This window comes from Ambystoma mexicanum, chromosome 3p (genome assembly GCF_040938575.1).
Source record: "Ambystoma mexicanum isolate Mex_15411 chromosome 3p, UKY_AmexF1_1, whole genome shotgun sequence".
Classification (NCBI taxonomy): domain Eukaryota; kingdom Metazoa; phylum Chordata; class Amphibia; order Caudata; family Ambystomatidae; genus Ambystoma; species Ambystoma mexicanum.
This window is the reverse complement of record NC_090925.1, coordinates 352,888,102-353,464,817: the sequence shown is the minus strand read 5'-3', so window position 1 is coordinate 353,464,817 and position 576,716 is coordinate 352,888,102. Positions and strand designations below refer to the sequence as shown.

General features: G+C 45.9%; 1 protein-coding gene across 3 annotated transcripts; it reads right to left on the bottom strand.

Annotated features, from left to right (window-relative positions):
- Positions 1–134,917: 134,917 nt before the first annotated feature.
- Positions 134,918–499,410, bottom strand: LOC138580441 (targeting protein for Xklp2-B-like). 3 transcript variants are annotated; one of them, XR_011304260.1, is made up of 16 exons: positions 499,323–499,410; positions 498,481–498,603; positions 461,006–461,126; positions 460,751–460,924; positions 419,902–419,955; positions 419,578–419,700; positions 333,106–333,236; positions 332,857–333,014; positions 280,528–280,711; positions 263,073–263,211; positions 262,381–262,600; positions 262,199–262,297; positions 261,938–262,099; positions 261,627–261,776; positions 260,799–260,965; positions 134,918–135,277 (listed from the first exon to the last, which is right to left on the bottom strand). XR_011304260.1 is itself a non-coding variant. In XM_069650992.1 (16 exons), exons 2-16 carry the CDS (start codon positions 498,590–498,592, stop codon positions 135,170–135,172), a joined length of 2,121 nt encoding a protein of 706 aa, XP_069507093.1. In that variant the 5' UTR covers positions 498,593–498,603; positions 499,323–499,410; the 3' UTR covers positions 134,918–135,169. The 3 variants fall into 3 exon arrangements, 2 of the variants coding, with proteins under 2 accessions (XP_069507093.1, XP_069507094.1); XM_069650992.1 differs by having other exon boundaries at positions 260,799–260,984; XM_069650993.1 differs by lacking the exon at positions 262,199–262,297 and having other exon boundaries at positions 135,077–135,277; positions 260,799–260,984; positions 499,323–499,394.
- Positions 499,411–576,716: the final 77,306 nt, after the last annotated feature.

Here is a 576,716-nt window from a genome sequence, read left to right as displayed (position 1 = left end):
TCGAGGCCTTGAAAACAGCATTTACCACCGCACCCGTTCTGCAGCATCCAGACCCGGAGTTGCATGTCATCGTGGAGGCTGACGCTTCCTCCTTTGCTCTAGGCGCGGTTTTGTCACAGATATGCCCCTCCTCTGGCCGACTTCACCTTGTGGCCTTTCACTCCCGCAAGTTCACTGACGCCGAATCCCACTATACGGTGACTGAAAAGGAGCTCTTAGCAGTCATGGGCGCTTTTCGTGTTTGGAGGCATCATCTATTGGGTGCTAAGCACCAGGTCACTGTGTACTCCGACCATCAAAACTTGCAAGATCTGGCCTCCCTGAAATGTGTCAACAGCAGGCAGGTCCGGTGGCACTTGTTCTTTGTTGCCTTCGATTTCGTCATCAAGCACCGTTCTGGCTCAGCTCACGGAAAGGCTGACGCCCTGTCTCGTTCCCCTGGGCGCGTGGCCTTACCTGTTTACCCCGACACTCTCCTGGACTGCGGCAAGGTAGTGTGTCTATGCACCCCATCCTTGCCCTTGCTCGATGCTATACGAAAATGGGTTATCTTACACCCCGATCAGCTATCCGAATGGGATCCCGTGTACCATGACGGCCTGCCCTTTGTATCGGATAGGTTGTTCCTGCCCACTACGGATACTCGCAACATGGCGCTCGAATGGTCCCACGATACCCCAGTGCACGGACACCCCGGTCAATCCCGTACCTTGGCATTACTCAAACGATGGTGCTGGTGGCCTTCCATGAGGAAAGATGTAGAGCGCTACGTTAACACATGCGCCATCTGTGCACGTTGCAAACATCATAGGGGTCGCGCTGTAGGTCTCCTTCTCCCGTTGCCCGTTCCCCCCAGGCCCTGGCACACCGTGACCATGGACTTCATCACGGATCTACCTCGGGTCCAGGGCTTTGACACTCTATGGGTGGTTATTGATTCGTTTTCCAAGATGGCCCACTTTGTTCCCTGTAAAGGAATACCAACTGCCCCTGCCTAGGCCAAGCTCTTCTTTATTCACGTGTTTTGTCTCTTTGGGCTTCCGTCAGTCATCGTCTCGGATAGGGGTTCTCAGTTCACGTCTTGTTTTTGGTGTTCAATGGCCAAACTGCTCGGTATCGACGTACGCTTCTCGTCGGCTTACCACCCTGAAACGGATGGTCAAACCGAGAGGCTTAATCAGACCCTTGAGCAGTACTTGCGTTGTTTGACCCTGCAGCAGCAGGCGTCTTGCTTGCGAGTGGTGCATCTCGCGGAATTCGCATATAACAATTCTGTCCACTCTTCCACTGGTTTCTCCCCTTTTTATGTACTCTACGGTCAGCATCCCTGTGTCCTACCCATCCCTGATTTGTCCTCCACTGCTAACCCGGCCGCGGCTGCCTGTGTCAGGGACCTGGCCTCCGTCCATGCCCAGACCTCGACCCATCTCCTCGAGGCCCAGGCATCCATGAAGGCGCAGGCCGATAAGCGGCGGGTGTTGGCACCGCCGTATGCCGTGTGGTCGCGCGTCTGGCTGTCCACTCGACACCTGCGGTTGGTGGGGTGTAGGAAACTCCTGCCTCGGTTTGTTGGTCCTTATCTGGTGTCCCGGGTTCTCAATCCTGTAGCTTATCAGCTGGCTCTCCCGAGGTCCTGGCGGAATCACCCTGTTTTCCATGTCTCCCTTCTCAAGCCCTGTCCTGCTCCCACGCGGCTTCGTGCCCCCCTGTCCCCGGTCTCCCTAGTTTCCCCTGACGTGTATGAGGTCTCTGCGATCCTGGGTTCCCGGGTCTTTAGAGGTTCCCTCCAGTATCTGGTGGACTGGTCGGGCTATGGCCCTGAGGAGCGGTCCTGGGTTCCTGCAGTGGACGTCCCGCCCCCCGTCTGGTTGCCCGGTTCCATCGGGACAATCCTGCCTGCCCACGGGGTCGTGGGCCTTTGGGGGGGGGCTCTGTCACGACTCGCAGGGATTACAACAGGTTTCCCAGTCCCCCCCCTCTACGGTGCCTAACCCCTCCCGATCTCATGCCCAGCTCCGGGATTTACCAGCATCCTCCTCGTTTAGGTTGCCACCACATGGTCCCCAGCGTTTTGCAACCCACCCGCTACGGCGCCCGCTTCACTGGCGTCTCCCATGGAGATTGAGGGATCGACTCCGTGCAGCCGCACTTCCGCATTCCAGGAATGCTTCACGTTCCCAAGACATGGCTGTTGGTCCCGTGACCCGGAAGGTACGCACGCGTGCGGCAGCAGATCACGTGACCGGAGGCTGCGGGTCACGTGTCCAGATGGGGAGCAAAGCGCCAGTATTTAAACGGCCGCGTCGGTGCAACCGGCGCTTCATAGCTGTTTAAATTCTTGGACACTGTTCGGCGCTACGTACCTGATCTCTTGAATACCCGGATACCGACCTTGGACTGCTTCACGGAATTGCTTTTGGGTCTCCTTGGCTTTGTCTTTTTTGGAACTACCGGCCACGAACCACGGACTGCTTTTTGGACTTCGTCTTCTTTATCCCTGGCACTACGATCACTGGTCCTTGTTCTGAACTTTGACAACGGGTGGGCCCGTTCCATCTCAAGTACGTTGGACCTTCTGGCAATACTTCCCTGAGAGGGAGGGTTCTGGAGAATCCCGGAAAAACCCCATAGGTATACCGGAGTACCTCACCGCTCTACTGGGTAAGACTGTTCCAACTTGTTATTGTATTGACTAGTGGTGGTTGTTGGGCGCATAACTTAACCGGTGCTTTCTTTGCAGTGGTCCGGGGTTTCTGAGGGTCTGCGGTTCCGGAGGAAGAAGATCTCCCACCTGTGGCCTCAAGGGTTGCACAGGGAGTCTTTTTGCTCCTCCCTGTGCGGCACTTATGGACAGAGGTCTCTCCTGACTACACGACAGTCAAGTCACAACAGTAGGTTAGCCTCTTGGAATGCAAGAGGGTTCAGACATCTTTTTGCTGAGGGGTATCTGATTCTCTAATCATACTATTGTGTGCCTACAGGAAACCTGGCTCCGTGAGGTACCGGTACTTGATGGCTATTCATTCTTTTTGAAACCTGCTTTTAAAAGTCTAAAAGGTACACCAACTTCGGGCCTTCTGAGTGCTCTAAAGATTGGGTCTAACATGGAAGTTATAGTGGTTAAACATCCAAACACATATATATATATATACATATATATACACAAGCATTGGTGTTATGTGAATGTTGCCTAAGCCCAACTTTATATACTTGGTATGTATTCTGTAGCATCTACTGGAACCCAAGAGGCATTGAAGATGAAGAGTTCATTGAAAGTCTGGCAGACACTATAAATGAATGTTGTGAATGCACTGAGGACCCTAATATTATCATTTGTGGAGATTTTAATATACCAGATTTGGGAGTGGTAACTAAGAGGAAAGAGGGGAAAGAAACAAAACCTAATAACATTGACAAAAGGAGACTATTGTGGGGGTGGGAGGAGCTACATGCAGGAATCTGCACATGCTTGATGGTTTGGTAGAGGGCGACATTCTGGGTGGAGTAACTTTGGAAAGTGGAGGCAAGAAAACTGTAATAGATTGCATCTTTTTAAGTGGGAATCTCCTGCCGTTAATTACAAGATTCGAAGTTGTGCTTACCAAAACAAGTGACCATAAGATCCGTCAAATGTCTTGGGATAAGCAAATAAAGATTGTTGAAAGAACAAGTGTGGTAAACCTTGAAAGTGGTGCAAGGTCGCAATCGGTTAAAAATTGATGCACAAAATGTAGCTGTATTACATAAAAGGTTATTAAGAGATCAAATAGAAAGGGGAAGTTTGTGCAAACAGGAGGATGGATTTTGCTAGTATACACACTTGCAACATCTTTTTGGTACATTAAAAAAAGGGCCCTTAGAGCGAATTTAAAGCAGATAAAAATGAGTGGAGGGACAAATAAACTACTACTCTTGAAAAGGCGGCACCAAAAATATAAGAACTGGGTGAAAGCAAACAAATGGAGAATAGAACAGAATGATGCAGAGAACATGCTGTCAAAAATTCAGATTAAGAAAATAAATGAAATCTGGAAATGTATTAAAACTGGTACAAAGACTACTCAGAAACGAGACTGCGCCAATTAGTGATTAAAAAAACCAAGGATTGGTTTTATTTGAAGATTGCCCTTGTTTATGACATGTGTTTTGGCTTAAGAACCAGCCTTTTTCAAATCGGGGCATTATTGTAACTGTTGCTGTTATCAAAAACATATAGTCGTAGTTACAAATACATTCATTAGATTTACATTTCGCAAATGATCATTTCAAAACATAATGAAAATAAATTATAAGTAACACATCACAGAGAGAAAAGGGTTGGAGAAGGGGGGATTCAAGGGTTTTGTAAAGACAGGGTTTTCAATTGTATCCATTGACAACATAACAGTAGGCATATACCAATACATAGCGTATAAGAGAGAATGCATTTTTAATTGCAAAGAAATTGAGTAAGCAAAACGAAATAGTCAAAATAAAAAATAAATAAATGTAAGAGAAACAAAATAATAAAAACAAACAATTTGAAACAAATTACTTACACGATTTTGATGTATTATGGTTTTTGAACGTGGCATCTAATTGACTTAGTATCATGATTCCTGCCCCTCATGTCCCCAGCCCTCCAAGATGTCAGGCTGGAGCCAGGCCACGATCACCTACATGGTCCTCAAGGGCCTCTCCATCCCTCCAAAGACCCACTTGGAGTCAAACTTGGCGCTTGTGGCACCACACTCACTCACTCCCATAGGATAACATTAGGGATTGGACTTGTAGTGCATTGATGGGGACAAGATGGATGCCCCCACATATTTCGGTTCCCAGAACTGCATGTGCGGTCTAGTCTTTTGGGTGTGGTTCAGCCCAGAGACACCTGGGATACCCAGAGACTATTTAAGCCACACCCAGGCTGAGAAACATGCTTGGCGTTTTCTGCACCTGCAGAGTGACACTCACAGTGTTCGGATCGGTCTCCAGTAGGCCTGCATCTTTCTTCTGCGCTCAGCTCCTGCAAGAACAAGAACACCGTCAGGAAAAGCCTTACCTTGCGGCGCTTCTGCCCATCATTCATCGCTCCTTCTGTTCTGCGGGCATCTTCGGCGGTGTCATTCCCATCCCGGCACGCCGCTTCCTAAGGAAAAGAACAGAAAAAAAGGCATTAGTAAGCATTCTGCAAATCTTCGCTTATTTTTAAATACTGTACAAGCTTCAAACGCTTACCTGAATCCCAGCCGCTCTGGGGGAACTCTGTCTCCGGAACTTCTCATCCATCTGCAAGAGGGAAAAGACACTCCAGGTTAGCGTGGAAACATCTATAGGTGGCGCATACCGCGATTACCCACTGCATTTGTTCTTCATAACCGGCATCCACGCTGAAAATGTTGCAGCACCTAAAAGACACAGAAAAGGAACTCAGTTCAATGCAAATACGAAAGGGGTGCATTGCGCATCGCTCTCTCACTCACCTTCAGCACTACTCATCTCAGTAGCACGCCGCCATCCCCGGACGCGGGCCATCATCTAAGGAAGGAAAGGAACGAAGTTAGAGAACTGTTCAAAAGACTCATTATACTTACCTGTCGGACTCTAGCCAGTGAAGTAACTAGGCAGCAACAAGCCTGCATCAATCAATGCGCCCCTGTGCATCAAGCAGGATGGAGAGCACACTATCCAAGAAAACAAGGTGAGCTGTGGATCAAAGGGAAGGGTTGGACCCCGGGGAAGAAAAGGTTCAAGCACACAGAGACAATAGGGAGTTAAACACGACCAATCCTGTGTTTCAGGCCCAGTCTCCAGTCGAATAGCCTCCAGTGAAGGGTTCGAGGTCGTAAGAGGTATGAACAGGCTGAGTGATCTCCCCGTGGATACCAGGTGAGCGTTACTGAACGCAAAGACTCACATCAAAATCCACCTGGGCGTCATGGAAACGTCAGAAACCGACCAGTTAGCCCACATGTTGGGGCAGCTCAATTCCGAAGTACATGCAGCCAGGCAGGAGACCAACACCCTGAGGAGAGAGCTGATAGTAGCCAAAGAACACACTGATGATTTAAGCCGACAACTTCTCCAGTCACAAGCAGGGCATGCACCATCGCCGGGAAGCGTGCCCTCGATGCCAGCGCCATCAGCCAATCCCGTTCAGATAACCCTTCCTGGGGCAGTTCCCTTGGCACCGCCCGAACGATTTACGGGGGATCCCAAGAGGTTTGCAACGTTCATAAACCAGTGCCGCCTGCACTTCCTTTGTATGCCAGGGGCCTTTCCGAATGACCAATCACAGGTCGCTTTTGTGCTATCCTACCTGAGTGGTAGCCGCGGACTGGTCTGTACCCTTTGTGGCCCAAGACGATCCTTCGCTGCATGACTTCAGGGGCTTTCAGCAGGAGATGGAAAAGCTGTTCGCCCGTCGTACTCATGGACAGGCATTAGACAACGAACTTCTGTCCCTACGCCAAGGGAATCAAGACCTATTAACATACATAGCCACGTTCAATAGACTTGTAGTTGAAGCAGAATGGCCAGTGGAGAAGAGAACCACGTTATTTCATCGGGAGTTGCGGGGGGAGCTCAAGGATGTTCTCGCACAACTAGTGAACCCCCAGAAAGACTGCTCAGAATTCATTGACCTAGTTGTTCAACTGGATCATAGGTTACACGACCGAAGAGCAGATCGAACCAGACCGGACCCTCGCCCTATGTATGTGCGTTCAAAGGACAATACTGCCCAAACAACGGAAGGTTCAGGAGAACCAATGCAAATCGGGGGGGTCAGAGCCCCCTTGACTAAAGCGGAAAGGGATAAAAGGAGACAGCAGCAGTTATGTCTGTAATGTGGAAGGTCAGGTCATTTCCTTAAAGAGTGCCCTGTGAAGCCACCGAGGAGGACGGTAGGGGCCACGGACAAGGAAGATACCATCAAGGAATCGGAAAACTCCCCAGCCCGGCAAGTGTAGGGGTCCACTTGTCGAGCGAAGAAAGTGAACTACAGACTTCCCATTTTGCACTATCTGTGGTCTTGATCAATCACCAACAACCATCCCTGATGCACGCAGTAAGAGCATACATAGACAGTGGAGCCGTTGGGAATTACATCATCCAGGATCTGTCAGGCTTTATCTCAATATCTTCTTTTTGTCCGCAGAAGCTGCTGAGCCCCCATAGTCCCCTACAGATGCCCCCCTCTCAACTGATCAAACAGTTAAGCTGGAAGAATCCCCGAGGGAAAAGGGGAACTGGGACAAAATAAACTTCAGGTTTGCTTCCACTTCTGGAACTCTCTCAACCTATGGAGAAGAAAATAATAAATAACTATGTAGTCACTGACCTTTCTTGTGCAAATAATGTGTCAACCTCAGAGACTCTGTTGAATGAGGGCTGAAGACTGCTGAACAGAACACTCTGGATAATCTTTTAAATAACAGTTTAGATGCAGTCAGAATTGCAAGAGTCAATAGAGCTTCCTACTCCTCAATCTCATTCAATACATCACAAAGAAAAGTTTCCTGCTGATCATGGTTTATAAAAAATGCATTTGTTTTCAAATAGAGTTCTATAGATAAGAAATTCTATTTTCAGCAACACGCATGCAAGAAGGTAAAACGTATTCTTTTTTCCTTAAAACACGCATGCGTATAAACATAGCGTTCCCAACGCAAGCCTTAAACTCAAATTGAGCATGCGCAATCGAATAGTGTCTTTTATTCCTTTTTCCTTTAAGCGCGCATGCGTAAAAACATAGCGTTCCCAACGTAAGCCTTAAACTCTAATTGAGCATGCGCAATCAAATAGTGTCTTCTCTCCACAATGACAGTACATAGTTCAGTTATGCGCATGCATGTTAAAACAGCATTTTGTTTTCTCAAGGAAGTCTTAATTTTAAACCCACATGCGTAATGAAGTCAATCAGGATTATTTATGAAAGCGAAGTTTCTTAATGAAGAACGCGCGCAAGGTTAATAAATTAGTATTGAAGAAACAAATCGGTACAAAAAGAAAGTTTTCTTTGTGCCTAACACGTTGTCATTTGCGCAGACAACGTAAGATATCTTCCTCACACCGACCGATGCTTCGAGAGAGCATAGAATGTATTCTGTGCTCAGAAATAACACGCTATTACTCAATGCATGCTTGAATCCATCCAACGAAGACACGAGCTCACTCGCGCTGACACGGCACGGCACGCGCACGAGAGGTTAACAGTTTTAATATACATGAAGATACAGATCCAATAAACTCTTGCAGATTAACTCTTTAGAATAACAGGAACAAACTGAAGTATAGTTTTTCTTTTAAGCTAGCTTTAAAGGAAAAAGGAAACGGGAAAATATATAAATAACGGAGCATACAACTCCTCTAGAATCTAAACAAGAAAGATGTCATAAAAAGTCACGTAGCTTGCTTCTTTCTTTGACTGAAGATAAGCACGAATTCTCAATTCTCCTAAACTGTCTCCTGTTCCAAATAGCTTAACTCCAGCATAGGGTCCCAGCTAAAGTCTCCAAAACCCTGAACTCCAAACATTGGACCTCCCTGCTGGGCTGCTGACAATGAAAGGCAGTTTAGAATGTTTTGACAATGCCTTTTCTCCTACTCCTGGCCAATCAATGAACTTGCTTGAGATCTCCATTTTGGATTGGGAAGTTCTCCACACTCTGTACAACAAGGTTAAGGCCCAAACCAAAGAGCATAAACACAGAGCATAAAACACAACCATACCACCACAATCACCCAAAGCCCCAGGAAACCTGACAGGATCTTGCGGCAAAGATGGGGCTTCCTTTACACCCTAACTCAACCACCGACACTGTTACCACTGTCGACGGCACGAAATAGCTTCTGGTCCACTATCCCAATGCACTGCAGCTTTAACCCTTCTGTGCCAGGATGGACACCAAGAATCTATCGTTTTTGACCTCATTAAGGCACCACAGTTCCGGATGATTTTGGGAATGCCATGGTTGGTAGCTCACAATCCTCGAATCGATTGGCGAGCAAAAGAATTGGCCTTCCCCGAGACTTGCGCCCACACATTTTATCGCCAAGAGAAACAATCAATAGACACCAGAACCTCCACGCTTGCGACTGTGGCAATCGGCACCCTACCAAGTGAATACCAGGACTTTCAAGATGTCTTTCGGAAAGAACAGGCTAATACCCTGCCACCGCATAGACCATACGATTGCCAAATTGACCTGCTACCCGGCGCACAAATCCCTTGTGGGCGAATTTACGCACTCACGGAACCAGAAAACCGGCACCTGAAGGCCTATCTTGACCAATACCTGGCCAACGGGTTCATCCGTCCCTCGAAGTCTCCAGCAGCCAGTCCTCTATTCTTCGTACCAAAAAAGGAGGGGACTTGAGACCTGCATCGACTATTGCGCACTGAACCAGATTAGCGTAAAAAAATCGCTACCCCCTGCCACTGATCCATGAATTGCTTGATCAAGTCAAAGATGCCCAAATCTACACAAAACTAGACCTGAGGGGGGCATATCACCTTGTTTGCATAAAACAGAGGGACGAATGGAAAACAGCTTTTCACACCAAATACGGCTTGTACGAATATCAAGTAATGCCCTTTGGCCTTTGCAACGCACCTGCTGCGTTTCAATACTTCATGAACGATGTCCTACGGGAATTGATTGATGTCTTTGCTCTCGTGTACATCGACGATATCCTAGTATATTCCGCATCAAAGCAGGACCACGTTTAAGCACGTTCGATCCATATTGGAGAAACTCCGTCAACACCAGCTCTACGCCAAGCTCGAAAAGTGCTCATTCCACGTCTCTGAGGTGGAATTCCTGGCCTTTATTCTCAGCCCGAATGGAATCCGAATAGATGTACACAAGGTAGATGCTATCCTGAACTGGCCATCCCCAAATTCATTCAAGGGGGTTCAAAGTATGCTGGGTTTTGCAAACTTCTACCGCCGGTTCCTCCCAGGATTTTTGCAAATCGTGCATCCCATCACGTCATTACTAAGGAAAAGCAACAAAAAGTTCCAGTGGACAACAGAAGCCGAGGAGGCTTTCCAGGAACTCAAAGCAAGATTCACATCTGCCCCAATCTTACGCCACCCTCGCCCTGATCTCCCATTACTTATGGAAACGGATGCCTCAAGCATGGCTATGGGAGCCGTCCTCTCACAAAAGGACCCCGAAACGGGCCAGTTACACCCTGTTGCCTTCTGGTCGTGTAAATTCACACCCCCTGAACTCAATTACGCTATTACAGACAAAGAACTCCTGGCCATAAGGTCAGCCTTTAAGGCATGGCAGCACTACCTCTTGGGCGCCAGACACACAATCACCGTAATAACTGACCACCGGAACCTCTAGTACCTAAAAACGGCAAAGGCCCAATCCTTACGACAACTACGCTGGGCTCTTTTTTTTGCTGAATATGACTATGTGATTACATTTCGACCAGGGGTGAAAAACGGGAAGGCTGATGCCCTTTCCCGTATGGGGGTGGAAGAGCAAGGGTATCAGACCCCTGACCCAACAGCAATCATCCCGAGTGACAAGCTCCTAGGAATCACAGCAACCATAACTCAGAAAGAATTACATGAAGAAATCCAAAACCTGATGAGTCCGGAGCAATTACAAGGGTGGAGTGCACAAGGAGAACATTACATGATAAAAGATCAGTTGCCCTACTTCAGGAATCGTTTATTCTTACCAAACCAAGAACTACGAGAACAAGTCATGTCCGGTAATCATGATTCCTTGATCGAGGGCCACCCCGGGAATCGCTAAAACCCCAGCCAAGGTAAAACAAAATTATTGGTGGCCCACGTGGTGTAAAGACATTATCCAATTCATCCTATCTTGTGGAGTGTGTGCTCAAAACAAGTCATCCAAGCAGAAACCGGCTGGGCTATTACAACCATTGGAAATCCCACCAGCACCCTGGCACTCGTTGTCCCTCGATTTTATTACTGATTTACCACCCAGTCAAGGGTTTAACACTATTCTTGTGGTCGTGGACCTATTTTCAAAAATGACACATTTCATTCCTCTTAAGGGGCTCCCAAATGCTTCCACTCTGGCAAAGGTATTTCTTGAAGGCATCGTACGGCTCCATGGGTTTCCTTCAGTTTTGGTCTCAGACTGAGGTACTCAATTCGTATCTAACTTCTGGAGAAAATGCTGCTCTATGGCCCAGATCGACATCCGGCGATCCACCAGTCACCATCCCCAAACGGATGGTCAAACTGAGAGGGCAAATCAGACGCTCGAGCAGTCCCTGCGTTGCATGTTACACCAAGCTGAAGGAAGCTGGTTCGACCTATTATGGATGGCTGAATATGCTTATAATAATTCCCTACACACCAGCACTGGGCAGACACCCTTTTATACCATGTATGGCAGGCACCCACGTACTTCTGAGATGGACGTTCCTACAACCCTGGAAATGCCAGCAGTCAAAACCTTGCACACGACCATTTCTTAAACCTTTAAAAGGGAAGCTGAACACCTACTTCAAGCTAAGAATCGCCAAAAGAAGTTTGCTGATCAACACTGAGCAAAGGCCCCCAACTACCAAGTGGGAGACAAATTCTGGCTGGCGTCTAAACACGTGTCCATTAAAGGAGCCCAAACTTTCCGTCCAAGATACCTGGGTCCATTCACCGTCACCTCCGTGATAAATCCTGTGGTGGTCAGACTAGCTTTGCCATCAAACATGCAGATTCATCCTGTGTTCCACGTGTCTCTGCTTAAACCTGTTCAACCTGGGACCCGGGTAGCAACGCCACTGCAGCCAGTAGTAGTCGCCGGGCAGCCAGAATTCGAAGTTAAGGACATCCTAGATTCAAAGTACGTCAGATCCAAATTATACTACTTAGTAGACTGGAAGGGGTATGGTCCACAAGACCGGACATGGGAGCCTTTTGAGTACATCCATGCACCTCGCTTGCTTAGACGATTTCATCAAAACCATCCAACCAAACCAGAACCAGATGGAAGATCCACCTTGAGAGGGGCCTTGGGGGGAGTGCTGTCATGATTCCTGCCTCTCATGTCCCCAGCCCTCCAAGATGTCAGGCTGGAGCCAGGCCACGATCACCTACAAGGCCCTCAAGGGCTTCTCCATCCCTCCAAAGACCCACCTGGAGTCAGACTTGGCGCTTGTGGCACCAGACTCACTCACTCCCATAGGATAACATTGGGGATTGGACTTGTAGTGCATTGATGGGGACATGATGGATGCCCCCACATATTTAGTTTCCCAGAACTGCATATGCAGTCTAGTCTTTTGGGTGTGGTTCAGCCCAAAGACACTTGGGATACCCAGAGACTATTTAAGCCACATCCAGGCTGAGAAACATGCTTGGCGTTTTCTTCACCTGCAGCGTGACACTCACAGTGTTCGGATCGGTCTCCAGTAGGCCTGCATCTTTCTTCTGCGCTCAGCTCCTGCAAGAACAAGAACACTGTTAGGAAAAGACTTACCTTGCGGTGCTTCTGCCCATCATTCATCGCTCCTTCTGTTCTGTGGACATCTTCGGCGGTGTCATTCCCACCCCGGCATGTTGCTTCCTAAGGAAAAGGGAAAAGAACAGAAAAAAAGGCATTAGTAAGCATTCTGCAAATCTTTGCTTATTTTTAAATACTGTACGAGCTTCAAACGCTTACCTGAATCCCAGCCGCTCTGGGGGAACTCTGTCTCCGGAACTTCTCATCCATCTGCAAGAGGGAAAAGACACTCCAGGTTAGCATGGAAACATCTAGAGGCGCTGCATACCGCGCTTACCCACCGCATTCACGCTGAAAACGTCGCGGCACCTAAAAGACACAGAAAAAGAACTCAGTTCAATGCAAATACGAAAGGGGTGCGTCGCGCATCGCGCTCTCACTCACCTTCAGAGCTACTCATCTCAGCAGCACGCCGCCATCCCCGGACGCCAGCCATCATCTAAGGAAGGAAAGGAACGAAGTTAGAGAATTGTTCAAAAGACTCATTATACTTACCTGTCGGACTCTTGCCAGTGAAGTAACTAGGCAGCAACAAGCCCGCATCAACCAACGCGCCCCTGCGCTGAAAGCAGGACGGTGAGCACACAATCCAAGAAAACAAGTTGAGCTCTGGATCAAAGGGAAGGGTTGGACCCCGGGGAAGAAGGGGTTCAAGCACACAGAGACAATAGGGAGTTAAAATCTACCATTCCTTTGTTTCAGGCCCAGTCTCCAGTCGAATAGCCTCCAGGGAAGGGTTTGAGGTCGTAAGAGGTCAGAACAGGCTGAGTGACGTCCCCGTGGATACCAGGTGAGCGTTACACTTAGTAATGTCAAGTTATATAAATCAGTTATAGTTACCGTATTTGCAGCCTGTTCCCTGTGTGGAAATTCAGGTTGGCTTCCGTCAATTTCTTTTTAGTATATCAAATGGAATTCGCTGTTTCAACACATCATTATTCCCTAATTTCTTATTATAACCATTGTTGTATTTCTAGTTTTAACTTGTATTATACTGTTGGATAGTCACACATTAAATTTTCCGTACTTCTTTTGAAATTTTAAAATTTCTAATCAAAACCTGCCGCTAGGCATAGTAGTATGCATTGCGTACTCTGTTTCCAAATTACGTACTTTTTGCAATATTATGTGACAACTTAATCAAGGCTTGCCGCTAGACAAGATAGTGTGTGTTACATACTTAGTTTCCATACTTGTGCCGCTCGGATCGCTTGTAGTTAATCTCAACCTGCATCCGTTTTACTATTCTTGCGGCCTTTGCTCAATCGGCACTTAAATATTGACAAAAGCAGAGTGCATCTGATGTGCTGATCAGCAAAAGTTTTTAGAAGGACTTCGTATAGTTAGTTGATGGTCCCTTACCTGAGCTCTGCAGTGGATGCGTTCAATCGCGTGCTACTGTTTCCTAGAAACGCCAGACTCCATTAGACTTGTTTAATATCCTGTTTCTTGTACGGCGTCAAGGTTACCGACTCACCAGAGTCCCTTGTTAGTGTTTACTGTCATTCCACTAAGAAGCGCGCCATGTTGTGTGTGAATCTGCGTATGCCTATAGCTTACTGATGATTATTTAGTAAGCGGATCTAAACAAGAGTCCTTTCTTTATTACCCATTTCAATTACCGTACATTTAGCTTGATTGTTAATATGTTAAGCCAATGTACGTGACTAGTTACATTTTGCTTATTCTTCCTGATTATCTGTGATGGTATCCTCTATATAATTAACACAGTATATATATGAAGCCTTGTGGTCTTAAATTGGGCATAGTTTATAAATGCGCTAATTATGTCAAATAGTCATGGATATTAGCCTATATAATGCGAGTGAGATTATGAACATCACATTAAATTAAGGGCATTTTTAGTCCATTGTCGACGCTTTTCATAATGCATTATTGCTAATGTAAACAGTACAACATTAGTAAAAGATCCCAATTTTTGTGATAATGTTGGAAATTCATCTTTATAGGAAAGACACCATTTCACTTTCGGAGTTTAAGCCGAGGACAGTCGAATTAAGTTTGCAGATGGTCCTCGCCTCAGCTTGCCTCAGTGCTTTCTCCTTATTTCCTTCTCTTTTACCCATTGTTATTTTTTGCAATCCAATGAATTTAATTTCAGATTTATTCGCCATTTGATGATGCTTCTGCCAATGACAAGAGAGTAGGAGCCTTGGGCCTTGGCTTTCAATTTTCGCCAGATGCTCTCTAATCCTGATTCTTAGCTCTCTTATTATGGAAATGTATTAACTCAACTGAGTGGGCACACCACAACATGCCCTTCAATCAAATGTATGTCGGAATCAGCATGGGTAGAGCACTTTACAAGATTGTTTGAGTCACCTAACAAGTCTGTGACCTAAGGGTGGTAGACTGGAACCTTTCATTTGAAAAGGAGGACCCTTTTGCCTTGATAAAAAAAATCAATTAACTCAGGAGCCCCGGGGCCCAACAGGCTGACTAATTTAATGCTCAAAAAAGTGATAAACGCCTGGTTCAAATTCCTGACGGCATTGTTCGAAGTAATCAGTCAGAGGACTATACCGCCCTCATGGAAAACCTCCATCATCGTGCCGCTATTCGAGAAGTGGGTACGGGCAGAACCCAAGAACCATCGTCCCATTGCCCTTCTCGATGTTGGCAAATTATTTGCTTCACTGTTGCTGACTAAACTATCTGATTGGGTAATGGTGATGGGTAGGTTTGATTACTACAATCTGGTTTCATGAAAGAAATGGGCACAAGAGTGCACGTTTTCTGGTTTAACATTCTGAAGATGCCTAGTTTAAGTGGGATGGGGAGAATATACTTAGCCTTTGTTGAGTTAGAACAGACGTTCGACTCGGTCAGCAAAACCTTTGTGGTCCAAGCTAGCTTCTTGGGATGTCCAGTCGGACTAACGCATTGCAATTAAGGCCCTGTATTTGGGAAGCTCGCTAAAAGTTACATTAGACAAGGTAGGGGTTTAAAAAAAGGCAGCCCCTTGGCACCAGCTTTTTTAAAACGTGTTTGTAGCAGATTTGGTGGACACTCTGGAAAAGTCTAGATCATTCCTGCCACATTTTAATGGCCACCTATTATATGCCGATGACCTGGTCCTTATAGACCAGACACCAATTGGTCTTCATTGACAACTGGTGGCCTTGCAACAATATACAGATAAAAACAATCTGAGGATAAACGTACCAAAAACTATAATCGTTATCTTTGAATCAGTGCAGGGCAGAAAAGGTGGTTTGAGAAAGGGGTTCCTAAATAAAGAACAGGTTGCCAACGTGAAATCATTTACCTGCCTGTGTATGTTGGTAAATAGTGTAAATGGCAGCCCAAGGCTAGCTCCAGGATAAAAACGAAACATCTAGCGCTACCGGCCGCTATCCTACTTAACAGGTTTGGGCGTTTCTCCTCGATACCGACCTTAACTTTTTATAGAATGAAGATGGTGGCCATACTTATGGGGCAGAAGTATTCATATTAACTGCAGATTCAATGTGGGTTACACTAGAGGGCTTATTTTGGAAGAAAGTGCTCTGCCTTCCTAGTACGACCCCTATGCTAGTGATACAGTATGAACGGGGACTTACATATCTATATGCAACAGTGGTATGGAAGTCTATACCAAAAATGCCTTACCTTTGTCTATACCTTTGCTCTATAGCAAAAATGTATAAGCCGATTGCCAATTAGAAGTTTTTCATTGTTGAAGGATGTTTTAATAGACCAAACTGAACCGATTCTAGAGGCATGGAGATTGGCATGCTCTGTTATTTTATCTAACCTAAACAGGTCAGAAAGCACACTAATCTCCAACCCAGAATTGGTAAAAATGTAACTGTGGAGAAAGGATTCGTTGGAGACAATTGATCAAAGATCCCAGTACAGGATGTAGAAAGATTTTAATGTGGAAAGTCGGGCAGAACACCATGCCAAGATACTTAAGACTGTTCCAGAGTAGTTTCTACAGGTCGAGATTTCTAAGGTTTAGACTGAATTTGTACCCAACCAAGGAAATCTTGATAGTGAGGAACCAATGGAAGGGAAGTAATCTTAATTGTAGGTGTCGTGATACGGAGGGTGGTGTGGAAACATTACATCATTTAATATTTCTTTGTCCTGGCTTGTCAGAAAAACTGACACTGTCTTGGAAAGACTTTTGAAAGATCCAACACCTCAACTGTAGAGGATTGGTGTTGAATGATAGTCTGGGGTGAAAATGTGACACTGACAATAGCACTGATCATTTATTTTGAGAACATTTTTTGTGGACAACAATGTGTTTCATTGATTTTAAATGTGTTTTATTTTAAATTTTAAATGTGGGTTTTGATACTTTTTCTAAATAGTTTTTTTTAATTGTAATACTGTTTTACGTGATATTTTGTAACAGGTGAAAGTTTTATAATTAAACCAAACGCCTTAGTAAAATAAAAATAGCTTTGGTGAAATGGTCGAACCTCTGATTGCTAATCCTACAGCGGTGAAGTAAAACTCTTCCGACTGGTGTGAAACTATAGAAAGCAATAGGTTATATAAAAACCATAATTGCTTCCCAAGGTTCGACAAACCACATGTTATGCTCTCCCAATATTTGCGTAAATTCCTAAATGCTTACTGGAGATCAGAATTTTTGTGCTTTACATTGAATGTATTGCCTACGGGAGAGATTCTCTATACATGCTCCAAACCAACGAGCAAAAAAAATGAATTATTGCAAGCACTGTGAGAAACCTGAAGGTGTCTCACCCACTAGTCCCTGGGTATCTGTCATCCAGGTGGCCAGGACACGGCCATCGCTTTTAAAGCAGTACATAAATCTGGATGAGGGCGGAAGCAAGGACACCACCTAAACCAGAAAACTCTGGAGGCCCGCCCTACCAAAACAGGTATGCTGGCACGCAAGGGAATCCAAGCAGTAATGCTTCAAAAACATATGCAAAGAAGCCCACGTTGCAGCCTGGAATATGATCAGGGCAGAGTTGGCAGCCACTCTGGTATAATGGGCTTTGAGACCCCAGGGCACATCCTTTACAGCCAGATCATAGCATTCTGAAATGCAGAGAATGATCCACCTTTACAGGGTCTGTTTAATGACAGCCCTGCCAACACGAACCCCAGCGTAATCCTTGAAAAGCTGGTCAGCTTTCCTATTCTACTTTGTTCGACATAAATAGAATTTAAGGGCCCACACTGGTTCCAGCCGATGGAATCGTTCCTCTGCTTTGGAAGGGTGTGGTGGGGGAAGGGAGACACAGAAGATGGATCTTCTGAGAAATGGAAATCCAAGACCACTTTCGGCAGAAACGAGGGCCTCGTTCTCAAAGTCACCTTCTCTATAGAAAAAAACAAATAGGGCGGTAAAACAGACAATGCCTGGAGCTCACTTACCAGTCTTGCAGAAGTAATGGTAACCAGGAAAATCACCTTAAGGGTAGGGCGAGTAATCTAATGGAACAGGAAAGGAGGGGCTTAAACGGTGCGCCCATAAGGAAATCCCACGTCCGAACTACAAACTGCTGTGTAGGAAACTACGCAAGTCCCGCAAAAACTACATAACAGTGAGGATTGTGAAGAATGAGTTCTGCTCCTGGGACCTCTTCAAAAACAAAATAGCAGCGAGGTAAGCCTTTACAATGCTAATCTGCAGGTCTGCCTGGGCCAAGGATATCAGAATATCCAAAACATGGGATAGTGTAAAGGATAAAGGATTCAGATCCTTCTCCCGGGCCAAAATCGAAAATGTAGCTCATCTGCAGAGTAGATGATCTTGAACTTGTCCTTGCGCAGGAAAAAGTTCAGCAGCTACAGAATGGGGTGCGAGCCCTAGTCCTTGGTACCACCTGTTGCCTCGTTCCAATCGTGGTACCAGTTCAACTGTTTCTTTTTTGTTGACAGGAGCTGACAGACCACCGAGAGGATGGGATGAGGAGAATAGGGGGTGGGCTGTGGGCCGTGGGCCATGGTCCATAGGGTGCTGCAGGAATGGAAGGAAATACCCATGTTGGATGATCTGTAATGCTCAAGCGGACGTGGTCTTTGACCTGGACAGGGAAATCCCCTTCCCCAACCAGCGTTGAGTGAGGTTTTGCGCCCTGAGGTGCATCGGGAACAGCTGCTGTGGCACCTCAACCTCGCAAGTAGTGTAAGCCCTGCAATTTTCCCAGGGAAGACAGACGATGGCTCCTTGGGACATAGGCGGTGGAGGGGTGAAAAACCCTGCCTCCAGACGCTGACTATGGGAAGGGCTGTTGCATGGCAAGTCCCGAAGACTTAACCTTGCTTTCTATAACTGGAGCTTCTGGAGGGCATCATCAGGCTTAGCGCCAAAGAGGTTTTGGCCATCAAATGGCATGTCCCATCAAATGGCATGTCCCATAAAATGGCATGTCCCATAAAATGGCATGTCCCATAAAATGGCATGAACATTGTCTGCAAACCCTGACGTCATCAGCTAACAGTGGCGTCTGACCACAGTGCTCATGGCTAAGGATTTGCTAACACAGTCTGCAGCATCCACTACTGATGGCAACATCTGGTGCTCCGCCTCCTTGCCATCAGTGAACAAGGACAGGAAACCATCTAATTTCTCCTTCTGGGACAGTCAGCAGCAGTGGCCATAGCTGCCCAAAGGCTGAAGTATAATTTCATAATAGTGCAAAAGGTATTCACGGCACACAGTCCAAGACTGTCCAATGCAAAACCCTTTTTACCCCATGCATCAAGCCTCTTACTTTCCCCTCTCTGTTGGCAGGGACAGGAATATAGAGGTCTTCAGGCTAGCTATCGCAGCCTGAACCATCAAATTCTCTGGTGAACCATTGGAGGAAAAAGAAAAACACTGGATCCGACGGGACGGGACAGTGGTTCTTTGCCAGTCCCCTGTCCACTATCGGAAAACAGAGGCAGGTTTCTCCCACGCCTCCAGTTCAGGGGCCTCTACTGCCACACTGAAAGGAAGGAGCATCGTCCAAAATGTTGCATACTTCGTACATAACCTTCTACCTGGGCAGTACTGTTAACTTCTGAATACTGCCCATTTTAGCCATCAATCGCTGGAAAGCGGCGTAATATTTTCTTGGGTTGGCAGCTGACAAAATGTCCATCTCCAGGGTGGTATCAGCCCACTTGCGACCTGCAGGTCTTTGGCCAGTCCCAGCACATTCGCTCCTTCCCTGTAGAGCTCCTCTGGCAAATCCCTCCCCGCCATAGAACCCAGAGGTTCTAGCACAAAGGGAACCTGGTCACCCTCCTTGTCACAGAAATCGCACATCTTGGACATGAAGACTTCCATAGAGTTGGGGCATATTTCCACAGAGCTGCGGTGTCAATGACGTCGACAACGTGGATGATAGATTCAGAGTTGGCCCAGAGGCCTCAGCGGACGATGGCGTAGCCGGTGCTGAGGGACTGCAGTAGTCTGCTGGTCCAGCCAGAGCACATAGGCCTTCGGGAATGGTCCCTAGCAGGCACCCTTCCAGTTGCAACAGATGCAGTGGAACTAGTCGGCACCACAGCAGAAGCACAATGCCAATGCCTGCACCACAGGTGTCTTGGCGAAAAGGTCCAACCTCTTCAGGCAGGTCTCCCATTCCTCTAGGGCGAGTGCTGGGTGACAAAGGGTATCTGGGCCGGCAACTGAGGGGTCTCCCTGGAGCAGTGGCCTTTCTTTTTTCAAAGAGGAATGTCGTTCTGAGGACTCTCGTGGGAGCAGGACCTCTTCTGTTGCAGCTTGTTACCTTTTTGCACAGCCGCCCTTTCTTCGGAGCTCCGGGCCGCAACGCACGACATTGAATGGGACCAAGGCGCCTCGCCCTATGATTTGTGGATGAACACGTAGAGTTTTGCCGTCCTTTCCCAGAGGGCCTTTGGTGCATGGACTGGCATGACATGCAATCCTGGGTGTCGTGGTCCTCGTCCAAGCAATACAGACAAATTCGGTGTTGATCCGAGACTGACATCCATAGTCCACACATGCCTTGAAGCTCGAGGCCTAGGTTTGGCACAGAGAAAAATATAATGTAAGCTCGATGAGCGTGTTCCCAAGTAGCAAACAGAGCATGCAGATAAAAGGAACTGAGGCCACAGTATGGCGCACCACTATTTATTTTTTTAAATCTGTTTATTGGTAAATAAGCATCATCCTCATGCAAGAGTCAAATCAGACTACAATAAAAAAACAGAATAACAAAAAGAAAACAAGACAAGGCATCTGGCATTGCTAATACAGTTTCCAAATAAGAGTCGGTGCTCACACTACCACAGCTCCGATATGGATGAGCAGGAAGGAAGGGCCTAACTGCCGATCCCAGCACAACTACTGCAGGTCTATAGGTCCAGGTCAACTCAGGTCATAAACCTGCCCCACATTGGTTTTTATGCCTATATAAAGGAGCGCCCCAGTGTTCATGGGAGTCTATCGTCAGACGAGCGGAACATGGCAGGAGCAGTGCAGCCCAAGCTGCTATGTTTTCAGTGGGCTCTCGGACACCTTTCCTCATGGCTCTGAACCAAGTTCGGGTTTCAGATGTACTCCATATTTTGAGGTCACTGTGCCAGAGGTGATATTGTGAGCCCTCTTTCTGCTTCCACACCATGGCAATTCTCTTGACTAGCACACAAGCCAGGTCCATACATTTGACCACATGTCTACTTTGGTCTGGCCTGGGGTAAGCGCCCAGTAAACACTCGATTGGGGAACAATGATAACTGCTAACTCCTGCCTTTGCACACACCACCTCTATCAGGCAACCCCAAAACATATGTATAATGTCTGCACTGTCATTATTACACCACAGGCAGGTAGGCAGCACCTTAGCATCAAATTTAGTGACCTTACTGGGAGGCATGTACAATCTATGTGACCGGTTAAGCTGGAACAGACATAATCTGGCATTGCAGGAAACTTTTTTAACAAAATACAGTGCACTATCCCATTGAGTGCCACTCAGTGCCTGGCCCAGATCAGTTTACCATTGCATTCTCAGTTTCATACCTTTTGTATATGCCGCATTCAGCAAACTCCAATACAGCCTGGAGACAGGCCTCCAGCCATTCGCCAATGCATACAATAATGACAGCAGCTTGGAGGGCTTCAGTTCCCCAGGCCAATCGGGCCACTTCGGTTTTGCAATCTTGACAAGCTTTAGATACCGGAAGATGTGACCTTTGGGGAGCCCCTCTGTGTCAAATCATTAAAGTCCCTAAACACCCCCATGTACCTATCTCATGTAGCGAGTCCCACCTCATCCTACCTCCTGTCGTCTGCCAGATCCACAACATTCAAGCATATGTCCGCAATCAGAGAATAAGGATTCTGCAGCTTAAGGACTCTCAGATCGTCCCCCGACCTGTCTTTCTAGTCTAATCAGGAGTGACGTCTGGCCAAGATAGCAGTCCGTGACCCGCAGGGCTTCCTTGAGCACTGCAGGATGGGCTATCGCCCTCATCAAGTTAGATTTCATTGTTGGTTCGCCTGACAGCCAGTCAGCTATTCATTGACATTGGGCAGCTAGATAGAGTTCCAGCCAAAGCAGCTGCACACCCCCATACTCATAAGACATGCAGAGGGTGGTCAGGGCTATTTTATGTCTGCCATATGCCCATAGGAAATCCTCAGTGAGCCCAGGTGTCTGAAGAACCCAGCCGCAATTAAAGCAGTGCACATTTGCGAAGGAGTATAGTCAGTGCCTTAAGTGGCACTACAAATCGAGCCGGGGCCCATCGAGGGGGCGTGGCCTAACAGGGTCTTGATGGGCCGTTAGGCCACGCCCCCTTGACGAGCCCCAGCTCAATGGGCTACTGGCACCCCTGCCAGGCTGCCTTTTGTAGAGATTAGCACCCTCTCCCCTATAGGGGAGAGGGTGCTGATCTCTGCATTTATTTTGTATAGGCTTGCCTGGCAGGGGACAGCGCCTCGCCTATTCAGCCTTAATGGTGGTGCTGCCCCTCGCCAGCTGGGGAGGGGCAGCGTCACCATTAAGGCTGAAAGGGTGAGGCCACTGGAAGCAGAGGCCTTTTTCCTAAAGACTGAAACTCCCGCGAATCCGTGGGAGCTTCAGTATTTAGAAAGCAAGGCCTCTGCTTCCAGCGGCCTCACGTTTCTCCATAATGGTGGCGCCGGCCCACGTGCATCCCTTGATTAAAGGGATGCCTCGCAGGTGCGGCGCCACCATTATAGCTGAAAGGCATTTTTTTCTGAAGCCTGAAGCTCTCGCACACGAGCGAGAGCTTCAGGCTGTAGAAAAAAATGCCCTTTCGTGTAGTGGCCGGGGCTGCCCGGGGAGATTAGTGGGCCCCGGCAGGGCCCTGCCTCAAAACGAAATTTCGGACCACTTAAAGCCCTGAGTATAGTAGGAGTGGCAGCACAACTATTTTTACCAGTGCTACTCATCCCTACTGGCGCCAGAAGCAGTCTACTCTAAAACGTCATGGGCTGCTTTACCCCATCCAACGCCCTGACTATACTCTTGATATGCATACTCTACGAGGTGTGTGTGTAATGTGTATTTCCAAGTATTCGAATGTGTGCACCTCCCACCATAGTCCGAAAATCTGGTAAACCTTGTGATGATGCAGTCCCGCCAGGGGAAAGAAACATGACTTCTGTCTACTGAAGCCATACCTGCCTAACCTCCGGAATTTTTCCGGAGACTCCGGAATTTTAAGCATTTCTCCGGGTCTCCGGAAAAATCCCTTGAATCTCAGGAATTTTGAGATTCTTTCCGGGTCCCGTCATATTCTCCACCTGATTGGCTACCGGCGGCAGCCAATCAGGTGGAGAATATGACGGGACCCGGAAACGGCGCGAAATGTTCGTGCCTACTGCCTGCAACACTATAATAATAGTGCTTCCAATCTATGTCACTGGATTGTAAGCAGTATTATTACTGTGGCGGTGCCACGTTCATTTTACTTACCATAGCACTGAAAATCATTCATTCAGTGCTATATTCAGCAAAATGAAGGCGGCGCCGCAGCCGAAATAATGCTGCTTTCAATCCATGTCATTCTATAGAAAGCAGCATTATTTCTGCTGCGGCGCCGCATCCATTTTGCTTACTATAGCATTGAATGAATGAATGATTTTCAGTGCTGTGGTAAGCAAAATGAACGTGGCAACGCCGCCATAATAATAGTGCTTTCCATCCAATGACATGGATTGAAAGCACTATTATTGTAGCCTTCATTTTGCTTACTATAGCATTGAATGAATGAATGATTTTCAGTGCTGTGGTAAGCAAAATGAACGTGGCAACGCCGCCATAATAATAGTGCTTTCCATCCAATGACATGGATTGAAAGCACTATTATTGTAGCCTTCATTTTGCTTACTATAGCATTGAAAATAATTCATTCAATGCTATAGTAAGCAAACTGAAGGCGCCGCTGCCGCAATAATAGCGCTTTCAATCCAATGACATGGATTGAAAGCACCATTATTTCGGCGGCTTTGCTTACTATAACATTGAATGAATTATTTTCAATGATATAGTAAGCAAAATGAAGGCTACAACAATCGGGTTTACCTTTTTGAAAGGTGGGCGGGGCGTGTGGGCGGAGTCTTGTGTGGATGTGGGCGGGGCTTAAATCTCAGGAATTTTGATTTTCAAATGTAGGCAGGTATGACTGAAGCAGATATCGGACAAATCAGCAAAGTTGTCCAGAACCTCTAGGACCATAGTCAGATTGTACTCCAGCTCACTGGTAAAAGAGAATGCCATCGGAAGAGCGAAATGACATGCGTAGTCCCGGCCACCTCGATTGTGGCCTCCAGAAACGCACCCTGCAGAAATACTGGCAGTGGCTCCAGTGCCAGTATGTAGAGCATTGGCGATAATGGGCAGCCCTGCCTAGTACCTCTCTGTATGCCCCAAGCCCCAGATACCTGCCTGCCTGTTCTGTCCCTTGCCACCGGTTCAGAGTACAACAACTTGACCCTATCAGATAAAGCCCTCGCCAATCCCAAATCCCTGCAGTGACAAATGCATCCATTCCCAGTAAACTGAGTCAAATGCTTTAATTGTATCTAAAGACGCAACTGCGTACAGAGCACTGTGGGAATTAGTCTGGTCGATATGTTGTAGGTTGTCAGAGATTCATAGATGTGCTACGACAGGGGACAACGTTTTTCTAGTCTGCATGTACTAAGGTACCAATTGCTTGCTTAAGGCGTCCCCCACTAGCATCACCGTGAGGATTTCTATATCATGATTTAACATTGCCAAGGGCTGATGGTATTCGCATAAGTCTCCCTGCTTCCCAGATTTCAGTATGGGAACTATCATCTCTCAGAGGCTTTTGGGGAGTTTGCCCATTTCATGTGCCTCCTCAAAGACTCTAAGCGAAACAGGGGCAAGAGTAGCTTGGAATTCTTTACAGAACTCAGGAGTATGTATCCCTCCGTCCCCTGGAGTCTTCCAGGTAACTAACTATAATCACCTCACCTTCTCTTCCACAGTTAATGGTAGTTCAAAGGCAGAGGACTGTTCAGTGGTCAGCTGCGGCAGCTCAAGCAGGGAAACCATTGAACACAGCTCGTCGAGGTCAACAGGCATCTCGTGCTGGTATAGTTTGTTAAAATTTTCTAACGATGCAATTTATCGCCATTGCCGTCTGAGATTGCCAGTGGCCCCACACTCGTCTTGTATCAGCGTATTTGCTCTTTGAGGTTGTTCATTTCTGCACAGCCAGGCCAGCAGCCTCCCAGGTGTGTCTCCCACCCCATACACGCGCGCCGTATACACCTCATTATCAAACCTCCTAAACCTCTCCCATGTCCCAGTGCATTGGGCTCACGGCAGCAGTTTAGATTCCGCAATGGGGACTAAGAGTTTTTTATTTCTCAATAACTTGGATCCGGTCTTCTAGCTTGGTCAAGTTATTGAGAAATAAAAAACTCTTAGTCCCTCAATGATCTACTAATACTGCCTGCCTTGGTGATAGCCTCTCCCCTAGTCAACACCTTAACCATTTCCCAGACTGTTGCCCATCTCTCCAACCTGCCCACACTGGTCTGTAAGAAGTCAGTAAGAAAGTCCCCCGTGCGATTCAATATCATCCTGAAGGATCTCCCAAGGCATGCGCCATGTGGGGACTGGAGATCTGGGTCCCTGCCTGTTCCAGAGTGCTAGATCCCCACAAACATATAATCAGTTCTAGTGTAGAGTTTGAGGGGGGCAGAGTAATGCAAGTAACCCCGTCTATCCGCACTTAGTGTCCACCAACAAGAGGTCAGTCAGAATAGCATTAAGAGTCAACGAGGCGGGAGACATCCAAGCCTGTCTGGAGTCGGACCTGTCTCGGACAGGGTCCAGCATACAATTAAAGTCACTGAACCAGAGAAACTGCGTATCCTGGAGGCACGCTACCCTACAGCTCAAAGCGCAAAGAAAGGGAAATATTGAATGTTTCAGAGAATAGGAGTTCACTATATGTATATTTTGGTGCTCAACGTAGCCATGCACTATGACACATCTATCCCCTCTGTCTGTATTAACATCAAGCAACCGGAAGGGGACAGCAGCATCAATCCACACAAATACCCCTTTGGCATATTGCGAAAATGTGGATCCATATCCCCACCCCTCCCCACCTAGTCCCACCCTCCCCTGCTCCACCGAAAGCAGGTGCGTTTCTTGCAGCAGCACAATCGATATTTGCTTCCTGCAAAGTTAGGTATGTAGGAACCCATCCCCCTGACATTCCAGGTCAGTATCTTAAACATTGCCATCTAAGTACCTTGTTGACCCCACTAGCAACCCCTGCACACAAACCGGACCATGGAACCTCCTATTCCCGCCACAACAGCAATACTGCACCTGCCAGGCTGCATGTTCCAGTAAGTTGATAACAGACTACTCCTCCCGTTGCCCTCCAATACTGCATTCCCCACCAAATCCTACAATTTCACAGACGACAACACAACATAAACCGCAAAAAACAACCTTTCTGTAACCAAGTGCAAGCGCCTCAAACAGTGAGGCAACAATACGGCTCAACAGCATCTTGCTGTTCAGGCCTACCAAGTCCCTCAAGACGAGACCACACCATAGTGGTGATGGGCAAGGGTACCAGCGGTAGCTGGACACCAACTATGGGCAACGGGTTGGGGGTGTCAAATTTCAACGCAGTGAGATAGTGTGATGCCCCCAATATAGAGTGCTTCCCCAGTTGGTAGTGGAGGGTGTGTGTTGTGAGAAACCAAAGGATGTCTTACTAACTAGTCCCTTAGGATCTATCATCCAGGTGGCCAGGGCATGACCATCACTATTGGATCCAGACTACACGGTATCCCTGTACCCATTTCCCTGTAGAACACACTCATTCCATGTACTATCTAGGAACTTTATATTCATTCATTCTCTCTCTCTCTCTCTCTCTGCTTCAGGGAAAGACTCACACACAACCAGTCCGTTTGACATGTCCCAACATCAGGGTCAGGCACTTAACCTTAATGACTTGCACCTGTATCCTGTTAGCTTTCTCCATTGCAATAAAAGGCAGTGCATGAGAACACCCGGAGAGCAAGGCGAGAAGGGCAACCAAAGCGAGCAAGACCAGCAGGGCAGGAAATCCTGGGGGCGGACACTAATATGGAAGCAGAGCAGTCAGGACCAGGAGGCGAACAAAAGGCTGTGGTCCTGCCAGCTGCGAGATGAAAGTCGCTACAGCATCCCACTGCAGGTGGTCACGGCAAAACCTCCTTCATGTACCGCTTGAGGACTCGAAACGAGGCTAGACGCGCTCGGCCTAAAGCCTTGATAAAACGGAAGGTTTTTGATAAACTGTATCAGCTGCTGCCGGTGAGTGAAAAGGGAGACCGGCTTGTAATGGTGAAAGAAAAGGACATTAACGTTTGAAGTGGTTGTTAAGAAACCACGTGTGAAAGCACATTGTAGCAAGAATGAACAATGCTGAAATTGTGCATGTGAGAGAAGCTGCAAGAGAAAATAACTAAAAGGAGGTGACTAGTCAAAGTAGTCATACAAGGAAAAAAAGTCAAGGGTGTTAGACAGAATTGCATGCAGTACCCTCTGGGACCACTACATACAATTAGGAATACAGGTGTAAGCAAAACCAACCTTTGTTATAAGTCTGTACTAGACAGTTTTGTGGTAGCGAGCTGAGCAGCCAGGGGTATCTCAAGAGGGAATGTGAGCAGTACAAGAGGTTACACACAGTGGTTCAAGTAGACACACTCAAGGTTTCTTGGTAAACCACCTATTCATTTACTACACAATCATTTAGAAAACATTCACTAGAAGGAGGCAACTTAATATTATACACAAACACACTTCAATAACAAACAAATGAGTTTCTGAACAAATTAGGCTCCCCTGAAATAGGAGCTAAATGGCATTTCAGTTACTTTCAATGGGAGTAAAAAGGCACAAGTTAGCAGAATAGATCACAAAATTTTTTTTAGGCAGTGCAAATAGTTTTAGTTCACTAGAGGACTTGATTCAGTTCAATAGGCCTAGGCCAAAGTCAATGGACTAGTGTCTTGGATAGGAAAGAGCAGTTCTTGAAGTAAACGGTAAAGTCTTTGAAAAAGTTCTCAGAAGTAGTTTTACATGAACTTTCACCGCGAGAGATGCGTTCTCTCAATCAGGTTGGCACAGTACCTTAGTATGAAGCAAAAGATGCAGCAGAAGACGTTGGTTCCTGGCAGTTCCTGCAGAACTCACTGTTCCTGAGCTTCAGTCGTGGGGACAAGAGGGAGGATGTCGGGGGACTCCTGCACTGAACAGGATCGTCAGAAAACACGGACAAAATGGCGTCACTTCAGTTCGAGTAGCTGTAATTCAAGCACACGAGCTGGTGTCCTTCCCCCTGGTTAATCCTAACTAGCTTCGAGAATGGTATCCAGGTGGCTTACGAGTTGATTGGTCCCACCTACTCAAAGGAAGAAGTTGTCCTTGAAGGGGCTTCTCTGTCGAGATGAACTTGGCAATTCGGACCTGCAGCAGGGTTTCACCGGGCAAACAAACGGTCCAGGAGTTGCAGCAGCAGTCCTCTTCCAGCTCGTCTTTGGTTCTTTCGTTCCATTGGTCGGCTCTGCTTTCCACTCCAAGAGACTCGCCTTTTAAACAGTTCTCTCCCATTCATTCCAGCCTAGCTGCCACTCATCCAGCAGGGTGGCTGTCCTTGCCGGACAGTCAGCCAGCCAATCACACCAGAGTGCATTTGGGTCTCCTAGGAGACTAAGCACAGGGAGTTTTGGGCACCTCCCTCACTTCCTGCCCACGCCGGACACTCAGACGCCAGAGGCGGTCTTCAGTCCTGAAGCCAGCCAAAAGCATAGAAACAAAGGTGCCAAACCTGGTTTGGTGCGCAGAGACAAATACTAGAAGGAACTTTCCAGAAAATGGCAAAGAAAGGAGACCGGACCTGTTTAAACAAAGGGGCTGAAGGCGCCATTTTGAAAAACATGCCTCCTGCGATTTTTAGCTACCGGTGTTCGCCGTCGGGAAAAATCATGGTAGTTTGTTGTAAAACCACTGCCATCAGCCTTTTCGATAGAAGGGTAGCATTTGAATGCTACATGGGTTTCTAGACATAGGGGATACTAGGTAACCCCTCCAGCACTCTATAGGAAGATAGTGTGTGCTAGGACTAGGAATTTAAAAAGACTAGTAAAGTCAATTTAACCTTACATTCTCTGGGAAATAGTAGTTTATCCCAGAGAAGTTACGTAAACCTTTGGGAAGTCTAAAAGACATCCCTGTGTCACTGCACTGAGGGTGCTGTGTGACAAATAAAAAAGATGATGCCTATGGACTTGTTTAAAACTCCATAACTAAAGAAAATAAACACAGAAAACAACCAGAATTAAGAGTCCCAAAGCTCAGCAAAAGAGCTGGGGGTCTCTAAGGTAGAGAGGAATTAGCACATTTTGAGAATTCTTCCTAAACAAAAGGCATAAGCCCCCTCGTACAGTCGAAAGTCTTTGACAAGTAGCGAAAGCGACTGCAGATACCAGAAGGCCTCAGAAGAGAAGGCCTGTAATAAACCTTTGAACTTTATCCAGTATTGTAGGTTGTGCATAGAACGGCAGCCCTGAGAAAGAGAAGCTTGATTGTGAAAAGTAAATGCACTTGCTACAATATAACAAAGCGGCCCGGCAATACGCGATAGCCTATCGGAAATCTTTATATCGAACTAGCAAGTACGTGAAAATATTAAAGATTGTAACGAAACAAGTGTGACGCCCGATCGAGGGAAGTCAGAACTACCTATAGAGGAAGGTCTGAGCCCGGAGGAGGTGGACATGAGTGAACCGGTGAAAGTGAACCAAATATGTGTTTAAAAAGACATGAAGAATTACTGAATGCTATAAGCTAATAGAATAGATAAAAGTTAACTCAACTGTATAGTGAACCCGACAGAGGGATGCCAATTCAAGGCAAGGGGAAGTGAATCCCGTATTTTGAGAAAGTGAACAGTGGTGTAAAGACAAAGGTGAACCCAACAAAGGGGCATCACGAGAAATCCACGGAAGAGGGGAATCCCGCATGGTGAGAGCTTGGGGAAAAGTCTTATGCTGCCAGGCAAAAGATACTGATTCGAGGGATCCTGCCTTTTTGGAAGAAAGGGCTTCCTGATGCCTATAGACTCAGTGGGTGCTTACAGTCATGCCACTGTTCCGCCTTTTCTCGTGATGCAACATGGCGAAGGGAGTCTATTATTTCAGCTGTCCTGAACTACCGAAACCCGTTTGGACATTTTCATTTGAATTACACTCTCTTGTTATACATATAATTGTCCCACACACCTTTGTTACATAGAGTAAGGATTTGGCAATAGGATTATTAGTATAGGCCATTTTGTTTTGACAACACCACTAGGACAGAGTTTTCTTTACTTTGATGGTCGTAGCTTGCTCCCATCCTAGATTAGGTGTTTTTCTCACCCATATACTGTTCAATAAAGACTCTTGGATTGTACTGCTGTTGTGCTTCTGATAACCATGCCTTCCTTACAGTGTGCACATCATTTACCACTTTGCTTCCACCAGTTGGGATGAAAACATCCATGGGCTCAAGGACTCTTTGCCCGCCTATTTTGCCCACTGCCGCTAGCCCTGTCCTTAATGCCATTGTGGTCCATCCAGGAGTTGGCGTCCTCCAGCGGATCAAAGAATAGCACCTTTCCTTTATAAAGAGCATTCAGTTCAGCTGGATAAATGAGCATATATCAGAGGCCCAGCATACAAAGCCTCTCCTTTGTCAGGAAAAACCTATTTCTCAGTTTCTGGACCAAAGGCTTGCAGTCTGAGAAGACCACGACCGTTGTTAACCCGTTGGATGGAGTCTCCCTGTATGGAGAATTGCAGGATTGCTTTGTCTCTGAAGTGGACGACTCTTGAAATAATGGGCCTTGGATTGGCGCCCGGCAGCGGCTTTATCTGGAAAGAATGGTGTGCCCTTTCAATTGTAAAGCCTTGGGATAGTTTCCCGGCACAGACTTCTTGTAGAATCAAATTCTCGAGGAAGGGTCGGGCCCTCCTCCCCTACAGGGAGACACAGGACGCGAATATTATTCCTCCATGAACTCCCCACTGCGTCATCAACCCATAGCTCCAGGGTGGCATTTCTAGCTTCCAGAGCAGCATTTCTAGCTTCCAGGGCACGCACCCTGGACTCAAAATCAGTGGTGGCAGTCATTCTCTTTCAATATCGACTCTGTGGGCATAACTCTCTCAGCTAGGGATTGCACGTCCTGCCTTAAGAGGTGCACATCCATCTGACCTCTTCTATCTTGCCCTCCAACGAGGTTCTTGAAGCCGCAATTGCTGCAGGGATCTTATCTTCATGAGTCCCCCCACGGGTCATCAATGCATCCAGCTGCTCCTCCTCCTGTCAGAGGTGCAGTGTCCGGCTGTTTAACCTTGAATGTGAAGGATTCCATGATAGTTCCTTGGCAACCCCCTTTGTTTGGTGCTCTGTATACTAGGGTTATATGGTACGTGCGCACAGCACAGTGCCAGGCAGCAAGACAAGTCAGCAGGGTATCCCGCAGTGATTGCGTCCACGCAGACAAGAGAGTCAACCTCTCGTTGGTGCAAGGCCTCTCTCAGGGGACACATGGGCACTCATCGCAGTGCAGGATGCAGTCCCTCCCGGCGGCATGTCAGCAAGAGCCAGTAGGGCAGTCTGCCTGCATCCGTGTCACAGGGCGCCCAGCAGTCAGTGCAGTGCAACAGACCAGCAAGTTCAGTGCAGCAGATCATGTCCTCAGCCGGGGCCCCAATGCAACTTGTATAAGCAGTACCAGACAGCAGCAAAGCGTTCTTCTGTGGCAATCGCCCCCCCAGCTCCAGTGTGAGGTATAGCCTCCCCAATTTGGTGACGATGAAAGGCTCAGCAAAGCTGCACCTACCTGTTGGGGGTCTATCCTTGGCCCCCCAGGCGTGCCCGTGAGCCCCCAACCCAACAGAGCTCAGACTCACACGTCCGTTAGGTTCGGACTCCCCGGTCGCTCTGCGCTTCCGGGAACGCCCCGTTTATTTAAGCCGCACGCGGCGACGTGCAACGTCACGCCGCCGCGTGCGCAGCCCTTACGGGGCAACGCCACACTCCTCCTTTTTCAGGAGGACACACAATTACTTTATTAGTTAAACACAACATATCACACAGCAAACAACTTGCCCATCCTGGACCAGGCCTCTTTAATGTCAGCCACCCTCACCCCGGACGACTCTCCACCTGTCCCAACACATACTCACTGAGGTAAGCGGGTTTCCCTCGCCCAGTCCTCTGGGGGTACTTCCCGCTCACCTCCGGCACCGGCAGTCCGTCAACAGTAGCCTCCCGACACGGAGAGGCCGGGGCACCGAGAGGGGGGCCATCTTCCTCAGGGATCTCGGCGACACCAGGGTCCAGAGGGGGTTCAGTTCTCGAGTCCCCCAGCTTCTTGAAGAAGCTGACGTCACGGGTGACAGCCGTCCGCCCATCGGAGGCCGTCACCATTGACCCCTTCACAGCGACCACATCCAGGGGCGCTGGTTCATAAGGCAGTGACAACTTCCCGTGAGGATAGCGGTTCCGGATGAGCACCTCATCCCCGGGTTCCAGCCGCTGGGGCCGCAGGCCCCGGCGCACGTTCTCTTGGCTGATCCTGGCCAGTCGGTCGGCCTCAACCTGCTGGTCATTGATAATCCCGGGTTCTCTCTCCTGTACCTCCGGCAGTAGACCCCGGGGGCATCGCCGGAACAGCACTTCCGCCGGGGCGACACCAGTGGAGGCATGTGGGGTGGTGCGATACACTCTCAGGAATTGATACAATGCCCGTTGGAGGGGCTGGCCTTGTCCTTGCGCAATCCGAAATGTCTTGTTTAATGTTCGCATCAGCCTTTCTGCATCGCCGTTGGCCCTCGGCCACAGCGGGGATATCTTTCGATGTTGAACTCCACAGCTGGCCAGGAACTCTGAGAAGCGTTCGCTTTGAAATGGCGACCCATTGTCCGAGCACAGCGTCAGGGGAAACCCATGGGTTGCAAAGATCTTTTCCACGCCGACCACCACATGCTCGAATGCCACCGATTCCACGAACTCCACTTCGGGGTACCGGGAGTACTCATCGACTATGGCCAGAAAATGGGTGCCCACGGACGTGGACCCACAGTCCGCATGTATGACCTCCCAGGGCCTGGTCCCCCGAGGCATTGCTTCGATAGCTGGTTCCCTCTGCACCGGGGAGGCTGCCTGGCACCATACACAGGCTGCCACAAAGTCATCGACCCTTTTCTCTAGCTCCGGGAACCAGACCTTCATCCGCAGCCTCGCCTTCGTCTTGGCAGCACCCTGATGTCCGTGATGGGCCAAAGTGATCACCTCGCCCACTTTGGAGTGGGGGACCACTATGCGATCCCCCCGGAGCAGGAGCCCCGACTCAAAGAAGGACAGCTCATCTTTCACCTTCCACAGCTGTTCAAGGGCGGTCTTCGCCTCATGGGTCCGCCCTGCGAGAGCTTCCAAGACGAGCTTCCAGGACCCGCTCTGCATCGACTGCTTCAGTATCTGGAAGCACCCATCCTCGGCCGCCGCGGCCTCCAGCTCCGACAGGGGCAGTGCATTTGGTGTTGCTCCCTCCACCACCATCCGGACATGGTCGTCCGCTTCTTCTGCACAGGTGTCCCCTGCCACTCCCCCACGCACTCCGGGATGACGGGAAAGGAAGTCCGCTGCATTGTTGGCACCTGGCCGGTATACCAGCGTGACCCCGTACTCAAGCAATGCGAGCATCCATCTCTCAATTCTGGCCGGGGGCTTTGATGACGAGCCCGCCAGAATCGGGAGCAGGGGTTTATGATCAGTCACCACAGTCACCAGACGCCCCAGCACATAGAGGCGAAAATGTCGGCATCCCCACAAGACCGCCAGGGCCTCTCGATCTGGGAGTACCGCTGCTCCGTTTCCGAGAGCGCCTTACTGGCGTATGCAACGGGCCGGAGGTTTCCTTCGCGGTCCACCTGGGTCAGGACCGCCCCCAGGCCAAACGGACTGGCGTCGACCACGATCTCCGAGGGTAGCGCCGGGTCGAAGAACGCCATGGTGTCTTCCGTTGTTAGGGCGCCTTTGATGTCCTCGAACGCCGACTGTTCCAGTGGACCCCAGTGCCAGGCAGTATCTTTCTTGGTAAGAGCTCTGAGCGGCTCAGACCTCGAGGCCAGGTTTTGGATAAACCGACCACAGTAGGTCACCATGCCCAGAAAACTTCTCACTTCCGACACGGATTCCGGGGGCTGTGCACTCTTAATGTCCTGAACCTTCCGTGGGTCGGGTGACACCCCTCCCTCCTTGAACACGAATCCAAAGAATTCTATTGATGGGCGCAGGAATTCGCATTTGTCCCTATGGAGGGTGAGGCCCAATGACTGTAGTCTCTCGAAGGTTTTGGCCAGGCGCTTCAGGTGGATCACCTCCGTGTTGGCAAACACCAAAATGTCATCACTAATGTTGAGTACCCCTTCAAGATCAGCAAGTGCACCCCGGATAATGTTCTGAAACACTTCGGCAGCCGACGATACCCCAAAGCTCAACCTCTTGAACCTGTAGAGTCCCCGGTGGGTGGTGAATGTCGTTATGTACCGGGACTCCGGATGGAGGACAACTTGATGGTACCCTGCTCTGAGGTCGAGTTTGGAGAAGAATCTGGCCCCCTGTACCTCAGCAATTATGTCATCGATGGTCGGGGTCAGGTGTCGCTCCCTTTTTATGGCCTTGTTGGGCAGCCTCATATCCACGCAGATGCGAACGGAGTCCGGCTCTTTTGGTTTCCTGGCCACGACAATGGGGGACACCCATGGTGTTGGGCCTTCCACTTTCTCGATGATGTCCAAGGCCACCAGGTTGTCCAGTTCTTTATCGACTTGCTCTCTCAGATGAAAAGGAACTCTCCGGTGTTTCAGGGCGATTGGTTGTACTGAGTCGTCAATGTGTAGCCGGACTGGATCACCGGTCATTCTCCCAATGCCATTGAACAGGGCTGCGTACTTGTCCAGTAGATCGTTGATATCTTCCAGGTATACTGAGTACGCAAAACTCACTATCCCGAGTGCCTCAGCAGCCGCACAGCTTAGCAGGGTGTTGTTGCTTATGGGGGTGACGTAGAATCGGGCTCTGATCTTCGAGCCTTCATGCTCCACCTTCGCCACGAACGCTCCATCCAGCGGTATGGGCTCGAGTCCACCGAAGGCGAAGATGTGAGCTCTTGGCGCAGCCAGGTTCGGCAATGGGTCAAGAGCGTCATAATGTCCCCTAGCCATGACATTGACCGATGCCCCTGTGTCCACCAGCACGGGGACAGGCGAGCGGTTCACCTCCACTACGCATCTTGGCTGTCTCCTGCTTTTGCCTTTCAGGACCCCCATGCTTGAGACGAAGAAGATGTTTTCCTCCTCCTCTGCTTCAGCCTCCTCTGCCTGAGCCTCCTCTCCCGCTTGATCCACCTGGGCCACGTTGGATGGCCGGGTTTGACGTGGAGTCCAGATTCGGGCAGGACCTCTGGGTACCATGACAGGTAGCGCCGACTTACACACTCTCGAGAAGTGATCCGGCAGGCCACATCGGCCACATGTTCTTCCTGCGGCTGGGCACTCTTTGGAGTGGGGGAGGTCATAGCCACATTTCTGGCATGACTCCCCCGACCTTCCTGCCCTGTCTCGGGGGGCTCCGCCAGGCCTTCTCGTTCCTCTGCCGCCCCGCCACACAGCGCACACCTCTTCGGCTTTGATCGAGCGTGAGCCCGCTTCCATCTTGCTAGCCCGTGCCTCAGCCACTTCGTGACATCGACCCAGTTCTAGTATACGGGGCAGAGTGATTCCCGGCTCTCTGAGGACCTGTCTCCTCAGTTTGCCGGAGGAGCATGCTTGGATCAGCATTGTCCGTATCATGTCCTCCGCGTCCCCCCACGCGCACCCTTGGGAGAGGCGGCGTAGGCGGCCATAAAATGTGTCCAAGGTCTCATCATCCTTCTGCTTGGCCAACAGCATCACGAATCTCTCAAAGTCCACGTTGGCAAGTGGAAGGAAGTGTGCAAGGAGAGCCGCTTTCGCCGCACCATAGGTCCGGTCCACCGGAGTCAGCGACTCGAAGATCTCCTGAACCGCGGCTCCCGCCGAGTACAGCATGGTGGCTACCATGCTGTCATCATCATCCACTCGAGCAGCCCTGAAGTACATGTCCAGGCGGGCCACCCACCTCTTCCATCGGGGCCCCAGACTGGATGGAGGGCCCGTAGGATCGAATTCTGGTATCGGTTGCAGGGCCGCCTGGGCTCTAGCTTGAGCCATAATGGGGGGCCCTTGTGGGGCGACAGGCTGTGCCCCTAGTGGTGCCTGTGGTGCAGGCCCCTGATTCCCCGGTGGCAGCGGTTGCAGAGCTGCAGGCTGGGCCGCCTGACCTTCGTCCTGAGATTCTTCCCCAGGATCCGCGGTGTCACCGTCCTGGTCACTGTCGGACATGGGACTGAGCGCACAGGCACCCCACTACCAGACCTGGGGCCGCAACTCAGATTCCCACCATCACCATGCGGAAGGATGCAGATGCTGAAGGATGCAGAAGACCTTCCAAAACTGCCACCACCTTGTGATGATGAAGAGGATCAAAAGAGTGTCCTGATGATGAAGGGGCGAGGAAGTGCCTTGTTGCCACCTTGCAGCAAAGCACTGCTGTGTAGAAGTCCCAAAAATTGAGCCACGTGGATGAACTAGGCTAAGCAGGCCCTGCCATATTAGCCCTTATCCTGGCTTACACTCAACGTAACAATCCCAAAATTTGATGAAAACTCACAAATTGGGCATGGGCGTGCAGGTCGTGCACTCAGCACCCACAAAATCCAAAAATTAGACCCGGATCACCTTCTCGGTCCGAACCGGAGCTCCGAGAAGTTCCGCGCCCTCGTCTGCAAAATGGCCGCCAGCCGCGTGTGCGGTCCGCAGCCACGGCATGAAACGAAACGTCCGTGAACGTTCCGATCGTTTCAAAAATTCCGGAAGCCTTTCACTGCCGGGCCCGGGCATCCGACATCACTCGTCGCCACTGTTGGGGGTCTATCCTTGGCCCCCCAGGCGTGCCCGTGAGCCCCCAACCCAACAGAGCTCAGACTCACACGTCCGTTAGGTTCGGGCTCCCCGGTCGCTCTGCGCTTCCGGGAACGCCCCGTTTATTTAAGCCGCACGCGGCGACGTGCAACGTCACGCCGCCGCGTGCGCAGCCCTTACGGGGCAACGCCACACTACCAGGGTCCTGATCTCACAGAGCTCTCGCCACACATGGATGGAAAAGGTACAGCTGCCAAGCAGTATGGGCCACCCCCAGGTGGTGGCACACAAATCCGTGGCCATGTAGGGCAATCTGCTCCTGGTGCCTGCAGGATGCCCCAGCCGCCCTTGTCACGTAGCCAGCACCCCCCAACCCCTCCACGCTGGCAAGCTGTCTCACATAGGCAATTACCGCCCACGAACAGCTGTGCACTTTTCTACAAAGCAGCTCGATGCAGCTCTTCTCGCCAAGCCGGGATCCCACACCACAGCGCCGCCAGCCTGCAATGAGCTCTGCATCAACTCACGCCTATGCCAATCGACAACCCTCCAGCACAGTTGCCGATCCACTGCAGTTCTCTGCAGCCCCCTCCTGCAGCGATTTGGCTCGGTCTCCCAGGCGATCGCCATGAGTCACGGCCACCAGATAAAATGACCTGGGGAGCCGATACAGGTTAAAGCACCCCCCTCTTCATCGCTCGCAGCATCTTGCTAGTTCAGGGCGCGGTTGGGCTGATTGCTTTTCAGATGCTCCGATCAGCCCTGTTACTAGCTCAATTCAGTCACAGGGGAGTGCTCAGTAGGCAAAAAAAGGGTCACAGACGCCACCAAAAAAGGAACTTTATCTCAGCAGGAGTTCACGTTCACCACATCCGCACTACATGGGCTCGGGCCACACCCCTCAGCACTGCCATACGTACTGTCCCCGAAGTCATAGCGGGGAGATCCCCATTGGACACCCCCACCTCCTTTGGCCAGTGTAATAGACATCAGAATAAATAACACAGACAACTTTGTAAGGTTCTTTTTGGAAGGTACAAGGTCACAGTTTATTAGGAGCAAGACAAACTTGGGACGGTCCCAGCCACATAATCATTACAGTCAGGTTACGGGTGAATCATGTCATCCTATTTGCCACCGGCAAAAACTGACAAACTTCTGGTTACTACCAGCTAACACTGGTTACTACCAGCAGGACACTCAGGGGCACTGACCAGGAGGTTGATGGCCTAAAGCCCTAAGGAAGGGAACTTAGTGCCCGTCGAGGGATCAGCTCGAGCCCGGCCAATCCCGAACCGCTGCCGCCAAAGCGGCAGCGTGAAGTCCCTCATTGGCTATGACCACCCCGATACTCCGCCACGCTTTGGTGGTGGCTTACGCTGCCATCAATGCCCCCAAACCTCAGGATCATACTTATCATAACAAACATAACCTTAAGACCATACTCACCCTAAGATTATCTGCAACCAGACCTTCTTAGTGCCCCCAGTATAGCAGTCAAGAAAACGTCATTGCCTTTGTCGGATAGGTGGACCCCGTCTTCATGGGATTGGGAAGGCAAGGAGCTCAAGCAGCAATGCCCTATATATCCCAGGCTCTCTGCCTTAGTGAATTTTTCAACACTTCTGTTGAGGCGCTTCCTGGATTTCTCCATGCCAGCCACAGAAATGGCATCCCTCCAAACCTGTCTTTGCACCATTTCAGACCAGTCGGTGCCTGGTAACTCATGTGCCACTATGTGCAAAGCCACCTGTATCTGGGCCAGCAAGCGTCCCCGACCCAACTTGGCCAAATCGTTGCCCCCCAAATGAATCAACATCATCCTTGGTGCTCACCTCCACTGCAGTCGCCAGTGAATGGCAGGCAGCAAGGAGTGCCACCTCATTCCAGGTGTGCCCAACCATACACACTCGGTACCCTTGAATCCTAGGTTGGGTCCGATTGTCCATTGCCTAGATATTTTTTCCGCCCGCGTCACAAATGAGTGGCAGATCAGCCACACTGCATCATCTGTGGGAATAAATTGCATATTATAAGTCGGCCACGATTAAACCCCAGATCCCCTTGATCAGCCGCCTTGCACTTGGACCTGTGCAAGATGGGCGTCTAATATTCTTCCGGGAATGCACTAGGCTGCGGGAGTACATAGAGCCGATAACGGCCAGGCTCCCACCCTTCCCAACTTCATGATCGCCCGGGGAGACATGCTCTGCTGGAAGGCTGTGGTAGCCGCACCGATTGTAAAGCTGTGAGTGGACCAGCCTTCCCCTTGGATACCCAAGACCCCCAAGGACATCGCCAGCACCTTGCGGAATTGAAAAACAGAAAGGGGGGGGGGGGATGTGTCGGCCTGGGTTAGCAGTGGGCCAGCACTTGATGATCTGAACTGTAGGAAGAGCTTCAGACGGTGAACCGGGCAACACTCCTTGAGGGGGGGCCCCATGCAATACTATGCTAAAACCTTTTCCCCGCTGGTCCGTTTTGCTTCTTCTTAACTGTATTCTGACCCCCTCTCCTGTGTCCCTGCAGAACAGAGAGACATCTCCCAATGCAATGGCCCTCCCCGATGTGTCATTCTTGGATGCAGAAACAAGCTCACTAATCCTAAACGCCCCGAAAAAAGCCCATGCGAATGCTAACCTGAATAGTGATATTTCATACTCATTGAAGCATACGCCTGATAGTGCGGATAACAACTTTACTAGTAACCCAAAGTCAATGGGCTTGCGCACATCCTTAGCTTTATGCTCTGAACGGGCCCAGCCTTTCAGAGTGGAGCGCACCAAAAACCCTTTTGTGGGAACACTCTTACCCTCCAGTTTGAAGTGGAAGGCTACCGCCGCTAGATGTGATGCAGCCTAGCTTTTTGACTTGCCTTCTTTGTGTGCCCAAACCACAAACGCACGTACCTGTTCCTCAGGAGTCTGACACCATGCAGACAAGCGATTACGCTTTTGAACTTATCATAACCCTGGTGATATCTAAACCGGACTCCGGGCTTAAGCGAACACTCACTTAACTCAGAGAGAGCCCTGTCCACGCCACCAGCTGCCACCACTCCTTCCTGAACTGCGCTCCCTCCAGCTTGGCCATCGGGTGGGCCTTCTGAAACTTGGACCACTGAAAGCGAGAAAGAGCGTCAGCAGCAATATTTGCAGTGCCTGGCACATGTCAAGCTCTAAATTCAATATTGTTGTACAGGCATATTTCCACCAATTTTCTGAGCAAGCTCAACATAGCTGGGCAAGATGCTGACTGTAGGTTAATGGCCTGGACCACAGCGTTGTTATCTGACCAAAAACGCACCCTCTTGTTGGCTAGCACTTTAGGCCATAACAATAGTGCAACCACGATGGGAAACATCTCCAAGACCATTATGTTCCTTGTCCTGCCTTTCTTGTGCCCCTGCTGTGGCCACCTCTGGGCACACCATTCAGGCCCTAAAATCACTCTGAAACCTTTGCTCCCTGCAGCGTCAGAAAACATCTGTAGCTCTACGCTGGTCTCCCAAGGGGTTCGCCAAATCTGAACCCCATTAAAGCTGTCTAGAAATTTGTACCACATCCTTAAGTCTGCTTTTAAGGCAGCACTTAATCTAATGTGGTGTTGTTTCTGAACCACACCTGCAGTTGCCCTAGCCAGCCTGCGTACAAAGACCCTGCCTGCCGGGATAACCTTGGCAGCGAAATTAAGCTTCCCCAGGAGTTGCTGCATTTTTTCCAGGGTGATCCTGTCTTTTAACAGATTATTCACAATCTCTGCTTTCAATCCTTTTACTTTCTCATCAGGTAACCTACACGTCCCCTCAGCAGTATCTATCTCAATGCCAAGGAAAGTTAAAACCCTACACGGTCCCTCTGTCATCCCCGGAGCTAGAGGAACCCCCATCTCATCCATCAAACGCTGGAAAGCAGACATTGCAAGTGCACAGTCACCGGACCCATCCCTGCCTGAGAATAGAAAGTCATCCAAATAATGCACCATTGCCCCTCATTGCTCCAATCTGCGCGCAGCCCATTTCAGAAACGTGCAGAATGCTCAAAAAAATGAACAAGACACAGAGCAACCCATGGGCATACATTTGTCAACATAGAAACCGCCTTTCCACTGAAAATCCAGCAAGTGAAAGCTGGCCGGGTTCGCCGGTAGTATGTGGAATGCAGACTCTATGTCAACTTTGGCGAGCAAAGCCCCCTTGCCCATGTTATCAACCACTACCATAGCCTGATCAAAGGAGGCATAATGTACAAAGCATTGATCCGGGCTTAACCAGTCATTCACCGACTCCCCCTTTGGATAGGAAAGGTGGTGAATGAGCCTGAACTTACCCAGTTCTTTTTTAGGAACTATGCCTAGGGTTGACACAATGAAGTTGGGAGGGGGGGACCTCAAAAGGTCCAGAAATTCTGCCCAGTTCAAGTTCCTTGCTAATCTTCTTATCAATCTCCCCTGGCAGATCCATCGCCAAAGGTACGTTCTTTGCTAAGCGGCAGGTCAGGGGTCCCTCATAAGGAATAACAAATCCTTCAGCGAAACCTTGAAATAGCAACTCCCTCTCCCGCCTCCTGGGGTAATGTTTTAAGTGTTCCACTAAAATGTGCAAATTGACTAGGGAGGGACCTTTCTTCTTTAAATCCATGTTCTGTTTTGCTACCAATGTTACTGGGGTAGGAAAGATGGTGGCAGGGCAATTTCTGTCCTTGTGCTGTCCCCTGCCCCCAGAGGCACCTTCCTGCTTGATGCACTTGACCAGCGGATGGCTCCCCCCACACTTCTCACACTCGTGGTTGTACCTACACTTGGGTCCCCAGGTGCAGTTGTGTCATGATCTCTGCTTCCAAAAGGTCAGGGTTTTCCCAACTCCCTTGGAAGCAGATCCATAACCCAGGTTCCGAGTGCCAACCAGTCCCAATTGGGACCTTTTGGACCCAGTCCTGGCGCCAGTGGCACCAGGCTCATAAATATGCCCAGTCCCAGCGCTGGAAGCGCTGGGCTCATAATGCTTGGGTGGACTTACCTGCAGCAGACCATGCTGCTTACTTGCCTGCCAGTTGAGCCTCTGATCCTCTTCTGTTTGGAACTACTTTTCCTGTTGGGTGGGGCAGGAGCCACTCCCTAGATTCAGAACACTGGAACTCTTCTGGAAAGCAGGAACTCTTTTCTTACCTAGGCATGGCTGTGGAAGGAGACATCTAAGCACTACAGGAGGCTATTTAAACCACACCCGATGGATGAATCTTGCTTTGCGTTATTCTGCATCCTCTGCAGCAGAACGCTCATCGTGTCTTCTGCATCTGATCCTGGGCCTAAGGAAAAAGGCTTACCATCCTGAATCCAGTCTTCAGCAACACCTATAAAGACAAGAAAGAACAGGTTAGCATTACGGTCTTCAGTGACAGCTCTTCACTTACCTGGTCCATCGGCTGTCACCAACGCCTCGCGCTGCATTCCGGCATCTGAAAGACAAAGGCTTACCTACTCTTCATGCCCTCCGGAGGTCTTTACACTGCATTCCGGCATCTGAAAGACAAAAGCTTACCAACTCTTCGCACGCTCCGGAGGCCTTCGGCGCTGCATCCCACATCTGAAAGACAAAACAAGGTGCGTTTAAAGACATTGGGGAACTTTAATATTCACGTGCCATTACTCCTTTCCACATCTAACCCAGTGGGTATTCCGGCACCCTGCAGCTGCTCCGAACTTATACCTGCAAAATAAAAAGACAGTTAGAGCGCATCGTGAAGCAGGCAACTAGCGCTTACTTACGTGCTTCCAGGCGCTTCTATTCATCACACGGGCTCCATCTTCAACTCACTTCAGCCCGTCATCCGCCATCGCCGGAACCCTGCAAAACAAGAAACATCATTACTAAAGACTTTAAAGACATTAGAATTACTCGAAACTTACCGTTCGTGCAGTAAACAACGGACAGCAGTCCTCTGAAGTCAAGAGGCCTGCTCCCCTTATCCAGTGAAGAAACTGGTTACAGCACCCTGCCCCGAGGCAGATGGAGAGCACGGCGTTCACTTACCTAAGGTGAGAGCGTTAACCTTTGGGGTTCTACAGGAGAAGAGAAAGGGAAGAAGAGAGAGACATTCAATAACCCAGTTCCTTAATCCCATATTTTCTATCTGCAGACATCTTACCCTTCGAGTCAAACATACAGTGCACAGAGGTCCAGCCCAAAGAGCCAGCCGTGTGTTACACATCACCTTTGAAGATACGGTATACGCCCAGTCAAGACCGGCGCCTCTACGGGAATCAGGTGAGCGTTACAGAACGCAAAGCCTACCACAAAACTCCCGTCCAGGCGCTATGGAAACCTCGGATACCGACCAGCTAGCCCAGTTACTTGGGGAACTAAGGGCAGAAGTGCATGCAGCCCGTCAGGAAACGAACGCTCTAAGAAGGGAACTGATTATTTCCAAGGAGCGAACAGATGATCTCGCTAGACAATTGCTACAGTCACAAGCCGGACAGACCCCGTTACCCGCATCTGGGGGAAATCTTCCTTCTACATCCTCTATGAATCCAGTGCAGATCAACCTACCTGGGAATGTACCTCTGGCTCCGCCTGAACGATTTTCTGGTGACCCGAAGAGGTTTGCAGTATTTATCAATCAGTGCCGGTTGCATTTCTTATGCCGGCCAGCAGGCTTTCCAACTGATCAAGCTAAAGTAGCTTTCGTGCTTTCGTACCTTAGTGGCAATGCGGCAGACTGGTCGATCCCTCTAGTAAATCAAGATGATCCGGTCCTCCATGATTTTCAAGCTTTTCAGCTCAGTATGGAAAAACTGTTCGCAAGACATTCACAGGGGCAGGCCTTGGACAATGAGCTTCTTTCGTTGCGACAAGGTAATCAAGACCTTCTGGCTTATATTGCGTCTTTCAACAGACTGATAGTGGAAACTCAATGGCCTGAGGACAAAAGGATTACGCTGTTTTATAGAGGTCTACGTGGAGAGCTCAAAGATGTGTTAGCCCAAGTAGTGAATCCCCCACAAGATTTTTCGGACTATATAGACTTAGTCGTTCAAATAGATCACAGACTGCAGAACAGGAAGGCCGATCGTTCCAAGTTTGATGCTCGAGTATTTTCCAAACCGCCAACTCCTTCCAAAGGAGTAGACTCCGGGGAACCCATGCAAATAGGGGGTCTGAAAGGTCCTCTAACACAAAAGGAGCGGGAAAGGAGAAAACAGTTGCAATTATGCCTCTATTGCGGAAACTCAGGGCACTTTCTTCGAGGCTGTCCGGTGAAACCTGCCAAGAAGGCAGTAGGAGCTGCAGTTACCAAAGTTACAAACTCTGAGCAGGGAAACAACCTCGCCCGACAAGAATAGAGGTCCTCTTGCCAAGCGTGAAAACCAGTTCCGTGACCTTGCATTTCGTGATACCTATGGTCCTCATTAGCCCTGATAATCCGGATCGATTACATGCAATTGAAGCTTACGTCGACAGCGGTGCCATCGGCAATTATGTGGATCATGAAATGGTTTTGAGGATGAATCTAACTCTTTGTCCCAAGGCTGTAAAGGACGTCATTACTACGGTGGATGGTACGGAGATAGCCTCCGGGCCAGTAACGCATATCACTCAAGAGGTGACGCTAGTAAGTCAAGATGGACACCATGAGAAGATCGTGTTCGATGTGATCAAGGCCCCTCAGTTTCAGATTATTCTAGGACTACCTTGGTTAGAGAAACACAATCCTCTGATCGATTGGCGAGCAAGAACGGTCCAGTTTCCAGAATGTGTCTCTACTTGTCACCCTCCACCTGGTGTTGCACTGGCAGCAATTTCTTCAGAGACTCCCCAGTTACCTCCCGAATACCTAGAATACCAAGATGTTTTCCGGAAGGATCAGGCTAACTCTCTACCTCCTCATAGGTCTTATGACTGCCAGATAGACCTGATACCTGGATCTACTCCTCCTTGTAGTAGAATTTATGCCCTCACCGAGCCTGAGAACCTTCACCTTCGACAATACCTGGATCAATACCTGGCAAATGGGTTTATTCGTCCTTCCAAGTCCCCTGCTTCTTCAGCTTTGTTCTTCGTTCCAAAAAAGGAAGGCGACCTTAGAACTTGTATAGATTATCGCTCCCTGAACCAGATCACTGTTAAGAATAGATATCCGTTACCTTTGATCCCTGAATTCCTGGACCAAGTCAGAAAAGCATGCATATATACAAAGCTGGATCTTAGAGGAGCTTACCACTTGGTACGAGTAAAAGAGGGCGATGAATGGAAGACGGCCTTCCGCACCAAGTATGGGCTATTTGAATATCAGGTCATGCCCTTCGGACTTTGCAATGCCCCGGCCGCCTTTCAATATTTTATGAACGATGTCCTCAGAGAGCTCATAGATGTGTGTGTTGTTGTTTACATTGACGCCATCCTCGTTTATTCTTCATCGGAATCTGAACATCGGAAACACGTGAAAATGGTCCTCGAAAGATTGCGTCAACACAAACTTTTCGCTAAGTTGGAAAAATGTGTTTTCAACGTGACTGAAGTTGAATTCTTGGGATTCATATTATCACCTGGCGGAGTGCGTATGGATTCAAAGAAGGTCGATGCAGTTCTCAAATGGCCATCACCATCCTCCGTAAAAGGTGTGCAAAGCATGTTAGGCTTCGCTAACTTTTACCGAGGTTTATCCCCGAATTCTCTCGAATAGTCCAGCCCATCACTGCCTTGTTAAAGAAAAACAAACGTTTTGAATGGTCTACCGAGGCGGAACAGGCTTTCCAGGATTTGAAGACTAAATTTATCTCTGCACCAATCTTAAAACACCCTCGCCCCAAACTCCCCTACATCGTGGAAACTGATGCTTCAAGCCTTGCCATGGGGGCAGTTCTATCACAAAAGGACCCGGTAACCAATCAGTTGCATCCCGTGGCATTTTGGTCCCGCAAATTCTCGCCTCCTGAATTCAATTACACGATTACTGACAAGGAACCTCTGGCTATCAAGTCTGCCCTTAAGGCTTGGCGGCATTATCTGCTGGGGGCCCGACACACTGTTACTGTGATTACGGATCACCGAAACCTGCAATATTTGAAAACCGCAAAAGCCCAATCCTCTAGACAACTCCGTTCGGCATTATTCTTTGCGGAGTTTGACTTCATAATTACCTATCGACCTGGTACAAAGAACGGTAAAGCTGATGCCCTTTCTCGGATGGGAATGGAAGAACACTTGATCAACCCTACACCTGTACCAATCATTCCCGAACAAAGAAATCTGGGTGTAATCGCCACAGAATCCATAGAGGAAGTTAAGGATAAAGCCAGGCAACTTGTAACTCCAGCAGACATACAGAATTGGCATCTTCAGGGAAAGGACTTTGCAGTTAAGGACAACTTATTGTATTTCCAAGAACGATTATACCTACCCAGCACAGATTTACAGAAAAAAAGTAATCTCTTGTTATCACGATTCTTTAATGGAAGGACATCCCGGTATGGCCAAGACCTCAGAAAAGATCAAGCGCTACTTCTGGTAGCCGTCTTGGAAAAAAGATATCAGAGACTTTATAATGTCCTGTGGAGTATGCGCCCAAAACAAGAGTCAAAAGGAAAGACCAGCAGGCCTCTTACGCCCTATTGACATCCCACCTCGCCCTTGGCATACGCTTTCTATGGACTTCATCACCGATCTACCTCCATGCTCCGGATACAATACGATTCTAGTAATCGTGGACTTATTCTCCAAGATGGCGGATTTCATTCCGCTCAAAGGCTTGCCAACAGCAGCAACTCTGGCCCGAGAATTTCTCGAAAACATCGTCCGACTGCACGGTTTTCCTTCGGTTCTAATTTCGGATCGAGGTAGTCAATTTATTTCTCATTTTTGGCGAAGTTGCTGTCGGTCGGCTCAAATTGATGTGAGACTATCGACCAGTCACCACCCTCAGACCGACGGACAAACCGAGAGGACCAATCAAACTCTGGAACAGTATTTATGCTGCATGCTGCAACAAACTGAAAAAACTTGGAAAGACATCCTTTGGATAGCCGAATATGCCTACAATAACTCTGTCCATTCGGGAACTGGGAAAACCCCGTTTTTTCTTTTGTACGGCAGTCACCCTCGAACCTCGGAGTTGGATCCCCTCCAAGATCTTGAAACACCAGCAGTAGACTACCTGCATTCTACAATCACCCAAGCCTTTAAGGAAGCTGTTTCTCACCTTCAAAGGGCTAAAGAACAATACAAGAAAGGAGCAGATCAACATCGGAAGGAAGCCCCTCAATATCAAGTAGGGGATCAAGTCTGGTTATCCACCAAATATCTACCTCTAAAAGGGCCACGCACATTCAACCCAAGATACCTTGGTCCCTATTCCATCACTACCATAGTAAACCCAGTAGCGGTCAAGTTGGACTTTCCCCCGCACATAAAGATACATCCGGTCTTCCACGTCTCTCTATTAAAACCTGTGCAACCTCAAACCCGACTAACTAAATCTCCAAAACCTATCCTAGTTGATGGAGAACTTGAGTTTGAAGTCAAAAGCATTCTGGACTCCAAGATCTCCAAATCTAAACTATTTTACCTAATTGACTGGAAAGGCTACGGCCCCCAATAGAGATCCTGGGAACCTGCTGAATATGTCCACTCTCCTCGCCTAATCAAAAGATTTCACCGAACATTTCCTGACAAGCCAAAACCCCCGGAGAAGCCCGGTTTGGGAGGGGCTTTGAGGGGGGGGTACTGTCATGATCTCTGCTTCCAAAAGGTCAGGGTTTTCCCAACTCCCTTGGAAGCAGATCCATAACCCAGGTTCCGAGTGCCAACCAGTCCCAATTGGGACCTTTTGGACCCAGTCCTGGCGCCAGTGGCACCAGGCTCATAAATATGCCCAGTCCCAGCGCTGGAAGCGCTGGGCTCATAATGCTTGGGTGGACTTACCTGCAGCAGACCATGCTGCTTACTTGCCTGCCAGTTGAGCCTCTGATCCTCTTCTGTTTGGAACTACTTTTCCTGTTGGGTGGGGCAGGAGCCACTCCCTAGATTCAGAACACTGGAACTCTTCTGGAAAGCAGGAACTCTTTTCTTACCTAGGCATGGCTGTGGAAGGAGACACCTAAGCACTACAGGAGGCTATTTAAACCACACCCGATGGATGAATCTTGCTTTGCGTTATTCTGCATCCTCTGCAGCAGAACGCTCATCGTGTCTTCTGCATCTGATCCTGGGCCTAAGGAAAAAGGCTTACCATCCTGAATCCAGTCTTCAGCAACACCTATAAAGACAAGAAAGAACAGGTTAGCATTACAGTCTTCAGTGACAGCTCTTCACTTACCTGGTCCATCGGCTGTCACCAACGCCTCGCGCTGCATTCCGGCATCTGAAAGACAAAAGCTTACCAACTCTTCGCACGCTCCGGAGGCCTTCGGCGCTGCATCCCACATCTGAAAGACAAAACAAGGTGTGTTTAAAGACATTGGGGAACTTTAATACTCACGTGCCATTACTCCTTTCCACATCTAACCCAGTGGGTATTCCGGCACCCTGCAGCCGCTCCGAATTTATACCTGCAAAATAAAAAGACAGTTAGAGCGCATCATGAAGCAGGCAATTAGCGCTTACTTACGTGCTTCCAGGCGCTTCTATTCATCACACGGGCTCCATCTTCAACTCACTTCAGCCCGTCATCCGCCATCGCCGGAACCCTGCAAAACAAGAAACATCATTACTAAAGACTTTAAAGACATTAGAATTACTCGAAACTTACCGTTCGTGCAGTAAACAACGGACAGCAGTCCTCTGAAGTCAAGAGGCCTGCTCCCCTTATCCAGTGAAGAAACTGGTTACAGCACCCTGCCCCGAGGCAGATGGAGAGCACGGTGTTCACTTACCTAAGGTGAGAGCGTTAACCTTTGGGGTTCTACAGGAGAAGAGAAAGGGAAGAAGAGAGAGACATTCAATAACCCAGTTCCTTAATCCCATATTTTCTATCTGCAGACATCTTACCCTTCGAGTCAAACATACAGTGCACAGAGGTCCAGCCCAAAGAGCCAGCCGTGTGTTACACATCACCTTTGAAGATACGGTATACGCCCAGTCAAGACCGGCACCTCTACGGGAATCAGGTGAGCGTTACAAGTTGCCTTTGTTGTAAAACCGGCATGCCTTATTAACTGTCTTTCTGTCTTCCTGTGTTCCGTATGCATTCGAGCTTGATGCTCCTGAATCCTGCCCCCCCCGTCCCTGAGGTGCATTGTGAAAGGGCCACCCCCTTCCCCCTTGATTTTTCTTACCATACCAGTTCTTCTTACCACTTTTGTAAAAATCAGCCCCAACAATACTTGTCCTTTGTTTACCTCCCATGTAAGTGACCCAACCGTCCATCTCTTTCTGGTCCCATGACATATTGGGGCATTCTTCCATCATATGTCTAAACTTCCTGTCACAATCGATCCACCCTGTAGAGCCATACTGCTTTGCCTCCCCTATAATTGTTTCCCTGTATTTTACCAAACCTGGGCCGTGCTCTGGATTCTTTTCCATCACTATTACCGACAGTATAGCAAACGCTTTTTCCCAGTTAGCGATGTTCTACTCCGGATGATACTTCCGGTGCCTCTTATTGTTTTCCTCAGCACTTAAAGTTACATTGGGGCCAGCATCTTCTACCGCCAAAAGGCTAAATATGTGGATATTTTTTCTGGCCCATATCTGTTCTTTAAGATCCCGGGGGATGTGCCAGGCCAAAGATGACCTGCCAGATAACAAGGAGGCAACCGTCACCGGCTGATCTGCTCCTGAAGCCGCTGAGGGCAAGGCAAGGTGAGATTCTGGGGTGCTGCTGCTAGGCTCCAGGGGTGGGGCGGGTGGAGTGAGAGCGGAGGTGGAGGGTAGATTATTGCTAAGAGTGTTCAAACTGGGACCCTCCCAAACGCTCCTTTCCACCGGCTGGATGACTGCCCCTGAGGATGGAGCGCCACCTCCCCTGACCAACAACAACATTTCCTCTAAAATCATACCAAACCTTTCATTACCCATTGTGCCCCCTCCTGGGGACATCACAGCTGGATTAGCGGTTGGAACTTGTAACAGGGCTGGTGCTACGGGCACCGTTTGCAAGTGGTTAACTCCTGCTGCACCAGGCATTGTCAAGGTCTGTAAGGCTGTAAACCCCAGCCCCAGTTGAGCCAGCTCGCTGGGAACTTGTGGTGGTAGCACCACCTGCAACACCTCTGTCGTTCTCTTACCCTTTTGCTGACGCTGCCTCTTGGCGGGTAAGGCCTTCAGTGTAATCGCACTCGGGGGAGGGGTGTCTACCAGGGGGGGGTGGGCAGATCTGGACATCTACCACGAAGGGCTGGTGGGGCGGTGGCTGGTTGACTTTTACAACTTTCTTAGCCCAGCCCTTCCCTTCACTGCGCATCCTTTCTTGGAATAAGGCCCAGATCGTCCCTTAGTCCTCCTCCTGGCTTGAACCTGGGGTGTTGGGAACTTCATCAGTTGTGTGGAACAGGTCCTGTGAGTTCTCCAAAGACATCCTAAACTAAAGATGGGAAAGGTGTACAATTAATACCTTAATTGTTATACTGTGCAGTGCTGTACTGGGAAAATACACTTGTTTCACGCCTGTTCACCAAAAACTACCCATAACGGGACAACATTTGGCCTGTACCTTACCCCTCTTCTTTTTCCACGCTGAAAAGTCTTGACTAACAGCTTGATTCTTTGCCCGACCTGCATTCAGACAAAATTAATGTTATAAACAAATTGCTTATTTCACCATGCATTTGTTTGCCCATGCATCATTACTAACCATTGAACCCACTTTAATTGCATTTTTGCTTTGTGGGTACTGGCCCCTTCGTGTGCAGCACCCAGCTGCCAATGCTGTTAAAGTAGCCAAACGAAGGATCCATGGCACGATCCTGTCGCAAACTCCCCATCACAAAATTCTTATCACATTACTCCTCCATAGCAAACTCTATATCTGCCTACCTTGTTTACACTATGTTGCTGTGACCGAGAGATTTTTAACTAATCTTGAAACTACTAATCAAATTTAACACCGTACAAAAACAGAGCTAAGGCGTGTTGGCCGCATGCCGCTGCGCATTTGATGCCACGTGGCACGGCTGGCAAAAATCTGCACATGATCCCAACTGCCGTGACCTCGTACCTTGCCGCCTCCCCAAGCTTCATTTTCCTAAGATAGTTAAATGAAAATGTTGCTCGAATTAAAAGCACGTGTCGAGGCGACCATTGAATTTGAGAAAAAGCATCCGCGTATACCTGACATAAACCAAACGTGGCGAGGATGCATTACATGATAGAAAACATGCTGCTTATACTTGAAATTTACCAAACGTGGCGCGAAATTAGAAAAAAAACATGTGGAATACTACACGTGGCGCGGCGGCCATCAAATTACAGAAAACATGCTGCATTACATTATTACATTAAAGAAAAAATGCTGCCTATACTTGAAACTTACTAAACGTGGCTCGGCGGCCATCAAATTAGAGAAAAACATGGCTGCCTATACTTGAAATTACGAAACGTGGCACGGCTGCCATCAAATTAGAGAAAACACGCTGCCCATACTTGAAATTACGAAACGTGGCGCGGCGGCCATCCTATTAGATAAAACATGCCGCCTATACTTGAAATGAATTAAACGTGGCGCGGCGGCCATCAAATTAGAGAAAAAATGCTGCCCTTACTTGAAATAATACAAGTGGCGCGGTGGCCATCAAATTACAGAAAAACATGCTGCCTATACTTGAAATTACGAAACGTGGCACGGCGGCCATCAAATTACAGAAAACATGCTGGCCTTACTTGAAATTACTACACATGGCGCGGCGGCCATCAAATTAGAGAAAACACGCTGCCCATACTTGAAATTACGTAACGTGCCGCGGCGGCCATCCTATTAGATAAAACATTCCACCTATACTTGAAATGAATTAAACGCAGCGCGGTGGCCATCAAATTTAGAGAAAACATGCCGCTTATACTTGAAATGAATTAAACGTGGCGCGGCGGCCATCAAATTAGAGAAAAAATGCTGCCCTTACTTGAAATAATACAAGTGGCGCGGTGGCCATCAAATTACAGAAAAACATGCTGCCTATACTTGAAATTACGAAACGTGGCACGGCGGCCATCAAATTACAGAAAACATGCTGGCCTTACTTGAAATTACTACACGTGGCGCGGCGGCCATCAAATTAGAGAAAACACGCTGCCCATACTTGAAATTACGTAACGTGCCGCGGCGGCCATCCTATTAGATAAAACATTCCACCTATACTTGAAATGAATTAAACGCGGCGCGGCGGCCATCAAATCAGAGAAAAACATGCTGCATTTTATAACACGCACAGGGTATTTCCTGACATTGGAGAGATCCGACCTATGTCCTCAGGTTTGCAGGCAAGACACTTCACCACTGCACTATATAACATGCTAGAACTCAAGTCTCCTGCATTCCGAGACCCGGCCCTTACCGCTTGCGCCACTGGTGGCCATGAAATCATCAAACTTTGTATGGCGGCCGTCCCATTTGAGAATAAAAACATGCTGCCAAACTATTCAAAATCAACTAATCATGCAACGGCGCCGATTGTGACCAACAAATGCTGTGATTAAATGGAAACAAAAGAAAAACCGAACGTTGTAAACGTGGCAGGCAGCCATCAAATTTGGGAAAACATGCTGCCTCTACTTGAAATTAACTAAACGTGGCGTGGTGGCCTACAATTCGAGAAAAACATGCTGCATTAAGAACAAACCAACCTTTACAAATGTGGCAAGCAAAAGTTGTATGGCGGCCATTGTATTTGCGAAAAACCTTTTATTAATCTCCCTAAAACATGATGCTGCGGCCAGCCATAAACATATCACTATAAAACATTACAGTGTACCTAGGCATCCGCCAAAGTCATATCGACCCATCATAACCCAGAAAACTCCCAGGGACGTGGCGGCCCCACAAGATACTGGCATAGGTCACACACAAAACACCCCAAGTGGGTTTCCCATTCCGCGAAACGCGGCGTCTAACCCGAGATATTCAGCCACACCGAGACGTAAGAAGGTAAAACATTACACGGGTCCGCTCAAGCCGACGCACGGCCGGCAAGCAGACGGCCCCCCCTCATACTTACCAACTCCTTGTGCTGCTCACGACGCTCTCGACGCACACGACGAACCAGGATCAACACATGGCGGGAGCTGCTGGGCAAAGAGGCTGATTGCCTGCAGCTCCCGCCCTTATAAGCGTCCCCAGGGAAACCCGACTGAAAGCCAGGTCCCTGGGGACGCCTCTTCCACCTAGAAGAGGGAGGAAGAGTAGAGGCTAGTACAACCCCCGGAAGGGGGTGGCCAGAGGGGACAGCCCGCTATGTAGGCTGTCCCTCTAGCGCCCCCTACGGGGGCTGGTCAGCCTCTTATCAGGCACAGGTCATGTAGAGGCACCTGCTGGATCCACACTGAGCACCCTGGTGGCGGAAAGACTCTGCAATTTGATTTTTAATTTCATAAATGCAGACAGAACATAAAATACAATTGTCATAACATATGCTGAGCCGTATAACAAAGGGCAAACATACATAGGCACAATACATCAGAAACATAACCCCAAATCATAAGTCAGATGATGAGTTTCAAAGAATTTCAACCATCAGTACGGAGAACGAAGGGGGAAAAAAACATGTATAATCCATGGCAAATACAAATTCAATGAAACCACAACCAAAATATGGACTCGTGCATCAAGCAAAATGCAAGGTTTAATGTCTTTAACTCGTATTCATGTTAACCAGTAAGGGAACCCAGATCTCAAACTTGTCCAATTAGCCATTATAAATTACCTTCTCATAGATTGAGAGGGTTAGCAGCTCATTGATCCAGTCATCAATGCTAAAGCAATTTGGAGATTTCCGGGCACACAGGATTATTTTGCCAGCGTGCAACCACGAAATATCCAGGTTTTGTTTGCATAACTCAAATAGTCGATAACCAAAATACCCAAGAACAAGCAGGGAAGCCTTGAAGGGTGTAGTAAGTCGTAGTACCAGGCTTAATCTCTGACACGCTCCTCCAGTACTCCTTAGTTTCGCAGCAAGACCAGATTAAATGGCTCTGCATTCCTTTTCCCTGCCTGCACTTCCAGCACAGATCATCGTCAGACAGGTGTCTCCAAGAAATCCGCCCTAGAGTCAAATACGTCCTGAAAAGCACCTTAATCTGCGAGGCCCTTAGACCCCAGTCGATGGTTCACAGGCAAATGTTATTGCAGCATTGTTTGCAGCAGCCAGGGTCCAGGTCATCTCCCAGTTCTCAGGTCCATATAGGCAGAAGTACTGTCACCCTGACCAAAAGAAGCCAAAAAATGTGTACAACGTTGCGGTCGGATGGGCAGCACTCACACACAGTTCCAATTGTGACCAGGCCACATTCTGACAAAAATGTGCAATTGAGCCTCTTAGCAATAACTCCTCTCAATTGTCTATACACTGTAGGTGCAGTCTTGCAAATCATACTCCACACAATCGGGCAAAAGGTATCATTAGTCTCTGACAGAAAAAAGACAGATGATAGTTTGATAAAGTTCAGTATATTCATGCCACCCAAATTCGATAAAAGTTGCAGTTTCCAGAGCTCAAGTGTAAGAGGTTGACCATCCCACAGGAATTTCTGCAGAAGAGCATTTCTCTTTGAAGAGGTTTTTTGGCATTGAGGGGCAGCATAGAAAGTATATAGTTGATCCTGGGCACCACCTTCATCTGGATGCAATTAACTTTCCCCTATAATGAAAGTTATCTCGTTGCCAGTACGTTGGCCATTAGTTTGCAATCCGGGTTAATCAGACTAATAGGACTGCAGTTCACACAACGTGACAGGGATTTGTCCTTCTGTGTAACACTGATTAATGCATACCTCATAGGGGTAGGTGAAGTTCCTTTATCAAAGGATTCGATGTACACATCCTGAAGAAGTGCAATGGCGCGGTCAATTAAGATCCGGTAGAACCCATAGGGGATCCCATCTATACCTGGCGTTTTGTTTCCATTCAGAGTGGAGATTGCCAAGTGGATATCCTCTACCGAGAATGGATCTTCCAAGTGATGCGCAAGATCCTCTGTTAATCTGGGAATCTCAATCTTGTATAGGATTGTTGCTACATTAGTCCTGCATGTAGTTTCAGAGCAGTAAAACTGTTCATAAAAGTTCCAAACCATCATTAGTACCCAGCACACCAATGCTACGGAAACACTATGTGGATTGGCTCAATTGCAAGCCTTACCACAGTGTAATCCCGTTTATGCATCAGTGTGCTTCTCACGCCGGGTCTCATATCTTCTTCACTCACCGCCATCTGCCGCCATTTCCGGAAAGTAACTTGCATAACCTGTGAGCCCGGGCCAGTGTGCTGCGGCTTCCACAATTGCCTGTGCTCTCTCTCAAAAGTGATTTTGCCTTCCGTAACAAACATTAACAGGTTGTCTGGCCACTTGAAAAATGTCTGCCGACGGTACATTATGCGATTGCACTACATTACCTCCCAATTCATTACTAAGGATCAACAACTTAGCCCAAAATGGCGCCTTGTTGACCCGTAGCAATAAAGTAGTGTGCGCGTTCTATTCTCTCTAGAACTAACGCATACTGCAGCGGCTGCCTTTTCAAATGGCACAAACAAATGCTGATTGAAAAATAAAACACCATTAGTATCCCGGAGCTTAAAACCCTAGAATCAGGGACGTCATTTCACCAAAATGCCACAGGTAGTGGATATGACACCACATGACCCTTGACCTCTGATGACATCACTTCCTGTGATGTCATTTGATTCCACCCCAAAGTCACATCACAGGAAGTGATGGACCATGACCTTTCACCCCAAAACGAAGTGGCATCACGTAGCACTGTTTCTAAGTACACTACGAAAAATATGGTTACAAGATCACTGTAAAGTAGTATACATTTCATACAATGTAAAAAATATAAATGCAACTATGCAGTCTGATTATGTGTTGGCCTAAGCACACTCGTATCACTTTCGCATCATGAAACAATGTCGCAACATGTGAACCTGAAACCCTGGCTCGAGAAGCCATTTTGTGTAAGGGGGCATTTTCAGTTCTGCTCTCTGCTCATCACATATATATATATTCTGGTTTTCAGCTTGAGCACAGTAACCGACCACTGCTTGAACTTTGAGTTGCTTACATAGTTAGGAATGCCAGGCTGCCAAATTAATTGTTTTATCTTATAATGAGAAAACCTTGAAGCTGTACTAAGCATGACTAATCAGCAAACCCAGGTGCCATCCTGTCTCGTTAGGCAGCTAGAAAGAATTATACATGGCTGTATGTGCTCCTCTATGGGAGTCGTTATTCATTTCTGCTTCAGAACTGCCTGATCTTCTCACAGAAACATAACAATAGCTGGTAAGCACCTCGTTACAGGAAACACGATATGCCTTTCTCCGTCCAGATGCACCCGGTTCTCAGACAGTAAATTGTCTTGGCACTGGCCGCAAGAATGTATAATGTTTTATTGTAATGAATTACGCAGTATCCCCTTGAACCCTAGCCTGATGTCTGAACAAAGGGGGCTGGGCAATGCCTTCTAATGCTGTGAAGTTTGCTGTATGTGTGTCTGTTGTACTGGTGCTCGCTCTCTCTCTCCTCACAGTGTCCACCTTACACATCGTGGGGTGCCGAGATCCATTTGAGCAAATGCGGTTATTGAATAAATATATTTATTTTTGAATCCTTGTGGCTGGCATGTCATTAGTATATGGTTGGATGCCTTAATTCCAGTCTTTCATCCATCAAGATGGTGCCCGAATAGGGACCCTCCCACTGATGCCCCATCGCGGAGACGAGCGAGGACGAGGTGATCAGACCGAGATCGGCATGTGCCTTAGGGGCGCCCCTATGCAAAGTGAGAAGTGATTCCTCCGCAGATCTGTGCACAGCCCTTCTCTGGCCGGCAGACCGTGTCTTGCGAGCACGGCAGCGAGGGTCCCGGAATCGAGGCTGTTTGAGCCAGGTCACCACAGAAACGATGACTGCGTCTTTCAGGACGATTGGTGAAATTAGGTGATTCGTGCCCGATACCCGATATCCCTGATATTTGTCTGCGAGGTGCCTTGCAAGAGCAAACACCCAGGTAAAGAGTATGGGTTGTAACTATGCCTGGGAAACTGACATCCTGCTTTGCCAGATTTTAGCATTGCAGAAGTCGATCTTTGGAATATGGCCAGCCGGCGCCACCCAAGGGGTCGCCGGCATATGAAATGTATGTAAAATACAGACTGGGAGCAATAGTTTTTAATACAATTTGGCACAGACAAACTAGGAATGCACCCAAACTTCAATGGCCGGATTACGGCAGTTTCGAGCTAGCCTGCACAGCACACTTAGAAACTGTAATGTTACGCAAAAAGGCTAGGCTAGGCCAGGGACTGGAGGAAGGAAGCGACACAGCGCTTGCGAAGTAGAGAGAAGCATGCACGCAAATGCAAGACTAACTCTGAGAAAACATTAGAACATGACCAACAGAGACAAGAAGATTAAATTAGGGGTTTAGATAGGGCATTCCAGTTAGAGATACAGAAGATATATCCCTCTCAGGATATGCATGCACCAGACGAGTTGATAAACAAAATATTGAATGAGCAAAGATCTGACCCAGTTGATGATTCCACTGCACCACCTCCCTAAGTACCGCCTCCGGCTGCTTCTCCGCTTCGCCCTCTTCTGTATTGGCACCTGTACCAACTGTTGTGATTGCTATTCCCACTATCCTATCTGCGCCGCTGGCGTCATTTCCCCCACTGCCTAGCAAGGCAGATTTGCATGTTGACTCTCGTCCAAGTGGTTCTGCTCCACTGTCGGAAGTCTATAATGATTACAGAGAAACCCATAGTACAGTTAGCAAAGAAAGGAGGATGGAATTGCACCAGTGGGCCACGACATATGTTGAAGGGGGCGATGAAGGTGCAACTTCATCTGCTTTGTCCGATCATGGGGATTTCACAGACCAAAAGATATTGATTGAGAGAATGGCTTCATATTTGGTTGAGATATGGGGAGATTTGACAGATGAAGTTGCGCTGCAAGATTTGCATGATCACGTGGTCCTTGCCCGGACTTGTAGTAGTAGTGCAAAGAATATCTGAGTAGAATATTTGTGAGAGAACTTGACCATTTGCACAAACTACTTGTAGACAAGCATAAATCGCAAACATTGTATGTTCAGAAGCGGTATTTCCCTCCTTTGAAACTGGTTAGTGAAGAGATGCGTATTTGGCTAAGAGATGCCCTTAGGTGGATTTCAGATGCCACTATTTCTCTGATTAAAATTCATGATACTTTTTGTCAATACACACCTGCAATGCAAAGGAAAGTGTTGCAGGTGATGGTCGAATATTTGCAGGACGATTGTATGAAACACATGTTGCCCGGCTAATTTAATGCTGATTTACAAAAGAGCTTTTTCACCAGAAACTGCATTGACTGCATTGTCTCTTGATTTGGCCCCATTGTTGAATAGACGTTTAGACCTTCCCGTGATTGACCTGCCCACTATGCAGTTACCTATGAGAGAGGTTCCGCCAACATTCGTTCCCAAGGTAGAGGTCCCAGCCGTTGATGGAGGTGTTGCATGCATGATTGAAGCACATTACATTTCCTAGTTTGTCCATGACCCAGTTTACCGGCAAGAAGTAAATACCCTTAAACAATCGATTCCAGATATTAGAAAGAATCCTTCTGGATTCTATAAGGAAATTGAATCCGTCTTACATTGGGTGATTTTGATTCGTTATTTCCTGTGAATCTGCCTGGTGACATATGGAAACAGATTAGGTCTGTGAATGACGGACCAGGATTAGGCGACACATGGGCTAACATGACACAAGCAGACAGGGATAGGAAGGCTGGTGAGCGACCCCCGCAGATTATTTTAACATTGCCTATGAACATTGTCACTAAATTGAAAACGATTGTCCCAGAGAAAAGGATTGTTTGTGACAAACTCACTGCTAGCATGCAAAACAAGTCAGAAGGTGCTTCAGAATATTTTAATAGGTTTGAGGAAGTGTTTTCGGATTTTAGTGGACAAGATCGGAGTTTGGAACCAGGTAAAAGATTGTTTGTTGACAAGTTTGTGCTAGGTTTGTTGCCCGAAATCCAGGCACTGATTATGACCTCTGAAAGCACATGGTAAGCAAAGTTTTAATCTGAGGTTCTATACATGACTCCGTATTATGAGAATAGAGTGAATGCAGAGAAGGATAAGGTGGAGAAAAAGAAAGGTGAATTGAAAACAAGGGTTTTGCTTCAGCAAGTGGCAAGGGGAGCTAGAGGTGGTAACACAGTTTATAGGGCAATACGCGCCACAGGACCAGGCCCAATTAGGTCCCCCATTCGTTAACCAATGTGCATACTGTAGACAGGAAGGCCATTGACGCGCACAATGCTCACTTCTCCAGCAGAGATTGAATGGTACCCTATCTAGACGATCGAGGGGATGTCCAGGCCTAGGGGGCCCTGGAAGGAATAATTATGCGAATAATTCACAAACACAGCCATAGCCACAACCCCAAGAAGGCCCTAGGAACCAACAACAGAATACAGGTGGCAGGAACATATTCGATAACCCCTCCAATGCATATTACACTGAAGACTTTACATCTGATGATGTACTTTCCCCATAGGACAGCCCAAAACAGGGTCTGGAACCAGTACCTATTCCCAGTGACCAAAAAAAGCCCCACGTAGAGATGAGAATTGAGATTCGGGAGCATGTATTCTTAGTAGACACTGGTGCTCAGAAATGCTCAATCGACCATCAGCGGGTTCCAGACATACCACTGTCAGGGCAAAGCAATGTGTCCGTAGGGTTCTCGGGTACGCCAGTGATTTGCCCGGTCTCGAAGCCGGTGCCCATTACATTAGGTCCTTTGACTGAGCAGTGTCCATTTCTACTGACTAAAAATTGCGGCGAGAATTTGTTTGGGTTGAATTTATTGAAGAAATTGAATGCTGTGATTTATTGTTCTCTGGATGGAGTATATTTGAGAATTTCACCACAACAAAATCCCATTTCGCAATTTGTATCTTTGCCATTACCAACTGATTTGAGTACAGTCCCAGCATGTCTATGGGCTGCGAAGGATAATGATGTCGGTATTTTACAAGTTGAACCTGGCCACATTACCTTGAAACCAGGCGTTACCTTGCCGCATGTACCACAATATAAAATTTCAGTCAAGGGTGAGCAGACCTTGTGAAAGCATTGTCTCCGATTCGGTACATAGAGGCGTAATTGAAGAAATTGCAGGGAGTGTGTGTAATAGTCCAATTCTTCTGGTATACAAGAAAGGGGGAAGTGCAATTCCATTCTGTTTTATTATTGATTTGCGTGCGCTTAACAAAATTGTTGCACCTTAATTCCTGATTGTCCCCAATCTCACTACAATTCCGACTATGATTCCAGCTACCGCTAAGCACTTTAGTGTTGTAGATTTGAAAAATGCTTTCTTTAGCATTCCAGTGCATGCTGACAGCAGATATTTATCTGAGTTCACATTATGTGGGCGCTCTTTCACCTTTACACGAGTGCCACAAGGTTACAAAGAAAGTCATAGCATCTACAGCAGGCCCCTGAAAGAACAGTTGGACACATTAGAACTACCCTCCGCATGCACATTATTACAGTACATTGATGACTTGCTGATAGCCGCAGATTCAGAGGACGCTTGCAAGGAGGGCACTGTTTTGTTATTGACACACTTAGCAGAACACGGCCATAAAGCATCACTTAGGAAATTCCAGTATTGTCACCAGGAGGTGGCCTATTTGGGTTACCTCCTGTCGAAAGAGGGCAGACGCTTGACGCCAGACTGAATTTGGAGCATATCTGATATGTCTGTCCCAAATACGCAGAAAGAGGTCAGAGCTTTAATTGCACGGCCTCATATTGTAAGCAATGGATCCCAAACTTTTCTTTGATGATGAAGCCTATGTTGGCATTGACGAAGAAGGATGTTCCTTCGCCCTTGCCATGGAACATGGACTGCCAGACAGCATTCGATTCGCTCAAAACTGCATTGTGTTCAGCTCCAGTTTTGGGCACACCAAATTATGAAAAATGTTTTGTCCTATACGTGCATGAAAAGGATGGTTGCGCTGACACAAGGCCATGGTGTGGGGGGAGAATAGACTGTGCGGTTATTTCTCCTCCACACTGGACCCTGTAGCATGCGCTTTGCTGCGTTGTCCGAGTGCTGCTGCTGTTACCGCTGCATCAATAAAGCAAAGTTAGGGGATGGTTCTGGGTCACTCTAACTGTCATGGTACCTCACTCAGTAGATGATCTGTTGAATAGAACGCAGACACAACATCTCACGTCGGCTCGGCTAATAAGTTACGAGCTGATTCTCTTTGCTCTGCATATCCAAATTAAGAGATGTTGTGCTTTGAATCTGGCTGAATTGCTACCTTCTCAACAGGATACAGAAAACTGTAACATTGTATCACATGATTGTCTTTTTGTAACTGAACAAGATACTAAGGGAAGGGTTGACCTCACTGACACACCCTTGAAAGAACCAGATGGAGAGCTATTTTGTGATGGCTCCTGTTTCAAATGACCAGATGGCACATCCACTGCCGCCTACGCTATCACCACTTTGACCACTGTTGTAGAAAGTAAACGAATCCCACATAACTCGGCCCAAGCCGCAGAAATATTTGCCTTGACTAGAGCCTGTAAAATATCTGAAGGTCTTAGTGTAAACATATTTACCGATAGCCAATACGTATTTGGGGTAGTCATAACTTTGGATGACTGTGGGCTGAGAGGGGTTTCTTGACATCACATGGTACGAAGATCCAGCATGGCACTTCGATAGTACAGTTGTTGTCGGCACTCGCACTCCCAACCAAATTAGCAGTGATGAAATGCGCCACACACCAAAAAGTGACGGACAACGTGGGAAAAGGAAATGCTTTTGCCGACAGAATTGCTAAGCAAACTGCAAATGACGTACACTCCAAAATGTACATTTTAGATTCAGCAAAATGGGTCACTGATACTTGCGTGATGGTGGAAGGGATTGGTACCATAAAAGAAATTCAGACAGCGGCTACTCTCAAAGAAATCAAGCAATGGTCAGAGGGTCCCACAGGATTACACAAGGAGGGTTGTTGGGTTGATCATGCCAAGCAAAGGTGGATGTAACCCAATGTATATGTTGTTAACATGGCACATGGCACGACACATCTATGCGCGAAAAAGATCGGTCAGCTTCTAGACTCTGTCTGGTAAAATGAGAACATCCCAAAGGTTGCTGTGCGTCTTGTCCAAAACTGTATGGTCTGTCTGCAACATAACACTGGAAAGGGAACACCGACACCAAAGGGTAGTTTCGGTCCTCCCTCCATAACATTTGAAGTGATACACTTTGACTTCATTGAGATGGAGCATTGTCAGAACTACAAATATGTCCTGGTGGTAATCTGCTTTTAGTAAATGGGTTGAGGCCTACCCACTGAAAGATTGTACGGCTATGTCAACAGCCAAATCTATGTTGAAAGAGTATTTCCCCAGGTTTGGATTGCCAAGAGTAATTTGGTCGGAGAATGGCCCGCATTTTGTTGCAGCAGTAATACTGGAAATATGCGCAGGCCTGCAAATTGACAAACGTTTTCACTCAGCAAGGCACACCCAGAGTACCGGACTTGTGGAACGTCACAACGGAATTCTTAAAAATAAACTTGCAAAGATATGTGCCCACAGAAAATTGAAATGGCCAGATGCCTTGCCCTAAGCCTTACTCTCAATGCGGACAACCGCACAGTCAAGAACAAGTCCCTCCCCCTATGAAATCATCATGGGGAGGCCAGCAAATGTGTGGAATGTACCTAGACCTAGGAAATTGAATGAGATAGACTACCCTCTCTTAGCCGATTACTGTTTTCAGTTGACCCAAAACTTGCGTTTTATTCATCAGCAGGTACGAGAGGCTCTTCCAGTCAAATACGAAGGGCCAGGTCCTCATCTGCAGCCAGGGGACTGGGTCCTCACGAAGAACTTTGATTGAAGAAACTGCCTCGAACCTCGGTGGAGGGCCCCTTCCAGGTCCTCCTGGCCAGGCAGACTGCAGTACGTGTCAAAGGCCGAAAACACTGGATCCATGTCATGCATGTTCAGCTGATCCCACTTCCTCTGCCCGACGAGTGGGGCGACAAATACGTCGATGACTCCATCCCCCAGAATCCATCCGCACTGATCGACACGCAGAATGCCAAGCCTGAATTGAATCTACTTCCTGAGCCTGAAGGGCCTGTGGAGCTTGCAGTGCCATCTTTGCTGCCTTTCCCATTTCCTGCATAGTCTTCTGCTAGCGCGTTCTCCGCATCTGCACCTGTTCCCGGAGACAGCAGCGTTTTGTTTCCGGACCACTCTGCCTGGTGCAACCAGGTACAATCTGCGACCATGCGACATGAGGAGCACTACAAATTTGCAGTAGCCTTTACCTTCGGCCCTGCCACTTGAAGGGCCGGGGGGAGGGGTTAGGGAAAGGGAACGTATGAAGCCGAGATGAGGCACTGACACACGCTTTCCCAGTGCTTTGTGTGAGGAAGCGGTCTTTGGTCCTTGTAGGGACAAGCAAGGTCATTGTTCTGACACCTCTGTGCTTTTTCCTACGTTCTTTCAGAATCAACTGATTTTTGGAGGACATTTGTGTTACGCCAGTTCCCTCCACCCCCACCCCCCCATCAGTCCTCTGCTGGAAACTCGAGAGAGGGCAGGGGTTGGCAAGGACAGACAAGCTGCCTACAGACAAGAATAGCTGTGCGATCAGGTGATGCCTGCGGATAAGCTGAAAAAGCTCAACAGCAAGGCTTTATAACAGATGCTGAGAAAGTTTTAGAGAACTATGCCTGTGTTTGGGTTCGCTCGTACTGGAAATGCTGATGACCAGTTTGATGAAGTTAGACATATACAGATGAAACGATGGTCCTTGAAGACCAAATGTGTGTCGGTCTCAATATTCACATGTATTGGAATATGTTTGATAATCTTGTATTGGTATTTGGAGCATTTACATCCGCTTGATGCTATGTTACCGACTATGAGCACTACCACAATGGTTACCCTGTAAGACCATATATGGAACAAAGGCACAATAAACATATACTAATAACACACCAGTCGTGAGGTTCGTTTCCCAAACAAGTCTAGTTTATTTTCAGAGTATCTCAGTCAGCCGACCGGGTTTCAACACCTCACGTGTGTTCACAGACAAAGTGAGAGGAGAGAGAGCGAGCATCGGTAAAGCAGTAATAAATATACAAAACACATCATTGTATAGCATTATTCGGTCCGCCCATATACATGACATACAAGCTAGGGTTCAAGTAATTGACAGTTATGCACGTAACTTCATTCAGTCTAAACATTTGGTATTTCTAGCCAAGGCTGAAGAGACAGTTTCCTGTTTTGGGGAACACGGGGCACTGGCACGGGGAAGGATATCATGTTCTAGCAGGGAGACATTCCAACTAATGTTATCTATTCGCTGTGCTCCTGGGCTAAGGGTCAGACAGTTCTGAAGCAGAGAAAATACCATCTTTCATGGAGGAGAACCGTTAGTTGCATATAATTCTTATTTAACTGCCTTCTACAATAGCGTTTGCAAGACAGGCTGGCACCTGGGTTGCTGATTAGTCGATGCTTGTGTACAGCTTCGAGGCTTCACAGAACAAGAAAATAATGCATTTCTGCAGGGTTTCACAATCCTGCCTACGTTAGCATTCAAAGTTCAAGCTGTGGCCTCGCACCATGTGTAGACCTGAAGCACAGAATATATTTGCAAAAGCGTGTAGAGAAGAACATGGCAGGCAATTACAAAATGGACTCCCAATGGTCACATTCAGGTTTCCTAGTTTGCAATGATGCGATTTGCTTCTGGCCAACATACTATTCATACCATTTGGGCTGTACGATTGCATTACAGTTTTACAACCCCACATGTCCTTTCTCCTACTCTCCATCCTCGGGACATTAAACATAGAAGGGGTTATGACGACAACAACACCCTCTTGCTGATAATGAACGCTACACATGCCATCCTGAACAAAACTTACTGCTGGGTATGCTCACATCTGCCACAGCATGGGGAAAGGGGGCTGGGTTGGTACATACATTCTCTCCCTCCGACTACTGCCTGTTATGCCTCTCTTAGGGTGCTATTCTTTGGAAGATGGAATGATACTGCTACAGGGAACTTCGATGGTACTAACATTAATGATTTTGAAAGACTTGTATTGACACCATTGGGTTGTTCGATATTCGCAGATAAAAGCAAACCAAACATTGCATCCACCAGACCCATTGATAGGCTTTCTAGACCCTATCAATCTATGATCACTTTCAAGATGGCTCCCATGGGCAACAGGTATGCCAAACCACCCTCCTACACAATCAACCATAGGACACACTCTGTTCTGTTTTGTATGCAAAAAATGTCACTCGCCAAATGGGTGCATTTACTAGATGTGCAAATACTGCTGAGTTAGGGCATGAAGACAGACCATTGTACATAGGGTTTCCCGTTTATTCTGTATGCAGTGATGATGCATACCCATGGTTACCCAGGGATTGGGGAGGTACCTGCTGCTTGGGGATACTCTTTACACGAGTATATCTTGCAACGACTTCTGAAATCTCCAAACCACACCCCAGGCGAGAGATAGATGGTGATACAACCTGGGAGATTTTTGGGGATGTGGCAAAATCTTTTGTACCCTTCTGGGGACAGGTAATTAACTCATACAACATTAGATTATCCAGAGTCTTGGAGAAAACAATTAACGAAACAGACAATGTATAATATGACATTAGAACAAAAAGCAATCAGATTGGGGGCCCTTCAAAATAGGATGGTACTTGACGTCATCCCGGCAGAACGTGGTGGTGAATGCAAATTAGTTGGATCTGCTTGCTGTGTTTTTGTACCCGATTCCTCCCCCACAATATTCAAAGCGATAAAAAGGTTGCATCTACTAAGTACAGAAATTCATGTCCCCAAGGGTGAATGGGACATTGGTGGCTGGTTCTGGGACATGCTAAGATCCTGGGTTGGAAGATATTCTCATTCTTGGCCATAATACTCAGTATCTTACTATTCTGTTGTTGCTGCGTGCAGTGTCTGCCCGCCATTTGCACCATGATAGGGGGTAGTTGTGTGCAGGCTGTCACAAAAATCAAGCTGAAACCCGAACTGTCCAAAATCACCAACAATGCAATGGTAGCACAAGATACCACCATTAAAGAATTAATGTCCACTGACATTTTCGATGAAAATGATTCAGGTTGTTCCGACGACAACATCTCAGATACTTGGTCTGAGGATGATGCAGTTTTTGGGTGATTCTCTTGGCTTAGGCCAAAAGGAGGCTTTGTAAAAACATAAATGCAACTACGCCGCCTGATTATGTGTTGGCCTAAGCACACTCGTATAACTTTAGCATCATGAAACAATGTCGCAACATGTGAACCTGAAACCATTGCTCGAGAAACCATTTTGTGTAGGGGGGCGATTTTCAGTTTTGTTCTGCTCTCTGCTCATCGCATATATATATTCTGGTTTTCAGCTTGAGCACAGTAATCAACCACTGCTTGAACTTTGAGTTGCTTACATAGTTAGGAATGCCAGGCTGCCAAATTAATTGTTTTGTCTTATAATGAGAGAACCTTGAAGCTGTACTAAGCGCGACTAATCAGCAAACCCAGGTGTTATCCTGTCTCGTTGGGCCATTATAGCATTAAATTATATATGGCTGTATGTGCTCCTCCATGGGAGTTGTTATTCATTTCTGCTTCAGAACTGTCTGACCTTAGCACAGAAATATAACAGCTGGTAAAGCAAGGAATGCCACCTCGTTATAAGGAACCTGATATGCCTTTCTCCATCCAGATGCACCCGGTTCTCAGAGAGTAAATTGTCTTGGCACTGGCAGCAAGAATGTATAATGTTTTATTGTAATGAATTATGCAGTAACCTCTTGAACCCTAGCCTGATGATGTCTGAATAAAGGGGGCCGGGCAATGCCTTTTAATGCTGTGAAGTTTGCTATGTATGTGTCTGTTGTACTGGTGTGTTCTCTCTCTCTCTCTCTCCCTCCCTCTCTCTCCCTCTCTCACTCGCTTCCTCTCTTCCCCTCTCCCTCCCTCCTTCCTCACGGTGTCCGCCTTACATATTGTGGGGCGCTGAGATCCATTTGATTGAAAGCTGTTATTGAATAAATATATTTGACTTTGAATCCTCGTGGCTGGCGTGTCATTAGTATATGGTTGGATGCCTTAATTCCGGTCTTTGATCCGTCAACAAGAATGGACCATCATATGTATCGTTAATATCAGCGTGTATAGGCACATTTACCAGATTACTGTGAATGCAAGCAGAAATCCAAGACTAAACGATAATGTGTTATTATATAGCACTTACGTGCAAGCGCTTCATATAGACCAAATATACATACAATATCACCCAACCTGTGTTGGTACTAATTTATCAACCTCAGCAAGATGAAAGACCGAGTTGACCTTGCTTGGAGCCGAACCTGCAAAGCACACACACTTTGCAGCAGCAAGTGCTCAACCCACTGAGTTATCTTACCGGCCATAGCTATCAGAAAACTAGCCACTCAAGAAACACAGAGCCACATGCTGCTGGCCACAACCCAGAAGCCTCAATTTAAAAAAAGAGGGGTATCAAGGGAGACCCCTGGTGACCCCTAAATGACGTCCCTGCCCAGAATACTAATGGCAATAAGTCCCTCGCCGGCAGGCCATTACTGCCTAATGGTAATGCCCCTAGGGCCTTTGTTAGCTATAGGCCCCAGGGGCATTACCTTAGGCGTTAATGGCCTGCCAGCTCGGGGCTTATTGCCACATTAATACCTTTGGGAGTCATCAACATGTTAGAGTTATCTTTAATTGCTGTATTGATCAGCTCACTCAGCCAGCTTCACCCTATGGACTAGAAGCCATACCGCTCGGACACCTTGTTCGAAATAATTTATCCTACACCTCAACATTGTGCCTCTTCCGACACATTTTTCAATGCTCTTTCCTTCTGTAGCAGCCAGTCCTGCACATCAGCACTCCCCTTATGTAGCACTTTAATGTTTCCCAGACAAACCGAGACGTCATCAGTTCCGTTTTCAATGAATTCCTCAGTCTTCCTCACACGGAACAAGTTACTTACCTGCAACTCTTGTTCTCTGGCATGTGTCTTGCATGCCCATGAATATTCCTTGTCAAGCTGGGAATACTCAGTAAAAATAAAGCACTTTAGCTTTAAACCAAAAACTGCTAGTCTCCTCTATAGCCCATCAGTATCACTTTGGGTCATACTTGTCCTCCTAAACTCCACTGCTAGAGGCCATTTTCAGATTTGGTCGTGCAGATAAAGTAGCAGTATGACCCCTAGAATATCCAGCGAGATGAATGGAGGGTTTTCATGTGAATCCATGCCAGACCCATGCTAGAGAACAAGAGTTACGGGTAAATAACTTGTTCCTTCTCCAGCATGGGGTCTTGTATGGATTCACATGATCATGAATAAGATTACACAGCAGTACATATACACAACCAGAGGAGGTGTCAAGGGTCACAGATGCAAAACACTTACCCCAGGAAAAGTCTCACCTCAAACTAACAGGTTACGCAACAACACCGGGCTGACCCAGGGTTCCTCCCTGGGATCCCTGTCAATGCATTAGAATCTTGAGACAGTGTGGGTAGATCTCCATCTAGCAGCTCTGCAGATGTCAAGCAGGGAACACCAGAGAGAAACGCTATCGTTGCTGCGATGGCTCTGGTGGAATGGACTCTCGGCTGGCTTGGAAGTGGTCTTTTGTCCAGACAATGGCAATGCACGATATAGCAAGAGAGCCACTTGAAGATGGAAGCCTTAGACGGGGCCTTTCCATGACCCACAGGTCCAAAACTGATGAGAAGCTGAGACTTCTTCCTGAAAGTACCTTGTACGTGCAACATAAAACTTTAATGAAGGGGCAACGCCCAGCGAATGCAACCCCCTCTTAGCAGGCGAAGGATGATTTGCCAAGAAAACTGGTACAACCAACAGCTTGTTCGGATGAAAGTCTGACGGTACCTTCGGCATAAAGGAGTGAGGAGTCCGAGAAACACCTTAGCTGAGTGGAACTAGAACAACAAATATGGAGGTTTACAGAGCGCCTGTATTTCCCAGACCTGCCTGGCCGAGGTGATCGCCACCAGGAAGGCAGTCTTCCAGGACAAAAACTTAAAAGTGGCCCAATGCATTGGTTCAAATAGAAGGAGTTTGGACAGTACCAGGTTCAGTTCCCACGCTGGAGCAGGCACCTACTTCGGAGGGAATGTTCTGAAGAGGCCCTAGAGGAACTCTTTTCTTGAGCCTGTGCAACCACAGGGAGAGCTTGCCTAGAACCCGGGTGTACTGGTATATGGCAGCCAGTTGTACCTTGATAGATGTGTGGGCAAGGCCAATGTGAGCAGGTAAGGGAGAAGCTGCAGCACTGTTACACGAAGCAGAGAAATCTTCCATGGTCGGCACCACACACTAAAGCGCTTCCACTTGTGTTTGTAGCAAGCAAGCGTAGAGGGGGCCCTGGCTTCAGCTAGAATTTTCTTGCATTCCAAAGGCAATTTGTAGTGTCCAAATTCTAGGGCTGCAGGAGCCAGGTCATGAGGCACAGGCGCTGTGTCGTTGTTCAGGATTGACCCTCCTTCTCTGGTGAGGTCTGGAAGTGGAGGCAGTTTAATGGCCAGATCTGTCTGGACCACGCTGGTGCAATGAGGATCATCTTGCAGTGGCAACGTCTTAGTGTGTTGATCACACATAGCAACAGCAGAAACGATACAGGAAGAGGCCTTCCCATGGGAACGAGAAGGCGCCCCACAGGCTCCTTGGCTGAGGGTACCTTCTGGCAAACCTCCGACACTTGGTGTTTGAAGCTGTCGCAAAAAGGTCAATTTGTGGGTGACCCCATTCACTGAGACAAGAAACTTGCTGAAGTTCCCATTCGTGGCAGGACCACAGCTCCCTGCTGAGCGTCCACAATGGTGTTCTTGATGGCCGGCAGGTGAAATGGGAGGAGGAACATGCTTTGAGCAATGGCCCAGTGCCACAGATTCTGTGTTTCCAGAAAGAACACACAGGAGCATGTCCCGCCCAGTTTCCCGATAACATGGTGGTGTTGTTGTCCATGAAGACTCGCACCACCTTCCCCGGGAGCCGAGGCTGAAATAACTTGAGGGCCCAGAAGACTGCCGGTAGTTCTAGGACATTGGTTCCTAGAGGAAAAGGAGTTGCACCTCAGTCCTCTGGTGTAAGAATGTCCTGTGTGAGCCCCCGCCCCTAGCCATTGAGGAAGGCATCAGTTGTGACTGTCGCCTAATACACAGGGATCTGAAAAAGAGCACCCTGTGAGAGATGCAGACAAACTGACCACCATTGCAGGGCCTGGCAGAATGCCTGATTGAGAGCGATCTTGTCAGTCCATGTGCCGGTAACTCGCTGCCATCTGGCAGCCAGAAACTCCTGAAGGGGCCTCGTTTGCAGTCTGCAAAAGTAAACCAAATGGATGCAGGAGGATATCTTGATTTGATGTACCAGATTGGAAGCTGCTGATAGCCATTGGACTTTCACCAGGATGGCCTTTTCCCTCTCCTCGGAGGGCGTTGCCAGACAAAAGAGCGTGTTGAGGGGTGCACCCAGAAAAAAGTGTGTCCTGAGATGTACTACGGAGGACTTCTGATAGTTGATCGAGAATCCCAAAGAAGTCAGGATCTGGATATGTTGGCGGTGTGCTTGGTTGCCGAGGGGTGGGATCAGATAAGTCAATGGTCCAGGTAAGGGTAGACATGGATTCCTTTGTGGAGGAGGTGCGCTGCCACCGGGGGCCAAGCATTTGGGGCCAATTTGAAGCCAAAGGGCAGGTCCTTGATCCGATAATGGTGCCCTTGAACGACAAAACGCAAGAACTTCCGGTGTTTGATGAATGTGGAAGTACACATCCTCCAAGTTAAGGGTCACCAGAAAATCTCATTCCTCCAGTTGGTCGAGCGCATGCTACAACGTGACCATACTGAAGTTTTGGGACTTCAGGAACTGAGTCATTGCAAGTCTAGAATGGGTCTCCACCCTCCCGCCTTCTTCCTTACCACAAAGTATCTAGAGTGCACTCCGGAGCCCCAGAAGCACTGAGGGACTGGTTCTATTGCCCCTTGGCGCAGCATGGTTGAAACCTCTTTTAGCAGCCGAGCCATGTGCAGTTCTTGCTGCGCAACCGGAGAAATGCGAAGGCACTTTCCTTAGAATTCCATAGTGGGCCCCTGTTGAAGGACATCGAACACCCATTTGTTTCTATAGATCTTCTGCCACTGATCAACAAATTGTGATAGTCGGTCTCGCAGTGGTGTGCAGAAGTGGGGGCTCACGTCTTGGGCCGGTTCAGGCCCGCTTCGGCCTCTGCGTCCTGGATGATGACTATGCTGGGTGCCACTGCCGTAAGCCTGGGAGAGTCCCTTATAAGCCTCGTGGGTGGGGAAGCAAGAGAGGGGGGCTGTAGCCCTTGGATGAATTGGAGACTCTCTTTAGAGGGACGAAAGGATGTCCGTCTCTGCAGAAGGGTCCCTGGAGAGAGCATCGTCTCCATGTCGTTCTTAATGGCCTGTAGATTTTCGTGGACTGCCTTTCCAAATAGGTTGTCACCATCGAACATCATGATGATTACATTGGTCTGCACATCCTTGCAGAAGTAGGAGGCTTTGAGCAAACCCTTGTGGTGGGGGGCCATGCCATTGCCCATCTGGCGAAAGCCGAGGTTCACAATGGCAATGTGGATCGCGTGGGCAGAAGCCACCTCTGCTGCCTCGAACAGGGCTAGAGATTCAGCCTTCTTATCGTCAGGAAGTCGTGGGTGGGCCCCAATTTATACCATAACTCCCTGTGATACCTGGACAGGATGGTGAGGGCTTTGGCAGCCTTGATTGTCGAAGCTGCCGTAGTAATAATGCACTTTCCTGCTGGATCTACCTTCTTTCCCTCCTGGTCCACAGGAACCATAGAAAAAGAGCAGGGCTAGAAGGCTTCCTTCTAGTGATGGCCGAGACCAGATTCTGGCAAGAGCTGGGGCCTGAGGCACCTAGAGGCCAAGTCTGGAACCCAGTACTTCTCCAACCGGACCCTTTGGGCCAGAGTTTTATCGGGGGCCTACATAACAGCCAGGCCATCCTCCCATATGTCATCCAACCGGGGAACTGGGATGACCTTCTTGGAGGATTCCAGTCATTAAATAAGGAAACCAACCTAGTACCTGAGGAAAAGGAAGAACAACTTGGCAGCTGTAGAGAGGAATGAACCGATCTCGCCTGGTGGAGAGGCCCTGGAGGGCATATCGACATCAGGGGGTTCCCCATGAATTGGAACTTAATGCTCAAACTCATCTGTGTGTGTGTACCGGTTAGAATGGTGTCCATGTCAGTGTCCATTTGCGCGGTTCCCTACGCCTTATGAGGCAGAGCCAGCTGAGCCCGAAAAGGACTCCGAGGGCTCCTTACCAAACAGGGATGGGAGCAGTGGGCAGTAACTGCTGGATTTCAGGCACCAGGATGTGCAAGGTGGTCAAGAGGTCCAAGGACATATCTCTAGGTGCAGGGGGCCCTGTGGAGGGCTAAACTGCTGGGAAGGGCAAAGGGTTGGTGAACCTCCCCCCCCACCCGAAATCCATCACGAGGGTCGGGTTCCCCTTGGCCCGCTCATGGTCTGAGTTAAAATGTTCTGATGGTGTATATTGCTGGAGACCTCCTGGGGACCCAAGAGGTGCCAGGATGAAGAGCAGTGCACCCTTGGTGGGTCTAGAAAGTGATGTAATTTGTCCCCACCCCAAAGTGATATCACAGGACACGATGGAACAAGACCTTTCACCCCTTGACAAAACAGGAAGTGGTATCAAATAACATTGTTCCCAAGTACACTATGAAAAATATGGTTATTATAGCACAGTAATGAGATATACATTTCATACAAGAATGGATCACCATTTGTGTCGTTAATATCAGTGTGTATAGGCCCATATTACCAAATTACTGTGAATACAAACATACGTCCAAGGCCAAATGTTGTTTTATTTTATAGCGCTTTATATAAAAACAGATATACATACAAAAAACAAAGATTGTTTAGGGGTAGCAAGGGAGACCTCAGGGGTCGCAGCTGCGACCCCCATATGACATCCCTGCTCCAAAACTAGAAATGTGTGGTAAAATTCGGAAGATGGCCACCGGGGTGGAGCTTAGGAAGAGGAGTATCAATGTTTGTGGCAATGTTTGGGGCAGTATGACCCAAAGTGATAATGATAAACTATAGAGGAGACTAGCGGTTTTTATCTTAAAGTTAAACTGCTTTATTTTTAGGAGGATTCCCAGCCTGACAGGGAATATTCATGAGCATGTGAATCCATTCGACACCCCATGCTGGAGAATGTTGTTTTTCGCGCTTTCATTTTGCAGAAGGGATATATTCATTCTCCACAAGGATTTGATCAGTGTGTGTTGTAGTGAAAGACATACTGAGATCTGTGTCTGTTAAGTAACTGTAATAGTGCCCATCTCTGAGTCATAACCACTTGATGTTACGTATCCATACGTTATGAAGTAGTCTATCCTCTACTCAACATCATGGCATGCAGAGTGGAAGCTGTAGTCTCTTCCTGACGGGTGCTCCAGACACCATACATTAGCCAAGTGGAATTCCTCAGTCTGTCTAGTTACTCGCTTGCTTCTTGATGAAAACTGGGGCCTAGATCCATTTGAGCAATCCAGCATAGGGTCCATAACTAGGTTCAAGTACCCACCCAGGATGATGAAATACACAGTTGCGAATGGGTTGTGCAAGTTCATGAACGAATAAGGGATCATTAGAGTTCGGGGCATATACACAGCATGGTAGTAGTCATTCAGTATCCTGGACCTTGATCTTAACAGAAATGATGCTGCCAACAGAGTCTGTAGAACTAAAGACCACCTTCAAAAGGCAGATTTGTTCTAAACAATAGAGATGCACACCTCGCATGTGCGTTAAAAGTGGAATAGTAGGTTTGAGCTTACTGGCTTCTACATCAGTGAGGTGGGTCTCTTGAAGTAGAGGAATGTCACATGACATTCATCGCAAGCTGGTCAGTATTTTCGTGCATTTGATAGGATTATTCATACCATTAACATTCCACAATACCAATCTGACGTGCTTAATAGATGTGGTATTGGTAGTGAGCATCAAAAGAAAAGGTGCTGAAAGGAATAAATAATAAACAAATAACCCTCCACCCAAATAAGGTGAGGAATAACAGGGAAAACCTGTCGTGAGTCTCACTTGGATGAACCACTAAGAGATAATACAACAGCAAGAAGTTTGAGATAGCAATAGAAAAACATTTTAAAACTACCCACCACCCAACAGTTTACATATTTCGAGAGAAAAAAACAGACTCCCTTTTAGTATATTATGTGACGAATCCCGAGATGTCGTTACTTCTCCCTTGGGGTTCCCGTGAGACCAGGGTGATGAGGCCGCTACCGGACAGTCCCCCTGGGGGTGGTGCTCAGCAGGATCATCACATGGGGAGAGCCTGCCCCCTCTGGAAATCAGGGAGAACATCTCGGGGAAAAGGTGGTGTTCCAGACCTCCACCAAACTCCTTCACATCCCCTTGTCTTATGTTACAAACCTCCATATTGCACACTTCCATGTACGTTTGTAACGTTGATGAGACAGTAGTCACTGAGAAGAGGAACAGTAGGGATGACTGGATTACAATGTCAGTAAAAAGTAAGGAGAAGAGGAGGAGCTGCAGAGCTATAACGAATCCCCATTGGAACCTGAATGAGTTGTCTAGTTGCCATTGCTCATTCCGAATAAAGACTGAGGAAGGACTTACATTGCTGTCAGACCGTCCTAAGAGGAACCACGAGCTGCGAGGACATCCAGTGCGAGGAGAAAGAGGTTGCTGTCTGGGACACCATAAGAGGAACCTAGGCGTCCTTACCCAGTCTGGCACACACAAGCCAACTGGAGTCCTGACGTACAAAGCCACTGGACAGCACGGTCGTGCAGCCCGCCCTGAACAAGCTGCTGCAAGCACAGCAAAAACCATAGCAGAGCGAGTGAAGCAAACAAAGGCATCAGAAGTGCCAGAGACCTTGAAATGAGACAACAGTCCCAGAAGGTACATGGGCTGTCTGGGTCCGAGAAGGGGGCCAGAGAAGCCTTAAAACAAGGATCTGGGACCTATACATCACAGAGGAATACTTGAATACCTAGCAGGAGAGTAAACCAGGTCCTTTAGGCGTGAAATACAAAGAGAAGAGGGCCTTTGACCCTCCCCTTAAGAGGGTGAGCATCAGCAGTCATCCTTTTCGCAGCATTACCTGGCAAGGTAGTGAACGAGGTCTGCCAAAACAAATCACTAAAGAAACTGTGATACAGGCATGGTACCCAATCGACCAGAGTATATGACAAATGGCAGGGGAAATGAAGATCTCTCCCCTACCCCCAGCATTGTGAACTGTGTTAAAAAGCCTGAGAAATGCCAGGGGAAGGGAGACATTCCCACTGGCATGGTGACTTGGGAAACCAAACGCAAGAAATGCGACAATAAATTCCAGAAAGGCCAGGGGAAGGGAGTCAACCCCCCCACCCCCCGGCTTTGTGTGAGGAAGCCCGATACCTGGAGAACTGAGGCATTCTCCATGAACCCAATAGTGAAGAAGCAACTATGGGCAATAAGGAATGTTGATGTTTGAACCAGAACTTTACCTTTTGAGTTTGAATTGAGAACTTTGCTGTTTTATGACATTTCAACTGGAACTTTGCTTTGTGCCTTCGAAGGGATTGAGACACGGGGAAGGGAGTGATTCCTTCAAGTAAAAATCCCACTCAACTACTAGAGCTGTGGTCCATCGTCCCGAAGAAGGGAGCCATCTTCTAGACCAAGAAGAACCCAAACCTCTTTATTTCAGTTCTAAGCTTCTGGGACAGAAGTAGGTTTGACACAGGACAGCAGACTAGTTACATGGACATCGTGACAATTCCCTTAGCTTTTTTAGTTGCGGCAGAGAAACCCTTCTTAAAGTTAGTGAAAGTTAGGTCTGCTTTATTATTAAAAAGTGTATGCCAACAACCATGCCATCTGTGTCAGCCTCCTCCTTCACTTTTACAATAGGTACACCCTCAGCGAGCCAGAAGTATATTGAAGGAACATTATAAGAATCACAAGTGCTGTTCAGTCATAGTTGTACATGCAAGAAGGGCGCTACCATTGGAGGGGAATGTAAAACGTTTTCCACGCTAGTCATGCAAGCCACACTACAATATGCATCATACCCACTCATCACCCCCCACCCCCATCTGCTCTTAGTCAAAACACAAATCACATGAGGTCGTCCAAGAACCGCTGAGCGCACATCACAACAAACATACATGGGGAGCAGAGAATGGTCCAAGACCAATCTGCCCCCAGGTGGCAAAACTTGACAATTCAGTTTTGGAAGACTGAGCCAACACCAAATAAAGTAATGCGCATAGGAAGACTTGCAGGTCAAGCACTAATGATAAAGTGAATCAAGTAATCGCCAGTTAGTCCAGGTCCATAGACATAAAAAAACAATGCAAGTTCCTTCCCTGAGACACAAATTTTCAGTCAAACACAGCAATATGTAAGCCAATAAAACAGAGGTCAAAATGGGGCATTGCGGTTTGATGAAGTGGAATGAAGACTTCCCACACAAGTTAAGGGACCCAGCACCTCCCTTGGTTGATTGTATGATATGATGTTATTTATAACCCGCTTAATACCCAGAGGTTTCTAAGCGCGGACCCGGGATCAAACCTGTGTGGCTTCATGTCGTCTTGCTTCTAAGGCCAGCACGTTTCTATTGAGCTATCCTCCCGAGACAACTTTACAAAAGCACAAGAGCACAAAAACATTCCATACCACCCATCCAACAGTTCTGGGACCCACAACGACCAGAGTATATAAGAAAGTAATTCTAGCGAGCAAGTTATCAAGAAACCAGAAGCATTTCCTCGGGTGCATCAAAAACACATTGGAGTCACAACCCACAATGCTACTCCAATGGATCAGTGACATGAAACCCACCACACACACAGCCCCTGCGATGATGTCACAGAATTTGTGTGGGCTATCCATTTCACACCTTCCAAGGCCTCAATTGCTTAAATCAGATTAGCAGACCACTATAATAGCCATGATTATACGGTCATAACTGTAGCCCATAGCTGGCAGAGATAAATAGAGCAGGCTCTTTGGGAATGAAGTACTGTTTTCCAGATGGAACATTTTCGCTCATCCTGGTTAATGCACTTCAGATAGGTACAATGTATTTCTGAGACCCCATAAAAGGTCTGTCGGCTGGCCCAGCCAGTCTCACAAATGGCTATGGAGTGTCTGAAGCAGCCTAACCACAGACAACAACCAGGCCAATACCCTCACTGCATAAATGTGCAGGTACACCTAGCATACTCCCCCCCACAGCATGAACTTGCAGAGTTAGACTTAAACGATTAAGCTGATCGCCACTTCAATGATCCATCTGTAACTAACATAGTCACGAGTCATGATGAAATCAAGAGCCACACAATTTAGGAGCCATAATAGTAAAAACTGAGAATTTAGGAGATTGGTGTTCGGAGGAGAGGCCGCCTACTGACAGCATTAAAACAATGCGCATGAATGGAGCAGAGCATATCCAACCCTATCAGCGCAACACAAACAGCTGACGGCCAAGCACAATCAAAGAGGTTAGTCTGCCATGTGGTACAGGTCCAGCGCCCATACATGGCTCCCCTAGGCCATATATAAAGGGTCCTGTAAATCATCTTGTAAAGCTGGCCACACTAAATAAGGAAGAAAAGACAACTCTTCTCACACCTCGTTTTTGTAAATAACAATCCACCAGCCTTGCTCGCTAGTTATATTCAAATTAAGGCAAGCGCTCGGCAGCATGGCAGGCCCAGGATGCACACTCTAATTCAAATGAGCACTCTAGCTGTCTATTCTGTTTGTTTAACCCGATGGTGGAGAAAAGGATTGAAGTGGTGTCGGTGGTGGCACAGCTTTGTAATGCAGGTAATAGGGGCACGCACAGACGTAATGGAGTGTGGGCTGGGGCAGGGAGTGGTGAAAACAGGCACACTGGGAAGCGGGCAAGCATTTTAATGCATCCTTAGCCGGGCCAAAAAGTTGGCCGCATTTGCTCTTAGCCAAGGTCGCTGTACAGCACAGTCAAGGTGCAACGCCCTTCTAGCTGGCACCTCCGCCAAAAACATTCACAGACTGCAAACCACACAAAACAATGCCCTCAGAGCCGCCATGAGCATCCCTAGAAGAGACCATATATCCCATGCCAGACGTGAAGCACGGTGGCTCCAGGTCAAAGACCGTATTACTCTGAAAATCCTCACCATCACTCACAGGTGCATCAACAAAACCGCTCCAGCATACCTATCTGAAGCAATATCAAGGGCCACATCCACTCGCCCCACCAGAGCTCAGTACACCAACCACCTACACATACCACACATAAAGAGAGCCACAGCGGGAGGTCTAGGCTAAACTCTGGCACTCCCTCCCTGCCACCCTTAGAGCTGAAACTTCCATCTCTGTCTTCCGCAACAACCTCAAGGCCACTCTCCTCAACTAGCAAGTGGAGGACTGCCTCCTCCACGTCTGCCATGTATATTGTAATATAACACAAATGTAATATAACTATGTTGTAACCAGTACATATACTGCTAATGACTATGTAACTATATTGCAACCTGTATATATATTGCTAATGACCATGTAACTAAGTTTTGTACTGTAAAAAGTGCCACGATGTCCTCGGGCTGTTGTGCGCTATATAAATACGAATAAAACAAAACAAAATAAAGTTATCACGATTCCTACAGTGTGATGACTCATACACCATGATGCGACAAAGGAAACACAAAGTTACTGAGAGTAGAGGGGGGCAACAATCCCACGGATCGGGACGGTTACAAACGGCCAAACCTCACCATCTTGCACACTGCAGAGTGTCTGCAAAATTTCAATAACACACATGAGTCAAAAACAAAGTAGGGGTTAAAGGAATAGTGCACTCAAAAATGTTGCTGTCCCGATCGTTCGGGCAAGTCATTATAAGCATACAGTGAGCGATCGTAAAAATGTTTCCGATGCATCTTACCTTAGTTTTCCTCACCTTTTACACATGCGAAAACAACGTGTTGGGCGCGGCCATATTGTGCTAATCTTATCCGTGGATCAATCGACCTAAGTTCAAGTGCGCTTGCAACAATAAATCAAAACTTTGGCCCATTCCACAACACAAATCACATCTCGTTTCAACATGCTCTATCCGCAAGTTATTGACGTGTCTCCATGAAAACTGCAGGACGCCGCTTTCCTCAAGAAGTACAAACAGACCCTTTATGATCAGACAACACTCTAGTTTCTTAGTCAACAGTTTCACTGTGGCTTGTTTCTTCTTGGTTGAGCTATCTTACTAGTACGAAGCCCTTGCAAACTGTTACTTACAGTAGTGGAACTAATTTCACTCGTTACTTGCATTTTAGTTAAATCTTTGTCGTACAATGTCAACAATACAGCCCTACGAGTACGAGCCTGAGTATTCAGATGCAGAACAAATGGAAAGAGAATGCTGCCTTAATGATGGGGAATCAGACAATAGTTTGCAAGATCAATCACCCGATCATGAGCCGCAGCCGAGTCGCATGGGAGACGTTTCAACATAGTTTACTTGCAATCATTGTAAGTTCATGCCAACCGAGCTGCAGAACTGTTGCTGCCGAGAAAACTCTGGATGCTCGGCATACATAGCCGAAGAAGACACCACCGCTTTGCGTTACAGAGCTGCACGACTTCAGGGCAGTCTGCCTCACAAGGCCAGTGTTGAGGATTATGATGGTGCTTATGCACGAACTTCGCAGAAAAGTTCAGCCGCGCAACCCAAGTAACTAGCAAGTATACTTTAGATGTGATGAAATTCAAATGGTCTAGGTAGTAAAAATTACATGTTTTTCTCCTACTTTCTCCACATTTTGATCCATCTCTCTGTAGAAATGCAGCTCTACCTTCCCCAGTGCCTCGCACAGCAAGCCCACACACACCATCGCCTCCCCTGGTCAGCTCCGCGTGAGCACTGTTCTTACGAAAGTCCTGCCATGCCGTTGTTACAATTCTGTAGTATCATTACCGAAAGAATGTGCTCTGCGGAGAGCATAAGACTGACAAGTCATATCCCAAGAGTACATTCATCTCCATTAAACTGCCTGTGCCCTCTCAACCCCAATCCTTTCAGTCCAGGGTCCCACCAGACCTGACTCCCCAGTTGCTTTCATGCTGAAACTCATCTGACCCCCCTTGCACCGACCATTCCATAACACCCGCAACAGCCGTAATGCCGTGCATCAGTATAGTCTCAAAAAGCAACACACCTCCAGCTAGATCACTAGGATCCAAGAAAGGCAGATGGTAGATCAAAGCTCTGTGGTCTGTTAATATTTCTTTTAGCATTTAGTGGGGACTTGTGCTGTAAGGGTTCCCGCTTTCATTTTTCTAAGGGCAACTATGCCATCGAATTTTGGATGCACTTTTTGAAGTTGGCTGCTACACTGATCAGGTTCATTCAATTAAAATATGTGTTTCTCTTTCTCAGGTGATACAGGCTGGTGGCCGATCGTTTGTTTACATGGTGGCTTTATGGGAGGCTTGGATACCGCAATCGATGAGTAATACCCGTCTGTGTCGTTCGAGCCATTCGCAACAAATTCCCCAGTGACAGCGGACAGTACATGGGATTTTCTCATACTGTACTTCAACCTCAAGTATACAATTTATAGTTTGTTGGTGCCATCAACATCACCCAATTAAATAAAATACATCTGAGTAAATAAGCATATTGGAGTTTTTCAGTGAGTCAAGAACACGCGCAATCGTCTATGAGTGTCATGCTAGAATGGTTGTTACCCGGGTGGACTGAACGAATGGAGGCACTAGAAATAATTTGCAAAGTGGTCCCATATTACACATTTTGATCTATCTCCACCCTTTTAATATGATATAATGTGAAAATTAAATACAAAATAGGCACAGAGTGCAGGGGCACACAGGGAAATCGCCACATTGCCCAGTAGCCCAGTCCAGCCCTGGTTGGTGCACTTTTGCCCTCACCTTGTCCCCCGCCTTCCAGTTTCAATGGCATTTCACGCCTATGACCGTGAACTCCCAAGGGGCGGGGTGAGTGTGACCGTTCAAGTTGTCAAACACCTTGAACACTTTAAAGGCATCAGCTGCACGTTCACCATTGTCTACATGGCCTCCCCAGACCCTGCGCCTCCAGACTCCCCTCTTCAAAGCCCAGCCCCTCCAATCAACAAACATTTGTGTCCCTTCAATATTGTTCCAGCATTTTCGTGCTAGCCTCATGCCCATCCGCCCATCCGCCCATCCTTCCAGTATCAATGGCATTTCGACACCTATGACCGTGCGCTCGCAAGGGGCGGGGTGGGTGTGACCACTCGAGTTGTCATACATTGATGACAACCAGGTTTGCGTTTGTGTTACAAGCCTGACCATATATGCTGCACGAGTAGGCCTATGCCTGTGCGCTGGAAAGGCAGCAGGGTGGGTTCATATGTCAGATGGGAACCATTGTAATCGAGGCGGAGTGGGTGCTATGAACAGGTCATCCATTCACATACACACCCACTTCTTAAGCCTCTTTAAACACCTTGGCCCTCATTACGACCCTGGCGGAAAGGGGTTTACGCCGGCGTAATGCATGGCGTACCTTTCCGCCAGACTACGAGTTCCCGTAGCGCCATGGTGATTTTTACGCCTGCTTTTTGCAGCCGGAAAAATCCATGGCGCTACGGGACTTGTTAATTATGCCACCATAATTTATGGTGGCGTAATTAACGCCTTCCCCACTCCCATTATACCCTATGGGGCAAAAATGGGAATGGGGAAGGGTAAATGGGGACTGGGGACTTACCGCCCCGCCAAGGTCGGAATGGGGCGGTAAGTCCGCCAACCACCATGGCGGAGTTGGCAGCTTTGCGCCATGGACCATGGTGCAAATTGCACCATGGTTCTCCGCCAGGGTCGTAATGAGGGCCCTTGAGATTTACCTTGAGAACATCTGGAAGATCTACTAGGTATATCGTCATCGAGCTACCTGTTCACCGGATACTTGTTCCTCTGCTTGCTGAATCTGCTCCTCTGTCCGCCAAAGTAAGGGTAAATCAACTAATTACTTCCCTATGTTCATCGAACGTTACTATGAATGTTTATGTTGATTTCCACCAAATGTACCTAGGATTTTAATTTTCATTTATCTCAAAGACTTATGCTTTATCGATTAGATCAGGTATTTTCTTCTCGATAACCATCACCATTCATCACTGTGCATTGTAGTAGAATGTGCAGTATAACAATTGTATAATAAATTTGTCGCAGAGTTCACTGGGCTAGGTAACACAGCTTTTCTGTCTTTATTCTAATTAAACTTTAAAGACAAATCTCTGGTGCAAATTGCTTTATTCATTCACATTCATCCTGTGTTATTTGTGCCAATAGTTCTTATTTCTTTATACAGCTCTCACGCACTTTTCAAGAATGCCATCATGTGTGGTTGTCGGTTGCACTTCTGCAAGCCATGTCAAAGATCCGGGTACTATCCTGCATGCATTCCCAAAGGATATTGATTTAATAAGAAGATGGCTTAGACATTGCGGTTTTAAAGTGGACGAAATTGAAATTAAGGCCAAGGAAATCTTGGTCGATGGGAGGGCCAATCGAATCCGCGTCTGGAGCCTGCACTTCACCCAGGATATGTACAACCAGTCAAGGTACACAAAAAAACGTCAACTGCAAGTTCTTCCTAAATTGCTTCCGAATGCCATCCCAACTCAATTTCTGCATGCGGCTGGTGAGGTGAGTAGTGAATGTAGAGTTTGTTATTTTTCTTAGTATGTAGGACGATGGTCTGCATTAATAAGTATCATCTTCCATTGTTTATCTACATCACTGTTCTATTACTCCATTTTCCATAGTCACTGGATTCAACACAAGTGTAAAATATTTCATTTTACTATACTTCATCTTTCCCCGCTTTCTGGAGCCTGTGAACAGTAAATGTGATCCTTGATGAAAACTTCCACATTGCACCTTGGAAATTATGTTTGGGAAATGTGTTGGTTGGCATATCCTTCTCTTAGAGCACATCGATGGAAGAACAGACCCTTGCAAGTGACAACCACCAACACGCCTTCTATCCCAATGGTGGGCCCTACCAACCTGCACAAAGTGAAATGTTATAGCGTTGCAAAAGTCCCCTTTTCAAGAACTAATTTTCTTTTTCCATTGTACTATTTTCATACATTGGGCTGAAAATGAAGGAGCAAGATTCTGCATCAATTTCATTTCTGGAGTAAACATCAACCTCATACACACACCAAGTAATTATATTACACTACTCTTTGTATGTGATTGAACTACTTGCACGTGGTATACTTTCAATGTAAACATATCAAAATGTATTATGTGCAGAACTGGCTATACAAAGTAGCAGTTATGGGTTTGTGTAGCATTGTATGCATTTCAGTTCAGTCTGTACCTTCTTCTGTATTGCATATTTTCTGTTTCATTTCGCTTTTTAATCCGTATTAAAACAAGTGCTGTATTATAGGAGGATGGGGGAACTTTGACTACTATCTCGTCCTCCTTTGCAACAGATCCACAGCTTGAGGTATTTCTATTCACATTTCACTTTCAAGAATCGCAGTACATCCAAAATTGGACATCTTTTGAGACATGAATGTATGTGACCGTGCACAGTTTAAAACTTTTCTGATTTTGGTAGTAACGTTTCACTTCACCACTAATTCGGAACAGTTACCAAGGTGACCTTAAATCAAGTCCATGTTTGAACTCAGATGGATATCAGGTGAAATATGAACTGAATGTTATGATCAAGTCACGTACACTCGATTTCGAGGTTTTAGCCATACTAACGTTACATTTCTGTTGCGGCTGCAACCCTAACAGTACATGGTTCAAAGTCTATGTAAAATACTTAGCTTGGAAGTGCTCGGTCCAATGCAAACTTTTATTGTGCACTTTGGCTGACATCGTATTTTTTTGTATATTACTCTTTCCAATGAATGTACTCCGGATGTGGACTTAGACGAGGCACATGGAACCGAGGTATGCATTTATGAAGTGAAATTTGGCATCACATTGCATTCTGAATAGATTTGCATTATGTCGATTTCTTTTCCAGTCCGTTTAGTTGTTTTCGATTTGCAGATATGTAGTTAGGTTTGTTTTGAAATTAAATTTGCTGTATTAAAACCATATAAAATCTTTTTTGCAGCTTCATGTCACCGTCTGCAAAGAGAAGGCCACTGTTTCGAAGCAAATCAAGAAACCAAGGGTAGAGAACGTACCAGTTTGTTTTGCACAAGCTTTTGAGCAGATATTTTAGTCTTCCTAGGTTTTTAGTTGCAAGATTGTATGTTCTGTATGTGTGCAATACGTTCAGCATCTTCTTCTATTTATTCTTTTAGAAGCCAAGTAGTAAGAGGGGTATAAAGATGCAGACATTACTTGTAAGCAAAGATGTTGCTTGCCAAACCAATTTCATATTGGAGCAACTAATCTCTGAGGCGCAGTGTGGCACAGTCAACAAGCAGACTAGTGATGCATTTGTACAGTGGCCAGAAAATGAATGGAATGTCACATGCGACCCTTACAATGTCAGCCTGGACCATTGCTACTTTGTGCCAGGTCGAACACATGAAAATGAAGTGATGATGCATTGCAGCTGCTTGCCGACCCCTTCACACAATCTACACCCACTAAAAATGTTCTACCAAAAAAACATTCAAAGTTAGCTGTTTCTCCAATTCATGTTGAATAATCACATCATGAACTGACAGAGGTTAAGTTTCAACGAAATCGACCGATGATCTTGCACAAGAGCTCGACTTCAGTTTGCAAAGTCTCAAGGATTTGTCCACCACTGTCTACGCACAAAAATCAGTACTGCAGGATGATTGGCTACTAAAGGAGCAATAGTACAGTGTGTTCGATAGCTGCATGACAGAGATTGTACATATGCTCAAATGTGAACAATACAACCGGGGTCCAGATATGCAAGGAGCCATTGATGAATGTGTCTCACGAATTACAAGGCACCAACCTGAAAATCCAAGCAACCTGTGTCCACCTCCATAATACATTTACATGGTCTGCTCAACCAATGCTCGGCAAAGTGCCAGCTGGGAATCTACTTTGTTCAGCAGCTTTACTGTTCAGCGGATCGACTTTCAGCAAGATTTCCAGTTTGTGGGTCTTGAGTTCCTTGCTAAAACTCAATACTACAAATACCAAAGGGAATTCTTATTCCCTGCTATTAGTCATGCTTGAAATGTTGAACAGAGGTGAATGGACTGTACATTCTCTGGCAAGCGTTTCTGGCTAGCTGGCGAGGGACAGTGTGACAGTTCAGGATTTTCCACAAAGTATTGCACTTACCACTTTCAAGATATGGAAAGTAAAAGAATTGTGAGTTCTGTGGTGGTGCAGGTGTCTGAATGTTCGTCTGTTGCAATGGAGAAACATGGTTTCATCAAATCCATTCAACTTTTGCAATTCGGGGAATGGAAATAGACGTGCTAGCCACCGACCAGCACGTTTCAATAGCGACGGCCATGTCACAATGGAGATTTGGAGGTGTTCCATAATATGTGCCTAAAGTACAGGCCCAAAAGGTTGCACTTTTGCATAGACGATATGGAGGCGAGAACGAGATTAGCGGTACTTGCCCATAACAATAACGTGGGTAGGGATCAAGCAAGAACTTCAGGAACATTGGGGGTGCCATGTTACTACAAGGACTTTACAAAACAAAGCAAACAATGGGTGGCCAAGCCAATATACGAGGAAATGGATTTTGAATTTGTTAAAGATCTGACATTGACTGTGTTTGCCATGCATACTCATGGACTGGAAGATAATTTTCTTCCCAGAACCCATACAACGCCACAAAACATTGCAAACAAGTCTTGCCCTCCAAAATCCATACATAATAACTAGTTCTAGATTCAAATGATTTGTAGTTCTCTGCAAAATGCATTTACATTCACATCTGGAGGTGTTATCAATGCCAAATCATAAATGCCAAAAATAAAATTTGAATTCAAAAGACACTAATTGAATATTACACCCCCTGGTCAAACTCCCCTATATTAAATGTGATATCCTGCATCAGAGTTACTGGTTTATATTGTGCTTTGTAGGGGTTTCACTAGATCATACAAACAGATTGTCCACTTTATTATAGTACGCGATTTCTTACAGAAAAAAATAAAAAAGTAACAAAAGTTCTCTCAGTACAGAGTGAGTGTTGGTGCCTTTGGAAAAGGCTAGACAGAACAAGTGCTCTAGACATAGTGAGCATCTGGATGAAGGTGAGATCATTGGAGGCGCAAGGCTCCGGGGTAGCAGCACGATCATTCACTTTCACCAGCTACTGCCATTTTAAAACCATGCTGAGACACTGCTCAGGGATGTGCTCCCTCACCTGTGTTGCATGATGGTTACAGAGCCGGCTTACCCAGGTGCCTTTTGGAATGCCACAGCACCAGTAAAGAGATCACACAGTGTCTGAACATGCACCGTTCATTTGTAAGACAGTGTACATAATAGTATTACATAGGGGGCGGAAGACTACACTTGTTTTTTGCTCATCCGCATTATTGATTGCAGCATGTGTAAGTTAGGATCATCTCTACATGTAGCTAATGCTAAGGTCCATCTAACTCTCACAAGTTACATTGCGAAATAACCACTTGATTGAATGAAACAGTTCTGGAGGAGGGTGAAGTTAGTTTTATTTGGAATTTCTTTAAGGGCTGATACACACTCATGCTTTGCATCAACACACACAATTCGTGAATGTAGACATGTTAACATGGCATAACATATCTTTACATGGATGTTTCAAGCTGTGCTTCCTGTTCTGAAACACTGTACCACCTCAATGCCTTTTTTCCCCCCACATTCTTTGCCGAAATCGAAAGCTAAATGTCTCTGCCTTTGAATAGGACAAGTGCCTTATTGTAATGTGGCCTTGAACACTAGGCAGCAATTGCTCGAAAGACAAGCTGTGGGGAATAGAAAAAAATATACATACAACTAACGATATTGAGATCACACAAGTACCGCCAAGATAGCGTGGAAGTGTGTGATACATCGTACAGAGCGGTTGCTCGTGCACCAACCATGGAATTTCCAGAAATTATGTAAATTCAAGTTTACATAACATTTTTATTGGAATTAAAAATGAGTAGGGTGCAGTGCTGTATGAATATTAGTTGACGGTGGGGTAAACATTGAGCGTGTGCACTGTGCTCATTTTTCAAACAGTAATCTTGCAAGCTTCGTTACATCATCGCTCTGGGGTTCAAGCTGAATGGTTACTATGTTTGTTCTTCGTTTTCTCCATCCCATTGGGAGCTATACCTACTTCAGAGCGCTCAAATAGTACGCAACTCGTGGTCTCAAGTAGTACACCTTGTTTTCATTTTTGTGTTGAATATTGGTTGCATTGTGCCAATGATTAGGTTTCAAACAATTATGAGTTATACAGTAACTTGTTATATTAAAATAAAGAACGGCTACTGAAATTTATTTTTTATTGCGTTTTGTTCGCAGATACTTTGTATGGTACTGCCCATGCCATAGCTTCCAGGTGCCAGCAGATGGCTTCTGGAATCAACAATGGAGGTATACCATAAGCAGTGTTTTTTCCATCAGCATCATGTGGGACGATCGATATGGCCCTATATGTCCATTTGCGTTCCCGGAAATAAGGAGCAACATGTCAGCATTCATGATTTAAGAACGCGGAGAAGAAAGAGCGCTGCGCTTTTAAAGTGGAAAAAAGACATGTCTTCTCCCACACGGATCACCGGGAGGTAGTGGGGGTGATTGAATTGTTTTGCTGTTGTGCCATACGGCAAGACAAGGTCACAAAAGGACAAAGAACATTGAGCGTTCATCGTAATCTGCATAGCTAGAGAGTCTTGTGATCATCGCCAACTGTAATTTACCTGCAAAATTAAAAAATCGTTTGTTTCCTGGAGTTTATAATTTCGTGTGAACATTCTTTGAAAAGTAAAAGCACTTGCAAAATTGCAGACTATTATTGATGTATCATTGAAATATTCTATACGGAAATGCTATTTAGGGCAAGACAGAGAAGGTACGCTCTGTGTGTGGATGTCTTTCATTATCTTGTGTTTATCATCCTGTTTCTGCGGGCATGGGTGATGACGTGGCATGTTGGGCTACGCTGGCCAGGAATGTAATGAAAATAGGTGGAGCAGATCATTGGGACAAGTGATGTCAGCTTCGGGGGTGGGTGTTTTGATTTATTGCCACGAGCACACTTGAAGTTAGGGCGATCGATCCACGGATAAGATTAGCACAAGATGGCTGCGCCCAACACGTTGTCGCGTGTGTAAAAGTGAGGGAAAGTTAAGTAATATGCATCGGAAAAATGTTTAAGATCAATCACGTATGCTTATAACAACTTGCCCAACGATCGGGACAACAATATTTTTGAGCGCACTATTCCTTTAAACAACCAGACATGGATATAAATAGCAATTAAAGCAAACATCCAGTCACTTCAATGTTCACAAGTGGGCTTTTTATGAGGGTTAGGCAACCAGACGAGGAAAAAAAAAAATAGCAATGAAAGTAAGCATCCGGTCATTCCATGTTCATGAGCAGGCTGTCTGAACCAGGCACACGCTTGTTGATGGTCCTCAGTTTCAGGAGGGAGACTAACACCAGTTCCCTTGTCATCTGTTTGGCTCCCCCAAAATCCTTTCTTTTTGCAAACACACCCTTGGACAGTCAGAATAAATCTGAACAGGATATCCTTGCCAGGCCAGAGATCTAAGGCACCCAGCCTGTTGAAAAACTGTCTCCTTGACAGAAGATTTAACAAATGAAAATGATTTGCCTCGGTTTGCAAGTATCCATCCTGCCAGCTTTGAAGGTACCACCCTTTAAGCAATCAGACAGCACTTGAAACATCCAATCATCCAGTTTCAGATCTATAGATTCAGGCACACCAAGGAGGCAGAGATTGTTATTCCTGCATTGTATCTCCAAATGATCATTTCTCATCTGTAGCTTGCTCATATCATCCTGTAGCTTATTAGCCTGGTTATTTCCAGAAACATGCCCTTATTTAGACCACAGTAGCATGCTTTTCCAATTTGGAGACCTTACATGATAAGCTGCGAGTGATGTAGGGGAAATGAAGACTACCCTCTCTGACCGATCTCAGAAGTACATAGATGTCTGCAGAGCTTGGAGCTTCCTCACATGGATACAAAGCTTCAGGGGTTTGTTTGTGTTTCTTGGAAGAAGGGTTGTCAGGTGTCTCAATCCTTTTGTTGCTGGATATCGCACTTCATATTCAAATGAGACATCAACTGATTTAGCCAGGGTGGTGAGTAGGAGCTATTCTATTAAGCTGCTGCTTCAGCGGACATTCCAGAATCTCAGAAATTGAGTTCTTTGCTCATAAATGACTTTGAAATGTTGCTAGTTTACTTAAAGCAAGGGTCTGCAAACTTTGGCTCATGATGTGTCCCACTACAACTCCCATCTATACAAAGTCAGTAGTCAAGAGGGGTGGGGGGATCATGGGAGTTCTAGTCCAAAGCATCTGAGAATTGCAGGTTGCAGATCCCTGCCTTAAAGGGATAAGCTTTATTCCCCATGCTGGGTGTTTGCATCTGGCCAGGGAGCTGGAATGGCTCTCTAAGTGGGTAAACTTTGCCAAGGTATCTAACGGTTTGCACCTCCCCCTTGTCCACCTTGTGACCAGTGGTGACTGCAAGTGTGGTGTGGGATAGGAATGCTTCAGTGACTACCCTCTTATTGTCAGAGAACTGTAGGAGTGGTGGGGGTGAAAATGCTCCTGTAACTGCCCAGTGCCTTAGTGCAGGGAGCCAACTGAGGTGGGCTTGGGATTTCCCCTCTACCTCCTTGTGACAGGTCGACAAATGCAAATGTAGCTTTCAGACTTGGATCCACCACAATATGGGAAACCCAGATGTCTCATCAATTGTTTTCTTTAGGATGTCCTGTTGGAGCAAATTTCCAATCTCATGCTCTACCTGTGGCTGTAGAAGTGGTGGAACCCAGAGATGCAGAGACCCTAGCCTCAAAGATTCATCAATGTGCAAAGTGACAGGAATCCCTGAAATAATGTGGGGTCTCATTTTGCAATTGTAAATTCTAGCGTCACAAGGCGAACAGCAAGATCCAGGACTTTTGCCATTATTCAGCGAGGCTGCTGGCACTTAACCTTGCATGTCTCCTGGCATCACCATCTTTGTACTGCAGCAGCACTGACGTTGTCATAGTTTAACATGCCACTAGCAGCCCACACAATGACAGATATTTGACAAAGCTAGTTTGTTTTTCATGCACTGGTATTCTGTTATGCACAGGTCGACTATCGCAACTTCCTCAAATACCACCACCTCAATGCCTTCTGTATTTGACCAGTAGACGCCTAATATGTACTTGGTGTTGCCGTTTGAGGTTGGCATGGAGATATGACCTCCAGCCCCCATGCACCAGCTGCTTAATTTGTGGTTTTGATGTTTCTCACCTTGCTTCTTAGCCAGAGTTGCACACCAGTGCAAATCTGTGTTCACAACTGCAGCATGCTGTTGCTGGGCACTCTCCTCAATATGGAGAGGGCTGTCTTCTATAGCATATCTTTCCATTGTAAGGTCTGGACGCCAGTGGCTTCCTCTTCCTTCAACTACGGTTTGCTCGACGCATGGGACTGGCTCTTTCTTGGCCTTCTTTCCTGCTCTTGCTTCAGTTCTGACCACCGATACGGTTTTTGATGTATCCTTAGGTTCTTTTAGAAGCATTATTTCTGAATGAGGATGAAATCACTGATGCAGAGGTGTATGGGCTCAGCATTGTTACATTTCTGAAACTCCCATTATGCAACCAATTGTGTAGCAAACGACTCCGCAAATTTCTTTGGACGCCAACAAGTGGTTTAGGTTCCACTGAGTTTCAAAATACCTCAATAATTCCTTTATGCCCTTGTTAAGATCTAGTTTAATCTTGCAGAAATGTCAGTAATAAGTCTTTAAATTCACCTCTAACCATATTAAAGTATACAGGCATATTTGTTTACATAGTTTTAGTAGTCATGTTAAGACTCTGGTTAATTTTGGAAACTACCAATCCTAGCTCAGGCCCAGTGCCTGCAATGAACATATAAAGGGGTGAATGCGGTGGCTCCTGTGCCATGTGACACGCTTGGTGCTCAACTCCGATGGGTATGGGAGAAATAGTTAGACATGGTCAATACTTCAGGGTAACAGACATGGCTGTAGGACCAAGTATCACTAATGCCAAGTGGGTATAGAACACAGAAAGGTCACCATGAAATGAACGCAGACACATTTGAGGATTCAGTTGAAAATAGAGACTTTTAGCAGTAGAGAATGCAAATGCGCAATAACAGTCTTCATTACTGATGTACAGAGCCTTATTGTTGACTCATGCTGTGGACAGAACAAGTTACTTACCTGTAACTCATGTTCTCCAGAATGGGTCTGGCATGGATTCACATGTTCATAAATATTCCTTCTTCAGCCTGGGAACCCCCAGTAAAAAAGAAAAGCAGTTTCGCTTAAGCCTGGAAACTACATTCCTCCTCTAGAAGCAATCACCGTCCTTTGGGACATACTGCCCCCATCCAATGACAGTTGTCTCCCTAAGCTTCATCCCTGGTGGCCGTCTTCAGATTTGGTACAGCATGCAAAGTGGCACTATGAACAAACAATAGCCAGAGGTGAGGGAGGGTTCACATGTTAATCCATGCCAGAACCATGCTGGAGAACAGGAGTTACAGGTAAGTAACTTCTTCACCTCAAGCATCGGGTCTGGCATGGATTCACATGCTCATGAATATGATTCCATAGCAGTATATATACACAACCATAGGAGGAAACAAACACTTACCCCTGTAACAGGCTTCCCTCAAACAAGTTGTGTAGCACCGCTTGGCCGACCCTGGACTCCTCCCTGGGATTCCTGTCGACATTGTAGAAATCTTGTGAAGGTGTGGGTGGACCTCCACGTAGCAGCCCTGCAGATGTCTATCAGGGGAACACCAGAGAAATGCTGTTGCTGCAATGGCTCTGGTAGAGTGCGCTTGATCAGGAGATTCCCATCATGTGATTGAGACGTCGAGTGAGTGGGCGTTCGACGACTCGAAACTAAGATTCCGACGAGTTCTGCTGTGAGACAAAGGGTTAAAAAAACTGCTTGGGGAATGCAAACAACTTTTTGTTGAACTCCCACATTACAAACAAAAACTTGGATAGACGCGATTGGTAGTCCCGATTGTTATGTTAAAGGACATTTGTACCGCGCATTATCACCACCAGAGTGGTACCCTGGCGCTCTGGCAGCTCTGAAAGAGGAAGGGAAGGGGGGGTTAGTGGGAGGAAGCTGGAAAAGTACAAGAGAGCAGTGATGTGCTGTCGGTGGTCTCAACCCAGTGTGTCCGTTGGCTGGGCCTGGGGTGTTTGCGGCCGGTACTCGCTGTGTGCTGTTGTGCGAGTCTATGTGTGTTTTTGTTTTGTTGTTGCCATGTAGTGAAGTTTGTGCAGTTTGTTGTGCTGTAGGTTTGTCAATGTGTTTGGTTTAGAGTTTGAGAGGTGTATGCAGAGGGGGAAATTGTTAGTGCAATTGGTTAGATGGCATCTCTATCCTGAATTGAGGCACTGGGTTTGTGTAATCTCCCCAGATGGGGTTCGGGAGCACACCTGCGCCTCTGTCCTGATCTGGGCCCGCCCAGCCTTAAAGATCACTTTCACATCTGGGCCCTCCTTCACCAGCCTCCCTCGCAGCCCTACCTGTCTTCCCTTCCCACTCATACGGCTAGTGCGGTATCAGTTATATTTTCGAATGTAATATTTTCGAAAGTTAATATGTCGAAAATATTATTTTGAAAAAAACTCGAAAACATTTACTTCTAAATTGTAATAATAATTCGAAATACAATGTAAGTGTATGGTAATATTAAATAATTTATTGAACAGTAAAGTAAAAAAAGCATTACATTGAACTGCTATTTTTTTCACCGCTAGATGGTGCAAATGTATAACAAAACATCTTAGAATGTATTTAAATATTATTAGTTCATTGCGTAACTTTACATATGCGTTATATGTGTGCGTAAGCGCCATTTTGGAAGTCCGCTGGTTCATGTCAGGTGTATTCGCTGCTGCTCTTCCCATTTCTATGGATTTTTCTTTTTATCAGATTTTTATTTTTTTGGTTTTTATCACGGTTTTAGGATTGCATCGTTGGATTCCTGGAATGGATTTTTCCTTGGATTGTTTTTTTTTTCCACATTTTTGCTTGGTTTCTTTTTTTAATGGACTCCGGATTTCACTTTGTTACCGTGGAATCGATTATGGATTGCAACTTTTTTTTGGCTAGGTTGGACTATGGATTCTCTTCGTGGGATGGTTTTACTGGATTTTTCTGTATTTTGGATGCTTAGTGGATTAATTTTACCTAATTTTGAAACTGTTTGGCATCTTTTTTTATTGATTTTTGGTTACTTTGGATGTTTCATGGATGAACGTGGATTTTCGAAATGGTGAGTATATTAACATTTTAGATTATATGCGATTGCTTCCAAATAGTCATATGTATCTTGTGTTTCAAATTGGTTTACTATACTTTGAATCCGTTGTTCATAGTCTCTATATTTTTTCTTTTTAAATGTACAAGTCACTTGACTAGGAGGACAAGTAGGGAGAATTGTCCGGCCGACGCGAGGAGACTGAAAGCCTACTCTATAGCACGAGTGCAGCATAAAGCGAACGGTGAAAAGGACGCCGTTGCTTTAAACAACTCTAGGATTCCCTGCAGTGACGTGCAAGTCACATGACCATCGTTGGGCTATATCTGCAGAATTAATCCACCCTTGCGGTGTAAGCCCTGTGGCAGAAGGGCTGTGCTACACCTGTTTAGCTGTTTGGCGGCTTTGGCGTGTGGCGGGTACCATACCCGGCGCAAGAAGCAGAGGCTGCTGGACCCGCGAAACGTTCAGGCATCCTGAGGAGCCCAGTAGCAGAGTTTCGCCCGTCTTCTCTCTTTTGACTTTTTTTTATTACCTGAGGAGCTGCACGACGAGACCGTGCTCGCCCCCTTCCTCGATAAATCATTCTCGAGCATACTTGCGGCGTTCGGAGTACAACATTCGATTCCAGTTGATCCCAAATCGCCCCCAAGCGTCCTTGTATCTGCGCTGTGGTCCATCTGCAGTAAGATTCATTGATGACGCTGACTGCTGAATCCACAGGCCCCCAGACACGGGAAAAAAACTCTCCAACATCGGCGCACGCTTAATCCGTGGACGGCGATGAAAGCCTCAGCCTCTAAAAAGGTAAGCAAAACTGCAAGCCGTATCTTACTTGCTTCCCCCATTCTCCCTGCAGTTTTCTCACATGGCACATCGGTCTGTTCTTTAGGACTACAAACAACAAACTCTATACAAGATGTACAAAACACCTTAAGTTCAACTGAAGAACTACTTCCCTGCATTGAAAGATGTACATCCCAACTAACAACTGATAATTTGTCACTGACACAGCAGTTTGGGATCTTGTACACCAGATCCATCAAGGGAAACATATGAATTCTTCCATAACGCCAATTCATGCTCAACAAGAAGCAAACAAAGGTGATGAACTTGAAAAAGAGCTTGTAAATTCCGTGCCCATAATACTCTCTCATAGTCACCCCACCAACTTGATGTCAGCACCTCCGGCCAGCGTTTCGGATGAAGAAGCGGCTCCTCAACTTGGTAAGATTCCATTACCTTCAACTGCCACTCACTCAAATTCCAACTTGCGTACTACAACACAACCGAGTACAGACGTGACCCGTGTCTCGCAAAAACGAGCACATTTAGTAGACCATGACATAGTTCAGGTAGAAAATGCAACGACTTTATTTCCCTGCAAACTAATGGACTCTAACAATCATGTAATGTTGCCTTTTGTGGTGAGTGATGATGAACTACTAAACATCTCAAACGTGATGCCTCCTCACCTTCTTCCGGCAAATGTTAACTCTGCAAACCCAACATCTTCACTCTTACTGACAAAGTCTTCCAGGGCTGTAACTTCGGCAAACTTAGGCTCTTGCACTTCTACTTCTGTTCCTAGCAGCCAGTCCAACCCACCTCAGTCAAATTTTTTTTCAACAGATGCCGAGTCCTCAAATCACCATGAACGGCCGATAGTGCCAAAGGAATCTTCCTTTGACCTAAACCACAAGACCTCCAATCCTCTGGCCCGATCGACTGCAAAGTCCAAGTTGGTTTATCCGGGAACGAACCACAAACCTGAGTCCCCTGTACTAGGTAATAATAGTGGTTATGCATGTCAGGCGCCAGAGGTTTTAAATGCGTCTCCGAGTGGTCCACACTGGCACCCCTCTGACTTTACACACCAAACAGCAACAGCAAAAACATCTCACCTGGATCCAAGCTCTCTTGCAAGAGCACGTCGCCTATAAAGAATTGCAGAGTTAAAATCCAAAACAAACTTTCCGCAAAAACCCGACGACCAGCATGCTAGTCACTCAAGTACACCTCACCGGCCTACTGATTGTGTATGGCGATACTCACCTGCCAAATCTAACAAAAACTCTTTCACCAGTTAAGGCAAAGTTCAACCTGAATTGCTCTTATGCGTCTTCGATCGAGGAACTACCTTTAGCAGGCAAAGTCAAATCTGTGAATATATCAATGGAAGCTTTATCACAAATTCACAATAATGTTTTAGCAGCATCAGCGGTAGCCTTAGCCCCGTTCACCAAATTATATGAAGCTCTACATGGACAATTAAGTGATCAAGGTGCGATTATTCAAAACTTGACGCAAAAAATAGAAAAAATTGATCACTTTACGAATTTTCTTCAAACAGAAATGGAAAAAAATGCTGATATTTCCACAAGATGACAAGAGCGGTTAGGTGACCTGGCAGCTAGACACCATTGTCAAAACGACTCTCTATCAGAAGGTCTTCTAGAAGCACTGAAATGGATGAGAAAAAATGCAACCCAATATCCCCAAACGCTAGTCCCTCTAGTCCCGGCTTCAAGTTCTCCGGCAACTCAAAATGTAGACGTAGGATTACCAAACGCAACAACTCCGGACTCTAATGCTGCTGCATTAAATTCGAACGAGGTCCAGCCCCCTTCACCTCACACCCACTTCTTGCAACCTACAGCTGAGCACCTTAGCTCAGCTGAACGTATTCGTGGTCGTGACGAACAATTAAAAAATGCTCTTCGTCATACAAAAGACACAACTGAGAACCAAGAATTATCCTCTGGTTCAGTGATCTTTAAACCCACTTCATTTAACATCTTTACTGGCCCTGCCAAAACTCTAGATTTAACCAAAACTCATAAGAAAGGCTCAAAACCTGATGGGAAACCTCTAATTAAATCGGGTCCAAAAGAAGCTTTACAAAAAAACAAACAAACGAATGTCAAAAAATTCATAAGAACTTTGACGACCCCGAAAAAAACTAGTCTATTTGTACGTGACAATGTAAAACCTCACGATGATCTTCCACAATCTCATGAGCTAGTACCTGCAACTGACCAAAAAAAAATCATGACCAAATTACCAACCAAACGCCGTCGCCTGAATACAGACTCTGATATCTCAAATATGTCCGGCGAAAACGGCTATGTCGACTTATGCTCCATTAGAAGCGAAACTAATATTGACTCTTCTCCTGTAGTTTCGTCACCAATCGACAAAGGAAACCAGGCAAGGAAGAAATCCTTCTTGAAAGAAAACGCGTCCAGACGTCACGTTAGAGATTCTATAAGGACGGTTCGGTCCGCTTCCTTAAAGATCCAGTCTTCACCTGTTAGCTCAAAACTAGACACGAAACAAACAATAAACCAAAGAATAAACGGTTCACACTCATACTCGCGAGTATCCGATAGACTAAGTGCCAAACCTGTAACAAGCTCATGGAAGCTTCGTCTCCAGAATATCGACTCTGATGGAAAAGAAGTAAACCTGAACAGAGCGAACGTCCTAAAACTATTAGCCTGTGTTCCCCAACTCAGATCAATAACTACAGACGACATCAAGATCGTAGAATATGCAACGGAAAAAACAACTGATCAAGTACTATTACACATCAAATCGTCTGCAGTAAAAAACGTCCTACTGCAAGCAGTCGAAGAACTGCTAATATATGGATTCGATATAACCTTAGAACCCGACTTAAAAACTCAAAAAGAAGTTTCAACTAATTTACCAAATTCAGGAAACTTCGAAAGAGCAATCTGTCGCACATCCCTATTGAAGTCACTATCCCTCTCGCACAGATTACAAAATGATATGGATTACAAACCCACCATCAGAGGATTCAGACAGAAGACTCAGTCTATTCACAACAATCCTCAACCATGAACGACACGGACGAAGTTAAGGTTACTCTCCTGGAATACTCGCGGATTCTCTCATCTGTTTGATAATTTTACAGAACCGCTTGATGAGGTCTTCGCAATTTGCCTTCAGGAAACATGGCTGCACGATGCTCCGAATCGTGACAGATTTACCACTCATCTGAATCCAGCCAAAAGAAATACTAAGTCGTCCACACTCAGGTTTAATCACCTTACTGAAAATTCAAAACTGGATGACTCCCCAGGACGCGGTTAACCCAAACCCGTTTGTTCAGGGTACGATCATTCGAATTGGGAAGGAAAACTCAGGAATTTCAAACTATCTCCTTATAATCAATTGCTACTGGAACCCGGCAATGACTTCCACCACAGAATTTATCGACTCAATAACAACTCTCATTGACGATGCTTTTCTTAAATACTGCAATCTATCGCTGTTAATATGTGGTGACTTGAACTGCAGCTGGTATAGATTTAACCATCACACGTTGGAAAACAATGCTATTCCTAAAGACGAAGTTATATTACGAGGTAAACTATGGACACAAGCACTTTCGTCACGAAACTGCAAGATGGTTAATGGCAACGCCAAAGGTGACCAACCCTCCAAGACAACCTGGAAGCGACTTCTACTTAGAAACACTCTTAACTACATTTGGGTCTCTTGTAACCTATTTCAAAGAATTGTTTCACTAGAAGTAGTTCAAAAAGATGCAAGTGACCACGATTTGCTTCGTTTATGTATGGACTTCGATACCTTTGCACATCCGAAGACCTACAAACTCCCACTGACAATAACTGCGGCCAGAAATCGGCTAAAAACCACTGGCTCGTCAATAGAGAAATTAACCCTCCATCTCGAAGCCTCAAATAACGTGGACTATGTTCCTTTGCTGTTTGCATGTTCACAACAACACGCCAACTCAAACACACACAGTCCTACATCGAAAAATCTATATAGCTCAGAAATAGCAGCGGCCAAAAAACTGTTGAGGAAAGACCTTCGAAAGTTAAGGAAAACACATGCTGATCCAAATGACATACGAAGAAGCGCAAAGGCACAACGCCAGGAATATAGAAATTGGCTTGAATCCCATTCTGTCATAATAGAGCAAAACAGAGCTGAAATTATGTTAAAAATAATTATTACAAAGAACTCACGAGAAATTTGGACCATCCTAAATAAAGGAAACACAAGAACCAATCCATTCATCTCGAATGCAATCTCAAGCTCTTCATGGGTGGATTACTTTACCAAAATTTACGAACGACCTTATCAAATCCCCCAAGTTCACCGTCTTCCTTCCACTAAAGTATGGGATATAACTCCATCATCTACTGACCTCGAATCAGCAATTCAAAAATTAAAAAACTCAAGAGCAGCAGGACCCGACCAAATAACTAAAATCATGCTAAAAAAACACAAGCACCATTGGGCCAAACTTATGGAATCTTTGTTTCGACAAATTTCAACCTCGAGAAAAACACCTGAGTCTTGGGCTAAGGCAATTGTGGTACCAATTTACAAGAAGGGTAACAGAGATGATCCATTGAACTATCGTCCAATTGCCCTGCTTGATACCATGGGCAAAATATTTGGCTCATTCCTCCGAACGAAGTTGACTGCTTGGGCTTCAAAGGCGAATCAAGTAGATTGTCAACAAACAGGTTTCACGAAAAACGTAGGCGTTGATGCCAATTTAACTATATTAACCATCCTAAAACTTGAAGCCCTGAAAGCTAAAACAAAAATCTTTTTTGCTTTTGACGACTTAAAACAAGCCTTCGACGCAGTCCATCGCGAAAAACTGTGGCCCAAACTAAGCGAGTGGAACTGTCCATCCCAAATTCTTGATCCTCTAATAGCGCTTCACTCCAACACTTCTGTTCAAGTAAGAGTAAATTCCCAAGGCAACTTGACCGATCCAATTCCAACGTATAAAGGGGTCAAGCAAGGATGCCCACTGGCGGCTGACTTGTTTAAAATATTTATCTCTGACCTACCGAAATGGATGGAATCCACACACTGTTTTCCCCCAAAGATCAACGCCAAACCTGTTAACTGCCTTGTGTATGCTGACGACATTGTGCTGATTGACCGCACTCAGATAGGTTTGAATTTGAACGAATATCTAAAAATAAACGAACTGCAACTGAATTCAGGGAAAACTAAGATCATGTGTATTGGGAACATTGCCTCACGGAAGGACAAACATTTTCGATGGGCAATTGAGAACACTCCGCTTACTATTGTGTCATCCATACGATACTTAGGCATAATGGTTAACACCTCCATTTGCGAATCAGCCTGGACAAACGACCTTATGGCAAGAGCCAATACACTTGGTATTCAAGGTGCGAAAATTAATAAAGACTATGGCAAATTTTCAATTGAACCACTAATAACATTCTATCTGCAGAAGTTCATTCCCACTATATCATTTGGTGGAGAGTCAGGATGGAACCTCGATCATCGGTTATGGCAAAAACTCGAAGGAAGGTTTTGGAGACGGGCATTGGGGCTTTCAAAGGACATCTCAATGGTGGCTCTGAGATACGAATTGGCTCTGACCTCACTTCAGACGACAATTATTTGGAAATCCTTATCCACTCTGAGGAAAATGAAGCTTGGTCAACAAATTCCAGCATATGAAATCTTTGTCAATGACACTGCTGGTATACACTCGGGCCTACTTCAATCATGGCTTTCCGCTCTGACAAATATCATGGAAGCCGCCAATATCAGCATTGAAGAATTAATTGATCGCCCACAACATGCAGAAAAAAAACTCGAGCTATGGGACTGGATTCTCACCTACGAACATCGCACATCTCTTAAATCCACTCTACCAGGTTCCAAGAGCATGATCAAATTACACTCCACTACCAAATACTTAGTTTCTTGCCCCTCTCGCCACCATCGGACTCAATTCCTGAAATTCAGACTGACCGCCCTTACAACAAGAGAAACACTCTGGCGACGACGAGATACTACAATCAACTCCGATAAATGCAGGTTCTGCAAGACAGGAGAAACTGAGTCATTAAAACATCTTATAACTGAATGTACTCAGCTCAAGACCGCTCGCGAACTACACCTTGGTGCTTATAAACCGTTCTTTTATGATGCCGATGACTGGTGGGACACTTTCGATTGGGAGAAATACCATGCTCACATGTAGCTTAATCAACTTCTTAGACATGATCTTGCCCACTGACCGAAAATCTGTCTGTAACCAAAGTGCTTAATCTGAGGTGTAAGGAATCTTGTTCTTCCTCTTCTTTTTGAACACCTCAAAGAACTCTAATGCCATATTATAGGTGTGACTCAAACATGCACTCTTAATGGGAACCTAACAGTTGAATCTCAGGATACTGTAATGTAACAAAAGTTTGATCTTGTATTAAACTGAAGTTTTACAATAAAAAAAAAAAAAAAAAAGTGCATTTTCAAGGGAAATTGTTTGAGATGATTTAAATTCTTGTGCTGATTGTTCTGTTATTAAGTCTCTCGAGAAATGCCATAATGTCGGGTTGGTCTCCTTCTCGTTCCATTCCTTGTTAATTGCCCCAATCATGTGTGTTCCATGTAATCTAGTAAATCTGTTGTATGCGCTTCATTGTTTTTGTAGTATTTTGTGTCAATTAAATGTTCATAAAATGTAATCACTTTTTCTTCTTTCAGAAACGCTGAAGCGAACTTTTTTTTATATTATAGTGAAAATCGGTATCTTCTATGTACTTTGTGTGTAGGCCTAGTTTTTGTAGTTTTCTCCATATGGCTTGTGTAAAGTGGAAAAAACATCCTTGTATACCAGTTCCATTGTATATTCCGTTGAATGCTTTTATATGGGCTAGTTCGTAGTCCATTACTATGGTGGTAAGCATTTTTTCCAGGTACGGCCTCTTTAATTTTTTCAAATACTATTCTGTATATCTCCTCTGTCTTCTTTGGCATTAAAATGAAGATTAGTGGAATAAGATTGTGGTTAATTGACCCATGTACGCTGTAAAATTGTTGAAATGGTTGTGGGCAAGCTTTAAATGTGGCGTTGCTTTGCCAAATATCACAATTTCCAAGTTGTCTTATATTACTGTTTGTTGTGAAAATTACTATTTTTTCTTTTGTTTGTATTGTCATGTAGTGAAAATCTTCACCTTTGTCTGTTTTTTTTTAAACATCTCTGGTATGCATATTTCTTCGTATCCTCTTGGTGCTATCGGTAGATTTTCCTTTTGTTTTTTTCTGTTCAAGGAACGCTGAATATGTTTTTCAGCCGGCAATTGTGCTGTTACATACAATGGTATTTTGGTGCATGTGCAAGCTATCACAGACCCGCTGGCCTCACTCGGGTTTTCCATAGCCTTTCTTTTTAGTTAATTCATTTTTTTTTTATCAGTATTGTGGTCCTGTCCAGTAAATGGTTGTGTGCACCCTTTCTTTTTATCACTGTATTTTCAGTAATCACTCTCCCTGTACACTTAGTTTTTGGATATTCTGTTCACTTCCAATACATTTTGTCTTTTCTTATTAATTCTCTGTTATATACGTAGCCCTCATGTATTAACTGTTCTCCTCTCTGTGACTTCACATATTCGATTTTGTCGCTCATTTTAGATCTACAATAACTAAAACAACGTTTCACTTTTTTTTGCTATGTACTACTTACAGATCAGTTATTCTACATTTCAATCATGTCTATATTTTTATTAAATATTACCTGTATATATGTCACATAGCTGCAGTGTACTTTTATTCGTTTGCTCTGACCTCCAATTCTGTCAGGTAATGACAGTTTGATCCCAACCGTCATCTGTTTGTCAGCATTCATGTTAGGTTCTTTACTCTTGGCTTTTATTCCACTCGTTTAACCCTTAGTAATCGTAATTTATGTGCTTTTCCTCATTCACAATGCGTATTATTGTTATTATTAGTGATTGTTGCGGAGTGTGTGAGGGTTCAGTGTGTAGTAGGGGGGTTGGGGTGTCATCCCCCCCATGACAATGGTATTTGTTTTGGACTAGTTACCATTGATATTTTGGCATTGGGTTATCAAATCTTTTTTCAATTTCTTTTTTTCGAATAAATGACCATGGCCACTAGGAGTATGTAATGTCGACATATATACATCCGACATTTTTTTGTTGTTGACATAATTGTTTTTCGTTAAGATGTTTTCGATAATATCACTATAAACCGGCCAGTGCACCTGCCAATGTCCACAACTCAGCTAGGGTGGTGATTGCCAGTATCCCGACAATTTCACAACACTGTGGTAATTGGTAGCAACTAAGGGGTGGGTGTGGGGTGGGGTTGTTGACTCCGTCTCCATGGGTGTCGCCTGTGTTCCACTCTACCCGGCGTCACCAGTCCAAGTGCCGTGGGAGCTACCCAGTCAGCTCTGGGAGTTGTCCGTGTCCACTCCAGTTTAGTGATCCCTTTTCCTTTCTGTTATTTCAGTTTGAGTCTGTGGTGTTGAAGAGACAGATTTTTAGTAATTTCCTAAATTTTAGGTGATCTTTGGTGTTTCTTATTTCTTTTGGGATGTTGTTCCAGGTTTTTGCAGCTAAGTGGTAGAAGGAGGTGCTCCAAGTTTTTTCTTGAGGTGTGATTTTGGTTCCAGGCAGATTTCATTGCTTGACCTGAGGAATCTGGCTTGTAGATGGTTTACGTTTGTAGCAATTCTGCTCCTTGTCCATTGATTTCCCTGTGTGTTATGCACATTGTTTTGAAGGTGATGCAATGTTTTACTGGGAGCCAGTGTAGTGCTATTAGGGCAGGAGTGATGTGTTCTCTTCTTGATACTTTGAGGAGTATTCTGGCTGCTGTATTTTGGATCTGTTGTAGCTTCTTCAGGAGGTATTCTGGTATTCCGCGGTAGAGGCTGTTTGCATAGTTGATTCTTGACATGATGGGGGCGACGATAGTGAGTGTTTTGTGCGTGAAGGAGAGGAAAGGTAGGATTCTTCTTGCCGTGTGGAGGAGGAAAAAGCATTGACAAAAAAAGATTGGACAAAAAAAGATTGGAGTCTACTAGGAAGACGCTCCCACCAAACCGTTGATCGTTTAAAAAGAAACTTTTTTTATTGTTTGGTTAATTTATAAGCTTTACAATTTAAAATAAACAGTGAACATAAACAAGTATATTACATTTTACAAACAAATGCTTCCAATTCATAACTCTAAGATAGAATACATGTAACTTCTAATACAAAATTGGTAAAAACTAAGGTACAGTAAATCACAAAAAAACATTCAACAAACACGGAGTAAATTAATTAAAAAACATGTATATCATTAGTTCAGAAAATTATTTAAAACCTGTAAACCTTAACAATTCTTCTTCAATTTAATATCAAGTACAGATAATAGCGTAGTTAGCTTAATGCAGTTATCCCATATACATCTGTACCATAGAGACGTTCGGGACAGGATAGAGCATGACTAAAGGTAATCGCCAAATATGTTCAGTCTTACGTGCTCAAAATAATCACAAAACATAACCAAATATTTGAGGGACTCAATCACTTTATATTTTTTTACAAAATCTGCAGGATCCAAATTGGTATAGCAAATTACATCTCCCCCACTGAAGCAACCTTTTATTTGTGTGAAATTGATCAAGCTTGTATCACAGAAACAAGTTGCGTCCCAATAAAGAGGGAAACTAAAATATATCTAGGTCGATCAATCTCCCCCTAACCCCCCATTTCGTTCTAATCAAGGCAAACACATGGTATGATTTATAGGAGCTAATTCGATCCGATTGGCAACTCCAATAATAGAGTTGCATTTTCCGTTTGCAACTTGGTAGACCTATAATTGGATCCTCTTTGGAAATAGCCATCAAAACCAATAGACAATTTTTTCTGCAAAAGCTGATAGTGAGCTCAAGCACCCCAGGGTTAACTGGGTGTTCAGATCCTCAGAGGGAATTAGGTGGTGGCCTTAGATCTTCACAGTTATTCAACATCCATCAATTCCATTTTGCTGACAATGGTAAGAGTCCCAATTCATGATAGATAACATGGTTTGGAATGGAGGAGGCCAAGCCCAACACTGTTTTCCAGATAACACCCTGTAGGGTATCAGGTAGATCATCTATTTCATAGAGACACATGTCCAAGATATAAAGAATGTATGGTTCAACTTTCAATAGATGGAATTTAAGCACAGGTAATAAAGTAAAGCTGTAATATTGTTACGCTCACCTGGCTCCCACAGAGGCGTCGATCGGAACTGGACAGCTGCGGTCTCCACCAATGTGACACGTAGGGCCGAGATGACGGACTGGACTGGCCCACCTAGCTTAGTTTGTTTGGCCCGTAGGAATATGCTTCTGCAAATGGAGAAAGGGCATTAACCACCCGTCGAGTTGAGCGTAAATCCCCCCACCCCTGCTGTTCTCCCCACAGATCACCTTTGATGTCCCCTCTTATAGTCTCACCTAATGGTTTGAAAAGATGAGCTCTCCATCCTGCATTGAGCGCAGGGGCGCATTGATGACCAGTTGCTTCACTGGCTCGAAGGAATTGGTGAGTTCCACAACAATATTGACTCCGAGATTCCCGGCAAGACGCTGTAAGTATACAATTCGTAAGAATTCAAATGCCCGACTTTCACTCTTGTCAGATTCCTCACAGGTTGTTGCTTGACCCTAATGAATAGTTCCTCGTGGCAACCAGTAGTATTCTGGCAAGGATTTGTATTTTCCAACACAGTTCGCTAAAATAATGTCAATATGTAACCTGTTGCTTTCTCCCTTATTCAGGCACTGAAAGTATGTAGTCTCGGGGAATAATACCTCCGGCGGTAAAATCAGGTAAGTCTATTGTGGTGAGGAGGGTTCCCCTTGTTAGTCCCTTTGTTTCACCTTGCTGTCCTTTTGTTTCCCCTTAGGGGCTGGGTTTCGGCGAAGATGTAGTGGATGCTGCGCCGAACCGTGAAGAGGAATAGTACCAGGTGGAAAAATCAGGTAAGTCTATGGGGGGTAACTAATATTCCTTTTATTCCCTTGGCTCACCTTGCTGTTCTTGTCTTCTCCTTAGGTGCCAGAGTGCGGCAGGAACATGCAGGAGGACGCGGTGGAATGAAGATGCAGCGAAGGCCGGTGAGTTCAGCGCGGCGCTGCAGCAGGCCAGGCGAGGCGACGCGCATAAAATAACTTCTTTCTTCCAGCTCGAAGGCACAATGGATGGGGAATTCAGGTAAGGATCTAAGGTATTGCTCTTGTTCTAACCTTTTCTCCTTCTTTCTCCCTTTTTCTAGGAGCTCCAAACTCGAGGCGGGCATGGCAGAAGGCTGAATGCAGACTTGCAGGCACGGTGAGCGTTACGCTGCTGGATGCAGAATAACGCGAAGTGTGTGCTGCTCTTCGGGCATGGTTTCAATAGCCGCCAAAGTAGTCCCAGGTAAGTATTCCACCCCAGCCCCACCTGAGTAAAAAAATAGTCCCTAAGTAAAGTAGTCCCTTCCAAGCCTCATTTGGCTTGGAGCTCTTGCAGCATGGTCTGCATCAGGTAAGTTTTAATCTATGAGCCTGGCGTCTATGGCGCCAGGACTGACTCCATATGAGCCTGGCGCCATACGCGCCAGGACTGGACCCAAATAGCCCCTAGCAGGGGTTATTGGGCTTGCTTAGGATAATGATGCCTGCTTCCGGGGTTGCTGGGCTTGGTCTGGGTCCCCAAGGGTAGGCATCATGACAAATATTTCCCCATAATTATTCTCAATTGTGAGATTAGAGATCTTATTTTCTCTTGCAGACTTTCCTTCCACCAGGTCAGGGAATATGAATCAGATAAGGTACAGCCCAAATATTTAATAGATTGTACCGTCTCAATGTTAACCTCTTCCATGGACCAATTAAATCTACAAACCCTTTTTTTCTCATCTGCAAAAACAATATTAGATTTGGAAGGATTCACCTTTAGGTTGTGGGCTACTGCATAATAGGAAAACAAGTTCCTCTTAGTCTGGAGCCCAAACGGGGTCTTATCAAAAAGTAAGAGATCATCCGCAAATCCGATATAATTCAATTTCAACTGGCCAAGTCTAACCGGAAAAATAATTGCATTGGCCCAACACCCCTCAATGTCATAGATGTATAAATTGAACAATACCGCTGCAAGAATTCAGCCTTGTTTCAGCCCAGTTGCAATCGGTATTGGATATGTGAGCGCACCTTCCTTATTCAATCTCACTCTATAGTTGGTGGAAGAGTGCAAAAGGGCTATGAGCGACACCAGGTGCTCCAGAAACCCCATTTGCAGCATTTTTTCCCACAAGAGCTCTCACAACGGCATCAAACACTGAACATAGATCAAGGGCAGCCATATACACTGGCCCTATTTGGTTGTGCTTAGTATTCCATTGGATATGAGATACTAATGTGGCATTAAGAGGACAGCCCATAAAACGTCTGAAACCCGTTTGGTATTTGGAAAGGATGACATTTGTCTTCACAAACTCCAAAAGCTCCTCCAAGATAAGATGACAAAAGACTTTGGAGGAGGCATCAGTAAGAGCGAACGGTCTGAAATTGGTAGGCTTGTTAATAGGGCCTTTCTTGTAAATTGGAATTATGATAGCCGAGCACCAAGATCTAGGTATTACTTGGGTATGAAACACAGCATCGAATTTATATTTCAAGATCACTGCCCATAATTGCGTGTCAGATTTAAATAAACACGCCGGAATTCCATCCGGACCGACCGCTTGTTAAATGGCAGGTTCCAGGCTCTTTATGTTTACTTCATGTAAGTTTATTCCAGCATAACAGTTACAGTTCCCACATGAATACATTAAGGACATAGATAGTTGACAGACACCGGCTCCCATCACCCAGGGCCAGCCAGCTGTAACTGTCACTGAATAGAACACTCACTAAGAAGATTCTATCATCCACACACAAACATTCCACACGACATCACCAGCTACATCACCAGAGACAGGCACAATACAACACACCTCCCTCCTTTACAAACCTAACCTGCTCAAAACAAGTCACACACCACAACAAAACTACCAGCTTCCAAGGACAGACACACATGACACTCAACTGAAAACGGACACTTCCACAGCCAAACCCAACCAACAGAATCATCACACCCTGACAAACCACAAACCAAATACCCTCGCAAAAGTACCATCATCCATCTGCCTGTTCCTGCCACAAACAAACCACTGGGCTCTCACCCCAGGATTGACCGACCCTGAACTGGGCTACATCACCTACATTCTTGACCACCATACAACTGCTTCGCCTCCGACCAACTGCCCCCGCCTACAACAATGCGGGTTTCCAGGCTGCCACCCTGGAATCTCCAGCAGGCCTCTAGACTGCCACTCTAGAGAACTAAGACCTCAAAGTCTCCAAAACATCAACCACAACCTCACACCAACAGGGAGTACTGAATGGAAACACTGAACATCACTCAAACCAACAGAAACACCCATGGACTCAACACCATACACACCGCACCATACCAAGATGTACAATCCCTCCAACGCATTGAGAGCAGTGGCCACATACTCCCAAAGCGAACATCAGAAACTGGTAAAAACTGAAACAGTATATTTAGCCGGAATGACATCCTCACCCAAGTCAAACTATTGGAACCAAAAGGCAAGACAAAATCCACAACAAAAATCACAAGTAACATAGAAAATCATTTACTCACCAGCTATGGACATACCACTCTCACTGTCACCAGGTCATTACTAGGCGTCCGCAGCTACCCCTTCAAAGCCAGCTACCAACAGTCCAATATGATGGGAAGGTTAAGAAACCTTAGAGAAGGTGCTGTAAGGAGCGGTGTTGTATTGTGCCTGTCTCTGGTGATGTAGCTGGTGATGTTGTGTGGAATGTTTGTGTGTGGATGATAGAATCTTCTTAGTGAGTGTTTTATTCCAGCTTAACATTTACAGTTCCACATGAATACATTAAGGACATAGATAGTTGACAGACACCGGCTCCCATCACCCAGGGCCAGCCAGCTGTAACTGTCACTGAATAGAACACTCACTAAGAAGATTCTATCATCCACACACAAACATTCCACACGACATCACCAGCTACATCACCAGAGACAGGCACAATACAACACCGCTCTTGACACATTTAACTTCGTAATTGCCCTGTCATCAAAGGACCATGGTGAACTGGCTAACAATACGTTTTTGTAAACATTTACCTTTTTCTTAACAAATTTGATAGGCATTTCATATTTCAACTTAATGTAGTTTACCTACTCAGAGACCGCAATAGCATGTTCTTTTTGTCCCTCATATACACCATTTGTCATCTTTAAAATAGCAGAGATGTTACAGGTGTCACTTTTCAACAAATAGTACATCATATTTTGGTTATATTGTAGGAGAAGATCAGCTTTTAAATTCTGTAATTTTGAAGGATGCCCTTTTTTTTTTTAAAAACAGTGCACTTCCCCGTCAAGATTCGATTTTTTTAGTTGTCTGATCTTTACATTTTTATGTTTCTTTAAATTAAAGATCTCTATGTTAAAGATATGCCTATGCCAGTTAGGTTTATAGGCAGGCACCAGCTTCTTTGCCAACTCCATTAGGTGGATGTTAATCCTATTTGATTAGTGGGCATCTGTATCAGCAGAATCATAGATTGTCTGGGACATCATGTTTACCATTACAGGGTCATCTTTAATCCGACAAATAAGCTGATGGCAAATTGAGGCATTCCATTAAACAGACAAACCTCGTGACCATGTGTGTGGAGACAATTTATCTTGCAGAGCAACAACCTGAATATCCCAGTTCAGGAAAAAATCTACCAATTTTTGGCCATTCCTGACCGTAGAAGCAGAAGGCAGCCATTTCCGACCAAAACCCTGCCCACGGAATAAACAGGTTGAGTTAAACCACCCCCCCACCAGAAACCCCAAATGCGCATGACGAGCTAGGGCACCTTCTAAAATTGAATCAAGGGTGTCTACAAGCTCATTGACTGTAGTAGCTATCTTATTCCAATAAATACACAAAATCAATATTGGTTTCTCATATGCCTGACAAGGGGTCAATTCTACAGCTATCACTGCAGCGTCTTTGTAAATAAGCTTCGAAGCTAGCTTGCAGGAATTATTAATAAAAATGGCTAGCCCACCAGAGGACCTGCCCTTCTCCCCTCTGTGAGCAGGTTGGGAGTAACATTCAAACCCCTCTACATTAAAATGAGACACATATATTGTCTCATGTAATAAAAGAACAGCTGGGTTACTAATGGAATTTACTGTGCCCCACCAGCGATAGAAATTTGCTAACCCACAGCTGTTCCATGATAAACACACAAAAGGAACCTTGTTGTGGTACGGGTTAGGGGAGCGGTAAGGAAGCCGAACCAACAGCTTTTGTAGGCACATTATTGATTCCACTGAATGCAGCTGCCAAAGCTAGAAGTTGTCTGATCATATCTTCATTGATATGTGGGGACAGACCCAGCTCGGTGTTTGGCTTTTAAATTTTTACAGGAGGAACAGGTTTATCCAGAAAGGTTTTGGCCTCTAGGTCAGTTTGAAAAATAAAAGTCATCAGGCCTACATATTCAAAATTCTCCCTCTGCTCCCAAACCAATTTCATGATCAACATTGAGTGAAAGCCACAAATCATCCTATTACTATGGTTTGTGGCTAATCGCACCCAATCGATGTAATCTGAACAAAGCGTTCTTAGAAAGGGAATCGTCTGGAAGGATTTTAGCAGGAAGGATCGATTTAGGTTGGATTTTGCAGTTTACCTTAACATTATTTTCCATCCTAAGATAAGTGGCATCTCTTGACTTAATACACTGTCCCGATTGTCCTCATTTTCCATGACGTTTGCACCGAAAGTCTGAACATGAGAAGAGACTTAATTTCCACCGGGATGCACTATAGGCACTTGTGTTATCACCTCCCCTAAGGCTTGGGATGGGTTAGGACTGTTTTTGTTGACCGAGACATTCAGGATATCATTGTTCTGAACCCTCTCAGCATCTGTATGCGTGATAGAAACAGGTACTTCAGCATCTTTGCCCAGTATCCCCAACATCCATGGCTCACCAGCACCCTCCTTCACAATTGACTCCAACTTGTTTACCACAGATCCCTCCACTCTTTCTTTTTTATTTTTCCGAGTAGTTCTCTTGTGTAGCATGGGGTAAAACTGAAAGGGGATTGGAGACCACCGTTCCCCACACCAAAGGATTCAGACATTTTTTATTACATTTTTACTATTGCCATTTAGCCTGGAATATTTGGCAACAGCATTCCCAGGCACTTTCCTTTTAGGGAATCTTATTTTTCTGATCCTTTGGAGCTGCCGTTATGCCAGACAAGTTGTGATCTAATTAGGACCCTCGATTCCTAATTGAGTTGAGAGAGATCAATGACAACCTCATCCTCATGAATAACAATCACCTTTTGAGGAAGTGGCCCATGTGCATCCTTCAATACCTCCTTGGCCAGCTTCGAGAGAATTGGCTTTAGCCCTTCTTTTCTGTGCTCTCCCGGCTAACCTTTTTTCTCTAGGTTTAAGCACCACTATCGTTTTTTTCTGCCCATCACCTCCACCCCCTTTAGTCGAGTACTTGGGGGCACCCTACTGTGGCACACTGTTCAGTGAGGTCTATCAGATCAGTCAAGGGAGAGGGACTATCAGGGCCCTCATGTATAATGTTCGACTCCTGCACGAGTGGTGCATCAGACCCCCACTGTCTCGAGGACCCAAGACACTACCTCAATTCTTCAATGTCACGCCCCATTTCCTGAATTGAGATAGCCACATTAGCCATCTCCTCGTCCTTACGAGGTAGGTTTTCAGTCCGACTGTATACAGCCTTCATCACTTTAAGAGCAGTTACTTGTGCAAAGGTTCTCTTTTCCCTATCTGTCAAACCAGAATCGCCATGGATTTGGGTAGAATTATCAACCATATCTTTCTTTTTTTGGGCCTCTCAGATAATGCAGCCACGACATCCCATGCAAATAATAGGCCTTCAATGCGATTGGTTTTATTCAAGAGGTCCCCAATTGTAGCCCTCAGATTTCCAATCTCGCAGTGGGACCGTTCGTGACCTTTATCTAATAGATCTAGGATTCTCGCCAACAAAGGGAAATCAGTACCTAGAGATAGCACCACATTTACCTTATCAATGCCTTGAGACTCCAAGTATGGAGGGAATGGTTTTGATTTTCTTAAAAGTGGGTTACTAAACATGAATACATCTTCCCAGCCCACCGATCTATGATTCACCGGGGTGGAGGGGCCGAGGGACAGCCGAACTTGCTTCCCTAATTCGGCTTCAATTGTAGGACCCATCATTGAGCAATCTATAGTGTCTTCCTTATATGACTTGTTATCAACACTAAACATACCGTTAGATATCGGGAACTGGGGTGCCTCATCATGGACCCCAAATGACACAGAATATTTAATATCGTTCATTTCCTTTAAATTAAATTTAGTTATGGGTGTCATTGTGTCGCTGCCCATATTAACATTGTGGACCATTGCTGTTACAAGTTTTCTAGGGATAATACCCATTTAATCCAGAACCCTCTCCTTAGATTCAGTCAAAGAGATTGATTCTTTACTGCCGGACTCTCCCCCCACACCAACCAACAAGGATATCGGCAGTGCTGCTTGATTGTCAAGTAAAGGCAATGTGGTATCATTACTAAGTATAGGGGCAATAGAACATTGTGGGTCATTTAGTTTCCTCCCGCTTCTCAATCCATTAACCATATTGCTCGACGGTGACCCCACTATGTCAATTACCACCAGGAGAAATTAAGTGAGAACAAGAAACCTGGACACAGAGTACAGAGAAAGACCAAGGTACTGACCAGGTTACACACCCATAGGATATAAACTCAATCTCAACAGCCTGACTCCAGTAACACAGCAGAACAAAATTGGCCTATGTAGGTTATATCATATAATTGCATGCAAGGTAGCTACAATACCACCACTGCAAGCGTTCCACATATAATAAGTACAAAGAATAAGATACCCCGCGCACCCGCCACGCAGAAGAGCAGAACAGCCAAACAGTCACTTGCAGGCACTTCCGAGTGTGCGTGCAGGTGTGAGTACACCTGGTTTCTTATCCTTTTGGAAACGCAGCAACAATGAACCAAGGGGGCTGGCCAATAATTCAAATCTGCAACAGGAGAAACAAAGCCTCAGTAAAGCTGATGACTCCTTTAGTAAAACACACACATGCGCGCGAATACAAGCACACTAGTGCAGGTACTGAGCGCAAGTCTTTCTATATACAAAAGTAAAGTGATTACTCAGTCTTCGTTAACACTCGCAACACCACACGAGTTACAGAGTCCAGAAAGGAACACAGGACTTCCTCTTGCAGATGCCTTCAGCAGTAGACTCAAACAAGGTCCAACAAAGCAAGTGGATGCTGGGCAGCAAAACCAGCCAAACAGTCACTTACAGGCACTTTCTGGTGAAAGAAACCTTTTTACATATTTGGAAGAATGCCTGCACATACATTTTAATGTATTGATGAAGAAGAAAGTGCATATAATTGTACTTATACGTTGGGTTCCCCTGAAGAAGTTCTTGCAGTGTTCGTGTTAACGATAAAAAAAAAAAAACAACAAAACATGTTGGTTTATACAACACTGGACTGTTGATCAACACTTATGAATAAGATATTAAGTTTGTAAGAACCTTTTTCCTGAATGTAAGAAGGATTCGCCCATTTGTTGCTGAGCAAGAGCAAAGAGAGCAACCACTAATAATAGGAGTTCTCTGCTAATTATTAAACGCCGTTTGCGAGAATGCACTTGAATTGACTCATTTGAGTCTCAGATTCTATAGTAAAAATGTTTTAATCTCTATGTAGCTTTGCACGTTGGGATTTGTACTATAACTTGTCACTTTGTTCAAATCATGTGTAATGTTCACTACATTCTATGTGGTTTTATGCAATTGATTGTGTATTTATAAATATATTTCGAAATGTGTAGGTGTTTGTTTTGTGACTGTGTCCAGTAGGGGTTCTTAGCCACTACAAGAAGAGATAAAACAAAGGCAGTGGGGTTCCTTAGTTTGTAAGCATGTATGATAGCTTGTTTTGGGGATCAATCCCATTGCCATTAAGCTTCCCTTGTCTCTATTTGTTTTTTGGAGTGCACTCTTGACCAGCCTGGTAGCAGTGGGTTGGCCAGATGAAAGACCCTGATGCACCTGGAGAGCCAGCTGGATATGAAAGCCTTTGAAAGCGCTTTCCAGCGATTGACAGGTTCAAAATTCACAAAGAGTGGCGGTGTCTTCTGACTGTCCTTACATACCACACAACTTCAAGGCACGGGCATCATCCAGCAAATGCAATGTCCTTACTGCCGGCATAGAGGGATTCATGAAGACTTGCTGAACCAAAGGCTTGTTGAATTCTGAAGGAACCTTCGGCATAAAGTTAGGGTGGGTCAGCATAACCACCCTTGTAGCGTGGAATGACCATCACAGCAACTTGCAAGAGTTCCTGGATCGCCCTGACCTGCCTGGGCGAGGTAATGGCTAAGAAAACAGTCTTCCACAAGATAAACTTCAAAGGGGCTTAATGCATGGTGCAAATGGGGCCGCCATGAGGTTAGTCAAAATGGCTGTGAGCTCCCGAGCTGGAGCAGACAACTTCACTGGTGGAAAAGTCCTGACGAGGCCTTTGAGGAACTTCTTGAGGAGCCTGTGCAACCACAGGGATGGCTCACACGGCACCCAGGCCTAGCGTGATATAGCAGCCAGATGCACCTTGATCGAGGCGTGAGCCAGACCCGCGTTGGCCAGAGAAAGCAGGTGTGGACGGAGCTGTGACTCACAGCGATGTAGTCTTCTGAGTCCTGCACCACACTGAGAAGCGTTTTCACTTTTGGCTGGATCATGACAACTTAGTGGAAGCTCTGGCCTTGGCCAGGATCTTCTTGCATTCCAGCAGCAGGGAATAATGTCCAAATTCTAGGGCTGCAGAAGCCAGGCCATAAGGTGCAGTATTGTTCTGTTTTCTCTGTACAGAAGATCGGGAAGTGGAGGCAGCCTTATGGACGGGGCCACTGACAGAGCATGTCCAGGTACCAAATCTGCTGTGGGCATGCCGAAGTGATGAGCATCATCCTTCAATTACATCATCTGTGTGTTGATCACAAATCAGGAGAAGGATCGGAGGGAAGGCAGACAGTAAGAGCCCGTCCTGCGGGAACGAGAAGGCCTCGCCCTAGACACACCGGCTGAGGTAACCTGCCGTCAAACCTGACACTTTGGATTAGCTGCTGTCGCGAAGAGGTTGATTCAGACTTGACCCCACTTGCTGAAGAGAAAGGATACTTGATCCTGACTAATCTCCCATCCATGGCAGGACTGCAGCTCCCTGCTGAGCGAGTCTGCAATGGCATTCTGGGTACTTGCCAGGTGAAATGGGAGGAACATGTCCTGAAGAATGGCCCAGTGCCACAGGGACTGAGCTTCCAGGGAGAACGCGTCCCACCCCGCTTCTGGATGTAGAACATGGGGGTGGTGTCTGAAGATCCTCACCCCCTTCTCCCACAGTTGAGGAAGGAATGTTGTGAGGGCCCTGAAGACTGGCCGCAGTTCCAGGACATTGATGTGAAGGTCTTTTTTGCTCCAGGAGACAGAGGCCTTTGGCATGCAACTGTCCAGTGTGGGCACCCCAACCCTCCAGAGGCATCTATGGTGACCGTGGCCCGGTATAGTGGGATCTGAAAAGGTGATCCTGTTGTCAGATGTGGGCGCAATACCCACCACTGTAGAGTTTGTCAGAACTCCTGGTTGAGGGTGATCTTGTCTGTCAAGAGCCCGTGATTTGCAGCCACTGCACATTCAGGAACTCTTGAAGAGGCTTCATCCAAAGCCTGCAGAATGGAAAGAGGGGGATTCAGGAGGACATCCCACAACCTGATGACTTGCATGGTCACGGATTGAGTGGACAGGTGCTGTACCTTCCCCAGGATGGCGGTCATGCTCTCCTCTGAGGGGGTTGCAAGACATGCGACCGTGTAAAGATGGGTGCCCAGGAACAGAGCGTTCTGCAATGGCTCCACACAGGACTTTGGATAGTTGATAGAGAATCCAAACTCTGTGAGAAAGCAAATGGTCTCTGCGGTGTGCTGGGTTGCCAGCACATAGGAGCGTAAGAGCCAGTCCAGATAAGGGTAGACGTGGATGCCCTTGAGACGTAGGTGCACTGCCACAGGGGTCAAGCACTTTGTGAACAACCTTGGTGCCGATTTCAGCAGGGCCTTGAACCAATAGTGCCATCCCAGGACCACAAACTGCAGGAATTGGTGTTTCTTTTAATAAGTAATTTATATAGCCCCTTAATCCAAAGCTTTTGATGAAGGGGGACGTGAAAGTAGGCGTCCTCCAGGTCCAAAGTAGCCAGGAAATCCCCTCCCTCCAGCTGGTTGAGCACGTGCTACAACGTGACAATCCTTAACTTCTGGTATTTCAAGTACTTGAGGCACCTTGAGTCTAGGATCGGCTGGCACCCTCCTGACTTTTCGTATCAGAAAGTATCTAGAGTACACTTGGTGCTGAGGCACAGGCTCTATGGCTCCCTTTCTCAATATGGCCTGAACCTCCTGCAGCAGCAGGGCCATTTGTAGTTCCTAATGCACAACAGAGGGAATGTGAGGACACCCGTGTTGGAATTCCATGGTGTGCCCCTGATGGAGAACGTCCATCACCTATTTGCCTATGGCGATTGTCTTCCACTTGTCCACAAAGTTCACTATCCGGCCCTCCACTGGGGTGTGAAAGTTGGGGCCCAAATCCGTGGCCTGTTCTGGCCTACCAGGGCGTCTGTGGCCAGGCCTGCAGGCAACGCTGCTACCCTCCACTGCTAAATGCTTGCGAGCACCGCCTATAGGCTTCCTGGGCAGTAGAGCAGGTGATAGGGTGCAGAGTACCCCTTGGAGGACCTTCCCTCTGGAGGAATGAAAAGACGATCTCCTCTGCTGCGAGTCCCAAGGGACCGTGCCATATCTGTGTCGGTCTTAATCGATTGATAGCCTTTCCAAATTGTTCCCATCAACTGCACGTCTGCTCTGAAATCCGTAGCCTTCAAACAAAAACAATGGACCAATAGGACAGAGTATGACAGATCATATGCATTTATCTTTTCACATATACCAATAAATGTCTCAGTCCAGATTCATCTTTCTTTTTATATTTTATTTTTTTAAATTTGTTTATTCGTTTTTAAAGTAAAAGTTCGACAATCATGTACAGGCATTTGCAACCGAACAGTCAAGTACAAAAAAAGAGATATCACTGATAGTAAAACAGTGTGTGAAACGTTTGGGATCCAATGCACATCGCATAAACTGAGTAGGTTCATCAAACCCAACTACCCCTACCCTTCCCCCCCCCCCCTTGCACATAGTACCGTCTGAAGGGCTGGAAGAGACCAGTGTCCATCTCCGAACCAATATTAACTACCTGGCAGCAGGTACATATAAACATTAGAACATGCAAGTTTAACATAGCAGCGAGATTCAGCCATCTACTAAAATGTCTCCAAACATAGAAACGCTTTGCACACATTTTATGTCACATGTTTAGCCCGGAATTACCATGCGTTCTCAACTGAGGTGCGATCTCCATGCAGGACCGCTGTGAGGTTGTCCATTCTATATATATTCAAGGCAACACTGAGCCATTCGGTTTTACTAGGGAGCCTTGCTCTCTTCCACACCATGGTGAGGCACGCTCGAGCGGCCAGCAGTAAGCCCAGAATCATTTTGGGTGCCTTTTTAATTATATCTACCGTTTCAACCAAGCCGAACAAGATCAGAAGTGGGTGTATCTCTCCGTCATCATCCAGCTCCTTGATCCAGCTGAGGACCTCCGTCCAGTAAGCTTGGACCGCCTCACATCCCCACCACATATGCCAGTAATCGGCCCTCTTTCCACAGCCCCTCCAGCAATGTGGGCTTATTCCTTGAAACATTTTGGACAGCCGGACAGGGTCATATTGCCACCTGTACAACAACTTGACGGCATGCAATTTATATTAGCAGGATATGGAAGATTTCGCTGTCCTTCTACAAATTTGGAGCCATAGCTTCTGCGGAATCTGCCTTCCCATGTCTGATTGCCACCTGTTCCTCAATGTGTGTGATGGCGTAATATCAACCTCAATCAGCGCCGAGTACATTGCACTTATCAAGCCCTTTGAACTCGTACACGTGTTGAGAATGCTTTCAAACGGGGTGAGATCCCTTTGTAATTGTGCTTTCCATATCGCCCTTGTCATCACCCCCTTGAGTCTGAGATATAGGAAGACCGAGAGCGGGCCCAAGTCGAGCGCCTCCTGTAAATCCTGAATTGTAATAAAGGCACCATCTCTCCAGAGTTGACCAGCCCTCTCTAACCCCGCATCGTACCATGTCTCGAAGCTCCCTGGGTCTGGGATAGCATCCCGGATCCCCATTGACCATAGGTGTCGAAGGGGAGATGGCCAGGTTGCAACTCCCACCATTTTCTTGCCTGGTGTCCAGATTGCCCATATTGTTCCAATAATAGGGTGGTTTTTGACACTATTTCGCAGTTGGGGCCCCGGAACCCATAGGCATTCGCCTAGGATGAATGGTTGGAGATGATAGTTGTCTAGGGCTATCCACTGTGGCTCTGACTTTTGCCTGACATGCAGGACAAGGACACGTAGTTGGGCTGCCCTGTAATATGCTTCTATATCCGGGAGGCCCACTTCCGGAGCCGTAGCAAGGATCTGGGGACTCTTGGCTTCTGGCCCTGCCACAGGAAGGCTAAGAGGGTTTCTCGTGCTCGTAAAGTATTCTTGGGGCATTTTAATGGGGAGCATTTGGAACAGGTAAAGTATTGTAGGGAGAATCACCATTTTTATTGCATTTAGTCGGCCCAGCCAGGAGATGGTAAGTCTGGACCACCTATAGATGTCCTTTTGAAGGGAGAGCTATAGTGTGGGAAAGTTAGCCTCATAAAGGGAGTCAAGGTCTCGGGTCACATTAATACCCAGATATCGAAGCATGGTGAGGCTGACCTTTACTCCTAAGGGAGCGAATCGGTCTGCCTCAGAGTCTCCACTTTTGGCGAGTGGAAGGAGGATCGACTTTCCGGTGTTGATTTTAAGGCCAGCCAGTTCCCCATACTCTTTGATTATGCTGATCACGGCCAGGACAGAACTTAGGGTATCAGTTAGGTGCAGTAGTATATCATCCTCAGAGGCCTAGTTTGTATTCACAGTCTCCTACCATAATGCCTTTTACTCTAGCATCCTGCCTCAATCTCTGTGCCAACGGATCAAGAGAGAGAAAAATAGTATTGCTGACAGTGGACAACCCTGCCTCGTTCCCCTTTCCAAGGGGAACCATCGCGAATAGCCCCCATTTACTGTCACTGACGTTGTGGGAGATGGGTACAGAGCCATAATGGCACAGCGTAACTTCGGCCCCAACCCCTTCCAGACTAGTACCCTTTTTAAGAATCCCCAGGCCACCCTGTTGAAGGCCTTCTCGGCATCCAGTGACAGAAGAGATGGATCCCCTCCCATTCCTTGTGCCTCGTAAATAAGATGTAACGTTTTCCTCGTGGTGTCTGCGCCTTGTCTCCCGATGACAAAGCCAACCTGGTCAGAGTGAATTAATCGTGGTAAGTATGTTTCGAGTCGGGCTGCAATGACTCGCATATATTTTAGCATCTATATTCAGAAGAGAGATAGGACGGTAGGAACTACAATGCGTGGGATCACTCCCTTCTTTTGGGATGACAGCGAGAAGAGCTTGTGAGAAGGACGGGGGCGCCTGGCCTGTTTCGAAAATGTGATTGAATAAGGATGCAAGGAAGGGGGCGATGAGTGTAGAGAAAGCCTTGTAGAATCCGGGTGTGAAACCATCATCTCCCGGGGCCTTCCCAGTCTTTAGACGTTTTATGGCCTCTGTGACGACTTCTTCATTGACTGGCGTGTCTAAGGATTCGGCTTCTATAGATGTGAGTGTGGGGATCCGAACTTCTCTAAGGTAAGTGTCAATGCTTCCTAGGGGAGGGGGGGAGGGGTCGCATGTGTATAAATCCTCATAAAAGTAGGCAAATGCCTCCTGTATCCTCTCAGGGGACGTGACGATCGTATCTATGAGGGTGCCATCGGCCCTTTCAATACGATCTACCCATCTCTCAGCTTTCTGCGCCCGAAGACGAGGCGCCAGAAGGGCATCTGCTTTATCACCCTTTTCATAGTATTTTTGTTTTAAATATTATAGGGTTTGGGCTGTCTTACCAACGAGGAGTAGTCGGAGCTCTTCCCTGAGCCGTCTGGCTTCAGCCATGTGTTTGGGTCTATCACACGGGGAAGATTGTACTAATTTCTGGGCTGTGTAGAGATTTTCCCTAATGTTTTTTTTCTAACAGAGCACGCTCTCTTTTTTTGGGCCCCTTCCCTAATGAGTACCCCCCTCCAGGTGGCCTTATCTTCCCATACGTGTACCTTCCCAACCTCTCCCGTATCATTGGTAAGAAAAAATTGCTCAATCTGTCTCAAGGGTTTCTTTGAAGACCGAGTCAGTCCATAGGGAATCGTTGCACCTCCATTTGGAGTTTCGAGGGGCCAAGGCGTCCCAGCACAAATCGACCACAACCATATCATGATCTGACCACGCAGTGGGATGAATATTTGCCTCACGAAGTATCCGCAGAAGGCCATCGGTAAGGAAGATGTAATCAATACGCGTAAGCGTGTCGTGGGGGAGGGAGTGGAAGGTGAAGCATCTATCTGCTGGGCGCAAGCAACGCCAACTGTCGGTAAGACCATATAGGTCAAGGGTAAGTTTAATTTCGGCTTCATCCTGAGAGGTGGGTGGGTTATGTGCGTCTGCCCTGGTTTGTCTATCCATCAAACTGTCCATCCAGGTGTTAAAATCTCCCCCATGAGCTATGTGTCCCTGTGCCAGGGTAAAGACCTTCTCGGTGATCTTATGAAGGAACCTACTCTGCCCCCGATTAGGTGCATAAAATGTAGCCAGGGTAAAAATTGTGCCACGAATGTTGCCCACCACCACGAGAGCCCTTCCCTCGTTATCCGTCCACGTGTCAAGAGTCGCCATCCGGAGACTTTTGCGAATAAGAATCCCCACTCCTTTTTTTGTGATGTTGGAGCACCAGAAGGAAAGGCCCACCTCACGAGATGGAATAAGTTTCTCCTCCCCTCTATGGTATCGTGTTTCTTGGAGAAGTAGAATGTCTATATTCAACCGCCTAAATTCTCTGGCCACCATGGAGCGTTTCGTGGGGGAATTCAGTCCCCTTACATTAAGTGTGCATATGCGTAGCGTATTGTTAGTGGATGCAAATGTGGGAGACATCACGAGGTTTATGTGAATATATCAATGGCTGAATCGTCTGCTTCATGGCCCTTAACACGATTGATAGGACGGGGCGTGATCATCTTTCTCAAATTGGGAACCAACATGTCCTAGGGAGGTCAATGAGTGACCCACCCAGTACGCCTCCAGTTCCTTCATGAACTTGCTTCGTATTCTTCCGCCCCCCAGATCTGCCTTCCAGTATACTACGTGTCGACCCACCCCACCCACCCATTCCCTCCACCCTATGCAGTCGGCATCCGGTCCTTCCAGATTAACATCACCCAGTCGGCCTCGGACCACCAATGGGAACCGCAAAACAAGCAGTCCTATCAAAGTATAAACCAATATAACAGTGAGCCCCCAACTTTGCACTCATAACATTCATCAAAACCAACTTGTAAATACGACTTCCAGACTAGATCTTAGGCATCTGACAAGTGTATGCTGTACCTCAAAGATCCGTCAGGTGACCCAGTCACTATAACCCCGGTTCAGTGCCTGCGTGACTGGAGTTGGACAGTAAAACAGGTGTTCGACCCTTATGCCGGGCATAACAGTGGCACGCAGCTGGAATCAGATCGACATAAAATGAGCCAAGTTACTCCACCCATTGTCAGGCGACGTTCATGTTCCCGGCCCCTGCCATGTTATCACCTCAGTGTTTCTTTTGCGTTGTGCGGCATGGTGTGAGAATCCAGGCCTCAGATTAATGTTCCATATCCTGGGAGTTGTTCATCCTCCGGAATTTCCTGGATCCTTGAATTCTTCTCCGCCGTGGGCCCTTGGTGCGCCACTCACCCTCCTCCCTTTTTGACTCTGCAAGGGAGGAACTCTCCCACTGGGGGCCCAATAGGTCCGCTATACAGTCAGTGATATCCTTCTCCGAGCCGAGTCTCATCGCCGAGCCTTCCCATTCAAAGGTGAGGGAGAACGGGTAACCCCATCTGTATCTAACGCCTTTGTCCTTTAGCATCTTCGTGATCGGGGAACACTTCTTCCTCAGTGCCAGCGTGAGTGAAGATAAATCCTGATAGAGTGAAATATTGGAGTCTTCGAGTGAAAGTTGTGGGGTATTCCTGGCCTTCTCCAGGATTCTTGCTCTGTCAGCATAATTGTGAATTCGGGCCAGTACCGATCTCAGGCCTCCTGGTCTACCCCCAGCTCTGTGAATATGATCAATTCTGGGTTCATCCACCGAATCATCCTTGAAGAGGAGCTTTAGAATCCTGTGTAGGGTCTGCTTTAGATCAAGTTCAGTTTCACCTTCTCTCTCGGGAACAGCAAAGACCCTTATGTTGTTGCGGCGCTCCCTGTTTTCAAGATCATCAACTTTGAGGCGTATTTCCTCCTCTTTATGTTCTATCTCGGCGATGCGGTGATCCATTTGTGCCTCCAATGTGTTCAAAGAGGTTTGATTATACTCAACTTGTTCCAGCCGGTCATCCATTTTGTCCATCCTCTGTCCATTTTGCTGCCAATGTCTGCTCTCATGCCTCTCATCTCAGTGAGTAGGTCAGCGACGTCCGCCTTGGTCGCTGCTGCATCAGACCCTGCCCTCGACATCGTGGACTCAGTAGAAGATCTTGAAGGGTCGATGGCTCGTGTGAACCTGTATTTTGCCAGTTTACCCTTAGGGTCCATGGAGGATGTGGCTCAGATGGATTTAAGAGGGCTATGCCGCCGGGATGGTCATTCGAGGGTAATACGCTTGTGCGTGCGAGCTGTTATCCCACGGTGGCCAGGGGAGGCATTGAGGCGAAGAGCTTTTGAAAAGTTCACCACCGACGAGGAGCGTTCCTCATAAGATCAGGCACCACTTGACTCCTTCCCGTTTTTTGTTTCGTTTTATTCCGGTGGGGGTTCACCCGTGGCGTAGCGGAACAGAAAACTCTGGAGATATGTCTCCAAGAAGAGGGGCAGCAAGGCACAGCAGGGTACAGCCCCCCAGATTTGCCACGTGCGCTAAGACCATTCCAGGTGAAAAGCCGAGATCTTGTTCCCAAGTCCGGTGAGCTTGGGAGCGTGTATGTAGTCAGAGGAGGGCACACGCCCTGTCAAGCAGGGGCCCAACCCTCAATCCTTTGTCGCCTGAGGGGGTTCTGCTAGCGCCCCTTATCGCAAGGAGACCGTAGCTTGTTCATCCGAATATTCAGGCAGGAATTCCCATCCTCCAAGACCCCTCCCCAGTTGTGGGTGGCCTGTGCGCCTTGCTGATAGCCCAGCGGAGTCCTTCAGACAGGGGGCGAGGGGCGGCCGCCAACCTTATCTCGTCGGGTGGGGCCCCTCCAGGTCCCACACGGGGACAGGGCTCAGCTCGCAGCGCCCGACCCACACTGATACGAGCGAGGCTCCCTCAGCCGTGTAGGGGCCGTCGCGCAGATCAGCTCTCCCCTCAGGCGTGTGTTCAGGCGCGGGGGTGCGCTTTCCGCTTGTTGCTGCGCACGTTGTGGCCAGGGCCTCAGAACATCCATCTCATTTTCTAGGCTAAGACTTCTCCGATTTTCTTCGGGTTTTTCCCTAGATGGTGGGGGGTGGTCACCTTCAGATGTGTCCTTCTCCGTAATCCGCTCTGGGGGGGGTCGTAAAAGTGGGGGCTCAGAGCCACTTTTGGGACCTCCGGTGCGGAGCTCACACGAAGAGCAGGCTCATCCGTGCGCCCCCTGGTGGCCAATCCTTTCTTTTTATTTTAATCATAAAAAAGATCACATATTATATAATACATCTTCACAATAAAATGCAACATTCAAATTAGGTTCACACACATTCAATCCTACCATCCACTCACATTCTCTCTATCACCATTTGACTTCAAATGTGCACCATCAACAATATTCAATGTAAACACTATTTACATTGGTAGCATAGCAAAATTGAAGACAGACTGAAGCCCTCTGAGTTAGACTGAGAAGAAGTTGTATGTTCAAAATGTAGATCAATCAACCTAACTAGATGCTTTGAGGTTGTCCTACCAATATCTATATAGGATTGGTGTTTGGGAATATAGAGAAACAAACAGAGGGTGTTTGTATTGTAAATATAAAAGACACTCCAAACACAGACAGTGGTTGGATCGAGAGCCATTTCTTCATTAAGGATACGTTCTTTGACCAGAAGGAGACTTAAAGCGGTCTGTGGCATTATACAAGTGGTGTGGCTCACCCTACATTGTGAAATGGGACCTACTGAATTTCCTGTTTTTGTCCTAAGGTTGCGTTACCAAGTGGACATTATTGTTGAAGTTTTTATAGACAACCAAAACACGGGTCGACGATTATCTGTGGAAATAATCGTATACAGATGAAATCACCTAACAATAGGCAGAGGGAATTTGATAGTGTTTACATTGAACATTGTTGATGGCAACCAAATACAGTGGGTCATTTTTACACATTTGAAGTCAAATGGTGATAGAGAGAATGTGAGTGAATGAATGGTAGGAATTAATGTGTGAGAGCCTAATCTGAATATGTAATACATCTTCACAATACAATTTAACAATGTGATTAATCTTTATGATTAAAATAAAAAGCAAGATTAATCTGGACTGCGACATTTATTGGTATATGTAAAAAGATAAATGCATGTGATCCGTCATCCTCCATCCTATTAGTCCATCGTTTTTGTTGTTTGATGTATTTAGCCTGAAGGACCAGGGATTATAATCAGGCACCCATTCATTTTGGAAGATCCGTAGTCAGCCAACCTTGGCGCTGACCGGCCACTCCGTTGCCCATCTGGTGGAAGCCATAGTCCGCAATATCCAGCATCAGCGTGATGGCATGGTTAGAGGCCACCTCATCCTCCTGGAACAAGGTCAGGACATCAGCCTTCTTGTTGCCCAGCAGGAAGCTCAAGATTGGCTAGAGCTTATACCAGAGCTCCTGGTTATAACTGGATAGCATGGATAGGGTATTGGTGGCCTTGACTTTGGAAGCCAGTGTGTAAATGATGCGCTTCCCAATTGCAGCAAGCTTCTTCCCCCCTCCTGGTCAGTAGACTGCACCATCGGCGAGGAAGATGGGTTTGCTGAACTGTCTATGAAAGACAATGCAGGAGAACCGGGGTTACAGGTAAGGAACTTATTCCTTCTCCAGCATTGGATCGTTCATAGATTCACATGCTGTGAATAGATTACAAAGCAGTATTACAACAATGCTCAAGGGCGGAGGCAAGCTCCCAGCATAACTTACCACTGGAGACCTACCCACCTTACGCAAAAAGGTTCTGCAGAAATGACTGGCCGACTCTAGACTCTTCTGCGTAATCTGTGGACACAGTAGAACTTGGTGAAAGTATGCACTGATCTCCAGGTGGCTGCACAGCAGATGTCAGGCAGTGGAATTCCAGAGAGGAAAACAGTGGTTGCCGTCTTGGGGCCTGCCAGGAAGCGGCCTGCCGGCTTGCTGATGGCAGAATAAGGTGCAGGCAGCAATCTATCTTGGAATAGAGGCTTTTCAGAAGGTCCAAATGAAACAGTTGATCTGTTGTACGAAATTACTTAGTATTTGAAGGCACGCACCATATCCAGCGTGTGCAGTGTTCGTTCCTCTGGTGACGATGTGCCAAAAAATACAGGCAAAAACTGATTTGCTGATTCAGAAGGAAAGAAGAAGTCACCTTCGGTCCAAACTTCGGGTTAGTACGTAGAACAGCCTCGTCCTTGTGAAACGTCAAATTTTTTTGCGGAAAACGCCTGGATTTCACCCACTCGCCTGGCCTAAGTTATGGCCACCAAGAATGCAGTTTTCCAGGAAAGATGTTTAATAGACGCTTAGTGCATGGGCTCAAAAGGCGGCTTCATAAGTCTTGCGAGTAGCACATTGAGCTCCCATGCTGACGCTCAGCGACAAAACAGGTGGCAAAGACTGGAACAGCCTATACAAAAACTCCTTCACCAGCCGGTGAGACCACAGGGATGGAACCTGTGCAGCGTGGTTGTATCTGGAGATTGCAACTAGGTGCACATTAAATGGAAGAATGAGTTAAACCAGATTGAGGCAGGGACAACAGATCCGCCGGCCGAATGGTCTGAGGTTGTAGCTGCTCGTTTCTGCACCATACTTGAAAATTCTTAAACTTACTCTTGTAGCATTTTAAGGTGGACGGAGCTCCAGCCCTGGCCAGGATCCCCTGGCAATCTCGCAGAAGGGCCAGAGCCCTGATCTCCAAGAACACAGGAGCCAGGCTGTCGGATTGAGAGAGCCCCGGTCGTGGTGCAGTACCGCTCCCAGATTCCTGGACAAGAGCGACTGGTGTGGGCTCAGCTTGATCGGGGCAAGGGCAAGGAGGTCGGAGTACCAAAACGGTCTCTGCCATCCAGTGGCTACTAATATCAGTTTGCACCGATACAGTCTAAAGGTGTGTAGGCCTCGAGGCACCAGAGGAATCGGGGGGTTGGGGGGAATGCATACAGAAACTTCCCTTCCCATGGAAACGCAAAGGCTCCCCCTACTCCCCGCCCCCCCCCCCCCCAGCACTCCAGATGGGGTAAGCGGCTGGTAAAGGTACTGCAGCAAGTGTTGTCGTTGGTGGCAAAGAGGTCTATTCCTGGATTGCCACAAGTTTGAAACAAGAGAAGCTAGTTGTTGTGCAGTTCCCACTCATGGTAAGAGCCTAACACCCTGCTGAGTAAGTCCACCAGTGTTCTGCATCCCCGGCAGACGAAGGGGGAATGAGAAACATTCCCTGCTGTAGAGCCCAATGCCACAGGACTTGAGCCTCCCTGGAAAGCTGTGGGGAACCTTGTTCCTCCTTTCTTGCGGACAAAACATTGTCGGTGTAAATCCATACCACCTTTCCTGTCAGGAGGCGAAGAAAGGACTTCAGGGCCCAAATAATTGCTCATGGCTCCAGCAGGTTGATGTGCTGGCTCTTTTCCTCCCATGACCAACGGCCCCTGGTGTGTTGGTCTTGCCAGTGGGTGCTCCAGCCCTCCAGTGAAGCATCTGGCACAACGGTGGTCTGATTGTCCGGCAACCTGCAGGGGGCGCTCTGTACCATATGTTCCCACACTGACCACCAGCAAAGGCTCCACTTGAAAACCAGTGTCAGAGCAATGCGGTTGTCCCAGGACTGAGGCATGGATCCAGCAGGCATCCAGGAATTCCTGCACCGGTCGCATGTGTAACCAACAGTTGGTGATCAATTGGATGTATGGTATCATCCCCAGCAGGCATTTGCAGTTGTGTACTGGCGTTGCCTGGGTGCTGTTGTGACAGTGCACCTGGTCTAGAAGAGCTGCCACTTTTTGTCTGAGGGTCTGGCGGTGCAGGTTTTGGTGTGGAGTCCTGCTCCAAGATAGAGTGCCTGTTGCGATGGAACCAGGCACGACTTCTGGAAGTAGATGGAGAAACCCAGTTGCTGTAGACACTGGATGGTGGGGATAGTGTTGGTTTCTGCCAGCAGATAGGAGGGGGTTCTTACCAACCAGTCGTCTAGATATGGGTAAATGTGAATGCCCCTCCACCACACGGGAGCCACTACTGGCTCAAGGCATTTGGTAAATACCTGCGAAGCACACTGCAGGCCAAATGGAAGGGCCTTGATCTGATAATGTACTCCAGTCACCACAAAGCGTAGCTAGCGCCGTTGAGAGGCGAATTAGGGATGTGGAAGTAGACGTCCTAGAGGTCGAGAGACACCAAGAAATCTCCTTGTAGTTGGGACACCACCTGCTGTAGTTTGACCATGCAGAATGTTTGTGCCTGGAGGAACCTGTTGAGCACCCAGAGGTCCAACCCCTTGACTTCTGCAGTGACTTTCTCCTTACCGGGATATAGTGGGAGTAGACACCTCTGCCCAGCTCGTCCTTTGGAACCTTCTCCACTACGCCCTTTTGCTGCAGAGTTCATACTTCTTGAAGAAAGAGGTGTCCTAACTTCTCTGGTTGCTGCACAGGAGGACTGTCTGATGGATAGTCCACGAACTCCAGCGAGTGGCCCTGCTGGAGGAGCGATAGCACCCATTTGTAGATAGTGATGTGTGTCCATTCTTTACCGAACCGTGACAGTTGTCCTCCCACCCGGGTGCTGAAGCAGAAGGGTCTGACCCTGGATTGGTCATGCCCGTTTGCTGTACTGGCCCCCAGATTGGGAGGAGTCACAGTGTCGCTGCAATCCCCTGTAGGACTGGGAACCTTTCCTGTACTGGTCCACTGATGAGCATGGGGTCTTGTACGAAGAAAAGGACTGGTATGGAGTGCTGTTATCCCGCAAAGTCCTGCCATAGCACCCTTTTCCTGAACAAAAGGATTTGTGCTTTTGCTGTAGTGTGCCCAAGGATCTATCAGTTTCCCGGTCTGTTTTTATTGACTATAAAGCCTCATCCACTTTCTTCCCAAAAAGGGCCGAACCAGCAAAGGGCATATCCGAGACCCAGGACTGGAAACCGGGTCGAAATCTGGCTTTGAGCCAACCCTGCCTGCTTAGGACTGTTCCATTCCAAGCTGGCGAAAACTAGCATCAGAGATGTCCACAGAGACCATAATGGCATGGCCTGGTGCCAACTGGCCTTAAGATATCCAAGGCCTCCTGCTTCTTTTCATCCAGCAGAGGACCCAACTTGTACCACAGCTCGCCATCGGAACGTGCAAGTATTGCCATTGCATTAGCCGGCCTGATAGTTGTGGCTGCAGTGGTAATGATCTTCTTACTGAAGGCATCAAAGACGTTTGCCTTTCTTGTCTGGGGGCCAAGAGCAGGATGACTATGGGTCAGCTGACCTCTTTCTGGCAGCTGCAGACACAACAGAGTCTAGCGTGGGTTGAGTGCAGAGACAGCGCTCTCTGTGGCTGTGTACTTTGTCGACAGTTTTTCTTAGCCTGGGCAGTCGCAGGATGTGCTCAGGCCATCCTCTCAGACATCTTCCAACAGTGGGATAGACATGACAGATTCCGTGCGCTGCTCTCTGATCACTCAACGCACTCCTTTCGCTGCTCCTCCAGTGCAAGGCCGACCATAGTGTCCGCCCTGGACATGAGCACGTGGAAGGCCCTTACTTCATCAGGGGGGATGGGGGAGAGTCCCTGATTGGAATGTCATCTGGTTCCCCATCAGCTGTGATGAAATCAAATTCAGTGTGTGTTGAGACCACATCATCGGGGTCTGTGTCCGTCTCAGTATCCAACAGCCTCCGTGGTACTGAATGGTGCTTACCCCTTTTGGGGGGGGGGGGGGACAAGGTATGTCATCCATTCCCCTGGAAGGCCTGGGGACATGTGTGAGGTCGCCTAATAGGCTCTGCAACAGGGGCTGGTGCAGGCAGCTGTTGCTGCAAGGTTGCCGACAGAGTGGTTAAAGTAGATCAAATGTCCAGTGACATGTCTCTGTGGAAACTATATAGGCGAGTGGGCAGCACTTGGTAGTCATGCAATCTATAGTTCTGTTCTCTCCCAATCTATTTTAATTGCACAAAAGTTCTTTGTGGAGGCATCAATGGCTTTGGTAGACTGGTGGCATTAGCTGCATACACAGCAGGTAATGGTGGAAGCCTGATCAGGGTTGCCTCACCCGGCAGTGAACTTCTGGGAGGCGATGTCCTGCATGCTCGCGATGACGGCAGCGACAAGAAGGCCTCCTGCTCTGCTCGGACACAATTCCACCCGGCAGCAAGGCCACCCCAAAGTTAAGGAATGCCAGTCGACAGTCCGTCAATACAACATGCTGGTGTTAGTGTCCAAGGCGCCAGTGACAATGGCAAGAATGGTATGGAAGGAACCACTTTTGCCCGTAGATGAGTCAACTAGATCCTTGTGGCCATTTATGTTTTCATTGTGGACACAGTCTTGGGGGATGACTAGGTAGTCGTGGCTGTCGACTGATTAATTGACCGGGTGCCGATGGACAGCAATGGCCTTGGGGTAGACTGCCTGAAGGAAGGCTGGATGGTTGATTGCCTCGTTGTCTGCTTTGATAGAGCCAATTCTCGCAAGGGAAGGAAAAGAGTGGCCACCAAAATTCGACATGGACTTTGAAGACGTGCCCTCCATGGACGATGGAAAGGGCCTGGGCTTTCCTCCCCTGCCGACACCCCTTGGGCACGGACCTTTGGCGAAAGACTGGTCCTTGTGCAAGGATCTGGTATTGTCGCTGGAGGGGTCTTTATGCCTCTTCTTGCTGTTGGCCTTGCGACCCATACCTCTTGCTAGAGGTAGTTCACTGGGCTGTCCTGCCCCACCCCAACGAGGCAAGATTCCATACTGAAGCATATTCAGAGGCCCCGACGGCACCCGCGAGCCATGCAATAAGGAGAAAGTGACAGACGATCCCTGAGCATCTTGTTGGAGAATGACTAGCAGATTTCACAGTCCTGGATGACATGGCGTGGATGAAGGCAGGGGAGGCAGTTATGAGGATCCTCCACATAGACATTCTTCAGTCCACAGCAGGCACAGGCCTTGAACAGGCTCTTCCTTGCGGATTACGCCATAAGGTAGTCCCAACTGTGCAGAAAAATCTTCAAAGATTACTGGTGGCGGAAACGGCCTACAGAGCTAGCACTGTCACGAGTAGATAAAAAAAAAAAAAAAATGTATGCGTAGAAAAGATGTTAAAATCCAAAATTATTCATTAAAATGTTGGATTATTTTTGAGGGCTCCCTCAAAATATCTGAAGATGGCCGACAGGGGAGGAGTTAAAGGAGGTTTCTGTATTGTTGTGAAAAGTAGGACCCAAAATGACTACGATACAGCACAAAAGTTTAAGTTGAAAACTGCTCTAGGTTACAGAGGATTCCCAGCCTGATGGGGAATATTCACAGCATGTGAATCTATGAAAGAGCCAATGCTGGAGATATTGAGTTTTCAGGCTAAAGCGAAAGTGTTTTTTTTTTTTAACTCAGGATTCCCAGCGTGACTGGAAATATTCCTGAACATGTGAATCCATGCCAGACCCTATGCTGGAGAAATAAGTTGCCCACACTATGACAGTGACACACTGTGGCTCACAACATGTATATACACTTCATAATGTACTTTCATGACAAAGTAACATGGCCACCTGCACTAGTAAAAGAGCAACTCCCAAAGACCACAGGTTTCTCCTGCAATTACCAGCATCCTGTTCTGGGTATGCAGTGATCAAATCACAGCAAAAATGTCGCCTATGCAAATAAATCGCGGCAAAATGCTGTTTGACCTGGTAAAGGTGAACCCTGTTATACCATTTAAGGGTCGCGGGGGTGTTCCCCGCGCCCCTTAAATGGTACAATGGTCCGGGGAATGCAGGGGTGTCCACCGCATTCTTTACATGGAGTAAAGGAGTTACGAGTAGTGCATATGTGCCTTGGATAGGGCTGGTGGCAGTTTATCTTTTCATGCATTTTTAAACCTTTCCTGCCAGGTAAACCGCGTTTGGCACAAATAGGTGGCCCGGCTCCAAAATGGCCATGGCACAAGCTTTTGTCCTATCCTTTGGCCATCTTGCCCCTTCACCTTCCCCAGGTCGAGCCGACCGGGGTCAGTCCTTATTTGGGCATGCATTCTCCTGCAAAACTCCAAGCTTTTGCGGGCTTCTGCATGCCTTGTGTGTGCTTCCAAGATGTGGGCTGGACTATCTGGTTCCAATACACATCCTGGGTGCCAGAAAGTCTGGTGTGCTGTGAATGCCTGGGACCACCGTCGACAATTGTTCCAGATATGGTATGCCTGTATGTGAGCAGATCTCCCATTGGGTCCACTTCATTTTGGTGCGAAGGTGATTTTGGATAAGAGAAGGATCCAAACACCCATACCATGTTGATCTCTGGAGTTCTCACTGAACGAAGGATAGGATTCAAGTATCCTGAAACTAAGAAGCCAAGTCGAGGAACTGCTGGAGACCCGCTGGAAGGTTTGGCACCCTGAGCCCTCTGTTGTCCCGCTGGACCACTCTGCTTCTGGTCATCCTAGAAGGTCTGCTAAGATGCTTCGACCCATTGGAATAGTGTGACCAACTATCCTCGGCACCTTCATCAAACCCTGCAAGCAAGCCTTCTTTGAAGTGTCTCTGTGCCAACCAGTGGGCTGACCAGCTTGTACAAGTCCTTTGCTCTGAAACCGCCGCCGTTCCAAGGAGGCCCTTGAAACGGCACATTGCAAGCTGTGTGTTCACGGCACTCTCACGCCAAATTTCGTACACTTGGCGTTTTCAGGTCTGGATTAAAGAGTGCCCGAACCAGAGTACATGCGGTTACCGTGTCGCCCAGCCGTGGTGTCGAACTTTGCAAGTGCATTGCAGCTGTGCTCCTCTGTGCCCTGAAGCCTGCTACAGGGGTACTTGCCTGATCCATCCACCAGGAGCGGAGAAATAGCCACTGTCCTGTTTGGGAATCAACGCTGTAACTTCATCACTGAAAGCTGCAGAACCGCATGATTGCTGCATTTGAACCTGCAACCAAAGTGGACTCGACTGCCGAAGTTTGGTCCAGAGTGCGCCAGGGGTCAGTGAGTAATTGCAACCCTAACATGTGGTCCCTAGCACATCTATCCAATTCTACACACGAGTGGCCCCTGAGGGCCCCTCTCCTTTCCACTGCTAGTGCGAACTGGCAAACTATTCCTAACTCTTGGAACCTGCTCTGCCCTCTTGGGGAGACCCTCCTAGAGTAGTGGAAACTTATTCTGCATCACTTCGCCTGCCTGAGCTGCTACAGACCCTACTACAAAAGACCCTGTTTTGCCAATCGGCTTGTGATTACTGGAGAACTGCCTAAAGAATCTTTGCACTATCCGCTTCCTTCCCTTTTCTAGGTTGTAGACCCATTTCGTGCATTAACCTTTCAGGCCCCCTTGGTCTTGTATATGTGTATTTTAGTAGGATTGTGTTGGTTTAAAAGGGTTACTGTTAATAACTATTGTGTTGACACTCAAAGGCCTTGAAATAAATGTATTTGTATTTTTAATATATCTACACCTGACTGGGAGTGATTTTTAAGTGTCGTTTACTCTGTGTGCTCATTGATGTCTTTCAGTCACCCTCATCCCTCCTGAGACCTAGTCTTGACCGCCGCCAATGCTACCTTGATTGGTCTGGCTTTTCCAGAAGGTTACCTTGTTCCAAGAAACTAGGCTGACATTCTGAACCTCTGCTCACCAGGTCAGAGTTCAGAAATCCTTCTTAACACCAGATGTTGAAGATGCAGCAGCCCTCACATCCAAACCTCTGGCAGGACGCAGCCTGCCTGATCAGGACTAGAGAGCTCTGATGTACTCTCTACCAATCAAGGAACATACTACAGGCTTGCACCACACACCAGCTTGTCGCTAGTTAAATCTTTGGGGTAGAAGGAGAACATGGCATGATCTAGAAGAGCACTTACTAGTATTTAATCTGTTTTGTTCCAACTTCATTGGAATCATTAATCTACTCTATCAGTCACTTGCTGGGATGAAACGTCTGTTTAACCTTCCCAATCCCGTCAACACGATGCTCCAAAAATCCCAGGGACCTCCCACACTACTTCCAGTATTGTATTCCTTGAAGTGGACCCAGTTCAGAAAACCTCCCATCTCAAATGGGTCTAGATGGTGAAGCAGAACTAGAATAAGTCCCAACCACGAGACATAACCATCAGGAAAGCAGACCCACAAATTAGATCCTGAATAACTCTTTGAAGCATAACTTGTATGAAGAGGCCAAAGAGCACCACACAGAGTGCTATTTGGCCAAGGAGTGCCACATTTGGAGATCGAACTGCTTTCTTAAAAGAGGAGTGTGAAGACAGAGTACTGCAATCAAGGATGCGACTTAGGGGAGTACAGTGCTGAAGCCACAAAACAAAGGCTAACTCAAGAGCCAGTGTAGTGTGAAAAGGGAGACCAGTAGAGCCATAGATGGAAGGCTAGATCTAGAGATTAGGAAAGATTGAGAAACTTGTGGTCGACAGCTCCAAGACTGGTAGCCAAGAAACCCTTCATTACCTACGTATCGTACATAATGGCAGAAAACGTAAATCTGTGGGGGTCAAGTGCACCCCACCCCAGACACATGGCCAAGAGGAAAAGATCTTCAGTAAACAAAACAATACAATCTCAAGTTTTTAGAGTAATGCGTTAGGAGAAATGCAATGTTAAAGGTTTTACTTTGTCAAATTGTTCTTCGACTGTTAAACCAATAAAACAATTTAGAAAAGTGAACTACATAACAATTGGGATTGAATATCTGGGCAAACCTCAGAAAATTATAACCTTCCTAAAAGGAAGATGAAGGGGAACTAAAAATAAGTGGATCTAAAAAGCGGTGGATAAAAATGACAAAAACACACTTTGCTATAACCCAGGAAGGAATAAGTGTGGTCTATGAACTTGCCCACCAACACGTTAGCATCCCCTATCTGACATTGAATTGGGCTGCCTCCCTTCATTCTAAGTGGAAGGTGGAGGCTCTCTGTACTTTGAAATAAGTATGTTAAACAAGTTCATGGCTTTCCTCATCAGTCTGAAGTTGTGGAACTTGCTGGCTTTGGTTGAAGGAGGTACCAGTAGGGGTCCTGTGTCTAGCCAGCTTTGAATCAAAAGGCTACCAGCAGGAGATTTATTCTGGCACCGCTAAGCCAAAGAACTCATCCATACTAATACAAATCATAAAGGCGCCATGAAAGAGGGGCAACGGTCTGGCACAAAGCTTGCTAGCCGTGCTGCAAGCCAAACAAGACTATGGATTTGATCCTACAATAATACCCAGATGTCCAGCAAATGTTGGTGCTGCATAATAAACCAGGCAGTATAAAGTTAGGGCCACTGTCGTGCTACAGTTAAAATGCAACAAAACAATTTTAGAAAACGCTCAGTAGAGACCAATTTTTTGTCATTTATTTAATTTATAAGAAAATTAGAACTACACAAAAATACATATTTATATAATTGAAATGTGACGGATAATTGCAAATGATCAGGAAATCTGTGACTACTACAAATAAATAACACAAGCAAATATAAAAAAGTGCACACATCCACAACACAACCATCTATACACAGTAACGATAGGTACACAGCAGCACAGTCACTACAAATGGCCAAAGAAGTTTGACGATCATATGCTCATCAATTAAAGCGGTCTGAGAAGTTGGGCGATTTAGGGACAGTCAGCAGCACCGTACTGGCCTTCACCGCCACAGTCTTGTACTTCATGACTGGTTGAGCTTTGTGCACCTGCAAGAGGATAGAGTAAGTAAGAGAGAATCAGCAGCAAACCATTCAAGCACCTTAGGTTCTACAGACTTCCCAGTTTGGCAATGGCTGTATGTATATTCACAAAGTCATTTTATTTTCCAGGTTCCAGTCCATACACCACAGACAAGCCACATTGGAAGAGATTTACAGATGAGTGCCAAGTATAGGTCATTTCAGCCACTGCCAATTTATATTCTTAAACAGCATCACTTAGAAGACCTTTCTAGAACCACCAAGGGTGTAAGCATGGTCCAATTGAATGCAAAGGCAGAAAAGACTAAACATGTTACTAATGTGTGTACGAAACCATGATAATGTCATGGTACAACCTCTCCAGCGTTTGGTGCATGCAGGAAGAGGAGCATGCATGGTTTTATTTGTATTATTGATACGACCTCCATGCGTTGCTCTCAAAGAGCTTTTTCAGGAACTCCACGCAATTCTTATGGCACAATTATCACGTTTGTTGCGGCGTGGTAAGCAACATAACATCTCTGGTCTCATAACACAATTGTTATACATCAAGCACTTAGGTTCTATTCAGTCATACATGGTTTATTTTTTACAAATCATGACAGTTCATATTAGTACAGATTGGTAAATGCATCACATTGTAGATTTGTAGGCAAAATTAACAGTTTTAAATTCAATAGTGCGGTTTTTGTGGGTTCAATGGCTATGAATACGTCTATTGCTAGGTTTCTACACTTTTCTAGCTTGCACTCATTTGCGGTGTTCAAAGGTATTGAGTTTTAGTAATCATTCTTTTGTTTGGATGACAGTATTCCGTTTGCAAGCTTTTTGTTTGGGGCTCTGCCTTTCTGCAGACTGATTAGTACTGGCGATAGTAATCATATGTTGTGCTTTAAAGAAACTACTGCTACAGGAAGTGGAGGGGATGGGAAGGCAGAGAATCAATATGGTGAAACCTTCCATGAATTGTACAGGTCCCTCACGGTCTACTTTAACCTCACCCCTTCCCTTCTGAAGGGGATCAAATGCCCCTTTGGCATGCCGTGCTCTGGTGTGAGGCTACTCCTTTTGAATAGGCGTGCTTCTTTGATTCCTGGGACCAGGACAGCTTCCTGTTGAATTGATGGTCTCTGTGGGAGGGAGTTACCCACCCTCACAAAGATCAGAGAAGAGGCATGACCATTCAGGTTCCTGTCCTGTCACTTTGCAGAACCAACCTGTCTGCCCAGCATACACATCACCTTCCACAGCTGACCTGGCTCACAGGAAAAGATATGCAATATCAAATTGGATGTGGCTGCAATCCTGAGCAGTGCCATGCACCAACTCAGACATGGCTTATATAGATGGTTTACCCTGCCACCAGCATGGGCTGTTCATAATCATTACTTTGCAGCACTCGGGTCCATTTAAGACATGCACCGCAGTTCGAGACTTGGCCGTCACGGACCTCTGAACCTGCTTTGTGCCATTGGTAGATCAGCCGCTGCAGTTCATGATACTGATGCAGCAGGGTACAAGTACACACTATGCTTTTGGCATGGAGTGCATGAAAGGGGAATCTGGTTGTTGAACGGTTTAAATATCTGCAGGATTCTGTGCTTTAATGTCGGATTGAAGAGCCTGCACTTGGGCAGCCGAAAATCACTAGCAGTTTAAATGAATAGCAGAATTAGAACCTTTGAGTATCTCAACCAACGAACCACTGACATTAAAAGCACAGAATCCTGTAACTATCTAAACCATTCAACAACCAGTTATCCAACTGAATTTCATGCATCTACACCTTGTACAAAACCATGGATCCCAGAAACCATATGACCAACCCCAAGCAGGGGACCACATATTGAATCCACCTTGCCTTGATAAAGACCCTTAAGTTGAAACATGTGATGGCTGCTCTGTTCTTTCGCCAATGCACTACTGCGTCTAGGATTACAATTGTATCATGTCACAAGGACAAGTCAGCACAGAGCTACCTGTATTTACTGAATTTGCGGTCTCATTACTGTCAAAATGAAGAACTCCTTGACAAAGGCTTCAAGCTCAAAGTTGCCTTTGGTCCTTGTTTTAAATGTCTACATAGCTTAGCACCTATTTCTCTGTAACATAAAATTCAGCAGAACATCCCTTCCCTGCACTACGTTCAACTAATTAGGTGCTCCTCCATCTCCCCCAAATCCAAATTGAAGTTGTATGGGGACCGAAAATTTGTGGTGGCAGTTCTATGCCTTTGGAATGCATTCTTTGCTTTTGGAGAAAGACAGCTTCCATTTTGCAAATACCTCATAACATGTTTATTCTGCTAATCTCTGTGGCTATTCATTGTTGTCCACGCCGTAAGACTGCCTGTGGTGCAGTATAAATGCATTTAGACATTAGGATTAAGAGGACAAGAAGTTTCCCACTTGAAGGGTGCTCAACATGAACATACTAGAAAGGGAAATTCACTACATTGTACCAAACCGGACAGCATAGAGGTAGCGTTAAAGTGGCCTGGGGCTATAGCCTGCACATGATCACCATGAATGTGCAAATAAGTCCAGTATGTTAATGCTGCATCATTTCTTTTGCAGTGCTTTAATTAGCTACTCAAGTTAATATCCCAAATCATTTCCTGACTCGCATACAAACTAGGTATTTCCAGATTTGCCCCTTTTAGAGTATACTTTGTTCCTGGTTTGTATTTTTTTATAACCGTTTTGACAAAAGGTGCCTCATTACAAGTATGCAGTTATGAAATCGGATTTTCTGGCATGCCTGTGCTCCCCCCGGCCCCCCATGTCCGGCAACCTGTGATGGCGGAATCCCTGGCAGATTCCGTGTTGGCGTGCATGCACATTCCATCTTGCTGGGAACGGTGGTACCGACATGCTGGATACACCATTAACGACCCCCCCCAACCCCAAAATGACACTGCCGTTCTCAGTGGCGGTGACTTAGAATCCGGCAACACAGTCCCAGAGCCACCAGCACCGGTAACAGCAGTTCCCCAAATACCGTGACCAGAAATACAGTGATCGTCGGAACAGGAAATCGTCCGGCGACCATTCCTAAAACACAATCTATTGAAATCCTGAAAGCACAGGCGGCTTCCACCACTCCTGACCACAGAAACTCCAAGAGTCTGAGACCCAGAGGTGAAAGCCATGCTTCAGTGAGGCGGAGCTCAACATGTTATCGGACACCATAGTCCAGCATGCTGCAGAGCTCTTTGCAAAGGACTGGCACAGGCAGGCCTAGTTGTGCAAAAAGCATCTGGGAAAAGGTTGCCCAGAAAGCGTCCGCAGTCAGCACAACCCCCCGCACAGTGCAAGACTGCAACAAGGTGGGACGACCTGCACTGGAGGGTGTGCAACCTCCTTCTCGGCCCAGCGCAGACAGGGCATGGCCACAGGTGGCAGGAGCGCAGCCCCAATACGCCTGCTGCCCTGGGAGGAGACGTGCAGCAGTGAGCTGCATCTGGCGCCAACGAACCGGTCAGTGCTGCGGAGGACGGAGCCAGGACACCTGAAGAGGATGGCGAGTACACGTAACCCCAATGTAAGGTCAATTTACCTGTCCACCCTACCACTACACATAATGGCACAAAAAAACTCAAAAACGTCTTCCTGTTAAATAAATTTATATTGTTTCGTTCCTCCACTGTGATTTTTTGTTCCGAGCTAGCAGCAATCTAGCTCCTCTGCAAGGCCTTAGCGACCTCCTGTTAAGCCATTGGCTAGGGAAGCCTTTGACTCAAACCCCCCATATCTCCACCCTACCACTACTACATCAAAATATAACATGAATGTCAAGTGCATAGTCCACAACACCAATAAAGCCCTGCATGACCCTGCTAGTCCCCCCACCCCACCACCCCCAAGAGACCAGCAACCTGGGTGCGCACACAGACATACACCCTCCCCCAAAACATCACTCATACCACTAATACATCTAGAACACAGCACAGGCACCCTGTCAACAGAACATGCTTCTGCTGCCACTCAGACACACATCCCCCTGCCACAGCTTAATTTGCATGTGTTTGCCGTGATACCCCTGGCACAAAGTCACACCAGTGCCAAGCCCCTTTCCCACCCTCAAATGACCAGCCTCTCACACAAAGGAAACATGTGACTTTCTCGTCCCAGCCAGCCCGGCCCATGAGCAGAAATGGCCACCAATCCCTGTAAGTGCTACAGGCAGCAGGCACATGCCAACCCCATCCATGGCACACCCCTCTCCAACCTATCACACAGCGTGAAGGCCACACCACTAACATTGTACCCAACAATTCAGTACACCACAACAGTATCACCGGAACACCACCCTACCATGTACAGACATCACACATCCACCCACATGACAAGCATATGTACACCATACCATGTCCCCCCGCCACGTACCCAACACAGCACAGGCACAAACACGATAATGCATGAATCTCTGCCTCATCAATCCACACTGTTCACTGACAACCTGCCTTTCTGACTCCCTAAGGAACCTCATTCGACAATGAAGAGGCCCATCCAAGCATCTCGAGGAGCACCAGCTGCCACCGCCAGACCATGCGGCACACAAGCAATAGTACAGAGGTCCAGGAGGGAATGGGAGGGGAACAACGTAATGTCACCTATAGCCGATAATGGCTGTGTTCCTCCAGGCCTTCCTAGAGCAACAGCCCACAGAACTCCAACACATACCATCCACACAACGCCTGCTAGTTCCGTGCAGAGCAGCCCAAGACAGCATTCAATGCGGCTGTCCCACTCGGCACACAGCCGCACGCCTGAACTGAAAAGGGGACGGAAATAGGACCAAGACACACGTGCCCTGTCTGACTTGTGCAAGTCATCCTTGCAGAACATGACAGGAGTTGCGTTAAGGCAGTTGGGGAGTGGGGAGGGATATTATTGTCAGTTTTATTTCAACATTTGTAAATATTTGCATTGTACAAATTACAGTTGGTGCTGCATAGAAATCATGACTGGACATTGCTTTTTGAGTGTGAGTGATTTATTTACTGTGCAATGCCCAGTGCACTAGCTGGCATGTGCCACGTGCGTGAGTGAAGTGATCAGAAATAGTGGTAAATAAATCCCTTGCGTGCAACACGGCCATCCATGTCATCACAGCAATGTGCAAATGGCAGTTCACTCATCCTCCTCTGTCTCTGGTGGGTGCATGATCAGGTCAGGGGGGCAGTGGGGTGTTGCGCCTGATACACATGTTGTGCAACATGGCACAGGCCAGGACCATCTTTCCCCCACCTTCTCAGGGCTGTACATAAGTGTGCCCCCGATCTGCTCAGGCAGCGTGACCTTGCCTTTAACAGGCCAAATGTCTGCTCTATTGCACAACAATATGGCATGGATATGGGCATGGTTTTATCCCTGCTGGTTGTGTGGTTGCCTCACAGGGGTAATCGGCCATGTCATCAGGGACATCCAGCATCACCTGCACGGGAGCAACAGAAAGTGTAGGATGTCATACTTGTGCCTGTATCATGTTGGTACAGTCTAAACAATGCAAAATTACACAAGCTAATTGCTGGTTGCTTAGCATACATCTTATTTTGGCTTTTTGAAATGCAGTCCGTGTGAATGGATGTCCATGCATTGTATGGACCATGTTACGTAGGATCAGGGATCTAGGTCTGCAGTCATCATGTCAATGTAATGACAAGTGCTAAATGCAATTGTGGCTCGTCCAGGTGTAAGAGTGCAGGGGCCATCACCAGATGGCAAGGTTTACCGGCCTAGAAAATAGTCTTTGGCATGACACAGCCGGTGTGCCCGACACAGCAGACCCTGCCGGGGGGGGGGGGGGGGGCACAGACCTAGTAGGCATGGCTGACACAGGTAAGAAAGTTAATCTGCGTTGAGATGTGATTAAAAAAGAAATTATCTGTTCATGCTTGGAGGCGTACTTGCATTCTGGAGGTACATGACATGCTGTATGGGAGTGGTTGAACAGCATCATGGATTCTGCAAAAATGATGGATGTGGACATACTCACAGAGGTACCATACGAGGACTTGTATGGAGAAAGCGATGACAGCCTATTGATTACCATGAAGCGAATACGCCTGGTCAATATGCGTGGTAGGTGTGCAGTTGCTTTGATATGGCCCATTCACAACCACCATGACCTCTGACCCTTTCACTCCAACACACAAATGAGACTTGTGTGTTCTTATTGTGGTGAAATTCAATATTCTGATGGTGGGCATGTCAATCATATCTGTGGGTAATAATTTAAACTTCAGGTCATGTGTATGTGCACCACAAATAGGCAGGGGACCTGGCTACTTGGTGTGCGGGACACTAGTGTTATGGAGGTGGGGAGTTGTAATGTATAAGTATCATCAGTCTGCATCAGGTGTTGTGGGTTGTGCCAATTGTGTTTGTGCTGGATTTTAGGACATTGGTGTGATGCATTCTGGTACAGGCTGTGCTTTTGATGTCGCTGTACGGATTTGATGCTATGCATGCACATGATAAGTCTGGTCAATTGAGACATGCCAGTCAACGCCTTGTACTCGGGCATGCCATTACTGTGTTGCACATTGCATTGCACACATCCACTGCTGATAGGTTTTGTACATACCCCCACTGAACATTGCACATGCTCTGGTAGATCCACTCACCCAACAGCCAGGTACAACCTCCGCTGTGATGTGCCATGTACCCTGGCAGCGTAGAGTTCCGCAGCACAATGGAGTCATGGGTTGAACCGAGGAATCTCATATGATGGGTTATTTATAACACGGTTAATACCCAGAGGTTTCTAAGCACTGACCCGGGCATCAAACCTGGGGCACAGCAGTGGATGATGTGGCAGGCATCACATACTATCTGCACATTGAGTACACTGCCTCAATGGCATGCCTGGCTACGAGCGCCACATGTGTGCAGGTCAATGCACCCATCACTTTGGGAATGCCTGCAAGGACATGAAAAGCTATTTTAGTGGCATTGACCTGGTCAGCTGTTCTGGGTAGTCCGATGCGATCTCCAACTAGGCACAGGAGTGCATCGATGACCTGAAACAGAAAACACGAGAAACGGGGTTGGGATAGCCCTTGCAGTTCCCCACAGTGTGTTGGTAGGTGCCCATGGCTAGGCAGTGTAGCACAGTGTCTGTGCTACACTACCTTGAGCAAGGGGGGGCGGGTGGCTGTATGCATCTGTATGAGGCTGACCAGATCATCATGGATTAGGTCCACTATGGATGTGATGGTCTCCCTGTCTAGCTGGTACAGGGTGTGGATCTGGCTTTGGCTCAGGTTGAAGGGTGTGGCCCTTGTGTGGTATAGGTGGCTGTCTGCGGGCTGCAACCTGCTGGCCATTGTTTTGCAGGGTCATGATGGCCATCTTTCTCCTCATACGCCTCTGCCGTATCATCTGCCTCCTCAAGTAGTAGCCCTGCATGCAGTGCCTACAGCTGTAGTGTGGGGTGCTTTTGCAGTGCTCATTGGGTCCACCTGGGCTGATTTTGGGCACCTGTGGGCTGTTTCTTCACACCCGACTCTAGTGAATGCCTGGTCCGTGAAGCCATGTTTCCCGCACTGAATTCCCTGTGCTACCGGCATTTCCATGCCAGTGTTTCCGTGTGTATGTGGCGCTCGGAATGTGCATACACTAACGCCATGCCAGTGTCGCAGTCACAGCTGATGTGTCTTGCCGCAGATTCCGGTCACGGAGCTGCCAGATACAGTAGGTCACTTGCCACGACTATTAGCGGCATCGCAAAGTATGCTGGACCAGAGGAAAAAAAAAAAAAAAAAAAGGTGCCCGGAACGGTGCAAACTGCATACTTGTAATGAGTCCCAAAGTCTTTATAAAATTTATAAAAGTAGGTCAGGGATCAAAAGAGGTAGGGTGCAAACAAAACAACTTTGGACTAAATTGCTTATAGCACCCACCAAATGCAGGATGGGTCATTCCAACAAAATGGGAAGATTATTCCAGCAGAGGGTAGGGGCAAAATGCTACAACCAAGGAGTTTTCCCCGCAGATGCTGAAGATGCCCACACTTCTATTCATCTTCATATGCAAACTTTGCTAGGATCAATGCACGGCTTGGACCAGCAATACCCCAGATAGCATGGAAGAACACCAAGTAGGACTGTAGCATGGAGTTGATGCTGCATAAGGCATCAGCCTGTTTAGAGTGAGATTGTGCTTGCTGATGCAGACCTGCTCGGAAGCTCAGCTGCAGCTTCATGGACTGTAGTGCATATCAGAGTGCCACTTTGAATCTTAATGCCTGAGAATGAGAGCACCCACCAGTAGGTTTTGTGGAATAGCTGTGTTCTTAAGGAGCTGGTTGGTGGCAGCTATAGGGCTCCGAGAGGGAGTCAGGCATGCACTCCCTTTGAGACAGAAATGCTGGCCAGACAGACACTTAACATCTAGCTACTACATTCCTATGTGGACCACTCAGTCCTGATGTAGTTTTGTATCCCCTGTAAATGTGGCATATTTAGTATCCGTGCAGCTGGCACATGTCCTGCATTGACAAATTGAGCCGATTTCTGCTATTTTATGGCATGAACAATTAGGAATTTTAACACCCTCTAACTATGAGAGTCCAAATATGTTACGCTCACCTGGTATCCACGGGGGCGCCACACGATACTGGATGGAGGTCCAAGCGCTATCCCAGACCCCTCTCTGCTTGGTTTTGTGCCAGAAGTTGGGTAGCGCCTATAACAGGAGAAGGGAGGGTTAAGATACTGGTTCTCGGATGGGTGGACTCCCACCTCCCTCTGGTCCAAATCCCCTCCCTTGGGTTTATTGCTCACCTTAGGTTGTGACTTGAACTCGCCGTCCTGCGTCTGTGCAGGGGCGCGTGGTTGGTGCAGGCGTTCCGTGGACCTAGTTGCTTCACTGGTCCGTGTGCCCTTATGTCGGGTTCAGACCGGCTGTGACTCCGACTCTGCTTGCTGTCTTCAAGGTGAGTTATGTCTTTTGCGTTTTTATTCTGTCTTTCTTTCCCTCCGTTTTCTGTCTTCTCAGCATCTTGCTCCACTACTGTTCCCGAACAATGTCTTTGTTTTCACAGGGATGGTTGCGATCTCAGAGTTGCCACGCCGATGGTCGAAGACCACAGGGAGTTAATGATGCAGAGCGCTGCGCTGTTTATTGGTGTTAATTGCAAACCTGTGTTCTCTTCCCTTGTTTGCACAGGTTGCGATGATGTTCCGGAGTGATGAGCGATCGAAGCGCTGCTTGCCCATGCAAGTACTTTGTTAATGCTAACCTTGTTCCTTCTCCCTTGCAGGTTGCGGCGAACTCCGGAGATGGGCTGGTTACTTCACACGTAAGTGTTCTTGCTCACTAATGCTGTTCTTGTTCCTCCAGGTTATTAATGGAATCCAGATCTAGGGGTTTCGGGATCGGGCCGCCGGAGAAGCAGATGAGCAGGAGCTGGACACGGTGGGCGTTATGCTGCAGGAGTGCAGAATAACGCAAAGCGTGTTCTGCTGTTTGGGTGTGGTTTAAATAGCCCAGGCCAAGTAGTTCCAGGCCCAGCCACACCCAAAACACTAGACCGCATGGCTTGGTTCTAAAGAACTGAGCAGTGTAATAGGCCTCCATGTTGGATTAAGGTCCAAAACTGGTATTGCTTTATTCCTCATAATGAGCCAAAGGCGCCAGGACTGACTCCATGTATGTTTCTGGTGGAGTTTTAAGGCCCTTGGGGCCAGTGTGAAGGGCTTTGGCCCCATTGCTGCCAGGGGGCTGTTATACCTGAGGGGGTCGGGGCATGGATCGTGACAAAATATTAGTAACAGCATAACCAAATCAGCCCTTGTATCTGGCAGCTGGATTGACAAGCAAATCCAGGCCAAACGGGCCGATGACAGGACTGGGAAAGGCTGCTCTGGTTCTTCTGGTCGTCAAGAGCCCCCTCCCACCAGTTTTGGATACAATCGTTCTGCTAGCATTCCCCAAATGATTATCCCCCCCCTTAAGCAGTGGAGTATGAATGGACTACGTGAATAGAGTAAGTCAATAGCAATAATGCATTAACCTGCCTGTTTGTCACCCCGTCCTTCATAGAGTTACATGGGTGTAAATTCGGTCCAAAAATCACTCTTTACTAACTTTGGTCAGTAAAAGCCTGGTCAAAGATCCCTTCCTACGACCATCTTAAGGACTGGGATAGAGTGAATTTACTTACCTGAACTTTAAATTGGACTCAGTCATCATAACCACTAGCATCGCCAATCTCTTTATATAGCAACTTGTGAAGAATCTACTTTGGAAATGGTGACAAAATCACCTATAAAGGGATAGGGCAGCTGTTGTAGGATTATCCTGTCTTCTTTCTAATGCATCCAGGTATTTACCTGCGTTTCACTGGTCATTAAATCAAATGCGGTTCCATTACCCAAAGGGTGAATATTTACATCTGTTTTTTCATTAAGATGGATTTCTCAAATCTGGTCTGGTCCTGGACAAATTACAGGAGGCCACCCTAGTTAAAGAGAACAGAGGAACTCGGAGGTTAGCCAAACCCAATCAAAGTAAGCATGGAGAGTAGTCGAGGCTTATTCTCAGGAGGTGTGAGTGGGGGCAGAGATCCACAATGAGTCTACACAATGATGATTCTTAAACAGGCAAGTATACACCTACTATATTATAGGTCCAAGAACACTATAAAATGCATGAAGCAGTCAATATCACAGCAATAAGTATAACACAGAGTCACATTTGGTTAGAGAAATGCATACAATTCACCTAGACATCTGAAAGGAAGGCAAGTAGTTATGCAATGAGAAAAACTAGCACACAAGAATAGAATCCCTAACTTTAGAAGTCTAATGCCTTAATTGAATGGGGCCCTGTGCCCAAAGTCACAACGTTCCTTTGGGAGAGGGAACAAAGGCAGGCAGAGTTCTATTGGTGTTGGGAAATGTTTTCAAAGATTTCACTGGTAAGCAAGATGCACTCTGTCAGTTAGAACAGCTTTTTAAACAGGTTTAAAAAGCAAAAGAATGGAATAAAGCAAAGGTCTCCATAAACTTTTAGAAGAGAGGAGATCAGGGCAGCTGTAAGTATTGAGATTACTCATCGCCTTTACCCAGATTTTCCCCAAGTGATTTGGCATGTCAGATGGGAGTTGCTGGAGGTAGGTTTTCCAACTGTTGGAGCCAGTAGAAGATGCCCAGGACCGGTGGGTGTCATGCAGATTCTGGTCTGGTCCAGGAGCGGAGTGCAACCCTTTCTGAAGAAATGCAGCAGGCACTGATGCATGGCTCTTCGGGACACTACCACATGGGGATTGTCACTTCCAGCAACGGTCACTGCACGCAGGCGACAGCAGACATCTCTCCAGTCCCAAACAAAGACCAACTTCCAGGACAGGATCCCTTGATGCTGGGAAGCATGGCAGGAAGGCGACTTGTAGTATTAGCTGGCAACCACCAAAGTTCCAGACGAAAAGCCAGAACAGCAACGCTTCTGGCGGGGTAGCCCAATTCGGAGCTGGTCAGTCCAACAAGTGGTCCAGGGACACTTCCAAAGGCTCAAAGCAGAAGGAACTCGAGAAGACGTAGAGACTGGTTGGTCCCACCAGTCCCAAGAGACAAAGCACCGACAAGGGCCTTCCGAGATCAGGCATTCCAGCAGGGCTTAACCAGGACAGTTGAAGGAAAGGTAGCCAGGCCTCTTTAGAAGTCGACCACTGGACTTCAGTAAACTGGACAGCTACACAAGATACTTGGCTGATATCCTAATCTGCTGGCATTGCTGCAGGACTCCTCTCATCCTAAATTTAGGTGAGTGATCCAACTCCACCCTTCAACAGCAAGTATCTTCACCACTCAGCCAGTAGTGGCCCAATCCGGGACCACTGTGGTCCGACTCGTGTATGCTCACCAGACTCACTGGCACCAGTTTGTGGATTGGGACCAGACAGTCCCAAACCCCTTCCTGGATTCACACACTATGGCATGCACTAGCCTGCAAAAACAGCAGCTTTCCTGGTAAAACGCACGAACATATTAGGGAATTCCTTACCTGAGAAGGCAGGAAAAAGGCCAAACATCAAAATGGCCTAAGAACAAGCAAAAAGTCTTGTGGCACGGCCAGTGCTACAGATAAGATTTTGAAGCGGGAGTATTTTACTCACTATTTTTAAAAGTTGGAAGTAAAATGATTTTTAGGGAGTAAAAATGTAAGTCCAATTTCCAATGGAAGTATTTTTTTATAAGCGAGTGAAAAGGTTACAACTGAAAAAAATATTTTAATAATGATTTCTTTGCACCTAGTTATTCATACACATTAAACAATACAAAAGGAGTCTTCACGCTTGGTTTTTAACAGGGGAGCTAAAGGGAAAAGAAATCCTAGTTATGGATGGGTATTGAATTAGGAACCTTTGGGCCTCTATCACCCAACGTATAGCTGAAACACCCTGGGCTAACTTATTAAAGTCAAAAATATAACTGCCCAGGGCATGATCCTGCACTTAAGATTTGGGACGTCAAAGACTTCATTGATTACCTTCTATAACCAAAAGGTAATCTTGATCCTCTTGTATGGCGCTGAATCTAGCCTAAACCTCTTGGCAAATATGGGAAGTCCTGGTAGGAGCTTTTTGGAAGCGCATTCTAGGTCTCCCGAGGAGCCTTCCCATGCCATGCATTCGTTTTGAACTGGGCCTGTTTTCTCTATAGTCTGTATTATTGTGGAAATCTGAGTCTTTTCCGTAAAGGATTGTTGGCCCCTATGTTACCCCAGTGAGCAATATTAGGGACTAATGTTTCATTGACAAAGATCTTAGTGTTTGGAAGGCTAAATATATGAATCTGCTGAAGGATCTGAATTGCTCAGTAGAGATTTTTATGTCCAATCCAGTATTAGTAAAAAATAAAATATATAAAAAATAAAACTGTGCTCAGTTACTCAAGGCAGTTTCCTGAGAATAGGCCTAAATCTGTACTCCACTCGGGAGGTTTTGGTTGCACGCAAGCAATTGGTTGAGAAAGTTGGTCTGTAGATTTTGGCTGAAAACTACGGAAAGGGAAACCCTGAAACATCTCTTAAACACTTGTATTGGTCTGACTGACCGTCGTACCCAGTTTATGGGTGGTATTATTGCAACAGCCCCCTCACTTTCGGCAGACAAATACATTTTGGTGGGCGTAAATCATTTGGTAATTTTTGATCTGGTTAAGTTTTTGAATGGCATTCTTATCAGATTAGTGATGCATATATCTTTTAGTAGGCCGTCGCTGGGAAGGACGTTCGCTGTTCATGTCCTCAATGGCTGGCTTTACTGATCATTATGTATGGATTTCTCTTTTTGCTTTTCTCAGTTTCTTATTATATTTCTGATTTCCCAGTTCTTGTGATTTTGGGGTTTTCTTTTTTAATGTACATAATTGTATGGAAAGTTCAATGGATTTCTTAATTGTGTTAAAGGTTTGAAATAAACCAATAAAACAAAAATGTAAAGATACATGTGTATTTCCTTCCGATCAGGCATTAGTATTGTCTTCCTGTGGTAGTATGTACACTACTGGTCCAAACAAATTCATGGAGCTGTGTGGGTGAAAGCAGGTGTTCAAGGTCCATGTGTTTCCTATTTTTTAGTTTAGAGTAATTGCCTATTTTTAGGGAGTAAAAGTGGCCAATACACCCCTTATCTGTAGGGCTGGCACGGCCATTTTAGGACACTAGCCACCTTTAGTAGTCAAACTCAGTAAACACTTTGCATACTAAAATATAGCAAAAACAAAAAAATTAAATTACCACCAGTTGTCTTTAGGCACATTAAAAAGTAACCAAACATCCCTTTGTTAAAAGTCTAGGGTGATCCAAAAGTATGCCCATTGCACTGCATTGAAAGATGCTGCATGCAATACGAAAAAAAAGTTACCCAAACAGGTAACAAGTACAAAACAAAAGGGAAACAGTTTCCCAGTAAGGAGTTTGAAGGACTAGTCCGTTTCCCCATGACAAAGGAGCAAAAAGGCCTGGGACGTGAAGCTGAAGGCTACACTTCACTAGAAAGTCAGGACAAGTCAAAAGACAAAACAGCAAAAGGTTTGGGGTCCATAGAATATGGAGGAAAGGTTTCCTAAAATCGAAATCTTTCACAAGAGTGATGGTGGGCCAACATTTGACTAAAGGTTTTGTTTAGTGTGTATTGTAAAGGCCTAAAGCTATTTTCTATTTTTATACATACCTGTCTAACTAGAATTCTTGGTGTTGCTCTGAATGGGCTCATTGTAGCCCTATACAACTTACACCTTTCCTGAGACTAAGCATTTCTGATCTGCTACCTTTCCCCGATTGAGTTGGGCTAGCCTCGGTCTTCCCTGTCCATAAGGTATGCAAGGAAGGCATGACATCAACAGTAAGACTGACAAGTGACCACATTTCAAGGGTGTTTAATAAAATGGAAACAGTGTGATAACCGCCTATCCAAACCTAAATCTTCAGATGGGAGCAAGCTACGACCCTCAAATAATAACATATTCCTAGTGGGGTCTTGTCAAATAAAAGGGCCCATGCTAAAAAAAAAAACTATTGCCAATACTAACCTCTAAATACAAAATAATGTGGGAAATAATGTTATGAAAAAGAGAAGTGTTTAAAAATGATAAGTCAGATTTTCAGGCCATTGGCCTCCCTTCCCCACATTTTTAGAACGGGATAAGGAGGTTCACTCGAACATAACAGTCTCTGGCTCCTTTAGAATTAAATTACAGTTCACTTTGCATCAGGGCCTCCGCAATGCAAGTCTCCTTGCTTCTCAGAGTCTCTTCACTCAAAGGGCCTGATGCGACATACAACCTGTTATTTTCCCCTTTCTGATTTTCCCCAAGTATTCAGACCGAGTGATTTAATATCCACCCTGATCCCCTTCAACCGGGCTCAGATCTCTTTAGCATAAAAGTTCCACACAGGCTTACCTCTGCCAGACTCAAGCCTGTCTTTCCACTTTTCACACTGCTCACAATGTTTGTAGGTTCTTCCTATTTCGTGTGACTCACGGCTCGCACAGGATCCCTCTCTGCTGTGCCCAGATCCCTTCTACACCATTAGTCTCCTTCAACTGGGCTTGGACCATGTCAATTTTACAACAAGTATCGAAGACTTTCAAATGTGCACAGGGTTTGGCTTGACCCGTTGCAGGGCCACTTTGTTTTCACAATTCGCTTTATTTTAACATTCGCACCCTTCCGGATGGATACCTAACTGAGACCTTCGAATGAGCATCCATGTGATGCCGGACCACTGTCTATGGTATTGTGTATTAGCTTCAAAGTTCATTTACTCATCTGCTGTCTAACAATCTTCCTGATACAATGTTGCTGCTTGCAACCATGATTTCCACAAAGACTGGTCTGGTATCCGTCTCCCTGACTCACTGGCAGTGTTGCTTTGTTTTAGCAGCCTAGGACAGTACCACAGCAGCAATCACCTCTCCTCGTCTTGACTATCAACGCGAGAGCCCCGGCTACCTCCGACACACAATGCAGGATTCTTTAGCTTCTATTCCGGGCCCGAGGCTTTCTACTTTGAGGGCTCATGCAAGATGCGGTTTGTCAGTGAAAAGGTCAAGGGTATATCCCCTTCTTGCAATCCTCTTTGGTCTTGCAGTCTTCCTCCTTGTATTAAACTACCTTGTCTTGGAACTGCTGGTTCCTCGTGTGCTTTCGTTCTCCGCCTTTTATCCCTGTGAGGGGTGGAAAGGGGGGGGGGGGGTGATGCAAGTCAGGTGTGTGTAATGATCAGTAATTGCCGACCATTGTATTGGGATGCGTCAGGTATACGGCTCTGGTGTTAGTCCGTGTTCGCTCACAGTGAATTGTCTGCGAGAACGTGTGTGTGTGTCAGGAAAGCGGATGTGGGGTTGAGTTGCCAAGTATTCTACTGGGCAGGAGGGCGTAAATGTGTGACAGGGAAGGGGATATCGTGTGTCGCCATCCGGTGTCCCACTCCCCAAAGACACCCCGTACCCTTCCAGGTGATCCTCCCACACTGGTCCACCCCCAGGAACTGGATCAAAACGCTATGGCTGTGTCCTGGCCACCTGGATCACAGATCCCTGGAGACCAACAGGTGAGACACCTTCAGGTTTCTCCCAAGTAGCATCACAAAATCCTCCTCTAGGACGGATTTTGAAAAACCATAACATTCACGTCTCCTTTCTAGCTACAGAAACAATCCCAAATACTCAGTCATTAATTTAGCCACATCTGGAGCCAACAATCTGAAGGATCAATGTGTACGCCCCTAACCTGCCCACCCATTTATTGGGCCTCTGGCAGAATCCCTGCTCCTTGCACCCAAGTCGGCTTCTAGTTCTTAGCCTACCTCCAAGACAAACCTACAAGTATTCTGTCAGAAGGGAAGGTAGCAGAGTTATTGCTTATCAAATGCAATGCCTCAACTAACATTTTACACTCATTGCTAGCAAACTGGGGTGAAAAGGAATGGCACAGTTTCATAGGTGAAATGGGCATCATTTGTTCACAGACTTGGACCCCCAGTCCACGACAGAAGCCAGATTATCTGCCTCCTGCCCCACTTCAAGAATAGGCTACGGTTATTTGCAAGAGCCTTCTCACGCTGCTTTAGAATATGCAGGCTGGCAATGGGAATTAGTTGATGCTGGGGAAAATTATGCTGGGGGCGTTTGAGGGGGAGCAGGATCATATAACTCTCCTCCACTATATTCACATGTAGACGGGTAGCCAATTTCAACTCACTCCACCTTGACTGTTCCCAGGGGAACAAAGCCCTCTTTTCCATGCAAATCAAATGGCATATGGAGTGCAAGCACAAACCTCTTAAGTCTCACCATATAGTCCAAATCTTTAAGAAACATGTGAGCAAAGTGGTGCATGAGATTGACATTCAATGTCTCTGGGTCTGGATGATAAACTACAGGATTTGGGCAATTGGCTAAGGTACCCAGAAACAGGAATGCCAGAGTGCCTTTGCAAGTCTGGCAAACAATAACTAAGGCAAGAGAATAGCAGTACATCGCCAAACAGAAGAACATAGTGGCAAAATGTACCACCTGCTTCCACGCAAACTGTGGAGATACTTCGCTCCCTGGGTATTCACATCAAAGTAACCCTCACAAAAACAGCAATATTTTACCCAACCCAGCAGGTTTGATGCAGCTATTAAAACAAAATTCCTTCATGCCTTAAAGTATGGTAATATAATGAAATACTTTTCCATTTAAAAATGGCCTAAGCAATACAACTGGGCACTGTACAACACAGAAAAGAAAAAATGAAATCAATAGCAAATAAACGTAAAACCTAAATATTAAATGTTCTTAAATGAAGGTGAAAAAAATCAGAAAACGTGAATAGGCTGACCATTTTTTTTCTCCAAGAACTCTACAAACTTAAACAAAGATGAAGGGAGATTGGTAAATAAAACAAAGCACAAGTTGCAGCAGCAGAGCAGGCTTGTACAGAGTAGCAAGCATGCCTGAAATCAGAAATAGGTAATGGTAATCGTAGGACATAAGCACTTCTAGAGGTCGCCACCTTTCAACCTTTCTGTGGGGCAGATGACAAGTGTGTAAGTGAATTTGGTGCCAGCATAAAAAATACGCAATGTGGGGGTGATTCATTTGAATTGATGCAACCTGGGGCCTCAAAATGCAGGACCGCTTTTAGGTGAGCCAAAGAAGGGAGGCCAGAAGTGTTTGAATTGTAGTGTAGACATCAGGGGGACAAAGGATTAGATTTTCCCATGAAGAGATTGCTGGAAAACACAAGACATGAAGTTTAGATTAGAATCCAGAGTGAATCCAATGTATTTTACGAGACACACAAGGGTCTGAGTCATACAGAGAGGAGATGGTAACAGTCACTAATGAATGGGTGAAAAGGAGAACACACCCAAATAAACACTGTCTTAGTGTGATCATGTTTGAGTGGCCATATAGTCCTCTGTGACAGAGGACCCAAGCAGTGAATAACTGCCAAAGATGATGCGCAGTTAAGTGCCATCAGCATACTGGTCTCTCAAGAGGCCAAGCTCTCAAAGCATGTTGCCCACATTGCTTTGATGTAGATGTTAAAAAGTGGGAGACAACACACTAAAGGAATTCCATAAGGAGACCAGGTCAGACCCTAGTCTCAGGAAGAGCTAGGTGATAAGGAGAAGCACCAGCTCCTTTCAACATACATATAATCCATTTGAGCCATCAACACAGCATTGTATTGTGGGAATACAAATGTACCCATGTGAAAGCCTTTTGGCTCCAGGAAATGGTCTTGGTTTTTACAGGGCAGTGCTACCTCAGAGGACTATCAACCCAAGACTGACATTTTTCAGAGCTTGCATTTGGACTAATTTGCAAACCCACAATGGCTACTAGGTGACTGTGCATGTGTGACTGTGACTTGGCTCAATGGATTAACCTGCCGTCACATGGCAGGTGAAAGGTTTTTTTCAAGCCTTTGTAAACCCACCATAACGTTATTGGTCTCACACACACAGAGGCCAGAGTACAAACTGAAGTTTGGCAAACACTTGTCAATACAGATTCCCATACCCAGACTGCATTGTCCAGGCAAAACTGTGTGCAGAATTTCCCGCAAAAGGGCAGGCAATGTGTCCACATGCCACCATAGCTTCCAAGCTTGGAATTGGGAAAATGAACTTCTGTAAACATGAACAGGCCACACCTACTAGCCGATTAGCAAATACGTCATATAGGTTCACACACCACCTAATCAGATGCCTGAAAGATCAAATCATCTCAAACTTTGTGTGGGCTAGATCTAACCGAGAGGATTTCTACCAACACATGTGAAAAGCTACATGCAACATGGTAAACCAAAACTGTACCTTTGTGCTTCCCAAATTAGAAAAGCAGGCTTGCCTTGATCAGGTCACTGGCCCATAATGAAACCGCTTAGCAGATTAAGTTACAGCAGTCCAAGGTTGCACCCCTGCCCTGCATCTTTAAAATAATCACAATACCCAAAGTCCTACCAGACTTCCCTTAACTTGGAATGGATGGAGGCTGTTATTGCAAGCCAGGTTGAATGCTGTGCCAATTTGATGCAATCGGAGGCACTAATATTTCGATATACCACATGCTTTTGCAATTCATTACAGAAGTAAAAGGTGGCCCATCCACTCTTTTGCAGCCCACTTCACAGCACTAAATAAAGCAACACTTGAAAAAGGTTTGCATTTGTTCAGGACACTCAGGAGGTAGCTACAGACTCTTCCCTCCTGCCAGGTAAGACTCAGGTACATCAGTCTGTCCAATATTGGAAACTGATTCAGAAGACGAGGGGTGGAATTTCAAGTCAGCTTGCATTTTCTCCAGCAGACTAGATAGCAACCCAGGGGTATAACACCACTGATAACATAGAAGCCCGATGGATAGAAACATTCAGTCAAGGGGCTTCCTCCCCTGGCTTTCTGTAGTCCATTTTGCCATAATTTCTCAGCATGTTTTTATCTCAATGTAATCCTGGTGTGAAATTTAAGGGCAAAAGCATTTAGATTAAGAATAAGTGGCTTACCTGCAACACCTGTTATCCAGCATTGGTACGTTTCATAGATCAACATGCTGTTCAAATATTTCCCGTCAGGTTGGGAAAACATTTAAGCAGTTTCATAGAAATCCAAAAAAACAGCTGTCACTTTAGTGTTTTTAGTGGTTTTGGGTCATTTTACCCCTTAGCCAATAGGCAGCAACATTCCTTTAGCGCCACCCCTTCAAGCCATCTTCAGATTCGTACAGCGCCCGCACCCCCCCCCCCCTCTCCCCAAATAAAAAGCCAGATGAACCAATGCAGGGCAGCCAGTAGTCTCGCATGTGGATCCAGGAAAGATGATAATGCTGGTTACCTGTAACTCCTAGCTTCTCCAGCATTGCACCTTTTACAGATTCACATGCTGTTAAAATACACTGAACAGCAGTATGCATGCATGCATGTACCTACGCATCACCATGCAATATGGGAGGAGGAGATGGCTCACCTTCAGGCAAACAGATTTTTCGAAGGGTCACATATCCAAATTTAGATTCATCCGTTGAGTCCCTGTCGATGCAGCAGACCTTGGGGAAGATGTGCATGGACCTCCTCTCAGCTGCCCTGCAGATGTACACCAGATAAGAAGGCAGCAGAAGACTTGACAGCTCTCGTAGAATGTGCTTAAGGCATTAGGATAGATTTCCTTTTTGCTGCTTTCCTCCCATAGACCTATGAAATACGACCTTTTTTTCTTTGTTCAGACTCCTGACCTGACATTTGAGGCAATTAAACCCTTTGGCTTTGTCACTTTACTAGGTCTATGGATTTCTTATATTTTTACAACTGCACACATCGGTGTGGTTAGAATATTTTGTACCCTCAGATTTTTCTGTAATGGCATTTTGGTTACATTTACATTGTGCATAGAATGGGCAGGTGGCAGCAGATTATTTTTCTACAGTGTTTTATACCAGTGCACAGTTGCGTTTACTGCAATTGGCAACCAAGAGTAGCTAGCACTCTAAGATGGCCGTGCCATGAGGTTTTTACTTTTCCTTTGGCCATATTGTTCTTTGGCCTTCTTGCCCCTTGAGTACTGAATTGCCATGGATGGGAAGTCTTTTCCTGGAGAAAGCTGCTGCTTTTCCAGCAAAGAGGTGGTTTGTGTGTGAGGCAGATGTGGCCTGGGACTGTGTTCCCAGTACACACCCTGGTGCCTGAATGTCTGTTGCTGGGAAGATGTGGCCAGAGGCTATCCTTGATTGGCTAACCACTATCAGTGTGAATGGTGCAGATCCTTACCATTGGTGGAACTTGGCGAGCTTCCAGTCGATCTCTTGTCTAAAAAGGAAGCTTCTGCAGTCATTTGCAGGATTATCGTTGCAGCCAAGACCCCTATGAAGGGGTGCAGCAGCTGTAAATCAGAGGACGGCTCCTGCAACTGACAAGCACCAACTCCAGTTAGTCCCGATGAAGCCCGGTTCAGATGTCAAGAAGGCCTTCCTCTTAGGTGCTTCCACCCATGGACCGGTGGGAACAAACAGCTCGACTCCTGCTTGAGGATCCATGCCTTTGGAACAGTTTCTAGACCAACCCGTGGACTGACCAGCATTCTCCTCCGCTAACTCGCTACAGCGGTCAGTTTCGAGTGCATCCTTGGAATATGGCGGATCTTCAGCTTGTGCTAAAAAGATGCATTTTCAGCGTTCTTGCATCACAGAAGTCATGCAGGCCCTGCACCTTTGTTTCTCCATTGAAAATCAGCTGTTGTCGCCTGACCGTGGTGGCTTTTGTTATCTGTCTTCTTCCCCCCATGGTGGAGACCCGAGGCTGCCTACTCTGCAGTAGTGTTCATCTTTTCTTCACAAGGGTGTTCAGCTGGAAGGTGCCTGGAACTAAGAATAAAGTTGCCAACCCAAACTAAAACCAGATGCCAAAAGTTGCCTCTGAACCAGCGACCACTGGGCCCAGAGACAAAGGACAGAAGAATTAACGTGTCTCCAACGGAATCCGGAACCTCAGCAGCGGTCTATCAAGAAATCTGAGTCGGGTGCAGAGGGGGAATGTTAACATATCCGTTTATACCCCCCCACCCTGCTGTTTACCATAGAGCTACATGGGAGTAAGGTCTGCCCTCATCCCACTCTTTTCTGACTGGTGGGGGCCTGATCAAGGATACCTTCCCAGGCCCATCCTAGGGTATTCGGTTTGATTGAGTTGCTTACCTAAACACCACTTACCTTTCTGAACATTATCATACCGAGTGGCATCCATTAAAATATTAAACCTTTCTGAAAAGTAACTTTGGGATGGATTACTTTAGGGCACAAGGCCCTATAACATCCTAGGGCTGGACTTAAAGCGTTAGGAAACGAGGTTATTCACAAGTGTCTATGGAACTTCATTCATCTGACTTCTTGCCCGTTACACTTGTTATCAAATGCTTGCCATCCTTTCCTAAGAGAAGGGACTGATCGAGCGGAAACACCCCAAAAAATGAACAAAAAAATCTTGTATAGCCTAAACATTCGAACAAATATGCCATACAAACCATTACAGTGAGGGGCTGCGGGGGTGTCCCCTGCACCTTTCTTCACTGTAATGTGAGCAGGGGTTGTGGGGGGTGTCTCCCACTCCCATCTCAAAGTTTAAAGAAAAAAAGGAAAAGCAGAACCTGCAGCGCCAGATCCCATGTCCGCAAGTGAAGGGAACCAGCATCACAGAGGGATGCTGGAGACGGCGACACTAAGGCGGTGTGCCGCCCACAGGCGAGTAAGGGGGTGGGGCAAGGGGAAAGTCTAATGTACAGATGAGAAAACCAAAAGTTATTTTTGGTAAAATAACTTTTCGGTCTTTTCTCCCTCAAACATTTCAGCTTTGTGCAAATGATGGTAAATCGATAGATCCATATATCTATCTATTTATAAAAAACGTAAGAATCCTATTTCTGATGCTTCTAATTGCTTAGTTTCATGTGCTTGGCATAGGCCGACATCTAGTGGTAGCTTTGGAATATTCCACATGAAGTTTTTCGAAGTTGAAAAAGGGACAGGGCAGGTTTGTAATTCTATCCCTAGTGTCACGTCGACTGTACCTATAATCCCCAACGCGTTGAGGTCCCTCAGATTATTTGTTTGGCAAGAGGGGGTGTAAGCGTGGAGTGTAGGAAGAGATCATTAGGTGTAAACAATTAAGTTTTCCCAAAAGAAACTTCAACTCCAAGAGGAGATGAAGGGTGGAAGCACGTGAATCTAAGCAGATACAAGCATCAAAAATACGATTACGGTAAGTAATGTGTGCCTTCTGAGGCTTGTGGCTCTACTTAGAATAACATGCTTTTCATAAATTAGCAAGCAATACTTGAAGAACGAGATGGGTTGTTTGAAGGTAGTGCTGCAAAGAGATGTTTTAACACGGCTTGTCCCACCCTTGTGATGTGTATCTAGACAATAGTGTTGGGTGAAAGTGTGTACTTAACTCCAAGTGTCAGCTTTGCAAATGGCATCTAAGGGCACACTTACAATGAAAGCTAGAGTTGCCCCTGTGCCTGGAGCAGAGTGTGCGCTAGGCTTGAATGGCAACGTTCTCTTAGCAAGAGCATAGCAAAGTTGGATGCAGTCGACAATCCATTCAGAAATAGTTGATTCAGAGATAGGATCACCTTCTCTTCCTGTGGCTATGGACACAAAAAAAAAACCAGGGTTTTTCTGATAGTTTTAGTCCTTTGTAGGTAGGTACAGGACCGTGCTTTGTACATTTAGTACATGAAGGCTCTTTTTTGTGCTGCGTTTGTGGGGTGTTGAAAAAAAACGTAGGAAGTACTATGAACTGGTTTACTTGAAATTTAGATATACATTTTGGTGAAAACCGTGGCCATGTGCGTAGTACTACCTTTTCGTTGTGGATAATAAAGTGGTACTGTACTGAAAGAGCTTGCAGTTCAGTGACCCTTCCGATAGTTTTAACAGCTATAAGAAAAACTGACTTGTATGTGAGATGTTTAAGACTGCCTTTATGCATAGGCTTGAAGTGGGCACCCATGAGCCTTGTAAGTACAATATTCATGTCCCAGCTGGTAGTAGAATTAGATATTGGGAGGGTAGAGTTTCTTGGCACCTTCCATTAAAGCCTACTGGCAGGTTCCACCATAGAACTTTGCTTTGTGAAGTGGTGTAGGCTGAGAGAGCAGCTATGTGTACTTTTAGTGAGTTAAAGACCAAGCCAGAGTCTAATAGGTATAGTACTGAACTATATTTGACGGTGAATATTCAACTGGATTAAGTGAACACGTTTTGCACCATAACACAAAATGCTTCCATTTGTTAAAATAGCAATGTTGTGTGTTTGGTTTACGTGCCTCTAAGGCTTTCCATGCATCTTTGGTCTAAGTGACCAAATTCTATGACCTTAGGCGCCAGGCTGCCAAGTTCAACGTCTGAGGGCACAGATGGAGTGTCTTCCCTTTATCTGGTGTCAACATGTTGGCTGGACACAGCAGTTTTATGGGAGGACACAGGGACATATGCAGATGCAAGAACCAGGTTTGGTGTGCCCACATTTGAGCCATCAGGATAAGTGTTAGGTGTAGCTTGGACTATTTTGTTGAAAAAGGTTGTTGGTGAAAGGTGTACTCAAATGTCCTTGACCAATTCAGTAGTGCGTTCCCTTTGGAATCTCACTGGTGAAACCTGGACACGTAATCTCGCCATTGTGCATTCTCTTGAGTAGCGAACAGGTCTATTTCTGGGAAACCCCAGTTTCAGAAGATGTTGAGTAGCACGCCTGTGTTTAGTTGCCACTCATGTTCCGTAAGGACTGCACTTCTGCTTAGTACGTCTGCCAGTGAATTGCGTTCTCCTCGAAGATGTGCTTTGAGAAACATTTGTTTTAGCACCCACAGCGAAATGTTCTGGGCTAGTTTGGACAGCCCTGGAAAATGTGCCTCCGCCCCTGCCCATTTGCGTAAAACATGGCTGGCGTTCAGTGTTAGGATGAGGACCATCTGTACTGAGTCCTGAATGCTTGAAGTGCCTTGAGGGCCGCTAGTAGTTCTAGAAGGTTGATAGGCTTCTTGGTGAACGCTTGTATTCACACCCCATGAGCAGTATGATGGAGGAAGTGAGTTCCCCCACCCTATTAGGGATTATTTATTATTGTATTTATTGTTTGCACATAGAGCAAGTAAAATACTGTTTCAAAGCGCCCACAGAGTTCGGGGAGAGAACAAGGGAGTGAAATACATTACAAAATACAATATTTAATAAGAGCAGTGAAGGGAAAAGGAAAGACGGAAGAACCTACTACGCCTTGTGAGTACTCATAATGTGCAAGTACAGCAAGGAAGAGGGCAAAAGTGGGTAAGAGCTGGGGGGTCCGGGCTAGGTGTGAGCCACAGATGAAGTGCTTGGGTTGTCGAGTGCTACACAGCCAGGGGCCACGATATGAGTACGTGCAAACCTCCAGGTTGGAGGGTTTACCAAAGCAAGTGCTGAGGGTAGACAGCAGCCCAGAGGATGCATAAGAGCCCCAGACACCAATCACAGCAACTGTGGGATTAGAAGAGAAGGCAAGGCAGAGGTAAAGAGGAAAGTCTTGGAGTTTCTGGAATTTAAGAAAGTCCTGCTCATGGCACGGGGGGGAAGGCTGTTTCATAGGAGAGAGCCAGCTGAGGAAAGCGATCGACCACCTACCTTCTGTTTAGCAAAACGCTTTACACAGTTGGTGCCAGAGGAACATAGTTGTCTAGAGGGAGAGTATTTGGTAAGATAAAGTTTAAGATAGTCTGGTCCCTGGGCCCAGACAGCCTTGTGGATGATGTAGAGTGATACAAATCTAATCTGTGCAGCAATCGGGAGCCAATGAAGACTTTTTAGGGCAGGAGAGATGCGGTGCTCTGGCTTAAGGCCAAGTACAAGTCTGGCTGCCCTTTTCTGGATTAGCTGGTGGGGTCGCAGAGTGGAAGAAGGTAGATTCAGGAGGAGGCTATTGCAATAGTCAACTCTAGAGAGAACCAGGGCTCAGGTAACAATGAGACTATTGGGGAAGTGAGAAAAGGAAAAATTCCTTTGAGAAGGAAGAGCTGAAAGTGGCACTTCTTGGCAATGTTCCAAGTGTGAGGGAGGAAGGAGAGAGAGGAGGTGAATACGACTCCAAGGTGTCTGGTTTCAGAAGAAAGATCAAGGCGAGAGCCAAAGGAGGAAGGCGAGAGTGAAGGGAAGAAGGAGGGGCAGGGGTCCCAACGGGAAGAATCTACTTTTTACGGGCATTGAGGCAGAATGTTGGAGGTGCACCAGGACTGGATGGCAGATAGGCAGTCAGGGATGATGGAGGGTGCAAGAGGGTCAGTCGGAAGTTTGAAAAAGAGCTGTGCGTCTGCGTAACACTGAAGTTGGAGCAGATGAGGCGTGCAAGCAAAGCAAGATAAATGTTAAAGAGCCAAGGGGAGAGGATAGAAACCTGGGGGACACCACAGGTAGAGAGGTAGGTGAGTAGAATGTGCCCAGGATGACTTGAGAAGAGCTGTCAGTAAGAAAGAAGGTCAGCCAGTCCAGTGCCCATTCCGAGATATCAAGGGTATCATGGAGCCCTTGTATGAGGATGGAATGATTGACTGTCAAAGGCAGAGGAGAGATCGAGAAGGATGAGGACAGCAGGGGAGGTTGAGTCCAGGGATGCAAGCAGTTCTTCACAGGTGTTCAGAAGAGCAGTTTGCATGCATCTGTATGCTATGAATCCAGATTGATGGTCGTGGAGACCAACAGCAAGTTCAGTTTGTGAGTTGGGGCAAAGCCAACTTTTCCAGCAGCTTGCCCAGGAAGGTGATGGCAATAGGGCGGTAGTTGGCAGGGCAGGTAGGGTCTGCTGAAGGCTTTCAGTAGTGGGCACACAAGGGAGTGCTTAGGGAGGGGGAGATCCAGTGTGAAAAGAGCGATTACAGAAATCAGCAAGGGCAGGGGCAAGAGAGCCAATGTTATCCCTGATTGAGCAAGGAGAGACCTGTTTAGTAGAGACCCTCATGGAGCAGACAACTCTGGTAACTTCAAGTGTGACAGGGGCAAAAGAGGAGAATGAGGAAGGAGGAGTGTGAGGTGCCAAGGAAGGCACCGGGGAGTGGGATGGGTTGGGAGGGTGGGTCGCAAGGGTGTTTAGGATGTCCTGAGATTTGGTGGCAAAGCGTGTTGCCTGTGAGTTGCAGAGGGCCTAGGAAGGAGAAGGGGGGCAGAGGAGACCCAAGGGTTGGCCAATTCCCTGCAGATCCTGAAGAGTTCAGCTGTGTTGTTGGATGCATCGGAAACCCGTGTCTGTATGTGGGCTCTTTTCTTGGCACGGATGAAGTGTCTGTATTGCCTTTGGAGCAGGCAGCAGTCCAGTTCGTCAGAGGGTGAGCGTGAGGTTTGCCACTTCCGTTCTGCCGCCCTGAAATTTCGTTTCAGGGCTGCAAGGTTGGAGTCGTACCAGTTATGTTTAGCGGCAGGTTTCAGGGGGATCCTCGTGACTGGGGCAAGAATGTCAAGAGTGTTGGAGATGGAAAGGTGGAAGTTGCTAAGAGCAGAGTCTGAGGTAGTGTCAGAGGTAAGGGGTGAGGGGGATGAAGGTGGAAGTGAAGGCAGCAGCTCTGACTCATTTCATTGGGCGGATGTTAGTGAACGAGGATGGCAGGGCTTGGGAGGGTGGAGGGGGGGTCAGAGGGCCAAAGGGACCCAGGTGGGAGGAGAGAGGGGTGACTAGTGGGGGAAAGAGGTCAGAGTGTATGAAGGTGTCAAAAGTGTCCAGCTGAGTGGGCTGACCCAGAAGGGCAAGTGGAGAGGGACAGAGGTGCAGAGGTTAGTGAAGAGAGTGGATGCAGAGCCAGGGGAGTCCAGTTGGATGTTGAAATCACCAAGGAGGAGGAGGTTGGGGTGAATCAAAGTAAGGCAGAGCAGAAATCAGCCCATTCAGAGAGGAACAGGGTGGTGGTGCCTGGAGGCCGGTAAATGGTAGCAACAGTCAGGGTGGAGATGGGAGAGATGACCAACTTGCAGACCGGCTTTCAAAAGGAAGAGTAGAGCTGGGTGGGCAAGATTGGAAGCAGGAACCCACTTAGGGAAGATTAAGACAACCCCGCTTCCTGGCCACCAGTGCGGTGTGGTTGAGGCTTGGAGATTATTTTGAAGCCATCAGGGAAGAGGGAGTCAAAAGCAGTTTCTGAGCTGGCATTGAACCACGTTTCAGTAAGAGTGAGAATGTCGAGGTCAATGTCTTCAAGGAGGCGGCAGATGTCAGCAGAGTGTTTGTTGGCTGAGCGAGCGTTAAGAGTCGCCAGGTGGATGAGGTCACTGCCTTTGAAAGTGTTTTGAGGTGAGGCACAGGGACATGGTAAAGCAGTCCGAGGAGGTGGAGAGTGAGTAGTAGTTGGAGATGCAGGAGAAGGAAGAGCGTTAATGAGAGGGCAGGATCCGGTCAAAGAAGGTTAGATTGTGGACCCTAAACCAGGATAGTGCCAGTGTGGTAGACATTAACAAAGCAACGTGAAGATGAGAAGCAAGCCAAGAGGACTTTCCACTTGGTGCCAATGTTAATGGTAGAGGATGTGGAAGGAGCGAGTGGAGATGAGGTGGGGGTATATAGATCTGGAGAGGGGAAAGAGAAAAGGATATTGGTGAAAACCTCCTTTGAGGTAGCGCTGACATAGGTGTCAGTGATGGGAAGACCAGGGTTAGCACTCGAGGTGGTTTTTTGTGCTTTTTCCTCCCGGACTTTGTGAGGGGGAGGATAGCTGATAGTGTAGCAGTTCGAGACGATGTGAGGGATGGAGAGACACATAGGGGTGGCAGAGGATAGTCGACGAGTGAAGAAGAGTGGCTGCACAGGCACTAAACTCACCAGGTGGCCTAGTATAGGTAGTCAAAGAGGCAGTGCTAGGGGTGACCAGATGTGGGAGTCTGCACAGGTTAAATGCACATTTTCTTTTAAAAATCTGCACAATGCAATGATACGGGTGCACAACTCTCCTGCTAGAGGTAATAGCGACCGGAAAAGCAGTTCTTAGAAGTGTAGACCTTAAGACTAGTCTTGGGCATTGATTCAAAAGGAGGTCCCATTAGTTTTGAAACAAACACACTCAAGGGTGAAGTCTTATTCCCCCTTCTATGAAAGCTTTAATCACTGGGATTTCCACCAGGAGATTTCCTCTCTGAGACGTGGTGTATGCAGGGAGGGCAGGAAGGTGGATCTCAAGTGAGTTGGAAACAGGTCCCGAATCTATGAGGTGCACTAGATAAAGGACTACATCTATAGGTGAACAGTTAACTGTCGTTTGATGCCATGCTAAAAACACCAACATAGAGTTTTCACTTATTGGAGTAACCATGTCTGGTGTTGGGTTTCCCTGCTTCTCTAAGAAGGAGTTGCAACCAAATTGATGTCTCGATGACCCCATTCTGCAAAGACATTGTGTAGAATATGTTCTTGCAAGCTCCACTTGCGCTCTACACATAGGTGCAAGTCTCTGCTGAGTAGGTCTGCCAGACGATTGTGTTGCCCTGGAACATGCTGTGATAGTAGGAAAAGGTTGTGTTCGAGTGCCCATTTCCAAATGTTTTGACACAGTTTGGACAGCCCTGCAGAGTGAGTGCCCCCCCTGTTTTTCAGATAGTTATTTTCCTTACAGACAGCACCACGGCCATGTGCTGTTTGCCCCTGTAGGTGTATGGAAGGATTCTAGAGGTTTGAACACTGCAAGTAGTTCCAATAGATTGATATGTTTGGATGCTAATGATGGAAACCACATGCCATGTGCCGCCTGTTTTAGGTGGTGTGCTCCCCATCCTGACAGAAATGTGTCTGTGGTTGAGGGCCCTCCACTGCAGGGGTGATTAATGATTTCCCCTTCAGCAGGTTTTCCTTTGACCACCACTGCAGAGACTGAGCAAAGGTTGTCGAGACAACCACTAGATCATCCTACTAGCCCACTTGCCTGACACCATTGGCTCCAGGGTCAATCCTGCATGGGGTGCATGTGCAGACAGGCGTCTGGAACCAGGAAGATGCAGTATTCCATCATCCCTAGTAGCAGCATGGCTTTCTGTATGGTTACCCTGGAAATTGCTACATACTGAGGAATCTGGAACATATTTTGAACTCCCCCATTGGAGGGGAAGACGAGCCAGTCTTCTGTCCAAATTAGTGCTCCTAGAAACCGACTTGACTCGGGACTAGAATGGACATTCCCGTTTATTGAGAATCCCATGTTGAAAAGGAGATTCGTCTTTGTAGTGCTCTCCAGACATGGTTTCTATGAGTCTCCAGTTATGAGCCATTCGTGGAGATAAGGGCACACTGGTATGGCCTGCCTGCACACCACTGCTAGCACCTTTGTAAATACCCTTGGAGCTGAGGCAATGCGGAAGGGGAGTACCTTGAACTGATGGTGTATCTTGAACCGGAAGTACTTTGTGCGCGGACAACCTTGAAACATGAAAGTATGCACCCTTCATATCCAAGGTGGCCATGTAATCCCCCGTTTTAGCAGTGGAATTACTTCATGTAAAGCGGTCACCCTGAACCTTTGAGGTTTGACATACTTGTTTGCAGGACGCAGAACTAACAGGGTGCATGGTTAGATCCTTTTTGGGTACAAGGAAGTATTTTGAATAAATACCCTTGTTTACCTGAAAATCTGGGACGACCTCAACCATTCCCTTCTGCAGTAGGATCCGGACTTCTAGCAGGATGTGTAGATGTTCCGGCAACAGCAGTCTACTCTTGGGTGGGTGGTATAGAGGTGGTTGCAGAATTTTAGGCAATAATCGCTGCTGACTGTTTTGAGTACCCACTGATTCAAGGTGATGACCTCCCATGCGTGGGTAAAAGAGGTTAGTCCCCCCCACCCCTTATTATTGGGGAGAGAGGGGACTTGCACTGCAGAGCCATTTGTTGTCTGGGGTTGGAGAGCCTCTGGCCGCACAATTTCTCCCCCTACCCATGCCAAAATCTCCACTGTTGAGGCGCCTGGAAACTGCAGCTGGAGGTTTCCTGTCCAGAATGCCAAGGAGACCCGCCTGTTCCGTACTTCCCTTGGGAGGAGCAAGGAAAGGATTGCCTGTGAAAGGACCGGCGGGTGTTAAAGACTTTCCGTTGGACAAAGGGCATGGCTGAGATTTGGTTCAGTGACTTCAGCATTTCCTGCTGTTTTTTAGCAGTTTCAAGGGCCTCGTCGACAGATTTTCCCTAAAGTAGGCAGAGTCTTCCACAGGCTTACTAAGAGGCCTGTGGTTGAGGTTTGAACACAGCTTTTGAGCCTTGCATGGCACTTTAACAGGGTCCCTTCTGCCAGTACCCGTCTTGCAGACTCTGCTGAATCCAGGGTATTATTCCTAATGTTCTGCGTCACTTGACGTGCTTCAGTCACCACTGCCAGTTTTATCGGAGTAAGCTCTGGGACGTTTTGTAGTAACGCTTGCACAAGCCCCTACTGAACATTGATGTAACTTGCCAGGAGCGTGGCATTATTAGCGGTGAGAGTGCTAAATGCAGCCAAGGTGGTAATTTTACCAAGAGCATAACGCTTTTTACAGTTCTTGTCTGGAGGCGACTCGGACGAGGACAGTGGTACCCCTGCGAGTTTCCTGGTGGTTGTTACAACCAGGGAGTCCAGAACAGCATGTCCTCTGATATATAGAGGATCGAAGAGCGGTGGATGAAACATCTTCTCAACTCCCGGTCAACAACCTGTGAGACTTGACCTGGATCAGGGACATAATAGATATCATGTGGGTCATCCTGGTCTTCCTGGAAGATATTCACAGGAGTCTCGGGTAGACGTTGTCTAGGCAGAGGTGAAAACTGCACCTGCAGAGTGGTGTCTTGGGGACTTGGGAGGTATAGGGCAAGTGTCTGTAGGCCAATGCCTCTTGGGAAGGCCATCAAAGTTGTCTGAACTTTTGGGCACTATGCCCCATTGATCTTAGGGCTGGACCTGTAAAGTACAGGGACTTTAACTTCTAACTGGTGCTCATTTTAACGACATCTGCATTACTTTCCTGTTTCACAAGGTTAGTTATTTAATGATGCATTGCAAGTGAACCTACTGGTGAATGCATACATTTGTGTTACATGCTGTGACACAAAACTACCTGTCACGTTTCATTTCTTGGTGCGTTCTTAAAGGCGTGAAATATTTTTACAACCGTCTGAGCCGAATTGTTGTGCGTTATTCTGAGTGGACTCTGGGGGCACCTGACCACACTTGCCCGAGACCAAGCCTCGATTGTTCTCCACACTGCCTCTACTAGGCTTTAGCTAAAATGTGTCCGTTTACCATAACTAGGGTGTCCTCCGAAAATCTGTCCAGCTGGCCAGATTTTAGAAATCCATCTTAATAAGTTGGTGCTCAGCGGTTAGGGTAAGGTCTGGGGATACCCAGTGTAGTTCAGTGGGCGATACAGAAGGCTGCTCTGCAGCTCATTTGTTATTTTCATACAAAAGGCTGTAAAAACGAATTTCCAATTAATAGACATATCAATGTTAAAGGACAAATATCAAAAGATTACTTTAAAAACCAATTAAAACCCATCAAGGAGCCAATTTTCATAATGATTATGCCAGAGTCCAGGAGAAGGTGAAAAACCATGCACTGATCAGTAACCGCAGGCCAGACCCCATCTTGGTTGGCAACATAAGATCAAATGACTAAAGGCGGTCTTGTCCACCCATTGCAGTAACCCAAGGACTGAAATGGAGCCTTCAGATTTTTTGATTGGAGTCGGCAGCATTCAGAAACATCATAGGCAGAGATTGAGCAGGTAAAGGCAGAAGTAGAGGTAGCACAACTGGGCCGACAGTGGAGCAATAGGCAAATGCAATGTAACAAAGCTCAAACTACCTTACAAAAACCTTGTGAATCATAACCTCTAATAAAGTCTGAACACCACTACATTTGTTACATTACCCAAAAAGTAACTGCAGATAGGGGGAAGCTGGCCTACCAGGACAAGTCATCCCACAAGCTTCCTGGAGCCAGCTAGGTGAGTACTGGCAAGGACATTGCTGGCAACATTTTTTTGGGTTAGTCTGTACTATGTAAACCCCCTATAAAATAAGGGGTTAAAATGCGCATAATCATCACATAAAAAATACATTATGTATTTGAAAAAACAAAATTTTACTCGCTGGACAGATTTGGGTGATATTATCCAAATAAAAACTGAACCCCTGCCCCCAATTTGACATTCTGGGAAAGACGTTAGAAATTTAAGTGTATTCAGAAAGAAAACCAAATGCTATTTGACATACTCCCATTTATTTCCCCACTGAGAAAAAATATCAATACATACTGCAATTTGTGTGACGCCACAGCACAAAAAACACTTGATGGATTTGGCCGAAATAAGCAACCCCTTGGGCACAAATCGTTTGTTTCCTAGACTGGCTTCGGGTAAATCCGTCCAGTAGTTTTTAAAATATTAGACTGCGAAGGTGGTGCCCCCTGCTCCCAAAAATGATCTCCCATGGTGCTTTGCAGCAAAGACTTCAGAAATGAAAATTCACAATTTCTCTTCTCGATGCAAGCTATGCCCGCAATACCTTTGGAAGTCAAAAACAGTGCGCAAAAAGCAATTTGGAGGAGGGAAAAAGGATGTAAATGACATCAGGCTAGAGGTGGGAAGGGGGGACGTCATGTCAGGTTCTGGGGCATCAGTTACAGTTCGAACATTTTCAGCTCATTGAGGGAATTGCAAGAGATTCTCACGACAATAACACAAGATGCGCTAGAAAGAAATTGGATTGCACGAACCCAAGTGTGATAGGGGATTAATGGAGAGAGCGAGAGATAGATAGGGAACGGAAAAGTTATTTAAGGGAGGATGGACAAAGGAAAGAGGGGGATTTGGGGGTGGGTCATATGGTGAATACCTGTGAGAACAGGGAATAATTTTTGATTTCGGGGGAATCTCACGAAAAGAGTTGGTAAAAACATTTACACCTGCAGTGGTCACATCTACTAGGCAGGGAGAAACGGGTCTTTGTGCCACATGTCCAGTGGCCACACCAAAGGCCATGGGTAGTGGGCCCCAAAGAACCCATAGTATAACAAACCCCTTGGAATTCAGTGAATAAACTTGAGTTAATGTGATCAGATTTAACGCAACAAACCACCTGAAATTCATCACTCCCATTTCAAGCAAGTGCATCTCAACTATGTGCCCCCTGTTCAGAGTATGACAACAATGGTGACATCAATAATTAAATCATTACCTTTTAAAAAGTGACAACTCTGTCTTGCTACACAACATATGTACATATTTCATATTTGCACAATACATTGTATTCTGCCAAATGTAGTTCTGTATGGTACACAATTTAAGTGACCGACATTACAAAGTAGAATGGTATAGAAGCATTTAAGTACTTTGGAAGGAAATGTTATATTTCAATGAAAAGTCCTAATGTATATCAAAAAGAAATGGCTTAAAATAATACAATTGCAATGTCTATTTATTACACATTTTTTATATAGCGCAACACGCCCTAGGACCTCAATGCGCACACATAACCGAGTAAACTACTAACACTGAGACGAATAGTCCGGAGACAAGACTCCGGACGACATTTACTTCCCAATCTTAATTTATTTTCTATACATGTAATTATGTAGTATAAGTAACCGATTGGTGTGTGCATTAACCAAACTTCAAATTCTTAGTTCAATACTACCACAGTGCACACTGGCACGTACTGTTATATGTGATTATATTTTTATAAAACCGGTGATTTAGAAAATAAATGTCTTCGCGTAATGTTATTACAGTAAGGAAAAGAATCATTTAAAATGTGTACATGGAGTATTTTCATACCACTATTAAAAATGATTGTACTTCCACTTATTCATTGTGCATATATCATACATTACTTCCCGTAATCGTTTCTGATGCTCACAGCGGGGTTGATTCACATGCTGTGCATAGGCAGGCATCTAGTCGTAGGTGCACAGTATTGCATTTTGTTTTTGAAGTTCAAAAAGGGACGTCTGTTAGGGCAGTTTTTCTAAAGTACAATTGAGGGCTTCCTAAAACCATATCTGAGGCAGTACAAAAACTCATTTAGTAGAAGGCTGTACCACCTGAGAATGTGGGTATAATGGACAGAGCAGCCAGAAGTATTTTAGGAGTGAGAGAGGGCTGTAGGTCATTACAAAGAAATTGTAGCATACATATGGTTCAAAGAAACACAGATCTACTAAATATTGTAAAAATAATGGTTTATTTTAAATACAGTAGACCAAGATAAATCTTTGGGAAGTAAGTACTATTCACAGAAGCTATAAATATTTATTAAGCCAACACAATACCCATGGGCATACAAACCAAGGTATAATCATTAAGAATAGCATTCAGCACTTCAAGGTGGGTCAAACCTAAAGTTATACATTGAGCAAGGCAATATGCTATTCTTGGGGAATAAGACCAGGTTAGTTACTTTTAGATTACAAGAAGTAATTCAAGGGTAGTAGACACTATTGATCGGAATAGTGTTATTCAGTTGTAGACACAATCAGACCAGCACTGTTACAAGGATCGCATGCAAGTTTTTTACTATCAAGAATGGATACAGTTACACTACCAGTATTACTTTTAAGAACACAGTTCAGAGCTAGTAAAGGAACTCACTTTCTGGAGGGGCTAAAAGAAACTCAGACTAGTAGTAACACTAAACTATTTCAGAAGTGCACCAAGCAATTCAGAGCAAGCAAAAGGTCAGTATAACCTATTGGAAATGAACTATCCGCTACCTAATAGCTAGTCATACCATACTTTTCAGAAATTAAAGATACAAAAGAACTTCACGAGTATGTTAGAAGTGCTATAGAGCAGTTCATGGAAAGCATAACAATTATACACTTTAAGACACAATGTAATTCAAGGTTAGTAAGGAACCCATTATACTTTTAAGAATGGCATCCAGCAATTCACAAGTAAGAAATCCTATAATGTTAAAAGCAGCTACAAGCAACTCAAAAGACAAGTATTAACGCCACAATCATTTTAGAAAAGCACTAAAGCAGATCAGGAAAAGCAAAACCCAATAACACACATTCAGAAAACTATGTATTTTAAGGTGAGTAACTTCTATTGGTAAGCTTTTGCACACCTTCACTTTATAGAAATGATAACACTACCAACTACTACTTCCTAGAAGAGCGAAACAATTCAAAGCTGGTAAAAGTCCTTCCCTAATTCTACAGCATAAGTTTACTCAGTGGCAGAAGAGGGACCCTAGTGGTCTAGAAGCCCTACAGGAAGGTCAATATAGGGGTTAGTTGCAGAAAGCTCAGCATTCCAGAGGATAGCTCTTCAAACAAGTATCACTTCAGAGTTGAAAATTGGTTAGAGACTTCATAGAAGGTTCCCTATATGCGTTCCAGCATTAGGCTTGGGTGAACAGTATGGGGAAACTCCCAAACACTCTAATCTCCCACTCAGCCTCACAACCAACAAAGTCACTCAGCAGAAAAGAGCTTCTTGGGGATGCCTTCAGGATGCAGAAACACATGATCCAGTCCTTTGGTTTTTGGTCTGGAGACTGAAGAAATGGACACTGAAGGAAAACGGGCGGCAGCCCAACGGGGCAGGCTTCCGACAAAGGATTCTTTGCAGCTTCTCACAGCTGTGGATTTGGCACCCTTTTACAGGTACCGGATGAAGAATGAATATCGCTGGTCAGATTCTCTTCACCATCTCGGTCCTGCACTCTGGTGAGGAGACTTAAAGGATTCAAATCGTGTCTCTGGAGGTCCAGCACAAGTCCAAAGTTTCGGATGGAATGAGACTTCAGAAGACTATGCACTGCACTCAGGCTCAAGGTCCACTGGTATTGGCATTTTCCAGCCCAACAATGTCCCTGCATGTCGAGGGATGGCTCGTTTTGCAGGTCTTAAGACTAGTGGATTTCACCAGCCTCTGGGTATGAGTCATCACATTTGGGATCCCCTGGTCACTTGGAAGGGTTACATCAGGCTTGGTTACACAGCAGGCTCTCCTGTCACTGGAAATGGGTACAGCTGTCTTTTCTTCATCCGTCTCTTCAGATTTGGATCAAGTGGTTGACTTGTTAACAGCTTCCAAGATCCGAGTATTTATCAGGAACTACAGCACTATTTCTGCAAACACTCCCTGCAGTTTACAGAAAGTGGTTGTCTGCCTGCCCAATCCAGACAGCCAGTCCCCAGTAGGAACGGGTACCTTTCAGGCAACGTGAAAGACAAAAAGGCTGCAGAATTTTGTACTCCTCCCTCACTTCCTGCCTTCACAGACACATTGGAACCTCGGTGGGGAATACAAAGGATTCCCGCCGAAAACAAACTTTCAACCAGGGTCTCAACCGGGATCTTTCATGCCTATGACGGCATCAGACCCAAACAATAAGCAAACAGGAAATGGAGTAAAAGAAGACACGCACCATTCTAGCAGAATGGGGAACCTCCTGTGCATTACCGCAGCTGATTTGACAGCCTGCGAGTAATAATGAACACAAGTCATAAAAGTAGTTCACTGCCACCAGCCATTCAAGTTAACTTGTAATTGTAACAAATGTTACCAGGTAAATCAGCAAGGTGATACATTTCATCTCCCCAGCACTCCACAAGGTGGGGTGTGCTGGCTCACTAAAATAAATGTAAAGGGGATGGCAATCCCACTTTACTTCTTGGAAACAGTAGTTCACCCAAGAGGTAAGAGAAAATAAAAAGGGAAGCCCAAAGGGGCAACCCAACCCAAGCCTAAAAGTTATAGGAAACTAACTTCACTTGCACTATGGAAAGACATCAAAAGTTCACTCAAAAACAGTGAAAGGCCAGGTGAGGGGGAAAAGGATTCCCATTCACCTAGGGACAAGGAAAAATAATAAAGTCCAAGCAAAAAGTTCTGGGGTTGACACAGGTCAGGAAGATTTATCATAATTACGAAAATCTTGCCCAATAATGTTGACTAGGCATGTCAGTAATACTATCCCTGTGCTATGTGTATTGTTAATGTACCCATGATCCTTCACGCGTTGAGGTGCCTCTGTTTTCTTTCAGCTAAGAGGAAGTATGAAGTGAATGTGTGAGTAAAGAAAAAGGTGAAAGACGTCCATGTACCTTCAACTCCTAGCGTAGAGGAAGGATGGGGGCATGTCAATCCAAGCACATACAAGCATCAAAAATAAGTAAGGTATGCCCTCTGAGGCTTGTGGACCTGCCTTGAATCACATGCTTTGCATAGACTAGCGAGCAGTACTAAGAGAAGGTAGTGGATTGTTTGAAGTTATAGCTGCAAAATGAGGCCTTAGTACCGCTTGACCCACCTGTGTGTATCTAAGCAGTAATGTTGTGTAAAATTACTGGAACTCCAAGTAGCTGCATTGCAAATGGCAACTAAAGGTACATTTGCAATGAAAGCTAAGGTAGCCCCCTGTGCCTTCAGTGGAGCGAGTGCTGGGCGAAAAGGGTAGGATTGTTTTTGAAAGAAAATATGCATTTCACAATCCATTTTGAATGATGTGGAGACAGGATCCCTTCTCTTCCAGTGGCAATGGAAACCAATAATCTGTAGTGGTTTTGTTTTATTGAGGTAATACACGAGACTGCTCTCCTTACATCTAGTGTATGAAGGCTTCTCTCCGCTGAATTTGTGGGATTTTGGAAAAAAGCTGGAGTTCAATAGACTAGTGGACATGGATCTTCAAGATGAATTGTGGAGAGAAACGTGGATGTGCGCGTAAAACCACTGTCCAGGTTAATGGTAACAAATGGGTCTTGCACTGAGAGAGCCTGTAGTTCACTTACTCTTCTTACAGATGTAATGGCAACAAGAAAAGCAGTCTTATAAGGGGACACTTAAGGCTGGCTTCATGCATTAGCTCAAAAGAAGGAACAATAAGTTTAGTAAAGACGACATTCAAATCCCATCCGGGAGTTGAATTCAACATTGGAGGGTGCAATCCTTTGATGCAGTTGGATTGAGAGACCGTGCTTTGCACCATAACACAAAGCGTTTCCATTTGTTAAAATAGCAGTGCCTTGTGTTAAGTTTGCGTGCTTCCTTGAGTATCTCCATGCACCTTTGGTTTAGGATTAGGGGCCAAACTAGGACCTCAGGAGCCAAGCTGCTAAATTCAGCTTCTGAGGATATGGGTGGATTGTTCTCCGATCCAGAGTTAACAGGTTGTCTGGACAAGGTAGTTTCATGGGAGGACACAGGGGCATCATTTGAAGTTGAGAGCCAGGTCTGTCGTGCCCACAATGGAGCCATTAGTATCAGAGTTACTTGTTCCCAGTGTAGCTTGTGGACTATTTTTTTGAGAAGGAGAATCGGAGGCGGGCGAGCGTATGCACATTCCCTGACAAGTTCATCAGAAGTGCATTCCCCTTGCATGCCGGTTTAGTTGTCACTCGTGCTCCGAGGATAGCATTGTACTCCTGTTTTTTTTTTTTTAAGTCATTTATTATGCACCTATACACACACACGTGTGTCAAGGCACGGCAAGGGGTGGGTGAGGGTGGAACAATCCTACTAGGCCTTGTACATTGAGATCATGCAAGTGCAGGTTATAACGTGCTTGCTTTCAAGTGCAGCTCTGGGATTCGAACCTGTGTTGCTCAGCATGGTCTTGCTTTCAAGACCGATGCATTGCCACAGAGCTATCCTCCCTTAGCTTAGCACGTCTGCCAGAGATCTGAGGTCCCCTGGAACATGTGCTACTAGAAACATGCTGTGATGTAGTGCCCACATCCAGATGTTCTGGGCTAGTTTGGACAGCCCTGGAGAGTGATGTCCCGCCCCTCCCCCCAACCCCCCCTCTGTTTGGTTATATAAAGACAAATGGCTGTAGTGCCGTCTGTGGACTAGGACTGTCTTGTGTTCTTGTGTACTAGCGGAGGCTTGAAGTGCTTTGAGAACCACTATTAGTTTAAGAAGGTTGATGTGCTTTCTGGTTAGCGCCTGTGCCCACAGGTCGTGAGCAGTGCGGTGAAGGAAGCGAGCGCCCGTTGACCTGTGTTGCGAGTGGCCTCGATCACTGAATTGAACCAGAGGTTGCGAAACCATTACTAGATTGTCCCACAACCCGTTGGCTTGCAACCATTGTTTCGCTAGACACTCTTGCATTGTAAGCATGTGCAGCCTGGCATGAGGCACTATGTAGCTGCAGGAAGACCTCATTGCCAGCAGACGCGCTGCCTTTTGTACCGCCACCTGATGACCGACTACATACTGAAGTGTTTGAAACATGTTTTGGACCCTCTCTTCGGAGGGGAAGACTAGTCGATCAATTTTGATTAGTGCCCCCCAGAAATTGCTTTACTTGGCTGGGAACTAGACTGGACAAGTTTTCATTCATGGAGAATCCCAATTGGAACAGCAGATTGATGATCTGTTGGGTGTTTTGAAGGAACCTGTGGGGAGAATCCCCGGTAATTAGCCAGTCATCTATGTAAGGATACACTGGAATAGACTGCCTTCACAAGTGGGCTGGCACCACTGCTAGGACCTTTGGGAATATCCTGGGGGCCGACACAATGCTGAATGTTAGCACTTTGAATTGGTAGTGCCTGTCTCCCAATTTGAATCCGAAGTATTTTCTGTGCACTGGTAACATTGAAATGTGAAAGTATGCATCTTTCATGTCCAATGTGACTATGTAATCCACTAGTCACAGTAGTGGGATGACCTCCTACAAACGTCAACCTGAATTTTGAGGTTTGACATACGTGTTTGCAGGGCGCAGGTTCAGCACTGGGCGCATTGTTAGATCTTTCTTTGGAACAAGTAAACTGAATAAATACCCTAATTTTGTTCCAGGAATGGTACCAGTTCCATTGCTCCTTTTTGGGAGTAAAATTTCGATTTCCTCCTGCAGGATGTTGAGGTGTTTGGAGAACATTCCTCCTATTCAAGGTGGATGGTGGCGCAGTGTTTCTAGGAACTCCACCGAGTATCCCTTGGCCATTGTCTAAAACCCAGAAATCTGAAGTTAGTCCCTCCCATTGTTGGGCAGAGAGGGATGTGACCCCTGAATTGGGATGCATGAGAGGGAACATGGATTGGCCTGTGATTTGGTGGCAGCAGCTGCTGTGCCCTTAGATGCGGCAGCTCGGCCTGGTCTTTTTCCATAGCGAAATCCATGCTGTTGGTACTGGTAGGATGACTGGCCCTGGGGACTGTAGAAGGAGGCACTAGACGTGCTTGCGCCGTTTTGGCCTGACCTGTGGAATCCTTGTACCTGGACGTTTTGGTGTGTGTTAAATACCCCCCTTTTTGTAGGAAGGGGTTGTTGGATATTTGACCAAGAGTTTTGGTCTCATGCTCGCTCTTTGTGGTTTCCGAGTGGTCGTCAACTGCCTTACCAAAGAGGAGTCCCTCCTCAATGAGCATGTTGATAAAGGCTGCCTGTATTTCTGGCTTAAAACCAGAGTCCCTAAGCCAATAGTGTCTTTTCAGGAGGGTTCCCTCCGCAATGACTCTTCTTGAAGTGTCCACAGAATCCAGAACATTTTTCAGTATGTTTCGAGACCTCTGTGTGGCAACCTTGAGAAGGTGTGAGCGATCAAGTTCTGGTATTGAATCGAGATGTTTTAAGATGTCATCCCACCGAGTGACGCTGTAGCTGGCAAGCAAGGTAGTATTGTTTGCTATGTGTGGGTACGCAGCAGAGTAGTAATCTGCTTACCAAGTGTATTAAGTCTTTTGCACCCCTTGTTGGGAGGTGCCTCAAAAGGTGCAGAGCGTCAAACCAGCTCTTTCTGATGGTGTCAACCGGCTATGATGTAAAGAGGATCGAATGGCTATGACTTTAATGTTTTCTCTATCCTTGGGTTGGCTGCTTCGGTAAGAGGGGGGTAGACTTGGACGGAGAGACACTCTTTGATAGATTCCAGGAGAATTATAGCTTGGCTAATGGGTTTCCTCTCGTGGAGAATGTCGCCAACAGAGTTGGTCCCAGCGGAACTAGATTCTTCCGGCACTATGGCAAAATGTTGTGCTGCCTTTACAATCAACTCATTGTAAAGTAATTGGTCTGCAATCGGAGAGGTATGGCCCCTCTCCTCTGATAAAGGGTTGATGGGGTCTAAAGATGAGATCTGGGTCAACTTGGTCTTGCAAATAGGTGTCATCACCGTCTTGGCCCGATTATCCTGGTCAACCACCCACATATCCTTGTCTGCTTGATTAGACTGCAGATTCCCCCTGCCAAGATGCCTGCAAGGGTTCCCTGGGTGTAAAGGCTTGAAGGGGTGTGGGTGGTGGAGTTGGTGAAGTGGGTACTGCAGGTCCTGAAGGCTGCCTCACAGGTTGTTGTGGAGTGGAGAACTTGCTCAAAGTCTACAAAAAGAAAATAATTTCCCCATGGATCCTTCAAACTAGGTTTATGTCCACAGAGTTAGAGAAGATGGCCTTTGCCACCTCAGGAGTAACCTTGGGGATTACTGGCGGTGCCTCTGTAGGGTAGTCGACTGTTCTTCAGGCTATTCCTGAGGTGCTTTTTGCTGAGGTCAGAAGATAAAGTAGAAGATTCCTCCTGATAGTCCTCAAAGGTCTCGCGGGCCAGTTTACAGTGATATTTCACATTGCGCACTAATCACGAAAAGTCACGGCACATTTTGCAAATATTTAATAAAAGCTGGACAGCCTGACACGAGTTTCGAGCTCTAAGGCCCTTACCTTTGAGGCTGCATGCAACACATGCATCATTAATTCAGTGTTAGAGCATAGATAATAACCAAAGCAATATAATACAACACACAAGCAGGGCACAAATGATGGGTGATTAGTCAATGGTCAGACAACAATTTGTATATATGAAACCATGAGCAATTAGGCTAAAGATCCCCATATTGGAATAGAAATCGAAAATTAAGCAAGTCAAGTCATTTGATCATTAATATATAGAGAACAACATGAGAAAAAGGATATTATTCATGAGTTGGTTGGCGTATATTTTTCAAAATTAAGTCGGATACTATATAACCGAAAGAGAAACAAAAATAAACTAACATCGGGTCTATGGCTGTTCAGCATGTGCGCATATACTAGATGCACGCAAGCTTTATTGAGACGGTTATGACAAAAATAATTATTGTACCTCTAATTCCTGTCAATCATCAGAAGTGCTAGGGAATAAGATTGAGGATATGACGATCAGTTAGTGTCTAGTAAGCATTGCCTGATGACAATATAAAAGCTGAGGGTGGAATTGCTCACTCAAACAACGTAAAAACACAACACATAGTACCAAACTGAAATTTATCACACGCTTCAATGCAGACAGCTCACATATATATTCAATTGTCCGACACTGACACTTACTACACCTTGACAGACATTACGACTTGGCTAGACCCCCCTCCCAACTTTATTTACAACAAAGCAAATACTTTGAAGAATATACTGTGTCCATCCTCCATGTCCAACCCACAATCCAACGGAACTTGGCTTCATCAAGCTCAGAACAATGGCTTCTGTAAATGTGATGGGTGTTCAATGTGTGTCCATGCCCTTGAGACAGTAAGTGTTGATTTTGGGAACTGGGCACACATGTCAATTCTTCTATCAATTGAAACAATGTGTGCACTGTATTATCTGTCTATGTGGACAACACTACATAGGCAGCACAATCTGACCTCTCAAAATTAGAATGCGTGAACACCTGTCCATTATCTCTAATCAGGAAGCCAAATACCCTCTGGCTACCCATTGGCAAAAAAGCCATCAAATGGATAACAATATATCAGATTTGTGGGAATGGCAATAGTTTCCTTGCCCCAGAGAGGTGGCAACATTGTCCTTAAACTCAGACAATTGGAAGCCTGACTTATTGGTCAGTACCGCACTGTCGCCCATGGTCTTAACACAGACCATGAACTGTCTGTGTTCCTTTGAAGCTACGACCGTTACTTATGTCCATTTGTGTTGCTTGATCTAATTCATGAACAGATTGGTAAAATTGTGATTAATCATCATGTTGATGTACGGGATCCATCATAGGCAGGGATGCATGATGCCCTTTACGGGTACGAGCAAGCCAATTTTTAATGAATATTCAATGTCATCTAATGAGGATAGCCAAGGGCTTATTCGAGTGCCCATACTCAGTGAGAAGGTGAGGACAAGTACATTAATTCTGTGGACAATCACATCAACTTATGTTTATTTATAATTCCAAGAGATGGCCTATATTCTGAAGACACGATTCCTATTAGTCTTTCCTACATATATTTATGCATATATGTGTAGAGGCACTGGCATTAGGAGCAATCTTACTTCCCCTACCGCTACCTTATCTTGCGCCTCATTTCTCCCTGACTTTTCCCCTTTCCAAAACCAGGGGTTGCTTCATCTCCCTAAAGAGACCTGGAACTCTATGCCTCCTGTAGTTGATCCACCATTTCGCTCTACTCTTCTACCTTCTTCACTAAACCCACATTCTCACTAAGAGCTGCCCTCAACTCTTGTCTCATCTCCTTAATCATTTCCCACAGGACATCCATAAGGAACTTAATGAGTTCAAACAGCTCGGGAGGACATTCTGTCAAGTCTGCGTTTTCACAAGATGTCCTCAGGAGCTGCTATACCCACGGTCCCTCAAAGGTGTTGCACCCTCCAATTAAATTACGGCAGAGCCTGAAACACTCCCAAGGAAAAGTGGATATAATAAACTGTTCAGATTCCTGACTGACTCTGAAAGATAGCTGCATGGGAATGAAAAATAGTAAAGCATTAGGTTGAACATTCTTAATTTACCCAAGCCCTCTTTTATTCCCCTTTTACATTTTCACTGTGCCTGAATTACCTCCTTTAAGTTTAAAGAAAAAAAGTTCTTGATCGCTGTACTTCTTTTCAAAAGTCTTTGAGGAAAAACATTTCTAACAAAAAAGTATTTCCAAAATTGCATTTGTTTTAACTGGAGCGCTTACAGTCTTACACTCCACACATCTTCAGCTTTGTCTATGCCTTGGCGTTTCTTGAAGTGCTAGGCTTCAGGTCCACTGACTGGACTTCCTTCAACCCCTTCAGTGCCAAAGGCGAGATATCTCGTCCTTTGAATTGCTTGCGCAGTGCCAAGGACGAGATAGCTCGTCCTTTTTGGCACCTTGTTTTGAGCGATCCTTGCAAAGCAGGGATCGCTCAAAACTGTAATCCAACCCCCGGGCTATGTGAGGGGGAGGGCCCACCTCACTGCCAGGGGGCAGGATTACCTTCAGTTTCACGGCGGCGTGCGTAAAGCACGTCGGCGTGAAACAAAGTAAAATCACTGCAGCAGCCATTTTCGGCTGCTGCGGTGGAGAGAGAAGTTAAGAGCCCTTCTTTGTCCGCATCGATCTCCGGCTGTATTTAAAGCAGGAGATCGAGACAGGTAGCGTTGGAAAGGGGAGACTCCCCCTTTCCAACGATACCCATTGTGTGGCATTGCTGCTCACGGATCGGGCGCAGGGCGTGCGATCCGTGGGCAGCAATGTCACTGGATCAATAGAGATCCGTTTGTGACGCGGGGGGAGGGGCTGCTTGCTAGGTAAGCAGCCCCCTTCCCCCGTGGCCCCAAAGCATGGGGCCACAGTGCTGGAGACCCCTGGGGGCAGTTGATCACTGCTCCCAAGGGTGAAAATGAAAGAAAAAAAATATATTAAAAAATCGAGGTAAGGGGTAAGGTGGGAGGGGTTTTGGGGCCCTCGGGCCTTTTAGGCAAAATCCTGTGCAGTGCCCTTAGGGACCACTACACACAATTAAGACTACAGGTGGCAATACAAGTTTTACCTTTGCTACAAGCCTGTACTACTATGTTAAAGTGGTAGCAGTAGCGGAGCAGCCAGGCCTATCTCAAGAGTATATGAGCAGTAGCAGAGATTACACAAAGGGACCACAATTACTGTGACTCAAGCAAACACTGACTCAAGGTTTCAGGTAAAAATAATTATAAGTACATTTCTTTTTAAACCAATTGTTATTAACATGATACTTCTATTAATTCAAAAACCACACGTAAAATATACTACAACTAACCAATTCACTTTGTACAGTATTATTCGAGGCAAGTACCCTGTGTTTGAATGGACCGGTGTTATGAAACAGAACACGTTACCGTGAATACGATTGCGATCACTTTTTGACAGTTCGGTCTACTAGATAAACGCGTATCCGTGGCAAGAAATGCTACCGGGGTAAAAACACACTTAGCACCCAAAATACCCAGAGAGAGTTGGGGGAAAAAGTCACAGGCAATATGCTGGTTAGGCAGACAGAATCGAAGAACACACAGACAGGAATTCAAGAGTCATGGGGCCGGAGCCAAAGTCAAATGACACCGGGTGCCTGTTGTCGAGGATCACACAGTCGGACAGTTCGAGATTCAACATTGCCAAGAATACTTTGATATTGTCAATGTTCGGAAGCAAAAGTTATAAGGAGGGAAAAGTAAGGACAAGCCTTAAAATAGAGAAATAAGGATTTCACCCAAAATTCCTCAAACAGGGCACAGTACCTTTCTCAGAGAACAAAGCTGGTGCCACGGCAGTTCCTGTTGGTTTCCCGCAGACCCACGCTTTCCTGCAGCTTCAGCACGAAGGACGATGAGGGGGTCCGCACCACACAGGGATGAGGCCGGCAGCCGCGACAAATGAATAAAAGGTGTGCTCCTTAAAGCAGGAGAGGTTCTTCAGGTGGCTATCCAGACCACTACAGCAGTGTGCAGCGATTTTGACCACAAAGGCGACCTCTGGCTGAAGATGAGCTGGTTATCCCCACCAGGCTGAAGGGAAGACGACTCCGGACTGGATCTCCTCTTAGTCGTTGAAGGGTAGATCGCTCAGGACTGCAGCAGGGCTTCACGGGTACGGGGTAGTTGCAGCAGTCGACCTCTCCTCCACTTCTCGTCGGTTCCTTGTAGTTGCAGTGGCAACTCTCTGACTTCCAGCCAAAGAGACTTGCACATAAAAGGCAGAACCCCCATTCACACAGCCTGGCTGTCAATCACCCAGCAGGGGGGTTGTCCAGCCCGGACAACAACCTTGCCCAATCATGTCAAAGTGCAACTTGGGTTTCCTAGGATACCCTGTGCAGGGGGTGACTACACCCCTCCCTCACATTCAGACCATCTAGACACCCAGGCGCCTGGTGGAGGGATTCTTAGCAGAAGTCCGCCAAAAGACAGTGAGCGAAGATGGCAAACCTGGTTTGCCGTGCAAAGTAAAACACAAGGGTTTTTACAAAAAGAAATGGCGAATAAACCGCACCGGAGCCAAAAGAAAAAGCATTTGGTCAAGCGGGTTGAAGTTCGAGGCTAACACAATAGCCTACAATATTACCACGGTTATATAAGATAACCGCAGTAGAAAATTAGGGTAGATACCACTGCCACCAGCCATGTCTAAATGTTAAAAAGAGCGAAACAATGCTCTTTGAGGTACAGATAAAAAGAGTCAAGAGTTAACCCTTCCAGCACTCCATGTAAAATGGTGTGTACTGGATCTGGAGTTAAATTTGACTAAGTAAAGTCAATGGTAACTTTACCGTCGCCCAGAAAAGGGTAATCGCCTCAGAAATGGAGTCGGGTGGGGGAGGAGTCTGAGTGAAACAAAGAAGGGGGCTACTGAAGTGGTGTACTCCAGAGCCCACAATCACAAAAACAGGTAAAAAAACACAGCAAAACACAAGTAAGAGTGGGGGAAAAGCTCACACTCTTACCAAGTGGAAAGAAACAACTCCAGGGATCCAGCAAAGCTCCTGAGGGATATGGTATGATTATTTATATAGCGCCTATACACAATGTGTTTCAAAGCGCTTCAAGGGAGGGAACAAGGGAAAATACAACCACATTCTTACAGGCCATGAACAGTAAGGATGTGAAATTAACTATCGTACTAGGCCTGACAACATTTCAGATAGTGCAAGAGCTAAGACATAGATCAGGAAGGGAGAAGGAGAGTGGGAAGGAAATGGAAACAGATAGGCGACTACCGTACTAGGCCTGACTACATTTCTGGTAGAGACAAACAAAAGGTGAGGGAGAGGGGTGCAGAAAGGGAGGGGAGGAACAAAACAAGCGATCATACTAGGCCTGACGACATTTCAAATAGTGCTGGATGGGTGGTGGGGAGGAAAAAAACAGTAATGGGAGGATGGAGGAAACAGACGAGGTTGCTATCCTATTAGGTCCAGGGACAATTCTGATAGAGTAAGTGCATAGAAGAAAGTAAGGGGAGGAGATAGGAAAAGGGAGAAGGGAAAGGAGGAGATAAAAGAGTAAGCAGTCAAAAAGAGTGGAGAAGCAAGAGTGGAGAGCAAATACAATTGCAGAAGTCAGTAGTAACACAATGTTGCAAGCCAGGATACAAGATGAAGATGGGAAAAGCATGATTCAGGGCCACCATGAGTATAAGATGCAGAGGAGGTCCAGCATGAGACTTGAGAAATAGTGACGCACCGTGAATGAATGAAGTCCAAAAGTCAAATCCAGCATTGGCCACAAGACAGTGGTGGTGAAGGAAGGCACCAGGTGGGCGGGGCTTAGGCCAGGTGACCTAGATCCACTTGCACCTGCTCCCCATCTGCAAAGGAAAAGAAGCTGGAGGGCTCCTTAAGTAGGGAAACAGAGCGGCAATCAGGAAGGCACCAGGTGGGCGTGGCTTGCTAAGTGGTGAAAAAGAGCGGGAAGCAGGAAGGCACCAGGTGGGCGTGGCTTGCTAAGTGGTGAAAAAGAGCGGGAAGCAGGAAGGCACCAGGTGGGCGGGGCTTGCTAAGTGGTGAAAGAGCGGCAAGCAGGAAGGCACCAGTTAGGCGGGGCTTGCTAAGTGGTGAAAAAGAGCAGCAGGCAGGAAGACACCAGGTGGGCGGGGCTTGCTAAGTGGGACTCACTAGGTAAGGGAAATTAGCCATGAAATGAGAATTCTCCCTAAGAGGGCCCACTAGACCACCACAGATAAATGAAAACGTGGTGTCCTTGGAAAGGGGAGATTCTCCCCTTTCCAACACCACCATGTATATGACGCATTGCTGGTCACGGAACGGCGGAGAGCGCTCAATCCGTGAGCAGCAACCCACTGGACCACCAGGGATACGTTTGTGACGTGGGGGGGAGGGGGCCTGCTTACAGTAATCTGCCCTCTTCTCCCCCCCTGGACCCCAAAGCATGGGGCACATATGTGCACAACCCTGGGGGAAGATGGCTGATCATCTGCCCCCAGGGAAGGGGGAAACACCAAAACAAAAAATTAAAAAAAATGAACAAAAGGGAATTTTGGGTGGGATTGGGGGGCCACTAGCCACCAGGGATATATTTTACAGAAAAGGGGGGTGCCCTCTCCCCCTCACCCCAAGGGGAAATGGGGGTACCCCTTGTAGACCTCTGGGGGCAGATATCTGCTCCTAGGAAGGGGCATCTGCCCCCAGGGAGGGCTGCATGAGATGCCCCCCTGCATTTGGCGTGGGGGTAGAGGGTCACCCCCCCATTATATTAGAAAATTATCTTGCGGTTTAGGGTGCCCCTCAGCCCACCCTAAAGTGTAATGTACCTCTTCCATTTTTTTCTTTGTTTACTAAACTTGCCTTGGCGCAGAGGGGCACATTGGTGTGCCAATCTGGTGCCGGGGTGCCCAAACCTTACTGCCCCACCCACTGGGGGGCCTGTCCCACCATTTTTGGGGGCCCTCTTACCCCCACCCCGAATGGAGGGGGTGTACCTCACGAAGCCGTTTGTAGGAGGGCCCCCAAAAATGGTGGGACAGGCCCCCAGTGGGTGGGGCAGTAAAGTTTGGGCACCCCGGGGCCAGATTGGCACATCAATGTGCCTCTCTGCACCAAGGGGAGTTGGGTTACCAAAGGAAAAAAGTGAAAATGGTGGAATGCATTTTAGGGGGGGCTGTGGGGCACCCCAAAGGGACGGGGAATTTTCTAATGGGACGGGGAGTTGACCTCCCCCATCCCCCCATGGAGTCGGTGCCATGTCATGCAGCCCTCCCTGGGACCAGATATCTGCTCCTAGGAAGGGATGCCTGAGGCCAGAGAGGAGTGCAGGACCCCCCCCTCCCCCCCCCCCCCATCTGCCCCAGGGAGGGCTACATTTTGCTGGTGTGACCGTAGGTAACATTTTTTGTTTTGTTTACAGCTTTTTCTACCCGAGCAGCTGCAACGTTATGTGAGTACTGTTTTTTATTATTCTATGGTTAGGGCCCACTGTCAGTGGGGTGGGTGAGACTGGGGCTGGATTGTTGGTGGTGTGGGTGGGAATGGCCCATCTGGGCAGATCACCTCCATCTGTCCTGTAGTTGTGGCTGGGCTGCATTACAGCGTTTCCCTTCGGGGAGGTATTGGCACACTGCCGAGACTCCACTGCCGAGACTCCTTGGTGGGGAGAAGCTGTAACGCAGGGCAGCCAGGGCTCCAGCAAAGTCAGCGGTAATATCCCTGGCCACCCTTCTCCCATGTGCGTCTTTGCCGGGGCTTCTGGGTAATACATTCTGGGCCGATTTGTGTAAGTCAGACCTCTGGATTCCGACGGGGTGTCCTCTTTTGGGAAATGCATGGGGTTCCCCGTTTTCCTTGCTGGCTTCGACACCCTGGGCCCAAATCTATAGGTTGCCCACATGAACAAAATGGGCAGTGGCGAAAGGCTCGGGGTTACCAGTGGGTTACCCTTTTCCTTTTGCGCCCCCGGTAGGTGCACCCACACATGTGAGGTACCGTTTTCATCGGGACACATGTGGGGACGCAGGAAGGTAGGCCATGTGTTGTTGGCTGCGTGTTTCGGTGGGTGGCCAGAGTTCATTTCCAGCCAATTTCAGAAACATTTCCCTGTGTCCACTCACCGAAACACGTCGTCAACAACAAATGTCATACCTTCTCGCGTTCCCACAGGTGTTCCGACGAAAAAGGTACCTCACATGTGTGGGTGCACCTACCGGTTCACCAATACAGAGATAGTACGAGGGACTGCGAGAACTACTAGAGCAGGGTTGTCCAACTCCAGGCCTTGAGGACCAGATCCAAGGCAGGTTTTCAGGATACCCCTCAGTTATATTCATGAGATAAATTTGCACGCAATTTTAAATGTATGCACATTTTTTTTCTCAGGAATATTAATGAGGGATACCCTGAAAACCCACCAGGATTCCAGTCCTCGAGTTTCAGAGTTGGACAACCCTGCACTACATCATCCCACTGAACGCTTGCCTGAGATCACTCTTGCGAGCCACTGTTCCATTGGACACAAGTACAAGCAAGCGTGTGGCACTAGGTAAATGCAGGAAGCCATCATTCTGAGCAGGCACATGGCCCTTCATAAGGTTACCCAATGAGTTGCCACAGATTGTGGAATTTGAAATAGCATGTTTTGGACCCTCTCGTTGAAGGGATGGGCAAGTGTGTTTTGTCTGAATTTGAGCCCCACAAAATGGTATTACTTGACTGGGAATGAGACTGGATTTGTTCTCGTTGATTGAAAACCCTAGTTGGAACAGTAGGTTGATTTTTATCACGGGTGTTTTAAACCCGCTTGAGGTGCAGCTCCTGTGATGAGCCAGACTTCCAGATAAGGGCACACTGGAATAGACTGTCTGCCACTTCTGCTAGAAATGTGGTTTAAATCCTTGGCGCCGAGGATATGCCGAAGGGAAGCACCTTGAATTGAAGAGTCTCTCCTACTTTGAACCTTAGAAATTTCCTGTGCGCTGGCAAGATTGAAATATGAAAGTATGCTTCTTTCATATTGAATGTCATGCAATCCCCCTGTTTCAGAAGAGGGATAACGTCCTGCAGAGTTGTCATCCTGAATATTTGCAGCTTGACATACACTTTGCAGGGTATAGATCTAACAAAGGCCGAAAAGTTAAATCCTTTTTGGGGTCCAAGGAAGTACACAGACTGGAAACTCTTGGTTACCTCTAGAACAGGGAGAGTTCTATTGCTACTTGTTTTTATTTATTTATTTGCATTTGTAGAGCGCGCATCGGCCCTAGGGCATCGTGGCGCTTTTAAGGATTCTTGCTTAGACAAAGAGCATAACTTATAGGGCTACAAGAGCATACACCAGTTTAGACATACATTTCAGTTACAGATTGGGCAATTAACATGGATGAACCCACAGGTCAGGTATGTCTGAAGTGTCTAAGGTGGCTGGCCTAGTGGAATAGTTGAGTTTTCAGAAACTTGCGGAAGGCTGAGCGTGAGGTCTCACGCTCAGCCTTCCGTAGGTTCTCAACTTCTGCTTGGAGGTTGAGCTGGTGTTCTTGTAACATCCTCCTTGGTCTTGGCAGATAGGAACAGGGTCTTTGAAGGAAATATCTATAAAAACCATTGGTTAATGTCTAACACACTAGTATCTCCTCCCATGTTTGGGTGAAAGACCTCTTACTGGAGAGGAGATGTACCTTTATTGGAGGGTAGAAGAGCCTCTAGAGGCTGTGGTCCTACCTCTACCCTTGCCTGAAACCTTGTGAGGTTTGGAAGTTGGACGATGCTCCCTGTGACAAGTATCAGGGAGAAGAACATTAGGAGAAGCCATATCATGTGGGTCTGGAAAATGTTTGGGAACAGCAGGTGTTTAAAACCTCTCGTGGAACATACGGCTTATTGGAGATTTGGCTCAAGGCCTTCAATGTATCATGCTCCATTTTAGCTGTCTCAAGTGCCTCATCCAGAGATGTCTCAAATAAGACTGATTCTTCAACTGGCTTACTGATGAGTGGCTTGGGTTTCTGGTTTGAACCCAGAATTGTAAAGCCATGAGTGTCTTTAATAAGGTACCATCTGCAAGGATGCTGCCCGCTGTTTCCGCAGAGTAAAGAGTATTATTTAAGGGGTTTTGTAACCCACCTACACTCTAACCATTTTTTGCAATTGAGACTTTGTAGGTTCAGGGTCAATCTATATTCTGAAGTAACCCCCATTGAACATCATTGCAACTTGCCAAATGCGTGCTGACTAAGCGGCAGAAGTAGTTACCTTCTTTCCTAATGCAGAAAGCTTTTTGCATTCTTTATATGGAGGCGTTTCTGCATTGGTCAAGATGTCTCCAGAATGCTTTCTAGTAGTTAAAATTAGAAGTGAATTGGGTGCAACATGCCCAGAATGTAAAGCAGGTCGGTAGGCGCAGGTTCAAACATTTTCTCTACTCAAGGGTTAACCGATTGTGTAAGGGAAGGCGTAAGGTGGGTACATGTAATTCTCTTTAATAGGAATAGATTGGCCGACAGCCTTTTCTTTTAAGATAGCTTTCACAAAATCATGGTCTGAAACCGAATCTGGAAGAAGCTTGTTAAAAAGCTGGTCATCTATAGATCAGTCAGCGAGTTCCAAAGCTCATCTGCATCATGAGTAGTTAGCCACGTACCAGTATCCCCCTGCCATGTAGCCCGATTATTATCCCCTGGTCCAGGGGATGACAAAGATCATTCTGAAATGTATTGGATGTCTGGTCAGCAACATCCAGTAATGTGTACCAGGGCCAACTGAACTGTAAGTCATTTTGGAAGAGGTTCACCCTCTTCTAAAAGTAGGTTTTTGTTTAATGTGACGATTGCCCATGAAGGTGACAAACTGACACTATGTCCATGGTCTCTTCAAACCTCCATTTAGTCCATGTACCTGTTCTAGGGGTATCTGGGAGGGGAAACAATGTCGTCTCCAAGTTTACCTTGTAGCGCTTGGGACAATGTCTCAGTTGCCCTATTGTAACCCGAGGTATTTACTGGTGTAATGATAGGAGATTCAGTAGCAGAAGCCAGTGTAGGAAGTTGCTGCAGTGTTTTCATGCACTTCTCCCCATGTGGAGTGAGAATGGTGTTAAGATGGCCGTTTCAATGGAAGGGAAACCGCAGCAGTCTAGGGTTTATGTGAGGCAATGTGCTTTTCCTTTATCTTGAAGCCATGCGCTGAATGCAGTGCAGCAGGCTTCGAACGCGATGGGAAGTCAGATTGATTAAACTGTAGTTGCTGCATGAATCTCCTTCGATGGTACCTGTCGAAGGTGGGCTTGGGGTTTGTGAATGCATGTGTGTTCCTGTCATAAGAAAGAAGATTCCCCTGTGGCAGCGCTTCCGCTTTACCAGATGAGGGTAGATACGGACACGTGGGAGTCTACAGACTCCTGCGGGTCATCGGCATCCGAAAGGGGGCCGCAGTTGGAGTTCTTCCTCGTCCAAGGAAACAGCACTGGTGGGTGAACGGCATTCGGTTTACATGGCGTAGGACCCCCCCACCGCAATGTGTGCCGCTCTTTAGCATCTTAGGCTGAAAGAATTTGCAGGACTTACAATGCTGTTCCAAGAGATCGCGGGGAAGGCAATTACACTCAGTGTCTTTCCAGGGGTATTGTTTTATTACAAAGGACAGAATATTAACAGCATCCTTTTCATTTTTAAAATGTAACCAACAGCAGCTAGACACATTTAAGTAGAAAAGAAAGTGAGAAGAGGCATTCTCTATGTATCAGAATGTTGAAATCGCCCACTCTCCCTACTGCGAAGGCCAAAGCCGAATGACGGCCACGGCCAGCCATCGAGAAGTAAATGTTCACTGAAGGCTTCAGGTGGCAGTCGAATAGTTCGCCCAGGCAAGCAGTGAAAAGGCATCCGTCGAAAGACTAAAATAATCTCTTTGAAGTAGCAAATGTAGAAAAGCTACAAACTCGTCATGAAGCGACTGTTGGGGAATTTTGTCTAAGGTCCTATCAAAGGACTTAAGACTGCTTGGCAGTGGTCGAAGTGAGCAGCAACTGTCAGGAGCAGCGTTCCACTAGTTTTATTTTTTGCTGTTACAGTTCCACTACCATTTGCAACCATTTTCACCATTCCAGAACGGTTCTCTGTTAAGAAAAAGCACACATCTCCACTTTACCACCTGATAATAGTTACAGCTAAACTAAAATGTGTTTCAACTCAATTGGCCGTCAACCAGCATGACGGCAACTCTTGAAAAAGGTGCTGCACATTGCTCCCTTCCTGCCTAGTCTGTCCCCCGCTCGGGTAACAGTTCCTCTACTTATTTTGATACACTTCTACCACTGTTACTTGGCAATACAGAGCTCCAACTTCTAGTAAAATACTGCACTCGATGTAGAGGTAGCTTTGGCAGAGCAGCCAGGCTTATTTTATGAGGGAGAGGGCTGTAGGCAGGTAAAAAACGTGCATCATACATATAGTCCAAAGAAACGCACCCTTCATTATGTAAAAACGTTTGATTTTATGTACACATACACGGCTAAAGAGAATTCTTTAGAAAGCCAAGTACTATAAGCAAAACACTATAAAACTAATACTTCTGTTAAGTAAACAACAGTGTAATAGAATGGCAGTATGCCATTCAGCGCAAGTAAAAATCACTTTGTAGTAAACCTGGTTATATTTTCTAGAATAGCAGCAGGCAATTTAAAAGGGGAGTAAGAACTTTAATACTTTCTAGAATAGTAGAGAATCATAAGTTGAGTAAAAACCTAGCATGGCAATTCCTTTTCAGAAGAGCAGTATGCAACTCAGGGCAAGTAGATCTCACTTTGTAGTAAATGGTCACTCATTCTGTTTCAGGAATAAAGCACTTCTACTAACATTTGCAAGTAATTTCATGGCCACTTAGGTAACCTATTCTGTTTCAGAAAACTTAGTTACACTACCAACCTTAACAGTGCTATGCGGATGACTCTAGCCATTTTCAGCCTCCCCCCCTTTTCTCTCATCTCGTATTGTCTGCTATCCAGGAGTGGTGTGCCGCCAATGATCTCTGCCTTAAATGCCAGCAAGACAGATTCTCCTCATTGGCACACCTTCACCTTCCTTTCCGGTCACTCTCTGGCCAGCCTCCCTTGGCCCTCTTCCTACCCCCACCTGCGAGGCTATGAACCTCAGGGTCATCTTCGATTCCACGCTTTCCTTTTCTGCCCACATCTCTGATGTCTCTAAAAAGTCAAACTTCCAACAGCACCTCCTTCTGCTTTTCCTCTCCTTCCCCCAGAAGCTCACTGTCTCTCGAGCCCTGATTCTCTCTAGGTTGGATTACTGCAAAAGCCTCTTTCTAAATCTACCTGCTTCTACTTTCCGCCCTTTCCAACTCATCCAGAAGGACTGCAAGACTTACCCTGGGATTGCATCTCTCCAGCCCCGAAATCTCTTCATTGGCTCCCAGTGGCTGCAAGGATTCAATTCAAGACCCTCTGCAATGTCCACAAGGCCTTCTGGGGCCTGGATCCAAAATACCTTCAACTCTCCCTCTGTAAATACCTTCTCACTCAAGCTCTTCGCTCCTCCAACTCCCTCAGGGTCAGTTGTTTCTTAAAGAAACGAGTTGGAGGTAGATCTCAGTCTTCGGCTGGGGCCTATCCCTGGAACAGCCTCCCTGACATGCTGAAACAGGAGGAGAACCCTCTCCAGTTCCGGAAGCACCTCAAGACCTTCCTCTTTGCTTCTGCCTTCTCTCCTCCTCTCCTCCTCCTCTCCCCTGCTGATCTGTTCCACTTCAGCACTGTGCACCTGGTTACCCTCCGACTTCAGGCCCAGGTACATGCCCACCCTGCCACGCACCCGCACTGCCTCCTGGCAACCCTTGCACTTCTGTAACTCTACAGTCCCCTTTTCTGCACTTAAACACCCCCTGTCTGTGCCTTAAACCTAGCACTTGCCACTTGCTGGCTACACTACCACATGTTTTCCATCCTTTGCTCAGCACTTTCCACTTCTTCCCTCCCTCCTGCACTTTCCCCCCCTTCCCTTGCACGTTCTCAATATCACTGGGCCTAGTAAGATAGTGGTTTTGTTCTCCCTTGTTCCCCTCCCTTGCCTCACTCTGAAACTTGTGTATGAGCGGGATACAAATAAAATATAACAAGTATTTTGCAACATATTTGAAAATATTACGTAGGCTTGATATTGACGAGTGGTGCACTCAAGAAAACAGGGAATGTGTTTTGGTAGGATGTGGGTTAAGCAACCTGCCAATCTTCTTTAGTAAGCACAAGTACTTGCCTAAGGGTTTGTCGGATCTAAGCCTTATAGTGGATTATACTTTGACAATAAACCCCAGTTAAGAATGTTTCTATTATGATGAATAGTGATTGAGTAGGCATGTTTGCGTTTCCACTTGATTGTAAATCGTTTATGCTATTCTATGTTTGAAGTGGTGTCTTGTTAGAGTGCTCTGATGCCTGTGGGTGCCAGGGCTTTATAAATATATAAATTACTTTGGATATACTTTTTAGAATGACAGTATGTAATGCAAAGGTGAGTAAATTACTTTGTAATACTTTTTAGAATAAGTAGGTAATTCATAAGTAAGAACTTGATTTCTTATCCTTATGACAGTAACTACACCAACAGAAGGCAGGTTACTTAGCAAAGATCCAGGAGGAGGGTTGGAGGGGGGGATTCAAATCCTTTTAGACTGAGACCCAGTCCCCTGGTCCCAATTGTCCACCAGGTGGAGCTAGAGGCGCCTCATCATTAGGTGGTGTGCTGGACCGCTCAATTCCATCAGTCCGAGAAGGTGCTGGAACCATCATGGCGAGGTAGTCAAGTTGGCCAGAAAATGCCCCATCGTTTGCAGAGGGAAAGGAGCCTGCTGAACCACCGTGTCCCAGCACACTCCAAGGAACACCAAATACTGGGCGGGAGTCAGCTGGCACTTCCGCCGGTTGAAGGGGGGTTGGTGGGGGGGGAAGCCCAGCTGATGTTGGCAGGAGTGCAACACACCCTCGGGAGAGCTGGCCCCGCCCAGTCAGTCGTCCAGATAAGGGTATAAGTGTTGCCCCTCCAGGCAGAGGAGACCAGTCACCACATTCATCAGCTTCGTGAACACACAAGAAGCCGAATTGAGGCCGAAAGACAGCACCTTGTACTGGAAGTGGTTCAACAATCGTGAGCCGCAGAAATTTCCATTCAGCTGGTAGATGGTAACGTGAAGGTATGCATCCTTCAGGTCTAGGGAACACATCCAGTCCACTGCACACAGAGCCTCTGTTATGTGCGCTGGAGTAATCATCTTGAAGCGTTTGAGCGGTAAAGACAGGTTGAGAAATGACAGGTCCAGGACTACCCTCAGGCCAGCCTGGTTGTTCTTTGGTACCGCAAAAATCCTAGAGTAAAAGCCAGGCTCCTGTCCAACTGAGGAAGCAGCTCTGCTGCCTTCATCTCTAAAGGAGAAAGGGTCCTGGCCCTTTTACGGGAGATCCTATTTGGAGGAGAGGATGGTAGAGGAAGACAAGCCCGTGGAGACTATAGAAAAGGATCCAAGGACTCTTGAAACACTTCCAGCTGTCCTGAAGAGAGCCAGCTGGCCCAATACAAGCGACTTGTGTTCTGACCGTTACGGGATTGTGTTTGGTTTGACATCTGAGGTGGGAGCAGAAAGAAATGTGCAAAGTCCTCTGCTGCATCCTCCTGTGGTCACTGGGCGACCTGTCAGGCCTCCATGCACCATGATCCGGAAACCCCTTTAAGCTGCTGAAAGCACTGGGTTTGAAGTCGGTCCTGCCCTGAGACTGAGGGAAGGACTTCTGCACTGGCTTAGTCAGGATGGTCAAGGACTTTGCAGAGACTAGAGGTCTTTAGTCAATTCTTCACCGGTGGCCGAATAAAAAAAGATCTGAGCCCCCAAAAGGAAGATCCAGGATTCTCTGGCACATCGGACGAGAATTTATTGGCATGCATCCACGCCGTCCGTCTCATCTCAACCCCCAGGCACAGCCCCCGGCTGGCTGTGTTGATGTGGGAGACCGAAGACTCCGAGGTCCTGCGCAACTGCCCGGCCACCCGCCAGGCTGGCTTTAAAGGAGGCCTGCCTCTCGCCAAAGTTTTTGTTTCACCGTGGCTAGGAGGGTGTCAGCTTTAGTCTGTAGCAAATGCAGGCCCAAGATGACATAGCAAGGTTTTCCAAAGGACCCAAGGGCTTTGGGCAGACAACTGGCGGCGACTCCTGCAGAGGAAGACGAAGATGGTTTATAATACAAGGAGGGCGCTGCCACCACTGAAGAGTGTGGCTGAGGTTGAGAGGCCAGGAGGACTGGCTCCCCCAACCAGGAGCCTGAACCAGCTGACCAATTTCTTGATCATCTGGGCGTTGGCCCAGTGCTTCTCAGACCCTTCTCGCCACCTGCAGTACATCCCTTCTGGAGTAGAATGCCTGAGCGGCTTGTGGCACTCCAGACCAATACCTCTGCTAGCACTCCCAAATCCAGGGCGGGGGCTCCTCTGGCTGAGGGCCCTCTTCCTCCCTCTTCCCCCCACAAAGAACACTGCAAGACCCTCAACATAGTGCTGAAAGGCTTTTACAGATGCAGAGGGTTAATTGTCCTGGGCGTCGTCATCCCAGTCATCGTTTCCTCTCCCCCTTTTTTCCCCAGAAGGAGGGGAGTCCGGGTCCTGAGACACCGTAGCGAGAGGGGTCCCTCCCCTGATCCAAAGAGGTCTGTGGATCAATTGGGCTGCTTCAGGGGATGTGTTGGTGGTACAGGAGGTGGCGGACGGGTTTGAAGCACCAGCAGGGCTTGCACGAGAAGAGGAACAGGCAACGGCAGCACCGGAGAAGGGCCCAGAGGCTGAGGCCTAGGAGGAATGGCCTGTGGGATCACTTCCATGAGTATACCCTTGAGACCACCAGTCATTTGAGGGGAGCGCATGAGGACGAGGAAGCCCTCAAAGAAGCGATCCTTGCAAGCCGCCGGATCCAGAGTAGCACGGCGCTCAGAGGCGCTGGGCCTCCTCTCCTAAGCAAAGCACCTATGGCATGTAGCAATAAGACTAAAAGGGGTAGATTTAACCCTGCGGAGACCGACCACCCACCTGTACCGTAAAGTCCACTGCCACTTCCAGAGGGAAGGGGACTAGTAACTGCTTGCAGGGCCCCGTCCGTGGGCAAAGGACCGGGGAGGCCCTAATTGAGATTCAAGATTGCCGCCGGCCAAGCAGGCTCAGCCACATGCTTGTCCACCATCTTGGGGCCTTGCGCCACACCCTGGGTGGGAAGGCGTGAAGGCCGCATGTTGCATCAGACATGGAAGGACACTCCTTGGCCCTCAAACTTGAATCACAAGTGTCGACCTCAGAGATGGTTCCGGTAGGCTCGGAGCCTTCAGCCTGCTGGTAGTTGAATCGACCTGTACCACAACCTCAGCGGTGGCTCTGGTAGGCTGAGTGCTACGGACTGGCTCTTGGAGGTAGAACGACTATCCCTTGTCCAGTGGGGCCGAAGAACGAACTTGATCACCCCTCTGTAGACTGCTTGGTAGAGCTCCTAAGCCTCTCTGCTTGGGAGCCGGTAGCCTTGCTGGCCTCGGCTCTGTCGACGGAGCACCTGGGTCCTCAGATTGCAGAATCCAACATACCCTTTCCCGTGGAAATCCCCAGGAAGGAGTCTCCATGCTGAGGATCCATACTAAACAAAGGGATCTATGTGATTATTGCGACCCAGTTTACTGCGCCGGCCAAAAATGGCGACTTATTTACCCCATTTTCACAGACTATATATGCAGGGGGATACCCCCCCCGCAGTCCCCTATACTCCGCCCAATATTGATTTACTTTACCCCATCCCTCACATATATATTCTGAGAAATGGGGTTAAAAAATAAATGATAAAGTCAGCATTTTCAGCCAGCGCAATAAACCCAGCGTAGTAATTGTATGATTCCAAACAAAGGCCTACCTTGTCTTGACGTGGGGTCCTGGAGACCAACTCTTTAAGATGACCTGGAGGAGAAGCATGGAAGATCTCCCTCCAGCGCAAAAGAAGATTCTTCAAGGTGTGAATATTGCTCAAGCGTATGTGTAATTACTTAAATGAACAAGCAGTTATTTCAACGTGTCGCAGGGGAAAACAGAAGTACACTCAGTGGGCTAATTATGTTGGCCTATCTTGCAGATGCACATTCCAAACTGTGAAGCGACAAAGATGTGTCAAGAATATTTCTTGTTCATATTGTGTTCACTGTGCTCCTTTTATGGTAACCATGCGTCATGTAATCCTGCTGGTCAATATGTATAAATAAGAAGACCGACAGGAAGGGAGAGGTATGGATGAAGCCTTTGCTGTTTTTCTCTCTGCTTAAGTGCATTCTGAATGAATAAACTGTTAGGGAGAATTCTCTGTTAAGGCTAATTTCCCAAACCTAGTGAATCCCCCCCAGCAGCTTTGCTGGATTTTTGGAGTTTATTTTTTTTCTCCTGCTAAGAGTGACTCTCTCTCACTCTTAGACATGATTTGAGATATCCTTTGACTTTGTAATGTGTTTAATGGGCTAGGGGGTCTTTTACTCCATAGGGTTTCATGTGGTTTTTGATAAGTGTGTTACACAGCACTCTCAATGCAGTAACACAGGGGTGTTATAGTGACCCCCAAACATAGACTCCATACCCTGGGACTGACTACTGTCTCCCAGGGCATGTAAAGTCACCATTGACTTTACTAGTATTAAATTGTGAACAGAACCAGTACAAACCATCATATTGTGGAAGTACTGGTAGGGGTAATTCGATTGCCCCAGGGTCTGTTTTTCGAGGGGGCACTGTGCAGTCCCCCCTCGTCGAGTTTCTGGCTGGTCGCAGTGGTTTACCACGCAAAATATTCCTTAAGAATATTTACTATGTGATTTTCCCATTCATTTCAAACGCATCACTTTTTGGTGCAATGTTAAAGATACCGCTGGGTTATTTATTTAATATTTATTCCCTGGTTGGGTCTTTTTGCCAGGACTGTTTTAAAATGGCGTTTGTGTTCACGTCTGTAACTCCAACCCAAGTCGAGCCCTTTGTTCCACTTTTTGGCAGGCTTCTCCACAGAAACCTCCAAAAGTGGTGCCACTCTGTCTGGGTCTACAGGATGTGTGGGAGGGGGGTTTTGGCACCCTGGACGGAGTTGCCTCGGCAACTCAAGTCGCACTCTTGTGTGATTGGCCCAGTGGTGAGCCACCACTTAGCATGTTTGAGTGACAGCTAGGACTGATGAATGGGGGTTTTCTGCATAAAAGCAGGGCTTTGGGGACTGGAACTTCAGAAGTCGCCACAGGACCAAAGAATCCAAAGAGGGAGAAGCTGAGCCGACCTGCAACGATGACACCACCGGTGGAGCCCTGCTGAACTGCCTCACCACTTCTTCCAACGACAGAGGAGATCTTCATCCCGCAGAGTCTTCTTCCTTTGACTGGTGGGGATAACCAGTTTGCCCGGCTTTTCGCCTTCACGGATCATCTCGTGGCCGCCTTGCCTGTGCCAAACACACCGGCAACCAGGACACCACGTTTTACCACTACCGTGAATAAAAGGGTAGTACCTTTTAACCGGAGAACTCCACGGCTGGTTTCTTCCCTGGCAGTGCAACGACCTCCAGCTTTCCTCCACGTCGAGATCCTCTCACTCTGGACGACGCTGCGAGTATAATCATGGGCTCCAGAACATTACAGGAAATGAGTTACTTTCCTGGTTGTTCTCTAGGCTCCCCCCTGTTGCAACTGATGTGGTAATGGAGTTGGGGGAGGAGGATAAGAAGGATTATGAATGTGTGAAGCTAGCTTTGATAGCTAGATTTGGGAAGACCCCTTCCCAGTACCTTAACAGGTCTAGGACCCTCAAAAAGCATGATGGTACCCCTTGGGCTACCTGGGTGAGTGAAAGTTTGAAGAATTTAGATGGATGAATTAAGGTTTACAAGGTGAACACTTATGAGGGAATGAAGAATCTTGTGATGTTGGAGTCAATTTATGATGCCTGCTCTCCTGAGCTCAGACAGCACTTGGCTGATTCAAAGGAATTAGATTCCAGAAAACTAGCTAAAGCTGCTGACTTGTGGGTTGCCAACAGGGCTACTCACAAGGACTCTGGGGTAACTCAGAACCAGGATGAGGGAAAACAGCCAAAAAAGGACTCCAAAGAGAATTCTAATAATTCCAATCCCAAAGAGGGCCCCAAACAAAACAATAGAGGTAAGCCACAAGGGAAACCAAAGCAGGCTAGTGTACCTTCTGGTGCCAAACCAGAAGGAGGTCAGAGCAAGCCACCATTCCAGAAAGCATTTGGTAAATGCTAGGTTTGTGGCTCGCCTGACCATGTGAAAGGGGATCCCAGATGCATGGGTAAACCTTCAGGGATCCACACTGTCTCCTTAGCCTTCGCTCCAGAGGAGGAAGTACAGATAGCCAGTGGAAACCTTGTTACTAGCTGATGAACCCATTGGAGTCTCAGCTAGTGTTTCTTTAGTGTCTCTGGGGTTGTGGGAACAACAGAATTTAGATGGATATAATTCTATCTCATAATACTAACGAGTATTATAAGGACAGTGTCCAGGTGAATGGTCAGGAGACTCCTGCCATTAGGGACACTGGGGCCAGCATAACTGGTGGATAAATCATTTTTTCAGGCAGAGGATGTTGCTAAGGCACCCAAACGCCGCACCAAGTTAGCTGAAGGGCCTGTGCAGATGCTTCCTCAGTTACCAGTTCTCATCCAGTGTAATGACATGACTGAAGATACCGGTCAGCATACAAAGTGAGGTACCAGGAAGGGTTCTGTTGGGTAATGACCTGAAGACTCTTGGAGTAGTGTCACACACCCCCAGACCTAGTAAAAGGTTACAGGAGCTCACCAGACCTGCAAGGGAGAGAACCATGAGAGGTACTCCCAAGGAGATTATGAAGGATATCACTCCTACTCCACTGGAGTTACAACTTGCTATCTCGGAACAAGAAGCAAAGGGGAGACCCAAGACTTCTAGGAAACAGCCAGCAGTGAGCACTCCAGTGCTTCCAACAAGGACTTCCCCAAGGTTGTCCAAAGTTACACCTGGAACTCCACCTCCAGCTGAGGCTGAGAGGGAGGTACAACCCTGTGTGGTTGAGCTAGACTCTGAAGAGGAGCTAGTGGAAGGCCAAGAACTCATTGGAGATCTGGATCCTGTTGACCATCCTGAGCTGCAGTCTTTACTGGCAGAAGGTGGACCCAACAGGGCAGACTTCAATAAGGGACAGAGAGAATGTCCAACTCTGGAAGGTCTTCGCCAACCGGCAGCTTCTCAGGCTGATGGGCATGAGCCTGGGAAGTATAGGTTGCACTGGGAAGCTGGCCTCTTCTACAGTGAACCAACTGAGTCTGCGCCTGGTGACTACAAGCGGCTTGTAGTACCTCAAGAAAACAGACAACAGTTCTTGCAACTGGCCCATGAGATTCCTTTGGCTGGTCACTTGAGTTTCAAGAAGACCAATGAAAGGCTCTCACTCTACTTTTATTGGCCAAAAATGGGGGCTGAGGTAGATAAGTTTTGCAAGAGCTGCCACACCTGGCAAACTTCTGGTAAGGTTGGTTACAAGAATGTGGCACCTTTAGTGCCTCTCCCAGTTGTGGGAGTCCCATTTGAGAGGGTAGGGATTGACATTGTTGGTCCCCTTGATCCCCCAACCTCCTCAGGCAACAGGTTTATCCTTGTTGTAGTAGACCATGCTACTAGGTACCCTGAGGCAATTCCTATGAGGACTGTTACAGCTCAGGCTGTGGCTAAGGCCCTCCTTGGTATTTTTACCAGGATTGGGTTTCCTAAGGAAGTAATCTCTGACAGGGGGTCAAATTTCCCACTACATGAAAGCCATGTGGAAAACCTGTGGAGTTACTAAGTTCTCTACCGCCTACCACCCTCAGACAAATGGGATGGTTGAAAGGTTCAACAGAACCATGAAGAGAATGATAGGTGCTTTAGAGGACCGCCTTAAAAGAAAGTGGGACCTTCTACTGCCATGCCTTCTCTTTGCTTATAGAGAAGTCCCTCAGGAGGGAGTAGGTTATTCTCCCTTTGAACTTATTTATGGTCATCCAGTCAGAGATCCATTGGCCCTGATTAAGGAGGGGTTGGAGAGTGCTCCTTCCCCAAAGCCAGTCAGAGTGACTGACAATGTGATAGGTCTCCGGAGGAGAATGTCACACATGATGGCAGAAGCTAGTGATAACCGGAAAAGCTGGGCAAGCTTTGGTCAAGCATTGGCATGACCAAAGGGCTAACATGGTTGAGTTCACTTAAGACCAGCTAGTTCTAGTTATGATCCCCACAATGCAGAGGGCCTTGCAAGATAAATGGATGGGACGCTTCAAGGTTGTGGGTAAACTTGGAGAGGTGAACTATCTGGTGGACTTGGGCAATCCCAAGGAGGCTCCCAGAGTCTTCCACACCAACCGACTAAAGGCCTATGTCTCCAGGCCTGAAGTAGGAGCCTTGCTTCTAGCTTCAACAGAAGAGGAAGAGAGTGAAGCTTACCCTTGGATGAAAAGATTGAAGGAGTAAATCTCTCTTCAAATCTGACACCTGAGCAACAAGAAGAGTGCAAATCTATGTTAAATCAGTTTGCCTCCTTGTTCTCACTTTCACCAGGCTTGACCCCTTGGGGCCAGCATGATATACTCACTGGTGACTGTCTGCCAGTCAAAAGCAGAGGATATAGAATGTATGTCAGAAAATGTAAGGACCCACACCAAAGGGGAGGTCAAGAAGATGCTTGATCTCGGGGTAATAGAGCCCTCTACTAGTCAATGGTCTAGCCCAGTTGTGTTAGTACCAAAGGCAGGATCCAAAGAATTGAGATTCTGTGTGGATTATAGAGCTCTTAATGCAGTCACCAAGACTGATTCCCACCCTTTGCCAAGGACAGATGAGTCGGTGGATAGACTTGGTTCAGCCAAGTTACTCAGCACATTTGACCTTACGTCAGGCTATTGGCAAATAGCCCTGACAGACCATGCCAAGGAGAAGACTGCATTTTCTACCCCAGTTGGGTTATACCAATTTAAGGTTATGCCTTTTGGATTGAAAAATGCACCTGCAACATTCCAAAGGATGGTAAATCAGGTTCTGGCTGGGATGGAGGACTTCTGCATGGCACACTTGGATGACATTGCAGTATTCAGCCAATCCTGGGACGAGCATGTTAACCACCTAGGACATGTTTTGCAGGCTCTTGGATAGGCCAATCTGACCATAAAGGCAAGTAAATGCCAGATTGGTCAGAGTAAGGTGGTCTACCTTGGGCATGAGGTAGGAGGTGGAGAAATAAGGCCTTTGCTCAGTAAGATTGAAGCTGTGCAAAATTGGACAACACCTACTACTCAAACCCAGGTGAGAGCCTTCCTAGGCCTCACTGGGTATTACAGGAATTTCATAGAGAACTATGGGACCATAGCTTCTCCACTGAATGTAATCTCCTCTCCAAAATTCCCTAAGAAGGTCAAATGGAATGAGGAGTGCAATCAGGCCTTTGAAAACCTGAAGAAAGCTCTGTGCCAAGCACCAGTATTGAGAGCTCCGGACTATCACCAAACTTTAATTGTGCAGACAGATGCTTCAAATGTAGGTATAGGTGCAGTCCTTAGCCAACTGGATGAGAAAGGTAGGGAGCACCCCATTTGCTTCATCAGCAGAAAGCTGAAGGATCCTGAGACAAGGTGGGCAATAATTGAAAGAGAATATTTTGCTATTGTGTAGGCACTGAAGAAGTTTAGGCCATACTTGTATGGTTCTACTTTTGTCATTCAGACTGACCACCAACCCCTTGAGATGGTTGATGCAAATGAAGGGGGAAAACCCAAACCTATCGAGTCAATCTGCCTGCAAGGGTTTGATTTCACCATTGAGCACAGGGCAGGGTGTCAGAGAGACCATCAGCATTTTGGTGGTCTCTCTAGGATGTATGTCATCGACTAGCGGTATGAGATTCATCCAGGAGTGGATTAAATCCTCCTGTCCCTTAGACTGGGGGGGCGTATGTTAGGGAGAATTCTCTGTTAAGGCTAATTTCCCAAACCTAGTGAGTCCCCCAGCAGCTTTGCTGGATTTTTGGGGTTTATTTTTCTTCTCCTGCTAAGAGTGAGACTCTTTTTCTCCCACTCTTAGACATGATTTGAGATATCCTTTGACTTTGTAATGTGTTTAATGGGCCATGGGGTCTTTTATTCCATAGGGTTTCATGTGGTTTTTGGTAAGTGTGTTACACAGCACCCTCAGTGCAGTAACACAGGGGTGTCATAGTGACCCCCAAACAGACTCCATACCCTGGGACTGACTACTGTCTCCCAGGGCATGTAAAGTCAACATTGACTTTACTAGTCTTAAATTGGGAACAGAACCAGTACAAATCCCATAATAAATATTCTTAAGGAATATTTTGCGTGGTAACCACTGCCACCAGCAAGGAACTCGACGAGGAGGGACTGCACAGTGCCCCCTCGAAAAACAGACCCAGGGGCAATCTAATTACCCCTACCAGTACATCATATTGTGGAAGCACTGTGCAGTCCCTCCTCGTCGAGTTCCTTGCTGGTGGCAGTGGTTACCACGCAAAATATTCCTTAAGAATATTTATTATGGGATTTTCCCATTCATTTTAAACGCACCACCATTTGGTGCAATGTTAAAGATCCCGCCGGGTTATTTATTTAATATTTATTCCCTGGGTGGGTCTTTTTACCAGGACTCTGTTTTAAAATGGCGTTTGTGTTCACCTCTGTAACTCCAACCCAAGTCGAGCCCTTTGTTCCACTTTTTGGATGTGTGGGGGGGAGGGGGGGGGGTTTAGGCACCCTGGACTGAGTTGCCTCGGCAACTCAAGTCGCACTCTTGTGTGATTGGCCCAGTGGTTAGCCGCCCGGCTCACCACTTAGCATGTTTGAGTGACAGCTAGGACTGATGAATGGGGGATTTCTGCATACAAGCAGGGCTTTGGGGACTGGAACTTCAGAAGTCGCCAAAGGACCAAAGAATCCAAAGAGGGAGGAGCTGAGCCGACCTGCAACGATGACACCACCGGTGGAGCCCTGCTTAACCGCCTCACCACTTCTTCCAACGACAGAGGAGATCTTCATCCCGAAGAGTCTTCTTCATTTGACTGGTGGGGATAACCAGTTTGCCCGCCTTTTCGGATCATCTCGTGGCCGCCTTGCCTGTGCCAAACACACCGGCAACCAGGACACCACGTTTTACCACTACCGCGAATAAAAGGGTAGTACCTTTTAACTGGAGAACTCCGCGGCTGGTTTCTTCCGTGGCAGTGCAACAACCTCCAGCTTTCCTCCATGTCGAGATCCTCTCTTCCTCTGTACGATGCCGCGACTTGCACCCGCTGCAAGGAACAACTGCCCCCGCTGGAGGATTACCTCTACTTTCAAGGTACTGTTTCCGCCTGGCCTCCCTCACAACGGTCTGTGTGGGGTGTCTCTTAAATCCTCAACTTACCACTTGGGTTGGCCCTAGGCTGGCTAACTGAACTTTTCTGAGCTGAACTAATTCTTTTCTGAACTCCCTGCAAGACTTTTCAAGCCCCTCAAACTGTGTGATCTTGGGCGTATTGGTGCTTTGTTCTCTCCAAGAGGGAGCCTAGCCTCTGAACTCTTTACTCACAAGTAGACTGACTTTCCTGCCTTGCTGGGTGCTTCTAAAGTATTAGTGTTGTGTGCTTTTCTAATTTCTGCCCTTTCCCTCCCTTTTCTGATAACTTATTGGAGTGCCATCTTTAGTTAAGTGCTCACCTCTGTCTGAAAATAATTGGAGTTAACTAAGACTTGTCTAATAAGGAATAAGGGATGTATATATATATTAATAGGGCTGTGTTTTGAACGTTCTTACAATAATAGTGCTGGATTGTTTCTAAGTGTGTCTTTAAATAAATAATTATATATTTTGTTACCAAAGCTCTGGTCAGTGTTTGCTTGTGCTACTGTATTTTGGTACCCATCTTTTATACTCTATATACTGTCTAACTCTTCTTGAGAGGGGTCTGGCTGCTGAGCCACAGCTACCAGGTAAATCTGGGTGGTACAGACTGCTACCAATTGGGTTTACTGCCAACACCTGTAGTCTTAAGCCTTTTGCAGTGGTCCCTAAGGGAACTGCACAGGTTTCTGCCTAACAAACCTCTGACTGCCAAAACAGTGCTGTGCCGATATCTCATTCTCTTGCTGTGTGTTGTGAGTGTCTCACCCGATAGTCCTCAGGGATCGATAACTCGGGTGGCTAGGACACGGCCATCGCCTTTGGATCCAGACTTTGGTGCTGGACCAGTGCGGGAGGATCACCTGGGTAAGGGGTCCTCAGGGAGTGGGACACTCGATGGTGAAACACGGTATGCCTTTCCTTCCAACACCTGTAACTCCTACCAGGTAAGATACCGGGGAACTTTAACTCTCCACCCCCTTACCTACACGAAAACTGCTACACCGACAGCCCGCTCTGGGAGAAAACAGACTAGTACCTGACCTGACCCACTAACATGGTCAGGTAGAGTCGGGCAATTACCTTTGACAACACACCTGACTTCAATTGAACTTTCCCACACGGATAAAAGGCAGAGCATGAGAGCACACTGAGCGAGGCAAAGCACATGGAGTAGTTCTTCCCAGGCACCAGCTGAGCCGATGGAGAGACGGCAAACCGAGAAAGGAGAACAAGTAAGGAGATACCCTCGACTTTGACGCGTGGTTGTTATACTCCTAGGAACTTGAGAGCAGCAAGTGCAAGGCCAAGAAGGGAAATCGAAGAATCCTGCATTGCGGCTCCAAGCTATCCGGGGCCCTCCTGCATGACTAGTCGAGTCAGAGATGACCAGCAGCTGCCGTGGTATCGTCCTTGGCTTTGAGATCAAAGCCGCAAACAGAGAAATCAACACAGCCGGTGAGCTGAAGGAAACTCTACTAGGCTGGTCTGTATTGAAACGAAGGTTGCAAGTGGCAACATTGTTAAACGAAAGAACGTTTAAGCAATGGATGAAAGACGCGGGCAAAGGCCAGACAGCTGATGAATTGTTTAAACATTTAACGTGAACTGAGATACAAGATAGCAGAGTGGTCCGGCACCGCCTGTGTGCCCAATCGAAGGTCCCTGAATGATGTATCCCACAAAGAAGGGGCAAAAGGGCCTGTAATATAAGAATGTGAAAACACAGAATAGAAATCAAGTAAGAATTAATCAAAGTGGTCCTGCAGAGGTATAAGTAAAGTCTTCGATTATGAAACTGCATGAAGGTCTGAGCCTGGCGGAGGGAGACCGATGTGAATTTATCGAACTGTGAAATAAGGAGCAAGCCAGAGTGCAAGGTCCAAGCCGGATCGAGGCAGACCTATTGTAAATTTGTGTATATAAGGGGTCCGAGCCCAGCTGAGTGAGACCCAGGTTGATCATTGCACCTGAGACTTTGTAAACGTGAGAGTCCTGAAAGAAAAGCAACTTCGATGTTGAGTTTTGTATCCATGGCATTCTACGAATGAGCGACTTAAAACGGAAGACTCTCGTAGAAAGCCCCGATTTATATCCTGAACTGCATCCTCCTGCTGGAAAAGCCAGAGTCTGTGCTAAGCAAGTAGACAAAGTGATCTTAACGCTGGCTAGGTAGTGAATAGATTGCGGTGATGCACCAACATATATACATAGAAAATATATATAATCTGGAGGTTCCAGTATGCACTTTAGTAGAGCTTGAACCCTGCGAATGGAAAGGGTTTCAGTATGGCGCAGTTGGAAAACAGCTAATGGCGAAGGAGAATTCAAGAAAGGCCTGGCTGGCCCAGCGCCAGGAGTCAAGGTGAGTCTGGTTGTCTATCCAGTAGTTACAGGAACGTGAAAAAGAAATAAAACTTCTGTTTGAGGTGGCATGAAAAAAAAAAAAAATCACTGACGGCGTCAAGTGTTCATCATTTAATGGTATTAAATACAGCAAAGAGCTCGAAAATGCGGTCTCCAATCACATGGTCAGATTGAAAGACATTGGGTCGAGATACACCGAAACCCGAAGATAAACCACCCCACACTCCCTTTTATTCTCAGGCACAGAGCTTCTGCAAGGCCTACTTCAAAGACTTAATTGACTGGCAGACTGCAAGAGTGATAGATGTTGGGCTAATAGGGTGCAGAGGCATGACCAGGCCAAGCACCTGGGGTACCGGCCTGCATGCTGCTGGCGTGTGGAATATTCCAGAAGGGTACAAGGGTGCCAACCAATTGTAGAGGGCCACATATCGAAGAGCCCTATAGTTTGTGTAAGAAATTGATTGTGTATTTTAGGACTATGAAGAGGACTTACGCTACTAACTTTTGCCAACTTCCTGAGTCGGTTTGATTATTGATGTTTGAGTAAATTCTGCATCCCCATTCATCTCCAAGTGTTGCTACCTTGTCTTAAAGGGCCATAGGTCTATGGGTTCACGTCCGTCTCTGGACTCCACAGTCCTCTGCCACAGGCGGGCCTTGCCCACCTTCCAGTCTTTCGGCAGCTGAATAATACTCCGGTACATCTTCTGTTTGCAGCGAATATGGGGTTTGACTAATAAATCCTGCCCCTGGGGATGGCTTACAGTTCTGATGTGCAACTTGCACTTTTTTTCAGTTCCTCCCCATGAGCAGCATCTCTCTGCTTGCTATATCCTGCCCCTGCCCTCTCAGAGGACACCCTTAGCCTTAGGGGTATGGGTGTGACGCCCCACTCCATGACTATGTAATCCAATAAGCAATCTCAGGAAGCAAACGGAGTGACAGGATGCATTTCTATACAGCTGTGCAGAACTGTATAATGAAAATGGCATAGTATCATGACCAATAAATGTGACCCTCATGTACTGAATCCTCAGTGTTTTTATATGGTTTTCACAATTAGATTTTTACAGAAGAGTTATTATGATACATTTAGTCCATTACATGAACACATTGCCTAACAGAATATCCTCCGATCTTAGAGGGCATGGTGTAAAAATGTGCTCTTTGTGAAGACCTCAGAGACACCAGGTAGGAAAGTGAACTCTTTTACTAAATTTCCAGTTGGCAAGGTAATAAGCAGATAAGTTACAAGGCGAGTTAAAACTTTGTTGTAGACCAACCACACCTGCACCCCCATCTTCTAACAGAACAGGTTATTTGGCCAGGTTTGTTCTCGGTAGAGGGGCTTCTAGACCTTTGTGCATTTTTAGGAACTTTACCAATGATAATTCAGATGTGGACCCCTTTCTCACTGTGCTTAGAGAGGCACAGTTTCACCTCACTGATAAGGCCGAAAAGGTTTAATTCATCCAAAATGTTCCCAAAAAAAAATTATATATATACATAAAGTGTATGTACTTTTCATGAAATATGTGTACAAGGGATTCTTATTATAATGTTGTGGAAAAAGTGTCAAGGATCATTGCAATAAATATCATACCCCAATTAGTGCTTTGAACGATGCATTGATATAAATAGCATTCTATTATGGGGTTCTATCTAGTATACTAAGCTACTAATGCAGAAACATAGCATTGTGTGCAGCGTACAAGATGAAGGTATAATATTCGTAATGTTAATATGTTGAATAATGAAATGATAATTGTTTTCTTAATAGATTTTTGTGTACTGTGAAATATGTAATAAGTAGCTAATACAACCCATGTATTACATAATTGCATTACTATAAACAAAACACAAAGCGACAAGAACACATACCAGTATACATATACATAGGGTGAATAGCATCTTTGAAACAGAGCAATCATTTATTTGCATGAAAATAAGGCTGTCTTTAAAGCTTGTGTCTTCCCTTATGTATATGTTTCATATGATGTGCCTGGACTCTAAGGGAATTACTATAAGAACCTACTTGTACGATAAGTCTACAAATAAAATACAATTTTTAGTTTGACTGTTACTCAAGAAAACCATGTGGCCTAGATATGTCAGCAAAAGAAAAAAGAGTGAGCAAGACATGTGATGTCATCAGTGATGTCATCAATGACATTTGTGATGTCAGCAGTGCACGGTGGTGGCGCGAGTTATGGTTGTTTAGCTTACCATAACTGGCGAATTTCAGGGTTTTTTCGGTTTTACTTGGAACCATAACGCCCCTTTAACAAAGTTTTTTCACTGAATTTCATAGGTTTTTAGTAGCGCAACTTCACCATAAACTCCCATTAACAAACTTTTTATTAGCACGCAGGCAATATACAAAGATGGAGTGTAAAAAGCAATTTCTCAGAGATGGCTTTACACAGAATGTTGCAAAGTAAGAATTTATGGTCGTTCACAGTGAAGGTCAGCTGCTTCCATTTTTTGCTCACGTGCCGGAGTGGCCCACGACTCGCACTATAAGGTTCTATTGTTTTTTGACCTTGACAGACAGGGATCGTGTTAAAAGACTTCTTTTGAAGGAGGGTTGCAAAAACGTAAGACACGGTAAGGATGAAATTTCTGAAACAAAACCACTTATATATTATATCACTACGAGAAAGATCGTTGGCACGACGGAGTCGTTTTTTGGGACTGCATTATGCGTAGACAATGGAAAATGCCAATATAATGTAAGTAACCCTTTAGATTATTTTATACCGGAGTATAATACCGTGGCGTTAAAGCCCGGTTAAGTTGTACTTGTTCTTTCAATGTGGCATATTGTTTTGTACCGCGCACTATCACCGCCAAAGTGGTCCCCTGTCGCTTAGAGGGCTCTGAAAAAGGCAGAGGAGATAGGGTGGGTTAATGGGAATAAGTTAACATTCTCCGTTGAACTATCCTCGCTAGCAAATAGTTTCACGCCCTAATAAATAAAATTAATTTTTTTATGAAGATCGGCTGGTGACACTAATTTATGTTTTTTAAAACAGGTACATTCTTCCCTACTGTCAATGCCACGATTTTCAGACCCAAGCTGATGGTTTTTTTAACTGCCAGGTGCACCTCCATGTAAGCAACTTCATGACCCTCACCATTTTATGGGACAATCGCCAAGGACCAAAATGCCCTTACGCGGTATTAGCGGCTAGAAGCAACATACCAACCATTATGGTGGTCTAATGCCTCGTTGTTGGAGCAGCCTTCCGATTATCAGTGCAACCATTTGCTTCTTTTATCATAAACCAACAGCCTGTGTACCGCAAAGGAACAGCGTGTGGCTCAAGATGAACTTTTGCGGATCGACAGCAAAGACAAATGCAAATCGTTGAATATTCTCTAAACATTTGATGTCAAATAAATGTACTTTACAAAATGTACAATCTTGCCTTTGCTTTTAAATCACAGTTTCATATTCCGAATTGTGGCGCACTGTGTTGTGAGATGTGTGTTGTTTTCCGGGTTATGTGTAAAGTCGCGTAGGACTGGAGACGACTGGGCGCGTTTGACTACGCACCCTGTAATGTCACGGAGAGAGGCGGGGAATATGAATGCTTTGATAATGTCAGGCTTAGGGGCGGGAGATAGGATTTAGTGTCGCAAAAGCAGGTCAGCCAGGTCGATGGGGCAAGTGATAGGATTATCACATAATGTCGGCGCACAGCAGCCTGATTATCGTTTGTTTAGTGGACAAAAAGTCGGGTAAGGTCCATAGGAAATTGTAATATCAGCATACATAAGGAGGGTTCTTAGAACACTTTCAACCTGACAACGAACAATACAAACAGCATTCTCAGAACACCCCCATTTTGTTTAATGGCAAACATTTTGGTACACCGCGAGTGTTCTTAGAACACTTTCAGCTTGACAATGAATACAGACAACGTCTTCAGGACACCCCCTGCGAACATTCCAGGACCCCACGAGTCTTCTTAGAACACTTTCAACTTGACACCGAATCCATTCTGTTTATTTACGAACATTTCAGAACAGCCGTGTTGTCCGCAGACAAATCGAACACAACAAATGCATCTGGCACATGAAAAAAAAAACATTGCACCCATCTCATACTCCCCCACCATCCCCAAACACTCTTACACACCAACACACTCCACTAAATACAATTTTTAAACCAAGTTTCACCTCGCTGTCCACGGTTGTCTGCGAATGCAAGATGTCGGGCACCACCAAAAATCTGACACGCTCCACGCCCCACGCCGTCCAATCAGCAAACACATCGGATGTCTGCGGACATCGCACTAGCCGCTCGGCCAATCAGGGCACTGTCCGCGAAGCGAACCGGGAAGTCAGTCTGCGAAGCGAACAGAGATATCACTAATTTTTTTGCCCTACATTTTGGTCATTTAAAAAAAAAAAACAAAAAAAAAAAAAATACTGGACGGATTTACAACTGTGCAGCGGTTTGGGCTGTAAGCGTCCGCAAAGTTTTTTCCCCATTATGTCTATTAGAAAAAACACAGGTTTTGGGACCCCCCCTATAACTTTGCCCCCCCTGGACCAAACTTCTCCAAACTTTACAGGGTGGGCCATAAACTTTTTGAGTAAAGTTTGGTGAGGATTCGTCCAGAGTTAGCGAAGTTATAAGCCACCCAAAAAATGCTCTTCCTATGGAAACACCAACTTAACCGCATCCATGTAATAAAAAAAAAAATTATATATACATATACATATCGAAAGCGTGATTTGGCCAAATTACGGCCGTTCCAAAAATCTTTTGGAATGGCCGAAAAACTTGACCAGATCACGTATTCGGTGCTGGGGGCTGCAGGCCGGGGTGTCCCCTGTACCCTTGTTCACTATATTGTGAGCGGGGGACACTCCCACAGATGTCCCAAAACAAAAAAAAAAAGAAAAGGAAAGGACCCTGCGCCACTGGTTACCGATCACGGAAGTGAAAGGGAACAGGCGTCACAGGGACACAGCGGAATGCAAGATAAGTAGGGGGTGGGGTGTGTTACAGGTGTTAGTGGGGGTGTGGGCAGATTCAGTAATGTTCAGGGTAGAAAAGACCGAAGATAATTTTTTTGAAATCTATGGTCTTTTCTCCCTGGACATTTCTAATTAGGTCTTTCAACCCCAATCCGGCCGAAACACGTGTCTGGGGTGGCTGTCGGTACTCTCCTTCAGAGGAGAATTGCCTAGCATTTTGGTGCTGGACTGCCGCTGTGGGTGGGACAAAGAATGATATGCAAATGAATATTTTGCCTCTGTGAAAAGGTATAGCGAGCATAAAACGTCGTTGTAGACACTCAGAGTGCACCTTCGCATAGAACAGGTTATTTGGTCGTGTTCGTTCTCAGTAGAGGGGCTCCCAGACTTTTTTGTGCAAGTTACATGGTAAGTGTAAAGGATATTATGCCATTCTTGTGTTCATTTAAATTGCAATATATACTTTTTTCAACTTTTTTTCTCTTTTGTATGATGTGAATTGTAAAGGTTTGATTAAACCAAATATAATTTATTTTAAAAAAAGGAAGGAAGGTACAGGAAACCTCCACTGGCTCCCACTATCACAGGCTCTCAGCTTCAGCTGACATCCATGGAACATTCAGGGGCACTCACATCAACATTATATATATCAGCATTCCATCGGTCATTCCATCCAGCTTGCATTCACACAGCACCAGGGCAAGGGACACATGAGACAGCACATCTCCAACAATACAGACAAAGCAAAAAGGGTGCGGAACAGACAACACTGGGAACACCATCTGAGAAAGCAGCCTGAAGTCTCATCTCCACCAACACTCCAATTCCCACTCAGACAAGAAGCAAAAACTCACATGACCTTCCACTCTATTCCTGAGAACAAGGAGCCACGCTCCCACCAAACATCATCCCCTCAACGTCCTGAAACATGAACAGGCCAACTATCCAAATAACTCCGTCTCGTTGCAGGCCCACACCAAGACACTAACCAAGGGAACTAGCCCAACACTACAACTCACCAGAAGTCCATAAACCACAATCATCTCACATCCTACCACTAACAACTGCGGTGCACTGAAAAACAGTACACCACTCAACAACTGCACTGCCAAAGGCGCCAAACTAAACCATACACACCAGGACACAGACCTTCAGGTGCCCACCCAATCACACTAATGGAGAAAGAAGACTACCCCCACAAGCGTACCGGGTCTACAAAAGCACATGCAGGTACACCCGCCCAGGAAAACATCCAAAAGGTATGGGTCTAGAACACCCCACCACAACACAATGAGAGGTTGGTTCATTGCACCCCAAGGTGCCGGGTGCCCAACACCCCATGCGGCCTATGGCCAGGTCTGGCTCTCCAGCGAACACTGCACCACACAGTCGGGTCAAGCCCACTAGAAGACAACTGCTAAACAAGCACACAGGGGTTGGACTTCCACAAACCCAGCACGTGATTTGCTAGGCCACAAACTGTTTTACTTAAAAAAATTAGATTCCTTTTTTTGACACTTTAAAAGCTTCCTTAATAAAATTGGCTGCATCAGATACAAATTTGACATTAGTATTCAATAAAAAGAAATGTGCCCCTGTGCAGATTCTTATATTATTCTGATTAAAATGCTGCCTTATCCAGCGTTCTCATATGAAATGTGAACCTATAAAATGAATCTGATCCCCTGTACGACCCAGACTACAGGGACAGATTTTCTCTGACCTCAACCATGGCACTCTTGTTTGCAGTGGTAATACATTTATTCGTGCCATAAGCAACAACCTGCAGCTGCTAGGAGAGTATTCCTACTGTTGTTGATGAGGACTTTGGAAAAGCAGACAGTCATAGAACCTTAAGGACGGGAGCATAATAACTCATTAAGTCTAATAAGGCACCCACTTCCAACTCGGCTGCCTTTTAGAATGGCTTTGCAGACGGCTTTTGAATTTGCTGCACAACCCTCCTCAGCCGTGATTTTCAAATGCGGTGTTTAGTTCTCCCCACACACGAGAGCTAATGTTCGTTGACTTTCCTTGCATGCTAGCTAAGTTCCGACACTGCCTCTAATAAATTTGGGTTAGAAAAAGGGCTGTGTAGACACTTGAAAAAATATTCCAAAAAGCATATTCTGCTAAAAACGAGATGTTTATCACACCCAATCGAAGCAAACAGCATCTGCAGGGGAGTTAGGAAATAGGCCCATTAACCTGCAAAGACCCTTGTTTTGCACCATCTCCAGATGCCTGCACGGGGTAGCACCCCACACTATCGCCCCGTAAAGAGTAACCAAATTAAGCTTGGTCTGCATTATCTGCAAACATTTATCCAAGCCTCTCGCTCTGAATTGATGTTAGAAGCACGCGATTAAGCCGAAGGCTACTTGAGCTTGGTTAGAAATTATTCTTATGCGATTTCTCCACAGCCCATTGTAGGTGACTAGCAGGCCTAGGTATTTATACTAGTTCACAACCTCAAGAAATTCACTCTTAAATGACCAACTAGGGGTGTGCTTCATTCCCCCCCACCCCCAAAACACCAACATTTTAGATTTTACAAGGTTTAGTGTCAATCCATGGTTTTTAAAGTACAAATTGGCATTGTCCAGACTCTGGGGTAAGCCATTGGGGGTTTGGGGGTTGTGGTATCTGCATACAATAATACGCATACCTGGACCCCACGTTAGGAGAGGGTGGAATAAGACGTTGGTCTGGCTGTAGGATTAAAAATCCCATAGAAATAGAAAATAGAAGGGGGGCAAGGAGGCAACCTCGTTTCCCCCCTTTGTTGCTGCTACATTCTCTCGAGTACCTGTACTGCTCATCCCACCTAAAATATATCCTACAGTCTCCATATGAAGCCTTGATTGCAGGCAAAAGCACAGACAGCACCCAAATAGATTTTAATTTCTTCCACATTAATACACAGTTGATGGAATCAAATGCTTTGGACAGGTCAAGAAATGCAGCAAATAACCGCTGCTTCCGTCCTTTAACATCCTTTGTGACAATCGCATGTAGGATAAAGCACTGGTCCATTGAGTAACCTTTTCAAAAACCCACCTTTGTATTTGGGACCACATCATTCTCAGAGGCCCATGCATAAAATCTGTCTGCCAGGCAGGCCACGTAAATCTTATACAACGCGTCAACCAGTGATATGGGGTGATAGCAATGCGGTTCAGAAATATCCCCTTTTTTTTAAATAGGGGCACAACAAAACTCCTTTGCCAAGCACGCAATAGGAGGGGCATTCAGGGGGGCTAGGGAATTCTAAACCTGGACCCACCAATCGCTGGCCTCCCCAAAACAGAGGCCACATCATTCATATAGATCACCCCATGAAGTCAACTGACGCAACCAGAATAAATACTGAAAGATCTCCACTGCAGTTTGCAACCAAGAGCCACTCTCACAACCCGTAAAGGCATGTCTTGTCCAAAGGCGCAGCACCATTTTCTATGACATTGGCTCCCAAATACAGCCCAACAGGCCTCACATGACAATGTTAAGGTGAATGTATAAGGTATTTGTACTGCACCCCGTCACCACCAGAGTGGCCCCAAGGCACACTTGCGGACCTGAAAAAAAGTGGGGGCGGCAAGGTCAGTATGGTGTAGTGGGAAAAGGAGAGAGCTGTGATGTCGTGTTGGCAGCTTCAGTTCGGTTTGCACCGCTGGCTGAGCTGGAGTGCGGTTATCGGGTTTGTGCGAGTCCCCATGTGCTGTTGATCCAGGTTATGGGTTTGTTGTTGCAGTGTGCTGAAGTACATGCAGATTGCTGTGCAGCGAAGTGGTTGTGTGAATTTCTGTATGTGACGTTTATGTGGAGATTGAGGTTTTAGAGTTGGGTTAGTTCTCTTTTACTCCCAGTTCTTTCCTCCACATCTATGATTATCTTTGTTTTCGGTATTGTCGTTAATTCACCTAGTTAGCCAGTATGTTGATGGGTGGCAGTTTTCCTCTGTTTACTTCAGTGGTTTGTGTACCTGGCTGGAGCCGGCATGGTCCCCTACTCTGGGGTTGCCGATGTTTAGGTTGACAGATTTGGTCTCTCCTTGCCAATTCCCGTGTAGGGTCCTTACCTGCCTATGTTTTCTCATGTGGATTAGATGTCCTTTTTCCCCACCCTCCTGGTTCCTCCCTGCCCATTCCCGTGTGACGTCCTAACCTACCTATATTTCGTCTGTGTGCTATGTGTACTCAGCGTCTTTCCCCCGCCCGCCGGTTAGTGAAGATTAAGTGACAAATAATGGGTTTCCCTCCATGGGATTCTCAATTACTGCTGCATATATGCTTCCTAGTCGTTTCATTCTGGAGCAAAGAGACACGTTATTTTTCTGAATTGAAGATGATCCCTTGTGTTGCATATGTTTTTTGGCAGCTCATTCCACTTTATTGGTGCCTGGTGGGAGAAAGATGATCTTCTGAATTTTCTTTTGTTGTATGGTCTTGGTTCTAGGCATATGTCGTTGCTTGATCTGAGTGGTCTTGTCGGGTGATAAATGTTTATTTTTCTCTTTTAGAAATTCTGCTCCTTGGCCTTGTATTGCTCTGTGCGTTATGCACATCGATTTGAACTTTATTTGCTGTTTATTGGTAGCCACTGTAGCATTTACAGTACTGGGGTAATGTGCCCTCTTTGTGGTAGTTTGAGCACAAGTCTGGCTGCAGCGTTTTGGATGCGCTGGAGTTTAACAGTCGTTCTGGTATTCCTAGGTATAGGCTGTTGGCATAGTCTACTCTGGACAGGAGTGTGATGAGTGTGATGAGGGTGAAAGAGGAATGGTAGGATATTTTACTGCGTGGAGTAGGAGGAAATGTTTCTGGATTATAGCCTTTACTTGTGGCTTATGTGTTAAGTCGTTGTCCATCAGAACACCCAGGTAATTTACTATCGATGGAGCTGGCGCTGTACCAAGCTCCGTCAGCCATGGAATGTAGGGATTGTTTTCTCCACTTTTGGATAGGATCATCATTTCTGTTTTGCCCGGGTTGAGTTTGAGGTTGTTTGAGTTCATCCAGCTTAAGAGTTCTTGTAGGCAGCGTTGTTTGCGCTTCATGAGCGTTTTATATAATAAACTATTTGTCTCTCATAAGCGTAGTTGTAGCATGTGAGCCAGTGTCTTAATGAGCTTGATTAGTGGTGCATGGTATATGTTCAAAAGTAATGGGGGGGAAAAAGATGATCCTTGTGGTACTCCGCAGGCGAGGTGGATTTTAAAGGTTTGATCCATACAGATTCTGTTCTGTTTGTTAGGAAGGATTTAATACATAGTAAGGTTAGGCCCGTGATTCCTATTTCTTCCATTCTCCCAAAAAGGATGTCGTGGTGGACTGTCAAATGCTACAGATAAATCCAGAAGTATTAGCGCTTTTGTCTGAGCCTGCATTCACCTTTACATCATCCCAGAATGAGAGCAGTGCCGTTTCCATTCCTCTGTCTGAAGCCTATTTGTGCCTGATCCAGCAGTAAGTTTTCTTCTATGAATTCATGTGTTATTCTATAGATTTATGTTTCGAGCAGTTCCGATGGGCATGGGATGTTGCAGATGAATCTGTAGTTGGAAAGGTCCTCCATGTTGCCGAATGTGTCCTTGATGAGCGGCTTGATGCATGCCGATTTGAAGGATCGTGGTACTTTCACTGTTGAAATTGAATGCTTGAAAAGATTTGTGGTGTTCCTTGTGTGAGGATTGATTTGTGTATGACTGGGGGCAGGGATCCAGGGTGGAGCCGGCTTTTCTGCTATTGTTTACCAGCTTGACAAATGTCTCTGCTGATATTTGGGGGACATTTCAGAGTTTGGTCTGGTGATCCTCAGATGTGCGAGTGGGTTGCATGTCAAGGTTGCTTGGTCTGCTTTGTATGATCTGTTGATTGGTGCTGATTTGGTTTTTGAAGTGGTCTGAAAGGTTTTTGCATAGTTTGTGAGGTTATTGGTGTGTTGTCGCAACCAGGGTAGCTTCTCATTTCGTTTATGATTTTAAACAGTTCTGTTTGGGGGTTGGGAGCTTTGGTGATTCTGTTGAAGTATTTCTTTTTGGCCTTTAGGTATGAGTGGATTTGGCGTTGGAATTGAAAATGTGTTGACCCGTCCTTTTTATTCCTCCATTTTAGTTCAAGCTTCCAGTTTTTCTTTTTCATGGCGTCGAGTAGCAGGGTAAACCATTTTGCTGTTGCTCTTTTGTGCGATGGGGTAACAGGTTTTTAGTTGTGGAGATCAGCTTCCAGGACACTGGATGAAAAGGACCCTCATGCGTGCGGTGCAGGGCGCCTTATGCAACATCCCAACAGAAACAGAGCTTTGGGATAATGACCTTCTGGAAACATCATCACTCAGGACCCCACAGCTGAAGGGAATGGAGCTCATGCTGAGCCAGCTGCTGGAAAACCCACCAGAGCACACATCTGCACATTACAGCGCTGGATTCCGGACAACGGTCCAGATGACGGACTCCAGATAACAGTCCGGAGCACACTGCTCCAGACAGGGAAGCCCTTCTCAATTAGCCACAGACAACCTTATTCTTGGGCGACGCATACTTTGAGGCTGATCCTTGTGTAAAGATCAGGGCCATGACCACCACCATCAGCCCTCATTATGCCCTCACACTCCACAAGTTGTTTTTCATATCCCCGATGTGGGGCTGCTCACATGTGTCGGTGCCTCATAGATAAGCCACTTCAGAGGCGGAGATCTTGCTCTATCCTTGGGCTCAGAGTTCAAATCCATGCTGACTTGGGGCCCGCAGATCTATTGCCAATAACCACTATCAGGCTGTCAAAGCGGCCAAACTCTGAGGCTGTCAAAGCCTCTTCACTCTCATACTATTATGCTGTCTCACTGGGTCTCTCCCAGGCCGTCAAAGCCGCCACTGGTGCCCTGCGAACACAGGGTAGCCTACTTGTGAATATAGGGCCCTTTTGCTGCCCCTTGCAGCCATATTCTTGGGCCAAGCTGCCCTTAATAGCCAGACTTCCTCTGCTGCTCCTGTATGCTGAGCCAAGGGCCAGCTCACCTTTATGGGGCGGGGGTACTAGTGGATGTTTCCTTTACCCGTCTCACGCTTCCTTTCTTTCTTCCATGTGCTGCTCCCCTCAGAAAGCTGCTGCAAGCTCCGGGCCCTTCCCTCCAAGCCAGCTCATCGCTATTGTAAAGATGTGCTCTTGGTGAAGAAGACCTCAGACACCAGGTAGGGAAGTGAACTCTTTTAGGCTCCCACTCTCACAGGCCCTCAGCTTCACTGACATCCATGGAACACTCAGGGGGACTCTCACATCAAAATTCTACACAGCCTTCCATCAGTCATTCCATCCAGCTTGCATTCACACAGCACCAGGGCAAGGGAGACAATTCAACACATGGCTTTACAGCACATTTGAGACCTGTAAAATTCCGCTCACCTACCCATTTGACAGGGACACCATCTCTTGCAGATCAATCCATTATATGTAATAAGAACTGACCAGGCACCTTGTGCCCACATGACTCTTATGGGTCTCAGGTGGCTAAACAACTTCATGTTATGGCACAGGCCATAGGAGTCTTACATAGCAGTCCTTCTGTATGCCATCCCTTTACATGTCCGTTTGTAACCAAGCCACTTATGATGTGGCCTCTTGATCCTCCTATTCATATTGCCAGTTTGCCCTCCCGTCCGTAGATATATACATACTGACAAATAGCCATCTGCCCGCATGCACGTCTTGCCCACTACCTTGCTCGAAATAGTAGCATATTTGGTCATTGCTCCTCTGCCTTGAACTGCATTTCGTCTGAGAACTGTGCCCTAGCCTACATTTTGCCTGTCCATTGCTCCTCTGCCTTGAACTGCATTTTGTTTGATAACTGTGCCCTAGCCTACATTTTGCATCCTGCTTGTCCATTGCTCCTCTGCCCTGAACTACATTTCGTTTGCTCACTGTGCCCCAGCCCAAACTGATAACTAGCATTGAAGTCAAGCTAAGGGACTCCAACTACTGTGCCCGCTGCACTTCCACCGGCATTCTATCCATAACTTTGTCACTGATTCTGCATTATTCCCACATCTCTTCTCTTTGCTACCATTGCCATCATGTGTCTTCCCTGCCATATTGCGATTTTGCTTGACTACCATTATTGTTGATTTAAGCGTACACAGCAACACAGAGCCAACCCTGCATACCACCTAAGCGTACTGCCACTATCTTACTTGAACCAGTCCTCCTAAAGTGACTTGTTCACCTAGCCTCAGTATGCTCACTAAAACCACCAGACAACTTATTTGCCTTTCATTACTTATTCTGAGAATTACACTCTGCCTTGTTAGCCGCCACACACAGGCCCCTGGGGACTTACCGTAAACACTTGACCCACCTAACAATACGACAACCAAACATCCTTTAGCTATGGACGACCTTACATACCAAATCCAGAGTCACCCTTCTCAACGGAATCAAGGAATACTCGCCTTAGAGCCGGACTAGCTAAAATATGAGCCAACCAGAAGTTCGCTACCCATCTCTATAGGAAAAAGGATACCTAAAACTTTGCCAGCAATTACTGTACCAGCAAACAACCACCCTCCCAAACCAAAAAGCTGCACACTCCAGCATTTGAAACCTATAGACCAACTAACTTCTTATTCAGCAAATACAGCTCCCACTAGCCCGCCTATCAAAGGAGCTCTAATAAATTCTAGATCTCTAGTAGCTCATACCAACCTCAAACAATCATGGGTACTTCCACTATTAAAAAAAAACAACGCTAGATCCTTCAATACCCACCAACTACAGGCAAATCACAACAGTCCCTTTTCATCTAAAAATATTAGATAAAGTAGCCTACACGCAAATACAAAAATACTTAGAATTACACCACCTACTAGGAGCCAGACAATCTGGATTCCGCACACATGTAATGGAGACTGCCCTCATTGACCTCAAGACCCAAGTCGATGAGCTCAGAGACAATAGCAAATCAGCCTTGCTCCTCCTCCAGGACCACTCAGCTGCGTTCGATCTGGTGGATCATACAATATTATGCAACCATCTCAACACAGCAGCACAATTCTCTAAGGATGCTATAACTTGGATTAGATCTTTAAGAGACAGAACCAGGAGGGTCTTCTCGCCCTCTGCAGCTGCAGACCCCATACCCATCTCCTGCGGTGTTACACAGGGATCCTGCGTTTCACCCACACTGTACAACATATTCACCAAGACCCTTTTCTATGATCTGCACCATCTTGGTATCACCTACACTAACTATGCAAATGATATCCAGATCCTCCTCCCACTTTCAGGGGATTATAACAAGGATTTGACCATGGTGAACAGAGCGTACATCATCCAGGCATGGACGGCCACGCACGGTCTATGCCTTAATGATAAAACGGAACTCATCTTGGGTAGCCGTACTAACTTAAAAAAACTAGAACCTGATTACTCTTCTTTCATAATTGACGGCAACTGCATTAAGGTAGCAGAGGAGGTAAAAACACTTGTTTTTTAATCTCGATTCTACGCTTTCATTCGCCAAACAGGTTAACACGCTAGCGTTCTCTACGTGCAAACTTCTAAGAACAAGTAAGCCATTCTCTCCAACAATAGCTGTACATCCTGGCCAGAGCACTCATGTCCTGCCTGGATTATTGCAACGCTCTGTACATAGGTTCCAACAAAGCCATCATTAGAAAAATTCAAACCCTACAAAACAATGCCCTTAGAGCGGCACTAGGCATTTCTAAAAGAAACCACATCTCTGAGAATAGATGACAAAATAATTGGCTCCGAACCAATGACAAAATCCTTCTAAAAACTCTCAGCCATAAATCTCTCAATAACGCTGCCCCTATCTACCTATCTGAGAGATTCCACAGACATCCATTCCATAAAACCCACCAGATCAGCAAACAGGGATCGTTTGGCCATCCCTAAATTCAAACTAACCACCATCAGCGGTGATTCCCGTTAAAGCGGCTAAACTATGGAACTCGCTGTCTCCTACACTCAGAATAGACCAGTCCTATCTCAACTTTAGAACCAAAACCATCATATGGCTGAAAGCTAATGACTATTAACCCACATGATGTCAACTGTATTGTAATTAATGATCAACCCAAGTTGCAACCCCGATTTGTTGCTCCTAGCACACATTTGTAAATATTTGTAAAATCTGCCATTGTAAGATTTGTATTCCACTCTCACGACTTCACATATGATCCCTTTGGGGATAACTATAACACTGTACATGACGACTATTTGTAAATAAGCATTTTATCCTGCTCTGTAATTTATGCCTCACACTTATGACTCCCTGTAACTAAGCTTTGCATTATCTTGTAACTGCTGCGCCCTGCTACCTCTGGGTCTGATGCGCATTATAAATAATAAACAACTTATCAGCATGGACTTCTCGGTTTCCCATGCGTCTCAAGCAATCAAATCTCTCAATGCACTACCTCTAAACATGGCTGTGGTCACCACATCACTCTTAGTCATAGCTGCGCGTCTGCTCTGTCCGTGGCTCATGTACATCTGCAGTTATCAGTTTCAACATTCTTTCAGTACAAATCTTGCGCTTTTCCTTATGCTTTCAGATATGATTTCAGTACCCAATTGGGGTGGGGGTGAAGCTATGGGCAAGCATGCAGGATTGGCTGGCTCTACGGGACTCGCTACACACCAGTTCCCTTAAAGGGACAGGAGCCACTAAAGCGGCAATGTGATGAGCCTCTGCCTCTGGTGCATGGTGTTGTGGATGGAGCAAGGGGATTTCCCCAGGCCAGCCTGTGCCCTGCATCACCTGGCATGTGGCTGCAGCTGGCATTCTTGGAAACCCAACCATCCACAAATATAATATGGAAGAGGAGTTTGTTTCAGACTTTACAGAGACATTAAAGAGGACTACTACCAGACTTGTGGTAAGACGTGTTGAGGGCACTAAAACCACCTCAGAGTGACTCATCACCCCTGGATGGCCAGGCAGGAGAAACTATTTACTCCTTTCAACCCTAGGAGTACACATCCTATTTGTCACTAATTTCAACACAAGGAGGAGCCATCATGTTGCTTGTTTGAGTTGAACCACTTTACTTGTGTTACTTTGCCAAATAAAATCCCTTTGAACGACTACCTCTTTGGACATCTATGTGTTTCATTGACCCCATTCCGATTCTTGACAGGGATAGCATGTAGCATACACCAGTAAAACCAAAATGTGACTGAAGAGCTTGAGAAGAACCAAGGTGAGCATTGTTATACATTCGTGGAATATCCATCCCATGTAGACATTGATTCAGAGCTCTGGAATAATCTGCTTCTCGTCTTTCGGTACACACATCCAGGTTCGACAGCAGCTATTAATGGCACTATAAATACCATACCAGTGGAAATTGCTCAATTTATGTGCTTTTTTTTTAGCCATTCCCAAATAAGCAGATGTGAGGTGGGCATCACCCAATTCCATTAAGGCTTTCAGACAATCAAAGACCCAAAACGTACTAAAGGAATAATCACAAAATTCAATATGCCACACAGAACAAAGAACAGTGTTGCCTCCAGTCTCTCTACAGATTTGGGGTGGAACACAAGGATGAATGAAACAGGATTACTAATTCTCAAATAAACTTAACCTAATTCTGCTCCAGATTTTAGTAGTAAATAGAAAAAAAAGTATTCCTTGGTTTTCCTAGTGCTTTGCCCAAGACCGATGGTATCTTACTGTAGATGTGGCAATACAATAAGGATGGAGGACAGATCTGCAAATGTTATGGCCTTGTCTAACACAGATGGGCAGGCTCATTATTCATGCATCAAACACTCTGGTACAGAAACACCCCACTCAACAGAACGGAGTAAAAACATCCAAGACCAAAATACTGCCGCTCCCAAGTCCATGTCCTGCTCATCCTTCTATTCCACCAAGAAATGGACGCAAGAAACAACAAAGGACGAATGTACTAAAGTCTTACATTAATCCACTTTAAGATGCAACTTCTTAAAAAGAAAGAAGAGGAAACTTGGAAAACAAAAAACTCCTACCAAGGGACTAGGGTACATCATAGTCCCAACAAAGTATCTAACACAGCCAAAACATAATTCTATGGGTATTTTCCACACAGCAATTTAAACATTGAAATGGCTTCTCAGATGAGGTCAGCAACCGCAGGACACAGTGTGCAACCCTCCGCACACTGAAAGAATATGAGACAGAAGCGTAACCAGAATTGTCTAACAAGTGGGGCCTGAATCTAATGTAGTCGGCCCCACAGCAGTTACACCAACATCTGTAAATGCCCACACAGTGCTGCTGATTGGGCATGTAAAGATTTTGGGTAGGCCTTGCCCCATCAGGCCCTACCCGGTCTATCCCTCTGGCAATAACATAACAAAACTATCCAACAAACAGTAAATAATCCATACATTGAGGAGCAAAGCACAAGGACTTCAAACACTGGAAATATGTGGTAAAAATCTGATGGCCAACAGAGTGGAGCTTAGCGGGACGAGTCATTGGCTGGGCCAGCATGACCCAAAACGACAATGATTGGATATAGAGGAGACAAGCAGTTTTCAGTCTAAAACAAAACTGCTTTCCTTTTTACTGAGGTTTCCCAGCCTGACGGTGGGGAACAGCCTTTACGTCTGCAGTGGGCGAGGCAGGGGACGGCTCTAGGTCCCAGGCACAGGGAGGTCCTTCTCTTGCTGCCTACCTTTTTGCAACCTAGTCTTCATAAATTACTGTAAGGGGAGTTTTCCTAATGTCTACCTGTTGGAAGACTTTATAAAACTATCCCTTGGTATACAGGCCCCAACATCTAGTACAAGTATGTACTACTCAAGGTATTGGTAGTATGGCAAAGCAGCCAGGCTTCTCTTCGGGAGATGCGAGGTGGTGATAAGTACAATGAACTCAGTAAATACATAGGTCCAAAGAAACTTGCACACATTTAGTTCTAGTAAAAGAAATTTAAAAAACAAAGAAAAAGTTCTTTATTTTACCTACACAAGGTTAAAGTTAAATCTCAGGTATGTAAGTACTATTTAAAACTAAACACAATATCAAATTAATACTTCAGACGAGTACACCACAAGTTAAGAATTATACATGTAATTGAACACAGGTGAATAAAATCACTTGTTATAGCAACTCAGACAATGTTCTGTTGTAGGAATAAAAAAAGAAAAGTTTAAACACCATCAATAGCAGGTCAGTACTTGTATTACTTTTCAGAGGCATTAAGGCTTTAGCAGCCCATCCCTATCTAGGTACAAGTTCTTCAAAGCCAGATTGGAGGTAAAGCAGATCAGGCACAGATGCAGAAAAGGCAAAATTCCAGAGGATTCTTCAACAACAAGTAAAGGATTTGTTGGTCAAAAAGGTTTCAGGGACCTTGGGAAAGACTCCCTATGGGCGCACAAGCATTAGGCCTGGGCGAACGGTATGGGCGAACACCAAAAACCACCGGAATCATCACTCCAGCAACAAAGGCGTGCCAAAATGACTCACGATATGTACTACCACGAGCCCCAGAGCACCTGAGAAGATGTGAAGATGCAGCTGCGGTGGGCCTGGTCTCCTATTCCTTGGTAGTGGTGACAATAGGAGGGACTCGAAGGGAAGTAGAGCAGCAATCTAAAGAAAGCACTCCCAGCAAAGGATTCATGATGCTTGGTCGGTCTGCTGTTGTGGCGCCTTTACAGTCTCCAAGGATGAACATTTACCGCCCAGTCAATCTGCCTTGATTCTTCGGTCTTGCACTCTGGTGAGGATACTTTGAAGAGGATCCTGCCTCTGGAGGTCCAACAAGAGCCCAAAGTTCTGAGACAATTCATTCACGGGAAGACTGCACTGCAATATGGTCGGAGGTCCAAGGGTATTGGCGGTTTGCAGCCCAGGACACTCGCAGCATCACATGGGATGGCTAGTCTGGCAGGTCGTCTTCTGGCTGACGGGTCCCACTACCCAAAGGGAAGGAGTCGTCTTTGGAGATCCTCTGTCTTTTAGAAGATGGGTCAGGACAACAGGAGTCTCTTTGCAGTTGCTGGAAGGGGCTGCAGACGTCTCTGGAAGTCTTGTTTGGTTCTTCTGTTCCAGTAGACTTTTCTTTTGCCTCAGGATCCTCGCCTTTTATCAGGAACCCACACTCATCCACTGCAAACTCCCCTTGCAGTTTACAAAAGGGGTGGGTCGATGTCTAATCAGGACAGCCAGCCCCTCAGTAGGTACTGGTTTCTCTCAGGCACACCAGAAGACTAAGGACAGTGGAGTTTCCGGTCCTCGCAGACACACTGGAGCCTCAGAAGGCTTCACAAAGGATTCCTGCCGAATACAAAAGTTGAACGTGGGGACCAAGAAAGGACAGGCACATGAATAATGGTGATAAAATAAGCCACAGTTTTGGGTCAATGGTGACCCTTCTGTGCATAACCGCAGCTGTGCAGACATGGCACTGAAGTCGGCAGAATACATCCACTGCCGGGGGTGCTGTTGAGCAGCCAGCAAGATGGCCGCTTAGCTTTCAAACTCCATGACCCGCAGAACTCGATCCACGAGCAGCAGCGGAATCCTGTCACTGGCACCCCCAAAAATCACGCCTGATGACCCCCTGGACATAAGGCACGTACTGTATGAAAATCGCTACTGGCGTATCAAAGGCGACCGCGATACGACCATCTACGCCGGCGGGCCGGGCAGGCCCATTGGAACCTTGTGCGCGGCGGGACATCGGTGGCCTTGGGCGACGCCGCCCCTACACCCTGCGGGCCTTCCTGAGGAGCCCCCCGGCTGGGTTAATATCGGCGGTACTGCCGCACTGCAACGTGGGACAGGACCGTTGTGCTGCGGCACTGACCGCGGCCCTTTCACTCTGCCGCCGAGGACTCGTGCAGTCAGCGGGCGGCAACGGTAGGTGTAGCGGGGGGCGGGGACCGTGGCTGCTGCCTGTTGGGCTGAGAGGCTGCCCCGCCTGGGCCCCCGCGGGCCCTTCTTCCATCGGCGCGGTGGCTGCATCTCTCCCGCCCCCCCTCCTCACTAATTGACTCCCCTGCCGTACTATCCAGGTTCGGTCTCTCTCGGCCGCCCGGAGCACTGGAGGGGCTGCCTGCTCTGACCTGGCCGCGGAGTGCGGCTGAGCTAATCCAGGCACGTAGTTGCGAGGTCGAGTGAACTCATACAGGCACGCGGCCCTTCCAGGCTCCTTCTTTCACATGCTGACTGCCCGCTCCTGTATTCTGCACCACAAGCAGATGTGACCAGCGTTCCAAAGGGGACAGTGGGCCAAGCAGCTGCCCCCGAGGCCCATATTGACATTTCTGATCCTCCCGCCGCATCAGCGTGCTCCACATACCCGTGTGCTGGGAATCTCCCACTGTGGACTTGAGATCACTGGAGGGCCATTGTAGAGGGAAGCGCCCCACCCCACCATAACACAGAACTGCACACTGCACCGTCTTTTTCACAACAGCTTGTGAACGCCAGTGAACCCATACATGCTCTACAGTGTTATCAGCTGCTCTGAAAGCCCATCTGCAATCCTCGGGAGCCCTCCACCCACTGTGCTTGTGGCGGCCAAGGTGCACCATTGGAGCCCACCACCATACAGCCCCCCTGGCAACCGCCTGGCCGTGACTTTCTTGCTACTATTGCCCGACCAATACAGCCTACACCCAAGCTTCTGGGGCAATATCAGAACCACCTGTCGCAAGCCACTCACAGACTCACTCCTTGGGGCGATTCTCAACACCTCTGCACGACTCCTGGCCCGCGGCCAACTCTGAACCTACCGAGCTACCACTGCCCCCTACCACAGCAATGTCCAACAGATCGCGAGGTACCGGCAAAGTAGGCGCCATGGACAAGTTCACCAAGGCGGCACCCAGGGCCGACCAGGCTTCCTCCTCCATGGCACAGGACGATGGCGAGGCTCTGACGGACCCCCGCAGCCAGACCGAACTGTGATGGAGTCCATGGCCAAAAATGTTGATGCTTTTCATGAAAAACTGGACGATATACACGCGAATGTTGCTTCTTTAAGAGCTAAACTTGACCAACAGGCGGCTAAGATCACCGAGGTGGAGCAAAGGATAGGAACCAATGAGGACAACATCCATACCCTACAAAATTCCATCACTGAGCTCGTCTGTGACATGAAACAGGTCAAAGCTAAGTGCGATGACCTGGAATCAAGGTCACGAAGAAATAACATCCGCATAGTGGGGGTTCCCGAATCTGCATTAAAAGGTTGCATGGAACTCACGGTTGAACAACTCCTGAAAGACCTCCTGGATAACCCTGAGCTCTCACCATTCTTCACGGTTGAAAGAGCACATCGCTCCATGGCTCCCTGCTTGCTCGTTAACTCATACGCACCCAACACCAACTCCCCCGAATTTATAGATGCAGTAACCGCCATCCTCACGAGATATGTGGAAATCCCCATCATTTGGGGGTTGGGTGGGTTGGAGACATGAATCTTATACTTGACAACATCCTGGATAGAACGACCACTACCCACCGGGGCACAACTCGGGCAGCCAGGCGACTCCACATGCAAATGAGCTCCCTGAATCTACACAATGTGTGGAGAATGCTCCATCCCCAAGTCAGAGATTACACCTTCTACTCAACGGCACACGATAGTTCTTGGAGAATAGATAAGTTCCTCCTTTCAGGGTGCCGGGTGGGCAGGGTTTCAGATGTCCAGATCCTTCCACGCACACTCGCGGATCACTCCCCTGTGCTACTCCAGATCCGAATGGGTAATACACTGGCAGATCGGCCTGCCTGGCACTTTAAACTGAGGCTCTGTCTGATATTGTCTTCAAAGCGGAGATTCTTGCGGACATAAACACGTTCTTTGAGAATAACAACACGCTTGACACACCCGCAGGAACCCGCTGGGAGGCATTTAAAGTGTACATCAGAGGGATGTGTATCTCAAAGGAGGCCGGGGTCCTCAAATCCATACGCAGTCCTTAAACAACTCCGAAGTCAAGCTTAAAACCCTAGAACAAGATTACGCCTCCACACCATCTCCGGCAACCCTAGCAAAGATTAGAACAGAACTACAGTTGTTTGAGTCCCATGCCCTAAGCGAAGTGCGATACTATGCTCGTCCCACGGCTGCCCGGAAGTATGGCGAGGGAGATAGACCCGGAAGGACTCTGGCTAAGCTGGTGCGCGCCGAGGGAGGCAGGACCCGAATAAACAGCATCAAGACACTGGTCGGACCACGCCATCATTGACACCTTTGCTAATTTTTACACCAATCTATATGGCCCCCAGCCGGAACACACGGCCCTTGACCTTAACCATCTGCTAGAGAGCATCCCTAGGACCCTCATTTCCCACGACACTAGGGAGCAACTAGAAGCTGCGTTCACTTTAGGATATAGTCCGGGTAATCTCAGACCTTCCTAAGAATAAGGCCCCGGGCCCTGATGGGCTCACATCTGAGTTCTACCAGAAACATGCGGCCAACTCCTCCCCAGTGAGCCCCACTCAGCTGCATCTGCTCGCCTAGAAGGGTGAGAGGGCTGGAGCCCTCCCCTACCCCACACGAGCTCACCAGAAGCATCCAGCCGCATACTCCACTCGTGCTGCCTGACCTACATGAAGCAGCATCCACGGAAGCTACAGCATTGGTGAGGTGATATCCTTGCTAACCAGCCACATTTCACCTTATTAGGCCTGCCCTCCGAGCCCTGTTGGCAACCAGAGCCCTACCTGTGTACCTGCACACATCCTCGGCAACGATCCGCCATTTTGTCACAATCTTGCGGCCTGACCTCAAAATGGCGGGCGCAACGCGGCCCGAAAACGAGGCTGCCTTTGGTTGCTAAGCAACCTGACTTCTCTTCAGCCAATCCCCTACACCGGTAGGCGGGAGCCGGCATCGGGAGAAGGCCCAAGGGAAAAGGCCCTGTTCCTCCCCAGTGAGCCCCACTCAGCTGCATCTGCTCGCCTAGAAGGGTGAGAGGGCTGGAGCCCTCCCCTACCCCACACGAGCTCACCAGAAGCATCCAGCCGCATACTCCACTCGTGCTGCCTGACCTACATGAAGCAGCATCCACGGAAGCTACAGCATTGGTGAGGTGATATCCTTGCTAACCAGCCACATTTCACCTTATTAGGCCTGCCCTCCGAGCCCTGTTGGCAACCAGAGCCCTACCTGTGTACCTGCACACATCCTCGGCAACGATCCGCCATTTTGTCACAATCTTGCGGCCTGACCTCAAAATGGCGGGCGCAACGCGGCCCGAAAACGAGGCTGCCTTTGGTTGCTAAGCAACCTGACTTCTCTTCAGCCAATCCCCTACACCGGTAGGCGGGAGCCGGCATCGGGAGAAGGCCCAAGGGAAAAGGCCCTGTTCCTCCCCTGTTCGCCCCGGGACGCTACGGACCTGCGGCCACATATGTTCGACCAGCATCCACTAGCCACAACTACTTGCTCGGACACTGACTACTCCCACCTTTAATGCTCTGCACTGCCACGCCACACCGTTAAGCACCGGGGTCAGAGCAGGAGCTCCCCCACAGCAACCCGCACTACAGGAGCAACACAGAGACACCCTGTCCTTTGACCTTTTTGTCATATAAGGTAAGCCTGCGGGCTTTATCTACCCCTTGCACTACCCCCAGACATGCATGTTACTTTCATATGTGCTGCCCAAAATGCCTTAGTCCTACCATTAGCTACGCACTCAATGCATATGTACCTTTGCTAGCCACTCTTTGTTCTGCCCAGTCTATGCCACTAAAAAAAGTGTATGCCTACCCCATCTCAATAAATCAGCCTTCATTCCTTAGTGTGCCCTTACAAATTCGAATTTAGCCATTATTGATGTGATACTCTGCCATTCGAATTTAGCCATTCGAATTTAGCCATTTTGTTGTGATACTCTGCCATTCGAATTTAGCCATTTTGTTGTGATACTCTGCCATTCGAATTTAGCCATTATTGATGTGATACTCTACCATTCGAATTTAGCCATTTTGTTGTGATACTCTGCCATTCGAATTTAGCCATTTTGTTGTGATACTCTGCCATTCGAATTTAGCCATTTTGTTGTGATACTCTGCCATTCGAATTTAGCCATTTTGTTGTGATACTCTGCCATTCGAATTTAACCATTATTGATGTGATACTCTGCCATTCGAATTTAGCCATTTTGTTGTGATACTCTGCCATTCGAATTTAGCCATTTTGTTGTGATACTCTGCCATTCGAATTTAGCCATTTTGTTGTGATACTCTGCCATTCGAATTTAGCCATTATTGATGTGATACTCTGCCATTCGAATTTAGCCATTTTGTTGTGATACTCTGCCATTCGAATTTAGCCATTTTGTTGTGATACTCTGCCATTCGAATTTAGCCATTTTGTTGTGATACTCTGCCATTCGAATTTAGCCATTTTGTTGTGATACTCTGCCATTCGAATTTAGCCATTTTGTTGTGATACTCTGCCATTCGAATTTAGCCATTTTGTTGTGATACTCTGCCATTCGAATTTAGCCATTTTGTTGTGATACTCTGCCATTCGAATTTAGCCTGCCCTTAGCGGCCTTGATCTACTGTGTTAACTGCCCACCCCGACCAACAGTGTTATTGCCCACCTACCTGTACATCTCTTGTCTACAAATGCAGCCCCCTGGCACACACCCCAAAGCGCCTACACACCCCCCTTCCTCTTTATCCATCTTCTTCACATCCCTCTCCCTTCTGGCCATCTGCAGCATGCAGCTTGCGCACCTAGACCTGCATGCCCACCCATGCCTTACCCCACCATCTGACCTCATACACACCACAGCGTCGTCTGCACTCCATTCCACACTCAACCACCACACCAACCCGATTGGACATCACCCACTCCACCTCAGGCTCTGTAGACTAAGAACACGCACCAAACACCTCCTAACTCTCCGCAGCACTCCTCACTCCACACTCCTTAGGAACAACAGACTCAGCTCTCGCACCCATACATCAGCCGCCCAGACTTACCTCTCTGACCACACTCACTACCCTAGCACCCATCACGCTGCATCTATCACGCCCCAGCCTCACTCTCCCAAATACGCATCGCCCACCCCCAACACCACCAACGCCAACACACACACTCTACGACCAGACTTAAGATGCGCTCTCATCAATGCACGCTCTGTCCATGCCCATGCCATTGAAATCAATGACCTTATCACCACCCACAATCTTGACCTACTTGCCATATCCGAAACCTGGCTCCATGAAGCTTCCAATCCATCCATCCACCTCGCTCTCCCTCAAAACTATACCATTCTCAGACAGGACCGTAAAAACTCCAAAGGTGGTGGCGGCGTCGCCCTCATCTTTAAAGACACCCTCTCCATAAGAATGTGTAATCAACAATGGGACAACAACGCTGATCTCCTCACTGCTAAACTAGCCCTCTCACCTAACTGCACCATAAACTTCTTTATCACATACAGACCACCAGGATCACCCTTCGACTACCAAAAGCAACTCCTCCAAAACATAGGCAACAACCTCAAAAGCACCACCAAAAGCATCCTTCTAGGGGACATTAACCTTGGTTTAGCTGACCCAAAGGACAAAGCAGCCGCAAATTTAGCCAAAGAACTATCAAACATGGGGTTCGAACACAAAATTACTGCCCCCACTCATAACAAAGGCAGATCCATTGACTGGCTAGCTGATCACAATTGCTCAACCGCAATTACCTCCATCTCGGCCCTCCCATGGACAGACCATTACCTCATTCAATTCTCCATTCCTACCACGCCCACTCATAAAACCTTAACTCATGCCCCACCCGCTAAAGTAAGAAGCTCCAAAAAACTCACTGCTTCCAACCTCGCCCCTCTCCTCGATATCCCTGAACTCAAGCCTCCTTTCATCCATGACCCTACCTCTCTAGCCAACATCTACTCCAGCACGCTCACTCAAGCCATCGATCTCATTGCCCCCCTAGAAGAAAAAAAAGGGAAAAAATCAATGCACTGCAACTCCTGGTTCACTCAAGAACTATCGGACCTTCGCACCAAGAAACGCAAAGCCCTATCCAGATGGCAAGCAGCGCCTAATCAATCCTCGCTTAAAGATTTTAAAGAGATCTCTTTGACCTACAAAAAAGCCATATTCCTCGCCAAATCCGAATCCTACAATCAGAGAATTACAAATGCCAGCTCCAAATCAAGAGAAATATTCTCCATATTCAAAGAACTCACCACACCTGCCCCCGGCCCAGTTGAAATCATCAAGGATGAAGCCTGGTGCACAGGCATCCAGGCTGCCCTCCTCAACAAAGTTAAAACTCTCCAAGACAAAATAGCCTCACAACGCAAAGCTCTCAACACCCCTACCTGCTCGCCCACATCTTCCACCAACAACACCCTCTCACAAACACCCCTTTTTGCTTTTAGAGAAGTCTCAGAGACGGAAGTCAAGGACCTCCTCAAAAAAATCAAACCTTCCACCTGCAAAGGGGATATCTGCCCACCCTCATTAATCAAAGAGTGCTCAGAATCCCTCACCCCCATCATTACAGCTTTCATCAATGCCTCCTTCGCATCTGGAACTGTACCACAATGCCTAAAAGAAGCCTGGGTCCGCCCGCTCCTAAAAAAACCCTCTCTCGATCCTTCCTCCCCTAACAACTATCGCCCCATCACCACCGTCCCCTTTCTCCTAAAAATCCTAGACAAAGCCGCACACAATCAAATCCAACACTACCTGGAAACCAACACCATCCTAGGCAAAAGACAATCAGGCTTCCGCAAAGGCCATGGGACTGAAACTGCCCTTCTAGATTTAAAAAATCAAATTACCAAAATAATGGACACAGGCAAACCTGCTCTCCTCCTCCTGCTCGACCTCTCTGCAGCATTTGACCTGGTCGACCACAGCATTCTCACATCTCACCTCTTCAATGCTGCACACTTCTCTCACAAGGCTACCACCTGGATCACATCCTTCCTCGAAGGTAGGGCCATGAAAGTGTACTCCGACCAGGACAGCGCCCCCCCCACCACTATAAATTGTGGAGTCCCACAAGGGTCCTGCACTGCACCGACCCTTTACAACCTATTCACCAAACCCCTCTTTGACTTACTGGACTCCCTCAACATAGCGTACACAAACTACGCAGATGACACGCAAGTTCTCCTCCCCCTCTCCGGAGACTACGACCTAGACTCAGAAGCCCTCTTCAAAATCTACTCGACTATCCAAACCTGGATGGCTTTCAATGGTCTCTGCCTAAACGGAGACAAAACCGAAATCATCATCCTAGCCCCCAACGAAACACTAACCAAACTCAGCCCCAACTATTCTCACATGACCATCGACAGTATTAGCATACCTGTCTCCTCTGCCGTCAAGACCTTAGGAGTCTACATCGACGCCACACTCTCAATGACTAGACAAACCAGCGCCATCGCCTCAGCGTCTGCTCTGACCACCAAACTCATTTACGCCATCAAACCTTACCTCACCACGCCTAACTGCCTCTCCATAGCCAGAGCTACTATAGGAGCCAGATTGGATTACTGCAACGCCCTCCTGGCAGGCACATCGTCTAAAAACCTAAGCAGGCTTCAAATAGTGCAAAACAATGCCCTCCGCGCTGCACTACACATCCCTAAAACTGACCATATTTCACAGGCCAGAAGACTTGTCCACTGGCTCCCAGTCAAGGAAAGAATCAACTTTAAAATCCTCACTCTCACACACAAGTGCATCAATCACACAGCACCCCCCTACCTATCTGAAACTATAACTAAGAACTCTTCCATCCGTCCCAGAAGAAGCCATCACGCCAACCAACTCCGAGTACCCACTGTAAAAAGAGCCAAAGCCGGCGGCATAGGCTTCCCACACATAGCTCCTAAGCTCTGGAATGCCCTCCCTAACTCACTCAGAGCAGAACCTTCTCTGTACGCCTTTCGCAAATCTCTCAAAACCACTCTATTCAACTAACTCCTTCCTTCTTTCACCCACACCAGCTCGCAGACGTCTGTTACGAAATGTGCCTTGTAATGAAAACTGCTTTGTAACCATCTTCCTTCCACGGTAACCAGATTATGTATGTCCTCATGTAACAGCGCCACGATGCCCCCGGGCTGACGTGCGCTTTAAATAAATCTGAATAAATAAATAAATAAATAAATAAATTTTAGCACCCATATTACATGAGGTCTCCTTAAGGGAAGCTCTGATAACAGTCCTCCCCAAACCAGGGAAACCACCAGACGAATGTGGATCCTACAGGCCCTTATCGCTCATCAACACGGACATGAAAATATTAGCGATAATTTTTGCAAACAGGTCCCTACCATTCATGCCCCACTCAATCCATGCCGACCAAAGTGGATTTGTCCCCGGTCGCTCCACGGCACTCAATATCCGCCGTCTATTCAATGTAATGTCCAGAATAGCTCCAAAGGCAGATGCGGTGGCGGTCACACTGGATGCCCAGAAGGCATTCGACATGGTCTCATGGCAGTACTTGTGGGAAGTGCTAGAAAAAATGGGTGTAGGGCCATATGATCTCCTATATTAATGCAGGACCATCGGCTAGGGTGCTCGTAACTCCACTATCTCCTCTCCCTTCACGCTGCACAGAGGCACTCGCCAGGGTTGTCCATTCTCCCCCATCCTTTTTGCGCTCGCTATCGAGCCCATGGCAGACCACGTCAGGGACCGTCACACCCGCAAGGGTATTCGCCTGCAGGACACCAGAATCATCTCGCTGTATGCCAATGTGCTCCTATTCGACAGAAACCCCTCCACATACCTAGACTCCATCATCCGAGACATAACCAAGATAGGCACGTATTCTGGCTTCACCATCAACTATTCTAAGTCAGAAATATTCCCTCTCACTAAAGCAACCCAGCAACCATCTTGTGAATTTCCCCTACGCTGGTCCCCAGATGGCATCAGATACCTCGGGGTGCAAGTCTCGCCGACCACGACCTCACTGCTGGCAGATAACTACGAGTCTACGGCACGTCTCATTGAATCCAAGATGCTTAAGTGGCGCAATCTCCCACTGTCCGTGGCGCAATCTCCCACTGTCCATGGCGGGTAGATTGTCCCTAATAAAGATGATCGCGGTCCCCAAGCTCCTGTATATCTTCGCTAATGTACCAGTGTGGCCCGGGAAGCAATACTTCAAACGGCTCCACTCGGCTTGCGCCCATTTCCTCTGACATTCCGGTGCAGTCCGCAAAAAGTGGCAACATATGACCCCACCCTATGAAAAAGGTGGTTTTGCAGCCCCAGACTTCGCATTATACTGGAACGCGGCACAGGCTCAACACGCCACGCACTGGTACACACACTTGAACCCCACCCCCTCAAGTCAAGCTAGAGAGACTGGCAGGCGATGGGACCAACATGACCCTACTATTACACCGTACATTCCACTCAGACGCCCCGTCCGACCCCGTGGCCACTACGATCAGGGCATGGAATAGTATTCTGCAGTGCCCATACTATAAATGGCTGCCCATGTGCCAGTTTCTGGGACTCTCCCCACATATGATCAACAGTTATTGCGTCATTGGGAAAACCTGGGTTACCGCGCCCTAACTGACCTACTCCCTGATGGCAAATTCATCACCCCCCAAAACATGGCGGCCCGGACATTCCAACTCAGCGATGGAACTACTCCAATACTTCAGGCTGAGGGCGGCGGTCCGGGCAATGTGGCCCTCCTGCCCAGACGAGCCCCCAGACTCACCAGAACTCCAATACATTGCGAACTCCGCAAGGGGCAGGGGCATAATATCCTCCCTGTATAAAATTCAAGTGGGGAAACTAGAGAATAGATCCCTCAAGTCGCGGGAGTCGTGGGCCAAAGAGTTGGACACAGAAATCACCGAAGCAATGTGGAACAAGATGTGTGCACACACGCACAGAGTCTCCCTCAGTGCCAGATTCCGTTGCATATAATACAAACTTCTCAACAGACTATACTACACACCGCACAGAGTAGCAAGATTTACACGCACCCCGACCCACACATGCCCTAAATGTAAATCTGAAGAGGCTGATCATACACACATGTTCTGGTCCAGTGCGGCGCTGAAGCCATTTTGGATAGAAGTGACAGAAGCGCTCTCTGAAATAATTGGGTCTCCGGTAAACCCAGACCCATTGGCTATGTTTGGAATGTGGACGGGGGAAAAATGTCAAAATGTTTAAATGTAACCGCAATTGTCGCCAAGAGATGCATATTACAATGCTGGAAACTCCGTGCCCACCCTACCTTCGAGATGTGGTTGAAGGCCCTTACTTGGGTACAAATATGTGAGGAAATGTACATCGGATCGGATCTCTGCCCACTCCATCCCGTCCCAACAATGTGTGGACCGAGTTCTGAACTTACCTCAATAGAGACGGGGTTGAGTGGAGATCCACCCCTCCTCCTGAGCCATCCAACTCAGCGCAAGCACTGACTGCCTAGCCCCCCTTTGTGCTGTCAGTCCTACCCCATATCAAAATTTAACTGCTTTATACAAGTATGATGCAATGCTGGCATGCCATACTGTGATGCTTGTTTAGCTCTGTGTATTCTCTGCTGTACCTGTCTTATCTTTCTGCCAATAAACAAACGTTTAAAAAATTGTGTCAACCCCTGTTCTTTACAACAGTAGGTTGTTATGCATTGAATGCCATTTTTTATTTTGTGTTCCACAGTACAAATGCCATTTTGCATTAACAAATTCGAAACAAATCTTGTCGGACATGTAATATTTACACTCACCATGTATTATGTCCATGTCCAGCCAGAAGTAACTTGTTCAATGTTTTGTGCGCCAATAGACCAAAAGGTTTTTCTTTAAATATAAAGAAATTGTTAAAGAATCAGATATGACTACTATGTTATGTTAATGAGTCTATGGGGATATTCATCTAGGCAAGACTGACCCTTTTCACTTGTGTTACTTTTAAATACTAGTCAATCAACCGAGACAAGTACATTAAATAGCAAGTACCTGCAGAACAGAGATGGAGGAACACACACAGGCAAGGGCAGCCCCCACCCTGCGTAACACCTGGAGGCTGAGCAGAAGTAAGCCTCAAAACACGCAACATTAAAGCTTGCACTGAAATGAAGGGGGAGATGCCACAGACCAGGCATATCCCAGGTGCAAGAAGCAGAGATAGCTGGAGCCCAAACTGAGGTGGTGGCATGACCACAAAGGATACGTGCTGGGCAGGCAGCCCACAAACCAACACTAATACCATCGCTAGAACAAAGCTGCAACCTGACCAGTTACCTTAAGGGACATCAGGACACAGTGGGAGCAGAACAAATTTACACTGTAGTGACTAAAGTACTCATAGTTCATAGTCCCCTTTCCTCCATACCAATACCAGGACCTTTGACAGCACAGCAAAAATAAATAAATACATTTTTAAAAAAAATTGAGCTTCCCCTTTAAATTTAGTCTACTGTGCGGGGCGCAACCTCAAGTGTGGGAACGCCCGCTGAGGCCCTGCCCTCCGGCACCTCACCTCAGGTGCTTAGATACCTGGCTACCCTTAGTACCTATAAGTCACTAGCATACTAGCTGGAGAAGAGGGGTGGGACTTAAGGAGGAAAGCGGACTATGGACTAGGAGTACTCTAGCCACTATGGTGAGTAACTAATTACTCAAACATCCCGTCACCTCTCCTCCATCCTTGTGGGCGATTCCACCGAACAAAACATAGGGTGTAGCTGTGACAACCTGCCTCATATCTAGGATGAAGCAAAAAGGTTCTTCAGAACCGCCTGACCAAACTCTGCATCGCGTCTGGAGCTGGCGTCCAGCGGGTAGTGCTTACAGAAGGCCGATGGAGTGGCCCATTAGCCACCCTGTTGATTACATCCCAAGAAGCAGGTCTCTGAAACGCGACACCAGTGGCCTTGGCTCCGACCGCATGGGCATGAAACACCTCAGGAACCGGTTGGTCCTTGGCTGTGTATGCCTCCAGAATGACCAGAGCCATCCAACAGGCAATGGAAGCCTGACAGCCTGGGGAGGAGCCCCTAGAAGTCACGTGCAATGCCTCAGAGTTCCTGAAGGATTTCGTCCGAGAGATAAAACTTGAGGTACAAGGAATGTAGGGCCCTCTCTGCCTCAGACTGGGTTTGGTAACCGGCAGGCAGATCTCTTGATTCAGATGGAACAGACACCCTTGGGCAAAATGTTTGGGTGAGTGCCCAAGATGACCTGGTCATTGTGAAACATGGTGAAGGGCTTACATGAAGACAACACCTGCAGTTCACTAACCCTCCGCGCAGAGATGAGAGCCACCAATGAAACAGTCTTTAGCGTCACCAAGCGGTTGTCCACAGAGGTCATCGGTTCGAAAGCCTAAACAACCCCTTAACATGCTAAGGGGAATTCTTGTAAGCCCCGATGGCTGCCAAATATGTGCAGCAAGCATTGACCTGAACTTCAGAACGAGCCAGATGAAAAAGGCAGTAGGTCATCCAGAGGACAGGTGACAGGGTCCAGACCCTTGTCGCGAGCCCACTGGCAGCACCTAGTCCATTTGCTCTTATACTGGGACTTAGTAGGGCCTTCTAGCCTGCTGAATGATGTCCCAGTTGTCTAATGAAAATTGAGCATGCTGAAGCGGTTTGGCCGCGTCTGGCTGTTCCACTGCCCCGCCCTGCTATGTCAGGAAGCCCCTGCTGTGGATCGGAAGATGGAAGGCCAGGGGGTGTGGTGGCAACCAGGATGAGGCTGCAACCCACAGAGGCCCAGAAATTGCAGAGGGTCAGTTGGAGCAGAGGGGTGGGCAGGAACGCATAACACCTGCGGCCATGCCAACAGATCTGGAAGGAGTCTCCCAGTGGCCCCTGAACTGCCCATAAAGCAAACTGGGGCACTTGGCATTCTGGGGCGATGCAAACAAATCCAGGTCTGCAAACCCCCCCCCAACACTGGAACAGGGGCAACAAGGAGTTGTTGTGCAGCTCCCACTCGTAGGTGTTGACCCCCAAGCAACTCAACTGGTCCGCTTCTGCATTGCTGTCACCCGGGAGGTGGACTGCTGAAATCCAAATCCCCCTCCATTAGGGCCAATTTTCGAAATCGAAACACCTCCAGGCCGAAGTGGAGGGAACGGGTGCCACCCTGCTTGTTAGGAAAACATTGCAGTTTAATTGCCCGTCCTGACCAGAACCAACCTGTCCCTGAGGAGGAGCATGAACGCCTTGAGAGCCAGGCCCCCTGCCCAGAGCTTGGGCAGATTGAGATATACTAAAGGGCCTCCATCCTGGGCCATGCTCTATGAATAGCATAGCCATCCAGAGTAGCCCACAAAGAGGGAGGAGTCTGTCGTCACCAGAAAGGTAGGCTCATGATGGGTGGAGGGGCTCCCACTGAGACATTGCCCTCCATCATCCACCAACGAAGGACGGGCAGCAGGAGCGGTGGTATTGGGATCCCGTCCGATCACAATTGGCCACCAGATGGAGCTGGAGGCACCTCCTCTCAATGCGAGCATGTTGTACAGCGAGTACACAGGAGGCCATGAGGCCCAGAATGTGCTGTAACCACCATGCTGAGGTGTTAGAGTGAGCCAGAAAGCGTCCCACTGCTCCAAGGAAGACCAGTTCCTCAGACGGGCATAACTGATTTCCTCTGGTTGAGGGGAAACCCCCAGCTGATGAATATCCACCAATCCCTGGCAGGACTGCATCAACCCTTCGTGTGACCACCGCCCTCACCAGCCATGGCTCAAACAAGGGTATAGATGATGGCCCTCCAAACGGAGAAGGCCCGTCATTGCGTTAATGAACTTCATGAAGATATGAGGGGCAGAGAGTTCATGCCAAAGGGCAGCACCTTATACTGAAAGGGTTACGACAATATTTAACTGCAGAAACTTCCGATGCGGATGATAGATGGGTACATGCAGGTACGCATCCTTGGGATCTGGGGGACACATCCAGCCCCCTGCACACAGACTCTGCTATGTGCACAGGAGTAATCCTACTGAAGTTTTCCAGTTGTAAAGATAGATTTAAAAATGACAGGTCGAGAACTACCCTCAGGCCAGCCTGGTTCTTGGGCACCGCAAAAATCCTGGAATAGTAACTGAAGCTCATGCCTACAAAATGAACTGGTTCTATTGCCTGCATCTCCAAAAGCAAAAGGACCTCCCGTAAGAGATCTTGGGACCTGATCTGATGAAGGGGAAAGGTTGTAGCGGCAAAGGAGGAGGAAGACTGAAGCCTGTGGAGACTACGGATAGGATCCAGAGGTTGCTGGAAAGACGCTTCCAGGTGTCCTGAATAGAGCCAAATGGCCCCCCACAGTCGAGCTGTGTTCACCAGACCTTGACCTCACTGCTTCTTGGCGTCAGAGGGAGAGGAGAGTGAGCAGAAAAACCTGTGCAACATCCTTTGCTGCTTCCTCCTGTTGTTGCTGGGCGACCGGTCAGGTCTCAGTGTACTGTGGTTCTGGAATCCCTTGAAGCTGGAGAAAGCACAGGGCTAGAATTCAGTCCAACCCTGGGATTGAGGGAAGGATTTCTGACCTGGTTGTGTCAGGATGGCCAATGACTTGGCCGTTTGAGTGCAGGTTTTCTTTGTCAACTCATCATTGGTCATCAAATGAAAAAGGTCCACGCCCTCAAAGGGTAAATCCAGGATCCGCTCCTGCACGTCAGATGACCTTTGTACCATGCATCCACAGCCTCCTTTCCATCTCGACCCCAAGGCACAGGCGGGCTGTGTTGATGTGGGAGAACCAAGACTCCATGAGATCCTGTGCAATGGCCCGGGCATCTGCCAGACCGGACTTGGAGGCTTGCTTGTCCGAAGGGAGGTTGGCCAGAAATCCGAGCTCCCACCACAGCTTCTGGTTAGGTGCAGCCAAAAGGGCATCTGCATTGGTTTGCCACGGATCTTGAGATGGAGTAACAGCGCTTTCCCCAAGGACTCAATGACTTTGTCCTCCTTGGAGAGGCAACTGGAGGTGGTTCCTGTGGAGCAAGATGAAGACTATGGTTTAGAATATGAGGCCACAGCCACCACAGAGGAATGGGGCTGTGGGTGGGAGTCAAGGAGGATTGGCTCCCCGTCCATCAGCCTAAACCTGCTGTCCAACTTCTTGTTCATCTGGACGTTGGCCCTGGGCTTCTCCCAGACATTTCGTGCCACCTGCAAGATCGTGGCGAGTTTCCCCCAAGACCTCCGCTAGCACACCAGACTCCTTGTGGGTCCCTTTTCCCGAGGAAGCTCCCCCCCACGGCCCCAAGAACAGCGCCAGGCCCTGAAGGTAGCCATGAAAGGCCTTAACAGATGCAGCGGCATCATTGTCCTGGGTGTCATTGTCCCCAGATGCCCCCCCCTTTTCACAGATAGGGGAATCTGGGCCCTGGGACACAGGTACCGGCGGGGTCTCCCCCTAGGTCCCGAGCTGCAGACAGGTCCAACGCCTGTTGAAGGGGAGGTGGTACACGACGCGGTGGAGGGGTTCAGGTAGGGCCTGAACCGGTGGGATGCTGGATGGACAGGAGGAGTACCCAGGAGGATGGGGCCAGGGATGCGCCACTTGCGAGATGACCTCCACAATGTTCTTCAGGAGCCCCTTCATCTGAGAGGAACGCATGAGGAAGAGGAAGCGCTCGAAGAAGCGGTCCTCACAAGCCGCCGGGTCCCTATGGCCCCCGACCTCCGAGGCGCTGGGCCCCTGCTCCAGGTCAAAGCGCTGCAGCACGTAGTATATGTGGTTGTACAGCTGTGATGGGTAGGTGTACCCACCCACCGAGGGGAACAAAAACCTGAATCATAGGATCCGCTGCTGCTTCCAGAAAGAAGGCGGCTGGGATCATCCTGCGAAGCCCATTTGATGGGTGAAAGCACTGGCGGGCCCTGAGCTGGATCCAAGATGCATGTCTGGCTGGCAGACTCTGCCACGTGCCACTCCGCCATTTTGAAAGCCTGGTGCAACGCCCTGGGCAGGAGGGCGTGAAGGCCCCCAGCCAAGAGAGGCTTCAGACAGACATTAGAGGATACACTTGGGTCTTGCACCCGAAGCAGAGGCATCGACCTCGGAGATCACCCTGGTAGACGTAGAGCCCTCAGCCGGAAGGCCGGTAGTCATAACGCCCTGACTCACGACCTTGGTGAGAGCTCCGGTAGACTGGACACCCTTGGCACCTGTGCCAGTAGCCGTGCAGGATTTAGCTCAGGACAAGCTCTTTGAGGTGGCACTCACGATCCCCTTGCCCCCTGGGGTAGGAGGACAAACTTGATCTCCCCTCTGAGGACAGTTTGGTAGGGCCCCTCAGCTTGGGAGCCAGTAGCCTTAGACGCCTCGAGCCTGCCAGAATCTGAGGAAACCCGATCCGTGCAAATCCCGGGGAAGGAGTCACTGAGCTCTGGAGCCGTGCTGAACAGAGGGCCTACTTTGTCTTGACGAGAGGTCCTGGAGACGAAGTCCTTAAGGTGGGGCGGAGGCAAAGTGTGCATGACAAACGATTCTTCAATTCCCTGTGACAGATCACTGCAAGCTGAACATGATGCCCATCAGTGGTCGGACCCCAAACACTAAAGACAGAGTGCATGGGGGTCAGAGGCTGGGAACGAGCGGTCGCATGAGGCACATCTTGTCAAGCCTCCTGCGGCTGACATGCACCAGGGAGATGCGATACCAAAGGGAAGTGAAATAAGAATTGAAAAAACAAACCAGGAGCAAGCGGAAAGCTAAAAAGGTCTCAGCACTGGCTGTCAGGTCCCACACTGTCCATACAGAAAAAGGTACAGAGGTGAGGTGGTGCAGGGCGGGGCATGCCAGAAGCCACGCCCTGCACGCTATACAAATATTTAAGAGGAAGATACATTTTTCACTGCCAAAGGTACCGGTACCATCACTATGTTGGGGGATGCCCACAAGGATAGTAAAGAAAAGTTAAATACAAAACTGATGAACTTATGTAAGAAAAAGTATTGAAGTCACTGAGAGCAAGAGAAAGCCACATTGAATTTAAGGCACCTGGGAAAAGGGGAAAGCACCCCAACCTTCAACCCAGAATGAAGGGAACATGAGAGAAAAAATTATTATGAATGGAAGTACAAAGAAACCTTTGAGAATGATATAAATGTGAGAAAGAAGCTAAGAAATCCCCGAGAGCGAGGCCGAGAGAAGTTGGATATCAATATCCTGTTAAGAAACACAGACCAGCATTCAAAACTGGAAGGAAGGAACCTAAGAGAAAGTCTTATGAATGGAAGCTCAGAGAGACCACCAAAGCAAACGATATACAAGACAGCATGTCAGAGTAAGGTGAACCGCAATGGTCTAGAAAGCCAGAACTACAAGAGAAAGTAGGTTTCCAGGTTGTTCTGACTCCTCTAAAAAGGATTAAAGAAAGTATAAAAAAGGTCAAGGAAAGATGCCTCCAGGGGAGAGAAAAAAGCTAACACTTATGAAAGAACTGCATAAACTGAAACAGCAAGTAACTAGAGACTAATTAAAGTTCCCATTAATGTTTCATGTTTTATTAATATACTTGTAGCCAGCAGGAATATATATATATATATATATATATATATATATATATATATTTAGAAAAAACCCATTACCCGATCCGGAATGGAAACGGGATGAGATAAGCGGAATGCACTCCCAAAAAAACGAATAGAGAAGGCCTTAATGACTCTCTATACTTAAGCAAAAAAAACCCAAGTTGGTCCAGACTGACATGCCTTTATTTTAAAGTCAGCATGGATGAGAAAAAGCACAAAACACAACGTGTTTCACGGTACACAGACCGCTTGATCACGTAGAACAGTGTAAACATAGACAAGGTGACTATATATGGACTCATATATCTCTATCCCCTGTTCGCAATGTAGAATGTCTCCAAGACAATTGACTGCTGTCTCAATCCTAACATGGCAGACATCTTAACATTTACAAAACATTGCACGATTCCCATAATAAATGCATATCAGACTCATTCCCAGCACTTTGCATGTTTTTGTTGTAATTTCTGTTTGCGTAAAATTGCAGAACCAAATGCTCACAAGTGCGTAATGAAATGCTAAATTCAAAACATTTCTCAACATTCGTAAATTACAAACCATTTGTCGAGCATTGATAATTAGTGCAGGCAGTGGAACTCTAAGAGCTGATGTACAGAAATGCTACTCTAGAGCGATATGATTCAAGATGCCACTTGCGCCAAACAACTCATAATGTCAAGAAAATCATGACAACATGCAGAATATGGGAACCATAACATAATAGCCCCAAAATAGATGCTGGCTATAAAGTCGCTTGCCATTATCACTTGGTACTAAACAAATGGGTAACCAATGGAAAAACCTCTATTACTGGCATCAATAAATAAAATGCCTAATACTTAGCTGGATGATGGTATCTGCCAGCATAAACCAGTCTATTGCTAATAAAGTGCATAGTGCATGTTACAGCAACTTTTTAAATGTACCCTATGTAGGAAAATAAAAAATGCGAATGCCTGGATGTGCGAATTTGCAATAACCAGCCCCTATGGTCAGACTGCAATTAGCAATTTGGCAGCTAGTGATGTATCCTACATAGAGGTATTTAAAGTGCTCAGTGCATTCAATACCTAAATATTGAATCCGTGCAAATATGCAAAGCAACCTAGTCTTAGATGTGATGCTAGAGTTAGATGTAATAAAGTGCATAGCGCATTTGCATGATAAAGTGCATGGTGCATGTAAACATCTAGTTAGCATCTAGTAACTGATCTGTACAAAAAAGCAAAAAAGATATTTTTATACATATGATGCCAGTTATTTCCATTGTACCCAATACTGCTTGAAAAATATTAACCCAGGACAGCCTGAACAGCAAAGTCACATGGTCCCACAAGATCAAACATAAGCATATGCAAAAAAAGCCTATAAATGGAATAGAATCTAAAAGAAAAGATTATCAAATAGTCTGGGAAGGACAGGGGAAAGAGAAGAAAATCTCAAAAGAAGGTATACACCTAAAAATGTATGAGCCCAAATACACTTGTTCAAGGAACAGAAAAATTAAATAGATGTTTAAGATAGGACATGCGAACGTATGTCCTAATTTAAAAAAACCCCTCCTTAGCTTCATATTTTCCTCTGTTATGTAAAGGGGATGACAACAAATATGCCATGAGCAATGGACCAACCTAAAATGTAAAAGAGAAGGTACCCAATTACATAAACAGTGCGATCACTTATGAACCCTCCAGTTACAAAGAACCTAAACGGCCCAGGACTAGGAGACACATAACCCAACTCGGAGAGAACAGACTGAATGTACAGACTGCAATAATAACCCAACATCATGATTTCCAAACCTCTTCAACCAACATTTGAACCAGAGTTAGAGTGCGTAACTAAATTACAACTTATACATAATAATACAATGATAAACAAACTGAAAAAGTTGTCCTGCAAAAAATTCTACAAAGGATCCCCTGCAAAAAATCACCTACAAAAAATCAATCAAAAAGTGGAACAAGAGAAAAATAATTTGCTAATCTAGTAGTTCTTACAGTAGCATGAGAAAAATGCATATACACATATATATATACATACATATATATACATATACACACACACACACACATATATATACACACCCACACGAGATACAAAACGGACACAAAAGAAATGTAAAAGTTTCCAATACATGAGATCATTTACAACTACACTAAAACAATGTACTTTTGGCATCTTTCATGGATTCACATGCTGTGAATATTCCCAGTCAGGCTGGGAACCTCGGTCACTTTAACCTAGCGTTTTCCTATGGAAAACTTCGATACTTTAGCGTCCAATCAACGTCCTTTTTGGATGCTTTAGTCCCCACCGATAGGACGTAGGCTATAAATAGCCCCTCCGCCGTGGCTTCCCTTCAGATTTTAACCTCCAAAGTAGAGGGAACCCGAACCAGGTTTGCCTGCAGGGGCGGCCAGAGGGCGTATGGGAATCCATGAAAGATACCAACGCTGGAGAAATGGAGTCCCTTCTCCAGCATTGGATCTTTCATGGAGTCACATGCTGTGAATAGATTACTTAGCAGTACCAATCATGCATGGTAGAGCGTAAAGGCAAACCAATACAGAATCACATACATGAGACAAATAAACCCATCCAGTGATCAAGTTAAAAAAAATTAACACCCCGAAACTGCGGGGCTTACCTTACTGAAATAGGCGTTGCAGGACCGCCCGTCCCACCTGCACATCGTCATCATGCTGCTGCCCCAGACAGTAATGCCGGGTAAAGGTATGCAGCACTGCACAGAAGGCCACCTGCAAATGTCCATCAGCGGAATCCCCGACCATAATGCCGGCGACAAAGCCTTAGACCTGCTTGAGTGTGCCTTCAGTCATTCCCAAAGGCTTCCCAGCTTTAGTGTGGCAAAACAAGATAGAGGACACCCAACGAGAAAGTCCTTGTTTGGAGATTGACTGTCCCTTGATGGACGGCCCATAAGCCACAAACAGCGGTTTAGATTTTCTGAAATCATGAGTACGATTCAAATAAAACTACAACGCCCTCTTTACGTCCAGCGAATGCAGAGACCGTTTTGCAGGCGTGGATGCTGAAGCAAAAAAAAAAGAGGGCAAAATAGAAGTTTGTGAAATGCCGTTGGCACTTTGGGGATAAAGTGCGGATTGGTGGCCAAAACAACCTTGTCCTTCAATAATCTCAAGCATGGGGGGGGTCTACAACCAATGCTTGCAACTCAGATATCCGTCTTGCCGAAGTAATTGCTACCAGAAAAGCCACCTTCCATGACAAACTGCAAAGGAGTCGACGACAGCGGCTTAAAAAGGCGTCATCAGACCTGCAAGTAAGGCTGCACACCGGCGCAAACTTCTTGACCGGAGGAAAAGTACGAAACAACCCCTTCAAGAAATGCTTGACTAGGCAATCACTAAACAGAGGAGCCGCATGCTGCCTGCGAGTAAATCTAGAAAATCGCTGCCATGTGTACCTTTAGGGAGGATAACGCCAGGCCTCTTTCTGCCAACTGCAACAGGTAGGGGAGAACCTGTTCTGGGGAAATGTTCAAAGGGTCCACCCCCGGCTGGCCCTTATGCCACACACAAAACCGTTTCCATTTACATGCATAGGAGACATTTGTGTATGGTGCTCTTGCCGCCTCCAAAATTCAGCAACAGTCGCGGGAAAGCCTTAGCAGGCCAAACTGAGTAGTCAGGAGCCAAGCCGTCAGGCTGAGAGACCCAGGATTGAGCTGCCACAAAGCGCACCTGTCCTGAGACAGAAGGTCCGGCATCGCCTCCAACCGATTCAGCTCCGCCGACAGGTGAAGGAGATCTGAGAACCAGAGCTGCCTGGCCCATAACGGAGCCACCAGAATCACATGGCATGGCATCTCCGAATCCATTGGAGGGTCCTTCGGATGAGCGGAAACTGAGGAAATGCATACACAAGTCAGCCCGTCCACAGGAATGCATCACCCAGAGACTCGGGGTGAGCCCACCTGCTGGCGAACTCCCCGCACTGTTTGTTCTCCACCGTTACAAAGAGATCCAATGGAGGATGGCCCCACTTCCGGAAGATCATGGAAACCTTCTGCTCCTTCAGCTGCCAGACATCCCTGCTGAGCGCATCTGCCTGTACATTCAACACTCCCGACAGATAAGCCACAATGCCAATTTCATGCAACAGAGCCCAATGCCAAAGGTCCTGTGCTTCCCTCGACAGCACCCAGGAATGTGTCCCCCCCCTGTTTCCTGAGATAAAACATTGTGGTGGTATTGTCGGTCAACACGCTCACCACCGAACCGTGTATGCGTGGCAGAAATGACTTGAATGCCCAATGTACTGCTCTCAACTCGAGCACATTGATGTGGAACCGAGATTCCTCCCGAGACCACAGGCCTTGAACTTGCGAGTCGCCGAGATGCGCCCCCATCCCGTCTGAGAGGCATCCGCCACAATCATAAATTGGAACTCCGGCTCCAGCAACAGTACGCTCCAAACCAGATTGCCTGAGCACTTCCACCAGAGTGCCGTTGATCACCAACTTGTCGGACCAAGAGCCGCGACTCTGAGCCCACCAGTCCGCGAAAAACTCTTGCACCGGTCTCATGAAGAGAACAGTTTGGCAGCAGCCGAATGCATGACGCCATGGCCCCCAGCAGCGACATGTAGATATGGACCGACACCCTTGTACCGATCTTCCACTCGGCCACCCTTTGCAGGAGCTTCAGGTCCCGCTCGCCTGAGTGCTTCACAAGTCCCAGTCTAGTCCGAAATTATGCCCCCAGAAACACCAAGTCCTTGGAAGGCGCCGGAAATGATTTCTTGAAGTCGATGGCGAATCCCAGTCGTTGCAACAGCTGCATGGTAGCTCCGAGACTTTCCTGCGCCTCCCCTAGCGCCAAACCGCTCACCAGCCAGTCATCCAGGTATGGGTATACGTGATGACCCTCCCGTCTGAGACATGCTGCCACTGGTGCCAAACATTTTGTAAACGTCCTGGGGGACGACTTTAAACCAAACGGGAGTACCCAAAACTGGTAAATATCTCCTCTTATGACAAACTGCAGAAACTTGCGGTGCCGTCGACGCATGGGAATGTGAAAGTATGTGTCCTGTAAATCCAACGATGCCAGAAACCAGTCTGGCTGTACCTGAAGAATGAGCATCTTGAACTTCAGGCGTTGCAGAGTCTTGTTCAACGCCCGAAGATCCAGGATGGGTCGCCACTTGCCATTGGTTTCTTCACCACAAAGTAGTGGTAATAAACCCCTTGGCCACTGTGCCACCGGAACCGGTTCTATAGCCTCTTTCTGAAGCATGAGAACTACCTCCTGCCACAGGATGTGAAGATGTGGTTGCAAGGCATACACCGGCGGAATGGAAACCGGGGATCACTTGAACTCCAGCGAGTGGACCAGATGCACCGTGTCCAACACCCAATGATCCGATGTAATTTTGCACCACTCGTCCACATGCATCACCACCCTGACCCCTCCTCCCCACAGCAGATTGTCCTGAAGGCAGTCATTGTTGTGGTTTAGCCTGCAGGTGGAGGACTGCGAACCTCTTATTTACTTGTGTATAATCGTATTTACGATTTTTACAAGATGAGAGCTGATCATTGAACTGTTCATTGAATTGAATTACGTGCTGTGAACTGAAAGTTGTGAAGTGTGAGCTAGGACGGAAGACCCCCGGCAGCCACTGATGAAAACTTGCATAGGCCGCAAATGCTCAGTTCAGCAGATTTGAAGATGAGTTGATCTTTTTAAAGGTGGTCTCAATTAGGTTTTGCCGAGGCAACGGTCCATTTGATGTTTTCTCCAGCCATCAGTCTGTTCCACCAAACAAGTTCTTCGGCGACAGAGGGGTCTGCGCAAAGCGGGAACAAGTAAGCTGCTCTTTCCAGTCTCAGCTCATGACAGTGCATAATAAGGTGCCTTAGGTTTTCAGTACAGTTTGGCAGAGCGCACAGTCTGCACTCCCTGTCGGGAGTAGATTCAGACGTGCTCTCATGAAAATTTTCATTACACGTTTGTCAGGGAATTTGGCACAATAGGCAACTGGAGTTTTCAGTTTGTTGAAGTTTGGAGGCAGATGTTTTACAAGTTTATTAGCTTGTGCTTTGTCAGATGTAACAATCCAATCCTGACATTCCATTTTAAATTTAACTCTTAATGGGTTTATTAGATCTTCCGTGCAGGCTAGCTTGTTCAGCTTGTTTTTTTGTGTCTCTACCCATCCGTTTAGAGTATTTAAGTGCCTACTTGCTATCTCAGTGGCAATGATCTTATATATCGGGAGTGTATCAGGTAGGAGAGTTCTCCTGAATAGTTGCATAGAATTTTGCTCTACTGTTGATTCCAACGACAACAGACCCAAGTCACGCCTGATCGTCGCTATTGAAGTCAAGTTAGGCATGCCAAGCACCGATTGCCATAGATGCCATTCAAGCTTGGGCCAGATTTTTGCAGGCATGTTGAGTGTTGCTCCCATTCCATAAATTAGGGTCGGCACCACTTTACCCTTATAGAATTGGATGACTGGTATTAGTGAGAATTTACCATATTTCTTGTCAATTGCCCTCATTTGCGCCGAGAGGCATCTTGTTTTTTCGCATGGGGTCTGTTGCATTTTTTGCTCTGTCGCTGAGCCATCAATTATCACTCCCAGGTATTTAAAGTAAGACACCACTTCAATATGGACGTTATCCAGGTGCAATTTTCGATTGCGTTTGTTTTTCGAGAATCATCACCTTCATCTTTGATTTATTGATTTCCAAGTTGTTCATTTTCATATAGTGTGGAAGGTTAATGAGTTGCCGCTGGAGCCCGATTTGGGTCTGATCTACCAGGATCAAGTCGTCTGCATATAAGATGCGTGACACACTGACATTGCCTAGTTTAGGCGGAAAGGACCCGACGGCCGATTGTGTCCTTGTAGTCTGCCAAGAAAGTGACGAAAAGTGCTGGTGCAAGGGGGCAACCCGGTTTTATCCCGCACTCAGATAAAATTTCTTTTGAACGTAGCCCCTGGCGATTTAGTCAAACTCACAGTTTGGTGTGTGTGTGTGTAAGACCAAAACAGGGTCTAATATTTTACTCGGGCACTTCCATCTTTTGAGTTTGGTCCAGAGAAAACTTCTGTCCACCTTGTCAAAAGCCTGTGAAAGGTCTACAAAGGCCAGAAAAACTGTTAGTCCACCTTGCTTTACTTTTGCTTTTATTAAGTTCAGTAGTAAGATGTTTACTGCTGTTAGTCTGTTTTTTAGAAAACGGATTTGAAACGGGCCGTTGGCCAGTGATGTTCTGGCCCATGACTTAAAATGTTTGAGTAGCAGGGTGGTGAAAAAATTTCTGATGATATCTAATAACGCGATCGGGCGATATTTGGCTGGCTCTTCTCTGTTGCCTCGCTTGAATAAAGGCGCCACCATTGAATGAGTCCACAAAGTCGGGATTGATCTTGTTAATCTGCAGTGGGAAAATAAAATACTGATGAAGGTTGTCCATTCCTCCAGGTTTTGTTTGAGGTCAATGTTAGTTAGGCCATCAGGGCCCGGCGCTCTTAAAGTTTTCAGTTTTCTGATCGCACCTCTTATGTCATCTTGGGACGATAGGTTGATCAAAGGAAGTTGCATGTTGGGTAGACGGGGCTACGAACAGATTTTCAAAAATTTGAACCACTCGTCTTCTGAAACTGAGTTGGTAAACCGATTGTCTAGTGACCCATCAGATTTTTTGATGAGGGACCAGAAGTCCCTAGATTTTTCTGTGCTCAGAGTCCTGAGCATGACCTCTGCGTCATTTTGATACATGGTGTATCTGCGCTTTTTTAGCCATGATTTGTAGCTCTTACCTTCTGTTTGCAGTTTTAGCCATGCCAATTCTGTATTGTGAGTAATGGCTGATCTTTTCAATTGTCTCACACGTCTTTTTTCGACTAGAGTTTTGTCGTACTCATGGCTGGTCTTAATGGCATTTGTTTTCCCTCCTTTCGGCTCCACCTTGTATTTTAGCAGGAAGGGAGTGTAGTCAGGTCGTTCCTTTTTTTCCGTTTCAGAGTTATTTAGTAGGTCTTTTATTTATCCGTGATGTTTTTGATGTTGGCAGCGGTCAGTCATAGCCTGGTCTGTTGATGGTTTGCCACCATAGATGGAGTATACATTTTCCCCCGTGGACGGACCGATGTCCATGACAGAGAGGAGGTTATGGTCACTTTAGTTCACGTGACTTGAAAAGATTCTATAAATGCCAAAAGGCTGTGGGATACAAAGAAATAGTCTAGAGTTGCTCTGGAATTTTCACGTTCCCATGTCGGGATGATATGCTCCCAGGATTTCAGCCAGGCCACATTGTGGAAGTTATGAGATTTCATTAAAGACAGCCATGCATTTCCTCTTTCTTTAGCTGAGTTTTGGTTGCACAAGATGTTGGACTTGCTCCCGACAGGTGAGCACCTTGCGTTCAAGTCACCACATATGATTATATGTGTCATTTTCTGGTCCACGCAAAATGTTGTCAATGACATCTGCTGCTTGATAACAAAGGTTTGTAATAGATGTTCTTTGAGAATTCCAATAGAAGTTTATAATTGCGAGCTGAGACGTGGAACAAACTCTGAAGCTTGGGTCTTGGTGGCTCCATGCAGTTAGGACGGCTAGGATTCCATATGCCTCTTAAGTTTTTGATGATCTTGATTCCTGATCCAAGTCGAGTTGCTAATAGAAGGCCCGATGGGGGATGTGGCCTGGTGCTCATGGAGTGAGGAGGCAACAGAGCGGAGCTCCTGCCGAGATTCTACAACATGATCCTGCGACGGTGACTAGCAGGCAACACAGATGAATAATAAAGGCATCCCAGGGAAGTTGAAGCGATTCCCAACAAGGCGCAACTAAAAACTGTGAAAATCAGACTGGCGGAAGAAGTCTGTGCCCTTCCAAACGGGTCCCCCCCTGGAATCGCCCAAAATGGCAGGCGCTGCCTTAAGAAGTTGCGGCTGAGGAGGAGGAAGGGCGGTGAGACCCAACGTCCTCCCCGAGTAATCTGCCGCCTGAAATAATCCGACACCCCGGTTGTGACATCCAATAGAAGGTAGCCGGCAGGAAGAGCGAGATTGCCAGAAGTAACCAACGATAGCTGAGGCACTGAATCCGGCAGGCGGACCACCTGAAGTCAGTACGAGCAAGCAGCGAGTGCGGACCTGAAGTCGGAGCCGAACAGAAGCGCAACGAGGTATGCCTGGGTACGACGACAGGCAGAACAAGGAAGACAGCTCGCCCAGGACTCCTGCAGTCAGCGGAGCAGATCCCCCAGAGCAGAAGAGCGAATCGTTGTAGAGCAAGGAGGAGCGAGTTCGCCAGACGCGAGAATCAACGGAAAGGAGTGGAAGGGAGCACCGCACAAGCAGAACACGCCTAAGAGAACAAGGTGAGGCCACAAGATACGGACACAGACAACTGAAGCTCACTGGAAGAAGGGCCCTCAACCCGGGGCACAGAACCACACAGTGTTAAGGGGCGCACCTGATGGCAAACTGACCGGAACCAGAAAGCCCAGCAAAGCCAGGGCAAGAGCCAGCAAGGAACCATAGCAGCAACGACCCCCATCCCATACATAATCAATGGAGGCCCACAACGCGAGGAGCATGTAAACACGCACAGCAGCTGAGGACACCAGTATAAGCAACCCAGAAACACTGCGCCAGAAGACATGGGTCATAACACTGGGTCCAAAAACTTTGTACAAAAAGACCCAAATGAGCCTGGGAAAGTGAACAAAGATCCAAATAATCCACATAGGCTCTAAGCACACAGGAAACGCAGCTTAGCGCCCTGAAACAGTAGACCAAGCTACATAACACGCTGCCTCAAGTGGAAAGCCAGAGCCATAAACCCTTTCCCTCTTCCCCTTAATCACCTCCCTCCACTTCCCCTTCCACACCCCCTTCACCCCTCCCATTCCCGTTCTCCGCCTACCCATCCTTCCCTCCCAGTTCTACTCCACTATTCTCCCCTCTCTCCAATTGCTCTACTTAAATGTTTTGTTGGTCTGATTCAAAATTCATAATTGTAATTTGCTTCTACTGTTACTGTTAATTTGTTATCGTTAAATGTACCCTGTTAAAATGTGCAGCGCTTTGGCGTAAAGCGCTATGTAAACCTAATAAATAAAATACAACAAACAAAGGACACAGCTCAACCCCCCAGCCCTGAGCAAACGGACTACAAGTCAAACTGCAGTGCAGAAAGCAGACACCAAGAGACCGTGCCAACTGACCCACGAGCAAGCTAGGAGCAGTAGGAACGACACTGGCCTCTAATTTAGACAAACTCTGCTCTGAGAAAGGGGGGAAAGTGAAAAAAACAAACAAAAAGGAGAAGGGGAGACCCTAGATCACTGCACGCACCAGAGCAGCAACATCACTGCTACACATTGCCATAATGTCATCCTCCAGAAACAAAGGGAAGGCAACAAAATGGACTTGTTTGCTGCCACCAAATCACACCATGTGTCGCAAACTGGGGACCCTGTAAACGAACCCCAGAAAACATTGGAAGAAACTAATAAAGACAGCCAAGTACTGGAAGCCATAGCTGCACTGAAAACTTTAATTGACACTAAAATAGAAGAGGTAAAGACGGACATGCTGCTAATGAGACAGGACGCACAAAACCTGGCCGAGAGAGTGACCAACGCTGAAACGGCACTCCAAGAAACGACATAAAATGCAGCGAAACTCAGGATCAGAGTTCTAGAACTAGAAAAGAAAGTGGCCGCACTGGAAGCACGATCTGAGGACACGGAAGGGTGCGCAAGGCAAAGTAACATAAGGATACTGGGGGTACCTGAAGGAGCAGAAGGCCCAAACCAGACGAGCTATGTTGAAACCCTACTGCAGCAAGAAATTGGAGTAAGTCACCCAACAGGGCTTTGCAGTTGGGAGGGCCCACAGACCTCTCCAGAAAAGACCACCACCAGGATCTTACCCACAACCAATAATTGCAAAGATCCTCAATTTTCAAAACAGGGAGACCATCCTCAAATACTCCAGGGAAGGGGGAACAATAGAGAGACAACTCCAAAATTACCATATACCCCGACTACACCCTGGCAAGGCGAGGAACTCCTTCATTCCAATCAAGGCCAGGCTCAGACAAATCAACCTGAAATACATGCTACCGTACCCATCCAGGCTAAAGGTGATAAACAAAGGGCGCGCTATATTCTTAGAAACAGCGGCGGCGGCCACCATGTGGCTGGAGCACAATAACCTGGCGGATGACAAAGAAAAGCCCACGAGCATAAGGAACAGCACAAAGAAACGATAAGATCACCGAAGCACCAAAACAAAGCAAGATGGCCGCAGGACGAGCCCAACCGAGCACACAGCCCTAACCCACGGACTGACCAGTGCGGGCCTGTTGCCAGCACGAAACCACTCACGCCCGAAACCCTGAATGGAACTAGAAAGCGCGAGGGCACCCGAGCGCTATGAGTCCTACGCAGCTTCTAGGTGCACCAGTTCGGTACACGTTACCTGTTACTGTTATACTGTCCGTTTGCCGCAAACAAGAGGTGGGAAAAGGGCCGGAAGAACTCATGACAATGGAACCATGCAGGGGCCTGGCCGAGGATTAGAGGAAGCATCCTGGAAAAGCAAACCATACGCAGAAGGGAAGGGGAGGATGGGGGAAAAGGGGCCGATAAGTCAAGACTGACCACACAACTTAGAATAATGACTTGGAATGTGAGGGGAATGGGCTCCTAAATGAGAAAACCGAATCAAATCCTACTTGCAACGGAAAAAAATCTTGATGGCCCTGCTCCAAGAAACACACCTAACGGCAGAAGACAATTAAACTGAAAGAACACTGGGGTGGACAGGGGCAAGGAGCGCCCTACTCTAAATACGCAAGAGGAGTATTCACGTGGGTGAGCCCAGAGACTCCATTGCAACTGCTGGGATACAAAGGTGACAAGGATGACAGGTACCTGGCGATCTAGGAATCATCAAATGAACTAAGGTATGCACAGTGAACTCCTATTTCCCTAACCATGGCATACCAGCACATCTCAAACAAATATGCGCCAAAATGACACCATAGAGAAGGCCTTTTCATATGGGGTAGGGACTGTGTTATGAATGCAGCCCTGGACAGATCAGACTCACTGCAACAAAGGGCAAACACATCCTCAGAGGCGCTAAATACAATGGTCAACCACTTCCATCTGGTAGACGCATGGAGGGCACTGCATCCCACAGAGTTTACTCGCACTACTCTTCCCCCCACAACTTACACACCAGGATAGATTACCCATTTGTAGACAGAAACCAAATGAGACAGGTAGAAAATGTGCAATACCTGGGCAGAATAATGTCAGACCACTCCCCCCTAACCATATAATGGAAAACCAAGGGACCCAGACCCCCCCCATACCGCTGTGGCGAATGCCAGCTATGGCACTCACAGACTTAGCATTAAAGGGCGAGATTGGGGACAAGCAAGAGGAATTTGTGCAAATAAATAAAGGCAGCGTAGACAAAACGGCCACGCTATGGAACACAATGAAAGTGGTGACAAGGGAAGAGGTAATGCGGGAGCCGGGAGGGGTGGGGGGGGGGGGGTGTTCGAAGACAGCTAAAGCAGGAATTAGAGACCAAAGAAGAGTAAATAAAGCAGTTTGAGGCGATGCCCAACTCACTGAGACAGATGAGTTAAAACTGAAAGAGATCAGAACATGGTGTGACAGACTGCGGGTTCACCAGTTGTAACTAGCAGGACCAGCTCCCACTCCTGACGTCGAAGGCCCAATACTTTGCGGTCCCAAAGCAGACGGCCCCAACACAGGCTACCGGTTGTCGTCCACCTCAGAGGACACCGAAAAAACTGCCATCTACTGATGTAGAATGGTGTCAGGCAGAAGAGAGTCAAAGGCAGAAGACTGCCATGCCCCACTCATCGGCAACAATCCCCCTCTGTGTCCATCCTTGTGGACGAGAAAAGCATCGGTCATTTATCAAACACTGTGGTAGCAGACGACGGAACCGTAGATTGAAGAGCAACCGTCGGCGATGGGCCACCATTGACTAGGTAGTTGTTGGAACCACCACCTGCGGTGTAGATTTCAGAGACCCGGCCTGCTTGACAGCGCTGGACCGGTGTTTAGAGGAGTCCCTGCTAGAGGATGAGCTGTGATGGTCCCCTCAAGACTAGCGCTTAGACGACGAGACCTTCTTGGCCAAGCCTTCTCCTGCGCCGTCGACTTCTCAGGCCTACCTCGGGAATGGTCCGACCAACCATGCTTGGACGAAGAAGCACCCTTTGACAGCTGCTTACTGGAAGACGACCAACTGCTCTTCCCCACGTTAGACGCTGGTGCTGGATGAGGTTTCTTAGGTGGAGGCTCGGCCGACGCCACCCGACGATGTTCCACAGACTGCACAGGCCGCTCGGAGGACAGGCTCCGGACCGACCCAACCTCCGAGGCCAGGTATGTGCCCTCATTAAGCCAACAGACCAGCTGCCAATTAAGGTCCTTAAGAGCCTTTTGCAAGAAGCCTCGAAAGATCTTGCAAGGGTCTGCCGAGTGATGGGAGTAAAGGCAGTAGAGGCAATCCATATGCCCGTCACCCTCATACACCTTCAACCCACAAGTTGCAGAGGGCCGGAAAAGAGACTTTCGGAGCCCCAGAGCCATCTCTATACATAAACAGCACACGCACGTGCACAAACATAACAAACACAAGGTGATCCAACAGTTTGGAGACGGTCGAAATCTGAAGGGAAGCCGCGGAGTGGGGCTATTTATACCCCATTTATACCCCAAGTCCTATTGGTGGGGACTAAAGCACCGAAAAAGGACGTTGATAGGACACTAAAGTGTCGAAGGTTTCCATAGGAAAACGCTAGGTTAAAGTGACCGAGGTTTCCAGCCTGACGGCGGGGAATATTTACAGCATGTGAATCCATGAAAGATCAAATACTGGAGAAACAAATTTATAAAACATTTCTCTCATTACTTCACATTTGGGACTAGGGAAAGCCATAATATATTTGGGCTTCGTTACTCGTTCAAGCCTATATTGGCAGCAGGGTCCACTGTGCGTTTTCGTTGCTAATTCTATAATTGCGCACTCTTGTCCAAACAGCCAACTTCCTCTTTAGCCAACCTTTATGTTGGTCGGGGTGATATTCAGGGTTGTGAACAACAACCCATTTTAAGTACATAGATTTGAATTTACCCAGTGTTCCCATTTCTTTACTGTTCTCAATGTGTTCAAATACCTCCCTTTAAGGAACAACGATAGTGTCATTTGCTAGAGTGGTTAGATTCACATAGCACATAACAAGTCTTCTGGTAAATTCGTACTCCATACTCTTCACCTCAAACTCAAGATAAAAATATTCAGCAGGTATTCAATTTGATAGCTGCAATAACTTGTGAAGCAACATGGCTTCAAGTTTCTTCATTTTGGTTACATATTTATGAACCCAGATTTCGATTTCAATTGCATACATGAGCATGGCTCGAATTTTAGCTGTGTACAACATTAACACAGTGTATTCTGAATAGCCATTGTTACTTCCAACAAATGCACTGATTGCATTGCCTGATATTTTACATTTTCCACTAATTGATACCCATTGTCTCTTCCATCTTAATTTATCTTTTTATTACACCTAAACAGTTGTAACAACGCACATATTACATGTTTTCATTATTCACGTACCAAACCAAACTGGTTTGGTTCGCTTTTTTACTAGAAAAGTCATAACTTTGCTTTTGCAATATATTTTTCGTGAGCCCATTGCGCTTAGAGTACTCCGCCAATACGTTCAGTAACTTTTCCAGCTCTGCCAGTGTATAGTCCAAGAGTATCAAGTCATCAGCATATGCCAGCCAGCCTACCAACGACCTACTTTAACGGGACAGAGTCGCTGGTATCACAAATGCCCTCTTTCTAGATATAGATTAAAAAGAGTGTCTGCAACCATACAGCCCTGTTTAACACCGCAGCTGGTGGGGATCAGGCCAGACAATTTTCCCTTTGCATCTAATCTAATTCGTACTGCCGTGTTGGAATATATGAGCATTATCATTTTTTAGCAGACCTGGCGGGATGCTCCATTTGCTTAGTTTCTTCCACAGGCGATTCCAAAGTCCTGAGTCGAACGCTGCTGTGAAGTCTATGAAGGCACAGTAGACGCTCGACGCTCCCCTTTTCCAGGCGTACTCAATCGCTGAGGTTAATAGAACCAGATTATGTGTGGTGCTTGACCTTTGCCTGAACCCAATTTGGTTTAATGGGAATATATTGATGGTACTAATCCACTCATTCAGCTCTAATAACAGGAAATTTGCAAACATTTTGGAGGGATATCTAAAATAGCTAGCATTCTAAAATTACCAGAATTGTCCCAGGTGCCCTTCTTATAAACCGTAGGACAGTGGCTAACATTCCAGAAGTTGGGTATCACACCAAGCAAGATCTCTCTGTAAATACCCTAAGCAGGGCGGTACCCCACAGTCCGTGGGCCAGTTTAAATAAGCTATTGCACATCCCATCTGGGCCTGCGGCCAGAGTTAAGGTGGTTATCGATAATCTTGGTGACTGGGGACGTACATTGCCATGCATTGGTAGTGGACATATTTCATCATTGGGTTCTTTGCGTACTACTGTCAATTTTATGTGAGCTGTCCATACCTTTTCTGTAATGCAGTTTGCGGGTAGATCTTTTTTCCTAGCACTACGGACCGTTTGCCATATACCAGTGGAATTACGAGACTGGGCTAGGAGAGCACGTTTTTCCAATGCTCAACTTTGCAGCTACACAGATGCGCTAGAAGCCAACGTCTATAGGCATTTTTGACATATTTTACCTGTTGGAATATGAGCATCGGAGACAGTCCAATGCTGACATAACATGTTGCTTCCGCAATCTCGTTTTGCATTATATTCTTTGCTTTACTGATGCTTTTGTCATTGCCAGTTCTACAGTGTTCCACTCTATTGGATTTTTCTTGTTGAGACTTGTATGTCCGTTTCTCTTGGACAAATTCACTAATCACTCCCACCATTTCACCAAATTTTGCTATAATCCCATGATCACTCCCATTATTCTCCAAGTAACTTTCAGTGATAAACCTCTGCAATACTCGGGCTACTAACTCATTAGTTAGTTGGAAGATTCAAAAGAGCACAGAGGTAAGTGGTCACTCTCGTCGCGACACACAATACCCATGTCCAATATATGAGCATGACCACTAGTGTTAATCGATGGTAGAAGCAGATCGTCTGTCAACCCGGGTATCACTCTTGGTACACCAACTCAGCATAGAGACCATGCTTCAACATCAAATGACCCCAGGCTTTCCCTTGTTTGTTAGTTGTCCCTTGGGTAGTGACGAATGACTTCTACTTAAGGGTAGCATGTGTGCTGTCTATTATGCCAATTTTGGCGTTTAGGTCGCCTACAATCCATACCGGGTATTTTTTCCATACTGTGTATGAATGTGGTCTATTATTTTGATGTTTTCTTTGGTGGCCTTCATCCCTGGTGGATCGCATTTATTTACTAGTAATATCTCCGATTGTGGGATACCCTGGCAGCGAGTATGTAGGGGGTGGAGTTACCTATCATAGTTGCTACCCAGGGAGATCTTACAGATATCATTAATCTCCCTTTGGGTCCCTTTCCCTGCTATTTGCTGAACAGTGCACTGCCCATCAAATTGAATGTTATCCATGCACCAAGTTTCCTGAAGTACTACAAATAATAACTTATCTAAAACGGTAACCAAACCTTCTGTGTCAAATAAGTAAGCATGCCCCCTGGTATTCCATGTATACAGGAGGTGGACATCATTGATACTCAGAGTTAAACTGAGACTTAAAAGCTATGGGTAACCACCCCCAATACTCCATATTAGCTAAATCTTCTTTACCGGCCCCATTTTCTCTACTTAGGTTTACCGATGATATTCTGTTTAGTGTTGCCACTTGTGCTTGCTCGCTACCAGATGTGCTAGTACTACTTTGATCATTCCCCCTACCATGCAAGCACCAGCTATTATCGGCCGAGGGACGCTGGCTTGGGGGCAAACTTTCAGCTGTTCTAGCTGACGTAGCTTTATTGTTGGTCTTAACACCTCTTTACATGAGTAACCCAATCTCAATAGGACTTCATATGTCATCACATACCCTAAGATGATTTCTGATGTGAACCAGACATTCGAAATATATTAATTTGCTACTTCTATTTGGTCAACAATCTTAATGTCAGTGATCATTCTCAAGGGTACAACTGAGTGTAATATGCATAACACGGCACCTGTATTTAGTGGCTTCGGTTTACCCTCCCTGCATTCTAGGTCCAGTTGTAACACTTACCTTAATGCCATTATCCAATACCTTGCCACTACCACCCTTAGCTACGGGTGTAGTCCCAATAGTATTGTTCATAGCACCCTATCACTGCAACATACCCCCCAACACAGGTTAGTAATGGAACCAGACTTAAGTGCCAAAAATGTTCAGCCAACAGTAAAGGGTGCTCTGAACAGCTTTGCAGTGAGGTAGATATTTTGCATGAAGGTGTGGTGATGCAAACCCCATCACTGCATATACAGCTAGTGCAGAGAATTTGCCTTGCAAAAAACTTTAATTCTGCATTGGTCTGGTTTCAGAGGTCACAATTTCAGAAGCTAGCAGGCAGAACCTTGCCAGATTCTGTCTTTGCCCAGGTTTCCCAATCCCTCCCCTACTGTGGGAAATATATTCATATAGGGAGATGGGATGGGTATGTGAAAGTACTCTGACACCAGCTATAACCCAGAAAGACATCTGCACCGTATTTGGATTTCTTGAAACCATGAATTTTACAAACACGGAATTGAGACAAGTTTATTAACTTGCTTCCACCAAAGGTCACTGTACAATCATGTTGCCAACTAACAGTTGAGTGCTTTGGAGGTTCATAGTACAAGTCAGTAAAACAATTCAGGCACAGGTTATTTTGCAAGTTTTGTGTAGCCTTACCAGCTGAAGTCTCCTTTGCGCCAGTTCTTCCTTCTCTTGCTCTTCTTTTCTACTACGTTTCTCCTCCCCCATCATCATCTTCTTGGCTTCTTTTATTGCAATTTGCTTCTCAAACTCCTGCCTCTCTTTGGCACGCTTCTCAGTGGCCAACTCAAAACTTTCCTGAACTAGGGAACCAGAAAGGCTCTAAGTTGTTTGGAGACAGAAGAAACTATTGATGCCAACAGAACAAAACAGCACATCCCTCACAGTATAATGCTTTGCGCCCGGTCATGTGGGAACCATGCCATTAAACCATTGGTGTACAATTCAAGGTGTAAATCAAGTCCCCGCAGGTCTATGCTAAGGGAAGAGTTCAGCGAACATAGTGTGCACACTTCAACTAAAAAATATAAATACCACATACAGCACGCATAAAGGAGGCACAATGGCAAATGGTGCAAGAGCCATCTTCCAATGGGCCGCCTTCAAAAGAAGATTTGAAATGCTCTCCTCCCTCCTAGCCCCATTTATGATATAAAGTGGTGAGAGGACTCACCAGTCAACATTCTGTGGTCTCTCGTTGGCACAAAGGGTTCCTGGTGGATTACAACATTGGGGCGAGCTTTGAAGCAGGTTGCTTCTTTCTGCTGCCTCAGATCCTCCTCCAGCTGCGAACAAAAAGGCAATGGGAGGATTCCTCCCCTACCTGCGTCCTACCGGTGCAGTCCATATACTGAAACTGAAGGGAGGACTGGCAACCTAGGTAAATAACCCAAGCCCCCACCACAAAGGAGCGAATAGAAAGACTTCAGATACAGATTGGATGCACCAAAAAGAAAGGCAAACCTTTTGCTTGGAATGTTGGGTTTTCTTCGCTGCCCTCTCCTCCATTTGGAGATTAAATGGTTCTGGACGGGTTAGAGCCTTCACCTTTTTTTTCGGAAGTGCAACATGGCCAAAGTATGGTGGCAGCAGCATAGCCTTAAATGTCGGAGCCTGAAAACAAAGTGAATATTTCGATTCCAAATATCTAACAAATCCCTTTTATGTACAAATCATACACTGGGTTGATGAGTCAGCTGAATGAGGTCTACTCGGACCCTGTAAAATCAACCTCTTAAGCTTAGTGGGGTGCCAAAGGCACAATTGTGTCTCACCTCTTCTCTCCTCAGTTCTTCCAGTTTCTTCTCCTTCTGTGCAAAACGTTCTTTATCTCTGGAGTCAAAGGAGAATGGAACCTGATGCTGTTCCGGATTCTTGGGTTTAAATGGTACACCATAGTGCGGCATGGGAATTGCCCTCATCGGTGGGGTTTTCTCCTTTTAGGAGACAAAAAAAAAGTCCTTGGTCAGCACACCAGTGCGGAATAGCAGCCACTATTAAGTGCAAATGGAAGCATGCAAATCAAAAACTCACACCTGCTCTTCCTTATGAGCAAGTTCACGGACTCTGTACTTCAGAACAAAAGCTGGCGACTTTGGTACTGTACAAGCAAGAGATTTCTTCTCTGGAACTCCCTATAAGTAACTGAGTTAGTCCAGAAGGCCAGGTCAAAAGAAAACGCTGCAAGGATCATACAAACTGCAAGGTAGATACTTACAACCACGCTCTGCAGCATCTTTGCTGGACAAGGTCTGGTATGGAAGGTGAACTTTTCCTCTTCTTGCTCCCCTCTCTTTGCCTCTCGCTCCAGGATCCTCTTCTCAAGCTCCAAATTGAAGCAGGCAACCTTGGTTGTCTCCTTCACAGAATGCTTCTTTGGAGGGATCAGGCTTCCATCAAGAACCCTCCGGTCCAATGTCTGAGCTTTAAATTTGTATCTAAATTGGAGACATATGGCCATAGTGTGACACTACTGTTCGATACAAGAAATGTCCTGAGCAGCATGCATTTGCACAAATTCACTGCTGAGGAACTAAATAAAATTGATTATGCCTGTAAAAATTCAATCACCCCAAGTAAATATTTTAGAAACAACTTAAAGCAAAGTGATCAACACCGATCTAGTAACAGTGCAACAAAAGTACAAGGAAAACCAGAATTCCATTTAGTTTGAACAAAATATGAGCAAGCATTAGTGGAGGAGATCTGAACAAAGCCTTTAGGGTAAACTCAGACTCTCACCTTGCCAAAGTTTATTAAAAAAATAATAATTATAATAATAAAAGACTAACCTTGAGACTACCCAGATAGTAGCAACACCAATAATTCAGTGTTACAATGTTATGGTAGTAAACACTATATAGGAAATATTGTAAGCTGAACGGGAGTCTGTATAAACCAACCACTCACTGTTGCTGCTTCACCAGTTCTTCAGCCTCAAGCTCTGCAGTACTCTTGCAGGTGACTGGGCGGTGGCGCAACTTTGTCATCAATGTAGGTGTTTTTGGAGTAGCCCTCTTTGCTTTCAAAATGTTCACAGGTGATGGCCCTGTGAAGAAAGGCTGATACTTGAGTCTCTGCAGTTTGGACAACAGCGCTACAACAATTTCAGTCGCATTTCTGTGTCCATCACCCCACTACAGAAACTAAACTACAGAAGCACACCAATGCCAGAGAGGTTACAAATTGGACCAGTAAACTCCTCTGCACCACTCCCGACAAGGTTGTGGTCTTAATGGGGCCTTCGCAATTCCCACACTGTCCATGACCCCAGAAGTCCAAATCCCTTCACAATTTTGCCCTTCTGTCTGATGACCAAATGAGGTCAAATCCACAAAAGAGCAAACCATTATCCTTCCCATTTCCGTGGACTGGACAAGCACCTCACCCATTCCTCCTCCAAAACAGATCACCTATTGCTGCAAACCCAAATATAAACACTTTTTTTTTTTATTATTATTGTGTTAACCATTAGGTTTTTACAAAAACAGTCTTTCTCCTTAGGACACCACTTGATTTCGTCGTGTCAGGATTTGATCAAGCTCGCCTGGACTATTGCTCCGCGCTGACTAGTTGCTCGCATTTGGCCGGGGTGTTCGCCCTTCTAAGGGCGACGTCCAGGAATTTAGCGGTCATCCTAGACCATCTGGGCGAGTCTCCAGCGATTAGCCTGTTCCAGCGGGTTTCTTCATCAAGACTGATTTCATTTGATGCAAGTGGTGCCAGATATGTTAATCTTTGTTGTTAAGGCTGTACATGACATTAGGAGGTGGTGGATCGTTTCCTTTTGGGTGGGATCTCCACATAGGCGACATCGATTGTCTAAGGCGCCCTCTCGAGCTGCTAGAATTTCCCTTGTGTTTAATAGATTCAGTCGTGCTCTCATGAATGTCTTCCTTAGCTTCTTCTCCGGAAATGTTTCGCAGTATTTTAGCGGCTCCCTCAGCCGATTGTGTGTGGGAGGTAGATGCTTTAGTGATTTGTATTGGAGGACTCTTTCGGCAGTGTTAATCCAGTCTTGATCGTCCAGTTTCCTCTTTACCCTCCCAGGGTTATTGAGAAGTGTTTCGGCTGAGCAGGCCACCTCTTCCAGTTTTTCATGTATTTTGTTTACCCAGGTCAGAAGCGGTTTGCTGGAGCCCTTTGTGATTTCGATTTTCATAAGCTGGAAAATTGGTAACGAGTCTGGAGACAGAATTTTTCTGTACAATTGGACCGCACTCTGGATTAACACTGCGGATAATGATGACAGGCCAAGATCACGACGAATGGCTGGCGTGGGTGCAGATTTTGGGAGTGCTAGGACAGACTTCCAAAGGTATCCTTCCAGCTTAGGCCAAATTTCCGCTGGTAGGGACAGATTTGCCGCCATTCCATAAGTTAAAGCTGGTATGACCTTAGACTTATAAAACTGAATAGCTGGGGTCCATGAAAATTTGCCAAATTTATTGTCCACAGCTCGGGTTTGTGATGCAAGGCTGCGGGTTTTTTCCCATAACGAATTCAGAAGCGAGTTGTCTTTCAATGAGTTATCGATCATTACGCCTAGATATTTAAATTCGTTCACGGACTCAATTTTAGTTTTGTTCAGGTGCCATGTGTGTGTTTTCTTGTGATCTTTCGAGGTTTTATGAAAGGAGATGATTTTTGTTTTCTGCGAATTGATCTTTAAGTTGTTGGCCTCCATATACGTCGATAAATTGTCAATCTGCCTTTGGAGTCCGATGGCCGTTTGATCCAGCAAGATCAAGTCGTCCGCGTACCACAGTCTAGACATTTTCACATCACCCAGCTTCGGAGGAAACGCTCGAACCGATTCTTCAGTCTCTTGAAAATCGCCAATAAAGGCGATAAAGAGCGCTGGGGCTAGGGGGCAGCCTTGTTTGACCCCTCTTTCTGTAAGGATTGGATCCGATAGGCTTCCCTGCTGACACAGCCTCACTCTCAGCAATGTTTTTGAGTGGAGGGCCTTGATAGGGTCCAAGATTGGTTTAGGGCACTTCCAGTTTTCTAGCTTTGCCCATAATTTGGCTAGATCCACTGTATCAAACGCCTGGGATAGGTCAATCATGGCCATGTGTACTCCAGGGGCACCTCCTTTGACTCTCGCTTTGATGGTATTCAAGATTAGGATATTTATCGCTGTTCCCGCTCCTTTTTGGAATCCGGTCTGGAAAGTATCAAGCAGTGGCGCTTGTTTGGCCCAATCTTTAAAGTAGTTGAGTGTCAGTGAGGCAAAAATCTTCCCAATAATGTCTAGTAGGACAATCGGTCTGTAGTTGTTTGGGTCCGATCTGACCCCCTTTTTATAGATCAGCACAAGGACCGCCTCTGTCCAGGTCTTCGGGATTTGTTTTTGTTTACGACATTGCTCGAACAGCTCACAGATCAGGCCCGTCCAAGCTTGGGGATGCTGCTTCAAATCTAGGTTGGTAAGGCCGTCCGGGCCGGGGGCCCTCGAGTTCTTCAAACGTGAGATTGTGCTCGCGATGTCTTCCAAGACAGCCATGTTCACCCAAGGCTCACTCTGGTCTCCTTGTTGAAGTGGAGCTGGACTCTTCAGAGTGCCAGCTGAAGGCAGGGCGTACAGCTCAGTGAAATATAAGCTCCACTGCTGTTCAGTGACGTTGCTTACAATCTGAGGTGGGTTCTGGCCATTGACCGTTTTTAGTATGGACCAGAAGTCGCGGCTACTTTTAGAGATCCCAATTTTCAGCATTGCCTCTGCGTCTTTCTGATATAAATTTTGACGTTCTTGTGTGAGCCATGCTTTATATATTGTTTTCCCCCTTTGGTAGGCTTTCCGACATTCTTCATTGTGATTTTTTGACGCTACTCTTTTTAATTTTCTGATTTCTTTGCGTTTCATTACAACCGCAGCATTATATGTGTGGAGGTTGATGTCGGACTTTCCCACCAAAGTCCACTTTATGTGGTATCAGTAATGATACATATTCCGGACGTTGGACTTCTGCACCCTTGTTGGTGATTGGTTGTTTTTTGCGCAATCTATCCTTTACTTCAATTATGTTATCCGAGGTCAGGCGGATTCGGTTTTGCTGCTTGTTCGTATCGATTTCAAAGGGATAGATTAGACGGTCTTTCACTTCACCACTCCAAGATAGGTGCAGCAAGTTGTGGTCACTTTCAGTTGTTCTTTTGACTCTGAATTCTTGGAAGTATGGAATTAAGCCCTCTGAGATAAAGATGTAATCTAGAACAGCAATAGACGATTCTCTTTCCCAGGTAGGGAATGACGTACCTCCTTCTTGGAGTGTGGCCACATTGCACAACTGTCTAGACCTCATCAGGGCTAGCCATGCAATGCCTCTCTCATCAGATTTTCTCAGGGCTGGGCACACCATCTCGTCAGTTGAGCATGATCCACATTTGGCATTCAGATCCCCACAGATGATGAAGTTGGGGATATCGTGACTGATTCTGATGTCGTCGATGGTGTCAGCCACTTGATTGCAGAAGTCTTTTATAGCAGTTTTCTCGGGGTTCCAGTAAAGATTGAGTATGGCAAGGTCAGAGCAGAGCCTCCCCTTCCCGCCCTGGCCTTGATGGTGCCAACTGGCCATTGTGGCTAGCATGCCGTACTCCTCTCTGATTTTCTTCTTCATAGCGATTCCTGAGCCCAGACGTACAGCGGTTAGCAGTCCGCCTGATGGCCTGCCCACCGTGGGTTTCTGGGCTGGAGATACCTCAATTATGAATCCTTCCAGCGACGGTTTGTCTGTTAGCCAAGTTTCTTGGAAGCAGATTAGATCAAATTTATTCTAATTTGTACCACTTGGTTGGGTTAAGTGGTGGTACCCTCTCGTATTCCATGATGCCATCTGAAGCACCGTTTTTTCCCAGCGTTGGGTCTTGTCGGTGGACGGCTTCCTTGCAAAGACGGCATCACGGATTAACTGCTAATCCTTTTTTCGTCCTGCCGAAGGTGTCAGCGATCCATTTCCAGGGCTTTGGTGCCGTTGTTGCTGGTGTGATTGGCTTGGACCGCGCTATTTGGTCACTGCCTAGCTGGTCAGACCTGGGACTGCCCTCTCGTCGACAGTGGCCATTTTGCGCTCTGTTGCTGGATCCAAACCTTTTGGGAGGATAAACGTCTTGGTTTCTCCACTCTTCTTTTTGGCGGTCTGCCGGGCGGACTCTTCTTCTGTTTTCTTCTGAGGCTGAAGGAACTTTTGGCTCAATTTTCCCTCTTGGCGCAAGACTTTCTTCTATCCTTGCGCCCTTCCCCATCTCCTTTCTCCTGGTCTGTAATTTTTCCAATTTTAGGCCCATACGCTGAAGGTCTTTTGATATTTCTAGGGGCCCTTCGTTTAGAGCATTAGCTCTTACATGCAGGTAGGCTTTGGCTTTGTGGTCTCTATGATATGGCTCTATCAGAAACAAGTCACTTGTTGACAGGTGCAGAAGTTTGTCTACTTTTGATATTACTTTTAGGACCGCTCTTCTGTTTAGAACCATGTATCTGTCTCTTGCCGAGATTTGCTCTAGTTTAAATAGGGAGGTATCAGAGAGTTCTAGCTCTTTTTTTGCAATAGTTTCTGTCCGTCTGCTGCGGTCTTTGGGCGAGGGTCTTCAATGGTATCTTTGTTCTTGTGTTCGAGACTTCCAAGCAGGTTTTCCGATTTCTCTGTTCTCGGGGTGCTTCGATTCTTTAATTTTTAGACCTTCTATCGCTTCTAATCCCAGACTGGGTGAGCTCGAGCGCTGCCTTTCCCGACGGCTTGACCTCCTAGAACCCATAGTCCCTTCTTTCGGCGAACTAAGTCGCCTTGTTGTTTTTCGCTCTTCTCTGGATGGGCTCTTTGAGTCCTCAGATCGGGATGATTCTGATGGAGGTGAAGTAGCGTTGGCATACTCCACCAGCTGGCAGTCATTTGGAGAATCAGGGTCAGGGCTGGCGTCACAGGGCCCATTTAACAGTGCTGTCTGGTCATGGTTCTTCTGGGTACTCTCAATGTCTGGGTTGTTGTTGCCCTTTTTTACTCTTGTTATAATAGGGCTCGGGTGTTGTGGATTAGCACTCCTAGTTTGAGGACTGGTGGATAGGCTGGCTGCGTATACTGGAGACCTCTTTCTGGGGATGCGCAGGAGCGGCCCTTCTGTCTGGTTTTTCGCATTGATTGGTTTTGTTGTTACTTGTCTTGTCACTGGGAGCGCTTCTCGCAGTTTCGCTGGGCCTTTTGCGAAGATTGGAGCTATGTCTTTCTTTTTTGTTAATGCTTCTTCAGTTTGGGTACTGCTAGTAATTAATGCAGCAGTGTGTTGAACTCTGGGGGTGATGTTAGACAATTCCTTCCCTTTTCTTCAAGGCTCAGTTGCATATTTTTTGAGTTATGATCTGTGGCGTTACATAGCCTTCTATAAATGTCAATTTCTCCTTTAGAGAAGTAATCATTGTTGTATTATCCTTTAGAGCTTCGTGGATGGATTCGTAGAGTTTGCTGAATGGATTGAGGGCTATTGTAAGTGCCGACATAATAGTCAGGAGGTCCGTCTTTTTTTTGGATGATGGTATTTCTTTGTCAGACAATCCCGACATGTCGCTTTGTCCTCTTAATCTAATCGGCGTGTGTAAGCCTCTTTCAGCTTGTAGCTGCTGTCTCCTTTCTATATAGTTTTTTTCCAATACTGATGCAGACTCTCGGTTGTCGGCGGATTTGTCCGCCCCAGTTCTGTTGTTATTGAACTGTGTGTGAGGGCGGGTCCAAGCGTTGGGGTCTTCTGCCTGAGTGTGTCTTGTTCTGATTGATGGTCTGTCACTCAACTCCGTGCACGCACTCTGTGGTGGGATTTGGTTCTGTTGTGCTACTGGTGGTTCTTTCACGGGATCTGTTGGTCGGAGATCATTTAAATAGTTCATCTGCACGGGGTTAGGCTCTTCGAGTCTTGTTGTTTGAGCTGGTTCGCCCACCAGGTTAGGCAGTGTGTTCAATTCGTCCGTGATCGCTTCTTCTTCTGAGTTCCTTGAGAGCTCCAGCCGTGGGTTTGCCAATAGTGGCGAGGATTTAGGCGGGTTATTCGGCGGGCGGGCCTCCACCCTTATTCCAACTAGGGCCCCGTCTTCATTGCAAGGATTGCGTGCGTGCCATTTGATCTTAGGTGCTAGATTACTCTCATTTAGGTCTGTTTTACGGATTTTATTCACTGGCGGGGGTTCTTGTGCCGCCTCCAGTAATTCCGCGTCAGACAACTCTTGATCAGAGTGCAGTTTCCTCTTGCTATGTTTTAAGAAATAGTCCTTCAGCGAGGGGAGTGTTGGTGGTCTTATCGGCTCCTTGCCTCCTACTGTAGCTTTAAGGCCAGCCTTCCGCCCTTTTTTTACACAGGCCTTCCCATCCGGGACTTTCTCTTTTGGTCTGTCTTTCATTGTTTTTTTGTAGAGTCTTGGTCTCGTAGAGACTTCTTGGTTTTTCTTTTGACTTTTGTCATCTTCCCTCTCTGATTCAGAGTCGAAGTCAAGTGATGATATGGCTTCGTAATTCTTTGCTGACACGTCAGTAGTTTTTGTGCTTACATTTCCATTATTTTCCTGGCTCTTAGATCTTCTAGGTCTTATACTCGGTTTGCTGGCTGTTCTGGTTCCAGTCGAAGAGGCCTGGCCTGAAGAGTTTAGACATTCTTGTGTTTCAAACACCGAGTCATCGTTATTTTCTTCGTCGCACGGGGCTGCCTCATCTTTTGATGTCACCATGCTGGCCCCCCTGCTATGGGACTCTGCTGCTGTTGGTGTTGGTGTCGTATCTTGGCAAATACTCCGAGTAGATTGCGGCACGTTAGTGCTGTGAATTGCGACTGTCGTCGACCTACCATTTTCCGACCTCTTGGTTCGCAGCGTGCCATTTACTTCAGATTTTTCCCCCTCAACCCCCAACTCTCCTGGGAGCGCCAACTGAGGTGGGCTCTGCCTATACCTCCGCTCGCAGGCCTCTTCGACTATGAGCACCCCCTGCCCAGCAGACCACCGCCTAGGTCGTCCACCGACGGTCTCAGGCTCATAGTCACTCGTCGGAGCGGTAAGCCTGCTGGGGGGTGCCTGCGTTATGGGGGTCGGCGGGACTCGCTCAGGCGTGGTACTAGGGTCAATTGCGGGTTCAGGTTGCAGTTTGTTACTGCGCATCCATCGACCCGGTTCTGCTTCGTTGGTGGAGGCCGGTGAAGCCATGGTGGAGATGGCGCTCTGGTAAACCCAGCTGGACGGACAAGTGGACACTTGCTATCCGTCGTTGCAGCTCCGGGTGGCTGAAAACGACTAAGGACGGTCGGCGGCAGAAAGCAGGAAGAGGGTTCACGAGGTTCACAGGTAAGATCGGGAAGAGGAACGTGGGACGGGGAAGGGGGAGGGAAAAGGGAGAGGAAGGCGAAAAAGCGAAAAGGGGGAAAGGTAGATGGGGAGGAAGGGGGAGAAGGGGAAAAGGGAAGGAGAAGGGGCTGAAGTACCTCAGGTGCTCTTTCCCACCAAACGCCTTCTCCTTCAGGTCACTTCGCCGATCGTCTTCTGGGTTCCGTCTTCCTACTCCGACTCCCGGCACCAGACACCAGACACCTGACACCTGACACACTGTGCCACACACCGCGCCGCGCTCCGCGCCTGCGCGGGGTTTATGTAGAAAAAGGTCAAAGTTCGCACAATCCTCGGAGAAGAAACACAGCGGTCCGCCTCCAGACTCCACCTGACACACTGTGCCACACAAACACGTTTTTGCAGGAGCACAGAATCACTTGAGCCTGATGGTACACCTGCATACTCACAGAAATCCCAGTGGACATTTTCTACAAAATACAGCAGCAACACCAGGTCAAAGGCAGGATCAATTGGCCCACCGCAATGAAGGAATACTGCTGCTAAGACGCCATGCCGAATACCCTCAAGCAGGACAGGCTCTGCCAAGAGCATATTATCCAGGACCACACTACACTCACCTACAGCCCTCTGTTCACCAAAGCTGTAGAACTGAGTATCTTTAGTACACCAATCATCAGATCCCAATACAGCTCCACGAATCGAGGCTTAAACCTTTAAAGCATACTCTGAGTAAAAGCGGACCTGCCATCACCACACCCTAACCACAATGGTCCAGCCAGCCACCAGCCCACTCTGGTTAAGGACCTCCCTGTACAACTGATGTGTGAAAGTTTGTATTCATCTCCAAAGTAAACCAGAGAAGTTGCATTTTCCTTCGTCCCTGATGTGACTCTACATGTCTTCTGGGGTGTGTAGCACATTGGGTCTGTTTGAGGAAGACTAAAGGTCTGAGACCCGAAAATTAATATTCCTCAATCCCAACAAATGCAACACATGAGGAAGACTGGCACCCTTCACATGAAACACTTCAATTCCCCACTGTTGGGGAGATTTCAGTTTCAGGCTTATTCCCCTCTATTGAGACCCCCCAGCGAGACCCCCAGCACCTTTTGTTGGACTTCTGGAAAGTCTGTTTTCTCCTAAAAGTGGGGAGCCTTTTTCGCCCTCATATGCTCCAACCATGGGAACGCCATGTTTTACATATTTTATGGAGTTTTCCTCCATTTCTCTTAAAGTCATCCGTGTTACACTTTTGCAGCACCCTATGTGCAATGTTGCTGAGAACCCTTTGGGTTCTCCTTTTCATATTTCTTTCATTTTGCCTAAGAACTACTGTACTTCAGGAAAGAGGGTTACGTTGTATCCCTCCCAAAACATGTGGAGTGTAAAGATGATACCTAGTTCCCCCTTTCTCTCTTCTCCTGTGACCTTTTTAGTTGGTGGCAGTGGACAAGTTATACCAATTTGTGCTACAGACTGTATTCACAGTCTGGGTTATGGACAAAAGGGTCACCCATGTTCTAACATGTTGGCTCCTTTCTTTTTTTTTTCGTCATTTCCTGTGGGTTGTCCTTTGTTAGCCCTTCTGTCGTTCTTGGAGGGGAAGAGTGGGAGGGAGGCTGCTCTCTGTGCTGATTGGACAGCCACCGCCCCCTTCTGTAAACTGCAGGGAGAGTTTGTAGAGGAATGTGTGGGAATGCTGAATAAAAAAGGTGAGGAACAGAAGATCCGTATCTGAAGAACGACTAGAAATGCCTGCAGACCCTTCCAGTAACCGTGAAGCAACCACTGCTGTCCTGACCCTGTTTTCTTATCGACAGAGGAGCTCTGAAGGGGACTCCTTCCTTTTGGCTGATGGGACCAACCAGCCCCAAGACGAACTGCAGATCGAAACATCCCCAGAGGTGCTGTGAGCCTTCCAGGGCTGCAAACCGCATATACCAGGGGACATCTGACCCAATTGCAGTGCAAAGTCTTTGCGTGAACAAATCCTCCCAGAACTTTGGGGTGCTCCAGAGACACGATCCCACTCATCCAAGTCCCTCATCAAAGGGTATGACTGCAGAATCGAGGAAGATCGACCAGGTGGTAACCATGCACTGTTGGAGCAAATAAAAAGGTGCCAAAAATGGGAGACTGAAGAAAACCATGCTGAGGGTCCTTTTTTCGACTGCTGCTGTGACATCCCATTCAAAGTCCTTCCTTGCCTCACCCCAACAAGGAATAAGCAGACTGGGTCAGTCGCTGCTGTACAGGAAAGAATTCAGCTGCATTTTCTTCAACCACCCTAAGGTACTATGGGGCTCAAAGTAGAACTTACCTCAAGCCAAATAGTCGCTCCACTGTTACTGGAGTGCAATACCAGGTATTTGGGTGTCCTCCCATACCACTTGCACAGGCTTAACAGCTTGTGCGCTTTTAGGAGTCCTTAGCAGGGTCCTTATAAAATTGTGTTATCCTACTAAAGCATTTTATTTAAGTAGCTAAAGTATGGAACTTTGCCTTTTCTGTTGCTGCATAAGACTTTTGCTCCCATCCTACACTGACATTGATAAATTATTGGCTAGTTAGGCATTGAAAACCTTGAAGTGTTGATAAGAAGTAAACTACTGCTAATAGTGTTGAATAACCCTCCTTTTCCTTCCTAGAGACTTTGTCCGAGTGGCTTTGTAAATTAATGACTCATTTAACTAACAAATGCAGGTGCGCACCACTACTAATTAAACAGTAGAACTGTTATTACTGACATTTTCTATAACGATTCCTAAGCGCGAGCAACTACTATTGAAAAAGTCACCTATAAAAAGTATTGTTGATAATTCCTATGTGTATTGGAAAACCTAAAATATTATTTACCTACCTTGCCTCGTGTATATCAAATAAATTTATATATATTTTTTTTTATTGATTTAGCTGTTAAAAACAACTTTTCAATATACAAAATTCAAACATTTTAACATTCTTAAAACCTAACAGTCATTTTCATTTAAAGTTTAAAATTTAAAATTTTTAAAATTTAAAGTTTAGAATTCATTTAGGCTATGCAATCTCAAGCAAACTCATACAGACTCAAACAATCTCAAGCAACGACAGTACAGTTATTGTTTTAACATCACAAAAACAGATTGATACATATCTTTCAGTTTACACCCCTCCGGTAGCTATCACATCACAATTAAGACATTCATATACACAGTTTGTCTAATAGATAATTTATCAGACAGTTACCCCCTTTTTTTAAATCAATCGCTGCTTGAGATTGAAACCGCCTCTCAGGTAGTAATGTCCCAGTTTATGGCCATCAAAAAATTACTTAAGGCCACCTTGACAGAGTGATTGTTAGAACACAATAAGAAAGACCAGCGCATATCATAAGCAATGGTTGTTAACGTACTCGTCACCTTTGAAAAATGTTTTGATCTTAAGATAGATAGTTGGGCACAATTGCAAACCAAGTGTTTGAGAGATTCGATCGTTGTGGAATCATTACAGAATCTGCATGACATAAGAGCTCGAGGCCTCAAATTGCGTCTCACTAGGACTTGATGAGTGGGCCATAGATCAAATCGTGCCCTTATTATTCCTGATCTTAATGCTACTGATGGAAATTTTAGTAGATAGGACTCTGGTCTTTTAGCCGGTTTAGGCCAGAATCGATACTTGCATGGTTGGTGGTATTTTTGGCATTTCTCTATGGTCTTAATCCAGTCTAATTGGTATAAAAGGTTTTTTGCCTTTGTTGGATTAGATATTAACAAGGCTAATGGTATGCTTGCAGCCGCAAGAGCTTCTAAACAGAAGTCAATCCATAGTTTTACAAACAATTTATCTGGTTTTAATATATAGCCAGAGAGGATCGACAGAATAGTAACTTTTTGAGAAGCCATTATGCATTTACGCAAAAACATACAGCAGCGCCATGTATAGATAGCATGCATTGAGACAAGACCCAATTCATAACACAGCCAGGGACCGGGAACACAGTTCGGCAATGATAGCACCGCTCGCCAAAATTTACCCTCGAATCTATCAAAAATAGACTTTCTAAGATTTTGACAATTCAGGATGGATTCCGTTCCATATATAATCGATGGGATGGCTTTAACAGTCCAATAGACTATTGCTGATTTAATGGAAAATTTTCCAAATTTATGCAATATTATTTTAGTTTGCGAAATGGCCGCGGTCAGTTTTGCCTCCATGCGCTCTATCTGGCTGCGTGAATTGGTTAGGCCATCAAAAACAATGCCTAAGTATGTGTAAATTGGTACTATATCTAATGGTGTATTATTTATTGACCACACTAGCCTAGACCTACTAAGTTTATTAGCTTGGTAGACTACAATCTATGTTTTTTTAGTATTGACCACCAGTTGGTTCCTACGTAGGTACAGGTTAAACGCATCTAAAAGATTCTGTAGGCCTGTCGGTGTTTTAGAAATTAGGACAATGTCATCAGCATAGTTCAAGTTAGTGATTTTAAACCCTTTCAAGACAGGGGCATCAGAACATATCTGTAGGAAGGAAGTACTCAGATCGTGTATGAAATAGTTAAAGATTGCTGCCGCTAATAGGCAACCTTGTTTTAAGCCTCGCGCAGTCTTAATAGGAGCAGATAACAACCCCTCCAAAGTAAGCCTTACGCGAATGGAGGTTGCACAATGAAATGCATGGATGATATCAAAGAGATCTGATGGACAATTATCTCTTATTAGTTTCGCCAATAATAATGGGCGAGAAACAGTCAAATGCAGCATGCAAATCAATAAACGCAAAATAAACTGTTTATGAGACTGACAGAGGGCTTTAATTGTGTTCAACGTAAAGAGATTGACACAAGTGCCCATGCCCCCAACAAAACCCGTTTGGTAAAGATTGCGTTTACCACAAGTTTCGGTCCATTGATTGAACTCTAACAATATTAGTTTTGCAAACAGTTTGCCTGGGGTATCTAGTAGGGCGATTGGCCGATAATTACGAGGATCAGAGCGGTCACCCTTCTTATATATAGGGACTATCACAGAAGTTAGCCAGGAGGCTGGAAGCCTGCGATTAGTCAGCACTTGTACAAAGATTGCATGAAGGTTTGAAGCCCAAAGTCTTGGATTATCCTTCAGGATGACATTATGGAGGCCATCCGGACCGGCAGCTCGTGATGTGCTTAATTTTTTAATAATTGCTTCAAGAAGATAAGGGGAGCAATGAATGTCCCAGGGTTTAGAGGACTGGATCTGGTGATCGTTCGGATCAAATTCTGGATCGCTATAGAGATCAGAAAAATGTGATACCCAAGCGGCCTCCGTTACAGGATTTGGTTGCACATGGGCTTGAGCTACATTTGGTTTTTGGTTAAGATATCGCCATATTTCTGCTGAGTTTTTAGAGCAAATTGCAGATAGCATCGCTTCACTGTCTTGTTGAAAAAGCTTGGCTCGGTGTCCTCGAATCCAATTCATGTATTTGCATTTAGCTGTTTTTAAGTTGACATTAATGTTAGCGTTATTTGTCATAAGTACTACTCTTTTTTCCTTGCGATATTCGGCCTTGCGAGCTTTAATTGCAGAGTCAAATGTATGCTTATGAGTTTTTATATTTGGATTTGGGACAATTGTGTGCCAAAACGGATCAAGAAAAACAGTATACTCAATCAGTTTAGATGATTTATCGTGTTGATGAATTTCATTCGTGAACTTCATAAGATTTCCATGCGTCCATCTAAGCCGATTTTTGGTATTATTGACCATGAAGTGCTGGTCGAGCCATTGTCTAGAGGGATCTATAGGCGTCCAAACTAACTGAAGGGAGAGAAGGTTGTGATCACTTACAGACCCCTGTATTATCTCAAACAGACGAATGCGGGTAAGCATGGTTCGCTCAACATATATATAATCAATGATGCTTTGACTAATACCTCGCTGCCATGTTGGGTTCGGTGGAATGTCACTATCTACAGAACCATTTACCATACACATATTGCAATCAGACATGATGTGGGTCCACGTGGTAACGGCCCTCGTCTTATTTCTATTAGCCAGAGATAAACAATCCATGTTTAAATCACCCATAATAAGGGAATCAGTGATGACGGGCGTGACTGCTATCAAATCAATGAGTCCTGTTAGACCCTCAAAGAAAGCCACGTCTGATATTCCAACCGGATTACGGTAGATGTTAACAAGAGCTATTATATGATTTTTACAGGTAATTTTCACCAATTGCATATAGTCGCTGACATGCTTCCAGGCTTCAACTTTAAAACCCAATTTCTTATTAGCGGCCACCAATAGCCCTGACGAGGGTCGACCACGTGCTCCCATCTTTGCAGATAATAAAATGACATCAAAATTGTCCCAGGTTGGAGGTTCTAGATACCAAGTCTCTTGCAGAGCAATTATGGCATAGCCTGCTAGGATTTTTAATGAGGTGTGTAAATGCGAGTGGCCACGAGTATTCCAGGAAGCTATTTTAATGACATAAGGCTGTAATGTGGATGATGGTTAATATCTAGATGTCTGCATGTCATCTCGGGAACTCATGTAAATTTGAGGTTGATGAACTAAAGGGGCATCTACGTGTTTTGTGATACGCTCCGGGTCTTGCGTCAGCAAGAAACCCATTTCAAATAGAGACATTTTGGCAAGCCATATAGTATTTAAGACTAAGCCTGAGGGGATCCATAGTCTCACAATTGCTGTAGTAGTGTCAGAAATATATTCGACTTGAGCTATATTGTGTGATGTTAGATCTTCTAGTTCAAGTACATCGCCAAAAATATTCAAGACACTTTGCCTGTTTAGATTGTATTTAGGGTAGGGACCATCGCGACATTTCAAAATTAGCGCGTGGCAGGCGGGCGCAGTAGTAGTGTGGCGAGATTGCTTATTGCTGACATTTTTCGTCTCAAGATTATTGAATGAGACATTATTTCTTTCCACGGTGTATTTTTGATGTTCTAGAGACTGGCATGAAACATGTTTAGATAAAGACATACCTCTATTATTAGGTCGATGTAGAGGAGTTTGAGATTGAACCACCGGGGAAGTCCAAGAGACTGATTTAGTTTGGGAATCCACTACTGGCTTTGAAGCATGATCATTCACTGACAGACATCGCTCATCCATATAGGCGTCCAAAGCGCGACGCATTTCACTCAATATGACAGACCGTTGTGATTCAGAATCCTGGTTGTTAGAAGTTGGTAACTGTTGAGCAGAAGATGTAGCCCGAGTGTCAGTCCAGATCGGAACATCGATGTTATCGGTATGATCAGCTTCAAGAGCCTCAACTAAAAAGTCTAATGGGTCATAAGTCACAGGTACTTTAGGTGGAGCATGTTCATCAAGATTAATAGATACAGGACAGGCTAAAGGGGGTTTTACTATTTCTGCCGCTGCAGGACGGTCCATAGTAATTTTTTTTAAAAAAGCATGTATTGAGGCTTTGGACATTCGTGCAGCAGGCATGTTCTTGGTCTTTTTTTGGCATTGGTTTTAACAATCTTCTTAACTTTCGAAGAGACTACAGAGGGACGTGCATCCGAGGCTGTAGGATTCATTACAGACAAGGCGTTGTCCGACAGAGTTAGGAATTGGTGAGTCTTGCACACTCACCCACGATTGATTAGAGGGAACTAGGGGAACAGCCGGTTTTGGAGGACTTGCTGTAATAATCTGTGCAATAGAGGGCAACGCCTGGTAAGGCGTGGGCAATGGTGTTAAAGGGACTAGGTCAGCAACCATCCGAGTGCCAGAGGAATCACCACACTGTGGCCCTTCTGTTGGACATGAATGAGGCGGAGGTGCTAGTTTTACTTGCTGTGTCCATAACAGTAAACCATCTAACTTAGATTCTTGGTTTGTTATTTTAGAGTTCAATACTTCAAATAATTTAAACAGAGACATTAGAGTGGTATTGATGGCTGTCAATGTAGTTTGTAACAACAGAGATTGAGCCACTGCAGAATCACCTTGGGGAGGTGCACAGGGACGGCGCGGTGTAGGGTGTACATATGATATCGCAGACACTGAATGAGCTGGTAGTGACACATTAGATATCTGCGAGTTGAGGATCGGTATTGGGGAATCACATTGACTCGCATAGAGAGACCTCTTGATTCTCATTTGGGTCAATAGAGTCTGCACTGTAATTGGTAGACACAGGTGAATGAATGGTTCGGTTTACTATAGCTGGTTGAGCGTGACAGGGTGAGTTTAACATAGTGTTATCTGAGAGTTCACATGGTGTCTTTAGATCAGCCACTGTTCTAATGAGTGGTCGCTGATGTAGTATTATTATTAGACTTAAGAGACTTAATTGGCCGTGGAAATTGGGTGAGCGACTGAACACTTTGATTAGGAGTTGACAGACACACAGGGTCAAACATGGTAGTACTGGGCCCTTTTGGGGTCATGGGGCAGGGAGGCAAAACAATAGATTTGTTGGAAGACGTTTTTTTTTTGTGTAAATTATTTTGGTTACCATTAAAACTATTGTCAGCATGTACCATTGATGGCATGTCGGTTTTTAGTGAGTAAAGCCGACCCCGCTTCAACATTTCAAGAAGACTGAAAATAACAAAATAGAACGGTAAGATCACACCAATGCTAAGTCTTCAAAGCTGTTTATAAATTGAGGTCTGAGGGGGGGCTAAAAAGAGCACTTACTCACAAGTCAAGATATTAAAGCGGCTCCCTCAACCGACAACGCGGCAAAGCGGGTAAGCGGTACTCAATCCGGTACTCGCCCGTGTGCGCGCGCGCTGTGCGCGTGCGCAATAGATTTGAAGGCTAGGCAGGGTCGCAGTACAGCCAATCGCTGCAAGCTGGGGTGGAGCCGAAGAAATGCTCACGCAAATCTGGCGCAAAATGCCCGATACAACTGAAATAGCAAACAAACAAACAAACAACACAGTGTCACTTCGGTTTTGTTCACATCAGTTGCAATAAAGTTTTTCTTTTTCAATTCTGACCAGGTCTTCACATCACCTCCAAGTAGAATCACCGGCTGCAAAGATCCAATAGTCCGGCACTTGGAACAGTGCGAGTAAACACAAGCAGGAAACAGTGCGGGTAAGCGGTACTCAATCCGGTACTCGCCCGTGTATATTTTATTATAACTTCAGTGTGTAAGAGTTTTATGCTAATGTATTGACTGGGTTCAGTGTACTTACCTACAGCTCATATCCGCATCCTAAGATAAGCCTGCCTGCTCTGACATTATACCAATCCTTTGGGTAGTACAGACCTCTAAGAGTTGGGCACCTGTATACCAAGGGATGGTTTTATAGAATCTCCGCTCCAGGTAGGCTTTAGGAAAACTCCCCTAACATCCCCCCCACCACCACCCCAATCTAATATGCCGTCCTTATTCTCATGGACCCCACGTTTACAACTGAGAATGTTCCCTGCTTACTAAGCACACACCTCCAATTAGCACCATACCATTGATATCTTCATTAAAGAACTCATTATACAGCCCAGTTTACCCAGTGCTTCAAAACGAAGCAAACCCAAACTAAAACTACAGGAATGCGCTACACCACAACTGAAGTCCACAGTGTACAGAAAAAGGATTCTTTTGACACCTATTATATGGTTCCTAATGAGAGCTGGAGTTACAATATCCTCGACACCACAAATGCAAGGCTAAGAGCACGACTTGTACAGAAATTCCACCCTATACTGCTAGCAAGCTCCAACCTTAAAGCACTCAACTTTCCCAGAACCCATCTCATACAGTAGAACGTTCTTCTCGATTTAGGTACACAGTCTAATGTCTTTGGGCAACAAATATCCCCACTTACACAGGATGCCTTAAAGACCCTCCCATACAAAAAGGTCAGTCACCCTCTGAAGACGTCAAGACCCACATTAAGCATTTTAAGATTATTATGCACAATAGGTTTGAGAAATGGCAAGATCATTCCTACTCCAAATGTGGCTCACATGTGAACAGGACGGTCTTCAGTTCATGCAACCAAACTAAGGAGATACAGTAATGCTTCAGGTCAGCAAAGCAAGTAATAAGCAGGCAAGAACTCACCAGCGTTCTGCTGCAACTTGCTCCTGAGGTGATAGCGACAAGGGGTGCGCTTGAAAAAAGCCTCAACCTGTTCAGCTGTCGACACAAATTTGCATGGCTCAGCATCCTCTTCAAGTTTCCGCTTGTTTCCTTTTGACAATTTAAAGGGCTTTGGGATAGTGCAGCCTCCTTTCGGCAGGCGAGCCTGAAAGAGACAAAAAAACGAAGTACAAAACCAGATCAATTCAAATTTCCTTCTACTTCAAAATGTAGACCACATCTCCCACCTTCACCATTTGGAAAAGAGAAGGGACAATGTGCAGTTCAAAGTATAGAAACATACAGTTGTAGATAGGGAAAGTTTGCCCCCTACTAGGTTGTATTAAAAGCCAAATAGGACAAGTTGTGTCTACCTATTAATTACCAGCAGCTACAGCACATCCTCCAAGCTTTGTGTCTGCAAGCAACTGCCAAAGTTAGAACCCTGCCCAAGTGACATCCAATTTAGAACCGCATGATGCAGGCAACTAGAACATGGAAAGCAATACAAATACACAATAATATGTATGGAACTTGTATTAAATTCAAGAATTAAAAACACCTCTGCTTAAATTATCATAGCCAATAACATTAGAACGTTGGCAGGATGAAGATCTAGCATATGCAATATGGGCCCCTTCAGTGCCAAGCACAAATGCCCATCTTGTCTCCTCAACATGTCCCTTTATCCATGTTATATTTTCCCAACATTAGATTTTGCCTTTACAGTAAGACAAGTAGGACTTGTCCTGTGCTGTACACATTTCAAAGCTCACAAGAATAGAGCGGGCTTGCTTTATGAATGCTGCTGCCTGGAGGCAGTGTTAGATGTGGTTTTGTGAAGCCATTAGTTGGACTTTAAAAAAACTGTCCTGAGGCAATACAAAAACTCCACTCTTAGTATAAGGCTGAACCACCTGTGAATATGGGTAGCATGGACAGAGCGCTCAGGCCCATCTTAGGAGGGAGAGAGGGCTGTAGGTCAGTACAAAGAAATTGTAGCATGCATATGGTTCAAAGAAACACTCCTACACCAAGAATTGTAAAAGTAATGGTTTTATTTGAAATACAGTAGGCCAAGATAAATCTTGGTGAAGTAAGTTATAAACAATTATAAAATCCAACTCCATAATTATGGTAAAGTAGAACCCTATTAAGAATAGCAGTCAGATAAGATGCACATCAGGAAGGCAATATGCTATTCTCAGGGAATAAAACCATGTTGCTTTTAGATTACATTAAGTAATTCAAGAGTATGAGACCCTATTGGTCAGAACATACAGTGTTATTCAGTTGTAGACACACTTAATTAGACCAACACTTCTACAAGGATCTCTTGCAACTTCTGTAACTTTCTTCCATCAAGAATGGATACAGTTACACTACCAGTATTACTTTTAAGAAAAAAGTTCAGAGCTATTAAAGTACCTCTTACTTTCTGGAATGGCTACAAGCAACTCAAAGAGGAGTATTAACTGAAGTAAACTATTTTTAGAAGTACACTAAGCAATTCAGGGAAAGCAAACCCCAATTACAGTTTCAGAAGAGCAACAGCTATTAAAGGTCGGTATAACCTACTGGTACATGGTCTAGCCGCTACCTAACAGCTAATTATACCAAGGATATTTTTCAGAAATGTAGGATACAATTGTAAGGTAAGAATTTTATGAATATTTTAGAAGTGCGCTAAAGCAGTTCAGGGAAAGCCTACCCCAATGATACACTTTAAGAAAGACCCCATGTATTAGAAGGTAAGTAACCCATTATACTTTTAAGAAGGGCATTCAGAAATTCAAAGATAACTACAAGACTGTTTTAGGAATGCACTGAAGCAGACCAGGGAAAGCAAAACTCCATAGTACGCTTTAAGAATGACAGTGTGTTATTCAAGGTAGGCAAACCAGATTGGTACGCTTTCACTTTAGAAATGATTAAACAGTACCAACACTTATTACTTTTCAGAAGGGGGGGGGTGTTGAGAAAAATGTCCGTTTATGGGTAAGTTTCCCTCCAGTTGTGAACCCCCAACATTTTGCTCTTGTCTGACCATCCTTGCCTGACTTTTGCCAGTGGAGCCCAGCCTTCTGCTGTACTCTGTTGGGCTTTTGCTCATTTTGTTATGGGGAAAACTGACATGCCCTTAAGACAGTCAGTAGTGGGAGACTTGTTTCCCTTAGTCTTTCACTTCGTTGCTATTCTTTAGTAACATTTAATCAGTGCACAAAATTACCTTACAAGACAGTGCACCGGGGTCCCTTATTTAATTTTTAAGTCCCTAGAAACCCTCGAAGGATTTTGGGTGAACGTACAAATGTGCCCTCGATAGAGCTAGTGGAAGCGGTTTGTGTTTTCAATGGTCCAAACCACATTTACCACGTTTGCCCCAGGACAATGGCCAGTGCTTAAAATGGCAATGACACGGGGTCCTTTGGCCATCTTGTCCATTTGCCTTCCCCAGGTCGAGCAGACACGGGAAATTCCTTATTTGGTCATGCAGACCTACGTGCAAAACGAAGCTTTCGCAGGCTTCTGCATGCCTTGTGTGTGTGCCCAGGATGTGGGCTGGAGCCGTCTAGTTCCAATACACATTCTGGGTGCTAGGATGTGTGGTGTGCTGGGATGACTTGGACCACTGTGGTCCGTGATGGGATGGCTGTATGCGAGTAGATCTATTGGTTTCCCTTCGCTTTGGCGCAAAGGAGATTTTGGATAAGAGACGGCATTTTACACCCATTCCAGTTCGGTCTTTTGAGTTCACAAACTTCGTAAAGGAGCCAGGCAGCCTGAACTGAAGAAGCAGAGCCGTGGAACCGCTGGTGATCTGCTGGAAGGTTTGGCACCATGAGCACGCTCTTGTCCCATCAGACCCCATTTTGGATCAAACCTAGAAGGCCTGCAAGGGCGCTTTGACCCATTGGAATAGTGGGACCAACTATTCTCGGCACCTCCAACTTAACCTGTAAGCAAACCTTTACGGAATTGTACCTGGACCACCCAGTGAACTCACCAGCTCGTAAAGGACATTTGCCCTGGCAACGCCGCCATCTTGAGTTTTGACTTGAGCCTTTGCAGACTAAGCTCTGGGTAAAAGGCACTCTCTCGCACAGTTTCGTACACCTAGATTCCCAAGTCTGGAATTAGGAGAGTACGCCTGAACCAGAGCATACGTTGTCACTGTTGCCCAGCTGTGGTGACAAACTTCAAATGCCTTGCTGCTGTGCATCCCTGTGCCCTCCGACTCGCTGCAGCAGAACTGGACTGATCCCTTAATCAGGAGCGGAGAAATCACCACTGTCCCGCCACAGAATCATTCCTGGAACGCAGCCCCCGAAAGCTGCAGGATTTGAACCTGCGACCGAAGTGTACTCGACTGCCAAAGTTTGGTCCAGAGTGCACCGAGGGTCGGCGAGTACTTGCAACCCTTACCGGTGGCCCCTGGCTCATCCATTTTTACGCACGAGTGTCCCCCGAGGAATATTCTTCTTTATCGAGGTAGCCTTTGCTACCGAGCTATTCCCAACTCTTGGATCCCGTTTTGCACTCTTGAGGAGACCCTCCTTGAATAGTGTAAACCCATTCTTCAGTCTCATCCACTTCCCCGAGTCGCTACAGCCCCTTGAAGAATCTCTGTTTTGACTTAACCGCACAGTCACGTGCACCAGCACCGAAAATACTTTTGAGCTCAAGCTAGGGTGTGAATTGTGAAGGACTGCCACAGAGATGTTCGCACTGTATAACCACTTTCTTTGCAGATTGTGGAACTGCACTGAGTAATATCCCTGTTGGCCATTGGTTACTGTATATGTTTGCTAGATTGGTGTTAGGTTTTGTTATTACTTTGTGTTTGACTTAAAAAAATCTTTAATGAATGTGTATATATATTTTTGATATGCACCGATAGTGTAATTTGTAGTTTTGTTTACTGTGTGTGCTCGCTGTGGGCTTTTGATCACCCTCAACCCTCCTGAGACCTAATCTTCACCACCAATGCTACCTTGATTGGTCTGGCTTGTCGAGAAGGTTACCCTGTTCGAAGAAACTAGGCTGGCCTTCTGAACCTCTGCCCCAAGGTCATAGTTCTGAAATCCATCTTGACAGGGGGCACCATTCTAAGTAAGTAAAATAACTTCTATACTTTTTAAAAGGATAAACCAGCAATTTACAGCCAAGCATAAACTTCAGGACACCAACGTATTATTTAACGGATATAGTTACCCCACTAACGTCTTTATCAAGCAAGAAATATACTCACTTGTTCTAGTTTAAGACAGAAGCCTAAATGTTGTCTTTCCCTAGCCGAGCACGAGTTTCCCCCCCTCTTCAGATGGACCCTACTGGTATAGGAGCCAGCTGTAAGCAGGTCAGGATAGGGTTAAGTTGCAGGAAAGTCAGAGTTCCAGAGTATCTGTTCAGACAAGTACGTAGTAAAGTCATTTGAAAGTGTTCAGGGACTTAACAGAAGACTCCGGGTGGGTTGATTTATCATGTTAATGCTTCATACCCCTTCTTCTAGTGAGACAACCCCCCCAGCACTTTTTGCTTCACTTCTGTACCCCTTTCTTTCAATCCTGAATGAGGGGAGCCTTTTCCGTAAGTCAGAGCAACCAAGAATGAATGAGGGAAAACTCGGTTTCTCACTGTTTTACTTTAACTCTGGAGTCAGCTTTCCTCCAGATCTATTTAACCCATCAAATGCCAATGACAAGGTATCATCCTCAGCACTACGTTTGCAGTGCTGAGGACAAGGTAGCTCGTCCTCAGCAGTGCTTACCTTTTGGGGGTGCGGATCGCCCCCCTCTGCTGCTGCGGCGGCGATCCTCTCGACACCCAGGCAATGAAGGGGAGGACTTCCCTTCCGTGCCTGGGGGTAGCTGTGGTGATGGGCATGGAAGTATGTACATGCATGTAAATATAGCAGACACGTTTTTCAGTGCTGCTTGGGCACTTTTTGCCTGATTTGCATGGGGGGGGGGGGGGGGGTCTCGTTGGAAAGGGGAAACTCCTTTTTCCAACAAGCCCCCTCCTCCCCAACCCCAAGCAGATTGCTGGTCAAGGACCGTACGATCATCGACCAGCAATCACCACTAGACCACCAGGACATTGATTTTGGGGGTGGGCCGCCCCCCCCTCACCCAAAAAATAAAAATGGCACAACGTTTTGCCTTCTTTAGGGGCAGATGGGTGCTGTTTTGCACCCATTTGCCCCCCAAGCAAGGCAAATAGAAAAATCTTATTCGGTAAAGGCACATTTGGGGGCATTAGGGGGCTGGCCCTGTGCCTTTGCGTCACCCCCCAGGGAGGGGCAGATTCTTGCTGCTATCCTGGGGGTAAAATGCCAACCAGATGGCATAATGCTGCTTTGCCTTCATTGGGAGGGTATATTTGTGCCTGTGGGCCAGCCAACCCCCTCCCCCCCGAAATCTCCCTATGGAGGGGCAGGCCCTTGCTGCTTCACGAGGGGATTCGAGGGGGCAGCATAAATGGGTTTCTGGTCCCATTTTGCCACCCCTGGGAAAGCAAGGCCCACTAGACCACCCGCAACATGATCTTGGGGGTGGTCTCTCACGAGTGCCCCCCATGCCCCTGCAGGGCAATCCACCCCCCCACCCTCAAAGAATGCCAACAAGATGGCATAATCTTATTTGCCTTCTTTGGGGGGGGAAGGAGTGCTGCTTTCCACCCATTTGCCCCCAAGGAAGGCAAAACAACATAGGGCAATTTTGCCAGAGGCACACTTGAGAGTATCAGGGGGCTGGCCCCATGCCTGTAGGGACAGCCCCCTCAGGAATCACCCCATGGATGGGCAGATCATATCCGCTTCCCTTGGGGGGCAAAATTGAGGGTCTGGTCCCATTTTGTCAACCATGGGAAGCAGTAAGGAGCACTAAGCCACCAGGGAAAAGATTTTGGGGCTGGGGGACTGTTTTGACCATCGCAATACCTCCAGCCGCCCTGGAGCTCTGGCTGTGCTGCACCTTTTCCCTCAGGGGAGGGATGGTGACCCAGCCGGGGCTCCCTCAGACTGCCACTGGACTTGGGGCAGGCAACCTTTTTTCTTTTCTACCCAGCTAAGCGCACCACCGTTTACGTCGGGACACCTGTGGGAAGGTAGCATATTTGTTGTTGCCAGTGCGTGTTGGTCGTTTCCTGGATTTTGCTGCGCCTTGTGGGTAATACATTCTAGGGCGATTCGCTCAAGTCTGACCTCTTTGGATCCCACGTGTGGCTCTTCAGAAATGCATGGGGTTCCCAGTTTTCCTTGGTGGCTGCGACACCCCAGGCCCAAATCTGTTGGTTGTCCACAAAGCCAAATCCAGTCTTCCTCAGGGTGTTTGGTGTAGCAGTGGTTTAGCCTTTGCGCCCAGCTAGGTGCACCCATACATGTGAGGTACTGTTTTTATCAGGACACCTGTGGGAATGTGGGAAGATAGGACATTTGTTTTCTCTTAGTTTAGGAAATGTATGAAAACAAACGTTTTCAACTGCACTTTGTTACACAATCCTTTCACTTCCCAAATGTGACCTACATTTAATCGCTGCTTTAGGCACTGTTCACTTTTGTAACCTGCGCAAGTCACCGATCCTTCAAAAGGTCTGCTTGTGCTCTTTTTTGGCTTGCAGTATTGCTTGCTTTGTGAAAATTACGAAAAATTGATTTCCGAACTAGAAGAGTTGGGTGAATGTAGTGGTGCATTGCTTTTCTCAATATTCACAGAAGCCATTACCTTAAAAGTGCAACCATGTCCAGCACATGCTTTTTTTCTGTCACTTTACCAATTTCAGGTACATAGTTGTGGACTGACCTGCGCAAATGACCCCTTCCTGAACTTAGAATTTGCTCTACTTCCTACCCTCTTCCATTCAAGCATGTCCTATTAAAAAGGAAATATCACGTACCTCACAAAACTGATGGCAACCTCATGAAAAATGTGTTTGTTTCAACTCAACCTGTTCTTGAAAGCTTCGAAAATGGCGAATTCAGAATGGCAAAGCATTTGTTCCTAGCTTTTACAAGAAAAACACCAGGTTCTTTGCACATCATTGTATTGCCATTTTCTGAAAAAAGACAAAATGTGGTAATTTTTCTGTTACTTTCTCACCCCCTACAGCAAACGAATAATCCTTGGTGGCGTTATTCTCGCCTACATGTGGAAAGAAAAGGGGGCGGATTTGGCTGGGACACCACTTGTAACAGATGTCCTAAAAAGGGCTCATCACTGGGAGCGAAAACCCTCATCAGTTAAGGGGTTAAAAGGCATCAGTGTTCAACTTTTGCAGCACACAGCACCTTATGTGCAGTGCTGCGGAGAACCCTTTGCATCCTTCCTAAAACTTTGTACTATGAGAGATAAGTACACATCACCTTATGTGGAGTGCCACGAGCATACAGGGTATCCCCCCCCCTTCTCTCTGCTCCTGTGACATTTTAGTCACATAGACAACCCTATAGCTATGGCTGGTGGCAGTGGACATGTTCTACCAACTATTGTGCTATTATTTAACCGCAGAAGGTATTCAGTCACGGTTGTGCACAATATGGTCACCTATGTTTGAACATGGTGGCTCCTTTCTTTTTTCGCCATTTCTATTGTGGTTGTTTTTTGTTAGCCGTTCTACCATTCTGTGATGGGGCTGTCTGTGTGTTTTGCCTTTGGCGGGACCCATTGGGTGTCCCTGCCTAGGCTGCAGTGTGACTCTGCAGGCAGGAAGTGGGGGAGGAGTTATTCACTCCCCTGCTGTCTGCCAGAGTGCCTGAATGGAACCAGTTCCCACTATAAAATGCTGAAAGAGTTTGCAGAGGAGTGTGAGAAATCAGAATAAAAGCCGAGGTTCCTGAGGTGAAAGGCAAGTCGACCACTGGAACTGAAGGAACCGAAGCTGAAGACGACCAGAGATGCCTGCAGACCCTTCCAACCATTGTGAAGTGACCATTGCTGTCCGGACCCCATTCGTTTTCGACACACTAGAGGAGCTCTGAAGAGGACCCCTCCTTCCCCTTGGCTGGTGGGACCAACCAGCCCTGAGACAAACTAAGCCATCTCCCGAGGTGCTGTGCCTCTTCAGAGCTGCAGATAGTGAATACCAGGAGACCGCCAACCCATTTGTAGTGCAACGTCTTTGAAAGGCGGTATCCATCCAGAACTTGGGTGAGCTCCAGTTGGACCCCCAGAGGCACACTCTAACTCATCCAAGTCCCCTCACCAGAGTGCAGGACTGCAGAAATGATCAACCAGGCAAGTACCGTCCTTTGTTGGTGCGGAGAAAAAAGGCACCAAAAATCAGACCGACCAAGGAGACTGAAGAAATCCATGCCAAGAGTCCTCGCTCAAGACTGCCGAGACATCCCATACAGACTTCTTCCTTTCATCACCAGACTGAGGAATCGGGAGACCGGGTACGTTGCTGCTGCACAGAGGAGAATCCAGCTATGAGAATGTATTCTACCCTAAGCTACTTTGGGGTGAAAGGTATAACCTACCTTGAACCAAGAAGTCACTCTGCAGTGACTTGAGTGCATGAAGAAGTGTTGAGGGTGTCGACTCTACCTCTGACCCAAGCTTGTCAGTTTGTCCCCTTTTAGGTAGTCCTTTTGCAGGGTCCCCCTAGTTGTGTTGATTTGCCAAGACACCTATCCAGTTCTGCTGCTGCTTAAGACTGAATCCACGCCTACACAGACTGTCATACTATGGGATTGGACTCAGCGTTAGTTTGTCTGAAAAGTGTCGCTAGAATGTTAAACTCTGCTGCTGTGTGATTAACCAAGCTTTTTCCTTCCTAAAAGACTACCTTATGTAGTTTTGCTAACTACATCCAATTACTGTATATCTGTCTTAACGCGAGTGCGCGGTAGTACCGATAATACGGTTGGACTGTCATTAGTGCCAAACTAATGGCGTTTGAAAAGTATTAAGAATTCCTGTGTGTATTGGTTAATTGAACTAAGTATTTATCCACCTTCCTTGTTAAACTTAAAATGTTATATTATATTTAAAGTGTGTCTTTACTTCTGGGTTCAGTGTACTTACCTACAGCTCACATCTTCCTCCAATGATAAGGCTGACTGAGCTGCCACTCTACCAAGGTTACTCGAGTAGTACAGACTTACACTAAGAGTTGCAGACCTATATGCCAAGGGATCTTACCTCAAGTAGATTTTAGGAAAACTCCCCTAACAACTCCCTATATGCATTCCAGCATTAGGCCTGGGTCAATGATATGGGCAAACTCCCAACCACAGGAATCACCTACTCAGCCTCACAGGATTCACAGAAGACTTGAGGTAAATATTACCAAAGCCAACACAGTACCTCAGCAGAAAGGGAGAGCTTCTGAGTGGAAGCCTTAGGGATGCATCAGCACAGGATCTGGTCCTTGTGTTCTTGGTCTGGAGACTAAGTCCCTGAAAACTTTCAAATAACTTTAAAGTTAATACTTACATGCCTAAAGAGATCCTCTGGAACTCTGACTTTCCTGCAACTGAACCCTATGCTGACCTTCCTACAGCTGGCTCATGCTAGACTATGGAAAGACTTTAAAAGATAAGTCTTCTGTCTTGAAAACTTGAACAAGTGTGGAAAGCACTTACTTGATAAAGTTACTGGGTAACCATCTCTGTAATAGAATATGTTAGTGTCCTGAAGTTTATACTTGCCTTTAAGTTGCTGGTTGCTCATTTAAAAAGTATAGACATTATTTTACTTTGAATGGTGCTCCTCTCCTAACCCCCCTGTCTGAAGCATTGATTCCTGGGGCAGTCATCAATGGGGGAGGCTTCCAACCAAGGATTGTGCTCAGCTTCTCGTGGCTCTGTGGATTTGGCGCCCTTTTACAAGTACCTGATGAAAAACAAATCTTGCTGGTTGGATTCTCTTCACGCTCTCGGTCCTGTACTCTGGTGAGGGGACTTCAAGGATTCGATTTGTGTCTCTTGAGGTCTAGCAGTAGTCCAAAGTTTGAGCAGGTTTCAGATGTCAGAAGACGTTGCACTCAGGATCAAGGTCCCCTGCTATTGACAGTTTGCAGCCTAGCAAGGTCACAGCATGTTGAGGGATGGCATGTTTTGCAGGTCTTCGAGACTATTGACCTCGGCAGCCTCTGGGTAGGCCACATTCTGGACACCCAGGTCGCTTGGAAGGAAGGGTTACTTTAGGCTCTGGTTACACAGCAAGCTCTCCGGTAGCTGGAAAGGGTTACAGTCGTTTCTTCACCTTCCTCTTCGTATTTGGTTCCAGTGGTCAACTTGTTAGCAGCTTCCAGGATCTGAGTATTTATCAGGAACAATAGCACAACTTCTGCAAACACTCCCTGCAGTTTGCAGAACAGGCTTCCTGCCTTCTCAGACACTCTGGAGCTTCAGTGGGAGTACAAAGGATTCCTGCCAAAGAAAAAACTTCAACCAAGATCTTTCCAGCCTAGGACAGCAGAAGGCTGCCTCAGAAACAAGCAAATCAGAAATAGCGAAAAAAAGGAGCCCACCATTCTAGCAGAATGGTGACTCTTCTGTGCATTACCGCAGCTTATTGGCAGCCTGCGAGTAATGACTAAAAGTCAAAAAGTAGTTACGCTGCCACCAGCCATTCAAGTGAACTTGTAATTGTAACAAAAATGTTACCAGACAAGTGATAAGGGGGGAGTATACAGTATCTCCCCCGCACTCCACATAAGGTGGGGTGTGCTGGCGCACTTTATAAAATGTAAAGGGGATGGGAATCCCATGTTACTTCTGGGAACAGTAGTTCACCCAAGAGGAAATTCGACATTAACAAGGGACGCCCAAAGGGGCAAACCAGCCTAAGCCCAAAAGTTATAGGGAACTAAGTCCAAACACACATTATGGAGACACACAAAAAGGTCACCCATAACAAGAGAAAAATACTAGGTGAGAGGGGGAAAAGATTCCAATTTAGCTAGGGACAAGGACAAATAATTACCAAAATGTTCTGGGGTTGACATGTCAGGGAGATTCATCATAGATCTGAAAATCTTACACTTCCCTATAAATCACTGTCTGTTGGGCAATTGTCAAAAGCGGTCATTACCTGTATTGATCCACCAGCAAAATCTGTACCCTGTGCAGCAATATGGAGCAAGTGAAAATTGGTGATTGCAGGCAAAAGGAGGAAGCTTAAGCAGCAATCATAACCTTTGAAGAGGTTTTACATCTACATCTAATTTTCACTACAAATTGTCTCTTTTATTGAAGTTTTCCTAGATGGGGGTAGGTGCTCAGATTCCATTATAATCAGAAGTTGGCAACCTTAGGTTCTTAAGGTCAGAGAATCCTTGTGGCAGAAAGCCCATCAAGGTATGTTAAAACAAGAGGAAGTAATGGGTGGAGAGGCAAAAACACTAGTGATAATTGGTTTGGCAGTTAATATATACCGTTAGAATGCTTTGTCCAGGCCTGTTAGTAAGACAAGGTAAGGCAGGGACAGGAGTGGTGGGTGGTTGGTGGGTCCATAACTCTTCTAAAGCTCCAACTGCTACAAAGAAAAAAAGACTTGTAAAGATTTGCAGGAAAGACGTAGACCAAAACTTCATAGGGGTTTTGGTCCTTAATGAAATGGGGAGGCAAGTAACCAGTCAACTAATATACGAAACAAATTTACATCAATTGTACAAAACCCACAGTCATAGACTCCTCTCAGGTGGCTAGGGCATAGTGGTTCTTTGGGGCAGACTGCATGGGTGGGGGTAGATGTCCAGGGGGCGGCGAAGAAGCCAACCACGGGGCAAAGCAGACTAATGACCCAAAAGACCCTAAAATCCCCATGGGTTATTGTAAAAATAAAACCCTGAATAAAACCAGCTTTTCAAGTCGGGACTTAAAGTCCCAGAATCCTCATAGTATTGAGACGAAGAAGAAGAATGAAGCAGAAGCACAAAGATACCTGCCTCAGGGTAATAAACACCACCAGAGTATAGTAAAGCACCATCAAGAAACCTCCCCTTCCCAAGCCTTTATGGGCTATTGTTTAGCATTACCCGATGGCTTGAACACATCCAGTGTAGAGCACCACTTTAGCACTGGAACGAGGAAGAGGGCTGTAAAGGTACTTCCAGGGAACAGCCAGGCTATTTCATTCAATGACCAGCACCTGGGAGAATTTGGCAGGTATTGCCAGTATAAGAGAAGGTGCAATAAAAGACGGCGGGATCGAGACACCAGCCACGAGTAGGACACTGGCTGGGACCGTGCGCAGGACCGAGAGGAGCAAGCAAAGCAGAGGTCGGAAGTGGAAACAAGAAGGCAAGAGGGACGCCAAGGCCAAGCTAGGTGGTAAGAGGGTCTGGGAATCCTGCAAGCCATCCTGACCAAGTAAGTTTTGCCGGAACAGTGTGGGAGTGCTGCTCTCGCTCGCCACAGTAGAGAGAGCGACGCTCTCCAGAAGCTCTGTGAGGGACGAACAGAGAGAAGCAAAGCTGGGAAACTGAAGGGAGCTGCCAAATAAAGCCAGTGCATGGGAGAAGGGAATCGCTCGTACCGCGTACAATAAAACCACCTACTATTCACACTGTGTTTAGTCAGGTTCATGGAAGATTGTGACTATCTCGCAAGGAACTATTCTCCGCAACACACAGGCCCAAATTATACACTGTGACCTGCTCCAATTCTACCCCTTCTATTTCTAGATGCACCTTTGTGTGCCTTGCCCTTTTGCCTCTAAAGACTAGTACCTTTGTTTTACTCCATCTCCAGGCCGAGAATGGAACAGGTCAACACAGTATCTTCTGCCCATGGGCGATGTTGCCAACACTGCATCGTCCACGAAGAGGCCTGGAAAATGAAGGGTGCCAACCCTAGGAAGGTGTACACCGCTAGTCACCAATGCCTCTATTCTATTTATGTAAATGCAGAAAAGGAGCAGAGTGAGCACACAGCCCCATCTAATCCCTTGCCGGACATCACATTTCTCAGTGTTCTCGCCACTCAATCCCCATCTGACGGAGGCAGTATTCTTGGAGTACAGAGACTGGATAATTGTCAGTAAACCCAGAGGCATGTTATATCCTTTTAAGACCTGCCATAGTTTACCATGGGGGACAGAAGCGAAGGCTGTTTTCAAGTCAGCGAAACCACATACAGCTTACATTTGCTTATGCATGTACATTTTTCCACTAGTACATTAAGCATGTTCAATAATGCCCATTCCCTTTTGGATCGATTATTCCCGACGAGTTCGTGGAGGTGACCGAGAATTATTTTAGTATACAATTTCCCTGCCCCGTCGAGCAGGGTGATTCGTCAGTAATTTTCTGGTTGATCTTTGCTACCTTTTTTAAAATTTCCACTTTTGCAGCATCATGGCAAGAATTGGGGGCTAAACCGGTTATCGCAGAATTACAAACACTTGTCATCACTATTTCCAATACATTTTTAAAAAGGTCCATGGCTATGCAGTCAGGGCCAGGCGCCTTTCCACCACCAAAGCTCTAAAAACCTCTGCTGCCTGCCCCACACTCACTGTGACCTCTGGGGCTTACCAGGCTGTGCCCCATCCTGTAGGCCCAGGCTGGTTGTGTTGCTAGAAAGATCCAGGTCTTAATACAGATTGGAGAAGTGGCCCATCCAAGTTTCCATGGCTATACTATTTATTATTCGATCTTCATCTAAGTGCCTACCCATTAGCCTCCAAAAAGCCTGGTGTCATTTGCATTACTAGCCACCATCAGAGCTTCCGAGCTCACTCTATAAAACAACCTTCTGGAGATAACGATAATTTGTATTTTGCCTTCAAGTATCTTAACATAGTTGTATCATCAACTGGTCGCTTTTTCAGGCAATCCAAGATGTCCTTCTTGCAGGACCGGCATTCAGCATCATACCACCCCTGAGCTGACCAATCTGGTTTCTCGTCTTTTCCTCCTGGGTTGGGGAATACTGGATAAAAGGGCTCATCAGTTTGTCATTGTGAGCCAACACATCCTGCAACTCCCAATCATATTACAAATAGCCTCAAAAGATCCTATAACTAGAGTATATACCAGGGAACCAATCCTTACCCACCACCTTCGCCCACTTAACCACTTTTCTTGTAGGCCTACCTTTATCAATAATTATAAAATTGGCGTCCAAGGTAGCACTGGCTTAAGTACAGGGTGTCAGTGCAACACTACAAATGATAGGTCTATGATCACTCTTGTATCGTTCGAGTACTTCAAATGACTTGATCAACCCCCAGTCTTTTGCACTTATCATTACTTAATCTATTTGGCTTGTGCTGTTACCAACATAAAATTAGACCGCGGTGAGGGGGGGGGGGGGTGCGGGGATGGGATCATTTGGTCTGTAGTGAAACCACCATTTCAGGCCCGGAGATTGAGATTATTCAAAATACGAGCCACAAAGTGCGCGACAGTGTATATTCCTTGGAAAGTCTGCCACTAACGTTGGGATTCCCCCATGTCTCATCTTTCTCCTGCCACAGGTCCTCTGAGTCTCAAGAGCTCGCATTGGAGGTTTACATCACCAACTACAAGAGTTACACTGTTGCCTGGCTCACTCTCCTCGTCTCTTCCATGAGGTCTTGCAGATTGGCTAAGGTTTTCATTGAGTTGAACTCATGGGACGATTATAGGTACACCATTCTGCCCTTTGTTGTTTCCAATGTGAGAAATTGCAGCAGTTGAGTCCATTGGTATTTGGAATGCTTTCCAATGAAGCGATGAGCAGACCCATGTTAGTAGTTCCCCACCCCTCGGCCCCCCCCCCTTGGATGGCCTCTTGATGCTGGTATTGTAAAGGCTGCATTTCCTTGTAAATACATTTGCTTCAAGGCCCACATCTCCTGCAAGCAGATCAAGCCAAACTCTGTAATAAACTGCTTTCAATCAGGATCCATCATGTTCAACAAGACCTGCAATGTTCCAAGAGAACTCCAATTTCTTCAATAGCTAGATCTAGAAGGGGTACCTGAGGCTGGCTGTGTCAGTCAACTTCTTCCAATCATGAATCAGATTGAATACAAGCCAGTAGATTCCCAAGTAGCCCCCAAGCTCTCCCTCCAGTGGGGTTGCCAGGCAGGGCAGATCGCTTAGTAATTTTAGTACAACTAGGAGGATAATAACGTGCCTCTATAGCAAGGTGCCCATTTGCCAATTATTCATTACTCAATGTCAGTGCTATAAAATCTGCTCGTCTTTGAGGTGGTCGTTTCCTTCTGCAGGTAACGATATCCTCTCTAATCAGTGAGACACAACCTCTTGTATGCCTAACCCAATAGATTGCCTTGTTGATGAGTCACTTTTCATATTGACCCTTTGGCAACATCTGAACATTGTGCATGTAAACCCTGCATTTGTCCGCGGCATAGTTTACTCTGGCCTGTGAAGGGTTAAGTCTAGTGTCCCACAGGAACCGAGCGGTTCAATGATCTCAATACTTTAGTAGTCCACCCCTCACTAGAGTTCTTCAAAGTCAGTCTGCACCTCATCCAAAGTGAGACACAGCAACAGAAAAGGTAAAGTTCCACAGGATACTTCACTTACTCAAAAATAGGGTGCTTTTGAGGGCCAAAGCTTTTTCAGGGACCTTGGCACAGGCTCCCTAAAGGCGCACAAGCAATTGTCCTGGGCAAATGGTATGGGTGAACACCCAAACACCAGACTCAGTCCTCCATTAACAGAGGAACGACAAAATGGCTTGAGGTAAGTACTACCCCAAGTTCCACAGTACCTGAGAAGTTGAAGAAATGCAGCTTGATTATTTCACGGTGCAACAGTGATGACCCGGTTCCATGTTCCTTGATCGTGGTGACGAAATGAGGGATTCTGGAAGGGATGTTGCAGCAGCAGTGGGGAGAAAGGACTCCCAGACAAGACTCTTTGTGCTCCCACACCAGTCTGCATTTTTGACACCTTTTTACAACTCCAACGATGAACGTTTACCGCCCGGTCAATCCACATAGATTCTTCAGCCCTTCACTCTGAGGGGACTTTGGAGGTCTAAATGGAGCTCACCGGAGGCAAGATCCCCCTGAAAGTTCCGATTTGAGTTTTGTCTTCAGGGGGGAACCCTTTGTGTAACCTGCCGAGGCTCCAGTGTGTGTGTGAGAGGACAGGACGCATGGGAGGATCCCAAAACTCTGCTATCCTTTGTTTTTTTGGTTTGACTGAAAGGGACCAGTTCCAGCCACCCACCCCTTTCTGTAAACTGCAGGGAGAGTTTGCAGAGGGGGTTTGTAAAATCCAAATAAAAAGTGAGGTTCCAGAGGCAGAAGGCAAGTCCACCATTAGAACAGAAGATCCAAAGACAAGCAGAGATGCCTGCAGCCTGTCCCAGTAACCACGAAGAGACCACTGTTGTCCTAACCCCGTTTTTGAATCAACAGGCGCTCTGAAGAGGACAACTTCTTCCCCTTTGGCTGGTGGGACCAACTAGCCATAAGACTACCTGCAGAACGAGCCATCCCCCCCAATGTGTTGCGACTTTCCAGGGCTGCAAACCGCCAATCCCAGGGGACATCCAACCAAATTGCAGTGCATAGTCTTCCCGTGAACGAATCCTCACAGAACTTTGGGGCGCTCCAGTTGGATTTCCAGAGGCAAGATACCCCACCTCAAAGTCCTTTCACCAGAATGCAGGACCGAAGAATCGAGGCAGATTGACCAGGCAGTAAAACTTCATCCTTGGAGTCTATAAAAAGGAGACAATGCTGCAGACCGACGTGTGAGCACAAAGAGTCCTTTGCTGGGAGTCTATTCTCTAGACTGCTGCTGCAACATCCCTTACAGGGTCCCTCCTTTCGTCACCAAGACCAGGGGACTGGGTTCATCGCTGTTCCACCATGAAATAATCAAGCTGCATTTCTTCAACCACTTCTCAGGGACTGTGGAACCCGGGTAGTACTTAACCTCAAGCCATTTTGTCGCGGTTGTGTTACTGGAGTCCTGATACTGGTGTTCGGGTGTTCACCCATACCATTCGCCCAGGTCTACTGCTTGTGTGCCTTTAGGGAGTCTGTCCCCAAGGTCTTGGAAACCATTTTGACCTTCAAAAGTATCCTACTTACAGGTAGTTGAAGTGTCCTGTGGAAAGTTACCTTTTCTACTGCTGTGCCTCACTTTGCACCTCCCCCAAACTAACTTTGAATAACTTAACTAATTAGGGATAGACTGCTAAAGCATTGAGATCATTGAAAATTACTACCAGTAATTGAAAGTAGTTTACTGCTTTTGTTGGTGCTAAATAACCCTTTTTATTCCTACAACAGAATGTTTTTAGTGTCTGTAACAAGTGATTCTTGGTTACCATTGAACGGTGTTCATGATCTGTATTCCGCCAGAGCATTGGGATGTTCAATTACAGTATTTCTGATGTTTTCCATTATGTTGCTTAGTCTAAATACTACTTAGTAATCTTAATATAAGTGACTGCTGTATATAAAAAGTCTATTTTACTATAGCTACAAGTGTATAAGTGTGTCTTTGGGCCTACTGAGTCCATTGTACTTGTACACCGCTCACACCCTCCCCATAAAATAAGCCGGGCTGCTCTGCCATTCTACCAAAACTTTGGTTAGGAGAGACCTATGCTACAAGTTGGGGCCTGTATAGCAAGTGATAGTTTTATATAGTCTTACCGGTTGGTGTATTTTGGCAAAATTCCCCCAACATTGGCGTTACAGCCGGTTTGGGGGGGGGGGGAGGGGGAGGGTGTGCAGGTCCAGCCCCCCCACCCTCCCTGCTTTTACGATGAAAAACCAACCAAAAGAAAATCAGGTCAAACTGGAAAAGGTAAAATATTATCCGATCAAGTAGACCTAAACTGTAATCCCTACTCCTGAAACAGATGTGTGAAGAGGATATGAGAAATATAACCCTCAGTCCTCATCTCCCAAGAGGTAGGTGAAGAGTCTGAAGAGGACGACGACGTGTAAATGGCTACTAGTCCACCTCCAGCAGTTCGTCTCACCACTACCTGCCCTTAACTTGTCACCAGAAAATAATTCTGTAAATTGAAAAGAAAATCCAACTAGAAAATCAGAAAGCTGGAACTGCAATCATAAGGGGGGAAAAAAGGTCAGAAAGATCTTAAACTGTGAGAAAAGGAGATGCAGCATGAGTATGAAATGAACAAGTTCTCTTGCCTCATCTTCACTTTTAGTCCTCTTTGCCAGATGCCTCCAGGTTCATCAAGCCTTCTCTCCAAGGATTTGGTGAGTGTATGATGTGAAGAATGATATTCTAGACTGGTTGGGTACTTTTATATTTACACGTCAAGTGCAAGGTATATGTGAGTGAACATGTTCCCTGGGTCATCTCTAGTCTCCCCCAGAATGGCTGTGATGGAATTGAATGAAGCCGATAGGAGATTACCAGTTGGTTAAGGTAGCTCCTATAGCCAGATTTGGAAAGACCACTACCCAAAACCTGAAAAGGTTTAGAGACCACAAGAAGGATGGCGTGTCATGGGCAACTTGGGTGTGCGAGAGCCTGAACAACTTGGATGGGTGAATTAAGGGCAATAAAGTGCACTTATGATGGTATGAGATGTCTGGTCATACTAGAAAGCATTTTTGATGCCTATTGCCCAGAGCCGGGACAGCACCTGGCTGACTCTAAAGAACCCGACCCTAAGAAGTTAGCACTAACTGCCGACTTGTGGGTAGCCAGCCAGCAGGGCTACTCTAATCCCCCACAAATCAGGCCCACAAACATCACAAGGATACCATTCCCCCATAAACTTCAGCTAGTAACGCCTCTGGAGCCAAACCAGAGGGTGGTTACCAGAAACCCCCATTCCAAAGAGCCTTTGGTACATCTGTGGTTTGTGGGTTGGGGTGACCGTGTGAAAGGGGATCTCAGATACAAGGGTAAACCTTCAGGGGGTCCCATTGGTCTCCTTGGCCTTCACACAAGAGTCTGAAGTTGCAATGACAGGTGCAGTATTTCAAACTAGACCTAAAGAACCAATTGGTGTTCAAGCTAGAGTGTTAGTGTCCCTGCGACTGATGGACCAGAATATAGAAGTCTAGAACTCCATACCTGATAAAACAAAAAAATGCCCAGGACACTCCTGCAATCAGAGACACTGGGGCCAGCATAACTGTGGTGGATGAAAGTTTCTTCAGACCTGAGGATGTAGCCAAGGCATCCAAAAGGCTCACCAAGTCAGGAGGTCCTGTCCAAATGTATCCCATAATGCCAGCTACCATTCCGTACAATGATAGGACCGTCAGAATTGGCAGTGTTCAGTCTGAAGGGCCTGGTAGGGTACTGTTGGGAAACCACTTTAAGGCCCTGGTGGTAGTCTCCAGCACACCGAAGTCCCATTGTAAGAAGGCGGGAGCTTACCAGAAAAGCCAGGGAGGCAACCTTAAGATGACTCCCCACTGAGGCCAAGGATAAATCTGGAGTCATAAAAGAAAAGGTCCCCAAGCCCAAACCTTCAAAGAAAAGTGTTACTAGTAAAAGGAAAACTCAGTCACCCCAGTGACCACCTTCAGCTAAGGCAGAATTGGTAGAAGGGGAATCCCCTGACAACCCACCAACTAATTAAACAGGAGAGGGGGGAATACAATCTAGTTTAGAGGATCTGAATCCTACAGAGACTATCCTGAGCTGCAGACTATGTTTGCAGAAGGTGGGCCCTCAGACAGATTTAGCAGGGGACAAATGTCCTTCTCTTGAAGGTCTGCGTCAGCAGGAAGCTTCCTAGATTGAAAGGGACAGAGCCTGGGAAGCAGACTATTGGGAGGATGGCCTCCTTTAGAGTGAGCCTATGGAATCTCCTCCAGGAAACCACAGGAGACTGGTGGTAGCCCAGAAGATAAGCTCAACATTTTTGTTGTTAGTCCATGAGGTCCCTTTGGCTGGTCATTTGAGTACAAAAAAATGAGACCAGAGGCTCACTATTTTTATTGGCCCGGATGGGTGCAGAAATAGAAAATCATTGCAGAAGCTGCTACACTTGCCAATTGGCAAGTGTGCAACCAAGAATGTGCCACCCATAGTGTCCCTCCCAGTTGTGGGAGTACCTTTTGAGAGGGTAGGGATTGACATTGTTGGTCCCCTAGATCCTCCAACCTACTCAGGCAACTGGTTCATCCTGGTTGTAGTGGACGATGCCACTAGATACCTTGAGGCAATACAAAGCAGTTGCTAGGGCCCCATTTAGTATTTCTACCAGAGTAGGGTTTTTCTAAGGTAGGTAGTATCAGACAGGGTCAAACATTATGTCCCAGTACATGCAGGCCATTTGGAAATCCTGTGGAATCACCTCCAAATTCTCAATATACTACCACCCTCAAACCAATAGTTTGGTGGAGAGGTTGAACAGAACCATGAAGAGCATGATCAGTGCCTTAGATGAGCCCCTTTGAAGAAAGTGGGACCTTCTACTGGCATGAAAGAGTGGAGAGGAGGGCACTACACTTGTTAATCTTATGGTAATCCAATTCTGTAACTGAATTCAGCTGTACATTTAAATACTTTAGCCTGGAGCCGCTAGTCCAAATCGGTCCTGTAGCACAAGGACCTATCCAAACCTCGAAAACAAAAAAACAAAGTGAAAAACACCTTGTTAGGAATGGCGCTTCTCAGTTTGCCCCAAAAGGTTGCTATCAATAGTAAGTGAAAAACGTTTTGTAACAAAATTGTTCAGGGTGTGTGCCAGTACACACAAGAAAATAACAGTAACCCAGGTAGGACGAGCACTTTTATTTCATTTCACCAATTATAATGCAAACAAAATTTACCACCATGTCAGCTAACTGAAAATGTGCTTTCATTTTTGTTTTTTGTCTACTATGGTGGCACGGATTATTTCAACACAAAATGTTTCTTTATTGGTTAAATGTAACCTACATGGTTTGTTAATATGCCTAAAATGAATAAGTATACATTTTTCATGGAATAATAGACATATGGCACTAAAATATTGCCTATATACTGCCCTGAAGAAGGTTAATCCGAAATGCATTGGCAAATAAGTATTATGGGCAACTTGGGATGAAAACTCAATTCTTCACGAACAACGTTACTCTAAAGAAAATAACAGGAATGTGAATTAAACATATCCAGTTACTAAAAATCCATTTTTAATTGATTTTTTTTTATACCCTGAACAATTTTGTTACAAAACGTTTCACTTACTATTGATAGCAACCTTTTGGGGCAAACTGAGAAGCGCCATTCCTAACAAGGTGTTTTTCACCTTGTACTGGCATGCCTTCTTTTTGCTTAGAGAGGTGCCTCAAGCTGGAGTGGACTTCAGCCCCTTTGAGCTCTTCTATAGTCCTCCAGTCAGAGGCTCTTTGCCCCCGATTAAGGAAGGAATGGAGTGCGCTCCACCCTTAAAGCCAGTACGAATTACTGAGTATGTGCTAGGCCCCAGACAGAATCACATGAGGACTGTACCTTCAGAAAACTTGAAAGCTGGTCAAACATTGGCATGACCAGAACGCTAACATGAGTTTACTCCAGACCAGCTAGTTCTTGTGATGGTCCCAATAAGACAGTCTTATAGGCTAAATGGACAGGACCCTTCAAGGTTGTAGCCAAACTTGCAGGTCAATTATCTGGTGGACTTGGACAACCCCAAGAAGGCCCCTAGGGTCTTTCACACAAACCATCTGAAGGATTATGTCCTCAGATCAGAAATAGGAACGTGGCTTCCGATCAAGTAGAGCGAGCCTCTGCCAGATCTTCCAAAAGGACACACTTCAGATGGATCTTTAACTCCTTCTAAACTCTAAATCTGACACTGGAGCAATAGGAGTACAAGCCCGTTGAATCAGTTTGCCCCTCTGTTCTCACCGACGCCAGGCTTGACCCCTTGCGGCCAACATGACGACACTGATGACAATGTCCCTGTGAAAAGCAGGGGCTACAGAATGTCGGATCATGTGAGGAATCACATCAAGGAAGAGGTTACTAAGATGCTTAGCCTTTATTGAACACTCCACAAATCCATGGGCTAGTCCAGTTGTACTCGTACCAAAAGCAGGAACCAAAGAATCAAGGTTCTACATGGACTATAAGACCTTGAATTCAGTTACAAAAACTGATGCCAATCCTTTGCCAAGGACTAACGAACTAGTGGATAAGCTGGGTTCAGCAAAATTTCTCAGTGCATTTGACTTGACAATTGGCTATTGGCAGATTGCCATTGCCGACCATGCCAAGGATAAACCTGCATTTTTTACCCCAGAAGACCTGTATCAATACAAGATCATGCCCTTTTGACTGAAAAATGCACCTGTCACTTTTCAGAGAACGGTAAGCCATGTTCTGAATGGGTTAGAGAACTTCTGCATGGCATACTTTGATAACATAGCAGTGTTCAGCCCCACTTGGGTAGAACATCTCCATCTTGAACAAGTGTTGCAGGCTATTCTCCAGGCCAATCGGACTATGAAGAAAAGCAAGTTGGGTAGAGTAAAGTGGTCTACCTTGGGCATGAGGTAGGAGCGCGTGAGAATGCCCTTGCCTGGCAAAGTAAAAGCTGTATAGGACTGGGCCACCCCTACCACTCAAGCGAGAGCCTTTTAGGTCTCACTGGGTACTATAGGAATTTCATAGAGAACTATGGGACCATAGTTTCTCCTTTGAGCATTGGGTATTTTCCAAAACACCCCTAAAAGGTGAAGTGGAATGAAGACTGAGAAAGCATGTCAGGGGCTGAAAGATGCCCTCTATAAAGCCCTAGTGCCGAGAGATCCAGATTACACTCAGGTCTTAGTTCAGACTGATGCCTCCAATACAGGAATTGGGGCAGGGCAGTCTTTCGCCAAATGGCTGGCAAAGGCAGGGTACCCTATCTGCTTTATCAGTAGAAAATTAAAAGCTAGGGAAACAAGGTGGGCAACTACTGAATGCAAATGTTTTGTCATTGTGTGGACTTTTGAAGACGTTTAGACTACATTCAAGATACAAACGGAACACTAGCCCTTCAGATGGTTAATGCAGATGAAGGGGGAAAATAAAAAAATGCTCCAGTGGTCCATTAGGTTCCAGGGCTTTGACTTCACCAGAGAGCGTATGTCAGGAGCCCAACATCAGAATGCTGATGGGCTCTCCAGAAAGTATGAGCGAGTGGACCAAGAGATCCATCCAGGATTGGATTAGATCCTCCTGTCCCTTAGTCTGGGGCGTGGGGGGGCGGGTGTTAGGGAGATTAATCAGTTTTATGCTTAATCCCCCTCCACCTGTCCCCCAGCACTTTCTACTGGACTTCTGGACCCTTTTCTTGTTCTCCTGAATGAACAGAGTCTTTCCCCCCCTCATTCATTCTAAGTACTCCGATTATTGGAACCCTATTCATTGTATTATTCTATTATCTTATGGAGTCTTGCTTTCCTCCATTCTTTTACAAAGGCATCTGTATTACACTTTTGCAGCAAACAGCACCCTATGTGCAGTGTTGCCGGGAGCCCTTTGGGTTCTCCTTTTTCAGAGCACATAGAATAAATGAGGGTAAAAAGACTCCCCTCTTTCAGGAGAGCAAGAAAAAGTTCCAGAAGTCCAGTAAAAAGTGCTTTGGGTCTCACAAGGAGAAGGGCTACATCTCCACAGCAAAAAAAGTCTAAGTTACATACCTGCAACTGTATTTCTCAAGCATTGGTATCTTTCATAGATTCACATGCTTGAATATTCCCCGTCGTCACACTAGGAATCCTCTGCGATTTAAAAAAAATATTAAAATTTCAAAATATACATTATTTCCATAGCAATATGACTGTGGATTGCCCATTATGTACTATGAGCCATTCACTTGCGTAGTCCCTCCACCTCACTTTGGTCCTTTATGACCCTAACCAATGAGGTGGCAGGGTTTAGGCTCCGCCCCAGTCAGCCATCTTCAGATTTTGAACCATATAGACTACAGTATGATGGAAGCTGACCGCAGGAGCAGCCTCTAGGGGAGGAGGGTGGGCGCATGTGAATCTATGAAAGATACCAATGCTGGAGAAAGAGTTACAGGTAAGTAACTAAGACTTCTCAAGCATTGGATCTTTCATAGATTCAGATGCTTGAATAGAATACCAAGCAGTTAAAACATGCCCACATCATATATACATAGATCAGCAGAACAAACTTCTGCAAGCCTTTGCAATACAGCAACGCCAAGGTTATATATCCAGAGAAAGGCGGGAGGAAGGCTGATCCTACGTTATGCAAAGAGATGGCAGAGTACTGCCTGGCCAACTGCAGATTCTTTGTTGGTATCTTCTGTCAGGCAGTAATGATTGGCGAACGTGTGCAGAGTGCTCCAGGTAGCGGCTCTGCAAATGTCCTTCAATGCTACCCCTGCGTGAAAAGCCACTGAAGCTGCCCTCTCTCTGGTGGTGTGCGCCGAAGGAGGTCTGGTGAGGGTGGGGGGGTGGACGCCTTTACATTGATGACAGTGGGTGATACATTAAGAGACCCAACGTGCCAAGGTTTGCTTTGAAATAGATTGTTCATTGCTTTCTCTGGAGGCACTAAAGGTCAATCTGTTGGAGGAGCGAAACTCCTTAGTTCTCTGCAAGTAAAACTTTAGGACTCTTGCCACATCTGAAGAATGCAAAGATCTTTCTGCATCAGATGTGTGATTCTGGAAGAAAGTTGGTAGGACAATGCGTTCCATGAGAGCCATCTCCAACAAAACTTTGGGGAGGAATTTTGGATGGGTTCTCAGAATGACTCAAGTCTTGTGGAACAAGGTTAAAGGAGGTTCTGATGATGAAGCTTGTAACTTACTGATCCTCCTGAAAGGGGCCCATAGGGGTCCCTCGTGCTATGGAAACAAGGCAATGACCATACACGAAAAGATGCGCCAGACACAAGGTTTCAAAATCCCAATGCTAGGGTTTATTGCAAGCAAAAGATATTATCATCAATTGGTCAATTCTGATCTCACGCCCCGCGACGTGAGTTTCCTAGACCTCGAGGGACGCAAGAGAGCGAATTACGTACATCAGTTACATATATACAAAATGCATATCATACAATCAGCAAAGTCATGTTCAACACCCCTCTTTTTAAGTTCCTTTGAACTCGGGATGACGATAGACATATCCGACGAGTATGACGATCATAATGCTTTCGATGTCTATTCTAGTAACAATGTGCAATTTAGAAAGTGCGGAGGGATCTTTTAGAACACTGTGGTTCTGTTCTTGGAAGCAATCTGCACACGGGGGAAGAGCCACATTCCAAGCTTTACTATCTATGAGGTACTATTCGTGTCCTGGGAGCCGACACGTTCTAAGGGGTTTTGCGACGGGGGGCCATAAGAGAAGCATAATTCAAGGCTTTAACTGTATTATTCTAACATATTCAACCATCGTACGAGACTGGCTGGCAGCTGTGAAGTGATTAAATGCCCTCCAGCTTCCTCCCAAGGCTACAAAGAGGGAGCGTGGGCATTCCTTTCTGGGCTACTCATGAGAAGTTCAGCAAACTCTTCAGTCCACCGACCTTGTCCTTTCATATTCAGACAACAATGTTAACAGTTGAGCAGAGTAAACAGAATCCGCAAGAATTGCAAGCTGCAAAGCAGTTTTTAGACAGAAAGCAATGAGCAATGGTTAACAGGCAAAATGGCGATTCTGCTACATTTAAAATGGCCGCTTGTTGGTCAAGCGTAACAGTCTATATTTCTATAATTCGGTGCATAAGACGGTTGGTCCACGGCCATCAAGTTAAGTCTATTATTCAAATGAAGGGTATTCATTTTTCCAGATTGACAAACCCTCCTTTTGGCCGTATGGCAAACGTCTTATTTATTCATTGTATCCTCCTCTTCTGAGGAGGAGTCTGGGGTATCTGTATCTGAATCATCTCTATCATTAATGTGTATCGCCATGAATTGTTTTACCATTTGTGTTTCCTCAGTGTCTGTTATTCTGGCCATGTGTTTGTTTTCCTCTCAACACCATGTGCACACATCCCTTAGTACATCCATCAGTTATTTCAGTGCATATCATTGGTAAGCATTGTATGCAACAACAGCATGTTATGACTATCCCAAGTACCATCATTAGTATTGAAATTAACTTCCATCCCCAAGACCGCAATAATCCCCATAACCAGGATTCTATCCCCCAACCCCCTGCTTCAGTAGAGTGTGGAACTTATGACATGTAATTTCCGGATTGCTTTAAATATCGTAGGGGAGTAATCGATATACACACAGCATGCAGTTTTTACGAGCTTGCAAACTCCCCCACGATCAACTAATATTATATCGAGAGCCATCCTGTTTTGAAGTGCCATCAATCTTATTCCTTTTTCTTCCAACGTCATATTCAATAAAATATCCGTTGTGGAATCTATTTTTTTTTGTAATATTCCAAACAGTTTTCTTATATTGTAAGAGTTTTCTATTTGGGACAAGAACGGTATAAATGATTTGGCTATATCCATTGCCATCATTCCATCCTCACTACCCCTTTGAGTTCTACCTTTTGTTCGTCTGGCTACTTCTGCTGTTTCCAAGAGGAATACTCCTGGAAACAGTAGACCTAGGTAGCATGTACCTCCCCAGTTCCTAGGTAACCATGGATATGCTTTTTCTCCACAGGGTCTCCCACGTACACGGGTTCTATTTCATGTTTTAAAACCACTGTGTTCAGGCAGTTACTAAACGTTCCTACTTTATAGGAACCCTTTTTCTGTAGACATAGGGGAGCGGTTTTGGGGCTGTGATCCACTGCATAGGCAGGGGGCACAGCATCTTTGTTCCATTCATCCCTCATCCGAAATGCCATTACTGATGCTCTTTCTGCTGTCGGGGTTGGTCTATTCTGCCTATGTAATCTATCTAGTCTTGTTATTTTTTGTGTATTCTTTCTCACGGGTTCTAGTGAAAATACGCAAGCTTTTTGGAATATGGAACCCCCACAGCTCTCACGATTACTTCCTCAAATTCATTCATATTGGTCTCATCTAGCTGACACGTATTACTCTTGTTCCATTTCCCAAAGAACATTGCACTTACCGTTACTTCACAGGAATAAATCAATGGCAATGGTTGTGCATACTATCCTATCCCTTTCCCACCGTGCTGTGGTAAATGGGCGCAAACCCAGCAATCTTTTTTCTTTAACACCGCATGGGTCATGTTCATGATGAAACAGAAGAGAGTGGGCACCACCATGTATTCAAAAAGGTTCAGAATATTCACGTAAAAATCAAATATTTCAAAAAAGAATATACATCCAATTGAAAAGGAGCTGGCTGTGACAAGTCTGGAGACACCCGGACTTATAATTGCAACACACACTGGAGACCAAGTAATAATACTGGGTCACACAACCGCTCTCATATGGGGCCCAAGATGGGCACGTATTTATATCTGATTCACGACAATATGTTCAAGTATCCATAATATGCCATACTTCTTAGAGAAAGGAAGATGAGTCTTTCTGATTCATATCAAAAAAGATTTATCCATAGTAGTTCAAACAAAAAGCTATCACTAATAATCCTTAGTGAGGAAGCAGTTGCCACAATCCACATGTATTAGACTAAAAAAGCCAATGCATTTCGGAAATTATTTCCTTCATCAGGGCGAGTCTCATTGGTGTGGTCAGTGGTGAAAAACAGAACGTCCTGCGTTCATGCCCACTCAGCAGTGGGTTGTAAATGACATTATGCACAAAGGCATTTTCTCCATGCAAACGGCATAGAGGGTGGGCCGAAACTACCTGCTGGAGTCACGGTTCCCTTTCCTACATTGTGTTGCAGGCACGCGATACAATTCTGCACTAGCCTTTCTGCATTCTTTTTTATGTGCTCATTTTTCCATACTGTGGATAAATGCTGTACCATTTTCTTTGCGCAAATGTGGGTAGGGCTATGCGCCATTATAACCATTGCAGTTACGTAACAATTTGGCAACATCCAGTTCTTTGTTTCCTTGTCCACCCAACATCCTTCCAAATCTAACTCAGCAGAGCCCTTGGCCCACCCCTGAATCTCTTCGGTCGTGGCCTCAGCCTGCATTTCTTTGACTGTGGCAACTCCATTCTCCATCATACAAGGTACTTCCTCAGACTGTACGGTCATTTTATTCCCCAAATCTGTGGCTGTTTGCTTCGCAATCCTGTCTGCAAACGTGTTTCCCTCTCCCACTCTGAATATTACTTTCTTATGCGCCTCGCACTTTACTATAGCTAGGCGTTTTGGAAACGTGAGTGCAGACAACAATCGCACAAACAAGGGCCATGCTGAATCCTGGCTCTATGTGATATCAAGAAACCCCTCTCAGCCCAAAGTCGGCCAAAATTGTGAACCACGCCAAAGGCGTACTGGCTGTCAGTATAAATATTTACGTTCAGATTCTCAGAGAGTTCACAGGCTCAGGTCAGTGCTATTATTTCTGTGGCTTGTGCCGAATTGTAGGGGCTCCATCTGCTCTCTACAACATTCTCAAGGGTAGTAATTGCATATGTGGCTGTTGATGTGCCATCAGGTAATTTAAAACAAGATCCATTGCAAAATAACTCCCCATCTGGCTCTTTTTGCGGGATATCGCTCAAATCAATCCTTCCCTTTGTTTCTTCTTCAGTGATCATTAAACAATCTCGGGGTGGTGATTCGTTGTCACCAATTTCTGCTATGGGCAGTGGCATTTATTCTGCAGGATTCAATGCGCTACACCTCTGGATGTGGGGTGCAAACAAGATGAGCTCATATCTTGTCAGTCTAGGTGAGGTGTTGCGTCTGCGTCCTATTTAATAGAACGTCTATAGCATGTGGCACCATCAGAATTAAAGTGTGCCCAATACCATTCTTTCCGGTTGTTTCACTGACGCAGCAGCCGCTGTGACAGATCGCAAACATCGTGGTAGTGCGCGCGCTACAGGGTCCAGCGTGCAAGAAAAATAGCCGCACAGCCTATTTCTTCCACCTTGTTCCTGTGTCAAAACCGCCAATGCACATCCTTCACTCTCACTCACAAATAGTCTGAAGATCTTTTTATAGTTAGGAGTGCCTAAAACTGGCACAGCACACAATGCAGCTTTCAATTGCTGAAACGCTTTCTGACATTCCTCATCCCACTGTAAAGGCATCTCTGCATCCTTTTTAGTCAACTTTATCATCGGCTTCACAATCCATGCAAAATTACTGATCCACTGCCGACAATAAGAGGCCATGCCTATTACAGCTCTCACTCTGAGTTTTTGGAATAGGCATACTAGAAATACTTTCTATGCCTTCTGGTGTTAATCTTCTCCCTTCTTTCGAAAGTAGGTATCCCAAATAAGAGACCTTTTGATTATACTGGAATTTCTTCAAACTTGCCTTAGGACCATGGGTCGCCAAGTGTGTCAATAGTAATATAGTACTTTCTTTGCAGATCTCTTTCGTGTCAGCAGCTAATAACAAGTCATCTATGTACTGCAAGAGTACGCAACCTTCGGGTAGTTCTAGCATGTCTAGCTGCTCTTTTAGCGCTCTGCTGTAAATGCTCGGGTTTTCTGTATATCCTTGTGGAATGCGTGTGAATGTGAATGATCGACCTCCTAGAATGAACGCGAACAGATATCTACTGCTTTTATCCACTGGAATGCTAAAGAACGCGTTCTTCAAATCAACTACACTAAAGTATTCTGCAGTGGCCGGTATCATTGTCAGTATTGTTGTGACATCTGGGACCAAAGGGAATTGTGGGTCTACCACTTTGTTCAATGCACGCAGATCAATTATGAAACGATAGGGTACTTCATTGCCTCCTTTCTTATAAACTGGAAGAATCGGGCTGTTGCACGTGCTTCCCGCAATTTCCTCAACCACCCCCAATCTCACCAGGTCAGTAACAATGCTTTTCAATCCCTTCTCACCTTCAACAGAAATCTTATACTGGGGAATTCGTGGTAGTGTTACACCTTCTTTCAAAGTTATTTTTGCTGGCTCTATTTTCAAGCATCCTACATCGTTATCATGCATTGCCCACAGACAGGTTGGTACTCTACTTAGCTCTTCTAGCAACTTTTGACAAATTCCGTCACTGGTGCATCGTGAGGCCACATCGTGAGGAACACCCAGTCTGTCGTACAATGTATGACTGCCCCCAATTTTCTCAACAAATTTAATCCTAGCAAGTTCTCTCCACAATTCTCTGTCCAAAGAAATGGACACTGTTCCGTAAATGGTCCTATTGTAATTGGGACAGCTTCGGACATGGGGTTAATTACTGGTGTACCTGCGAACCCTACAGAAACATTATTTTGCCCTGACAGTGGTATCTCCGGAACCAAGTGGTGGTCTATCGAACACTTCTGTGCCCCTGTATCTACAAGGAAACTGTGCCCTTTATTCCCGACTCTCATTTCTACGTAGGGTCCTCCGATTCACGGGAATAGACACTGGTTCCGACCCCTGTCGTGGGCTGTCCTATCGCGAAAATAACATTGTCCGATGTGTAGTCACCGCTACTGCTATAATACGTGTTTGGTTGTGTATCAAAAATATTCCCATTTCCCCCTCGATGTCCTCCACTCTGATCATTTCTCTGTTGGCCCTGCCCGCCCTGATTTTGGTTCGAAACGCTTTGGTTCAATGTCTGGTTCTGCTGTGCTTGGTTTTGGCCATATGATTGGGTTGGAGTACCTCCATTGGTATATCCCTGCTGCATGTTACTTCTGCTTGGGCCATTCGACCCCTGATGTCCTCTATGAGGCCTTCTCTGACCAAACCCACCTCTATTCTGTAGGTGCGGGCATTGCGCTTGCCAGTGTCCCTCCTCCTTACAGTATGCACATTGATTTACTCCCAATGACACCCCGTGCATATTATTCAAATTTCCCCAGCCTTGTGCATTACCTCTACCTCTATTGTATCCAATGACCTGCTGCAGCAACACCCTTGTTTTTAATTTTACTCTATCCTTCACCTCTTTCTTTCGCCACATTTATCCTGTTCTCGTAATATTGGGCTATGTGTAATATCGTACTCACCGGTTTTGCTGCCCAGGAACTTTCCGATGTCATTAACATATCTTGAATTGGTGATATTAGTCCCCTCACATTTATCAACAAATAGCCCTTTTCCCCCGACTCTGTGATCACATCCTGCCCACTGAAGTCTGTGAATACTCCTTCAAATCTATTGAAATAATCTGTTACTGGCTCATCCTTGCCCTGTACACATGTAGTTAATTTGTCCCCCTGAATTCTTTTTTCTGGAATTATTTCCCTCAATCTCCGCATTATCCATTCTGGTAGATCTGCCATGCGGGTTCCCGGATTTTCCCCTACTTTTTTATTTTTGTCCTCCAATAGTAACTCCGCCCATGTGGCGCCAAAAGTCCAAGTCATCTACCATCCTCATCTGTTTCCATTTATCTGCTGGCAAAATGACTGGGAAAATCAAATCTATATCGCTCATGGTAAGCACTGCTGATCTCAGGGTTGACTACTTCCTTGTAGAAACCTGCTGGATTCTTTCTTATATCGGGAATCGTCTGTTTTATAGTATTCACCTCTTGCCTGGAAAAGGGGATATGCACATACTGGACGGTGAAATGGGCTGGTGTTACCTGCGCTCCTACTGTACCCGTCGCAGGGATCTCTACTTTTGGTACAAACGTGGGTAGGACCTCCCTCATTGGAAATGCCCCACTCACGATTCCTCCCCCTTCTCATAGGTTCAATAGTATTCCTAAGTCCAGTGATAGGCCCGTCTCTCCTGTACTTCGCTCGAATGCGCTCTTGTATACCACTAGCATCTCAGGTGGGCTGGCCTTATTATTTTTTATATCCTTCTCTATCAAATGTTCAGCCATCGATTGCAGTGCCTTTCTTTTCATTGGCATGGAATAGTCATCAAATATGTCATGTATGACCATTGTTGGAATACTAGGATTCGACACCCACTTTATCGCTTCTCGTATACATACTTTCAGCTCGCCCCTCGGTACAATATGTTAGTTGGTTTAAATCTAAATCGTTGTGGTGGTAATTTGTCAAGCAACTTTTTCCAGTCCCCCACCAAAAATTTCCCCATGCATTCCAACACTACCCGTCTCTCGTCTCCTCTTCGGTACCCATACAATGAGGCCAATGCTGCCGTCTCGTCATTTCCTTCTATGCACATTTCTGTCTCTTGCCGTAATTCAATCTTTCTCTCTTTGCTGATCGCGCTTTGAGTTACCCGTCCAAATCCTGTTCCTTCAGCCCCGCCTCTCGCCTCCCCAGTCTCAATCTCGACTTCGGGAGGGGCGGATGGTGCAAGTGACACAGGTGGCATCTGTGAAGGGCTTTGCTGGGTGCTGGGAAATTGTGTGTCTGCGGTCTGCGCTTGTGGGAGGGCTCGAGCTGTGGGTGGGGCTTGGGTTAATGCTTGCGTGAGGGGACGTGCTTGGGCTACGGGAGGGGGTATGAGAGCTATTGGTTGGGCCCGCGCAGTCACTGCTGGCATGTTTGGTTTCGATTTTGGTTTTGGGCCTCGACCCGTGTTAGTTAACAAATGCTCCTTTAATTCATCTGCTATGTGTAGTTCCCGCTGTGGGTATATTCTGTCTATGTTCATCTGGTCCAGTCTCCCTTCCCGTCTTAAGACTCTCAGTCCACTCCTCTTCTGCTATCTCAAGCTTCGTTTTGTGCCTACGCGCATGCTTCTCTCTACTCCTTAGTCGGAGCATCGCTTCCCTCCTCCAATCTTTGACGGTCTCAAAAGCTGCAGGTCGCACTTTCTAATCAGCACCCTCTCTAGGTTATCTATCCTCCCCATCTCAAAACTACCATTAATCGGCAACTGATGGTCGGGTTGCTTTCTAGTTTGCCTATGCCAAATTTCACAAAATATTATTGCACCCAGACCATATTTCGCATACATATCGTAAGCCGGCGTTCCCACAGGCGGTGCACTTTGGCCATATTCCAAGGACTGTCTACCGCAGCTGAAAAGCCCCGCTAAAATGGACAGTACTCCAGGCATGTTTCTTTAACCTTCCCCTTTGGTTAGCCAACTTTACCTGGACGTTTGAGTTTGCAAAATCAACACTCTACCAAAAATCAGGGTTCTGTTTGAATCGGGGAACGACTCACCTGATAAAACAAGTCGTCTGTTCTAACGCACCCACTACCCGCGTCGTGTCTGCGCTTCTCTGGCTTCTGCCTCGTCTCGGGACCATCGTACGAGACTGGCTGGCAGCTGTGAAGTGATAAATGCCCTCCAGCGTCCTCCCAAGGCTACAGAGAGGGAGCGTGGGCATTCCTTTCTGGGCTACTCATGAGAAGGTCAGCAAACTCTTCAGTCCCCCGACCTTGTCCTTTCATATTCAGACAACAATGTTAACAGTTGAGCAGAGTAAGCAGAATCCGCAAGAATTGCAAGCTGCAAAGCAGTTTTTAGACAGAAAGCAATGAGCAATGGTTAGCAAGCAAAATGGCGATTCTGCTACGTTTAAAATGGCCGCTTGTTGGTCAAGCATAACAGTCTATATTTCTATAATTCAGTGCATAAGACGGCCATCAAGTTAAGTCTATCATTCAAATGAAGGGTATTCATTTTTCCAGACTGACACTCCTGGCAGATGTGATGGCCATCAAGAAAGCTATTTTCCAAGATAAGAATTTCATGTCACATCTGTGAATAGGCTCGTAAGGTGGTTCCATTAGAGTGGTCAGTACTGTGCTAATGCTCCAGGATGGTAGCGATGTTGGTATAGGTGGGAAAGTACGCATCAGCCCTTTTAGGAAAATCTTAACAGCTGGTAGAGTGCAAAGACCGTTTATCTGGGTTCGTTGTATATGCCGCTATGGCTCACAGATAAACCTTTATTAGAGGCTATAGATAATCCTGCTTTGGCCAGGTACAGTAAGTAAGGTATCACTTGCTCGACCGATGCTGTAAGAGGGTTCACTGAAGATGTTTTGCACCACTTGGAGAAACAAGTCCATTTCGGGGTATAGGTGATACGAGTAGATGGAGCCCTAGATGCCTTGATAATGTCCCAGCAATCTGCAGGGAGATCCCGATTCATTAGTTTTCACTGCTCAGGAACCCGGCCTTGAGAGATAGGCTTTCTGGGTTGTGGTGGAGGACCTTGCGGTTCTGTTGCGTCAAAAGCTCCCGATTAGCTTTGAGGTGAATCAGGGGCCAACGGGAGAGTTGTTGTAGGGTTGAGTACCAGATCCGCCGGGCCCAATCCGGCGCTATCAGGATCATAGAACAATTCTGTTCCTTCAGTCTGCGTAGCACTCTGGCTATGAGAGGGATGGGGGAAAGGCATAAAGGAACTTCCCTGTCCAATCAAGCGAGAACACATCTCCTATTGACCGATGTTCTGGGTACCTGGAGCCGATTCATGGTATTTCTTGTTGGCTTTGGTGGCGAACAGGTTGATCTGCGGACGACCCCATTCGGAAAATATTTGTTGGACTTTTCTCAATTAGTTCCCACTCATGAGAGGTCGTGAACTCTCTGCTTAGTTTGTCCGCTAGGACGTTGTCCACTCCCGGAAGATGTTCAGCTTTGATTTCGGCTCTGTGGTGCAATGCCCATGCCCATAGCAGTTGAGCTTCTTGTGACAAGATCTGACTTTGTGCCTCCTTGTTTGTTCGTGTAATGCATGGAGGTCATATTGTCTGTCTGGATCGTCACCACCTGGCCGGCTGATACCAGGAGAAAAGCTTTCAGCGCCCACTGTATTGCCCTGAGCTCTAAGACATTGATGTGTAGTTGAGATTCCTGAGCAGACCATATGCCCTTGGTTTGGAGGTACTCTAGGTGAGCCCCACCAGCCCGACAGATGCGTCTGTCCTTAGGAGAAGGGTAGATGTTGGTGCCTGAAAGGGCATTCCCTGTAACAGGTTTTGAGGTGTATTCCACCATCGAAGTGCCTTGTGTAATGTCTGTGGTAGATGGACGGTATCCTCCCACGAACCGAGTGCTTGTTTCCATTGGTGGTCCAGGGCATCCTCGATCGGTCTCATGCGAAGCCTGCAATTTGGTATAAGGAATATACATGAGGACATCATGCCCAGGAGAGAGTTGAAATAGCGTACCATGGTTGTTGTCTGTTCAGGAACCATGAGGTCAAGTGGAGAATAGCGGTTACCCTGTCCGCCGAGGGTCTTTCCCTGGGGATGTCAAGGTCCGCACCCAGGAAGAGAACTGTCTTGCTGGGCACAAGGCAGGATTTCGTTTAGTTGAGTTGATTGAAAAACCTAACCCTTTTAAGAGGTTTATTGTTCTCGAAACTGCCAAGTTTGTATGAGCTTGCCCTTATCAACCAGTCGTCCAAATATGGGAAGACTTCTGTTCCCATCCTGAGTTAGTCACTACCGGTGCAAGACACTTGGTAAAAACTCTTGGTGCTGACTTTAGACCGAATGGGAGAACACGGAATTAGAAGTGTAACTCCCCTATTGCGAACCTGAGGAACTGTGAGCAGGGTGAATGGGAATGTGGAAGTAGGCGTCTTCCAAATCTAGAGTGGACAGGAAGTCATGCCGGTTTAGCCAAGGTAAGACACTTTGCAGGGATATCATTCAATTTGATGTGCTTGATGAACTTGTTGAGCACTCTTAGATCCAGTATAGGTCTCCACTGACCATTTTTCTTTTTGATCAGGAAGAAACGGGAGTAGAAACCTCTTCCCTTCTGTTGCCCTTAGACGGGTTCGATAGGTGATTTAGGAGCAGTTTTCGAATTTTGGACATATGTCTTAAAAGATGTACCTTGCGAGTGGTGGGCACAAAGGATGAGGGTTCATCTAGAAATTCTATGGTGTGACCCTTGTGGATCACCTGCAACACCCACTTGTCCGATGTTATTGACTGCCAACAATGTAGAACTCTTCTTACTCTTCCCCCCAGCGGGGTGTGACGTTGAGGTGAAAGACATGATCCATCAATTTTGCTTGCCCTGGTTCGAGCCACGCCTTCCCCTCTGGGAGTACCTGCCAGAGGTTGTCCTGGGAGGTGTTTCCCTGTGTTTTTTTGGCCATAAGAGGGACGATTGAACCCTCTGAATTTGGATGATAAACCTCGAAAGGGACAAAAAGATCTACGGTCTTTGTCCTCGTCTTTAAGGGAACTGGTGGCTCGAGCTGTATCTGTCAGTCTTTATTCCTTTGAGGTGGTCATCGATCTTCTTACCAAATAAATCTTGCCCATCAAAGGGCATGTCCAATATTTGAGCTTTTACTTCAGGTCTGAAGTTTGTAGCTTTCATCCAGGCTTGTCTCAGAACAGAGCCATTTGCCTGAAACCCCATTCCTTCACGTCCACTGCTGCGTCAATCATATGTTCTGAGGTAGCTTCCCAGTCTGCTAAGATCATTCTGGCTTCTTCCTGGAGATCCTCTGGTTAATGCTTGGTTAGTTTAGACATGGGCAACCATAGCTCGCGGTCAAAACGCAATGTCATGGCTAGTGCATTGCCCACTCTGATGGTGAGAGAGGCGGACAAGGATACCTTCCTGCCCATGGCCTCTACCTTACGTCCTTCCTTGTTAGGAGGTGCTGATAAGGGCGATCAAGGATTGGCCAACTTTTTTCTGGCTGCCACCGTGATGGCAGAATCTGGTTTAGTATGTCCCCTTAGACAAAGTGGTACAGTGCAGGAGCTTTGTATTTCTTTTCTGGTCTTGAAACCAGAGCGGGAGTAGATAAAGACGTAGCCAATATCTGTGACCCAGATGGTATCAAGAACAGGCATAGTAGTGATTGTCCTTCTGCGTTTGTCCCTGTGCTCATAAAGCACTGACTTTTTCTCTTCAGATGTGACTTGTGACTTGAATAAGTCTGCAGCTTTACCGAAAATGGTGGTGAGGAATCTCCTGGAGAGTCAGTCTTTCTAGGTTTTTCAACTATGTAATCATCCCATTCGCTAGGAGTGTCAGGCTCCTGAGTAATCTCCCCTTCCTCGGGGTCAGCAACATCTTGGAAAGGATCTTCTTGCCAGGCTGAGACCGATGCGGTTAAAGACAATTGTAGGGTCTCAAACAGGTGGTCTTGAAGATGGGACCCTCGTCGGTGAAGCACTGAGCGTCCTGCTCCTGGATCTGCAAGGCGGCTCAGGTGAATGTGCCCTTTTCTGTGGCCTGCTCCTTGAAGCAGACTCTCTAGGTGTGCTATGCCTAGACGAGATGCTCCTCTGTGGAGGCGTTACCTCTTTCGGTATGGATGACTTATTCTTTTCTGCTTGACGTTGGTTGAATTCTTCAATGATCCTTTGCATCGAGTCAATGAGAGCTGGATCGTAAGGATCTGCAGGTTCTTCCACAGTTGGCTGCCAGGAGGACTGTTCCTTGGGGGTGAGGCAAGGTTGCCTGCCAACAAATTGTGTCTGAAAACTCCTCCTGAATAAAGTTGTCTGGGAGTTCTGTCATTTCTCTTGAAGAAAGTTGTGCTTCTATTGGTTCATGAGTCAGTGATATAAGAGGTACCATTTTTTCATTGGTTGGTGTAACAGTAGCGTCTGTTTTGGGCTTTGGTTTCTCCGTGGACGAAGGAATTGACTTGGTCGTCGACAGTGCCGATGTATGCTTCGTCGACTGGTTTCGTGGACGATGACAGACGGTGGAGTGTGTTTATCCATCGATGGGATCTTCGTGGACGAGTGATGGGACTCAATCGACAAATGTTTCTTGGAAGCTGATTTCGACGACTAGGTTTGAAGCGACATTGTCGTGGAGGATAAGGGTTTCATCGATGGCTTGGTCGTCGATGGGCCTCCATCACTATGGCCGCTCGTAGACGGCTTATCCGTTAACGATTGCGTTCCCCGGTCACTCTGGGTTTTTTGAAAACGCCTCCTTACCTTTGGAGGTGGTTTTCTCTTCAGGATGCGTTTGTGATCCCAGAGCCCAAAAGAGGGTATTTCCACCTTCCTCTTACTTTTGTGAAAGGGGGGAGACAATCCTTTCCTCTGAAGAGGCCCTTCTCTTAGAAGTTTGTCTCTCAGATGGTTTAGAAGAATGTACAGGAGCTGTTTTGACAGATTCGTCAGAAGATAAACCTTTGGCTTCTAAATGGAGAGCAAGTCTTCTGTGTCTATCCTGCAGGGTCTTGTTGGAGAAAGTCCTGCAAATGTCACATTTATTTATATCATGAGGATACAGGCAGTAGATCCATTGCTCATAATGATCACACGGGCTACAAGCGGCAAAGGTAGCTGACCAGAGCACAGAAACTAGTCACAAAATACTCTAACACAGAGAGAGGAATGGAATCGAAAATCTGCTGCTGTGTATTGTGAAACGGTCTGTTTATACTTATTGAGGAAAGAGGCGTCCTGCCATTTCCATGGCGACACGTCATTAGCTGAAGCGCAGCGAATGTTGACACAAGACGTGCTTTGGCGTTACGAGTCTGCTGATGACGGGCTCAGGGGCAGGGGAATTGATTTAGTGCCGCAGAAGCAGGTCAGCCAGGGCGATGCGGCAAGTGATAGGATTATCACAAAATGGCGGCTCTCTGGTGCCTGTTTTCGCGTGCGTTTAATGGACGAAAACTCGGGTAAGGTCCATAGGAAAGTTTCTATAATCGAGCTACTTAGGCTTAAAAAAAAAAAATGGCCGACCCGTAGGGGCAATAAAATGTTTTATATTTATGTATGCACAAGGCACACAAGCAAATCTAAAAATGCAGCAACTAAACACATTCAATGTGAAATGGAATCAATTGTTATCAGAAACACTAATGCAGGCGAGTACCTTTCAATGCTTTTCATACCCAGCACACAGCAACATCAATTAAGGTCAGTATCAGCACTTTATATGACCTTTGCAAAATGTCAGTTAGGCAGAACACACTTTAGAAACTTATTTATTGTTCATTTACAGGGCGCTTAATACCAGCCAGTGGTTTCTAAGCGCATGATCGGTATTTGAACCTGTTGCGCTGTGTTGTCTTTCTTCTAAGACAAATGCGTTGCCCCCGAGCGATCCTTCCTCCCTAACAAGTATACTCTCCCAGAGGGATAGAGGCAGTCTATTTCCTAGCAATAAAAGGTGTTCACAATTCAAACCTATGCAGGAACCAGCACTGACAAAGCCAGTATGATCAAGAATGGACCTTTGGGAAACCAGGACAGCCAAAGTCAAATGGACAGTTCCAGTTCTGATGAAGATCTTCAGAGGAAAAGCTAGTTAACCAGTCAGTGGTTCTTGAAGAAACACAGGAGCTCAATGGGAGCCTACCTGATAGTGAACAAGCTGTAAAGCCTGCACAGAGGAGTTGGGGCCAACTCTCAATTGAAGAAACAAGTACTTGCGAAGCCAGGAAGCACTGAAAATGATATACGGTAATTACGCCACAAGCCCCACTGAACCTTGAAAATGAAGAAATTGTAGCTGGCTTCCTTCTAGATGCAGCGTTGCAGACAGATTCCTGCTCATTGGTCGTGGTGATGAAAAGGGGGAGGGCTCTGCAGCAGCACCAGGGAGAAGGGGTTGGCAGCAATGGATTAAGCCCACTTCAGTGGTTTTGGTGCCTTTTTCTTAGCGCCAAGAAGAAACTAATATCGCTGGTTGGATTCTCTTTGATTACTCAGTCTTGCACTCTGGTGAGGGGACTTTTGGTGAATAATCCCCGCCTCTGGATTTCCACACGGGAGCCTGCAAAGTTTCAGCTGGATTCGATCTTCGAAAGAGGATTTACTCAAATGGTCCAGGTACTGGCATTCGGCAGCTCAGGAAAGTCACAGTAGGTCAGGGTATGGCCCAAAATGAAGGTCTTGAGGCTAGTTGGTCCCACCAGCCTAAGGGAGGAGGCCGTCCTTGGCTGATCTTCCCGGTCGATGTGCAAACGGGGTCAGTATTTCTGCAAGGCTTCACCAGTGCTTCTGCGGCCTTGGAAGGTGCTGCTGGCATCCCTGCTAGTCTTCTGCTTTGGATTCCTTGTCCAGTGGTCGACTGTCTTCAGTCCCAAAATACTCACCTTTTATGCGGCATCCCATTCATTCACAGTCAAGGAGCTGTCAATCACCTAGGGGTGGCGGTCCTCAAGGACAGCCAGCTGCCCAGTTAGAAGTGGTTTCAGCCAGGCATACCTACAGACAAAGGAGAGTGACATTTGGGCTCCTCCCTCACTTCCTGCCTTTCCAGAAACACTGGAGCCTGGGCAGGTTTCAGGGCTGAAGCCCGCCAAAGGCAAAACTCCCAAAGGACTCAAATCTATTCTAAAAGATAGAGTAAAAGCCCAGAAGGAACTGAATCAAAAATTGGCAAACAAAAAGAAGACCGGTGCCATTTTGAGAAAATGGTCACCCATGGGTGCTGTACTGCAGCTCAGACATCAGCCTGCTAGTAACCTGCACAAAAGGTAGTAAAAAGTAACCACTGCCACCAATCATGTAAGTTAGTCAGTGTAAAAAAACGTTACATGAGAAGTGGGATAAGGAGTTACTATGTAACCCCAGCACACCATTTAGAGTGGTGTGCGCAGGACCCACAAAAGAAAAAAGTAAGATAAAAAAGTTGCCTTACTATTCTTGGGAACTGCAGCTCTTAAGCGTGTATTTAAACATTAAAAGAAGTCCAAAGGGCTCCTCCGTGACACTGCACAGAGGGTGATGTGCATCACAATGCATAAAAGCACATGCCTATGGAGTTAACCAAACTCCATTGTACAGTAAGAATCAGAAAATCCCAGTCAGAGAAAAATAATGAGTGGTACAAAGTTCCACTCACACAGGAGATTAGATCAAAAAAAGATCAGAGTCCTGCAAATGTGTGGGGGGTCTCAGGTTACAGGGAATTGGCACAGAAACTGAAAGTTCTCCCTAACCGTTCTTTCCTGGACATCAGATACGTTTCTGGGACCATCTGGCTTTCGAGGTCATACCCCGGCACATTTCACTTCTTGCTATGTGTAGAAGCACCACATGAACCGGTTATGGGTGTCGGTAAAGGACATCATCCTATGACACTTGTTGGCCTAAACCCAGTGGGAGACTTGCATATTTAAGGAAAAAATGTAGATTCACAAAAATGTAAACTGGTGGAACCACTGGCGCAAGCAGCTCTGAGCAGGTTACGAAGTTCCTTAACTTTTGGCACCAGGGAATAATTGGCATTGGGAGGGCAGCAGTCAAATTCTATTCACCCTCACTTTCAGTGGTGGCCACCAGGTATGCCTTCATGCTACTGCAGGTATCTTCCCAATAGGCGCTGAGCAAGCAGCAGTCAAAATCTGAGGTCCCAGCATGCATGCTGGGCATTGCAAAGTGAAGGAATGTATGGTGGTTTCATCAAACCACGTCAGAAACAAAGGGAGGTAATGATTGCCAGGTGGATGTGTAATCAGACACCTTTGCCATCTACCAATAATTCTTACTCCACTAGGTGTTGCTAAAGGGATACCTTTGAGGAAAAAACTAATGAAAACCATCCCACTCTTGCATAGCTTTCCGAGCCACACTTATCTGGCATCTTTAAATAACTTGCTTAGTTCTCCACAGATTTGTTCAATATTTCAAATCACCCAAGTAATTCATTTGCATTCAAGATCATTTTTAACAGGTCTTCTAGGGCTTCAATGGGCAAGACTCAAACAGGCCATTAAGCCTTTGAGTGGAAGGGTTCAAAACACAGAAGCATAATAGGTTTTGCCCATGGGTCCCTGGGACTAATGGCACAGAGCTTCCTGCTTCCCCTTGCCCACTCTTGGAGGGTCTTGTATGGTCATTATAGAGCTTTGTATAACTGCCAAAATGCATCACTGGTTCTCATGGATGTAACGAATCTTCGGATGTTGGTCCTTCGCCCCTAGGGTGAGCCCTTGCCCATGAGACCAAAGTAGTGAGGCTGCTACTACATAGTCCCCCTGGGGGTGGTCCTCATTGGGAGGACCTTATGGGGAGAGAGCCCCCAACCTATGGGACTAGGCATAACCTCTCGGTATGTTCAGAATGCATTCCACCCCCTCCCTCATCCTCATTCCCTAGACACCACACACTAGTCCCCCACACTTCCATATACTTGTGTCAAGTAGACAATCCAACCCTTGTGAGAACCACAGACTAGGACAAGTAGGGACTACTTGCCTGAAGTATGCTGGAAAACTGGGACGAAGAGTCCAGCAAACCCAGTAGCGAGCATAAGCATATTGGGACGAAGATGTGTTGAGTTATGAAGAGTGCTGCGGAAAACCAAGGTGAGCATCCCAGTCTATATGGTATAGAAACTAACAAGACATCAGAAGCGATAAGAAGCAGCTAATCAATGCGAGACACCGATAAACCCAGGAAGTGAAAAGTTGAAGCCGGCGAGGCTGAGTGAGAGCCGAGAGCAGTCCGCTGCCGGTATTGCAGGAATACTTTCCCTGAAGGGGCTGCCAAAGTACGGCAGAGAAAAGGAAGCTGCGGGACAGCAGTGTGGCGAGCGAGAGTAACACTGACCCCATCCAGAATGAAACAGAGCCTGAGAACGGCAACATTAGACAAACGCTGCACAGCGAAGGAAGAGTGCAAGAGGACCCCGGCAACAACCGGCCGAGCACCAGAAACACTAAAGGTAACGGACGATGCTCAGGGACCAGTAAGGGCAAGCATACACGAGCGGACAACGACACGTACGGGTATGAGAGTTGAAATACCCGCTCCTTCGTTACAGTACTTGGCAGAAGAGTATCCCAAGTCTATTAAGAAAAACCAGGGTATGGGACCCGAACAGAAATAGCACAGATCAAGAAGCTACTGAGAAGGTCTGGGACCCAACGAGAAGGGACGGGGGAAAAAGCCTACACCTGGCAGGGCAGTGAACCAGGTATTGGAGGGGGGAAGGGTCCGGAAAAGGGAAAAACTTCCTCCAAGGTGCATCTTCCTCAGGGCAAAACATGGCAGTGGAGTAATACCAGGTCTGTCCAACACAAGTCTATGGGTCAGGTTTAGCACAGAAATAAAACCTGAGAAAGGTCTGGGGGAAGGGAACCACACCCCCTGGTGTTTGCGAACAGTATGAGAAGCCATTTCCTTGGCATTGTGGGAAATGCAAGAAAAATCAGGGGATGGGAGTCATTCCCCCTGGCATTGTGAATTGTATGGTAAAGGCCAGGAAGGAATTGGTTCATCCTGGAATTGTGAAAAGTATTGAGAAACCTGAGAAAGGTTAGGAGTAGAGGGAGTCATCTCCCCCAAACACTGAAGATACAAGACTATTTTTCCATGTGTGTTGGCGAGTGCCAAGCCAAGAAAGCCTTGAGACTTGCTTTTGACCTGTTTGAAGAACCATCCCTTTTTCCAATCACCCGAAAGTAAACTGGTTTATTATCCAGAAGGGAGATACTTTTGTACCAAAAAGATCACCCCCTTTTACTTACTTTGATTTGGAATGTGAGGGAAGGAAATTGGTTTATGACACGACTGAGCTACTTGTTTTGACGGACATCGTGACAAAGTCTTTAGTATTTGGTTGAGTCAGGGAAACCACTTTAAGTAAGAGAGCCACACAAGGTTTTCTCTTTGTTTACATAACAAAAGTCTACAGCCAAAGATATGCCACCTGTGGGCCAGTCTCCTACGTCTACACCCTTACATGGAACATTAACCATTTGACTCTGCTCCATCAGATATGTAAAGGAATGGGAAGAGTAAGCTGAGCTACTTAAGCAACAATGTTCATAGTTGCCTAAACAGGGTGCCCCTGAAATGTAACACATTCCAGTAGATCGGAAACGTGCATGAAGTCAACCCAGAACATCATGAACATAGTCCTTGTGGATTGACCTGTATTTCTATGGCCTAAGAAAATGGTTGACCTATGAAAAGACCATGTTATGTTGGACCAAACCACATTCAGGTGGCAAGGCTGAAAAACTACACAAATTGGAAATCTGGAAAGAACACTTTGCCCTTTTTCATCCCAATCTTTGAAACGTCTCATTGGGAAGACAGTATGCAGTTCTTCGGATGATAAAGGCTGCAACACTCTTCAGGCAAGGCATAAAAACAATCAAAAGAACAAATTACTTGCCTCATCTGGTAACGTTCTTTCGATGGGATGTTCCTCCGACTTATTCCACATCTATGACAGGTAATGACCACAGCGGTGCTGCTTCGGAAAGTTTTCGACAGAGGGCATCCTGCGTTGATGAGTTGTTCCTCGGGGGACTCTGCCGAGGGTCGACGTCACTGGATGTTATATATAGGACGCACAGCGCCCATAGCCTCAGTTGTAGTTTTTTCCCACAACATGTGGCACCAATCTCCTACCAGTATGACTGCAGAAAGCCTTGCCGAAACGTAAGCTGCAATCGCATAAGAAATTCAGTAGAGGGGCCGACTGGGAGGGTGCAATGTGGAATACCTCTGAGGAAAATCCCATCGAAAGATAGTTACCAGATAAGGTAAGTAACTTGTTCTTCGAGGGGATTGTGTCCTCCGACGTATTCTACATCTATGACAGACTCCCAAAGCAGTACCAACGTATGGAGGTGGGAAAAGAATTTACAATTCTAGAATTTTAGAATGCCCAATCAAATGGCTGAATAGAGGACTGCCTTACCAAAAGCCAAATCCTGCCCATGGACGGCATCCAATGAATAGTGTCTCCCAAAAGTATGGACAGAGGCCCATGGGGCTGCTTCGCAAATATTGCGAATCGGAACACCCCTCTGTAGAGCAGTGGAAGCAGCCACACCCCTAGTAGAGTGAGCCCGTAAGCCTACTGGAGGGTCCTTTCCAGCCAAACGTTAACACTCAGAGATCGTCTAAATGATCCATCTAGACAAGGTCTGTTTGGAAACAGCCTGACCCAAGCACCTTCCAGCATAACCAACAAAGAGCCGATTGTCCACTCTGACCCGGGACATCCGTGCTAGATAGAAACGCAAAGCTCTTCTAAGATCCAACCTATGGAGCCTCTCCTCTTCCTTACCAGGATGTGGAGGAGGATAAAACGCCAGAAGAATCACCTTCTGGCTCAAATGGAATTCCGACACAACCTACGGAAGAAAAGAAGGCAGCACCCGCAGGACAACCCTGCCCTTCTGGAACACAGTAAAGGGTGGCTTGGCGGAAAGGGCCTGCAACTCACTCTACGTGCGGAAGAAACCGCAACAAAAAATACAGTTTTAAAGGACAACAGTCACAACGGACAAGAATGTAAGGGCTCAAATGGAGCTCCCACTAGGAACTTTAAAACCAAATTCAAATCCTATCCCGGCACCTGGAAAGGCAACGGTGGAAACACAGTTAGCCCTTTTAGAAACTGAGAAATCAAAAAGGGATCTTAAAATAAGAACATTCCTCAGACAAGTGCTTAAATATGGACAGTGTGGCCAGGTAACCCTTAATGGTACCTACTTGCAGGACCTTGTGGGCTAAAGAAAGCAAAAAAGTCAAAATCAAAGGAATAGAACATTGGAAAGGATTCACATTCTGTACCCTGCACCAGTCGCAGAACTTTTTCCAATGGTACAGGGATTTTGTTGCAGGCCTTCTGGCCAAAAGCAACACCTCCATCATGTCTACGGGGAGGTCCCAATCCTTATACCTCAACCTTTCAGATACCAAGCATGAAGGCTGAGAGACTTTACCTCTGGATGGAGAACCCGACCCCCCCCCCTCCCGTGAGAGCAGATCGTCGGTAGGGAAGACGGCGTGGAGGACAGATGGACATGTCTAGAAGGTCCGGGTACCACGTTCTCCTGGCCCATGCAGGAGCAATGAGGATCATAAGGGAACCGAACCTCTGCAACCCTTGCGGAATGACAGGGACTGGAGGAAAAGCGTACAGCAGTGGGAAGAACCACTCCACTACGAACGCGTCTCCCCCACCCGCCCCCAAGGCTCCTCTTGGAGGAAATTCCCGGGAGCTGAATCTTTCGCACTTCCGGTTGACACTGGTGGCGAAGAGATCCACTTGTGGGGTTCCCCAAAGGGCGAAGATCTCCAACAGAACTTCCTGAGCCAGCTCCCACTCGTGAGAGACTGTGCTCTGCCTGCTCAGCGCGTCCACTGCTGTGTTTTCGTCTTCGGCCAGATGAACTGCAGAGATCGAAATTTCCTGTTGGATGGCCCAGAACCAGAGCTGCATCCCCTCCCTGCACAACGGGAGTGACCCTGCCCCCCCTTTTTTGTTGAGGTAGTGCATGGCTGCCGTATTGTCCCCCATAATCGGGACATTCTTCCCCCGCACAGACGGCCCACCACAGAAGATCCTGTGCGACTGAGGGCGGAATCTGGACGAGATCCGACATCCTGCCGGAGAACTGCGACCACTGCATCTTGAGAGCCCACTGCAGAGATCTCATCCGTAGCCTGGCCTCTGGCACCAGGAAACTGCAGGATGCCATGAGGCCGAGCAACTCAAGAACTCGAACGCCGGGAGACTCTGGGCACATTGAAATTTGTCCATCTGCAAAACGTGATGAGCCCTCACCTGGGGAGGCGAACACTGCCCCGGGGATGTGTCGAGCACTGTTCTGATGTATTGGAGCCGCTGGGTAGGTGTCAAATGGGACTTCTTGAAATTGAGGGATAAGCCCAGCTTGTGAAGGGAGTGGCAGGTGACGGACAGATCTAGGGCTTGCTCGGGAGAGCGTGCCCTGATCAACCAATCATCCATGTAGGGGTAAACATGAATCTCCTCTTTCCTGAGATACGCTGCCACCACCACCACCAGCAGCAGCTTGGTGAAGACCCTCGGGCAGAGGTCAATCCGAACGGCAGGACCCGAAACTGAAAATGCGAGTCGTAAACCACGAACCACAGGTACTTCCTGTGCTTGGGATGAATTGGCACATGAAAGTAAGCATCCTTGAGGTCGAGAGACGCCAACCAATCCTGAAGTTGAAGGGCCTGGAGGACTTGAGAAAGTTACCATCTTGAACTTGTCCTTCCAACGCAAGTCCATGATGGGTCTCAATTCCCAGTATTTTTTTGGGATAAAAAAAATAAGGGGAATACCATCCCTTGTTCCTCTCCGCTACAGACACCAGTTCTATGGCGCCTTTCTCCAGCAGGGATAGGATTTCCTGCGCAAGGAACAGATCCAGACGCTTCAAAGAGCTTCCCTGGTGGATTGTCGTGAGGCCTCTGCCGGAAGGGAAAACAGTAGCCGTGGGCTACGATCTCCAGAACTCACACATCTGAAGTAATGGCTCGCCATTCTCCAAGATGCTGCGCAAGTCTGCCCCCAACCGGCGAACTATGGGACATGGCCTCATGACTGAGCGGACACGGCAGTGCCTGAGGGCAAAGAGGCAACTGCCCGAGCGGCTTTGGCACCTCAAGTACCTTGCTTTCCACCTCTGGTACTCATATGGTGGCCCCTTTGACTGGCAGCTCCTCGCGATCTACCAAAGGTAGTGTAGTACCGAAAGGAACCTCCCCTCCATTGCTGTCCCCTAGGACGAAAAGGCAGAGGTTGACGTACTGCAGCGCTCAAAGACTTCGCTGCAGCTTTGGAGGTCTGCAACCTCTCGTCAGCCTTGCTGCCAAACAGATGAACTCCATCAAAGGGCACGTTGAGAAGACAGGATTGCACATCAGGAGCAAACCCTGACTTCCACAACCACGTAAACCTGCGTATCACAGTGCTCGCAGCCATGGACCGGCTGACACAGTCTGCCGTGTCCAAACCAGACTGAACGGATTCACACATGGCATCCTTGCAGTCTTGCACGAGGGCTAGAAAACCATCCCATTCTTCCCCTTCGGGAATATGCTTAGCCGCCAGATACACAATTCCACAGAGTGTGAGTGAATCTCGCCAAGGCACAAACAGAGTTGTCTGCCTTCAAAGCCATACCCCCAGATGAAAATACCTTCTTCCCCCAACCATCAAAGCGCTCATCATCCCCATCAGGAGGGATGGTAGTGTACGCACCCTGCTTCGCGGGAGCTGTAGCCGCCTGCACCACCAAACTGTCCGGAGTAGGGTGCGTCGACAAGTAGCAGGGGTCACTACTGACTGGGCGGTATTTTTTCGGAAGCAACTTCTTCACTGCCGGTAGACTCTCCGGAACAGTCCAAGCCGCCGCCACCCTTCTTTGCAAAGTCGTGTGAAATGGCAACACCGGGTCAGTGGGTGGACCATGGTCCAGGATGTCCGTCAGATCATCCTGATCAAAATCAGCAGGTGGAGCAGACCACTGCAAGTATTCTGTCACCCTTGACATGAGACGCCTATAAGAGGATTTGGCATGCGTCCCAGGCTCAGGCCTGCCAAACTCCACCTCTGGAGAGGTGTCGAGACCAGTGGTGTCATGCAAGGACTGACCGAGTTCCTCCATCTGACTATACCCCGACAAAGGGACATCAGGAGGCACAACCATCTCATCATCAGACCCTTCCTCCACCTCTGAAATAAACTCCAAAAGGTTGGAACAAATATAATCTGGGAGGAAGAACAGAGTAGGGCTCAAAAACAGGCCTCACAGACTTACTGAGAGCCTTCCTCAGAGCCAGACCGAGACCCCCAGGACTTTCACCGACGCGGAGAGTCGCCCCTCGAGTCATCGGTCAAGAGCCCAGCAGACTTCAACTTACGGGGCTTAGACACCTTAACTACCTTTATTTTCTTCTTACATTCCTGCAAGGCCTTAGATGTCAGGGACTGGCAATCATTGCAGTAGTCGGTGGCATGGCTTTCGCCGAGGCACCAGAGGCAGATGTCGTGCGTGTCTGTGATGGACATCTTCGAACCGCAGTCCCGACATTTTTTAAAGCCCGACTTCGGGGTAGTAGAAGACATTGCTATCGAAGAGAAGAATCGAGCGCGCAGAGATGCCGAAGCAAACACGTTTGCGGAAAAATCGGAACTGAGGCTACGGGCGCCGTGCGTCCTTTATATAGCATCCTGTGACGTCGACCCTCGACGGAGTCCCTCGAGGAACAACAGACGTCATTAACGCAGGACGCCCTATGCCGAAAATTTTCCGAAGCAGCACAGCTGTGGTAATTTCCTGTCAGATGTGGAATATGTCGGAGGACACAATCCCCTCGAAAGATAGTCTTAGAAAAATGGAAAGAAATTATGGGTGCAGGAAAGCATCGGCTGAAAAGACTCCAACCTCTCCTGTGAGAGAAGACTACAGTGTAAGCTAATAAAAGGAAATCAAAAAGTCAAAACATGACCAAAAAAAGATGCTAATGCAAAATACATCACAGTCCAGAGTGTGGAAAACCTAAGGGTCTACGCGAGACAAAAGCTCTGTAATGGTTCAGAGTGCAATGCGGTTCCTTAGAGAGCCCTAGAACTAGTGACTGAACTAGAGCTCCTTAAGGAATGTTCACCATTCATGGATTCAAGAACTGAAACATGTCTAGCCTCAGCCTCTACTACTTGCAAATGCACATGTGAAACCTATTAGCACTACATGGAGTCCTAACTCCACGAGATCTGATATTAAACTACAGTGTCAAAGTTTTCAGGTTTCGCATAGAACAGCCAGCTCCTACCTTCCTTAGATCAAGAGTCACATTTTGCAATTTGCCATTTCATACATTAGCTAGTGTGTGTCTGCGTCTATTTAGGTAGGACTACCAGCTATTGTTTTTCAATATTTATTGAATATAGCATTTTTAATTTTTTCATTAGCTGGTTATCTGCCATTTGTAAGGTTTATTGTACACTTTAGACTGTGGATGCCTCCATTTTTCCTAACCCCTAATGTTCATCTTTTCCCGATGAAGTAGAGGATAGCATACATCCTAAAGAGGGTAAGAGGTTCATAAAGTCAAACATAGCATGACTTGCAGCAACAGTATGCATAAAGTTTCCAAGACTGCATAACAATTTAGTAAAGCAGGTCATAAAAAGCCAAAATATTCTCCGACTCTCGTACATGCAATGTGTAAAGCCGGAATGTTATCTTAATTTTGTGCGCCGCTGGCCGATCAAATGAGCACTTAAGACTTGTGCCACCAATTGGTTGCTTCATACACAGTGTATGTACACATGTCAATGACTCAAGCAAGGAACCCTTTAATTGCATGCTGTCTAGGGCCCTTATTTAACACTGCTGGGCTGTGGGGGGGGGGGGGCTTTTGGTCTACCAGATCAACATTGTTTTAAGCAACATATAAAATCCTTTACACAGAACGATCTGAAATCATCCACCCATTTACCAGGGAGTATTCTTCCTCCCTCCTGCAGACCAGCACATTGCCGTCACCAAATCCTGCTCATAGGAGGACCCATTCAAGTCATAGTCTGTGCTCTGCATGTCAAAGTAAGCTTCGCCTGCATTTCCATCCAATTATAGAGCGAACGAAGCAGTACATTGCACGTTATGTGGCTGTTCAGGTAGCCATGTATTTCACCACTGATTTGGGGCTTGGCTCCACAAAAGCAGATGCTTGGTTCTAGGAAGAGCACAACTTCTGCACTCTCACACAAAACTAAATACTGCAAAATATGTCCCCCGAACACCCAAGTATCTCTGCAGTTATTCTGTGAAGCATATTGTCTATCTTTACAAATAGTTACTTCATGTTGCTGCCCAGATCCACATGCAATTTAGGGTATCCCTGGTGCTGCTCAGGTGACCCAGATAGCATTTCTCAGGCTCTTCGTCTGCATGTAGTAGCCTGGTAGATGACGGTGGGGGGCACGTTTGTGGGGTGAGAGGGTCACTCATCAGGTAGCACTGGACCTTATTTGGGTTAGTGTGCTGGAAATGCAATCAATACTTTGATTGCACCTCCTTAGCGATTAGTGTGTGTGTGGGGGGCATGGGGGGAGAACCCAGTGACAGGGCAAGGCTAAAGTCCAGGTCATAGCAGGCCATCAGCTGAGCAAATTACATTTCGAGCACATTCCAACAAAAACAGTTTGTCAGATGTGCAGGTTCAGAGATGTCTAGGGCTACAATGAGACAGAACTCCAATAATTCCAGTTAGAAGAACAGTATACAATTATTAGGCCCTTAAAATCCACCCCGAGCAATGAACCTTTCAGGTAAGCATTGTCAAACTACTATATAATACATATATGCATCCACACTTTGCTAAAAAGTTGCTTAAGGTAGAGTTATCAGCAATAACTATGCAGTAAAGTCAGTGAAAAGAGATTACACAGTGGATTCAAAACCAGTGAAACATGGGTAACTAATCAGTTTAGGAAAACACTAAAATATGTAAGCGCAGAATTAGAATTAGATCTAGAATTAAATCCCCAACACTTAGTCAGGCCCCATGCCATCTCAGGGCTGAATACCCTAAAGACACAAGTTCTAATGTTCAGCTAGGTTTATTATTGGGTTCCACTTGTTAAGGGAAAGTGCAGGTAAGTAGCTCTCTCTGTCCCGCCACACTAGAGAATGCTTATGAGGGATCCTGGACTACACCACCGATCAGAGTTAGGCAAGGGAGAGTCCTAGGAAGGGATCCATGACCAAGTCTCCACCAACCAAAGTCAGAAAAGAGTGAATTAGGACCAGGAGCCGTATGTGGAAAACAGCAGAGACCACATAACGGAGGCCAGCAGATCTCTGCATTGGCTCCCGGTTTGTTACTGCATTTTGCATAAAATCCTTACCCTGCCCCACAAATGTATTTCAGAAAAACCACCAGAGTCATCTCATGAAGCGTATACACAAAGGACCTGTATTGAGAACTCTACATTCTAACTGGACTAGTCATCTTACCAACTGAGGCAAAAGTTAAAAAAATTGAGGGGTTCAAGCTTTAATGAGTGCTCACCTCTCTGAAATTCGATCCCTCAAAGCATAACATACCATGCCTCGCTAATTTTAAGAAGGCAATAAAATCACATCTTTATTTATTGAATATTTATTAAGCACCTATTCAACAAATGGTGTTTCAAGGCGCCATTAGACAAAAAGGGGGGTGGGTAATAGGGAAGAAACAATGGTCCTACTAGGCCTCATGTCCTTTGGATCATGCAGGGGGAGGGGTTTGGGGGTGCTGGTCGGGGGGAGGGATAATGCTAGGGTGAGAGGGAAGTGAGTGCAAAGTGGAGGCAGACAAGTGCAGGGAGGGGGGGCAAGGAGGAGGGGAAGGTGAGGGCCCCTGGGGCTAGGCAAATGCTACGGAGAGGCCAGGTGGGCAAGTGACAGGGGTGCAGGGAGTGAGGACCACATGCTAAGTGTGAGAGCGGGGTGGACCATGCTCGGAAGGGATGCACACCCGGCCAAGCTAGTCAGCGGAAGGGGTCGCAGAAGGGCAGTGAAAGTGTGGGGGTGGGGAGGGTCAGAGGACTGGGGTGCTGGGGGGGAGGAGCCAGGTTTATACAGGAAAGTAATTCAAAGCCCTCAGCCCCCACTGCACCAATGCAGGCGTGGTCAAACACCTGTGGAGACCCCAATAGTTGCTGTGGTGGTTACTTCATTATATGTGACCAAACAAGTGTTAAGCAAACTACTAAAATATCCGACTTTTACACTTTATCCATCTCAGTGTAAGAGGAGATCATAACATTGCTGCTGAAATGCGAGAGCCATCTACTTCTTGCACTCACCAGGGAAGTTGTTGGTTTCCTGAGGACTGCAGCAAAGTCAACCACTTTAAAACAATCGGCAGGCTTTCTCTCTCGATATCGTCTGGGATGGGCATCAGTGGAGAAGTGAAAATCTACAGGTTTTGTTACTCGGACAACAGATTTTCTTACAGGCTGAACTAAAAGGAGGCAAACATAAGAAAAACAAAAGTCCAACCAAGTCTACACATTTTGACTAGAACCCGCACCCCTGCCAGCTGCTTGGCTAACCTGTGCCTGCAATAGATGCCATTGAATTCCCTTCATTCCGCCTGCGCTGCTGTGCCACCTCCTTCTGCATTTTCTGCATGGTCTCCAGCTCCTGCTCGTCTGTGCTCTTAGTTTGGACAAGAGTTCTCTTCCTAGAAGAGGAACAAACAGCAAGGAAAATGTAGTGCAACCAAGTTCTTGGGACCAGAAACTACAAGACTTGCGCCTCTAGTGGTACCTGTAGTGTAAGGATGGGAAGTTTACAAACCGTAACATCATGCATGCTTTACTACAATACCTCGCTCCCTGCCGCAATCAAAAACAGTGCAACAAGAATTGAGGCAGCAAGGCTGTCTCCCACCACTGGTTTTGGTCAGTGAAGGGGCAAAGAAAACAATAGATAAAGAAAGAAAAACAAAAGTCTGTGGGAGAGTCTAGTGAAAGGAGACTTTTGTTTTGGGTAGCATGGAGGTGTCATGGATGGCCCAATACCCCCGAAAAAGACTATATTAAAGCATAGAAAACAAGGTGCTACACTCCAGACCAACAACTAGATGTGACTATGTATAGGTATCATGTGAATCTAAAACGGTCATTAAGCATGAAAAAAGATAACTGTTCGTGATAGATTCATTTTTAAACCAACCATCTCTTTATGTAAAGGAATGGTTCATTCACCAATAGAGCAGATAATTCACCATTCCGTTGAATTGGTGTAATAGTAAATGGGGCACCAACTTTAACATGCAGAAGTATAAAAATCACTTAAATGCATTGTATTTGCAGGACTATTTAAAATGTATACATGTATATTTTTTTAAATGGCCAATTATTTCCACCGTCTGTTTATTCTCTTTAATCTTTCCAATAATATTCCAGTCAACCAAAGATGAAATTATATAGTTCTACAGAGTGCAACGGGTAGGCATTGGCATGTGATGTTATACATCAAAAAGTAACACGTCTTCCACTTTTGGCAAGTAAAACCGTAGCTGCAATGCCCTTTGTTACAGGAAAGTTAAAATGTTGAAAAAGTACCTACTAAAACGGGCAGGTCTGTATACGGTTTATGAGTCTATGATGGAGTCTATAAAGTCTACACATAGGAGTTTACCTTATTTGTATAATTACTTCAATTTCTGTGCATTCAATAGACTCTGGAAGTTGCCATCCCATTTACTCTTAAAACCACTACATCATATTTTCAGTTAGTGGCCATGGTGGTCTATAGGTACTGGTATTTAATGACCGCGAACTAGCTTCTAAAAGTAAACGAGTGCTATACACAGGTATCCAACATTACAGATACATAACGGTACTCTTTTCAGAGGTAACAGCTATACAGCGGTGGTAGGATACAGAGAGACACAGCTGTACAGGGTGGCAGAGGGAAGGACAGTCGTGGAGTGGGGAGGACAGCGTCTGGCGAGTCAGCTGGCGCAGGGGCATGTGATGGCCTAGGTGAGGTGTTGGAGAACTGATGTGTTTTTTAAATTTAGCATGTCATTCTAAACAAAATTGACAGAATATACATTAAAGAAAATACATTAAAGAAACGACATAGTTCCTATGTAAACAAATAATGACATTCAGGACATAGTGCCAGGGTGTCCCGAAGTACATGACATTTGCCCATTTGAGAGTCAATATCAAGTGGCAGGCAGGGCAGTCAGCTGAGAATGGATGGCATAGGGGCACATCTTCACTTGCAAGTTGCAAGTTAGAATGGTTTTGAACAGTTCCAATGAACAGCTACAATGGCCCAGGGGGACATTTTCAGAGGAATGGGGCTACTAGAGAAGGAGCTAAAGTCAGAGATGGTGCAATTAGGCCCAGGGACAGATGGGGCTATTTTGCATGAAGAGCCATCCAGCAAGGTGACAGTAGGTTAAGGGGGAGGATCTGGATAGAACGTAAAAGGGAGCATTTAGCAAAGTGGAGTATTAGGCACAAATGAGCAAAGGGGTGGCAGAGACGGAGTATGATCCGCTTTCTGAGTAACAGCCCTTTATAAGCATTGAAATGAAGCAGAGACAGCCGGGTCTAAGGGTGTAGGAAAAGAGGAGGGTGGAGACTGTCAGCACTACCAGATATATTAGGTTCCTAAAATTACTGGACTTTGTTCGACGCCCGAAGCAAGGCAAAAGTTCTCTTCTGAAAATGGAGAAGGCGCCTGGATCTTGTTTTTCTGAATGCTTGAAACTTGGCTATCAGCACCAAAGCTTAAAAGGCAAGGGGCAGCTATAAAAGGGAGCAATGTCAATTGGGGGTCGCCACTGCGACCCGTGGAAACTCCTGCGAGACCTGATTTTGCCTCTGCAACCCCTGGTTAAGGGTTGCAGAGGCAGAAAAAACTGAAAGAAGAAGCCCTCATTACATTTATTTATTAAGATATTCTGACTTCAAAAAGAAATTATTTCCATTACAGTAAATTTCTTGTTGAAGTCAGAACATGAGAAATACCTCCCCCATGCCCCACGACATGGAAAGCTCTGGCTTCCCTGCTCTGCGCATGACAGGAACCAAGCTGGTTGCTTGCATGCGTGGAGCATGGGAGACCATCCTGGCCTGCCTGCAGAGGAGTTCCTCGGAGCAGCAATGGATTTTGAAAAAGTGAATGCGTCATTTGTGTGCGCGTATATACACTAGCATAAAGTACCCATACTCTGCATGGGCTGTGTAGACAGATATGATTAATTCTTTCAAATCAATGATCCTGTAGGTCGCCGTCCGAGTCACTTATTACGTGTTTTACAATAAAATACATTGCTCTTAGCACCCAGAGTAACATGATTGGCTACCCGGGGTACTAATAGTAATAATCAGCCTATTGATGAGTTTATAGTGCATTAAAAATGTACTTCAGAACTCTTAATAACAAATGACAATACATTACTTCAAACAACATTCTAAAACAAAAATTAGAGACATTAATTCATTCAACACAATACCATATAATATATGCATATCAGGTCCTCCCTTTCTAACCCCCCAAGATTTATCTTCCACCCATCTGACAAATTACTAACTTTCCTACTTCATTACGGTGGCCCAATCGAGAAAAACATTTCCCCCCCAATTTGGTTGATCACCATTCAAAAATTCACTAAAAATGGTCATTCAGATAGAGTCTCCATACAAGAGCTTTGCCCGCATGACTGCACTGTTTAAATCCTCTTCTCTCCTTATGAAGTTTCCCCAACCACATTTTCCTCAGCCCTAGTGTTGCGCAACGGCCAATCAGCCAATGTTTTAACATTTCTGCCTCCTCTGGCTGTTTACAGAGCAGACAATGTTTTTCTTGCAAAGAGATTCCCTCTTATGGGACTGTGCGATATATGACCCACCCAACGGCATTGCCCCAAATCACCAAGCTGCATTTGCGCAAGAAACCGCAACCTGGCTGCGCTGGCTCCTGTGCACACCAGGACCTCAAAACTGTTTTGGCAGCAAAAAAAAAATAAAAAATGGCTGCACCATCCTAACTAGCACACTTCAGGCAAGATGGAACAAGGGGACACATTGAAAAAGTATGCCAGTGTGTTCTGAAACCTATAAATGCAATCAAGTGAAAAGGAAAGCCTGCCTTAGCTGCAAAAGCTAAAAATCCCCTTCAAAATGAAAAGTATACGCTTTAAACATGCCGCCTTGACGCCAATTCGATCAGTCATTCTGAAACCACTGAGTAAAAAGGCCCAGTCATGCCCAGAATATTTCACTGTGCTTCACCAAAACCAGGCATAATTCCTGAGTGACACTCGGTCAAACCAACTGAGGGAAAATCAAGAAGCAACTTCATTTTCACTCGCACAGGAATATTTCTTTCCAAATGTATCCAGGCGCAGCAGTTTAAAGAGACTAACTGAGCCAGGTCAACTGTAAATGTATCTATACATTAGATAAAACTCCTGTATTCAAGGAAAGGACTACAGCTGCAAAGACAGTGTGGGCAATCTAAAGGAGCTACCAAACCAAACTTAAAGACAGAAATGCTAGCAGTTTTAACATTTGGAAAAATGGGCTTTGCTGACTGAAGAAAAATTGTCCGGTTTAAAAATAAATTGTTAATGAAAGCATGCTTACATAGCAATGTAAAAGGATTAGGTTAGTGGTGATAATGCACACATAGGCTATCTTCTTTCACAGGTTGTTTTAAGCCATGACCCAAAATAAGAAATTAAAGAGTTTAAAACACTTGGGCTGGATTTGCAAGCTCTCAGAAAAACCAGTCATTCCAGTTGCCTGCCATGAAACTTCCCCCAAGGGCAAATGGACTATCATAAAAACTCTCAGCAGATGCTGACAAACCCCTGATAATTATGGGTTTGAACAGACTTGTCTCTGCTGGGACCCAAACAATGGCGCTCCCAGGGAAAGAAGCCAGAGGTGTGAAGAAGGCAATATAACTCCAGTCAAGGGAGAACCCCCACCCCACACAGGGATGAAATGACAGTTGGTTGCAGTTGAAGTTAAAGAAAAGAAAATGACCCAACAAAGGGACTGCCTTTTGGTTACAAAGACTATCTTATAAAGAAACTTTAAAGACTATCTCGGCAGCAAGAATTAGTAAAAATGTAAAATGTTTGCAGTTTCAAATCTAAGTTTACTTGCTGTCTTTTAAAACTTGGTAGAACTCATTGCCGCATGAAATCAGCCTGTATTCTAAAAACTAGCTTTAAAATGTAGTGGTCGGACCATTCCCAGCCCAAGTATTAAGAGTTAATCTAAGTGGTGGGAAGGGAATAAAAAAAAACAACCAACTAAATATTATGCTGGGGGGAAAGAAAACGGTTTCATAGGATTGAACTGTAAATAATGAGAAGCCATCCATGCCTCAATAGTAGATACAGTGGTTGATGCAAGGTGTCAATAAAATATGAAAATCATCAAATGTGTATTGTCCACAAATAGAAGGCTTGAAAGCTAAAAGAATAAAGAGAACAAAACAAAACGGAGCCAAGCACAGATCTCTGAGGAAAAGGAAGAGTGAGCGCCCACAATATGGGCCCCTTCCAAGATACTGGAAAAGGCCGACCTTAAAGAAGTAAACCTAAGAATTACACCCGAAATATCAAGTGAAAATAAGGAAACTAGTAGGATAGTAAACTGTCAAATGCAGCAGATAAGTCCAGTAACACCAAAATAGAAGTAGACAGTAAGTGCACCCAGAATAGAATTGGACATGCAAGAGTAGTTTGTGGAGTTAAACGAAAAAAAAAAATAAACGATTGTGGGAATGAAGATATAAATTGTGCATAAACATTTCATTTCATTAGCTTTGAAAGAAGAAAATTAGGAAGGATTTTGAACCATAATTGGGAGGATTAGAGCAATCAAGATTTTTTTTTGTGCAGTATGCATTTGCATAGTTCAGCTCCTATGCATGTGCAGGAAGGCCCAGAACCGAGTCCCTAAATTGTCTCCAGGAAGCCCTGGAGCTGGGAGAGCAACTTCCTACCACAAGCCACACCAGACCAAGGACAGACATCCTTGCACAAGTACAAAGGACCGCAGTTCCAGGCAAACATAACAATTTACTCCTGCACTAGACCCAACCCCTTGGCCTGCAAGCAGTGAAGGGACCAGAGGATTTTGCCATGATTCTAGCATACATGCAACACTATAACGAGCACCCATTCGAGTCATGTGGCCAGCCTTTGCAGATTAGCTGCTGAGAAGGGCCAGATGTACCAGATATACTTTGAACTGTTCAGAATTTCCCCCTTTATCTCCTGGTTTACATGCCTTGTGTTGCAAGTTTTATTAAACTTTTTAAAAACCAGACTGAATGCAAGATACTATTGGTTTGGGTTTTATGCATTTGAAATAGTCCTCTTACACAAGAAAAGAACAAAATCAAATCCAGATATGCATTTAAAAAAAGCACCCAAAAAGGGACTGCAAAGAGTTGCCCTATGGGCAGAATGAGAGCTCATGGTTGGGGCAATTCAATACAAGGGAGCGTGGAACCCCAGTGCATAAAGAAGGCTTTGCATATCAGTTCTTTATTCTAAATATGTAATTCTGCATTACGCAGCATCTGTAGAGCCATTTTCAGGATTGGCCTTCTGCAAGAGCAGGTTGTCCCAACAACTTGGGAAGGAAGTAGATTAATGGATACAAATAAAGTATAGCCGGCAAATTCGAAAATACCAGTTTTTTACTTCCTCGGAGTAATATGTTTTGTTAGCTTTCACTATTTGGGAACATAAATTCGCCAGAAAGACAACATTACCCTACCCCAGACAACTTTTCTCCATTTGTCACGTAAAAAAAACCTGTAGACAAGGGAAGAACCCGGAATTAGGTCAATTTTCTTGTTTACCCAAGAACCTTTCGAACTTGCACAGCATACAACCGGACCCTATAGTGAACAAGAAAAAACGGACCAGCCTGGCTCAAGGGAGCAGCAGACAAACCACTAGGTGGCTGCCTATTAATAGCATATAAATCCAAATCCGGATTAACAAACTGGGGCAACGCAACACAACGCTATGCACACCTTCTAGATTACATATCTTGGCACAATGTAACATTAATAGAGCATCTGCATAAGGTTTTTCAAGCTTTCTTCAAAAGCTTTTTCTTCGCACTCCAAATATCAAACCCGATGTTCTGGGGGCCATTTAAATCCAAACCTGCCCTTGCAACATTCAGGAGCTTGCCTTAAACACAGTGGAAGTAATAGTTTTTCTAGTGTGGGCAGGCCCGTGCTAGAACACATTCACCTTCTGGCGAAAGGGTGCACCTGCTCTCCTCCACTCCAAAAACATTTATAAATGAATTGGTTAAAATGGTGCATTTTATAGCACTCTGTAAACTGTCTTTTTGACAAAATGTTTGTCAGTTTTGTGGGGTAATACAAGGGGGGGGGGGGCAATACAATAAAGGCCAAATCAACATTGCAAAGGAGAATGAGAGCACTGCAACACCTCATCAGGATTACTTTGCCCACAATGTATGCCAGCATAAAAAAATATATATTCAAACTCCATGCTGGCTGTGCCCTTGTATGTCTGAACCAATGTATGCCAGGGTTGGCACATAAGATACTCTCCCGTGCGACCCTGGGCCCTGTCTCTGCATCCCATGCTTAAGAGTTGCAGAGGCAGAAAGAAACCAAACTGGAGGGCTCAGACAAGAGCCTGCTTTACATTAATTTCTTTCTGAAGTCACTCTGACCTCATAGCGGAAATATGTTCACTGCTTCTCCGTAATGGAAATCATTTCTATCTGAAGTCGGACAGACTTCAAACAGAAATTATTTCTTTTAGAAGTCAAAGTCCATCCATACCCAGGACACGGATGGAGGCCTCTGGCTACTCTGTTCTACACATGACATGAACTGTTCGTCTTGCTTGGAGCAAGGAGCGAAGGCCTGACACCTGCCTGCAGAGGATGAGTCCCTTGGAGCAATGCATTCCTCAAAAAAAGGACTTTTTTTAAAGGTCTGTGTGTGCATGTAAGGGTGTGTGTATGTGTACAGTACGTAATGTGTGTGAGCGAGTATGCTGCATTGGCGGTGTGCGCAGGTCTGAGTGAATGGTAGATCGGTCCATGTGTGACTGGTGTGTGAACGTACGCACTTGCTTGTGTTTAATGCTTGGCTGAGGAGCGGCTTTGTGGTTGGAGAGGGGATGTGGGGGGGCCAGAGCGCGGTGCGCTAAAATGTAACTTTAATGGGCATCCATGATAAAGTAGACATATGGGTCATTAATGGCTAGATTTGGGAGCAGCCAGTATATCCCTTTCTTACTTTGGCATTACTTTTTCTGGGCTTCACCCATACATGTGTTGTGTTATTGCTTGGCTTGATTGCTATTGTAATGCAGCCAGTTTAGGCAAGATTTCTTATTGTAGAATTTTGAATGACAACCGGAGTATGCCCTTACGTGGGTGTACTGCCATATATTAAAGCCAGCTTGGACATATTTTCTTATAGTATCATTACTGGCATTCTGCGCAAATCACACAGGAGTATGTTCTTACATGGGAATACTGGCATGCATAGGTGCAGCCATCATGGATATGTATGGGCACAGTTATGGTGAAAGTGTTTTTATGGCATTTTGTGAAATAGCATAGAAATACATTGGGAGAAACTTTTTTGAATTGCATCTATTAGAATTTTAGGATTAGATTTACCCTACAAACCAATTGCAAGCTGTCTGGATGTTTACCTAATTTTTCACAGAAAGTGTGCTGTGTAATACACCATTTTAACCCATTATTCAAAATATTCTCAGGGACGGCATGATCACCTGAACCCCCTGCTGGTATATGTGTGAGAAATGTCTCCACACGTCCAATTAAAAAGAATAAGCACCTGCCAACAGTTTAGTGGGTAAATGGGTATAATAAATGTGTGCATGCAAGGCTGTGGCCCAGCCAAGGAGCATGGGCATTTTCTTACATGTTTAACTGGTATTTTGGGCAAAGCCAGCTTGATAATGATTATTACATATAGGAAGGCTTGGGGTGGGGATTTGTAGCACAATGTGGCAGGCAAACCCGACATTTTCTTTAGCATGGCATTTTTTTTACTCACATAAGAGGCAAGGCACATATGTGCTCTTACGGTGGCAGTGCATGTTTTAAAGCAAAGTCAAAATAAGTGTTCTTACATGTTGGGTGGGGGTATACGTGCATCCAAATAAGGCAATGTTTTAGTGTAGCATTGCATGTTTTAGTGGCATTTTCATGCAAAGCCAACTTGATGCCCGTTATTACTGGGCATCTATGATAAAACAAGCATGAGAAAGTGTTGTCTAGACTGGCATTCATTGGCGCCAGTTGGACAGGTGTTCTAATTGCAGCATTGTATTTTTAATGGTGCAGCCAACAGGAGCATGTTATGTGGGTGAACTGGAATATATTGGCAGACCCAGCTGTGACGTGCTTTATTGTATTGTGTGTTAGCTGTTCCTTCTTGAGCGAAATTCTCCCCAGTCAGAGTGTGGGAACCTTTTTCCACACATTCTTTTACTCTTACAATGGGAACCTCTTTTTTGGTTTTTAACGGAGTTATGCTTTCCTCAATCTTTTCTGGCATCTAGGTTTTATTATTGCAGCACAGGGAACTGTGCAGTGTTGCTGGGAGCTCCTAGAGAGTCCCTTTTCATTTTACCCATGCTACCACTGGTTTCCAGGGCAGGGGGACATTTTGCCCCACCTGTAATTTATTTGGTGAGATCAGCATACCACACCGTATGTGGAGTGCAAAGGGGAAACAAGCTCTCCCTTTTCCTGTAACTTGTTACTGTTACAAGTTCAGCTGACAGGATGGTAGCAATGTACCTTTTTGCACTGCGTTTTGTGGACTTTTGTTGGAGGCTACATTTGCAGCTGCGGTAGGGCACACTAGGGTCACCACTGACCTAAAACGGTGGCTCTAAGCCCTGTTCTTGATGCCATGTTCTATCTGGAGTCTTCTACCTGCCTCAGTGGGAGAAGGTCGTCATGGGTCTTCGGTGGGCTTCCCTTGGAAAACCTGACAGAGTGCCTGAAATGACGGAAGTGGGTAGGTGACAAACTCCCCTGGTCCTTGACCTGGAGTGTGCCTGCCTGGATCCAGTGTGCTGAGAGGCAGGCTGCCGCAGTGGACAGCCACCCACCTCCCCACTCCCCAGTTTGAATGAATGTACAGCGATTGGTGGGCTCAGCCAGTTTTCTGGTATAAAAGACGAGGGTCCTGGAGTAGAAACCCTCGAGTTGACCACTGGATTGAAGATCTGAAGCAGAATTTGAAGGACGTCCCCAGCAACTTCCAAGCGACCACCAAAGCCGTTGAATGACTGCTGCCGACCCGAATGTGAATTCCAAGCAAAAGGGAAGATTTTCTGAAGAGGACATTCTCTTCTGGACTGGTGGGCCTAATCCGTCTCAAAATCACCATGCATTTTGCACCGTCCCTTGTAGAGCTGCAACCTCTTTGCCTGCAAACTCGCAATATCCTGGGTCATGTGCCTTTTTGCAGTGTATCTTCTTGTGAAGCGCAGTTTTGGCTGAATCCTTATGGGTATCCTTCTGGGCTTGCGGTGTCTTTCCCACTCCTAGACATCCCCCCTCTGCAAAATAGAGTACCGAGAAGCTTGCCGGACGACAACCGTCACTGTTCCGAAGCCTGTGAAGATCCTCCGCTGGGTGAACCACATGAATCAACCACTCAGCCTAACAGGATTCACGGTAACTATTACCCAAGCCAACACAGTATCTCAGCAGAAGAGCTCCTGGGTAAATGCCTTCAGAATGCAGCAGCACAGGATCCCTTTGGGTCCTCGGGTTCATGGTCTGCAGAATGAAGAAATGGACACTGAAGAAAAACTGGCAGCAGTCCTCGAAAAGTGAGGCTTGCAAGAAAGGATCGTTTGCAGCTTCTTGCAGCTCTGATCTGGTGCCCTTTTACAGGTACCTGATGAAGAAAGAATATCACCGGTTGGATTCTCTTCACCCTTGATACTGCACTCTGGTGGGGGGGGGGGGACTTCAGGGACGTCTCTGGCGGCCCAGCAGTAGTCCACCAAAGTTCAGATGAAACAGGACTTCGTAAGACCATGCACTGCACACTGGCTAGAGGTCCCTGGGTTCTGCCCTTTTGCAGCCAAGCAAGATGACAGCACCTTGAGGGATGGCTCGTTTTGCAGGTCTTCTTGAGACTAGTCGATCTCACCAGTCTCGCCCAGCAAGATGACAGCACCTTGAGGGATGGCTCGTTTTGCAGGTCTTCTTGAGACTAGTCGATCTCACCAGTCTCTGGGAAGGAGTCGTCACATTCACGACCCCCAGGTTGCTTAAAAGTAAGGATTACATCAGGCTCCGGATACACAGCAGAGTCTACAGCTTCTGGAAATCATTGCAGCCATCTTGTCTTCATCTTCCTCTTTGGATTTGGTTATGATAGGTTATTTATAATGCGTTTAATACCCAGAGGAGTCTAAGCACAGACCCAAGGATCAAGCCTGTGTTGCTCCATGTCTTGCTTCCAAGGTGAGAACTTTGCCCCTGAGCTATCTTCCCGAGACTTCCAGCGGTCGACTGGTCAGCAGATTCCAGGATCAGAGTATTTATCAGGAACTAAAGAACAACTTCTGCAAACTGTCTGCAGTTTACAAAACAGGGTGGTCTGGCTGTCCAATCAGGTAAGGTGGAAGAGAAAGGGCTGCAGAGATTTGGACTCCATCGCTTCCTGCCTTCTCAGACACTCTGGAGCCTCTGCGGGGAATACAAAGGATTCCAGCCAAAGGCAAAACTTCAACCTAGGTCGTTCCCAACTAGATTTGCAGACCACCTGAGAAACAAGCAAACGAGAAATGGTGAAAAAAGGAGCCCACCATTCTAGAAGAATAGTGACGCTACTGTGAATTACCATGGCTGATTTGACAGCCTGCGAGTAATCATGGCAAAATCATAAAAAGTAGTTACACTGCCACCAGCAGTTAACTTGTAATTGTAACATACATGTTATCATATAAGTGAGGAAGGGGATGGGGAAACAGTTCATCTCCCCAGCACCCCACATAAGGTGAGGTGTCCTGCTCACTATAAAATGTAAATGTGATGTAAATCACACTTTACCCCTTGGGAACAGTAGTTCATCCCAGTACATGCAAGAGGAATTACAAAGGGGAGCCCAAAGGAGAGTAAAAAAGAGGGGAAAACGTTCCCCACTCACCTAGGGACAAGGAAAAAAAATGATTAAGTCCAAGCAAAATTCTGGGGTTGACACAGGTCAGGAAGACTCTACATGAATATGAAAATCTTACTTCACCCTCGAGGTTAAACATTTCATACCAAAAACGATTATACCAAAATAGATAATGCTTTAATTAGTACTGCCAATATTTAAATGTACTTTGTGAAAAATGTGTTACTCTGTTGGCAAGACATGTTCTGCCATAAATGTAAACATACACCGATTAAGAGTTGTGCACCATTAATTTGCCTGCACTTTGTAGTTCTGCACTGCCAGGCCTTATGAGCAGCCAAGCCTGAAACAATGGGACACTTAATAAATCCTGCTTTGTTTCACTTATAAGTCCTGTACTTTTTTTTATATCCAAGGTTACCATCATCAAAATTTAGAATAATGTCTGAAATATCACATCCGGTAGTGCGATGGCCTTCCGAAAACTCAATGTCTCCACAGCTCCACAATGGTCATGCCAATGGACTGCAATATTAGACAATTACCACGCACTCATCTTGCATAGTTCTCTAACCAAGATATCCAATAATCCAAATTGATTTATCTACATTTAAAAATAAACAGTTACCGGTTCATTGTACACTTCTACGACAGGTGAATGTCTAAATAAAGGTTTGAACACTACTATATGCCACAAACTATATACCTAGTAGATGACAACACAAAGCTACACATCATTTATTCAAAATACATACAAATATGCACCTTGGAAATATAGGTCTGTACAACTGTACATAGCATATTTCAGGCCCCAACGCTACCACCACACCCAGCACTAATAATGAATAAGCAAACATTCTGCTGCACATACAAAGTCTAGTAAATCATGCCCACATGCATTTGCCAATCCTGTGAAGTGTCACGACAGCCTAGTGGGACAACAACAAGCAGGTAAAACTTTACCAAGTACAAAATTATTCTAAATATAAACTCATGTACCTCACCTAGATTTCCATTCTGGTATTAGAAATTATGGAAAAGAATAAAAGCAAAACGGGTAATGTTGTACGCTTCTTCACTAAGTTTAATGCACACCCTTGTACACATTAAATATAGGGACACCCTTATGTACAATGCTCTCATAACTGCATTATGACTTGTACATACAATTAAAACAGTAACCCATTTCAAAAAACACATGACAAAAACTCAAGCTTATGTATTGGTGAATTACACATGTATGTGTGCACTAATACACTTAGAATTATTTATATGCAGAAATGTACACAAAATGGCAATATTCACATATATAAAATTAATTTACCATCAGTAGTTTGTACACCTCAATGTTGCTACCTTTATCGTTTTAACGATTGCAATATGTGCACATGTACACACACATTTATCTTATTTATGCCCAGTAATAAATGCAAGATGTACATGCAAGTTATAAACAACCAGTGTAATGAAGAGTCTACTCATTACACACCAATGTTCCCAACTTAAATGTTTAAGTTTCCACACATCACATTGAAGTACAACTAAATATATCTAGTTATGCATATACATAATCTAGTACACAGATACACCATTATAAGCTAATCAGCTAAACCCACATGCACACAGGTTGTAAGAGTTATACAAAGATGTATGAATTAAATCATATGCAGGCATGTGTATTTTAAAAACCACACCTACACATCAAGTTTACGTAATTACACCCACTTTGAAAATGCATGTACATTATACAAATATAGCGTGATGTGTACATTTATATACAGAACTAAATCATGCATGAACATATATCAATATATACCTGTCAAAAAGGTGTTCTGTATTTCCAACTTGCTCTTACGTACAGATTTATAAATGTGCACATCAGAACTTGAAATAGAAGACATTTCATTCAAACAGTAACACTTTACCTAGCAACTCCCATGTAAATGTTTGTGTAAAAAATACATTTTTATACACCCGTCGCACAAGCCATTTATGAAAAGATCCCAACTTTCTACACCTCCTTCAAATGAACAAATGCAACTGAGAAACTTTGTTCTGTGCAATATACATATGAACAGCATTTGCAGTTACTTGTATTTACATTATTAACGTAACAGTTAACATAATGTAAGACTAAAAGCAAAAACAGTATTAGGTTTTATCAATATTCACAGTTAACATTTACTTACAAAATATTGCACATATTACAGTATAATTATTGCATTGCAAAACTTAGTTATAAATGTTTTATAATTTCAATAGAGTAACAAACAGAGCAGAGAAAATATCAAAAAGTACTTCACACAAAGAAGTTATTTTTTTTAAAGTGCATGTTTTCGGTGATTAAACAAATGAACATTAACTCTAGGATTTCATAAAACACAAGTGTAAAATGTTAAAACCTGATCAACATGAGTATAAAAGAGACCAAACCGCCTGCAGAAACATCACAAAATGTAAAGAAAACAAAGAAATACAATCTTGTTCCCGAAATACCAGAGGGTTGTATCACCTTCACTAGACCAAGACAAACCAACGATTCAAACAATTGACACTTACCAACCCAACAGAAAAAGCCCAAGCAATTGTACACCTGCAACCAGCCCAAAAGGAAGCATACGTTAAAGATGCAGCTGATGTTTCATTACATGTATTAGAATGTACACATTTGACCCTGTATAACATGTTTAACCCATATATAACATGTCATTGGCATTACAGGAATTATACAGGTGCAAACTTTATATTATATATGGTTTTTTCATGTATTATATTGCGACTTGTCAAATTGTGGTTGCTTTTTTACACCTGAGCGCATACTGTTACTTTATACCTGCATTGCATTTAATTTAGGGTGGTGCTTTGATTCAAAGTCCAATTATGCTGCCTTTTCTCTATGTGTCTTTCGTTATGCAGGTTGTTCAAGTAGAACTATGCACTATACTGGCTGTCCCCATGTTGTATATTATACTCCTGCATTTCATTAGGGATTTAGCACTGTGCTACTATGTTCCAAGATGTCTGCCACTGGTCTACTAATGCATATACAAATTTGTTGAGCTGTAGACACTATGAAGGGCCTTACATTGTTATTTATACCGTGTCTAACCACTCTCCCCCATTGGTGAACAAAAGCTGTGTAGAGCGCGAAACGCGTCCATACTGGACTGTTCTCTGGGTGTCCTTCCTCTGTTTAGTCAATGATGGTTTTATATATATGGGTTTTTCATATAATAAACTTGTAAGTATTTAACACTTCAAGTTTCTAGCTCATTCTTCCAGTGAACGGGACTCTTTGGCATGTTCTCATGGCTTGGAGTGCAGGTTAAACTGTTCTATTTTTATGGTGGTTTTCTATATATGTATATACACACACAAGTTTTATTATATGAAACATGTACACAATCAGCTCAATGTGTCTGAAACAATAACAGATGCCCCAACAATTGAAAAAGAAACAAATGCATAGAAATAGTGAAATTATTAGGTCACCCACCTGAATGTTTGACACTACCAAAATCCTTATGATGGTCCCAAGTACAGAGTTAAAAATGTAACAACGCCACATGATCATGTACACTGACCAGCAAAAATACAATATCCCAACCAATACATTCAAGAGGGAATGCAAAATATACAACTTGTGGAATTCAGCTATTTTGTCACACGAAAAACAAACAAAGTATATATTTAGAAAAAGTACAAAAGGTATATAACATCCCATACTACAAGAAACCCCAAATGTAACTTCCAACCCAGGAGAAAAAATACAAAGGGCAAAGCAGGAAGTAGATATACAAGATACAACAGTACAAATGACCACAGGAAACAAACATCAAAAACATGTTGGTAACCATTACAGTTGCCCAACATCATTCCATATGGAACATGGCAACAGTTTAAGGTGCTTAAAATGAGGGGCAATAATTGCTGTACCAGAACCTAGCACTAGAAAAATATCAGCATCATGAGTTAAAACATGTTGCAGGACAGTAATGTTTTCTGTTATATGTGCAAATTATTTGATCCATTTATAAGTAAAAAGGATGTGCAATGCAGCAGTCATGTTTCACAATAAATATTACTTTTCAGGTCACTTGCCAACATTTTTAGGTTATGAAGAAAACTAGGATGTATAATTGGGGGCATGGTGGCCGCTGAAAGAATTAGACCATTCTTGAATTATAGAATGTTGTATTATTTGCAGGGAACTGCAATGGTGTTAGAGCTAATCACCCTATTCCCAGCATGCAAGTATTACAAATTTTGCTCACATTCAGAGGAATAACAGAATTTTTTCTGAATAAATCATAACTGTTATAAACCCCACAATTCAGGGCTATTGTGTTTATTTACATGTGTTTGTAAGTAAAAGTCAAGTGGACAAAACATATACAAAGAAAAATCATTGTCATTGTGTGTAATCAAGCAATGGAGACCATGTTTAAATCCATGTATACCCACAACTAAACTGAGCATAAGTCCTAAAATAGGAGTGGGTAACAATGTTGTATTTAGCAAAGGGATTACTTTCTTCATGAAAACCAATGAATTCCTAATATTTGAACCGGAAAAGATAGGCAATTTACTGATTCTGCAGTTTTCTATAAAACATATTCTAATATATCCGGTGTTTGCACAAATAGTTGTGATGCAGTGAAAATCAAATTAACAACCAAGGTTTAGTACATTCTGCTGGGAGAATGCCGTTGCTAACTGAGAACATGACATTTTGTTAGGCAAATAAAATGTTACAAGTGCGTTGTCCTTGGGGGAATCTAGGCCTAACTATTTGATTGTTAATCAAGCAGAACCTTGTTGTTTGTGGTGAGTATTACACATTAGTAGGGTAGTGGCAAATCCTTGGTCTACGTCAGGAAAGAGACTTACCTGGTGTTGAACTGACAGCAGGTAAATGCCTGCTGCAGTGACGTTTCAGCTTTTGAATGGACAGCCTTCTTCTGGGCCAATAGGATTGTGACAGCCTAATAAATGTGTAAGAAAAAACAGAGACGGTCTGTTTAAAAAGAAAACGTGCTTGTATTTTTCATTTACAGCAGGTAATGCTGGGTCAACAGTTAGAGACAGAAACACATGCAGATGTGTGTTCTGATATGAAAGGGATAAAAATATCTAACCTTGGGTAGGTCCGGGCTGGGAATGTTGGAGTAGAAATCAAACTTGAACTGGAATGTGATTTTAAGGATCCAGTAGCAGTACAGGGGTGAGACCCTAATTGGACGTTGTCGATTTGGTCTGGTGTGCACAGGAAAATCTGCTGGTCTGGCTGGAAACCTGACAAATAAAAAAAAAAGGGGGGGTAGATTTCTTGTTACTGGAATATGTACTTGCAGCCATCTCCAAGTAGGCGATGTAAAGCAAGCGCCGTGAGTTTACCTAATACGGGAGTAGACTGCTGTTGGGCTGAGATGGAGACAAATCCATGTGGAAAAGCGTATCTGTAAGGAGCCAGAAACAGTCCAAGGAATCAGGACTACGTTGTTGTGGTGGAGGCTTCTGTAAAGTAAAATGGCATACCATTAGTGAATGGCTTAAGGAGAATCCCATCTAACATGGGGTGGCAGAGAGGGGGAATGGGTGGGGCTTATTGGAGGCTGTTGGAAACGTGAGCCTACCTCCAGAGAACAAGTAAGGAGAGCATCATAGTCCGCAGCGAGCTGTCGGTGGGCACAGGGCTATTACCGAACTGGATCCTTGCAGAGCGGTGTGTTGCATGCTCTGTGCATGCGTCTGGGATTAGTAGGCTGTTTGGCTCGCAGTCGGCGCGGACCTTTTCGCTGTAAGTTAGTGGCAAGGCTGGGATGCGTCGCGTCATAGTCCACAAGGACCTAGGAAGCGCTTCTCGCAGACAGTATGCAAGTATGCATGCGCAGGTGGTGGGGGGGGGGGGAGAAAGTGTTCCCTCCCTACCATGTAGGCATGGCATTCTGCTGAGATGGCAGAGCTAGCATGTGCCGCCGCATAGTGCGGGCACTATGTACATACAGAGGCTAAGGCAATGGGAGGGTATGTATATAAATCCCTGACATGTTTCAGGATTCTTGTTGATTTATCAGAATCCAAACACCATTAAAGCAAGTTACAGGGAGATAGTGCTCAGATTGTGCATAGCTAGGCTGTGTGCATGACAACCTGTCAATGTGCAGGAGTGGTGTAAGATTATGGAGAGCGAGATGGGTTCCTGAGGGCTGAGGTACTAAGGAAACAGATGGAAGAACTATGTTAAGCCTATCTGTGAAAAAAGGCAGTTGGTAATGGCAATTTGGAGACAGTAGTAGTGGATGGGGGTTATCTAGCCGGGTATCCAAAGGTGGGGAGAGATGGAGGGGGTGCCCTTGTAGGGAGGGCAGGATCAATATAGGCGTTCAAATTCCCTAATAATTAGAACCCCTCCCACACCTGGATATGGTTTAGCTGTAGGCTAAACTTGGTTGAGCTGGTGCATGACATAGGGCTTATGCCCTTGTTTAAGAATCTGGCCTGATGGGCACAAATGTCCAGTATGTAGTAATAGATGCAAAGTAAGTTCAGTTGTGGTGGTAATTTTCTGAAGGATAGGCTTTATTTAGCCCGTATTCAATTGTCCATTATTTGAAAATACACCTAGCCTCTTTGTAGTTTAGGGCATTTTTGATGTTTGAGGTATTTTGAATCTTGTCAAGGACCCACCATTTCATCTGTTCTTGTGTATGTTGAAGTTCCATGAAGTGGGAAACCAAAAGGTGCTGAGGTGGGACGGCATCTTATTTTAGAGCAATGTTCGCCGATACGTTTGTGTACCAGTCTTGTGGTTTGGCCCACATATCGGAGGCCACAGGGGCACTTTATGGCGTAAATCACGTTGGGAGTCTTACAGTTGGTAAATTATCAGAGAGACCAGTCTTTCCCTTCAATTTTGAAGTATTTGGTTTTGCTCGTATAGTTGCAGGCCGTACAGTTACCGCATGGCTGGTGGTCTGTCAGTGTTCTAAGGTCCCACATTCCTGTTCTGATGATCTTCTTAGGGAGACGGGCATGTGTGAGCCATTCACTGAGATTTTTGGATCTCTTGAGAACCATCCTGGGTATCGGTTCGTTAGGTGGATTTTGGTGAACAAGAGGCCAGAACAGTTTTATGATTTTCTTGATTCTTTTGGTATCTGGTCCGAAGTTGGTAACACAGGTAATGCGATCTTCTGGTGTATCATGGTTTCTAGGTTGGAGTAAGGTTTTCCTTGGAATGTATAAGACTCTTTTGCATGTGTTCTTAAGTAGTTTCTTTGGTAACCGCATGCCAGGAGTTTTGATTCAAGGTGTTGCATGCTGTCGGTATTGTTGTGTTTCCGAACAGTTCCTGCGTACTCTTAAAAATTACTAGAAAACTAGGACGTCATCTTTAGTATGTTGTACACGCACTATATTATGCATTTATTGCAAACATTTTAAAAATAAAAGTGCGTCTTGCATTACATAATAATTTCTTCATTAACAGCTTCCAATACAATTAAAAGGCATGTTTGCCATGAAATGTGCAAAAGCTAAATCACAATACACTTCAGATCATTATATTGTTGAAAGGTTAAACAAAACCTTAGTAATGTACATTAGAACATGTGTACATTACATGTACTGATACCAATTGATAGGTTTAACTAATATCTATAACACAGCCACAGTAGTGGCTGTGTAGTTATGGTTAAGTTGCTGTTTCCATAGGAAGAGCACTTTTTGGGCGGCTTATAACTCTGCTCCCCCTGGACGAATCCTCAAACTTTGCGCACGCGTACAGCCCAAACCGCTGGACGGATTTTCACCAAATGTGCGGCAGGAGCTGGAGCTTGGTCCCAAAAGTGTGCTTTTGTAAATTTGGTACCAATCCGTCCAGTAGTTTTCTGTAAAACGACCAAAAAGTATGTCTCAAAATATTAGTGATATCCATGTCCGCTCAGCGGTCACACTTCCCTGTTCGCTCCGTGGACAAGATAACGATTGGCTAATGGACCCCCGTCATGACAGCGGACACGCAACGTGTCTGCCGATTGGCTGGAGTGAGACGTGATGTGCGTCAGATTGTTCAGATGCGCCCGACATCTTGGATCTGCCGACAGCGCAGCGGCGAACAGAGGCGAAATGCAGTTTTGAGGAGTGTTTTGGTGTGTCAGAGTGCTTGGGGAGGTTTAGGGATTAAGATGGGTGAAATACTGTATTCGTTTAGGCGACAGGTGCTAATGATGTATTCGCCATGCCTGCACTGTCCAGAGGTTTGCAATTACTGAAAATGAGGGGTCTCATAAAGATAGTGTTTCTGTCCATGTTGTGCGCAGGCAAGTTCAAACCGTTCTAAGGACACGCATGGTGTCAGCAGACATTAAAAGGACATTAAAATTGAGTACATGCCACAGTTAAAAGTTTGGATTCTATGGTGTGGTACCGAGTTCACCCAAGAACAAATTTATAAGCACTGAAGGTATAACCCACCATGGGTTTCCTATACCGGTTGTGGCCAGGACCTAGAGTATTGGGGGCATGGTCGAAGGCCATGCACCCAAGAACAAAGTTATAAGTACTGAAGTTATAAGCCACTATGGTTGTGCTATGCTGCGGTGGTTGATGCGCCCAACATCTTGGATCTGCCGACAGCGCAGCGGCGAAGAGAGGCCAAATGCAGTTTGGGAGTGTTTTGGTGTGTCAGTGTTTGGGAAGATTTAGGGAGTAAGACATGGGTGAAATACTGTATTTGTTTAGGCGGCAAGAGCTAATGATGTATTCGCCATGCCCGCGCTGTCTGGGATGTTAGTAATTACTAAAACTGAGGGATCTCATAAGTATAGTATTTCTGTCCGTGCTGTGCAGGCAAGTTGAAACTGTTGTGAGGACACGTGTGGTGTCAGCGGACATTAAAATTGAGTACATGCTGCAGTTAACATTTTTGATTCTAGGAGTGTGGTACGGAGTTATAAGCGGCCATGGGTGCGATATGCTACGGTGGTTGTGGCCAGGGCCTAGTGTCTTGGGTACATGGTCGTAGGCTGTAGGCCATACACCCAAGACTCTAGGCCCTGGCAACAACCACTGCAGCCAAAGGCCATGCACCCAAGAACAAAGTTATAAGCACTGAAGTTATAAGCCACCATGGGTGTGATGTGGTGTGGTGGTTGTGTGCACGACCTAAAGTCTTGGGTGCATGGCCGCAGGCTATACATCCAACCCTCTAGGCCCTGGCAACAACCACCGCACCATATTACAGCCATAGATCACATGTATAGATTCGAATATGTATGAAATGTTTGAAATGATACTTACTATTTCATTTGTTGAGATTAGATATATTTTTTACATGACTTTAGTACCTGGAGGAAAATATTCTTTTTCAATTTCTGAGATAAAAGAAAAGAGCATGTTAGTGTATGTATTTTATAAACACTTATTACATTGCATAAAATACACGTTAGCTTTTCTTTTACCCTCATATTTAGTTTTCAAACCAGTGTACTGTGCATTTTGCTCTGTTTCTGTGTTTGTTTTTCAAATCATTAGGTCTGGGGGGGAATAAATCCTTGTCGGATAAAAAAAAAAAAAAACTTTTTTTTGCTATGCTAAAAACTGTTTCCTTTCAGTGTTCACTTGTTGTTTCTGGTTAATGTCCCATCTGTTGGCTTGTTGCAGATTTTCGATGCAGTTAGATACCTGTTGGAGTATTCTAACTGTTAATAGTCTTTTAATTGCATTTTTGTAAATGTTGAAGTACAGATTAGTTATTAAATTTTGGCTTTAAGAAGATTAAATAAACGTTTGTAAGATTTGCTGGTAATCTCTGCTTTAGAGTAATGGTACTATCATTACATTCAAACCATCCACATTTCTTTTTAATATATGCAGTGTAGTGACCTGCATTGGGTGTGGCTCCTGCGTGGTAGATTATACCTATTGTTGTGAAGGTTCTCTTACCAAGTGACACTTGACCGTGTGTGAATCCAGTCAGCTTGCAGTTGTTTTTGGTACCATCTGCATTGTAACGTAGACACATTAGTATTACGCAGTTACCATGTGTTTGTATTAGTAAGGTGGAGCGATTATCTAATTTGCAGATAGGTTATAATCTGCCATGGTTTGCATTTTGTACAAGTTGTTGAAATGGAATGGATTCACAATTCGGTATGGATACATACACAAAGCGCTCATTAGGGATTTGTTCCAGTGTCACATTGTTGCAGAGAGTGCATGTATGTTTCCACATGTATGAAATCTGGAAGATTTCATTTATAGGTATGTTTGTTTTCTAGCACTTGTAGTAAGTACATTAGAAATTCTTGTGGATCTTCTTGTGAGTTTATAGTGAACCTTACCATTCCAGCTCAGTAGTCCAATTCTTGTCTTATTCCGTGAACACTATACGTGTTGTCAGGATTGTTTTTTGCGTTTCTATGAAGGACTAACATTTACAAACACAATTGGTCTGTACTGTGTAAGTAAATGCTGTCAACAATTGAAATAGAATATTCATTGCTACATTTGCGTAGCAACTTACGCCAGTTACATTTGAAAATTTGAATGGACCAGATCAGTCAGTCATTTTTTCGGAGTTGTGTTGCTTCTTTGAAGTACCCGAGTTACTTTCAATAATAGGTTGTTCTTTGGTTGTGGTAATTGGTGAAGTATTAGCTTCTGTTTGAATTACTTTTCTTTTACACTGTTTTCCTTTTTGTGGAACAGGATAGCATTTCAGATGGGGGGTGTACATTGAACGTAGTCTATTGTATTCTAAAATGCAAGAAATATCAGCGTTTACTTTACTTGCATCAAAGTTGATTAGAAATAGACCGTCAAGTATATGTAAGCGTGATAGTGCTACGTAGCTCATGCCTTCTTTAAAGACTGTTTCCAATATCTATCAACGCATTGTCTAGGGTAAGACCTTGGGATTTGTGAATGGTGACCTCATATGCAAGAGTTAGAGAAAATTGTTCTCTACATACATACATGTCTTTGAAGAGAAGGAATCGAGCTGTTGAGCACCCTATCCTTTTTACTTCTGAAAGTTTGTCAGAGAATATTGACAAACTGAATGTTGTTGTCACGTGGGTATGTTTGAAAGCCATCACCTGTACCCAGTGCTCCATCAACTAGTCCTTGCTCCATGTCAAGGTTAAGTTTAAGCATTACTCTACAATTTAAGGATAATTTTTAATATTTTTTCCAACCCAGCAGTGTTGGAGATTGAATTTGCTACGGCATTTAGTCTTGTTGTGGCTTGTTGACACATGGGTAGTGTCATACCATGTACGTCCAGTTTGTCTGTGGAGCAAATTTCAATTATTGGTTGCATTTCTTTTTTTAACACTGTTTCATTGCATTTGGAACAGCTTGCAAGAGTTGGCATCACGGCCATACAATTGAAATTTTGTGCGCTAATTGTTCCATAACATCAGTAGCACAAGCATTATCGCCATAAAGTGAATGGATGTGCCGGGTTTTCAATATTGCTTGTGCTTCTTGAGATACATCAACTCTAATACTTTTTAAAATGTTGGCGTAAGTGAGGTCTGCAGATTGACGCATGTTTTCTGTTAATTCTCTGTATGGGAAGTGTTGCCAAAGGTTGACATTTCCTATGCTGCCAACAGTTTTACGGCAGAGTTTGTGTCCTAAGGTATTAAAAAATAGGTTCACCTTTCACTGGTGTGAATTGCAGAAGATCTCCGAAAACAATGCATTTCCCTGCAAAGAGTTCTTCGTAGTTTGTTTTAAGTACTTCTTGCAATCCGAGGTGAATCAAAGCCAACATTAGGTTGGAGACCATGCTCACTTCATCTATTATTAGTATTTTCATTTGTTTTAATACTCTGCATAGTTCCATTACAGCTTCTGTAGAAAGTTTGTAATAGTCTAATTTGTTTTGGTGTTCTACTGGAAGGAGTAGTAATCAGTGTAAAGTGACACCGCCTATGTTGTAGGCAGCTAAACCTGTGGGGGGCAGTTACAACAGCTGACAGTTTGTTGTTTGTCAAGTGTTGAAGGAACTTGCTGATGATTTTGATTAAGAATGTTTTGCCTGAACCAGCTTCACCACTGACATACAGCAGTATAGGTTTGTAATTTTGGCAGGTACATTCTTAATTTTCGTGTTGGACACCATGTGCAATTCTTTTTGTTACTTCTTCAAAAATGGTGCGCTGGTCTTTGTTAAGTTTTGATTGTAGTACAGTTAAGTCTTCTTTATCTTCTTCATAGTGACACATGGTGTTTTCTACTTCTGTCATAGCCAATTCTGCCTCATTTGTCATTAGTGGCTGTCCTAGTGGTTCTTGGCTTCCTGTTAGAGAAGGTAAACTACTGTCAGATGTGTCCTTATCTAGTTGGGCCTGGAGTTCTTAGTGTTGCTGTTCATTGTGCAACATTGTTTTGTACTGCGTAAAGTTCACATCTGTGACGGTGCTTTCATTTGCTTTGAAAGCATCTTCATAGCAGTCATAGTTATCTAGTATCTCTTGTCTCCATGGTTTAAAAAGTTTTAGCAGGGACATGTAATCTAGTTCTTTCTGTTGAGGAGTTTTTAAATGACAATTTGACATGATTAAGCTTCGTTTGGTAAGTTTCACTAAGCTGCCTTCACAATCTGTCACTCTATATCTACCTTTTTTTCATCAGGTTTTATATTATTTTTGTATGGAAAGTTTTGGGCTATGTGGTATAGACACATGGTTTCCAAAGTGGTACTCCTGTTCGAGTAGTATGTGCCTAGTAAATTGTTTTTCAAAATGTCTTCGCTGTTGGGAACATTTTTTGGCTATTGTTTCTATGTCCTCATACGATTTGAGAACTCTTTCTAGATTTAGCAGGACCAAGACTTATCCATACTATATTTTCAGATTTTCCATACAAAGCAGTACCGGTTAAACGATCTGCAGCTTCGTAGGTGCCACATTCTCTATGAGAGAGCATTTTTATGCCTAGGCTGTACAATTTCTCAGATAGTGTTGTGTCTGATGATAGGTCATTCCAGAGGTCTTGAAGCTCTGTTTTTTCTGCTTTTGTTAAGTATGCTGTAACATATCGTGCAACTGCAGTGGAATTGTCTGCAATGTACTGCACATCTAGCTTTACATTCCATAAGAGGGCAATGATTGCATTGTAATCATTGATATATTTGGATTCTTCTGTTCTTTTTATGTAATACGTGTTCTTAGGTGATTTACCTTTAACACTGTCGAACTGAAGACATGAAGTTGTTCACTTCACCTGTTTCTGTAACTGGTCTAGGGAAACCAAAGCGGCATTTAGTGTAGTATTTCCCTTTGTTTTTGTATTTGCGATGACAATATTTGTCACATTTGTGTCTTTTGTGAAGGGATTTCACAAGCAACATTTTTGGATGAACTGCAAAACAGTGGCATAGGTGCACCTTTAATCCATAAAAGCATGTGGATATGTGGTGCTCCTCTGGCTTGGTATTCTTTTCTCCAAAAGAAGTGTTGCACTTCTCCGAGGGGAGGAACAGTTTTATTACAAATAAAGTGTAGCATAGCAATGAAACAATGGTGGAAATATCTTGAAACATTAACAGGATCCAGAGAGCAAAGTTCTCCAGGTGTTAGTATATCCATGTTGGTTTTGTTGTTTGATATGCGTAGGAAATCATGTAAATCTTCCCATGCATATTCTGCACAACTTAATGTAACAAACCAAGTGGGTGGTCCAAGGTTTCTGATCATACAACGTACATCTGCGACGTCGGAACCAGTATTCTTTCGTACCACGCATGTTTGCAAACAGATTAGTTATGCTTGATTGTAAAACGTCATCTTTTTCTTGCCCTTTTTGTATTAATTGCGCAGCTGACATTTTGAAAGTGGGTTCCAGATTTCAATATGAGTGCAACTCTGTAACATAGGGTTGCTAGTTCACTTTCAAAGAGTAGGTGGAATATGTATTCATTTTTTCTAAATCTGGGATCTTCAGAATACATTCGTAATGAGCGGTATTCTGATGCGGTTATCTGAGTGGGTCTATAATCATATCTTCCACCTTTGCCAGTAGGAAATAGTGGAAAAGCATGTGCTTCTATACTTTTTTCCCCATATACTCATTGGTGAACCTTTGGTTTGTCGCATTTGGTAAGTTTCTAGTGCATCATCTATTCTCTCAGAGTGCAATGGATTAATTGTATAATGGTCCAAAAAGAGTGGGTACTGCAGCAGGACCCAGACGTTCAAATTGACCAGTTTCTGATGACTCTTGAATTATTTCAGTTGTTTCCCTTAAGCTTTCTTCAATATTTCTTTGTAGTATTCATCATTGTCTTTCAGATATTGCAAGGCTTGTCTAAATGTATGTAAATCCACGAGTTGTTGCCAAATTTCTTTGTCTTTTGTTGGTGCACCATTTACTAAGACAATTAAAGAATGCTCTATTGGACATTGCACTCCTAGAGTGTGCACATTTTCTGTCAGATCTAATGGCAAATAAACTACTTTGCCACAAATGCCTTTCACCAGTTCAGATCGAGGTAATTTTGCTATTTTTGGTTGAAGGTGTATTATTGCTTGAAATGGGTGTACTGTTTGAATTATGATGCTCTCATACAAATTGAGTTGTTAGAGGGGTTTTGGTAGTGGGAATAATTCCAAGTTATTTGTGATAGCACGTGAGTTTGGTTGTTGTCAAGTTTTGTAGTGCAGTAACTGCAACATATTAAGGGTTCACTTACTTCCCATTTGTTTTCTGATAAAAGGTAGAGCGCTAATTCAAAGCATTTGGAATCTTCATTGTCTTCCATTTTGTATGTTACGTCTATAGTTTGTGTTACTTTTGTAAAAAGTTCTGCGGCAACACACGGTTAGGTGCTTCAGCGGATGTGCTTTTAAAGTTTCGTATTTCTTTTTTGTATGTGTGTAATAGAAGGTTGCCATGTGCACAACTGTTGCTAGTCGGTTGTAAAATTATTGCATTTTGTAAGTGGCTTTTACTTCCAAAATATTTTCACTGGATACAGTCGATTTCTTCTTGTGGGTATTTGGGTATACCATGTAGAAGAGTTATTTAAATTGCCTAGTTCTAAAGCAGGACATTTAGCATATAACAGTTTATGTACTAGATATCTTACATTTGAATAATGTATTGATATCATGGAAGGTGCTTTTGCAAATAGGGCCAGAAATGCAGGCCAATGAAGGTCCTTGTAGTCCTGTGTTTTTGCGCACTGGACAGGTATCCATATTTTGCAGCATTATGATTTTGTCTTTATCTTTCACATACTGATTGAGGAACTAGCGTAAAGATTTGAAACATTTGTTGGGAATGTTACATTGACGTGCACGGCCATTTGTATACTAGACGTTTAGGTTCAGTCGAATGGAGAGGTAATTCTGAGTTTTCTGGGGATACTTTTGTAAGCAGTGTTTCTTGTTCCATGATGGCATTATTGATTTTTTCATATCCTCGTCCAAAGCTATGGATGGAAACGGTGTTTGGTTTTGTTCGTATGATTCTTCATTAAAATATGGTTCTGTGGCTGTGGTGTGACTCCATTCTCCTCCACAGATATTTAAGAAGTTATTTTTGTTGACATTCGGTTTATTCAGAAGTTTGTTTTGAAGTTTAGTACTTAGTTTTGTTAGTGGTTTCATTCTGTTTAAAACTAAAATAAATAACTTACTTTTGAGAAAGATTGCACTGTCTATGAGAGCTTCTAGAATTTATTTTCTATGGTAGGTTAAGGGTTGTGGATGGTTTTGCTCCTGTTCTTATTAGATTCTAAAGGACTGTGGCGGAACATTTTTGCTAAAATACTTTTTTTAGTTTGGTTTCGTGCTAGTATATGAGGATTTAATCGGAGCAGTGTTAGCAGTAGTGGTAGCCGAATTCTTGTTAAGCATTATCTGTTTCGTTTCACATTTTGATAGAGGCAAAGTTTCTGTAGTTGAAGCTTCTTTTGTTTCGCTAAATGACTGCATTAGCCGTTTTGTTTCAACGTTTGGTACAAACTCTGGTAGAGATGGATGCTTATTTTGGACACTTATTTTCATTTGCTCTATTTCTGCGTTCCTTTGTACGGACTTGGTTTTTGGTAGGCAAGCTTTGGGGTCTGTTAAAAAAAAAAAAAGAAGATATGGGTTGGTGTTTTTTACAATGTATGTGTGCATGCATGTATTAGTTTGATGGGGAAGTTGTTTGTAACTGCCCAATGCAGAGTCACACACCACCACAATCAGTTGGGAAGGCTATTTTTTCTGTTTGTATGTTACTACACTCTGGTTCAGATGACAGTAGAAAGTGAGCTAGTGGTGAGGAGAAGCGTTAATAGTAAACGTAATGGTATAAAATTAAAACAGTTATTTGTTTTGTAGTACTTACATTTTAAGGCTTCAGTATGTTATTTGTGTGCCCAAAAAAAACAGGGATTTCTGTGCCATTCTGCCTGTTAACCTGTTTACTAAATGGTGATTTGTGGGCAGAATGGTTCAGAAATCGATGTTTTTTTGGTGCGTAAATTACATGAATAACCCACAGTCTGAGGAACAGTAAGAATATAAAGGGTATTCACTTTTTTTTGTAGAATGAGCAAGTTTCTTCGGATATGTTGTTTGTAGTTTAGATGCTGCTGATTTTCAGGCGAGTGGTCTTCACTGCAATTGTAAAAAGGAAGAAGTTAGTAATTTTGTGCGTTTATAGCACTGATATTAATGTACACGTTAACTTATGTTTTCATGGTAGTATTCTCATTTGATATCTGAACATAGTGTATGCAACCATTTTATTTGACTGTGTGCAGCCTTTATATATTATTTGCATGTGTTAGTTCACCCTGCTTCGCAAATGAGTACAATTTTAGGTTCATGAAATTCACTTGTTGGTTTGCAGCTATGTTGTAGACAGCAGAGGGGTTTGGAAGTGATAATTCATTATAGTAGATGGGAACATTTTTAATAATTTCATATAACTAGACATGCAAACGATCGGGAGCACCTGAGAAGGAGATTTCACCACAGCAATCGGGAACGTTTATTTTTCTCATACGATCGCATTGGGATTAATTTAGGCAGGAGACACTAAAAAATTGTGACATTTTTTAGTGAAAAATCGGAAGTCTCACGCTTAAAGCGGGAGCGTTGGCATGTATGTATTGGCTATGCAGATTTAATGGTATTACTTTTTTATGTGGATTCATAAGAGTTGTACATGTACTATGAATAAAATATGCATACCTGTACTTTGTAATCATGTATGTGGATATGCATGGAGCTGCAAGTAGAAATCTTCGAGACTTGCACAGTAGTTTTTGTAGTAGGTGCTTTCCAATGATATGAGTGTGATCAACAGTATATTTGAAGTACGGAACTCTGATGCTGGAGTTAGATGTAGAGTTCTTGGATGTGATTGGTGGATGGTTGTGTGACTGCTTAGCTGTGTCCAATGAGGGAATGGATTCACGAGTGATGTAGAAAGGGTAGAGGGGCTGTCTAAGAGTTACGTGCCGCACGGACACCGCGCCTGTCCGTGGGTAGGGCGTGCCACATACAGGGTTTTACAGCAAATCCAGCATGGAAAGGGGATTGTAGGGATAAGCCAATCAGATGCTGACGTTGTTGATTTGTGTAGAAAGAGCGTGTGTAGTGAAGATGGCAGTGGTGGAGACAGCCGGGGTGTTTGTGTTCGGAGATATGTTTGTCCATGGTTTACAGCACTATTCTCAATGCAGGTATGTGGCAAACAATTTCGATATTAGTGGAGCGCTGCGACTTGCAATGTAGAAGCAATTCTTCAAGTTTGCAGAGCTATTCGTAGGATGAACAGTCCCCAGGTGGTCATTTTGCACTGTGGTGCTTTCCATTTGGGGGTACTTGAGTTCCCCTACTTTGTTGGGAGATTTGGAACAGATGGTTGAAGCAGTAATCAACATCTTTCCAACTGCGAAAGTAATTTTTTCTGGATTACTTCCTAGAGCAAAATGGGACAACAGTTCTGTTTTTTGTCCTGATCAAAGCATTGCTAGGTGTGCAATCAATCGAGGCATGTTTCCTTTCATGCTAAGAACTGGTATGTTTTTCGGTAGCCACAAGAACATTGTTTCGAGTAATGCGGCTTATTTCGAAGCAGATGGTGTTTCTTTATCTTTTTTGGGAAATGCTATGTTTTTTTGGAATGTAAGGGTTGCTTTGGGGAAGGTTATGTGAAGATTTTAGTTGTAAAGTAAGAAGAAAGAAATCCCCAAAAAATACAAAAAAGAAGGCGGCTCTGAAAAGCTTTTTTTTTCCTTTTTGTGGTTTTATATATTTTTTGGGCTTTTTCTACACCCGACACTAGGAGAGGAGGGGAAAGGAGGGTAAGGAAGGGGCACCAACCATGGGGCTAAGAAAGGGCAGGTGTAGAGAGAAAGATGTAGGGTGGGCCTTATTTAGGTAGGTAGCAGCTCTTCTGGTGCTCTGTGACCGTAGTCTCAAAAGCACTTCGAAGACTCTCCCCCCGGCAGAGTACTGCGTCGCAGTACATACACAATACTGTGACCCTCGAAAGGTAAGGGTCAACAGCATCGCAAATGGCCTGTGAAGCAGATGGAGGGATGCGCTCTCCCACAGGTGTGTGGTGAGAGGATAGGAAACGGAGGATGCTGCGGAGGAACTCAACTGTAACGCCCTCCTGGCAGGCACCTCATCAAAAACCTAAACAGGCTCCAAATAGTGCAAAACAATGCCCTCCGTGCTGCACTACACATTCCCAAAACTGACCATATCTCACAGGCCAGAGGACGCGTCCACTGGCTCCCAGTCAAGGATAGGATCAACTTTAAAATCCTCACCCACAAATGCATCAACCACACAGCACCCCCCTACCTATCTGAAACTATAACCAAGAACTCCTCCGTCCGCCCCAGAAGAAGTCATCATGCCAACCAACTCCAAGTACCCACTGTAAAAAGAGCCAAAGCCGGCGGCATTGGCTTCCCTCACATAGCACCTAAGCTCTGGAATGCCCTCCCCAACTCGCTCAGAGCAGAACCATCTCTGTATCTCTTTCGCAAATCCCTCAAAACCACGCTATTTAGCTAACTCCACCTTCCCCTCACCCACTTCAGCTCGCACACATCTGATACGAAAAGTGTTGACACGAAATGCTTCCTGTAATGAAAATTGCTTTGTAACCATCTTCCTTCCATTGTAACCAGACTATGTATGTATTCATGTAACAGCGCCACGATGCCCCCGGGCTGATGTGCGCTTTAAATAAATCTGAATAAATAAACCTACTACGTTCTTCACATGGTACAACCTTGCGAATGTCTGCACCGTGGAAAGAAGTTATGTGTCGCTTCAAGGAGGTCATAGCAAAGCTGTACAAACCAGGTCTCCCACGACTCAGCACCAACTTCCACTGGTTACAGGTGACCTGGTTTGCATAAACTGTAAACAACCATGATCAAATCAGTGATGTCATCAATGAAATTTAAAATGTCATCTTTGATGTCCTGGGTGTTAGTCTTAGCAGGGCAGGGTGGTGGTGCCAAGTTATGGTTGCTTAGCTGACCATAACTGGCGAATTTCAAGGGTTTTTCGGTTGTACTTGGAATCATACTGTCCCTTTAACAAAGTTTTTTTACTGAATTACGTGGCCCGAAACTACTTTGGCCGATGAACCGGATGCCACGCTGGAAATAATGTATGACGCATCGGAGGGTGGGCACGAGGTCTCCAGGTTGTACGATATGTGGATGACGAAGGTTGGGAAGGACTTGGGGCATCTGAGACTGGAATGGGAAGCTGAGATGGGGGCCTCGATGGCGGATGGGATGTGGGAACGTGCCATGGGGTACCACAAAAAGGTATCGAGGAACGCCAGGTTTAAGCAGATACAGCTCTACATTACGCACAGGGCATATATGACCCCCCCGTTGTCATGCATGCTGGACGCTACGCTCGTAGGACAGCTAGACCGTTCTACTCCAAATGGAGGCTATTCGATACGTTACCGGGAAAACGACGTTTGCACTTTTCACGTCGCTAACTTCACGTGACTTTTGCTTCGTCACGTGAACTACGGTATTACGTATTTAAGCAGCGTAGTAACTTCACTCGCTGCTTCTGATCGTCTCTATTGGCGTTGTGTAGCTGGACCTCTGATCTACATCCTGGCTGAATCCTACAGCTACTTTTGGGCCTTCGATAGCGTGTGTTCCGCCACACGCTGATTCCTGGAGCTATCCCTTCGCGTGATAATTCACACGCGTTCTCTGTCTCCAAGCGCGGCTGGCCAAGGCTGCGTGAATCCTGCCCGCGTGTAAAATCCACACGCGCTCTTCGTCTACACACGCGGCTGGCCAAGGCTGCGTGAATCCTGCCCGCGTGTAAAATCCACACGCGCTCTTCGTCTACACACGCGGCTGGCCAAGGCTGCGTGAATCCTGCCCGCGTGTAAAATCCACACGCGCTCTTCGTCTACACACGCGGCTGGCCAAGGCTGCGTAAAACCTGCCCGCGTGTAAATCCACACGCGCTCTTTGTCTTCACACGCGGCTGGCCAAGGCTGCGCGAATCCTGCCCGCGTGTAAAATCCACACGCGCTCTTCGTCTACACACGCGGCTGGCCAAGGCTGCGTGAATCCTGCCCGCGTGTAAAATCCACACGCGCTCTTCGTCTACACACGCGGCTGGCCAAGGCTGCGTGAATCCTGCCCGCGTGTAAATCCACACGCGCTCTTTTGTCTTCACACGCGGCTGGCCAAGGCTGCGTGAACCCTGCCCGCGTGTAAAATCCACACGCGCTCTTTGTCTTCACACGCGGCTGGCCAAGGCTGCGTGAATCCTGCCCGCGTGTAAATCCACACGCGCTCTTTTGTCTTCACACGCGGCTGGCCAAGGCTGCGCGAATCCTGCCCGCGTGTAAATCCACACACGCACGTTGTCTTCAAACGCTATTTTCTTCTAACTCCTGCATCTGTGGAATTAACAGAAGGATTGATCCCTAAAGTGGGAAGGAAGCCTTTCAAGGATTATTGGAAGTGACTTTGAACTGAACTTTGGACGCTATCATGTGGTGAACTCATCCGGTATCTAGCGTGAGCCTCGTTCCGTTCGGGATAAGTCTCCCTTACTAATTTTCCCTTCCCTGTCGTTTGTTCTTCATTTCGAATCCATCAAGAGACTTCTGGATTATTCTACCCAGAGATACAGGTCAGTGTGATCATTCCTGTCATTGTCTAATTCATCATACTCAGGTTGGAACAGTTACTCATGATACTTTAATTGGTCCTAGGCTGGGTTTCTATACCTTACCCACGCCCTTTCCAGTGATCCATCGCTCTGCCTGTTTTATCAGCCAGAGGGTTGTATCATTTGGAAGGTCTTTGTTGACTTCACGACTATCAAATCGGGTGAACAGGGATCCGGAAGACCCTACCTCCTGTATCCTTTTGAGTATTGTATCCTTTTCAGTTGATACTTTGGTACATTCTGACAGAATCAGAAGCCATGGAGGGTACGGATCCTTTAACTGTTTTGACACAGTTGATCACCGATTTGAGAAATGAAATGGTTACTGCACAGGACATGTTACGGCACCGTATGGACGTTATGCAAGACGCCCTACATGGTAGTCCTCAGGGAGCACAGGCGCCGATGGCTACTGCATCTGGATCGGGGAGTACGGCACCCCCACAGGAAACTATTAATGTGGTTATGCCCACTCAGTTTCCCTTGGCCCCTCCGGAAAGGTTCACGGGTGATCCCAAAGCCTACAGAACCTTTGTAAATCAGTGCCGGCTCCATTTTCTTTGCCGTCCTACTTCTTTTCCTGATCTAACCACAAAAGCAGCCTTCGTGCTTTCCCATTTAGGGGGCACAGCCGCTGCTTGGGCTAACCCTTTGTTGGAAACTAATAGCCCTTTGTTGTACGATTGTGACGATCTCTTGACTGCTATGAGTAAAGTCTTTGACATGCGTTACTCTACTCAAGCCACCGATTTAGAGTTGCTTAACCTACAACAGGGCAGCCAACCCCTTATGTCTTATGTTGCCCGGTTCAATCAACTGACGGCGGAAACCCAATGGCCTGACAGCAAGAAAACGGCTGTTTTTTATAAGGGTCTTTCTGAAGAACTGAAAGACGCCTTATCTACAGTTCCTGTGGTTCCTACGGGTTTCCCAGAGCTGCTCGATTTGGTTCTACAAATCGACGCCCGAAGGAATGCTCGAAAGGGAGAGAAAAAGCCCTTCATGCCGGTCTCGGGGCGGTCAGAGACACCAGCAGTCATCTCTAACGACCCTGAACCCATGCAGATAGGCGCCGTGAGAGGCCGATTGTCCAATGCAGAACGGGAGAAACGAAGAAAAAACCACTTATGCATGTACTGTGGTTCTTCCGAGCATTTGTTGGCAACATGTCCTAAAAAACCCATCAAGCATGCGGGAAACGCCAAAACTCGACATTAGCAGGAGTCCCTATGTCGAGTGCTTCATCGGACTCCAGTACCATTCCTAAACATGCGCCTGTAATAGTTCAGGTGACGTTGCATTGTGAGGAGCGAGAAGTGGTTTCCAAGGCCATGGTTGATTCTGGAGCCACCAGCAATTATATAGACATCACTTATGCCAAGAACCGTTCCTTACCCCTTGTAAACAAAAAAAGACCTGAAACGGTGAACACCGTGGACGGATCTGTTCTGATTTCTGGTATGGTAACCCAGGAGACGGTACCTGTTCAGATGACGTTATCAAATAACCATTCAGAAGAAATCATCTTCGATGTTATTGCTGCTCCGCAGTACGAGATCATACTTGGTCTTGCATGGTTAACCCTTCACAATCCTGCTGTTGACTGGGTTTCGGGATCGCTCCAATATCCTTCGACTCATTGCAATGAACATTGCTTTACCAGTCAGGAGGTGTCAAATAAACAACACATATTGGCCTCTATGGTGGAGGATTCTATTATCAGCGTTGTACATCAATGCGACAATATCATACCATGCGAATACGCTGATTATGCTGATGTCTTTGATAAAGGCCAGGCAGAACAATTACCTCCTCATCGACAGTACGACTGTCCTATCGAATTGATTCCTGGTGCCAAAATTCCTACAGGCCGTGTTTATTCTTTAACACCTAAAGAAGATGTCGTGTTAAAAGAATACATTGACAAAGCGCTAGCAACGGGCTTTATACGGCCTTCACAATCTCCTGCTGCATCTCCTCTATTCTTTGTTCCTAAGAAAGAGGGAGACCTCAGACCATGTATTGATTACAGAGCACTTAATGACATCACCATCAAAAACCAATACCCCTTACCACTAATAAACGTTCTGTTGGATCAGTTAGGCACTTCCAGTTATTTCACCAAATTGGACTTGCGAGGTGCATACAATTTGGTTCGCATTCGTGAAGGCGACGAATGGAAGACCGCTTTTAAGACACGGTATGGTCTTTACGAATATTTGGTGATGCCTTTTGGTCTGTGCAATGCTCCCGCCACATTTCAATTCTTCATGAATGATATATTCAGAGACATAATGGACCAATTTGTGGTGGTCTATCTGGATGACATTTTGATCTACTCATCATCTTTATCGGAACACGTCAGACATGTTTCTACAGTCCTACAAAGACTCAGGGAGAACCATCTTTATGTGAAAGCCGAAAAATGTGTCTTTCATTCACAGGAAGTGGAATTCCTTGGTTACGACATTACCAATCTAGGTGCTCGAATGAGTCGTTCCAAGGTAAAGGCCGTCTTGAATTGGCCGATTCCACATAACGTCAAGTCACTACAGTCTTTCTTGGGCTTTGCGAATTTCTATCGCAGATTTATCCATTCCTTTTCCAAAACAGTAGCTCCTTTGACGGCTTTAACTAGTTCCAAAACACCTTTCTGTTGGAACCAACATGCCCAAGTAGCATTTGAAAAGCTGAAGGAAGCATTTACCACTGCACCCGTGCTTCAACATCCGGATCCTGATCGCCAGTTTATTGTTGAAGCGGATGCATCCAGTGTCGCTATTGGCGCAGTGCTCTCACAAGTTTGCACAGAAACTAAGGAGGAACACCCAGTGGCTTTCTTCTCTCGTAAACTCACCTCATATGAACGAAACTACACCGTTACTGAGCGGGAACTATTGGCTATTAAAGATGCTTTCCGAGAATGGCGTCATCATCTTCTTGGGGCCAAACAACAGGTGTTAGTGTACTCTGACCATAGAAATCTCCAAGCATTCAAATCCATGAAATGCCTTACGGCCCGTCAGGCCAGATGGCATGTCTTTTTTGCCCAATACGATTTCCGGGTCACCTATCGTCCTGCCCGAGAACATGTTAAGTCGGACGCTTTGTCCCGTATGAGTAAAGAGGCGCAGGAAGAAAAACAAGTACAGATCCAGCTGTTGGCAGATCATGTGATTTGTAGTTGTTCGGTTCAACCATCCCTAAAAACCGATATACAAGAGTGGGTAAAAAATAATCCACAAGTAGTCCAGGATATGAATCTGGACGTGCATAACGGTTTACCTTTCACACATGGAGTACTTTATCTACCAACTCCTTCAATGCGGAATAAAGCCCTCAAATGGAATCATGATTCCTTGATTGCAGCCCATCCTGGACGGAAGAAAACACTGGACCTGCTCAAAAGGTGGTGCTGGTGGCCATCCATGGCAAAAGATGTTATATACTATGTATCTTCTTGTTCTGTATGTATCCAATGTAAAAATACTCCTGGTAAACCAGTGGGCTTACTCCAATCCCTGCCTGTCCCTAACAAACCATGGGACATGATATCTATGGACTTTGTGGTAGAACTCCCCCCAAATCAGGGATATGATACCCTATGGGTCGTAGTGGATTATTTCACTAAATTGGCTCTGTTTATTCCCTGTATTGGTTTACCAACTGCTACTATTCTGGCTGAACTATTCATCCAACATATATTTCGTTTCTTTGGTCTACCATCAGTAATCATTACTGACAGGGGCTCGCAGTTTGCGTCACGCTTTTGGAGAGCTTTAACATCTGCATTACTAATTGATGATAGAATGTCCAGCGCTTATCATCCTCAAACCGACGGACAGACTGAAAGGGTCAATTGTACTATGGAACAATATCTGCGGTGTCTGTGTTTGCAATACCAATCGGATTGGCTCACGGTACTGCCGGCGGCTGAATTCGCCTATAACAACTCTTATCATAGTGCCATAGGCACTTCACCGTTCTATGCTCTCTATGGACAACACCCCCGATCAATACCTCTGGATTCCGGTCTATCCCTGGACACGCCTGCCGCAGGCCGTACTCTTCGTGATCTGAAGAGTTTACAAAGAAAGGTGAAGCAGCAATTGGAGCAGGCTAAACGACGTGACAAGTTCTATGCCGATGCTCATAGGGTATCCGCACCTGTCTATAAGGCTGGGATGAAAGTCTGGCTGTCCACTAAGAACTTAAGAATTCCAGGCAAAAAGAAATTGTTGCCTAGATACATCGGTCCGTATGTAGTGCTCCATGTTCTTAATCCTGCTGCTGTACGTCTGGCTTTGCCACAACGATGGCGGGTGCATCCTGTATTCCACGTCTCGCTCATTAAGCCATTCTCTGACACTACTAGACTGCCTGTACGGCCTGTTGCTATTTCTGTGCGGGGTTCTGATGAATACGAGGTACAGGACATACTGGATACGAGACTCCGTTCTGGTAGACCATATTATCTGGTGGACTGGAAGGGCTATGGTCCCGAAGATAGGTCCTGGGAACCTCTTTCCAATATTCATGCTCCTGCTTTATTGAAGCGCTTTCACACAAGAAGGGGAGAGGTTGTCCCTTTGGGGGATGGCACTGTCATGCATGCTGGACGCTACGCTCGTAGGACAGCTAGACCGTTCTACTCCAAATGGAGGCTATTCGATACGTTACCGGGAAAACGACGTTTGCACTTTTCACGTCGCTAACTTCACGTGACTTTTGCTTCGTCACGTGAACTACGGTATTACGTATTTAAGCAGCGTAGTAACTTCACTCGCTGCTTCTGATCGTCTCTATTGGCGTTGTGTAGCTGGACCTCTGATCTACATCCTGGCTGAATCCTACAGCTACTTTTGGGCCTTCGATAGCGTGTGTTCCGCCACACGCTGATTCCTGGAGCTATCCCTTCGCGTGATAATTCACACGCGTTCTCTGTCTCCAAGCGCGGCTGGCCAAGGCTGCGTGAATCCTGCCCGCGTGTAAAATCCACACACGCTCTTCGTCTACACACGCGGCTGGCCAAGGCTGCGTGAATCCTGCCCGCGTGTAAAATCCACACGCGCTCTTCGTCTACACACGCGGCTGGCCAAGGCTGCGTGAATCCTGCCCGCGTGTAAAATCCACACGCGCTCTTCGTCTACACACGCGGCTGGCCAAGGCTGCGTAAAACCTGCCCGCGTGTAAATCCACACGCGCTCTTCGTCTACACACGCGGCTGGCCAAGGCTGCGTAAAACCTGCCCGCGTGTAAATCCACACGCGCTCTTTGTCTTCACACGCGGCTGGCCAAGGCTGCGCGAATCCTGCCCGCGTGTAAAATCCACACGCGCTCTTCGTCTACACACGCGGCTGGCCAAGGCTGCGTGAATCCTGCCCGCGTGTAAAATCCACACGCGCTCTTCGTCTACACACGCGGCTGGCCAAGGCTGCGTGAACCCTGCCCGCGTGTAAAATCCACACGCGCTCTTTGTCTTCACACGCGGCTGGCCAAGGCTGCGTGAATCCTGCCCGCGTGTAAATCCACACGCGCTCTTTTGTCTTCACACGCGGCTGGCCAAGGCTGCGCGAATCCTGCCCGCGTGTAAATCCACACACGCACGTTGTCTTCAAACGCTATTTTCTTCTAACTCCTGCATCTGTGGAATTAACAGAAGGATTGATCCCTAAAGTGGGAAGGAAGCCTTTCAAGGATTATTGGAAGTGACTTTGAACTGAACTTTGGACGCTATCCTGTGGTGAACTCAACCCGTATCTAGCGTGAGCCTCGTTCCGTTCGGGATAAGTCTCCCTTACTAATTTTCCCTTCCCTGTCGTTTGTTCTTCATTTCGAATCCATCAAGAGACTTCTGGATTATTCTACCCAGAGATACAGGTCAGTGTGATCATTCCTGTCATTGTCTAATTCATCATACTCAGGTTGGAACAGTTACTCATGATACTTTAATTGGTCCTAGGCTGGGTTTCTATACCTTACCCACGCCCTTTCCAGTGATCCATCGCTCTGCCTGTTTTATCAGCCAGAGGGTTGTATCATTTGGAAGGTCTTTGTTGACTTCACGACTATCAAATCGGGTGAACAGGGATCCGGAAGACCCTACCTCCTGTATCCTTTTGAGTATTGTATCCTTTTCAGTTGATACTTTGGTACATTCTGACACCCGTAGAATTTCCAGATTTCTGGATAATGGGCGCCAGGCGTGCCCCAAGTGTAACAAAGAGAATGCGGACATGATACATATGTTCTGGGCATGCCCAGTCATTGCAACCTACTGGGGTGAAGTGGCGCGGAAGCTGGCAGGGAGGGGTATCACACTTAAGGTGGATTCGGCTTGGGCCTGTCTGCTGGGAGGGTATCCCAGGGCGCGTAAGCTTCGACATGTTGAGAAACTTAAAGATCTGGCCTATGTGCTTGCTAAACGCAGGATAGCCATGGGGTGGAAGTCATGTCATGAGCCGCGAGTGGAGGTCTGGTGGCGAGATCTCCAAAAATGGGCTGATGCCGAAACGGCAGCGTGGCAGTATGGCAGGGGGGAGGAAGAAACGGGCTCTCTCACGGCATGGAAGTTATTGTTAGCTGAGCTGTTTGGTATGGGGTCGGCCTCGGCTGGACTTGAGAGCGATGAGGCCCCACCGCAGGGAACCGACACTGATGGCGGACACTCTACAGGCTCATAGGGGGGAGGGATGGGGATTGCAGTGCCTTATTTTTTGTTTGTTTGGTTTTTGTTGTTTGAGGTGTTTTATTCATGTTATAAAATATATTTAAAAAAAAAAAGTTTTTTACTGAATTTCACAGGTTTTTAGTAGCGCAACTGAACCATAACGTACCTTTAACAAAGTTGTTTTTACATATAAGCATTTTTTTACGTACATATTTAAATATTATTTAAACATAAATACATACATGTACACCACACAATCACACCCTAAAAAACTTCTGCAATAATAAGTACATACTTTAAAATGCAAACTGATGTATTATATACGTACAAGCCGTATACAAACTTATCACAAAACCATGTAATGTTGGGCCCATAAAAAAGTACATGTTCGATACTGTTTCTCCACATGCAAGCCATCACCCAGCGCATCTAATAAGAAATATATTAAAGCACAAGTTGAAACTAGTAAAAACTAAAATACAACTTTCACACCTAACATTTACAAAAATTAAACATGGTAAAAGTTATATGCATTGTAGTTTGTTACCAAACATGGTTTTTGCTGTTGAAGAATATGTATATGCAACCAAATTAACATCTGCCAGATGGCAAAATGTATACCATTTCACTTTACAAAACCAGATATTTTGAAATAGTTCCATGTATGCAAAACTGCTCTTCAAAACATGTCCGATCAGCTTTCCAAAAAAACAAGTGCATTATATATTCACACAAATTTATAATCCTCAAATGCAGGGATCGACATTGTGATCTGATAAGCAGGAGCTAAAAGCAGCTGTTGAATATCCAGCAATGACCAAGAGCTACCACTGGGGAACAAGGAGCCAGTATACAGCAGGTCACAAATCTTCCTTACACTTAAGATGCAAACATGATTTTGCCCATTATGCTATAAATGTTGCATAGATGTGTCCTCATTTTTTAAAAATTGTTCCAGATGTAGAGTTCAATTCACTTAGTGTGTGTGGCATCAGTTGGCCTGCGAAGCCAAAAGTAGCTGCTGTTAGCGATTAGTGTCAAGCTCTAGGCTACATGAAGTAGCTAAATAGCTCCCAGCTTTCTTCAGTTTCAAACCATGAAATGTATAACTGCATACCAATATAGCAGTACTTTTTTAAAGTACTGTACAAACAAGTTCATACATAACCATTTAATAGTGAACATATTAAAAATGTACATGATGGCCACTAACAGCAGGCCAGCGTGTACACATCATAGGTTTGTGAATAAACATGTGCAAATATTACACATACTAATATACTAACCAAAAGGCCTAAATTGCAATTTACATATGTATATATGTTCCCGCTCACCCTTAAATGTGGTTATGTTTATGTGTCAAAATATGTACAATACAATGTATAACATACCATTAAGTATATAAATTAAATGCATGTACACAAAAAATGCAGATGCCATGGGCATTTAAAATGTGCATCGTCAAGTCAGGGGAGAAAAAATCAAGTTGCAAACTACTACAGCTATAAAGTCCCTCACCACCACCATTCTAAAACATACAAAAAGTAGACCATTTCTTTTTCACCAAGAGTCAATTGTAATTAGCCAACGGCTAGTGCCACGTGCACATTTTGTGAACTGTATAAGCCATACTTGCCACACAAACATAAAATCAAACTTGCAGATTATATCGGGAACACAAAATATTTTCAAATACAAAAACAAGCAGTTAAAAGTATTGTAAGGGTAAATGTGTTCATAGAAATTAAGCATAGCAATACAAAAAGCATACTTCCAATGTATAATTGTAAAATGTTCACATACCAGTAACTGGTAATGTACCTTAGGGCTATTCCATAACCACATTGCATGTGCAATTTACAGTAATAAAAAACTTCCAATATAAAATAGATGGTTTCTTTGCAATTAACACGTGAATGTTTGGCTACAAGAACATGCTTTCACTTTACATTCTGCAACAATGTACTCACTTGTAACATTAACCAATTGCTCAAAATAATGTGTGCAACAATATCGATGGGTTAACATTTGTTTCCACTTTGAAATGTTGCATTATGGAAAATGTATCCGATCAAAAAAAAAGGCACCAAAAGATAGTTGCATGAAGCATTATCACTGGTTACAATATCAAACAAAATACATTGAGTATGCTACACATCTTATTTCTTTCACACATACCTGTGGCACAGTAAAGTTCTTCTAGTGCAATTAATTTCCAACAAAAAGGTGAATCATTACATCAAGTATGTGGTTAGGTTAATATGTTTTAATGTATAATTGAATGCTTTTTTTAATACATCAAGTACTTAATTACATTTTCAGCAGTGTGGTTAAGTAAAATTACAGTTAAATACTTTACAAATTAGAAACCTGATAATTTTATATAATGTTTTGAAGTAATACCAGCATTAACTAAAAGCCAGTCCAATTAATTTATTGAATGTGGCCATGCATATTGTTTAATTTACAAATACATGGTCTACTAGTATGCATGCAGTGTGTATAAAATTGTGTATGTTATGTACACATTATATAAAAAATAATGAATACAAAAAACCAAACTGCATTTAAAAATGGGTTTGTATTTGTGGTTACATAACATACAATGTTCGAATGAACATGCATACTTTTAGTATGCACACAATTTTGTACAATAGCTGTTAACATATTTAAAGCCCAAGTCAATTACAAGTTTACATACAAGTTGCATAGCAGGTACAAATTTAGAAATGTGTAGAATTATGCAAATGCATTTGTAGGTTATTAACTAGTGTTATTGCGAGTAATAAACATTACAGTAAATTAAACATTTAAAAAAGGTATCACCTTGTAACATGAATAGTAACAAACATGTCAATATTTGTTCCGTAAATGTAGATCATATTTGCTGCATGAACGCAACATACTAGTACATATGAATCAAATATTGGTGAAAAATAAAGTATAAAATGCTAAAATGTCTTCATGTTGCACAACATAGTAAATGTTTTGTTTTACAATTAGAATGTGTACAGTTACAGACTAATGAATTCCTGCTTGCAATTTAACTAAAATATATTTTACAATAGCCAGGTGCAGTTGTATATAACAAAATCATGTGTAAATGAAAAATAGATGTATGCTTCATATGTATAAATTGGACACTAGGAAAACAATGCTGTATATTTTAAAGCAAGTCAAAATCGACAGAGTAAATAATATCAAAACAAAAAAAAACACTTGTTCAGATATTATACTCCTAATATAGGTTACTCTACTCCAAAGATAAAAATGTATCTTTGCCAATGGGTACAAAACACAAGTATAGGTTGAAAGCACAAAAAAAAAACAATCAAAATGTGAATGAATGCACACACAATAGTAACCTGGTAATGCAGGAAAGACAAGCAAGGACAACATTTGATAATTAAAAAAGGGAAACCACAACAATTTAAGTGAACACTAATAGAAAAGAAAAATACATTAAGTAAACATAAAATATACTACAGAACATTTTAAAAATCTTTCAAAAAGTATTAACGTTCACTTAATGTTGGGACGAGTAAAATGAAATGTAATGACAATGTTGGAAAATGGATAAATACTTCTGAACTTTGCAGAAGAAACATACTGCATTCAAAATAATACAACACATGCATGCTTTCACTAGGAATTGGTTTGGACCTTAAGGTGGACACACCCAAGAGTTGAAGTTTCAAACGCGAGCATACACTAAGAAATCCTGAAATAAGCAAAACTACTAAATAGACATGTACAATACTCAGTCATATTTTAAATTGTTTAAACAATTTATAAACTAATATTGCAAATTAAGAAACAATGTGGAATTTCGCAACAACTTGCATTAAATTCAACCAATCCCAGGATTACAGGGGCATTTCCTGTATTTTCTTGAACACCAATAGAATAGAACATTTGATCACATTCAGATGTAAGGTGCAAACAGGACATCTAGACATTTAATGTGTTAAAATGTAGATAGTTAAAACAAACAAAGCCACATTTTAGAAAACAAATAAAGGAGATCTGTCACGATCTACAAGTGATATTTTGGGGCTGAGCATTCACAAAACAAACAGATAAACCTTTATAATGAACACAAGAATCATCTTCTAGGCAAGTACTTTTTAAATATGCCAGATAATACAAAGTTATATCAAAGAAAATAAACAATATCCTCTGTGTCCAAGTGTTGCAGACCTAAACATTCCAAAAGGTCTTCCATTTATTTATGTAGATTAAAACCAGTGACAGTGATAAAACCAGTGACAGTGACATGAAGCTTGGAATTCTGTATTTAAAGAATTACAAATCCCACAAGAGAATACCTAAAAACTTTTCTTTAGTAACCATTTATTCCACAATAAGCTACATGTGTAAAGTTGCAAATATGAAACACGACCTTCTAAAACATAAGATTTCAACTTAAAGGAAGTTATCACTAAACTGCTATCCAAACTATTGTAAGCTTACAAAGTATGGGGAAACGCAGCTAATTAACAAGATTTAAAGAGGCAAATTTGGACATTGACCTTCAAACATACATGGCAATGTACAAACCATTGGAGTTTATCGGACAATTGAAAACACTGATGGAATAATAAAACAGTCAACAACTTGCTGATTGTCATTAGGTTTTCCCACATGAGATTACATGAGACTACTCCAGTAGAAATATCTCCCTTCCGAATATAGGACAAGTTGCTTGCATTCTTGTAATCTAGATTTAAACCTAAGTATAGGTTTCGGTTTCATTTACTGTATGAAAGTGAATTAGGCAACAGAGTTGCTCAGACTTAAACGAAAGTGATACTATAACAAGACTGCATTTTCATCAATTCAAAAAGTAGAAGTAATGCTCTAGTTTCAGAAAGCAGCATGAAAAACATTTTAACAAATCTGTGAGGAACAAAGAACACTGGTTTAGGCATTTGTCCAAATTAAATAAATTGCATGATACATACCCTTACATCACCAATGTGGTTGGTAAAGTTATGCAGAATATGTACAGGAAGAACCAAGTTATTTACAATGAAGCAAGACACATTGTTATAACAATTGCTTAATCAAATTAATGTTGTGCTCTAGATAGACAGTGTGTCAAGCGACTCCTTCCATGTTATTTTAAATTTCATTTTTAATTTTAAAAAAATGGCACCGTTCTGCAAAGTTACTAGTATATTTTGGTGAAAAGAAAAATGTACCTGGAGGAACTATTTATGGATTGAAGGTGTACCATGATTTTGAAAAGCATCAAAGCAGTAAGCAAAACCATTTAACTAGCACAATTCCAAATCAGTTAAAAAAATTACAATGTTTATCAATTTTTCAAACACACAAACGCACACATTCCAAAGGGATGTTGCAAAAATTAGTAAAACCGATTTGGCTTCCCCTGAAAGTGACGTTCAAAAACAAATCATGTTTTAGCCATTAGACGCCATCTAAAACAAAACTTTAATGGACTTGTGAACTAAGGCGTACTGCCCTATAATTTAGGTCTCATATGAAAACCGATATTACATTGTAGTAGACAATTCAATCACTGCAAATTGATACATAATCTCAACCATTACGAAACAAAAAATGTGGGCTACAATGTTTGCGGAAATAAGTCTTAAGTCACTGCTCGTTTAAATCGTTTGGGTGTAAAACGCTGTGTGAATGTGGCACATATGAAGCTAGTCACAGATAACAGGAACACACCTTTACAGTAAAAGTGTCAATATAAAGTAGATTACTCTAGCAAACCCTGAAAATTCAGTATATATAAAAACCTTAGTCTCAGCACTATTTTATACAAAAAGCACCCCACCAGATAATCACAATCTAGGATGATGAGCAGTCAAGAGTGTTGCTTCCTCCTTGGTGCCCGTCGCACATCAGATTATGAAGATTACAACTACACATTTTACCACTCTGAAGTAACAGAGTATCGAGCTGATGTGTGTATTTCAGTTTGGCCCCAGATTTGATAAATTTGATAATGGCCGCAGCCTTATCTATGACTGCGCAGAAGCAGAATCAAACTACGAGGGGCAGAGAAGGCCTGGCCCAACATGGTGACTGGGTGGATACTTAACACTGGGAGCCTGTCCCGCTAACGTTTCACAGCCATCGGGTGGGTGGGGGCATTACATTGGTGAGAAGGAGCTGATCACCCTCCCCCATATGCAGAGGGCAACAGCAGCCAGATCCACCATATTTACCCGCTTCCCTGGCCCTGTAAAAAGTTAGGAACTTGCAAAGAACAAAACCAACAATAAGCCACATCAACCCTTTTAGACCCCATGCAATGGCTAAATGAGGGTGAGGCAGCAAAAAGCAGGGCACTACAGATCGGTTTACCAAGCAAACCCTGTAAAGATGGATTTCTAAACTCTGACCTGGTGGGCAGATGTTTAGGAGGCCACGCTCTGTTTAGTGAAACAGGGGAACCTTCTGGACAATCCAGATCAATCTAGGTAGCTTGGCAGGCGGTCAAGACTAAGCCTCAGGAGGGGCAAGTGATCGGAAGCCCACACAATAACTAACCACAAATTACTCTTAGACAAGTGTATATGAAAAACATATACACTTGTCGGCCAGACCAATAGACACGTAAAGTTCAGCTATATAAAAACACATACCACACAGAATACTCTCGAACATATATACAATACATTTCGTAATGCAACAAATGAGTAAAAACACAGCCACAATCTGTCAAGAGAAGGGTGGGTTAATACACTAGGAGCATTAGACCATTCTTCGAGTCATTCCCAACATTCTAGTCCAGCCTTAAGTGGGGAGCCTTGTCCTCAACAGTACAGTTGCGTGTAAAAACAGAATCCCGAAGGCAGAACAAAAAGTGTCTTCTTGAGAGAGCTGTAGCAAGTCAGGGAGGGGCTTGAAGCGATGAATAATTGGTTCCCACTATGAGAGTAGGATCTGCCCTTGGCGGCAGAGCAGTTTTCAAAAGGTGAGAATAGCTAGGGAGCGCATGATAACCCAGACAAAAGCAAATACCTTTTATGGGATATCCGTGCGTAAAAGAGATTGGTTGTGCCTGGGGGCCACCGGTAAGGGATGCAAGTACTCACCGACCCTCGGCACAGTCCGGATCAAACTTTGCCAGTTTAGTCGAGGTCGCTAGTAGGTTTTAGTCCTGTAGTTTTTCGGCACTCCAGCTCTCAGCATCTGCAGGATAGAACTATCATCCGTGACAGGACAGTTGCCTTCTTAGATGCCGAAGGATACAAAGAAAATTCCGGTGTAGCATGCTTCAGGGCACAGGGGATCAGGTCAGACACCTGCATCGACCCTCACTAACCGGTAGTGATGCAGGAATCACAGATGTCAGGCACTACAGGTTCTAGGCGTAGGAGTGGCACGAACCAACCACCCACACTGCGGTCTTTTCACCTGCAAGTCTAGGCTTACACAGGCCTCCTGTCATGACCCTTGCCCTAGGCCCTCACTGGCAAGTCAGCCAACCTCATCCAAGACTCTTGGAGTCAGTCAGGCTCATAACCATTATGAAGACCAACATTAGAATTGGACTATTTAACTTGGTGGTGGAGGGGGGGGGGGGGTTCAGCGAACATGGAGGCACACCGCTCAGTTAAAAAGGAACTGAGCTATGGGGTCTAGTCTTTTGGGTGTGGCAGGCCTGGGACTAATTTACCTGTACTACTTCTGGTGTGGCAGGCCTGGGACTATTTTACCTGGACTCCTTCACCTGAGACTATTTAACCACACCCAAACAGCAGAACATGCTTTGTGTTATTGTGCTGTGGGCAGTGTAACACTTACCGTGTCCAGTGCTTTGATGCCAGTTTACCTGAAACCAAGGACCTGCAGAGAGGAATAACACTACAAAACTTACCTGGAACAGTATCCAGTCTTCAATCCAGCGCTGACTTCAGTTCCACTCGCCTGAATGTACGAACTCCATCATCCGGCAATGTATACATCCTGGAATACCATAACCTGGAAAGAGGAGAAAGACGGCATTAGTAAGCGTTTACTCACGTTTCCTCCCGAATGAAGAAAGCCACACAATTCTTACCTGGGTAGTCATCTCCAGGTCAGTATCATTGCTGGAACATTATGGCTCTCAGAGAGGAACATTGCAACCTGCAAGCAGAGAAAAGACACAGGTTAGCAATATAAAAGGCGAAACAGCGCCACGCATCGCTCATTACTCACCGGACAGCATCGTGCACACCGCGCTTTCGCCTACCGGCCCATGCTCATCTTCAAACTGCATGACAACACTAAAATACCTTTCCATACCTAAAAGAAAAGAAGCAAGCATTATTATTCGAACTAAGAGGAACATAAGAACTGCATATAAAGACTGTAAAGCATAAAACCTATAGAGTCGCAGCAGGCCTGGATTCCCACAGGGGGGCTTGCACCAGTGAAGTAACTTGGTCACTGCTCGCCCCCCACATCTACGCGCCCCTGCCACGAGGAGCAGGACAGAGAATCCACCTTTTACAATATTAAGGTGAGGAGAAGGCCCAAGGGGGAGGAAGGAGTTGAGGCCAAGGGAGGTGGGAAAACGGACAATCTGGTATTGAATCCAGCTCTCCTATATTGCAGACCCTTCTTTAACCAGAGGCCTTATCAAGGGACCGGGTGAGGGTTCGAGAGTGCAAATCATCCAACCAGGGCTGGGTGGCGTCCCCGTGCATACCAGGTGAGCGTAACACCTCCGCAACTCCAGCAGGGAAGGAGGGTTAGGGAAACATGGGTTGGATAGGTACGGGAGTTGAGTGGAACCAGAAAGAGGATTAGGAAGAGGTAGTGGATAGGTTGGGGAACATTGGGTAAGATTAGAAACAGTGCAACATAATTTACAGCATACCCATGCTCCCACATGCATACATATCCCATAATGTTACAACAAGCACAAAACACTGGTCTGAACCATTAAGGGCACTTAACTCTGGTTGCGAGTGCTGGTGGATGGAGTGACCTTGTTGACTCCTGCCTCCGTGCCCTCAGGTCCGGTAACGGGAGCAGTTCAAATGCTGCAAAGAGATTAGATTAGTTTGCATGGATAATGCCGCACGTGGCTCACACGAGTTTCATGCAGCTATGTCTGGCCAACTGCCTGGGAAGGGCGTTCATGCAACGTGGGATCCGGGAGCAACAACAGCGCAGTTCTGCAGCCGCACATGCTTTGACTATGCAGCTTTTATGAGCTGGCCGCACATGGCTTGGGGCATGTGGGCTGCACATGACTAATTTTGCATGTGGTGCATTGCTTGGGTTGTCCAACAGCTAGTACACCGTCCAAACAGTGAGTAGCCGACTACCACAGCTTTGACAATGTATGATTAATGCAGGGAAGGTTTTGCAAGCATCTGTCAGCGCGCTGCACTTTGTAGGAAACAGGGGGGACATCTCTGCTCAGGCTATGCTCCCTGCACGTGTTCCCCGGTGCTCTTCTCTCCCTCTGAGCCTGTAGTACTTATCTGTAGTGAGCGAGGGGCTGGAATGAAGATTTCTTGATGTGTGGCCCTCAGAGATCCCAGTGACTGGAGCTCTTCAGGATGCAACTTATCAGGTTGGATTCTCGAGCACAAGCCCTGTGCTCTGATCTTTTCGCAATTGCCGCAAACGTGCCACTCGCAACATGGCCTGCAAAATGTAGTTCCTTGCCCTAGGGCTGCTCGGAAAGGTAGTATGGAGAGCTTTTTTCCTGCAATGAGGGCAGAGAAGCCTTTTGTAAGGCTTAAATGTTTGCCTTTGCTTCGTGTTTTTGTCTGGAGCTTTTACACATGCTCCTTGAGGTCACCCCCACACCCAGACCACATGCACCCATGCCCTTAGCCCCAACAGTTGTGTGCCACAGTACGCACTCTCCTAATTCGGGAACCAGAGGCGCTATGCCTGCAAAAATTGGCAGGCGAGGGCACAGGACCACAAGCAAGTGGGGACCACAAACAAGTGTTGTCCCAAGTCTCGGGTTTCAACTCGAAATGGCAGCGATTCTGCGGGATACTCCTAGGGAGAGCTAGGCAGTTCACTGGATGGGCCAGGAACACTTCCAAATGGGCTCATTTGGTGGGTAAGCAGGGGGCAGGAGAGTAGTTCCCACTACTACAAAAGGTGCGAAATGCCTTGGCAGGCATTCTTGATCAATGAAAACAGGGGTCCAACGGGACAGCAGAGTGTGCAGGTTGCCAAACCTTCCAAAGCGTCTCTGGCGGTCCCACAAGTCTTGTTGCAGGATACTTGGCTCCTTCTGTATTTCGGAGAGAACGCAGCTGATTGACCTGGAATGGCTGCAGAGCCCCTTCTCTCATCCAAGATTAGCGGCTCGGCCATTTTAAGACCTTGCCACAGTCTTGAACCAAACGCTGTAAATGTGATACGTTTCCATAAGTAAAACACTTAAAAGAAACTGCTGCCAACAGTTCATTCCAGGGACACACTTACAATAACCAAAACAAAAATCCTTTGAATGTGTCTAGGGCCATAAAACAAAAAGGACCCCAGTGCATGGTACTCAAAAGGTGCAGGTACATTGTGCACTGTTAAAATGTTACCAAGGGAAACAGTTTCCCAGTACTGGCAGTCTGAAGGACGTGTCCATTTCGCCATGACAAGTGAGCAGATGCCTAGGGATCACAGCTGAAGGCTGCACTCCACTGGTAAAGTCAGGATAGGATAGCCAAGCAAAAGGTTTTGGGGGTCCACAAATGGAGGGGGAATTACACATAAATTAAGTCTTTCCCAACAGAAACCCAAAGATTTGATGCAGCTAATCCTACTTAGGGGTAGAAGGCAACCAGTCCAAAACCCCAACACCCATCATCTGATACACTAACAGCATGCAGGCTGGAATCCCATCACTAAACACAAATCTAGATCCATTTGGGTTGCCAAGAGCCAAACTAGACCATGAAAGTGCAGAGAATATATAGAATTAGCACTCAAGATAAAAGTAGCCTCAGTCACATTGCTAACATCAATAAAGGTTTGAATAAGCCATACAGAAGTGCAATGACCTAGAATTGCGCTCCATGGTCAATAACCAGGCCTCTCAAACTCTTAAAAAGACCACTAAACCTGCAGGGAGAGTTGCTTATTTTGCATTTTTGACCCAAGAGAAACAGCAAATCGGTTTTAAACATCACTATACTCGTCAGCAAATAGATCATGAAAATGGTACTCGCCAGTCAAAATCCTCACCTATGCAAGTCGGCTAGTAGATTTTGCAAGCCCCGATAGCCTACTATTATTGGAATTCTCGAAAAAGCTTGCAAAGTGAATTTGTGGAGGATTTTCTCTTCAACATCCAAGCAAGGGACTGCCCACAGACCAATAATAGCATGCTAAACTACTAAAACAGATTGCGCAATTGTTCTCAGGAGAAAGGAGAGTTACACCTCGAATTGAATACAATACCTGTACCCAGATTGCTCAGCCACAATGCAGGCTGAACATAAATACCTTTCAGTAAAGAATACTTGTCAATACCAGGAGAGGTGACTTAACTTTATTGAATTAACATTCCACTGCCATCGGAAAGGTTAAATCAGCGAGCAATCAACATTGACAATGCAGAACGCAACCATTATGTAAACCTGATCTGTGCATAAACATGAAACATTCTGATACTTGCTTTTAGGCACAATAATACTATACCTTTCAAGCATCATGGATGTAAGGCATGAACAATGGAGCATAGTTATTTCCCCTACGCCCCCCACTCCCAATACAAAAGGTTGTGCTTTGCATTTTAAATTGGTCCAGGTTCTGGTCTCGCGCATACATCGCCAAAGTTCCGGTGGCAATGAGTCAGGGGGCAGGAGTTTTTCCATGCGGGATACGTTTCAAAAATGTACTTGGCTAGTGCTCTATAAAAGAAACTAGGTTATGCTTTGATCATCCTTATGGCGTTTGCGCTTAGGCTACTAGTGGCTGTGCACTGCATTACTACTTAGATGGTTACTTTTTCAATAATGTGCTGGAATATTACGGCTATGGTAAATACTATTAAGAGCGCAAAAAATATGTCTTTTTGCAGGAAACACGCTAGACAATCAGTAACAATTTAACAATACATTGTAGCAACAGGTTTTACACAAACACAAGCCGGGGGTATGGATTCTTACACATAATATCACTGCAATTTCTTTTATGTATAGAAATTGCAATTCACACCGATGGGCAATCTAGACTTCCTCCTCCAACAACGTGTTGCCAGTTAACACAAGGTCTACATCATGGGGACCCTTATTTGGTTTTGTGCAACTGTGAATCCTATCCACCAACACCATAGTATGGAGTGGTGACATGAACACCGTAGTACAAACATGTTGCACAGGGACATCCATCATATTAACCAAGGCGGCAGATACATCTTAGATTAAAGCTGTCAGGTCCTGTGGTGGGAGGTTTAACAGATGGAGGCAATTGTGCTTCTTAACCACAGGAATGTATTGGTTTATTGATTTTTATTTGACTTGGGTTTGGACCTTAACTCATGTTCAGCATCAGTGGTGGCAGAGACTCTGCATCTTTATTGGTTAATGAAGGGATACAGGTCTGAGGCTAAACATTCTAAACTGCCTTTCACGAGTCCCATTCCTTGAGGATTTGTTCATGTGGACTCCCTCAAATTAGCCCAAGAAAAACCTATGTAAGAATTAAGATTTAGTTCTGTGACAGAGGAAAAGAAGGTACCAGGATCCATGAAGAGTGGAGAATGCAGCATACATACACATACTATGCTACCTCTCACATACTCATCATTCACCCGTGGTGTTAAAGTTGGAATTAGGCAACAGTAGCTTATCTCACTCTTTGGGGCAATTTAAGCTAGTGGCATTACAAGATATTGTTTGCGTGAGTGCATACAATTCTTTACATTAAACAGTATTACAGTTGTGATATTGTGGTCAGCCTGAGGCATAGCAAAGGTCCACTAGCAAAACAGACTTGAATAAGCTTGAAAATAAATACAACCACTCCCCAACCCCCAAACTATTGAAGTATTGTGAAAGGTTGTCTGTTTTAAATAACTTGAGACAAAATGTGAAGATAAAAAATATTTGGCTACACAAATGGTGGATACTAGTATGGGCAGGAATGTATCTCGCCTGATAAGTCAAGGAAAAAAGGGAACAGCTCTGATACTATGCGCAATAATACTGAGTTCAGGTCAGCAAGGTAGAGAGACCATATATGCATTGCTTGGTGATAGAGAAGGTGCAGCTGGGACCCCCCCACATTTTTTACAGAAGAAAATGGAGGCCATTTGAAGGTCTACTTTTTTTCCAATGAGGCCCCTCGTCCAGACCAAAGCTCATAATTCTATGCAAATGGTACTGGCCCCACACCTTACGAGTACGGGATGAACCCCTGGTTAGCAGCAAAGGCACAATTTGCTTCCTGGTTTGGTGCCAAGCATGTTAATAAGCAAGAATCTACTGGGAAGATGGTTGCAAGAGCCTTCTTGATCAGTAAAGATTATTCCGAAAACAGGACCCAGTCCGGTCTACCCTACTGGCATGGTGAAAGATTGGAATTAAAATCAGATCAAATGAACTGTAGTACAAAAATAAATCACTATGGGGCCACCCAGGTAATCTCCCTACAATGGGTGAACACATGCACAGTAAAACAAGCTGACTTGTAACACGCCAAGGGATATGTTGCCCAATGGAGTGTGTCCATACGAGATATGGGAGGGGGCACACAGGATGAGAGTTGTTTTAATATCGGTTGAAATATTGTACTGCACCCACCATTGTATAGGTTCCTGACCTTGTCAGAGAGGTGGCGTATTACGACACGAAGGTGCTGCTAGATCTTAGTCTGTGGATAGTAGGAATGGTGGAGGCTGGGCGAGAGATGGCGATAGAAAATAGGTATTAGACAATAAAATAATAAGTCTGGTGGGGAAAGAATAAGTAGGGGGGAGGTCATGTGGTTTTGGTATGGATGTCCACTTAACTGATTAGTTGCTGGTAGTCATGCTAGAGAATTCTGGGAAAGTAAAGGCTTTACTGTGATGGTAATACCTAGATCAGACAATGCTTGGTACTGTGCTCAAGCAGGGCCCTGGTGGTATGGAGGCTTTCACCAGGATTGTAAGAAAGACTACTTCTATCAGGAAGACAAATGGTTTTGCCAAGCCAGCTGACGATGTGTCAGCACCAAGAGTTGGTTATGCATAGATTAATGCATGGAGAAAACGGGAGGTAATGGAAAAAAATAAAACCTGAGCGTTGGAGCCCTTTTGATAGAACGCATGCAATGGATGGAATGCAGAATAACTGACACCAAATAATTGAACCAACTCAAGACGATGGCAAAGTGTTTTCACTTTTAAAATCAATTATCTAAAACAGGGAGTTACAAGGGACAACGGACGTCGCACGATCATTCTCGAAGCATTTAATCAACAAAAAACACGCTAATATACTAAAAAGGTGTCATATGTGACTTCATACTATGTGGCAAACTAAGATAAGCCTACGTGGGATTGTGATACGCTCAAGGGGAACATCCAGGTATACATTCTATAAGGGGCTGGGTTGTGATTGGACATCTGTCAGGTTGACAACTTATGCCCACCTCTAGTGAAAGTCATCACGATCATTAAGTAGACAGTATATCATTGGTTCTCCAACTATAAGGCCCTTCCTGATATGACCCTCTACAATTGGTTGGCACGCTCATGCCAGTCTGGAATATTTGGCTCACTAGCAGCACGTAAACTCATACCCAGGTGCCAGGAGGTGGACAGGACTACCTTCCCACCCAATTAGCCCAACGTCTCTCATCACCCATGCCATCTGCCATGAAGATTGTCTTTGAGCTTGGCCTTGCAGTGTATTCTCGTCTCTGGGAATAGAAGTGTGTGTGAGAACGCGCTATTATAGTTCTGGAACTTCATGCCCAACTCTACTTCCATCCTTAGCTCACATGACAGTAGACCACAATTCGGCCCATTTTGTAGCATTTAATTGTCTTAAATGAATACAACTTGGCACTCTTGGTGTTCTTTCTTGCACCTTAACAAGGGATGAGTCAGCATCTCATGATTGCTGCCATCAAGAATAGATAACCAGTCTTGGCTGCTTCAGCCTTGACACCAGGCCAGACAGCCCTTTTCAACTCTTCCACAATCCCGGCTAATTCTTTGCTGCAATACATCTTTCGGGCCTTCTTATCCATGGGTTTGAACTTACTATTTGTGACACCAATGTCAAGCTTCTATATAATGGTAGCTCTGCCTGCAGTCTATTCACTACTTATAGCCAGCGTCTAAGATTACTTGATCTACATGCGTTGATGCGTCTGTAAAAAAGTTATTGAACGGCTTGCATTTTCTGCAGTGCTCGTCACACGTGCAATCTCCTTTTCGCATATGAAAGTTTACTCGGTTCTTTGCTTCGTCATCAGTTTCTATAAGATCCATACATTCTCTCCTTTAGCCAGTCTTCTCCATTTGTCACGCTCATCTCCTGTGATGTCACCAGCTTTCCTTTTATTCATTTTCATATTCCTTCAGAGAGCTCCTCCATTAGATTGTGTTCTCTTCGGGGATGCATTAGGTGTGGTTCTCAGAGGAAACCTTTTCTTGAATATTCGGTGTGGAATAGTCACAACTGCTGGTGTCAAACAGGACACAATTTCAGGCTCCCAACATAATTAGTAAGGGGGATGTGGGGGGCGGGACTTCCTGCAGAGGCATGTGACTGCTCCTCTACACCTTAATCCAACAGCACCAAATTCCTTAAGCTGTGAGCAAGTTTTCAGTTTTTTAGGTGTACTTGGTTTCAAATATTAAAACCTTGCACAAGGTCATTACATAAATATAAAATTACATTTCCTCATACAATTCGTAGTACAATTACACAGTAGACTTACAATTTATCTAAAAATACCATAAAATCATACAAGACATAATTAAAACTCAATCGTACATGTAGGAGTTCCTCTCTTTGGACAGTCAACTCAACTCCAATCCAAATAAAAATTGATAAAGGCTTTTGCGCCAATCCCAAATCACCAAATAGTGTACATACAGCTATATATCCTCGAATAGGACACCAGGTTTTGGTCAGCAGGTTCTGAAACATTCTTCCCTCATCTCAGACTTTGACATATAACCAATAATTGTTTTAGAGATTGCACATCCCCTCTACAGTATGTACAAATTGTCATTTCCTGAAATAGATCAAACCATATTCACAATAAAGGGTCACTTTTCAAGCCCAGGGTCACTTTTCAAGCCCAGGTTACAAAGTTTGTTGGGCTCTGAACTTACTACTCTGCTAAATAGGTTCTTGGGATGGATCTAGTTCATTTCATATCCACCAAATCCGCTTCTGTACTCACTCCATGCAGATCCCCATATAGCTTGGTTTAATGGCTTATCCAAATAGTTTCTTCAATTGGATTGACCTGCACCAATGCTTCATTTTGTTCTGGTTTATACAGGCCAGCATTCATCATCTACTTGGTACTGAACATGGCATAGGTTAATTTGATTTTTAATGCTCTGCTTACCGTTCTTAACCACATCCTGCAGTTCCTGCTCATCTACAATGCTAATGTTTGCTCATCTTCGGTTCTGCCCAAGCCGTCTTTGGTTCTTGGATTTCTGTATAAAAACTTGCTTCCTTACTCTTGGAAGTTATCTCCATCAGATTTTCAGATTTTTTTTATGAAGAGAAGAAAGCTCCCTGGACTACGGTAGGCCAGCTGCTTCAGATTCTGTATTTCATCCACAGTCATTTATTTGCAGATTGAACACCACAATTTTGTTCAGACCTTTGTTCCCTGGGGACCAGTCCCAAATTATGCAAATAAGCACTGGCGATCACTCGGAACCCTATCTTTGATCGTGTGTCGCATGCTCAGTGATTGAGGTTCTGTTGCAACAAATCAATACTAGTATGATTTATATCCATCGAGCACCACCTCCTCTCAAAGGAAGCTTTCATGCAACTAAATGACATTTACACAAGACTGAACCGCTCCCTTCCTCTAACAAATGACTGAACCCACATGTATTCCAACAGCACATGCTAAAAACTTGGTCACTTGCATTCTACCTCTTCGGTGGCAATTCTTCTCTTGCACCCCTTTTGTTTGTTTTAGAAATATTGGGGCCACGGTTTTGCTGCCTTGCATAAAGTTGGAGCCCAGAACCCCACACCGTTTTCATTGAACAAAACTTTGTACCGATCCTCGCTTCTGATTTACTTTTACATTTTTAGTTTTCTTATTGCACTGTACCGGAGCTATAGTCTTTGTTCTCCTTCCCCTTTGGTTACATAGGTCTCAACCTCTGTACAGAAAAACAGCCCAATCTCCAAGTGTCCTATAGCATAGCCGTCTCGCGCTACCTGTCTTTGGGTTGCCTGCGTTTCTACTCGTGCTATATTTTCTTCAGGCTCTGCATATATAAAAATCAAGCCAGGTCTAATGCATTTATCTAGAAAAGACAGATGGCGTATCATTAAAGACACTGGCGTTCCTCAGTTGACAAGGCAGCGGGATGCTGTAGCGCCTGCAGGCAGGATCTTGCCAGGGCAAGAAGCTGAGCCCCGTCTCTGATCACAACCTGGAACTCAGTCAGTGATTTTCTTTAGATAAAATTAACTGAATCCTCTAGATGTAGGATCCCCTTGCACACCTTGTGGTTCTCAGCACCCAATAAGGGTAATTCTTTTCAGAATATCTGCCAACATGATGGCTTATCTTTTTAGCTCTCCATTGAGCAGATCCATGGTTCTCCCTCAATTATTTTTTACTTACAAGAGCGTCAACATGTTTTTGTACATTTGCCAGTGTTATTGTCCTTTTACCTCCTCTGAGTAACACAGACTTTTACGAGTGAGTTTAAAACAAAGTTCAGGGCCAAGAGTGTAGAATGGTTAATGTGACCAGGGGCTAATTTGGATACTTACTGCACTGAGTGTTGCAATTGTGCTGCTGTCTCCTTCTCTCTGCCAAGTTAAGTGGCTGAAATTCTGAATAATTCTGGGGATGTTGACAGATTCACATAATAGCAGGTTTCCACATACATTCTGGACTGACAAGTCCTTCAGAGCACTTGTGGAACCCCTTTCCATCGCATCCTCCTCATCCTCATTTGTTCCCTTTACACCTCTTACCCTCACATTCCATTTGTTGCTGATACTGTTATTTCCCCTCACTCAAACTTCTCCCCAGAAAGAAACTGTAAATGTTTTTAGTGGACGTTAGCATCAAGTCCAGCCACGTTCTTGGATGCCCAGCCACGGCAATAGGAGATGTCTACCATACAGGCTTTCGAGTGATTTGGCAGTGTTCTATGAACGGTCATTACAGTGGGTTTTCCTGGAAACCACGTATTTCAGTCTCCAACGGCACTTGATGAGATTCACACATCCAATCCACCTCAGAAGCCGGGCAAGTTGCCCTTGGCAAGACCATTGCATTGCCAATCCTTTGTAAATTATACATTTGTTGAGCTGGTATACAAAGTGAACTCACCAATATGCTCTGCTACTTTCGTTCCTGATTTACAAGCTGGAGTCAATTGCCAGCTTTTCTCCATCACACAGCAAGCCACAGATGCTCAGGCTGCCCAGGACTGCCGCAACTGCCCCACACCTCAGGCGCCCAAGTCGAAAGAGTGCTGCAGTCACAATAATAGAAAAAGGCAATCCTCGAACAGCAGACCAGGAAAGTAACAAATAGCAAACAGGCCACACCAACTACCATGACTGCCCCACACTGCGCTCCTCTCCCCATGAGCATGCAGATATATCTAGTAGTAGGTATATTGCAGTATTGGCAAATTATTAGAGCTACAGTGTTGAATGAGGCGTGACACCAGGAAGGATATTAAGTACGTTTTAATTGGAATAAATCACAGCAGGCAGACGCACCTGTGGGTTCAGATGCCAGGATCAACTGCCTCATTTCAAAGATAACATTCTCAATGGAATACATACAGTATAAGATTCCAAGAATGGGATTACATCATTTGAACATTTGGTGTAACAGAACCTAAACAACTATGATTAACTTACAAACATAACACACCTCCCTCCTTACATGCGAAACAAAAGCTTTACTACAGCTACCCAAGATAAAAGTCTTTGAAACGATTTGGTATTCTCTTTACTCTTGTTTTGTGCTTCGATACTGGATTGTGTGTTTTCTGAACTTCCTTTGTCCGATTGTGATTTTTAATACTCCTTCTCCCTGTTCTTCATTGATTTCACAATAAATATTGTCTTTCACCATAATTTCACGGTCAGGGTTGTATGTACTTTTGACCAATCTGGATTTTGACCAGCATTCACCCTCCACCAACTATGACAACACTACCTCGTATGGCTATTACTTTTCTTGGACCTAGAAACTTACTTTCTGTACATTTTACTCCAAAACGTGGATGTTTTATCAACACTATCTCCTTTGGAAAAAACTTCACATCTTTAACACAGAAAGTGGTGTTAAATCTTTGTCTGTATTCGTTCTGGACGTCAGAAATGAAGCTCATTATTTTCTGCCCGTCTACCTCTACACAACCAGCCACCTCTTACCATCATGGACATAATCTGATAGCCACCCTTTCAAAAGACACGAACAGTGAGACTTTGGTAATGGAATGTGGCGTGGTGCAATAGCTCCAGGCATTTCCTTTAACAACTGACCACTCTAAACCAGAAATAAGCACCACTTGAATGCCACCTTTGATAAACCCATTGGCTCTTTCCAATAACCCATTTGCCCTTGGCTGGTACAGTGCGGATCTTAAATGTTTGATCCCATAACACACTAAAAATTCCTTTATCTTTTGAGAGCAGAATTGCACCCCATTATCAGTAATGATTTCTGTGCGAAAACCTGCTCTATAAAAGACTTCCTCGAAGAATGCAACTAATTCATTGGTAGTGGCCTCATTTAGGGCTTTCCATTCTAACCACTTGGTGTGGTAATCTACTAACAACCATAAACTTGAACCCATCACCCAAACCTTGTACGGGGCCAATTATGTCAACTGCAAGTTTCTTCCAGGGTTCACTAGGGACTTGAACAGGAGAGGGGAACCCCTCTGACAATTTTTCCTTTGTCTGCACTTTCACACTCATTGCAACCCTGCACTTTTTTCTCCACCACACTGTCCATACCTGGCCACCAATATGATTGTCTCAGAAGCCTTTTTGTACCATTTATCCCTAAATGACCCTGATGAGCCAGGTCAACTAAACAGGATCTAATGCTTGAAGGAGGCACTACCTTGGAACCTCTTTCTCAGTTTTACTCCATCTTCAGACAAGCTTAATTCCAACTTGACCTCATAGAAACGATAAAAATGTCTGTCTAATGTATCTCTCCTAGGCCATCCATTCTTTATCCACTCTTTCACTCTGGTCAGTAAAGGGTCGCCTGCATCCGCTTCAAACCATTCCTCTTTCCCACTGCACACGCTGTCATATCTGAAATAGTCATGTCTTCCGCATTGACCATTCCTGAGATATTTTCAGCATGTTCCGAGGGAAGTCTGGATAAGCAATCAGCAACCACATGTGCTTTGCCTGGTATGTAGCTCATCTTAAAATTATAACCTTGTAACCCAACCAACCATCTGGCGATCCTTGGGGAACCCTTTTCCCAATCGCAACTACTCAAACGTTGTACTAATGGATTGTGATCTGATTTTATTAGAAACTCCTGTCCCCAAAGAAACAATTTGAAATGTAGAATGGCCCAGTAGACAGCCAATGCTTCCCTCTCTATTACCGAGTAGTTACACTCCGCTCCTCTCAAGGGCCTGGAAGCAAATGCAATTATGTGAGATTCCTTCCCCAAGTCTACTTGGCACAGTGAAGCCCCTAAACCAGACAGACCAGCATCCACCATGAGAACTGTCTTCCTACCACTCACAAAACACCCAAAGAAGGGGCTTTCGATATGCTTTTTACGGCAGTAAATGCTTCTTGCCACTCAGCAGACCATCTGAAGCTTACTCCCTTTTTCAATAGATTCTTTAAGGGTGAGGAAATAGTGGCAAACCCTTCTACAAATGTGGTAGAACTCTGCCATAGCCATAAAGGATCTAAGCTGATCTTTATCGGTAGGAGCACGTACTCCACAAATATTCTCCACTAAATTGGTTTTTGGCACACACCTTGTCCTAAATACTGCACCTCTCAGAGCAATGTAACGTTTCTTCCTCTGTACAGTAAGACCCGACACTTTCAGTCTTTGGAACACATTCCTGGCACACAATCATGTTCACTTTCAGACCCAGCATAAATTAGTATATCATCTTGAAATACGGTAACATTTTTGAGACCCTTGAGCACTTCTTCCATGACCCTCTGAAACACTGAGGCAGCAGATGCCAATCCAAAAGGCATTCGTAAGTATTTGAAGGTGCCCTCCGGTGTCACAAATGCAGTCACATGTTGACAGCTGTCCGACAGAGGTACTTGATAAGCTGCGGATAGATCAATTACCGAAAACCAACTAGGGTAGCAAGAGTCTGATATTACAGGTAACGGGTGTCTCTCGATTAAGATGTTCTTGTTGAGATCTCTAAGATCAATGCAGAGTCTCAAACTCCTGTTGCTTTTTGTGACCAGGACAACAGGAGAGCCATTCAGTCCCTTTAATACACTTAATTACTCCTTTCTGGGTCAAGCCCTCAAGCTTTTCACGAAGTTGCTGGCACAGTTTCAGTGGAACGGGTCTCACCTGGTGTACCACTGGTTGTGAATTTGTTTTCAGTCTTATATTGTGCTCAAAATTGTTCATTTTTCCCAGTTTTGAAGTGAAGATCTCAGGAAACTCCTTTGACCATTTGTCTTCAACTTCTACAATTGTCACAGGTTCTGCGGCACTGGCTTGAATGCGGACACCCAACTCGCTTTGTTCGTCCCAACCTAAGAGCGACGCTCCCTTCTTTGCAACTAATATTCTTGCAGAGCATTCCCTTCCTTTGTATGACACTCTTCCATGGAATTCACAAGTTAAAGCAATGTCAGATTCTCCATAGCCACAAGGCTGAACTCCAGCAGGGACTAGAACATCAGGATTTTTACCAAGAACATTTTTGAATGTATCCTCGGATATTATGGTCCACAGTGAGGCCGAATCTACTTTCATTTTGAGGGGACACCCATCAATCAAGAAATGATTGATTGGCCCCTTGACATCAACAGACACAGCGTAAATGTAAAATATAGGTCTAGGGTTCTTCTCCTGAATGGTTGGTCCTTCTGAAATCCTGTTCGAAGGTTGGGTAACAGTTTGGTTTTCGGGGTCCCTCTGTTCCGCAGAATTGATGGAAGATTCCCTGCACATGTTTGCAAAGTGACCTTTTCGCTTGCATCTGTAACAGTCCACCAACCTTGCTGGGCAAGTGGGAAAATTTGCTGAGTGTCTGGAGTTCCCACACCTGGAACACTTCTGATTCCACCACTCCTTTCTGGTTGCTGCTCTCCTTCTAGGCATTACTGCGCACACGCTTTGCGTGGATTGCTTATCTATTTTCATAACCCTCATATATTGAGAAGTCTGTTCGATGCTGCGCGTCACTTCCACGGCTTGTTCTAAAGAGACATCTTTGCCAAGTAGCTTTTCCTGCACCCTGAGACTGTTAGTGCATCTTACTAGTTGATCCCTAATAAGAGTCAGTGAGATTGTCGAAATCACATGTGTGACTCAATGTCCTCAACGATGCCACATAGGATTCTACCGATTCAGCGCGGTCTTAGGTGAGTTTAAAAAACTTGTGCCTCTCAAACATTACATTCTTCTTTGTGATCCTCCATTTTCTTTATAGCTATAAGATACTCATCAGCATCACCGGCACCTTCCTCAACACCGTGTGTGAGACCATCGAACACTATGCGTCCTTTGGGCCCTAAATTGTGAAGGAGTAGTGCCTTTTTCCTGGCAGAGCTGTATCTTTCTCCCCAATGGCCATAATATAGTTTTCAAACATTTTGACCCATCTGTCCCGCCTCACGGGAGGGCGGCCTGGCTCAGAGAGGAAAGACGCAGGAGGGGGAAATCGCTGCCGCCATTTTATCAATTTCAAAAGAGCATTGGGTGCACAAATGCCAGAAACAACTAAAATCCTTTGGAGCTCAGAAGTTGCTCAGGTTGCAGTAAAATGCTTATCCGTGAGGATTATTAACTTGAATGTCAATGGAAACTGGTTATTCTGCAGGCTGCGTTAGTGACAATGAAAAAGATAGTGACATCACAATGGGACCCTGGTGAAGATTGGAAATCCTCCCCCCCACCCCCCCAAGTTCAATTGGAACGCTTACTGCTAATAGTCTCTATACCGTCACAATAGGCTTGCAAACAATCAGTTCTCCATGCTGTTGTGGATGGGTTGCCAGGCAACGATCGTGCAACAACAAACTTAAACAGATGCCCTGGTAGCAATGGCCGGGCCCACCTCTACATAGCGCGATGACGTGGGCGGGCCTCCCAAAACATGCATGCGGGGAACTGGCACAACAATAATGGGCGCGCAGGGGCTGCCTGCTGGCTCGGGACCTCCACCCCCAAACGCGGCACCCACGCTCTGACCTGAGGATTCCAAGGCAGCGGCATCTGCAGCCTGATCCATTGGACGGGGCCGCTAAGGGTGCGCAGCGGTGAGGGCACTGCTGTATGTGCCGCTCGCTACGAGCGCACTGATCGGTACTCCCTGCAGGCAGGGAGGAGCGGCGCTTCTGAGGCTCGGCAGCACAGCGTCTGCACCCTGGGCCTAGACCTAGTCAGCGGCAGGCTCCCCGAATACAGGCGGGCTGGGAGTCTAAGGCATCTAAAGCATCGGAGGCATCTGGGTCATCCTCGTCGCCAGTGTTGAATGAGGCGTGACACCAGGAAGGATATTAAGTTTTAATTGGAATAAATCACAGCATGCAGCCGACGCACCTGTGGGGTCAGATGCCAGGATCAACTGCCTCATTTCAAAGAACATTCTCAATGGAACGCATACAGTATAAGATTCCAAGAATGGGCTTACATCACTTACAACATTTTGGTTTAAGAGAACCTACACAACTAGGATTAACTTACAAACATAACACAGCATCCTTACAAATGCAATGGAATCCAAATATGATCCTACTTCCGATCAAGCGTACAGTCAAGAAACTATGCAGTTGTCTTACGGGACCACTGCGGTGAGGATTGCCTTCTCAGCTTCCACCAATAATGTTGTTTGTCCAGCACCGTCTCCCTGCTTCATACTTCTTCGTCCCCCAGCTAATCGGACAGAACAGGAAAAGGATTGCCCAACAGAACTCCATGCTGGTTGAGTTCTTGAAGCCTTGAGTACAGCAGTAGAAAGGGTCCGCTATGCAACAGGAGAGGGCAGCAAAGTTCCCCTCAACAAAGGAGGTTTCCAGCATACAACATCCCGCCAAGTCAAGGAATAATTCACTGTACCTTTTAAAGAAGCTGCCTTTTACAGGGAAGCATTGTATTATCCCGTTAAGTTGCATTAAGGTCAGGAAATGTATTTGGTTCCTGCACTTTAGTGGATATATGTCAACAATCTGAATTCACCAATTTTCCAAAATTGCCATGAAAAAGCAAAACCTTTATTTTGTGGGGGGGGTCGGTGGGCTGGAAATAGGTCATGGTTACCAAAAGGGTTTTTTGGACCAATAACATAGCCTTGTCCTTCTGTATAGAGGGCTTAAGGACAGGCGTCATTGACTAAGCAGTGGTGAGGCTTTGGTCCTTCCAGGGTCAGGGTGAGTCAGGGCATTTTGAAGCCCTAACAAGAAAAGGTGGACTATTTAACTCCCCAAAGCCGCAAATGGCCAGGTTCTATAGATCGGGCAGCTGAAAGGAAATATGGGAACATTTAACCGGGTGGTATTTCGCCCACGGTAGAAGCCCCGGTCCAGCCTGCCTGGAGGTTCAAGAATCCTGCTAGGACCTTTAACAGTACATAAACAGTACCATTATTAAAGCAACTGTTTAAAGGCAAAGGCATGTTTACAACTTTTAATCAATAAAAACATACACTAAATATGCCACTATTATTTTGCATTCATCAGTCTCTGGTGAACTTCGGTAGGCTACCCAGAGCAATAGGTAGAATGGTTACATGTATAAAAAAGGGACATTCACATTTGGATTGGTATTTTAAAATTAAATAGTTTAAGTGCAGCTTTTTTTATTTAAAGGTCGCCTAAAATTGAGATTATGGGATGCTCTAAGGCAAGATGTTGAGGCAGTCACAAATCAAAAATCAAACTGATTACCAAACATTTACAAAATATACTTTTTACATTAACATGGAGACTATGAACTGCAATTAAAAAAAAGAATATCCAACCCAATAAACACTAAAATGCAATAATTAACTTGCAATAAATATTTGAAGCGATGCACCAGTTCAAACAAAATACTTGGGAAATAAATGAAACAAAACAGGCTAAAACAAAAAATAAAACATTAAACATTTGAAATACAATTTCGTCAAAATTATAAAAACATACAAACACAAACCGGTTTACTCAACTTCCTCAAATTCTGTCACCAAACCCAAAATGTAAAGTTATTAAAAACGTGACCATTTTAAAAAATTGAAAACAAATTTAGACTATACTAAGGATAAAACACTAATATATATATATACACACACACACACACACACACACACACACACACACACAAACTGATTAAACAGGCAAACATTTTTTTAAAACACAATAAACATGATTTGTAAAATACATTTTGAAAACATTTCAAAATGTTTTATTTAAAATTATAAATGCATACAACATAAACCAGCAAAACCGTAATGTAACATTCATAAAACATTTACCTATTAGGTTAAATCTAAAACAATTTCTAAAAACAAGCCAAAGCAGACACTTTCACTACAAAACATTCTAAAAATAGGATGAGGTTGGATTCAGGCGTAAGATTTTATAGATTTTGCATGAACAATGTGTATATGTAAAGAGGTTCTGAGCTACAGAGGGGCTGTACCCAGGTGGCGATACCTGACTGAGGAGTGGCACACTGTTAACCCCTGCCTCACTGGGGGGTGAAGACTAAGAAATATGGAAGATTTGGGTCCCAGCTGGCTTTTACATACTACAATAACTATAATTCCTTGTACGCTTTTCACTTACTGAAGTGAAATTAAACCAGCAATGCCTGAACCAATCTGCCTCCCTAAGGAGCGCAGGGACATGAAAGCATACTAGGAGAGGAACATCACTTGACTGCAGGGCCGTCTGCAGCCGGGTTCCAAAGTGTGCCCCTCGCTGTATACAATAATTCTAGTTATTTACACAACAAACTTTCTGGTGCATATATTTTAGAGTCACAAGCTATGCATGTATTGATTAGTCAGGAGTATTAAAGTGGTTCACTTCCACACTAAATGTAGGCATCAACAGGGGCATTCCGGTCATATGACCTCGATACCACATATGCTGGTATTTACCAAGCCCACTCTGTTTTCTATAGGTGTGGAACTTGTTAGGGAGAATTCTCTGTAAAGGCTAATTTCCCAAACCTAGTGAGTCCCCCAGCAGCTTTGCTGGATTTTTGGGGTTTATTCTTTTCTCCTGCTAAGAGCAAGACTCTTTCTCCCACTCTTGACATGATTTGAGATATCCTTTGACTTTGTAATGTGTTTTATGGGCTATGGTGTCTTTTACTCCATAGGTTTTCATGTATTTTTGGTAAGTGTGTTACACAGCACCCTCAGTGCAGTAACACAGGGGTGTCATAGTGACCCCCAAACAGACTCCATACCCTGGGACTGACTACTATCTCCCAGGGCATGTAAAGTCAACATTGACTTTACTAGTCTTAAATTGTGAACAGAACCAGTACAAACCATCATATTGTGGAAGTACTGGTAGGAGTAATTAGATTGCCCCTGCGTCTGTTTTTCGAGGGGGCACTGTGCAGTCCCCCCTCATCATGTTTCTGGCTGGTGGCAGTGGTTACCACGCAAAATATTCCACCGGAATATTTCCTATGGGATTTTCCCATTCATTTTAAATGCACCACTTTTTTGGTGCAATGTTAAAGATACCGCCGGGATATTTATTTAATATTTATTCCGGTTGGGTCTTTTTGCCGGGACTGTTTTAAAATGTTGTTTGTGTTCGCCTCTGTAACTTCAAACCAAGTCGAGCCCTTTGTTCCACTTTTTGGCGGGCTTCTGCACAGAAGCCTCCAAAAGTGGTGCCACTCTGTCTGGGTCTACAGGATGTGTGGGAGGGGGGTTTAGCCACCCTGGACTGAGTCAACTCAAGTTGCACTCTTGTGCGATTGGCCCAGTGGTGAGCCGCCCGGCTCACCACTTAGCATGTTCGAGTGACAGCTAGGACTGATGAATGGGGGTTTTCTGCATAAAAGCAGGGCTTCGGGGACTGGAACTTCAGAAGTCGCCACAGGACCAAAGACTCCGAAGAGGGAGAAGGTGAGCCGACCTGCAACGACACCACTGGTGGAGCCCTGCTGAACCGTCTCACCACTTCCCAACGACAGAGGAGATCTTCATCCCAGAGAGTCTTCTTCCTCTGAACTGGTGGGGATAACCAGTTTGCCCTCTTTTTCACCTTCCTGGATCATCTCGTGGTCGAATCGCCCGTGGCAAGCACCCCGGCGGTCGGATAGCCACGCTTCACCACTACCGCAAATAAAAGGGTAGTCCTTTTAACCGGGAAACTCCGCGGCTGGTTTCTTCCCTGACAGTGCAACGACCTCCAGCTTTCCTCCACGTCGAGATCTTCTCTTCCCATGGACGAAGCATAGACTTGCACCCGCTGCCAGGAACAACTGCCCCTGCTGGAGCTTTCTCACCATTTCAAGTACTGTGTCCCGCCTGCTCTCCCTTGCAACAGACTGTTCAAGGTGTCCCGTAAACCCTTGACTTTCTATCCTGGGGTCACTTGGGACCTGCTAACTAGCTTTTTCTGAACTGATCTGAACTGATGCAACCCTTTTTTGAACTATCTGCAAAGACTTTTTAAAGTACTATTGAAATGTGTGATCTTGGACACATTCCACCTGGCTCCCTCCAAGAGTGGGCCTGGCCTATGAACTTTCTTGCTCTAACAGTAGACTCTGCCTTTTTCTGACTTGCTGTGGTCCTTTTAAAAAGTGATGGTATTGTGCTGTCCCAATTCTACCTTTTCCCTCCCTTTTTAACTAACTTATTGGAGTGCCATCTTAGGTTAAGCGCTCACCCCTGTCTGCAAATAAGTGGCGTTTTAACTAAGACTTGTTCAATAAGTAATCAGGGATGTATATATATTGATGGTGACTGTTTGAACTTGCTTGCCATATTAGTGTATTTTACAAGTGTGTTTTTAAATAAATAATTATATACTTTTATACCAAAGCTCTGGTCAGTGTTTGCTTGCGCTACTGTATTTTGGTACCTATTGTCTGTACTCTATATACTGTCTTACTCTTCTTGAGAGAAGTCTGGCTTCTCAGCCACAGCTACCAGGTAAATCTGGGTGGTACAGACTGCTACCAATTGGGTTTACTGCCAACACCTGTAGTCTTAAGCCTTTTGCAGTGGTCCCTAAGGGAACTGCACAGGTTTCTGCCTAACAGAACTGAGAGCAGGTTACGAATAATGGGTTTTGTGGTATGGCTGCACCTCACACTGGGGCTGTTGGATGGGCTCATGAGACCAACAAGCATCAGCAAGACGATTACTAGAAAATTATTTTCTTCAGAGCCTTTTGAATTGGTGTAGACTGCCATTCTTTGCACAGCCTAGTAATCAGTACCTGGTGAAGCTGGCAGGTGAGCTGCTGGAGCAGTTGAAAATAAATGTTCACTGACATCTTGCCGCACCTTTGAATCTGTTCCCACTTTAATTTCCTTATAGTAGTGTTGTGTGAAAGTATTAAACCCCATGTTGCTGCTTTGCAAATTCAATCTGAAAATGGGACATTTACAGTTAAGGATTAGTGTACTTTTGTTTAGAGTGCTTTAAGAGCGAAAGAGGCCGGTGTGACAACATGTAACGAGCCAAAGACAGCCTACACTCCAGCTTGCAATGAGAGGGTTGGTAACTGCACCCTCCTCCCTTCCTGTTGCAAAAAAAAAAAAGCTACCAGGTGATCCAGAGTTCTTTTTGTTCTGTCTAAATCGAATATTAGGTGTGCTCTTTCCAGATTTTGGGTTTTGAAAGAAAACTGGTAATTGTATTGACTTGAAACATGGAAATGTAGGTGAAAACTAAGCCTAGTTCTAAATACAACTATGTTCATGTATTGTAACAAAAGGTTAGCCTGAGAGTGACATGGAGTTGGCTTACTATTCTCAGTGGTCCAAGTGAGCAGGAGCAGTGCTCATCTACTTTTTTAAATAACCTTTTACAGCTCCTACACTTATTTTAAAAGGAAACCGTAAAAGTGCAGGAAAAAGTTGAAACTTGCACTTTCAGTGCGCTGCACTGAACGTTCCCTTAAACAGCAGGTGCAAGTGTTTTGGAGGGGGTGTATTCTGTGTCAGAGGGGAGACTTGGTGATGGGGTTTGTGGGGAGTGGGTGCAGGCCAGCAGGGAACATAGTTCCACTACTTATTTTCGTACACTGCGACCACTGACTATTCTTGATAAAAGTGCCATTTGGAAGGCTACTATGTGAGGTCTTTAGAGTAGCTTTGTGCATAGTTTCAAAAGTGTCCCCATTAGTCTGTGCCAGACTGTAGTTGTATCCCAGCCTGCATGTTTATGTGCCACCAGTGGATACAAGCATTTCAATCCTAAAATTGAGCCCAGACAAAACAGGTGGTAAGTAACAATGTCCATGAACAATCCATTGGATTGATGTGTTGGAGCACAAGATCAAAACCGGTTTGTTTATTAAACTAGCAGCCCATTGTGTATGGTCTCCTGTCCTCACGTATGTTCATGCAATATTCAGGCTGATATGAATGCCCAGACTAGGCCCCGAGGTGCTAATCTGTTATCGGATGCCTTTGTTTTGTCAACCAGATGCACGTTGATTTGTTGTCAGAACAGTAAATGCAAGTGGCGAGAATACCACATTTGTTGTGCTCATGTTGGAGCAATGACTATTGTTAGGCTCTTTTGCAGTAATGGGTAACCCTTTGTAGAAGTGGGACTGGAGGTCAGCGCAAGATAATATCCCTGAACAATTAATCCATGAAACATTGCCAAGAGACCTTGCTGGTGGCCATCTGTATGCGAATACAGAGCATGTGCAGTGGTCAAATTAAGGTGGTTTGGAAGGGCTCCATATTGAACAAAATCTGCGCAGTATGTTTAAGTTGCCATTTGTGCTCTTGAAAGAGCACCCTGCTTAGAGCGTCTGCTATCATTTGTGCACTCCTGCACATGCTCTGCTTGCAGGGCTTCCTGATCACTGTATTTGTTGAGCCAACGAAAGCAGCAGGGAGCGATTCCTGCCCAGTATGTCTAAAGCATGGCTATTGTATAGTCTACATTTACAAGAGGATCTTGTTATGGTTCAGAACTTGAAAGTAGTGTATAGTTCCTAGAAATCTGAACAATTAAAACAGTGATGGTAGAGCTGCCTGATGCGGTGTCCATGGCCTTGCACCGTAGGGGTCTGGCATTGTGCTTCCCACCCGGCCGTGATGCTCCTGTAATTGTTACTAAACTGGCAACTAATGGTTTTCACCTTAACAAGGGGCGATCGTTCACGTCACTTGCAGCAATTGGCTTCAAAGTCACTTATGAAGTCGTGTGAACGGAACGCTGAAAATGCATGTAGTTGTCATACTGGAGGAGTCTCATTGGGTGCACAGTTGTGTGCTGGTTGGCCTGATCAAAGAGGAGGTGTGCCACAAAGACCTGATCCCTTTCTAATGATGGGTATGCCATTGCTTTTGTGTGTCCAGAATTGCACTCAAACTTGAATGGACTTGGAACCAGTCTGGAATTTAGCGCATTTACTGATACAGTTACGGAAGTTCATGATCGATGGAGTGTTTTCTTGGCATCCCCCCCCACCCCCCATTTAACTAGATGGGTATATACTGGGATCTTATGCTTGTACAAGTGTGCGGCAACTGCTGCCAACAGCTTTAAACACACAAGGGGCCAATGATTTCCCATATGTGCAATTTTCCCCTCCATGTGTGAACCCCCACGCCCCCGTACTTTTTGCTTTTGTTTGAAGTAGCTAACCTGGCTTTCCAGTGGAGCAGCTGCGCTCCTCTGGGATTTCGCTCATTTGTTATGGGGAAACAAAGATGTCCTTCAGGTTGTCAGTACTGGGAAACTGTTTGCCTTAGTCTTAGACTTTGTTGCCATTTCTTGGTAACTTTTTATCTATGTGCAAAGTACAGTGCTGTGCATAGGGGTCCTCTTGTTTAGTGGCCCTAGCCACCCTCCAAGGACTTTTTGGTGTTTGTACAAGTGTGCCTACGACGAACTGGTGGCAGCAGTTTACAAAGTATTTTGACTTTGTTTTTATGGACCATACCGTGTTTGGATCACGACTGTGGCCAGTGACGAAAATAGCCGTGCCACAAAGTCTTTTGTTCTGTCCTTTGGCCATTTTGTCCCTTCGCCTTCCCCCAGGTCGAGACACCCGGTATTCCTTATTTGGTCATGCAGACTCCCTCGAAAACCTCAACTTTCACAGGTTTCTGCAGGTCACATGTGCTAGTGCCCAGGAAGAGGGTTTGGACTGCCTGGTCCCAATCCACCCTACTGGTGCCAGTATGTACGGTAGGCTGAATGACTGGAACCACCGTGGGCCACAATTGGCCCATGCCTGGCGTGCATGCAAGAGAGCAGATATTCCATTGCATATCAGATTTTAGCACAACCCAAACCTTGGATAAGAGAAGGGGCACTGCTGCCATTCCAGGCCGATCTACAGAGGTTCACACTGAACCTCATAAGGAGCCAAGTATCCTAAAGAAGAAATATATAATGGTTGTGTTGAGCTATCCCTTGATAGTGCGCCGAAAAATAATGGAATGGCAAGTAGTGATGATTAATCAATTCCTGTTTATTTTTGTGATGTTAGAGCCTTTGTGGATGACACGTGTTTCGGCAGAGCTGCCTTTATCGAATCCAGGCTATATAGATAGCTCATAAGTCACTGCATAATGCATAAAGGTGCTGAAGTTCACAGGGATGAATCCCTCCTGATACAAAGAGGTCCTCCGTATGTCCGAGTGTCTCCGTATATGCAGTGACTTATGAGCTATCTATATAGCCTGGATTCGATAAAGGCAGCTCTGCCGAAACACGTGTCATCCACAAAGGCTCTAACATCACAAAAATAAACAGGAATTGATTAATCATCACTACTTGCCATTCCATTATTTTTCGGCGCACTATCAAGGGATAGCTCAACACAACCATTATATATTGTCACAAACGGAGTGGAGGGACTCTAAGTCTCCGTAGTAGCTAAACCTGGTGCGACGCAAGATCTTTAACATCACCTCAACTCTCATGGACAAACCCTTTTAATTTAACGGGGCGCGTAGGTACTGCAGCAGGTGTCATCACAAACAGTCCCTCACCAAGAATGCAATCCTAAAGAAGAACGTAGACTCGAGCAACCTCCAGTGATGTTCTTGGAAGGTTTGGCACCTTGACCCCACTTTTGTCCCATCGGACCGCTGTTTCTTCATCGTACCAAGAAGGCTTGCTAGTGCGCTTCACCCCTTTGGAGAAGTGGGGACTACTCCCGGCTTCTCCTACTTGCCCTTGGTATTGCCCAGGAATGTTGCCGTCCCGAGTTGAGACACAAGACTTGGAGAATTGCTAGCTTGGGTCCGGGGCCCTCTCGTGCAAAACTCGTCCTAGCACCTCTGGGTCGAGATTTACAAGTGTGCCACGCCACAAGCATTTGTGGTCCCCGCGTCGCTCCGCTGTGGTAACGATCACTGAAAGTGCCTGCAGCTCTTGCCCACTGTGCCACGAGATGAACCGCACCGGAACGAACCGTCAAGAGCTGAGAAAAAGCAAGCATCCCATCATGGACGATTGTCCCATATCGCAGCAGCTGCGAGCCGGAGCGTCCTGAAACTGCAGGGTTAACACCAACAGGCAAGTGGGCTAGCCTGTCAAAAGTTTGGTCTGGACTGTCGAGGGTCGTTGAGTACTTTCCTAAACTCACTGGTGGCCCCCAGCATATCCATTCACTTTTACACACATGTATCCCTCAAAAGATACTCGCCTTGGCTGGGATAGCCTGCGCTCCCCAGCTATTCCCTAACTGTGAAAGTCACCATCTGCAAGAGTAGACCCTCCTCTAGGAATAGGAACTTATTCTTCATCACCTCAAGCCCCTTCCTGAGCAGCCTCACACCCTGAAGAGAACCCACTTTATTTTTATTTATTTTTTATTATTTTTTTTACGCACCGTTGTTAATGCATAGCTATACTTTGAGCCCTAGGCTCCTCTCTTCGTAGGGCTGGACTACACAAGTTAGGGATTGTCGATGGACTGCCTAAACTTGTATGTGTGTTGATTTAACCCCCCCCTCTATTGTTACAGGTTGTGGCCAACTTCTTCCTCCATCATTAGCCTTAGGCTAAATCGCATTATTATATATATTTTTAGATATTATATGAATGTGTGTGCTATTGTTTCTTCATAACTGATTTGTGTTTTGATTAAAAAGGCCTAGAATAAATGCATTTTTGATACATTCGCGTAATCTGGAGTTTCACTGTGTGCTCATTGTGGGCTTCCGATCACTATCGCCTCTCCTGAGACTTAGTCTTGTCCGCCTGCCAAGCTACTGTAGATTGGTCTGGTTTTTTCAGAAGGTTCCCCTGTTCCGCTAAACTAGGGTGGCCTCCTAAACTTCTGCCCACCAGGACAGAGTTTAGAAATCCATCTCAGCACCCTGTATTAGGTTTGCTCTTTTCAGGTGTACAACTATGGACCTTGGACCGAACAGTATCTACCAGAGCGAGATTCCCCTTATTACCAGAGATTTAGCCATGGGTCTGAAATGTCTAGTGATCCTTTTACCTCAAGTGCCAGGTTGACCGCCATTTACAGTGGAACAATAAGGCGCCCTCTGTAAAGGGCAATCATTTCCTGGTTTCACATGAACAAAGGGTGAAGAGGCACCAGTAATGTTCTTGCATGGTCACATTCCGATCAGTTATGTGGAAGGGAGAGAATGAATAGAATGGGTGTAAGGGACAGTCTATGCAGCTCCCAACATACGCACTGATAAGTGGCCCGACTAATTTAAATTTGCATTGCATGGCAAGGGACCAAAAGTGTGGAATTACTTTCTTTTTTTAAAAGATATTTTTATTGATTTTACAACAAAAGAAACTCGTAATCCACCCCATTATAACACCCCCCCCCGATAAGCAGGTGCAACTGCTCCGTGTTCCGAAATGTCTCTGCTTCTATTTAACTGAACATGTCCAGTATCTTTATTTTGTGTGGGCACCACTGTTCCATATATTCATTTTGCAAGTATTCCAAAGTTACTGCCCAATCATCTCTGAATTTTTGATAGTTCCCTTGGAGATTGTAGGTTATGTGCTCCATCGTTATATGGGCTATTTCCAACCAAACTCCAATCAGTAGGCCCATAAAGTTTCTTTTCTGGGTTTTGGTGAGGGTTCCATCTCTCAGGTCCCAAATCCCACATAGCCAAACTTCCTCCCCTGGTTCTCCCATATCTGGGAACATTAACTTCATGTGCGCCTTGACATCTCTCCAATATTGTTGTAGGTTAGGGCAGTCCCACCATGTGTGTTCCCAGTTGCCCCCCATGCCTCCACAGGCCCTCCAGCATTCATACAGACTCCCCTGAACATCATATGTAGTCTTTCTGTTGTGCAGTGCCATTGGAGGAGAATTTTCATCCACATTTCTTTTGAGTGTATCGCTTTCGTTAATTTGGGTACCAGCTCCCACGTGTATTCCCACCATTCCCTGGGTATCGTTTTCCTCAAGGTCTTTTCCCATCTCTTAATGTATAGCCATTGTACTTCCTCAAGAGTATTTATGAATCGGTATGTATTTGAAACTAGCTTTCTGGATCCATCGTTTGTCAGAATGTATTTTTTGAATGGGGTTAGTTCTCTTGCAGCAGCTTCTCTTATTTTGGGCTAGTCTAGCCAGTGGTATAGTTGGCCGTATTTATATCCATCATTGGCGTTGAGTTTCAATATAGTGGTACAGTCTTCAAATGATCTTATCTGTCCTCCCTGGAACATGTTCCCAACCATTTTGTAGCCTGCTTCCTCCCATTTAAGGTATGTCTTTTTCTCGTGTCCTGGTGGGAATTCGGGGTTTTTGAATAGGGGCATTAAGGGTGCTGGATTTTTTGTTAATGTGCCCTTCTGCATGGCTCTGTCCCATATATCTAGTGCCGTCTGCATGATTTAGCTTTTTCGTAAATTGGGATGTCTGTTTTCTCCCCGCCCATAGCATGTGTCTCGTGGGTGTATGGAATTACTTTTTGAAGCATTTTTGCAGCAAGAGGCAGGTATATAACACTATGAATGATGGTTACTAAACTTGGGCCCCACTAACCTCAAGATATAAAGGCATTGCTTACTCACTTTGATATGACCTGCAGGTAGTACAGATGCCAAAGTGTACTTGTGCACTGTAATGCAATAAAGATCAGAGAAACAATAAAGACAGCACAAATGAAGTCAATTGCAAGCATTGACGCATGAGAAAATTAACAATGAATGCGTTTCTGACATATATATGCAGGCAATAAAAAAAAAAAACACTGGTGATGCAATTCTGGATTCATTTTTTCTCCAGGGGTTGGTGGGGAGGAATTAGACTACCCACTGTGCCCATGTTACCCACCCCCCAGTCTCTACACCTTCCGATTACGTTACCTCTTTCAGTTAGAGGGTAAAAGCGAACACTGCAGCCAATAGCATATATATTATAGTTAAGGTGCCTGCCTAGATACAAAGGAAATCTAAATGTATTGCCAATAACTTTACTTGCAAGAGGGAGTTGACTGATTGGCCAAACAAAATGTTTGTCATGCGCCCCCGCACCCTTTAGACTGGACATTTTGGGAAAGATTTTTTATTTTTTTAATTCCAGTGTTTGGCCTACACCCATTCATTTCCCATATTGAAAAAAAATTATAATGTCAGTGTGCTTATGCGCAAAAAAACTGCTGGAGGGCATTAGACCAAATAAGTAACAACTCGGGAACACAACTAACTTCAGAACAGGTTTGAGGTTATTCTGTTCAGTAGTTTTACAAATTTGACAGGGAAGGGATGTCCCCTTTTCCCAAAATTATATCTATGCGTCCCATGGTGCGTTGCAGCATAGGCTTTCCAGAATAAAAAGCTTGATGCAAGCAATTACTGCAGTAATTAGAATGAAAAGCTACTTGAATGAAGATAAAAGTTGAAATCACCAAGCTAGAGGTGGGGGAAGAGGCAGTCATGTGAAGTTGAGGGTGGTCTGGGGAGCCAGTTACAATTCTGTTTTTGCATTATCAGGGGAATCTCACAAGATTACAGCGGTAATAACCGAAGACTGTCTTGGAAACGTAAATAACTATCATGAAGCAAAGAGAAAGGGAGTAATGAGAGGGGGGGGGGGGGGGGAGTCTGGGAGATAAAAATCAACTGAGGTTGGTGTGAGGACCTAGGGAAAAGGAAGGAGGCACATGGCGCATGCCTGTTAAGACAAAGCATTATCACAGGAATTCACGCAAGATTACTGACATAATTATAAGGGGAATGAAAACCAAGGGTACAAAATAAAATATGGGGGGGCATCTGTTGTGATCACATCTACTAGGTAGGAGGAAATGGGCCTTTGTGCAAGTGGCCCTGGTTAGTGGGCCCCAAGGAAAACCATTGGTGTAACATGTGCACCAGCCACAGCCAAAGGCCATGCTCACTGGCCAAAGGTCATGGCCAGTGGCCCTTGAATAAACTAAGGTATAGCAAAACACTTGAAATTCGATGAAAAACAATAATACACTTTAATGTGATCAGATTTCACACAATACCCTTGAAATACAGCAGATAGGGAAGTGTTCCTCTTAAGTCCGCCCCCCCCACTCTACCCGCTGCAAATCCCATGAGCACATATACAACAGACAGGATTCACAATGACCAACAAAATTAGAGGCCAGCAAGATGGCTGTGGGTTGAGCGCTTGCTGCTGCAATCTGTGTGCGATCTGCAGCTCTGAATTACAGCAAGGTGAACTCAGCCTTTCATACTTCCAAGGTTGATAAAGGAGTACCAACTCCAGTTGGGTAATTGTATGTGTGTGTTCTACATAAAGTGCTTAGACGTAAGCGCTGTATAAATAACATTAGATCCTAGGGGTCATCAAGCAGGGGAGACAGTTAAGTGTGATGAAACCCTCGAGTCATGAACCCCAGTCTAAAGTCTCCTCACATGTGGCATGGGGAAGACAGCCACTACCTGACCCTGGGGGAGGTATTCTGAGGGTGGATCACATTGGAGGAGACTGCTGTTAAGGGAGAGGGGGCGACTCCAATAGGAGAGAAGCGGTATACTTCTCTTTCTTGTGAGGAAGATCCCATAACTCAGGAGTCAATGGCCTGCTGCCATTTTTTCCGAGCCATCCAATTGTAAAACTCCAAAACCCTTTTTATTTAAACAAAACCCCATTCAGTCCTCATCTGTACATGGTAAACCTAGAACATAGCAAACATTTCACGTTTCGGGTGATTTTATTTTAAATGCAAATGGTCACCTATGTGACTTAAAAACAGTTGAACCTTCCTGGGGGTCAAGTGCTAGTAGCCTCAGGTACTGTGACGAGGAAGGGGAGCAAAGAGTTCATGTGGAGGAAATGCGATGCCCAGGACAATGTGCGGTCTAGTTTCCAATGACCCAATCAGCTGCACGAGACATTTAAATCCACGGCTCACCTGCAGCAGGAGGAACAAAGGAGAGAGAAGGAAAGCTGCAGAGTGTGCAAGAACGGAAAGCGAGAACAGTGGCAGAAGAAATCCTATGAAGCAGGGACATTGCTAGGGGGGGGTTTAGGGGGGTATAGCCCCTGATCTTTTGGTTGTAGCCCCAGATAGAATCTCAGGAGCTACAGCCAAAAGACTAGCTAGCCCCCAGTCCCAACAGTTCCGACATCAGCTTAGCCCCAGGTCTTTTCCAGACCTAGCAACTCCCCTGCTATGAAGAGTCATGAGGAGAACAGGAGACGCCTGCCAGAAGCGTATTGTATTTGGTTATTTAGCGCTCTCTCCACTTGTGTGGCCTCCATGCGCTTTTCTGGTAAGGGCGCCCTCCATTAACGTAGTCAATTTGGCAAGAAATTCTAAGAGGTTAAGTTTATGAGATGCGTGTCTGCATTTTGCCAATCTAGGAATTAGGTGGCTGGATCGCTCGACTAAGCAGCCCATAGAGATGCCAGGCATGTGGGCTGGAGGAATTGCAATAGATTGCTATTGTATAGAGAGGCCACATGTGGCCAGCTATACATAGTTTTCTTTCGGATGGCAGTCGCTGTATGCTAGTGGCAGAGGTGTTGTGGTAAGTTAGGTGTTTGTCTGGACGGGCATGTATGTTGCTAGACCGGATGTGCTTGGCCACAGCAGTATTCTACGGAGCATGGTTGTATGGCCGTGCCTGCGGCCTGTGTCCACAGGGTGTGTGTATACGTACCGACGGCTTGGAAGTTTGTTCATGTGGAGGTTTAACGATGTAATAAGCCGAGAGCGTTAACCCTAAATTTGGGTTTCCTGTATAGTCGGGGAAGAGGCCCAGTTTCCACGCTACAATAGGTTTCATAATATAATAGGCAGAGGTGGGGGCTATACCCAGATTTGAGAATCGTGTATAGTGGGAGAGGTGCTTAGGTTTCCCAATGCAGGTAACATATGGGACAGGCACATCTAGAGGGTGCAGTAGTCCCGTCTATGTGTGGCGCGAGCCAATATTCACCGCTTGAGCTACATGTGGCGATGTCGAACATTCAGAATACTTTCTGGTTAGTTTTGACATCCTGGCCTGAAGGATTGTGAGAATGAGTAGAGCAGCAGGGCTTCTAGAGTACAGCGATTGCTGTACTCCCCCACCCGTGCCTCATCTACCTGGGTAATTGCTGCTGGTTGACGGTTGGCCGCTGGCTTCCCCTGCTGACACCTGCAGATACACCTTGGAGCCGCCATTGTAGGAGCCGCCCTTAGCTGCAGGGGCTGCCGGGCAGAGGGCTGGCCTGGGAGGTCAGTTAGGAGCAGTGAACCGACCAATCACAGGTGGAGGGAGGGCAGGGAGGCAGGAGGGGAAGGTTAGAGCATGAAAAAGGTACAACCACCATGCTGCACATGGGGGCTTGGGGGTTAACAATATATCAAAATGGCACCAGTTCAGATCCAGGAGGGCCAAAACCGCTTAACTCACTTGGGCAGGCACGGCTGGAAGTTCCGACACCAGCGATGCTGGCAACCATGCCAGGCAAGGGGAGAGGGAAAGCAACCAATCACGGGTGGAGGTAGGGCTGGGAGGCGGGAGAAGGGAGGGAAAAGTAAGGTGAGAACACAGAAAAGGCATTTGATACTGGAGAAAGTTACTCTTGGGTGGGGTGGGGGGGAGAGAGAAAGTGACCCGTGCACAGAAGGGCTGTCGCGGGAGACTCAGGACCTTCGCTGCCAGGATCAGGGCAGCTCTGCAGTACTAACAGCTGACAGAGGGATCTAGTAAGACTCTACCCAGAAAGGGAAGCTGGCTCCTTGCGAGCACATCACAGCAGCCACACAGTGAACCGGCGAGTCAGACTAGAAGCAAAGGGCGTGTGTGAACACATTAAAAGCTTTTGAGAGCCTTTTTGTAAACTGAACAAAAATAACTGAAAAGAGAAGGCAAACAGGATACAATTCTCCTGGCATGAGATGTCAGTTGGGGGAAACCAGGGACAAGCATGGTCAAGAGATTGAGAGAAGGGTTCACAGACAGAGCTTGATCAAAACTGCATACGAGATGTCAGTATGGGGGGAGCTTGGCACAAGCAAGAACTGAAGTCAAAAAAGGAGGTGTTATTGAAGCAGTACAATTGTGTGATACAAGGGAAATATGAATGTTGATAAAGACCCGATAAAAGTATCAAGTGGTGAATCTTTTTGGAAAAAGATGCCTGGCAGGTGAGTACACCAGGTGGGTCAGTGTGAGCCAAAAGGGGCGTGTTAGGTCAAGTTTTTCAAAGTCCATTTAAGGGCTTCATAAAACCATGTATCTGAGGCAGTGCATAAATCCACTCTTAGTAGAAGGCTGTACTACCCGAGAACATTTGGTTGCATATACAGATCAGCCAGGCTTATTTTAGGAGGGAAGAGAGGGCTGTAGCTTGGTAGAAAGAAATTGTAACATACATAGGGCCCGAAGAAACACGATGTATTGTAAAACAAAGGGTTTATTTAAATACAAGTAGGCCAAGAATTCTTGGGCAAGTAAGTACTTTAACATTATATAAACAATCAAAAACCAACTCAACTATGGTATGCAAAGCAAGGTATAACCTTATTTAGATTGAGCAAGAAGCAAGTGAAGAGGAGTCAAACCTAAGGTTATACATTCAGGATCCTAATATGCTATTCTTGGGGAATAAGACGAGGTTAGATATACTTTTAGTACTCAATCAGTATTTCAAGGGTAGTTGACCATCAGTTATGCAGTGACAGTTAGGCAATCACATAATAAACCAACCCTGTTACAAGTATATTCCTTGCAACATTACTTTTCAGTTAGTAAATCAACTCATACTTTAGGAAGGGGCCTTAAGATACTCAAAAAGTATGACCACTCAACCATTTTAGAATGCACTAAACAAATCAAGGAAAGTCAAACCCAATTACACTTTAAGACAATGTAGTTCAAGGGAAGTAATCGACCCATTGGTACATAACTATCCGCTATCTAATAGCTAGTTAGGTCCAGTATACTTCTGTGAAGTGTATGATACAGTTCCCAAAATGTAAGTAGAAACGTTATGAAACTATTTAAGGATAGCACCAAAGCAATTCAGGGTTACAAGTTTAGAAGAGCAGCAGCTAATCAAGGTAAGACCTATATACTTTTTAAAGGAAGCACCAGATACTAAAAGTTAGGTATAAACCCGACGACTGCTTTAGATCTGTATGAAGCAGACCAGGGAAAGCAAACCCCAAAGTTATGCTTTAAGACAATGCATTTCAAGGCAGGTAAACCCCTATTGGTAAGCTTTTCACTCATTCAGTTAAGCAATGATAAAACAGTACCAACATTACTTTTTAGAAGGGAGGTGGGAAACCCATTCAAAGTTAGTAAAGCCATGTATACACTTTAAAGGCACAGAATGCAACTCAAAAGGTAAGCATAAACTTAATGACACTTTGTAACTTCCTTCACATAGTTAGTTGCCACACTAACTTCTTTAGCAAGTACTTTACACTGGTTTTACCTTCAAGGCAGAATACCCTTCTTATCCAGTCCTTCCCTAGTCTATTGCATGAGTTCAGAGGCAGAAGACGGACCCTAGTGGTCTAGGTGCCTGCTGTAGGCAGGTTGAGATAGGGTTCAGTTGCAGGAAAGTAGACGTTCCACAGGGGATCTTCTAAAAACAAGTGAGCATTCACTTTGAGCGAGTTAAAGTGTTCAGGAACTTCAGAGAAGGCCCCCTATGTGTTCCAGCATTAGGCCTGGACAAACTCCAACCACATGAATCAACAACTCAGGCTCACAGGATGCACACCAGATTTAAGCTAAGTACCACCCAAGTCCACACAATACCTTTGGAGAAAAGGAGCTTCAGAGTGAATGCCTTGAGTATGCAGCAGCACAGGACCCAGCCGCTTGATTCTTGTTCAGGAGACGAAAGAACTGGACACTGGATGGAACCTTCCAGCAAATGTTTCTTCACGGATTCTAGTGGCTCTGGATTTGGCACCTTTTTACGGCAGCCAGATGAACTAATATCGTCGGTCAGATTCTCTTCACTGTCTTGGTCCTGCAGTCTTGTGAGGGAACTTCAGGGATTCGAATCGTGTCTCTGGAGATCCAGCAGGAGCCCAAAGTTTCAGACAGATTCAGACTTTGCAAGACTATGCACTATACTCTGGCTCGAGGTCCCAGAGTATTGGTGGTTTGCAGCCCAGCAAGGTCGTAGCATGTCAGTGGATGGTTCAAAATGTGGATCCCACCAGCCTCTGGGTAGGAGTTATTGCATTCAGGATCCCCAGGTTGATTAGAAGGAAGTGTTGCATCAGGCTCGGTTACAGGGCAGGCTCTCCATTCGCTGGAAATGGATAGACATCTTTTCTTCACCTTCCTGTTCGAATTCAGCTCCAGCCGGTCGACTTGTCATCAGCTTCCAGGTTCAGAGTATTTATAAAGGGACTATACCACAACTTCTGCAATCTTGCCCTGCAGTTTGCTGAAAGGGGCGGGCTGGCTGTCGAATTCGGACAGCCAGTACCCCCCATTGGGACTTGGTTCCTTTCAGACAGGGTAAAAGACAAAGGGCTGATGAGTTCTGGACTCCGCCCTCCCTTCCTGCCTTCTCAGACACTCTGCAGCCTGGGTGTGGAATACAAACAATTCCTGCTGAAGACTAAACTTACACAACATAGTTCATGTCCTGAAACGCAGGGGAAGATCTCCAAAAACAAGTAAATGAGAAATGGCGAAAAAAGGAGCCCACTATTCTAGCAAAATGGTGGCCCTTCTGCATTACCGAGGATGATTGAACAGCCTGCGAGTAATAAGAATAAAAGGTCACCAAGGTAAAACCAATGCCACCAGTCATTGAAGTAAACTTGCAATTGTAACAAAAAAAACAGTACTTAAGAAAGGGGATAAATGGCATCCCCCAGCACTCGACATAAGGTGGTGTGTGCTGGCTAACTTAAATCAATGTAAAGAGGATGTGAATCCCACTTTACTTCTTGGGAACAGTAGTTCACCCAAGAAGGAAGCTAATGCATTTAAAATGTGTGCTGCCATAGTATATTACAGTCATTCTCAAATTACTATAACTCCAATCAAACACTATGGAGAGACATAAAATGAGTAAAAGACTAGGTGAGTGGGGGAAAGATTCCCACTCACCTAGGGACAAGGTAAAATGAACAAGTCCAAGCAAAAGGTTCTGGGTTTGACATGGGTCAGGAAGATTTATCACTGAAATGAAAATCTTACCCAACAGGGAGCTATTCCTGGCAGGGGCAAACCAGGATACTAAGTTTTCAGTTGGGATTCCTGGCAGGAGAGTAAACCAGGACAGCAAGAGTTTTCAGTTAAGAGATTTCCGGGCAGGAGAGAGTGTACTGGGAAACTCACTTGCGAACTGAAGTGAGACTTGGTCATATTAAGCTGTTACAATTGAACATTTTGTCCAGCAGAAACTTAAAAGGACTTGCATCTTGCCATACTTGAATCACTATTGGAGAAATTACATTTGTTTAAGCCATCCTGAAAAGTCAGGGGAGACTTCCTTTGCCATATCCCATCCTGTGTTGTATAAGGAACATTAATTTTGCCATCCTGAGGAAAGAGATGAAAGACATTTGTGTTACCTTCAAGAGAATGGTTTTGATGCAGAAAATTGAGAATTATTCCTGAAACAATCCAGGGGAAGGGAACTCACCCCATGGCACAAGGATTGTTTGATTAAAGTTACATATTTTGTTGGGTTTAACTTTGAAACATTTACTTTGCACTTTTTGCTTGTATGTGTTAGTGTGAGGGTCAGATTTTGTATGGGCACATGGTCAGCCTGCTTTAGTTTCACAGGATGGGGCATTCACGTTAGGATCGGTAAAGTTAGGCTTTTATTCGAACCACTATGTTTATAAAATGGATAATGTTGAGAATAATATCACTGTGTCCGCCTCTCATTTCCAATCCCTCTGCCTTCCAAACTCAGATTTAGGGCTAGTTTGTACTTTGCCCTTTGCGTTAGGGTATCAATCCAGTCTTTGTAAAGTATATGTTTTTTAACTTCACCTGGAGTTCTCAAAAGGGCATAGTCATCAAATACCAGATCTTCTAACCAAGACTTGCATTCCATCTCCCAGGAAACTAGAAATGCTTCTCTCATGCTATTATGTAAGTCTATGCAAAAAGGACTAGCATACTCGTTCTTGGCACTTAAGAGGTTAAATGGAAGAGGGGCATGTAGATGAAAACATTCCCCATAGAATCCAAATCTTTTCCATGCAATCCTCGATTTCATGGATTGCAGCACCAATTCAAATCTGATTAGTACAATCGGGGTTAATTGTGGGAGGTGAAGTACTTTTTAAAAGGTTGCTCTCAATGTCCCAGAATGTCCTAGGCCATCTCTGAAAGGCCTCTGCACCATATAGCTAAATTGGAACCACCTTCAGATTAAAGAAGGTTCGTATGGGGGGAAAAATGAGAACTTTCCCAGTCTTTTGCGGTCGTCAGATTTTTACTTTTCGATTTAATGGATTCCATTGCTTTTCCACAACACTGCGATTGAGTGCAACCCCTAGATAGGGCAATTTATCCACACAATCCAGAGGGCATCATTCACCATCCATTTAAATCATCTTTTTGTTACCTCTGTACAAGTACCAGATCAGAATTGTTTTTTTGACATTCATCCTCAGATCATGCTACTCAAAATATTTTATCAACTCATCTAATGTACGCTGTAAGCGAATTTGGGTCTGATCTAAAATCACAATATCAGTGTAGAACCTCCATGGAATGAGTAGGTTATTTAGCTTAGGAGGGAAAGCCCGGATAGCATTTTGATTTTTCTCGATATCAGCCACAAAGAGGTTAAACAGAGCGGGCACCAAGGAGCTACCCTGTTTTAATCCTCTAAACGTTTGAATTTCTTTCGATAGGTGGCCCTGGGTAGATAGTCTAACGCTCATACACTCACGCTGGAATTGAGCAAGCGAATGGCTTCATCCAAGTTCTTTGGGCACCCCCAACACAAGAGCTTGCCCCACAACCTCTCCCTGCTGACACTATCAAAGGCCTGCTCAAGATCGATAAAGGCAACAAAGAGCTTTGATTTAGAATGCAAAGTCTTGGCCTTTAATGTATTCAGCAGGAAGAGATTGAGACCAGTTCCCACCCCTTTAACAAATACAGTTAGCCTAGGATGTAGCCATCCGGCCTGTCTGGCCCAAGCAAGAAGACTTCATAATAAAAAGGGAGCCAAATAATGCTCCTGTAGAGTCCAATAAGGCAATAGGACGATAGTTCGAGGGGGGTCTCTGCAGCCCTTCTTGAACACTGGAATAATCAATGCTGTCCTCGATTTAGGCACTTCACGGATTACCAGAATTTGGCTAAGTGTATGTTTTTAGAAGGTTATTATTAAAAGCCATCCGGGCCAGCAGCCCTAGAGTAATTAAGTTTGATAAAATGGACGAGGTCATCCTTATCAAAAGCAATGTCCCATTTTAGATCTGGAAGAGGGATAGGGTACTTTCCTTCCGCTCTCTAATCAATTCAAGATAACAGGCCATGAATGTTTCCCTGGGGTAAGGTCTCATAGCAAAAAGGCTTGAAAAATGTTAAATCTGTATTTGGGTACTAGGGGCTAGATTGAGACCCATTGGTGGAAATCATTTAACAAGGCCCAGATGTCCCTGCTGTTTTATTAGCCACATTTTTTGCATTGCCTCTGCATCATGCTGGATGCGCAGGGCCTTGGAGTCAAGTAACCAATTACGGTGTTGCTGTTTTTATTTCCTATTCAGCTCATTTTTAGTAGATGTAACTTATTCAAATACCTTATATCAGCCCGAAGGAGTTTATTTTGGTCCACCAGGTCTTGCTATAATGTTGAATCCTTAAGGGCTTAGGGCCATCATTCAGAAGATTGGGCAATTTGAACTGGTGAGTTAGGTCATATAACAAGATTCCCCTTTACCAGCAGTGATCGTTTTAGGCCGACCATAATCAACATCATACCCGCCAGGCGAATACGGACCCCATTTCTGGCCCGAAATACTTTGATATTCTCTGCATCCATGTTCACCCCTAGTCCAAGTAGGCTTTAGTAGGTTGTGATCACTAAAACCTCTAGTACAAACCTCCAGGGTAGTCACATATCTAGATACATTAGAGGATTAAAAAAATAAAAATAGTCCAAATAGGAGCGTTGCACGCCTCTGGTCCACGTAGAAACAGTGGAGATGTCGCCCTTGGTTTGACCCTTCAACATCACGATGTCCCGGGCCTTCAATTCGCTCTGCCAGAGCCTAGTTCTTTCTGGCATTCCATTGCTAGTTAATAAACTCCCCCATTCATCAACACAGTCACAGTTCAGGTCACCACAAACAATAAAGTAGGGCTTAGCTTTATTTACAAAGATCTTATCAATCCATTCTAACAGAAGGTCTATAAAAGCACCATTAGTAACTGTAGCAGGATTCCAGTATAGATTGAAAATATATAGTGGAATGTCAGATAAACCCCCAGTTCGCTCCCAAGTCACAGACCAACCGCATGCAAGGGCTTACATTTATAAAATGTGACTTTTAGTCCATGCCCCAGTTTTATCAAAGTCAGGAGTCTGGAAGAAGGACGACCCTGGGTGCTTTTTCTGGCCGGATTACAACACACCTCAAAGCCATCACAAATGGGAGGCTTTACTAACCAAGTCTCCTTGAGACAAATTACGTCAAAAGCGTTTACGTCAGTCTCCTCGGTCTGAAATAGATGCTTGTGGCCCCTAGTGTTCCATGAGCACCACTGAAACAGCGACTGATGCAGAGACTCTGGTTGTTACTTCTTCGATGAACTTGTTAGGGCCCCAGCCAACCAGGACCAATCGTGGCATGTTTTTTCCAACAAACTATCTTCTCCCACTATGATAGATTATTCGCCTATTAAAACAGGACTACTGCCAAATGACCACAGGTTAAAGATTACATTCTTGGCTTCTACCCAATCGCTGCCAGAAAACCAACAGATTGTGTGTGTGGGCACCGTTCCAAAATTCAACCCTCTCCTAGTCCCCCGCCCCACAAAGTCAAATAATTTTACTTACCTCAGGACCATCGGCATGACTGAAATCGGTATGTGAGCGGTAGGCTTTGCAGACTGGCTAGTGCCATCATCCCCATGGCCTTCATTTGGTGTCCCTTCCAAAGACCTTTCCATGCCAAGTGTGCTTTACAAGAGAAAAGAACAGAAGTGAATGTCTTAAGGTTCTACCACTTAATATATGCTCCATATTCCAGTGACATAAGCAGCCATATGTAATCATCTTGGCACCAACCACTTCGCTAGTACCCTTTCCATCGGCCAGAAATTACCACCTAGTTTATGAGACATTCCGATTGCAATTGCTCGCTTTGTAAATCGCACTTACCGTTGCACCTGGGGCAGTCTAAACTCTGGCCTCCGCACATTCCCTTTGATTACACTGAAAGAAAAGAAAATCTTTGGTAAACTCAAGGCACTGGTGACTTAGGAGATTGCTGCTTGCAGGGCCATTCTCACAAGGAAACAGTTATTTTTGTCAAATGCACAAACTGTAGTATCAATTGCCAATTAGTGGGTATTACCCGAATTGTTCGTTTGCAATTGTTCGAATGCACAAGTGCACGAATTTAAAGGGTATATATATGGTTTGGGGCGGGTTTGGGGTTGCGAGGGGAAACCCCCCGCATAGGTTACAATTGACCTTCACAATTCGGTCAATTGTGAAAAGGTCAATTGTAATTCGAGCAATTTGCAAACGAACAATTTGTATACATCCAATTAGTGCAGTGTGATGCACACAATAAGTGCAGCAAAGTCTAGTCAGCACATACAAATTGTTAAAGTGGATTTCTAAAATATGGCCTAGTGGACAGATTTTAGGCCACCAGTTCGGAGGTTAGATAAAACCCAATCAATGTAGCAATGGAGAGCAGTCAATGCTATTCTCAGGGGAGCGAGTAGGGTCAGAAGCCCTCAAGAAGTCCACACAATTCAATTTAGACAGGCAAGTATAAAATAGTTATTTAGTCTAGGCCTTCTACACACTGAAAAATGTACCACCAGGTAAGTAAATTAAATGTAGTCAATGATGGAACCAGATAACAATTCCCCAATTTAAGTATTCCAAACCCTAAAGAAAATGGGGCCTTGTGCCCAAAAGTCACAGGAACCACAATGCTTCTCTCCGCAGAACGTAGTCTCTGTACGCAAGGTATAATTTACCTGTGTTGGTGATGGATCAAAATAATCTTCAACAATGTAAATAAAGGGTAGTAAATGTTCTTTTGTGTTTAGAAGTTAATACCCAGGTTCAACAATCAAAATGCAGTGAAGTGGAAGGTTGAGACAAAAGGGACTTATTCCCCATGTTAGCCCATGGAAAACAGAGGGTAGGGGGTAGGGGTTACATATGAGCGAGGTTGGGAAGAAAACACAGTACATATTTCCCCAGATGACTGGATAGTCATGGGGAGGGCTTCAATGGAGGTTGGATCTCCACCATTGGTTCAGTGAGAAGTGCCCAGGAGTTGCAGGTGCTAGGATTTTTCCAATTGGGTACAGCAGCAAGATGCAACCCCTGGCAATGAAGAAATGCAAGGAACAATGAGGCAGGCCTATTTGGGAAACTTCACAGGTCAGCGGAATGCAAATTCCAGTGATGTCCCCACACACTGGCAATCACCGTTATCCTTCCAGTCACGCACAGAGTCTTCTCTAGGACAGGATCCTTTGATGTTGGGATGCTGAAACTCGGAAGGAAGTAGACTAGTGACACAAGCTGGAGACTACCAACGTTCCAAGTGCATCCGTGGAACGTCAGATTCTGGCAAGGTAGCCCATGAGAGCTGTCAGTCCACTGGTGGTCCAGCAACACTTTCGAAGGCAAGGATGGCTGGATCCTCGAGGCGACTAGTTCCCGCTAGCTGATGTGCTGAAACACCGCTCAGGGTCTTCTAAGATCGGGGAGTCCAATATGGCTTCACCAAGCCAGACGCAGAAAGGGAAGCCAAGCCTCAGTCGTCAGATCTTCAGTCAGCTGTTCTATGAGGGATTCTTGGCTCCAACACCAATCTGAAGAAATGGCTGCAGGAGGTCTCTTATGCAAAATCCAGGATGAAAAGTCCAAGCCCACTAATGACAAGGATATGCACCATTAAAACAAACAGTAGCAGTGCAATCATGGAAAAGGAGAAGGCTTCTTACCTGTAACTCTGTTTTCCGGCATTGGTATGTTTCATAGATTTATATGCTATATTTATTCTCTGTCAGGCTAGGAATTCTTGGTTACCCTTTGATTCCCTTTGCCAGAGGCAAGAACCACCTACTGTTGAGATGGATTTCTAAACTCTGACCTAGTGGGCAGAGGTTTAGGAAGCCACCCTCGGTTTAGTGAAACAGGGAACCTTCTGGACAAGCCAGACCAATCTAGGTAGCTTGGCAGGCGGTCAAGATTAAGTCTCAGGAGGGGCGAGCGCAATCGTAAGCTCACAGTAATAAACCACAAATTACTCTTAGACAAGTGTATATGAAAAATATCTATACATTTGTCGGCCGGACCAATTGACACAAGTAAACTTTGGTTACAGGACCACAGTTCGCACACAAAATACTCTACGACAAATACATTTCCTAATATGACAAAGGAGTAAAACACAGTCACAAACTATAAAGAGAAGGGTGGATTAACACAGGGAGCATTAGGCAATTCTTCAGAGTCGTTCCCAAACTCCAGCCCAGCCCCAAGAAGTGGGGAGCCTTGTGCTCAACAATAAAGTTGTGCTATCATTAAAACATGCCCCCCTACGTTGGTACAGGCTATATGTAAATTTGTTAATGCTTCACTTCAGAGGTGTACGGTTCCAGATGACCTGAAACAAGCCTGGGTTAGCCCATTATTGGAAAAACCTAGTTTAGATCAAGGAGTACCCACTAACTATAGGCCAATAACTAATACCCGTTCCTACTAAAGATACTGGATCGAGTTGCCTATACTCAGTTGGCTCAACACCTTAGCTCATACCCTATTCCCAATGCGTTCCAGTCAGGGTTTAGACAAGGTTTCGGCACTGAAACCTCATTACTGGATCTCAAGTCACAACTGCTTCAAAGAATGGACAATCAAAAGGCCTCTCTTCTCATCTCACTGGACCAATCGGCAGCGTTCAACCTTATCGATCACAGCATATTGGCAGAAAGGCTTACGTCTGTAGCCAACTGCTTGCAGTCCGCCACTAATTGGCTACTCTTTCTATCCAATAGATCCAGTAGAGTATGCGCCCACAATGCCAAAGCGCCTGCTATTAAGATACACTTTGGTGTCCCTCAAGGAGCCAGTCTGTCCCTGTCCATATATAATATCTTCATGACTCCCTTCTTCGACCACCTTGCCCAGGAGGGTATTTTATTCTCCAACTACGCAGATGACACAATGTGTCATCCCCCTCACTGGTCAACACAACCAGGACGAAAGAGAATTAAATTGCATATTCACAATCATTGAACATTGGATGATGCTGAATAATCTCGCCTTAAACCGAGGAAACACGGAACCTATGGTCGTGGGCTCTGACAACCTCTTGTCTAAATTAGACCCATCGTATAAACATTCTCAGCTGGGAGATGCTCGAATTCCAGTTCTTCCTAAAGTTAAGATCTTGGGGGTGGTGCCGGACCAATCGCTTACCAGGAATTCCTATGCGGCTAGTACGGTATCCTCGGCCACCTACTATATTAAACTGTTATCCCATATGCGATCATTTATCTCTCAACCTAATGCAGAATCCATTGCACGTGCCATCATAGGATCTAAACTGGATTATTGTTGCAGCCTCTTACCAGGTGCTAGCAAAAAAAACATTAGTCGCCTTCAGGTGGTGCAGAACGGAGCAGTCAGAGTTATCGCTGGTCTGGCCCATAGAGCACACGTGTCTGAGGCACGCCGCGCGTTGCACTGGTTGCCCGTGGATGCACGCATCACCTTCAGACGCATGGTTATTACCTTTAAATGTCTCAAGGGCACTATGCCCACCTACCTTCAATATATTTATATGCTGTGATTATATTTATACGCTGTGATGTGTTTGAGTACTATGATAAGACACGTTTTGTTAATTTGTTGAAAGATCACTATAATAAGTGTCAATCCAGTCAGAGAACTGGACCTGCTAAATAAAAGCAGTTTTTACTGAGCACAAAATTGTTGTCCCAAGATGTTTAAATGGAATTTATTTCCAGGGTAAAATAACCCTACTACTGGATACTTAGCTTACGTTTGAAGCATTTATTTGCAAATGATACAACACAGGAAATACTTTATTCTAATAGAAAGTATATAACATTAGATATGTGGTCGGAGCCCCCCCATTTTGTTTCCTATTGTGCTCTAGCTCTACTTCAAAGGCCATTCTAAGGCCCTGTTTGCCCCTGTTCGCCGTGCTCGGCGCGTGGCGAGTTGTCCAGGACATCCTACCCGAACTCTGCCTCATCATGGACAAAAGCAGCTGTAAGTAACACTATGCCATTCTAAGCTGCTCTATAGAGCTTACATATGCGCATTAAAATGTACGCAGCTCCTTAGCGTGAGTCTCGTTCAGGCCCCACTCCTAGCCGCTGCCCAGGAATATTAGTGAATTGCTGCATTATGCCTAACTCCTGTGCCCCACACTGCTAGTGAATTGCTGCTATGTGCCTAACTCCTGTGCCCCACACTGCTAGTGAATTGTCGCATTGTGCCTGTGCCCCACACTGCTAGTGAATTGTCACATTGTGCCTGTGCCCCACACTGCTAGTGAATTGTCGCATTGTGCCTGTGCCCCACACTGCTAGTGAATTGTCACATTGTGCCTGTGCCCCACACTGCTAGTGAATTGTCGCATTGTGCCTGTGCCCCACACTGCTAGTGAATTGTCGCATTGTGCCTGTGCCCCACACTGCTAGTGAATTGTCGCATTGTGCCTGTGCCCCACACTGCTAGTGAATTGTCGCATTGTGCCTGTGCCCCACACTGCTAGTGAATTGCTGCATTGTGCCTGTGCCCCACACTGTTAGTAAACAGGGCCCAAACCTCTGCTACCTGACCTCCACACTGTGCCTTAACTAACTGCACCTACAGATGACTACTACCCTATGCTCACCCATCATGGCCAATACCACACCCCCACCATCCGCACTCATCGCCCCCACGCCCTTCCTCCCATCTTTTTTCACCAAACCTACAGTACACAAACCCAACCAACCCTCAACGCACCCCAGAACCACAAACTCTAGAAATCAAAAGTTAGGCCTCCGCTCCAGACACTCGCAGCAAACCTCTCTAAGCAAAACTAAAAACAAAATATCCCCTGAACACAAGAAACTGTCCACTCCCAAGAAGGTAGCCAAAAAGCCTAATACCACTCCCACACCTCGCCCAGACCTACAGTGTGCATTAATTAATGCCAGATCCCTCCCCGCCCACGCCACCGAAATCTATGACCTTCTCACCAACCTTGACCTCGACATTCTTGCCATCACCGAAACCTGGCTACACAACGCCGCCGGCCCAGCCATCTCACTAGCCATTCCACCAGGATACTCCATCCTCAGACAGGACAGAACATTATCTACAGGTGGAGGAGTGGCACTCCTAGTCAAAGACCACCTTGAATTAAGACAAACTCCCTCCAAACTAGGGGATAACATTGACTCTCTATCTGCCAAGATCGCACTATCTCACAACACCACCATCACTCTCAATCTAGTATATCGCCCACCAGGCCCTTTACTGGATTTCCAAGACAACCTCACACACCTGCTAGGTGAAAACCTTAAAACCACTACAAAAACCATTCTCCTAGGAGACCTCAACTTGGGGCTCCACGACCAGAAAGATAAACCATCCACTAAGCTAGCACAAGCTCTCCAAGAAATGGGCTTTGTACAAAGAGTTCTCCAACCTACCCACAGTAAAGGGCGCACTCTTGACTGGGTAGTTGACCACAACTGCGGCATCGACATCAGCTCCACCACGCCCACGCCATGGTCAGACCACTTTCTCATTCACTTCTTCATCCCCCTACCTATCAACTTGGTAACAAAACTCTCACCTGCACCCCCAGCCATGGCCAGGAGCGCCAAGAACCTCACCAAAGAAAGCATCACACCCTACCTAGCTCCTCTCACGAACAACCTCCCTGCCTCATCTGACCCAGCTGCACTGGCAGATATCTACAAAACCACCATTAGCACTGCCATTGACATCATCGCCCCCCTACAAAAGAAAAAATCCAAAAACTCCAAACACTCCAATACGTGGTTCTCAACAGAACTAAAAGAACTACGAACTAAAAAACGCAAAGCCCTCAACGTATGGCAAAAAGCACCCAATGCCTCCTCACTATCGTCCTACAAATCACTGGCCACCCAATACAAAAAAAGCATCATAGCAGCCAAATCTGCATCATATAATGAAAGAATCTCCAACGCCACCTCAGAATCCAAAGAGCTCTTCGCCATCTTCAAGGAACTCTCCACACCGGCCACTAAGTCACAAGAGATTGTCAAGGACCAAGCCTGGTGTAACACCATACAAACCGCCCTTCTAAAAAAAAAAAAAATCGAACTCCTCCAAGCCAAAATCCTAAACCATCACAAAAATCTCACTCAGCAAATCTTAGCTGCATCCCCTAAGGAAACAGTGATTGAGAACAAAAAGATAAGTCACATCACACCCTTTAAATTTAGAGAAGTCTCAGAAAAAGAGGTAATCGATATCGTTAACAGAATCAAACCCCCCAACTGCAAAGGCGACGCTTGCCCCGCCAAACTAGTCAAAGACTGTGTTGAGACACTAGCACCATTCCTCAAATCCTTCATTAATGCATCCTTCAACTCTAACTCAGTCCCAACCAGCCTAAAAGAAGCCTGGGTGCGCCCCCTTCTCAAGAAACCCACTCTAGATCCAGAAAACGCCAACAACTATAGACCCATTACAACAGTTCCCTTCCTGCTCAAGATCCTCGACAAAGTCGCCTACTCACAAATACAGCACTACCTTGAAGAAAACCACATCTTAGGCAGAAGGCAATCGGGCTTCCGCCCGGGGCATGGGACCGAATCTGCCCTTCTAGACCTTAAAATTCAACTTAATGACATCATGGACAAAGGCAAACCGGCTCTCCTCCTACTATTAGACCTATCTGCTGCCTTCGACTTGGTCAATCATGACATTCTAGGCACACAACTTAAAAATGAAGCTCACTTCTCGCCGGAAGCCGTCTCCTGGGTCAAATCCTTCCTAGAGGGTCGACTTATGAAAGTCTTTTCTGAATCTGCAAACGCTACCCCAACCACCATCCACTGTGGCGTCCCACAAGGATCCTGCACTGCACCCACCCTATACAACATTTTCACCCTCCCTCTGTTCAATGACCTCGACCATCACCACATAGCTTACACCAACTATGCTGACGACACCCAAGTCCTGCTCCCCCTTACTGGCTTATATGAACAAGACGCCGCAGCACTAACTAAAATATACACAGCCATTCAAACCTGGATGGCAGCCAACGGACTCTGCCTTAACGGGGACAAAACAGAGATCCTACTAGTTGGCACCAAAGAAACACTAAATAAACTCCCGCCTCTATACAAATCCTTTAACGTCGATAACTGCACCATCACAGTCTCCACTGCGGTAAAAACGCTAAGAGTATACCTCGACTCCACTCTCTCCATGACCCGGCAAGTCAATGCCGTAGCCTCCTCTGCTGCATTAACCACTAAGATAATCAACGCCGTTAAACCCTTCCTATCCCCTAAAAACTGCCTGAATGTAGCCAGAGCCACAGTAGGTACCAAATTGGACTACTGCAACGCCCTCTTCCTGGGCACATCTGCACAAAACATTAAAAAAATGCAAGTCACACAAAACAATGCTCTAAGAGCAGCCCTAAGCATTCCAAAAAGGGAGCACATCTCCCAAGCCAGAAAAGAAGCACATTGGCTACCTATAAAAGAACGCATACTATTTAAATCCATGGCCATCACACACAGATGCCTCTCTGCTAATGCCCCACCCTATCTTTCTGAAAGGATCACCCTCCATACCTCCTCTAGACCTACCAGGTCACACCTGACCAACCAAACATATGTACCCACTTTCAAAAGAAGCAAAGCCGGAGGGTCCAGCTTCCAACACCTAGCACCCAAAAATTGGAACGCACTCCCCACCGCCTTAAGAAGCGAAAAATCATACCATGCCTTCCGTAGACTACTCAAAACCACGCTGTTCCACTAACCCCGCCTCACCTGTATTCTCACCACTGTAATTATGGAAATAACAGCAAATGTATGAAAAAACGCGTCTATGCTAATCTGTATATCTGTATACTCACCATGTATGCCTGTAACAAGTAAGAATTCTTAGCGCCACGATGCCCCCGGGCAGATGTGCGCTCTACAAATCCAAATAAATAAATAAAAAATAAATAAATAAATATAATAGGAATAAAACCTAATTGCAGAAATCTTCGCTCCAACAATCAGAACCTGCTCCATCAGTCCAAAGTTAAAACCAAAAAAGCCCAATGGGGTGCCTTCGCCTTTGTGGCATCAGCTATCTGGAACACCATTCCACTGCAGTTGAGACCCTCTGTAGCCCTGAGCCATTTCAAGAAGGACCTAAAAACCTCTTTTCAAGAAGTACATGATCCTTAACTCTGTCTGCTTCCGAATCTACTAATTTTGCTGGACCTTTGTTTTGTCTGCGCCCTCACACCCATGGGTTTATGGTTGTGCAATAGAAATGTAATAAACAAAAAACATAGTCTACTACATTGGTAGTTACAGGAGTGGGGAGCCCCCACCCTTCCTTGACTATGGTCAGTGGTCCCCTTACAGGGGGACCTAAAAAAAGCTCTAAAGGGGCTAAGCCAACCCCCCCCCCCCCCTTCAAGGTACCCCTGTGTAAGCAAAGTGTAAGCATGGTAACGGGAGATTCCATCTTCTCCTTTGGGGCTGTGGAAGAACCCCAATCATGCTCTTGAGAATTCTATTAAACCTTGCAACTAAGCAATTTGTTTGCGGATGATGAGCTGATGAAAACTTTTGACCCCCACACTCCTTCCACATGGCTTGCATAAATTTGGACATCAGGTTGCTACCTCGGTCAAAAAAACTTTAGGGAAGCCAACCCTAGTAAAAATGCCAAGTAAAGTTTTAGCAACAAACTTGGCAGTCACTGTCTTCAACAAAATGGCTTCAAGATATATGGTGGCATGATCGACCAGTACCAAAATAAACCTATTGCTAGAGGATGTCTGAGGGTCAAGAAGACCAACAATGTCGATCCCTACCCTCTCAAGGGGCACTCTGACAACAGGGAGGGGCACCAACAGAGTCTGGATTGTTGAGCCACTTTTCTCAGAGATCTGGCAAGTGGTGCAACTCCTGCAATGGCCTACCTGGACCCGCTCCCCTCCCCATCTTGGGCCAGTTGAAATGCTGGATAAGCTTTGCTTGGTTCCCTTGATCCCAATGTGACCAGCAAGGGGGATTTCATGCACCAATTTCAGGAGGCTCCTATGGTGTCCTTCAGTAGACTGGGCTTACTGTACAGGAGCACACCTTCCCAATAAATCCTATGCTACCCAGGAGGTTCACCCTCAAGCTGGGAGAAGGCCCGTCTCCTTAGGCCTTCTAAAGAGGGGCACTCACGCTAGCCCTTACTGCACTCTTCCCTACCAGGACCACCTTCAACCAATAAACAGAGTTCAGGAGGGTCATGTGGGTCAAGTATTGCAGGCAGCACCTCTTCGGTTAAGGGTGAAAGGGTCGAATGCAATTGTTTCCGACTCAAAAGGACAGGAAAAAAAACATTTGAATGAAGGTTTTTTTATATAGGTTTTTGGGGTCCACCCCAAACCCCCGTTTTGAGGTAAAAAAAAAAAAAAAATTATATATATATATATATATATATATATATATATATATATATATATATATATATATATATATATATATATATATATATATATACACACACATACATACACACACATATATACGAAAGCCAAAAAAGAAAAAATACACATTTAAAAAAGGGCATTCAAAATACATTTTTTGGTCCTTTGTTTCAAAACTATTGCATTTCAAAACGTATTCGACCCTTTGACTGGACATCCGCCTCTTCCTAGTCAGGTTCAGGTGCTTGGCTAACTGCCTCCATCTTAGTAGTTGGTGAGTTTGGGGGAATTTTCCCTTTTCCCTTTTTGGTTTTTAGACACCTTTGGCCTTGGGTTTCCCCTTTGTGCTTTGGCTCAGCCTTGGATTTGGCCAGGGCATCTTGTTTGTGACCTTGTGCAGGGTCTCTGTTGTAAGCCCCAAATGAGCCAAGTCACTGAGGTCCTTTCCCAGCAGGACCTTTCCAGGGACTTGCCTCTGTATGCTCACAGGAATCCTCACTACTGTACCATTGATGGCTGTCAGCTAACTTGCTGGGCAACAGGGGAGCTCTAGCAAGCTCCTCCTGGTTGACCAGTGTGGCATCCACCACAGTTCTGCTGACCCCACTATCCCCAAGGGCAGGAGGGTCTACTCTATTGATCAGCACACTGTCGTGTTGTTGCTTGGAGTCGTCAGGTACCCTAGCATAAGCTTCTGAAACGCTTGGCTCCAAGGAACCCAGGGAAACCAAGTCTACTTCAGATTCTGAACCACTGGGTAAGGAATCTGAAGAGAAGGATGCCCCTGTGATAAAGTCTCCCCCAAGGTTTTGACCTTACATCTGGGGTACCCCTTCACAGGGTCACTTGCGCCACAAGCCACACAAGATCCACCGAGTCTAAATAGGGAGGCTTACTGTAACCAGAGCTATGCTTGGGAGGATTACTCCCACTACTCTTCAGGTTACCTACTCCTTTTAAACTTTGTGGCCCTTCTGAGAGGAAGGTTTTTCAGATCCCCCACTCCTTCTCTTTGTTCACGTTTCCCCTCCATCTCTGTGTGACACCCATAAATATGCTGCAATGGCTGATTTCTTAGGATCTCTGTCTTAGAGTCAGCCGAGTGCTGCTTATGTTCAGCACAACATGAAGCAAAAATATGTTAAAGCATGACTAAATACATCATATCCTCAAAAAGGTGGTGACCTTGTATCCTTCCACCCAGTCAAGAATCAGCAACATAAGAAACACAAGTATTACCTGCTTTCTTTTTGTAATCTCTGAATCTACTCAAGTATTGGGCAGGAGTCTTCCCAAACTTTAAGACGATAGTTTGCTTCAATTTGGCAAAGTCTTTTCCGTCAGCATTTGACATATCCATAATATCACTGCAGCCAGAATGGGGTAGTCAACAAAGCAACCATGCTATCTTATCAGCATCCACTACTTCCTGTACCTCACATTTATTCTCAAATGCAGTCAACCAGTCCATAAGGTCATTTTTGTCATATACACTAAGCAGATCTTTTAGAAATCTTGGATGAGAGGAGGGGCCAGTTCCATTACCAGACCCTCTGAAGGAGCCATTGGTGCCTTGAAGTCTTGCAAGCTCCAATTGGTGATGCCCGTCCATCTGCTTCTCTGGCCTTTCCAGTTCTAGCTTAGCCATGCAAAATTCAAGCTCCTGCCAAAACAGCAGCTCTTGCTTCTTGAATTCCAGCATGGCCTCAGCCTCAAAGCTGGTCAGCGAAGTATGGGACACATCATTGTCCCTTTCCACAATAGCACTAGTTACTAGATTACTGGTACTTGGGATTGCCCCACTACCTTCTGCGCTAACATAGGAGGGCAAAGCCTGAACCCTAACTTCCCGTCAATCTATGATCCGTTGGATAAATTCGGACTTGGTACCAGTGGCAGCCAGGACCCTTTTGGTACAAATCTCTTAGCGTCTCAGATTTGTAAGCACTGAAAGCGATGTCCATAATTGCGTCCATACTATAACTAAATGCAGGAGGCAGGAGGCTTACAGTTAACTTTAACCTAAGGACAGTCTCTTGTGCAAGTTTAACCCAGGTACCTTACCAGCATGCAACACTAGGTACCTCACCAGAGCACAACACTGGGTACCTCCGATCTTCTCCAACCGCTGTTCACCAATTTGTTACGATGGATTTCTAAACTCTGACCTGGTGGGCAGAAGTTTACGAGTCGACCCTCTGTTTAGTGAAACAGGGGAACCTTTTGGAAAAGCCAGACAAATTTAGGTAGCTTGGCGGGCGGTCAAGAATAAGTCTCAGGAGGGGTGAGAGTGATCAGAGGCCCACAATAAGCGCACTGAGTAACGAAACACAGATTGCTCTTAGACAAGTGTATATGAAAAATACATACATTTATTGTCAGGCGGACCAATTGACACAAGTAAACTTTAGTTATAGGAACACAGTTACCACAAAATACTCTTCTATATAACATATATACAATGTTTCCTAATGCAACAAAGGAGTAAAACACAGCCTTAACCTGTAAAGAGAAGGGCAAATTAAGACCAGGAGGATTAGATCATTCTTATATTTGTTCCCTAACTTGGGAGTCCAGCCCTAGGTGGGGAGCCTTGTGCACAACAGTCCAGTTGTGCATAAAAATGCACGATCGCAGAGGCAGAACAAAAAGGTCTTCTTGGGAGAGCTGTAGCAAGTCATGAAGGGGCTTGAGGCGATAAAGAATTGGTTCCCACTATTAGCGTAGGGCCTGCCATTGGCGGCAAAGCAGTTTTCAGAAGGTGAGAATAGCTAGGGAGCGCAGGCTAACCCAGCCAAAAGCGAATACCTTTCCAGGGATATTCATGTGTAAAAGAGATTGTGCCAGGGGGCCACCCATAAGTGACGCAAGTACTCACCGACCCTCGGCACAGTCTGGACCAAACTTTGCAAGTTTAGTTGAGGTCACTAGTAGGTTAGAGTCCTGCAGTATCGCAGCGCTCTGTCTCCCAGTAGCTGCGCGATAGAATAGTTTGTGACTGGACACAGTTGCCTTTTCTTAGCTTCGGATGGAAATGCAAAGAAAATTCCGGTGCAGCAGGCTTCAGGGCACAGGAGAGCAGGTCAGCAAGACACCTCCAGCAACAGGTAGTGATGCACGAATCAGATTTGTGCAGCATTTTGCACTTGTCCAATTCGGGACCCAGAGGAGCAAGGCCTGTGGGATTTGGTGGGAGACTGCATGGGACAACGAACAAGCAATGCCCCAAGTCTTGGGTTTCAACTTGAGACGACCGCGGTTCTGCTGGATACCCTGAGGTACAGCTGTACAGTTCACTGGACGGCCCAGGAATACTTTTGAAGAGGCTCGTTGGGTGGGTAAGCAAGGGGTGCCGAGAGTAGTAGTTCCCACTTCTCCAAAAGGGGTGAAACGCCTTGGCAGGCCTTCTTGATGAAGAAAACAGGGGTCCAATGGGACAGGAGAGGTGGGTGTGGGGTTGAGGGTGCCAAAACCTTCCAACGCGTCTCCAGCGGTTCCACAAGTGTTTCTTCGTACATGATACTTGGCTCCTTCTATAGTTCTGGGAGAACTTGGGTGTTCCACCTGGAATGGATGTAGAGCCCCTCTCTTATCCAAGATAAGCTTTGTGCCAAAATTGAGGACTTCCAATCGAAGATCTGCTCTCATGCAGGCATCACAGTTTTTGGACCAATCACGGTCCATGGTGGTCCCAGTCACTCAGGCGGTCCAGGCATCCTGGCACCAGTAGTGTGGATTGGGACCAGACAGTCCCGTGTCTCTCACACACACACACGATTGGTTTACGCGGGAGGCTGCATGCCCAAATAAGAAAAACCCGGGTTACTTAACCTGGGTGAAGGCAAGTGACAAAATGGCCATGGGAAAGAACAAAAGACTTTGTGGCTCTGCCATCTTCGGACCTAGCTAGTCTCGCGGTAAACGCAATGAGATTCAGTAAATAGAAGTAAAAAAACTCAACTGCTGCCACCAGTTCGTCACAGGCACACTTGTACAATCACCCAAAAATCCTTTGAGGGTGTCTAGGGCCATAAAACAAAGGTCCCCCGTGCATGGTTAAAAAGTTACCAAGACATAGCAACATAGTCAAAGATGAAGGGAAACAGTTTCCCAGTACTGACAGTCTGAAGGATGTGTCCGTTTCCCCATAACAAGTGAGCAAAAGCCCAGGGGAGCACACATGAAGGCTGTGCTCCACTGGCAAAAGTCAGGATAGGATAGCCACACAAAAATGTAGGGAAAGTTACACATAAATGATCTCTTTCCTAACACCTACATTTTGTAGACTAAAACCCTTGTTATGGTTGGTTTTGTTCACCAACAAATGTGACCTGGAGTGGCCGTAGACTAGACTCTCCTATTCTCCTCAGATTCCGATCCCGTGGTTATAGGTGCCCAGAGGTCGTACGTGGTTTTACCTGCTGGGACTGAAGGAGGGCGCATGTGTATCTATGAACGATAGCAATGCTGGAGAACAGGAGTTACAGGTAAGAAAAGTTATCTCCATCATTGGATCCTTCATAGATTCACATGCTATGAATAGATTATGTATCAGTACACAGTAGATGGCGGTGTAGAAAGGTAAAACCACTACATTTTCACTCTGTAACCCCATAGGATTATACCTTATTGGAACAGGTGCTGCAAGACTGCTTGCACATCCTCAGTGTGCTGTTTCTACAGGCAGTAGTGCCTCAAGAAAGTATGTGGCACTGACCAGGGAGCCGCCTGGCAGATGTCTGTTTGGAACTCCCAACCACTACGCTGCCGAGTCCGCTGGTGCTCTTGTGGATTGTGCACGAGTGGCTTCCCCACTGATTTGTGACAGAATGCGATGGTAGAAGAGATCCACCTCACTATGCTTTGAGTGCATGGTATTTTTTGATACCCCCCCCCCCACCCATCAGCCCATACGCTAGAAAAAGCTGTGTCGACCTCCGGAAGGATCAGGTGCGGTCAATCCATTTCAACGCTCGCTTGACAAGCGAATGCAAAACCACCTCCGCTGGAGATGTTGACTTGTTGAAGACTGGTAAGTTGATGTTTTTGTTGGGAGTGAATCGTGGGTTTGTCATGAGCAGTACTTTGTCTTTTTGAAAATGCAGGTATGTCTGATAGCTGCGAGGGCCTGCAGCTCAGATACCCTTGTGGCAATGTTACTGTCACCACAAACGCTAGTTTCCACGACAGAAACTTAAGTGATGTATCCGCTCAAATGGTTTCTTCAGGAGTCTTGAGTGTACAGGCCTCCACTGCGATGAGATCAGTTTGACTGGTGGGAAACTCCTTGGTGAGGTGCGTTTCCTGTAGCAGAGCTATATCAATCCTCATCCTCTTACTTGATCACGTTTTAGGTAACTATTGAGGCCCCGCACATTCCAGGTCACAACTCTGAGGTTACCCGATTCCATTGACTTGGTGTCCTCCCTCTCCCCTCCACTTCCCATGTCGTTCCCGATGGCTCGTTTTCTGGCTCATTTCCCTCCCAACCTGAACAACTCCCCCCCCCCCCTTCCCCAACCATGCCCACTGCACACAACTCTCCCCCCTCCCAACCCCAACAAATACCCAGCTCCATCCCTGGATCTCAGGCCCACCCGCGTCTAGTCCTTTCTCGTGACACCGAGGACTAGGACCCCGCGGGGCGTCAAATAGTGACCTAACTAAACGTAATGCTATGGGGGTTCAAGGGTCGTCTCCCAGGAGCATCCTGGGCTCGGGGAACGGTCGCCCAATCCTATAATTAGGATTATTCAGTTCAAACGGATCTTGCAAGCATGTACTTTCCCAGCAGCACATTCCCTGTGAGCCTTATTTAATTCTATATTCTAGTCCCAGTGCCTTGCGCTATGTCTCCTAGGGTGCCACAGCAGCATGTTACTTATCTTCTCCGGCTCGTGTCTGGATACCCGATTCTTGGGGCAACTCTGCACATCCAGCCACTCCATGGCGTCCTGTGGCGTTTCAAAAAACAAAGTTTTGTTCTTGTGGAAGACCTTCAGTTTGGCTGGGTAAAGCAACATATCTATAACCGGTTTCCCTCAATCTTCTTTTCACTGGGAGGCCACCAGGGGGCGCACAGGCAATGGCTGCCTGACTGCAGTGTTCCCGCCGAGGCTGGGCCTATTTTGGGGATTGAGACAACCCCCCCCCCGAGCAAAAACATCGACACGAGCGGCTGAACCCCCCCATGACGCCCCCGCTCGAAGGAACGGGCTCCTAACTCCAAGCAGAACCGGAGTTCAGGGAGCGAAGGAGCGCGACTCCACAGACGGCGTGCTCGGCGGCCGCAGAAGCAGTGGAGGCCTCCGTATCGAGAAGGCGGTGGAGACGGTCTGTGCCCACCCCCTGGCCCCAGGGGGTGGAAGGCGAGTGCCGGGGGAGAGACGCTCCCCGGAGGGGGACCAGCGGCGGCCAGCCCCCCCCCCCCCCGCTCGCCCACAAACAGAAGGATCGGCCGTCCCTCCGGCACGGCCCCGCAGGGTAAAGGAAAGCAACAATGGGGGCTGGACCCTGCCGGAAGAAGCCCAAGAGAGGAGCGCCGCGGCACCGCATCGCCTCGTGAGAGTGGCGGATCAGCCCCCCTCCTACGGCGGCCGAAACTACTGACGCCACCAACCCACAGGACTGCCCCAGAGGCTCGCAAGGGGTGAGCAGCCTCGACCAGGATCCCTCGACCAGGACCCCACCTTGACCCGCGACAGTGCTCCGTGGACATGGCTGGGTGTGGACCTGCCACACAGCAGATGACCCCCCCCGGGGGGGGGGGATCCTGGGTGGCTACAGCGACTCAACAGAACAGGTGAGGGGGGCCCCCGCCAGCAGCCGGCGGGGCATGTGCCCGTCTGGGGGGGGGGGGTAGAGGCTGGGGAACTATCCCATTCCCCTTGGGAGTAGAAACTTGATCCTGCAAACCCCACCCGAGCAATGCACATCGGCACGTCCCCGGGATGGCGTAACACTCCCACAGGGGTTAACCAAATCTAAACAGACCGCGCAGCTGGGGATCAGTGCGCCCTCACAGACTGAAGGAGGGTGCTTTTGGTGTCCTTGACCTCAGCGGGCCAACGGCCCATCTTGAACCCGCAGGTGGCCAGCGACCCAGGTGAGAGGCCCCCGTCCTCGGCTGGCCGGGGCGAGTGCCCACTTGGTGGGCTGCTTAGCCCCTTGCAGGAGATAACCCGCCGCCCAGAAACACCACTGGTGCGATGTCTGACGGCCCGACTCAGGGGCGACACGGGTCCCCCCAGACCGCAGCAGACCCTGTAGTGGGAAGCCAGCAACACCCCATGAGCTGGAAGAAGACCCTACAAACGTTTCGCTTTCGAGAGACAGAGGTTGCTCCCGAAGTCCCACCTCTCTCCGGAACCATGGCCCACCCAGAACCCGCTAGCCAACCTGCAATGACAATGGAAAGAGGCTTCGCCTCCATCCTCCATGAGATTAGAGACATGAGATAGGATATCGTCCAAAAGTTCGAGACGCTAGACCAAAGAGCAGACAAAAATCGAGGACAGAGTCCTACAAGTGGAAAACTATCAATCGTCCTCTACATCTCAGGAGGTTCAATTCGGTATGCGGCTCACAGCTCTGGAAAAGAGGGACAAGGAGAGAGCCAGGCTAATGGACGACTATGAAAATAGGGAGAGACGGAACAATCTAAGGTTCTTTGGGATTCCGGAAACTGAGGGCGAAACGGAGAGAGAGCTGACCAGAGTGGTGAGAGACATCATCACCCTCCTGTTCGCCGAAGAAATGACGACGGAACTCATGTTTGACTGGGTGCACAGAGCCAGGGGGGGGGGGGGGAAGGTCGGGGAGCCCCAGATCGGTCCTGGCACTCTTCCACTACTACACCGACAAAGCAAAAGTTCAGGATGCTTCTAGGAAGGCAGGGACGATAACTTATAACTGCGCCCAAATCTCAGCTTACACTCTAGCTAAACGAAGGATGTGCCGCCCCCTGACACAACTTCTGAAAGAGAAAGGCGTTCGTTATAGATGGGGATATCCTTTCTCCCTGTCTTTCGAATACTCAGGCCAACGCACAACGCTGGTAACGGAAGAGGACATTAAGGGCGCTATTCAAGACTACGTGGGTGAACCCACCCTCAGGAGGGGCCCAGTTGGCCCAGATGCGCTGAGCAGGGGTACCCCCAGTCAGTCCAACCCCAGAAGGAGGAAAACCGGCGCTAGGAAGTTCAAGAAATTGAATACACCACCGGCTCCAATGGAGGAAGACCGAGCCAAATCGGAGGGGTGATAACGGTGACCCCACGAGAATCATCGGGTCTAAACAACAGGACGACTCTGGGGACACTTCGATGGTCGCACCTTTACTATCCGCAAGTATAAGGGGGTCCGGGGGGGAGGGGAGGGTCACGACCACGGGTGCAGTGGGAAACTCCATCCTGGGCTCGGGGAACGGTCGCCCACGGGGCGGTGGGAGTAGCCCGGACAATACATGGATCGGGTCCAGACAATCGGGGGGGGGGGGGGGGGCGAACCGCTCCGGTTCCTCCTCAAGCAATACCCGAGCTGGGGCATGCGGATGGTGGGACGAGTTGGGTGGGGGGGGGGGGGGGGAGGAGGACTCACGTTAGTGTGCTTTGTTATCTGTGCCTGGCCGATGGGAACCGGCTGGTGGTCCAGCCAAACATCCAGTAATGGAGGGACATGGCTGGACGCCTGGGAGGGGGGGTGGGGGTTCGGACACAAGTTGGGGTTTTCGGGGCAGGGAATGAGTTGGGGAGCAAGTTGGGGAAATGTTCTAAAAGAGTTCAAGCAGGGAAACCTAGAAAGCAAGGCGGGAGCGACCACGCGACACTGGTGACCAAGAGGGAAGTAGACAACGATCATGGCCGACGACCGACCAGACCTGGGGGTCAGGACCCTGAACGTGCGGGGCCTCAACACCCCCACGAAAAGATCCCTAATCAGCAAAGAGTTTAGGAGGGCTAAGCTGGACCTACTCTTCGTGCAAGAGACGCACTGGGCGAGGGGGAGGGAGCCCAAGATACGGGGGGGCGGTATAGAGGAGATATTCCATGCATCCCATAAAGGAAAGAAAAGAGGGGGGGTCGCGATCCTGCTGGCCAAAGGCTTGGGATTTGAGAAAGACTCCATCATCAGAGACCCTGAAGGCCGCTACCTCCTGGTGAGGGGCTCTCTGCAGGGCGCACCCATATCCTTGGCTTCGATATATATGCTCCAAACGAGGGCCAGGCCCAATTCTGGGAGGGAGGGAGTGAGCGAAAGGCTGAAAACTTTTGTCCAAGGCCAATTGATGGTGGGAGGTGACTTTAACATGGCCCTGGACCCTGCCAGAGACAGACAGCGGGTGGGCGCATTAAACCCTAGGCCCGCAGAAGAAACTGTCATGCTGCTTTCAGAGGGTGAATAAGGGCCTGGGCTTGGTGGACACGATGCCCACCCCCCCGGACAGGGACCTCTTCTTTCTCGTACTATTCCTCCACTCACAAGGCCTTCTCCAGGATAGACCATATTCTCGTGGATGAGACACTACGTCCATACACAGCGGGCTACAGCATAGACCCCGTACCCTGGTCGGACCACGATCTGGTCAGAATCACTTTGGCAGGGGACTGGAGCAGAGAACGGAGGGGACGTTGGTGATGTAACAACGCCATATTGAGAGACGAGGTACACGCCCAGACGGTCCTGGAGGCCATCTCAGAGTTCTTTGAGCTCAACGATAATGGGGAGGTGGGCACGCACACCCTCTGGGACGCCTTTAAGGCTACCCTGAGAGGGGTACTCATCAAAATGGGTTCGACAGAAGAGGGAGACCCAGGAGAGAATTCTGAGGGAAAAGATAGCATGCCTCCAACCGGGGGGGGTCCCCAGTACAGGCACTGGACCAGGACCACGTGGTCACTCTGGAAGATTATAGGCTCCAATTAAAAAACTGAGAGGAGCTTCCAAATGGTCAAACAAAGTTACTACGAGAAGGGGGACAGGGCGGATAGGATACTGGCCTGGAAATTGAGGGAGGTCCAGAGAAGTAGGATGGTGAAAGAGGTGAGGGGCATTGGGGGAACACTAGGTTATGACACCCCCCCACATAAGTGCAGCTTTTCGCCAGTATTACGAGTCGTTATACGCCTCGGAATATGATGGGGGTGATGCCCAGATCGAGGAGTTCCTCGACTCCATACAGATACCGTCCCTTTCCCGAGAGTTGGCTGAGGGGCTGGAGGGCCGGGTGACCGAGGAAGAGGTGGAGAAGGCGATTAGCGGGATGAAGGTGGGGACTTCCCCGGGGGAAGATGGCTTTTTGGTTTATTTTTACAAGAGGTTTCGCTCATCCTTGTCTCCGTACCTGGCTAAGGTTTTCAACTCGGTATTGGAGGGGGATACCCTCCCCGACTCCATGATGGGAGCCATTATAGTGGTTCTACCCAAGGAAGGCAAGGACCCGAGGGAGTGCTCAGCCTACCGGCCTATATCTCCGCTAAACATCGATGTCAAAATTCTGACCAAGGTGGTGGGTAGACGGATGGAGGGGATAATGCAGAAGCTAGTCCATCGGGATCAGGTGGGTTTCATAAGAGGCAGACAAGGGTCGCTTAACATCCGTAAAATAATAGACCTGGTACATTTTGCCCAAAACTCGAATCTCGATGCATGCGTCCTGTCGCTGGATTCGGAAAAAGCTTTTGATAGAGTTGAGTGGAGATATATCTCCCTCCTTCTCCAGCGAATGGGCTTTGGGACGCACATCCTGAGTTGGGTGGCCGCCCTCTACAGAGCCTCTATCGCACGTGTCCCGGTAAACTGCCTACTGTCTGAATCCTTTCCTCTTACCCGGGGAACTAGACAGGGCTGCCCTCTCTCCCCCCCCTGTTACATGTCCTCACAATGGAGGCTTTGGCCATAGCGATCAGATCCCACCCAGACATCAGGGCTATTAGAAAGGGGGGTTAGGTGTAATTTAAGCTCTCCCTGTAGGCCGATGACATCATGGCATATCTGGTGGATCCGGCCACTTCGATCCCTCCCCTTCTGTCCCTGGTCAGCTCCTTTGGGCGGTTCCCGGGCCTGAAGATTAACACGACTAAGTCTGTTCTCCTCCCAATGCGTCTGGTGGATCCGGTACTGGACCCCTTGTCCAGATTTCACGGGATAGCAGTTGGCAAGGACAACGTAAAAGACCTGGGCGTCCTCCTCACTAGGGACTTATCGGAACTGGGAACTTCCAACTACGGGCCCATTCTGTCCGAAATCAAACTGACCTGGGGAGATGGGGAAAAATGATTCTCTCCTGGTATGGCCGGATGACGGCAGTCAGAATGAATATACTACCCCGGCTCTTGTATCTCTTCATGGCCCTCCCTACCCGGGTACCCGCCCAAACCTTCATAGACTTGCATAAAGGGGTCCGAGACTTCATTTGGCAGGGGAGAACCCCGAGAGTCGGCCGGGCCACCCTGACGCTTCCAAGGGAGGAGGGGGGTTTCGGTCTCCCAGACTTCCAGTTATACTATCACGCAGCACAACTACGGGTCCTCCTAGAACACATGAAGGAAGGCCTGCGGACATATTGGTTGTATTTGGAGGACATGGACGTCCACCCCCTCGAGGTCCGAGACCTCCTATGGTCCCCTCATAGGTTGATTCCGAAACAAGTACTGTCCCACCCAACGCTGGGGGTTCTTTGGGAGATCTGGAGGGAGTGCCCTCGAACAGCTCATCTTTCATCTTGGCCGTCCCCTATGACCTCCTTGTGGGGGCCCCTTCTGAAACTGGGCAGCAGAGGGTTTAGTCAATCCCAGCGCTGGTTCGATGAGGGCTTGGAATGGGCGGGCCAACTATTCAGGGAGGGCGAGTTCCTGAGTTATGAGGACCTCAGGGATGGACTAGGAGGTGGGACCCTCTCCATATTAGAGTACCTGCGTCTTAAGGGTACCCTCAGCAACCCTGCATGGGGCCTAAACCTGCGGAGACAATGGACTCCCTTCGAGAAGCTCCTCGACTCAGCAACTTCCAGAAAGGGTGCGGTTTCCTGCATGTACACAGTCCTCAACACCCATAACCTTCAGGCTAGGAGAGGTTTCCGTGGGTTCTGGAATGATCTGGCGGGGGAGGAGATATCTGAGAATTCCAGGGCTCTCATTTTTAGGATATCGTTTCATGGCAATCTGTTCAACTCAGACATGGAACATAATTTTAAAATCCTGCAGGGGTGGCACAGAGATCTGACAAAACTCTCGAAAATGTTCACAGGAGTGTCACCAGACTGTCCGAGGGGCTACGGCCAAGGAGGGACCAGAGGCCACATGTGGTGGCTGTGCCCGAAAGTGCAGTCCTACTGGGAATCTGTGAAGGACTGGATAGCAGAGGTAACGAAGGTCTTTCTTCCCCTCAATCCGCTGACCATGCTGCTGGGCCTCCCCCCGGAGGAGGCGGAACTGTACCGGTACTCAAGGATGGTGGAAACTATGTTGAGCTGGCAGAGTGCCCTGGCCCAGAAATGGAAGAGCCCGGAAACGCCTTCCAAAGACGAGGGGATGAAAAAACTCAAGAATATGTTTCTGATGGACAAATTGACTGCCCTGGTGAACAATGACTCTTGTTTGTTTCTCGCAGACTGGTATGGGGTCCAGCAGACATGGGGATGGGACGTCCATTAGTGTCGGGACGGCACCCCCGGATGGCCGGGGCATCTCTGAACAGGTATACACCCAGTGGGGGGTTCCCACGACAAGGGGCGACATCGGCCTCAAGCCAGCTATAATGCGGGTCACTTGTCGCGTCGCTTCAAGGACAGAGGGTACGGGATGAAAGTCTGATTACCTTGCAGTTATGTTTGAATTTGGGGGAGGGGGACCAGGATAAGGGGGGTCCGGGGTTCATGCATTTTTTTTGTCTGTGTTTTTGTCTTTAAAAATGCCAATAAAACCAAAGTTTTAAAAAAAAATCTTTTCACCGCTCCGAAGTTCATTCTGCTGCATTGTACCTGCAAGGTGTAGTCCAGGTATGCAGTGATTTTCGCAGGCCCCCTTTCGATCGTTCCACTCTTCTGGAAGAATTAGAGTATTCTTTCCCGATCCCGGAAGTTGAGAAGCTTTGCAATCAATGGCCTGAGAAGGGCTCCAGGGGGCAGCCTCCTCAAAGCCTTGTGCGCCCGCAAAAGCAAACCCCTGGGTCAGTGCCCCTCCGGTTATTTCCTGCAGTAACATGGTTTCCACGTATTCCGTTGGGTTAGGCCCTTCCGTTCCTTGTGGCAATCCAACAATGCGGATGTTGTTGCATCTGGCGCGTCCTACTTCCTCCGCTCTGTTCTCCAGGTTGCCTACTCGCTGTACAAGGGCATGGAGTTCCGATCTGTGGGCGGTGCATTCCACTGTTTGGGGCCATCTTTTTCCAGGTTGCCAGTGCACTCCGCAAGCGTTCTCACATCTTGTCTTAGTAAGTTCACATCTTCCTGGACCGCTCCAAACTTAAGGTCCAGTGCCACTTTCAGTTCGTTCATAGCCAGACCCAGTTCAGTCTCCCAGGCAACTTTCAGGTCCGCAATCGCAGCCAGCACCTCTTGGATTGTGCCCGGAGCCTCCTCCATCACAGTGGTGGTTTGTCCTTACTCTTGACCCCCTCTGCCCCTGGAGATGTCTTGGCATAGGCATCCAGCGTGGGCTGCTTGCTCTTCGGTCTTACAACTTTGTTAGACATTGTGCTGTGCCAACTATATGGGAGCCAGCACAGCCGCCTCTCGCATGAAGGTCTATGTGGTGTCGGGCTATTCCTGATGTTTAGGGCCCACTTCGATCGCGTTAGGGGTACACACCTACTGCCTGCTGCGCTCCTGGAATGGGCTGTGTCCTCCCATGTGCTTGCGCCAACTCAGTATTATTCTGCTGGCCCCCACCGTGTTTCCCTCCGCTACTGGTGGTCAGGCGCTGTCGCTGGTTCCACACCCTTCTACTCCGGGACCCGACAGGGCCCCACAGCCATCTGGCCCACTGTCGTGTCTGACGCTTTTATCCAACCCCGTGCCGATACAAGCTGCCTTTTGCGTGGTCCGTGGGATTCAGGAAGGGTCCCACCGTACGCGGTTCTTGTCCGGTCGGCATGTTGTGTTGTTTATTCCTCTCCTTACTGTGGAGATCAATGTGGGCTCCGGCACCCAGTAGGTGTCCCTGAGCCCAGTGCAATCCCCTTCTGTCCTCAGCCTGGGTACTCCAGTTTCCTCACCCTGGCCCGGGCGTTACCTCAGCATCTGCTCAAAAGCAGGGGGTGCTGCACATTGTCGGGGGCTTGTGCCTACCAACCCATATCCAGGCTGGGCATTTGTTCTGGCATTCCTGGTGGGATCCCAATGGGAGACCCCCACCAGGCACCCCAGGTCTTCTTTCGGGTCCCAATTGTTCGGAGCGCTCTCCGATTCCAGCCTCCTTGCACCGCTCCGGAGTGCGATGGATCACAGCTCTGCCAATCTGGGCATCCACTGGGTCCGGCTCCAGTGGGTCTGTTCGCGGCAGTGTAGCAAGATCAAGCTCCGGCACCAACCCCCTGGTGATCCAGATCGCTATGAGGGCCGATGTATATTGTCCAGCCCCCCCCCCCCCCGAGCCTCGGCCCTGCGAGGCCTCCACTCCACTAGGAGACCCGGGGTCCCGCTGCATAGTCCAGTGCGCACAGTGGTTGCTGTCCTGGCGTCCCTTCCTCCGTGGCAGCAGCGCCGCTGGGAGCATTTCATTCCGGCACCACACAGTGACCGGCATTCGACAATGGTGCGGTCTTGCGCCATATCTGCGCTTGTCGCGGGCCACAATGCCTTTGTCCCAGTCCGGCTGGGCCTCCCAACCAGGATCCAAATTCTGCTCACAGGCAGTGCTCCTGTGGTAGTTCACTGCCGCAAAGGGTGCGATCACAGCCACACCACTTAATGTTGCAGCTCCGGCTCGTCCCGCAGGCCCCCTCCGGCCAGCGGCTCAGTTTTGCGCTCAAGCCAGGCTTCTCGGGCAACCCAACATTGCAGCAGTCGCGATCACAGCCGCAACAGCGAATATTGTGGCAGCGCCACCGTGGTCAGTTTATGGCCCCTTGTCCTCTGCCGGCCATCTTGCTTACATTTAGATCTCGGGCACCCTGTTTTCTTCGAGCTGCTGTAGCTTCCGTATCCTGCTGCTGCTAATCATTCCCTCTTGGTGCTCTATGTATGCACCAACCATTCATGATTCTGTGGATATGCTGCCAGCATGCCTTGTTGCATGGAAACTTCATTTTTCATCAGGATCGATGTCGGATCTAGAATCTCGCAAGATTTGATCTTGAAGTTAGCATTTTGTATGCCGGTCGCTTTTTTGATTTAAATGAGGATATTGGATATGATGTATGATGCATCACCACGCAGGATAAGCAAGTAACAATTCAAGAAATAAAGGATTTATAAAAATCTTTATTTACAATGGTTGGACATGAGGAATTGTTGCGCAAATAAACATTTCCAGATAATAAATGTGTTTAGCCGAACTTCGAAAAGCACAGCTGGAATTATAGGATTAACATTGTCGAGGTAGTTTTATTTTCATTTAGAGCGTTATAAATGGCAGTTCAATAAAAAAAATTAAGGGAATAATTGTGACAGCTAACTTATTTTCATATTTTGTTTACGAAGGTAGATTCCTTTTACACTAATGGAAAAGGCAAAGTACATTATGTCAGCTAGAGGCAAAACACTGCTGCAAAATAATGGTGCAAATTGAAACAAAAAAATGGTGGAAATGTATAGAGTACAAAAAGTGTGATTGTAGAGGAATAGCTTGTACGAGGAGAGTACATAGAGCACACAAAAAACAAATATGGCAAAAATTGAAGTAAAGGAAAAAATGTATGAATTTAAGAGAAAGGCAAGAAATTAAGCAGGTACCAGCTGACAAATTGTAAGGCCGATACCTGGGGGTCGGGGTGGGACTTCCTCCGCATTTGGCAGGCAAGATGCTATGTGGAAAATTGTGTTGGAGACAGCTAAAGTACCAAATTAATATAGAAATCAAGGTTCCGAAACTGCCAAAGAAAGTCAGTGATGTTGATACAGCAGAATGGCTCGATAACTTTCATTTTGACAATGGAAAAGAGGAAAACCGATGTGTCATTTTTGCAACTAATAACATGATAGGATTATCTAAAACTTGGATGTTAGATGGAACCTTTAAGCCCCAAGCCACACAAACAGCTCTATACTATACATGGTGAAATAGATACATGTTTCCAGTTAGTTTACATATTGATGTCTGAAAAGAGGGAAAATTGTTATCGAGAGGTATTTGGTAAAGTCAAGGAAGGTTTAACAGAGCAATACAATGCTACCAAAACATGCAGCAATAAAGGCAATCACCTATGTTCTCCCCAAATTTAATATACCATTTGCAAAAACATGGATTACAGACAAAATATTGTTTGATAGTGAATTTCAGCACCATGTCAGAAGCTCTGTGCTCTTGCATTCCTACCAAAGAGGATGTAATTAGAGGTTACTTGACAATAGAAAATGATACTACTACTACTACAAAAGAAATCAACTGGAAATGGTAGATTTTGTAAATTTCTATGAGGAAACATGGCTTGGAGCACAGACCCGTTTTGGACCCAAACTGCCCAAAATCAGATTACTTGAATAGTTTTTCTGCCATATTGAATGGGTCACCAAAAATAGATAAACTGGAAGAGTGGCATAATGGACTGTATGTTGGAATGGGCCCTGCCAAACCTACATTATGAAAATGCATAAGCGTCTTGCAAACTGAGCGCAGGATATAAGGACACCATTTTTAAAAGAAAAGTGCATTAAATATGCACAAAAAGACCCACAAAAGTGCACAACACAGAAAGCTAAAGGAGTGCTGAAAAATATAGTTCCTTAGGTTTATCAGACTATTTGAAAAGCATGGCCGTCGCAGTTAGCTTTATACCATTGTAGCCGATGTATGGAATGAAACTGTAGAAATTAAAATATGCATGCTTTTGTTTTACATGCAATGTTCATTTGTGTAGATTTGCGCTCCTGGTTGGATTTTATCAGCTGTAAAAAAAAAAATGTAATATAAAAATGTTTTAACAACTATATTGGAGTATTTGAATACATTCATAAATGCTTTTTAATGGAAACATTTAACAGAATGGATGCCACAGCAGTGACGGCAAACTGAAAGGGATTACAGTACAAAAAAGCTATCAAGGATTTCAGGTAAGTTTACATGTAAAAAAGTAAGGTCAAAACGTACAGCAAAATGTAGGTCAAAAAGGCAAAAGGAGCAAATTGGGCAAGACTGTCCGAGTAGGTATGGCAGTACTGCCCTCCGGCATCACCTGGAACTGGTTAAGCCTCTCCTGGTGTGCCCGCGCTAGGCATCTCACCACTTGCAAAACCGCCTCCACTTCAGGGCATTTGACTGGTTAGTGAAGGGGGCCCATGCTGCCGCCAAGATGTCCCTGCACTCCTGAGATATAGTCAAGCCTCCAAACTCTGAAGAGGAGCCACGCTGTCGGGCAGAGTGATCGCAGGGCGTGGTGTAGGATATTCCATTGGGCCTGGGTGATTCGGTCTGGTCAACCGCTGAGTGAGCTGGACTAGTCCCTGGAGAGCTGGACCAGATCAGAGTACCAGGTCTGGCACGGACAGTTCGGCACACCAAACATCACCTTGCAAGGGTGCCTCTTGATCATCTGTATGCTTCGCAGCATTGGGAACGGCGGGAAAGTGCACAAAAAGGCTGTCCCATGGAAAAGCAAACTCGTTTCCCATCGAGACCCTTCGGGGTGTCCTGCTGGCGTACCTGGCGCACTTTGTTGTGGACTGTGGCAAATGGGTCTACTGCTGGTTGTCCCCAGCGCTGGAATAGCAGCTGTAGCATTGCAGGGCAGAGCTCCCATTCATGCTTTGCAGTGCCGCCTGCTGAAGCTGTCCGCCGTCTTATTCTGCACCCCTGGAAGATGGAATGCTGATACCGTGGACAATGGCCCAACGCCAGGTCTGTTGGGCTTCCTAGGACAGCGTTTTGGATCTAGAGCACATGTATATGGAGGGACGTCTCCTCTGGGTCCACAACCCTCTGATGTGCAGTTGATCCACATGTGCGCCCCACCCTTGCAGGGAGGGGTCTGTCACCAGTGTTTTGTGGGGCCTCTGTTCCTGAAAGGTTTTCCCTTTGCAGACATTGGCCCTGTTGGCCCACCATTGGCGTTGCAAGTACAGTCTGGCTAGGATATGCACCTTGTCACCACGTCCCCGCCCCCAGTCACCATTACCCAGTTACTCGGGACCAGTTTGCCGCTAGCAATTTTTACAGCTGCCTCATGTGAAGCCTGCAGTGCGGGACTAGGGGGGTGCATGATGCCATTGTTCCGAGCAGCTGCATGCAACGTTTGTATTTTGTTTGGCTTGAATGTTTTCAGCATGGCATTTACTTGTCTTGCAAGGGGCATCCTCTGAGTTCCTAGGAGGAGAATTTGTTCCAAGGAATAAAATGTTTATTCGATGGCTGCCAGCAGGATTTTTTGTAATTCACAGCAAAGCCGAATGTTTGCAGGAGACGCACTGTTGCCAACATTGAGCACTTCACTCTGCTGTTGATGGTGCGGGCTCTAACCAGTCATCTAAATAGGGATAGACGCAATGACCCCATTTGCAGAGATTGGCTGCCACTGGCGCGAGGCATTAAGGTGCGTGGAGCCAATTTTAGGCCGAATGGAAGCACTCTGAAATGGTAGTGTGACTTGCTGACCACAAACCGCAGATACTTCTGGTGCCCTGGATCGATGGGGGAGCAGATGCTTCTGGTGCCCTGGATCGATGGTGGATGTGGAATTATGCATCCTGGAGATCCAATGATGCGAGCTAGTCATGGTGCTGCATTGCTTCCGTTACATGCTGTAGTAGGCCTGATATATTTGTTTAACTTCTCCATTTTCCATCCGGCTTGCGGATGATGAAGTACCGAGGTACACTCCCCTTCCCCTGAGGACCTTTTCTATGGCCCATTTGTTGCAGCATGAGCTGCACCTTTCAGGAGCGTGTTCTTGTGCACCTGCAGACCAGAGGCATTTTGTTTGAATTCTAGCAGATGCCTGTATGAAAACACATCCAACCATTTGTCTGTTATTTTTCTCCAGTTCCAGGCAAACTGAGATCCTCTCTCCTAGGGCGCTGCGGGATACGTTGTCACTGCTGGGCTTTGCCCTGCCGTTACTGTGGGATTTTTTGTTGATTTATATATTTATATAGCGCAACAAGCCTGTGGGCATTGGGGTGCTGCAACAAACAAAAGATGATCCATAAAACAGTACAAAATTCAGGGGTGGGCAGAGCAGGAGGGATGATGGCATGAAGAGATTAGAGAGTTATCTGAACAGGTGAGTTTTAAGGTTTTTCTGGAATGTCTTCAGGTTGCCAATTTCCGACAGATGTGGACAGGGCATTCCATGCTTTGGCAGTGAAGGATTTTCCCAAGCCTTCTACCCCCCCCCCCCCGTTTGTATCGACACATCCGTTTTGATTTTTTTCTGCAGATCCCAGAGCCCTGCCAGGCTCAAAGTGAGATGTGATTGTTTTTTTTATACCACAGGGCAGTGCCATATATGCACTTGTGACAGGGTCTTAAGAATTGACACATACAGCCAGCCAGTGTAAATCCTTTATGTGCTGTGTGACATGTTCACATTTCCAAAGTTTATTTGCACTGCGCACAGCTTTCTTTTGTGTCACCTCATTTGTTTATATTGATTTCCAAAGCCCCAGCCAGCAGAGAGTTACAATAGTCCAGCCTCAATAGTATTATGGCCCGGGCAATTGTGGCTGCATTCTTCTGTGACACATCGGGTCTGATGTTTTTTTTTAGGAAATGCAGGCGTAATTGCAGCTTTTTATGATTTGGTTCACGCGTGCAGATGCAAGTGATGCTTCCAAGTGAATCTCGAGCGATCTGGATGGTTACTTGCAACGCTGGTTCTGCCTATAGTCTTGACTTCTGGTACCCTTGGTACGCTCTTGTACCGCTGGGAGTAATATACAGACCCCCTAGGGTATTATCTTCCTCCGTTTGCGAAGATGTGGATGGTCTGCCCACGGCTCCCCCGAACTTGAAGACCAGCAGTTCTAGAAGGATCGATCAATGTCTGTTTTGAGAGCCTGGTCGATCTTTGGTCCGAAAAGCTAGTCACCTTCCAAAGGCACGTCCACTACTTTGTGGTGGACATTGGCATGGAAATTCATGCATCAGAGCCATGCTTGCCTCCTTTGGACTGCCCAGTTAGCCACCTATTTAAATCTGGTTTCCACCAGGTTTACCGCTATGTTGATCCCCGATTGGAGGCTTTGTTCCCTTCCTTTAGCATAGTCTTTGCTTCCTTTTGTTTCTCCTGTGGGAGATGTTCGAGAATCGGAACCAATTTATGCCACATCTCTATTGTACCTGGCGATGATAGCCAGGGAGTTGGCTGCCTTCACCTTCGTGGACCCCTATTGCCTCACTGTCCATGGGTACCTCCCACCTCTGCTAGTCGGATTTTGCCTTTTGGGTTGCCCCTGCCGAGACTGACGACTCCAATGAAGGCTGAGAAGTAAAGGCACTTGGATGCATTTTCCGGCGGGTTGCATTTCTTATCGAGGCATCAATGGCTGGCATATTTAATGGACAGATTTACCCCAAATTGACCTTTTGCACTAATTATAGTGGACCTAATTGACCTTTGTATTATTTTAGTTCTCATGTATGTATTGGGTTGGTTTTGGATTATAAATATCACGGGATTGGGTGGGGTGTTTTGGATTGGGTGGGGGGTTGCGGGGGTTCCCCCCCCACATATATGTCCTAATTGACCTTCTAAATTAGGTCAATTCTCCCAAAGTCAATTAGTACACAACCGAATGGACGCTTTGTCTTAAGTCCCTTTAGCCAGACAGACATGGTAAAGGATAGGTATCGAAGACAACCGCTTCCCACCACACCCCCCCAACGTGGTCAAATAAAAAAATAAAAAAAAGAAGTCATCTTCTGAGGCAAGGAGGCCAAATACTTTGCAAGCTTTGGAATGAAACCCTGGAAGGTCATGTTGGGGGGAGGGGAGGGTGTTGCCAACTCAACTCATCTTCTGGGGGAATTTGTGGGGAATCCGTGTCCCAATCATCCCTCCATGGGGAGTTGGACAATGAAGACATCAGTGTCCTGGGGCTCGCCTGCATCTGTCAGTCAGTTCCCCCTCTTCTGGTGGGACAGTGAGAGGGTGCAACTCCTTTTACGTGAGGGTGAGGTCAGCGCCAGTGATGCACTTCTACCTGGTACTGCCGGTTGGGGTTGTAGTGCTTGCAAGGCTGGCATCCATGGACTCATTAGTGCTGCATCGTTGGATGATTACCTCTGTAATACCTGTATGGACAGCAAGGCTTGCGGGTTTGTTAATAGTGCCCATACCCCTCTTTGCTGGACTTTTAGGTAGTAAAGTCCTGGGGATGGCCTGCCTCGCCCTATGTTCACAACTTAATTGGCCTTCTTGTGCATTAGGACTGACCTTTGCGAGTCCGACGCAAGGAGCTGTTGGGTGTCCAAAGTTGGTGTCGATTTCCGTACTACAATCTCTCATCAAAAATCACGTCGGAATACTGAATTGGGGAGATAGATGTATGGGTTCGATCAGTTGTTGGTCAGGCCCGAGAGGTGTGGACTTCCTTGGTTGAGGATGCTGTACTAGTTTGCTCCTGAGGAATTTTCAGTTTCTCCGTTGACGATTGAGTCATCGACAAACCGTTCTTTTGCGGTCTCGTGTCCTGGGGATTTATCTTCCCCCCCCACTGCAGCTGATGTAGGCAGCAACGAGGCATCGATGCCTGTACAGTCCTACAACGACCCAGTTTGATGTGTCATCGACAAGCCGGTCTTGGAAAAACGATGTGGATGAACCGTTTTATGGAGTATAGTGATGAACGGTTTTACAGAGCCTCGTCAAAGAGTTAGTTGCCTGGTGCTTTGTAGGCGAGCTGGCCATGTGTTTGTGCTTCGTTGCTGTCGACAAGCCCACCTTATGCGCCCTTTCCCTCTGCCATGGTTGTTTCCCCTGTGGGAGTGGCTATGCTTTTGGTTGATTCGACATCGGAGGGGTGGGGTACTCTGAGTAGTTCCCCCTCATTGAGCCAGTAGACCAATGTTCAATTCCTGTTCCTTGAGTGCCTTGGAGCTAAAACCTCTATAGTGCAATTGTCAACCGTGTGGTAGCGGTACAAGCAGTATAGGCAGTCAAGAGGGTTTCTCCTTCATACATTTCAGGCAACAGGTGGCACAGGCCTTAAAAAGGGGTCTCTCCTTTTGCCTTCCACCCCCCCCCCCCCCCCCACTTGTCTGCAACACATTTCTCTACACGTGATGGTTAGGACTTGATGGTTGCATTTATTGTAGAAGAAAAGCTATTTTCAGTGAAATATAAATCTAGATTATAGTTGGAGAAAACCAGGACTACATGCGGTTAGAATTTAAGGAGGCGTGTCTAATCTAGGGCTACTCGAGGTCCCATTGGTGGGGACCAAAACCACCCATAACAAGGGTGTTCGACTACAAAACTTAGGTTCCTCAAGGGGAAATCAAGATAAATGAGGATTCTGAAGGACAGGAAATATTAATAGCATGGAATTCTTAAAGATCCAATGCTGGAAAAATACGAGTTTCACCCTTGCACACACCCAGACTGGCACCACGATCTGGTGTGGGACTAGACCGTCCCTCCCCCTGTTATGGGGCACATATAAAGGCATCACTGGCCTGTGAAAGCAGATTTCCTGAGCAAGTGCATGACCTTGTATAGGATTTTGTGAGCTGGGAAGGCAAGAAGAAAGCACACAATACGGCCAAAGAACAAGCTAAAATCTTGCGGCACGGCTATTTTAGGGCACTAGACACATAGAAACAATATGCTGTAAATGCGAATGTCCACAATAAAAAGAACGCAAACATTGTTCAAATGTATCTGCCGCCTGTTAGGGAAGTCCCACTTGGAGGTCAGACTTTAGTAAGCTATTGCAGTGGTTTGTAGATCCCCCCCAACTCTTAGCATCAGTCTGTACTACTGCTAGAAACTTGGTAGGAGTGGTAGAGCAGTCAGGCTTATATGAGGAAGATGTGAGCTGTATGCAAGTACACTGAACCTAGTTAGTGATGCACATCAAAGAAACATGTACACAAATGTATATTAAAATAGATTATATTTAGACAAGAATCACTTTCAATTACTTAGCACAATTAACCAAAACACTTGGCAATCCTTTAGAATGCTTTTCAACGGCCACTGCTTCGTTTGCATTTGCTCGCATTTGTTACAGCTTTTGACAGTTCTATCAGTAATAACGGACACTCACGAATCTTAGCTGAAATAGGGTAAAGACATTTACTCTGCATACATATATACAAGTGACTTTTGGGAAGGAAAATGGATTGTTAGTGCAACACTAGGTTTTAGAGGCGGTTTCTTAGCAGGTCTTTTAAGGTCCAAAACGCAAACCTAGCTACAGGCAGTTCGCAGAGTGCTTAATGTCTTGATAAGCAGAATATGAAAGTTCCTGTGGATACTTTACAGTCTAGTCTCTAAGCTGCAAGAGGACACAATCAATGTTGAAGAACCTGTTGAAGGACTTGCTAAAAAGGGACATAAGCAGTGGCTCGAGTCAAGGTGTGACGACGGATTTCTGAACTCTGACCTGGTGGGCAGAGGTTTAGAAGGCCAGCCTAGTTTCTTGGAACAGGGTAACCTTCCGGACAAGCCAGATCTATCAAGGTAGCATTGGCGGTGGTCAAGGCTAGGTCAGGAGGGGTGAGGGTGAGTGAAAGACCTCAATGAGCAGACAGAGTAAAGGACACTTACAAATCACCCCCAGTCAGAATAAATATATATATAAATACATATACATTTATTCCAAAGCCTTTGCAATTAAACAGTAGAAAATCACAGCAATATTATTAAACCAACACAATCCTATCAATACACAGAGACACACAAGACTAAAGGGTTAATGCACAAAATGGGTCCACAACCTAAAAAGGGGAAGGAAACAGGTAGTGCAAATATTTAGGCCCTTCTGCATCAAACACAATCCTAGCTGAGAGGCAGTCGAATCCCTAAGAGTGGAGCCTAATGTTCAAATGTATTTGCAATGCTGTAGCACGCGGTAATGCAGATGGGCAAACATGGTCTCTCCAGGGGTCTGTAGCAGCTCAGGAAGGTGGGTGAGGTGATCAAGAATAAGTTCCCACTATTCTTGGATGGTCTCCCCAACAGGACAGGACAGGTTCCAGAGTTCGGGAATAGATTACTAGTTTGCACTAGCAGTGGAAAGGAGAGGGGCACAAAGGGGCCACCCGGGCTTAAAAATTGATGGCTGAGGCGCTAAGGGCCACCAGTAAGGGTTGCAATTACTCACAACCCCCGGCGCACTCCGGACCAAACTTCGACAGTCAAGTCCACTTCGGTTGCAGGTTCAAATGCGGCAATCTTGCAGCTCTGCAGCTTTCAGCGATGAAGCTACAGCGTCGATTCCCAAACAGTGACGATTTCTCCGCTCCAGGTGGATGATCAGGCCAGTTCCGCTGTAGCAGGCTTCAGGACACAGAGGACCATGGCGGCAAAGAACTAGTGAAGTTCGTCACCACAGCTGGGCGACAGTAATTATGTGTATTCTGGTTCGGGCGTACTCACTTTACTCCAGACCTGGAAACACCAAGTGTACAAAATTCAGTGGGAGTTCCGCAAACACAGAGCTTGCGATGTACCAAGTTTCAAGCCTCGAAACTGCGGCGCAAGCTGGTCAGCCCACTGGCTGGTCCAGGGATGCTTCTGAAAAGGCTTACTTGCAGGTTTTGATGAAGGTGCTGAGAATAGTTGGTCCCACTATTCCAATGGGTCGAAGCGTCTTTGCAGACCTTCTAGGACGACCAGATGCACAGGGGTCCCACGGGAGGACAGCGGGCTCAGGGAGCCAAACATTCCAGCAGGTCACCAGTGGTTCAACTCGGCTTCTTAGTTGCAGGATACTTGAATCCTATCCTTCGCTCAGTAAGAACTCCAGAGAGCGACAGTGTGGGTGTTGGAGCCTTCTCTTATCCAAAATATCCTTTGTGCCAAAACAAAGAGGACCCAATGGGAGATCTGCTCACATACAGGCATACAATATGTGGACCAATCATGGACCACGGTGGTCCCAGGTATTCACATCACACCAGACTCTGGCACCCAGGATGTGTGTTGGTACTCAACAGTCCAGCCTACATCCTGGAAGCACAAGGCATACAGAAGTCCGTGAAAGCTTGGTGCTTCATGGGAAAATCATGCCCAAATAAGGACTGACCCAGGTCGGCTCGACCTGGGGAAGGTGGAGGGGCAAGATGGCCAAAGAAGCGCGTGGTATGGCCATTTTGGAGCCAGGCCGCCCAACCATGCCAAATGCAGCAATCGCAGTTTACCTGGCAAGAACGGGTTAAAAATACACAAAAAAATAACCTGCCACCAGCCCTGTGCAAGGTACATCTACACTTCTAAAAAAAATTTAAAAAAATCCTTCGAGTGCATCTAGGGCCTTTGGAAAAGACAGGAAGACCCAAGTGCACTGTACTGTAAGGTACTTTGTGCACTTGCAACATGTTGCAGAAAAGTTGCAGCATTGACAAGGACTAAGCGAAACAGTCTCCCAGTACTGACTGTCTTTAGGGCATGTCAGTTTCCCCATTAGAAGTGAGTGAAAAAAGCCCAGAGGAGTGCAGCAGAAGGCTGTGCTCCTCCGATAAAGTCAGACTATGGTGTTTAAACAAAGCAAAAAAGTTGGGGGGGGTACACAACAGGAGGGAAAATTACACATGAAATGGAAATCTTTCCTAACACGAGGTAAGAGAGGAGTACCCTGGACACCTCTATGTGCACTACATGGTCCAGAGCAACTTCATGGATCAAGGTAAGCAAAACCTTTCTCCCAACAGTACCTTAGGTTAGAAGAATGATTGTGGCTTGATACCCCTCGATGTGGCAACGCTGACCCGACCTCCGGTTTGGACGGGATATCTCAGCAGCAGTCTTGAGGGAAGACCTTCGGCAACTTCTCTGGTTACTGAGGTTTTGGCACCTTTCCTGCAGCACCAACAAAGGATGCAATTTGCCTGATCCATCTTCGCTTCTCAGTCCCACACTCTGCTGAGGGGGCCTGGGTGAGTTGGATCAGATCTCTGGAGTGTCTTTGAGGGCTCAGACTTGGACGAGCTTGGCCATTTCACGACGATTCACTCAGAAGCAGGTCTCCCAGCTCTGGAAACTTCTAGGACCTCAGGAGATGGCTCAAATCAAAGTTAGTTGTGGGACTCGTCGGTCCCACCAGTCAAAGGGAAGGAGTCATCCTCTTCAGAGTTTGTCTGTCGCACACAAAACCGGGCCAGGACAGCAGTGGTCGGGTCGCTTCATAATGTTGCTAAGGGTCTTCAGGCATCTATGGTCATTGGTTACTTCAGTTTCCAGTGGTCGACTTGCCTTACACCTCAGGAGCCTCACCTTTTATACAGTTCCAGCACACACTTCTCTGCAATCTCAGTAATTTACAAAAAGTCCCAATGGGAGCTGGTTCCATTCAGGCACTCAGGCAAAGGGGAGTGAAAAAAATTCCCACCCACTTACCGCCTTCCCAGACACACTGGAGCCAAGGCACGGACACCCAAGGGTTCCCACCAAAGGTAAAACACACACACAGGCCTCTCCCTCCTAGGACAGAGGAAGGGTGGACAAAGAACCACCACACTAGCAATGGCGAAAAAAGAAAGGAGCCATCAAGTTAATACTTGGGCCACTCTAGGGTGTAGAACGGAGGCTATGGACATAGCCTCCAGTAGAAAACGTGCACAAGAGTTGTTAGAACACGTCCACTGCCACCAGCCATAACTAAGATGGTCTGTGGGATATTTTTACCCATGAGAATGTGGCCCACTGCACCCTTTTGCCAATGGGGAAAGAAACAGCCAAAAATGGATGCGCCAACCCCTGTGCGCGCAAAAAATCTACAAAACTGCACATGGGTCATAATCACAAGAGGCTGCATGCCCCTGCCACCCACAGTCAAAAGTTGGTTTAAAAACAGAACTCACTGCAGGAGAATGCCAGTGGGTACCGTTAAATGTAACATGAAGCAAGCCTACATAATTGGGCTAAAAACCAAAAATGCTTTAAAAAAAATGCAACCAATTGCAACCTTTTCCAAGTGAACTATTGAATTAAAGTGTGCTGAAATCACAGATCATCCAGTGTGGCCAGAAAATCCGGGCCTCACTGACTAACAGCAGCTAAGAAATGTATTTCATGAAAGAGGCCACACAGCAACATTTCTGTCAGTTCCACTTGAAAAATGAGGCTAAAAGTGGCAACATCTAACAATTTCAGCTGTGCAGAGAAAACTCCAAGCAAAGGCTGAATACTTAGTTCAAGACTGCAAACAAATTCCAGCACTCAAGGACAGAAATTGTGCCGAGTAGATGTGTATGCTGCAAAGGAAACTGATGTAAAAGACCTTTTAAATGTGCTTTTTCTCTGAAGTGCAAAATCTGCCTGTTTAAAAGCATGTTTTTGTGAAGGGCTTAATTCCTTTAATTGTCAAAATCCCTTATAAACTATGTTCATTGCATATATTTTAAATGAAAGATTTTAGGTGAATCTTAAGTAACCCAGTTTGGAGTTAACTGGTTAAGTCTGATTGGACAGTGCCCAGCCTGGGAAAGATGACACTCCATGTTCACACTGCTGCTACCAGGAAGACTTAATTGATGCTGGAGGTTCTCGCATATTTAGAACAAAAGACCTCATTAGACATTAGTCTTTGCTGAGCCAAGGACAATGGAAGGCTGAGCACTGGTCTCTTCTGGGGAGGGGCAGGAAACTTCCCTCTACACCCCACCCTGATCAAAGGGATTTGACAGCTGTTTGTTGGAGAGAAGAAAAAATAAAACACTGCTCAAAGAAATCTGTTTAAAATGCCTATGTGTAATTAAGTTTTGAAAACTTGTAACTTTGCAACATGGAGGACAAATCTAAAAATAGGTAGTTGTAAATCTAATTTATGCTCCTTCTGTGGAGACGTTAGTGAACACTGTACTACATAAGGAACCAAAGTTACACCAAAACCCCAATTGTGGCAAAACTATTGATGCTGCAAACCTGATACTGTATACCCATGTTCTAGGAGTAATTGCCCTGATATGTACTGAATTAGAAATTGTTAGGCCAAACTGTTATGATTAAAATGGACAAAATTCCACAGAATGACAAAGACAGCTCTCAGAGAGATGGGAATTGGACACAAGGATAACTCAAAATATATAATGTATATGTCTGATTTTATTAGAGGGCATAATTATAGAAATGTACATTTGTGCAAAAGTTAAATTGTGCTTCAAATCAATGTGGGAGTTCCTAAATTACATCTTAAAAATGACTGCTCTTTTCTGACTACAAACCAGAACAAGGCAAGTGCGTTTGACTACTCACAGCCGTGGGGGTGTGGTTTGAAATTCTGCCCCTACCATAAACTTTGTGATGTCACTTGGTATGATAAATATATGCACTTCACCACACAGACACTGTTCTTGACTTCCTCATCTTGTCCTAATTCAGATTGCTTTGCAAAACCGAGGCCCAGCATTTGCTGAACTCTTTTCAGAAACTCCAAGGAATCAATTCTGATCCAGTCTGGCTTGCTACCATTCATGCTTGCCTACTAACTTGCCATCCCGCTAATCTACCAGTGACCAGAAGGGCCAATCCAAATCCAGTCGGAGGTGCAGTCCAAATTGACCAGAACCGCCCAGCTGGCCATCCTGCCAGAGGTGCCCTGCTGCCGGTAGACCCAATCCAGGATGACCAGAACCCTGACCGTCCAATCTTAAATTACAGTGGACTGTAAGTATAAACAGGAATCATAGTAACCCATAGTATATATTTGCCTTGTCCTACCCCAATCTCAACCATCCCATCTTTAACTTCAGAACCCTAATATTGTCAGAACCATTCTTGCGCTGATTTTTCTCATTTGTTTTACAAAACCATAAGCCATTAGTTATTTGGATTAGATAAAGTAATTCCCAGAACGGAAAACAGTATCACACGTGAAGAGTTACAATCGGCCGTGCGTAACTGGAGATTCACGGGTGGCATTCTCTTTTTCTTAGTCATTAATATAGTTTAAATAAAACCAATCTGTCATTTTTAAAACCAAATTTCTGCTTTTCTCTGTTCTATTTATTCAAAACCGCCTCTCACTAAAACTTCCATAACTTCAATTTTATAGCTAGAGACTTCATTTCAACTCTCAGTTAAACCCAAGATCTGTAGCGACATCCTCGACTAAAAACACATTGCGGAACAGTATATTTGACCCAGAAAATAATTTAAAAAAGAAAGCAGTGAAATTTTGCTGCGAAATCACATTTTGCAAACGTTTTCCCATTCAAAGTGTTTCTTAACTTCCATTCCGATCTGAAGTGTGTACTGTTTATCTTGTAGCTCATGTTTGTTAGGACCGGTTTAGTGTTGCTCTCATAAGAATTTCTATTAATATAAGGATTTTTGCACATTTGTCATTGTTTCACAAAGCCATTTTCAACTGTCAATTTAAAAGTGTCAATTTCCAAAAGCGCTTCCCCCCCTCTTGTTTGGGGAGGGAAGACTATATTCAAACACTGCTCTGTTCTTCATTCCTGAATACCTGCTACTTCCTTACACTTGTGTAGAATTGCTCATTTGTGAATTTCAAAATTGTAACCTAAGCACTCTTTCCACAAACCAAAACTGTTCTTTTCCCCGTGTTTTATCTTCTGTGCTGCTTAAAAGTGAATTAAATTGCCTTACTTATTTTTATTTTCTGATTTGTATTGTCACCACATTGGTGATTGCCGATATATATAAGTCACTCAGAATATTGACCTATAGACACAATAAATAAGTATTTCATTTGTGCATTACATGCTAGGCGAGATCCGGGTGTGTGCCTGATTGAAATCCTTAACAGGTCTATGTGACAAAAGTCTCAGGAGCAGAGAGAAGGGGGATACTAAGTATCCCTTTGGCACTCCACATAAGGTGGTGTGTGGCAAACTCTCAGACTATAAAGTGTTAGGGGAGATACTAAGTATCTCTCCATCCTTAACTTTAGGATGTAGACAGGAATATCAAAGGGTCCCCAGCAACACTGCCCATAAGGAGCTGTGTGCTTCAATAGTAAAAAGGAGGGAAGTAGTCTCCATAAGACGTTAAAATACAAAAAGGAACAAGTTCAAAAAGACAGAGCTCATAAGAATGAAGGAGAGGAAAAAGGCTCTAATCATTCAGGATTCAAGAAAAAGGGCCAGAAGTACAGCAAAAAGTGCTCGGGGGGAGGGGAGGAGAAGAGGTCTCACTAGGGGAGGGGATGATGCCTTAGTTTTGAAAATTAAAGTTTTAAATGTGCATGCTTAGTACAAGTATGAAGAATGGTCTTTCTTGGTGGAGATAATGTTTAGAGGGTTCTCTCTGCTGCCTTTCTGACATGACTCTGTCCCATCCTCCAATTTATGCTCATCTTGTAGTCCTGCATTGTAACATTTAGCCTACACAGTCCTCCTTTAATCAAAACCATTGTCTTTTAGCCCATCTCAAAGGTTGTCCATTTAATAGTAAAGCGACAATGACATGCCTCACTCCATTTCCCACCATCAACCACTTCACCTCTTGGATGCTTTCATTAATTTTTTTAACATATTTTGTTTTCTTGTCGGTTGCAAACTCCAAATGTATTACCATACACCAACCACACAGATAGATCTAATAAGTAGATGTGGGAGCCCAACAAATATTACATTTTAAACATGTGCCAAACGGTCAAGCTTGGCAGATCATGTGCAGTGTGTATTATGCAGATTCTCGTCCTTAAGAGTTGCCACTCTGCATGCACCTAGGTCATAGAATCAATCACCACAGCCACGAAGCTTGTGAACTGATAAAATCGGCCTGCCTGCCTAAGACCATGTTTGCGGTTATTTAGAAGGTGTATGATACTTTGCATGAATGGTTCATCATTTTGTAGTAAATCTGCAAAGAAAAAAGTTAAGCAAGGGAGTGAAGACAGATATGGGACAGATTTGCAGGTAAGCGATCACCCCCCCCCCCCCACTCCACTCCAGAAGAAACCAGGCTGAGGGAGAACAGAAGGCACAGAAATGAAGACACCCAATTTCATGCAGTAACTTTCACCCTGCCACACAATTCATTACATTCTATTTCTACTTAACATACAGCTTCAGTTTCTTATTTGGTGGATGCCCAGTAGGAGGAGTCATCGGTATGTAGCCTTCAGCAGTAGGCAGGATGTTTTCACCAGGAGCATGAGCAATGTTCATGGAGCGTCGCCCCTCACGGATCTTGGCCAACTGTCTACGTTTTTGCGGAAGGGACAATCTGCGGGATGCCCTGCCGAGAAAAATAAAGATATAGTGCCAGAAGATAGTAGACCGTCACCAACAAACAATGCAGGGATCCTCGTCACCTCACCTCCTTGGCAGTGTGTCGGATTCTCCAACAACCGATGCATCATCAGGGACCCTTCTCAAATCAGCATGAAGGCTTCCAAGGGATGTGGCCATGTTGTAAAACTGTTCTACAACACCTTCATCTGTGGAGTGAAGCAAGAAAAAGTAAGGCAGAAACCAACAGCTTTGATATTTACATAATCACTATACAAATGTTCTTCAGCTATGCACTTTCAAAAACAGATTTTCCACCATTAGAACAAGTAAGACGGACAGAATAGAAAAATAAGCTCAGAGAAGCTGGTCTACTCACCAACAATAGGGCCTGTAATTTTTCTGCACATGCATCTTAAGGATTTCCACACCCAACCCATATGACTAGTTTGGCAACTGTTAATTAGAGATTTTTATTATGCAGTTTTCCCAGTCATCTGTATAAGGTCAGGTCTCCTCTATTCCCCTTGGAACATTGCAAAATGTACCTGGAGGAGTAACCCAACACTGCTGCATCTTTGGGAAGCACCACAGAATCGAGATCTACAGTATGCACTCAATTTTCTAAAAACCTCCACATCAGGTGCTTTGTTGGAAATAATCTAGTCATAATGCCCACTTGTGGACACACAGACGAGATACCGGCACAGCACTGTTGGCAAAGGTTAATTCATTCAGAATGTGTTTAAAATGGAGAGCATAACATCAAGTGCTTCATCCATACCGGAGATTATTCTGAAACAAGCAGCTTTTATACATTTGGTGTTACATTTCTTCATGACATGTCATTAAATCACAAGCCAAATAGAACGGAGCCTTGGGCTGAAGCTACTATTAGTGCAGCTGCTACCTAGGTTAGGTTATTTCCACTCATGGCCTGTTCCAAGAATAAATGCACCCTCATCACCCTTTGCACATTTGCTCAACATTACTGTGTTTAAACATCCCTCAGCTGTCCCATCGGACCCCCAGTTTCTTCTTCGATCCAGACGTCCTGCCAAGGCGCTTCGCTTCTTTGAAGTAGTGGGAACAACTACTCTGGTCGCCCCCTGTGTTGGGGAGGAGCTATCACCTCCTTGCAGCACCACCCCTCTTCCCCAAGCACTTTACAATCAAGCAAGCAAGACTTCTGTTGACTGTTTTCCAAGCACTATAGCACTGAGAAAGCCTTTCATGCAAATAATCACATACAGACATTGGTGGCGACTAAATGAAAATAGTTTGTATTTAAATATAAAAAGGTGTAAATAACCATTAGCTGAATGAATTTGTAAATGTTAAAACTTATGCAGTTCCTAGCACGGGATGAGTCAAAAAGTACTCCCCTTGCCCCCTCCCGTCCCAGAAAGAATGCAGCCTGTGCTCAAAATAGATTACAGGCATTGCCGTAGTGTTCACTCACTCTGGCAGAGCACACAAAGTGGCTGAGCAGCTGTTTCCTGTCATCAAAAACACATGCAGACTAAAGGCTCAATGCACACAGTGAAGAAGTATGAAAAACAAGGGTAAGCAGAATAACCTGAGCAGATAAAATAGGAGTATGTTGAGTGAAGTGTGGAGAGTATTGCGGTAAGGTGCTTTTATGTATAAATGTTCATAATATAGCAAAATGAAGCTACAATGTATTGAAGCTACAATGTATTCCTGCATAGCTAGCAATATGCTAAGTAGTATGTCCCAAACTGAAACCCAGCCATGCAGGAAGGAAGACTGCAGCATCCATTGTAAGGGAAGGACAGTTTTGGATGAGGCATGCCAGTATCCAGTGACCAAGTCAAACAGTATATAAGGCTCCTGCTTGGCACCAGTTGAAGGACCCAGCCACGGAAGAGAGGCAGAATGCTTGTCAGGGAGCAGAGTTCTTTGCCCCCCCCCTATTCTCGTTTCTGTACAGATTAAACTGGTTATCCTTGCAAGATAACGACTCTTGGCCTTAATTCCCTAAAGGGGTGAATTTTAATCTGGTGCGAGTGTGATTAGGGGTACCCGTATACTTAAGGGGTACCCCTGTAAGTTGGGATACCTTTCACCTGCTTACCCACTGAACAAGCCCCTTCGGAAGTGTTCCGGGGCCATCCAGTGAACTGTCCAGTTCTATCTCAGAATATCCCGCAGCTGCCATCTCCAGTGCAGACCCGGGACTTGGGACATCTCTTGCTTGTGGGTCCTGTGCATTCTCCTGCCAAATTGTATAGGCCTAGCTCCTCTAGGTCCCGAATTAGAGTGCACAATGCTGCCCACATCTGCCATTCCCATGTCACTACCAGTTGGAGACGGACGCTGTAGATTCTGTGCTGTTCTGCATTCATGTGCCCTGAAGCCTGCTGCACTGACATTTTCTTCATAGCTCCTTCAGAAGCGGAGGAAAGGCAATTGTCCCATCAAGGACGATCATTCTCCCCCTTCAGCTGCTGAGAGCCAGAGCACCACGAAACTGCAGTACTCGAACCTACTAGCGACCTCGACTAAACTGGCATAGAATTGCTGATGTGTAATGAATCAGATAACTCCAATAACCAACAGAACAATGAGGAATGACTAAACCCATCGGACATAACCCCTGTGGAGGATGTAGATGCTGTGCACAAATTTAAAGAACAGTAGAAGTGGACATAGGTTTAGCCAAACCTTGGCAACAAAGAAGCTTTACCAATTGCAATACTGCTTGGGTTATATATGCCATTTGGTGCCCTGGTCACAAAATGTTTATTGGCAAAACAGAGCGTGAAACAAATACTCCGTGAGCATGAGCTGCCAAGCCTCCAGATAAGGGTTGTACCAGGCCTTTTTACACATGAAAATCTTATAAATACGACAGCTTTATTATTTTCCCGTTTACATACAGTCAGGTTACTTGACAGAAACCAGAACGCGTCATGATTTTTTAAAAAATTAATTTTATTTTTGAATCTAGATGCAATTAATTGCAAGCCATGGAGAAAAGCCCCTGAAACAATTATTTTCTCTGAAGCCTTTAAAAAAAATAAAAAAAAAAGAAACTGCCCACTGATAAAGCAATGGTTTCTTTCCGTTCACCTTCTGCTGTGTGTAGATTCTCATGCAGCAAAGAAGCACTGTGCATTTTTATTTCCTAGCATTTTAGGATTGTATAATAAAATGGAAAACTAAGTTGCAATTGAGAATTCATCTTTTGTCACAAAAATGCTCCCCCCCCGCCCCGTGAAAGCAATCCAGTATGACACGATTGTATTTCTCAGAGTTCCTGTGCTGTGTGCATAATCACGCAGAAGCAGATCATTTTTACACTTATAATTTCAATTATAAAAACTAAAATGGAGTCTAGTTCACATCCATTCAACCTCGCAGTCAATGGGGTACATTACTATAAATGGTCAGTGGCAGCAGAGTCTTTGCTCAAGGGTGAGCGATTGGCATTACACCAATCACAGGTGTTATAGCCCCTCAAATCTTCAAAACAAAAGTGCTGTTCATAAACAAAAGAAAGTTACATTCGCAATTGAAATAGAAACGCAGCAAAAGGTGTTCCTGTGATAATCCAGATTAACTTTATGTAGCTCTTCCTACATGGTTCATCCAACATCTAGGCGCTGATTATTATAACTCAGTCGATATTCAGTTTACAGACCTCTGAAGGATGTTAGCCAATAAGATAATTAAGCCAGTTGAGCACTCGTTGCTGCAATCTGTAGGTTGCGGGTTCGAATCCTGGCAAGGCCAACTCTGCCTTTTATCCTTTCGAGGTCGAAAAAGGAGTACCAACTTCATTTTGGTAAAAATGGTGATAAATATGTACTTTATGAAAAGCGCTATATAAATAACAATTTGACCATGAGATTAGGTATAGAATTTAGCATGGAGCCCTTGCCTCTCTGCACTGTTGTAGCATAACAACGGCATACCATTGGGTAGTAATAGCACCAGGAAATTGGGACTGTCAAACATCCAAAGACAATTCTGCTCTCGAACCTCAAAACATACAATACTTTGCGGGTTTTCAACATTTAAATATATACAGAAGAGATGAAATGGCCAGACCCTCTAGAAATAATGAAAGGTTTATTCTCTCACAATGCAGAAAGCCGGCACATGTTAATTTCCATACAGTTTTTGCACAAGTCGGATGGATGTCACATACATTTTACTCTTACAAAGGAGAAGTTATTTTTACTCTCAAAGTAAAAAAAAAAAATATATATATATATATATATATAGGGAGTGAAATACTCCCACCTCTCAAATTCTTATCTGGAGAGCTGCATTAGGAACCGTGTTTTGACAGCCCCCATAGTAGGATATTGCATTTCAGCAGACCATAAAAGTGGACAATGATCTTGAAAATCAACCCAAGCACTGATAAGATCCTTGATGGAATGAAGCGGACCAAACAAGAACTACATCTTATTTTCATAACTAAAAGCCAGGAAATAGGATTAAATGAAAACATTGATTGGCACAAACTCATAGTTAGAGGTAGTCTTGATATGCTTCTCGTTAGATTAGTAGAAGTCAGATAACCAGCAGTGTGGCTGCCATTGAGAACAGAGGTGTCTGGTTCATGCACAGATGGAAACCTTTTCCAAAAGAGACTTAACTCGTTTCTACAAGAGAGCAGATTTAAATACCCTTACAGATGTTTGTTTATAAGTTAACTATACCGAGAATGTATAACATGTAAAGCTTAGTGACAACACGAAATGTGACAATCTATATAGTGTAGAATAAAATAAAAACCATCCTAAAATTAATATTGTCCATCATACATGTGTACATTAGATACATGGTTATTAAATTAGGAGTTATCATGCAAATATTAGGGCGTGGCTAAGCAGCCATGGGTTAAGCAGGGTTCCTGAGCGTCTCGATGATCCTTCATTATCCTGTCGCATACAGCTGGTAAACATGACGTGCGGATACTATAGACGAGAATTCTGCAGTGGGAATATGCAGTGCACATGAAGATTGCATTTCGTGAAAGAATCGTGGCGTAGAATTGAAGCAGTGATGGAAAATGTGCCTTGTGAGTCCGGAGGAAAAAATGACAAGATGGTGCCCGTTACGAACAAAGAGTAATGGTGGGCGCCTGATGGAGCACAAAACGGTGCAGGTACGGGATCAGGTCGGCGCATGACAGTGGATGCTTATAACGCTGCATACCTGCGGGGAACAAAGGACACAAGCCGACTAGACAGCATCTCCAGGAAGAAAGAAAAGTGCTACACCCCATAAACGAAGTAAATGCATGACAGGGGCAGACCCTCCTTTCCAGCGGGTTAAGTAGCCGACGTGACACGGACGGCAGGTGAAGTCCGGTGACCACTTCTGCACTGCAAGAGGAACGGGTCATGATATGAACCCGGCGGATGTAACAAAGGGCCTTCACCTGCCTCGCTGCAGTACTGTGCATTGTGAGGCACTAACTAGGTTGGTGGCATCAGATAACCGGGACTGCACCATTAAAAAAATGGATAAAGCCCACACAACTAGTCGGAACGCGCTGTGCGTGTAATTAGCATAGCTGAGCGGCCACAGTTCGGAAGGAAGCACCAGTAAAGAGACATCGTCAGACTGGCTCAGTCAGTGTAATAGCGGGAGCTGTGAGCAAGGTGTAACTGTCTGACAACGGCAGACCAGTAAGTGGACAGGGAATACATTGTATCCATGCCAGCACAGCATTAGTGAGCACAGTGGCACGGCGTGAGCCCGCTTCTAGAAAAGATGTTTGATGTCATCCCCGAGAGCACACCAAGAGAAGACACGGTCACACGAATAGGAGGGCCCCGTCACACCAACAGGCGCCAGCTCAGTAATAAAGGAGCTCCACAGGAGGGCTTGCATGGAATATAACGTGAACGTCCACGTTAGGACCCTCAGACACTGCTATAAGTAAGCCCGGATAGCAGTCCTGTGAACATGAGCGGTTAGCCACTCCTCTATGTACTTGGCTAAAACAAACAAGGGCACTCTCCCGGCGGAAAAGACTAGGAAAACACTTGCAGAAGGGGGGGGTGCGCTGGGGAATATTACAGCAAACTGTGCTTGGACTCTTCGGATAGAGGTGAGACAGTAGCACAATCTACAGTACTGTACCAAGTATTTGAAGCAAACAGGTTGATAAGGCTAGTTAGCTACTCCAGCAACGCAACAGTGCACAGGCTGATACAACTGCCCCCACGTACAGTACCTTACTGTACAACAAAGGCTTGGAGGTGGCAATTAATACCGAACAGGAAGGAACAGGGACTCATGTGCACAGTGCAGGCCAGTTTGCTGGTAAGGTGCAAACCAACGCTCAGCGTAGAAACTTGAACACGACAGCCATCGAATTGGGACCCAGAAAACAGCGAAACAGAAGCACTGTGAAAGCAAGCAACCAAGACAAGTGAGACGGTGGAGGTAATTGCGTCCAAAACCAGCAAGGTTAAAAGGGAAGCAACACAATGGATATCTTCACCAAACCATCCCGATCACCAGACACATCCAGACACACAGGGGGAGATACATGAGAAACAACTACTCCAAGGTGTAGTGATCAACAGATCCTGGAAGCCATAGCGGAACTGAAATCCTCGTGGGAGAGCAAGATCGATGCAGCCATGGCAGGATTAAAATCCTCATTGGAATTCTAAATCGATAAGGTCAGTGTGGACGTCAACCTCCTGCGACAGGACGTAAGCGCTGGCAGAGCACACTAGTGGTTTAGAAAGCAAAGAACGGCGAGCACAACGTAATAACATACGTATGGTAGGGCTACCGGAAGGAGAAGGAGGCACGGACCAGACAAACTATGAGGAGAACATGCTGATACAAGAGATAAGCGAAGGAGCGCTCACCCAAGGGTTGACAGAGAGGGTGCATAGAGCCCAAGCTAGGGGACCTCAACCGGGAGTCCCTCCCTGGGCGATCGCCAAGATACTGAACTATAAAGGACAGGGAAAATATTCTGAACACTTCCACAAAGGTGGGACGATAAGCAGAGCGTCAGCGACTGTTACAGCGTATCCGGACTACACCTTGCTGGTACAGAGACAACGACTACACTACGTGGCGGTTAAGAGGTGGCTGCAGGAATCTGGCTTCAAACACGTGCTACTGTATCCAGTGAAATTGAAAGTCTTACATAAGAGCAAGGCGTTTTTCTTAGAGACACCTGAGGAAGCGGCGAGCTGGCTGGACACGCTGGGATGCCCGGTGAGGGCGGATGGCCAGACCCAGAGCGGACAGGATAAGTGAACCGGCTATTCTCCCGTACTTTACTATTGATTGATCTAGTCGATGTTAGCAGCTGCAACACCGACATGGACAGGGGGTGGTAATAAAATCCAAGGGGGGCTCACCATATATGTAAATGAGGATGGGGATATTGAACTCTATATATACCTAGGACACGGACCTCAGGACTAAAATATAAAATGTAATATGGGTCGTTTAAGTGATAAGTGCATGGAATGGCTCAAGATGTACCAGTGCCTAGTAAACGGTGGCACTAGTGTGGGAGACATGGAGGGAATGCGTGCTTACCCCCAGTAGCTAGTTTAGTCAGGATACCAGTAGAGCGGTATCCCCCTGGTGAGTTCCAAGTACCGGCAGAGGCTGAGAAAAGGACTATATGCATAGTAGCCTCAGATCCAGGAATGGAGCTGGGCAACAGTTGGGGAGTTTAAACGGAGCAAGCCTACAAACACAAGACACGAAGAGGAGGAGAGTGAGGATGGAGATGGGAGGGGTAGGTAATGGATAGGATGGGAGACCTGAAGATACCGACTTGGAATGTGAGGGGGTTAAATGAAGACATTAAACGAAACAAGGTCATGTTGTACGAGGAGATAGAAAATAGATATTGCACTGCTGCAGGAAACTCATCTGACCAAGGAGAAGCAAGCGGGTGGTAGCAAAAAAATAAATAAAGAGGACGTGACAACCACGGGAGCAACATACTTGGCACATGCCAGAGAGGTCATAACATGGGTAGCACCACATGTCCCATTTAAGCTACTGCAGTCTACTATAGATAAAGATGGCAGAATGGTGCTAATAAAAGGGATGGTGGAAAATATAGAGGTGAGCATCATTCACGTTTATGCCCCTAACCAAGACACTACTGGCTACCTACATATTAAAATAAGCTCATATGGACGGGGAGTCATATGGTAAGGGGACTTCAACTGCACCCAAGGCTAGATAGGTAGGATGGAAAGGCCAGAAGCCATGCCCCAGCAGCAAAGGCCATGGGTGCATTGTTATGTGATTTTCGGTTGGAGGATGTGTGGAGAATGCACCACCCACAGGAAAAGGAATAAATACTTCCATTATGCTGCCCCACAAAATTTGTATACTAGATTATATATTCGGACAGGAGTTAACACTAGAAGTGACGGACAGAATATAAGGCTATGGTCCTCTCTGACCACGCACCACTGAGTAACATGGCAGAACCTACCTCCCAGGGCGAGAATTCCGACAGACTCAGGGTCGAGGCAATGAAAGACACAGCCTCTAGGGAAGACTTGAGGAATGGGATTAAGGAGTATTTTGAACATAATACCGGCAGTGTAGAATCGGCGGGGACAATGTGGTAGGCATTTAAAGTGGTGGTGAGGTGATATCGAAAGGGCTCCAAGGTGGTATAATATGGAACTTCCGCAACGCAGAGAAGATTTTAGAAACAATGATGCAAATGTATACAGGGTCCCGGGAGGAGGCAGAGATCATATATCAACTACAGCAAGAATGCAGGACCCACTGGGAGAGGCTGTGTAACTTAAATTATAAAATAAATATGTGGAGAGGCAACACGCGGCAGGAGACAAAGCAGGCTGGTTACTAGCCTGGTTATATAAAAAGCAAGACCCCCAGACAAACAATTAAGAGTAATGCTAGGGGTAGATGAGACACGAGATCCCCATGAAGGAGTGAACAAATGTTTTTTTAAATATTATAAGAAACTATATGCAAATGTTGCCATGGGTGGAGAAAAAGAAATACAAGGAGCATTAACAGATTACTCTCCCTAAGCTTGGGGCGGCAGAGAGAGAACCTAGAAGCCCCAATAACGATAGAAGAGTTAGAAGTGATCACGTTACTGCCCACTAATAAAGCCCCAGGGGCAGATGGACTCCCAAGTGAGTTTTTATAAAGCTTATAGGGCTGAATTAATCCCCCCGCTGCTGGCAATGTCGAATGAAGCGTTTAATACAAGCACATTGCCCGAGTCCCTACGAGAAACGATCATCATTTCACTCCTTAAACCCAACAAACTGGACACGGAATGTGGGTCCTATTGACCGCTTTCGATGTTCAACCAAGATAGTAAAGTACTCACAGCAGTGATGGCGAATAGGTTGAGACCAGTTAAACTCATACACTCTGACCAAACAGTGTATGTTCCAGGCAGAAGTATATCTGACAACTTGAGGAGACTCCATCACATTATAGGACACAGGGAAGTTCCCAGGAGGTGGCAATCATTTCGCTAGGTGCGGTGAAAGCCTTTGACTGAAGTGCCCTTGGCTGATGGCTATACTAGAGGAATTGGGCCAGCATATTTAAAGTGGGTCGAACTACTATATGACACCCCTAGCTCGAGTCAGGACGGGAACAACCATATCAGAACAGTGGTAGTTAGGCAGAGGGACCAGACAGGGATGCTGTGGTTCCCGATGCTTTTTATTTTGGCACTGGAACCCCTGGCAGTGTACTTGAGGCAACAATATGGAGAAGTGGGTATCAGTACTAAGGGCGGGCAACATTTGATATCGATGTACGCCGATTAGTTTCTGTGCCTGAAGTACCCCGAGAAGAATTTACAGTATATTCAGGAGGTTATGGAACGATACGCAATACTGTCTGGTATAACAGGGAACCCAAAGAAGTCAAACATATTCCCTCTGGGTAGATATATAGGGAAACCACAACATAAGCTGCCAGTATTACAGATAAAATGGGAGACTGACCTTCAGATATTTGGGAATAGATGTATACCATGACACGGGAGTTGAACACAAGCAGAATATCGAAAGAGCAGTGTCAAAAAATGAAAACAGCATGACATTTTGGGCCAAGCTTTGCTTAACAATGATGGGTAGAGTGGCACTGTTAAAGATGGTAGTACTACCCAGGTTATTTGCGAATATACCATATGATACCCAAACGATTCTTCACTAAGGTACAGAGCATATGTAGGGGGTTTATATGGCATAACTCTAGGTACAGGGTAGCGTTATGGAAATTACAGAACCTGTAGGAACAAGGGGGCATCAGACTGCCCAATTTTGAGATATACTACCTGGCTAGCCAACTCCGATACGTGGCAAGGTGGCTGAGGATCAGACACCGGAATCCAAACTGTTGAGGGCCGAATGCACCCCTTCCTGAATGAATGGATGTGGTTGCCAAAACTGCACTGGGAGAGAGGAAGTAGATTACTGAACCGGGGGCAGGGGAGATGTGGCGAAGAGCCTGTCAGTTAATGGAGAACCTGTACCCGTGCTCCCCACAGATACCGCTAGTGGCATTAGGAGTGGATGAGCAAATGAGGCGGACTATCAGGGAGAAATGGGAACCAACAGGCATAGTGACCATAGGAGTGCAGGGGGCGCGTTGGCAGGATGGGAAGGTGAAAGTGATGAGTGATGCCTTGGTGGAAGACACTGGATTATATCAAGGACAATACAGCATATATGCCAGGCTGGTGAAGATGATAAACGTTACATGGTCCGAGGCAGTGTTAGCTCAACAGCCTGAGTCTGCCATAGAAATATTTTATGACATATCAGATGGGGGCCACAAGGTCTCCCGGATATATGAGCTGTTGATGTCTAAAGTGGGGAAGGAAGTAACCCAGACAAGGCTAGATGGGAGGAGGTGGGGGAACCGATGGGTGATGAGTCAGGGATACTATAAGGTGTCGAGGAACGTAAGGTGGCAGCAGGTGCAGCTATAAGGTCACCCATAGAGCATAAACGCCCCCCCCCCCCCCAAGAAGATAGCCAAGTTTAAAAATGCTGGTACACAGACATGGCCGAAATTTGGGGAGGTAAATGCAGGAATGGCACACACATTCCCCTTGGGCATGCATGTTAGGGGGGGGAGCTCCCCATGCCGAGCAAACTTAGGCATGTGAGCAAACTGAAAGACCTGGCATATATACTGGCTAAATGAAGAATATCAATGAATTGGAAAGCAAGTAGGAGACCGAAAGCAGCGGCTTGGTGGTATGATCTTCAGAAATGGGATAACGCCGAAACCACGGTGTGCGATGAGGCCGCAAATCGAGACGGGGAGGAAGAGGCCGACGAGTGTCTGGAAACAGATAGTAGCTTAACTGTCCAGATCTGACCAAGAAAGCCAGGAGGAAGATGGCACTCCAGGTGGGGGAGAAGGAGGAACGCTCGCAGAAATTGAATGAGGAAGGTCGGAATGTGTTGTAGGCTCGGGGGTCGGGGATAAAATACAACATGGAACTGTATGAGAACATGGACATGTATATTGGTTGTTACACTGTATTGTGCACATGTTGAAAAAATGATATTTAAAATAAATAAAACGATCATGCAAATATTAACGAGATACCGAGAATGTGATTATGTCAATTATAAATATTGCCAGTTCTGAGAGCGCAAAAAACACTATTGCATTATCGCTACTCATAACATTGATGATCTTGCATATAGTTTAGCCTACTAGTTTACCACAGTAAGATGGCCATCATTGAAGACATTAGCAGAAATCATAGAACTAGTCACATTATAGGCTTACAAATACTTGACAAAGTGGTCGCAAGCAGCCTACACAGCTGCAGCGTTGTCTGCTACAAGCAGCACAAATCCAAGAGCCACAGTCTGACTTTGAAATAAGTTTACCGAGACCAGCAGAAATGCACGATACGTGAAGCTATACCTTGTCATTGCCTAGGTCTTTACAGAATAAGAGTCACTTAAGACTTGAGCAGACGTACCTAAAATGAAGCCCAAGTCCCTCCTGTAGGAACTTGCACCGAATTACAAGTTAGAAGCTTCTTTTAAAGATGTACTTACAAATAGCATTTTCATTTTTAGTTCTATTCTTATAGATGAAGCCAAAGAGATTACCGATAGAATACTGTTATGTCATTGCAGGATAACTACAGATTTAAAATGGGCACATCATGGATAGAAGACTGCTATCCCAGTGTAACTGATATTAACAATCAGAATCTATCGTACTGGAACTAGGAGCCATGTTAACAAGTAAGGCTGATAGAAGTAAGGGTATTTATCACAAACTTTAGAGAGTGTAATATATATATATATAATCTATCTCACTTGACCAAGAAATATTAGTAACCAAGGGTTATGTTTAGGTCTCCCAAGGGAAGAGTTAAAGAAATGTAACCTCTCCAGGTGACCTACCAGCCAGTAATTCAGTAGGTAAGCGTTTATAATAACCTCGTAATTTTAGGTCAGTAAAGAATTGATTTCTAAACAAGAACAGCATCTAATTTAAGCCGTTTGTGTTATTTTTACAATACAGGCAGCAACAAGATTCTGCTACATATTTTAGACCTACAAGAATATGAATCCAATATTGAACAAGAAAACAGGCACATAATTCACACAACCTAGTTGGGTGGCAGGCCTTGCAAATTCTTAAAAATTCCACTAGACCTGCAGGGCGAGTTCCTTAGTTTACATACTCTACCCAAGAGAAATGCCTTTGCCCCAAGATGACTGGTGACAAAATATTTACCACTGCTTTTCATAAAATGGTGCATGTTGGCATAAGCACACTTCATATGTTGTGCAATGCTGTCAAGCATGAAAAGTGAAACTTGTATTTGCCATTTATTGCAAAGTGTGTTTGCAGTAAATGAAAAATATGTTTCTAACATTCCCATACTCGCCAGAAAGGAGTATCGTGCAAATGGTTTTCTCCATTCATAAACTACTCGCCAATGCTAGTGGGCTAGTAGAGTTTTGCGAGCCCTGGGTCGGCATTACAGAGAACAGCGAATGAGAAATCCCCTGAAGTTCCAAGAAATTCGACCTAAAGGAACACAACATGGTAGGTCAAAATTACAGCCTTAGCTTAAACGGTTGTGTTACTGGTCACTATTGAGACATTTTGAGTCTTTCAAAACAAGTGAAACGACAACCAATCCAGTTACAGCTATTGTATTTGTAATATAAGAGCACACTCCAGGCTGCTTTAAGTAGCTTCTTAATGTTTACTTCAGTTCCTTAAGTTACATGTTACAGGACAAGACATCAAGTATAAGACAATAGATCACCGGCACCCATCACCCAGGGAGGGAGGGACCAACTGACGACCTACAGAACACTTACCACATCATTCCCACACTCATACATCAACATTCCAATTGATGCTTGCATGACATCACTGAGCAAATGACCAGACTAGGCAGACTCCATTACAAACACACTCAGGCACGATACAACACATCTCCCTCCTTACCGAAACATATACACAAACAATAAAAATAACATATATCCTTCTGCCCGCCCCCGCCACAGGCGAGCCTCCATGCTGCCACCCTGGAGCACAGCTTGTCATCCCGGCGCAATACTAGACATCCAAGAAGACAACAAAATCACCATACCTAGAAGGAAAACTCATAACCGCTAACTACTGTTGAAATATTGCCAACTATGCCTACATCACAAACATACACAGATCATCAATGGACTAGGCCGATGGAGCCCAACTCAACCACACCAAGGTATACAGATCCTGCAACAACTTGAAGATGCTGGCCAGCCAACTCCAAGACCACCAACTAAACATGGGGTTGGCCTAAACACTCATCTCAATGGCAGTGCTAACAAGTCCCATGATGCTGACCTTGGGGTACCTTGGCCAGGATTTACATCTAACACACAAAGAAAACAACTGGTAAGACAACTCTTCATCTTGGACAGCACACTTCCCTTTAGCCAATATGTTCACCAGAGGGCGTCCCCAACCAGTACAACAGGTATTTCTAAGAGAACCACTACCACAACTTCATCCAACAAAACCACCTGTCCATTACAGATAAGAGTCAACTTCCCCAAACAGTGCCCTACTACTGTTCCTAACATCACCAGACCACAACTCCCACTAACCTTAGTGCTCTTCTCCACTTACCCCCTCACTCCTACAGCTGGAAGGGCGCTATCCACAGGATTTACCTCACATGTCCCCATAACCAAAAGAGGAACTAACTCAGCATGCTTAACCCATACAAAAGGCGCTACTTCTGTATACTAAATACCAAAATCCAAAGCTAGTATGGATCCTACCACCCAGGAACACTTAATCATCTTCACGTAGGTGTCCACTCCCAACCAATTGACACCTAAATGAGGCGCTACCTCATATAAAGTCAATTTACAGAAAAACGCTACCCACATCTCAATACAACACCTAAATGAGGCGCTACCTCAATACACATATTTAAACAAAAGCGCTACCCCCATCTCAATACACATGGATGGTAATCCTAACCATCCCAACTCCAAACCTACCCAACAAAATAATGACCCAATGTCATTTGAATATGAATTAAGCCCACATCATTCATAACCAGATACATATCCATTAGGTTTACAGATTCACAGTCAACCTTATGTACAGTGTATGTACCAACAATAACATTTCTTTAGACTTTAGAGAAACATTTCCTACATAGTTATTTTGCTTGTCCATGTTTTGCATTAATACTAAATGCAACAAAAAAACTAAAGTCCAAAAGTTTTAAAGGAAAACTTTTTAACCTACAAAATCCTCAAAAAGTTAGACTAGCTCATTCACACATCAATCAGCTTCACAACCCATCACATTGCATCTAATTATGCACTTTTCGATAAAATATCTGATAAGACCATTAACCTGCAAATGCTTAAAATTGTTACTTTCCTAACACATTGCATTGCATCTTTACTCATCCATTCCTAACAAACATTTCAATGCATTTTTACTCGTCCATTCCTAACACAATGCATTGCATGTTTACTTGCCCATAGTGCCAAAAAGTGCATACCTTACAGAAACTATGCTAAAACATATGAGTGTGAAGCATTAAACTTGCTTTCCTCACAACAACATAATGCAATATTTAAACTTGCCACAACAGCATTGCTCCTTTTTTTTTTTAAAATAGAAATGCCTACGACACCTGTAATTATCGTGGGCCGCTATGCAATGCCCCTAACAGGCGAAGCTACCTTGCCGCACTCACTTATGTAATAATCGATAGCTTCTAGTGCGTCCCGTGGGCCAATACATTCCAGGACAAGTTCCACGGGGCTCCTTCACTGCCTCCAAAACACTAGTTACCGCCTTGATCCACGTATTATCCTTCTCAATGAATGCGGCATCAGCTGGCTCTGTCCCTCGCTTCGCATCTGCGTTGCCACGTACTTCCTGGTTGTCTTCCCGACTCCACAACAAAGTCCTTCCTCACTCATCACATAACGGCATCACGTTACGTACACTGTGCAGGGTCCTTTACTTTAAAGTTCACACTAGCCCTTGGCTCCTTCCCTTGCGCGTCACAACTCTGTGGTAGGAACACTTGGAACAGCAACGTTCCACTGCTTCGCCACCTCCCCCAGCAGAAAGACATACATCATCAGTCTCAAGATGTGCCAGGGGGAAGAATGTAGTCCTGCACAGGCCGATCTTACAACGGTCGTTTTGCAGGTACCTTCGTTTCGGCACAGCGACTTTAACCCAACAAACAATTTTTGCCCACCCATGTGCGAGCACAGTCCCTTCAGAAGCGCTCCGGTCGAAATGCTTATCACTAGAGCACTTTGTATAACGCACGACTTCCCTCGCCGTGGTGACCCGTCTCCCTTAATATTTCGAGGTGAATTAGTTTATCCTAGGCCCATTTAACCCCATGGACATCTCCAGCTATTAGGCTCCAGCACCAGGGTTGCTTTCAGTTGCAACAACCGCTCAGTCCCAGTACTCCCTCAGACTGTGGGCAGATGTCCCTCACAACAGGGAATTTCCATCCACTTCTTATGCCCCAGGATCCAGCACTCCCAAAGCAATGGGCTGCACATCCTCAAAATGTTCCGGGGACCCTTCTCAGTGAGACCTCTTCCAGTTCCTAAAGCACCTTGTGAACCCCCTTCTATCCCCCCTTAAGATCAACACTCCCAATTAGACATGGGCTGCTGGGCAGATACAGTCTGTTGCGGGGCTTTCTGCTGTGGGGCTCCTACATCCTCCCTTGCCCACCCTGGGTGATTGGTATGCTTACTTGGGGCGGTGAGGTCTTCTTTCCTTTGTCCTGTTGGTTCCTGCACCCCCCGTAGCAGGCCTCTGCAGTCGCCTTCCTTTCCAGCTTTCCTTTCACCAGGGTTCTTCTTCCAGAGATCCTCGTCGCCATTGTAATATAAAAGCACACTCCAGGCTGCTTTAAGTAGCTTCTTAATGAGTTTACTTCAGTTCCTTAAGTTACAGGACAAGACATCAAGTATAAGACAATAGATCACCGGCACCCATCACCCAGGGAGGGAGGGACCAACTCACCAGTTACAGAACACTCACCACATCATTCTCACACTCTTACATCAACATTCCAATTGATGCTTGCATGACATCACTGAGCAAATGACCAGACTAGGCAGACTCAATTACAAACACTCAGGCACGATACAACAGTTTTTGTCTGTGCAATAATCATGTGTTTTATTCTGATGAATTAAAGTATGTATCATTTTATCAAGCACTGATCACATCAGGGTGCACGTAGCTTAGCCACACATCTTTTTAACTGAAATAGGTTCTTAATATGAGCAAGAATAAATGGATTACTTTTTGTCCGAATAGGAGTGCAAATTATTTTCCACCACCCCCTCATTTTTGATATAGCGGTTTCCTGTATCAATTTATAACACAGGGCCTTTTTAGTGTATGAATTATCCTCGTTATTTAGCCATTCATTAAAAGCTCTTAACTCATTCGTATCTCCCATCCACACTAACAGGACAGTCTATATATAGCTTGCATAATCTCATTGTGCTTGTATGTATTGGAGTTTCAGTAGATTCTACTGAAAGTCTTTGAACATACAGATTGGCCATGGTAGGAGCAATAGCAGCTCCCACAGCCGTACCATGCATTTGTCGATAGAAATCATTCGAATAGGAAATAGTATTCTGTCAAGGCCATCTCGACCCCACAGAATCAACAATTTGGTGTGTCGCGATTAGGGCGTTCTAATAGTTCTTATAGTATGTTAAGTGTCAAGGTCTGAGGTGCTATGGTATACAGGGAGACTGTTTAATCCAACCAAAATCTCTTTAGTGTATGGGCAGGCCCCTAATAACCTTAACCCAAAGCGGGCCCACCACCTAAGGATCGAGTGCATATTTTGTATGTAAAGCAAGTTTCTTGTACAATCGTCCACATGTTTTTAAAAAAAAATAAATTAAAAAAAAAAGACATTTGTGAATGTGTGTGTTCGAAATGTCAAAATGTTCAGACTATTTCCCAACATGCTACAAACCTGAAATTTGGCATGTGGGTATGTTCCATGATGTATTAGAAAACAAGATGCCTCAGTAACACGCTGAGACACAAATAGGTGCACAACTGGTACAATCGACAAGATTGCAAATGTATTTCCTTGATTAATGATAATTCATACAAAAATAAATAAGTTCTTAAAAAATAAATGTGTAATTTCATATGGCTTTGCAGACCAAATCAATTCATAACAGCCAGTGTAGGCAATATCACAAAATAAGGATTCACAATTAAAATAACTGTTCACAATCACAGTACTTTGTAACTAAATAAATCAATGTACTTTGAATATGTAACTGATAACAAACTCCAATAATTTGACTTGATCCTTGTTTACTTAACAGGGATCAATAACGCTGAACGCATGATCTTAGAAGGTTCGAACTCGTAACCAACCACGGTTTTTTCCACACAAAGAAAAAACTGCCAAGTAGGAGGGAACCAACACATTTCCCTACAGGTATGCTTTCCACTTTTTCCAAGTGATTATTTAACAACTATATGATCTAGAGAGGTGATGGCTATATATTTCTTTTCACAGTGAAAGTGCTTCAACACAGAGTGCTCTGTCAACTGAGCACATTCCTTTGAGGACTGTCCGACTTAAGTAGAACAGATACCCAGAGGTGAGCCTTTAAGAAGTGATGATTACTTATCAAATGCATTTCTCGTACTTTTGAAGATCTGTTTACTGTGCGGGATACCGCGCCTTTCAGCATAATGTAACGCCTCAGATCTTCCGTTTAGTGTTATTATATCTGAGTGAAGTATTGTACTCCGAAGGCCAATGCCTATAGCTCATTATTTCCCTTACTTTGATTTTATGTTAGGAGTGTTACTCATGCACCCGACAGCTAATATTGTATATTTCTGATTGGCCATTGTAGAAGACACAGGTTAGTGTATGGAACTATGTAATGATTCCTACTTTTGTTTTAATACTTTATATATAGTATTAATTAATGCAGAAGCAACATAAATATTTACACCATTATCTATTTTTATTGACCCACTTACAACAATATCAATACCGGAATAAGGGCAAACTGCCCGAAACACGTAGTAATAGACTAGTGGAGCATATTAAGAAACATCTATAACAGACTCCTGGTCCAGATATCGTGACATGCATATGAAGTCATTAAGAATTGGTGTTTGTTATCAGTTACATATTCAAAGTACATTGATTTTTTTAGTTACAAAGTACTGTGATTGTGAACAGTTTTTTTATGTGAATCCTTATTTTGTGATATTGCCTACACTGGCTGTTAAATTGATTTGGTCTGCCAAAACATAAAATTACAAAATTATTTAAGAACTTGTCATTTATTTTTGTATGAATTATCATTAATCAAGGAAATACATTTGCAGTCTTGTCGATTGTTGTGCACCTATTTGTGTCTCAGCGCGTTACTGAGACATCTTGTTCGTTTTCTAATGTACGTTTGATCTGGTAGGACAGATCCAATAGGTAAGCACCTAGAATTTTTGGGTACATTGCTCAATTTATTTCTATCATGTGACACACGAGTGCACCTCTACAACCAATCCATGCTAGTTATGTTCCATGTATAAATGTAAAAAAAGTATAAAATATACTTTTTTCGGTTTGTTTTTTAAGCGGTCTGCAATGCTTACCCCTTCGCACCATAGTTGTTCAGTAGTTCTGGGTTCATTGTTCCTAAAGTTCAGCAGTTCATTGTCCCTAAACTATCCACACTACGAGGATTCTAGCTGACATTAGCGGCACTCACTTTTGAAGTCATGCGGATGACCATAGTGTTTTTGTACTAATGCAGGCGACAGGAAACTACCGATCTTTTCAATAGTGTCTAAAATTACGTTGTCTGTCATTGTGGAAAATCTCTCATGATAATTAAAGAAACTTCATTTCCCACAGAAGTCGATTAATCAACAGTACGAAGCTTACATGCTTCAGCCGTAAACATATGGCTAGAGCACTTCAAGCTTACATGCTTCAGCACTACATGCACAGCACTTATGTTGAGGTCAGCTGTAGATTGAGACACCAATAATGTGGCTGCGCAATCTCAACGCTCCTACTTAGTAGCTGGAACCGATTTACGGGATTCATCCTTTTCTCGTGGTCAGCTTTATGAAGCTTGTTCCAGAGTTGGAAACAGACAATTTGTTCACACTAGCTCCTATAGGAAAGACAAGCAATATTGTCTACGACGAAGCAGATGCGATTACTGATGGGAACAAGGTTGGATAGGATTAACAATACACATCAACCTTGGGACCATATTATTGTTTCAATATGGCCTGGCAGGATCCATTTTCCACTTTCACCATATTTCCTCTATATAATTAAATGATTTTAGGCCAGACAGCTTGACAAAAGAGTGAAACTACATATTAACAGTATTTGTTCATGCATTGTTTTTTGAAGTTCATGTTTTTTATGTCATTCGCATTTATCTACGTTTCCAAATTGGTGAAGTAACGTTTTAGCTAGTTGTATTGGTTTAGCTTTTTTACAATGCTCTGGGTAGTATTTGAATTTCATGTCTGCCTTCATAACAGCCATTTGTATAGTGCTTTTCCCCCATTGGTATGGTCCCAAGGTGCTGTAGGTTGAATGCCCTCAAGGGACCGAAGTTCAGGTATGGGCAATTCATCAGAAGAGTTCAGAATGCATGTGTGCATTTTAGCCAGAAAGAAGTGATGGAATATTGTTAAAAGGGCATTACATTATTTAATAAGGTACAATTAGTACAGCGGAGCTGTGAGGAGTCCACAGCAGGCTGCAGTGTTTTTTCGCTTTCCTTTGTGGGAGGACACTTATACCTGGTGCACAGTGAGGAGAGGTGCGAGGAGGAGTCCACAGCAGTCTCCGGCAGGAGCCTGCTGACACTGTTCATCGTGGAATCGCATCCACCAAAACCCCTCTCGGCAGACTTGGATCCAGGTGAGCAACGTTTAAGGAGTCATCGAACCCTACCTCCACCCAAACTAAAAATCACCAACAAAACGAGTTTAGTAAGATCCAGCAATACCTCCTACACAACAAAAAACGTTCCGTCTGTCTACAACTTCTCGTGCTATAAACAAACACTCACCCGGTGCACTCACCATGAGCTTAGCCAACGACACTCTAAGTGTTATAGGCGACACAGACTGTCGTTTGAGACAATTCACCCTGACGTTAATCACGGCCTCCCGGCCCCCAACACCATGGAAAACAGGGCAAATGGAACCCACCCTGCCCCGGCTCACTCACCAGCAATCATGCTGTCGCGAGGCCCAGACCCAGCGACCCTCCTTGAGCCGAGTCTGCCTCTGGAGGTCTCGAAGCGGGGGAAGCCTTCCCTGCCATCCCATGTTTCGCTGGCCGCTCTACCCTGCTGCCAGATTTCCGCTGAGACGAGGGGTGTCCGAGCCACGACCATCCGAGGATGGACGGTGAAAGCAAGCGTTCCCAAAAGGCAGTACCCTCCCCGCAATGAGAGGCAATAAAGGACACACCCCAGGAGGGAATGAGACCAAGACCAAGTGAGGGTGAATGTAAAGGGTTTTTATCTAATCAAAATAGGGCATGCAAAGGACTCTGCAAGCTCCGAGAGTGCTCTGTCTGACAATAGCAAAGACAGTCATACTTATTACAAAATCACATCACAAGTCCTACACGCTATAGGGGGCACAGTCTCAGGGATTGGGTGGCGTCGACTATGCTGTAGGGGATGCAGTGATGAGCCGCTCCAGGATTGGTGGACATCTGCGTGGTGTCAACGTGGGGTGGATGGGTCAGCTGGGCTGGTCAGGGTGGAGCTGCCAGGCCAGGCGCGGTGAGTGTCGTTGATTGATGGCTGCACTAACATTTTGCCCTTGTGGCCACACACACATCCTTTAGACAATTCCAGTTGTCCTGTAAATGCTACAATATGTTACTCGAAAGAACAGGAGACCGTAAAAACTAAATGCAATGTGAAGCTTCACCAATACTTTTGACCTGTTGACTGGGTGTCATAACCCTGGGTGTCTGGTCTGAGGGCACAAGGTGAACTGCCTTGTCGTTCTGTTCTATGTGGTGAGGAATTACTATGTTAGTACAGGGTTGAATACCCATCTCCAAGGCCCATTAACTTGAGGTGAACTGGAGTACTACTGGATCAGCGAGGGTGCACCTCAGGCCCCTTGTGGCGGTGGGGTTTAGGACCAGGTTGTAAATAATTCATTTGGCTGACCATGGCGGCCTCGGACATGGGGGAAGTTACTACCTGAAGCGGGTCCAGCAGTGTGAGGGGAGGTGAGGCTGTGCTGACAACGCACCAGCAAGCCCTGGCGGGCCTTGGCTGGAGGAGGGGGAAGATGGCCTTGTGGCTCTGCGCAATTCTCGGTGCCTAGGCTGCACAGTATACCATACGAGGGGACAGTTAATAAAGTTAGTAATATTAGGATAATTACACATGTCTATTGCATATACATTCATGTACTACTTCATATGCGACTATGAGAGTCTGGCAGTGTTACATATCACAACATTAGTTGAATACATTTTGGTAATTACATAACGCAACAGATGGATAACACATGAGGTAGCATCAGGTTGGGTTGTGCACTCAGGAGCATAGAAGCAAACGTTTATATGCGATTGTACATTTGCATTCTTGTTCGTAACAATTAAACGTGTCCCATTGTATGACAACCAAGTACTCTCAGTAATGCCTTTCCTGCCTTCCTTTCTACATTAGCAGCAATCGTTAGCTAGCACTAGGTGGGCTCTATTAAGCCCTTTCATTGAGTCTTCAAGGCCCATGGTGTCTTACAACAGGCTGAGGTCATTCTTGCTTTATCAGTACTATAAAAGCTTTTATCCCTTTCCCCAACACCCGTTGTATAATATACCCAACCACTTTGAATCGTTAGGCTTTGGTATGCAGTTAAAACTTCATTTGGGGGACGTGGGCAGGGGTTCATACTGGAAGGTTATTGACACCATATATTTTAAATGTTAGGGGTTAGATGCCAGGTCGAGGTCTGTTCAATTGGGACGATTCCGGTTATTTTCCAGACTTGAACCATGAGTCAGGTCACTTCGGGGATGGTGATGTACTGCGGAAGGTAAATGAGTGTTTGTTCTGATACTCGTTCGTGTCTGGTTGCTCGTGAGAACGGACCTTCAGCGGATCTGCCATGGGGTGGAGGCGCAGGGGGAGTGCATGGCTCCCTGTGCGCAGTCAGCAGGGGGCAAGCTGCAGCTTTCGCAGGTAGGCTGTTCCATTGGGGTTTTGGTTGCTTCCATCTAAAATAGGAGTCTTGAAGCTTTCAAAATGGTGTCCATGGTATGTTACAGTACAATCCGATTGGCCCTGTGTGTCGATCAGCAGCCACCCTGCCACCTGAGCACAGGTGCATGGGGGGCCTGCGATGAGCCACGAACCTCCCGGAGGTGGGGCATGTCAGGGAGGGGGGGGGTCCTATAGACCTATCCTCCCATACAACAGGCACGGCCCCTGTTCTGGCAGTGGGTGAAAGCAGCGAACAGGAAACTGGGACTTTCGTCAGACAATGTCGCTGAAAACCCTGGAAGAATGTGGGAGAGATCCAATCAATCGCAGCAACTAAGCCTGCCTGCCCTAACTACGAGTCCTCACACGCTGCAGTCCAAGAAAACAGACCCGCCTCTGAGAAGCGAGGGCCTGGCAGGGGGGAACCAGGGCTGCACCGAGGTATGTCTGAAATCAATGACCCAATGTACCATTGCTGAAATCCACGCTGAGTTGGAGACCGTGAATGGACAGCGAGTTTATTACCTTGCCCACACTGAAAAAAATGGGCCCCCTCTTGGGAAAAATCGCCTCGAACAAATTACTAACTCAGCAGAAAACACTGCACGTCGTGAAAAACCTAAAGAGGCCCTACCCACCGACACTAGTAATACGGACAACACACGTCTGAAACAGGCAAACCTTGGGGTCCAGACGGCTCAACAGCATTATGCAGAGCCTGAAATCCTAATGATTCAGAAACGACCAAACGCTGTTCTGGAGAAAAAAAAAACGACAAAATAAAAACAAAAAGGTCTACATACCCTGAAAAAGAACCACAAAAAAAAGGCCTACGAAAATCACCAAAAGAAAGTTAATGTTAAAAGATATTTGCACTGCGCACTATCACCACCAGAGTGGTCCCCTGGCGCTCTGAAAGAGGGAGGGGGGCGAGTTAGCGGGAATAAGCTGGAAAAGTGCAAGATAGCAGTGATGTGCTGTTGGCAGCCTCAGCCCGGTGAGTCCGTTGCCTGGGCGTGGTGTGTTTTACGGTCGGATTGCTGCGTTTTAGGCTTGTGGTTGTGTTTGGTTAGAGTTTGAGAGGTGTATGCAGAGGAATGAAATGGTTAGTGGATTGGTTAGTTGGCATTGCTGTCCTTGCAATTATGTCTAGGTGTGATGCTTGCCATCATTCGCTATTCTATAAGTGTGGCGCTTGCTAATTTCAATATTCTGTAGTCGTGAGGCAGGCTAGTGATCATGATTCCATTCAAGAGTTGCACGTGTCATCATTCACAGTTTCATTTAAGTGTGCTCACATTCACATTTCCTTCACGATGCGACGCAGGCCAAAGTTAATTCCATCCAAGAGCGGCACATGCTAACGTTCATAATCCTGTCTCGATGTGACGCAGGCTAAGGTTAAGAAGTCCAAGTGTGGCATATGCTAACATTGGCTGTTAAGTTAGTGCATCATGTACTGCAACATTTACAGTCCAGCCAAGAACAGATTTAGGCTGATGGTCACAAATCTCTCTACGAATGCATGGTGTAATTCTATGGCAGTCTACGTTATGAAGAGGTAAGGTAGAGTGGCGAGGGCTTTATGGAGTAGGGCAATTGCTCTACACCCCACCCATGCCACACTTAGTTTTGTTGGTGTCTGTTGGCTTCCTTCGATTCCCCAGAGAGGAAAAAAAAATCAAGAAACCTACTGCATAGAAACCAACTGGGACAGTAAAGAAAAAAAGAAATGGGCAAGAAAGCTCTCCCCTACCTACTCCCATCTAATGCCCTTAAAGGCTTCTTTAAGAAGCAATGTAAACGAAAGTTAGATCAGGACCTGGCTCAGACGCCGAAATCTTGGAGGCTATTCAAGACTCTATTGCCCCCCAGCCAATAAAGCAAGAAAAATGGACGCAACAACGCCCAAGCAGAACAGCCGGCCGTCAACTAAAAAGTCAAATTCTACCCAAAACACTGTAGTTCCAGCCTCTCATTTGGGCGATCACCAAGAAGACCCCATCTCGGTGGGACTGGGGGGCGCAACTATAGACACTCCTTCCTCTCCACTGACGAGAGAAGTAAGGTTACTCAAGCCCGCCTCTGGAGGAAACCGAGAAGAACCCTAAACCTGGCAAGCAAGTGGAGAGCGGGATGTACCTTCCAACATCCTGGATAAGCCGGGACGAAATCCCTTAGTGTTGTTACCTACGGTACCCCTGGCTGCACAAAGACAGTCCTGTCCTCAAAAAATCATTTAGGACAATACATCAGAAAGTGAAGTGTCCATATTGCAACCCAAGAGCCCCGAAGGGACAAAACCAATCGGGAGAAAGACTTTGCTTCACCCTCACCTTATCCAGTTACACCAAGAGGCCGATCTCCCTTGAAAATAGGCAATTAAGTGAAATTGCTTCAACAAGCACAAAAGAATCTCCACCCAAAATGTTAGATCTTACAACCGTCATGTCAGCTATAACAATCGCTCTGGCCCCCTTTGGGAAGCTGTACAAAACGATTAACTACTATGAAAGACAGCGTTACGGTGACTGCGATGTTGCACACCAAGTACATTTTCGTGGAAGGGTTCATTACAGCACTTGACCAAAGAAATAAAGAGCAGAGAGATTCTTGGGAAACAAAGATAACTTTGTTGGAAAAAAAATTAAAAAACTTCTCAAAGCATCTACGCCCCCTGAACGTTCGACCTTAGATAAAGAATCTTAAACAATGCCAGAGCCCCAAACTCGAGAATTGGCCCCGTTATTCATAAGACTAAATGAAAAAAGCTGCCTGTGTCTTGAGCTCACCCACCAAACAAATGGTACCAAGAGAAAACCAACAAAAAACATTAACAAAAAACAAGTCTTATGGAAATTAGCAGGCTCTTCTCAATTAGAAGAGCACCACTTGAAAATTGCGACTGCCTTAGACCAGTTGATTGGCGCAAAAATAACAACTGATGAAAAAACACGCTCGACAAGTCAAACAGTTCACTAATACAGCAGTGGTAGATATTGCCACTTCACCGAAGACACCAGAGAAATTCCTGGTCAGAAGTTCCCCGATTGATCTCACTCAACATTGGGATCCAGTAGAAGGTACAGAGCAGCAAACTGAAAATACCCATAAGATCGAACTAAAAGAATCAAGCCCCCTGGATTGCCCCTCTAGGAGAGAAGGCAAAACAACAACCTCAACACCGAAAACAGACCCAAAGGGTGCCCGTCTGAAAACTCACCCTTCTGACAATCCAACAAGCCCAAATAAGGCTGATCATCCTTCTACTACTCTGAGCAAATCTAATATAGAAAAACATCGGCTAAACTCGCTAATCCAATCAACAGAGGACCAACGTAGAAGAAAGGACACATTAACAAGATCGACTTGTCTTTTCAAAATAGAGCAGAAACCAGGGAATGAAAGATACACGATTCTAAACAGGAAAACAGTGCTGAAGCTACTAGACCAAGTCGACACACTGTAGATAGACGACTGCACCACAGAACAAAACCAAGCAAAAGCTTATCTTCATATCAAAAGTTCAGCATTACGAGAGATTCCCCAGGACATATACTTGGAGCTGGAACACCTGGGCTTCGCTCTCCAGGAGATTCCAACTACGGCCATGAGCCCTGAAAATATAGATAAATCCAGAGAGACAACAAAAAAAAAATTATAGACTTAAAATCAAGAACAGAAGACCTCTACAGAACCAACAGAGGGTTAAGAAGGCCAATTTCCCCAAACGAATCTGACTACAGACAGCAGGCAGAATCTGGAATGGACAAATTCTAGCAATACAAGAGCGCTCCAACCGAAAACAGAGGAGGCTTAACGTATAGAGACACCAGAAATCAGAGACATCCAAGGAGTCACCAAGCTGACCCAAACTCATTTCGCTCCGACAATCAACACCCTAGAACTCTGCAACCTTTAGAAACCAGAAAAAAACATCAAATCCTGTTCAGACCCATACGGACGGAAGTTAAAAAAAAGGGCCCATGGTCATGAATTTGAGATGACATGACTTCCAGCTCCAACAGATAGCAACCACCTCGGGGCGTTTCAGCTCCACAGTCACCCCAACAACATCACGACGACCCTCCAAAGACCACTATGAACATGACATGGACCACCCAAGGCCATGTTCACCTAACCAAACCCGACAGCCATAACCTGGGAGTATATGATGTACTGTGCCTACAGGAGACTTGGCTATCGGAAAAACCTGCCCTCGACGGCTTTACTATGTAAATATTGCCGGCGTCCAAAGGGTTGCTAGATCACCCATCTTCGGGCCTATTGATAGCCATTCGCTCTGGGTCGGGTTTAACCATCACAAAGAAAATCGCTGAAAGCTACGAGCTGCTGACTGTCCTTTCTACTTGGGCCCATTTAGATGTGGCTACAAATTCGTCCTCTGTTGACTCTTGGCTACAGTCAACGTTTGCTGGAACCCCCAAAGAACTTGATAGCGAATTTCTGCGACTCAGTGGCAAAAATCATTGATGAAATCTCAATCAAGTATAAAACAATCTGCGGAGACCTCAACGCCAAGTGTGTCTTCGGCCAAATTATTCACCTCCAGTTCAACCGAAGCCAGGGCTTTGCCATGGACGGATTTAATGAAATCCAGAATCTTCAACACGGCAACTACAAACAATGTCCAACCGATGATACCAACGTGGGAGCAGGATTGTTCGTCTGCTACGCTTGATTATATCTTTGTCTCCCAAACAATGCTTCCTTGCATAGAGTCTTTTTTGGTAATTAGAATCATAGAGTGACCATAACCTGCTCAAACTCACCTGCACTGCAAGCGGGCCTTGCCGCCCTACATATATAACAGCAATCGAACCAAATACTCAGCAACTCGCCTTCGCATGACAGTACTCGACATTCGAGAGCTTTTGAAAAAATACAAAACTTTAACGTCAAGTAATGACACTCAAGAAGGAATTTACAGAGCAAGCTGCGTACCGCTTTTGCTACCCTTCAAAATATCCATCAGACAAGGACACAAAAACGCTCCAAAGCCCAATCATACTTACGTCAACCTAGTAATGAAACGAAGGAGTCTGAGAAAACTGAAGAGACAAGCAGCCACTCTAAACACTGCAAAAGCGTGGGCTGCTTTCCATCTAGAGACAAGGAAATACAAGCAATGGCTCAGAGATACAAGATCTGCTCTATACCAAGGTGATGCAGAGGACATGCTTAAAGCCTTGACTAACAAAATAAAATCACACAAGTTCTGGCTACTAGTTAACAAAACAAACTGATAATCAAATGACCAAATGATTAATGCAGTTTCGGAAACAAATTGGATTGCCCATTTCTCCCAACTATTTGAGCACCCGGAACAGCAAACAATCACAATCTACCCCACAACTGAGGGAAATTGGGTGGACTTATCAGACAAAGAAGATATCAAGACAGTCATATCCAGGCTAAAAATTGCGAGAGCACCGGGCCCAGACGGCCTCGCAAACAGACTTAAAACAGCACCCGGAAGACTGGTCAACTTTAATCAGTATGATCTTTGCGGATTGTAAAGAAAGGAAAATAACCCCAGACTCCCAGCCCTGAGCAGTAATCATTGCCATTTTCAAAAAGGCTAACAGAGAAGACCCATCAAACTATCGGCCCATAGCTTTTTTTTTTTTTAGACATAATTGGGAAGATTTTTGCAACAATGCTGCTGGGTCACTTCCACAAATGGGCACGTACGTCTCTGAGCTCTGACCCATTTCAAACAGGGTTTCAGAAGAACGCCAGCAAACATACTGCTACTGCACACAAAGGCTAAGGCTCTGTCGTGAGGCCCACAGGTATTTTTTAATCTTTCGTCGACCTGTCATAAGCTTTTGACAGAGTCGACAGACAAAAACTCTGGGCAAAATTAAAGTCGTGGCACTGTCCTGAGTCCATCCTTGACCCACTAATTGCTCTGCACTCTAATACCACTGTAAGAGTCCGTTTACGTTTAAACCAGCAAGGCCTACTCTGTGAAGCTATACCCTCGGAGCGTGGAGTAAAGCAAGAATGCCCTCTGGCACCTGCCCTTTTTAGATCTTTCCTCAGTGACTTAAAGAATCGCAAGTCAAGATCAGGTCCTTTCCACCGAAAGTAGGTAAAGAAACTGTCCCAAGACTTATGTGCATACGATCTGATCCTTTTGGATCACACCCAGATCGTTCTTCAGCGGCAACTCGATAATCTCACAAACTATAATCGAAGAAAACAACCTGGAGATCAATAAACAAAAAACTAAAATATTGATCTTGCAAAACCCGCAGAAAAAAAAAAATAAAAAAAAAAAAAAGAACTTGCAGTGGTACTTGCACAAGATAAAAATGGAAATTGTTCCGTCATTCAAGTACTTGGGGGTGCAAATCGACAGTACTGAGAAAGCATTAAAAATGCAGCAGACACTTAGGAAAAGGACAAAAAACATGACAGCCCAGACAAGAGCTGTCGACACAAAATACAGTAAATTCTCTCTAATCCCAGCGATCCAGTTTGATAAAACAAAAGTGGTCCCTTCGTTGATCTATGGGATGGACACAACGCCGACAATCCCGTCCTCACTGTGCCTAAAGCTGGAAGGTTCTCTTTGGAAATCAGTATTGGGACTTCCCAAATCTACATCTACCGCTGTAATAAAGAGAATAAGGCCTACTCTCACTGAACGGAGCAGTAGCTCAAAGTACTATGCAACTGTTCAGAAAAATCCAACTCCCAGTGAGCTTGCCAATCTATCGAATGATTGTTGTTTCCTGTGGCAATTTCTTCTGCAAACTGCTAAATGAGTGGGCAAAGACCCAAAAGGGACAAATGACGAGATTGCTTGCACAGAGGAGGATCTTCTATACAACCCAACCAGAGTGAGGACAAAAATGGAATGCCAAAACTGGATCGAAACAAACAAAGCAGCTTCGAACAAACTCCTGATCCATCTACAGATGACTTAAACTAAAGGAACCCGAACAAATTTTTAAGGAAAACCTTATGAAAGCTTGCCTAAACTTGCTTCCAACACAAGAAATACTAGCAATAAGGGCAGCCACTGACAAAAAGACCTGCAGACTATGTCACCGCCTGCACAAGACAGACGATTAGACACCTTCTGTTGATATGTCCTGAAATGAACCGAGAAGGGAAAGCTTTTTTGACCCCCGCTGCTTGTAAATTCTTTCATGACCGATGAAGAAACATGGTGGAATCGTCTCATTACAGGAGCCAAAACAAGACGGACAATAGCGACGGCTAAACTCGTGAACATTGCTATGGACAAGATTAAATCACGCTCAAAACCACTGCAACCTTTGGCTGAAAACAAAGCAGTATAGATGACCTGTCCAATTTTTCCATCAGCATTGGCTATCATTCTACTTGTCGAATCTTTTTCAATGAAAACTGACCTTGTAAAAATCTAAGTGATTATATACAAGTAAAAAAACAAATTCTTAAAAAATTAGTATTTATGAGAGGTCAATGAATTATGCACCATTAATGATTAAGTTTCAATATGAAAGGCATTTACACTGACAGGAGACATGCATGTCTTAGTTCATGGGCTCGAGCATCTGTCCTCGTTTGGGGCTCCTCTTTTGGGCCAGTTCAAGCCTAGGGAGCCTACAGTAGAAGCAGCCCCGAATCATAAGAGCAGTAACTCAGATGCCTATCAGCAGCGATACCTCCTGTGGACTGACCACCCATTGCACAAGAGACCTCGCCCTCTTCGTCTCTTAGGCTACCTGTCGTCATACGTAGGGAACTATAGGATCATGTGTGGGCTATACGCATTGTCGAGAGCTGCGTTTTTAACTTCAGTTGCTGCGGCCACTTCCATTTTGAGAACGTGTGCACCTTCACACATTTGTTCGGCAGGACGGGCCTGCCAAGTTTATGAGAATGAAGGGAGTTACCAATTGGGAAAATGATAAATATCTTAGTTGCTGGTAGTCTGTCGGAGGCGGCCTCTGATTCAATGCTGTTTCCTTTGTTGTAATACCCGAGGTGCGGCTTGACACGCTTTGCATCGACGCCGTAGGGTCCTTTCTACGAAACGGCTTGCGAGTGCAGCGTCGTCCGTGTGAGCTCCTCTGAGCTCCTAGAGGTGTCGGTGTCAGCAGGGAGGGGCGTGAGAGCCTGGACCTAAGAGGCTCTGCACGAGGCTTTTTCACAGCGGTGGTGCCCCGCAGTGTTGGCCCTTCTGGGCTTGCTGAAAGCTCGCTGTGTGTTGCGGTCGCGCTCACCCCAGCTGGCTCTTTTTCAGTCTGGTCTGGCTGGACAAGTCCCGGAGGGGAGTGGGACTCTGAACGGTACTTATAGGACATCTCCATATTAGGGGATGTGAGCAGGGGGGAGACTGGCTAATGCAATCAGGCTGTTTGACTTCGCTCTGAGTCAACTGTGGCTCTATTGTACTGTGCACTGCCGAACGGGCACACAGTAATGACTTGGAGTGCTTAGACAGGTGCACCCCCACTAAATTTAGAGGGGGAATTTTTAGTGCCGCACACCTGACCCCATAGAGGAGACCTAGGAGCAATTGTCTCCTGTACTATCAGGGCTTTGAACCTACTGCTTAAATAAAGCACACTGATGGTGTTGGTGCTGGATGCGGTTGGTGGCATTTGCAATGTAGAAGGTGGGGAGAGAGTATTTAGCGGAGATATCTTCAGTCATATTAATTCTGGCAGTCTATATTGCTTGAGCACTGGGCTCTCCCACCGCTGGAAGGTCTTATAAGTCTCTGTTTATCAACCCTGTAACATTTGAGGACATAAGGGCTTAGTATCAGCCCCTACTAACCACCCAATCTATATTAGAGCAGGGTGGAGGCTATTATTGGTGTTTAACCAGGTGCCAAAGAGATAAGACCAGGCGACTGTGGGCTTAGGCCTTTGATCCTGGTCACCTAGACAAATCCATCTTAGGGCCATCAGTTAAACTGCATTACCTTAACGGCCTCCTACTGTGGAGTGGAATAAAAAAGGAATATCAGCTCCTTTTATTGCTAAACATTACCAAGTCAAACGGTGGAGAGCGCCCCACTGCTGAATAGAGGATCTTAGTTGACCCCAACAACTATTTCCCCAACTGAAATTCAACAGGGGAAAAGGCCACACAATCCAAATATAATCTGCAGAAAACCAAGATTCAACCTAACAATGAGAACAAGGAGACTCAAACGAAGGGGATTAAATCTAAGAAGAAAGCCAAGTACTCTAAGCCGGCGTACCAAGGTGTCATTACCGGATTCTTTCCAATGAATCCGCCACCGGAAATTAACTCAACAACTGAGGAAACAGCAGTACCAGGCCCTAGTGGCAGTACCCTAATGAACTACCAATTTTGATAACATTGATAATAACTCCCTATTGGAATTGTGTTTAAATATACAAAGAGGGACGTCAGTGCAAATACCATCAACGGTAGTAAGTGGTACTCTACCCCACAATGAAAGGAATATGAGCTTTCCGCATGGTCTACAAAACACCATTGGAAGCAGCGGACGTCCGTCAGCTTCCCCAAATTTAGTAATGGAGGATGTACCTGACAAAGTGGTGGATGATTTTGATCGTCAGTACCCTGGCTCAAATGAGATTGCTGAATTACAATTTGCACTAAGATCTTATTACAAACGTCCAGTCGAATTCTGGCAAATACTAATATCCTCACTATGGCACAAGAACAGAAGGAGCCAGATCGTGAGGAGGCGGAAGTTAATCTATCTGATGCTATGCACATTGTGGAAGGAAGTGAAGAGCAGGAATGTACGGAAGAGGCTGAAGTAATTTCTTCAGAATCCATACATAATGTAGAAGCCAACTTTGTACCTCAAGATAGTGACTCTGATCCAGATCGTGATCAAAATCCCCAAGTATTCTTCTCACAGAAGCAGCGTAGATTGGCAAGGAAAGCACCAAAAATCAAAAAAATAGTGTACCTCCCTCAATAGCTGATCCCCGGATAATGTTGGATATATGCTTAAATAAAAAAAAAAATAGCATAGCTAGAGCGGAAGCAAGGGCCTCAACAGCCAAGGGCCGCTTAACTAGCTGGCTGCTACCAGAGGACATTTGGTCGAAGACGAGGAACTATTGGAAGTAATGGACCAGGGGGTAGATTTAAGATCTCCAGTATGGCCTGAGCAATCAGTTGGACCTACGGACTAAGGAAATGAGTTTACATCACCTAAACTAGTAAACGACTCTAAAGACACTAATGAGAATCGTATTTGCCTTATTAAGAACCTATATCAGAGTGGGGAAAAGGCTTGCAGGATCTGAGCTATTAGTCAGACTTAACTGTGTCCCCCTCGAGTAATCGGACGACTTCCTGTTTGTTGGAACCGTTGAAAGGCCCTAATCCCAATGTCTCTGCCCTACATTGTACCTTCTTATCTACAGCGCGGATGATTAGAAAATACAAAGAGGAACTTAGGGCAGTCGATGTTGACATCGATGTGGACCTGAATGAGATTAATCCTAGCATCGCACAGAATTCCAGCTTTTGAACCAAATTGTCTTAAGCCAGCCGAAGGGAAAAATCTAGAACTCGCTGAAGTGCAACAAGTACTAAAATGGTTGCTGGAATCCCTCACGGGGGCCTTAATCATTGAGCTTTTTCATTCCTTACATGGAATTGCAGAGGCTTTGCCCATCTACTGAGGCCAGAGGGTTCTGTCAAATTTTCGGCTAAACATAGCTGTATTTATTTACAAGAGACTTGGGCAAAGGACCCTTTGGTATTAGATGGTTTTGTGTTATATCAAACATTTGCAAAAAGGGGCATAAGGGGTCGGCCTTTTGGGGGATTACTTATGGTGGTGGTAAACACTTTGTTCTCCAGAAGGATTAATTGTAACTAAGAGGACAATCTTATGGCAGTGGAGGTGGAGTACGGAGAGGAAGGTAGTCGCCAAAGATTCCTCCTCATAAGTCTATAAAATCCATCAGGAGCAGTAGTCAGAATACTTACAAGAAGCATTCCAGGATTTAATGTCATCTTGGAGACTAAAACCTGGCAATGCAGCAGTAGTAGTAGTAATGGGGGACTTTAATTGCCACATGACAGGCGAGGGGGTAATTTCATCTAACCCTAAGCTAAATCAAAAGTGTCTAATGGCCCATGAGAAAAGGGAGGTGGAGGGATTAAGTTGGATGCAACTGCTGTAATCCTGGGAATTAGAGATGATTAATGGCCGTACGCCTAGTGATGGGCCAGGGAAACATACCTGAACAAATGGGACAGCCTCCAGTACCTTAGACTGCATATTTATGTGCCCCAAAATGCAGTTGAAAGTCATTGACATGAAAGTGATTCATAACAACTGGAGTGACCATGCAATACTCCAATGTTCCCTCCAAGATCTGACACTGCGACAATTAGTATTGCAGAATAATCACTAATAGTGCAGGGTCAAGAATTATCTGGTCAGAGAAGAATATAAGATTTGCAACAGAAGCTCTCGAACCCATGTTTACTTCTAGCTTCCCGGATTTTAACGCCATGTCCATTAACGCTATCGAAGAATGGATCTTGGCATTTTCAGGTAAACATGCTGCGGTCAAAATGGGTTATATGGTAAGAACTGAGGACAATAAACCTCCATTCAATAAAGAAATTAGAGATGTCAAGAGAGGGCTGAGAATTGAACTCCGTAGAACTAAGGCCATGAACCTGCCAGAAGTACAATACTGCGACAGAGCAAGAAAAGCCAAAAATAGATAGAGCCTTTATTAAGAATATAAAAAAGGCAGATAGAAATATCAGAGGCTAGTGCAGACCATTTGCTCAAAAAATGTGCGTAGTATTTGTCACTCTTGAATGAGGCAAGGGATAATGGTAAAGGTCAATTAGCCAACCCTATCAGTGGAGGGAACTGGGTAAAATTCTTAGGATGAAATTAAGGGGACGATGACTGTCAATATATCACTGTGTAAAGCTCCAACCTAGCCACCATGTGATGTATCCCCTGAGGTCATTCTGAATAAAATAAAAGATCTTAAAACCGAGAGCCCCGGGCCCTAATGGGCTGGCCAATGTGGTAATTAAGAACTATCCTGAATTCTGAGCTAGTTTACTCTGTGTTATTTGAAAAGATCTTAACCCAGAGAAGAATCACCTACTCTTGGCAAACAGCAATACTCATCCCCATTTTTAAAAAGGGAAACCTATAAGATCCCTAACTACAGGCTTCTGTCTATGTTGGACGTAACAGGAAAGCTTTTTGCCTCATTGCTGCTAAGTGAAGTACAGAAATGGGTAGATGATGCCAACATATTAAGCAAATTTCAGTGCGGGTTCCAGCGGGACTAATCTACTTCCCAAAACCTTATGGTGATGGATATATTACGCACAAGAGCAATTACTAGGGGGCAGCCTCCGCTTTATGCCCTTTATATCTATTTTAAGACTGCCTTCGACTCCATCCCAAGCGATAGATTGTGTCTAAAACTAGAAGCTATGGGTTGCCCGGTGGGACTCCTGTACTATCTTGGACTCTGGCATCAGAATACCTTGGTCCGACTTGATAAATCAAGAAAGCAACATGTTCCAAAATAGGGGGGTTAAACGGGGATGTGTCACCGCGCCCCTCATCTATAACCTGTATGTCTATGATATACCAGCAGCAATAGTAGTAGCCCATAACTGCCCGCCCAGAATTGGTGTGGCGCCTTGTGCAGTGCTAGCATACGCTGATGATTTAGTATTATTTGACAACACCATTAGCAGATTACGACGATCTGCCACCGCTTTATGGGAATATGCTAGCACAAATGGCTTGACCATTAACTTAGATAAGACCAAAGTGTTGAGATTCACCAGGAAAATAGCCTCCCGAGTTAATTTGATGGTGGGTAAAATAAACATACCATATGCGCCCTCCTATCGCTACCTGGGAGCAGAGACTGAGCCCAATGGTGACTATTGTTATTGTAGACAAGTACGCAAAATAAGAGCAGCGCATGTCACTGCATCGATTTCCACATTTTCGAGTAAGCAGGGTGGCTTTACACTTTAGGGGACACGTCACCTATATATTCAAGTGTTTATTCCTATGATCACTTTTGGCCTTGAGGCCCTCCTCTCTTTTGACTTAACTTGGCTTCAGGTGATGGAAGGAAAATGTTGGCATTGGATACTGGGGTTGGCCCCAGGGGTTCCAATAGCCCTCATAAGATCAGAATTGGGACTCCCATCACTAAAAGCGATAGAACTAAAAAAAAAAAAAAAAAAGAGGGTTGGGCTCTTGCTAAAGATGATTAGTTGCAGTACTAATCCACTATTGTCAGCGATTTATCAGGAAGTGGCTAAAAAACATACTACCTCCCCGCTACTCAAATCAATGACAAAGTACTTAGATATAGGTTGGACAAATAGAGGTGGTGCCTACTCGAAGAAGTCCAAAATGCACTTGGGAAACATGTGGACCTGGGACTGGCTAGAGAACTTTGCCCATTTGAGTATGTTGAAGAGCTACCAGTTTATCAAATATAGACAATATACTTTCATGAAGCCTCAAGCGTATTTGAATCTTTGTCCTGCCAAAAGACTAGACGCTTCATCATCCTATTTAGAATGGAACAATGACCTACTAGGATGAACCTGGGAACTAGAGAAAATATTCCTGTCCATGAGCGAGTCTGTCGCCTTTGTAATACATCTGAATCATTGGAAACAGCCAAACATTTACTATCCAAATGCAAAACTTACCAGTACAACTTTGTTACATCTTGGTAAATGTGTATAATCCAGAAACCATCGGTGAAATGTCATTTTGGTTATATTGCACGAACACCTGTAACATGTGCTTGTTTATCGCTCTATAACATATGGATAAAAATTGAATCCAAGTTGGGTCCTTTGAAATGAGTAACATGAGAACTTCAATGTTAAGAAAGTTAGATTCTACTATGGGGACAATTATTTGCACATTGCAAAGCGTAATCAACCCAGGAACCCGATGAGGAAAGTTTTAATATGCATGTATAGTAAAAAGAATATAATTGGACTCATGAATCTTATTTTAAGAGTCAAAGTTGTAATGGAATTTGAAAGATACTATTGCATGTTTTTAGGTTTATTCTATCTTTAATTGAAATGTTCATATTGCCAAAGATTTTATGTATAGTATTACGTTTGTATATTATTGTATTGTATTTATCTTGTCATTTTTTATTTTCTGTTCTTTTCTTTTAAGTTTCTTTGTTTGTAGTGTATATTTAAACGTCATGTGTAAAGTTTGACTTTTTTCAAACTAAATCACATAAAATAAATAAATATCTTAAGGAAAACGGCAGTTTTAGGCTTAGCCTGGTAAAGATACTACTGAAGTGGGAGGTTCATTTTCCAGACAGAAAAGTTACTTTCAGCCAGATGGCTGAAAATGTAATTTCACACTTTGTTAACGAGACGACAAAAATAAAAACAGTATAATGGACATAAATGTAATGCAAAAAAAATACATATATTGTTAGAAGCACTCTTAAGTACACAAAAACGTCCCAGGCGTGCAATGCTAAAAGAATTACATCAATATAAACTGCCGCTCCTTATGTTTGAAAGGAGGGCATGGCCGTTAAATTTGTTGGCAGGGCTTGAGGTCCGATTTTTAACATTGACCGAAGTATGCATGCCTATGGCGGTAACCCAACAACAAGCAGCCTACAGACATATTCGAGTCCGAGTCTAACAAGTACAACTCACATTTGCAACCGATACCCTGCCATGGGGAACTTAAACTTACCGAACGTAAAAGGTGCAATGACAGCCAGGGGGAGATTGGCCTTTGAAGCGGGAGTCCTGTTGGGGTGCCGCTGGACGTCATCTTGCTGCGGGGGGAGATTCTCTACATCCATGATGGAGGGAGCTGTAGAAGAAAAAACATTACACGTTGGCGCGAACTTTCAAGCAACCCGCCCCTCCCGTCACATGGCGTTTAACACCAACAGGCAACATATGACATTTTGCAGTTGAGGGCCTGGGCGTAGACTGCTCCGCCTCAGCTAGTGAAAATAGGACTTAAACAATCTTCCTGAATTATAACGGAGGAGGATACCCATCATATGCTCCAAATGCAACACGCAAGGACGTTTATGATGAAAGCACCTGTAGCAACGATACCAATGTAGACCACACCCCTTCTCGGAACAGCCCTCGCCAGGCAATTACCTGCAGAGCCCCCGCTAGAGACTCGCGGAAGCAGCCTAGTGTCCGAGGATCAGCGGGGACTGCCTTGGAGCACCTGAAGGTGAGGGAATTTTTTTAAAATGTATTTATTTTTTATCTTCCTCAAATCATTATGTCATTTGCCAAAATTAGTATACCCTAGGAAATGATGGACGCGTATCGACAAATAGCCCTACCTATGTGCCCTCAAGCAATTTCAGGTTTAGTTTAAGGCAGTGCAGGTAAAGGTGTTTATACTGCAGAACTTCCAACGACTCAACCCAGGTGGAGCCTTGTGCCTTTCCTATAATTCTTTTATGCAAAGGTGCCGCATCCTGGCTTTTCTTCAGACCTCCCCTGCTGCATTGCCCCTCTCCCAAACTCTTCACGTCAGTTAAATTCACTCTGCAAGTGACTTACATACGGTGATGCCTTCTTTTCCAACTGTCTACAGGCTCAACAAATGCAGTCTCTCATCCACGACTCGGTCTCATCAAATGAATTACATGCTACGTCATGCAACGTACGTCCTAAAGTACCCAGTGAGCTAACCACGTCACGTTACGTCCCGTTCAGATCACGTCCTAAAGTAATAAGAACTCGTGGTTGTTTAAAGAGCGGGAAGGTAGCAACTGGACAAAGCGGGTCGAGCACGTGGGCATCTTTACTCCCAGATCGCGATAAGATCGAGATACATATCGTCAGTTGTTCACTGCGAACTCGGAACTATCAAGGTATTTTTGTGGGACCTAGGTTGTATTTCATCTGATGGTGGGGTTCTCCTGTGCAGAAGGATGATATGGGATGCACTATGCACAGGGCAGTTTCTAGCCAACTTGGTGCCCAGGGCGAAACATCAGAATGTTGTGACATGTGCCACCTCCCACTGGCACACGTCACTCCCAAACTACACCTATGTGTCTTTGCAACAAAACCCCTCCTCAACATGAATACATAATTGTGCTATAAATGAAGCTGGTTTCATAACAGAAGAATTCTAATGTGAAAACACAGCTGTTGCTGCCCAAGTAAATAGTTTTTCTGTCACCTGATCTTAGGGAAGGCCTTGTCTGAATGCAGTTTCAAACTGTCCATACTGACACTGCGGTGGAACCAGCCTACCGGGGTCTGAGGACCCACTGGCCCTGTGTTGCAGGTGTTCTGTTCGTACCATGTCACTTGTATTTCGCAAGGGGCAATACTAGACTGACCATATGAATTATTTTCTGATGGAAGGTTATCATTCCAAGATGGACAGTCTCGTAGACTCTTATTCTTCTCTTTCTAAATACCTCTATGAGAGTGGGAAAGGGGACAAATTGCACCAATGAAGGTTCATGTATGTGAACAGTGATCAAAGATCTTTATATTGGATACAAAAGTACTTGATAAAAGGATTGTATGTGTGAATCTCTAAATTGATAACACATGCATGGCTTGGTGCTCGCATCACTGTTCACAACACTCACCCCAACGTTAAAATGTTGGATGCAAGTATAAAATGGCTGCAACATTAGACACTAAAATGAGGCACGAGGGCTCTTTTCCTTCTTGTTTCTGAAGAATTGTAGATGAGGAAGGGCTGGGTCTCTGTGTGAGCATGACCAGCCCCCAATACAGAAACATCTTTAGGAATTATATCTACAAACCGAACAGGATACCGCAAAAGAGCGAACCAATAAACAATGCACAGAAAGGCTACACAGAAAGGATTGTATCTCTTATCATCTCTTATTAGCTCTGGCCTGCAGCTAGTGAAAATCATGGTGTGGCAGAGTAGAAAGGGTGTTTGGCCTTGTCAATGTACAATTTGAGGCAACTTCTTTGATTGCTTTATGCTTTTAAGTGTGGGCACAGTATGGCATGCTTGTCAGAGCCACATACACAAAACGTTCCAGTATGATATTGTATGGACATTGCACACATCAGACAAAAACCAGCATATGTGCTGTTACATACGGGAGCGCCACATAAACGCCATTAACCAATATTCACATAAAAATAGTTTTAAACTTTTTCTGTGTGGCATTTGTATTCTCTTTGACGAATGCATAGGTTTGGTCAGCTAACTGATACTTGTGCTGGCTTGGTGAATAAAAAGGCCCCATGTTCAGTTCTTAACACTATAATAGCACATACTGTGTAAAAACAATGGGTTGTTAAGTGAGCATCACTTATAAATTGCCCCACTTGAAAGGCTGTCCGCACAAAGAATGAGGGGCACCAGCGATTTGACTCCAGAGCACCTCACACGCTGAGTTTGGAATGCATTGCACACAAGTTGGCAGAGAGCAGCCAGCTGCACATCACAGACAAGCACTCATCGGCAAAATCAGACTCAGCTTTCTTAGTGGACCCCTTACTGCGCCCGCCTCCTGAGGTATTTAGCTCGGCGCCCTTGGCCATCGCCCGCTCTACCTGGGCCAAGAAACAGGGCTGTCTATGCGTGGCATGGACTTTGTAATTTTCAGGGGAGGTGTGAATTGGGGTTAATAAATTAGGTTCTGGGGATTTGCAGGCAGCATAGGCGTCACAGGGACAGGGGGCCGGGGGCATTTGGCCTCCCTAATTGGTGCTCTGCCCGGGGGAATTTTTTATTCGTGCTTGAGCCCCTCTGACAAAAGAAACTTTGCAGCAATCTTAAAAGGTGCTCCACTGAACAGTGGCAAACTGTTAGAGCCCAAGACCTAAATCCAGTAGTGGTGGCTTGACATGTCCTGATGCAATTGAGTCTTTCTGACAATATACCCCTCAAGTGTACAAAAGGACAGATTGAGGTGAATACTGCCCAAAATGTTTGTACACCCTGGTACTCAGACAGCTGGCTGCAAGAAAAAGTAACCAACTATTAATGTTAGGCTTCAAGCACTGTTATCTCAAAACAATATGAATAACTGATACTCACAAACAAGAAAATCAGAATGGGACTGAATAGTTCCAAGCTTGATTGGTGAGTATCCTGGAACAAGAATGGCAACAATTACCAGGAGGACAGTAGAGCAAGAAAAAAAGAAATGTGTGCTTACCAATTGAGTGGACAGAATAGTAACAGCAGATGTGTTCTGGGAAATGCAGCGGTAGTCCTGGAAACACAATGTCCTGTTTCCTAATCCCGCCGGCACAAGGATGCCTACAAGAGTCCATTGATCCTTGCGCCGTTACACAAATGTCCTTTGATCCTGGCGCCGATGCGCGACAGTCTTTGGGCAGTAGATGAGTGAAGATGTAGTACTGATGATAGAAGAAACAATTGAAATGACTTGGGTCTTGGCAAAACGGGGAAGGCATGAAGAAGAAAACCAGACAGTCCGTGAAAGTTCTGAAGCATGCAATAATCGGGTAAGACCTGAAAAAATGAGCTGAGTGCAATCTGTGGCCGTTCTGGGTCTAGCGAGGAGCAGGTAAGACTTGTGGGATGAGGCGAATGCAGTCCGTGGCCGTTCTGGGTCTAGCAATGAGCAGGTAAGACTTGTGGGATGAGGCGAATGCAGTCCGTGGTCGTTCCGGGTCTAGCAATGAACAGGTAAGACTTGTGGGATGAGACAAATGCAGTCCGTGGCCGTTCCGGGTCTAGCAATGAGCAGGTAAGACGAAGGCAATGACAAGAGCAAGGCGAGAAAGTCACAACGAAGGTCAGGGATTCAAGGAGCCATAAGACAAGGTAACAAGATGCGTAGTTTAGGAAGTTTTGCAAATTCAGAAGCACCGCCGTGCGCAGGGAGCAGGGCTTAAATACCGGTCAGCTGACCGCACGCATAACGCGGCTTCGTAGGCCTGGAAGCCTACGTGAAAGCAAGGGACGCCAGCGTCTCCAAGGCAACCCATAGCGTTTCCTGAAAGGAAGCGAGTAAAATGATGAACCATGATTCCGAGGCGTTAAAGAGCGTCCCGCTTTGGAGTGAGAACGGTACACTCTACTGTGGATTCTGGAATGTTTGTTCTTATGCGGAACCACTCTATGATCAGATGAAGAGACCTCTAATGGAACCCTGACACAAACACATTTTACTGCTCTTTGTTTTCTTTCCCTGTACTTTCTTGTGGCCTGAATCAGTCAGCATCGGAATAGATGGTCTGTTGGCGGTACACCCCATTTCGGCGTGGCGTGTTCGGCACGGGCCGATTTTGTGCGACCAGTTCGGCGCAGCAGTACATTTCTGCCCAGGGATGCCAAACGTCCCTCCATTCGTCACTAAACTACAAAATAAAATACGCCCTGCAGAAGGAGAAATGAGAGCTCTAGCCAGGCAGGCTGTTCCCATGACAGTTGGACATTTCTGAGTGGGGCAGCAGGAGAATTAGGGGAACAGGCTGTGATAGTGGTGCCGGAATGAACGTTTATCCATATGAATGACGCCCTCCATTCCATGCAGCCCGTTTGGCTGACACATAGGCAGCAGATGCAAATGTTCTCCTCTAGAGCTTATGCCGCCTTAATAGTCCTTCCATGGGCTGCATGGCAAGTACAGAAGAAACAAGAGTGGTTTGGAGAAAGCAAATGTGGAAGGAGGAATCCGGGGTCGACAGTGAAAGGTGACAGCAGGTCAGATATATTCTTTAGACAGGCCTGGACAAGAGATCTTTATGCACAGGTGAAATGTTAATACTGAAGCTTGTTCCAACAGGATGCTACACTGACACTCTTTCAGTGAGAAATTTTGCCTAAACGGCAGAGCCAAACCGGCTCCGGCAGCAAACTGGCTGTGCCAAATCGACCTGTGCCAAACTGGCTGCGCCGAAATGTCCTGCTCCGTCTGTCGGTGTGTCGCAGTCTGGTCAGTGGCGGAGCCAGGGTGGGAGGGGCAAGGGGGCGCTTGCCCCCTGACTCCACTCTGGTGCCCGGTGGGCCCTCCCTTGTTCCCCCTGGGCTGTGCCATAGTTAATTTCAATGCGGCTGGCCCGCACGCCATGGCAGCGCACGCACCTCAAACTGTTGACTTGTGTCTGCTGCTGGCCTGATGCTGCTGTGATGCCGACAGGGCGAGCCGACAGGGCGAGCGCCGAGCACACAGTAGCACACGTAACCTTGTTGGGTGCTCTGCTGCGCCAGCCTGTGGGCGTTTTCAAGGAGGGCAGAATTTGAGTACTTTGCTAAGTAAAAGTGACAAATAATGAGAAAGTGTTGCAAACTTTCCGCTTGCTTTAGGATATAAGGGTACGCCTCTTTTTTCTGCAGTGCAGTTTCCATCTTTTCTTGCTGCCAGGAAAAGGTATTTTATCACATTACCAGCTAAAATAACGGCCTTTCTTGTGGTCTTGTTAAGATTCTAATATGGGGCTATTTGGACTCAAACTGCATATATCCTGCGTCTTATCTATTAAGTTATCATTTTTGGATAGCGCTCTTTTCAGCACATATTTCGCTGAACAATTTCTCGGCCTGTTTTTTTTTATTGATGAATACCCAGTGCTTCCAGGTCATTATTGGGAATACTATTTGGAAGAAGCATCAGCTTTATTTTTACCAGGAAGCAGTGTCAGAGCCTAGAGAGAGTTTGATGTTACAGTGCCGGGCCCGGCGGCACCGGCCTCGGCAGTGGAGAGCCTGGGTGCAGGTGCTGATGCATTGCCTACAGTCAGTGCAATGAATGAAAATTGCACTATGGTGCGATAATGACACACTGCACTGAGCAGTTTTGATTTCCCTGTCTCCGGCTCGGCCCGACCCAGGCCAGACTATCTGGAGCTGTGACTGATACTGCAGCCAGGCACGTTTGCTATAAATGTAGCAAATCGTCTCACCCGCCCAGCCCAGAAACAAGTGCCAATTGCCTTTGGGACCAGTCCACGCACTATTTCAGTCAGTCAGAAGCCAGCCCAGCCGAGCCTGCCTGCTAGCCTGTGCCTGACCTGTGTGTGTGTTATTGTGACAGTCAGTGACACTGATTGACTACTGCTGCTGGCCTGCCGCCCTGCCCTACACCTTGCCATGACTGCCATTGGGAGTGACTGACTAATGCCCGCCCACCTGGCCTGCTGGCTGCCCGCTACCCCACCCCAGAGTCGGAAATTCAGAATTGGGGGGAGTCGGAGTCAAGGCAGTCAACTACTGAGAAAGTAAGTGTGCTGCTGCCCTTTTGACTTCACCAGCAATCAGCTGCTTACCACTGGTCACAGGTGTGGGGCCCATGATGGACCCAGTTATAAGGTGATCTCGGTGTGATGTATATCTCATAGCCGAGCATGTTCTTCTCCGCTGGGTGTCCTTCTCCGAGTAATTGGGGGCACCGACCGAGCAAGCAGGTAAGATGTGTATTGTCATACTGCTAAACGTGTTTACTGTCTGACTGTAGTGGTAGCTTTTGCATTTTGTGTATAACAACTAAAGTTGATTTTAAAAAAAGAATGAGATTCCAAACTAGCGGCCGGTGGAGACGGACGGGCGTGAGCAGCCTCGTCCGAACCGGGCTGCTTCATAAGCTTAACAGAGAACTACGTGCGTATAAAAAGGCAAAGGGGCCACTGAAAAAAAGGTGGCGAACACCCAGAGCATTGTGTCCTGAAGGAGGAGACCGCGACAGGAAAGACCGGAGCAAAGGGTGAAGAAAAAGCTGGAACGTCCGCGGGAGAGCAGGAGGAGCGAGGATTGCATAGGACACCCCCTCTGGGAAAGAGCCATAGAGGAATATTGGAGACGAGCCGGGCCAGAGATTGGCGGTGCACACAATGCAAAAGAGAAGCCGGTGAACAGAAAGTGAAAGAGCTTGAGCAGCAGCAAAGTCAGAGTGTTACTGAGGCAGATGGCTCAGTAAATGGGGAAACAAAGGTGAGGAAAGCTGATACCACGCGACCCTTCAAGCTCCCGGGGGCACATTAAATCTAAAGAAAAGGAGGAGGGGGCACATAGCTGGTCAGAGACACCCCCAGGATTTGGGCACTCCACCGTTCCGGGGAGGACACTGCAAGAACCAGGGCATGAGGTAACAGAGCTGTGATAAACCTTGGAGTTTTTTTTAAAAAAGGGAACGCAGCTACGAGTAGTGGAGGAATGGACAAACTATAATCCCTTGTATTCGCAGCACAGCAATGGAAAGTGACGGACCAGGAGGGCCCAGCTACCCCCTAACACCTACCTATTACTGCACACAGCAATTTTATAGAAAAGTCAAAAAGGGAACTTGGAGGAGAGCAATCCCCTTGCCCGGTTTGGATTCAGTGAACCACAGGAAATACAAAGCCTGTGATTTAATAAATGCTCCCAATGTCCAAAAGTAAGGGCAAGGGAGCATCGATGAGACAGAAACCCCCAATGAAAAACACGGACAGCGCTATCAACTAACTTTGGGGGATGGCGACTTCACCTCAGGTAGCAATAGGCGAGGAGGACCAGGACATACCATGCAGTTGAGCCCTGTGGGAAGGGACTATGACAATGTACAAAGATTACCTGCTACAGTGCTTTTAAGAATTTCAGGATCAATTTATAACGGTCCAATCCCAATTTGCCCAACTGAAAGCTGAAATGACACAATCCTTGCAGGAGCTGAAAACCGATGTGGAAAAATTGGAAGAAAGGGTCGACACCACAGAGCGAGCTCTACAGGATATAATGGAGTAAACGAATAAGAATAATGAGACCGTGGAACACCTCTCTTGCCTCTCACGCAATTTGGAAATTCAATGCAATGATTTAGAAAACCGATCATGAAGATCCAACTTTAGAATGACAAACTAATAGGAATGTATTGAGGCTAAAAACCTGGCAACTACTGTGCAGCATCTGTTTGTGGACCTTCTCTCAGAGGATAAGGAAGGAACGGTCCCATTAGATCGAGTACACTGAGTGGGCCCAAGAAGAGCAGACCGGGGAGCGTGACCAAGGGATGTGCTGATGGCAATTACTTAATTTGCTCAGAAGGAATCCATATTAAATGCAGCGCAAATCTCAGGCCCGATAAAGGTTAATGGCAGCGAAGTCCAGTTATACCAAGACTTGGCCCAGAAAATGCTTCAAAAGAGAAGGGCCATGGGCCCAGTAGTAAGACTCTTGGCCCAAAAACAAATGAGATATAAATGGACCTTTCCTTTTGGACTGCATAAGAACATCTGACTGACAGGTCAGACAAAGTAGGAAGCCTTGGGGATGGAAAGCGGCAACAAACTTGAATGATAGAAAGGGAAATCTGTGATCGCACCCCCCCGCTCTGCCAAAATGCGATGCAGCCCTTTTAAATAAAGAGCCACTGGATGCGATTCACGATACGGAATACCTTTTGGAACAATGAAACACACGTATCAAGTAAGAAGACGGCCCATGGGGGCAATGATGAGATGGTAGGAGGGTTGGAATCCAGGAGTGGGGTTTAGGAATCCCCACAATATGTCTTTGGGTTATATAGAGGGTCAAAGGTGACTGACATTTATTTCGGGCATTGTAAGGAACTCATGGTGGCAACAGTAAAGACAGACTCACGTGATCACAGTACAAGGGTGATTATTAAACTGTAAATGCAGGGTGGAAAAACGCCTAATCTAAATCTAAGATGGGAGCCAGCGTTGATCATCAAATGAACAATAAGGCAGTCCTTGTGGCGTTGTGTCAAAATAAAAGGACCTATACTAAAGAAAAACCTATTGCCAATCCTTACTCTAAATACAAAAAGAAGTGTGGGATGATGTTCTCCATAAAGAAAGAAGTGTTCACAAAGAATAAGTCATGATGTGATTGCCAAGGGTCTCCCGTCCCCACATTTTGAGCACGGGACAAGATGGATCCCCTGAGCCCAGCACAAACTCGAGCTTTCGCAGCACGAGTTGACAGTTCTGTATCAGCTATCAGATTCTTTGATGGTTAAGTCTCTTTTAACAAAAAGTCTCTTGCCTTCGAGGGCCTGATGCATTCAACAAACAAACACAAAGTTCTGGACCACTTATATTTTGAGTGACAGCTTCACCCCTGGGTCCCCCTCTTCTGGGCGCAGACCCTTCACCGGTCGTAAAACAACTAAACAGCTCCTTTTTACAATGAACTTTGGGTGATGACTTTTCACCACTGAATATTTGTCATGCCTGCCAGAACTGGCCTCTCCCCTATGCCTACTCGTACAGCCCAGAGGACAGCCAGGCCGTTTTTTACACACTGGCGCCTTTTAGGCAAACGATTCCATTAACATTTACAGGCGCTTACGCTTTAGGGGACTTTGCAATTCTTTTCCCTTCTTGCACACAATGTCCGTTAGGCAGATGCGTAATGTTGATTATGTGTTGATCTGAGGCATGCGAGTGTCAGCTGATGTAACGTCATCACATTCTACAAGCTAACATCAGCTGACTTGTATTTAAATCAGCCGCTTCCGGGGTTCAGCGCTTCTGATCGTCGTTTACTTTTCACTACGTTCCGTAGCTGCTGTTAAGAAATTTCTTTCCGCATTTCCTAGCGGAACATTTTGTCAGCTGTTCTGTCTTCCAGCAGCTAAATCCCAACCGCATTTCCTCGCGCCATCCATTCACCAGTGGAGAAGCCGTTCTCCTTGCATTTCGGAGCTGCTGCCTGCGTCGCCGCATTGCTGAGTTATCCGGCGGCGTCCTCTCTTGGTAGCATTCCGCTCTCGCTCCACTCCCTTTAGTGGAGTGTTGAATACATCCTACTGCATTACCTTGCGGCCTCCATTTTCCATTGGAAAGCTGTTCTCTTTGGCTTTCAGAGCCGCATCCCACGGCTGTGTAATTCGGCGGCGTCTTATCCTGAATGCAGACGCTTCTGTTCCGCCTTTTCCAAGCAGAGTATTTTTAGCCACAGCCGTCCATCTACTGGCACCTGCTCCTGACTACCTGTAATCAAAGAGATATCTTACACAACGGATTAAGGCAAGAGCTTGGACCTTCAGCATTATTGATGCTCCTTGTCTATTACCCAAATCTGTTCCCATTCCATCTAAAGGGCTCTACCAGTCTTTTCTTTATTTTGAACTTCTTCAACTACATACTTCTCCAGGATATTCACTGTTTTGCACTTCCACTCCATCAATCCAAGGTGACAGGATTCAGTGAACTGGACTGTGTGGACGCTACCCTGTTGCACCATCCCGGATCTAGAGTGGCCCTCGTTCCGTTCAGATTAGATTCCTTACTAACTTCCCTTTCCTTGCCGTTGGTTTGTTATTTTGTGTGGAGTTCCTGAGTGACTTTCCTATTCCACAGGTTAGTGTAATTCTTTCAGCTCCATATTGATTTCAATTAATTCGTATCAGTTCCTAAAACTCCTCCTTGTGTTGTATTCAGCAGGCTGGTGGTTCCTTTTCAATAACACGCCCTTTCCACTGATTCCTCTCTTTTTGACTGATATTTACCTAGTCGAAGAGTGACATCAGTTGGAAGGTCTGAATTCAACAAACTACGCTGTACTCAGAGTCAATTTAGGAAGACTCTACGTGTATCCTTTGAATAATCTAGTATCCTTTATTGGCGTTAGTATACTTGATTGTCTGACAGAATCAGAAGCCAATAAGGAGGGTGCTGACCCTCTAACTGTACTCACTCAGCTAGTGGCTGACCTGAGACAGAAATGATATCGGCTCAGGATACTCTGAGCTGTACAGGTACTTATCCCAACTCAGTTCCCCTTGGCTCCACCTGAGAGGTTCATGGGTGACCCCAAGAGTTATCGGACCTTCGTAAACCAATGTCGCCTCCATTTTCTATGTAGACCTAGCTCATTTCCAGACTTGACCATAAAGGCAGCATTTGTATTGTCGGATCTGGGCGGTACTGCTGCAGCATGGGCTAACCCGTTACTTGAATCGAACAGTCCATTATTGTATGATTGTGACGCATTATTATCTGCAATGAGCAAGGTTTTCGATATGCGATATGCTACCCAGGCCACGGATTTGGAACTGTTGAATTTACAGCAAGGCAATCAGACGTTGTTGACATACCTCGCTCGCTTTAATCAGCTTACCGCTGAAACACAATGGCCAGAGGACAAAAAGACGGCAGTATTTTACAAAGGACTGTCTGAAGAATTAAAAGACGCCTTGTCAACAGTCCCCGTGGTCCCTGCAGGGTTTTCGGACCTATTAGACTTGATCCTCCAGATCGATGCACGGTGATCCGCTAGAAAAGGGGAAAAGAAACCCTTTATGTCAGCACCCGGTCGTTCCGAGACATCTCAGTCTGCTTTCAGTGAACCCAAACCCATGCAGATAGGAGCTGTACGTGGGCGCTTGTCGGTTGCTGAACGCGAGAACCGCTGAAAAAACAATTTGTGCATGTACTGCGGTTCAGCAGAACATCAGTTGGTTTCATGCTCCAAGAAACCGGTTCGGAAGGCGGGAAACGCCAAAGCTCGGCAATAGCAGGGGTCCCTCTGTCGAGTAGCAAAACGGACTCCCCTCAGTACTTGGCTTCCTCCATAGCTGTGGCAGTATCCTTGGAATTCAACGTGAACATTATCCACTCCAAGGCGAAGTTGGATTAAGGCGCATCCAATTGTAACATCGACATAACCTTTGCTGCTCAATCAGCTATACCTAAGGTTATCAAACCAATTCCAGAAGCAGTTAGTACCATTGATGGTTCAGCCTTGACTTCTGGGTTGGTAACGGAAGAGACCATACCACTCAAGGTGTCTCTACCCCATGGTCACACGGAATATCTGGTTTTTGACATAATTGCTGCTCCTCAATAGCATTTAATATTGGGCTTATCCTGGCTCAAATTGCATAATCCCATCATAGACTGGGTCACCGTCACATCCCCCTCAGATATTTGCAATGAGAAATGCTTCCTAGAATCGAAGGTAGCACACACACCTATACTGGCTTTCCTTGACGAAACTCCTAGTATTGCAGCGATTGGTGTTCATTCCATCCTGGTACCTAAGGAGTATGAGACCTATTCCGACGTGTTTGACAAGGGCAAAGCGGAGTTGTTACCACCGCATAGGCCATACGATTGTCCTTTTGAGCGAATTGAGGGTGCCAAGATACCAACAGGGCGTGTTTATTCACTCACCCAACGGGAGGACGAAGTCTTGAAAGATTATATTGATAAACCCCTCAAGAAAGGGTTCATTTGCCCCTCACAATCGCCGGCCGCCTCTCCTCTGTTCTACGTCTCAAAAAAGGAGGGGGATCTACGACCGTGCATTGACTACAGGGCTCTCAATGCAATAACTGTGAAAAACCAGTACTCCCTACCCTTAATCAATGTACTGCTGGATCAGCTGGGTACCTCTGTCGTTTTCACGAAATTGGACTTGGGGGGGGGGGGGCGCGTACAATCTTGTGCGCATCTGACAAGGTGACGAATGGAAGACCGCTTTTAAAACCCGGTATGGTCTATTTGAATACCTTGTCATGCCGTTTGGTCTGTGCAACGCCCCTGCAACGTTCCAATATTTTATGAACGACATATTCAGTGACTACCTCGATCAATTTATGGTCATCTACCTCGATGACATACTGATTTATTCATCCTCTGTGAAAGACAATAATACACATGTCACCAAAGTTCTCCAAAGGCTACGAGAAAATCATCTGTTCGTAAAAGCTGAAAAGTGTGTCTTCCACACTCAAGAGGTGGAGTTCTTGGGTTATGACATCACCAGTCAGGGGGTGAGAATGAGCCGTTCCAAAGTCAAAGCCATCCTGGATTGGCCTGTGCCTACCTCAGTGAAATCTTTGCAATCCTTTCTTGGTTTTGTGAACTTTTATAGGAGATTTATACACTCTTTCTCTAAAATAGTAGCACCACTCACAGACTTGACAAATCCTAAGATTCCTTATCATTGTTCGATAGAGGCACAAAAGGCCTTCGGTATGTTGAAAGAAGTCTTCACCTCAGCCCCGTTCCTGCAACACCCAGACCCTAATGTGCCGTTTATCATAGAGGCGGACGCCTCCAACATGGCTATTGGTGCTATCCTTTCTCAGGAATGCGCGTACACTGGAATGGAACATCCCGTGGCCTTTTTCTCTCATAAATTAGCCCCATACCAGAGGAACTACACAGTCACAGAGAAAGAACTCTTGCCGGTTAAAGACACATTCCTGACCTGGTGTCACCATCGCCTGGGAGCAAAACTTACAGTGCGTGTATATTCAGATAATCGCAACCTCCAGGCCATCAAAACAATGAAATGCCTGACTGCGTGCCAAGCTCGGTGGCATTCTTTCTTTGCCCAATTTGATTTCCATATCACGTACCACCCGGCCAAAGACCACACCAAAGCAGACGCGGTATCCCGTCTTCATACTGGTAACGTCGACGGTGATATAGCGAAACCTACTCTATTGGCAGAGAAGATGATCTGTAGCTGTTCTGTTCTATAAGAATCGGATGTGATAGTAATTGGTTAGATCAGAACTGAGTTCAGAATAAACAGAAGAAGAATAGTTTAGGAATATTACCTGATAGGATCAAAAACGGGGACGTATAAGGAAGTACTGCAAGAACAAGCACCAAGAGGGCGGGTTGGCCCACAGGACTCAAGGCTCCTAAATATGGTTAACGGATAGAAAGAGTCAGTTTGAATTCCTTATAGGGACCTTGGAATCCCTGATTATTCTATCCTACGTACCAAACACTAGGGGGTTAAACTCCTTGGCGGACTGATCCGCGGTTTCCGGATCATAGCTGGTGAGTGTAAGAGTGAGGGCTCGAGTCCCCTGCTTCGGGAAGGAGCCGGGAGAGAGGGTTGAGTCTAAATGAAGGAAGGACAGGATTAGAAAGGAAGGAATATAGAACACTGAAAGGTTCAGTAACAAACTTCCTAGAAACGAACTAACGTAGCGTTGTCAATGAAGAGTAGCAATGCGTCTGCGCGTTGTTGACAGGAACAGATGAACAGAATCTCGAGCAGGAGGGCGGTACTTCCTCGCGCTGGGCTGTTCAACGTCTAGACCCACACCTTCCGTAGCGGCGGCCATCTTGGTAGTAAAAATGGCCAAAATCCGCCTATGGGACCAACGATGCCACAGTGACCACAGTCTCCGAAGAGGCGTGACAGTATGCCCCCTCCGAAGGGCAGGGGCCCCTGATTTACTCGGATGATTCCGAAAGAATCGGCAAACCAGCCCGGGGCATGAAGTGCCAAGGCAGGTTCCCAGGAACGGTCAGCTGGCGAATATCCTCGCCAATCAATCAAAAACTGAAGCCGGCCTCGAAAAATACGACAGTCACACACGTCAGCCACTTCATATTCCGGTCCCGATGGAGTGGAAATAGGAGGGTGAGTATTCCGCAACCTAGAATACCGCTCCATTACATCCTACTTCAGTTGCGACACGTGAAATACCGGATGGATCCTGGACCACGAAGGGGGAAGCCTGAGTTTGAAGGCTGATGAACCCAGCTTCTGCAGAATAGGAAAAGGACCGAAATATCTAGGAGACAATTTGGATGGGACCAAGTGACGGGGTAAAAACCGCGAGGCCAGCCATACCGAATCACCTGGCACCAAGAGTGGCGCCGGAGAGCGGTGTGCGTCTGCAAATCGTTTGACTCTTTTTTGAGCATCCAAAAGAGAAGTCCTGGCCGCCTGATGGCCCGTCTGAATGTTCTGGAGCAGATTGTCCACATCCGGAAATCGGGATGAAGAAAGGTGGCTGGTAGGGAAACAGGAAGGGTGAAATCCATATGAACAAAAGAAAGGGCTGGAACCCAGAGCGGAGTGACGAGAGTTATTGTAGGCAAATTCCGCCAATGGTAATAGAGAACACCAATTGTCTTGTGAAGCGGAGATGTAACAGCGCAGATAACCCTCCAACGTCTGCTTAAGCCGTTCTGTTTGGCCGTTGGTTTGTGGATGAAAGCCAGAACTTAAGGCTCTGGAGATGTTAAGTCTCTTGCATATTTGTTGCCAATATTGCAACGTATATTGGGATCCACGATCTGAGATGATTGTTTCTGGGAGCTCATGGAGTGTGAATATCCGTGAAAGGAAGATTTTTTTCGCCATCTGGGCTGCTGTGGGAATGTGAGGAAGAGGAATAAAATGTGCCATTTTAGTGAAATAGTTCACTGTCACCATGGCCACTGTACAACCGTCAGAGATAGGTAGCTCTACTATGAAATCTGTCGAAATCATTTGCCAGGGGCGATCTGGGACAGGCATCACTGATAGAGGACCCAATGGAGCTGGCCGAGGGGACTTGGTTTGTAAACAAGTGGCACATGCTGAAACATAGTCTTGAATATCTTGAGCCATCTTTGGCCACCAGAAATGGCGTTGGACCAACTCCTTGGTATTAGTCACTCCTCGATGACCAGCCATCTGAGAATCATGACAGAGCTGGAGTACTGTTCTTCTTAATTCTTCATAGGGAATAAACAGTTGTTTGTTCCTATAGAAGCATCCTTGAGAGAAGACAAGCTTCCAAATAGTCACAAAGCGGGAATTGATTAGGAGAAATTGAGAGGTCGCAATAGCCACCAATTGAAGAAAGGTTGTAATCTCCTGTAAACATCTTGCTCTGGGGAACAAGGGTTCAGACCGGAAAGGGGTTGTAGAGTTATAATCCTTTCTGGACAGTGCGTCTGCCTTAAGGTTGACTCTTCCTGGTATAAAGGAGAAGACGATCTCATAGGGTGAAAAGAAATGGGCCCAGCGGGCCTGACGGCTATTCCGGGTCTGCGAGTATTGCAGGGCTCGAAGATTGCTGTGATCGGTTCGTACTTCGATAGCAGGCTTGGCCCCCAGTAATAGGTGCCGCCACTCCTCAAAGGCTCTCTTGATCGCCAGTAGTTCTTTTTCGAGAACCGAGTAATTTATTTATGAAGGTGAGAGCGTCTTGGATAGATAGGTCACGGGACACTCTAATCCTTGTCCATTTTCCTGAAGTAGAACGGCCCCTACAGCATAGTGTGAAGCGTCGGATTCTACAATGAATCTTTTGGTCTGGTCAGGGGTAAGTAGTATGGGTTTCCGTGGTGAAGCGTTCTTTGGGCCTCTCAAAGGCTTGGTGGGCCTCCTCTGACCAATGGAATCTTGCATTCTTCTTAAGAAGCGCCGTCATCGGAAGGATTTCTTCGGAATAGTGGGGGATGAAGCGCCTATAAAAATGTGTGAATCCCAAGGATCTCTGCCTATCCTTTACGCACAATGGAACCGGCCACTCCATGATAACCGAGACCTTCCTGGGATCCATGGCGATTCCCTCGGCTGATAGAATGTACCCCAAATAAGCCACTCTATCTTTATGGAATTCACATTTGCCCAACTTGCAAAAAAGATGATTTTCCGACAGTCTCTGCAGGACTTCCTTTACGTGCTGAATGTGATCAGTCGCTGATGCTGAAAAGACCAATATGTCGTCCAAATAGACGATGACTGTGTGCAGAAGAATATCAGAAAATATATGATCCATAAAACGCTGGCAAACAGCCGGGGCATTGGTAAAACCGAATGGTATCACCCTATACTCGTAATGGCCAAAGGGAGTACGAAAGGCTGTTTTCCACTCGTCTCCTGTGTGGATACGGATAAGATGATATGCTCCACAGAGGTCTAGTTTAGTAAAGACCTTAGCTCCCTTAACAGCCTCAAGAATATCAGGTATTAAGGGCATCGGGTATCGATTGGGGGTCGTGATCTTGTTCAACCCCCGATAATCGATACACGGTCGAAGTTCCGTTGAATCCTTCTTGGGGATGGAGAACAAAGAAGCTCTGGCTGGCGATGATAAGCCCATTACGTAAGTTCTTTTGGAGGTATTCTTTTAGAAATTCCCGTTCATGTGTAGACAGTATATACATGCGACCAAAGGGAATTGGAGCATCAGGAACGAGTTCCAAGGCGCAGTCATCTCTACGATGTGGAGGTAATTCCGCGTATTCAGAGTCGGAAAACACTGCCTGGAATTCTCGGTAATCTGAGGGGATCTCTTGGATGTTATTTAACACTAATGAAGTGCACTTGTTTTCTTGCACTGAGATTGTAGAACGGAAACCAAGTGCTCCATCCGAAAGGCAATGGGTCAGACAATGTTCTGACCCTAGAAATATTGTGCCGGATTTCCAATTGATATATGGATTATGGGCTCGAAGCCAAGGTAACCCTAATATCAAGGGATAATGTGCCGTGCGGATTACATCGAATACGATGGTCTCTTGATGGGAAGCGATCTTCATATGAATAGGTCTTGTCTGTTCTTTGATGGGTCCAGATACCAGTGGACTCCCGTCTACTGATTCCACTGTGATTGCTATAGATTTGGTGGAGCATGGTAGTCTATGATTATCCTTCCAGTGGGTATCAACAAAGTTTCCGGCTGCTCCACAATCAATCAAGGCGTGAACTTAAATGCGGTCCGAGGCATCTCATTCTAGCATGACCTGTAGGACAATCATAGGGAGATCGGGTATATCAGTGACTTGAGAAGATAGCAATGCCATTGAGGAACCTGTTACTGACTCCCTAGCCGCGGTTCCCCGTGCGGTTGGGAAGAAGCATTTCCCTGTTTCTTGGTAGGGGTGATAGGGCAGTCTTGTACTACATGGTCCTAGGATCCGCAATACATACACAACCCCTTAACTTTACGCTGGTTGCGTTTTTCCGAGGTGAGTCTACCTCTTGTGATTCATATCTGCATAGGTTCGTCAGTCTGAGCCTTCATTGAACTGGGAGGATGAGTAGTCAAGGGCCTCATAGGACGATTCCGACGCCGTTCTTTGAGTCTTTCCTGTAGACGATAATCCATCTGCATAACTATCGTAATCATTTCCGCTAGATTTGGAGGTCGAGAGACTCTGGACACCTCGTCCTTCAGTTCCTCATTCAATCCTCTACGGAAAAGCGTTATCAGTGCATCATTAGCCCAAGAGGTTCCATGAATTGTTTGAAGGTGGTGATGTATGACAGTAGATCTTGTGATCCTTGTTTGAAGTCTAGCAATTGTTCCTGGGCTGAGACTGTGATCTCCTGTTTACTAAACATAGATCTAAGGCTGTTCAAGAAGGCGGGATAAGAATCTAGCAGAGCATTGTTTGTGATAACAAATGGCGTCGCCCAGGCTAACGCTGGCCCAGTTAAGTGTGCTATCATGTGTCCTACCTTGTCTCGGTCAATATGAAAAAATGCTGTCTTAAATGAAAATTGGACTGTGCAGGCCTCCATAAAGGCCTTAAGTTTGTGGGGATTCCCATCATATAAACCCCCCGGAATCTGGCATGGAGGCAATTCGGAACAGCTAGGAACTCTTCCTACCTGTTGTCTCAAGAAAGCGTTTTCCTGTTTTAATGCCTGCACTTCCGCAGTCAAAGATTGTACTGCCGTAACTAACTGTTGTTGTTGGGCTGGGTCCATAGTTCCCTAGAAGATAGCTACCGTAGCCTTGAGATGACCGTTCAGTATCTGGGTAATCCCAGCTATCAAAATTGGCGTTGCTAACTGTAATATATATGTTTTCTGAACAGTGATATAAATAACTGAATGGTTACCTCAAGGACTAACCGCTAGTTTACTTCTTTTCCTTTCTTCCTCTTTGCCCAGGGAATGTGTCCAACCGGGGGGTGAATGCGAAGGCCTCCCTAAGTCCCTTCCTCCGCCTCTTGGTCATGATTAGAGGAGGGGAAAGGCCTCAGGGAAACCCTCTGGGGGAGAAACCCCTTGTGTCGGCGGCTGCCGGAGTGATGTCGTCTAGACGGCGAAGATTCAGGAAACCGCAGTTTGAAAGCCGTCTAAGGAAAAGGCAGAAGAGGATGGTGAATAAGGGGGAAGGTAAGTATGAGACAGGGAATTCACAGTAGAGAGTAAGGAATTACCTGTAAAAGGGAGTAGTGAACCTATCAGGCAGGAAGGGAAGACCTCCAGTAAGAATCTGATGTGATAGTAAATGGTTAGCTCAGAACTGAGTTCAGAATAAACAGAAGAAGAATAGTTTAGGAATATTACCTGATGGGATCAAAAATTGGGACATATAAGGAAGTACTGCAAGAACAAGCACCAAGAGGGCGGGTTGGCCCACAGGACTCAAGGCTCCTAAATATGGTTAACGGATGGAAAGAGTCAATTTGAATTCCCTATCGGGTCCTTGGAATCAATGATTATTCTATCCTACGTACCAAACACTAGGGGTTTAAACTCCTTGGCGGACTGATCCGCGGTTTCCGGATCGTAGCTGGTGAGTGTAAGAGCGAGGGCTCGAGTCCCCTGCTTCGGGAAGGAGCCGGGAGAGAGGGTCGAGTCTAAATGAAGGAAGGACACGATTAGAAAGGAAGGAATATAGAACACAGAAAGGTTCAGTATCAAACTTCCTAGAAACGAACTCACGTAGCGTTGTCAATGAAGAGTAGCAACGCGTCCGCGCTTTGTTGACAGGAACAGATGAACTGAATCTCGAGCAGGAGGGCGGTCCTTCCTCGGCGCTGGGCTGTTCAACGTCTAGACCCACACCTTCCGTAGCGGTGGCCATCTTGGTAGTAAAAATGGCCGTAATCCGCCTATGGGACCAACGATACCACAGTGACCACGGTCTCCGAAGAGGCGTGACAACCATATAGGAACGCCAAAGTGATATTTCCGGTGGCGGTGCGTTTGGTATTACCTTCACGTTGGAGAGTACACCCGGTTTTTCATGTTGCATTGGTGAAACCAGCCAGGGATGGAACTCGGTTGCCTGTGCGGCCTTTGGCGGTATCTGTAAAGGGCTCTGATGAGTACGAGGTAAAGGCGATATTGGACATGAAAATGCGTGCTGGAGTCCCTCACTATCTAATCGACTGGAAGGGATATGGTCCCGAAGATCGATCCTGGGAACCGTTGGCTAACATCCATGCGCCCGTGCTGTTGTGCCGGTTTCATGCCTCCAGAGGGGTGGGACGCCCTTTGGGGGATGGCACTGTCATGCCTGCCAGACCTGGCCTCTCCCCTACGCCTACTCGCACAGCCCAGAGGACAGCCAGGCCGTTTTGTACGCGCTGGCGCCTTTAAGGCAAATGATGCCATTAACATTTACAGGCGCCTACGCTTTAGGGGACTTTGCAATTATTTTCCCTTCTTGCACACAATGTCCATTAGACAGATGCGCAATGTTGATTATGTTTTGATCTGAGGCATGCAAGTGTCAGCTGATGTAACGTCATCACGCTCTACACGCTAACATCAGCTGCCTTGTATTTAAATCAGGCGCTTCCGGGGTTCGGCGCTTCTGATCGTCGTTTACTTTTCACTACGTTCCGGAGCTGCTGTTAAGAAATTTCTTTCCGTATTTCCTAGCGGAGCCTTTTGTCAGCTGTTCTGTCTTCGAGCAGATAGATCCTGACCGCATTTCCTCGCGGCATCTATTCACCAGTGGAGAAGCCGTTCTCCTTGCATTTCGGAGCTGCCGCCTGCGTCGCCGCATTGCTGAGTTATCCGGCAGCGTCCTCTCTTGGTAGCATTCCGCTCTCGCTCAGCTCCCTTTAGCAGAGTGTTGAAGACATCCTACCGCATTACCTTGCGGCCTCCATTTTCCATCGGAAAGCTGTTCTCTTTGGCTTTCAGAGCCGCATCCCACGGCTGTGTAATTCGGCGGCGTCTTATCCTGCATGCAGGCGCGTCTGTTCCGCCTTTTCCAAGCAGAGTATTTTTAGCCACAGCCGTGCATCTACTGGCACCTGCTCCTGACTACCTGTAATCAAAGAGGTATCTTACATAACGGAGTAAGACGAGAGCGGGGACCTTCAGCATTATTGTCACTCCTTGTCTATTACCCAAATCAGAATGGCACGACTACCCCCATGGTAAAAACAATGAAAGGACTAAAACAGGGTTGTCCTCTCGCAGCCACCTTTATATAATGTATACACAGCAGACTGTGAAGAACATGTTAATGACCTGGCTCTGAATCCTCCAAAACTAAACTCTGTCCCTATTCCAACATTAATTTACGCCGACGACATTATCCTATTAGACAAAACCATCTCGGGTTTACAACGGAGCTTACATCTCTTGGAAACCTACATGAAATCCAACAATCTAAGGATCAATACAGCAAAGATTAAAATCATGCCATTAATAAAACTTCCATTTAAGAAACATCCAGCATTAAAATTCTCTATCGACAACATTTGCCTAGAAGAAGTATCGACCTTCAAATATCTCTGCATTATGCTAAATCGGTCTATAATAGAAAAACAGTGGTTCAACAACCTGAAAATGAAAACCCAGACACTAGCCAGACAAGGTTGTGTCCTACACTGGAAATACGGTAAATTTTCATTTAAACCTGTTATGACATTCTACAGACAGAAAGTAATCCCGGTAATTACATATGGCAGTGACGCAATGATCCACTCACAATCCAACAATTGGGCGAACCTAGAAGCTATATTCTGGAGAAAGATCTTAAGGCTCTCAGATTCATATCCGATGGCTAGAATTCGCTATGAGGTCGCAACCCAATCCACATCTTCGATAGTGACATGGTGACAGCTCGACCTGCTAAGAAAACTCCTGACAAATGATGAAACACCGGCCACAGCAATTCTGAAAAATTATCCAACTGCTCTTTACAATACATTTTTAAGGAAATGGAAAGAACATTTGTTCCAACAATTAAAAGACGAAGAAATATCACCTGAAACACTCATGAACAGACCTCAAAATGCTAAACGCAAATTAGCAAACAACGACTGGATCTGAACATGTCATGCCAAAACATTATATTCAAGAAATCTTCAAAGCCAATCGGACATTCGAGCCCTAAACGAAATCCCGAAGTACATGGAACAGTTTCCTGATAATAATATCCGCACAGTGTACATGGGGCTTCGTCTGAACAACTTACCTACAAGAGACAAGCTGGCAATGACACTGCAAATCCCGAAAACTGACAACTATTGCCGTTTCTGCAAAGACAGAGAAGTACCAGAAACAATCTATCATCTAGTAATGATCTGCCCAGAATTAACGACCAAGAGACTGAATTTCGGTAACTTTTTCAAAATATCGACCCAACAGATGGATACGGATATGCGGTAGTCTTTATTATTGAACGGACGTGAAAACAAACTAATTTACACGATAGTTCAATATTTACAACATATTTTAGGATTGCAGCATGGAGCTCAACAGAAAGCCAAGTGAAGATACTGACGACTGGCCTAATTGATGCCGAAAGTGTCAACAAGAGATCTTCTTATTGTCTCTACATTTCTTTCCTTATTTATTTATTTTTTCTTTTTTTCTCTCCTCTTTCTACTTCTTAATTGAATTGCTAAATATTATAATTTCGTGTATCACTGAGTCTTAAAAATGAAAAGTTTGTAACAAACTAAATCATTTAAAAAAAAAAAATATTACCCAAACCTGTTCCCATTCCATCTAAAGGGCTCTACCAGTCTTTTCTTTATTTTGAACTTCTTGAACTACATACTTCTCCAGAATATTCACTGTTTGCACTTCCACTACATCAATCAAAGGCAACAGGATTCAGTGCACTGGACTTTGTGGACGCTACCCTGTGTGCACCATCTAGTGTGGCCCTCGTTCCGTTCGGGTTAGTTTCCTTACTAATTTCCCTTTCCTTGTTGTTGGTTTGTTATTTTGTGTGGAGTTCCTGAGTGACTTTCCTATTCCACAGGTTAGTGTAATTCTTTCAGCTTCATATTGATTCCAATTAATTCGTATCAGTTCATAAAACTCCTCATTGCGTTGTATTCAGCAGGCTGGTGGTTCCTTTTCAATAACACGCCCTTTCCACTGATTCCTCTCTTTTTACTGATATTTACCTAGTCGAAGAGTGACATCAGTTGGAAGGTCTGAATTCAACGGACTACGCTGTACTCCGAGTCAATTTAGGAATACTCTATGTGTATCCTTTGAATAATCTAGTATCCTTTATTGGTGTTAGTATTCTTGATTGTCTGACAATATTCCTCGGCTGGACTCGGACCCAACTGACAAGGGGGACAATTCACTTTTCCTAGTCTTCCAATACTTTTTGCATTCACGAATCTTAAATGTCCTTTTAAACAGTTCTTGGGGCTTTGCCCCTGGTTGTCGGCTTCCCTCTGCCGGGTTCACTCTCGCCAACTTTTATAGACGGTTCACTGTATTTGTGTTTTGCCCCTGGTTGTTGGCTTCCCTCTGACTAGTTCACTCTCGCCAACTTTTATCCACAGTTCACTGTATTTTGGGACTTTAGACTTCGTCCCCTCTTGTTGGCATCCCTTCACCGGGTTCACTCTTGCCAACCTTCACGCCACGCCACACAGTGTATACGCTAGTTTCACCAGAGTGGACTCATCTCCCTTTCCTTCATTAATATCTGTCTGTCAAAGACTTCACAAGTCTTAATGTCTTTTCAAACAATTCTTAGTGGACATGCCTCCGTCGGGTTCAATCTTGTCATCACACTGTTCATAAGACTTCAGACTTCATCATGCATGATTTGTTCCCTTAGCTTTCACAATAATCTGTCGGTCAAAGACTTTCAACGGTACAGAGGATTTTACAAGACCCCTGTATGACCACTTTGACCTCGCTTTGCCTCTTCTCAAGACCTTCTGGTTACGGCAGTCTCTTATCATCAGGTAATCGGCCAGAGTTTTCTGCTTGAGCCCTCATGTGGTGCAGGACGCCTTTGTTGCCGGTTTCCCCCCTCTTTCTCAATAGTTTCTTTAAATCTTTCAAAGTTCAAATTTAGCTACTTGCAATTTTTCGTTCAACACAGTGTCATGAACCATCGAACTCGCCCCTTCTGGTCCTCCTGGTCCCTGACACGTCGGGCCTTGCACTCCATAATACTACCAACATGGCGGCAAGTTCAGAACGCTTCTCACCAGTCTTCACGTTCTACGCAGGATCCTCTATAAAGAAACCACACTCCCGCAGCCCCGCGCGTCTCAACGCTGCTACTAGCTGTGATCGGACGTGTGCTCCGAACCTTCTCTAGTGCTACTTACTATCCCCTGGCCCCTGGATTCCCTTCTCCCGACTTATTCCTTCTTTCCTACCTTCCCGGAATCCCTGCGTCGCTTCCACATGCCCCCCTACTCCTTGCATACTCCCAGAGTTTCCGTGATCCTGGACATCGAAGCTGAACGTAATCTGGAAGCCGAGGACGGCCGAGCGGGCTTAAGTCCCGAACCATACGAAAGAAGACTCCGCCTAAAGCGGACATCAGGCAACATAGACAGGTGAGAAGGGGGGAAACCTGTGACAGATTGAGACGCCACCTGACCGAAGTCGATACAGACATGGAGGTGGCCATCCAGGATCTTATGCGTGGCATGCAAGAACTAACGACCGAAGTACAGAACTTGAAAGCGGAGAACCCCATGCTGAAACAATTGGTACTTTCACGTGACTCTGCCACAATGGACAGTGTGTTATTGGGCGACATTGTTCACAAATATGATGGCTGTGCAAAAACCCTCCGGGGATTCCTGGATTCTTGTTTGGTCCACTTTACCTTTAAACCTTATTTTTTCCACCCCCAGGGCTAAAGTGGGCTTTATTATTTCTCACCTTTCCGGGAATGCCTTAGCCTGGCCCACACCATTAGTTAACACCGGAGATCCCCTTTTGGATGATTATGATGGATTCATTCAAGCACTAAAAACTATGTTTGATCACCCAGAACAGGTCTTTAGTGCTCAAGAACGTTTACTCGATTTCCAGCAAGGCTCTCAGGACATGCTCACCTACGTAACTCGATTCAAGCAATTGGCTAAAGAAGCGGGTTGGCCTTCTGAAGCTTGCTTCACCCTCTTTCGAAGAGGGCTAAATAAAGATATTAAGGATGAATTAGCCAGGGTAGCACGTCCTAGCTCTTACCAGGCACTTATGGATCTTGCTCTACAGATTGATTTTCGCATCCAGGAAAGAAGGGCAGAGAAAAGGAAGACCAAGTCAACCACCCAAAAAGATCCTCTTGTGGGCCCTTCAAAATCCGATGATTCTCCTGTTCCTACAAATGAACCCGAACCCATGCAGCTAGGGGCCTTCCGTGGACCCATAGCCCCCCAAGAAAGGCTGAGAAGGATCCATACTGGCGTATGCATGTACTGTGCCTCGGACAAGCATTTAGTCACAGAATGTCCCTTATCCCCTCCACGGCGTTCGGGAAACGCCAGCTCCTGATCCTAGATGGAGCTCAGTTTCGAGAGAGAGATGCAGGCTCCACATCTATACCATCCTTGAACTCTCCTGGACAAAACTCCCTGGTAATCTTACAGGCTTTCCTATCGTCATCCAAGAAGGAATCCTACCCCATTCTGGCACTAGTGGACTGTGGGGCCATGGGAATATTCATAGATCAGGAATGGGTCCTTAAACATCATATTCCTTACGAATCCCGGAACGTCCTGCAACATGTAGAAGCAATTGATGGAAGACCTCTTTCTTCTGGACCCATAACCCTAAGGAAATTGAGCTTGCTATAAACCATCACCGAGAAAGGATAAAGTTTGACATCATAAAATCTGCCCATTACCCAATGGTATTGGGAATGCCCTGGCTACAAAAACACAACCCATACATCAATTGGACAGCAGGTTCCCTGTTCCTAGGTTCCGAATTTTGCATGTCCCATTGTCTCCTCATGGATCCTTCACTGACAACATCAGAAGAACATTCAACAACTCAGCAAGATCCTCTTATGGTCTCCAACATCATCCAGGTTCCTAAAACCTACCAAGAATACGATGTGTTCTCTTCTGCTATTGTCCAAGCCCTATCACCCCATAGGCCTGAGGACTGTGCTATTGAAACCGAACCTTCAGCTGTGATTCCCTTTGGAAGGATGTTTATCCTGTCTGCACCCGAGAAAAAGGCCCTTCGTGAATACCTAGATACTAACCTAAAAAATGGCACCATACGTCCATTCAAGTCTCCGGCTGGAGCCTCATTATTTTTTGTTCCTAAAAAAGACACCAAGGAGCTCAGACCTTGTCTTGATTATCGAGGTCTTGATCAGTGCACCCTTAAGGATCGTTATCCATTACCCTGGATTTCAGATATCCTGGAAGCCGTAAGAGGGGCCGTAATATTCACCAAATTGGATCTCAGGGGTGCTTATCATTTGATTCGTATTAGAGAAGGTGACAAATGGAAGACAGCCTTCAGAACACCCTTTGGTCATTACGAATACTTGGTCATGCCCTTTGGACCCTCTAATGCTCCGGCAATCTTCCAACGCTTTATGGACTGGGTGTTTTCGGATATGCTATTTCTTTTCGTCATCGTCTACTTGGACGATATTTTGATATTCTCTAAGGATCCTCTAAATCAGTGTTACAACGGCTACGTGAACACAAGCTTCTAGCAAAACCCGAGAAGTGCCTTTTTCATGTTTCCACTGTTCACTATCTAGGATTTGTCCTTAGCCCAGATGGCATAGGCATGGATCAATCCAAGGTTAAGGCCATACTATCCTGGCCAACTCCGACCTCCGTAAAACAGATCCAATCTTTCCTGGGCTTGGCCAATTTCTATCGGAAGTTTATACCATTCTTCTCTGAGATTGTTCAACCGATCATCTCCTTGTTGAAGAAAGATACTCCCTATCATTGGACCCCAGCCCAGGAGAAGGCCTTCCAACGCCTGAAAACAGAATTTACACAAGCCCCCATCCTGGTTCAACCTGATATAAATTTACCATTCCTAGTGGAAACAGACGCCTCTAACTATGCCATCGGAGCAGTTCTGAAACAGGAACTCGATGACGGGCTGGAACATCCTATTGCCTATCTTTCACCGACATTGACCTCCAGTAAAAATCATTACTCAGTCTTAGAAAAGGAACTTCTAGCCATCCGTCAAGCCTTCACCGAGTGGCGTCATTTACTTCTAGGAGCTAAACATCCTGTCCAGGTTCGGACTGACCATCAAAATCTCCAAGTGTTACAGGCCCTGGAATGCAGGAACAGCCGCCAGGCCCGTTGGGCGTTCTTCTTTTCCCAATACCAGTTCCAGATTCACCATGTTCCGGGAACACAAATCGTAATTGCTGACGCCTTGTCTCGGCACCCTGACTATGAACCTCCTGAAGACCGAACATTTCCCAAGATGTTTCCCCACACAATATTTGTAGCCCAGGCGACCAGCCTCCTAGATGAAGTCTGCATTCAGACTCAATCCTCGGAGCTCTGGAAAGATATCTCGGACAAGAACCAGTGGAAATTGAAGACCAAACATGGATACTTGTTCAAAGACAATACTTTGGTCATCCCAACACAAAAACTACAGCAAAGGATAATAAATCTCTGTCACGATACTCTTTACTCCGAGCATCGTGTTATTACCAATACTCTCCGATGTTATTTAACACTAATGAAGTGCACTTGTTTTCTTGCACTGAGATTGTAGAACGGAAACCAAGTGCTCCATCCGAAAGGCAATGGGTCAGACAATGTTCTGACCCTAGAAATATTGTGCCGGATTTCCAATTGATATATGGATTATGGGCTCGAAGCCAAGGTAACCCTAATATCAAGGGATAATGTGCCGTGCGGATTACATCGAATACGATGGTCTCTTGATGGGAAGCGATCTTCATATGAATAGGTCTTGTCTGTTCTTTGATGGGTCCAGATACCAGTGGACTCCCGTCTACTGATTCCACTGTGATTGCTATAGATTTGGTGGAGCATGGTAGTCTATGATTATCCTTCCAGTGGGTATCAACAAAGTTTCCGGCTGCTCCACAATCAATCAAGGCGTGAACTTAAATGCGGTCCGAGGCATCTCATTCTAGCATGACCTGTAGGACAATCATAGGGAGATCGGGTATATCAGTGACTTGAGAAGATAGCAATGCCATTGAGGAACCTGTTACTGACTCCCTAGCCGCGGTTCCCCGTGCGGTTGGGAAGAAGCATTTCCCTGTTTCTTGGTAGGGGTGATAGGGCAGTCTTGTACTACATGGTCCTAGGATCCGCAATACATACACAACCCCTTAACTTTACGCTGGTTGCGTTCTTCCGAGGTGAGTCTACCTCTTGTGATTCATATCTGCATAGGTTCGTCAGTCTGAGCCTTCATTGAACTGGGAGGATGAGTAGTCAAGGGCCTCATAGGACGATTCCGACGCCGTTCTTTGAGTCTTTCCTGTAGACGATAATCCATCTGCATAACTATCGTAATCATTTCCGCTAGATTTGGAGGTCGAGAGACTTTGGACACCTCGTCCTTCAGTTCCTCATTCAATCCTCTACGGAAAAGCGTTATCAGTGCATCATTAGCCCAAGAGGTTCCATGAATTGTTTGAAGGTGGTGATGTATGACAGTAGATCTTGTGATCCTTGTTTGAAGTCTAGCAATTGTTCCTGGGCTGAGACTGTGATCTCCTGTTTACTAAACATAGATCTAAGGCTGTTCAAGAAGGCGGGATAAGAATCTAGCAGAGCATTGTTTGTGATAACAAATGGCGTCGCCCAGGCTAACGCTGGCCCAGTTAAGTGTGCTATCATGTGTCCTACCTTGTCTCGGTCAATATGAAAAAATGCTGTCTTAAATGAAAATTGGACTGTGCAGGCCTCCATAAAGGCCTTAAGTTTGTGGGGATTCCCATCATATAAACCCCCCGGAATCGGGCATGGAGGCAATTCGGAACAGCTAGGAACTCTTCCTACCTGTTGTCTCAAGAAAGCGTTTTCCTGTTTTAATGCCTGCACTTCCGCAGTCAAAGATTGTACTGCCGTAACTAACTGTTGTTGTTGGGCTGGGTCCATAGTTCCCTAGAAGATAGCTACCGTAGCCTTGAGATGACCGTTCAGTATCTGGGTAATCCCAGCTATCAAAATTGGCGTTGCTAACTGTAATATATATGTTTTCTGAACAGTGATATAAATAACTGAATGGTTACCTCAAGGACTAACCGCTAGTTTACTTCTTTTCCTTTCTTCCTCTTTGCCCAGGGAATGTGTCCAACCGGGGGGTGAATGCGAAGGCCTCCCTAAGTCCCTTCCTCCGCCTCTTGGTCATGATTAGAGGAGGGGAAAGGCCTCAGGGAAACCCTCTGGGGGAGAAACCCCTTGTGTCGGCGGCTGCCGGAGTGATGTCGTCTAGACGGCGAAGATTCAGGAAACCGCAGTTTGAAAGCCGTCTAAGGAAAAGGCAGAAGAGGATGGTGAATAAGGGGGAAGGTAAGTATGAGACAGGGAATTCACGGTAGAGAGTAAGGAATTACCTGTAAAAGGGAGTAGTGAACCTATCAGGCAGGAAGGGAAGACCTCCAGTAAGAATCTGATGTGATAGTAAATGGTTAGCTCAGAACTGAGTTCAGAATAAACAGAAGAAGAATAGTTTAGGAATATTACCTGATGGGATCAAAAATTGGGACATATAAGGAAGTACTGCAAGAACAAGCACCAAGAGGGCGGGTTGGCCCACAGGACTCAAGGCTCCTAAATATGGTTAACGGATGGAAAGAGTCAATTTGAATTCCCTATCGGGTCCTTGGAATCGATGATTATTCTATCCTACGTACCAAACACTAGGGGTTTAAACTCCTTGGCGGACTGATCCGCGGTTTCCGGATCGTAGCTGGTGAGTGTAAGAGCGAGGGCTCGAGTCCCCTGCTTCGGGAAGGAGCCGGGAGAGAGGGTCGAGTCTAAATGAAGGAAGGACACGATTAGAAAGGAAGGAATATAGAACACAGAAAGGTTCAGTATCAAACTTCCTAGAAACGAACTCACGTAGCGTTGTCAATGAAGAGTAGCAACGCGTCCGCGCGTTGTTGACAGGAACAGATGAACTGAATCTCGAGCAGGAGGGCGGTCCTTCCTCGGCGCTGGGCTGTTCAACGTCTAGACCCACACCTTCCGTAGCGGTGGCCATCTTGGTAGTAAAAATGGCCGTAATCCGCCTATGGGACCAACGATACCACAGTGACCACGGTCTCCGAAGAGGCGTGACAACCATATAGGAACGCCAAAGTGATATTTCCGGTGGCGGTGCGTTTGGTATTACCTTCACGTTGGAGAGTACACCCGGTTTTTCATGTTTCATTGGTGAAACCAGTCAGGGATGGAACTCGGTTGCCTGTGCGGCCTTTGGCGGTATCTGTAAAGGGCTCTGATGAGTACGAGGTAAAGGCGATATTGGACATGAAAATGCGTGCTGGAGTCCCTCACTATCTAATTGACTGGAAGGGATATGGTCCCGAAGATCGATCCTGGGAACCGTTGGCTAACATCCATGCGCCTGTGCTGTTGTGCCGGTTTCATGCCTCCAGAGGGGTGGGACGCCCTTTGGGGGATGGCACTGTCATGCCTGCCAGACCTGGCCTCTCCCCTACGCCTACTCGCACAGCCCAGAGGACAGCCAGGCCGTTTTGTACGCGCTGGCGCCTTTAAGGCAAATGATGCCATTAACATTTACAGGCGCCTACGCTTTAGGGGACTTTGCAATTATTTTCCCTTCTTGCACACAATGTCCATTAGACAGATGCGCAATGTTGATTATGTTTTGATCTGAGGCATGCAAGTGTCAGCTGATGTAACGTCATCACGCTCTACACGCTAACATCAGCTGCCTTGTATTTAAATCAGCCGCTTCCGGGGTTCGGCGCTTCTGATCGTCGTTTACTTTTCACTACGTTCCGGAGCTGCTGTTAAGAAATTTCTTTCCGTATTTCCTAGCGGAGCCTTTTGTCAGCTGTTCTGTCTTCGAGCAGATAGATCCTGACCGCATTTCCTCGCGGCATCTATTCACCAGTGGAGAAGCCGTTCTCCTTGCATTTCGGAGCTGCCGTCTGCGTCGCCGCATTGCTGAGTTATCCGGCAGCGTCCTCTCTTGGTAGCATTCTGCTCTCGCTCAGCTCCCTTTAGCAGAGTGTTGAAGACATCCTACCGCATTACCTTGCGGCCTCCATTTTCCATCGGAAAGCTGTTCTCTTTGGCTTTCAGAGCCGCATCCCACGGCTGTGTAATTCGGCGGCGTCTTATCCTGCATGCAGGCGCGTCTGTTCCGCCTTTTCCAAGCAGAGTATTTTTAGCCACAGCCGTGCATCTACTGGCACCTGCTCCTGACTACCTGTAATCAAAGAGGTATCTTACATAACGGATTAAGACGAGAGCGGGGACCTTCAGCATTATTGTCACTCCTTGTCTATTACCCAAATCAGAATGGCACGACTACCCCCATGATAAAAACAATGAAAGGACTAAAACAGGGTTGTCCTCTCGCAGCCACCTTTATATAATGTATACACAGCAGACTGTGAAGAACATGTTAATGACCTGGCTCTGAATCCTCCAAAACTAAACTCTGTCCCTATTCCAACATTAATTTACGCCGACGACATTATCCTATTAGACAAAACCATCTCGGGTTTACAACGGAGCTTACATCTCTTGGAAACCTACATGAAATCCAACAATCTAAGGATCAATACAGCAAAGATTAAAATCATGCCATTAATAAAACTTCCATTTAAGAAACATCCAGCATTAAAATTCTCTATCGACAACATTTGCCTAGAAGAAGTATCGACCTTCAAATATCTCTGCATTATGCTAATCGGTCTATAATAGAAAAACAGTGGTTCAACAACCTGAAAATGAAAACCCAGACACTAGCCAGACAAGGTTGTGTCCTACACTGGAAATACGGTAAATTTTCATTTAAACCTGTTATGACATTCTACAGACAGAAAGTAATCCCGGTAATTACATATGGCAGTGACGCAATGATCCACTCACAATCCAACAATTGGGCGAACCTAGAAGCTATATTCTGGAGAAAGATCTTAAGGCTCTCAGATTCATATCCGATGGCTAGAATTCGCTATGAGGTCGCAACCCAATCCACATCTTCGATAGTGACATGGTGACAGCTCGACCTGCTAAGAAAACTCCTGACAAATGATGAAACACCGGCCACAGCAATTCTGAAAAATTATCCAACTGCTCTTTACAATACATTTTTAAGGAAATGGAAAGAACATTTGTTCCAACAATTAAAAGACGAAGAAATATCACCTGAAACCCTCATGAACAGACCTCAAAATGCTAAACGCAAATTAGCAAACAACGACTGGATCTGAACATGTCATGCCAAAACATTATATTCAAGAAATCTTCAAAGCCAATTGGACATTCGAGCCCTAAACGAAATCCCGAAGTACATGGAACAGTTTCCTGATAATAATATCCGCACAGTGTACATGGGGCTTCGTCTGAACAACTTACCTACAAGAGACAAGCTGGCAATGACACTGCAAATCCCGAAAACTGACAACTATTGCCGTATCTGCAAAGACAGAGAAGTACCAGAAACAATCTATCATCTAGTAATGATCTGCCCAGAATTAACGACCAAGAGACTGAATTTCGGTAACTTTTTCAAAATATCGACCCAACAGATGGATACGGATATGCGGTAGTCTTTATTATTGAACGGACGTGAAAACAAACTAATTTACACGATAGTTCAATATTTACAACATATTTTAGGATTGCAGCATGGAGCTCAACAGAAAGCCAAGTGAAGATACTGACGACTGGCCTAATTGATGCCGAAAGTGTCAACAAGAGATCTTCTTATTGTCTCTACATTTCTTTCCTTATTTATTTTTTTTTCTTTTTTTTCTCTCCTCTTTCTACTTCTTAATTGAATTGCTAAATATTATAATTTCGTGTATCACTGAGTCTTAAAAATGAAAAGTTTGTAACAAACTAAATCATTTAAAAAAAAAAATATTACCCAAACCTGTTCCCATTCCATCTAAAGGGCTCGACCAGTCTTTTCTTTATTTTGAACTTCTTGAACTACATACTTCTCCAGAATATTCACTGTTTGCACTTCCACTACATCAATCAAAGGCAACAGGATTCAGTGCACTGGACTTTGTGGACGCTACCCTGTGTGCACCATCTAGTGTGGCCCTTGTTCCGTTCGGGTTAGTTTCCTTACTAATTTCCCTTTCCTTGTTGTTGGTTTGTTATTTTGTGTGGAGTTCCTGAGTGACTTTCCTATTCCACAGGTTAGTGTAATTCTTTCAGCTTCATATTGATTCCAATTAATTCGTATCAGTTCATAAAACTCCTCATTGCGTTGTATTCAGCAGGCTGGTGGTTCCTTTTCAATAACACGCCCTTTCCACTGATTCCTCTCTTTTTACTGATATTTACCTAGTCGAAGAGTGACATCAGTTGGAAGGTCTGAATTCAACGGACTACGCTGTACTCCGAGTCAATTTAGGAATACTCTACGTGTATCCTTTGAATAATCTAGTATCCTTTATTGGTGTTAGTATTCTTGATTGTCTGACAATATTCCTCGGCTGGACTCGGACCCAACTGACAAGGGGGACAATTCACTTTTCCTAGTCTTCCAATACTTTTTGCATTCCCGAATCTTAAATGTCCTTTTAAACAGTTCTTGGGGCTTTGCCCCTGGTTGTCGGCTTCCCTCTGCCGGGTTCACTCTCGCCAACTTTTATAGACGGTTCACTGTATTTGTGTTTTGCCCCTGGTTGTTGGCTTCCCTCTGACTAGTTCACTCTCGCCAACTTTTATCCACAGTTCACTGTATTTTGGGACTTTAGACTTCGTCCCCTCTTGTTGGCATCCCTTCACCGGGTTCACTCTTGCCAACCTTCACGCCACGCCACACAGTGTATACGCTAGTTTCACCAGAGTGGACTCATCTCCCTTTCCTTCATTAATATCTGTCTGTCAAAGACTTCACAAGTCTTAATGTCTTTTCAAACAATTCTTAGTGGACATGCCTCCGTCGGGTTCAATCTTGTCATCACACTGTTCATAAGACTTCAGACTTCATCATGCATGATTTGTTCCCTTAGCTTTCACAATAATCTGTCGGTCAAAGACTTTCAACGGTACAGAGGATTTTACAAGACCCCTGTATGACCACTTTGACCTCGCTTTGCCTCTTCTCAAGACCTTCTGGTTACGGCAGTCTCTTATCATCAGGTAATCGGCCAGAGTTTCTGCTTGAGCCCTCATGTGGTGCAGGACGCCTTTGTTGCCGGTTTCCCCCCTCTTTCTCAATAGTTTCTTTAAATCTTTCAAAGTTCAAATTTAGCTACTTGCAATTTTTCATTCAACACAGTGTCATGAACCATCAAACTCGCCCCTTCTGGTCCTCCTTGTCCCTGACACGTCGGGCCTTGCACTCCATAATACTACCAACATGGCGGCAAGTTCAGAACGCTGCTCACCAGTCTTCACGTTCTACGCAGGATCCTCTATAAAGAAACCACACTCCCGCAGCCCCGCGCGTCTCAACGCTGCTACTAGCTGTGATCGGACGTGTGCTCCGAACCTTCTCTAGTGCTACTTACTATCCCCTGGCCCCTGGATTCCCTTCTCCCGACTTATTCCTTCTTTCCTACCTTCCCGGAATCCCTGCGTCGCTTCCACATGCCCCCCTACTCCTTGCATACTCCCAGAGTTTCCGTGATCCTGGACATCGAAGCTGAACGTAATCTGGAAGCCGAGGACGGCCGAGCTGGCTTAAGTCCCGAACCATACGAAAGAAGACTCCGCCTAAAGCGGACATCAGGCAACATAGACAGGTGAGAAGGGGGGAAACCTGTGACAGATTGAGACGCCACCTGACCGAAGTCGATACAGACATGGAGGTGGCCATCCAGGATCTTATGCGTGGCATGCAAGAACTAACGACCGAAGTACAGAACTTGAAAGCGGAGAACCCCGTGCTGAAACAATTGGTACTTTCACGTGACTCTGCCACAATGGACAGTGTGTTACTGGGCGGCATTGTTCACAAATATGATGGCTGTGCAAAAACCCTCCGGGGATTCCTGGATTCTTGTTTGGTCCACTTTACCTTTAAACCTTATTTTTTCCACCCCCAGGGCTAAAGTGGGCTTTATTATTTCTCACCTTTCCGGGAATGCCTTAGCCTGGCCCACACCATTAGTTAACACCGGAGATCCCCTTTTGGATGATTATGATGGATTCATTCAAGCACTAAAAACTATGTTTGATCACCCAGAACAGGTCTTTAGTGCTCAAGAACGTTTACTCGATTTCCAGCAAGGCTCTCAGGACATGCTCACCTACGTAACTCGATTCAAGCAATTGGCTAAAGAAGCGGGTTGGCCTTCTGAAGCTTGCTTCACCCTCTTTCGAAGAGGGCTAAATAAAGATATTAAGGATGAATTAGCCAGGGTAGCACGTCCTAGCTCTTACCAGGCACTTATGGATCTTGCTCTACAGATTGATTTTCGCATCCAGGAAAGAAGGGCAGAGAAAAGGAAGACCAAGTCAACCACCCAAAAAGATCCTCTTGTGGGCCCTTCAAAATCCGATGATTCTCCTGTTCCTACAAATGAACCCGAACCCATGCAGCTAGGGGCCTTCCGTGGACCCATAGCCCCCCAAGAAAGGCTGAGAAGGATCCATACTGGCGTATGCATGTACTGTGCCTCGGACAAGCATTTAGTCACAGAATGTCCCTTATCCCCTCCACGGCGTTCGGGAAACGCCAGCTCCTGATCCTAGATGGAGCTCAGTTTCGAGAGAGAGATGCAGGCTCCACATCTATACCATCCTTGAACTCTCCTGGACAAAACTCCCTGGTAATCTTACAGGCTTTCCTATCGTCATCCAAGAAGGAATCCTACCCCATTCTGGCACTAGTGGACTGTGGGGCCATGGGAATATTCATAGATCAGGAATGGGTCCTTAAACATCATATTCCTTACGAATCCCGGAACGTCCTGCAACATGTAGAAGCAATTGATGGAAGACCTCTTTCTTCTGGACCCATAACCCTAAGGAAATTGAGCTTGCTATAAACCATCACCGAGAAAGGATAAAGTTTGACATCATAAAATCTGCCCATTACCCAATGGTATTGGGAATGCCCTGGCTACAAAAACACAACCCATACATCAATTGGACAGCAGGTTCCCTGTTCCTAGGTTCCGAATTTTGCATGTCCCATTGTCTCCTCATGGATCCTTCACTGACAACATCAGAAGAACATTCAACAACTCAGCAAGATCCTCTTATGGTCTCCAACATCATCCAGGTTCCTAAAACCTACCAAGAATACGATGTGTTCTCTTCTGCTATTGTCCAAGCCCTATCACCCCATAGGCCTGAGGACTGTGCTATTGAAACCGAACCTTCAGCTGTGATTCCCTTTGGAAGGATGTTTATCCTGTCTGAACCCGAGAAAAAGGCCCTTCGTGAATACCTAGATACTAACCTAAAAAACGGCACCATACGTCCATTCAAGTCTCCGGCTGGAGCCTCATTATTTTTTGTTCCTAAAAAAGACACCAAGGAGCTCAGACCTTGTCTTGATTATCGAGGTCTTAATCAGTGCACCCTTAAGGATCGTTATCCATTACCCTGGATTTCAGATATCCTGGAAGCCGTAAGAGGGGCCGTAATATTCACCAAATTGGATCTCAGGGGTGCTTATCATTTGATTCGTATTAGAGAAGGTGACAAATGGAAGACAGCCTTCAGAACACCCTTTGGTCATTACGAATACTTGGTCATGCCCTTTGGACCCTCTAATGCTCCGGCAATCTTCCAACGCTTTATGGACTGGCTGTTTTCGGATATGCTATTTCTTTTCTTCATCGTCTACTTGGACAATATTTTGATATTCTCTAAGGATCCTCTAAATCAGTGTTACAACGGCTACGTGAACACAAGCTTCTAGCAAAACCCGAGAAGTGCCTTTTTCATGTTTCCACTGTTCACTATCTAGGATTTGTCCTTAGCCCAGATGGCATAGGCATGGATCAATCCAAGGTTAAGGCCATACTATCCTGGCCAACTCCGACCTCCGTAAAACAGATCCAATCTTTCCTGGGCTTGGCCAATTTCTATCGGAAGTTTATACCATTCTTCTCTGAGATTGTTCAACCGATCATCTCCTTGTTGAAGAAAGATACTCCCTATCATTGGACCCCAGCCCAGGAGAAGGCCTTCCAACGCCTGAAAACAGAATTTACACAAGCCCCCATCCTGGTTCAACCTGATATAAATTTACCATTCCTAGTGGAAACAGACGCCTCTAACTATGCCATCGGAGCAGTTCTGAAACAGGAACTCGATGACGGGCTGGAACATCCTATTGCCTATCTTTCACCGACATTGACCTCCAGTGAAACTCATTACTCAGTCTTAGAAAAGGAACTTCTAGCCATCCGTCAAGCCTTCACCGAGTGGCGTCATTTACTTCTAGGAGCTAAACATCCTGTCCAGGTTCGGACTGACCATCAAAATCTCCAAGTGTTACAGGCCCTGGAATGCAGGAACAGCCGCCAGGCCCGTTGGGCGTTCTTCTTTTCCCAATACCAGTTCCAGATTCACCATGTTCCGGGAACACAAATCGTAATTGCTGACGCCTTGTCTCGGCACCCTGACTATGAACCTCCTGAAGACCGAACATTTCCCAAGATGTTTCCCCACACAATATTTGTAGCCCAGGCGACCAGCCTCCTAGATGAAGTCTGCATTCAGACTCAATCCTCGGAGCTCTGGAAAGACATCTCGGACAAGAACCAGTGGAAATTGAAGACCAAACATGGATACTTGTTCAAAGACAATACTTTGGTCATCCCAACACAAAAACTACAGCAAAGGATAATAAATCTCTGTCACGATACTCTTTACTCCGGGCATCGTGTTATTACCAATACTCTCCGATTAATACAAAGGCAATTTTGGTGGCCTGGAATGAAAGCTGACGTACAAAGGTATATTCAGGCATGCTATGTCTGTAATCAAAACAAACATGACAACAAGAGACCAGCGGTTCTATTGCAGCAACCTCCACTTCCAACAAGGCCTTGGGAATTCATAGCGACAGACTTCATTGTGGAATTACCATCTTCCAGGGGATACACAACCATCATGGTCACCATTGATTTGTTCACTCATGTGGCCCATTTTACACCTCTGTTTAAACTGCCATCCTCGTCAGAACTAGCTGGAATTTTCCTGGAACACATATTCCGACTGCATGGACTTCCTTCCAAGATCATATCGGACAGAGGGCCCCAATACATTTCTCAGTTCTGGAAACATCTTTGCCAAATACGAGGAATCCAACATGCTCTTTCCTCAGGATATCATACCCAAACCAACGGAGCCACAGAGCGCGTAAATCAAACCTTGGAACAATACCTCTGTTGCATCGCTACCAAGGTCCAGGACGATTGGTCCCTTTCAATACCAGTGGCTGAATTCGCCTATAATAATTCAGACTACTCTGCTATTAAGACCTGTCCTCTTTTCTGTAGCCAAGGATTCCACCCTTCGGTTCTACCCTCCACCCTTCCTCATCCTACACCAGTTCCAACAGTCGATTCCTGGATTGAAATGCTCATTAATGTTCAAAGAGAAGCCAAAGAACAATTAGAAAAGGCCAGGGCCCAGACCAAACTGTATGCGGACTCCAAATGAAGACCAAGCCCCTCCTACACAATAGGGGATAAGGTTTGGCTGTCCTCGAAACTGCTACCACGGCATTTGCGACCAAATAAATTGGCTCCTCTATATTATGGGCCATTCCTTATAAAGGAAATCATCAACCCAGTGGCCTACCGACTCAAGCTACCAGACTCCTGGAAGAAAATCCACCCAGTCTTTCACACGTCCTTAATGAAGCCATATGTTCAGACCTCTTGAACTAACCTTCGTCCCAAACCAGTACTCGATGACCAACTGGAGTATGAGGTCTCCAGGATTTGCGATTCTAGATATAGACGTGGGAAACTCCAGTACCTGGTGGAATGGAAAGGATATCCCCCCAGTGAACGCACTTGGGAATCTATCTCAAATCTAAATACCCCCAGGTTACTCAGAAGGTTCCATCTCATACACCCGGGCAAACCCGGTGGAACGAGTTTCCGGAGGAGGCATGCTGTCATGAACCATCCAACTCGCCCCTTCTGGTCCTCCTGGTCCCTGACACGTCGGGCCTTACACTCCATAATACTACCAACATGGCGGCAAGTTCAGAAAGCTGCTCACCAGTCTTCACGTTCTACGCAGCGTCCTCTATAAAGAAACCACATCCCGTGCCCCTGCGCGTCTCAACGCTGCTACTAGCTATGATCAGACGTGTGCTCCGAACCTTCTCTAGTGCTACTTACTATCGCCTGGCCCATGGATTCCCTTCTCCCGACTTCTTCCTTCTTTCCTACCTTCCGGGAATCCCTGCGTCACTTCCACGTGCCCCCCTACTCCTTCTTGAATACTCCCGGAGTTTCCGTGATCCTGGACATCAAAGCTGAACGTAATCTGGAAGCCGAGGACGGCCGAGCGTGCTTATTTAAGTCCCGAACCATACGAAAGAAGACTCCGCCTAAAGAGGACATCAGGCAACATAGACAGGTGAGAAGGGGGGAAACCTGTGACACACAGTTCGGTTTCTTATCGACTCTCCCCTCGACTCACCGGCTGTGATGAACTGATTGGCTTTCTTCTCCTTCGAGTCAAGGTTGGTACCACGGAGACCAGCGTCTCTCCCCGGCTTGCTTATCAGCAGAGGAGGGTCTTGTGTACCATTGACATCTGCTGCAACGCACGCTGGCCTTTGTTCGAGGTCTTATCTTTCCGTCTGCTGAGGGTTCACAGGTCTTGATAGGAAAGGGCAAGGTCACTTCTCTCCTTGACAACCTCTCGGTATTCACCGTCTTTCACTTCCTCTTGAACTGCCGTGCTGAGTTAGCCCTTACGTTGTGCGGTTTGCCTTGCTTGTCCTGTGCTCTTGTGCTCCACCTTTTATCCCTGTAGGGAAGGGAAAGAGGGCCGTCAGGTGTTTGTGATTCTGGTCAAATGCCTGACTTTGCCTGACCCTTTTATTGGGACATGTCAGGTAAACGGCTCAGGTGGTAGTCCGTTGTCTTTTGTGTTGTGTGAGGTGTTCATGTCGGTAAAGGGTGGGGGCAGCGTTTTGGAATATTCTATGTGGCAGGATGGAGAAAAGGTGTTGAAAGATGGGGGATAGCACATCTCACCCATCAGTGTCCCAGTCCCACTCCCCAAGGATCCCCCATCCAGGTGATCCTCCCTCACTGGTCCACCCCCAGGAACTGGATCCAATAGTGATGGCCGTGTCCTGGCCACCTGGATGACAGATCCTCGGGGTCCAACTAGGGAGACACTGACAGGTTTCTCACAGCATTCATAGAACTTTGTCTCTCCACAGGGAAGGGTGGGGTTGGGGGGAAGGGAGCAGGAGGATGGTGGGTTGGGGAGGTGGGTTTTGAGGTGGGTTTGGACGAATTGGTGGGGGGTGGGGAGGAATCTGCCCAGGGGGTCGAGGGGGAGAAGCTTTTTACGTGCAGCAAAATGGGTCATGTGTAATATTACTTTGCAATGGCAAACTGTTGTTGTAAAACGTGAGAGGCATGACCATACCAGTTAAGAGAAAAAAGTTTGAAAAATATGTGACTGGGGGAAAGCCTGATATCCTCATGTATCTAGGGACTCGTATTCAAAACATGCATAAAGGTAAACTCAGGCTTAAAGGTTATTCCTATCTTTATCCGGATAATGCTGTGGACCAAACGGCATGGGTGTAATTGCGAAAAGTGATAGATTATCGGTACAGGTCCTGTATACTAGGATGGATGCGGGAGGGAGGTCGGTTTTTCTCAACATAACACGTGGGGCCCAAACCTATACTTTGGCGAATTTATATGCTCCCAACAGGGGTCAAGATGGGTTTTTGAGGGAAACGCTTTCACAACTGGAGGGATTCGCTAAAGGGGACATCATTTTAGCAGATTTTAAGGTGGCGGGGGCCCCTCAGATAGATGGGATAGCAGCAGCTAGACAATATATAAAGGCGCCATCCAAAGCGTTGAAGCATAAAATCAGTACACTAGCTTTACATGATGAGAGATAAAAGGACAAGACAAGGGATACACGTTTTACTCCCGTGTACACTTATCCCAGTCGAGAGTAGATTATATATGGGTATCCACACATTTGCTGGAGAGGGTCAAACAGTTGGGACTGGGAGCAATCTCCCTATCAGATCATGCCCCACTGTTAATGCAGGTAGCAATAGGGAACATAGCGGAGTACCTTTGGAAGTGGAATTTTCCAACAGACATAATACAAGATTCAGTTTTAATGGAAACCATAAAGAACAAAATCGATCAATATATTTTGCAGAGAATGAGACCCAGGGAATGGCCCAGGAAGTAGTGTGGGATGCCTTCAAGGTGGTAGTGCGAGGGAATTTCATAGCGATAAAAGTGGCTGGGGATAAACTAAGAAGCTCACAAGAGACGGAACTAATGAATAAGGTGAAGGAGATGCAGGAGGAAATGAGGAAGGATTCTAACAGGACTATGCAAAGGGCACTGAAACATCCAGAGGGTCATTTGGAGGTTTTTCGTTCGAAGCAAGCCGAAAAAGCCTTACTGTTTTCTAGGCAATTTTATTATCTGAAAGTGAACAAGGCGGATAAGTTGTTAGCCAGACAAATAAAGGAGGAAATTAGCACATGTACAATGTTGAAGGTAAAAAAGAAAGACGGAGAGATGGCGACGACTAATGAAACTATCATGGGTATATTCCAGGACTATTATGGGTCTCTGTATACATCCGACAACCGAGAGGGGAGAGACAAGAAACATATTTGAACAATATCTCATTGCCACGGTTCATAGTGAAAGGTTCGAATATAAAAGGATTGAATGCAATACTTTCGGACCAATAGGATCTAAATTCCAATGGGTGTTTTTTTTGCTTTTTTGGAGGGTTCCCCCGCAAATCCCTGTTTTTTGAGGGAAATACCACAAATTTTTCCTATACGAAATTTTTAAAAAAAGACATAAAAAAGGCATTTGAAAAAAAATATTTCAATCCTTTTGTTTCAAACATATTGCATTTTGAAACATTGTATTCGTAACTTTGACTGGACACCCATTGCCACTAATCACCCAGGGAGAAAAGGAGACACTGGAAGAGGATGTACAGGAAGAGGAAGTGAGGAAGGTTATTTGGATGCTTCTGATGAATAAGGCACCAGGCCTGGATGGCTACCCAGCGGTTTTCCATAAAGAATGTCTAGGTGCATTAGCTCCACGGCTTACAAAGTTATTTAATTCATTTAGGCATGATTACGGACACAAGAAATGAGGCCAGGTTGATAGTGTTTCCAAACTCACTAGAACAAACCTATAGAGCAAATTATCCTCAATTACTTAAAATTAAAAATGATCTGCAGAGATGGAATCCATTAGCGGTCTCTTGGCAAGGAAGGATTACGGTAATACAAATGGTGACCCTTCGGAGAATATTATAGCGATGGGTATTTCAACAGAACCAAGACAAAGGGGAGGGTTGGCACTTTCACATGTCTACAGATACTATATGGCAGCACAATTAAGAATAATAAGAGAATGTCTCACAGGGGATGGGCAGACGGTATGGACATGACAGGATAGGGCGGTAGCGGGGATACCCCTAACCGGATTATTATGGTTTAAGGGGAAACCTCAACCACCCAATGTACGAATTAGCAAAACAATGGGATTAGTAACAGAGGTCTGGGACTCAGCAATGAAGGAGGGGGCTCTTTTTCTGAGCCCATCTCCATTCCTTCTGATATTTCATAACCCAGAATTTCCTCCAGGCATTGAAAGAGGAGCTTTTATAAGGTGGAAGGAGGTGGGCTGCGAGAAAATAAAAGACATGTTTCTGGATCAAACAATTAGGACATTTGATGATTATAAGCTTAATATTGGCATAATAAAGGATGATAGAATGCCATATATTCAAATGAAACATTGGTTATCTAGCCCGGGCATTAAAACGCTGGCCCTGCGACAACTGACGCCCTTTGAAACATATATTACGACACATATGGGCTCGAGAAAACTAATATTGATACTATATATATTGTTGAACAACAATGCAACCCAGGTTCAGTGGAAATTCATAAAAAGGTGAGACCACATTAGGCAAGGCTATGTCAAGTGAACAATGGGAACATCTTTGTGGAAACATACCAAAATTAACCCGTTCTAGCCAAATAAGGGAAATGTGGTAAGGTGATGTACCGATGGCACTATACCCCTGAGTGGCTTAATACGATATATCCAAACTACATCAAGTCTCTGATGGAGGGGCTGTAAGGTCAAGGGGGACATACATGGTGGGAATGCCCAATTCTGCAACCGTTCTGGGGGGAGATCAAGGCGCATTTGGAGGGAATGTTTCAGGACTTGACTTCCTTAGAAATGAAGGTGTGGTTATGTGGTCTTTGGGACCCACTAGGTAAGGCATATACAAAACGACAGAAACATCGTTTTATGGTCCTGCTCATAGCAACGTGGTTAGTGGTGGCACAAAAGTGGAAAAAAGCACAAAGACCTACAGATCAGGAATGGCTTTGGAAGATCTGGAACTTTTTATCGATGGAATGGACCTCGTACGTACTTCAGGGCGAGCAAGCCACCTTCAAACAGGATTGGGATTGTGTGTTCACTTACCTTCTGAAGGACTCCATGAGCCAAAGGTGTCTTCACAATATAAGGATTATGGCCATTTTCTGAGAGCAAAGTATGATGCACGGACCTGATTTAAGGGGAATACCACTGGCAAATGGGGGAGTGGGTTTGGGGACTGTTTTTTTCTTGTTGTAGAATTCTAAAAACAAATTAAAAAAAGAATAAATAAGTATATGTTGCGTAATGGCCCGGGTCTGTGCATCAGTTGCATTAACCTGCTGAGCCTCTGGCGAATCTGCTGACGATGGCGCAGTAGGCATTCCCTCTGCAGGGGTGCCAAACTTTTCTGGTTTTATTAGAAGGTTGATCTGTGGTTGAGGTCCCCTGGAATGAGGATGAGACCAGGACGCGTCTGCTGCGTCACCTGCTGCAGGCAGCCTGCTCTCGGAGCCATGACCGATGGATGGAAGGGGGAAGGGTATTGGAGGCGCGGGCGGGGCAGGTTAGGGGACTGTTTTGGTGAACGGAGTGGATGACAGGAAGTTATGTGACTGGTATTTGGCCCAGATCCGTGCCATCATCGAGTGCCATTACATTTGGGTGAATGATTTTTAAAGTGTCTCAGCGTGTGAAGTAGTGAGTCTCGTGGGGAGCAGTCTGCGGGTTGAGGAGTGCAGGGTCACGGGTGTCGGTCGCAAAGCTTCTCTTACATTGTTGATTTATCAACTGTAAGTAATCTGTTTCGTTTCATCTACGCAATCGGTTCACATTGTTAAGTGCGTGGCAAAATATAACTTGAGAAGCAAAATGGATAAGCGTAAGGAGAGTGAAAACACCTTTTATGCCGCCGACAACATTACCTATTATGCAAGTGTTTGACGGTTGCCATTGGACAACAGTAGTGTCAGACCAGGGGCAATGTTACAGCCAGGAATCGATGGCTGTTGGCAATTGCAACGTTCTATTGCGTCTCTGTTATAGCCTTGAGAAAGGAGGACATATTGCGAATGTATACGTTTGTGAGGAGGGATTCGGGAAATGATCCCTTGTTTTGTATGCTCGCGGGCCCCCCGCGAGTCACCCAGCATGCAAACAGGCACACGCATTCATGCATGCTAAGAACACACGCCGGAGATGTGCGATGGCTCTGGTCTCCGGCTCCAACTGCCGGGGCACCGCCTTTATTAACCTACAGCGCATGCGCGAGCTCCGTGAGTCTCGCGCATGCGTAATACGTGTACCCAGTACACAACACTCCTCCTCTTCCCCCAGAAACAAACATTTGAACATGAAAACATCAAAACAGAACTTGCTTGTCATCAGGAACTGGAACAGCAAAATGTCCTTTCTAGGGAGATGGGTCCACGATGAAGTCTCTGAACCTCTGGGGCAGCCTTCGTCCTGCCCTGCTCGGGTATCGTGGCGCAGTCTCCTCCGGGACCTCCGCCGTCTGCATATCTGCCATTGGAGGGCACTCTTCGTGCTCTGCCTCACTCTCTTGTTCCGGAGCTTGGTCCGCCGCCGCATCATCTTCTGCTGTCTTGATACGCTTGAAGAATGATACATTCCGTGTAATAGTACCTCTGGCATTGGCTGCTGTGACCATGGTACCCTTCACACGTGTTACACCCAGCGGTTGAGTCTCATAGGTTGTCGATAACTTGCCCTCCGACCTTCTATTTCGTACTAATACGGTATCAACCACTGCTATCTGCCTCTCGGGGAGCCTTCTCCGTACTGTCTCTCTCTCATTCCTGGACACTCTGTCCGACTGCACCTGCTCATTGTCTATCACACCTGGTTCCCGCCCTTCGGACTCAGGTATTAGCCCTCGCGGTATCCTTTTAAAGAGCGCTTCCGCCGGGGCAACTCCCGTGGATCGGTGCGGAGTTGTATGATACTCTCAGAGAAATTCAAACAGGTTCCTTCGGAGGTCTTCCCCTCCACTTTCGGATATGCGAAATATCTTGTTTAAGGTGCGCATGAAGCGCTCTACCTCGCCATTGGCCCTTGGCCATAACGGGGTGACTTTGCGGTGTTTTATTCCCCGTACTTCACAATATCGGGCAAACACCTGCCCCTGGAAAGGTGCCCCATTGTCCGAACACAATTCCACGGGGAAACCATGGGTGGCGAAAATCTTGTCCATCGCTATGGTGGTGTGATCGCTGGCCGTGGATTCGACCAGTTCCACTTCGGGATAACGGGACCACTGGTCGGTCACAACCAGGAAGTACAGACCCCGACCAGTGGAGCCGAAGTCGGCATGGACTGTCCCCCAGGGTAGTTCACTTCTTGCCATGGATTGTACTGGTGGACCTCTTTCCGCTGGGCTGGTGGCCTGGCATGGGATGCATGTCCTCACAAATTCTTCAACCCTCTCTCTAAATCCGGGAACCAGACCTTGAGTCTGAGGCGTGCCTTCATTCTGGTCATCCCCTGATGCCCATTGTGAGCCAGTTGAAGGACCTTTGCTGTGAGGGATCTGGGAATCACGATCCTGTGTCCTCTCAGAAGTAGTCCATCGGTCGTCACAGACAATTCGTGTCGTGCACTCCACAATGCCTGCAGGTCCTTTTGCACCTCCACATTTCTCCTGGCATTGTTCATGAGAAGGTCCTTCCATGCTCCTGAGGCCACTGCCTCCTTCGCTCTCAGAAATGCCTCGTCAGAGTTGGACTCGTTGGCAATCTCTTCTCTCGATAGGGCGATGGGAAGCGCCGACTCGACAACCAAATGAATGGTGTCCGCACAGCTTGCAACTTCTGTGGTATCCCCTGACTGTCCAGAGCTGGGATGGCGAGACAAGTAGTCAGCGGGGTTTTGGGTCCCTGGGCGGTATACCAGTTTTACCCCGTATTCCATGAGGGATAACATCCACCTTTCTATTCTTGGTGGTGGCTTGGATGAGGCACCAGCTAGAATGGGCAGTAGTGGTTTGTGATCCGTCACCACTACAACCGGTTTCCCTAGGATGTATAACCTGAAGTGTTTACAGCCCCATAATATGGCGAGGGCTTCACGTTCAATTTGAGAATACCTCCTCTCGGTGCTGGTCAGTGCCTTACTGGCATACGCGATGGGCCTCATTGCTCCCTGCTGATCTGCCTGCAAAAGGACTGCCCCTAGTCCCACGGGACTGGCATCCACCACTATCTCAGACTCCCGGGCCGGGTTAAAGTACGCCATGGTGTCTAGTTCAGACAGAGCTTCTTTGATGGCCCTGAACGCTCTCTGCTCTTTTCCAGTCCACGCCCATGCCACTTCCTTCCTCGTGAGAGCTCTTAACGGTTCAGAGATGGATGCTAAGTCACGAATAAAGCGTCCGCAATATGTCACCATGCCTAAAAAGCTGCGAACTTCCGCCGGGGACGTGGGTGATGATGCTTCCCGAATGTCCTTCACTTTCTTCGGATCGGGTGATATACCCCCCGCGTGAAAAATGAATCCAAAAAACTCTAAACTGTCCCTCATGAACTAGCACTTTTCCTGGTGCAGTGTTAACAGGCTGTGCAGTCTGCGAAAAGTGTCTTTTAGGCGCTTGATGTGCTCCGCCTCCGACCTGGCGAATACAAGAATGTCATCCGACATATTTATGACCCCTTTCAACCCTGACAGAGCCCCCTTGATGGAATTTTGAAAGACCTCAGCCGCGGAGGATATTCCGAAACTGAGCCTCTTATATTGGTACAGTCCTTCATGGGTTGTAAGGTCGTGATATATCTGGACTCTGGGTGGAGCTCCAGCTGGTGGTACCCTGCTCTTAAGTCCAATTTCGAAAAGAATTTGGCTCCTTGAAGCTCGCCAACGATGTCGTCCAGAGTTGGTGTGATATGACGCTCTCTTTTTATAGCCAGATTGGGTAGTCTCATATCGACGCAAATGCGTACAGCCCCCGGTTGCTTGGGCTTTGGGGCAACAACAATCGGGGAAACCCAAGGCGTCGGCCCTTCCACTTTTTCAATAATGTCTCGTTCTATTAGGAGTTGTAGTTCCTCTTCAACCTGGGCCCTCAAGTGAAAAGGAATACGACGATGTTTAAGTGCCGTTGGTCTGACTGACTTATCGATGTGGAGCCGTACAGGTTCAGCCTTCCCTATCCCTTTGAAGAGTTTCTCAAAGCGTGCCAACAAACTGTTCAGATCCGACTGGTATACTGCGAATGTGAATTGCACTAGGTTGAGTGCTTCCGAAGCTGCGCAACTCAGCAATGAATGCGGGCTCACGCTGGTAACGAAAAATCTAGCCTTAATGCTGCTCCTGCCATGGGATACTGGGGCTATGAACACTCCTTGGATGGGTAGAGGGGTATCTTCGCCAAACGCATATATTTGGGCTCTAGACGGCGAAAGTGCTGGCGGGCCCGCAAGTGCATTGTAGTGTCTATCCGCGAGCACACATACCGATGCTCCCGTATCGATGAGGACCGGGGTGGGAACTTCCCCAATGTTCACAGTGCATGTAGGTTTTCGTCGAGTTCCGGGGCCACTTGCTAAGCTGGAGATACAGAATATTTCTCCTTCTTCTTCTTCTTCCTCGGCGATGTTCATATCCTGTATCTCCTGTTCCAGAGAAGATATACCCTTCACAGTGCGGGCACCACTCCTCACGAACCTCTCCGGCCCCCTGTTGGCCGCCACGGGCACAGTGGCCCTACACATCCTGGCATAGTGTCCGGGGACCCCACATCTGCCACATGTCCTTGACTTAGCTGGGCACTCACCCCTGTGAGGGAGATCATACCCACAGTATGAGCACGATTGAGGGGAGCCCGATCTTGTTGTCTTTTCCTCCGGTTTTGGTGTCCATCTGGCCTTTCCCGGCGTAAAACGCCTGACAGCGAGTGCCTCTTCCTCACATTTGGGATGAGTGGCTGCGTCCATCTTCGACCCTCTGGCCTCCGCCAGTTCATGCGCCCTCCCCATGTCTAGGATTAGCCGGAGGGTTAGTCCCGGTTCTCTCAGGACTTGCCTCCTGAGTTTGCCAGAGCAACATCCTTGCAATAATTGGTTTCGGACCATTTCCTCTTCATTGGCCCACCTGCAGGAGCTCGCCAGGTGTCTCAGACGGGCACAAAATTGGTCTAGTGATTCGTCGCTGCGTTGTTTTTCAGCCCCCATAACGAATCTGTCAAAATCGACATTCGCTAATGGTAGGAAATGATCCCTTAGCGCTTGCTTGACTGCGTCATATGTCGCCACTGGAATGTCAAGGGAGTCGTATATCTTCTGGACCTCCGTGCCTGCCGAGTACATCATGATGGCAATCTTTGCCTCATCTGCTGTTTCCCCCGAGGCCCTGAACATCATTTCCAGTCTTTTGACCCATATGAGCCATTTGGGGCGAGTTTTGATGGGGGGCCTGTAGTGTCGAATTCAGGCATGGGCGCTAGGGTGGTGCGCACTCTACGTGGTACTGGAGCGGTGGCACCCTCCTCATCTGTCTCATCACCCATCTCCCTGGGTACTCACAGTAAAGTCTTGGCTGAAAATGGGTGATCCGGCTCCCAGCTGTGACAAAAATCTTCTTTGTTGTCTTTTGTCGCTTAGTCTATCACAGCCCTGCTCCAGCTGGGCTGTGAAGTGTCCAAAAATTATTATTTTTTTTTTTTTTTTTTTAGCTGCTGATGACTAACAGATGCCGCACAAGCACCCAAAACGGGCCGCAACCACTGCGTGTGATGTTCTCACTCGAGCGCTCAAAATGGCCGCCGGCTATCTCGAGCGGGTCCGCGACTGCGGAGCTGTACTCCGTTCCTGCAATGTTGTCGGAACGAAGTAGCGGTTCACTTCCCGCTTCGTCGCCAGTTTTGTATGCTCGCGGGCCCCCCGCGAGTCACCCAGCATGCAAACAGGCACACGCATTCATGCATGCTAAGAACACACGCCGGAGACGTGCGATGGCTCCGGTCTCCAGCTCCAACTGCCGGGGCACCGCCTTTATTAACCTACAGCGCATGCGCGAGCTCCGTGAGTCTCGCGCATGCGTAATACGTGTACCGAGTACACAACAATCGCGACTGCTCCTGAACTCCAGTCGTATGACGCATTCACACTAGGAATCGACTTGGCGTCTGCCTTGCTCTCTCACAGCAGCATAATCACCTTGAGGCAATGCTACATTGGTTGCACGAAAGCAAAATGCGTTTTCAACCTTTAATGAATACATGTTCGCCTTTTTAAAACTGCCATTCAACCCTCAGCCGATGTTTGACTTACAGAACTATGAAAACAGGCATTTAAAATAAACTGCTTTGGATCTGCTACTTTGAAGACAAGTCAGATAATATCATTAAAGGAAATAAGCGCAAACGCGATAATATTAGATTCAATAATATACAAGTGTTCATATTTGCAATATTGAAGTCAAACATGTGTAGACACTTTAGTTTACTTGATTTGATGGGATGTTTTTGAAACATGCACAAACATTTCTATCATCAGCATTTACATATAGAGAGCATTAAGAAAAGGGAGCAAGAGAGAGAGGCAGAGGGAGAGAAGACATCCGGAAGCGTATCAAATGATACCTTCTAAAAATAGTCCATAGTATGCTTTTGAAGACACATGTAAACCTCACAATTTTTGTTGTCTAGGGAAAGAGAAGAGGCGCGTCAAAGTCGACCACTGTGTGAAGTAACACACGTATGGAAATCTGCATTGCGCATTATCCACGGCCATTGCATGTGCTTTTAGTGTCACTGATGTCTTGAGCAGTTTTCTATTTCCCACAGGTGGGCACTGGGCACTAACGATGGGTTTGCTGCTGGTGGCTTGCAATGCGCTGACCATAAACCTAAGATAATGAAGAGAACCCCATATGTCTGTGGTTTTGTATTGTTTGTCCTGGTTACTACCAGCACGGTATGGTATATTGATTGCTTGCAAATGTTTGTTGAATTGTTCTTTTTGGCCTTGCTGATAGATCTGATTCAGATCCTTAGATTTCATTGTCAAATTCAAATAAAATTTGAATTGGACGTTCCCTCCATAGCAAATGTGTGGTGTGTAACTGATAGTGTGACTTGTAGAAGTGTAAGGTTTTGTAAATGAAATATATATCGGGTAAAAAGCCCGGACAGTTTTGCCTTGAATATTAAGCATTCCATTTAGCAGTTTGCAAACAGTGAAGGAAAAAAATAATGCTGAAACATACAAATGATAGTAATACAGATGTAATGCACGAAAAAGTATGCCTCCCTATAAACAGTTCCTAGTTATACCTGCAAAAAGCAATGAAATGGTAGTGACCCGACCGGTCTGGTGCCAAGTGCCCCATGAGGAGCATTTTGCCCCCCTCTGGCATCTAAACTTGGCTCTGCCAGGGAGGCCATGCTGCAATGATACACCCACTCCAGTGCTGGTGATAATACGGCACCACCTGTCTCTCCGCACAGGCCTTTTTTTGAATGTATATGTCATGGCCATTGCACATTACATACCTGACCATCGGAAGCACTTTATATCATCTGACCATCAGATTTACAACATCCCTCCTTCACCATGAACAAAACACATAACCTTTTTAATAAGCAGGATGCATAGTAGGCTGGTGAGCTAGGTTAGCCCCCCCTTTTCATGATCTTTTACAAAAAATTATCTGTTTCATTAGATCTTTGTTAGATCTGGTTTGATCAACCATTTTTGATGTTAGATCCGCTACAGAACAGGAGTTTTAAGCAGCAGATGTGGGGCTAGAACGGGAGATGGTTGAGATTCAGAGGAAAAGCTGAGAAAGTTGTGCATGCTGTGAGAAACCTGAAGGTGTCTCACCCGCAAATCCCTGGGGATCTGTCATCCAGGTGGCCAGGACACGGCCATCGCTTTTGGATCCAGTTCCTGGGGGTGGACCAGTGTGGGAGGATCACCTGGGTGAGGGGTCTTCGGGGAGTGAGAGTGGGACACCGGAAGGCAAGATGTGGTATTCCCGTTCCCTATAACACCTTTACCACATCCTACCAGGTAGTATATTTAGGAACTCAACTCCCCTCCTCCCCCCTCACAACACAAACACTTTCTCATGGACAGCTTGCTATGAGAGAAAACAGACTAACACCTGAGCCGTATACCTGACATGTCCTAATACAATGGTCAGGCAGCGTCGGGCAATTACTGACCATCACACACTACTGACCATCACACACACCTGACTTTACACTTCCCCACACAGATAAAGGGCAGAGCACGAGAGCACACTCTGAGCAAGGTAAAGCACCCGAGGAAGCATCAGTTCCAAGATGGCAGTTTAACACGAGGAGAAAGATGGCAAAACAGGGGGGGAAGTGCCCTTGACCTTTTCGACGAGGGCCGTTTCTTTGATGAACTCTCAAGAATAAAAAGCGTAAAACCTGTGTTGTGTGTCGGAGGTACCCAGGGCTCTCTGGCGTCGATAGTCAAGGCAGGAAGAATTACTTGCTGCCGTTTTATTGTCCTTAGGTCCTACAACAAAGCAGCGCCAGTGAAATCAACACAGCCGGTGAGTCGGGGCAACAGTGTATGAAACGCATGCGATAACCCACTCGAGTAAAGCAGGTGAGTGATTGAACTTTGAAACAGAGAGATGATGCCCTTGACAGAGTGGTCCGGCACTGCGTGGGTGCTCATTGGAAAGTCTTTGTAGGGTATCCAACAGAGAGTTAAGAGAGGTAAAAGATTGGCAAAAGAACGGTACATCGAAGTGGTCCTGTGACGGGTCAAGAAAAATCCTGTGCACAATCGAAAGTCTTCAATGTTGATACTGCCAAGCAAGTTGATGACAAAATCGATACAGTCGGTCCGAACCCGGCAGAGGGAGACTGATAGAAATGACAAAGTAGAGAAAGTTGATCTGAGCCCAAAGGAGGGAGATTTATTGAAAGCTTTTGGGTAAAGCTAGTTTGTGTTAAAGTGAATCAAAGTTGGTCCGAGCCCATCGGAGGGAGACTGATTGAACATTGTGTTGAAACGGATCTCAGCCTGGCTGAGGTGGATCCGGGGTGAATCATGAATCACACGAGAAATTGTAATGTGAAAATCCGACGAGGAATTATATTAAAGGGGATCTGAGCCTGGCTGAGGTGGATTCCGAGGTGGAAAGTGAATCACCTGAGAAATTGAGTATGTGTCAAAACCGAAGAGGAAAGATACTTATTGTTTGTCACATCCGGCCCTCTGAAAGAAGAGACTTTGAAAGGCAATGAGACTGGGGCACAGACCCCGATGCTAATGTTTGAACTGCACCCTTGTGCTTAGAGAAACCATAGACTGTGCTAAGCTCGAGTGAATCGCCTTGTCCCATGCTGAAAACATATGCAAGGGAGGCCAATGGCCTGAACATCCTGACATATAATTTCTTGAACACTTCTTTCTTTTTGCATAACATTGTTTCCCACACTATTTGTATTTAGAGGTAAGGATTGCGAATAGGCTTATTAGTATAGGCCCTTTTATTTTGACAAGCCACCACTAGGACCCCTCTTCAAGTTCTATAAACACCCTTGAACTGTGGTCACTTGTGTCTGTCTTACTGTTGATACCATGCCTTCCTTACAATGCTCTCGCCCGCACTGATAAGTGCAGAGGAAAGAATTAATGAATGAATACGCGTACCTAATTCACTTGTGACGCATCTTTGTTCCAACAATTGGCTACAAGTTGAGAAACATCCCAAAGCAGTGCCAACATCTCCTTAACTGCGCTGAAGACGTTGCGACATGCAGGAGAGGAGCATGTCCAGAGCAGCGATGGCAGGAGCAATGGCCTGAGGCCAAGTGAGCTTGGCCAACACTGCGAGCAAGCAGAGATCTTCCACCACCCTTCACAGAATAATGAAGGTGAGGTGTTGTTGTGGGTGGTTCCAAAACAAAGAACAAGGAGTGGACGAGGAGTGGTGCACAATGCAAAGACACGTAGTTGTGGAAAAAGTTAACTACACCATAACTGCACTTTAAGGTCAATTGCCAGTGATACCTGGTGGAAGAAGTGAGCAACTGTAGCATTAAGCAGCAGGATAACTGTTAGAAAAGATTTCCCTTAGGTTCAATTATCCCTGCATTTATTACCTCTGCCCAAACCGTTTGCTATTGATCGGCTTACATAACCAGGATTTTTCCAGTGGAGCACAGCCTTCAGCTGCACTCGTCTGGGCTTTCGCTCATTTCTTATGGGGAAACTGACACGTCCTTCAGGCTGTCAGTACTGGGAAACTATGTTTCCTTAGTCTTCGACTATGTTGCCATTTCTTTTTATCTATGTGTCAAGTACCTTAGAGTACGGCGCATAGGGGTCATTTTGTTTTATGGCGCTGGCAACCCTCTAAGGATTTGTTGATGTTTGTACAAGTGTGCCTTGAATGATTTGGTGACACACGTTTACTTTTTAAAGTATTTTTACTTCACTTTTATAGACCATACAGCTTTTACTTTGTTTGGCCCAAGACTGTGGCCAGTGCCGAAAATGGCCATGCCACGAGGTCTTTTGTTCTGTCCTTTGGCCATTTTGTCCCTTTGCCTTCCCCCAGGTTGAGAGACCCAGGTATTCCTTATTTGGGCATGCAGCCACCCACAAAAAACGAATCTTTTGTGGCCTCCTGCATGTCACGTGTGCCGGTGCCCAGGAAGCGGGTTGGGTCTGTCTGGTCCCAATCCACAATACTGGTGCCAGTATGTCTGGTACACCTGAATGACTAGAACCACCGTAGGCCACGATTGGCCCACACCGGGCATGCATGCAAGAGGGCAGATCTTCCATTGGTTATCTGAGATTGGGGTGCAAAACGAATCTTGGATAAGAGAAGGGGCACTGCATCTTTTGCAGGTCAATCACCTGAAGTTCACACCGAACTACAGCAGGAGCTAAGTATTCTGAATGAAAGAGCAGACTCATGGAACCTCCAGGGACATGCTGGAAGGTTTGGCACCCTGATCCTGCTGTTGTCCCGTCAGACCTCTGCTTTTGCATAGTACTAAGAAGGCCTGCAAGGGCGCTTTGACCCTTTGGAGTAGGGGGACCAACTACTCTCGCCACCTCCTGCTTACCCTTGCAAAGAGCCTCTTCGGAAATGTTCCTGTGTCATCCAGTGAACTGACCAGCTTGAACCCGGGGTATCTCATAGGAGCGCCACAGACTTGAGACTTTGGGCACTGCTTACTTGTGGTCCTGGGCCCTCTCCTGCCGAAACCTTTTGTCATAGCTCTTCTGGATCGTGATTTACGAGAGTGCGCCATGCCGATTTGCAGTCCCTGTGCCGCCCTGCTGAGGTAACTGTCGCTGTAATTGCCTGCAGACCTACCCCACCATGTCCCGAGACCTGCTGCACCAGGACTATCCTTCTCCTTTCTTCGGGAGCTGAGAAAAGGCTACTGTTCCGCCACGGACGATCGTCCTGCAACCGCTGAGAGCGGGAGCAGCCTGTGGATGCAGGGGTGAAACCTACTAGCGAAGTGGACTAGACTGGTAAAGTTTGGTCCGGACTGTGTGGAGGGTCGGTGAGTACTTTCATCACTTGCCGGTGGCCCCCTAGCACATCCATCTGTTTTTACGCACAATAATCCCTTAAAAGATACATTGGCTGGGCTAGACTGCCCTCCCCAGCTATTCCCGAACTCCGAAAAGTAGCTCTATCTGCAAGGCTAGACCCTCCTCAAGCAGTAGGGCTTTATTCTTCATCGCCTCAACCCCCTTCATGAACAACTACAGCTCCCTGAAGAGAACCCGCTTTTCGCTATGCGCACGACAGCACATTGTTAATGTGTTACGCTCACCTGGCTCCCACAGAGGCGTCGATCTGAACTGGACAGCTGCGGTCTCCACCAATGTGACGCGAAGGGCCGAATTGACGGACTGGACTGGCCCACCTAGCTTTGTTTGCTTGGCCCGCAGGAATATTCTTCTGCAAATGGAGAAAGGGAATTAACCACCCGTGGAGTTGAGCGTAAATCCCACCCCTGCTGTTCCCCCCTCAGATCACCTTTGATGTCCCCTCTTATAGTCTCACCTGATGGTTTGAAAAGATGAGCTCTCCATCCTGCATTTAGCACAGGGGTGCGTTGATAACCAGTTGCTTCACTGGCTCGAAGGAATTGGTGAGTTCCAGAATAATATTGACTCCTAAAAGTATGTAGTTCGTAAGAGTTCACATGTCTGACTTTCACTCTTGTCCGATTCCTTGCAGTTTGCAGCTTGACCCCAGCGAAGAGTTCCTCGTGGTAGCTGACGAAGGTCAGGTAAGGATTTGTCTATCCTACACAGTTCAACAAAATAAGGCCAGAATGTAACCTGTTGCTTGCTCCCTTATTCAGGTGTGGAGAGAAAATATGAAGTTCGGGGAATAAAGCCTCCGGCAGTAAAATTAGGTAAGTCTATTGTGGTGAGAAGAGTTCCCCCTGTTTGTCCCTTTGTCTCACCTTGTTGTCCTTTTGTTCCCCTTAGGGGCCGGGGTAAGGCAAGGATGCAATGGAGACTGCGCCGACCCGTGAAGAGTAATAGTACCCCCGGCGGTAAATCAGGTAAGTCTATGGGGGTAGTTACTATTGCCTATGTTTATTCCCTTGGCTCACCTTTGCTGTTCTTGTGTTCCCCTTAGGTGCCGGAGTGCGGCGGGAACGTGCAGAAGGATGCGGTGGATTGTGAGGATGCTGCGAAGGCCGGTGAGGTCAGCGCGGCGCTGCAGCAGGCGAAGCGGCACCCGCAATACACTTCTTTCTTCCAGCTCGAAGGCGCAGTGGATCCGGAATTCAGGTAAGAATCGAAGGTTTGGCTCTTGTTCTAACCTTTTCTCCTTCTGTTCCTCCCTTTTTCTAGGAGCTGCAGACTCGAGGCGGGCGTGGCAGAAGACTGGATGCAGGCTTGCAGACACGGTGAGCGTTACGCTGCTGGATGCAGAATAACGCGAAGCTTGTGCTGCTCTTTGGGTGTGGTTTAAATAGCCTCCAAAGTAGTCCCAGGTAAGTATTCCTCCGCAGTCCCACCCGAGTAAAAAAATAGTCCCTAGGTAAAATAGTCCCTCCCAAGCTTCATTTGGCTTGGAGCTCTGCAGCATGGTCTGCATCAGGTAAGCTTGCAGCATGGTCTGCATCAGGTAAGTTCTACACTATGAGCCTGGAGCCTATTGCGCCAGGACTGACTCTCCATATGAGCCTGGCGCCATAGGCGCCAGGACCACACCCAAACAGCCCCTAGGAGGGGCTTTTGGGCTTGCTCAAAATAACTTGATGCCTGCTTCCGGGGTTGCTGGACCTGGTCTGGTTCCCCGGGGCAGGCATCATGACATAATGCTCTGCTGTACTTTATGCATAAGGCTCCTCACTTCTTAGAACTGGACTGCATAAAATAGGGATTGACTTCGAAGAACTACCTAATGTGATATCTATGTAGAAGCTTAGATAATGTGATATCTATGTAGCCCTTTCTGTTGCAGGTTGTGGTTATTTTCTCCCCTTTTATCAGCATTAGGCTAAACATATTTGGTATATATGTTACATAGTCAAAAGCGTGTGTGGTAACTGTTTTATTATTACTGTGGATTAATCGTGTTTTGTTATAAAGGCCTATAATAAATGTAATTTTGATATACATCTGTTTAAGAGTAATCTGTGGAGTTTTACTGTGTGTGCTCATTGTGTGCTTCCGATCACACTCACCCCTCCTGAGACTTGGTCTTGACCGCCTGCCAAGCTACCGTGATTGATATGGCTTGTCCATAAGCTTCCCCTGTTCCACTAAACTAGTGTGGCCTCCTAAACTTCTGCCCACCAGGTCACAGAGTTTAGAAATTCACCTTAACAGACTGGTGTTTTCAAGCGGTGGGATAAGATTAGAAGTACACAGTGTTGCGCACTGGTGAAATACCCAGGTTATACTTACACAGAAAACACAGTGACCTTGGTTTCAATTTAACTGTAAGCCACTTGCCTCACTTATAGCATGGAAGCAATTGCAAACATAACTTTGAGTGCTTCCAAATCCAAAGTTCTAAGGAAGATCTGTGCGGAAAGAGGCTGGGGCTGCTCCCAGCAACAGTGCTGATAGGGCTGTTTCTGCTGTCATTGTGGAGACAGATGATGATAGGGATGATGTAGAGACCCATGCTTCTTTTGCTGGCTCTGAGGCCGAGTCTCTGCTGGAATTCAAAAGGCAAGAGCTGCTGTTTAAGCAGACAGAGCTTGAATTCCGCATGGCTAAGCTAGAACTGGAGCAAGCAGAGAAACAGAAGGACAGGTTTCACCAGTTGAAGCTTGTCCAGTTACAAGCTGTCAATGGCTTCTATAGAGGATCTGGTAATGAGTCTAACTCCTTCTCTCATACAAGGTTCCAAAAAGATCTGCTTAGTATGTATGATGACAAAAATGACATCTTGGATTGGTTGACTGCATTTGAGTATGCATGTGAAGTACATGAAGTTGTGGATGCTGATAAGATTGCATGGTTGCTCAGTCGACTACTGGCTGCAGTGTCATCATGGAGATGGCAAAGGCTGACAGAAAAGACTTTGTGAAATTGAAGCAACCTCTGGTCTTAAAGTTTGGGAAGACTCCTGCCCAATACTTGAAATGGTTCAGAGTTTACCAAAAGTAAGAAGGTAATACTTGGCTCTCATATGTAACTGATTCCCTGAAAAACATGACTGGCTGGGTGGAAGGTTATAAAGTCACCACCTTTTGAGGGTAAGATTTTTAGTCATGCTTGAACATATTTTTGCTTCTTGTTCCCCTGAGATTAAGCAGCACTTGGTTGATTCTAAGGAGATGGATCCAAAGAAGTTAGCCATTGCAGCAGATTTATGGGTGTCACGCAAAGTGTCCCATAAAGACAAGCCTGCTCCTGGTAAGGAGGAGGAGGGGAAAAAGCACAAAGATAAGGAGGGTGGGGGATCTGATAAAACCTCCTCCCATAAGGACCACAAAAAGCATAACAAGGGTAAGTCACATGAGAATGTTAAAAATAGTGGGAATCATTCTCCCACGCATAGCTATGGTTACAGTAAGCCTCTCTATGTCCCAAGACCCAATGGATCTTGTGTGGCTTGTGGAGAAAGTGACCACATGAAGAGGGACTCCAGATGTAAGGTCAACACCGTGGGAGTGCATCTGTGAGTCTGACCTTACCTCTTATGTGGAGGAAGAAAGTATCAAAAGGGCATCCTTGTCTTCAGACTCCTTCTCCAGCGGGATAGAGTCTGAAGTGGTTTTAGTATCCCTGGGTTCCTGGGAGCCTAGTGTCAAGGAGTTCCCCCCTTCTCACCTGGGTCCGGTGTTTGCCAGTGTCTTCGATCGCTGCCTTCTTGGGAACGCTCCTGGTCTTGAACACCGCTGCTCGAATCTCGTCTGGTTCCAGGTTGCGTTTAGTTCCGGTATCGCGGCGTCCAGGAATCCGGGAGACTGAGAAAGGCTAGAAATGCCCAGAACCAGGAAGGGAGAAAGGGACAGGAGTGGGTAATAGCACTGGGACAAAGGAAACAATACTGCGAGCTATGAACACACGTCTGGGCTACTCTGCAGTAGCATTGAGATGCGTGGAGCCGCGGAAGGCGCGGTCTATAAATAGATCACGCCGCGCTCAGCGCATGGAGCGAGCAAGGGCTACAGCTCTGAATGCCCATGTTGGAAGTAGTACGGAATGTTAGCCCCGTTGAGACAAGGACCAGGAGCTCCAAAAGGGGCGTGATCTGAAGTTCATGACAGCATGTCTCCTCTGAAGTCCTTTCCCTCCAGGTTTGCCCGAGTGTATTAGGTGAAATCTTCTGAGCAACCGAGGAGCCTTGATATTTGAAATAGGTTCCCAGGACTTTTCGCTAGGAGGATATCCTTTCCACTCCACTAGGTATTGAAGATGGCCCCGCTTATACCTGGAGTCACAAATCCGGGACACCTCATATTCCAGTTGGTTGTCAACCAGTAGAGGAGGTGGTCTACTGGATTTTCGAGAGGATTGGATGTAGGGTTTCAATAGGGATGTGTGAAAAACTGGATGAATTCTTTTCCAGGAGTCAGGTAGCTTGATTCGATATGAGACAGGATTGATAATCTCCTTGATGGGAAATGGACCACAGTAGCGGGGAGCCAGCTTGTTTGGTCCTAAGTGTCGGGGAAGTAGTTTTAATGACAACCACACTCGGTCACCGACCGTATAGGAAGGACCTGGTCTTCTCTTGGACTCCGCATACCTCTTGGTCTGTGATCTAGCTTTCTCTAAGTGTTCTTTAGCCTCCCAGTGAATGTTGATAAGAGTTTCAATCCAGGAGTCAACAGTAGGTACTGGTGTAGGGTAAGGAAGAACCGAGGGTAAGACCGATGGATGGAACCCCTGGCTACAATAAAAGGGGCTGGTCTGTAGCGCTGAGTGTTCGGAGTTGTTGTAAGCGAATTCCACAACGGGTATCAGGAGAGACCAGTCATCCTGGACCTTGGTGGCGAAACATCGGAGATATTGTTCCAGGGTCTGATTTGCATGTTCTGTGGCTCCGTTGGTTTGGGGGTGATATCCTGAAGAGAGGGCACATTGGATTCCTAGTACCCGACAGAGGTGTTTCCAGAATTGTGAAATGTATTGGGGACCCCGGTCAGATATGATCTTGGAAGGAAGCCCATGTAGTCGGAATATGTGTTCCAGAAATATTCCAGCTAGCTCTGAAGAGGAGGGTAGTTTCATCAGTGGCGTAAAATGGGCCATATGGGTAAACAAATCTATAGTGACCATGATGGTAGTATATCCTCGAGAAGGTGGTAACTCCACTATGAAGTCTGTACCGATGATTTCCCATGGTTTAGAGGGTAGAGTGGGCTGCAGAAGAAGACCTGCCGGTCTTTTGTTATCATGTTTATTTTGGGCACAGGTTATACAAGCCTGGATGTATTGCTGTACGTCAGACTTCATTTTAGGCCACCAGAACTGTCTCTGTATAAGACGGAGGGTGTTGGTGATATCTTGGTGTCCGGAATGGAGTGTGTCATGACAAAGGTTTATTATTTTTTGCTGTAACTTCCGTGTAGGAATGAGTAGTGCATTGTCCTTGAATAAGTAGCCTTCCTTGGCTCTTAATTTCCAGAGATTTCGTGTTGAAATGTCCTTCCATAATTCCGAGGATTGAGTTTGCGATCGGACTTCTTCCAGGAGATCAACTGCTTGGGCTACGAAAATTGTGGGAGAGAACATTTTAGGAAATGCCTTATCTTCAGTGGTCACGTAGTCAGGACGGCGAGACAAGGGGTCAGCGATCAGGTTCTGTGATCCAGGGACATGGGTAATGTGGAACTGATACTGGGCAAAATAGTAGGCCCAACGTGCCTGACGACTGTTCCTGCACTCCAGTGACTGTAGAATCTGAAGGTTTCGATGATCAGTACGGACTTGGACAGGATGTCTGGCTCCCAGAAGTAGGTGTCACCATTCAGTGAAGGCTTGGCGAATGGCTAAGAGTTCCTTTTCTAGGACAGAGTAGTGCGTTTCAGTAGGAGTTAAGGTTCTTGACAGATAAGCAACGGGGTGTTCCAAATCGTCTTCCATCTTCTGCTTCAACACTGCTCCTATAGCGTAATTAGAGGCATCCGTTTCCACTAAAAAGGGTCGACTTGTATCGGGTTGAGCCAAAATGGGAGCTTGTGTGAACTCAGTCTTTAAACGCTGAAATGCAGTTTCTTGTAATGTTGACCAGACAAATGGGGTCTCCTTCTTTAGCAGAGCCACTATGGGTTGTACAATCTCGGAAAAGGTGGCTATGAACTTCCGGTAGAAATTGGCTAGTCCTAGGAAGGATTGGATTTGTTTCCCGGACGTGGGAGTAGGCCAGGCGAGAATGGCCTTTACTTTTGAAGGGTCCATGCCAATCCCCTCTGGACTAAGGATAAATCCCAGATAGTGCACAGAGGTAACGTGAAACAAACATTTTTCAGGCTTGGCTAAGAGGTGATGTTCCTGGAGTCTTTGTAGAACTGCCTTAACATGTCCTTCATGCTTCAGAGGGTCTTTGGAAAAAATCAATATGTCGTCCAGATAGACAATGATGAAGAGAAACAACATATCAGAGAACACGCTATCCATAAAACGTTGGAATACTGCTGGGGCATTGGCTAGTCCAAAGGGCATGACCAGGTACTCGTAGTGACCAAAGGGTGTTCTAAAGGCGGTCTTCCACTCGTCTCCTTCCCGGATACGGATCAAATGGTAGGCACCCCTGAGATCCAATTTGGTGAATATTACGGCTCCTCTCACAGCTTCCAGGATATCCGAGATCAGGGGCAGTGGGTACCGATCCTTGAGGGTGCATTGATTTAAGCCTCTATAGTCGAGACAAGGTCTGAGTTCCTTGGTATCCTTCTTGGGAACGAAGAACAATGAAGCACCCGCTGGAGATTTCGAGGGTTTTATGGTGCCGTTTTCAAGATTAGTGTCTAGGTATTCCCGAAGGGCCTTTTTCTCGGGTTCGGAAAGAATGAACATTCTGCCGAAAGGAATTACAGCTGAGGGATCTGTATCTATGGCACAGTCTTCGGGCCTGTGAGGGGTTAAGGCCTGGACTATGGCAGTAGAAAATACATCAGCATATCCCTTATAGGCCTCTGGAACTTGTATGACATTGGAAACCATGAGTGGTGTTTCTTGGTCTCTTGGTAGTTCTTTAGGATTTACCGAGGAGGGATCCAGGGATAGACAGTGTGACATACAGAACTCTGAGCCCAGGAATAATGATCCTGCTGTCCAATTGATATACGGATTGTGCTTTTGAAACCAGGGCATACCCAAAACCATGGGGTAATGGGCTGACTTAATGATGTCGAATGTAATCCGCTCTTGATGATGGTTTATGGAAAGTTGGATCTCTTTAGTCTGCAGGCTTATGGGTCCTGAAGAGAGGGATCTTCCGTCAATTGCTTCCACCGGCTGCATGATGTTTCGTGTCTCGTACGGAATATGATGACTAACAACCCAGTCTTGATCAATGAAAATTCCCATAGCTCTGCAGTCCACCAAGGCCAGAATGGGATAGGTGTTGTCTTTGGAGGGCGACAGGAAGGCCTGTAGTATCACCAAATTGTTTTGTCCAGGAGAGTTCAAGGATGGAATTGATGTGGAGCAAACATCTCTCTCCCGAATCTCTGCTCCATTTAAGATCGGGAGCTGGCATTTCCCGAACGCTGAGGAGGTGCCAGAGGACATTTCCTGACCAAATGTTTGTCTGAGGCACAATACATACACAAACCCGTATGGATCCTTCTCAATCTTTCTTGAGGTGATATGGGTCCACGAAAGGCTCCAATTTGCATGGGTTCAGGTTCTGGGACTGGACTTGGGTTTGCATCCATTCTGGCTGTGCTCTCAAAGGATGTCTTGGGTGGGTTTCCCTTGGATTTCTTCCTTTCAGCCTTCTTTTCCTGGATGCGAAAGTCTATTTGCAAGGCCAGGTCCATTAGTGCTTGGAATGAATTTGGTCTGGCCACCCTGGCCAGTTCATCCTTGATCTAATCGTTTAGGCCTCTCCTGACCAGGGTAAAACTAGCCTCAGAGGACCAGTCTGCTTCCTTAGCCAATTGTTTAAATCTGGCCACATAAGTGGGCATATCTTGGGAGCCCTGTTGAAAATCCAGCAAGCATTCTTAGGCAGTATAGACCTGCTCTGGACGGTCAAACATGCCTTTAAGGGCCTGTATGAACCCATTGTAGTTGTCTAGGAGTGCTTCGCCGGAGTTAACAAGGGGTGTTGCCCAAGTTAAGGCGTTGCCGGAAAGGTGGGATATGATGAAACCCACCTTAGCCCTAGGAGTCGAGAAATAATAGGGCTTAAAGGTAAAGTGGACCAGGCATGAATCCAGGAATCTGTGAAGTGTTTTTGCCGAACCATCATACTTGTCAACAATACCGCCCAACAGGGCACCCTCCTTTGTAGCAGAATCCTGGGACAAGACCAATTGTTTGAGCGTGGCGTTTTCTGCCTTAAGATTTTGAACCTCGGTTGATAATTCTTGCATGCGTCGCGTTAAGTCCTGCACGGCGGCTTCCATCTCGTTTTTAGGTTCGATCGGGTGGCGTCTCAAACTGTCAAGGAGTTCCCCCCTTCTCACCTGGGGCCGGTGTCTTCGATCGCTGCCTTCTTGCGAACGCTCCTGTCTTGAACAGCGCTGCTCGAATCTCGTCTGGTTCCAGGTTGCGTTTAGTTCCGGGATCGCGGAGTCCAGGAATCCGGGAGACTGAGAAAGGCTAGAAATGCCCAGAACCAGGAAGGGGGAAAGGGACAGGAGTGGGTAATAGCACTGGGACAAAGGAAACAATACCACAAGCTACGAACACACGTCTGGGCTACTCTGCAATAGCATTGAGACGCGCGGAGCCACGGAAGGCGTGGTCTATAAATAGATCACGCCGCGCTCAGCCCTTGGAGCGAGCAAGGGCTACAGCTCTGAACGGCCATGTTGGAAGTAGTACGGAATGTAAGCACCGTTGAGACAAGGACCAGGAGGTCCAAAAGGGGCGTGATCTGAAGTTCATGACACCTAGAGTCTCAGAGGCTTATTCTAGTATTCCTGATAATGCCAAGCACTACTTTAAAGACATTGTGCTAATAAATGGAGTTGACACTCCTGCCCTTTGGGATAGTGGGGCCAGCAGAATTGTTGTAGATTCCACTTTGGTAAACTAAGAAGAGCTTGCCATAGCTCCCTTGATGCCCACCAAGTTAGCCGATGGCCCCCCTCTCAAGTTCCCAGTAATGCCTGTAAATCTAACTATTAATGTGTGAGTGTTCAGAGGCAAGTCCCTGGAGAGGTTCTGCTGGGAAATGACCTCAAAGACTTAGGTCTTGTGGGGGATGCAGCAAAAAGACCATGCACAAGGTCACAAACAAAGGCTGCCCTAGCCAAGTCTAAGACTGAGCCAAAGCCAAATGGGAAACCCAAGGCTAAGGGGGTCAATAAACTCAGAATCGGGAAAGAAAATACACCTCCTAACTCAACCTGCCTCTGAGGGGGTGGTAGTTGGTCAAGCACCCAAACCTGACGAGGAAGAGGGGCTTCCTGAAATTCTCAACCCACATGACCATCCTGAACTCCAAAGTATATTGGTTGAAGGTGGTCTGATAGGGAACAGGTTAGTAAGGGCCAATATGAGTGCCCATCTCTAGAAGGCCTAAGGAGACAGGCCTATTACCAGCTTGAGGGTGAACGTCCTGGGAAACATAGGATTTATTGGGAAAGTGAGCTCCTGCACAGTGAGCCCACAGAGTCTACTACAGGTGACCATAGGAGGCTGGTGGTCCCCCTTCAAGTAAGACCCTTCATCCTACAACTGGCGCATTAAGTTCCTCTAGCTGGTCACCTTGGGATCAAGAGAACCAAGCAGAGGCTATCCATGCATTTCTGCTGGCCCAAGATGGGGGTCCAGGTGGAAGGCCATTGTAGGAGTTGTGCCACTTGTCAGATTTCTGGTAAGAGTGGCTCAACAATCCAGGCTCCATTGGTGCCGCTCCCTGCGATGGGGGTGACATTTGAAAGGGTAGGGATTGACATTGTTGGTCCCCTTGACCCTCAGACATCCTCTGGCAATAGGTTTATCTTGGTGCTGGTTGACCATGCCACCAGTTATCCTGAAGCCATCCCATTGAAGACTGTGACTGCCAAGTGAGTTGAAAAAGCCTTACTTGCCATTTTTACTATGGTTGACTTCCCTAAAGAAGTTGTGTCAGACAGAGGCAGCAACGTTATGTCTAAGTACATGCAAGCCATGTGGAAAGAGTGTGGGGTCACTTATATGTTTTTCCGGTTTACAGTGATAAAATCGAAAGTGAAAATCTCGAAAGTGAAAATCTCGAAAAAAAAGTCGAAAAAAAAAAATCCAATTACTCTTTTTTGAAAACGGCATTTTATTCGAAATGAGGGGGTTCCCTTCCTCAACCCCCCCCCCTTTTTTTACCCATTTTTTTAAATCCCGGACCCCAAAATAAATATATAATTTAAAAAAAAGTAATTTGACTTTTTTTTTTTTTTACTTTTTTTTTTCCGGCATTATTGGCATTCGAGATTTTTTTTTCGAGATTTTGACTGACCACCCGTTTTTCCATTGGCTTATCTTCCACAAACGAATGGCTTAGTTCAGAGGTTTAATAGATCTCTCAAAAACATGATTGGGGCTCTGGAAGAACCTCAAAGGAGAAAGTGGGATCTCCTGTTGCCATGCTCACTGTTTGCCTACAGAGAGGTACCTCAAGAGGGTGTTGGTTTCAGCCTCTTTCAGCTTCATTTTAGCCCCCCTGTTAGGGGACCACTGGCCATAGTCAAGGAAGGGTGGGAGCTCCCTACTCCTTCCATCACTACCAGTGTAGTAGACGATGTGCTGGAGTTAAGGAAGAGAATGGTCCTTCTGATGGCTCGTGCCAGTGATAAGTTGAAGGCAGGTCAGGCTCTGAGGAAACATTGCTATGACCAGAAGGCTTCACTTATTCACTTGACCCCAGGCAAAGTGGTCCTGATTATGAACCCTATAAGACCTAGACCCCTACAGGACAAATGGTCAGGCCCTTACACAGTTGTGGAGCAGTTGGGTCAGGTAAACTAGTAGACCTTAAGAGATCTGGTCAGGCGCCAAAAGTGTTCCACATAAATAGGCTGAAGGCTTTCATCTCTAGGGTTGAAATAGCAGCACTACCTTTGGCATCAGACAGAGAAGAAGAGGAATCCGAACTTCTGGCCGACTTATTCCAAGGTAGCCTTTCAGATGGCTCCATTGAGGGGTCAAAGTGGCCTTGCACCTGACTCCTACCCAGCAAGAGGAAGTAAGAACTTTGCTTAGGTAGTTCTCCCCCATGTTCTCACTGACTCCTGGTTTGACACCTTGGTGCAAACCCGAAATTGACACAGGGGACAGTGTACCTACCAAAAATAGAGGTTACAGGATGTCAGACAAGGTGAGATCTAAGACGGAGGTCAACCAGATGTTAGATCTTGGGGTGATTGAACCCTCTAGTACAGGGGTGCACAACTGATTTTGACAGAGGGCCGAAAGTACCTTACATGAGGGCTATAGTGGGCCGAAAAGTAAATGTGGGCGGGGCGGTAGGCAGGGCGTGGCAGGAGGCTTTTTCAACCCCCGATTTGTATTAAAAACATGGAAAAAGAATATGTTTTTGAGCGGTAACGATTTTTATTTGCATTTCAAACTTACATTTTGTAATACACATTTTCCATTGTTATAATTTATTTCTATTTAGTTATTGTATATCGTCTGTTTAATTAAATGATATATATTTTATTGAACCCTGGATTGGACATTCTGTTATTTTGGACTGCTATAGTTTGCTGTTTGGGTTGCGCAAGAGGAGTATGACCTTCGTTGAGTCAGGTTTCCTCAAAAAGCAACGGATGTACATCTCCTAACTGTGCCTGTTTTTGCTCTATTATTGGGTTCACTCTTGGAGTGCAACACTATGCCCGATGGCTCCCACCCCAACCAAGCACTATGCCCCATGGCCCCCTCACCACCCCCAACCAAACACTATGCCCCATGGCCCCCTCACCACCCCCAACCAAACACTATGCCCCATGGCTCCCTCAACCCCCAACCAAACACTATGCCCCATGGCCCCCTCACCCCCAACCAAACACTATGCCCCATGGCCCCCCTCACCCCCAACCAAACACTATGCCCCAGGGCTCCCACCCCCAACCAAACACTATGCCCCATGGCCTCCCTCACCCCCAACCAAACACTTTGCCCCATGGCTCCCACCCCCAACCAAACACTATGCCCCATGGCCCCTCACCCCCAACCAAACACTATGCCCCATGGCCCCCTCAACCCCCAACCAAACACTATGGCCCATGGCCCCCTCACCCCAACCAAACACTATGCCCCATGGCCCCCCTCCCCCCAACCAAACACTATGCCCCATGGCTCCCACCCCCAACCAAACACTATGCCCCATGGCCCCCTCACCCCCAACCAAACACTATGCCCCATGGCCCCCATGACCCCCAACCAAGCACTATGCCCCATGGCCCCCCTCACCCCCAACCAAACACTATGCCCCATGGCTCCCCCTCACCTCTCAAGCATGCACCCATGCAGACCCAAAACCCCCACCCCCAACTCAGCACACTCACTCTCAAGCATGCACCCATACAGACCAAAATCCTCCACCCCCCAAATCAGCACACTCTCAAACATGCACCCATACAGACCCGAACCCCCACACCCCAAATTAGCACACTCTCAAACATGCACCCATACAGACCCGAACCCCACCCCCCAAATCAGCACACAAACTCTCAAGCATGCACCCATACAGACCAGAACCCCTCAAACCCCAAATCAGCCTACAAACTAGCAAGCATGCAAACATACAGACCCTGCATCTCAACATACACCGCACTTACACTCCAAAACAAACATTCATGCATACCCGACAGCCCCCCACCCTGCATCTCAACATACACAAAACAACCATTCAAAACCAAACATTCATACACATCCGACACCCCCCAACCCCCGCATCTCAACATACACAAAAAACATTCAAAACCAAACATTCATACACATCCGACACCCCCCGACCCCCGCATCTCAACATACACAAAAAAAACATTCAAAACCAAACATTCATACACATCCGACACCCCTCCACCCCCACATTTCAACATACACAAAACAAACATTCAAAACCAAACATTCATACACATCCGACACCCCCGCATCTCAACATACACAAAAAAAAAAAACATTCATACACACCCGACACCCACCCCACCCCAACATACACAACACAAACATACAGCAAAACAGACCCGACACACAAACACAAACAGACCACTTACCAGAGACGTGCTGGAAGGCAGGTAAGCTGGAACGCTGGCGAGGTAACTGTAATCGTACTACGGCTGGCGTGGTCCAAGGCTGAAATGCCTTCCGGCATCAAGCCTTATGGACCACGCCAGCCGTAGTGCTGGCACTCCATTGGTGCAGCACACATGCACTACGTGGCTCGTAGGAGCGACGTGGTGTGTGTGTGCTGAGCCAATGAGGGCCAGTGTTTTGTCCGGCCCGGAAGACAACAAAGACTTTCCTAATGGAGGGCGGCCGATGCTGCTTGCGGGGCCGCCCTCGATTAGGAAAGTCTTTGTGCCTCGCGGGCCGGACAAACCAGCATGGCGGGCCGCGACTGGCCCGCGTGCTGTATGTTGTGCACCCATGCTCTAGTAGTCCATGGTCCAGTACTGTGGTTTGGTCCCAAAGACAGGTACCTCTGAACTGAGGTTCTGTGCGAACTACAGGGCTCTGAATGCTGTCACCAGACCAGGTGCTCATCCCTTGCCTAGAACTGATGAGCTGGTGGATACCTTGAGTGCCTCCAAGTACCTCAGCACATTTGACCTCACTGCAGGGTATTGGAAAATAGCCTTAGCAGAACATGCCAAGGAGAAGACCGCATTCTCAACCCCAGATGGTCTTTACCAGTTCGGGGTAATGCCCTTTGGATTAAAGAATGCACATGCTACTTTTCAAAGGCTTGTGAATCGTGTCCTAAATGGGTTGGATGAATTCTACTTAGCATACCCGGATGATCTAGCACTTTACAGTGCCACCGGAGAAGAACATGTGAAGCACCTGGGAATAGTATTACAGGCTCTTCAGAAGGCCCAATTGACCATAAAGGGCAGTAGGTGCCAGATTGGACAAGGATCTTTGGTCTACCTTGGACATGAAGTAGGTGGAGGGAAGATTCAGCCTCTACCCGGTAAAGTACAAGCAGTACAGGACTGCCCTACCCCCACTACACACACCCAAGTGAGAGCCTTCGTAGGTCTCACTGGGAATTACTGAAACCTCATGGCAGACTATGGCTGCCCCTCTGACTGCTCTCCCTACTCCAAAGACACCCAAGAAGGTCTCCTGGTCTGAGGAGTGTGAGAAGACCTTCAATGGTTTAAAAGACTCCCTGTGCCAGGCCCCTGTCCTCGGGCCCTCTGACTACAAATGTGCTTTTATTGTGCCCCTGACACTGGGATAGGTGCTGTACATTCAGAGGTAGATGAGAAAGGCAAGGAACACCCGATTGGATTTATTGGTCACCAGCTTCAGGACAGAGTGATCAGGTCGTCCACAGTAGGGAAAGAATGTTTCTCTGTCGTGTGGGCCCTAAGGAAGCTGAGGCCCTACCTCTATGGGACCCACTTCTCTGTGCAAAGTGACCATAAACTCTTAAAGTGGCTAATGAATATGAAGGGAGAGAATACAAAGTTGCTCAGGTTGTCCATAAGCATGAAAGGGTTTCACTTCACCTTTGAGCACAGGCCAAGTGTCCAACATAGCAACACTGATGGGTTGTCCAGAATGTTTAGTCAACCTGAACATGAGACTCATCCAGGGGTGGATTAATTCCCCCTGTCCTTAGGTCTGGGAGGGGCGAGTGCAAGGAAAGAATTCCCATAGGTGCAATTTTCCCTCCATTTATGACCCCCCCAAAACATTTTGCTTTTGTTTGGCTTACCTAACCTGACATTTACCAGTGGAGCACAGCCTTCAGCTGCACTCGTCTGGGCTTTTGCTCATTTGTTATGGGGAAACTGACACGTCCTTCAGGCTGTCAGTACTGGGAAACTATATTTCCCTTAGTCTTCACCTATGTTGCCATTTCTTGGTAACTTTTTATCTATGTGCAGCGCATAGGGGCCCTTTTGTTTATGGTACCTCTAAGGATTATTTGGTGTTTGTACAAGTGTGCCTAGGACGAACTGGTGGCAGCAGTTTACTTTTAAAGTATTTTTACTTAATTCTTATGGAACATACCACGTTTACCGCGTTTGGCCCAAGACAAGCTTTTGTAGAAACCAATGACCTCCCCACAAACAACAATCTGGTTTCAGAATGTCACATAGTACCAAAACGGCTTTGTTGGACCTTCAAACTCACATGCACAGTATTATGGACAAGGGCAAAGTGGGTATGTTAATGTTATTGAATTTATCAGCTGGATTCGATCTGCTGGATCATCAACAGCTCCATTGGGCCTTAGAACACTCAGGTAACTGTTCTAAAGAAGCTATCAGTTGGGTGACCTCTTTCCTATCCCAAACGTAGATCTAAAATCCATTGGGGGGGAGCAATGCTCTGGCTCAATCCCTATCAGTTGTGGTCTGCCACGAGGGGCCATTTTATCCCCCATGCTGTTTACCCTGTATCTGAGATATCTCTGCACAGTGCTTGAGCAATCGGAGCCTACTTTACCAACTACACAGATGACACTCAGCTGGTGGTAGAGCTGAGTGGTTGTTGTGATACTGATAACAGCAGGGTGACAAACATCATAGAGGCCTGGATGAAAGACAACTGGATGTGCTTGAATGGGAGCAAAACCGAGCTGATGATCTTTGGATCGTATCAAGATCGGGCCAAGCTAAACCAGGAATACATAACTTTTAAGATCAAAAACTCCCTCATCCAGGTCTCAGAAAAAGTCAAAACATTTGGGTTTTACTTGGAGGTATCACTTGGTGCAGACGCGCGTGTCAACAGTCTGAATCGAAACTGCCAGTACTATCTGAGACTGTTAAAATACATCAGACCGTATCTAAGCGAAAAGAACAGGGCAACCATTGCAAGGGCCACGATCCTTTCCAGGTTAGACTACGGAAATGCCCTATTGCTAGGAGCAAGCAAAGGCTGCATAACCAGGTGCCAAACTATCCAAAACAATGCATTAAGAATTGTTAGACAGAAGGCCAGAAGCGATCATATTAAAGCAGATAGGAAAGCCCTTCACTGGCTAGCACTAGAAGACAGGATCACCTTAAAAATTATGACCCTGGTACATCGATGCCTATTTGGACAGTCACCCGCCTACTTGAAGGAACGAATCGTCCTGCACACCCCGAGCCGCTCCCTAAGATCGAAGGCACAGGGACAGATTGCTTGCATCATAGCTAAAAGAGCAAAGGGATTAGGGTGATCCTTCCCGGTGTGGGCGGGCCAGACTTGGAACGGTTTACCGATTAAACAAGACTAGAGGAAAACTACACGATCTTCAGAAAAAAACAAAAAATGTGTGTTTTCAAATAAAGTTAGTTAGTTAAGAACCAGTAGCAGAAATCTGATGTCCCGTCCAATTTTGTATGTCCATGTCTAAATGTACACGGCCGATGCGTGCAGGCTGTTTGGCGTGATATAAATAACAATTAAAAAAAACTGTGGCCAGTGCCGAAAATCCTGTTCTGGCCTTTGGTCATTTTGCCATTTGCCTTCCCTCATGTCGAGAGACCCGTTATTCCTTATTTGGGCATGCAGCCTCCCACGAAAACCACATCTTTCGTGGGCTCCTGCATGTCACGTGTGCTGGTGTCCAGGAAGAGGGTTGGGACTGTCTTGTCCCAATCCACCCTACTGGTGCTAGTATGTCTGGTAGGCCTGAGTGACTGGATCCACTGTGGGCCACGATTGGCCCACTCCTGGGGTGCATGCAAGAGAGCAGATCTTCCATTGGTTATCTGAGATTTGGGCACAAAACAAATATTGGATAAGAGAAGGGGCTCTGCATCCATTCCAGGTCGAATACCTAAAGTTCACACCGAACTACAGCTGGAACCAAGTATCCTGACTGAAAGAGCAGACTTGTGGAACCGCGGGAGACGTGCTGGAGTGTTTGGCACCCTGACCCCACTGCTGTCCTGTTGAACCTCTGCTTTTGCATCATACTAAGAAGGCCTGCAAGGGCACTTTGACCCTTTGGAGTAGTGGGACCAACTACTCTTGGCACCTCCTGCTTACTCATCACAAAGAGCCTCCTGGGAAGTGTTTCTGGTCCATCTAGTGAACTGACCAGCTCAAACCCGGGGTATCACACCGGTGCGCCGCTGTCCTGAGTTGAGACTTGAGACTTTGGGCATTGCTTACTTGTGGTCCTGGGCCCTCTCCCGCCAAAACTCTGTTGTCCTACCTCCTCTGGTGATTTACGAGAGTGTGCCACACTGCAAGCATTTGCGGTCCCTGTGTTTCCCCACTGTGGTGACTGTCGCTGTAAGTGCCTGAGGACCTGCCCCAGCGTATCCTGAGATGTGCTGCACTGGAACTATCCTTCTCCTTTCTTTGAAAGCTGAGAAAAGGCTACTGTCCCACCATGGATGATCGTCCCTTCCCGCAGCGGCTTAGAGATAGAGCGTCCTGTAACTGCAGGGGTGAAACCTACTAGCAAAGTGGACTAGACTGGCAATGTTTGGACTGGACTGTGTCGAGGGTCGATGTGTACTTTAATCACTTACCATTGGCCCCATGGCACATCCATCTGTTTTTACCCACAAGAATCCTTTAAAAGATACTCACCTTGGCTGGGCTAGCCTGCACTCCCCAGCTAGTCCCAAACTCCAAAAAGTTGCCCTATCTACAAGGAGAGACCCTCCTTAAGGAGTAGGGCTTTATTTTTCATCGCCTCAACCCACTTCATGAACAGCTACAGCTCCATGAAGAGATCACGCTTTGCGCTTTACACACGACTGCATGTTGTTAATGCACTGCTGTACTTTGAGCATAAGGCTCCTCACTTCTTAGGGCTGTACTGCATAAGATAGGGATTGACTTTGAAGAACTACCTAATGCGATATCTGTGTTGAACTTACCTCTTTGTGTTGCAGGTTGTGGTTATTTTCTCCCCTTTAATCAGCATTAGGCTAAACGTATTTTGTATATATGTTACATAGTGAAAAGCGTGTATGGTAACCTTTATAATTACTGTGGTTTAATCGTGTTTTGTTATGAAGGCCTATAATAAATGTATTTTTGATATACATCTGTCTAAGAGTAATTTTTGGAGTTTTACTGTGTGTGTCCATTGTGGGCTTCCGATCACTCTCATACCTCCTGAGACTTAATCTTGACCGCCTGCCAAGCTACCGTAAATTGGTCTGCTTTGTCAAGAAGGTTCCCCTTTTCCACTAAACTAGGGTGGCCTCCTAAACTTCTGCCCGCCAGGTCAGAGTTTAGAAATCCATCTTAACAATTACAAATAAAAGCTAACCAATAGCGCACTAGCACCGCAACATAGAGGGGGGGAAGGAAAAATCTTCATCCACCTCCATGCTTTTTACCCGCAACCGTAGAGCCAGTAATACCCTGAGATGACTGGAAGGACATGTTTCAAGTCTACTTGAATGCAAGTGACGCTGTTGTAAATATAGTAAAAAAAGAAAAGTATGCCACAGTGGTGACCTGCTTGGAGAGAGAGGGTTTGAGAATGTTTAAACATTTACTAGAGTCTGAAGGCATAATGGACAGCCCCAAAAAGGTTCAGGACCAGCAAGTACAGTACCAACCACTTTTGACACAGTAATGAAGAAACTTTATGAGTAATTTGGCCACAGATCAAATGTTCTTTTGGAATGTTAAAATTCCTTTCAAGATGTCAGTCCAGAAGAGAAAGTGTAGACAACTTCAGAACACTTGTAACAAAGTGTAATTTTTCAGAAGATGAAGCTGAATTCAATCCATGATCAACTAATGACGGTAAATAAAAATAAGAAAGTACACAAAGGATTGTGGCTAACAAGGACTCCTCCTCTCAAAAATGCATTAACGCTGGTGAGAGGTGCAGAGATGACCACCAGATGTGTGGCATAGGTTAAAATCAAAGGAGCAGGAAGCACAGAAGGAGCGAGTGTGATTGGTGCGCTTGCAGGAAATGAGACCCAGAGAACAAATGACGAGCGGAATCAACGATCCAGGGTTAACTCGAAAATATTTGGTGTGGAAACAATGGATATGTAGCTACATGCAAGGAATGCCTGTTAGGAAAGATTCCCATTTAGGTGTCATTTTCCCTCCAGTTGTGAACCACCCAAACATGTTGCTGTTGTCGGGCAAGCCTAGCCTGACTTTTGCTAGTGGAGCACAGCCTTCTGCTGCACTCCGCTGGGTTTTCGCTCACTTTGTTATGGGGAAACTGACATGCCCTTAAAGACAGTCAGTACTGGGAGACTTTATTTCCCTTAGTCCTTTCCAATGTTGTAACTTTTCTGTAACTTGTTACCAGTGCACAATGTACCTTACAGTACAGTGCGCTGGGGCCTCCCTTTCGTTCCCAAAGGCCCCATACACGCTCAAAGGATTTTTTGGTAGAAGTACAGATGTGCCTTGGACAGGCTGGTGGCAGCTTATACTTTCTCATATTTCTTTTACCTTTTCTTGACTTGCACACCGCATTTACTGCAGTTGGTACAGGAAGGTGGCCTGGCTCCAAAATGGCCATACCACGAGGTTCTTTGTCCTGTCCTTTGGCTATCTTGCACCTTTGACTTCCCCAGGTCGAGCAGGCCTGGGACAGTCCTTATTTGGTCATGCATTCTCCTGTACAATGCCAAGCTTTCACAGGCTTCTGCATGCCTTGTGTGTGTGCCTCCAGGATGTGGGCTGAACTGTCTAGTTGCAATACACATCCTGGGTGCCAGAGAGTCTGGTGTGCTGGGAATGACTGGGACCACTGTGGTCCATGATTGGTCCACGTCTGGTGTACCTGTATGTGAGCAGATCTCCCATTGGGTCCTCTTTGTTTTGGCGCAAAGGAGATTCTGGATAAGAGAAGGCTCCATGGTCGATCTTTTGATTTCTCACTGTACCTAGGATAGGATCCAAGCATCCTGAAACCAAGAAGCAGAGTCGAGAAACCGCTGGTGACCCGCTGGAAGGTTTGGCACCCTGAGCCCGCTGTTGTCCCGCAGGACCCATCTGCCTCTGATCGAACTTAGAAGGTCTGCAAAGGCGCTATGGCCCATTTGAATACTTGGAACAACTATTCACGGCACCTCCAGCTTACCCTGCAAGCAAGCCTTCTCAGAAGTGTTCCTCGGCCAACCAGTGAACTGACCAGCTTGCGCAGGACCTTTGCTCTGGAACCAGTGCTGTCTCAAGTTAACCCGTGAGACTTTGGAGATCGCAGGCACTGGGTCCAAGGCACTCTCCTACTGAGTTTTGTACACCTAGGCACCCTAGGTCTGCAATTATGAGAGTACACCTGAACCCGAGTGCATGCGATCACTGTGTCGCCCACTCGTGGTTACGAACTTCGAGGGTGCACTGCTGATGTGCCCCCCTTTCCCCTGAGACGTGCTGCAGTGAAATCGAGCTGATCCCTTCACCAGGAGAAGATAAATCGTCACTGTCCCGCTAAAGAATCATACCCTGGAACTCAGCCTCTGAAAGCTGCAGAGCCGCACAATTGCAGCATTTGAACCTGCAACCGAAGTGGACTCGACTGCCGAACTTTGGTTTTTAGTGCACCTTGGGTCGGTGAGTACTTGCAACCCTTACTGGTGGCCCCTGGTGCTTACATCCATTTTTACGCCTGATTGTCCCCTGAGGGCCACTCACCTTTCTCCAGGTAGCCTGTGCTACAGTCCTATTCCCAACTCTTGGAACCTGTTCTGCCCTCTTGGGGAGACCCTCCTCGAATAGTGGGAACTTATTCTTCACTGCCTCAAATGCCTTCCTGAGCTGCTGCAGACCCTGCAAGAGGTCCCATTTTTGCCCAACTGAGCATAAGACTCCACTCTTCTTAGGGATTGGACTGCCTCTCAGATAGGGTTGATAAAGTGAAGGACTACCTAAAGCATATTCGCACTGTTTGCTCCCTTTCCATTACAGGTTGTGGATCCTTACTGTGTGCGATTCCTTTAGGCCAACTCTAACTGTATATATGTTTTATAGTAGTGAACCCATAGGCCCTTTAAGCGAGGTAGCGCAATCTGGAATGGATGGGGATGCAGATTTTACACTTACACCAATAATCAGACTGACTTAGGAAGTTGGCAAATCTCCAGCTGTTTTATTAACAAGTATCTAAAACAGGGGGTACAACGGACTTCAATTGCTAAAGCATTCTTAATGTTTCACATGAAAAAACATATTTATAACAAAAATGTGTCATCAGTGATATCATACTGCGTGGCAAAATAAAACCTACTTGGAGTTGTGATAGGCTTAAGGGGAACATCTAGGTATACTTTCTATGGGGACAGGACTGTGATTGGGTCACTAAGGTCAGGTGGACAGCTATGCCCACCCCTAGTGCAAGTCATCTTCGCTGTCCTAAAATGCACAACATTTCATTGGCTTTCAAACTATAGGGCTCTTTACTATGTGGCCCTCTATGATTGGTTGGTACCCCAGGTGCTGGAGGGTTGGACTTGACCATACCCCCCCACCCAATTAACCCAACATCCATCAACACTCCTGCCGTCTGCCATTCGAATTAGTCATTGAACTCGGCCTTGCAAAATATCACTACGCCTGAGAATAAAAGGGAGTGCAAGAATGGTCTTATCTTCACGTCTCAGTGTAGCTTGCCCAAAGTCTATTTTCATCTTGACCGTGTGACAGGAGACCGTTTTTGAGCTCTTTCTTTCATATTTAACACTATTAAATGAATAAACCCTGGCATTTCTAGTGTTTTTCCATTACACCTCAACAGGAGATTGTCTCGCTTCTCACGTTCATTGTATCTTCTCAAACAGATAACCAGTTTCTTGGCTGCCCCAACCCTTGACACTGGGCCAGACAACCTTTCTCAAATCTTTCCTCATTGTCAGCTGGAAGCCCCGTGAAAGTCCCGCTTACCCGCTGACTTTCGTTTTGCTCCTCGCATTTTGGATCCCAATGACGGCGCTTATGCACTGTGCTATACAGAAGGAACTTCAAGACCCACAAGGCTTTGCATATAACAGCTTTTGGGCGTGACTATAAAACAGTGGTAGCTTGCGCATCGCACGCGCACCCGTGGAAGCCCCGTGAAAGTCCCACTTACCAGCTGACTTTCGTTTTGCTCCTTGCATTTTGGATCCCGATTACAGCGCTTCTGCACTGTGCTATACAGAAGGAACTTCAAGACCCACAAGGTGAAGATCTCACAGGAAAGTGCCTAAAAACAGACTTTTACCAGCACACATATTTACAGCATTCTTTTTATTTTGTTTAGGCTTTGCATACAACAGCTTTTGGGCGTGACTATAAAACAGTGGTAGTGCGCGCACCGCGCGCGCACCTGTGGAAGCCCCGTGCAAGTCCCGCTTACCCGCTTTGCCGCGCTTGTCGCGGTTTAGCATTTGATTTGTAATATTGTGTTTTTTTTACCTGCTGTATATTTGGGCACTACTGTTTTGTGTACTGAGCACGCCATGAAAAGGGGCATTTCAACTTTGAAAACCGGCATGCCCGTTGTGACTGCTGCTAACTGCCTCATGGACCCTCCAAAAGATCCCGGTTGAGCTCCACACCGCGTTTGGGCACATCTAAACCCAAATTAAAATCTAAGGCTGAAATTTTACTGGGCATGGACATTCCCCCATTTTGTCGGGATGTGATCAACCCAGATTCCAATGCCTTGCAACACAGTAAAATTGAGGTTGTGGCGAACTGCCTTTCAGATAAATCAGTTGTCTCCAAAGATCAGCCGCAAAAAGATATTCCTCGATGTCAATCTCTCAAACAGGACATAAGAGTGGCCCCAGCGATGGTTGGGAAGTGATGCATGAGTTAGAGCTTGCCCCTATGGTAACCTTTGCTAAAGAAAATGTGTCTTT

What these genes read in the sequence shown, in the direction of transcription:
- LOC138580441 (XM_069650992.1), bottom strand. Translation starts at nt 498,592, where the DNA reads ATGGATGTAGAGAATCTCCCCCCGCAGCAAGATGACGTCCAGCGGCAC. An exon ending in TCCGACACACTGCCAAGGAG is followed by an intron (nt 460,925 to 461,005) that starts GTGAGGTGACGA and finishes TTTTCTCGGCAG; the next exon opens with GGCATCCCGCAGATTGTCCC. An exon ending in CAAGTTGCAGCAGAACGCTG is followed by an intron (nt 263,212 to 280,527) that starts GTGAGTTCTTGC and finishes CTTTCTTCACAG; the next exon opens with GGCCATCACCTGTGAACATT.